Source organism: Marmota monax, unplaced genomic scaffold, assembly GCF_021218885.2.
Source record: "Marmota monax isolate L192 unplaced genomic scaffold, Marmota_monax_Labrador192_F-V1.1 WCK01_AAM20220418_F8-fsc00322, whole genome shotgun sequence".
Lineage (NCBI taxonomy): Eukaryota > Metazoa > Chordata > Mammalia > Rodentia > Sciuridae > Marmota > Marmota monax.
The window spans coordinates 213750-790465 of record NW_026692168.1 but is presented as its reverse complement, the minus strand read 5'-3'; the positions used below and the strand labels follow the sequence as shown (position 1 = coordinate 790465).

General features: G+C 44.3%; 6 protein-coding genes, 1 non-coding gene and 2 pseudogenes across 36 annotated transcripts; 5 read left to right on the top strand and 4 right to left on the bottom strand.

Annotated features, from left to right (window-relative positions):
- Positions 1 to 49286: 49286 nt before the first annotated feature.
- Positions 49287 to 49461, bottom strand: LOC124077109 (U2 spliceosomal RNA; annotated as a pseudogene).
- A 34983-nt stretch (positions 49462 to 84444) lies between these two features.
- Positions 84445 to 129445, top strand: Crhr1 (corticotropin releasing hormone receptor 1). The gene is made up of 13 exons (XM_046421225.2): positions 84445 to 84775; positions 102985 to 103072; positions 110651 to 110770; positions 115132 to 115217; positions 122410 to 122516; positions 123257 to 123377; positions 123556 to 123709; positions 124006 to 124066; positions 126044 to 126116; positions 126396 to 126481; positions 126626 to 126761; positions 126919 to 126960; positions 127440 to 129445. The coding sequence occupies exons 1-13, from the start codon at positions 84743 to 84745 to the stop codon at positions 127578 to 127580; spliced, it is 1248 nt and encodes a 415-aa protein (XP_046277181.1). The 5' UTR covers positions 84445 to 84742; the 3' UTR covers positions 127581 to 129445.
- A 6609-nt stretch (positions 129446 to 136054) lies between these two features.
- On the top strand, positions 136055 to 138130 carry Sppl2c (signal peptide peptidase like 2C). Its single transcript, XM_046420898.1, has one exon. The coding sequence runs from the start codon at positions 136055 to 136057 to the stop codon at positions 138128 to 138130; it is 2076 nt and encodes a 691-aa protein (XP_046276854.1).
- Positions 138131 to 176680: 38550 nt separating this feature from the next.
- Positions 176681 to 274822, top strand: Mapt (microtubule associated protein tau). Of its 14 annotated transcripts, XM_046421123.2 has the most exons (14): positions 176696 to 176838; positions 196365 to 196486; positions 226298 to 226414; positions 231855 to 231941; positions 233921 to 234007; positions 237346 to 237411; positions 240475 to 241521; positions 244270 to 244325; positions 248417 to 248549; positions 251840 to 252105; positions 262754 to 262846; positions 266414 to 266495; positions 268350 to 268462; positions 270950 to 274822. In XM_046421123.2, exons 3-14 carry the CDS (start codon positions 226315 to 226317, stop codon positions 271163 to 271165), a joined length of 2346 nt encoding a protein of 781 aa, XP_046277079.1. In that variant the 5' UTR covers positions 176696 to 176838; positions 196365 to 196486; positions 226298 to 226314; the 3' UTR covers positions 271166 to 274822. The 14 variants fall into 14 exon arrangements, with proteins under 14 accessions (XP_046277070.1, XP_046277089.1, XP_046277114.1 ...); XM_046421114.2 differs by lacking the exon at positions 196365 to 196486 and having other exon boundaries at positions 176681 to 176838; XM_046421133.2 differs by lacking the exons at positions 196365 to 196486; positions 233921 to 234007 and having other exon boundaries at positions 176681 to 176838.
- Kansl1 (KAT8 regulatory NSL complex subunit 1) lies at positions 274687 to 454865 on the bottom strand. 9 transcript variants are annotated; one of them, XM_046421033.2, is made up of 17 exons: positions 454845 to 454865; positions 453038 to 453171; positions 403234 to 404611; positions 346328 to 346381; positions 326159 to 326300; positions 316762 to 316863; positions 303363 to 303478; positions 302399 to 302594; positions 294122 to 294293; positions 285035 to 285217; positions 284384 to 284572; positions 283893 to 284041; positions 280249 to 280370; positions 279385 to 279442; positions 279052 to 279164; positions 278086 to 278338; positions 274687 to 277770 (listed from the first exon to the last, which is right to left on the bottom strand). In XM_046421033.2, the coding sequence occupies exons 3-17, from the start codon at positions 404520 to 404522 to the stop codon at positions 277543 to 277545; spliced, it is 3366 nt and encodes a 1121-aa protein (XP_046276989.1). In that variant the 5' UTR covers positions 404523 to 404611; positions 453038 to 453171; positions 454845 to 454865; the 3' UTR covers positions 274687 to 277542. The 9 variants fall into 9 exon arrangements, with proteins under 9 accessions (XP_046276989.1, XP_046276991.1, XP_046277015.1 ...); XM_046421035.2 differs by lacking the exon at positions 454845 to 454865 and adding an exon at positions 453965 to 454223; XM_046421059.2 differs by lacking the exon at positions 454845 to 454865 and having other exon boundaries at positions 280249 to 280367; positions 453038 to 453920.
- On the bottom strand, positions 286103 to 286209 carry LOC124077115 (U6 spliceosomal RNA). The gene has a single exon (XR_006846528.1). It is a non-coding gene; the product is annotated as a U6 spliceosomal RNA (small nuclear RNA).
- Positions 428279 to 429397, top strand: LOC124076972 (ubiquitin-ribosomal protein eS31 fusion protein-like; annotated as a pseudogene).
- A 20778-nt stretch (positions 454866 to 475643) lies between the features above and the next one.
- Cdc27 (cell division cycle 27) lies at positions 475644 to 538057 on the bottom strand. 8 transcript variants are annotated; one of them, XM_046420997.2, is made up of 19 exons: positions 537901 to 538057; positions 527845 to 527920; positions 517627 to 517774; positions 515573 to 515698; positions 508425 to 508522; positions 507436 to 507590; positions 507120 to 507331; positions 505613 to 505727; positions 502308 to 502441; positions 496566 to 496665; positions 495107 to 495314; positions 494739 to 494911; positions 489866 to 490018; positions 488185 to 488393; positions 486353 to 486470; positions 484992 to 485120; positions 482321 to 482395; positions 481419 to 481511; positions 475644 to 478648 (listed from the first exon to the last, which is right to left on the bottom strand). In XM_046420997.2, exons 1-18 carry the CDS (start codon positions 537925 to 537927, stop codon positions 481437 to 481439), a joined length of 2331 nt encoding a protein of 776 aa, XP_046276953.1. In that variant the 5' UTR covers positions 537928 to 538057; the 3' UTR covers positions 475644 to 478648; positions 481419 to 481436. The 8 variants fall into 8 exon arrangements, with proteins under 8 accessions (XP_046276953.1, XP_046276928.1, XP_046276931.1 ...); XM_046420972.2 differs by having other exon boundaries at positions 481419 to 481575; positions 537901 to 538056; XM_046420975.2 differs by having other exon boundaries at positions 481419 to 481575; positions 494739 to 494908; positions 537901 to 538056.
- Positions 538058 to 555544: 17487 nt separating this feature from the next.
- Positions 555545 to 567415, top strand: Myl4 (myosin light chain 4). 2 transcript variants are annotated; one of them, XM_046420960.2, is made up of 7 exons: positions 555545 to 555779; positions 559348 to 559375; positions 563956 to 564105; positions 565524 to 565697; positions 566175 to 566252; positions 566774 to 566818; positions 567259 to 567415. In XM_046420960.2, the coding sequence occupies exons 1-6, from the start codon at positions 555639 to 555641 to the stop codon at positions 566800 to 566802; spliced, it is 600 nt and encodes a 199-aa protein (XP_046276916.1). In that variant the 5' UTR covers positions 555545 to 555638; the 3' UTR covers positions 566803 to 566818; positions 567259 to 567415. The 2 variants fall into 2 exon arrangements, with proteins under 2 accessions (XP_046276916.1, XP_046276925.1); XM_046420969.2 differs by having other exon boundaries at positions 567246 to 567415.
- The last annotated feature ends 9301 nt before the right edge of the window (positions 567416 to 576716 follow it).

Here is a 576716-nt window from a genome sequence, read left to right as displayed (position 1 = left end):
ATCATGTAGTGGTGGTTTTGAAACATGTACCAAAAGTCTTTGATACTCCTTCCTGGAGAGGTGGAACCCAATTCCCCTCCCCTTGAATGTGGGTGGACTTAATGTTTCCCTTCTAATGTGCAGAATGAGTGGAAACCACTGTGGATGACTTTTTTTTTTTTTTTTTTGGTCCCAGGGATTTCACCCAAGGGCCCTTAACCACTGAGCCACTTCCGCAACACTTTTCATTTTTAATTTTGAGACAGGGTCTCATTAGGTTGCTTACAGTCTTGCTAAGTTGCTGAGGCTGGCTTCAAACCTGCAATCCTCCTGCCTCAGCTTCCTGAGCTGCTGGGATTACAGGCATGTACCACCACTCCTGGCTACCATAGTTGACTTCTAAGGCCAGGTCATAGAAGGCACTGTGGCTTCTTTCTCTCACCTGGATTACTGACTGTGACGCAAGCCAGCTGCCATGTTGGGAGGACACTCAAGTAACCCAATGGTGAGAAACTTCCACATGCCAACAAACTGAAGCCTCCTGCCAATAGCTCTTCAGGAACCGAGGCCTTTTCCAAGAACTATCTGAGAGCGCCATCTTGGAAGCAGATCCACCAGCCCCGGCCAAGCCTCCAGACGACCGGAGCCCAGGCCAATATTTTGTCCGCAACCTCACTGGAGACCCTGAGCCAGAACCACCCAGCCAAGCTGCTTTTGAGTTTCTGATTCATGAAGCTGTGATATAATAAAGATTGGTTGTTTTACTAAGTTGTGGGTCATTTTTAAAATGCAGCAACAGATAATTAACACACAAGGCAAGAGCAGCAACCTTCATCTATAAGCTGAGAGGAGATGAGAGAACCGAGGCGGGGTGAGACCCAAGACCTCCCTTCCAGTGGACAGGGAACTGACACTTGTCAGGACCAAGGTCAGCGCTTTTTATGAATGCCGGTCATTTGCCATGAGTGCTGTCATTAGCCTGTGACATACTGCGTTCAGTGAGGTCAAGTCACAAACATGGTGGAGCGAGTTGGTAGCACAGCAAGGATATGAACCCAGACTGTCTGCCCTGTTTCTGACTTTCCCGCTCTTCCTTGTGCCTTGATGATCTTGGTGACCTTGAGCAAGTTCCTCCCCTTCTAAGGGCTTCTCGTGGAACTTGAGCAGGCTCCAGGCATATCAATGAGAAGGCTGAACCTGGTAGACACCTGCTCTGGGTTGTCTAATGCAAGGTATGTGAACATTGTCCTCATAGCTTTGTCCTGGAGGGTACCTTCAAGAAGGGCAGCCCTGTCTGCTAAAGATCTAGTGACCAAGGAAGCAGATGTGACAGCTTTGCCTTGGCAGCCCCTGAGGAGACTCACAGCAGCTTTTGACACCACCACCTTCTCATTCCCTCAAAGATACATGGCCCTGGACAGTTTGTGAATCATCATCCTCTGCCCTTGGCCTCAGCCTCCCTTCACCTCCACTGGTTCTCTATGGCTCCTACTGGTCCCCCGGGTCAATGGCAACAGCTGGCACTTGTTTAAGACACATGTGCTTGGGGGAGTGTACCTTGTCATGGTCCTGTCTCCCGGAGGCTCAACTGTGAGGCCACTTCCAGGGAAAGCAGCCACTATGGGGGCAACACTGCCTGCAGGGACGATAATACCTGGGAGCATCAGCTGAGGAGGGAAGGGGGAAACCAGGACCTGGAACCATCTCGGGAAGGTGACTACAAGCTGCCTGCAGTCCCTGTCCCTCTCTTGGGGCCTGGGAGGGACATCCCTTCTTCCACATCTTCTGCAGGCCAGGCCAGAGCCCATCCAGGGACCATTCTTCTCCGCTGCTCTATTCCGGCCTTCAGGATCCCCAGTCTCTGTCACAGCCAGGACCCCAGCCCCCTCCCCAAGCCCTCCCCACCGCTGCCCTAAGCTCCTCGCTGGAGGATCCTTGAGCTGCCAGCAGGGAGGAGAGCTTCCTGCAGCTCCACCCTCACCCTGTTCCGCTTCTTCCCAAGACCAGGCCGTTGTTGCCAGGAGCCTGGCCTCTTGCCTTAGCCGAGGCCTCCCACATTCCCTGGGCTGCCTCTCTAAGGGCTTGAGCTGGGGGGCCCAGGCCTCCTCTAGCTGAGCTCCTTCTGTGGACACCCCCACTCCCCTCCACACACCTCCCACACCAGAAGTAGAGGAAAGGCGGAAGGGAGGGTGCACAGCCCGAGGCAAGGTGCAGGGCAGGCAGCTGGAGCAGCCCTGGGAGGGACAGATGGACAAGGCCTCCAGCTCCCCTTTTCCTGAATGGCCATGGGAGGGAAGAGGTTGCCGCCCCACGCTTCTCACTGAGCTGCTGGGAGTGTGAATGAGAACAGCTTGCAAGCAAGGGGCGCTGATGGCAAGGCCTGGTGTGGAAGACCTTTGGACCCTTCCGGACCTGGCCTTGATCCAGAGGACGAGTCATGTGACCCATGGCACTCTACTCCTTCAGCCCTCCCCACTCAGGGCTCTTGTCCCCCAAATCCTGCAGGGGCTCTTAACCAGGGGAGGGCATGGATTTTTCTGGTAGGCGGGTTCTGGGACACACAGTTTGGGTTAAGTCTGTGGCTCTTGCAAAAGATTTAACTAGGTACCAGCCGCCCAGGCTGGGCAGTCTTCACTCTGAAATTCTAACACAACGGGCTCCAGGGAGGGGGAGATCGGCCTGCCTGCCTCGTACATCCTCCTCTTGCTCACTGTGAACTCCAGGCCACTGGTAACATTTCTATATTTCTGGAAACCTGAAGTCATTGATCCCATGCAGACATCTTGCATCTGAGCAGCCTCTGCCCAGAGGTATCTTGATCTTTTTTTGTTTGTTTATTTTCTTACAGGCATGGGGTTTTGCCTTGTGTAGGAATTTTGGTGTGCTTCTCAGAACTGAACTTGGCTTCCCAACATGGAGCATAAGCTGGTCCCAATCACGGCAAAACGACTGTTCTTGATCTCACCTAAATTCTCTTTTAACTCGGGGTCCGGAAGCTGACCACAACACAATTCATGAAAGCCATACAGCAGAGACGGCAGCTTCAAGGACGGTCCAGTCCCAATAGAATCTTGTTTATTTGTTTTTATTTTACACATAATAAGTTCCTGGAAATGTCTAAGAACATTGAATGTTATCAAAGTTGGATGATGGATGATGCTCTTTGGATTGACAAGAAGCCATGTGGCCTGTGGTTAAGGACATTGATTATGATCCCAAAGTGCAGGGGCATAATTCTGCCTCTTCCTAGGTATGTAACTAGAGACCTCTCCATGCCTCTGTTTTGCCAAAAAGGGGAATGAATGATTTTAGTAACTATTAGGTAAGATTTGTGTGCAATCATTAACATGTACAGTGCTTTAAATATATGATATCTTGATACACTTAAAGAACTATCAGTTATTATTGCATTTAGTAAGGTGGCTTCTGAATTCAGAGAGCTAAGAATAATGATGGACTCCCTCAATACATTTTGCCTTTAAGAACAAATCATTGATGGTCTCTTTCTAAAAATTTGTTTTCTTTCCCTAGCAAAGAGATCCAGTCCACCAACTTGTTTGTCAAATACTCAGCAAAAACTAGAGTTTTACCCCCTTTCAGCATCCTACCAATTTTCATTTCATTTTGATTATATTTAGTTTATGAGAACATTTGTTTCTTATTACTAGTACCTACACTTTCATTTCCACACTTTTCTCATTTTTTTTAGAGTCAGTAAACTCAACAACACAGACAAACAATTATACCAATGTGTCATGTGGTGCAGGCCAAATGGAATGGCAGTGTTTCAGAAATGGGACTGCTACGTGGTGGCTCGTCACCTTGTGATATCCCAACATGGTTGCCAGAGGATGTGGAAAAGTCCAAATATTGTAAAGAGAAATCAATTTAGGACCATCAAAACACAACCCGTGACAGCAGCATTGGCTCAAAAGCCAAAGACCATGGAAGCTGGGACATATTTCTGGGTTCAGGTCAATGCTCTACTTGTTGAAAGAACAATTTGTTACCATGAAGAAGGAGACAGACATCCTTCACTTTAATAACTGACCAGTTTCGAGAGAGCTGGCTCATAAAGCAACTATTCAATACGTGAGCTCTGTGTGTGTGTGTGTGTGTGTGTGTGTGTTTATCCATTTTTAAAAATTAAATGGTCTTCTAGAGGAAAACAGATCATTTTGAAAAGTTTGTGTGTATAGGGCCAGGTCCCCCCCAGGTTCTGCTGGGATTGTGGTGGGAGAGATTTGAAAACACTTTCAGTAATTGCTGTTCCTTCTTGGAGCAGACTAAAAGTGGAGCTGCTTAAACGGAGTTCTGGTGAGTTCTATAGGGTGGCCTGCTCAAGAAGTTTCTGGCAGGTACTCAAAGATGCTCCTCAGCTGGCCTGAACTTCCTCCCTTTATTCTCCTGGAGAATGATGTGCTCTATAGCTGATAACTCTTACTGTATCGCCACTTTTTTGGGGGGCGGGAGTGGTACCAGGGATTGAACTCAGGGGCACGTAGCCACTGAGCCACATCCCCAGCCCTATTTTGTATTTATTTAGAGACAGGGTCTCTAACCATCAGTTAGCAAGAACTGGAGGGACTTATTATCTTTCCACTTGAGGTTTATGTGGTCTTGGTGTTCTCCCAACTTTGATGGCTACCTTCTAGAAGCTCGGGAGGAAGTATGTGAGTCTGAGCTGTCCGTCTGGCACGGACAGACCAAGAGAGTCCTGACTCTGCCAGAAGCGTTCACCCGTTGACAATACAGGGCCCCCTCCACAGGGTGTTAGCTCCAGGTAGGACTCCCTAAGGCCAAGCACAAGATGCCCTCCTTCCCCTTTCTTAATGACGGCTCCCACCTCTTGATCTGGAACGTGAGTCTTTTGGGTGGTGGAGGTTTGCCAGCCTGACAAGGAACGGTGACTGTGATAATGTCCACCTGACATCTGGATTGCGTCAACATTTATGAACGTTTCTATTTCCGTCTCCTCCTCTTGTCTTGCCAGTGGGCATTCGAGGTCGACAATGCCATCTTCAGGTCAGCCTGGTGGCCCCTGTGCCTACATGACACTGGAGACTAAGGAAGGTCCAGAGACCACAAAGAGTTCAGCAACGTGGTCTCAACCAGCTCTGGGACTCCACCATGGACTTTGTGTGCCTTATGCTTCTCCAAACCACCAGGGTTTCTCCTATCCCTGGGGGACTTCAGCTCTGTCCTTGTAGCAATCCTAAGCCTGAAGGTCCCATCTAGTTCTCAGATTAGGTGGTTCCAGAACTCATGGCACCTTCTCTCTCCCCAGCTCCTGTGCAATTTTCAGATGGGACAGAACCTGTCACTTATCACCGTGGAAATGGGCACTTGCTGGGCTCAATGCTTCCCTTTTGAAGGCACCTTATGTGAAGAGTTCTGGAAAATCCAAAATTGTCTATCCTCATCCATCCTAGAAGTCAAGTTCGTCTACTTCCAAGAGCATGTGATAAAATTTTTCAGACCCACTTAGAAATCCATTATAAGGAGCTTTCGCATTTTAAAAGATTTATCATTTTGCTGATGATGAGAGTAATATATGTTCACTTCAAAGAATTAAGAAAATACAAAAAGGTACATAGAAAGGAGAAAAAAAATCTCCTAGGATCTTCTCTCAAAAATAACTATTATTAGCATTTAATGTGCCACCTCTTTTCTGTGCACAACCATTTATAAAATTACTTGGTACTTTATCTACAATTTTGTATCTTCCTTTCTCCACTTTACACAGCCGGAGCATTCCCCCCCTGACATCCCCTGGTTTTCAAAGACAGCATTTTAATGACTACCTAATATTTCATTGTCTGGTGGTACCAGGATTTATTTAGCCAGATCTCTGTTTGCAGGCGTCTGGGCCATTCCCTATTTTTCACGATTAAAAATGATGTAGTGGCAAATACTCTTGTCCAGGAAACATTTATCGGAGTTTCTGATAATTTTCTCAGAAGAGACTTTAAAAGGAGACATTGTGGCATCTCAGTTGTGCTGTGCATCTCCTGACAGAGGCTCAGAGAGGTGGAGTGGGTGGTGTTGGCCGGGTGGAGGCCTCTGGAAGGCCAGGCTGCTGAGAGAGATGCAAATGGGGCCCCTGAGCCTCCGCAGCTCCCAAGCAGTCACCTGAACCCGCTCCACACAAAGCAGAGCTTCCCCGCTGCAGGAATCATTTCATAATTAACTTAGAGACTAAAGCATATTTAATTAACCATGGAAACCTTTCCAACCATCTGCCTCTGTTTTTATTTTGAGGAAGATGGCAGATCTTTTTTCTTTTCCTTACCTCCCTCTTTTTAGGGCTGGAGCTCATTTCCAGCATCTTGCTTCTCCTCTGGATGGAGCACATCACCCTGCCTTTCTGGGTGGTAACTCTGGAGAGGCAGAGTCAGGGATTTGCTGGGGTCCGCCCAACCCTTGGCGGGGTCCGATTCACACCAGCCTGAGTCTTGTAGAGCCAGCCAGAGCTCCTGCTTGGGGTCTCGCCCAGCAGGGCAAAGGCACTGTCACCCCCATGGCATGGGCCATCAATGACACAGCCCCTGTCTCTTGGCTGCTATCCTAAAGTCACAGGATGGAGTGTTAGTGTGGGAAGGGACTGTGGAAAGAAAAGTCAATACTCTCACTTCACAGAAACTGAGGACCAGAGAGGCTCCAAGGGGTTTGGCTTTGATTTCAGTGGGATCTCAGATGACCCTGGGGGAAGGAGGAGGGAAAGCTGCTGAGGGGATAGGAGCTATGATGTCCTGCGACATTAGGTTGTCGTGGAAGATGCTCCCCCAATCACATCTCACCCATGCTCAACCTAAGCTGAAGAGTCCATGACGGGCCCGTGGTCACATAGCTGATGGGGGAGTGCCCAGGTTGAGATGGCAATGCTAAAGGTCTTGGTCTGAATTCTTAATACATCCAAATTCCTATTTCCATGGTATTCCTCATAGGACTGATCAATAAAAGGTCCAGTGGTATATCACCTCCTCCAAGAAGCCCTCCTGAGCCCTCCTCCAGGCTGAGCAGGGAGGGAGGACTTATTCTCTGCCTTCTTATGTCCCCACTCATACTTCGTTCTGATTCCCTAAGGCTTTAAACTTATCAAGGCCCCCCCAAGGCCTAGTCAAATTCTGGCTTATACCAGTCATCAATAAGGGATATTGAATGGAATGAGATCGATATGGACACAGGTGTCTTCACTCCAGCAGCCTCCCTCCTCCTTCCCTCAAGGGTCATCTGAGATCCCTCTGGGGGTGGGAGCCACAGGTGCTTTGGGATGGCCCCTGAGGGCTGCCATATGCAGTGTTCATGCTGCCTGGCTGGCCGCGCATCCCTGAGGCGGGGCTGTCATCAGGGAAGGGGAACTGGCCCCTGGACCCCAGCCAGGCACCATTACCCTTAAGATGTGCATACAGGCCTGGCAGGGGCTGGGGACTTTAGCCACCACACAGTTTATGCTTCTGGCAAGTCATTTTCACCCCCTGGGACTCATTTTCTTCTCTCTCAGATGAGGCAATTGGACTGGACCTTTCCAGCCCTGGTGTTGATAATGACCCCCGGCAGGGGCCAGGAGTGGCTGAATAGGGACCAGGACAAAGAGATTGAGAGTCAACTGCACAGGTCAGGAAACTGGACCTGCTTACAGGCTACAATGCTCCCTACATATCAAAAACGGAAAATGACAATACTTCCAAAGGCCCCTGCATCTACTTTAATGTTCCTGCCAGGCTGAAAATTTCTCTCCTTTTAAGCTGTAACAGATTTGCTCCCTGAGACTCATCTTCAATCATTTTCCATTCCTCTCCAGCCACGACAGGCTGGACTGAAGACAAGGAAATCTGAAGGGATGCATTAGGAATCCATAGATCCTCCTCCAGAGCCGCGTTTGTGAAAACCCAGAGCGGGGCTTGGCTTCTCCGAGGCAGATTAACCAAGTCAAGCCCTGGAAGGTGACGGCTGAGCCTGGGGTCCTCCCAACCCAGAGCCTCTAGGCAGGCAGGCTCTCTGGCACCCTGTGCCTGCTGCAGTGCCCAGCCCAGAGCCTGGTCGAGCTAGTCTCTGAATTACGGTAAAATGGAGTTGGAGAACTGATTTTTTTTTTTTCTATCAAAGGCATGACCCACAGAATGAAAAAAATAAATCAGTGGAGAAAGATGAAAGTCAAACGCAGCTTCATTCAGGGAGCTTTTGGGAAGCAAGAAATAGAAAATGTCTCGGTCATTTGCTTTTAAAGATCAAGACAGAGGAAGCCTGGAACTCTGGGTAAATAAACCAAAAATGAAAATGCCCTTGGGGGCTCAGCGGTGGCGCGCTGGCCTCGCACATGGGAGGCACTGGGTTCGATCCTCAGCACCACATAGAAATAAACAGGAGGTATTGTGTCCAGCTACAACTAAAAAAAAATACTTTAAAAAATGCCCTTGGGGGGCTGGGGATGTGGCTCAAGCGGTAGCGCGCTCGCCTGGCATGGATGTGGCCCGGGTTCAATCCTCAGCACCACATACAAACGAAGATGTTGTGTCCGCCGAGAACTTAAATAAATAAATATTTTTAAAAAATGCCCTTGGGTTATATACAGTGGCCAGTTCCTGGAGAGAGGTTTGAAAAGGAGAGAAAAGGGGTTCAAAGAGCCAGGAGGAGAGGGTGGCAGCATCAGAAACAGGTGACTGGAAATAAGGGAAAAATCAAAACTCAGAAACGGAGATAGCACAGGTGTGACAGGTTTGCATGCAAAGAAACAGAAATTACAGGAGAAAGGGGAGGGGAATCAGCACACAGCCACAGAAGCTGGTCACAAGAGAGCTGGAGGTGCGGAGGCCAGAGTCAGAGAAAGAGCTGAAGGAGGACGGGAGAGGGAGACGGCGAGGCTGGGCCCGGCTGGCAACTCGGCTCCTGGAGAGAACGCGACAATCTAGGGTTGATTTTTTTTTTAAGAGACAAACATTACCAGAATTACTTCTTATTTTTTTTTTAAGAATTAGTTTTCAATGTGTTTTTATTCCTGTCCAACTTTGAGAAGCAAAGGTCTCCTTAAAAATCCATTTTCCTCATCTGCCACCCCGAGGATGCCTCATTTACAGTCTGGGCAGGGTGGTATCACACCTCAGGGCTGGGGCCTTTCAGAAGGAGGCCTCTGAAGACCTTTAAGTTTCACTGTGTTGTCACAGCTGCAGATCTAAGAGGTGTCGCCTGTCCATGCAGCGGAACTGGCCACAATCAGATTGACCCCATCCCCACTTCCAATGAAACCCTCTGTGTGTTCAGAGACCACCAGTTTTGGAATCGGGGATGAGTCAACCAGGGCTGGAGGTGACATTTCACTCTGCTTGGTGGCAGGGTTTGCAGGACAAATGAGTCAGGAAAGTAAGATGGCAGCGGATGTGCCGAAGGAAGGAAAAGAACAAGCGCCAGGCACTCCAGCCGCCTCTAACCCGGGTGCTCGCAGCTTCTCAGCCCTGCCCAGCACGCCCACGCCTGGCTGCCGGGGGGGGGGGGGGGGGGGGGGGGCGGGGGGGGGGCGGGGGGGGCGGGGGGGGGGGCTCCTCTCTCCTCCCTGACTCTGCAGTGGGAAACCCTTGCCCTCCACCTCCCACGACCAGCTGATTGCTCTAAGCCCTTCCTCTGTCCTACCAACAGCCCCTAAAGCCTGGGTAGTCGGTCCTTCCTTTGGACTCCAGACACTGTTTTGCTATTCCACTATCTGTCTGAGCATGGTTCCCGAGACCAAAACTTTCTCAAACTCGCACTATTATTTTTGGATGGGCCCTGCTTTGTCGTGCGGGGGGGGGGGTTGTCTTCTGCATGGTAGCATCTCTCACCTGCACCCACTAGATGCCAACAGCCTCACTGCTCCAGTCCTTGCCAAATGTCCCCTGGGAGGCAAAACTCACACCCAGGGACACTGTTAGAGTGAGTTGTTTGAACGTGTCAGCCCTCAGAGAGGTGTGTCCTCTGAGTCCTCACGGCTGGAATGGCACCTGGCATAGAGAAAGCACCTGGATTCTGTGCAGGAAGCATCCAGACACTTGGACTGTGCCCATGGACCAGCAGTCAATGAATTAGGCAGCTGCATGAGAGCTGTGCTGGTAACTGAAATAGAAGCGCATTGGCATGTTAGGTCCATACCAAATCCAAAAGCCCCTCCTGAAGGAGCTGTGGGAGACATGCACAAGGAGCAGACAAGACAGCTTCGACAGTCAAGGCTCCTGCCATCAGTTCCCCAGAGGAGGCCTGCGGCCACAGGACGCTGACATGGGAACACCAGGCATTATATAGGGAGGCAGCAAGGCCGTGTGGTTCCTCGACCTGTGTTTAGGTGTTTCCAGAGGGGAGGTCAGTGGGGGCAGGGGGCTGCTATGCCTGTGGACATGTTAGGGGACTTCATGGGACTTGGCCTGGACTTTCAGATGGGTTGAACTTGGATGAGGACGGTGGAGTTGGGGTGGGGGAGGGGGAGGGAGTGTGTGTCGTGGCTGGGAGCAGGGTGAGTCCACCTGGTCCAACTGGGCCCGAAATTGGGTCTTGACTCAGGGAGACCAAGTATCTCCTAGTGTGTCCAGAACAGCTTGCATCAGGGTCATGTGGGAAACCCATCACAAATGCAGATTCCAGGGCCATCCAGACTTGGTGAATCAGCATTACTGGGGTGTGCCCTGAACCCTGTTTGATGCCCCAGGTGATTCTGAGGCTCTGAAGTTTGTGACCTCCTTCCCTATGGTTGGGCAGGGTGAGGGCAGGTCACAGAGCTTAGTAATGACCTTGGCTTCCACTGTGTGCAGCCTGCAGGGCTCACACAGACTGGGGCAGCACCCAGTGCTGGCTACTGTGGATCATCTTGTGGTTCTGTGATATCTAGCTGCACAGACTTGGCCACATGCCTGCAATCTCTGTGCCTTGGTCTTCTTAGCTGTGACATGGGGTTAACAATGTCCCCACCTCGTAGGATGCTTTTGAAGATTAAGTCAGTTGGTTCATATAGCTGCTTCACCTGGATCTTGGCAAGAGGAAATGCTCATGCAGTGAAGATTAGTGACTGTCGTCATCATCATCATCAACATTTCAGTTTTCAGTGCTTGCTGAAGGTTTGAAAAGGCCAGAGTCTCTTTTCTTTAAAACACAGTCTGGCCCCCATAGGCCTCTGCTCCCCTCCCCTTGCATCCAGTTACTTCAAAGCATGAGGTTTAACTGGCCTCCGCCCTCTTCCAGGACCAGCAGGGACCCTGAGGCTCTCCGAGAGTGTGGAGGGGCAGCACTGGGACAAGGCAGTGCTCCTGGCAGGGTCAGGTCCCTCTGGGTCTTTGGCTCAGAGGAGACACTTCTCACCTCCCAGCCCCAGGGTGACATATTGAGGCCCGCACCACCACTTGCTAGTGCCAGATGGCCGTGTCCCTCCTTAGCAACTCTCTCCAGGAGGGAGGCCCAGGCTGGGGCAGGAGAGAGGAGAGAGCAGAAAGGAGCTCCATCCACATCCAGTACAGCGACCTGTTTGCAATAGTGACGCTGTGCCCCCAACCCTGGCACACATGCCTCCTCTGAGTCTTCCAAGGACCCTACGGAGAGGGTAGGGAGGCCTTGCCCACCTCATTTTGTAAAACAATATCTTATTGAGGTAAAATTTTCATACCATACAGTTCACCTTTCTTTTTCTTTTTCTCTTTTTGCACAGCTGGGGTTGAACCCAGGGACCCATGCATGCTAGGCAGGCACTCTACCACTAAGCTACACCCCAGCCCAATTTACCCATTTGAAGTGTACAATTCATGGTTTACAGTGTATTCACAGAGTTATGCAACCATCACTACTACCCAATCTTAGAATATTCCATCACCCCAAAAGAGAACATTTTAATCATTCCCATTTCCCCTTCCTCCTACGGATTTGCCTGTTCTGGACATTTCACATAAATGGATTTATACAATTCTGGTCTTTTGTGTCCGGATTCTTCCACAGAGCATAATGTTTTCCAGGTTCATCTGTGTGGTAGCATGTTGGCAGCAGGTCCACCCTGGCCCCTGGAGCCCTACCTCCACTAGTTTGTTCTGCATGCCAGTGTGGCCAGCTCACAAGGCCATGGCGAACTTGCGGTTTTTCTGTTCCTGCTTGTCCGTCTGAGACATATGTATCCCACGGGAATGCCTTGACCTTTTCTGGTCTGATGGACTTATTGTTAAGGGAGGTTTCGGTACCTGACAATAATAGATGTTGAAACTAAATTTCTCCCCCCTCCCTCCTGCTTTTGGGTAGTTTTCCACTTCTGCTGCTTGGGGTATAAAAAAGGTGTGTTAGCAATAAAGGTTATTGACTCCTGGATGAAGAACCTTGGTGTCCTGTGTGTCTTTTAACCTCGCCGTCCCTCGCCGGACTCGGCTCCCTTGGCCGGACGCGGCAGTAGCATGTATCAGGATTTTGTCGTCCCCCTTCCTTTTGTACTTCATTTATTTTATTTTTAATTTTTCCGGGGGGAGGGTGCCAGGAGTTGAACTCAAGGACACTCGACCATTGAACCACATCCTCAGCCCTATTTTGTTTTTTGTTTAGAAATAGGGTCTTGCTGAGTTGCTTAGTGCCTCACTTTTGCTGAGGCTGGCTTTGAACTCATGATCCTCCTGCCTCAGCCTCCCAAACCTCTGAGATTACAGGAACGGGCCACCACACCCAACTGTACTTCATTTACTTTTATGGACAAGTAAAATTTTATTTTATGTATATACAATTTTTTGTTTGTCCAATGGATATTTGAGTTGTTTCTACTCAAATTACAAGCAACGCTGCTATGATCTCTCATGTTCGATATCATAGGACATAGGTTTTTTTTTTAAATTTTTTCTTTATTTGTTGATGGACACAGTAATTTTATTTATTCATATGTGGTGCTGAGGATGGAACCGGTGCCTCACACCTGCAAGGCAAGCACTGTACCATTGAGCCACAACCCAGCCCCAAGGAACATAGGTTTTTAAAACTCTTGGTAGAGACTTTGGAGTGGATTTACTGGCTCATGCAGAACTAAGTGTTTAAATTTTTGAGGAGCCTCCAAATTGCCATCCCCAGTGTCTGCACCCTTTAGATCTCACTAGAAGGGTAGAAGCGCTCCAGTTTTTCCATATCCTTGGCAATGTTTGCGATTATCTGTCTTCTGGCTTGCAGCCACCCGGTGGGCGTGCATTGGTATCTTAGTGTGGTTGACCCCAAGAGGAGACGAAGGCTCCAAGCGGTGAAAGCAACTTGCCCACATACACTCACAGCCACAGGCGAAGAAGCCAAAACGCCAACCAGACAAGTCTCAACTGCGGGTCCCTGCTTTTTCTTCACTGCAGGCAGCCCCCCCACTGAGCCATTTCCTCCATGCCTGGCACAGTCCCCGTGTCCAAGTGGTTACAGACCCTGTGTCCAAGTGGTTCAGGGGTCAGGCGACAGTGATGCTGTGTCTGTGGTCTGCCCACTGAAAGCTGACCAGCTGGTCGCTGCTCACTCTCCCGGCCAGTCTGTGGTCAATGCTCATTGAACACCTACTGTGTGCCGGGCTCGGAGATGTAAGTAGATTAAAGAAAGCCTGGAGCTGCCCTCAAAGCTGGACGAATGGCTCATGGTGGCCCATCTGATGGATTTTCAGCCTTTAGATTTACAGTGTGACACAAGGGGCAGAAAGCTGACCCTGGAGGTGCCAGGAAAGAAGAGTGGAAGCTGAGCGCCGTGGCACACACCTGCATCCCAGCAGCTTGGGAGGCTGAGGCAGGAGGGTCCAGAGTTCAAGGCCAGCCTAGCGAGACTCTGTCTCTAAATACAAATAGAAAGCAAGGGCTGGGGATATAGCTCAGCTGGTAGAGTGCTCACTTAGCATGCACAAGTCCCTGGGTTCAATCCTCAGCACCACCAAAAACATAAATAAAAAAATAAAAAGTGCTGGGGATGTGGCTCAGTGGTTAAACACCCCTGGCACTAATAATAATACTAATTTTTTATAAAGAAAGAAGAATGGAAAGGGACTCCCATCAGGAGGCAGGGCAGGTGATGGCATAGAGCCAGTTTAAGATTTGGTGCCAACACTGAGGGGCATGACCAGGAAGGAGAGGGCTACATTGCAGAGGCTGCTTGGATTATTTTCAAGGATGGAGCAATTAAGAGGCAGAAGTCAAGAAAGGAGTTAGAAGGAGGGAGGAGAAAGAACAGGAGCTGGTCAGTGCAGCCCTCCAGAGCACAAGCCTCCCGTGTAGGGAGCATTCCACAGGGACAGTGCTGTGCCGGGCACTCTGCTGACCCTACAAGGTCAGTGTTAATGTTCTCATTTTACAGACAAGAAAGCTGAGGCCCAGAGAGGTTAATTGCCTCTTTGGCCAAAGACATGCAGTTGGTGGAAAACTCTGCCTCACTTTAAACCTGTTCTCTGAGCTCCCCCATTTTGACCTGATGAATGACGAAGGGATGTTTATGAGGAAATGTGCCACCGGAGGTGCTGGAAAGGGGACCCAGGCTCAGCTCTAGAAGGCTAGTATCTTTGGAAATAGAAATGCTTTGGGGCTGGTGGCTTCTTACCACTGGGCCACTTCCCCAGCACCCCCCCCCCCTTTTTTTTGTATTTTATTTAGAGACAGGGTCTCGCTGAGTTGCTTAGCACCTTGCTAAGTTGCTGAGGCTGGCTTGGAACTCATGATCCTCCTGCCCCATCCTCTCAAACTGCTGAGGCTTGCACCTCTGTGCCTGGGTACTTATTTATTCTTTTTTACAGGAACAAAAACCACTAATGAATTTTCCATCAGACTGAGCTTGAGCATTTGACCAGGGAGGCAGAAATCCTCTGAGTCTTATGGGGCAGGTGGTAGGGGAGAGACAGTTCATTCCCACCTGCCCTTGAAGAGGTCGGGCTATGGTGAGTGAGGCCCCTCCCTAGGGTCTGGCACCACAGGGCTGAAAATCAGTCCCCAGGGAATCGAGGCTCTTGGAGAGATGGTGTCCCCCAGGGGCAGCAGCTGCTAGTGGATGAAACAAGATATATCTAGAGGGGGGTGAAGCAAACTCTTCCTGTAAAGGGCCTGGTATTTGCAGGCTTGGCAGGACACTGATGGTCCCTATTACACATTCCTCTTTCTCTTCTTCCTGTTCCCTTTCTCCTTCCCTTTCCTCTTCTCCTCCCAGAAACCATCTTTAAAATGTAAAAACCATTCTTAGCTCATGGGCTTCACAAAACACACTGCAGGTCGGATTGGCCAGCAGGCTGTCGTTTGCCCTCCCTGGGGTCTAGATACAGCTTGGAAACCAGTGTGGACAAAGTGCTTCACTTCTTAGAGCTTCTTATGATGTATTTATTGAACACCTACTGTGTGCACTGTGCCTAGCTAGTTGCCTATCCTGGAGCTCATTGTCGTCTTCTTCAAAACAGACTCTCTAAGTTTTAGTTGGGTACATGGCCACCAAGAATAAAGACTGATTTTCTTTTCTTTTTTTTTTAAAGAGAGAGAGAGAATTTTTTTAAATATTTATTTTTAAGTTTTTTTGGCGAACACAACATCTTTGTTTGTATGTGGATCGAACCCGGGCCGTGCGCATGCCAGGCGAGCGCACTACCGCTTGAGCCACATCCCCAGGCCTAAAGACTGATTTTCACATCCTGTTGTTGCTAGGACTGGCTTATTAGATACAAAGAGCAGTATTTACAAAGAGCCAGCTTCCAGTAAATTTCATTGAAAGCCCCTTACATATGTCCTTTAGCTATCTTAGCAAGTGTGTCTTAGCAAGTTGCAAGGGAGAGGACCAGAGATAAATCAAGTTTAGATCCAGTTGCTGGGGGTGTGACAGAGAGGGAACACTGGTGGACCTGGAGTTAGAAGATCTAGGTAGCAAGTCCACTTCAGTCCCCAAGGGCCCTGCAGGGCCACAGCTGTCCAATGGGGCCAATGGTGCATTCTTTGTAGGATTAAATAAGTCCAGGAGTAAAAGAATTTTGGAAAACATCATATCGGAGCTATGTTTAGAGAGTTGAGGTTGCGCACAACTATGAAGAGCTGACTGACAGTATAAAGAATATATAAAGCCATGACACCAGAGGTGCCACAGGTTAGGAGAGAAAAGAAGTTGACAGGATGCTGTCATATGAGACTCACCATGTCAGGCATTTTCACTTGTATTAGCTTGTGGGTGATATAGGTAGTGTATCAATTAAGACTAGGTTTGACAGCTTCCTATAGGAAAGTCATAATGACAAAACCAAAATTTAGATCTCTCTCTTTCTCTTTCTCTCTCTCTCTCTCTCTCTCTCTCTCTCTCTCTCACACACACACACACACACACACACACATAAAGTAAAGGTAGGCAGTCTATAACTCATACAGAAACCTCATAGTGTCAAAACCCAAGATATTTCTTTTTTTATTCCATTATTCTTGCATGTAGCTCCAATCCCACAAACTCATCTCCCGGTACAAAATGACTGCCAGACTTTCAGCCATTATGTCTGCATTCCAGGCACGTGAAAGGAGAAAGGAGCAAAGAAGAAGAGGGCTAAAGGACAGATGCTAGGGGGCTTTCATCGAAGTTTCCTGGAAGCCGGCTCTTTCTATCTAATATACCAGTTCTAGCAACAAGAGGATGTGAAAATCAATCTTGGTGGCCATGTACCCAACTAAAACCAAGAGATTCTGTTTTGAAGAAGAAGAAGAAAATGAACTCTGGGGTAGGCAATAGCGAGGCAACCAGGGGGAGAAAATTCAAAGAAAGGACAAATGTCTGCCTGGCAGTGAGACCCAGCCTGGCCCTGGAGAAATGAACTGCATTGTATGTGGTGGAGATGGGTGGAGAGCGCCTTCCAGGCAGAGGAGAGAGTGTGAGCGGAGGGGAGCACAGCCAGCATGGAGGATGGGAACAGTGAGCAAGGCCAGCCTGGAGCTCTCCACAGAGGAGACTGAGAACTGAACCTCTTCTGGGAGAGACGGTAAAAATAATACTGTCACCAGCTGGGTCCCATCACTCTGGGTGACGCACCATCCCTGGGCCACTTGGCCACTCCCTAGAAGTTCTTCCCTCCCTCTCCCCTTCCTTCAGTGTGTCCTCTGCATGGTCCTCATTGGCAGGGGTGGTCCTCAGCTCCTGGGTGGACTGATCGTGCCCGTTCACCTCGCCCTGGTATCCTTGGCATCCCTGTCCCTGAACTCTGCTGGACAGTTCCCTGCTGATGTTCTCTCCCCAACTGACTGCTGAGGGGGAGGAGGGGGAGCGGGACGGAGGAGAGGAAGAGACAGGTTGGAAGGAGAGGGGCCAAGAAGGAGAAGTAGAGGGGCGGGAGGTGTCTAGCTCCTGGGCACTCTCTGCAGTGGGAGGGGCTTGGGTAACAAGGGCAGCCCACCCAAGGTCCTTGCAGCACTCACAGGGAGGTAGGAGGGAGGAAGATGGCACCTGATGTATGCAGAGCACTTTGGCGTTTACAAAGGGCTTTCACAGATATTATCTCACCTGATCCCTGCACCTGTTCTGTGAACAGCACCCAGCAGGTGTTCTTCTGCCCATTTTATAAACGAGAGACTGGTGACACAAGCAAGCAAACTCATTCAGGTTTATTCAGCCAGGATGGAACAGGATTCAATTCCAGTGTTCTCTGTGCGACATCCAGCACATACAGGAAAGGTTACCCAGAGCTCTGGGGGACTCAGAATTGGGCAGAATGCATAAGGGCTGTGTTCTGGGGTCCGACGGCCTGGCTCCAAAGCCTGGCGGCATCTTGAGCTTGCTCTGTGGGCCTTGGGGGCGTTTCTTACAGTCTCTGCACTTTGGCTCCTTCATTTCTAAAGATGTGATGAAGAGTACCTGCATCCTAGGGTTGCATGAGGCTCAGGGGACATACTGCACAGGCCTGGCCCCAAGTGAGCACCCGGCAAGTGACTCTGCCATTCCTATTCCTATAGAGCTGGGTGGGACAAGGAAGATGCTCTAGGCAGGAGTGATGAGCCATCTCAGGGGGAAATGGCAGGGACCCAGGCCCCTGTTAAAAACATCCTTTATTTTTTAGTGCCCCGATCCCCTAAATCCCCAGTTCTGATCTTTTGCTTTCTTTCAGCATCTTCTTCTATTGCCCTCTTGCTCCTTTTTTTTAATCTTTTTTTTTTTTTTTAATTCTCCTGCTGCTCCTTGAGAGCCCTGGGGACTGGAGATTTTGCTGACAACTCCTCATCTCTTTCAAGTGGGACTGTGGGTCAAGAACCAGCCTTCCAAATTGCTCTGACATCCACCCAGAAGCATGGTTCTGAAATATTAGCCATCCCCCGGGTCTGTCAAAGGCTCTGAGTATCCCGCTTTCCTGGGGAGGCGAGGTTTCTGCAGGTCAAACCCCGCCCCCCCAGTGCTGCTTCTCCTGAGCCTCAGTCCACATGGCCTCCTTTTTATTAAAAGCAAAGAGGGAGAGAGGCAGAGAGAGATATTAGAAATATGATTACAACTCGCCCCCAGGTTTCACGGAAGGTAATCAGGAAATGGCCGAGGGAAAACTGGGCTCTGTGGTTATTATAGCTATTAGTGGGAGATTATTTGTTTATCAGCTTGGGAAAGGTTCCCAGCCTTGGTCCAGGTAATTGCCGGGCTAGGTGGCTGGCCAGGTTGGAGCACAGGGGAGGGGAGGCTGTCGTTTCCGATTCATTGGTCTCCATTTGCTGCTTGGTCAAGGGTTCAAAAGAAAAGGTTAATTAAGAATCAGGGGATTTGCTCATCAGGTTGTCTTGTAGCACAAAGGTCACCACTATGTGACAACTGCTTTAAAAACCAACTCAGTTCTACCTGCATTTACGGACACCCTGGACCAGGTGTGTGCTGGGTTTGTTCCAGGGAGGTGAGAGCAGGTGAAGTATGGGGGTGCAGCTCTTTGATGATCACCTGGGAAAGAAAACTTACTCCATCGTGGACGTGGCAATAGACAGTGCTACTGGACTCCTGTAGAATTGGTTTCTTATCTGTTCTGTGTCCCCAGAATGGTCACTTCTTCTGTCCCTAGGCAGGCTAGCATCGGTCACCGATTCCTGATCATGTTGTTCTAAGGATGGGGAGGAAGTTGTAACAGAATCATCTTGGACAACTTTTAAAACTGTGCACCATCAAGGGTTCTGACACTTGCCATCTACCCAGTTGTGTCCACGTCTTTCAGTGCATGGGGTTGATTCTGTGGAAGGTCACCCCGGTCCCTCTTTTAGGACTGAGGTCCTTGCTTTGCTAGCTGATGCTAGGAGCATTGGCTGATGATGTCTCTCAGCTGGATCCTGGTTTCAAGAATTGCCTATGCCAAAATGAGCCTTCTCACTTGTAGCCCCGACACCTTCTTGGGGGCAACCTTGATCCTCCTATAGACAGAACAGTCTGGAGGGTCATCCTGGATCTGGAGCTCCCTTGGCAGAGACCCTTCCTGAAACTTCATCCAGTTCAATTCCTCTCTGTCTCATCCCACTTTATTTCTATTTATTTATTTATTTGGGTTTTTTTAGGTGGACACAATTCATTTATTTTTTATTTTTATGTGGTGCTGAGGATCGAACTCAGTTCCTCATACATGCTAGGAGCACTCTACCACTGAGCCACAACCCCAGCCCCTCATCCTACTTTCTTCAATCTCCTCTCTGTGTTCCACCTGCCAGTAACCACTGATGTCAAAAGCATCCTAATAAATCTCCTGTATGCAAATCTCCATTTCAGAGTTTGTTTCCCAGGCAACACAACCTAAGGCAGGACCAAAATTTTAAAAATGAGAATCACTGGATCTAACAATCACCGGGCCTCATCCACCCATGCAGCCAGGAAGTGTTTTTCAGTGTAATAAGGTCGGCACTAGAAGGCTTCTCTGACAAGGAAGGATTCCAAGTGGACCTGGAAGAGTGGGCAGAATAGAAAGCAGGAGAGAGGCCGAAAGCAGGACGAGAGAGGCTGTGAATTTCGGGGGGGTTGTGGTGTGTGTCGTCACTGTTCTTTCTCAGCATGTGGGTAACCGCCATGCTGGAGATGTAGCAACCAGATGGATATTTGACGCTACCATGGAGTACCAAATTTACTAGTTTTGGCTTTGGAATGGCACTATCTGACCTTTATGGGTGTTGGATTATTGCTTTTTGGAAATTCTACCTTGCTCTACCACAAGACATGTCCCAGTGTCACTCCGCCACACATATCCCGCTAAAGTTGTGCCCCACCCTTGCCCTTTGGTCCATGGTATTGTTTGCAGTTTTGTCATGAGTCGATCCCCTCATCCCACTTTAAATCTTCTCTGAATTATCTGCAGAGGCTTCAGTTCCTCCCACTAACCCAGGGCTTTGCCTACTGTCCTGGACCCTTACGGCTGATGTTGCCCTCCCAGCCCTCAGCCTTTGATGCCCTCCTCACTTAAAACTCAGACATGGTCTTCATCTGGTCTGTGTCTTGTCACTGCAGGAGTGTGCCCAGCCCAACCCAGGCCCAGGCTCTATCCCGGCACCACCCCAGATGGCCAGTGTTCGGCTGGCCTATAAACCCCATGGCCACAGACCAAATTTAGTTTTTATGGAGAGGAGGATCTGAAGATCTTGGAGGGAGCTGGGAAATGTGACTCTGGCTGGGTTGCATGACTGGGATGGTTCATCATATGGAGCACAGCAGGATGGTGATTCACAGCCCCTTCCTTTCCAGGGTTCTTGGTCTCTATTCCAACCTGGCACAATTTGGCTACTGGTTTCCTGCCCAGTCTTCCCAGGAAAAAAAAGCAGGTTTAAGTGGAGCAGAGTCCTAAGTGAGGCAGCCACAGAAATCAGGAAGAAATCAGGAAGGAGAGAATAGAGAATACAAAACACGCTGGGAGGAGCAGGAGAGAGGCGAGGCTCTGTCCATGGTGCTGAACAACAATCCGGGGAAGAATGCGTCTTCCGGAGGCTCATGGTCAGCAGGGCGCTGTGACCAACCCGAGGCATGGGAACCCAGACTCTGCTATGAAGGGTATTTTAGGCAAGTTGGGTACAACAAAACACCTCCAGGAGAACTCAAAGAGATAATCCTGAATGGTCCAAATAATGATGGGTCTAAGAAAATCACACTGGGGAGAGTTCTGGAGGTCTTGAAAAAGAAGTTCCTGAAGTGAGCCCCATATCAGGGTCTAAGACCCTTGAAGAGAAAAAGGCTACTTTACATTGAAATGCAATTTCTTTACTTGTCAGCCCCTTCCCTACAGGATTGGAAGCCTAAAGGTCTTGGATATAAAACTAGTTGATCTAAATTCAGCAGAGAAGCAGTTTAAATTTAGGTGCCAATGCTATGTTTAAAATGTAAGCATGTGGTTGGCTCTGAGTTATGTCTTTAAAAGGATTAGTGAGTAATTTTTTCTGGGTGTCTCAGTCCCAGACAGTATGACTGTGGTCTTGCAAAACTGGGTGCTTGTCATAGTCACACCCAGCTGATCCTGTAAGCAGGAATCCAAGACCCCAGGACTCAGCAGTGTCCCCATCCCCACCCACTGCTGATGGGAGGGCAGCCTGTCCTCTGCCCTCAGTATTCTGGGGACCTGGGCATGTAGGGTCAGTGTCTGTCATCCCTTCTCTGCTCCCCACATGTGTCCCTCATTACCTTGGGACATACTAACCTTCCCCACTGGGTCTCAGGAGGAAGATATTTGTGATTGGGAAAAATATTGGAAAAATTTACATTCAACTAATACACGGATCCCTAACCAACTTGTGTATGGGGGGCAGGTCACATGTCTGTTGGTCTCAATTTTTCCTTTAAACAAGAGGTTCTGGCTGGATGATCAAGCATGGTTCCTGTGGATCCTAACAAGTATTGGCTGGGTCCTTACTTACCTTGGACAAATAGGCACCTATACATACTCCCTGAGAGCTAATATGCAGGAACTCTCCATCCATGAACATATCCTTATTTCTCAATTATATTTGATTTCTTATCCATGAAGATGAACTAGACAACATGGACCCATGAGGAACTGTTTTAGTCAGCTGTTTTTTTTTCCTGCTATGACTAAAGAATCATACCAGAACAATTGTAGAGGAGGAAAAGTTTATTTAGGTGCTAATGGTATCAGAGGTCTCAGTCCATAGATGGCCAGCTCCATTCCTCAGGGATTGAAGTGAGGCAGAACATCATGGCAGAAGAGTGTGGCAGAGGAAAGTGGCTCACATGATGATCAGAAAGAGAGAGACTAAGCTCAGCTCACCAAATATATATACCCCAAAGGCATACCCTCTCAAAGACCCACCTCCTCCAGCCCACGCACCTTCAGTTACTACTCAGTGAATCCCTATCAAGGGATTAATTCACTGATTAAGTTAAGACTCCCATAACCCAATAATTTCTCCTCTAAACCTTGCATTGTCTCACACATGAGGTTTCAGGGGACACCCCACATCCAAACCCATAACAGGAACCTTTCAACCTCTACCCTGAGACTTAAGTCACAGTCAAACTCATCCATGAGCGCCTCCTTCCATTTCTATTAACTCTGGAGAGAAAAGGCAGGGAGGGCTTGGCTTGTCCCGAAGCCTCACCACCTTCGGAGAAAAGAATAGATTCTCCCCTTTTCCAGACAAAGTCTTCACCCCCAAGGCTTCAGGAAGGGGTTGAGTGAGCTGGTGTAGAGGGAAAGGCGTGGGGATGAGAAGTTAATCCCAATTCACTGGGTGATAAAGATTGCTCGAGAAGGTTTCCCAGAGAAACTTACAGAAGATGCGTTGAATGAGGATTTGCCGAGATCTGGAGAGAACTCTATGTTGCAGGCCAGAGGCATAATTGGGAAACTGACTGTGCTTAGGGAGTAGGAGGAGGGATCTGGAGACGTGTTTGGTGACGCAGGACTGTGGGAGTTTGATTGCTGGAGTGGATCTGCTGCTGTGGGAACAAGAGGGATGTCAGTCCTGATGTGGGACCTCTGTGGGTTTGTCCTGGGACTCCCAAACGTGGGGAGAATTTAAGGTGCTGACAAAAATTGGTGTGCGTGTATGAATATGGGTGGGGATGGGGACACGATGACCTGGAGTTTCGTTGGAGTCATTCTTGTTTGATCTGAATTAATTTTAATTTGGTCAAGAGTATTAAATTGATGTTTATTAGTAATTGGTAATTAGTTCCAACTCAAGTCAAGGCTCCTGGGACTGGTTGTCAGGCTTTGTAATTGCTTCCCCACCAGGAGAAAGGAGAACAGAGTTTAAATGTTTGGTAAATGCTGGGTTGGGGAAGAGAGATGGATTTTTTTTTTTCCTCTTCAGTCTATCAATTTTGTTATCCTCAATTACTGTCTCAGTGGACCCGCATGCCCCACAGAGCCCTGAGAAAGTTCTGTTACATCTGGTGTCATGGGGACAGGGGAGAAAATGCTGGGAGGGGCACTGAGAAAAGAGTCTGAGGCTCCTCAGGGGAGGCTCAGCCTCACTGGAATGGGCGGTGAGGTTGCCACCCACAAGCCCCCTCTGCACCAGGAGCCCATCTTGGGCTCTTCAGGAAGGATCGGGAAAGCATGTTGGGCCTGTTGGCCTGATTGAGTCACCCTGAGTGGGAGCAAACGACAGAGAAGATGACTCGGTGAATGGAACAGAATGTGGGTGAAGATGGGGCTGGCATAGCTTCACCTGCCTAAGGAAGTGTGTAAATGCAGGGGACTTTAAATGGGCCCAGCTGGTGCCCACTGATGCCATATTGGCCCGGTGGCCCTGTCAGTCTCAGGTCCTTCTCTGGGTCTTGCATAAGGTGTATGGTCTTCCTGGTCTTGTCTCAGAGCTTCCTTGTGTGTTTTATCTTGGTCCCTTTAACTCTTCTTTGCAATGAGGTTGGTAAGCAGAAGCTGAGAGAATCCAGCTAGTGGCCTCCCCCCACTGCTACGTCCACACCGATTAGAGGGGCATGGAGTTGGGGTCTGGTGTCCTGGTCTGAAAATTTGGGAACACAGTCTGCCATGGGGGGTCTGTCTTAGTTCCTGGATATGGTGATGCCCTATGGGAGCTTCTTTTTGTGGAAGTTGAGGAGAGGGATATTAGCCTGTCTGCTTTGGGCTGTTGCCTTCCTTCTGTGACCTGCACTTTGCTGGGAGCAGGAGGCACCATGCTCTGGAGAGGCCAATGTATGTAGAGACAAAGAGTCAGGGAGGGTGATCACCTGCCTCAGGGCCACCCAGATACGTGAAGAGGATGGCCAATGCCCTCATTTGTTTCAGGCTATTGTGTCACATACCTCATTCTCAGTGATGCTTCCCTGGCTGTACCATTTACATGTCACTGTACCCCCAGCATATCCCATCCCCCTTTCCTGCCCTATGCTCCTCCATATTAGTAACCAACCTCTAACACACTGTACCTTTTACTTGTTTGCTTTTTATTTTATGCCTCCTTCCATTAAAATTCAGGCTCTATGAACACAGGGATTCAGTCTGTTTTGTTTACCGAATATCTAGAAAAGATCCAGGTGTAAAGAAGGTACTTGATACATCTTAGATGAGTTAGTGAATTAACAAAGACAATTTTGAGCCCTGTTTGGACAGGTTATATGCCCAGCAATGGGTCACCCACTGCAAGAGGCCAAGTGACAAAGGCTTAGACTGGGATGCAGGAGTGTCTGGGCTGCTGGCCTGGTCTGAGCTGTGCTCTACTCCCGATGTGCTTGTTCCAGAAGCCACGAGATGCACTCTGTATGGTTGATTGGCAAAGGTCACAGGCAGAGATGGGCCTTAGTGCTCTTCTTCTGGGCCCATGGCTACTCAACTTTTGCTGGTCCCACTTTTCAGTCTCAGCCCTGATTCTTGTCTACAGTTTGATGAAGTCACTTGCCCACCCCTCATCCAGGTGCCTGTGGCCTGCAGGAAACAGAGTCACAGGGTGTGTGGGAGGAGGACTTCACCTTTAGGCTCCTGGGGTTGGGGCAAGGAGAGTTGATCCAGAAAGGCAGCAAAGGCCAAGTAGCCAAGGGTTGCGGACAGGTCTTCAGTACCATCCTGCAGGCCAGGGCTCCAGGGTGGATTCTAGGAGAAAGGAATTGGGCTGTCCCCAATGACCCTGGTTGAACTTTGAACTTTAAACTTTATCTTCACTGTCCCTTCACTCCCAGCCTGTCCACTCACAGTCCCTAGGCCCACCTCCACCCTGCTGTCTCCCTGCCTGGCTCTTCTCATTCAGTCAAGGGCCACCCATCCTCCAGAATGCTGCTGCCCTCCCACTTCCCTAGCCCCTCAGCCCCCCATCACCCCGCCCCCACTCTCACGTCTCTTCCAGGTCATTCCCAGCTCTGATGGCCCTTCATGTAAGCTATCTCATGTAAAGATGGTTCTTTTAGGGCCATTCTGTACTGCTGTTCAATTCTGGTAACCCCGAGGCCACTGCTGGGCACATAAAGATGTTTGTGAAATGGCGTGATCATTTGCCTTTGGGACTGAAAGGGGTTTTAACCACTGTCTGGTCAGATCAGTGAGGAAAATGGAGATCCTGAGAAGAACATTTTGCCCAATATCACCTGGTCAAGGCCAGGCTAATTCAGATTAGAATCCAAGTCTCTTGGCTTTTTGTTCAGACAGAAAGGAAAAGAAGAAGAGGCTTTGGCTGAGAAGTTGGTGCCACAGTGCTACAAGTTAATGAGTGGCCAGGGAGGCTTCATATCATGGCTCCCTGGGTCGATGCAGAGATATCCAGAATTCCCCACCTCCCCGCAGGGACCCGGAGCCAGACATCCCACCAGAGGCCATTTGTTTCTTTGGAGATAGGCATTTCCCCTCTCAATTTCCTCTTCAAAAATGCAAATCCCCGAGAGATGGGCTCCAGGGTACAGGCTGGCAGAAAGCTCTGGTCAGGTCTTCCTTGCAGAGAAAGGGAGGGATGGTGGAGAGGAGCCTGATGACCCTGCCCAGCCTGGCTCTGGCCATGCACACAAGGTGTGTGCTTCCTGATTGACAAGTGGATCAAATAAAAACCAGGGGATGTGGGGAGATTAAGTTCCACTTTATTATCAGGGTTCTGCTATTTTGCGAGGGGGAGAGGCAGGTTAAGCTGCACAAACAACAGGATGAGCAGGGCCGGGCTTTCCCAGCCCAGGGCCTGGTGGGTGGTCCCAGCTCCGAGTGGAGGGTTCAGCTCTTGGATCTCACCCTGCTTCATCTGAGGACCTTGGAGAGCTCCCTGAAAGACCTTGAGGGTTGGGAAGACCTTGCAGGTGGGAAGAGTGAGGCCCTCAGCAGCTGAGTAGGTGCAGACAGAGTGAGGAAGCAGAGAAAGAATCAGATTGGGTTTAGGCTCTGGCCCAGACGTCACCCTAACCAGCTGTGTGACTTGGTCCAAACTTTCTGTACTTCTGGATTTTTTTTTTTCACTCAGGTGTGGAGGTTGGACAAGATTAGTGATTTCCAGAATTTGTTTTGTTTTGTTTTGCTCCTAGTCATGGTGGGCACATGCTCACCCCTTTCATGGGTCTGGCCACTGCCAGGACCACTCCAGGGGCTATAATACAAGCCCCATCTCCTCCCCCAAAAGCTCATCAGAATAATGGCACCGAGATGGGCGTAGAGGGAGGCCTTTGCCTGTGTTCTAGTTTATATAACAGAATCCAAAGGGTGTGCACTGACTTCTCCACAGCGCAGCTGCCTCTGGTCTTTAGAACTTCAGCCTTCCCAGGCCCCCAGGCATAGGAGCTCTGAGGCCTGATTCTGGGTTCCTGGGGTACCCCAAGGTGTCATCCCCTGAGTGGAGGCCAGGCTGGGCAGGTCTTGGGTGTGCAGCCTTGATGTCCCTACTGACCTTGTGGCCCCACACTGTAGCTCCCCCCACAACGGAGCAAAGGCCCACATTCCTCTACCTCTACCCGGGCTCAGCTCAGGCGGATCCAGCTCCAAGTCCCACTCCCTGGGGATCTGAGCTGGCTTTCTCCAAGTCTCAGCATCCCTTCCTCTGCCTCTCCAGTGAATAATGCCACACAGGGAGCCTGATTTGCCAAGTCTTGTGTGAGTCTTGAGATGCTAATAGGCCCCCTGGGGATGGCGGGCTGGGACGGAAGCTGGCGCAGGAGAGGCAGACTGTCAGGCCGTCCCCACCCTAACACAGAACATAGAACAGAAAAACCCGGTCAAGGTCGTTCACACCTTCAGGTGGACACGCAGGGCTCAAGGGCACTGCTGCATTGCCCTTCAAGCCCTGGCAGCATTCCAGAGACAGCCCAGGCCTACCCAGGCTGGGAATTCTTCTGTCCTGGGCCTAATCTAGTGCTGGTTTCAGTGAGAATGTGGCGGCTGGGAGCGCACTGTTCCATGGAACTTGAAGCCAGAGGAAGAAGAAAGAAAATCACCATTTATTAGGACCTGATGGAGGGTGGTGACTTCTTCAGGGACCCTCTAAGGGGTTCCTCCCATCAGCCCTGCGCAGCAGGCATGACTGCTGCATTTAAAGGCTCATCGACTGCAATTCAGAGAGGCCAAGTAGCTGACTCAAGATCACACAGCTGGGGGCAAAGGGAGAATTTCAGCACGCCTATAAAGGCTTTCCACTTCACAGCATCAGGGAAAGGAAAGCCAAGAGGCAGAACCCATCTTCTAGTGGTCAAGAGGAGGCCATGTTTCCTCCTGCCCCGCCCAAAGTTGGTGAAGACCCTCTTTCAGCACCGCCTCCCCCGACCTGCGGCTCCTTCTGAGATCTCAGCATGGCAATTTCTTCTGTTCAAGAAAGAAGAGAATCCTCATCTCCTGCCAGCAGAGATCAATAATTCATGAACTACTGCTCTAGCCGGAGCCGAGCTCGATATTTTTTAATGCTTCTTAAAATCCAATATTAACAAGGCTTCTAAAGGGTGAAAATATTTGAATTAGGAGAAATGAATGTTTTACGAGCCGGAAGGGGAGCAGTCCCTGAGGTAGCTGAGGGATGTCTGGGGAGGCAGCAGAGTCTTGCACTGAGGCTGGCTCAAGGGTCCTGAGGGTCCAAGCCTGAAGCCATCGCCACTTGAAGGGAATGTACCTGGGTAGAGCGAGTGACTTGACCGCAGGCCCTGAAGGGCCTCCATCCCCAAAGCCTGAGAGGTGTTGGCCATGTGCGTCCAGGTCTGAGACTACTGTGGATTTAAATTCTGGTCGTGGGACCTGCTCATGTGAAATGGCTGGCCCTCCAGCCCTTCCTGCCCAGGAGGTTGCTGGCAGTCACCTTCTGTGGCCGACTGTGTCATTGTGCAACAGCTACCTACTGTCTGTTCCTCAGGATGCAGCCCAGTATACCACCCAGCCCTGTGGACTCTGGCTTTGACGGATGGAATGTGGGTGACCCTGGCTTACAGCTCATCCATGCAGAGGCTGAAGGGTGTAGGGACAGCTTGAGCCCCCAGGCCCCAGCCCTGCTACCTGAAGAGGGCCTGTCTCACGTGGCCACTCCTCCTCCAACCTGGATCCAGGATGAGAAAGGAAAGCCAGACGCATGGAGCAGACACCACTGCCAACCTGCAGACTCAGGAGCTCACAAGGAGAGGACATTGAGAATTTGTGTGTGTGTGTGTGTGTGTGTGTGTGTTGGGGGGGGGTGTTTGTTACACAGCATTGTCATGGAAAAGTGAGCACAGCACACTCTTGTCCCCCCACCACGCCTTGTCAAACCACATCTCCTTGCCCCTTATCCAGGCTCCCCGTGGTCAAGTTCATTCATTTTGAAGTGTGCCTACTTTCCTTTCAGATATGCTTCCCCGGCCTTTTCCAATTTGAAAGCCCTTTCATAGCATCCAACCTTGTCCCAACAGCCCCACCCCCGCCCCCAGGTTCAGCAGTAATATTTTGGTAGACACTGATTGGGAGCCAGTATGGAGGGACCCAGCGAGGAAAAGCAACTATGAATTAGTTACCCTTTAAAATGGGTTATATTTTAATGTTTATTTTATCCAATAGAACAGCATTTTTCAACACCTGTAAAGCCATCCACAAACCTAAAAGGTGTGGTATTTATTCCATTGTTGCTGGGCACACTGCAGATTCATAGAGTCCTTGTCATCTGAGGCTCACAGGTACTGGGAAAAGAGCGTGAATTTTTTCAGAAGACAAACCACTCATCAGCAAGCCACCTCAACCCCTCGAACCCCAGTTTGCTCTGGAACACCTATGGAACACCTATGCCACAGGGTTTCAGTAAGTATTAAGCAGAGAGCCTGGGGCTGGGGTTGTGGCTCAGTGGTAGAGCACTTACCTAGCATGCGTGAGTCACTGGGTTCGATTCTCAGCACCACATATAAATAAATGAATAAAATGAAGAACCATCAACATCTAAACAAGTTTTTTTTTTTTTTTTAAAGCAGAGAGCATGAATGGTCAAGCAGATGTGGGGACACTCTGTTAATTTATCTTTTTTCCCATTCTGACTCAGTTGCTTTTTCAGCCCTGTGACCTCAGTTTTCTCATCTGCAGAATGGGCAGCACAGTTCTTATCTCAGCATATGGTGCAGGAATCATCCAGAGTTCTAACTGTGCATACCTGGCACACAGTGGGACCTGAAATAATTTCCTTCTTTCTTTCTTCTCTGCCAGGTTTAGAGCTGACTCAGCCTCAGCTATGAGGAGGCACACCTTCCACAAACAACGTCCCCAAGTCCCTCAGTCCACGCAGTAGCCTCCTTGAGGACAAAGTCCCTCTCCAGAAATGCACTCATCACAAGCTAAAGACCTGACAGTTTATGTTGGTCACAGACAACTTAATCTCAAGTTAATTTAAAATGCTGTTTACACTCCTCGATCCTCATCACGCCTCGACCCTGATCACGTGCTCCTGTGACCCACAGTCCTGTGCCTTAATTAAAGCAATTAGTGCGGCATTGAGTGACAGGCTGGATATCTCAGGCCTCTGCCAGTTTCACACTTGCCTGCCTTACCCCAGGACAGGCCAGTGAGCCTGTCCGCACCTGGTGCTCACAGGGCCACCAGGCTCTCACCTAAGTGCTTTGATGATTCTTCCTAATGGAACTGGAAATAGAATCCCGCCAGCCGAGGGCAAAGCCGGGCAGGAGGAGCATTTGGCTGAAGCAGGTACCACACCACTATTTTAGCAGTGACGCCCGATTTTTCACCCCAGCTGACCGGACCACAAGGACCTCCTGCCTCAGCCTCCTGGGGCCAAGCTGTGTGCTCCCCACCCACCAATCCCTGCCTGAACCCTCTCACTCTGCTTTGAGGACAGTGCCAGATATCCATATTACTAAGAGCTACCAGAGGCTGAGCATTCTGCAGAGCCCCGAAAGGTCATTCTAACGTGGTGGAGAGTGCCAGTTCTGAAAAGGTGCACACAAATGGCCAACGGGCACATGCAAAAATGCCCGACATCAGCATTCGTTAGAGAAATGCAAATTAAAACCACAGTGAGCTCCACCTCACACCTGTCAGAGTGGCTGTCATCAAAAAGGACAAAGCTTAGCAAGTGGCCCAGGGTGTGGAGAAAGGGGAATCCTTACACAGTGTTGGGGGAAATGTAAATTTGCACAGTCATTATGGAAGACAGTGTGGCAGTTCCTCAAAAAATTAAAAATAAACCGGGCATGGTGGTGCACGCCTGTAATCCCAGTGGCTCGGGAGGCTGAGGCAGGAGGATCAGAAGTTCAAAACCAGCCTCAGCAAAAGTGAGGCACTATGCAACTCAGTGAGACCCTGTCTCTAAATAAAGTACAAAATAGAGCTGGGGGTGTGGCTCAGTGGTTGAGGGTCGCTGAGTTCAATCCCCAGTGCCAAAAATAAATTAAAAAGTCCCTCTCCAGAAATGCACTCATCACAAGCTAAAGACCTGACAGTTTATGTCAGTCACAGAAAACTTAATCTCAAATTAACTTAAAATGCTGTTTACACGCCTCAACCCTGATCACGCCTCGACCCTGATCACGTGCTCCTGTGACCCACAGTCCTGTGCCTTAATTAAAGCAATTAGTAATAAGCAGAGAGCTCCCATATGACCCAGCAGTCCCACTACTGGATATATATCTAAAGAAAATGGAATTTGTATGTTGAAGAGACATCTGCATGTCCTTGCATAGCCAAGGCAGGCCAACCACCTAAGTTCATGGTGGATGGACAAAGGAAGAAAAGGTGGTCTGCACCCACTGAGTAGACATCACAGTCCTGTAGCATGCACACCCTTCCCCCTTTGGTTTTTCATTTTTATTTATCCACAGCAGCACAGGGACATTTGTCTGTGAAATTGCTTCTGTTCCATTTTGTGGATGATGCATCGAGTCAGGTCCTCTCTTGGTCATTCAAGTTGTTTCCCAGGCATGGCTTCCAAGCAGCGCAAGTCCTGAGTTCAAAAGGAAAGATGTCCTGTCGTTTCCAACAGCCTGGATGAGCCTGAGGACGTTTTGTTAAGTGGGCTGAGCCAGGCACAGAAAGACGGACACTGTGAGATCTCACTTACATGTGAATCTAGAAAGGTGGAGCTCAGAAACGGAAAGGGTGGAAGGGAGATATTGGCCAGAGGATACCAAATCTCAGTTCGACAGGAGGAATGAATTTGAGAGATCTATTATACAACACGGTGATGGTAATTAATGATAAAATATTGTAATTTTGAAAATCGCCCAGAGTGGGTTTTTAAGTGTTAAGTACAATCAAGTAAGTAAGTGAGGTCATGCCTATTAATTAGCTTGGTTTAGCCATGCCACAATGTGTACCTATTTCAAAATATGTTGAACGTAATAAGTATAGACAATTTTTGTTGATCTAAAATGTAAAATTTTTTTTTAAATGAAAAAAGAAAAGGAATCAGTTCTGGGTTTGGGTCCTGACTCCAACTGTGTGACCTCGGACAAATGAACCAAAGTCTCAGTTTTCTCATCAGTAAAATGGGGCTGTAAGAGCACCTGCCCGTGGGCCATCATGAGGGTAAAAGGAAGTAATGCTCATTGCCTGCTCCACACAGTGACTGGCAAGTCAGAGGAACCCAATAAACATCAAATATCTTTATATTTTGATAATGAAATGACTTCTCCCAATAACCCTGTGTAGTAGCTGCACTTATTCCCTGTTACAGATGATACATGGGTTCAGGGAAGTTAAGTAACTTGTCCAATATCACACAGCAAATAAGAGTTGAGCCCAGGCCAGGCACAGTGATGCACACCTGTAATCCCAACGTCTAGGGAGGCTGAGACAAGAAGATTACGAGTTCAAAGCCCAGCCTCAGCAATGGCAAGGCACTAAGCAAGTCAGTGAGACCCTGTATCTAAATAAAATATTTTAAAAGTAGGGCTGGGGATGTGGCTCAGTTGTTAAGAACCCCCGAGTTCAATCCCCAATACCAAAAAAAGAAAAAAAAAGTTAAGCCCACCTTGGTGTGTACACAACACAGGAAGCCCCTCTGTGTCAAATGAAGTAATGGAGACCTGTATGACCTCTGCATGGATAAGCAGCCCATGGGGAATGCAGGGGCCTTAGAGATGAGGTTGGTGATTCCCAAACCTGATGGGGAAATGTTTAAAATGCAGATCCCCAGGCACATTCCAGCTCCTCCACAGGGCGGGGTCAAGGAGACCATATTTTGCTGGGCATGGTAGCACATACTAATAATCAAAGAGGCCCAGGAGGCCGAGGCAGGAGGATCACAAACTGGAGGCCAGCCTGGGCAACTTACAGAGACCCCATCTCAATATAAAAAATAATTTAAAAAGAAGGGAATTGTGGCTTAGTAATAGAGCACTCCTGAGTTCAATACCCAGTACCCCAAAAAGAAAAAAAGAAAAAGTCTGTGTTTTAAAATACTTTTCCAGATGACTCTGACGTAGCCCATCCAGGAGATGCCAAGTCACTTATAGGAAAGGTGGGGAAACTGAGTCCTATAGAGAAGTATCACCAAAGTCACCCAGAAAGTCCAAAGAAAGCTGACAGAACGTCACCTACTGTCAAGTCTGTGCTGTGTGAAGACCACACTGGGGTCAAAGAAATGGCAGAAGGGCCCAGGAGTGACGGGCTAGAGTTTGGCTCTGTAGAGCAGAAGGCTGGGACTGTGGGACCCCCAACTCTAAAGCCTTAACTGGGGAACAAAGAGGACCCACATTTTTTGAGCACCTGCTCCATGCCAAGAAGTGGGCTATGTTCCTTTGCGTCCCTTTGTTCCAAAGCCCCTGTTACAAGTATACAGAGCCAGGGAGCCGGGATGCCAAGAGACCCACAAAGGCCTGAGGTCAGTAAGGCCCTGGCTGCTTGTCACCCCCAGGACCCTCGCTGCCCTCACCATGACTCACTGAAGGCCACAGGCATCAGCTGGGGTCCCTGGTGGCCCACCTAACAGGCATTCTTCTTTTCCTTCTAGAACAGGTAACACACACCCCTTGCCCTTTGGTTTTTCCTTTTGATTTACCCTGAAGATCTCACGTGGAGAAGAGCTTCGTGATGGAGCACGTTTTTTACCCAGTTGCTTCTTTTCCATTTCATGGATAATTCATTCAGCCAATTCCTCTCTTGGGCATTTAGGTTGTTTTCCAAGAGCGCGCGCCACACAACGGTCCTGCGTGTTTGTACTTGCGAACTTCATCTGCAGGATAAATCACAGGGAGTGAATTCTAGGTCAGAGGCCATATGAATTTTTAATTTTGAGGACCAAATTGGCTTCTCCGGAGGCTGTACTAATTTACACCCTCACCCACAATATCGGAACTGTGTTTCTTTGCCGATTTGACAGGTGAGCAGGTAAAAGCTCTCTCCTTGTAGCCTAATTTGCATTTCTTTATGAGCCAGGTTGAATATTTTTTTCATGTTTTAAAACATTTGTTATTCCATACTTGTCAACTGCTGATATGCTTTTCATGCTAGTTTTGGATCAGGTTTGTTGTTCCATTTTCTTGTACATTTGGAGAGATCTTTACATATTAAGAAATCAAACCCTGTCTGAGCTGGCAGTTGACAGTTCGTTATTTACTGTGTGTGTGTGTGTGTGTATATATATATATATATATATATGTATATTTTAAATATATATATATTTTCCCCCTACAGAGGATACCTTCACTTTTATGTAGTCAAATTTACCAGCATGTTCTTTATGGTATTTAGATTTTTATACCAGATTTTTAAAGGTCTTTCTATCTCCAAATTAATATAAAAAATTTTTAGGGGCTGGGGTTATGGCTCAGTGGTAGTGCACTTGCCTATCATGTGTGAGGTCCTGGGTTTGATCCTCAGCACCACATAAAAATAAATAAATAAATAAAACAAAGACATTTAAAATTTTTTTAAATAGTACTTTTGTGATTTCACTTATGTTCAAGACTTTGAAACAATCTAAATTTATTTTAGTCTAAGGTCTGATGTTTGCGCAAGAGCTTGCATATTTTCAAATATTTTTCTTTAATTCCAATTAATGAACAAATTCACTCTTATGAAAAACAAAACAAAACCTTTTTTTGGAGTATGCAAATGAAATTGCACTGAAATATACAGTTTTGAGAGAGACGGAGCAACTTTGCTTTCCAGAGAGTTACCCGATTATTCCATGCATTTAATAAACAATCCATCTTACGCCTGGCAATTTGAAACACCACCTTCCGCATCCAAAATTGCCGTTTCTTTCTGTTTTCACTGTATACGTTCCCCATTTGACTGACGGTCTACTGGTGTGATTTCATTGCCATGGCTTGATCCTACTTTGAATATCTGGTAGGTGTAGGCCCCCTCACCGCTCCTTTTTAGAAAATTTCTGCCTTTTCTCCCTTGGCTATTTTTCTGTATGAACTTTATAATAAGCCTGACAATCACTAAAAGGAAGAACCTTTAGGGAACACAGGGGTGAGCAGGGGGCCGCGCTCGCTGCCTCCTCTGGGCCTGACACCAGAGTCCTGTAGAAAGGAGGAGATGATGCTGGACCATTCCAGGTGGCTCCAGAATGTCCTCCTTTCTCCATCCCTCAATCAGCGAGGGCTTTCTGGAGGAAGAGGAGGTGACGGAGGCAGAGAAAGAGAAGCAGCAGCAGAAGAAAAGGGAGTGGTGGAAGAGAATCCTGGAGCAGGGATAAAAGAGACCTCCAGGCAGAGAGGGCAAGAATAGTCCCCTCTGGGGAGGAGAGGGGCCGGGTCAGGCCCTGGAGAGCAAGGCATCAGGAGCGTGGACAGTGGGTGGGTGAGGAGTGGGGGCCAGCTGGGCTGGCTGGTGGTGGCCCGGATTGACAACAGGCGTGGCCAGAGAGAGGCTGTTGCCTCAGAGTCCTGCTGATGGTTCCAGGTGATTAGGGACAAGCTGCCCTGGCTGAATGGAAGCCAGGAGCGGAATCAAAGCCCGGGATTCAGTCCAGGAACGCCTGTTGGCCCCCAGGGTCACAATCTTACATTCCTTCTGCTGACAAAGAGTCCTTGCCTTCAGGGACACCCCAGCGTGGGGGGGGTGGTGGAATGGACCGATGTGGTCCAGTGGGTACCTGTGCTCCCAGAGAGGAAGCAGAAGCCTGGTTCTGAGAGTGGGGGGTGAGGGTGAGCACCCGGGGCCCCAGCAGTGCGTTCTTGGCGGGGAGGGGGCGTTTCAGCCCTGCTTTATTGGGAGTTGTGATTCTCCAGAGCAAAGAAGGCTCAGGGAGCTCAGCTCAGGAAAGGCCAGTATAAAGTCAGGGAGTGGCCTGGCATGGAGCAGGGCTGGCACCGGGGCACGAAGCAAGGCTGTGGGAGCCTGGGCAGGGGACTCACAGCAGGGGGCTGCAAAGGGTGGATGAAGAAAATGAGTGCATGGGTGGAAGTGAGCCCAAGGGCTCTTCCTCACCTCCAACCAGAGCTCCTGGCAAAGGAATTATTACGCAGGACGGTGGCCCTGTGAGAGAACCCCCCAACCCCAGCAGGCCCTCCCACACTGCAGCGGACCATGTGCAGGAGCTGCTTCTGCCCTGCTGCAGTGCCTGCCTTCAAGCCAAAACTCCTCACCCTCACGCTGCTTCTTCCATTCTGGGCTGGCCCAGAAGCGGGGATCCATTTGTCTGCCCAATGGCCTAAAGTGTTTCTTCCCTCTATAGTTAGAATCACCTGGAATTCTACCAGGTTCAACACCGCCCCCAGAACTTCCTTTCTGAAATCATGAGGCTCAGAGAGGGTATTTGAGGGTTCCACAGACACACAGTGAACCAAGTTATGAATGTGACCAGCACCAAAGAACAAAATTTTGACAAATGGAGTTTAATGATCTAATTGGCTTTCATTAGTAATTCATGAATTGGGCAGCTTCCCATCTATGAAATAGAAGGTGCTCTTTCAGGCTTGCAGGACTGTTGGCTTTTTATAAGATGACTTGAGTGGGAACAAGACAACAACACAGTATAAAAAACAAAACAAACCCAGATGGGTTAATAGCAGGTGACTTTCCTCATAAGGTACTTCTTCATCTTGCTGGCTAACAGTGGTCCGTTTGGAGATTTGGTTATCATGTCTTTCCTGGTTTCTCAGAAGCAAGTAAACAGCTTAGGTTTCAGTTTGGTCATATAGGATCTTAGCATGATTGACTCCATGTTGAGCTGGTCTCTGGAAGCCTAGTGTGGGCCTCTTGAGGCTCAGTTCAAATTGATGGCCTCCTATTACAGTTTAATAACATCAGAGTCCAGGTTGCTGGTTCCTGGCTGCAGGTTTTCCACCTAGTCTAGGCCTCCTGCAGAGTGCTGCAGAGCACATGTGGCATCCCACCCAGGGTCCTGTCCTCTCTGCACTAAGCCTGGGGGCAGAGGTCATCTTCCTACCAGAGAACCAGGACATCTTGGATTTTTGTTATTATTGTTCGTTTTTTAATTTTTAAAGGTGTAGATGGACATAATATCTTTATTTTATTTATTCATTTTTATGTGGTGCTGAGGATCAAACCCAGTGCTCACACATGCTAGGCAAGTGCTCTACCACTAAGCCACAACCCCAGCCCCAACATCTTGGTTTTAATGAGCTCAGGAGCGAGGATCTTGAGGGACTGTGTTTATTTTCAGTTACAATGAATGGAGTGTTTGATTATGGTTTGCTTTATTCATACAAATGAGCCATGGAAATGAGGTCACCAATACAGATCTATAGGGAGCTAACAGCATTCAGAAGAAGATATTCTTGCTGAGGAGCTAATAATTAAGGTGTATCTGGGCCAGGTGCAGTGGTGCACACCTGTAATCCCAACTGCTTGGGAGGATGAGGGAGGAGGATCGAAAGTTCAAAGCCAGCCTCAGCAACTTAGTGAGGCTCTAAGCAACTCAGCGAGACCCTGTCTTTAAATAAAATATAAAAAAGGGGTGGGGGGCGTGGCTTGTGGCTCAGTGGTAGAACGCTTGTCTGGCATGTGTGAGGCACTGGGTTCAATCCTCAGCACCACATATAAATAAATAAAGGTATCGTGTCCATCTACAAAAACAAACAAACAAACAAATAAATAAAAGGTTGGGGATGTGGCTCAGTGATTAAGTGCCCTGGTACCAGAAGAAAAAGGTGTGTGTGGAAGTCATTTCCTTTCCCTTTGATTTCCCATCCTATTAATCAAGAGCGTTAGATGGAGCGTCTCTGAGGGTCTTTCAGCTCTGGCCTTCTCTGATTTTCTGAAAGGGCTGCAGCTCCACACACTGTCGTCCTGGGCACCCAGTGGGGACAGGAGTGAGGCCTTCAGAGTCTTCCCAGGGTAGGAGTGGGCATGATTGGCATGAAGCCCTCAGGCCTCGCTGTGTTGGGGGCCACTCCTGCACCTGGGTGGCAGGGCCGTGGGGGGGCTTGCTGTCTACTCAGCAGGTGCTTCACACGCATCTCAGTTTTAGAAGGGAAGTAGCTGCCAAAGGCTCCCCTGGACCAAGCCTGAGGCCACAGGTCAGGAGAGGAATTCAGGCAGAGATGAAAAAGGCTCCTCACTGCCAGGCTGGGCTGGCGGGGCTCTTCCCGCCCCACTCCCCTGAAGCAGAGTAGCAGGGGGACTCCTGAAAGAGCATTTGCCCTCTCCACTCCTCCAGGGAAAAACAGGCTTTACGTCTAACACAGAAGAGTTGGAAGGGCATGAGTCGGTGATGTAAGCCACGCGACAGAAGTCCCAGTTCCATCTGTGTTGAAAGAGTATTTTAAAGATTCAAGGAAGACCCATCAACCCTGCTCATAACTCAGGTGACAGGGATGCTCTCTCTGCCACACCTCTCAGCCACCTGCATGGACTTTTGGTTCACGTCAGAGTTGCGCAGAAGAACCACTTTGGGTGCTTCTTTCCTCTAACCACCGCTCTGGGCCTCTCCTCCCCAGCAGCCAGAGGAGGCTTTAAAAAATACAAATCATTCATCATTCATCATTCCTCTGCTCTTAACTTTCCCACAGCTTCTGTAGAATATGATCCAAGTGCGCCCCTGGCCTGTAGCAGAGGCCACTTACGGGGCCTCACTAAGATCCTTGTTCCCCTTTTTGTCCCAGGCCCACCCATGCACTGCGTTTCTTGGTCTCCTTGCAGGGATGGGATGATGATGGGGGTGGGGACGTGTGACTGGTTCTTGCTGACGTGAGTGGAGGTGACATGTGTCACCCCAGGCTGAGGCACTGGAGAATGGTGTGCCTTCTCCATGCAATTGCCCATCTGCTAACCGAAAGTCCCCCAGAATGGACTCTGAAAAGATGGTTGTGCCACATGATAAAAGACACTTGGGTCCTTGAGCATGAGGAGGGAATGGCACATGGGTAGGGAAGGGGTTATGAAATGACAGTGCTTGCCAGTCAGGATGGTACAGGAGGCGGCGTTGGTGGCCCTGGGATACAGGTGGAGTCAGAGTGAACTCAGAAAAGCCTGAGTGGGGACAGGGTGAGCACTGGGCAGAAGCCAGGAGACCTGACTTTCAAATCCCAGGTCTGCTGTGAATTGCACCAGCCATTCACTTTCTCTGGGTCTCAGTTTCCTTACATGCCAAACTGAGAGTTAGTCCCTCTTGTATGGGGCAAGAAGAGACATTGGAGGCCTTTGCCAGTTGCACTTGCCAAGTGTTCAGCTATTTGGACTGAGAGGTGGCCAGGAGCAGCTGGGAGGTTCCCCTGGGGCATGTGGGATGGGAGGGCTGAAGGCCGTGCTCCTCTTTCCTGCTGTCAAGGCAACCCGCTGGCCAACAAATCAGCAATTTCCCAGAGTGGCTGCTCTATCACCCAGGCCTTGACCTGAAGGTTATCAGAAGTTGGGAACTTGGGTCCGAAACCCACTGAGATGGGGGGCTGCTTGTTACCACAGCCTAAACTCACCCTCTCTGACAGACTCTATGTGCTCGTCAGCTTTCTGTGAAAAAATACCTGAGATCATCAACTTCAAATGAGGAAAGGTTTATTGTAACTTGCTATTTCAGAGGTTTCAGTCCATAGTCACTTGACCCCATGGCTTTGGGCCTGTGGTGAGGCAGAGCGTCGCGGAAGGAGTGCGTTAGGAGGAAGCTGCTCAGTTATGGTGACTGGGAAGCAAAGATAGAGAAAGGAAGAGGGCCTGTGTGCTTCGAGGGTCTGTCTCCCATGACGTAGCTTCCCTCTAGGTGCCCGCTCCTAGAGGATCCAACAGCATCCAATTGAGACTGAACCTTTGACACACGGGCCTTTAGTGGACATTCCCGATCCAAACCATAGCACCCTGACACCTCACCAAATGCTGCAAAGATACATTCAACTCAAGGCATCTTATGAGAGAGAAAGACAGAAAGGGACGAGGCACAGAGAAGGCATGTGTATGAGTGTGTGCGTATGTGCGTGTGTGTACTTGGGCAGGATGGAAGGAGAGGGACCAATTTGAAGAGAAGATTGCAACAGGGAAAAGAGAGGTCCAGGAACCCTGCCATGGGTGAAGCAGAGTTAGGATAAAAGATCCAGAGATCCAGGGATATAGGGAGAAGGATCCGGGGTCACACAGCAAGCCAGTGGCTGACTTCAGCCTAGGACTTGGGCTTCCCAACTCCAAATCCAGTGTTCTTTCCTGTAAGCTCATTGCCTCATCCAGAAGGTTCCTGGCTGGGATTCCTTTTCTCAGACTCCTTGGAATTGCAGGTGTTATGCCAGATTCGTGGGACCCCAATAGACCTCCAGGAGCCAAATCCGATGCAATCACACAAGAGTCTTTATTGCAAGCTCGAGCCTGGATTCACAACCGCTTCCGATGCAGCGGTCCCAGGGAGTGAGTCCTGGTCCTTTTTTCAGTGATATTTTAAAGGTTTTTGGGGGATACTCTATGCGTCACAACATCACACAGCAAATCATTTCATACGGCGGGAAAAATCAAACAGCAACTCTTAACATTGATTAGCACATTCACTGGAGGGGTGATTGGTGAGTTCAAGAGGTGGATTCATTTGAACTGTTTGGTTTAAGCCGCGAGAGGTGTACATGTTATCCATCACTGAAACTACTGGGAAAGTCACCTGGCATTTCAGGTATCTTCCCTGTCTCACGCTGATTGGTGGTTGCTAGGGGGTTGCTATGGGTCTTTCTCGGAACTAGCCTAACTGAGTCAGGGACACCTGGCACTGAAGATCTCTCCTGTTATTTACAGACAAACAACTCAGCAGGGTGGCTATGTGCCTAGGATGTTCTGTGGGTTTTTCCAAGGACAAGGGTCACCCCACACACACAGGCTTTGCTCTGAGGTAGAGGCTGATTTCTCAAAAACGGAGTCACATCAGTTTCTCTCAGGAAGATGCACACAGGGCTCCAAGAACCTGTAGTTATGACTGTCCTCACATCTGGATGACGGTGGCGCATCTGCACTCACACTGGCCCTTAGTCCTCCCCTGAGGGGTGAGTGGGAATGGGCAGTGAAGTCTCCTTTACTTGTAAGCACAACATGAACTTCGGCCAGCATAAGCCACAGGGGATATACACTGGGGAGATCCGGGGGGCTCTAGCTAAGAACTTAGGCCTTGGGAGGAAGAACGATGAGACCATCTCTGGGGACCATGGTGCCCTGTGCCCACCGCTTTCCTTCTGTGCCTCTCAGGGTAGAGGTTCAGATTCCTAGGAGAAAGACGCTGCCTGGCTAGCTTCAGCCAGATGCACTTCCTTGCTCCACTTAGCCAAATCCCAGGATGGGACAAAAGCTGAGAGCAGCTGGGTGGTATGAGGTCCTTGCTTAGCATCTGCACAGCCATCTTAAGTGACAGCAGCCAGTTTAAGAAAAAAGTTTCGCTTTCCCACCCAAGGGCATTTCTGACAAGGGCTCACCTTTCCCTTACACCACCCCAACCCCTAACTGCCCACCTTAAGACCCGCTCGGCTTCTATTTCTGAGCCCGCCCCATAAAAGTCCTGGAACCCAAGCCTGTTTCGCCTCTCTACATCTATGGAGAGATGGCCTTTATTTGTCAGCTCTGACAAATAAACTCTCGTGTGGATCTCTGCTTGGTCTCCATCTTTCATCTCTTGCTTCTCCGGCTCTCATTCCTTGCTGTCCCTTCAGGAGGTACCTGAGGACAGCCAGTTCCTGGGAAGGGGAAGACATTGTGAGCATCAGACTATGGGGAGGCGAGTCTGCAAATGAGGTCTCTGCCATTGACTCCTACCTCCTCTCAGAAGGGCCTCCATTTTTCTAGAGAGAAGAGGTTTCTGTCCCTTCATTCAATTCTCATGGAGGCTCTAATTGATGTTTCACAGGTACCAGGCTCCCTGGCAGGCTCTGGGGACAGAGACAACCCTCACATTCCTGTAAAGACAGGAAAGTGCAATAAGGCAAAGCCAAGGGACATAGAGCCTTGGGAGGACCTGACCAAGGTGAGGCCCATCACTGCCAGCTCTGCACTCAGCCAGGGAATGCTTAAGATGGGTAGGGCAAGCTGGATGCACTGGCACCCACCTGTAATCCCAGTGACTCAAGAGGCTGAGGCAGGAGGATCACAAATTTGAGGCCAGCCTCAGCAACTTAGAGAGGTCCTAAGCAATTTAGTGAGACCCTATCTCAAAACAAAAAATAAAAAGGGCTAGGGATGTGGCTCAGTGGTTAAGTGCCCCTGTGTTCTATCCCCAGTACCCAAAAAAAAAAAAAATGTACTAAGCCAGCTTCAGTCACATGTGGACAGAAAGTACTAGAAGATACTTTCTGCAAGTTCCTACAAGGAAGGTTTATCAAGAATTCTGGGGCTGAATTTCATGTATTCATCATCCTTGAGATTCTGACGGGGAGCTTTCCCTAGAGGGTGACCTGCCTTTTGGCCTGGTGTAGTACTGCCTGCCTGAGGGGATTCCCTCAGCTCAATCCCTAACTCCTCCCCACCCCCTGGGGACTCTCTCTGGCTGCCTCTAGGCCAAAAAAAAAAAATCCTCCTGCTCTTTGGAGGAAACTGACCAGCCGCCCTGTTGTTATTTTCACTCCTGTTCTCATAACAGTCCCTGTGGAAGGACAGAAAAATGTCACCTAGATAAAGACACAAAGCATAAGAAAGAGAAAAACAAGGAGTGACATTTGGAAAAGTTTAGCCAAGAATGACCTGGGCAGGGCTGAACTTGGCAGGAAGGAGAAGGTCAGAGCCAGCAGGATTAGGGACATCAGGGCTGATATGGCCGCCGGAGATGTCCGGGCCCAGGTTCCTCCTTACTGAGGAGCAGAAGCTGCTCCTGATTCCCCCAGGACCACTCACTCTATGCTAAGCATTAGCACAAAAAGTCCAGGCTGGATGCAAACTTCAGGGGTCATTGCCGCAGTCTGGCTGGGCACAAATGCCGCAGTCTGGCTGGGCACACAATCACGAGCCACCACACAGCTTGTAGATTCAAACAGCAACTCTTTATTCCCGAACTCACACCAGCCGTCTACAATCACGTTCTGGGGAAATCCACGTTCTCTTCCCAAATCCACGTTCTCTGCCCAAATCCACCTCCACTGGGCTTCTATCTCCAAAATATACTGTCTGAATCCCGTGAGAACTCAAGGGGAACTCAGGCAGCAGGATACGCCCTATTCCCAGCAGGAATAATCTTAAACCTTAAACCTGGAACCTAAACTGGGAACGCCCTAAACACGATTATCTTAAAACCGGGAACACCCTAATCTGCCTTGGTCCTTGAGCAAGGTCACCTACATTCAATGTCACTGCAACATGTCAGCAACATGGGGTACGCTGGCAAGGAAATTGTCATACCTACTTGGCTAATGGCTCCCAGCAGGTCATCTCAGCCGTGTATTCAGGAGCGACAGTTCATGCAGGAATGGGGTTGGCAGGAATGGGGTGACCGCCTCGGAGGGACCCACTTTCCTGGTGGAAAATGAGCCACTGGCCAAAAGAGGAGTTTGGGCTTATACAAGTTACACTGAGAAATGATTTAGTGCCCGTGTCAGTTTGGGCACTCAGGAATTTGGGTTTGGGGGTTAGGGGGTCTGTGTCCAGCACCTGGAAAGGATTTATCTTGAGAGATGAAAGCTATCAATGTATGGCTTTCTTTTTCACTCCCTTTCCCCCAGGCCGCACTATCTTGGGGCTCTTCATTTTCCATATCGAATACTAAGTTCCTTTTCTTCAACTGCCAGAGGAGGAAGCTGCTATTCCCAAATTCACATGGAAGGTGGGGAAACTGAGGTCCAGGGAGCTTGAGTAACTTCACTATTTTCAGCCTGGCCACTATACTGTGTCCATCTGTCTCAAGATGGCGGCTGCCCTTCAGATGAACCCCTAGCCAGAATGGGAATAGGTAGAAAAAAAAAAGAGAGAGGTGAGAGATTCTGGGAATCAGCCCAGCCTGCAAGCATGATAGGCATTCAGAGTTCAAGGAGGCCCTCTCCCTTTTCCAACCACCTTCAATATCTCCCTCCCTTGCCTTCTGTGTTCAGCAATTCTGCTATTAGAGAGTCACTTTTTAGCTTAGCAGAACTTGCCTCCATTAAAATGCACATCCCTTAGCGAGCAGGCCCTGTGTGAGCAATTATCTGTGATTTAGTACCAGTGTCTCTTCAGCTTTTTTCCCACTTAGGCCGAGGAAAGGAGGAGAAGCCTCAAAGGCCTTGCCTGAGCGTGTGTGGGAGAAAGGAGGATGCAGATGAGGAGGTTGGCCATCCTCCTGAGGCCACAGTCTGTTCTGGGTGAGCCCAGGCCACTGTCTGGAAGTCTTGGCCACTCTTACTTTATCTTGGAGAAATAGCAGCTGTTTTTCTTTTTTCACCCCTTCTTTGCCAAAGTTTTGATTAATTTATTTAACCTTGTTTATTTTGGGATCACTGTAGATTCACATGCAGTTCTAATAAATAATACAGAAAGATCCTATGTGCCTTTCACTTACTTCCCCCCCCCCCCATAGCGTCTTGTAAAACCACATTTGCATCTCACCAGCAGGATATTGACACTGATAGGTCAAGGCATGGGACATTTCCGTCACCATAAGGATATTCAGGTTGTCTTTTCATAGCCATGCCCACTTCCCTCTCACACCCCGCCCCTCCTTAACAGATGGCAAACACTAATCTCTCTTCCCTTTCTATAATTTTGTCATTTCAAGAATGCCACATAGAGCGGTACCAGGGACTGAAATGGAGTGAATTCAATTCCATGCATGTATGACTATGTCACATGAACCCCATTAGGTCACACAATTATAACGCCCTAAAAAAAACCACACACACAAAAAAAACAATGCTCTATAAATGGAATCATATGTATGTAATTTTCAGAGACTGACTTTTTTTCACTCGGTGTAATTCTCTGGGGATCCATCCAGGTGGTTATCAATAGTGCTTTCCTTCTTGTTGCTGAGTGACACTCTCTGATAAGGTATATTACAGTGTATTTGATCATCTTCTCCCCACCCCCACTGGAGGACGACCGAGTGGCTTCCAGTCTGGGGGTAAGCCATCTGGATACAGGTTTCTGTGTGAACGTAGTCTTCATTTCTCTGGGCTAAATGCCCAGAAGTACAATTGCTAGGTTGTGTAGTAGTTGAATGTTTAGTTTAGCTTTTGTTTTTATTTTTAAAGGAACTGCCAAAGTGTTTCCCGCCATGGCTGTACCATTTTACATTCCCACCAACAACGTGCGAGTGACTCAGTTTCCTCCACATCCTTGCCAGCCTTGGTGTTACCTCTTTCTCTCTCTTTTTTTTTTTACTTTAGCTCTTTGGATAGGTATGTAGTGACACTTCATTGTGACTGTTAATTTTATTTCCTTGATGGCCTGGGTTGAGCATCTCCTCACGTGCTCATTTGCCATCTGTGTGTCTACAGCGAAATGTTTCCTCTATCTTTTGCCTATTTTCTAATTAAAGTGTCTGTTCTGTGACTGCAGGCCTACTGTTTTTAAGAAGGGGTGACAGGAAGAGTAAGGAGGAGAATCTGGACAAGATTCAAGGAGGCAGGGCACCCAGGGTACTGGATGGCCTGGGTGGTGGCAGGACCCTGGAGGGCCGGGCCCATTTGCTTAGGATTTGTAGGGAGAGGGTTACCCAGGGCCCAGGAGGAGGCCCAGACTCCACATCACCTCCTCTGCCCTCTGGAACTTCACAGTCATTTTCAACAGAGCCATCTGTGAGCCCCTGGGATCAGGGAGGGAGGGTGGCCTGGGAACCAGAAACCTGGCTTAGGGCCCAACTGTGTGACACCTGAATCTTAGGGAGGGTGGCTGAGGGGCCAGTCCCCTGGGGCCTCCCGGGACAGCTGGGGACAGGGAGGGGCAAGCTCAGATTTCACCACTGTTTGATATGTGACCTGGGCTCCAGTGGGGTAGCAGAAAGATGCCAGGCCCTGGTCACCATCCTTTCCCACTCCACACGCTGAACTGGACTTTAGGCCCCGTAACCTGGAAGTAAAGGGACCAGCTTTCAGCCATGTCCAGGGCAGAAACCTGGAGAGTTAGATCAGGAGGGGGGATGCGAGGTGTGTGTGTGTGTGTGTGTGTGTGTATACACATGCAGGGTGTGTAGAGAACTTCTCTGGATTCTGGCTGGCTGAATTCTGTCACCCGCCTACCTAAGAAATAAGCAAACAATGGAAAAAAGAAAAATGAATTTTATGCAGTTTGATCAAACTGGAGAGAAGCAGCTAGATTGCTTCTTCACTGGTCCTGCAGATACAGTTGCAATTTATAAAATCAAAAGCCAGGTGATACACATACGTGGATTTAGCTAGGCTCAGCTTAGCCAGAGAATGTCAGTCTTAATTTCCTTGGCACTCTGTCCTCAGCATGGGGAAGTTCAGTAGTTAAAACAATTTGAAACTTTTTAATTGTAAAGGGAGTCTGTTTCAATACTGTAGGACCAGTAGCCTCTCAATATTTGCTTTCTGTTTATTAACTGTGTGGTCTTGGACAAGAAACTCCATATCACCTCCTCTGCCCTCTGGGACTTTTGGGATTTTGTTTCACTTTTTTTTTTTTTTTGTTAACTCAAAGATTTGAACTACACTGGTCATTTTCCAAATTTCATTGATACCAGCAATACCTGTGATTTGTTTTTAAAAATTAGATTCCTGGGCTCTACCATAGTCTTTTTTTTTTAATATTTAGTTTTAGTTATAGTTGAAATAAAATAAAATAAATACCTTTATATTATTTATTTATTTTTATGTGGTGCTAGGCCAGCGCTCTGCCACTGAGTGACAACCCCAGCCCTCTACCACAGTCTTAATCAGCATCTCTGGACTTGGGGTCCTGGCATCTGGATGTCTAATAGGTTCAGGACTGCTTATGGGCAGCCAGTGTGACTTTTAAATCCATTGATGAAAAATAAAAGTTGGTCAAGTCCAGACCTGGGGTAGCCTTTGGAGGAAGATAGAGAGGCCATTCCAGGAAGGTGGGAGGAGCCAGAGAGGAGAAGCCAATACGGGAACCCCAGGAAGCAAAGTGTTGGTGCTTGGGTGCGGCCGTTTGGGTCCCTCTCCCAGCACCATATGGCAAAGTAAAGGAGCCGTCAGCTTTTAGTTTATGAAAAGGTTAGCACACAGCCATGTCTGCCTGGAGGCTCAGAGTGGGTCTAGGAGAAGCCCTCTCGGCATAGTGGGCACCTTGAGTTCCGCAAACGCTGAATGGCAGCGGGAGTAGCTAGCTCCGGGGTCCTGGCCGGTCCACGTGCACTGTGTCCAACTCCGCTTGCGCTTGCGGGATAAAGAGCCCCAGTTTTCTGCCTCCTGGCCTAGTATCTGTGGGCAAGAACCAGCCTTCTGACTCTGTTATAATGGGCACTACTATGAGGCATTAGCTTAGGTGAGGGAGGTGGCAGTGCTGTCACCTGCAGTGGACACTACTAGAACCTCAGATAGGAAGGGACTGGCACCCCTTCCTGCCCCTGTGCAGATGTATCTGTGCCTAGAATAAAACCACCTCAGTGATTCTCTTGGTTAGATGGTCACAGATCATCTTCCCCTGACACCCCACCTTGCTTTCAGAAGTAACAAGCATTATAAGAATTTGGCATGATCCTTCCACATTAGAAAAATATTTTTTTTACATGTTAATAAAATGTACCCTTAGAAAATATATAATACTGTGTGAGTCTGCATATGTGCATGGCTTAGTTTACACTAAGGAGGCTCAGAGTGGGTGTAGGAGAAGCCCTCTCAGCATAGCAGGCACCCTGAGTTCCACAAACGCTGATTACATATCCCACAGCAAAACGCTTCTTTTAAACTCAAGGTTGCATGTTTGAGACCTAATTAGGTCATTCCTTTTATCTGCCATGTAGCGTTCCACCTGGCGTCTCTCCCAGGTGTCATCTGTTTAGCCTGACGTTAACATCATTCTATAGCTAAATTGTGGCTTTTCTTATTCTAGGCCAGGCAGATGGGCTGTCCTTGGCTGCAAGCCCAGAGAGTTGGTAAGAAACCCGAGGCTGTGAGAAAGCCTAAGGGTAAGTAGTCACCTCTGGGCCCAGAAGGAGCATCCTCTGCCTGGCTCCACCGGCTCCATCTGCAGCCTTCAAGAAGGAGTGTGTGGGGGGGTGCCCCCCTGCCTGAGGATGACCTCAGACTCTGTCTGGGGAAAGCAGAGTGGGAAGAAGGGAGTGGAATTTCTGTCACCCAGGGAAGGATCTGAGTTTCCTGCTGCCTGAGAAGACCTTGGACAGCCACCGGGCCAGTGTGTTAGCACCATCCTCACTCCCTGCAGGTGACGGTCTAGGACCTTGTCCAAAGTCAGGATGGTCTACATAATTTTCAGGGCCCAAAGCGAAATAAAGATGCTGTGCACTTATTCAGAAAGTCTGAGGATGCATTAAGCCAAGATCAGTTTCCTTCAAAGCCTGTGGGTCTGTGTGACTGCACAGGTGGTATCCCCAAGAAACTGTGCCCCAGGGACATCCTATTCTAGGGTGAGAGAGAATGTGCAAGGCTCTGCAAAGGGAAGTGGCTATCACTTTGCAAGCAGTTTGGGTATTTTGGTATGGTCAAGTAGAACTATGAGTCACTGCTCTGATTTGTCCCCTGCCGAATGGAAGCCAAAGAGAGGCCACAGTGCCAGTACTTAGCTCAGAAGGTCAGGGCACAGGTTCTCCCTCAAGGGGTGATTAATTGTTGCTTAGTTCTCTGTGCCTCAGTGTCCTCATCTGAGGCAAGGCACCTGCCTCATGGGACTGCTTTGGGATTAATCCTGACACTCTCTGGAGAGACTGAAGATAGTAGATGGCACCTGACGTCAGATGGTCTTAGTTGATGTTAGATATTCTTTCCTGGAAGATCAGAATGGGGGAGGGGAGCAGGCACAGGTGGGGAAAGCTCTGGATCCTGAGTCAGAAACCCTGAGTTCTAGCTCCAGCTCTGCCACTAACCACCTGCTGACCAGAGGTTGACCATTCTCCCTATCGAGTCCCATTCCTCCAATCCAAAATGGGGTGAGGGGTAGCCAGTCCTTTCCAGTTTTAAAGTTCTAATTCCAAGGGATTCTTCCCCTCACTGTCTTATCCGGGCATTTATTTTCTCTGAGATGTAAGAAGTTCCTCCCCCTATCTGACTGCAAATCTTTCTGCGTTAGTTAAAGTCCACTTCTCCTTGTTCTGCTCTTTGTATGAAAACAAATGACCAGTGACTCATCTTATAGGCTAAGAAACCCAGGCACATGAGCAATCCCAGTCCCTTCAGTGTCCCCTCTTGTTAGCCTTCCATTGCACCAGCCCCAGGAGTCTGCATCCTCCCATTCAGAGACTCACATAGGTCAGTCCTGCGAGCTGAGCACTGAACTTGTCCTTTGCCTCCACCTGTCCATTCAGTACTCTCCAAGCCTGCAGGGAAGTGGACCTTGTTCTCTTGTTTGACAGCTGGAGAAGAGGCTCCTGGAGCCTGGGCTGGGACCGAGGTGAGTTCTCTACAGGTGCCTCTGGAGACCCCTTAATGCTGGGAGGCAGAGCCTCTGTCCTCAGGCCCAACCTCCTCCATGCCCAGCTCTTTCCAGCCCTTTCTCCCCACAACTGACAGATAGTGCCCTCTGCTACCAATCCCTGGGCATGCACCTGCCTGGTTATGGCACCTGCTGCCCAGCCCCTTTACTGCCACCCAGGAAGACCCAGTAAAATGCAAATAGGTTTGAGTGACCTCATCAGGGGACAGTCCTCAAACCTATCCCCCTTCCATGGGAGTCCTGATCAGCTCTATCATATTTATAATATGGTCTCAATGTTAATGTGAGGGAATTATTTAAACTGATAAGAACAGATACCAAACTTGATCTTAGCCAAAAGGCCGAGAAGCGATGTGAGGGAATTATTTAATGTCCATCTCTCTGACTCAAATAAAATTCTGAAGTGTTGGTGGGGGCATGACTTGGTCTCAGATATTTGCCCAGGACCTAATTCTCTACCTGGTGCATAGGGGTGCTCATTACCTATTGGATGGGTGAAGAAAAAAATCCAATAAGAGTTATTTAAAGGAAACCTCTAGCAAATGGGGATCTTGACTTTTATTAACAAATTCCTGGAGACACATCTGTCACAGGATCACTCTGAAGGGCACTGACTTAGAAAAGTGCTATTTTAGGCATGATGTGAGGCTCACTCCTTCAGTCTGTACTGAGCACTTTCCTCCCTGTGCCAGGCACTGGGGACAGACCCAGGAACTATCAATGCCCTACTCTCATGGAGGGTACATCCCGGTGGGGAGACTTACAGGCCATGCTTGGTGCTAGGGAAGGGCAAGGCAGGAAAGGGCTGGAGAGAGTGGTGGGGGGGCGGGGGTGCTCTTGTAGACCCAAGTGTCCACGGAGCCCTGCAGAAGCCCTTGGATTTGAATAGAAGCTGCTCCTGAGAGTGACTCTAGAGACTTGGGTATCCCAGGCGAGGAAGGGGTTCAGAGAGGATTCCTCAAAGTCGCAGGCTCCTTGTCACACGCTCTGCTCACCATCACTGTGAAAGGAAGGTTTGCCAGAGTCATCTGGGCAGCAGCAGCTGCTTTTCAAAAAAATCAGAGCCAGGGAGTGTCCTGAGGAGCAGGCACTCTCGAGTTATAGGCGGCAATTGGATGACAGCCCTGCTCTGGAAGCGCCGAGGCTCACTTCTTGATCTCTCTGGGCCTCCATTTGCGCTTGTGGAGACAGGAATGATGAGTGCCTTCCCCCTTGGGCTGTGACAGTCACCTGTGCGAAGCGCACAGCCCCTAGCTGCCACGATCATTCTCTTGGGTCCAGTGGGGCTCATTCATTCTACTGGGCCCCCACTTGTCACCAGGCAGTGGGCATGAGGGTAACCAGAGGGAGAACACCTGAGCTGTCCACACGGGAGATGACACCAATACAAGAGGTTCTGGGTCTGAGTCTGCCCTCCCAGCTGCGTGAGGACATGGGGCTGGGTGTGGGGATCCCTAGGTGAGCCACCTGGCAGAGGCTGGCTCAGCTGCAGTGCAGCCGTCTGAAATGAAGAACATTTCTAGAAAGGGCCTTTTTTTGTTTCCTCCAAATTCCTGTTTCCACTTGCAGCTCTGGAAGTAATTATAAAAGCCTTCTTTTAGGGGTCTCTGCATCCCTGCTTGCCTTGTTCCTCCCCTTCCTTTGAGGCCTCCACTGTCCTCCAGGTGTCTTGACTCTGGTACTGCCCCCTTCCAATTCCTTCTCCTTCCTCCTGCATCAAGCCTTACCTATCCTGTGCCTCTATCCCTCCAGTTTGTGGGCAATTAGGTCGTAAGTTGTGTTTATTCATTTTATGCAAAAAGAATTTCATGAGCCAAACACAGTGGCACATACCTGTGATCCTAGTGACTAAGGAGGCTGAGGCAGGAGGATCACAAGTTCAAGGCCAGCCTCAGCCACTTAGTGAGACTCTGTCTCAAAAAAAAGAAAAGAAAATAGGCTGGGGATGTAGCTCAGTGGCAGAGCATCTCTGGGTGATGCAATCTCCAGTACTGCAAACAAATAAATAAAAACAAACCAACAAACAAGAAAAACACTGAATAAGTTGTTTCAGGAACTCTGGGGCACCAGGTATAATGAAGAAAACAAGTGTCCTGCCTGAGGGCAGAGCTTGTGTTCTAGAAAGGTAGTGGAGAAGCATAGTTTAGTGCGGCACCTCTCCAACTTACAGGTTCGTACAGATTCACCTGGGCATCTTGTTGCAGTGCAGATTCTCATTCAGTAGATCTGACATCTGGACAGCAGTGGCTGGTTTCAAAGAAAGAAGAGTTTGCTAAAAAAAAAAATCAGAGCCAAGGAGTGTCGCTGAGATTCCAGCGAGTAATACGCTTGGCCATAGTTTGAGTGTCAAAACTTTTATGGATTTTTCTCCCAGGGAGAGAGCTCCCTGCAATGGCAGTGATTTCTCCAAAGGAATGACTGTCCAGTAGTAGAGCCCTGGGGTTGTACTGGTGGTGGTGGGCACTTGATGGCTCTAGGGCTTTGGACTGGCCCTTGAATGGCTGCTGTCTTTGACAACCTGTGAGGCTGCCTTAGCTTTCCAACCCTGGCTTCTTAGCTCCCCACTGCTTCTGCTCAGCCAGCCTGTGGGTGAGAACATCTGGACGGGATTCCCTGGAACCGGAGGGCATTTCCAGTCAAATGAGGCTCTGTCAGCCCAGCCGGGAACACCCACCCCTGCCATCTGCTAGAGTCCTTGCAGAATCTGTGCCCCATCAACTGGCAGTTTCCAGCTCCTCCAAAGGCACATGTCTGTGTCCCAGGATCCCGACCTGGGTGCATGAGGGGACTGAGTGCTCTTTCGAGTGTAGAGCAGTTCCCCTCCCTTCCTCCACTGAGAGGTGAGGGGCCTCAGAATTCTAAAGATGCCCTGAGGGCCCAGAGCTTTCTCTCCCCTTTAAGCAAATTTGTTCAGCACAGCCTGTCCCTTGCCTGTGAGGCATCTTAGTATTAAATGTCCCCTCCTGGGCACTAATGGCCTGGTAGGGGGCTTTCCAGCCAGACCTCTCTGGATCCACATGGGGACTACAAAGCTGCTCTTTTTTTCCACCTTCACACAGATAGGGCCTTAGCAGCTCAGAGAGATCAGGTTACCTGCAGAACGTGGCAGAGCCAGGATTTGAACCCCAAGACACTTTTCCCCAAAGCCTAGGGTTAAGCCATTGTGGTTGCCCCTAAATATTCTAAGATCAGTGTCTGGCCACTAGGGATGGCAGGACAGATGGGAACTTGCTCAACTGTCTTCCTCTCTCCTCCTGCCCATGGACGCTTCCGGTCCAGGGTTTTGGGAGGGTGTGCCCAGCCACATTTGTCACAAGCAGCTGCCTAAGACCAGGTGGCTCCTGTTAGTAAGGGTGACAAATGACTGTCATCAAGACTGGGAGTTACTCAGCACTAAGGATGGGTGTCCTAGCCTGACATGCTCGTTACCAGCAATTGCCAAGAGCAGAATGTCTAATCCCAAATCAGGAGCCCCAGATGCTGGCGTGGGAACCCGGGGGGCGGCTGGAACAGCTTGCCAGGGCATGGGGAATGGGGGTGGGAGAGCCAGGGATCGGGGTCCGCTCTCAAGGGGGCTAACATTGCATCATCTCTGCCCTCCATCCCCTGGCTCCAGAGGGATTGGGGGGATGCGATTCAGGGCCCACCCCTGCTCTGGCCCAGTTCTTTCTCTTTTTGCCTCTTCCTCCTACACCCTCCTGGGTTCCCTTAGCAGGAGCCGTTCTGAGCTCACAGGCGGCTCAGCCAGTCTTGATATATAGCACTCCTGCCAACCCTGCAGAAGCCAGCCCGTCCCCCACCCCTCCCAGCCAGCCCCCAGAGACTGCAGGACTCAGCAGGCTCCACTGTGGCCCTGTCTGCACCTGCCCCGCTGCCCTCTTTGTTCACCCTCGCTGTAAACCTGAGCCAGCAGGTGTGACAAGGGAAAGAGGACTCCTTGACCACGATTTGCCAAGAGATTAGGGGCCCCCGAGGAACCATCTTTGTTTCTGTATTTCAGTTTCACGGCTCTGGGAGGTTGGCGATATCTTGCGTTCCCCAGAGACTACAAAGGTTCTGTCAAAGCCAGTCAGTGGGGCCCTTGCCTGTAAGTGGAAAGACAAACGTTGTCATCTTAAGGAGCTGTGCCACCTCACCTCTGGGGGAGGAAAAAGCAAGCCTTGACTCCTTCCTGAGGATGAGGCAGGAGCCCGACGATGATGTCTCAGGTTGCTTACAGACAGACAGATCCTGGCCATGAGCTCACTGTGTGTCTCCGGGCCAGGGAGGCACCTCTCTGGGCCTCCCATGGGAAGAAAGAAGAAATGAGTTCAGAAATACAGCAAGTTGTTGAGAGAAGTAAGAGAGGTTGGGGAGGAGGCTGCAGGTTGGAGGGAATAAGGACAGGGTGTTGGGAAGCGGCAATTCTGGGAGGCGGGGCAGACTGGAGGCTGGAGGGTCACTTTCCACCAGCTCCACAGCTGTCTTCTGCTCCTTCTTTTGATCATGGATGCCCCTGGTGCAGGCTGAATGGGCAGGTGTGTCAGCAAATGGGCTGAACTTGTACCCACACCAGTGAAACAGACCCCTGTCTCCCCCTCTCTCCACCCCTCCAGCATTGCCCACCCCACCCTGGGGCTGCTGAGCTTCCAGTCCCTCCCCAAGCTGAGAGTACTCATGGGGATTGGGTGAACCCATTGTCACTCTTGGTTACCTTCTTGGTTCTTTGGAAACCAACCTTGTCCTTGGCCCCAGCTCCAGGCTTGGGTTTGGACCCCAGCTCTACAGCTTGCAGTATTCACACCCAACTTCTGCCCTGGGTCCCACTCCCTGTCTGTAAGATGAATATAACAATGGTGCCTCCTTCTGGGGCTCTTGGAGGATAAAACAAAAGGCCGGGTGCTCCCAGCCAACGGAGCGCACGTGTCCGCAGCTCTGTTAATTTCCACGGATTCCCTTGGGCTGTGCAGTTAAGTGTACTTGTTTGCAAAAGGTCCCATCCCATCATGCACAGCAAGGGCAAGTGGAGTGACTCCTGCTGCCGTCTTAGCAGCAAAGGGGTTGGGGGCAAAGAGCTGTCATCTATTGAGTGCTCTCTGAGGGCCAGATCCTTGGCAGGCAAAAAGTATGATCCTCCCGTAGCCCTGCAAGGAGGTTGTATTATCCATGTTTCAGAGACCAGGAGACAGAAGCTCAGGCCTTTTAAATACTCTGCCTGGGTCCCCCAGCTAGAGAGGGCTAGAGTCTTACTTGGAATCCAGCCCCAATGCCCAAACCAGCTGGGCTCTTCCCACCACCCGCTCTGTAAGATGGGGTGTCACTCAGGATGTGTGACTGGCCGGTGGACCAGGTGAGGAATAGTGATTATGGAAGCAAAGTGCCAAAAGCTGGGGTAGCCAGCCCATACTTAGATGAACAGAAACCGGGTCGAAGAGGAAGCCAATCGCCCTGGGAACCCAAGACCGACAGGACAGACAGACACCACAACAGCCCCAGGGCAGGGAGACCGCTGTGCAGAGGGAGGGGCTCCTGCAGTTCCTTCTGGGCAGTGTATTTCCCCAACCTAACAGAGGCCAGAAAGAGAAGCGATTTACTCCACAAAAATCCAACACTTACGCTCGGCCAGGTGCCAGGGAGCCCTGTGTCCCCAGCACATTTCCAAGGTCAAGCTACTTCTTCCAGACTCCTAAGAAAGGAAGGGCCACGCACCGTGCAGACTTACCCAAGGTCACAGACACTATTCCAGGTATGAATTTTATTGGCAACCAGGTGACACTTGAAGCAGCTCAGAAATTGGGGCGAGAAAAGTCCCTGGTTGTTATTATTTAGTCCGGTCTGGGAGGAAGAAAGGCCTCTTTGTGAGTGATGAAAGAGACCAAAGATAGAGGCAAGCCCCTGCCCTCCCGAGCAGAGATTATCTTCGCAGACCGTTTCTGCAGCGCCTGGTCCAGTCTTGCTCTACCTCATTCCCCAGAGGCCAGAAGATGTGTGGATACTTTGTAGCCTTCTCCCAGCTTCAAATGAGGACCTGAATGTGGATCTCCTCTGGCCAGTATTAGTTAGAAACATTTTGACAACTAGTTTCTTTATTTTCACTAGTCGTTTCCTAGGTCTCCTTTTTTGTTGTTTATCTTTTCTTCTCTTTTTAAAATTTCTGCTGGGAACAATATAACTCTTTAACAGTTTGCCTGTGAGGCCAGAACACCACTGAAGAGCAGCCAAGGAGGCCCCGTAGACATAGAGATGGTATGTGTCCCCCAGAAGAGATAAATCCAAGTGGCCATTGGTACCATGACTCCCCCCAGAGAAGGCCTGCCACAGTCACAGCATTCTCCCCCCACGCTTCTCTATTCCACTCCTCTGTCCTCCCTGCTCCTGTGCCTGCAATGGCCTTAATGGTAAGTGACTTCCTACCCCAGGGTGTGGGGACCAGGATGCGCACTAAGTATGTTTGGGGGGATGTCAGTGCGATTGCAGGGATCTCTGCAGGCCCAGCCCCTCCCCCGCCCCCCTGAGAGCTGCACCCACCTCCTTTGCACCCTCAGCCTCTTCCATGACCTCCTCATCCCTGGCACTCCATCCCCTTCTAGAACTTTCTAAATTGGGAAGAACTAGGGGAATTCTGGGGGAGGGCAAAGGTTCTGGGTGGCCCATCCCTGGGGTAGGCCCAGGAAGAGGGACCAGGGTGAGAGGAAGGGGCCAGGTGGGGGCAGCAAGTGTCTAGGCGTGTACCTGGCCCTGGGACGAACTCCCTCCCAGAACTCAGGACCAGCCTTTGCAGCTACCTGCTAGACTCCCCCAGAATCCTCCCCAGGCACCCCAATCCAGGCACCTCCCAAACCAGAGGTTTCTGCACCCACCAAAGCACTTCCGTGTCCTCCGCCCACTTATGCCAGGAGTGCAGAAGTCCCCAGAGCCCATCCAAGTGTAGGCAGCCAGCCCTCTGGGGAGGGAACCTGCCCAGCTGGAGCTGCATCCAGCAGGAGCATGGCCAGTGGCTGGAGCTGGTTCTGGGGAGCTCTGAGTGGCTTGGGAGGACTTCTGGGGAGGAACCAAGGTGGGAAGACTTGTGGCTAAGAAGCTGTGCAGAGCCCAGCCATCGTCCCAGGCTGCCCCCAAGATTCCTCCTGGAGAGGTGAGGCTCCCTAAGGTGTGCCTGGGGCCAGGAGAGGCCCACAGGAGGCTGCAGTCCCCTCTCTCGTCTCAGAATCACCTGCACCACCCGCCCCCCCCCCCACTCCTGGATTCTTCCCTTCCCCACTTTTCGGTTCTCTATCAGGTCCTGGTTTGGCTTCTCATCCCTCACCTTCTGCCTCCCCCTCCAGCCGGGCTTCCTGCCACCTCTGAAGCCCCCTTCATCATAGCATCTGCCTTCCAGTTGCTTTCCGTCGTCAGCGGGGTGAAGACCTGCTTACCCTGCAGCCCCAGATCCTGTGTCCTGCCTGTCATCAACATGGCCCTGGCTGAGCTCCTGGTTACTGCCACTCTGGCCTCTCTGCTGACACCAGAGCTCACCTATGTGGACCATCTCCACCTTCCTTCACAGCTTGCTGCTCAGCCTGCCCAAGACAGCCTCCTGAGTGGCCAGCCTGCCACTGAGGGCCGGCTGCACCATGGCTGTGGGGCACTTGGGATGTGGATAGTGTCACCAAGGAACAGTTTAGTATTTTTTTGTACTGTGGATTGAACCTCGGGGTGTTCGGCCACTGAGCTACACCCCCAGCCCTGTCATTATCTTTTATTTTTGAGACAGGGTCTTGCTGAATTGCTTAAGGCCTCACTAAGCTACTGAGGCTGGCTTTGAACTTGACATCCTGCCTTAGCCTCCCAAGTCACTGGGATTATAGGCATGCACCTGGCCCTCCAAGGAACAAAATTTTAAATTGGATTTACACCAGTCTCTTTCAAAACGGATACCTTGATTCCATTACCAGAAAACTTTTCAATGTGTTTGGAACAATTTTGGATACAGGGACTTACTTTTTTTAACTGGAAAGTTCCTGTACTCTGGACACCGAGCTGATGAAATCCTTCTGTCTGAACTTGGCGTCCATGGAGATGTGGTATAAGACTAAAACGTGAGCTGGACTTTGAAGATTTGGTACCAAAAAGCAAAGAATAGAAGAGCTCATTAATGCTTTTTTTTTGGCTATGTGGTAAGATGATGTCAAGTGAACACGGGATACAAGAGCAAACATAAATCTTAAACTTAATTCCACCTCTTTTCTGTTTACTTTCCTAATTTGACTCAAATTCTATTTCTGTGGGGCGTGCTTATTTATGATCAGGGGAGCTTGTGATCAACGACGCAGGCTGGCCCTGTCTTCCTCTCCCCCCACATCCTGAGGAAGCCCCCCTCAGGCTTTTGTATACTTGGAACGTTGACCTTGGTGTGTCGCATGCGTGTTTGCAAACACCCGTGTGTGTTCCTGTGGCCGTGTGCACATCTGTCTCTGTCCAGATGTACACATCCACCTCCAAGATCTTGTCACAGTTTCTGGGTGAGTACACACTCAGGGTCCCCATACCAAGATACCTGAGTGGGAGCACAAAGCCCATGGGGAGTTGATGTGAGGACAGGGCTGGGGGCACGGAGCCTCCTCCGGCAGGTTGTCCTCTCCACCTCCACCCAGGGAGGCTGGAACAGACAGTGTTTCCGTAGCAAGCTGATGAGAATGTCATGAAGGACAGAGCCAACAGCCGCCCTGAAATCAAGATCGATGACAGCTCCTCTCGGCCCTCGCAGAGAGGCCCGTCGCTCTATCACTGGAAAGGAAATTAAATTGGTCTGGCACAGTTGGCTGTTCCCAAAGCCAATTTGGTCGCTTCAGTGTAGTGTGTTATGTACTCCAGGGTGGTGTCTAATTGATCATTTGGTTTATTCATAAATTTTGAGGTAAGGTCTGCGGAGCTAACCAAGCCACAGGAAATCAGGAGGACGTACCTATTTCTTTCTAAAGGTATGAAACAACCTGGGCTAAGGGTATAGCTCAGGGTGGAGTGCTTGCCTAGCATGCACAAGGTCCCAGTTTCCAGCCCTAGCACCCCCCAAAAATATAGGAGGCAACCTATCCATCCACTCCTCTCTTCCCCCAACCATCCAGCCATATATTCATCCTCACTTATTCAATTATTCAACCAATATACATGATGCACCTGCTGAGTCCCAGGCATTGTACAGAAAAGAAAAAAAAAACATAGAATGTGAATCTAGAAACCTGAAGTCTAGAAACCCAGACTCCAGGACCCGCCCTTGGGCAGGTCTCTGGGCTCTCTGGGCCTTAGATCCTCTCTGCAAATGAGAGAGTTGGACTTGGGATCTCAAACCCTTGACAACACTGGACTTCAGGGCTCCTGGCTCATTTTCTGGGGCAGAGGCCTTCATTTCCAGGCAGTGGTCTTCTTCCTGCCCAGGGGCTGCCTGGGCAATGAGCTGGGCTCCACAGACCTGCACATCGCCCACACAGAAATGGGGTGGCCCTGAAACACACAGGGTTCAGTTCAAGTGGGCATTTTTGGGCTTGATTGTCAGACTGGGGTACCCAGCTGATCAGCACAATCCAAAATTAATATTGGGCGGCTGTGGCCATCGCGGTGGAGCCTCCCAGGTTCCTGGGCATGCGGACTTGAGGGAAGCTCCTCTGGTTCCTCCCATCTCCGCAGAGTCCCTATCCAGGCGACTCCAGGACCCCCTCCCTTTTTACCCCTCTGGCCCTTTCCGGCCCTCCCCCTCCCTGGTTCTCACAGACCCACACTGGCTGCGAAGCCCACCCCTGGGGCTCAGTTGTCCCAATTCCGGGTCCTCCTAGGCACCTTCGGCCTAGCCTGCTCGGTCAGCGCAGAGTAAGGGAGCTGTCAATCAGGAGCCTAAGAGCTCTAAACTCCCACCATGAGCATCGGGCCCAGCCAAGCTCCCTCAGATCCTCTGTCTGTGTAATATCCGTTTTCATATTGGAGGCGCTTGATTGTGGGCTGTCTGGATTGCAGGTGGGCGGAAGCTCGGGGACAGGGCTGGGGAGAGGCTCTGTCATTGAGCTTCACTGTTTTGATCCTGCCAGCAAAGAGCAATTTCCTCTGACTCTGCCATCAACATCCAAACCTCTGTCAGCAAACCTAGGAAACTCACATGCACAAACCACAGTGAGGATGGCATGTTAGGACATCCCAGAAGACAGGGGGAAAGGTGGCAGGAAAAGTGGCCTGTGAGAGTATTTAAACTCACCTCCCAGAGAATTCCCCTCTCCACCTAAACTCTATTGTAGTCCTGATTTCTTATGTATCCTCTGAGCCCAGCTCAGTGCCTGGCCCATAGTAGTTGTTCAATAAATTGCGTTGAATAAATGGATTTCTAGCTCTAGGGTCTCTCTAAGAAGATTTCTTGGTAATGAGCCAATTTTGGAGGGGCTTGCAGTATAATTTATTTCTTCCTCAGGTATTTGTTAAGCAGCACTCAGGTCCCTGGCACCGTGCCAAGTGCTAAAGACTGTGATGACTAGAAAATTGAAATTCAACAATATGCATCAAGCTCTCAGTCACACCCGGCCCTGAGCTGGGTTCAGGAGATAGAGAGGTGAATGGGACAGATATTCCTCCCTCCGTGAACGCATGGGTTTCCTCCACAGGAGACAGATAATAAGGAAGCAAACACATGATAAGCAAGATGATTCTAGATTGCATAGGTGCTGTAGAGGAAACCTGTGGGGTTGGGGTTGGAGGACATTTGGGTGGTCTACTTCAGGCCCCCCCAGAACCTGAAGGCTGAGCAGAGACAGCCAGCAGCCAGGAGAGATAACACATATGCAAAGGCCCAGGGGCCAGAGACTGTTCATGGGCTGGAGGAGCAGCAGGAGGGCAGGACCGAGGGGTAAGCAGACGAGATGGGGCTGGACATGTCATTGTCCTTGGCAGACCGCAGAGAGAGGTAAGGGCTACCGTGAAGGCAGAAAATGTGCAGGGAGGCCGCGTACTCAGCCTGGAGGAGGCAGCTTGGCACCGACCCCCAGGACTCGGTGGAGCCCAGAGCTGCCCCCACCCTCTGTCACTACCGACCTGCCCCAGTCCCTCCCTTTCCTGGCCCCAGTGGGGCTCTGGAGTGGTGCCAGCTGCTGGGTGCATGGGCCCCAGGGACTCCCCCAGATGATCCCCCTGTCCTGAACCTCACCGCTGCTGAAGAAAGCTGTGGGGTGTCAGCAGCTGAGGTTCCCTGGGACGAGCCGACTTGGCAGGTGTCACCGTGGCGGGGTAATGTCATCGCCCTGAGTCCTCCCTTTCATCTCTCTGGTCTCCTGGAGCTTTTATGTCACTGAGACCAGCATCCAGCAAACAGCCCCAGTGCTTCCTTTTATCTGGCTGGCTTTCAACACGAGAGGGCGGCCCTCCAGGAGACCGCGGGCAGCAGCCCCGGAGCTGCTTAAACTCTAGTCCTCAGGTGGGCTGTGCCAAGCTTTTGAGTAGTAATAATAATCGTATCAACTAATGATGTAATAATAACTGCAACCCCAGCTCCTCATTTACTAGGATATGGACGTTCTGGGCATTGGGCTAAATGCTTTCTGGGCACTGATGTAATTCTCAGTACCACTTCTTAAGGCAGGTGTTGGTATGAGGCTCAGAGAGGTTAACTATCTTGGCCAACGTTGCATTGCAAATGGGTCCTGGAACCAGGGTGTTTATTCCACACTCTCTCTGCCGTGTACTAGGGGTTCTCAGTGCCAGGCTGAATCATCAGGGCGACTTATTAGAAAGTAATATTTCCAGTCCCTTGGCCTCAGAAATTCTGATCCTGGAGGTTTGGAGTGGGACTGAGGAATCTGTTTTTCTGTTTGTTGTTTGTTTCTGTTTTAGCAGGTTCCCGCGGGGGATTCCGTGAGGGGCCAGGTGTGCTCAGGTACGCGCCTGAGGGCCAACTTACCCTTTGAGAATAGAAGACAGAGAGGGGAGAAGGGTGCTCCCTGCCGGGCGGGCACCCCTGCCTCTCTGGCCCTGCACCTACCTCCCCTCTCCCCACCCCCAGCCAGGAGCCAGCAGCTGAACCCCAACCTGCCCACCTCGGGCTCTCCTCTCTCTCTTAAGCGCCCCCAGATGAGAACACTGAGGAGCCACAGCCATCACAGAAGAGCGTAGCTTTTCAATCATCAAACAAACACTAATGAAGGATCAACACCACCCTGGGGGCCGTCGCAGGGCTGTGCTGGCCCTGGCCCTGGCCCTGGGTAGGCACCTGCTGATCTCCAGCAGGGCATTGTCACGTGCCTGAGGACCTTCAGTCCTAGTGGGAAGGCGTCCAACATCAAGGAACAGCAGATATTACTGCCAGGACCATGTAAAATTAAGTGTCAACACGTGCCACCGTGTGGGTGAGTCTTGAGGACGTCACACTAAGTGAAACCCACCAAAGAAATGCTGTGGGGCTGGGGCTGGGGCTGGGGCTCCGTGGCAGAGTGCTTGCCTTGCATTCATGAGGCACTGGGTTCGATAATAGAATAAACAAATAAAATAAATGCATCTGTCCATCTACAACTACAAAAAAGTTTTTTTTAAATGCTGCATGATTCTACTGAGAGGGGGCACCTGGAATAGTCGAAATCACAGGGACAGGAGGTAGAACGATGGTTTCTGGGGGCGGGGGGGTGGGCTGGGGAGATTGGTTGTACAACACAACATGAATACACTTAACACTACCGAACTCCACACTTCAAAATGGTTAAAATGCTAAACTTTGTGTTATGCATATTTCACCATAATTAGAAAATTTAAAAATAATTTTAAAGAAAAGTTGAGTGCTATGTTATGAGGAACTAGTAGAGATTACTCATTTCCCCCCAGTATTAATTCTCTCTCTCTCTCTCTCTTTCTCTCTCTCTCTTTTAATTGAAATGGATATTTTAGCTGGGCCCGTGGCTGCCCAGATTAAAGGCTACGTTTCCAAAACCCCTTGCAGGTAGGTATGGCCATGTGACTGAGTTCTGTCCAGTGAGTATAAATGGAAGGGTCCTGTGAAAGCCCTGGGGATCTTCCTTAAGAGTCAGCTCAGGCATGCTCTTTGCCCCTTCCTCCGTTGGCTTCCAGGATCACGGGTGCTGCCATCTCGGATCCCAAAGTTGGGGTGACGTCTAGCAGAGCAGAAAGATGTGAAGCCCTAAAATTAAAATACCATATTAGTCCTGGGCTTCTACGTGACAAAGAAAGAAACTTTCATCTCCTTACAGCCATGTTACTTCTGTTTTCTTGGTCATTTGTTCCCAAACATAACCCTAATGAATACCAAAGGGCAGAATAGATGATGGTAGGATTTCAAGGAACAGAAAGGACCGGGAGGATTGGGCCATTCCGAGAAGGCTGTATGCATGAGGGTCAACCTGGGCTATCCTGCAGATGATGTGCTGGAAGAGGAATAAGCCATGGTCCATGTCCTCAAAGGGCTCACTGTCCAGCAGGAGATACAGACAAGTAACATCTGTAGCCAGGACCACTTCTATCAGCCCACATCTGGGGGTTCTTGCCACACATCAGGCCAGTTACATGACCTCAGATTTAATGTTCATGTCCATCCTGAAATAGGTACTATTATTATCATCCCTGCTTTTGGGGGGAAACTGAGGCTCATGGGGGTTAAACAACTCATCAAGGTCATGCAGAACAGTGGCCTGGCAGAGATGGCTGCTGAGATGGTTTGGTCCAGAGCCCACGCCCTTGACCACTTCCCTGGGCAGAGTGGTCTTCCTGGTCTCAACACAAGAAGAATTCATGCTCATTTGTTGAGTTCTGGAAAACTCTATGCAGCAGGTGATGAAGGCCTGGTGGGGAGGAGCATCCCAGACAGGGACACAGTCCAGGTCGTGGCTGGGGAGGCTGAGCTGGGGCTGATGCTAGAGGCTTCTTGGACGAGACGTCCAGTTCCACACACAGGGCTGGGCTTGTTCTGTAGGAAGTCATCACAGGGGCCCAAGTGTCCAGATCAAAAGGGTTAGATTTTATAGGAGATCTGGGATGAGGGGCCTTCCATAGGGTCAATCCCTGGTACAAAAAAAAAAAACAAGTTCAGTAAACAGAACATCCACAAAACAGCCATGGCCCTCAGAGAGGGTGAAGTGGTGAGCCTCAGAGAAGTGACGTGCTTTCCCCCGTCCCACGGCTGCCAGGTGGTGCAGGAAAGACACCAGCTGTGGGCAGGGGAAGGGGACACCTGGAGCAGGCAGATGTCGGGGCAGAGACATAACTCAGAGAAGCGCTGCTCCAGCCCAGGCAGGTGGTGGAGAGGTGGGGTAGAGAAGAGATAAAAGACGGGTAGAAAGGAGACATAGAGAAGGGAAAAGAGACCGCAGCTGTTTACCTAAAACCCCCAGCGTCAGAGAACTCATGTCTTCATTCCCCAGGTCTGTCCTTCTTGGAGCCTGTCACTCCCAGATTTCTGAGAAATCCACAAGTCTTAGAGTGACCGTAAGCTCACTCCTCTGTGAATCCCCTCGTTTTGAGTAAAGCTTAAGTACCCGATTAGCCTACATGATGTGTTTTCAGACTTGAAAAAGCAAAGAGAGCCATACGTATTTAAAGAAACTTATAAGCATATTCTAAAGGTTATCTAGATAGAAGAGAAGATGCCAACCTGCAGATCCTAGGACAAGACAAGGCCACCATAAACCTCCTGTCGTCACCAGGCTGTGGTTGCCACATACCTTCCCATGCCCGCCCCTCGAAAAGTTTCCTTTAAAAGAACACCCTGAGACCTGAGCTCAGTGGCACAAGCCTGTAAACCCAGTCACTAGGAGGCTGAGGCCTGAGGATTGCAAAGGGCGAGGCCAGCCTCAGCAACTTAGTGAGACCCTGTCTCCAGATAAAAAGGGCTGGGGATGTAGCTCACTGGCAGACAGCCCCTGGGTTCAATCCCCGGTTCCAAAATAAAAGTAATAAAGAAAAAAACCGGAGACCCTAAAAATGCTTTTCATTCCGCTCTGAGGACCTATTTCCACCTTTCACTTTCTAAAAAGCTGGTCCTCTTTGCCAAATCCTGGCTCATCCTTGAATTCCTTGCTGGGCCAAGAGCTCGGAAGGTCTGAGAGAGACCTCGAGAGACCTCCCTCCAGTCCCCTTACAGTGACAGTGGGAGGGGAGGAGTGGGCAGGGACTGAAGCCTGGGGGACCCTCCTCCCCGCCTCCAGCCCCTGTGTCTTCCTCATGCCCACCCCAGCAGCTTCCTGATCCTGGGGGGGGGACGCCCCTCCCTCCCTTTGTGCCCCAACACCAAACAATTTTCTGATGAATCCATGAGTTTCTCTTCTCACTTTTCTTAAAAAAAAAAAAAGAACAAATTTTATTAAGAGAGAAATCAATACCAGCCACATAACCTGCAGCAGATCAATCCGAGGAGCTTGCAATCTCGGAGCCTTTTGCAAGGGTTTCTTGGGGTCCCTTCCACTCCCTCAGCTAGAAAAATGTCCTGGGGTCACTTCAGGGAAAATTGTCCACGGTCACTTTGGGGAAGCAGCCTGGCTCTTCCCTCTCATCAGCGGCTTGCTCTCCATCCTGGCTGCTCCCCCAGCTCCATCCGGAACAGCCCTTGCCACACTTACTCCTGCCCCTCAGCTGCAGCTCCCTGGCCTTCCAGCCGCAGCCCACCTCTTCCTTCTCTAATCACCATGTCAGTGCCACAACTCCAAGAGGCAGGCACTCTGGAGAGAGTAGCGTGGGTCTCCACTCAGTCCTGTGTGACCATGGCCCTTGCATAACCTCTCTGAGCCTTGGGTTCCTGATGGGGAAAAAATATGGATAATAATACCGCTTTTACTACAGTTTTTGGCCAAGGAAAATACCCAGTATGCATAACAGCCCTCAGCATGTGCTCAGCACATAGTGAGCTCTTAGATTCCCATCTCTGGGTCCACCTCTGCCTTGTCTCCCTCCTTCCTTCTACCTCTCTGAGCACTTCATTGACACAAAGTTGATCTGGGACAGAGCTGTCAGCCCGGCTCCTCTGCTGGGGGTGCCCAGTGTGTGCACATCAAGCTCCCTGTGGTTAGAATCCCCACTGGGACAGTCAGAGCTGGGAGTCTGTGTTTAGCAAGCACTTAGGGCATGCCCAGGAGACATGGGACCAGAAAGACAGAGCAAGGGAGAAAATAGGGGATGAAAGGGAGGAGAAGGAAGGACTAGAGAGAGAGAGAAGGGAAAATCAGGGGCGCAGGAGGACATGGAGGAATCCCTTTTCAGCAATGCCTTTGAATTTTAAAATGGCTGGTGCCGAGTGGGGCGGGCGCTCAGCGGGGTGCAGCATGGGACAGGGGCAACAGAAGCAACCTGTCCAGACCCCGAGCACTGCCTGGGTGGAGGGGGATGTATCCATGATCCACTGATCTCCCATGTTGGAGACGGAGCCAGTTCAACATGCATGGGTGGAGGGAGGCAGGCTGCTGAGGGCCTGTGGGGTGGGTGGGTTGTCTACCTACTGCAGCCGCTGGGGCTGGGGGCCAGGCCAGGCCTCTGCATCCAGTGCCTGGAGGAACTGGAGCTGCGGAGCCTGCAGCCCAGTGGAAAGCCCCCAGGAGGGCCTTCTCCAGCCCAGCTCTCTAGGATGAGAGGCAGGAAGAGGGGACCCTTCCTCATCCTCTGCCCCCTCCCAGTCACTCTCATTGTATCAAGCGCGGCAAGGGCCCTGCGGAGTCCTGCCTTAAGGAGACCTGTTTCTTTCTAACTTGCAGTTTCTGGAAACCTCTACCACCAGGTAACTCTTCTCCCTTGAGAACTCTTCATTGATTTCCTGAAGATGCTGGAGTTTTGTGGGGTGCCGTTGGAAATGCCGAGGTAGATCAAGAAATGGAATGTTGGCACCGAAGACAGAGAAGGGGTCACGGAGGCTCCCCTGGGAAATTCCGACTCACCCTTTGAAGCCCGAGTCAGATGCCCTTGACTCCCTCCCCCGTCGGGCAGAATTAACCCGTCTCATCCATAACACTTAAGTACCACTTTATTCTGTTGGCTTCACGGGGAGTTGATGGGTTGTGTCTGTCTCCTGCCAGACAGACAAAGAGCTCCTTAAGACTGCTCGCCTCTGTTTCCCCAGCACCTGGCACATCCTCGGGGCTCATTTATCCACACACACTCACAGAGGAGCAGGCTGAGGCCCAGGGAGGAACTGGGCTCAGCGGCTGCACTCAGCTGGGGCAGCTCCAGGCTCCCCTGACCCACCGCCTCCCCTTCCCCTGACCCAGGCTGCAGTTTCTCTCTGACATTTCTAACACTCAAAAGGGAAAGGACTCAGTGGGGGGAGCTCAGCCCACCTCAGGCGGCCTCTTCTGATCCAGCCCGAACCCCTGTTTATGTTGCTGAGGGCCGAGGTTTGGTTTCAGGGCTGATAACCCGGATTATGGTCCTGCCCAGAGCCTGGCTGGGTGGCGTCCTGTGCTTCCTTGTATTCTTTTGTGTTGAGACTGACTGTTAGAGTCCTAGTGAGGAGAGTAGCCATCAGTTAAATAAGTCTGAGAGCAGGAAGTGGGAGGAAGCCACAGAGGGCTCCCCCCGCAGCTCACTGGGCTGGGGCTCCAGGCCTGGCATGGAGAACTCAGTTCTCTGAAGTCTTCCTCATGGGCCTCAGGGTGAGGGATCCTGGGACTCTGTACCAGGGGGTCTGCAGGGACTGGGTGGGAGGGAAGATGTAGGGAGTGGGAGAAGGTGACCACCACTGCCTAGGCCCAGCTCCGCTCACCTGCAGAGCCCTTACTTTTGGCATCTATGTCAGTGCCCCTGGAAAGTGGACCCCCCTCATCAGGGCTCCCAGGCAGGGGGGTGTGACTCTGGAGACTGGGCGGAATCTTTTTTCCTTTTGGTACCAGGGATTGAACCCCTGAGCTACATCCCCAGCCTCTTTTAAAATATTTTATTTAGAGACAGGATCTTGCTGAGTTGCTTAGGGCCTCACTAAGTTGCTGAGGCTGGCTGGGAACTTGCAATCCTCCTGCCTCAGTCTCCTGAGCTGCTGGGATTAGGCAAGCACCACCGTACCCAGCTCAGGCAGAATCTTATATTTGATCAATTAAACAATTACGGAGTGGGTGCCATTTGGGGCTGATGCATGGACCCTGGGGATGGGCACAGAGGTAATTACCTTTAAGGATCTTAGGGTCTTGTTACCCCCAGATTCAGTACTTCTGTACCTTCCTCAGGGCTCAGCAGCCCTGCAAGGTCGGGGGATCAGTGTCCACCTGGGTGGGGTAGCAGGGAGGGCGACCCCTTCATAGGCTGTGTGTGTACTAGCATGAGGTGTGGGGCCCAGAAAGGGACCCAGGGAAACCAGGTGCTGTTGGTGGAGGTTGGGGGGCGCCCTGACTTCGCGCTTTCCCCTGGGGTGGCTCTGAGCCACTCGGGCTCCCAAGATCCCCAGTGAGATTAATTTCAGTCACCCATGGAGTAAACTCCTTTGTTCCCTCCCGGCTCACTTCTCCAACTTACCACTGGGAACACACCCTCCATAAACCACCTGCCATCTTGACTCCAGGGTCTGCTTCTAAGGAAACCCAACTTGAGAGTGTAAATTGGCACAATCTCTCTGGAGGAAGATCTGGCACTAAGTATCAAAATTATGAATGTGCCTGTTCATGGCCCAGTGGTTTCACTTCTGGGAATTTGTCCTAACATTTGTCTGTCAAATGGCCTATGAATGAGGAAATTGCAGCACTGCTCATGAGAGCCAAAGACTGATGCCACCTAATGCCTGTTACCGGGGATGAATTAAGTAGATCTAATGGTTCATGCCATCAGTGGAATATGATGCTGCCATTAAAAGGGAATAGGCAGAGATGCTCATGAAGAGCTATTTTGGAACAATCTGAAAGATAAAAGAAAGAGGGAAATCAAGGTATAGAGGAGCATGGTTGCTTAAAACAAAATACACAGGCATAATTGCCGCTGATGTGAATGGACTGTGTCTGAGAATTTACCAAGAAACGGATAATTGTGGAGTCTCTAGAGAGAGAATTAGGTGGCTGTGAGCAGGGAATGGAGGGACATATCTCTGTGTACCTCTTGATTTTTGCATGATGTGCAAGTTCTTCGTTATCTATTCAAAAATATATAAAAGCCAGGCATGGTGGCACACACCTGTAATCCCAGCAGCTTGGGAGGCTGAGATAGGAGGATCATGAGTTCAAAGCCAGCCTCAGCAACTGTGAGGCTCTAAGCAACTCAGTGAGACCCTATGTCTAAATAAAATACAAAATAGGGCTGGGGATGTGGCTCAGTGGTCGAATGCCCCTGAGTTCAATCCCCGGTACCTCCCCCACAAAAAATAAAAAATATATGCAACTTAAAAATAACAGTAACCATATACTGAGGTGTCTGCCATGAAGATCAGTCCAATTTTGTCCCCATCTCAGAAAAATTGAACCCACAGACATTGGCGTCCGCCTTCCTTTTCTCATCTGGCCTTCCCATCAGGGCCCCCATCATTACTCTAGGTTTATAAATAAGGAAAGTAGGCCTGAGTTCCTCCTACCCTAAGTCTACACCGTCCTTCCCTACCCTTCCCCTGAGACACCAGAAGCTTCCTAGACATTCTGGACTCAGGGAGGGTCACAGCCCCGCCTTCACGGAGCCATGTGAAATGCAGACCACTGTCTTTGGAGAGCGTGAGATGAAGCACGGGTTACAGGAGGTGGATGCCTGTTCCTATATTCCAGGGGCCTGGAGCAGTGTCTGGCACGTTTGTTGAGTGCCTGGCTGGTTGAGCGTCTTTTTGACCCAGAGCACAGGCCTGGAGCAACAAAAGGGAGGGAGCCCCTCCTTCTAACCCTGGGGCCCTGGACAAGGAGAGCTGGTGAGGGGAAGTTTGGAGTTGGACACTTTGGGCTTAATGAGGCTCTGCCCTCCCTCTTACCAGGTGTCCTCAGGTGAGTGTCTTCACCTGAGCCTCAGTTTCCTCGTCTGTGCAATGGGAACAGAGAACCTGTTACAGAGGACTAAGTAAGACCCCATTAGGGAGCCGCAGGCTGGGCCTGACACGCAGGGTCTGCTAGCTCTTCACTCGGCCCCTCCCCTCCTTTGGCAGAGGAGTGACCCCCAGGGGAACAGATATGGACCGGCCTTTGCCCCCACCACCCTCACATCAAGAAGGGCCTCCTCCTGTCTAGGTGAAAATCCTCTTGTGGCCACAAATGCCCGTGTTATTGTCTGTGGAGCTGTCCCCACGGTCCCTACAGGAGACCTTCCAGATCTGAAGGCCCAAGGAAAGTCAAGGTTGAGTCTCATCAAATAAGTGCCCAGCAGCCCTGGCCCCTCCTGCCAGACCCCCATTCCAGCTGCCCACCGCTGGCCCAGGGACTCCTGGTACCAGGTCAGCTGAGAGCTGTCCAGGGTCCCAGGCCACACCCCGCCCCTTCCCCACCCACCCCCTTCCCCTCCACCCAAGGAGTCAGGGAGTAGCTCAGACCAGGCCAAGGGGCCCCAGGCACCACAGCGGCTGACGAGCTGTTTCACAATAAATCTCCACAATTAGACCCTGCAAACTGTCACTGTCACTTGCCTGATAAACAGCAGGGAATTAGCTTAATGTTCTTGGTAACTAATTCTCAGACTAAAAATAGTTGGCTTGTGGATTCCTCTTTCCCTTCCAGGTGTCAGGTCTCTCCCGGGTCTCCTGGGTCCCTGGAGGGAATGACCTCGGGGACCAGGTCTCGCCTGGTGAACCCAGACTTCATGGCCAGGGACTGTCCCACAGGGCACAGGGTGAGGCTGGAGCTGCATTCTGTTGCAGGTGAGAGGAGCCAGCTGAGCTGGTGCACCTTGAGCACAGGGGCTTCTGTGTAGGCGGCCACCTTGCCAGAGGACTCCCCGGTTGATCTCCCCAAATACCACCTCTTCTCCACCTGAGTGCGCTCCACCGCTCCACCAATGGCAGCACCGTTAGGGTCCAGGAGGTGGGTTCTACCACGGTGGGTGTCATGGTGGACCTGCCACCTCCCTCTGGGTTTTGGTGTCCTCATCTGCATAGGGAGGGATTAAATGAGTTGATCTGCTCATGGCTTGGGTTCCCAGACATTGTGGGCCCTCACAGTTGCAAGTGTTCCGTCCCCAGTGGCCTCACATGGTGTGCAAACCCCTCACAGACCACCAGACAGCACAGGGGGTCCTTCTTCAGACTGTGTGTGCTAATTTTCTCCCTGGGGGGAAAATCACTTTAATTTTGACTTTGAAATCTGGTCCTGGATGGAGGTGGTGGCACATGCCTGTAATTCCTGCGACAAGGGAGGCAGAGGCAGGAGTATCTCAAGTTCAAGGCCAGCTGCAACAATTTATTTTGAGACCCTATCTCAAAATAATGGGTTAGATTGAGAAGGTAGCTCAGTGATAAAGTGCCCCTGGGTTCAATCCGGATTAAAAAAAAAAAAAAGTCTGGTCCTGCTTGGCTCCTCATTACCCCCTCTCTGTAATGAGGCCTTCCCTGTCCCATGGATGAGAAGAGTCCCTCAAGGTCCTTCTTCTAATAGCATATGGAATTGGGCTGTGGATGTGGCTCAGTGGTAGAGCACTAGCTTGGCCTGTGCAAGGTTCTGGGTTGGATCCCCAGCACCACAAAAACTAAACTAAAATAAAAAATTTTAAACTGTTTTATTAAAGTCTGGACCTGCTCTAAAATTTCCCAAACTCCTCTACCTTTAAACAATCTGTCAACAGCACAACAGCAATCATTCCTATAAAACAGGTTATTCACAGTCTTACCAGCCAGTCATACTTTAGTATAAGTGAGTCTCAAAATTTCTTTTCTGCCAGAGGAAGAGCATAGAGTCTGCGTCCCTCCTGGGGCTGTTAGGATGTTGGACTTCTCAGATCTCCACCATCCCTATGGAGAGCCCCCAGGTGGAAGCCAAGGGCCTCCACAAGATGTGGCCCCCGTCCACCTTTCCAGCCTGAGAACCCCAGTCATTCTCTGCCCAGGGCCTACAGCATTTTCTCCTCCTCCTCCTCACACAGTCCCAGCACAACCCCGCCCCTGGGCCTTGCTCCCTCCGGCCGCCTCCACCTGGGCTTTTGCTCACAATGGAGTGCTTTTCTAGTCCCCCACAACAGTTCTCTGTGGGTGGAAATCTGTACATGATTGCAAGTACAAATGCCACCCTCTCTGTAATGAGGCCTTCCCTGACCCATGGATGAGAAGAGCCCCTCAAGATCCTTCTTCTAAAAGCATATGGAATTGTGTAATTTAAAAAAAGTATATTTTTTAGTTGTAGTTGGACACAATACCTTTATTTTATTTATTTGTTTGTTTGTTTATTTATATGTGGTGCTGAGGATCAAACCCAGCTCCTCGCACATGCTAGGTGAGCACTCTACTGCTGAGCCACAACCCCAGCCCCTTGTGTAATGTTTGACTGCGACTCATAAGAAATCCACTGTGTGTTGTCACCCAGCACACACACTCACACACACTCCACCACACACGAGGAGACACATGTGAACCTATATGCAAACACACATGGGCACACATGTGCACAGACATCCACAATTGCAAGAAATTTCTTTACATCGTGATACCTCTAATGTGCGATGTCTGATATGGTGGCTTCTGATATATATATATATATATATATATTTTTTTTTTTTCTTAAAACTGATTCTGACTCACTCCACCCTGTGATGGGTTGCAAACAGCAGTGAAAAAGACTGACCTAGTTCAAACCCTTATTTACAATCAGAACCATCCAAGTCCAGAAAGAGTCAGAGACTGGCCCAAAGTTGCACAGCCAGGGTTCAGGCCAGGCTCCAGCTCCATGGTGGGACCTGTGTCTCTCTCCATGGGCCCTTTACTTGCGGCTGCTCTCTGCAAGGTTGAATTTCTCCAAGTGAAAGGACTTTGTCCCCTCCCCACCTCCAGCCCCTTGCCTGCAGTAGGTGCCCAATAATGGCTCCACTGGACAGACTGAATAACGATGAGAACATTTTGGAAGTCAATGAGGACGCTGGCAGAATGAGCGATTAATAAATTCAACCGCTGCGGCCCCGGAGCCGAGGTCAGCCGCGGCTCCTCAGCGGGGCTGGGCACCCCGGGGCTTAGGAATTCTGAGATTGACAGCGGAGCCGCGACGAGGGGGAGGGGCGGCTGGGGGACCGACGCGGCGACGGGCGGGAGAGGCTCTGGGGGAAGCGACCTGGGCCGGGCGGTAGGTGTCTGGGCGTGGGGGCTGCGGCTCATTGAAAATCTGAACGAGCTGCCGAGAGGACGGAGCTCAGCCTTTCTGCAGCCTCTCCCCGAGCACAGGCGGGAAGGTCGCGAGGGAGGCGCGGCGCAGCGATGTACCCAGGCGGAGACCGAGGCCGCGGAGGAGACGCAGAAATGAGTAATTTCGACCCAGCTCTGCCGAGTTAATCTCAGAGGTGGAGCTGCTCAGGGATGGCCGGGGAGCCAGGAGGCCTCGACCGTCTCCTCCGCCCCCTCCACCACCCAGCTGCATCTCGGGGCCTGTGGGAATGAGAGGTGGGCGGCCAGACAGCCCGGGAGGGGACAATGCTCATCAGTAAACCAATTGGGAAACTGCTCTGCCACACCGGGTCCTGGGGTGGAGGGAGATTTGGAGTGGGCAGGTAGAGTGGGGAGTGAAAAGGACCAGTCCCACCTGCTATGGTCACCCCTCTGCACCCCAGTGGGGGGGTGTGGGGGTGTGATCTGCATAGATAGAAGATGGAGAAAAGGAGAAGAGAGAGGTGGCCCAGGGGATCCGAAAGGCCTAGCCATAGATTAACTCTTTCCCTTGACACATACTGAGTTCTATTTGCCACCAAGGCACAGGGTGCTGCAGGGTAGTTGGAAACAAGCCACAGGCCTGCTAGGGTGGCAGGGAAAGCTGGCTTTGCACGGGGTGTCTGAGTGGCCAAAGAGAAGCCCACGGAGCTGGCTGGGGACCACTGGCAAAAGCTTCCTAGAAGGAGTGAGGTTTAAGGTGAAATTTCCAAAAATGCAGTCCCTGGAAACAGCCTGCAGGTAAGGAGCTGGGATATGACAGGCAGCCGAGGAAGCCCCTCCTGTCTGCCTTTGCTGGGCTCTCCTCATCCCTGCCTCTCAACCTCGGTTTTGAAGCCTCAGGAACCCTGCTGTTTCAACTGCCTCCAATGGGAATCTGACTCACAATAAACAAACCTTCCAGAGACTGAGTCATACATCAAAATGCCAATTTGTTTTTCTGAAATGGAAGTATATTTGGCAAACTAAGCCTCATCAGCAGCCTTCTTTTGGAACCAAAACCCAGTGTGAGTCTCAGTGCCACATCATCCCAACCAAGAAACTTCGGACAAACCTTTAATCTTCTGTCTCAGTTTCCTCATCTGAAAATCTGGATAGTAACTCTGTTTCGCTTAGCCTAACACAGACACTGTACTTACTTTCTAAGTTGGATTTAGAGGTTTCTCTGCACAGAGTGAATTGTAAGCTAACTTGATGGGTAAACAGATGGTAACCTACTCTTGTAACAAATGGCCGAGTCTCAGCCAATCGTAAATGACCGACTGTTCAAACCATATTCAAATAAGACAGACTTGAGCTGCAACCAGTTGGGCTGACTGAACCTCCCTTCCGTTTTCTGTACCTCATTTCCCTTTCTCTGGCTATAAATATAATCTGTCCATGTGGTAGAGCAGGGCATTCTGAACCATATTTAGTTACGAGACTGCTGCTTTATTCTAGAATTGCAAATGAAGCCAATTAAGATCTGCAAAACTAGCTTTGTTGTGTTTTCCTCTTGTAACAGTGGCTACTTACCTGGGATCATGAGTAAGCTCTTGCACGGAAAAGTGCTTTGTTGGCTTATAAGAAGTCTACAAGTCGAGGGATCTCTTAAATTTGTATTTTTTAAATAGATGATGCATGTACATGGTAGATAATCCCAAGGGACCAGGGGAAATAAGTCAACCAGCACATCTCCTCCCTCCTCCCTGCCCTTACTTCAGTCAGGTACCTCCTCGACTCTTGAAATCAACTGTAATTATCAGCCTGTTGTGTATGACTTTCTTTTTCCTAAAAAAAAAAAAAAAAAAAAAAAAGGCTTTTATGTTATAAAAGTAATAGTGATCTTAAAAAATGTCTAAGAGAACAAAGGGACTCCTTCCTCCTGGGTCCCTAAGTTCACCCCCCAACCTCAGGCAACTGTGGTGGGTGGTCTCTTCCAGTCCTTTCAAGTAAAACTACTCTTGGTGATTCTGGATGTGCCTTTCAGGGAATAGTCTGCTCAGGAGACCCAGTTACAAATGAGAACATTCTGGATTAGCCAGGAAGTGGGCAGAGGCAGTGGCAGGTTCCCAGGGGATATTTCTATCATCTTAGAGCCATGGAATGAATTGCCTTCATCACTCCGGGGAGATTTATCATCCACCCACCCAGCTACCCAGCCATCCATCCCGCGGACCTCTCTAGGTGCTGAAGGGAATGCAAAGATGAATGAGGGAAACGTGCTCTTGCATCTTTTATTAACAAGGCAAAATACATGGATTCGTGAATTTATCCAAGTCTGAAAGGGACAGGATACCTCTCACTGCCACTACCATTTCAGACAAGGAAACAGATGCAGAGAAACAATGTGACTTGATCAAGGTCACACAGCAAGGATGTGGTGGGGACACCATCAATACAAGTGGGGACCACTGTAAGGGGAGGTGGGCTCCAATGAGCTTTGGGGAGACCCTCAAGTCTCCTCTGGGGTCACTGGGACCACTCCTCCAGCTGATTCCCTCCCCTGGGATCTCTGCTCCTTTGTTTGAGGTTGACTGTCATCCTGACTTCTTCCTTGTCATTGTCTGTCCCATCAGGCCCCTGGACTCCCAGGACTCCCCATCCTTCCAGTTTGCTGGAGTCACACACAAGCAAAGCCTCATTGTGCACACATAGTTGGAGAACTTGACCTCTGAGCAGCCTGCCTCCACCAAGGTCTCAGCAGGAAATGACAGCTCACGCCCACTTGTGTCCAGATACTGGAGAAGGGCTTATTAAAGGGACTGTTTGCAAGTATGTACATGGGGTGAGGAGACCTCAAGGGACCATGCCATGCGTTACAGGCAGTGAGAAGTCAACTGTTAGCATCCTTGGGTCCAAAAGAAGGTGGAGGAAGAGGTAATGGGGAGAGGCTGCCAGGAGAGCAGCAAGGACCCCCCCAGGAGACACAGAGCCAATCAGGACCCACCCCAGGTTGGAGAGTTGCTGGCATAAATACCCACCTCAGTCTCCTCCCTCCAGCCAAGGCTTCCTATTGGTTGAATTGAGCCAGAAGTAGGAAGGGAAGGAGGCTTATTGGCTAAGTTCACTGTGGTCAGCCTTGGGCCCAGAGCTCGCAGGAAGGGTGAAGTTGGAGGTCCCCTGCACAGCCACCTGACCTGCTTCACCGCCGACTGCCACCCATTCTCCCTTTGGCTGCTCATGAGCCCTGCCAGCTCTTTCTAGCTAACGAACCTCCCAATTCAGCATCACAGCTAGCAGCCCCCTTCCCTTCCTTCCTCCCCACAGGACTCAGGCCCTGTGCTCCCCCACAGCTGGCCTTCAGTGGGCCCAGTGGCCCCAGCCTTTATCCTTGCCTTGGCCTAACTCCACGGCTAGTCCTTTCATGCAGAAGAGGCTCAGGAAAGACAAGTAGAAAGCTTTCTTCAAAATGTGCTGCTGCTGTATGGCTGGTGGGCACTTCACTGGCTCAGGAATGCCTGAGAGGTGCTGGCTCCTGTCCAGCTACTGGGGCCTGGCCAGATGGCTGGCCTCAAAGCCGAGGCTGGCTCTGAGCCACTGTCCTGGCTTTAGAAATATGGCAATGAGTGGCCAAGGGAGGCAGCATGGCCTTGGCCACCTTTGGACAGGGGGCATGATCCAGCTCCAGTCCAGCCATGGCTCACTGAACCGAGACCCCAGGCCCTGAGTCTTGCAGGAGCTGTGGGCAGCAGCAAAGCCTGAAGAAGGCTAAGGATAGGCCCAGCTCTGCTCCTGGCACACCTGGTCACAGGAAAATGGCTCCATCCTCTGGGCAGAACCTTCCCAAGATATCTCCTGTAGAATTTCACTATACAAAAAACTGGTTGAAAGAGAAGCACAGTGTCCCAGTCCCCAGCTCCTCCCCTTCCAACTTTAGTACCTAGTCCCTAGGGTCTCTCTTTGGAATCTTTGCATATAGAAAATAGTTTGGAAAACCCAATCTCTGTGCTCCCTAAGGGTCCCACACAGCTCTCATGTGCTTTAAATTTTGTTGTTTGTTTTGTTCTGGGGCTGAACCTGGGATTGAACCAGGGTCTCCCATGTGCTATGCACATGCTTTACCACTGAGCAGCCTCCCCAGCCCCTCATGCTGAAAAAAAAAAAATTAGATGCATATAAAATGGACTAAATGTTATCGTAAACCCCCATGTGCTTATTACCCAGATTCAACAATTAACAATTCATGACGAATCTTGTTTCATCGATATCCTCACCCACTTCCTCCTTCCCGGATTCCTCAGTGTGAATCCCGGACGCCACATCATTTCACCTATAAATGTTTCAATTTGTGTCTCTAAAAGATAAGCACTCATTGTAAATACATAACCACAGTGCCATCATCACAGTTTTCAAAATTAACAACCATTCCTGAAATCATCCCATGTCTAATTAGAGTTTATATTTCCACTTGTCTATTTATAGATTTTGAGCTTTTATTTCAATTTGTTAAAAATCAAGGTCTCCTTAAGGCCACGTAACGTATTGCAGCTGGTGGCTATGTCTCTTCAGTCTCTCTCTGTCTTGTTCTGTGACTTGTAAGTGGCCAGTGAAGGCTGGGGTGATTATCTGCGTGGCCTTCCCTTGGCGGGGGGGGCAGTGGAGGAGGCTGGAGGGGGATCCCCAACTGCCTGGGGTTCTGCTTAAGGCCTGAGAGGAGAAGTCGGTCCGAGGCTCATATGTGACTTCCCACCAGGAAGATGAAATTGCCTGCCTGGGCTGGGGTGGGGAGTGTCCCCCTTCACGATTGAGGTGACATCAACCCAAAACCAGGAGCACCTGCCAGGTGGTGCTAAGATTCCAAAAAAAAAAAAAAAGTGTGCCTAGTGAAGGTGCTTCTAGGGGCAGGAGCCTGTGTGGGAGGCTGCTCTGAATGATTCACATTCTCCGTTCCGAAGCAGAGAGGCTTTGACCATCACTACATCTTGTAGTTGAGAAACTGATGTGACTCCATTTTTGAAAACAGCTTCTAACTCAAAGCCTGTCCAAGGAAGGGGGCGTGACCCTTGTCCTTGGAAAAACCCACAGAGCACTCCTAAGCACATACCCACCCTGCTGAGTTGTTTGTCTGCAAATAACAAGAGAGATCTGTGGCTCCAGGGGTCCCTGACTCAGTTAGGCTAGGTGAAGACCCATAGCAACCCCCTAGCAACCACCAATCAGCATGAGACAGGGAAAATACCTGGAATGCCAGATGACCCCCAAGTAGTTTATGGTGGTTGATAACATGTTGGGAAACCATGTAGTTTATCACGTACACCCCTCGTGGCCTAAACCAATCAGTTCAAATGAATCCCCCTCTTGTACTAAGCAATCACTCTTACCCAACTTGTTCCCACCAGTGAATGTGCTAATCAATGTTAAGAGTTGTTGTTTGATTTTCTCACGGTATGGAATGATTTGCTGTGTGATGTTGTGATGCATAGAGTATCCCCCTAAAACCTATAAAAATCTCACTGAACAAAGGACCGGGACTCACTCCCTGGGACCACTGTGTCAGAAATGGTTGTGAGTCCAGGCTTGCAATAAAGACTCTTGTGTGATTGCATCAGATTTGGCTCCTGGAGGTCTATAGGGGTCCCACGAATCTGGCATTACATAGTGACCTGGACATTGCCCTGGTCCTGGAAGTTTGAGGATGCGTCTTCAGACGTAGGCATGTCCCCCCATGGATTGAGCTATGCTCACTGTTCCTTTGTGATATTACCCCTTTGCCCTGTTTGGGATAGAATGGTCATGAAAATGCCCTTTGCATGTCCCCTTCTCTTGCTCTGCCTTTGGGTGTAACCTTCCTAGATGCCAGTCAATATGCTGACAGCAGGCATCACAAGCTAGACTCAGCCCCCTGAAACCTGACCCCTTGCCTCATTTGAATGGCTTCTCCTCAATAAAAGGGTTCAGCACATGCTCGCAGGAGCTCTCTCTCTCTCCACGGACCCCTAAGGTCAGAGAAGGAGCCATCACAGGACCCCAAAGGAAAAGGAATCTCTGTTTCTTGTGTGGTTATTTTGTGCAGCCCAGTTCACCTGGAGTGACCCTGAGGGTTTTAGTTGTGAGGAACGTGACAAGCCTGGGTCTCACCCCCTGGTAAAGCTGGCCATTGACTGAAGGCATTGAGTTGCATTTGGAATCAGTTGAGACCCGACTTTGCCAGAGGCTGGGGCTGTGGGAATGAACCAAACCACCTTTGCTCTCCAGGAGCAAATAAGCACACTGTGTATTTAACCTTAAGGCTTCAGTGGACCTCTCTGTAAATTGGAAAGAGCAGCACCTCATCTGATAGAATGGTAGGTTGCTGAGGGCCTCCTAGCTCTAAAATGGGATTTGATGAATAGGGGAAAAGGGGACAAACTATATCTCTAAAAGAGATGGGGGGTCTGAGCTGGGCAATAAACTGGGGAGGGGTGGGAAAGGTTCTCTGAAGGGTCTCAAGCCCTGGCTCTCTCAACTACCAGCTGGTGGCCTCAAGCAGGACGCCGCCCCCACCCCCTATTGTCTCCCCTGGGGTCCTAGTGGTTGGAAATATTGAGGTTGGGAAATGTAGCCAGGGGCCCTAGCCTACCTGCAAATTTCAAGCAAAATAGGATATCTAGGTTTGGATCACAACCTAGCCCCAAGGCCAAGTTTCTGCTGTCCATGGTACCAAACTACTGACTCAGCCTGGTTTCCTATGGCCGCCTTGAATCAAATAATTCTTTTTTGTGGAGGCTGTCTTGTACTTGGTAGGATGTTTAGCAGCATCACAAGACCTACTAGATGACAGCAGCACTTCCCCAGCTGTTGCAACCAAAAATCCTTAGATATTGCCAAGCCTTCCCTCCTCGTGAGGGGACATAAGCACCCTGGGTTGAGATCCTCTGGTCTAGGCTAGAGGAATGCTATTTCTCTATAAAAATAAGTGGTGTGTTTTCTTACTTTCTGATTTGTTCTTCCTTCCAGAATGTTCCCAAAGTGCCTTTCTATCACCCAACGCTTCTTACTTCAATGCACTTCGTTTTTTTAAATGTTTTTTTAGTTGTCAATGAAACTTTATTTAATTAATTTATTTATTTGTGGTGCTAAGACTCAAACGCAGTGCCTCATACAAGCTAGGCAAGTGCTCTACCGCTGAGCCACAACCCCAGACCTTCAATGCACTTCTTAAAAATTAAAAAAAAAATAACAACCACCACCAACAACAAACTTCAGTGGCCCTCTCAGCCACACTAATAAACGTGAAAACATGGTCTTAGTGCTCTCACCCATGAGTGATACAAACTCAGACTTGGGGAGGGGTGGAGGAAAGGCTGATAGGTCACCTCTGTGGCTGAGTGGCTTCCCTTTGCCTGCTGTCATTGTCAGCTGCTGTCCCATGGCTTGCCTCCATTCCTCCCTTTTGCCTACCTGCTGGGAAGAGAAAGAAGGCAAGATTCATCTCAGAGCCAGGGCCTCCTCTAGGTCACAGAGTCACAGCTCAGCTCCCTGAGGTTTAGGCTCAGGTCGCCTCTCCACCGCATGCTGGAAAATATCGGGAGTAGGAGTCGGAACGGGGCTGCGATCCCATCTGGGTGCAGGCCAGTGGTGTAACCTTGGGCAAGCAGTTGCCCTCTGAACTCAGCTTCCCCATCTGTAAAGCGAGGCTGTTAACACCTCCATCATGGAGTTGTTACAAGGATTAGATGGGAAAATATTTGTGAAAGAGCTGTGGAGTACAGGCTGCCACACAAATCCTAACCACCAATACGATCTGTCCAAAACCAGAGAACGAATAAGGTCAAGTCCCCTCTCCAAAGGCTGGAAGGTCCACATCCTGCTCCCTGGCAGCTGTGCCCGGCCCCACCCAGTCCTTGTACCCCCAGCTGTTGTCCCATGGGCCAGTCTCCTCTCCTGTCCTTGTCCCTCGGGCTGTGTTTGTAAGGGACCCTCCTACCTTGAAAGTCTCCCTCTCTCACCTTCCCCTGTCCACATCCATCTCCTTCAATACCCAACTTCCATCCTATCTCTTCCAGAAAAGTCTTTCCTCTGACAAAGGGGGTGGGATTAAAGCCAGATGACCCCCTTCTCTCAACTGACCCCTACAGCCCCATGCCAAAGTTAAAGGCAGGGCTGGGCATATCTCAGTGAGTAATAATAATGACAACAATAATAATTTATCATATTTAATAATAAAGCTAACAAACACATTGGAAGCCCTTGCTCAGTGCCAGGCTCTGGGCTAAGCACTTGACATATTTTAATTTACTTAACAGAGTGCAGGGTGCCCTCTGGGATTGAACAGGTACCTGCCTCTCCACCTCCAGACCCCAGCCCAAGCATCACTTCCTTGATAGACCCTTCCCTGGGAGCCCCAGGCAGAATTAATATTGCTGCCTCCATGCCCACAGTTGACCTAATTTTGCTAGCTTTTAATTATTTATCAAAGTGGTTTTCTCCCATTCCAGGCAGTGAACATCTTGAGGGCTAGGAACCTGGTATATTAATCGTTATTAGCCTTGGTGTCCAACAGTGACTGGCACATAGTTGCTGCTCATTAAACGTTTATTGAATGAGTGGAGTAATTAACACCATATCCCCCAAGGTTCATGGGATTTTAAAAGCTGCTCCCTTCATGGGATCATTTTCCTGGCTTCATACATCCAGAGCAGTGCTACCGTGGGCATGATCTGCAGCCTGGCACTTGCCTGCAAATTCTGTTGTCGATCTGTGATGAAGTAAGTGCAGAAATTGAGAGGGGATATTTAGAAATTTTAAAGTAATCTGATAAAGTAGTTTTAGGCCCACTGAATCTACGGGTTTTTTAAACTGGGCTTTTATTCTGTATGTCTTTATTTTTTATTTCATTTCCTAATAGTTCATTCCTCCTGCATTTTGCAGTTGTATCAGCTGAAAGGGATGAGAAATTTAGAAATAAAGAACCTGTAGTTACTGCCCGTGGTCCGAGAAATGCTGTTTGTTCCATACTGTCCATCTTCACAGGGCCCGCGGAACCCCTCCAGCGGGAAGCGTCGACGCGGTCCTTCTCCCTGGACCCCTTCATCATTTGGTCTCACATCTGTCTTGCCTATTGTTCAGAAGGGCATGTGATTGGCTTTTATTGCTGTTTGGATTCCTCCTATCTCTCTTTCTTCCAAAATGGCAGGTTAAAAGAATGAAAGGTGATTCCGGTCTGGGTCTAGGCAGGAAGAGGAGAGGGCAGGAGAGAGATCAATTGGAGGAAAGTTTGGGAAAGGTCAGTCTGGGAAAGAATATTCAAAGGGAGCTGAAGTCTGTCCTGAGGGCAGTGAGGAGAGGCTGCCCACAGAGACCAGCCTGAGCCATCAGGCTGCTGGGGCTAGAGTGGCTGGGCAGAGAGGGGAGGAGGGCATTCGAGGGCAAGAAGGGGGGCCAGCATAGACACCTGTATCTTCAGTAGGCAGAGCAGATTGGAGCCAGGCTCTTGAAGGTGAAAGGAAGCCCTTCCCAGGCAAATGAAAGGGGATATGGAACCTTTTACAGAAGGCTGTTTAACAGGAGCTCCTTCTAACCCCCCTGCAGCTGTCAAGGCCAGAACTATAAATAAGTAAGTCACGGAAAGAGGCTGAAGCCCCCTACCCCCATCTGGGGGGCAGATGGAGGGTAAATCAGGGAAATAATATACCAGGGGGAATGTACTAGCTGTAGATGCCACTTCAGGAAGAGAGAAGGTCTTATACCCAGCCTAAACAGGCAGGAAGAGCAAGACTTGATTACAAAGAATCGATGGTATTAGCATATTTAAAGATCATGTCAAGGGGAGAAGGATGGGCTCAGAGAGGCAAAAGTTAATGGTGTTTATTAAGCAAAGGGAACCAGAATCTCAGAAAAGTGCAGAAACTGGAGCTTTCTGATTTCTGGAGCCCATGCTCCAAGGTGAGTGGGGAACAGACCTCCGCAGGACTGGCAGCCCTCCCTGATGACCAGCCAGCCTCCTCCAATCCCACAGTCCACTGCTTCTGGGGCCTTCCAATGGAGAAATTTGCTTCTCACAAACATTGCCTAGAAGAGAGACCAAGCCACCAACACTGGAGCACCTGGTTCACTCCATCTTGATGACAGCTAGGTGACTACAGTTAACCATCATGAAGCTATTGCCATGTGCCAGGCATTGAGCCAAGTCCTTTACAAATAAGTCATTATGCCCTAGCAGGTAGATGTTCTTGGGCTCACTTTATAGATAGGAACATTGAGGCACTGCTAAATAATTTAAATAATTTTTCAGGGTTAAGCTTGTAAGTGTAAGAATCAAGACTTAAGCCCATGCTGTCTGACTCCAGAACCAGATGCCAAACTACCCTGCGTTCTGCCTTTCCTTCTTTCTTTCTTTTCTGCTTCTTGGAATTGAACTCAGGGGTGATCTACTACTGAGTCACACACCCAGCCCTTTATATTTTTTATTCTGAGAATGGTCTCACTAAGTTGCCCAGGCTGGCCTTGAACTTGAAATACTCCTGCCTCCATCTCCAGAGTCCTGGGATTACAGACATGGGCCACTGTGTCTGTCTGCCCTGAACTTAATTTTCATTGCGAATAGTAAATTGGCAATTTAGTTGGTCTGTAAGTCTCTTCTGGGTTTGATTGACCAGCTCTGGGGCCCTAAGCAAATTGGGTTTTGCAAGGCTCAGAACTATGTGCTCCATCTAAATTATGACATCAATTTGGCTAAGCCAATGTGACCAGTTGGCTTCCTGGTCAATGACCTCTCACTTCAATGCCCCAAACTCTTTTAGGGCCCAGACCTCCAAGCACTTTGAGGTGGGAATCAGGAAGGGGAGGACTAGGCTTATCATCTATGGGGCTTTGGACAGGTCACACCTCTGTGTGTCTCAGTTTCCTCACCAGTAAAATGTGTGTTGGATAACACGACTGCCTGCAAAATCTCCAGCTCCAAATAAGGATCATTTGGACCCATGAATGCACTGGCTCTTGCTCAAAGTGCCAAGATGGGGGTGGAAGGGAAGAGGCGGGGGCCTGGTAAGATGAGGAATCCAGGGCAGCCAGGCTGTTTGATTTCAAAACCAGCTGTCCGCCACTCTGGGACCAGGCTTCGCCCAAGGTGCCTCTACATTTTCTGGGGGCGGCTGCCATTGTTGCTGGGACCTACGCTTTGCGGGGTAGAATGAAGATTTCCCAGGGCCTCTTTCTTGTCCGTTTTCAGATCTGGCTCAGGAAGAAAGAGGGAGAAGAGAGTCAAAAGTTCTATCCACCTAGAAGGGATGGAGAAGGCAGGACCTGCTTCTCAGAGCTGGGGTGAGCTGGGTAGCTAGAGAACCAAATCAGATGAAGACCCCAAGGTCTGGCGGGACTGCTGACCCTTACCCTGAGGATTCGGCCGAGAGGGGGCGCTGTGGCCTCCTCCACGCCCAGCCGACTGGATTCTCAGCGGCATTCCCAGCGTTGCAGCACATTGCGCGCCGGCTTCCCCCTGGCAGCTTTCGGGTGCCAGCTAGTCCTGCACGGCAGGTCATCTTCCCTTTATTTTGAGGGGCTGCCCCTTGTCTGGACCAAACTGAGCAGGTACTCAGCTTGTAAAATGAACGAACGAATAAATGAATAAGGTCTCCTTCCGCAGAGTTCTCGTGTCTCAGTAGGCACCAGGCGTGTCAATGCCAAAGGTGCTGGGCGTCCAGCCCAACGCCCCTGCTCAGCTTAACTGGGGGCGGCGGTGACCTTCTGACCGGTTGCAAGGCGGGAACTGCCCAAACGCAGTTCCCAGGTTCATCTGGTTTCCGCAGCGGCTTAGCTCAGTCGAGCTCGCCCTGTCCCCCAATCCCCAATGGCCTTGCTCTCATAAATTCACCTGAGTCTCCCAGTCCCCCCCCTCCGCCCCAGATCCCTTGGACTCCCCTAGTCCCGACCTCCAGCCGGGCGGGAGGCAGAAGGCCGGAGGCTGCCTCCTTCTCCCGCCGCCTTCTTCTCCAGCCTGTGCGGCGGCCACCACCACTGCCAGTACACCCCACCGACTGCCGCAAACCGGGGTGCAAGGCAAGGTGGTCAGCGGGGCGAAGGCTCAGGGAGCCGGCCGGTGGAAGGGCGGGGAACCCAAGAGGCGGAGAGGGCGGAGAGGGTGGGGGCGAGGCGCGGAGGAGGGACCGAAGGGAGGGGGAGGGAAAAAGAGGAGGGGACGCGCGCGGCGAGGGGGCGGGGAGCCAAGGCGAGGAGCAGGCGGACAGCGAGGGAGGCGGGCTCCGAGCGGGCGAGAGACGCCGGCCGGGGCTGAATCGGAAAACGGCGGCCGGACTTGCCCGGGAAGGACAAACGAAAGCCCGCCGGGCCGGACCGGGCCGGGCCGGACTGGGCTGCTGGGCTGAGGAGCGCTCAGCTCGGTACCTCGGTGCCTGGTAGCGACCGAGGAGCCCAGCCGCCCACTCTGCGTCGCCGGAGTCTGCAACCGCCGGGCGGCCCCTCTGGGATGTCCGAGGGACCCAGGCATCCAGGACGGTAACGGAGCGAGTCCGAGGATGGGACGGCGCCCGCAGCTCCGGCTCGTCAAGGTGAGAGCGAGCGGGTCAGCCTGGATCGCCGGCGCCGCCAGCCCCCCGGCCGGCGCGGGACAGGCGTGGGCTGCGGGTGGGGTGGGGGAGGGGCGCTGGGGAGAGCAGGGCACAGGTCCAGGGAGGCTGGGGCAGCCTAACTCCTTCTCCACGAACCTTTGCAGTCAGGCTTGGGTGGGTAGAGGAAGAACTCCGGGGAAAAAAGAAACCGTGTGGCGAAGCGCCGGGATGTTGGCGGAGGAGGGGTCCGCCCACCCGGGGAAGCCGCTCTGTGCCGGGATCGCCGCAGACTTTGGGGCCAAAGCTTGATTCCACCTCCCACTCCTCCCATGCAAACCCCAGCCCCGGCACTGGAGGCGCGTATCCCTCTTCATCCCAGCACCCTCTTGGCCGCCCCGGGTCCTGGTCCTGGGCACTTTTTCCTGACCGGTCCCTCCGCGAAAGCCCCCAAGTCCAACAAGGTAATAGTCGCCTGCGCGACTGGAGCCCTTGATTAATATCGCAACCTCCGATGGAGCCGGTGCGCGGATGCGCCGGGTACCGCAGCCCCGGCGCGCAATGCTGGCTCTCCAGCCCTCCGTGCGGCTCGCGGTTCCGGCGCCGGGAGTTTAGGAAAGTCGCCAAACGGTGAATGCAGCATCCATTGGATGAAGGGGGCGGCGAGGGGCTGTCCGCGAGTGGTGGAGCCCTGGGAAGGACTAGGCTCTAGTGACAACCGCCACTTGCCGGCGCCGAGCTCATCCCTGAGCGCTGGGCTTGCTGGTTGCAGACACGTAAGCTGTTGGCTGCCGAGAAGGTGGGCGTGTGGGTGGGTGGACCTCCTGCCAGCCGCTGGGCAGCTCCACTTGCGACTCACCGGACTCACCCGGGGTCGCCTCGCGCGGGTCTCAGGACTCCGCAGGGTCAGCGTGGACTGCCTGGGCCACAAACACAGACATCACGGCGGCTGAGTTCAGGGTATTCAAAAGCGACTCCAAAGACTTGAGTGGATTTGGGGGAGGGTTATGGATTGACAATTTTCTTTTCCATCGTTATCAACCAGCTGTGCAGTTTACCTGCTCACATAGCGGTTTGAGTTAAAACCATCAAGATTTAAAAATGCAACCTCTGTGGGTTCATCCGTTGTGACTATAAGTTACTGAGGCTTTCCCCGGCTTTCTCTCCTAGCCAAATATTTACAAGTTATTTTTTAAAATAAATGAGGGTTGGTCTCACTGAACACACATCACCTCCTCTACCCAATACCTGAGGGCTGAACCCAAGATTATTTTCTAGGTGATGGGTCACCGTCAAAGGAAGTAGGAAGAAAAACATCCACGGAGGTTGAATAGATGGCATTGAGTGGGATATTTTCCCAAAGCCTCCTGTGTCTGGAGGCTTAGTCTAAATTCACAAATAAGAATCCAATGTTTTAAATGGATTCTAAGGATTGAATAGTGGGTATTTTTTTCAAGTTTACATGGAAATAGAGAAATGTTCTTTTTCAGGCCTTTCTTAGAATTGTGTGCAAATTTCTGTTTAAAATGATCACATTTTCTTAAAAGAAAGTCTTTCTCCCTTCCCCCCTTTCTTTCTTTTTCTTTTTTGTGGTGTGTATGTTGTTCCCACTAGATGGTGGGTTGTGTGCCCCTGATGTCTGGCCTGATGGACTCAGTAGGTACCCAATAAATAGGGAATGAATGAGCAGCAATGAGTGAATGGAGTGCTTATGTATAGCATGTTCAAATTTCTGGGAATCCATCTAGCTGCTTTGTAAATATTAAGTCATTTCATCCTCATAACAGCACCAGGAACTCGGAATTCTACCTGGGGCACAGAGCTAAGTAACTTGTTGAAGGTCACAGAGCTGTGAGGGACTGAGTGGCAGAGCCAGAATTTATACCCATGCATTCCCACCAAAGGCTTTGTTTTGTTAGCTCTTACCAGTAAATATTCTAAGCCACTTAAATCACGCTCTGAACCTGTGCCAGAGGCAAAAGCAGGTAGTTTGGACTGTTTGAATATCTGAATCTAGGGGATTTAGGATTAAGCCAAAATCCAGCTCTGTTCCCAACAAGTCAGCCAGTGTTGGGAAGGGATCCACTCTGGGGCCTGTAGAGTGGGCTTCACACTGTACAGGTGTGAAGAGCATGAGGGAAAGTGTTTGTGACAGGTGGGGTGTGTGTGCACATGTACATGCATGTTCATGGTTGAGGAGGAGACAGAGGAGATACTGTCCCAACCCCCAGGGAGAGATGGCATGAGCACCTCCATGGCAGCCACCCGCCAACTGCCACTCTTCCTGAGAGAGATCTGTGTTCTGGTGACAGGTGACCATGATGGGTGGAGAAGGCCCAGGCCTAGCTGGGCTCTTAAAGGAGAGAGAATGCCGAGGAGGCTGCGGGTTTTATTGCTGCCCTTATTATAAAAGCAACTTAACAGCATTAGGCAAAGTTTGGAAGCCGCAGGGGGGAATTACTGCGCCCTCACTCTCCTAATTTAGCTGCTGTTATGTTATAGAAATGATTCTGGTGGGTCCTTTTCTCAAGCACAGGTTTGGGCACAGCTGTGGCTGTGGGGCGGCCCTCTCACTGCTGTGTCAGCTCAAATCTGTCCCCTATAGTTCCTGAACCTTTAGAGGGAGACTGTTCACGCCTGTGTATGGCCCGTGAGTGGACGTGCTTTGCCATCCTGTACGGGTGCCTGTTTGGGCCATTTTCAACTTATTTCTTTGCTTACATGGTGTGGAGCCAGGTCTCCAAGCGGAACACTGCAGGAGGCTTGCGTAGGGCAAAAGGTGCTGGGGGTGGGCTTGGGCTGCTGTAGGGTGTGGGACAACTGGCCTGGCCACAGACTAGGAGCAAAGTTGGGAAGGGGCCCGAAAGCAAGACCAAGCCCTTCTGATGTGACATGACCAGCCCTAGGGAGGGACAGCACAGTGCTCAGGGAGCATATAGATACTGACCCAGAGCCCGGGAGGATGAGCTCAATGGAAGGGCCACGTCTCACCCTCGCTATCATTTGGCTCCTTGGAGGGGAGCAGCAGCCAGCTGAGGTCAGCCACACTGAGGAGTTTGGGGTCAGAGGTACCCTTTGGCACCACCCAAGTGCCCATGATTCTTGCCAAACCCAGGAACCTGAGCTCCAGGCGTGGTGTGGACTAGAAGGAAGGGTTAGGAGCAGGGCTGAGGATTTCAACAGCTAAAGGAATGGAAAGACTATTACGCTGGGAGCCAGCAAAGCCGACTTTGGTTCCAGCCGACTTTGGTTCCAGCCCCGCCTCCAACTGACTGTGTGACTTTAGGTAGGTCATCTTCCCTCTCTGAGCTGAAGTTTCTCTATAAACAGGGATTTCGAGCAAGACTCCCTGTTCACATCACTCCCTTTCACATCTCTCTGAAAGGTCTGTGTTTCCAAACACCCTTAGGGCTGTGATCTCTCATGGCAAGAGCCATGGGCAGCTGATTCCATTCCCAGCTCTGCCTCCTCCCAGCCAAGGGAGCTTGGTGCATGGTACTTGGACCTAAGTGCTCTTTCTGGGTCTCTCCTACTGTCATTCCCACTTCCCAGCACTGGGCCTGGTGATGGACCCTGGGACCATTTGACTCAGTAATCATAGAAATGAAATCAAGCCAGGCGAGCAAACATGTAGGCAAAGCTTTTATTGGGGCTTCCATTTAGGAAAGGAGCCAGCTCTGGCAAAAAGACATCAGGCCAGGTCCCCGGGCGGAAGGAGGATCCTGTTTTCTTGGTTAGTTGCAGGGGCAGGAATACTCATTGTGCTCAACTCAAGCATTTTTCCCTGGGCTAAAAGATAAGTCACTGCAACTGTCTATAAGCACATACCCAGGGTATCCCGAAATCAACGATGCAAAGTTGACATTGGTTGAGGGTGACACACACCAAGCCCCCCGGGGCTGCTGTCAGGCCATGAGCCAAAGATCAGAAGTTCCTTTGTTCCTATGGTGGTCTTTGTCTCAGGCCTAAAGATTTATTGCACATAATAGGGTTTAAGAAACATTTGTGGACTGGACAGATGAGTTTTATTGTTACTTCCTCCATTTAATATTGTGTAATTGGAGCAAACCTATCACTGTCCCCACAGGATATGGATGTCACATCAAAACTGAGAAAGCTGAGAGGTGCTTAAACCACCCTAGCAGAAAAGCAATCTCTAACACAGAAAAGACTAGAACTCCCCCTTAAGCCCACTGTGGTTATTAAAAATGAAAAAAGAAAGCAACAAACAACCAGTTCAGCACCCCCAGTGATTTGGAGTCACCCATGAGGGTGGATCTGCAGTCCTGAAGCTCCAGCCTTTCGCTGGGTGTGGGGAAGGGCAGGTTGGCAGGAGGTAGTCTGGGCCTTTCTAGCTCTCTGCTCAGTGAAAAGAGGACTGGGGTGATGTCTCCCCCCTGACTCCCTCCTAGCCATTCACAGTCTCAGCAAAAGGGAAGGTGAGCCCATTTGGGAGGTGAGGCCAAGTGGAGATTTTAGCTGCAATTTTATAGTCAAAGAAAGAATTTGTTAATTATAAATGAAGTTCCTATCAGTAATACTCCTCTTGCCAGGCACAGTGATGTAGACTTGTAATCCTAGAGACTTGGGAGGCTAAGGCAGAAGGATTACAAGTTCAAGGCCAGCCTCAGCAATTTAGTGAGATCTGTGTCAAAATTAAAAACAGAAAGGTCTGGAATGTAGCTCGGTGGTAAAACATCCCTGGGTTCAAGCCTCAGTACCCAAAAAAAGGAGAAACCTACAGGGAGGATAATGAGAAATGATGAGTTCACTGATGTGAACGATCATTTTGAAAGCAACTATCTGGAGTCTGATGGCCACTGATGGTGGACCACTTGTTTTCAGAGTAAGTGGGGTCTGCTCCAACACAAGTGGTAAAGCAGGCAGGGAGGGACACAGAGGCGGCAGACTGTGTCAGTGTGGACAAGTGCTTCCTTTTCTGTGAAAGGGGCATGGCAGGGTTTTGTTCTGGGAGAGGGGTCCCTGCACACAGCCCACTGATTCAAATGCTTTAGCCAAGCATGTTCTTTGGCGGCTGCCCGTCCAGCAGCTAGAAGACTGTTTCTGGGATGAGGGAAGGTGTTTATGGATGCTCTTCCCCATCCCACCCCCTGGCCCTGCTGGTGCAGCCTCCCGAAGTGCTGAGAGGTGGGGTCTGTGGAGTGTGCACACCCCCCCCCCCTGTCAACCTGTTTCCAGCCTCAGCCGGTCTGGCTGTGAGCCAGCACACCCAGGTCAGAGCCCAGAAGAGAAACTGGCCAGACTGGTCCAGCGGCTCTTTCATGGCTACTGAAGGAGAGGAGAGGTGGGGATTGTTCTCAGCTGCCTGGCTACAGGTTGGAGTCCACCCACCAGAGTGCTAAGAGGTATCGGGGCCATCGGGAGGCATAGCGAGAATCTTGGTTGAGCTTTTACGCACTGGAAGTTCCTGGCCTTTAGGAGAACTGAACAGCTATTGGTGAGTGTCCTGGTAGGACACAGAGCCAAAGAGTGAACAGCTAGGACCAGAGGGGGCTGTGACAGTGCCCTGGTGGCCTCCTCGGCAGGCTGCATGAAGAGCTCAGTGGTCCTCCTGGTTCAGAGCCACAGACACTGGTCATTTCTAGAGCTGCCCTGCACACTGTGGGGACAGAGCTGGGTGGGCAGCCTATGAGCAGAGAGGGTGGTCCTGGGACTAGGGGTGAGCTGTGCAGGCGCAATAGAAAATCACTGGGCAGGAAGGGACTGGCTGAGGGAAGGTCCCGGGCTTTCCAAGGCACGGCCCTCCCAAGGCCGGGCTCTCAGAAGCAGCAGCCTAGCCCCGTGGAACCCCTTTCTCTCCATTTCTCACAAGAGCCCCCAACCCGCCATGCAGAGGCTGATTCACAGGGTGGAAGGACCCCCACCCCACTTTGCCCCTGCTCCCCACTGCCCCAGGGCTGGGTCCCCACTCTAGCAGCAGAGGACAGAAGCCATAGAGCCTGCTGCAGTTGTGGTCCCAACTGCTCCCTAGGGAGTATCCCCCTGTCTGTTTCACACACACACACACACACACACACACACACACACACACACTGGGAGTAAGCTACTTCTGCAATGTTTGTAATAGCGTCCCTCCTTCTGCCACCCCTCAGAGTCCACTACGTGGTCACCACTTCTCAGCACAGTCAGCGCTCCGTGGGCTGCTGGTCCCTAATCCTGGGCGTGACCAGTGCCCTGCCATCCCCCATCCTCCCCCTGCCCATTCCCTCCGGGCCGGACCAGCTTCTCGCCGCAGGTGCATCGTTTATGGGGTGGGGTGGCTCCCATTGCTGAGCCCGCCGTGTGACCCCACTGAGTCCTCTGCACCAACCACCCTATAGGTGAAAGAAGCAGACCCTAGAATCTTGCTGCCATCACTCTGCTCTCCTTCCTGCCCCAGCCGCTCCACAGGGAGGTTCATTTGGGCCTTTGACCGGCTGTCATTCCTGCTGGGACTTCTCTCCCTAGTCTCCGCACCAGGCCTCATCTGTTCACCACACCCACCAAAGTCTTCCTGAACCATCTGCTTCCTCCTCCAGGAAGCCCTTTGGTCTAAGCCACTTCTTTCCTAAGTGTCTCTACCTGTTCCTTGTCCCCTCCCCCTGCTGTGAGCCCCAACTCATGGGGAGCCTGGGCATTTAAGCCCCAGGGGGGGAGGCCTTAACACTCTGATTGACCAGACCCTATGAGGACCCCTGATTGCCTGCATCTAACCCAAGCCCCTATTCCCACTATAGATTCTTTTTTTTTAATTTTTTTTTAGTTGTGGATGGACACAATACCTTTATTTAATTTATTTATTTACTTTGATGTAGTGCTGAGGATCGAACCCAGTGCCTCATACTTGCAAGACGGTGGGGTGGGCTCTGCCACTGAGCCAGGACCCTAGTCCCCCCACCATAGATTCTGAGCTGCGCCTGGGCCAGGAGGAGTCCCTCAAAAAATAATAGACCCAACAGATTCTGTGTGCTCAGCATCTAACCCAGAACTGTGCACACATTAGGTGCACAATATTTACTGAATTTAATGAAGGGTCTCTCTGTGCTCTAGTCCCCGATGAACATCCATCTGTGCACGTGGAAGTGCTGTGGCAACAGGAGACACACAAAGGACTAGCTAGACAGACAGGGCTCTCTGTCGCAGCACGTGGGATGACTCTGAGGCTTATCTAGGGTTAGGCTGCTGACACCATTTAGGGACAGTCAGAGATTCCAGGCCAGCTGTGTTCTGCCCTGGCATTTGTTACACCGTGCTTTGTGTGGGGCTCTGAGCAGGGTGGGGAGACATCATGGAGGGAGACTAGGGGCATTGAGACAAAGGGGCAAGAAACTTCTCAGAAGCTGGGGTCCAAGCAGGTTGGTGGCAGCCCAGGGCTCCCTCCCCATCACTGCCCTGGTGCTGCTGGCTACAGGCAGGAGTAGCCAGGCCAGCAGAGGTGGCCCGGGGCACCAGCATTCATCTCTCCTCCATGGTGCCTTGTGCCCCAGTCCATACCCACAGCCCTCCAGCTCCCTATGGGTGGCAGGGGGCAGTCTTTGGGATCCTTTCTGACGAAGTGGTTGGGCTCATGGCCTGACCATGAACGCTCCTGCCAGGCTGTGAAACACAGGGCCCAGGAGTGGCCTGGCTTGTGCTTACCCCTGAAGACAGCACCCTTGGAGGAAAGAACACTGTCCCCAACGCTGACAGGGCAGAGGTCCTGGGGTTACAGCCAACCCTGCCACTTCCTGGATGGGTGGCCTTTGGCAAGTCAAACAACCTCTCTGGGGGTTTCTGTGTCCTCTTTCTCGATGGAGATCAAAGGAGGAAATGCCTGTGGGGGACTTGCCCCCACTGAAGGCCAAACAGTGGGACCTGCTGCTTTCATGGGCAGGGTCCGCTGTCCTCCCCACTCTACTGGGGAGAGTGGGGGAGCCTAAGCCCAGCTAGCACTCAGACCCCCTCACCCCATGAGACCTTCCCTCCTGAGCCAGCTCCTCTGGCTGGGGGATGGACCAATCGGCCGAAGGCCACATGTGGTCCTCCTGCACAGCCACCCAGTGGGACTCGCCTGGCAAGTGTGACAGCATCTGAATTGGTCTAGACCCTGTTCAAGGAGATGAGTTTATTGACAACCTGCTTGGTTGTCACAGCAAGGACAAATTCACATCCAAGTTTCCAAATGCTTACCCTCAGCTGTTGTGCTATCACCGTGAGGACCAACAGCAGGCGGTTCACAGCCAGCAGGCCTGACCCGCCAACTGGCCCTGACCGCCCTTTCAGTAGCCCATCTGAAACCCTCTTTTGGGGCCAGAATTCACCGCCTGAATCCCTGGTTCACTCTCCATGAGTCTGGCTCTCAGGCCACGTCCTTTGCATATGTGTGTCTCACTTCTGGGTCGTAGGGACTTGAGTGATGCTGTGATGGTGGCAGCTGAGGTGGGGCTGACTGCAGTGGTGGAGCCCATGCGGGGAGGGAGGACTTTGGTTTGCTCAGAATCCCTCTTGATGGCAGGATCTGGGCGAGACTCCTTCTTATTCTCTCATTCACCCTCACCGGTCACAAAGGTGGGGATAAGACTCTCTGCGTTCATGGGTCACAGGACCCTAGTGAGGCCAGGGGAGCCTCTCCTTGGGGGCAGGCTCACCAAAAGCTCCAAAAACCCAGCCCTGCATAGGTTCTGCCCCTTATCCCCAGGTTTTCCCAAGTCAGCTGCCTCCTCCAATATGTCGGAGCTGGCCGCAGCAGCCTATGCTGCCTGACCCCCCAACTTTGGCTGTGTCCACAGGCAGATCTTCTCACCCCTTCCTGGTCTTCCATGCACACCCCACCCCAGAAAGAGCCTGGAGGTGCTGACCAGGCAGGAGCTCCCATCTGGCCAGGAAGAGTCCCTCCATTAGTCCCCTGCCCTCAGACTGAGCCAGGCAATGGGGAAGGACTAGTCCAAAGTCCTCTTGAAGGCTCCTCCTTCTTATTCTTTCATTCTTTCCAAGGTCTCCCCAAATGTCTTCCTTCCTCCCTGTGTGATGGGCAAGCAGGTGAGTGACTCCAGAGCTCTGCAGCCCTCCCCCAGGATTTCCCAGCAGCAACACTATTGACACATGGGGCCAGGTAGTCCTTTTGGGGAACAAGGGGTGCTGTGCATCATAGGATGTTTAGGGGCCTCCCTGGCCTCTTGCCATTAAATACCAGTACCCCCCCACACACACACACACACCATTCATAGCCACCAAGGCTGTCTCCAGACATTCATGCCCCATGTTCCCTGGAAGGCAAAATGGCCCCTAGCTGAGGCTCACTGAGCTAGTTCCGTTATCCTCAATTCAGGCATCATTTCACAATCACCTGGCCGAGCGTTAAAAAATATAAGGACTCCTGAGCCCTCCCCCCCACCCACCCACCCCCCGGGGCCTACTGAACTGAAGTCTCTGGGGTGGGGTCTAAGAAATGGAATTTTCTTTCTCCTAGGTCAGAGGCTAAGTACTGTCCAGAAATTTCTAGGTTTGTCTAACTCACTTTTACAGGCAAAGAAACAGGGCGAGGCCGTTGCCCACCTTATGATTGTTCTCACCTGTGCCCTGCATCTCTGCTCCGTGGACTTGGAGCCAGCAACCCCTTTTCAACTCCCTCCCCAGGTGTTGAAAGGCAGTCACTTCTCCAGGAAAAACAGCCACAAACCCTTTAGCGTTTTCAATCAGCTTCCCAGAGGCAGACAGATTCCCTCTTCCTTCCTGGCTCTCTTCAGATCTCTAGAAATGCAGCTGCTTCAAGGGCATCCTCCGCCCGCCACACCACAGTCCCCCCACTTTGCACTTGTGGCCGAGCAGCCAAGGCTGACAGCCTGCATGGCTGGTGTCTCCACAGCTGTTCCCACACCTCAGCTCGGTCTCCCAACCCCTCAGGGAGGGTTTCCCAGAGGGGGAGCCACTCACGGGTCACAGTTGGGCAGCTCCAGGGGGAGGACCGTAGCCCTTCCTGAGCCCCCCTGCTGATAGGGCCTGACAGGTGGGTGTGTACCCCTCAATTCCCACTGCCAACTCTCAGGAGGCCAGGATGCAGCCAGGGGGCAAAAGAAACCCATAGCCACCTGACCTGAAGGATCCAGGCTGGGAAGAGGTGACCTTGGGGAGAGGAGGGGAAGCAGCAGGGCACTGCCAGGGGTAGGAACCAGGCCAACCCCAGGCCCTTCGGTTACCATGGTAACCCCGAGGACCAGTTACCATGCCCATACACATCAGCTTGTCATCTGTACAGTGGGGACATGGTGAAGGATCCCTCTGAGAGGGACTGAGAGGATTAAATGAGACAATTCACAGGGTCTGGAATTGGGCAAGTGGGAAGGAGGGAGGAAGAAAATGGAGGTAAGGGAGGACCGGGAGAAGACAGGGAGAGAGAGACGGTGGGTAGAAGAGGGGCAGGGAGGCCCAGAAGGCAGGAGCCATGGAACATATTGGTGTGAATCTGAGTGAACCCAACCAAAGCGGGTGGGGATGACTGCAGGAGAGGCTGGGAAGGAGGCCAGATGGGGTTGGCAGTGGGCAGTGGGCTCCATCATGGACGGGGAGGTATGTGCCATTTTGTGGGTGGCCGCCAGCTCCTAGGAACCGACTGGTGGTGGAAAGTGGTGGTTCATGCCCTGGGTAGACAGAGGACCAGTCAGAGCATTTGGGGGCAGAAGGGCTGAGTCAGGAAGGAAACAGCTTATCACTGGACAGAGGTGGCTTCTGTGGCACTTAGCATGCACTCAGCTCCGGTCTCTCTGAGAGCTTGGGGGTGTAAATGTTTTAGCCCTATGAGCCCCCGTTTGTGGATGGGGAAACTGAGGCAGGGAGACGTTAAGTGATTTGCCCAACCCCACACAGGTAGGAAGGAGCCAATGAAAGCTTCTAGTGTGGATCCCTCCCGCCCTGAGTTTAAAGGGCTGAATTTCTGCTCTCCTGTAGGTGCTCAGGCAGGGCAGAGTCAGACCTGGAAAAGAACCCTGGGAACAAACACAATGCCCTGGGCACGTCACACTTGAAGAAACTGAGGCAAGGAAGGGGGTGCCTTGGCATAATCTCAGAGCAAGTTTGTCAGAGTCACAACGGGACCTGCCCCCACCTACCCACCGCAGAGCACTTTTTCCTTTAGCACAATCTCCTGGGGGCCAAGGTGGGGGCCATGCACAAACCCAAAACCCAGAGGAGGAGGAAGCTCCTGCCGGGAAGGAGGGAAAGAGGAAATGAGCCTCCAAATGTCCTGGTGCGACCCTGTGGCCTAAGGGGGTAGAAAACAAAAGGCCATCTGTTCATTCACTCACTCAGTCATTCATTGATTCATCCACCAACATGTAGGAGGTCTACACGGTGTCAGGTCTCTCTGAGGGAACAAAGGTAACCTAACACAGATCCTGCCCTTGGAGCTTACAACTCAAGTGGACATACTCCTGGGACCTTGAGTGGCATGTGTGAACTCAAGAGCTGGGGTCAGGCCTTCTCTGCCCCTGGGGTGGGTGAAGCAGGTGGCCCACAGGTCCAGCCCTGCCATGAGCTCTCATTAAGGGACAGAAGTGAAGAAGTAGGGATAGAGGGGTGGTAGGCAGGACACACCCTGAGCCCAGAGCCCCAGGGAGAAGACCTGGAGGTGGGGAGCACCCAGACACACCCCCTCCCTTGACTGTAGGCAGGAGATTTTCCGTTCCATTTTTTCTCCCCTGTAAAACAGCAATTTAAGTTAATTAAATGTAACAATAAATTATTTCTTGTCTGCCTGGAATAATCTTTCACCGCTCACACACTTTGGGGGAAAGAACAGGCTCTTTGACTTGGGGTGGGGGCAGGTTGTGGCTGTCACCAAAGGAGGCTGTGGGAGAAGGGACCTGGCCTGGGGCAAGATGAGGAGAAGGAGCTGCTTTGGGGTCAAAAAGTCTTACACAGTCAGGAGGGCAGAGAAAGGCCAGGGGGTATCACTGCCCTCTGTCCCAGCTGGTCTTTAGGGGACCTCTTTATGAATCAAAACAGGCACCCCTGAGGGTCTCAGCTCTGCCACGCACAGCTTGCAATCCTGCCCCTGCCGACCCCTCTGTGCTGAGCAGAGACTGCATTGGCAGGTGGGTCCTTCCCTCATCCTGTTGGATCCGTTGGGTTCGTGACTACAGATTTATCTCTCAGAGGCAGGGACGGGTTTTGAAAAGTCAATTACACATTTCATTTCTGCAAACCAGACCCTGGGTTTTAAATGCAGCAGGGGAGACAGGTTTGTAAGGAAATCGTGATTTATGACCCCTTCTCTCTTGCACATCCAGATTCGCTGCTCTTGGCTTTGCTTTAAGACAGGCTCCCAAACACAGTGCACAGCACGGCAGCCAGAACCCCCAAAGCCCAGGACCCAGGAACCTGGCCAGCAGGTGGCAGTGTGGGCTGGGGGCCTTGCGACTAGGAGAGTCACCAAGGAGGACTGTGATCTTGGACACACAGGGTGTGTGTGTGTGGGGGGGGGGGTATTCAGGGGCCTTTCTGGGCCCTGAGTCTGGGTTCCCATACTCTCTCACACCAGGGAAGACAGCAGTTCCCAGCTTTATCCCCAACTTACTAAGCTGCTCCCTGAGCAGAGGACTCCAGCCTCTCCCATTCCCTCTCCAGATCAAAGTTACCACACCTACAAACGACTATGCCTATGAGCTCCAACCGTGTGCTGCTCTGGTGTCCACCCTGGCACCCCAGGCCTGTGCATCCAGCTCAGCCCTGTGCCTGAGACCCAGGACCCTCCCCGTGCCTAGGAGGCCTTCTCTTTCCTGTCTACCCTGTCCACCCTCAGGCTCACCCTCTCCAGAAGCCCCTGCTCCCCTGCACTTGGCTGTGTCCTCTGTGTGTGTGTCCACATGTGTGAGTCTGTGTGTGCCGTCCTTGTCCTCCTCTGCCTCTCTGAGTTCCTTTCCTTTTTTGCATACCAGGTACCTAGTTAGCCCTGGATTCCTTGAATGTAGAATCACAGGCCTGCGAGGGGGCTGGGAGATTGCTAAATCTGGTGGTTTTAAAAACAAACAGCCAACCTTCCTTTTAAGCTGAAAAACTCCTCCAAAAGGCATCAGAGGTGAAGGCGGGGAGCATGTCAGAAAGGTGACCAGCCTCTGCCCCCCAGGAGGTGATAATGACCTTGCTGACATTGGCAGGAGAGTTTGAATTTCAGGAGCATCTCTAGCCTCTGCCTCCAGGAGTTCCACATCCCTGTGATGTGGGGAGGTGGGGAGGTGGGGAGGTGGGGAGGGGACTCCATTGTCCCTGCCTCACAGAAGAGGAAGTGGAGTCCCAAGGGCTGGGTGACTCACCCAAAGTCACACAGTAGTGTGGTGGGACTGGGCTCAGAACTCAGCAGGAGGGTGAGGAATTGCAGAGGTCACTCTAGCACTGTGGCCCTGATTCTGTCCGGCCAGCTCTGTCCTGCTCCAGAGGGCCCTGGGGTTCTGCCAGAGCTAGCTGTGAAAGGGCAGGAAAGGCAGGACCTTCTCCCTCTTCCTCAGGGCACTTTTAGAAGGTGTGTGTGTGTAGGGGGGGAGCCTCAGCTGCCTTGAGATCACCCCTCCCTCCCTCTGGTGGCCCTTCAAGACCCTCCCCAAAAGGTTAATCACTGAATTATCCCATCAAAGAAAATTGCACTTTTGTGCCTTAAAGACCAAACTAAGCTTCAGCATCAGAGTTATTTATGGTCTCTAATAAGCATTTTCCGGGTGTGATTAACCTTTATGCCAAAGTCACGCTGGGAATTGGGATGGCAGCTTGGATTCTGTGTGGCCTGGGGTAGGGGTGCGGGCGTGGGCAGCAGCTGAAGCAGGCAGCTGTCAGACTCCCGCCGTACCACCCACCCCTCCTGGGCTCCTGAGCCACTTCCCCCTCCAAGGGCAGCTCTCCTGTCTGTGCCTTGTGCTGACCTGGCCAGGCCAGAGCACCACCCGTCTCGCTCCATTCAAATGTGGGTCACGTTGCCGGATCCCAGTCCTCACTTGCTGCTCAGAACCCCGTCACCCTCAGCACCTCAACGAGTCCAGCTATAAAATAGGGAGCCCAGGACCCTGTCTGCTTTCTGCAGCCCAGTGCTGCATCTGTGTCAGGTCCCCATGGTACCTCAGACAGTCACTTTAGCTGAAGCTGTCTTTGAGCTGCAGTAGACCCTTGTCTGTCTCAGACTTAACCTTCAAGATTTGGAGAGGTGAGGTTGGGTAGGATGGCATCAGCCTGTAACCCCAGCAACTCAGGAGGTCAAGGCAGGAGGATTGCATGCTTGAGGCCAGCCTCAGCAACTTAGTGAGACCCTGTCTCAAAATTTTAAAAGTAGGGAATGCTGGAGATGTACTTCAGTGGTAGAATGCCCTGGGTTCAATCCCCAGTACTAAAAAAAAAAAAAAAGAAGAAGTCTTGGAGAGATTTAAAATAAGACAGAAGTTTCATTTGGGGCTGCCAGGCTGGGGTGCAGAGTGGGGATCAGCTAGAGAGTGGGTCTAGTGCTCTGCCAGATTCACATTCTCAGTTCCATTTTTGTTTCTCTGCTAGTTGGAAAACGGCAAATCTCATGAAGTGCTGAAAACTTGGTTTGTCAAAGTGATTCTGGAATTCTGGAAACACAGCTAGTAGCTAGGGCTCATGTGGAAGGGAGGAGCCAGCAAGGAGGAGTCCAAGCAAGTATTAGTTCTTAGGCCTTAGTTTGAGCTAAGAGAGGGTGACATGTCCAGTTTGGTGGAGGCCTGGACCTCTGGGGGGACCCGTTCAGCATATGTTCCAGCCATAGTACTTGCTCTTTTCGGGGTGCAGGGCCTTGCTGAGAAGTAGAGGAAGTGACGAACCCCCCCAGGAAAATGGTTTTATTGCACATACCATTCTGCTTTAATTCCCTCCCTCATTGTGTTTGTGAACCCCAGATTAAGGGCCCCATTCTCAGTTTTATGAGGAAACAAACATTGCGCCTAATACTTTTGGGGTCTGTTCCCACCAGCACAGTAGTTTCCTGATGATAGGGATAGAAAATGGCAGTGTCACTGAAGAGGACCGTGTCATCAGCAAATGGTGGAGGTAACAGGCAGGAAAACTGGACTTCATGGAAGTGATTCAGGAAGAAGCCTTCACAAGACTTCCTCAGGACAAGTAGAGGTGCAGGCAGAGATTCTGCTACAGAGTTGACCTTTCCAGAGAGGAACGGTTGGTCTGGGAATTTTAAGGAGCATTTTCTTTTGCATAATGCAACACAGGTCCTCACTGGACAGGAAATGGCTTGGTAACCTGCATGTCCAAGAAGGAGACAGTGTCAGGGCTGTAGGTGGCCAAGGGCAGTTGAGTCCTTTGCCCTATGGCATTTGATTTGATTTTAGGATGAATCTGGAATTGTTTGCTCTTCTGTAAACCCCAGGACATTAGCATGCCATCTAATTCAAGCCTCGGGCCCTGGGTGCTTGATACCGAGGTGGTTTAGCTATCTTCAGGGCTAGTCTGAGGTCTCCATCTGTGAGCCCCCTGAGCATAAGGCCCAGTGCATGTACAGGGCGCTTTGGGGACACATGAAGGGGTAACTGAGTCACTTTGCTTTTGGAAGGCTGGGGAGGGGCCCTGTATGTGAGTTTTGAGGAATGCACAGCTCACCAGGGGCAGGGGCAGGAGAAACTGGGGAGGGGGCACCAACTGCAGGCCCAGGAGGGGCTGGTGTGCAGGGGAAGTGACACATGGTGTTTAGCAGGGAATAGATTGTGATGTGCCTTCAAGGGGGGACTGAAGTCAGGAGCAGGAAGCAGGGTCTAGAGGCCGGGTGACAGGGCAGTGTGACAGGGCAGCCAGCCTGGTTTCCAGGAGGTGTTTCCAGTTTCCTCTGATTTGCCTGCGACTCGGCTGAGTGTGTAGGTGAAGTGGCATCGAGGGTGAGACATGGAGGGCAGGATTTCCTGGTCCCCTTCTAGAAGAAGCCTCTGGCCATAGCAGCTGGGCTGCTCACCTCTGGGGACAGAGCAGAGCCTGGGCCTCCACCGAATGCTGAGCAAGCCCAGCAGGTTTGTCCTGCGGTCTGCTCTCTGTTTCTCTCCTTCCTTGGGAAGGAGCCACTTGGGAAAGTGAGGGTAAAGGTATTTCTCACCTCTCTGGAGACTGCAAAGTTGAATTACTGATTAATAAAGTGTCGGAAGTTCCTTGGGCTATAGAGATGAGTGGGTTTGTCCCCATCTCTGTTGAAGCCCAGGAGCAAGTGTTAGCTGACTCCAGCGCCATTCAGTGAGTGTGCCAGGCACAGGGCAGGCCTGCAGGGCGGGGCTGCTTGGGAGCCTAATGCTTGCTGCAGGAAGAGTGCAGGACAGAGGGAGTGAACAAGGCCCACCAGGGACTCAGGTTGACATTGAAGGGACAACATGACCCTGCGGACCATTGGGGTCAAGGGGAGCTTCCTGCAGGGGTGGCAGGAGGACAGGCTCTGCCCAGGAGAGGAACTGCTCCATGACACCTGGGAGGGAGGGCTGCAGAGCCTGATGTCATCACGGGGACAGGAAGGGGAAGGAATGGGTGCCTGTGAGGGTGGAGAGGTCCTGGGGGTGGGGAGGACATTCCTGGCTGGTGAGCATAGACAGTTGGCCCTTGGAAAAAGACAGACAGACAGACACACAGCTAGAACCAGACTCAGCTCACTATGGGCAACTGAAAGAAAATGATATTCAAGTTTGCTTTTAAGGACTGAGGGAAGGCCCTGAGGTCCAGAGAGGATGAGCAGGGCCAGGGCAGCCCAGGGGAAGGGGGCCTGGGCAGCAGTGGGTGGGGCAGTGGGTGGATGGAAAGTTGTGATGGGGCCAGGGGTTCATCGAGGGAGGCATTCTCCAGAGCACACGCTAAGGCAGGAGGTGCCAAAAGCCTCTGTAATCACCATAAATAATATCATGATATTATTACTGATTTTTTTCCCTTTGCCCCAAGCTCTAATGTAACCAGTACTGTCACTGAACCTGTATTTTTCTTATTTTGTTCATCATGGATTTTTTTGTTGTTGCATTAATTTCGATTCTTTAAAATACTGCATTAGGGCTGGGGTGTAGCTCGTGGTGGAGTGCTTGCTTGCCTGGGATGCACAAGGCCCTGGGTGCATTAAAATATGACATATCCTGACTACTAAGGGTTTTGACACCCCTTAAATTTTGCACCCACTTCACCCTAGTCCAGGTGGGGCCACTCATGAGGGCTGCACACTGAGGGAGGGCCCCACTGCCCTGACCTTAGCTAGACTAGCAAAGGGCATTCCACCCTCCGTCTCATGCTCCTGCTGCAGAATCCCAGGGTGGGCTCCAGAGCTAAGAGTCTGGCCCTGAGTTCAGCCGTGCATTTCACAGCAGGTGCAGAAATGGGCTGGGGCTGAGACATCTGGACAGAGGGACGGGCCCAGAGGAAAGAGCAGGGGAGCAGAGCAGGGCTGGTGAGGAGGAAAGCAGTCTCCGGGTTCAGCGTCCTGCTTGGAAGCTCTGTAGGAGGGTAATTTAAGGAGGCTAGCCCTCCAGTTGAGGGGTTCCCGCCACTCCCCCTGTCCCCAGCTAGGCTCAAATTCTGGAATCAGAGTGGGATGGAGCCTTAAGGGAGGTTAAAGAGCAAACAGGGCAGCCATCTCTCAGATGTGTTCATCCCGTCCCCGCTTGGCCTCAGTTTCCTCATCTGCAGTTAGGCACAGCTGCTCTGGCCCCAGGAATAATTAAGCCATGGTAGATGTTAAAGGACCTGATACACAGCGAGGCACAATTTGTAGTGACCGGTAATAAGCCAGGTGGGAAGCAGAGCCCAGGAAGCAGCTCGTTAAACAAGAGGTCAGGAGCACTGCTGCTCTGGAGCCAGACAGGTGTGCTAATGAGGGTCTGTGAGCCCATAAAGCTAGCAGCAGCAGGCAAGTGGGAGGGCATATGTGTATGTGTGTGTGTGTGTGTTGGGGGGGGGGTGCGTGCATGTGTGCACATGCACAGGAATATAGTTGGGCCGTGCTTGGGATCCATGGTGATTGAGGTGGCTTCCTCCAGCACAGCCTCTGTGCTACAGGCTGCTCCTCTTACCACCCTCTGTTCTAGGTCCCCTCTAAGCAGGCAGCTCCAGAGCTTCCAGACCAAGAGGATGCGAGTGAGCAGGGCCAGGAGACTAGGGGCAGGGGCTGGGAAGAAACTGGATGTAGGAGGGGAAGGGGGCAGAGACAGGAAACAGCAGACTAGGCTGCTCATGGCATCCACCTAACCGTGTCCCTTGCCTCCCTGTGCCCACAGGCCCTTCTCCTCCTGGGGCTGAACCCTGTCTCCACCTCCCTCCAGGACCAGAACTGCGAGAGCCTGTCCCTGGCCAACAACATCTCTGGTGAGTCTTCTGCCCACTTTTGCAAGATGCGAGGTCACTACAGTGTCCCCTGCCACAGAACTCCCAAAATCTGTGCACAGAACCATGCCTGGGGGCAGAAACGGCAGAGAGACTTCCCCTCCAGGACTCTAATCTATTTTCATGTCTCCCTACTATCTAGGAGGATGCTAAAGCTGGGTGTCCATTGGTGAGAAAGAGAACTAGTTAGCCAGCAGCCTGTGCCGTGGGCAAGTACCCCAAGCAGTCACCTCCCTGCTTTAGGATGGGCCACAGGGGAGGGTGTCCCAGCCCCTGCTGCCAGGCTGTGACTCGAGGACATCAGGTGAGGGAGAAAGATTGTTGCTTCCTGCTGCTAAAAGTGCCCAGAGTCACCTCCATGGGCTGCTGACCGTGCTCCAGGCACTATTCAAGGAGTACACAGCGACCTTCTGAGGGAGCTTGACACATAAAGAAACTGAGGCACAGAGACATACTAGTAAGTGCCGGATCCCAAGTGTAGCAGGTGGCCAGGCTTCTGGACGTGCTCCGAAACACAGGGCTTTAGACCTCCCCAGTGGGAACTATTGTACGGATGCAAATGTTGCTCATGCCTAGAACTTAACCGCTTACAAGGGGCTTTTGTATTATTATCTTATTTCATCCTCACAAGAGTTGAAAACCTGACATTCATCCAGAAGGGAAGATTGAGGTGGGAAAGAGTTCTTAGGTCTCCCAGAAACACACCATCAGTGGCTGGGACCCAAGTCAAAGTCTTGGGGCTCCCAAGGCCAGGCCTTCGCTAACTTTGGGCATCATCCTAGGAATGTCTGGTACCAGGCAAAATGCAGCAGTCTCCTACACCTAGGGGTCCTTGGGAGGGTTGATGTCTTGTAGTGATTTAGTTCCTCCTCAAGGCTTTCCTTGATTCATTAGCTGAGCACCTACTCTGCAGCAGGCCCTGTGCAAGGGGGTAGGGGAGCTCCCAGTCTCTAGGTCTCCCGTGCAGGTACTAAAAGGCAGAGTGAGAGACGCACTGGCCGAGAGAGGGACTGGAGTATGTTAGCAGATCAGGAGGCATCAGTTCCTGCAGCTGGGCCTGCAGGGACAGGAGGCTTCTGCAACTCAGAGCAGCTGTCACCTGGCCTGCTGTTCCTTCACCAGACAGGGCTGGGGGAGAGGGGTGAGTACTGGGCGTGGGCAAGGCAGACTGACTTCTTGTGCTGGCTGATAGGGAGGGCTCGGCATGTCCTGGCTAGGAGGAGGAAAACGGGCAGCCACAGAGGCAAGCATGCCTTTAACCCCTTGGAGCCAGGCTTTGTCTGATGGTAAAGGGAGAGGTGACTCCTGCTTCCGGACCTGTCAGAGGTCAACGGCACTGAGTTTGTGGATGTTTCTGCAGAGTGCCAGGCCACTACTGGGTATGATGATGATTGCCTATGCCAGCGGCTTTTAAAGGTGCTCTCTGTATGTAGCTAGAAAGAAGGGAAGGTCCCTGTCACCAACTGCTTGTGACAGTGGAGGTGGCAGGAAGGCAGGACAGGGTTGGGGTGAATCCTAGCAGCCTTCCTAAAGGACAGGGGTTTCAAGGTGAGTCTTTTTTTGGGGGAGGGGGAGTGCTGGGGATTGAGCGCAGGGCCTTGTGCATGCAAGGCAAGTGCTCTACCAACTGAGCTACATCCCAACCCATCAGATGAGTCTTAAGAGAGATTCTGAGAGCTGGCAAAGATCCAGCACCTGAGCCAAAGCAAAGGTGCACTGGGGACCAATAAGTGGGCTTGGGGGAAGGACCAGCGCTGGATGAGGAGGGAGGGAGCCTGGGGAGGTGCTGGAAGCCCACAGCATCAGGCTGCAAACTGGCAAAGCTGGTCTGTGGGGAAAGGAGATTCACGCCCAGTCAGCAAAGAAGGAGATGGGGAGGGAGGAGGCCCAGGGGGAGTGACTGGGTACCAGGTCAGGCTCCATTAACTTGCTTGTGTTCAAGAGGAGTGACATCCCCGAGCCCATGCAGGTGTCACCTGTCCTTGGCAGCAGCGGGCCTTGATGAATGGTATTCATTCCCTGGTGACTTGTACTGGGTGCCCCCACCCCCAGCCCAGCCTGCCCGGCTTTGTAGCATGCAATCCATCACCCTCCAAACAGCCTCTGGTAACGGGCCATTTGTCTTCTGATGCCGAGACCTACCCAGAGCGATGGGCATTGGTAGAGACAGATGGTGAGGGTGGGGCCAAGGGGCCGGGACAGATGGATGGGCGTCTGGCTGGGGCAGCTGGCACTGAGCCGGGACTTTTGTGGGGGGGCTCTCACATGCTTCATGCCAGGAGCAGGGAGAGGCTGGTCCCCAGGGCTGAGGCCCATCATGTGGCATATCACAGACTTGGCAAACTTAAAATCATGGCATGAGGACGACCATGCCAGGAAGTGATAGAATTGCCAACTAACAACATCACAGACAAATGGAATCAGAGTTGACGAGGACCTGGGGTCATCAGTTCCCATTTCTTTCTTAAGGAAGTGAATGATAGTAATTACTTAGTGCCCACTCTGTGTTTGTTGGATATGATTCAAAGTGCTTCATATCATCCAGTATCACAAAAATATAGCCAGGAAGAATTTTTACCTGCAAGAGGAAACTGAGGCACTGAGGGATTGAACAACTTGCCTGAAAACACACAGTTACTAAGCACTGACAGCGAGATTTGAGCCAAATGGGTCTGATTTCAGACTTAACTACCAGTATCACATTATGTGGCCACTCAGAGATCCATGGTGCTCAGAGTCCAGTGTAGTCAGCCATCTGGGGGTACAGGGCCACCACTGAAGTTTCCCATACTAATACTGGATTTGCGCATGGCCCCAGTTTTTTCTTAACATCTACTATATGCCTGGCACTATACAGAGAGAAGAGTGTGCAAACCCCACCAGGCCAGGAGGGTCTGTGGCATCTTTCTTCTCTGGCCAACCAAGAAGGAGGCAGCTCAACCATTAGGTGGCCAAGTAAAGACCAGGGCTCTGACTGCCCTCTGCTGCCCTCTGTATGCTGTGCCACCCTGGCAGACAGATGTTCTTCCCACTCATCCCAGAGGTACATTCTTCTGAATGTGTTTCAGAGGTTGCTCTAGGGCCCCTGGCAGCTGCCACTCAAGGCAGCCTTTAAATTCAGCCTCCCCTGGAGTTAAGCCAGACAAAGGGATGGGCTTCCCACCTGCCAGGATGCTGCCAAGAACCCCTGCATCTTGTCCAGAAGCCCTGATGGGAGACAGGAGTCAGGTTCCAATTTCCTTCTGAAATTAGAGCACAGTTGGACCCTAAGCCTAATGGGAAGGGAACTGCAAAAGAAACTAGGGCCCAGTTGTGCACAAGCCACCTTCAAAAGGTCTCTATTCTTATGTGAATGAGGGTGTGAGCCACCCAGGAATAAGGAGGTCAACACCTTAGGTACAATAAGCACCCTCCTGCCTCAGGGCTTTGTACTTCCTGCTCCCTCTGCCTAGAGCATACTGTCCCAGCTATGCTCCTTCCCTGGCTTCCTTTAGGTTTGCAATTAAGTGCTATCATTTTATAAAAATGCTAAATTAAAACAGCACTGTCAGTCTTTATCTCCCTATAGTGCTTAGTTTTACTTCATAGTATTTCTCACTGGTTAACATATTTGTTTGTTTGCTTATTGTCTCCCCCCAAGTGGGATGCAAGTACCATGCCGGCAGGGCATTTATTTTATTCATTACTTTACCTCTGGTCCTTGTTATTTTTTAGGTGTTACCTAAGTGCTTCTTGAATAAAGAGCAGTCATTCTCTTCTGTCTGTGCCTTAACTGACCAGGAGCTGCCGGAGGAGTTGACTCCTAACTGCAGCTCACCTTTGCGCTGTGGCTGGCCAATGGGCTCAGCTAGTGGCAAGGCTGGCTTACTCTGAATCAAACTGCTCCTCATCCCAGAACTGTGAGGTCCAGGTGTAAGAATAACCCCAGGAGGGTAGAAGAGGCTGGACATTTGTGACAATGGGACCTGGAGGGGATGTTGGCCCAAGAATCCAAGTCCAGCAGCCCTGAAGGTCCTTATTATGGTCACCAAGCTGTGACATGGAGACTTCCTTCCTGCCTTCTCCCTTGCCAGCTGGTAGATGGACACCCTCCCTATCTTCTGAAATTATCTGTCTTCTTGGCTTTCCCTCTGCCCCTTCCTCTCTTGTCCTTAGTGTCTTTTTTTTTAAACTCTCTTCCCCTCTTTTCTCTCTCCCCTCCCTTTCCCTCTCTACCTGACTTGGTTTCTTCCCTCCCACCCCTCTTTTCTCCCCCTCAAAGAGTGGCTAGGTAGATTGAAGGAATGGCCTGAATTGCCTAAGGTAAAGCGCCCTTCACAGTGCCTGGTATACAGTAGTGTTAAACAAATGTTGTTGGTTCCCCTGCCCCGAGTCCTGTACACCAGTCCCCTAAGGGACACCCCCCACCCCGCTGTCGTCCTTCCCGGATGCGGTGTCCGCAGGGCGGTGAGCTGAGATCTTGTATGTGCCACTTGTGAGACTGCGCCCGGGAACACAGTGCCGGAGGCCCTCTCTTGCTGCCTCCTCCCCGCCTTTGACCTCCGGGTCCCCTTTCCATCGTCCACTTTTCCTTTACTCCCTGTTCTCTCGCTGCCTCTGCCTCCTCTTGTACTTCAAAACCACAGGCCAAACTCCTAGCGCAAGTTCAGCTGCTCTTTCCACAGCAATGCCGCAAAGCCCCGCCCACCTGACAGACCACGCCCCTCCGAGGACCACGCCCACCCATCTTTGAGTCCCAGACTGGCGTGCTGGTCTGACTCTGGAGCAAGGGACCTCTTTGTCGCCTGCCCCTTGCATTTGGCTTCTCTTCTTCGCCCCTGCAGCCTTCCTTCCTCTCTTCCTGCCTCGCACATAGATTTCTACTCCATCCAGGATTTTCTGGGCTCTTAATGCAAAGGCCCCAGGCGCCACTTCCGTGCAGTATCGGTACAGTCTACTTCGAGCGACTGGAGGCGCGGGCTGGGACCCGAGGGCAGCCCCAGGGAAGGCAGAGTCTTCTCTGAGAGAATGTGCGTTAGGCATGTTCCAGACACTGCCACCTATGGCATCCCTTTTAATATTCCCAGTGCCTAGCTCAGGAGATACGGTGACCGAATGAATGAATGAACAACCGATGAGGAAGGAGCAATGACATCATTCGCACCTGATGCGTGCCTGGCACCCAGTCATCCCTAAATGCTCCCTTCCCCGTTGCCTCCTTGACTGCCCCCCACACACTTTATTGCCACACAATATGGTGCAATTGAAAGAACACTTAATTTAGAGTCAAAAACATCAGGCTGAGCCAGGTGCAGTGGCACAGGTCTGTAATCTCAGCGGCTCAGAAGGCTGAGACAGGAGGATCGAGAGTTCAAAGCCAGCCTCGGCAAAAATAAGGTACTAAGCAACTCAGTGAGACCATGGCTCTAAATAAAATACAGGGCTGAGGATATAGCTCAGTTGGTAGAGAGCTTGCCTTGCATGTGCAAGGCCCTGGGTTCAATTTCCAGTACATCTCCCCCCACCCAAATAAAAACATCAGTCTGTGAGTCTTGACTCTTTTACACTTTGACTTATGACCTTGGACAAGTCACTCAACATCCCTGGGCTTTGATTTCCTCATCTGTAAAGGAAGGGGGAGGGTAGACATTGGAGGAGACATTGGAGGTTGGATGAGGATCGAACCTAAGAGACGAAGAGCTTTGAAAAAAGCAGAGCGGAGTTCACAATTTTATCCCCCTCCCCGCTGCCACATGCCCCTGGCGTCCCCTCCTCTGGGCTCAGCACTATCAGCATGATCCATGACAGATTGAAATCCCAACCTGGCACACCAGGGCTTTGCAGAGTGCTGCCTTCCTCACTCCCCCACTGCTCTGCGATGCCGTCAGGAGGCTCAGCTGCAAAATAGCACCCTCCTGGCTCACCCCAGCACCTGGCCTGCCCCAGCTCCAGCCCCTCCAGTCCAGATTTCTTTCTTTTAATTAAGCCACTGGTCTTGAGGTCTCTGCCCCCTGAGCCCTGATTTGCACAAATGCCCCATGAGTAGCTTTGATCAGAAGGAAAAGCCAGCATTTGGTACCCATGCAGCTCCGCACTGCCCTGATCCAGCAGGGAGAGGAAGCCAATTTAGCCCACTGCTGTTTCCTGAGATTGGAGACAGGCTAATTCGGGGAGGAAATGGCAGACAGGCCAGCCAGGGCTTGGCAGCTGCTGATGCCCAGTACCAGAGAGGCTGTCCCCTACCTGTATGGATCATGGCTCCCTGGCTTGTCTGTACATTTTGTGCCAGTTCCAAGTTATTAACCCTTTCTGCCATGATGGGACAATGGGTCTCAGCAGGACTGGTGAACCAACCTCATGCCCAGAGGGGTATAAAGGCAGAGAAAGAGGGGAAGCACCAGGGGGGATGCCAGGACGATGCAGGGGTGCTTAGCTCCCACCCTGGAGACTACTTCCCTCTACCCTCCAGAAGTGTCACTGAGGCCTCAACTCTACCCCAACACACACACACACACACACACACACACACACACACACACACAATGTCTCTCCTTTTTCCCCACTCCCCCCCCAAATTTCTTTATCAGAGGAAAATATTAATGTTTGAAGGGGCCTTTAATAATCCTTTTCTAGTTCAACTGTTTATGAGTCTTCAGAATCACAGACCCCATCGAGCATCTAATGATAGCCGTAGCACCCTTTCTCCATTGGAACGTGTATACGCCAAAGTTTTCATTATATTCCAGATCTCTATGAACCCCTGAGATTCCCAATGGATGGAGATTAAGGATTTCTGATCTCAAGCCGGGGGTGTAGCTCAGTGGTAGAATTCTTGCCTAGAATGTGTGAGCCCCTGGGTTCAAGCCCCAGGACTGAAAAAAACTGATCTGATCCAAGCACTTCATTTTATTCTAGAAGAAAACACTAAGGCCCAGAGAGATTTGCCTATGGTCATGGAGCAAATTAGTGGCAAAGCCCATTCTGAGCCATGGACCCAGACTCCCAGTTCAGTGCCCTGAAGGTGTCCCCTCCCTTTTCTCCACATGGGCCCAGGTCCCAGTGCAGACCAGAGCACAGAAACCAGGAGCTCAGTAAGTGCGGCTGTCAGACCAGCTGGTCGACCTGGCTGTGCTGCATCTTCCCTGCAGGGTTAGGGCAGATGTGGTTTGGTTCCAGAAATACATGAGGAGCCTGGGTCAGGAGTTGACTGGACCTGTTCCAGAGTGTTCCTGTGAAGTTTTGGAGCTCTAGTCTGTTACCAAGGGTGGGGTCAAAAGATGTGTCCCCAAGAACAGGAGACCTGAAACACACCCAGCCATCTTCCAAATGCCAACCAGGACCTTAGATTTCTACTCTACTTCCAGCCATCTCTGTTTCTCCTCTGCTCTAGAACTCATGCTGGCTCCAGACTCCTTCCCCGGGTCTCTCCTCTCATAGACAGGCTCATTTCTGCACCCGGGGCCATTGATTTTGTCCTGTCTCTCTGTGATTGGGAGCAAGTGGGGGGAGGGGAAGGGCTGTGGAGTGTCTTCTGCCTGGAGAAGGGATCCTGCTCTGCTCACCAGCCATCTCTGTCCCCAGGGCTGCAGTGCAACGCCTCCGTGGACCTCATTGGTACTTGCTGGCCCCAGAGCCCTGCAGGGCAGTTGGTGGTGCGGCCCTGCCCTGCCTTTTTCTACGGTGTCCGCTACAACACCACAAGTAAGAAGAAGGTAGAGGGTGGAGCATCTGCTGGGGTGGGGTGGCGTGGGAAGAGCTTGAAAGTGGGGAAATAACAAGCTACAGCCATACTAATAATACCTTTTGAGGGTACCACCACCACTGCAAAGCCCACTCTGTGCTGACTCTCACAATACCAGGCAGCACCACCTGGCATAAAGCTAAGCCTTCGAAGCTCAGAGAGGTTAGGGAACTTGCCCAAGGAATGCCAGCTGGTAAGGGGCAAAGTTGAAATGTCTGTGTGACATTTTCTCCTATAGTTGGCCATCTTTGGATTAGTCTATTGAGACCCACAGCAACCCCATGAGGTAAGGCAGGGATCTTTCGAAGAGCCCCAACTTTGCAGATGATAGCTCAGGGCCCTCCAACCAGGACATGGGGCAGGGGCTTCACTGCCTCCCAGGGGTGCAGTGGGGCAGGACTGACCCAGGGCTGTGCAGATACTTGATCCCCTGTAAACACCGCGCTCCCCTGAGGCCCCACACATTTGCGCCAGGCTTTGCAGCTCCTTGCTATAGCACCTGCCACCCGCAGAATTAATTTGCTCTCTCCTGTCAATGACTCAGATCCCTGCATATGGAGAGAAGAACAGCTGCAGACCAGGGGCCCTGACTCACCCGAGAGAAGCTGGGGATGGGGTTCCCTGCCTTGGCCTTTGGGTCCAGTAGGCCTGAGCCCAGAGCCCCAAGAGTATGCCAAAGGCGACTGCAGATGCTAGTGGTCCACTCTAAGACTTGTTGCGTGATCGCAGCTCATATTTTTCCCTCTGCTGGGGAAGATTCCCCTCTGAGGATTGAGGGGGCTGGATGACCTGGTTTCTAAGGCTTCTTCCAGCTTGAAGCCCTCCTGCCCCTTTTTCCTTTACAAGACAGAATTAAATTTGGGGGCTATGCCAAGGAGGCGTGGGAGGACTGGGAGGGTGACTGTGACCCTCTCCCGGGGGCTGCTAGGGCAGAACAGGAGGCTGGAACAGCCCTTCCAAGCCTCTGTGTTCATCTGTAACCATGTGCTGGCTATGGGAGGGATCAGGGAGGAGAAGAAGGACTGGGAGGAATGTGGGGACTAAGGAGAGGAGACCCAGGTAGGAGAAGAGGAGCAGGGCCTAGGAGGCCAAGGAAGCCAAAGAGGAGAGTTTGCATCGCAGTGGGCCAACCTCCAATTTAGGAGGGCTCATTTTGAATAGTGAGATTGAGGCACAGAGAGATTAATAACCTGCTCGAGGTTAGAAAGCTTGGAGGCAGAGTCAGGCCCAGAGAGCCAGAGCCTGCCCAGTGCTCCGCATACCATGCTGAGATCTTCGGGAGCTCCTGGGACAGCTGCAGTTCCGAAGTTGGCATACTGGCACATCTGGCCTCCCCTACAGCAACACCAGAACCTGCTGGTCCCAGCCTCTCTGATCTCCAACCGTAGTTCTGAATCTGAACCTGTTGCCCTCACTTGGAATGTACCTTCTGTGGCTCCCGTTGCCCCCGCAGTTGAGTCCCTCCTCCTGCGTGGGCCTGCGAGCTCTTGCAGACATGGTCCTGCTTATTTTTGCACCCAGTCCTGGCTGCTCCCCATAAGCACCCTATACTCTTGTCCCCCAGGGTTACTTTACATGCCCCAAATAATCACCGTTAGGCCTTAGTGCTGGGCAAGTGCTACTCAATTTGCTGGCCCTGCCTTCAGTGGAATCCTGGGTTCCAGTGCCAGCCCATCTGTCCCTCTGCCCTGGTCCTCTCTGGGCCTTGGTTTCTCTACCTGCAGGATGGGGTAGAGAAAGGCTCCTTGCTTTTCCTTCTGTGACTCCAGGAAAGAAGCAGGGGCCCCTTGATGTGGGGGACATTTCTGGGCAGGGCTGGAAGATCCCCTTTGCAGGTTGTCCCAGTGCCAGATGATGAGGAATGTGCCTGCCTGTGCCATCAGGAGGAGTGGAACCAGAGCTGCTCCTAATCATTAGGCACTAATTAATTCATTTACTGATGAGGTGTTGCCAGGATTTCTAGGCTTCTCCTTAATGCCCTCCCTCCTGCTCATCGGATCTTCAAAGGGATGGGAAACATTTCCAAAAATATCCATTTTCCCGTGATTCTTTGGGAGGACTGCTCAGCTCAGCAATTAAAGACAAGGAGGTCGCATCCTCCCTGGCAACGGCACCCAGCGGGTGGGGCCTGTTTTCCTTCGGGGTCACCTCCTCTCTCCAGGTCAAAGCCTGCTGCCTAGGATGGCCCGGCCCAGAGAGGGATTCCACATGCCCCACCCCCTGTGTGGGGTGCCTTCCCATTAGCTCCACCAGCACCCCCTTTGATCAGGACAAGTGGCACGTTCTGAATGTTATATAAGGTAATATAAATATTGCTCCAAGACAATAATAATAAACATCACAGCGATACCATATGTCAGGCACGGTTCTAAGTAAAACCCTGCACCAGTGAGGTGGAAGTCATGAATAGGACGGCTCCATCTCATGAATAAGGACACTGAGAGATTGAGTGACTGGCCTAAGGTCACACAGCCAGTGGGGGTGACTCCAGGGTCTGCAGGAAGCCTGCCTGGGTGGAGGGCTCAGCTCTGAACACTCTTTCATGCTGCCTCTCTTAAGGCAAAAACTGCATGCACAACCCCCTGCCCCCGCGCCCTTCCCACCAGGTCTCTGCCCCCAAGCCCCTCTCTTTGCAGACATTCCAGAGCAGCCTCTGGTCCCAGGCAGTTCATGTCCATTGTAGAGATACTGCATTCCCTTAGTTCCTGGCTTCCCAGTCCCCAAAGAACTTTCAGAGCACCCCATCATGGTGCCCTCTGCCCTGGGGGAGCTTAGCCCTCCTTTAGCAATTAGGAGAGCCCTGCCGCCTCATTGTCATTTCTGCCCAGGGCTGGGCACTGCACCAGACCAAGGTCCACTCACAGAGAGGCTGGGCAGAGCTTTACAAATCCACCGAACCCCATTTCCCTTCCAGTTCCGCGCAGCCAGAACGCTACTTGGGCTAGAAAGGAGGCCACCGCCTTTCAGTCCAGGAGGCCAGGTTGAGGCTCCCTCTCCTGGGCTCAGCATCAACTTTCCTGCCCCACCCCCCAGCATCTCCCTCTGGTCCTGATGCTGCCAGCAGAGAGGCAGCTCCAGGCTAATGGTCCCATGGGAACCGTTGGAGCAGCTCCCTTTTATAAATGAGGAGAGGGCTCTGGCTTCCTCCCAGAGCTCTGTCCCTATGGGTTTCCAAGCCCAAGGACCAGAACTCAGCAGCTTCCCCAGTCCTCCTCCAGCTCTGTGGGTCAGTGAGAGCCGCAGAGAGGCCTGCAGAGGCCAGCAGAGATGGCTCAGGGCTCATTCTCTTTTGCAGTCAGTGAATTAAGTCAAGGAAACAGGATAAAGCTACTGATGCCAGAGAGGGATCTGGGGTGGCATAGGACAGCCTCACCAGCAGAGGAGGCAAGACAGAACTTAGAACCCTTCTGTCCCTTCCCTTCTGAATTTATGACCCTGGTGTCCAGGGGGAGGGGGTCAGGTAGAAAGGCCAGTAAAAGGGACCCTTTAGGCAGCTCTGTCCATCCCAGAGCTCCAAAGCCAGGCAGCAGCCCTTAGGGTTTCTTGGAAGGTGACAGTTTGGGGCTCAGTTCTGGCTGATGGCTGCACAAACACCCACCCTTCCCAGACCATGCTCCTGCCTTCTTTCCCAAGTGCCGCAGGCCAGGCCAGGAGCAGTTGTAGCAGGTTCTAGTGCAGTAAGATCACTACCAAGCAAGACTCACCCGGTCACCTGGCATTTTCTGTCCAAGAATCCTTCCCCCCATGTTCCTACCACATGACCCTCCAAAATAAAGCCTGCTTTGGGGCAATGCCACCAGGGGACCTTCCTCGAGACCTTCCCAGTGAGCCCCCACCCCACATGAAACCCTGCCACACAAGAACCACCCTTGGAAACCTCCACCACCCACAGTCCTACAAGGAACCATGTCATTTAAATCCACTTGAGCTGTCACCACATACCTTCCCCCAGATCCTGCCCAGCTGTGTGAGCACTGACTCAGGGACCTCATCCTCCTTTTCTGCTGTGAACCCAAATGGGAGCATCTCAGAAGAGCACCCGCCATGAAATCTGCCACCTTATCAGGGTCTAGAGGGAGGCACCCAAGGGGTAGCCATGCTTGTTCACAGGCCAGTTCTGTGGCAAGTTCACGTCAGCTTAGGGGCAGAGCCGTGTCACCCAGAGGCAGTGGCTGCTGTAGCCCTGTGGGAGATGAGTGGATGGGCAGGAAATGGGATGATAAGAAAGGCTTCCATCCAGAGGCCCAGTGCTGGCCCAGATGAATGGATGGACAGACAGACAGACAGATGCCAAGCTATCACAGCTCTCTTCTTTTTCCAGACAGTGGCTACCGGGAGTGCCTGGCCAATGGCAGCTGGGCGGCACGTGTGAATTACTCTGAGTGCCAGGAGATCCTCAGTGAGGAGGTGAGCTGAGCTGGGCAGGCTGCCACCCAAGGGGTCGGCCAGGAACCCCAGCGTGAGCTGGATGCGAAGTGGCCAGCTGGGGCCTGGGGGGCAGAGGTGATGTCAAGGCCCTGCCCCAGGGAACATGACCGGCAGCTGCTAGGCAAGCTATACAGGGACAAGTAGGGTCCTGGTTCCTTCACGCCCCCCCCCCGCCCCCGTGCCCACTGGAGGCTGCCTGCTGGGGGTGTAGTTAGTTCAGACTACAGACATGGTTGTGGGGTTCGCACCCATTTCTACCCCACACACCTGAGCAACACCAAGGTCCATGAGGACTGTCAGAACCAGACATGGAAGTAGGGGTAGTGGTGCCATTTTAAAAAGCCCCGGAGATCCTTTTAAAAATTTAAGTGTTTTGAGTAGATATTGCTTACACATAATACAAAATTCAAAAAGTACAGATGGGAATACAGTGAAAAGTCTCCCTCCCACCTCTGTCCCCAGCCAGTGGATTCCCTCCCCAGAGACAGCCGATTTGCCACTTTCTTGAGTGTTGTTCTGCACGTACAAGGAATTACGTGTGCGTGTACTTTTTTGGTTTTACCCAAATGTCACATATCATACATGTTCCTTGACACCTTGCTTTTTTCATGTAGCCATCTATCCTGGAGACCCTTCCATGTCATTACAAAAGAGCATTTTCATTCTTTTTACATTTGCACATGCCCCATGGTCCATCTATGCCATAACTTACTGAACCGACCTTTATTCTCAGTCTTTGGTCCTTACAAACAGTACTGCCATGAATTCTCTCTTCCGGTGACATTTGGCAGAGGCACGAACGTCTCCATCCAGTGTTTCTGCTACCTCCGTCCCCCTCCGCCCTGTCCCTCTGTCTCTACTCCCTTTATCCACAAGTGCTGAGGGAGACGGGGGTCATGGGCTGGAAGAAATAGAAAATGTAACCGAAAAGCAAAGTGAGCAGAAAGCAAATGGCAGAAGGGAAGCCATCCCAAGCCACCAGGGCCCCTGGCTCCTGGAGCGAGGAAGAGGCTGGTCTAGGCAGTCTTGAGGATTTCATTGCCTTCAAGATCTGAGTTGGAAAGGACCCTGGAGACCTTCCATCCCATCCTGAGTTTCCCAGCCCTTCCTGGTGGTAAGAAATCACACAAGAGCACTTGTTAGCCGCAGAGCTACGCCCAGCACCCAGTAGCTCAAGGTGCCCAGGAGGATCTGGGAATTGGTATTTTTAACAAGTGCCCCCAGGGGAGCCTGCTGATGGGGCCAAAGTGGGAAACCTGGATCTGGTCCAACACCTTCACTTCACAGAAGGGGAGACTGAGGTCAGGGAAGTGGAGAGGCTTGCACAAGGTCACGTAGCCAGAGCCTGGAACCCGGGGCTTCGGAGTCCAGGTACCTGAATGAAGCGAGGTGGTTGTGGAGAGGACATCTTCCCCCCCGCCCCCAGCCCTGAGCACTCTCGTAAGCCCCTCCCGGTTCCTTGAGCTGCTCAGCAATCTCCTTCCAGAAGTTGCAAAGGCAGGTCACTGCTTAGCCTAAATAATGACCAGCTCTTTCACAGTACTGCTCTGGCAGGGCGGTGGAGTTCCTTGGGGTGCAGAATGAGGGGTTTCCTGCCATCTCAGATTTCACAGGTCAGACCTGGGCTGGGCTGGCTTGGCCCAGCATCCCTACTGTCACACCTGAGCACAGAACATCCTGACTGTCAGCCGACCTGGGTGGTCCTGGGGCTGGGGAAGGAGCACCCTCCTGGACTGGAGGAGGGGTATGGGGTCCAGATTAGGAAAGTTGACCAGAGGAGATGGCCTTGGGTGGGTCGTGGGGTGGCCAAGAACCACTCAGGGATGGAAAACGCTCCCTGGCACACAGTAGAGGAGATGAGACAGAAGGAACGGGGCTTGGGCTCAGAAAAGCAGATCCGTGCTGTGGTGGCTCTTGAGACCATTGTTCCTGCCCAGTGAGGGTGGCCGTGGGGGAGGTGCAGCTGGGATAGCATCTGTCTCGCAGGACAGATCTTCATCGCACCCACCTGAGGTCTGAGAGCCCTGCTGGATCTGCCATGGCAGAAGTCTCCAGCTGCCCCAGACATCTCCAGCTGTCCCACCATCGGACAGAGGGGCAGACAGTTGTGCCTTTCTTGGACATTGTCAAAGCTGCAGTAACCAGAGTTGTTCTCCTACCGCACCCCCGCATCTGAGCCTCCTGATTGTCAGGGTGAGGTCTTCAGGGTTCCCCGTCTCTCCTGCTCTAACTTAAGACCCTTCCTTCTAGTTGGCTGATGGAGGACACTCAGCAGCCCGTTTCCCCCCAGCTCTCTTCAGAGACTCCAGGGCAGGAGGTTGGTTGCCTCAGTCCTCCCTTCTCCATGTCCTGGAGGCCCCACCTCTGCCTGGGACCTAGGACTCTCCCTCTCTCCACCAGCAGGTTAGGCCAGAAAGGAGGAGAGCATCATTTCTCATGAGCACCCCCACTTTGGCAATATAGTGGGAACAGCATGGCCTTTGGGGGCAGACAATTTGGGGTTTGGAATCTGCTTCCAATGCTGCGTGTGATCTTTTATTATTTTTTTTTTTATTTTTGATACTGGAGATTTAACCCAGAGGCACTTTACCTCTAAGCTATATCCCCAGCCCTTTTTTTTTTTTTTTTTTTAATTCGAGGTGAGGTCTCACTAAGGTGCTGAGGCCAGCCTCAAACTTGGGATCCTCTTGTCTCAGCTGGAATTACAGGTCATTGTGTGTGATCTTGAGCAAGTGGCTTCACCTTAGTCCCCTACAAGGGCTGAGAATAATTCAGTGGCTGTCCCCGGGAGATTAGGAGGGTGCTGTCTTGGCCTATGGAGGGTACCCACTCACCTGCTACCTCTCTGCCTCTCACCACCGGGGAGATCAGAGGAGGTGGTGGTGTACACAGGAAGGGATGAGAAAACCGTGAGTAGCAGGGACACCCTTTCTCTGTCTTGGTGGAACTGGCCTGCTTGCTTAGCTACTCTGGAATCAATTAATTTAATTAGTGAAAACACCATCCCTTCTGAGCCCCTCCAGATGTTGATAGGCTCCTTCTCCTCCCAAGAGGCTTAGCCCCTCCCTCTTGGAGCTGCAAAGAGAAAGTTTCCAATTGGGTGAGTGGCAGGCTGGGCTAAGCCCTAATGAAGTACCAGCGCCCTGGGGTGGAGCAAGTCTGTGAAATGGGACACCCAGAGTCCAGGCGCCCACAGCCAGGACCACCATGGGACAGGTCCCTGATTGGAAAGCCTGATTCATGTGTGGCCCAGCCAGGGGTCGGCAGCAAGTCCCCAGCACCACTCTGCACCAGTTCCCAGTATCAGTCCCCCCTACACACAACTGTGACCTCTACTGTGTCCTTCCCCCCTGTCCCCAACTCTCTCCTGCACCCTTGAATGCACTCAGTGCCCTCCCTTATGCTCTGCTGAGCACATGGAATCTGACCCTCGTGCACATCCTGGAAGGACAGGACTTGAGGACAGTAAAGGTACTTACTCTGGGGATCTGGGGATCTGGGCCAGGACAAGGGTTTCTGAAACATGGTGCTTAGGAACCACGTGGGCTTCTTGCTAAAATGAAGATTCCAATTCTGACCATCTGGAGCGAGGCTCAAACTCCACTCTTCTCAAGACTTCTGCAAGCTCCTGGATGCTGATGTCGCTGGTTCAGGGACCATGCTTTGCAGAGCCACGGATTGGGAATCTGCTAGCAAGATCAGGGGAACAGTGCAGGAAGCCCAGGTGGAGAGGAAGAGACAATGTGGGTGGGCAGAGATGAAGAGATGAGGCCAGGGTGAGTGGAGGGAGCGTGGAATCCTCCTTGCTGCCATCCGGTCAGGCATAGGGACCGGTCTGACACCACCACCATTTTGGACTAGATAGTGTCTTGGAGACTCTGCTCAAAATCAAACAAGCAGTAATTGCTTGTGAGATTCTGGTCATGGAGGGCATAGCACAGTGGTCTCTGCCCAGTGCCCCTCTGTGTCACCTGCCTCAGGGAACCTGCTATTCTTAGGTATGCAAACTGGATGCGACAGAGTGCTGGTCAGCCCCCTGTGGTTGGCTTTTCCCATGTCCTTTGGACATCCAGCTGCTTCTGCAGTTCTTGGTGGCTGTCCCTGAAGCAGTCACTGTGTCTGGGTGTCCCTGGTCATCTCTTGGAGGGTCATTGGCTGTCCCTTGGGATGTTGCTGGTTATTCTCCTCAGGTGTCATTCAGGTGTCATTGGCCACCTCTCAGGGTATCACTGGCTTTTTCTTGGGGGAGGGTCACTAGCCATCTCTCAGGGTGTTGTTGAGTGTCTCTCAAGGAGCAGTCAGCTCAGGACCGTGCTGGCCAAATTTCTTGTTGGTGGTGGAAGTTTCTAGGTGTCTCTGGCTGTTCTGTCCGTGTGTCAACTGGAAAGATTGGTCTTTCAGAGTGTTTGCGACTGTCTTAGTCTGTTTTGTGCTCCTGAGACACATACCCGAGACTGGGTAGTGTATAATGAACAGAAATGTCATGGTTCTGGAAGCTGGGAGATCCAGATGGGGGACTGGCACCTTTAAAGGCCTTCTAGCTGCATCATCTCCTGATGGGAGGGCAAAGAGGGTAGAGGAAGCAGGTGGGGCCCACACTCGCCCCTTGTAGGAAGCACCCATTCCCACGATGACAGCAGCAACCCATTCACGAGGGTGATGCCCTCAGCTCCTGACACCTCTGATAGGTCCCACCTCAAACCCCTCTGCCCTGGGGCTCAAGTTCCCAACCCATGAACTTTGTGGGACACATCCATATCTCAACAGTGGTCCTCTGTCGAGTATCTCTGGCCCTCTCTTAATGACACTGCTGTCCCTCTAGCCATCTTCTCCAGCTGTTTCTCACTTGTATCAGGCTAGAGGTGGCTTGAACTCAGCCAGACACATCTCAGGAAGTCACATGGAACCTCTGTCCCCCTGGAATGGTCCCTGTTATCACTTTTCAGCCCGCTTGAAGAACACTCGGGAGCTCCCGCGCCCGCTGCAAAAGCCCTCAGAGGATTCTGGGCCCAGCATGAAGGAGAGCTCCCCAGACAGCACCTCGGTTGTCCATCCCTGCTTGTCCCCCAAGAAATGCACAAAGTCAAGTTTAAATTGCTGGCTGAGTAGCTTGGGCCGGTCATCCAGTCTCTTCGATGGGAAAACAAGGATGCAATGACCAGTCTCTGAGCCCAGTTGTGAGAAAGAAAAGCAATGACATTGGAGAGGTGCCTGGCTCAGTGCTCAGCATCCAGTAGGTGCTTAATAAATGACTCCTCCCTACCCCAAACCAAACAATCTAGGCCTGCCCTGATGGGCAGAGGCAGGGCCCCTAACAGATGGGCTCCCTGTGACTCTGCTCACTTGTCCCACCTGGGCCTTGTGAGTGAAGCCAGGATGTCCTGCTGTTTGTGGCTCTGCAGATGTTGTCATTACCCAGGGGCTTCTCAGCATGGATTTGTGGAAATTTTAATAAAAGGAAATTAAGTCCCAGCTGTAGACAGGCTCTGATGTGTGTGTGTATTCTGGAGCCTCAGGGTTGTGGCATCTGCCAGAGGCGCTTAGAGACCTCTGCATCTGCAGTGGTGGCTCAGGCCCCCTCTTTGTCCCCACCTTGTCCCTCTGTCTCTCCTGCCCTGCCTCCACGTACACGTCCATGGGTCCCAGCCCTTTTGAGGCTGGAGTTGCTAATGTGATTTCGTGGCATGTCCTTGAAAACCTCTACCCTAAAAACAAGTTCCTTCCTGGCCCCGTGAGCTCCATGGGAGGATGTCTCTTTGGAAGGGGTGCCGAGGGAGGGGAAGCGTGGGCGGGAGGGCATGGCCCCTCTGGGATGCCTGCTAGGTGTCCCTTCTTGTGTGTGTTTGGGCCTCGGTTTCTTCATCTGGAGAATGGGTGGGGCTGCTGCCTTGGAGCAGCTCTGACATCCGTGGATCCTGTACTTCTGACAGGAAAGTCCGTGAAGAGCCAGGAGCTCTGCGGTGCTCTGAAAGGGTGAGCAGGGCCTCTGCCAGCCTGTCCTTTCTCGGGTTTGCATATGGCCAGTTCCTGTGCGTCTTAATCCCCTAGCCCCACCCCAGACCAGAAAAGGGTAAAGGAGGGGGATGCCAGCAGGGACCCTCTCTCCAAGCCGCCTGCTTCCGTCTCCCCTGTTCCTTCCTCATAATCATGGAGCCCAGCTGTGTGCCAGGCTCTGGGTTTCTAGGCCCTACATTCCTGGGACCCAGAAAAGGGTGAGTGGGGGCTGTGCCCTCAGCAGGGCAGAGAGTGAGCCCTGGGCACCAGCCAGTCCCTCGTTGTAGGGCGGGAACCTGTTCATAGTCTTAGCCCCTTGATCTGCATGCGCAGGTATGAGGCAGTTTGGAGGTTGGAGTGGGGCGACCTGGAGGGAGCTCACGTACTTCTGGGGCTCTTTCTATAAAAGAAGTTACAGGTGCCCCTCTGACCCTTCCCTTGGGGTCACCTTGAGGGTCTGAGAACATAACAGACATGAAACCCCTCTGTGACTGCTAAGACTTCCTGTTCTTGGAGCTTAAGATTACTGGAAGGATGGGGGCAGTAGTTTCCTTCTGTATGTTAAATTAATTAAAAAATAAAATTAGGGAATTTGAGAGATCCCGTTCACTTTGAGAAGCCCTGGGCCAGGGAGAGGGAAGGCCCTAGGAAGGGAGCCAAGGAACCTAGACAGGTTTCCTTGGTTGCTAACGATTCTGATCCACAGTGCTCTCACCCCTCTCCTGGCAAATAAGAGCTGGCCGCAGCTACAGAGAGACTTAGGAGTGACCAGGAAGATAGTGACACAATACAAAAATGGGTGGAGGAAAGAGGTCTTGGAGAGCTGAGGTCTCTGCACCCACCAGGGCCACCAGGTGTTAGGACAAGATGGCAGCGTGGACAGGTGTGAGCTTGGAGCTCACTGTGGGCGGCATTCCCGGGGTGTTATGTAGAGATGCCATTTAACCCAGATTTTCCCAACAGCACAAAGCAGTAGGCAGAGCCTGGGATTCAGGGAAGACTGGCTTCAGCTGGACAGTGCTGCTCCAGAGCAGTGCTCAACACCCAGGAGGGCCTGGGGAGGGGGCACCCCAGCATTTCTGCCCACTCTGTCCCCGCTGCCCTGAGCGCTTTGTCCAGCGGGTGCAGGGGCATGGCTATGCAGGAGCCTCACCTCCGCCCCTCTCTTCTGCTTCAGAAGAAGAGCAAAGTGCACTACCACGTCGCCGTCATCATCAACTACCTGGGCCACTGCATCTCCCTGGTGGCCCTCCTGGTGGCCTTTTTCCTCTTTTTGCGACTCAGGTGAGAAGACCCTGGCACTGCCTGCTGCTGTCCCTGGGTCCTCGAGCAGGGCAGGGGAAATAGGATGCAGGGCAGCCCTGGGCTTCTGGGAAGGGGGCATTGCCTCTGCCTTCAGTGGGAAGAGGGTGGCATACATGGGGGTCTTGGGGGTCTTGGAGCTTCAGGAAGAGCCTGTCCTGGTGGCCTGTCCCTCTACAGAAACTACTGAAGGGGGCAGTGAGGAGGGACAAAGCCCAGGCTTCCCTGTGTCGCCCACACCTTGGCGGGTCTGTACCCATTTCTGGAGACTGGGCAGGTGGAGCCCTGGAGGTGGGGTGCCAGGAGTGACCTCCCCTCTTTAGTTTCAAATGAGCCACGGCCGTGGAGTGGGGGCAGGTGGGGAGCAGCGGGGGCTTCCCTCGGAGGCCTGTCGTATTTGCTGACCCTCTACTCTCAATCCTGAAAGGGCTGGAGTGGAGGGGCACCTGCCAGGGAAAGGGGCACCCACAGTGAGCCCGGTCCACAGAGCATGCCCTGCCCTGCCCAGGAGCTCACGTTTGGGTGGTCACAGTCAGGAAGGGCCCCACAGGGCATGGAAAGAAGCTTGCTGCCTCCTCTCTCTGTGACAGCCAGCCAGCCCACTCTCTCTGAGCCTCAGTTTCCCCAGCCACACATCTGGACTGCCATGAGGCTGGCGGCCTGTCCCTCATTCTCTCTCTCCTCTTGTCATTCTGGTCATCTGCCTGCCCCTGCTGTCCCAGGAGTATCCGGTGCCTGAGAAACATCATCCACTGGAATCTCATCTCGGCCTTCATCCTGCGCAACGCCACGTGGTTCGTGGTCCAGCTCACCATGAGCCCCGAGGTCCACCAGAGCAATGTGGTGTGTCCTGGCAGGGGGAGCCAGCATGGGGACAAGCCCAGGATCAGAGGAGGGGCCCAGGCCAGGCCTCGTGCCCACAGAACAGGAGTGGGATCCTGAGGAGACCCCAGGTCCGGGTGGGGTGCTGTCACTGCCCCCACCCCACTCATCCTCACCTGTCTTTGGGGGGGGTGGTCAGGGCTGGTGCAGGTTGGTGACAGCTGCGTACAACTATTTCCACGTGACCAACTTCTTCTGGATGTTTGGCGAGGGCTGCTACCTGCACACGGCCATTGTGCTCACCTACTCCACCGACCGGCTGCGCAAGTGGATGTTCATCTGCATTGGCTGGGGTGAGCGGGGCGGCCCCCGCCCCAGGCCAGATGCTGCAAGCCCTGCCGCCCCCTCCTCACCTGGAGTCAGGCCAGCGGCCGGGGCCTGGGAGCTGGAGGCCAGGTTGGATGGTGGGGTGTGCACCCTCCTGGGGGGGGAGACAACAGGACCATCATGAAGGTGTGTGAGCTCATGCTCAACCCCTGGTAACCCCACCCCACTCTAGGCCCTGGGCTGCACTGGGGTCCTCCAGACCCAGCATCCCCCCTCCCCAGGTTCCCCTGAAGGGCTCTGTGACTGCCTGTCTCTTCCTCAGGTGTGCCTTTCCCCATCATTGTGGCCTGGGCCATTGGAAAGCTGTACTACGACAATGAGAAGTAAGTCACCTGCCTCCCCTCCCCAAGCCCTGAGGTCCAGGCTCCCAGCCTAGCTCCATCAGACCCTCCCCGAGGACCCTGGGTCATTCTGCCTCCCTGCCAGACCCTGGCTTCTGCATCTATAAAAGCAGAGAGTTGGGGGCTGGATTCAATCCAAGTGTCCCTCCAAGTGCTCTGTCAGAGGTGGCTGGAGAGGCAGCAGCCTCTGGGCTCCTTCATTCCTCTTGCGCTTTAACAAGAACGTCTCTAGAGCCAAGCTTCCCAGGTTCTGAATGTTGGCTCCACCAGTAAACATAGGTATATGACCTTGGAATAATTACTGCTCTGTGCCTCAGTTTCCTCATCTGCAAAATGGGCATCCCACTAACAGTGCCTACCTCAAAGGGTCCTGGTAGGACTAGCATGTGTGATACATAGTAAGCATGTAGAAATAGAGCCTAGCGTGTTAGTGTATGCTATGTTAATGTTTTGATTAACACTTGTTTTAACAAAGATTCCATGGATTTATTGGAGATTGGTCCAGATGGCCTCAGAGGCTCTTTCCAGCTCTGAAGCTTTGGAGACTCTTGTTCCCAGTCACCCCTGAACTAGACTTCCGCTGTTGCATGGAGAAAACTAGATAGCTGTGTCTCATGGAGAATCACCTGGAAACTCTAAAAAGCGCTGATTCCTGGGCTGACCACAGAGAGAAGGATGTCGTTGGTCTGAGTTGTGACCTGGGCACCAGGGTTTTTTTTAACTGCTCAGTGGTTCCAATGGGCAGCTAAGATGGAGAAAGAGGCAGAAAAGGCGGGTGGATCAAACTGGTGAGGGGAAGAAGACAGAATTGTTGCCAACAAAGCATTTTCAGGATCCACTGACCATCTGACCAGGCTCCAGGTGCCTCCTGCTGCCCTCGGCCACAGAGGAAGCCAGCACACCCTCCCTTGCTGGGAAAAGGATAAGGAGACTTGGAATGGAGAAGAAAGTGGGTCTCAGTGGTTCTGAAGCTCCACCTGCTGGCCAAATATAGACACTGCAACAGAAAGAATGGGAGTTGGAGACATCAGAAAGAACTAGCAAACCAGAAGACCTGGCCCTCCGACAGCTGGGTTTGGCTTGCGTGGTGCTGTTCAAAAACTTGATTTTGTAGCCACCTTTAAAAATCAACAGGTTTCACATAAGATCTCAATTTCTGTTTTATGGGAGCAAGATGAAGTCTAGCCACTGTGGGTCTCTGCCCACAAGGACATAGGGCTTCCAGTTTGTCCCACCCACTCCCTGGAACTTGCTGGAGGGCAACTCAGGAAAATGCAAAGCAGTTTTGTCTCTTGCAAACAGGTAGTTCCTGTGAAATTGTCCCCATTAAGGTCATTCTTGTTGCAATTTAAATAATTCAGATAGAGCCTGGCACAATGACACACGCCTGCAATCCCAGCAACTCTGGAGGCTGAGGAAGAAGAAGGATCGCACTTCAAAGCCAGCCTCAGCAATTTAGCCAGGCCCTAAGCAACTTAGAGAGACCCTGTCTCAGGAAATAAAGATGGCTGGGGATGTTGGTTATTAATATTAAGTGCCCCTGAGGAATTGAAGTTTTTTAAAAAAAAAAATTCAGACAGATTCTAACTGTCAGTGCCTGTTTCAATAGCACCATGCTCAGCCGCAGCCACCACCAGGGGACCACAAGGAGGAACAGAGGAAGCAGTGCTCTGTTGGGCCCCAGCCTGTTCCTGGGCACTCAGTGGTCTTCTCCACCGTCCCTCCCTGCCAGGGTCTGCTATCACTTTCCATCTCAAACAGAGGCTGCTGTCCACACTGCAGGTGGGATAACTGAGGCACTGCAGTCAACTGGCTTGATCTTCTGTCAGGATTGGAATTGGGGCACCCACATCCTGACTGCCAGCCCCAGTCCTGCCCTGGCCAAGCACTACCCTTCCCTGTGCCACTGAAGTGGATCCAGATGACGCCACCACCCCCCCTTCCTCTGTGACCTTCTAGGTGCTGGTTTGGCAAAAAGCCTGGGGTGTACACCGACTACATCTACCAGGGCCCCATGATCTTGGTCCTGTTGGTAAGAACCTTGGCGGGGGGCTGGACAGGGCACAGTGGGAAGGGGCAGTCAGTACCTGCTGTGGACAGAGAGGACCCTCTGCCCAGAGATGGGGACCACTCAGAGGAGCCCAGGCCAGGACTATGTGGGTGTTAATGAGGGGGAAGGAGAGCAGTGGGGGACAATGAGGCCAGAATTGAGAAGGCTGGGGACCTAAGCTGTCCCCTCCACCCACCACGACATCCTGCACACATCCATGCCCCCCCCCCCCCCGTCTCCATCCGTGTGCTCAACTTGCAGATCAACTTCATCTTCCTTTTCAACATCGTCCGCATCCTCATGACCAAACTCCGGGCATCCACCACATCTGAGACCATTCAGTACAGGTACCAGTCCCCTCCCCACCCAGGGGCTTCAGAGTGCCAGCCTCTGAGCAGGTCTCTCCTGAGACCTGCCACCTCCCACCCCAGCCAGAGGCCCAGCTCCCTCCTGGACAGGCTGTGACTCTGGGTCCCCACCCCCTACCCCAGGAAGGCTGTGAAGGCTACTCTGGTGCTGCTGCCCCTCCTGGGGATCACCTACATGCTCTTCTTTGTCAACCCCGGGGAGGACGAGGTCTCTCGGGTCGTCTTCATCTACTTCAACTCCTTCCTGGAATCCTTCCAGGTACGGGCCCTCCCCTCGCCCCAGCGCTGGAGGGCCCTCAGCGGCACCTGCTCCGGTGGGGATTCTCCTGGGAGGAGGGGCAGAGCTGGGGGCAGCCTGGAGTCTGGGTGGGCCCCCTACCCCTGCCCAGGCCTCTGACGTCCCCCTGTCCCCCCAGGGCTTCTTCGTGTCTGTGTTCTACTGTTTCCTCAACAGCGAGGTGAGAACCCGAGTCAGAGCTGGGCTCAGGATGCTGAGGTCCACGGGGGCTGGAGACTGGCCCCCCTCCGCTTCCTCCTGCCCCAGGGCTGGCTTCCTGCTCCCAGGTCCCAGTAGGATGCTGCTCAGAGCCCCCGAGGGCCTGCCATGCCCTGTGTGTCCAAGGCACCCTGTCCTTAGGCATTGGCATTGGGGGGCAGAAAGCTGGGCCAGGAAGCCCTGGGGCAGGGTTTGGGGGGGGGAGTACAGTGGGCGGGGGGAGGGGTGTCACAGGGCTGAGGGGAGGGATTTTGCATGGCAAAGGCCAGGTGGCACCTTGATGCCAATTAAGAAAAGGTGTTCTTTCCTAACTTGAGAGAAGTCTCCCAACAAACATGGCCGTGAGAACGTTAGCGACATGAATGTTTCCACCTGTGCTTGTGTGAGGGGATCCTGAGCCCCCAGTCAGACCAGACATCATGCTCTGCTCTGTTCCCACAGGTCCGCTCTGCCATCCGGAAGAGGTGGCACCGGTGGCAGGACAAGCACTCCATCCGTGCCCGTGTGGCCCGCGCCATGTCCATCCCTACCTCCCCGACCCGCGTCAGCTTCCACAGCATCAAGCAGTCCACGGCTGTCTGAGCTGCAGGCCATGGAGCGGCCCCCTGACATCTGTGGCTGGGAGGATGATGGCCCCTGTCTGTGGAGGCTACCGGCACTTTCCCACTCCCTCCCCACCCGGAGCTGTGGCCCCTGAGAGCCCGGGAGGGCCCCTCCACCCAGCAGTTGTTCTAGGCTTCTGAGTGGACAGCGGCCTATAGGACTGGGCTGGGCTGGGCCCAGTTCTCCCTGAAGAACGACACTGGAATGGAAATGGGAAGCAGGAAAGCCCTCAGCAGCACATGGGGCTCCCCAAGAGCTATCTTGTCTCAGAGCACAAAATGGCCAGCCCACTGGAGAGCTGGGGTCCTCAGCAAACTGGGGAGGCATTCACTGCCCAGGGCATCCTGGGAAACTCTCATGACACATCTATTCACCATCATGCCTCCAAGCATTAGCCTACCACTGAGAACCAAGGTCATGTCGTTTGGTCTGGAGCCCTGGGTGTATCATTAGAAATTGGATCACATCATCAGATATTGGGCCACATCACTAGAAACCAAACCCAAGCCACCAGAATGTCATCGGCACTGTGGCGCTGCCACCAAAAATGCCCTGCCTTGCTGCTTGCACCCTTGGACACTTACTACCTGTGGGACTCTCCGGCTTCCCCTCTCTTCCCCACTGACAGTGTCCTTGTCCTGACTCCTGCCACTTGCTGCCCCTGGGAGTCTCCCATCTGTGAGAAGATGGGGGCAGGGGGGTGGAGTGGCCTGTGAACAAGAACCAGGGTGTGCCCCAGCCAAGGCCAGTCTCCTTTTGAGGAGGGAGAGAGCCCTTGGGGCCTACAGCTGCTGGCTTCGGGACTGCCTCTGGGGCAGGGTCACCCACTGAGCAAAGGGAGAAGGGCCCCTCTCTGCCTGAGTGCTCTAGAGCAGGACAAATGGCTTACCTGCCTCCAGAGTGTGGACTGGCCCACCCCCACACTGGACCCCCGTGCCTAGGGGACTGGGCAGCTAGGGCAGGGCTCTGCAGTGGGGAGGCAGAGGTGCCCACTGCGGGGGTGGCTAGTGTAAATAATAATATTTATCTTTTCAACCAGCATCTGTGAAAGCCTGGACTCTGCCAGGGACAGGGGAGAGAGGGTGCCTGAGAGACGCAGATGCCGGGAAACCCTGATCATCGCTCAGGGCTGCTGGAGGGGCAGGGGTGGGGACTTGGAAGGAGATGGATCTGGCCTGCTCTTAGTAAGGAGGTGAATCAGGGAGGGAAAGGACATGATCAGTAAGGTTGGGAAACCTTGCGATGGCAGGGGACAGGTGGAACAAAGGCATGGCCACGGGACCCTACAGGAGAGGGTCCAGCCCCAGGGAGGAGCAGATCTGGGGAGCAGGCAGCGGAGGTAGGAAGCTGGGGCATCAGACTAATTTAACTGTGGTGCCCGGAGTCGGCCGCTCCTGCAGCGGGTGGGGAGGCCCTGTGGGAATTGCTAGGGTGTCCTTGAAGTACATATGGGGTGCCCTGTTCTGCCAGTTCCCCAAGCTCTGTGCCCTTAAGTAGAGAGATAGGGACAGGGAGACTCAGGAGTCCCAGGACAGGGATGGGCCAATGGCTCCCAGAGCAATTTAGGGTGTGAGGTGGGGTGCCCTGCAGGGAGTAGCCCTGCTGGCTGACAGGAGGGACCAGGCTGACTAGTGAGTGTCAACAGCCACAGCTGAGCTGTGGAGACGGGGTTCTCAACTTGCCTTTCACACAGTGCGGCAGTGAGGAAGCAGAGCTTTCCCCGGATGTGGGCGGGATGGGGGAACCTCCCAAGGATGAGAGCCTGAGAGGGCTGCACAGACTAGCCCCTTCCTGCTTGGGCCCCTGGTTGCCCCAGCTGTCGGGGAACCTTCTATGGGCTTCTCTCAGTGTTGGACCCTATGGGAGGGGAGAGGGGAGCAGCCATCCAGAATGGATGCTGGGGACACCTCTCAGAGCCCCTGACCTTGGAAGGCCATGGGGCCTGGCCATGGGCAGAAAAGCCCAGCAGGCAGGGCTGGTCCAGAGGAGCCTGGGCCCTCCCATCCAGAGACTGTATGGGGGGGGGGGTGCTGCTTTAGGGCACAGTGGGGAACATCTGAGCCCCAAAGATCTGCAGCCCCCATGCCAGGGCCGGAAGCCCAGAGCTTCACCCATCTGCAGCAGGTGTGTTCCGGGCTTCAGGGTTAATGCAGGCCCAGACCAGGCCACTCTGCTCCAAGGTTTGGCTTGTGGGCCGGGGAAGGCCCCATGGGAGTGAGCAGGGTGTGGCACCCCTCACAGCAGCAGCAGGATGGAGGTCACTGGAGTCTCCCCAAGTCCTAAGTTCAGGCCCCTCCCTTACGCCCTGAAGAATTTTTCTCCACACCACACCCAGGGGTCGATGCGCCCTGAATGTACCCACACCTGAGCCCATTTCTCCTTGAGACCCTGCTCATAGTCATAGAACGGACACACTATTCTTCCAGTTCAGCTCCCCCTCCCTGACAGACAGCACAAACCCCTCCCTGAGGTCTTCATTGTCCCTTCTAGGTCCCTGTGCTGGCCGCCCTGGGGCCAGGACTGAGGAGCAGGCCAGATCTGGGGAAATCAAGTATTAGGGAGGGAGGTTAATCAGGGCCATTGGTAGACGGGTTTTGCAATCCACAAAATCCTTCATAGCGTGTCTCGCCTAGTCTTCAACTAGCCAGGGAGGTAGGAACCAGCCCATTTTGCAGCTGAAGAAATTGAGGCCTAGTGACCCCCTGAGATGGAAGCCTTCTGGCTCCAAGTCCAGGGCTCCTTCTGGCCCTCAGGTGACTGGAGTCCTGGGGGCCTTGGGCTGGGAGGCCAGGACTGACGAGGCAGGTCTGGGGCCAGAGGGCTGAGGAGGCCACAGGGTTTTGGATTGATCTGAAACACGTCCCACATGAAGATGTGACCCGCCACGGCTGGCCCAGCCAGTGTCCAGCAGCTGAGGCCAGCTGGCAGGAGCAATCCCGGCTCTGAGTGTCTGGCATCTCTTCCTCGCCTCCTCCCACCTCCCACCCCTCCACTCTCTAAAATGATGCTGAGCTTCAAACCACGTAGCCCAGGCCCCCAGAAGCCATGGCAGCCCTCTCTGCACCCCAGGCCATCTAACCCTGTGAGGGAGCCGCTGGCCTCCAGCTCAGAGGTGTCTCATGGTCATCTCATCCAGCCCCAGCTCCCAACTCATCTGCCCAGTGGGCCCAAACAGAGCAGGTGCTCTATACAGCTCATCCCCAGCAATCCTGAGCAGCACTGTGTTTTGGAGCATCCGGTCACACACATGAATCTCATCTATTCTTCCTATTGCCCTGCAAAGGAGATGCTATTATCCCCCATTTAACAGGTGGCAGAAGTGAAGCCCAGAGAGGTCAAGAGACCTGCCCAGGGCACCCAGCAGTGGCATGTCTGGATGAAAACCCAAGGTGGCTTCACACTGCCTGCACAGTGGTACAGGACACTTTGCAAGGTTACCCTCTCTGACCCACTGCCTCCTCCAGTACCTTCCCCAGGGACATTTTTCTGTTTTCCAATCTGTAGACAAACAGCATTCAGAGATGAGTTGGCCATAGGATCTGGAGCCTATACAGCACAGGCTTCAAGTGCCCCCAGTGTCCCCAGGTCATCCCAGCTCCACCTCTCAACATGGCCTCCTGCCTTTCCCTCTAGCCCAGCAACCCCTGCAGATACCGCCAGACAGGCTCAGGGTCAAGAGAGGCCTGGGCCCTGTCCATTTCTCAAAGCTCTTGGTGACAGAAGCACCAATGAGTTCATCATTTGGATGAAACTCCAGACTGCCACCCAGCCCCTTCTGTCCCTCCAAGTCGTTCTGGAAAAAACCCTGCCACCCTGCTTCATTGTGCACTGGGCCAAGGCAGGTGAGGACAGGGATGGGGGCTCTCAGGGACCCAAGGAGGCTGGTGAAAACTAGCTGGGGCACCCACCTAGGGTGGGCATCATAGTAGGTAGGCCCGAGCTCCTGCTTCTCTCCCCTTCATTGCTGGGGTGGGGGAGGGAGCAGATGGCAAGCCAGTCCCTTCCCAGGTCTGCACCACCTCCAGCTCATGCCTGGGCCAGCAGGTCGGGGCAGAAGAGAGGCCAAGCAGCAGGGTGCTTTCCCTGCCTGCCTAAGCGGATACCTACTGCCCCTGAGTGGGTGAAGATAAATGTTCCAGACGCTGCCTAGGTCCAAATGGAAGGCAGAGACTTTGCCACTGGTCTGCCCTAGGCAGCCCCCTGAGAGCTCAGGTCCTGGCCGAGGTGGGGACAGGGGAGAGAGCAAAGCAGCCAGTGCAGGGGCTGTCATCAAGGTCAGGATCAGGAGTCTGCAAAGTCTTACAGCAGGATTACAGCAGGAGAGTGGACCACAGCCCCAAAGGGCACCAGCCACTCGTGTGAATGTAATGATCAGGGCACAAAGTGGCCACCCCGAAGGGCGAGCCCAGGGCTGATGGGCTGGGCTGGGGTAGGTGGGTGGGGGTTCTGGGGAAGCAGTGACTGAGGCAGGGACCGCCTTCAGCAAGCTGGGTCCCAGGAAGAGACATGGAGGGAAGGAGCCTTCAGAGAATCCTTTGAGCCTGGGGCACCAGGAGTCTAAGGGTAGATCAAGGAGGAAGGACAGGAGCAAGCTCTGTCGAGGGTACCCATGTTTCCTTTCTCTCTTCCTTTCTTTCCTTTTTTCCCCTCTCTTTCTCCTTCCCTTCCCTCATTCCTTCCATCCATCCTTCCTTTCTCTTTCTCTCTCCCTCTCTCTTTTGTACTGTGGATTGGACCCAGAGCTACTCTACCACTGAGCTACATCCCCATCCTAGTTTATTTTATTTTGAGACAGGGCCTCACTAAATTGCCCAGGCTGGCCTCAAACTTGCCATCCTCCTGCTTTAGCCTCCTGAGAGTCTAGGATTACAAGTATGTGACAAGGTGCCAGGCTGGTTCCCAAGTTTGCTGAACCCCCAAGTTTGGGGACACATGCCGGCCTGATAGGATTCTGAGGAACCACAATGAGACCTGTCCTGAGGACTGGGCCAGCCCAGGGGATGAGCCGGTTCTTGTTTTTGTTGTTTGGGGTGTGATAAAGCACAAGTTGTAAAACTTACTATTTTAGCTATGTTAAAGTATAAAATCCAGTGGCATTAAATCCATTTGCACCCCATAAATCTGTTCAGTTGTTATATAACAATAAAAATATACTCACAATGTTGTGCATTTGTTTCCCCAAACGGAAACCCCATTAGCAGTCACTCCCCAATCCTCCTCCCCCAGGCCCTGGCCCCCATGAATCTGATCTCTATAGATTTGCTCTTATATTCCAGATAAGTGGAGTCAACCATTTGGTATTTGTCCTTTTGTCTGGCCTTTTTCACTTACCATAATATTTTAAGAAAATATTTTGTTTTGGGGCTGGGGTCGTAGCTCAGTGGTAGAGCACTTGTCTAGCATGTGTGAGGCACTGGGTTCGATTCTCAGCACCACATATAAATAAATAAATAAAAAGTTCAACGACTAAAAAAAATTTAAAAAATATATACATATATTTTGGTTTTTAGTTGTTGTTGGACACAATACCTTTATTTTACTTTTATGTGGTGCTGAGGATCGAACCCAGCACTCCCCATGTGCTAGGCGAGTGCTCTACCACTGAGCCACAACCCCAGCCCCTTACCATGATATTTTCAAAGTTCACCCACATTATAGCATGTATCTACCCACTTCTCCTTTTCACAGCTGAGGACTTCCCACTGTGTGGCTGGACCATACTTTATCTATTCAACGGATGGTGGACACTTGGGATCTTTCGATGTATTTCAAGTCGTCCTGCACAGTATTGCTATGAGCATGTATGAATTTTTGTTTGGACGCCTGTTTTCAATTCTTTTGGATGCACACCGGGGAGTGGAATTGCTAGGTCATGTGATGATTCTCTGCTTAACCACCAAGTTGTTTTCCCCAGTGTCTGCGCCATTTTGAATTTCCACCAGCGGTGCATGAGGGTTCTTGTTTCTCCACACTCTCACTTGTTACTGTCTGGGTTTTTTTGTTTTTGTTTTTGCTTATAATTTCTATCCCAGTGGGTGTGTTGGTCCTTGATTTTTAAAAGACCCAAAAGTCCCTGCTTGGGAGCAGGGCCCTGAGTGAGGGCCTATCCTGCTCATCATAGCTGGGGGCCAGAAACGGTTTTAGGGTCACAGCTCTCAGCAAGGGGCTTCCCGACCAGAAAGCATTTAGGTGCCCCAATTCAGACAGGTGTGCTCCATAGGGACACTGCCTTAGGCTACGATGAGACCTATCCAAGCTGACCCCTCTCCCAATCGTCTCCTGACCAACAGTAAGAACTCTCTTGAAGGGGCAGCCAGCAGCTGGGTCCTGCCCACTCTCCACACCAGCTGGTGGCACGTCATTCAGCTCTGTTGGTTTTCTGATGTGTTTTTGACAGTTCAATTGTCATTGTAATTATTGCTTGTAATCTAATTAAATGTTACGTTAATGGATAAATCAGAAGTACACAAACGAGGAGAAATGTTCATTATGAAAATTCAGCTGAATGCTTTGGAAGCCACAAAATAAACGAGTCACAAAAAGCAGCTGTCAAATTAGGTGTTGGCAAGACAAATATATAAATAATTAGGGGGAAAGGGCTATCAAAATCTAGATGAGTCATGCAGACTACTTTGCAAGGTCCTTTAAACTTGCTCTCCACTTCAGAACATCCAGAAACCCAGAGCCCAGAGCAGAAAAAAAATGTGGAAACAAACAAAATCTAGAGCTGGGTGCTGGAGATGGCGTTTCCATGATGAGATGTTCCCAAAGAGAGTGACTCGGAATTGGAAAGGATGGACACACTGTGGACGAGGAAGATCACCACTTGCTCTTTTGAGGTTAAATTAGCATGTGTGTCATCTGTGGAATCGTGTTCCCAAAAACACCTGGTGAAGTCCCCATACCTGCGAGCGTGAACTTATTTGGAAATCAGGTCTTTGCAGAGGTAATTAAGTCAAGATGAGATCATTCAGCTGAGCCCTAAAGCCATTGTCACTAGAGTTCTTATTAGAAGAGGCACAGGGACGGGGGGGGGGGGGGGGGGCAAGCCATGTGGCACAGAGGCAGAGATTGCTACCAGGAAGGCAGTGAGGCTTGCAGCCACCACCAACGAAGAGACAAGAGATATTCCACCCAGACTCAGAGGGAGCACCCCGCTGATGTGACATGTTGATTTCAGGCTTTGTTTTAGACAAACCCCATGGATAGGAAGCTTAAACAACATTTATTTCTCATAGTTCCAGAGACCTAAAAAAAGCTCAAGATCAAGGTGCCGGCTGATTCAGTCCCCAGTGAGGGCTTCCTCCTGGTTTGCAAAGGGCCCCAACAGAGATCATCTCCCTCATGTCTCTTCTACAAGGGCACAAATTCCATCCTCCTCTTGACCCAACTACCTCCTAAAGGCCCCACTGCAAATGCCATCACCTTCAGGTTAAGCTTCAGCATGTGAATTCTGAGAGGACACAACATTAAGTCCATAGCAGACTTCTGGCCTCCAGAACTGTGGGAGAACAAACATTGTTTTATCCATCTTGTTTGTGATCATTTGTTAAGGAAGGTCCAGAACTGAAACAGAGCCAGCATCCGGGACTCCTGACTTCAAAGCCAGCTCTCACCATTATTTGAGTTCCCTCTTCCTGACTGGAAGTCTACCTAGCGGGAACAGTGGCACAGAATCCAGTGAAAATGTTTCATTTCCAGTGAAAATGTTTGAGCAAAATCCAGTGACTTCACCAGCGCAAGAACCCACACCCTTCCTAGCTGGGGCATTTTAGGTTTTTCTGAGCCTGACTGTTACTCATTCGTGATTAGGTGGGTTAGGGTAAGGTTAAGCTGCCATAACAAAGAGGCCCTAACAAGCCAATGGCTTATTATGGAAGACATGTATGTTTCTGGTGGGAATTCTCAGTGAGCATCAGACATCCAGGGACCCAGCTCCCTTCACTTTCTTTCCATTCCTTAGGACATGGTCCTCCTCGTCATAGTCAAAACCAGATCACTGGCCTGTCCTTGTTTCAACTCGTGAGAAAGGGACAGACAGAAGGGACGAGGAGCTCCACAGTCTTTCATCCAAGGTCTCCAAGGGCTCACATCATTTCTGTTCAGTTTCTACTGGCAGAAACGGAACCATTCTAACCACATGGATGTGTGCCTGGTGGAAAGAGGGACAGATTTTGAAGGACAGCTTGAGGTCTCAGGGCTAAAGAGTGGGACCCAGATGACATCTTCACCAGGGCCAGTATTGGGGAACACAATCTTGGAAGGGACCCTGTGCCCTATGCCAGTGTCCTCGGCCAAGGATCACGCAGCTTTATGACTAGGTAGGTGTGGCCCTGGTTTTCAGGATGGGTGGCCAAGCTGCTCTGTGACAGAGAGCCACACCCAGGCCTGGCAGGGGAGTTAGGCTGTGGGCAGCTGCCACCCGGGGACAACACAGTAGGTGGCTGAGGAGGATGGCGTGCCTGGGTTTCCTCCTCCTGGTAGGCTCACTCCTCCTCCTTATCAGCACCATGGCCCAGGGGGAGTATGGTGTGGTCCACGTGGTGTCCGAGAACTGGAGCAAGGACTACTGTATCCTGTTCAGCTCCGACTACGTCACCCTACCCCGAGACCTGAGCCACGCCCCCCTCCTGCCCCTGTACGACGGCACCATGGCAGCCTGGTGCCCAGGAGAGGATTCCTTCCACCAGGCCCAGCCCAGCTCCCCCAGATCACAGCCCCTCCGCCACACCACCGCCATGGTCATGAGGGACAACTGCAGCTTCTACGAGAAGGGCTGGCTGGCTCAGGGCCGAGGCGCCCACGGGCTGCTCATTGTGAGCCGGGTCAGCAACCAACAGTGCTCAGACACCACGCCAGCATCCCAGGACCCCCGCAAGCCCCTGCCAGACCTCACCATCCCTGTGGCCGTGCTGCGCTACAGTGACATGCTTGACATCTTCAGCCACGCTCGCGGCAATGCCGTCATCCACGTGGCCATGTACGCGCCCCCGGAGCCCGTCATGGACTACAACATGGTGGTCATCTTCATCCTGGCTGTGGGCACCGTGGCCGCAGGAGGCTACTGGGCCGGCATGACTGAGGCCGATCGGCTGCAGCAGCTCCGGGCCCGAGGAGGAGGGGGGCCTGGAGGTCACAATCAGCCACAAGGAGCAATAGCCGAGGGGTCTCAGGGAGGTCAGGAGGATGAGGAGGATGAGGATTCGCCAGTGGACTTCACACCAGCCATGACGGGCGCCGTGGTCACCATGTCCTGCTCTATCATTGTGCTGCTCTACTTCTTCTATGATTGCTTCGTCTACGTCATGATTGGGATCTTCAGCCTGGGCGCCGGCACCGGCCTCTACAGCTGCCTGGCACCCCTAGTGCGTCACCTGTCCCTGTGGCAATACCAGTGGCCTGGCAGTCGGGCCTATCTGCAGATGTCCCTGCTGCTGCTGGCAGGCCTGTGTGCCTTGGTGGCCCTCCTCTGGGTCAGTTACCGCAATGAGGACCGCTGGGCGTGGCTCCTGCAGGACATACTGGGCATCACCTACTGCCTTTTCGTCCTGCGGCGCGTGCGGCTGCCCACACTCAAGAACTGTGCCTCCTTCCTGCTGGCCCTGCTGGCCTTCGATGTCTTCTTTGTCTTTGTTACACCCCTCTTCACCAAGACTGGGGAGAGCATCATGGTGGCGGTCGCTGCAGGCCCAACAGATTCTTCCAGCCAGGAGAGGCTACCCATGGTGCTCAAGGTGCCCCGGTTGAGCTTCTCGGCCTTGACACTATGTGACCAGCCCTTTTCCATCCTTGGCTTCGGTGACATTGTGGTCCCCGGCTTCCTGGTTGCCTATTGTCACCGCTTTGATGTGCAAGTCTGTTCTCACCAGGTCTACTATGTGGCCTGCACCATGGCCTACGCCGTGGGCCTGCTGGTCACCTTTGTTGCCATGGTTCTCATGGAGATGGGCCAGCCGGCCCTACTCTACTTAGTGTCCATCACCCTGATCACCAGCCTGGCTGTGGCTGCCTGCCGCCAGGAGCTCACCCTCTTCTGGACGGGCCAGGACAAAGCCAAGGTGCCTGCCCAGCCTGGGGCAGGGCTCTGTGTTGCCCCGGTGGCTGGCTCCAAGCAGAAGCAGGAGGGCGCAGCGGATGGCCACCCCACTGGCGAGTTTGAGGTGGTCAACAACCAAAGCACAGAAGACATATACGTCAACACTGGGGAGGACACAGCTGAACTGTTCACCATTTCTGAGGATGAAACCATCAGTCCAGAGGGCCACAGTGACAGTTCTGAGGGCTGGAGCGATGCCAACCTGGATCCCGATGAGCTGCCCCCCAACTCTCCCAGGTCCTCAGAGGAGCTGATACCATTGATGCCAGTGATGCCGGTGGCCATGCTGATCCCACTCATGCCGCCACCCCCACCCTCGGAGCTGGGCCATGCCCACACCCAGGCCCACGACGCCAGCCTGCCCTGGACAGGGCTCCACAAGAGGAAGGGCTTGAAGGTAAAGAAGAGCTTGTCCACACAGGCTCCCCTGTAACTGGAGGCCCTGGGACCTTGCCTCTACAAGGGCCGGCAGAATATTGCAGAGCAAAGCCACGCGTGGCAAGAGAGAGATCGGGGCATTAGAGAAATTCCATATCCACCCGAGGAGCCTGTGTGTTGTTAGGACTAAAGCGTGAAACCGTCGCGGAACAAGTCTGCGCACGGCCGGGGGTGGGCGGTTCCTTGGGAGTCGGTGCCTCTCCCAAATCATGCCAAGGGGAAACTGAGGCCTGGAGAGAACACATGACTTGCACAAGTGCACTTGGCACATCAGGATTTGCTTCCAGGGCTCCCTGGGCAGCTCATTCCCCTCCCCCTGCCTGCCCAGACCTGCAGGTCAGCCTCAGCTCCTCAACCTGCCAATCAGCCCACATTCCAACCCCGCCACTCCTGGCCCCACTGCCCATTCTCCCTTGCTCAAGCCAATGGGACCATGGCTGTTCCTTGATCCGTCCATGTCCTCTCCCCCTCTCTCCGCACATGCTGCTCCCTGGTTGGGATATCCTTCCCACCCCAGACAGAAATACCCCAAACCAGACCCCTGGCTCACTAGAAAACCCCTCAGCATCCTTAAGCCTGACTCACATTGTTCTGCTGAAGGTCTCAGATCAAGTCATCCTGGACACCAGCACCCAGCCCAGCACACTCCTGCATGCAGCCACCCACTCCATCCAGAGACACTGAGTTTGCTCTTGTTGTGTGCACCTCCTTGTGAGGGGCCCAGAAAGGGTGGAGGTCCAGGACAGACAAATATCAACCTGAGCGTTATCTTAAAACGGGCAGGAGAGGTTGGAAGGGTTGGGACTGGGGTGGGGGACCACGGGACCACGGCCCTGGTTCCCATGCTGCCTCACTGACTGGGCAATGGACAAGCCTCCTTGGGGCTAAGTAGTCTCATCTGCAAAATGAGACTTACAATACCGTGTCCACCTGGAGGCAGGGGCATGGATGAGATGGCCTCCAGCGATCCTAGTTTCGGGCTCTAGGTTGTGTGTTAGGTGTTGCTTGATCCGAGAAAACAGACTCAGGGTGGCAGACGGCTTCCTGAGCAGGCCGTGCTGGGGATGGGGGTCATGTCCCCAGAGGCTGTGCATCCTCATCTTGTCCATGCCTCAGCTCAGGTGTCCCCTCCTCGGGGAGGCCTTCCTTGTGACCCTTTCTGAAGGCTCCCAGCCTCAGTCCTGTCACCCACCATACACCTTGCTTCTTGGTTTTCTCATCTTCCCCAGGAGAGCTCAGCTCTGTGAGGGTGGGGACCTCATCCCTCTTGATCGTCTGGTAGTTTCCAGGCTGGACGGGGCCTGGCCTATGCGAGGTGCTTGGTTTATATTTGTTGAAGGAATGAATGAACCAACAGGGGAAGGGCCAGTCCAGCCTGAACTGTGGAGGAAAGGGGATGCCAGGAGAGAGGGCCCTGCTGCCCACCCTGCTTCACAGGGGTCCTGCAGGGCCTGGGTCGGGGTGGAGGTGAGGCTCAGGGGGCCTGGGTAGGCCCAGGGGTGGGAGTGCGGGAGCTGAGGCATGGGTGCAGGGGGATGGATGAGAACAGGGCAAGGCCCCCCCGCGCCAGGACACCAACCGGAGGTGTTGGCAGCCCCTCCCACTGGAGCCAGCAGCCATCTGGCCTGGACAGAGGGGCCGCCACAGGCCCTGGCTCACCCCCATCCCAGGCAGCCTCCCCACTGCTGACCTGCGTCACCGAGCCTGCCAGGGTAGGCTACACCCCCACCAGGCTCAAGGGAAAGCGCTGGGCAGAGCCCAGGCCCCTTGTCCCCCAACCCTCAGAGTCGGAGTGAGAGGGAGGAGCTGGCTCCCCAGCACTCACAGTTGAGGTGGCTCTGAGGATGCCGGCCTGAGCTCCCTGGGACCCGGCCAAGGCCAGCCTCCAAGGACAGGAGTCTCAAGGAGGGTCTGGGAGGAAGACCCCCACTCCGCATCCATCCCGAGGCCTGATATGGAGGGTAGGGAAGAGCCTGGGCGGGCCGTGCGCCCCCTCCCCATGACTAGATACACGGTATTGGGCAGTGGAGTTGAAGCAGGAGTCCCAAGTCCTGATCCGGGTGGACAAGAACCCAGGGTGCAGTAGGTGTGGGGGCACCCATAGTCCGAGCTCTGCTCCTCACTGGGAAATTATCCTGGTCACGTAAACATTGGTCCCAGACAGGCTAATGCCCGTATGAGGGCAGCCCAGCTCCAGAGCTCCCCAGGGGCTCCCTGGGACCTCAGCTAACCCACACTGGGGCCAGCTTCTCTCTCACCCCTCTGCACCCCTCCCTCCCTCAATGTCTTCCCAATATCACTGCCCACAATTCTCTTGAGCCTGATTCCCAGGGACCAAATCTAAAACAGCTACAGCTGCCTTCTAGGTGTGAGCCTGACAAAATTATCTAGATTCCCCCCAAGCCCTCTGCTCACTCTGGAAAAGGTGTGTGGGGAGGGGGCTGAGGGTGGGGCCTTCCTTTGTTCTGATGAGAATATTCTGCAGCAGTTCTGCCCAGTCACAGATGGGGTGAGCAGGAGCTCTGTGGACCCTGCAGCCTGGGTGTTTAGACACAGGCCCCCCAGCATGGGTGCATGGCAGGGATCTGTGGGACACCCACTGACGTACAACTCCTGGACTCCAGCCCAGTCCTGTCCTGGCAGGCCCAGGGCCGTGGGTACCAGGCATCTGCAATTTGGAGGTACTCCTGTGCCCACCCCAGGCTGAACACCTCCAGAGACTGGGCTTAGTTTCTTATCTCAGTTGATCCAGGGGAAGGTGGAGGAGAGGCCAAGTGCGAGTGCAGGGTCTGGAACAGCCATGCTCCCGCCCTGGCACACACATCCTGTCAGGTTCTCTGCAGGCCCCTGCCGCAGTCTGGCTAGGCACAAAATCATGAGCCACTCAAGCAGGAACAAACTTTATGTTTTGAAACTGCCGCCAATGTTCTGTACACCCCGGGGAAGATCGAGATCCACCCACGCTGCTGCGTTCTCCCCGAACCCCCAGAGGAAGTTCCTCCCCCTGAACTCCCTCCTACTGTACTTCCCCAACCAATGGGAACTCTCCAGGAGTCCCGTAGCAGGCCGAGGTGAACAGCAGGAGTCCAATATCCATATGAAAGCAAATCTTAACATAATCGTGTCATCTCAATGGCTAGCTGGCGTCACCTTTCAACCAAAAATGCCATGCATCATATACTTGGCTGACTCTTAGCAGGCCCCTACCCAGGCCCTGGGCCCTCTTGACCATCCCTGGAGGAATTGAGCCCATTTCACCAACCAATCACCTCCACCTCTCCCCCACATTCTAGAATGCTCTCACCCCATGGCAGAAGTTTCTTTTTTTGTTCATTCTGTAATGAGCCTTGCACATAGGTGCTCAATAAAATGTCTGTTGAATGAACCTCAGGGGCACAAAATATCGTTATCTATGTAGCGGACATAACCACATCGTGCCTCTCAGGCGGTTGTGTTAAGTATGGAACCATCAGGAAGAGCTGAGCCCCCTGCCTGGTGCAGTCAGGGCTCCAGAAATCTCAAGGTGCTGCTGCTGCTTTCTGGCGGCCCAATGTCACTGCCTGCCCCTGCCTGGAGGTCTCCTAGCTGTGTGCCCTGTGGCACTTTGCCAGGCTCCTTGCCAGGCACTGGGCTGAGTCCAATCAACTGGTCCAAGCTGCCACCTGCCAGAGGTGCCCAGAGCTGCAGCCTCCATCAAAAGGACACGGGACGCTGCATGTGAGCAAGTTCACACGTGTACCCCTGGACACACACACACACACAAACATGGACGCACATAGAAACAGCATGGGCACATGTCCATACCACACTCAGCATGTGCACACACCTGTACCTGTGCTGCACACCTGCATATAGACCCTTGTGCACGCCCCAGACATGCATGCACACACCTGAGTTCTGACCTGTGCCCTTCAGATCTGCCCACCAATCCTTCCCTGGGCCCATGACACAGTGGGGCACTAATCCCTAGATTCCCACCCCAAGGGCAGGTGGTCTAGGTCCCTACCCCTTCAAGAGAGCTGCTCTGAGGAATGTGGTGGGCTGACAGCTTCCTCCAGGGGCTGCCTCTGCTTTCCAGCCTGGCTCATCCTTGGGAGGAGGCTAGGGGGCAGGGAGGGCCAGGCAGGGGCAGTGGCAGTGGCATCAGAGCCTGGCCATTTCCACCTAGCATGGCCGCCTCTAGCAGGGGGTCTTTGATCAGGTCCCTGTGCTGGTGGAGCCTGCACCCCCATCTAATGGTGTCCCCTGATGGAACCTGCTCCCCACTTTGTTTGTGGGTTCCGAACTCCATTTCGACCTCTGCTTCCTGAGGGCCCACCCAGCCTGTGACAGGTGAAACCTAAGGTGGGGCCCTGGAGACCACACTCAAGGCTCCAGGTGGCTCAGCCCAATGCTGGGACCGTTTCACTCAGGCTCCCAGCATTTCTCTCTGGCCTCTCATCCCATCAAGATTCTTCCACGGGCCTTGGCTCTGCTTCTTTTAGTTAATGAAAGTGTTGTGTGCTGGAGTTTCTGGATTCCCTGGGACATGAGGAGCAGCAAGGATCTGTGGGGTGCTCTAATCCACAAAAGCCCAAGAGGGTCAAGGCCTGTCCAAGGTCACAGTGGCCGGTCAGCAGAAACGAAACACAACTCTGGTCTCCTTCCACTCAGCCCAGCAGCTGGGACCTCACCCTAATCCTTACCTCCTGCCCGATCCATGCTCCTCTGAAAACACACCACCTCTCAGGAACAGTCTGGGTCCGCTCTCCTTGCTCCATCTCCGTTCCATAGGTTGAGTCCCCATCCTTGATGAGATGTGGCTGTGCCGCCTGATAAAGAAGTTGTGTGATTCAGCACCAAGCACCTCCCCAGCTAGGGAGGGAGGACAAGGCCAAGCCCTGCTTTCACTGCCCATGTGACACCAGACAAAGGAGGCCATCCCTCTGTGCCTCGGTTTCCTCCTCCATAAGAGAGGCTGCAGAGACTTACCTTGAGGTTTGTTGTAAGGAGTACATGAGGCTATGTATGTGTATGAACAGCTACTTGCTCAGTGCTTTTAACGGGTCAGAAATATGGGGTACTGCATCACATGACGCCCAGGATTAAAGCCAAGGTTTCCAGGCCAGCACCATGCGCCTGCAAATGCCATCTTTCCTAAGTGAGCTTTCAAAGGTAGAGACGTCCTTGTGCCTCAGTTTCCCCTGCTCATGCCACGTCGGATGTGCTGGTGGGTGCATTTCAGAGCCAGGAAGCCCGGGTCCTTGCAGGGTTAACTGAACCAGGAAACGTTTCGCGCCTTTTTCCTGCAACCCAGGCGTTTGAGCGCGCTTGTGCTGCCACCTACTGGTCAATGTGATAATAGCAGGCAGGGCACGCCTCCCGACGACTTTGCAATAATCATAACCAGGGGTGATATTTAAATAAATACGTATGTAATAAAATACTGATTAGCAGAATTACAAAGCCCTTCATGAGCCCAGGATTAACCCTTTAGAAAGTGTGCTGTGAGGATGCTGAGGTGGCCTGGAGGGAGGGTATTTTGCTATAAAATGAAGTCAACACTGCATCACGGAATGACCTGGTGTTCTGGTGCTGATCCCACCCCAGAGTGAGGGCAGCATGAGTCAGCGTTCTCAGACCCTGGGGTGACCAGTTCTATACTGTGGGTCTGGAGCTGGACAACCTCCACATCTCAGGACAAATTCTGGAAATGGTTAATTTTGTTCACAATGAACCTCCTTCCTATCAGGCTTTGCTTTTCCAATACTTACTTTCCAATACTTATTTTATCTGGGAGGTGGATCCTCCCAGGGACTCACCTCTTAGCCTCTAAGCCTGTGGAAGTCTCCCCTGTGTGAAGGTCTGTCCAGACCTCCCAACTAGGGCCTCCTCTGGTGACAGGAAGGTAGGGCCTGGGGGCAGGTTGGAGACCTGCGACATGCCAGCTGCTGCAAATGCTCTGAGGTGTGGCTCTGAGAAACGCCTTCACACAGCTCCCCCAGCCTCTTAATAGCAGAAGAGACTGGTGGACAGGAGGAGGGCTACGTAATGGTGTGACTTCCCAGAACCCTCAGAACTGAGCACAGGCCTTCACAAGGTCACACAGCGGCAAAGTCAGGACAACCAAGAACCAGAAAACAAATGTAAATGGATGCCTTTCAGAGGTTGCTTCATAAAGCCCCAAGCTCCCCCCAATACTGGGTCTTTTTAAAGCCGGAAGAGAGAAAAAACTTCTTGGACAAAACCCTAAGCCCTGGTCCACCATGAACGCTGGCCTGGCCTATCTCTGGTTCCTGACTCAACCAGATGCTGAAGAGAACTTGGGCAGGAGAGCTGCACCCCTGGGGGGCCTTGTCTCCATCCACTGTGATAAATTGATAATGTCCCCTGAAAAGATATCCATGTTCTAATTCCTAGCACCTGTGCATGTCAGCGTACAGGAAAGAGGGAAGTTAAGTGAAGGATCTTGAAACAGGGGGATTGTCCTGCATTATCCTGGGGACCCTGAACATAGTCAGGTGGGATCTGGGGGATTACACGTAGAGAAAAAAAGACACTGTGGTGGAGGCAGAGACCAGAGTGATGTGGCCGTAAGCCAAAGATTGCTGGCAGCCACCAGAAGCTGGAAGAGACCAGGAATAGATCCTCCCCTGGAGCTTCCAGAAGGAACACAGTCCCATGGATCCCTTGATGGCAGCTCAGTGGTACTGATTGCACACTCCTGGCCTCCAGAACTGTGAGAAAACACGTTTCGGATGCTTGAAGCCACCAAGTTTGTGGTCATTTGTTACAACAGCCACAAGAAACTTGCACGTTGTTCAATAGATGTCCACGGCCCAGGCCACCACATGTCCAGCACTGTGCATAGCAATTGAATGTCCCTGGAGAAGACCAGATGAAAACAGGACAAAACAACCCAGCTCCCCTAGTCCATGAAGTGTTCCCATCTGCCAGGTAGAGCCCAGCACAGGGCAGCCAGCAAAGGGAGAGCAGGAGTCAGGGTCTCAGCTATCGGTGGGTAACTTCTTTTTCCTGTTTATTATATTTTAAAAGAAAATTGGAAAGTAGGGAAAAAAACACATTGAATGAACTTTTGGTTTATTTCCAACAGGTTTTTTTTTCCATTCATAAGGGTTTTATTTTCCATTTTTAAAGACTGTAGTAAAACATGTATAACGTAAAGTGACCATATTTCAGTGTAGGGTTCAGCAGTGTCAAAAACTTAATGACGCACACTGTCATCGTCAGCCAGCTCCATCACTCTGGTAAAACTGAAATTCTGTCCCTGTTAAATACTCGGTCCTCCTCCCCCTTCACCCAGCCCTCAGCAGCTGCTATTTTCCTGTTTCCATAGTGCCTCATACAAGTGGAATCACACAATACTTGTGACTGGCTTATCTTGCTTATCATAATGTTCCTGAAGTTCTTTCAAGTTCTACCATATTGCAGAATTCCTTTCCTTTATGTGACTCACTAATATTCCACTGTATTTGCGTACCACATCTTGCTTATCCATTCATCTGCCAATTGGTGCTTGGATTCCTCCCACGTCTTAGCTGTTGTGAATGATGCTGTTGCAGACATTGATGCACCAACTCTCTCCCCAAGACCCTTCATCAAAAGAATGAAAATTCTTTTGAGTGTACATCCAGAAGTAGAATTTCTGGATCGTGTGATAATTCTGTTTAATTTTTTGAGGCTGTGCCATGCTACTTTCCAGAGCCTGTGCCATTTTTCATTCCCACCAACAGTGCACAGGATTCCAATTTCCTCACATCCTCGCCGACACTTATTATTTTCTGGTTTATTTATGTTAGTGGCCATCCTCATGGGTGTGAGTGGTAACTAGTGTCGCTTTTGTCTGCGTTTCTGGAATGGTCAGTAATGCTGAGCATCTCTTCATGTGCTTATTAGCTGCCATGTATGTCTTCTTTGGGGAACTATCTGCTCGAAAATTCATCTCATTTTTTAATTGGGTTTTCACAAACTAATTTTTCAGAAATTTCTGTAAGAGAGATCTAGTAATTTGATTTCTGGGAAACTAGGAATAGGAAAATCTTTAAAGCTTAGAATGCATTTTGCTAAATTATGTTCCAAATAATGGGCTAATTTATCTTCTATGTGTACTGTGAAATATGGAAGTGACAGTTTCACCAAAGCTTCACAGCGTCCTTGCTAACCTGATACGATGACAAACAGAATCTATATCGATTTGTGTATCATTAATAGTGAGGCTGGACTTTATCTTTGCCTTTGGTTTATCGAATTAATGGTCCTATCCTGAGGCTTAACACAGTGTCAAACACATCACCATTTCCTGTTGATCCTAGACTGGAAAAATCTCTGGAATCTGTTTTCTCCTTTCCATTGTTAAAGTCTTACCAGTGACTGGGAAAGGTAGGAGAGAGAGGGTGCTGGGGAGAGGCTGGGCAACAGGCACAAAGCTACAGATAGCGGGAATAAATTCCAGTGTTTTGGGGTTTTTTTTTGTTTGTTTGTTTGTTTTTTGCAGAGTAGCATGACTATAATTAATCATAAAACATTCTAACTTCAAGCCAGGAGCCACAGTACCCTCCAGTCTGTAATCCAGCCTCTTGGGAGGCTGAGGCAGGAGGATCACAGATTTGAGTCTAGTCTCAGCAATTTAGAGAGGCCCTCAACAACTTAGCAATATCCTGTCTTAAAATAAAGAAAAAGGGAGGCTGGGGATGTAGCCCAGTGGGAAAATGCCCCTAGGTTCAATCCCCAATACCAAAAAAAAAAAAAAATTGTAATTTCAAAATATCTGGAAGAGAGGAGTGAATGTCCTCCCCACGGAGAGATGAGGTGATGGATACGCTAAGTGTTCTATATTTAATCATCACGCATTGTATACATGTATCTGAACATCACACGGTACCCTATAAATATGTACAATTCTTACATGCCCCCTGCTTTTGCAGTGCTGCAGATCAAACCCAGGGCCTCAGGCATGCTAGGCAAGTACTCTACCACTGAGCTATGTCCCCAGTCCTTCATTAAAATATTTTGAAAAGCATCCATCACCTGGGCCATTAGGATCCTTGTTAAAGAAAAGAACACAACGAATCTTCATCGTGTTCCCCAGCTGCGGGACTTCCAAGGCCTCCCTACTGCCTGTCAGCTGGAGTTGAAGGCCACCTGAGATCAGCCTCCCGTCCTGGCCTCCACGCCCTCTACAGGCCCCCCGCCACCTGCACACATGCTTCTTGCCACAGACTCATCCTTGCTCACGCCTGCTCTGCTTTTCCCTCACTTGAAACTTCCTGCCAGTTCCTATCCGGGAATCTCCACTGAGATCCCTCCCACACTCTCCAGGGCCCCAGGGCTGGCTCTGTCCAAGGTCCTGGAGAGGAACATAACCAAAACACCATCCCCGACCGAGAGGATCTCACCGTGGCAGGTGGCTGAGAGGGCACACAGATATATGCTAAGCCCCTTTGGACTTCAAAGACTAAGTACCTACTCAAAGGAGCTCAAGCCAAAAGAACAGATCGGAAGGATAGAGCAATCTCTCAGAGCACCAGAGCAAACAGCCCTTCGGGGACCTTGGGAATGGAGAATTTAAAAGCTCCCCGCCTCTCCAAGCCATCTCTGCACCACCACTTCCTCTCCTTCCCTCCCTAAGCCAGTTGCCTCTGCTCACTCATTTTGCTCTTGGCCCATGGTGGCACTGGACCCAGCCCCACCTCCTGCCTCTGGGTCCAGGGATCACCACCAAAGGCAGTACAGTCTGCTTAGCTACCGTTCAGACTCTGGAGGGACAGGCTCTGCCTTGGTTAGACTTGCCCTCTTTGTTCAGGGTCTTGTCCTTGGCCATTGGTAAGCCATGTTCCCTTGACTCAGGCATCCACCCCCAGCTTAATCAGGGAGGCTGAGGAGGGCAGGGACAAAGGCTGGTTCCTTCTGGAGATGGGTTCTCCCAAACCAGGGTCTGAATCTGAACAGGATTGCGTGCCTATTAAAATTTCAGAAACCCAGCTGTAGAGCAGCCGTTCTCAAAAGGTGGCCCTGATCTGGCAGCCTCAGCAGCACCTGGAAACCTCTTAGAAATGCACATTCCAAGGTCTCGCCCCAGCCTGGCTGAAACCTCAACTCTGAAGATAAGACCAATCGTTCATTTCTGCAGCCTTCAGGGGGATGGGATGTGCATCGATGTCAGAACTGTCACTCTCCAGCAGGGGCTGGCAAACTTCCTGCAAAGAGCCAGGTATTAAACGTCTCAGGCTTTGTGGTCTGTGGCAAGCCTGCAGGCGAAGCCCCAAGCAGCCCGAAGCAATAGATAATAGACATGGCTCCACAGTGGGCAGAACTCAGGAACCTCCGTGTCCAGGCCCCAGAGAAGCCTCCCTCCCCTGAGTACAGGCAGAACTTATGCATCTGAAGGGACATCTGTCTCACCATCAGGTTACCCTGTGTGGCAAAATGAAGGAATGTTACAGGTGTCTCCTACTCATCAGTTGCCTTTGAATTAATTAAAGAAGAGATTGTCCCAGGTGGGTCTGACATTATCAGGTGAGCTCCTTTTTGTTGTTGGTACCAGGGATTGAACCTAGGGGCACTTTACCACCTAGCCCTTTTTATTGGGAAACAAGTTCTTACAAAGTTACTTAGGGCCTCGCTAAGTTGCTGAGGCTGGCCTTGAATTTGCAATCGTCCTGCCTCAGTCTCTGGAGTTGCTGGGATTACAGGTGCGCACCACCAGGCCCGACTCCAGTGAGCTCTCTAAAGACAGTTTAGAGGTCAGAGATGGAGGATGTCAGAGTGATGGTCCCTGCTGGCCTCAAAGGTGAGGCAAACTGTCTCCCATATCACACGAGGGAGAATGGAGGGGCTCTGTGTGAAGAATGGCAGAGCCTCCAGATGCAGAGAGTGAGCCCCAGCAATAGTAGGGAGATGGTGCTTTTAGTCCTATGACCAGGAGGAACTGAAGTCTAACAACCTCAAAGAGTCTGGAAGAGCACCTGAGATTCAGGTGGGATTTCAACCTCACAAGACCCTGGGCAGAGGACCCAGACTGCCCAGTCTGCTCCCAGACTCCTGACCCACAGAAATTTCCAGACAGTAGATGTGTTTATAATAATTTGCTCTGCAGCCATAGAAAACTGATAAAGCGTGGCTGCGTTCCAATACGACTTTGCCAAAACAGACAGTGGGATGGACTTGGCAGCTTGCCGATCCCTGTTTGGTGGATATGGATGGTGGAGCAGCTGTGTGCCTGTGTAAACAAACGCGGAGAACCTGAGGGCCACAACAGAGGCCCGGACCACACACTGGGGGAGCAAAGAGGAGGGACATAATGGCGCTGCCAGGGCAGCCCACTCAGTGCTCAGTCTGGGCTCTTCCCATCGCCAAGTCAGCCTGAGATAAGAGGGGCGGGAAGGGTGGCAGCTGCTGCTTATTGGATTGGAGGTCTTGGCCTGTCCTTTGATGATGAGTGGCTTACAACCAACCTACAAGTCGTGGCATATTGAAATATGAAGCAGTCTCCAGTTTGGAGGAAGGTCTGTGTGTTCTAATAAAGATTCAACTCCAGGGGTTATGGCTCAGAGGCAGAGCGCTTGCCTAGCATGTGTGAGGCCCTGGGTTCGATCCTCAGCACCACATAAAAACAAATAAATAAAATAAAGGCATTGTGTCCATCTACAACTAAAACATATATATATATATATATATATATATATATATATATATATATATATGCATATGTACATATTTATAGTGCTCATAGTTTCTGTGTCTCGGCATTTACAAGTAGCTTAGTGGGGTGGTTCTGACTCAGGGTCTTAGCTTGCAGAGAAGGACATCCAGAAACCAAAGGATCAGCCCTCAGGTTAGGGCAGAGGCTGGGGAACCCAGAGGAAAGTCTGCACCCTCTCTGGGCTCTGGTGTTTGCTGCCAGGTCCTGGCTGATCTCACCTTCCAGATTTCTGGTTTCTTCTTGAATTTTCTCCGAGGGCTCTTTGTTGCCCTGTAGACCCAGCACCCATCCTCTTGTCTTACTCGGGGATGCGCCTCACCTGCCTGCCTATGCACCACCGCCAGTGGGTGGCCGGGCCCAGGGCAGCTCAGGAGCATGAGTGATGGTCGGAAGTCATCATCGTTTGGTATTGGCTGCAGAAGGGACCCCATTTCTGTGGTTTGGGAATATATTTGGCAAGGACCACGTCCGGCTGACTTGAGACCTGCCTTAAATGTTGAGCAGTGAGGGAGAGAAGAGGAGCTGACTGCAGGAGACCCCCAGCCCCCTCCCACCCCTGGGAGCAAGCAGTCGCCTGTGTGAGACCCCTGAAAAGTCCCTGTCTTAGCCATCTGAGTTATAACAAAATAAAACAGACTGGGTGGGTTACACACAGCGGACATTGGTTTCTCATAGGTCTGGAGGCTGGAAGGTCCAAGGTGGAGGCTCTATCAGATTCAGCCTCTAGTAAAAGCCACTTCCTGGGTCACACACAGCCATCTTTTGCCTTTACCCTCACATGGCAGAACTCTGGGGCTCTCTGGAGCCTTGTTTACAAGGGTGTTAACCCCGTTCCTGGGGGCTCCACCCTCTTGAGCCCGACTCCTAATGCCCTCACCATCAGGGTTAGGGTCAGCTTAGGAATCTGGAGGGACTATAAACATTCAGGCCATGGCAGGCCTGTCCTTGCCAGGAAATTCTCAAGTCAGAGGAGTGACTCTCCGGGTTGATATAACCTGAGGAGACAGAGGGGTTGGGAGACACCGTCACCTGCTTCACACCAGTGCTCAGAGTGAGCGCCACATCCTGCCCTCCGTCTTCCAGAGAAAATCCCCACCTCCCTCCTGTGGTGAAGGGCCACCATCCTGCTCCTCACCTGTCACCTATGGGGACTCCAAACAGGCTGCTATACAAAAGTGTGACACAAGATATTCGCTTAGGCTCGCCAGAGCCATATGGACTCGCCCTGGGCTCACCTCCCCATTCAGACCACAAAGGGTTGGTTCCTGTCATCCCTTGAAGGTTGTGAGCTTAAGTGCCCTGGTTTGTTCCTGCCTGTGTTGGTTTCCTGTGGTTGCTGTAATAAAGCGGCAGCTTCAGACAACAAAAGTCTACTTTCTCACAGTCTGGAGGCCAGAGGTGGGAAACTCCGGTGCCCGCAGGGCTGTGCACCCTCCCCATGGGGAAGGGAAGACCCCTGCTTTTCCTCCACCTCCATCTCCACAGGGCATTCTCCCCTTCTCCATGTCCCAAATCCCCCTCTTCCTGTCAGGCGAGAACACACCTGTAATCCCAGCAACTCCGGAGGCTGAGGCAGGAGGATCACAGATTCAAAGCCAGCCTCAGCAACTTAGAGAGGCTCTGAGCAACTTAGTGAGACCCAGTCTTTAAATAAATAAAAAATCAAAAAAGGACTGGGGATGTGGCTCAGTGGTAAAGTGCCCCTGGGTTCACTCCCTGATAAAAACAAAAAAGCAAAAAAACTCCCTGTGAGTACAATTGTGACTGGATTTGGGGTCCACCTGGATAATCCAGGAAGATCTCATCGTGAGGTCCTTAACTGATTACAAAGATCCACAAGGATCCTTCCTCCAAATGAACTCACACAGATTCTGGGTAGGCAACTATCTGGGGCGTGGGTGACCATTCAACCCACCACATCACCCCCGCCCCAGCCAAACGTACAGGACACCGGTGTCCCCTGCCAACCTTAACAGAGCTGTAACTGATGAGATTCTGTTAGCCTCATGTTAGAGCCAGAGAGAATCTCAAAGCAAACAGGCCAGGCTCCTGCTCTCAAGGAACCGATGGCTGATTGGGATCAGAACAGCCAGGAAGGATGCGACCTTGCATCTCACCCATGGTGGCGCCCATCCTGCCCTGCACCTCCTGTCTATTTCCAGAGCTGAGGCTGGAGGATGAGATGGTGCCCTCAGGAGGGGCTGAGCGTCTCGGATGGCGTCCTGGGAACTGCAGGGTCGAGACGCCACGGATCCTGTCTGCAGCTTCCGTCCTGCCAGCTCAGGAGGCTGATGGTCGCCAGGATGGCAATTAAGAAGGAGACCATCAGCCAAATGTCGCACTCTTGGGCCCAGGCAGCCGGCATTCTGTGCCGCCTGTCTCAGCGCCAAGGGGATGAGCCTTTCCAGAGACTGAGGCGTGGCCAGAGGAGACCCGGCCCGGACAGCCTCTCCTGTCATGAGCTCAGCAGTGCTGAGTGGAAGGAGGACTCAGCCGCTGTGGCCTGCTGGCTTGAGGGATGCTGATAAGAATGTGATCTGTGACAGCTGGGGACATGGTGCATAGGCCAAGGAAGACAGGAAGCCACCAAGGGTCCAGAAAAGCCGTGGACAGGGCTTTGGTGGCAGAAATAGGGGATTAGATAGGGTTCTTTTCCCAGCTCAGCCAAATTAGCTGTGTGAACTTGAAAGCGTTTTTAAAGAATCCCTAGAAATTATTAGAAAAAGACACCTGATCGGAGGGTGGTGGTGGGGAGGGAAATAGGCAAAGAATTTGAACAGGCATTTTACAGAAGAAATGCAGATGGCCAAAAAATATCTGAAAAGATGTTCAATCTCTCTAGGAATTAAGTAAACAGAATTTAGAGCAATGAGAACACAGTGGGAAAAACAGTGACATCTGAATAAAATCTGTACTGCAGAGCATCCTACCCATGGTACTTTCTTAGTCTGGGTCATTGTATGCTGATTAGGTAAGATGCCAGCATTAGGAAAAGCTGGTATACTGGAACCATGTCTTTTCGTGACTTTTCTGCAAGCCTAAATGTTATTTCAAAAATGAAAAGTAGGGCTGGGTTTATGGCTCAGTGGTAGAGCGCTTACCTAGCACGTGCAAGGCACTGGGTTTCATCCTCAGCACCACATGAAAATAAAGGTATTGTGCCCATCTACAACTAAAAAAAAAACCTCAAAAGGTAAAAATGCCTATTACCACCATGACAGAAAACAACTACAACAGAGATATCACTGCTCACCCAACAGAGTGGCAAGAATGACAGAGGTTGATAAGATGAAGCTCAGACTGAGCTAAGGGACCAGGTTCTCTCAGTGCTGTGGCTGGTAGGGTAATCTGGTGCAGCCTCTGCAGAGAGTCCTTTGGCGTATGGACCACAATTCCACTGTGCATGCCCCTTTGCCCAAACAAGCATGTCCCAGGGTGATTGATCCTCAAAGCTCTTTTGTAACAATCAGAAGAACCCCAATGACTATCAGCAGAGGACAGGTTAAATGATAGAGGGTATCCAACCACAAAATACTATGCAGCAGGAAAAAAGGATATGGTACATCCAAATGAACAAAATCACAAAGATTTCCAAAGCACAAATGTATGTGGCAAATCATGCATGGTGGTGCATGCCATAGTCCCAGCTACTTGGGAGTAGGAGACTGCAAGTCCAAGGGCAGCCTCTGCAAATTAGCAATACCCCATCTCAAAAAAAAAAAAAAAAAGGTAAGTTGCAAAACAATACATACACTATGATTTCATTGATGGAAAGGAAAAGGACAAGTAAAGCCATGCATTTCAAAATGTATGTATACTAGTACACATGGAGCCCTGAAAGTCAGGAAAGGTACCCTCCCCATGGTTGGGGTTTCCCCTGGAGAGAACAGCGGGGCTGAGGATTGGAGCAGGTGGGGTGGGAAGAGGTGGTGGGAATGGGGACTTTCCCTTTTTCAGAATTCTTCAAATTTTGAATAATAAAACTTTCATATATTACCTGTGCAGATTTTTAATATTAAAAACATTTTTTAAACAGGTGCTAATCTTCTCTGAACTGTAGTTTCCTTGTGTTTAAAATAAAGGAAGTAGGAGCCCGGTGTGGTGGTGCATACCTGTAATCCCAGCTGAGGCAGGAGGATCGCAAGTTCAAAGTCAGCCTCAGCAACTTAGCAAGACATGTCTCAATTTTTTTTTTCACTTTTTAAAGTGGAGTGGTGGCTCAGTGATTAAGTGCCCCTGAGTTTAATCTCTCCTACTAAAAAAAAAATAAAAATAAATAAATAAGTAAATAAAGGAAGTTGGGTCAGGGCCCCTCTGTGTGGCTTCCAGCTCTACTGAATCTGAAGCTGAGCCCCTGTCCTGCAGTCCCTCCCTGCTCCAGCCCATGCAGCACTGCAGTCCAGCCACACCTGCTCCCCTCTGTTCCTCAAAGTCCAGCTCAGCCCTGACTTGGGGCTTTGCCCTGCTGCTCCCTGGGCTGCCAAGGCCTGGCCATGACCTCCCTGCCTGCCTCCTCCTCCATTGCTCAGTGTAAAGTCACCTGGCAGGGACCCCTCCCCCATAAGCACACACTGCCCAGTGTAACACAGGGGTGGAGAGCAAGGCAGGGCTGCACCTGAGGGGGCCTGTGGAGCCAGGGTGCTGGCTCAGGGGGGTCTTCCTGCACCACCCCCACACCGTCCAGCCAGCAGTCGGCCCGAACCTTGTAGAACATGGAACACAAGGCAGAACCAACAGGACTCTAAGAAGTTGGAGGTGGTCTGAAGGTAGCTGGGTTTCAGGGAGCCCCTGGTGGGGTTAGCCATCCCATGGGCTGGGGACACAGTGCATGGCCTCTTCTGAGACCTGAGGTCTCCTGCTCTAGCCTCTTCAGATACTCCCACTGAAACCCAAGTTGCTCTCAAAAAATGTCTCTCAACACAGGGACACATCGCTCCTTCCTCTCTCTTTCTCTTTTTCAACCACTGTTTCCCCAACCTCTTCCCCAAACCTCCTAAAGCTTAGCCATCCGCGGCCTCGCTCCCTCTTCTTCTTTCTTGGTTAGTGCGATCTTGAAGGGCTTTGGAGCCATCTCTCCAAAGGGCTGAGCTGGGGGTGGAGGGCGGGTGGAGTGTGTTGCTGGTCCTGCCTGCCCTTCCCGAATGGCCTGGAGGCCACTGGCCTTTCTCCCGCGGCTTTCCAGGGCTGACCCCCAGAACAGCTGCCAGCGCACCATCCCTCCTCCTGCCTTCCCTGCTTTCAACAAGCCCCGCCCACTCACCTCACGCCGTCCGTTGGCTGCGACTCCCCAGGGTGCAGGGGAAGGCTCCGCCCAGGCCTCCAGCCCCCCTCCCCCGCAGGGCCCTGGCTCCCGTTCCAGCTTCTCTGTAATGGGCTCTCTGCACAGGGCTCCCAGTGGAGTGAGAGTTCCTTCCTTCCCAGCACGGACGCCAGAGAGCCAGGGAGCCTCTTCCTCCAGCCCCAGCTAGAAAATCTGAGAGGTCGTGGGCCCAGCTTGGGTCCTGGGTTCACTTGCAAGGCCAGAGGGGTGGACGTCCGAGCAGGAGACCCCGACCAAGAACACGTGGTTCAAACAGAGAAAAGGGGTCTTTCTCCTCCAGAAGAGGGCATCCATGTCCCTGAAAAGGGCGAAGGGTCCCTGGCAGACAAATCAATCAGTGCACCTTGGTCAGCCCGCAGATCCGTCTCGATGTCTAGGAAGACAGGCAGGGACCACCCTGGGCCACCTGCCTGCCTGTCTCCACCACCCAGAGGCTGCCTTCAGCCACAGGTGCCCGGACCTCACCAGCTCATGGCCCATCAGTCACACACTTCTAAGTCACACACTTCTTGGATGCTGCCAATCTGACTCGCTTCAGCAAGGAGCCTATCTGGAAGAAAGGGATTTTAGATTTTAAGGTCAGATTCGGGGACCAGTTTGTCCCAGAAAATGCATCATTTATATACAAGGATGGGTTCTCACTTCTCCCCCAGATATTGCTTTTTTTGGGGGGTGGGGTACCAGGGATTGAACTCAGGGGCACTCAACCACTGAGCCACAAAATAGGCCCCCAGCCCTATTTTGTATTTTATTTAGAGACAGGGTCTCACTGAGTTGCTTAGCGCTAGTCTTTGCTGAGGCTGGCTTTGAACTCTCTACGCTCCTAACTCAGCCTCCTGAGCTGCTGGTATTACAGGCATGCGCCATCGCACTCGACCAAGATATTGCTTTTTAAAGCATCATAGATTTTTTTTTTCTTCCAGAGCTAAGAGACCCTTAGAGGTCTTCTATTTCATGAGCACAGAGAGGGTGAGAGTTTTGCCCAATTATACCAGTAAGTTTGTAGCATTGGCAATAAAAGAATCCTAAAAAATTAATCAACACTTGAGAAGTATTTAAGAAAAAAAATATGGTAAGAAAAAAGGTTTTTTTTGTTTTTTGTTTTTTTTGGACAGACTACCTCACCATTTAGGCTTAATTAAGCATAAGCCATTGATTTTCTTTAATTACACAAATATTAAATCTAAGTTTTCTCTTTCTTGCATACATCTACAAAAAGCTTTTTCTTTTCGTGTGGCTGAGCTGATGCTACCTCAGGCATTTTGGGGACCTCTAAGCAAACACAGGACTTCCCACCAGAGGAATTGGGACAAAGGATTCTATGTGAAATGATCCTTTCTGTCATTGGTCTCTTCCTGGTTTATCTAGAGGAGATTGTCACTTGTCTTCCACAAAGAGAAATCTACCCCTCTATTTATTTATAATTGGGTAGCACAATTTTTTTTCCTGTAGTCTGTTCATAATTTTGATTCCATATCCCAACTGGCTCTAACTGGCAAGAGAAAGAAGTTATTGTGGATGAATAAACAAAGCCCGCTAGGGCCTGGGATGCTATTATTGGATACAAAAGCCCCTCTGTGGCTTGAGAGAGCCAGTCCCCTGCATCCCACGCACAGTGAGAAGGGCAGCCCCTGTGCTCATGCTCTGTGTGATCCTCTTGAATTTGTAAACAACTGAAACGTAACACAAACAAGTTGATTTTTGAGCTTGCCAATAAGATGCTTGTTAATTAACTCTATGAGCTTTTATTTTAACCCCTCTATTTTCTCTGCATTTGAATGGACTCCTCTTACTGGTTTCAAGTGGGTGTTTCATTTGAATATGGATTGATTTCTGTGTATGCACCTTGTAGCAGTCAGGATAGGCTGATCTATGATGCAGTAACAAATAATATCCAAAATGCAATAGTTTGATAAAAGATGGTCTCTTGTTCATGCTACATATCCACTGAGCATTAACTGGGGGTTTGGAGATTCCATAATCATCTCAGCTGATGGAGGGAATCATGGAGGGCCTGGAACAACCATCAAATGCTCTAGCCTGGAGGTGACACTTGTCACTTCCTTTCACAACTCATCAGCTTGAAATAGTCACATGATCCCATGCAACCCTGGGGATGAGGGGCAGGAAATTCAGTGCTCCCCAGAAGAGGAGTGCAGACTATTGACCAGCGCAAGTCTCAGTATACCTGCAGCATTATGTGCAAGAATCCTCCCCTCACCCTGGATCCAGGTGACAGCATGTCTGAGGAGAGCCCCAAGCCAAAGCACCCAGTCACAGGTTTAAGTACCATCTATGAGCAAAACCCTGGACACAAGTGAGGATTAAGGAGTCAGTATTTAGACATGGAACCATAGTCATGAATGTGCTTTTGGCAGAGGGCAGAGGGCAGAGGCCAGAAATAGTGCTACACAGCCTCCCAGGCACGGAACAGTCCCCGCCACAAAGACTCATGTGGTCCAAAATGTTTCACATTGAGAAACTCTGTATTAGAGAAATGCAAAGTTCACTCTCCGAAAGCAAAGCAAAACAAAAATAAGTCCTTAAATTACAACAAGCAAAAACCCAACCTCGAGCTCCACCCTGCACTCCAGGTCAGCTGTTAGGTTGTGGCTCCCATTGGAAGAGCCACCTGGGAGCCTCCACAGTATGGGCCACTAGAGGGCCCTGGCCAGGGTAAGTGACCAGGTCACACCTCTGATCATGGTTACTAGTGGCCTGGATGCTCTAAATGCCAGTAGCATCCCATTCGTTTAGTGACACTCAAAAATGACTCTGGATATTGCCAGACGTCTCCCAGCCGAGAACCCTGCTGTTTGAACTTCCCAGCAAGCGCCAGTCCAGTTGCGTCACTGAGGAACCATGAGCCCAGACCGGCAGCTGTAAGGCCACCTGCATTATCCAGTCTTCTCTCTGTGGGTCTCAGCTTCCCTATCTGGAAATTGAGAGGACTGAGCCCGACAATTCCCAAAGTCAGGTCAGAGCTTCTCAAACTTTTTGTAGTCACAGCCCAACACACAGGCAGGATGGTGGAGCAGGGATCTGGCACAGCAAGATGGCCCAGATGACGGGAGGGGGATGGGACACCACAAAGCAGGGGTGCTGGCGTTTCCTGGGTTGACTTAAGCTTCCCCACTAAGAAGCCATCGCAGGACCCGAGGGAGGAGAAGGATGGACGAGGGGTGGGTTTTGGGAGGAAGAAGTTAAAAAGATAAACAGCAAGCAATGCTCACAGAAGAGAGCAAAGTGCATAAGCGTGGGAGGAGGTTTCGTGTGTGTGTGTGTGTGTGTGTGTGTGTGTGTGTGTGTGTGTGTGTGAGAGAGAGAGAGAGAGAGAGATCCTGCCATCTCCTTGCCCCTAACAAAAGACATTGAGTATACTCAGTTCAGCTTGAATCTGCTGGGAGCTTGAAAAACAGTCATTATCGCAGGATTATTAGGTTTGCAGATCTCCTTCTGGCCTCTCGACTCTCATTCAGCTGTTATCAAGAGAGGGGCGAGAGGGGAGGCAGCCCAGCCCTCATCACCCACATTTCCTCCCAGTCCAGCTCAGCAGCCAATAAAGCTTGACAGTGACCTTGAAGAGGAGTGAGTGGTATTTAATAAAAGGCTGCTCAGTCTAAACAATGATTTGGGACTCTCAGAAAGCCAAAGGGAGAGGCTGGACAGCCTCCTCCACACATTGCCACTTGGAAAAGCTGCTGTGGATCTTTCCGTGGTCTTTGATTCGTACCTGCTCCAGCTGCGTGTGCCCTTGACTGCGTTGCTGATAAAATGAGCCCCCGGGCTATGTCGGCTCTGCCTCGGGCCAGAGTCAGCAACTGTTTGTCAGAAATATTTCACCAGGTTGTTCTCTTACGCTGCTGTCCCCCAGCTGTTTCTGAAGTCCCTAGGGCTTGTCATGCTGTTATGGACCAAGGATACAAAGGTGAATCAAGGGCTGGGGTGTGGCTCAGTGGGGGAGCGCTGGCCTGGCACAAGGAGAGGCCCCTGGGTTCCGTCCCCAGCACCACAAGAGAAAAGGAGAAGAAGACCCATGTGAACAGAGTCCAGGCCATGCAGGGCATAACTCAGGCGGGCCTGGGCGGGATCCCAAGTGACCACAGCCCAGTCGACCCTAAAAGGACACGGAGGCCTAAGTCTTGAAGTACCAATGGGAGCTACACAGGCAGAAGTGAGAGACGGTACAGCCTGTGAAAGGCACAAACATGGGAGCAAGGTTGGAGACCCCTGAACTGAGAAGGGCGCTGTGTGTTTGGATGATGTGTTTGATGCAGACAGGGGACCTCGAGAGTTAGACCAAGCCGGCCCTCAAGACTGCGTCTGCCGTGCCCAGGAGCTCTGCCCAGGCCTCCATCCTGTTACCAAACTATGGTTGATTCTCTTTGCTTGCAGTACTTGTGTCCTATGATGTTGCCACAAATAGTGAATAAAGGAATCCCGAACTCTGACTCCTCAGGAAATCCAGGGTCAGGGTCCTGTGACCTCCAGGGACAGCATTTTCTTTAACTGATCGATACCTAACCATGTTTAATGTATGCCTCTTGTTTCAGAACGCCTTATCTCCTATGTGGGTTGGTTCACAAGCATCAAACTCACACCTAACAGCACCATAATTCACGCCTGAACAAAGCTCCTGGGATGCACCTATTTTCTCCATAAGGCACATCACAGTCTCCTTGCACTGATAAGCCCTGGACAGTGTTCCAGCGCTGCGTTTTGGAAGGTGTTTTCTTTTCTTTTTTCTCATTTTGTTTTTCTTGGTGAAATAAATCACCAATTAAAAAAGCACAAAATTGCTTCTTTAAAAAAAGGCACTAAATAGTCCACACAAAGGACACTTGTTGACACTATGAGGTCTGAACCAAGAAGGCAGAGCGTCACCCTGTTTGACCTCAGCTGGGCCAATCAACCAGTCTTTGCCTCTCTGCACGTGGCCACACATGGCCCCACAGTGCTCTGAATATTGATTTGGAGGTTCAAATACATTCCAGCAAGCAGATACATTTGCAAATATGGATTTATGAATAATGAGGTTTGACTTATGTGAAAACCATAAACAGGAATCCCTACATTCTCAGTACTGCAAATGACCACTAGCCTATTTTACCTCCTGGAAGAGAAAAGAAAGGCATGAATGAATCCACAGATATCTATGAATTGAAGGCTCAAGCTAGGGTAAATCACCGAGCGCCACATGACAGTAAGGCAGTATTTCAGACCATCCGGTGTCGTCGTTGTAAGGCCAGCCTGTCAGGGTGACTTACAGCTCATTCCCCATGCAAAGCAAGCCAGACTCCGCTAACTGAATCATTCTGGGAGCCCCTGAGGGCTTCCAGAGCATCAGCTGTCAGCCCTGACACTCCGGATTCAGAAGTGGAGGGGCATCAGGAAGTCCGGGTGTCTTGGGCCTGCCTGTCATCGTCAGAAATTCAACAGCCTTTACCCAGCGTGTTAGAGAACAGTCTAGCAGCCAGGTGCATCAGAATTTTCCAGAACACAGTGATACATCAACTCCTTGGACTGCTAACTCCCAGGGCCTCTTCCAAGCCGATGATTGATGTGAGCTGCTAGATACTGCACTGACAGGTTTTATCTAATATTTTAAAATATAGGTCTTTTCTTACAAAGGGAAAAAAATAGACAGAACACAATTTCCTCTGGGTATAATCTTCTAGCTGACTCACTGAATTCAGCAGGGACTTTTTTGTGGTAGAATATAGTTTATTGCCTTAGAGTTCGATTTTTATAGAATTCATGCTAAACTTGGTAGATTGAAACAGATCGTTTGATGTTGTATCTAACCCCTGATATTATTTTTTGCATTTCCTATATTTTTTTCATTTTTAATCTATAAAAGTAGACTGTTTTTTAAGAGTTTTTTTAAGTTCACAGCAAAATTGAGGAGAATGTACAGAGAATTTCTACCCCAACCCAATTCTATCCTCCTCTGCACCAGAGTGGTTCATTTGTGACAAGCTGGGAACTTAATGTTGACATGTCAGTGTCACCCCAAATCCATAACTTCATTTAGGGGGTCCCTCTTGGTGTAGTAGATTCTATGGGTTTGGACAAATGAAGAAGAACATGTTTCGACACAGAACAGTTTCACTGACCTAAAAATTCTCTGCATAGCCTATTCATCCCTCCCTTCCCCCACCCCTGGCAGCCACCAATCTTTAACTGTCTTTAGCTTTGCCTTTGCCAGACATATAGTTGGAACTCTACAGTATGTAGCCTTTTCAAAATGACTAGTCTCGCTTCCTGCCCCCCCACTTTGGTAATGGGGATTGAATCCAGGGGTGCTCTACCACTGAGCTATATCCCCAACCCTTTTTACTTTCATTTTGAGACAGGGTCTCACTAAGTTGCTGAGGGTCTTGCTAAATTGCTGAGGCTAGCCTCAAACTTGCAATTTTCCTGCCTCAGCCTCCCAAATCACTGAGATTACAGGTGTGCCTGCATTTTTAAGGTCAATATACATTAATAAACTACCTGCAAATCACTACAGTATGAATAGCTTGAGGTCTTTGTCACAGCTTATTCAAACGTGCTTAGGAGACTTCTGTGTGTTGAAGGATGAATGGGTGAAAAAACCACTTCTTGGGGTTGGGGGGATAAGAACATTAATCTAATTATAGTTAGTGTTGTTCTTAGAACTTCATACTGCTTAGGAAAAGAGATGCTAATTCTTTTTTACCCTGAATAAAGAAAAACTTGTAAAAACAAAATTTTAAAAAGCCAAGTACAAATGCCAGTCTTTAGGCCATGAGATTTCACTCAGATCTTAATATTCTTCTAATTTTCAAGAGTTCAGCCGACATCTTACATAAAATGGGATGTTGCAACTGATAGCCTGGTTTAAGCAAAAGGGATTTCTGCTCATCTTTTGCAAGCTTTGTATTTGGGGCTCCTCTTCGAGCATTCCCCAAATTACCTGACATTCTCCTAGGCCTGGATATCCAGTGTGTCTGGGCACAGCCAAATGAGAGGATGACCTCACGGATCTGTTATGCTTATCCCTATTTTTGGACCCCAGAATCATCCTCGCTTTTTTGACAATAGTTACACTGCTGAGTCATGCGTAACCTAAACCTGCATCTGCAGTTACCATGCTTCTTGCCAAGACCCAGGACACCTAGACAAGGGGCATTGGCAGGGCTATGGAGGGAGGTGGGAAGAGGCATTCTGGAAATATCGAGTTGGAAAGGAGACCTTGAGTTCAAGCAATCATCCAGGAGAGGTAAGTCCAGGGAAACCAAAGCTCGGGTCTGCCTCACTTGGAATCATTTAGATATTTAAAAATGGGTGAGCGGATGGACCCATGTTCAGCTGCAGCAGGGAGCTGGTGTTAGGGGCGGCTGGTGCCAGTTCATTTGGTACAGTGGGGCAGCCCGAGGCGTTCGATCCCTCTCTGACTGGCTGGATTTTACATCGACATTTCCCGGTGCTGGCTTTGAGGACTGGCAGGTGCCTCATCAAAGCACTCCATGTGCAACAGACAATTAGGCAGAACAAATACATGTGAAGCTGTCTAAATACGCCCTGGATCTGGGTCTGTGAATTTACAATGGAAAATAAAGGAATGTCGGTTTTGAAGGCTGTCATCTGTCTCCGTAGAAAGTGCCTTTTTATGGAAAGTGTTTTCAGGAAAGTTTTAAAGAGAAAGCATCAGCTGTTCATCCGTAACGAAGGAATTACCAAGCGAGATGCTTCATAGCATGACTGTGGCTGTTGCCTGATGTCCCCTTTTCCCCCTGTAGCTGGTATTTAGCTGGTCAAAAGTCTCTGTATAATAAAAAATGGATTTTCCAACTTCACTAGCAACTCTGCGTCATTATGTTAAATTCTGATCAATAGGATGTAAGCAAGAAGGTCATGAGTGAGTTCCAGGAAATGTCCCTAAAGTACAGACATGCTCCCTTCTTTATCTCTTCCTTAACTGGGGGCTAGAATGCAGATGTGATGCCTAGAGTTCAAGCAGCTGTTTTGGACTATGAGGGAGCATGCTAAGGATGGTAGAGAGAAACCAAATAGATGGACAGGGATTTCCTGATGACCTTGGAGCTTCTCAGACAGCCCTTGACAAAATTTCATTCATGAGATTGCCATCTCTTTGTAGTGTTTAATTAAGTGTATTTATTAAACCCATACTATATATAAATACAACATAGGGCCTGGCGCGGTGGTGCATGCCTATAATCCCAGTGGCTTGGGAGGCTGAGGCAGGAGGATCGCAAGTTCAAAGTCAGCCTCAGCAAAGGAAAGGCACTAAGCAAACTAGTGAAACCCTGCCTCTAAATAAAATATAAAATAGGTCTGGGGATGTGGCTCAGTGGTCGAGTGCCCCTGAGTTCAATCCCCCCGTACCAAAAGAAAAAGAATATAGGGGTTCTTACCCTCAGGATCCCATGAACTTGGAAGGGGAAAAATTCATTTTTATTTTTATAACCTCAACTGAAAGTTAGCATTTCAATAATGAAGGTAGTATTAATAGAGCGAGTGATCATCATTAACAGATATTATCGGGTCACCATACACATATTACAGATATCTCCAAATATCAGTTCTGTTTACTAGTAAATAGAAATTAGGAAAGTTATCAAGCCTATTGTTAGATGTTGTTATTTAAGGCACTAATGAAGAAGCAAGTGGAGTTCTCTAGAGAGCCAAATTCTGAGACAGGGTTTGGCATATAAGGTATTTATTAGGTAGTGCTGTTGGGAACATCCCTGTGGAGGGTGGGAAAGGAGCAAGACAATGCAGAAGGAGACGTCCAGCTGCCATGCAGGCCCAGCGACAGACCCAGCTGACAACACAGGAATCCTGGAGCCAACATGGACCATCAAGGCTTCCCCATGATGAGCCCTGAGCCCCACGCAGGTCAGAAATTAGATATGGGCACAGCCTTAGAGGAGGCAGCTCTCTGCCCCAGACCATCTCTGTTGGACGACAGTCCTTCCTTAGCTGGGACCAAGGTGGTAGGTCTTATCCAGAAGAGCACTTCTCAGTTCTGCCTTTCCAAATGCATTTGGAAATAAACTTTTCAGTATTCCAGGGGCCCCTCTTCTTGGGGGACACTTAGAAGAAGAAGGTGGATTCTCCCTGTTGAGCTTCAGCCCCTACAGCAGTAGCAGGTCTTGGGCCCACAATTCCTACTCATCTGCTCTGAACTCCACAGTTCATTCTAGATTCCCCTTGCCCTCAGCAAGCGTTTCTGCTGGTCTTGGGAATTACATGATCCCATGACCCAGACCATCTTCCCTGAGGGGTCTGTGACCTGGTCACCATGGGCTTCTACAACAGGCAGAATAATGCCTCCAGCCAAGACGTCCACATCCTGATCCCTGAAAGCTGCAAATGGGTTACCTTACATAGCAAAGGGGACTTTGCAAATATGATTAAATTAAAGGGTTTAAAATGGGGAGATCATTCTGGGTTATTTGGGTGGGCCTAATAAAATCACGTCAGTGGGGCAGGGAGGTAGGAAAGTGAGAGGCCAAGAAGGAGACGCAACCACAGAAGCAGAGGTTGAACTGGTGTGATTCTGTCTGGAGGCTACCACCAAGGAACTCAGGCAGCAAGCAGAAACTGGAAAAGTCATGGAAACAGATTCTCCCCTAGAGCTTTCAGAAGGAATGCAGCCCTGCTCACACCCATGATTCTAGCCCCATGAGACCCAGTTTGGACCTCTAGAACTGGGTCTAGATGCTTTGATGTAAGACCTTACATTTGTGGCAATTTGTTACAGCAGCAACAGGAAACTAATAAACTTGCTCTGGCTACGATTGATGTACCTGTTCCCCCCCCCCACAATCACAGTATAGCAAGAGAGGACCAATAGGCACCCAGGTGACAAACATACCCCTTCCTGCACCACCCCCATGTAATAGAAGCCCTGTTTCCTGCTTGTTATTAAAGTTAAGTACCCCTACCAAGATGGGAAATTTCCTTTTTGCCCCCTGCTGTCCAGAAATAAGAAACCCAAAGTGCTCAGCCTGAAGCCATAGATTATAGTCCAATGAGACTCTTGCCGTGTCCCCCTCTGGGACTTCTAACCCTCAGACGCTGGGGCAGTGAGGATGGGAAACCTGAGTTCTCGTGGGAGTTGGCAGAGTCGCTTCAGATTCCTTGGTTCCACCCCTGCATTTTCTTTGTGGGGCTTGCGTTTTGTAACCCGGTTGCAACAAATCACTGCAAACTCAGTGGTTTAAAGCGATGCAAATGTATCATCTTACAGCTCCGACATCAGAAGTCCAACAAAGATCTCACTGGGCTACAGTCCAGGGGCTGGCAGTGCCGGCTCCCTGGCTGGACAATCTATGGCTTTGCCTTCCTACCCTCTAGATCCCACCTGCATTCCCTGGAGGCCCTTCCTCCATCTTCAGACCATGTCTCTCAGATCCTCCCCCCATGTCACCTATCTCACTGTTACTGTAGCTAGGAAAGGACCTCCGTTTGTAAGGAAGCATGAGATTATAGAGGGATCCCTTGGGTAACCTACATGCTCCCCGACCTCAAGCCCCATATGTTTAATCACATCCGTGAAGTCACTTTTGCTCTATCGGGAAGTATATTTGCAGGTCTGGGGGACTCAGACCTAGACATCTGGGGGGCAGTTTTTCTACCAGAAGGTTGTAGAAGGGTCTTGGATTCAAGATGTCTGGAGAATTCTAGAGCATGGCTCCCATTCTCTTAAAGAATGGATGCTTCAGCCTTGCCTTCCAATTCTTTACCAAAATCTCCAGAAGCTTCTAGAAGGTGAAATACATGACACACTAGCGAATCCAGGCTCATGGGTCCAGTCCTGACCATCCTTTCCTGGGAAGTGGATCCCTTAATCAGATCCACGCTTTGTGGGATCACAGACTAGCGAATCAAATACTCAAAAGTCCTCAGATAAAGACACTGGGCTCAGGCCCTGCAGGAAGAAAGGCTAAATCATTCCCAGAACAAATGTCTTTCCTGTTGGGACTAAGCACCAGTCCTCCTGAGGTGGAGGGCTCCCAACGTAGTCAGCTTGCCAGCTCAGGGTCCATTTTGAGGACGCAGCTTTGGTCACTGCTGCCAGAGATTTGACACTCAGTGGAAGCAGCAGCCTTGGTACACAGGAGCCCATTCCAAACACAACTTGCGTTTTGTCACCACTGTGCTTCATTCATGTGCCTGGTCAGCACTGGAATGGCCAATGGCAGAAGCTAACTGGCATCAACGTTCCTCTTCATTTTGTCTTGTTGGTTGACCATTGTCTTTCCCATAGTCCATAGTTTTTAATGGATATTAACATGGCACAAAGATCTAGCCTGGTGCCCACTCCCATGTGTCATCCCCGTACCCAGACCACCTTGTCTCCAGTCTCCCAATCTTTCTCCATCCAGGTCCATGATGAGGCTATTTGCACTACCTGTGGGTGTGCACCGATCCCAGCCTTGAGCTCTTCTTTGTCCATGCAAAATGGATGACCAGGTATACTGCCAGAGTTCTGCCCCTTGCCAGAATTTGGTCTTGACACTGTCTTTCAAGGGCACTCCAATCATTTCCATCCTGCACCCACATATCCAGCCAACCCACCCACAAACTATATGTTGCTATCACCTGGACCAAAGGAACCCTTCATATAATCATAGGCATGCACCAGAGAGCTGGATGCTGGTTTAACTCTGGTGGGCAGCGATGGTTGGGGGGATTGAGTTACCTCACGTGCAGCTGGCTTGTGCCCCCTGGTGCTGCCCGTGATCAACCTCAGATCCATCAAACAATGGATCCTTTCTAGGTCTGCCTAACCCTCTGATTTGGTTGGTCTGACATAACCCAGTCACTGAAGGGCAGTGCCAGGTGCAAGGTCACTTGGGATTCCATGGCCTGCACTCCATTTCTACCAGGGCACAGCAGCATGCTGGGAGTTGTTTTTCAAAAGGCATATGATCCTCCACTGCAGATGGCATGGCCTTGCTCCAGCACCCTGGGGACCAGCATTGTGACTCTCCCACTAGGGCACACTATGAGCACCACTCAGCATCTTTCCCATCACTGGCTCCTCTGGTACCAACAGATTCTGCTGGATCTAAGGGCAGGGCTGCAAGACCTCAGAGCCCTTTCCCATTGAGGGTCACTTAAAGCTGGCAGTTTTCATGTCAGCTGGGCCAAATGGTCCTTTAATAATTTTGTGCAGGAAATAAAGTCTCAAAGTTTCATTTTCCACTTGTGGCATCTTGTTGGTGCTTCAGAAAGTTTTGAATTTGGAAGCATTTCAAATTTTGGATTTTGGGTTAGGGATACTGTACAAGATGCAATAATTGGAGTTTGACTTTGGATGAGATGTCTTCATGTGCCACTGAACACTGGACTCTTACCGTGCTTATTGGTGTGCAGTCCCCCATCTTTGCAGGATTTATCTCCCACCCTCTGGAATGCATGGAGCTCACCAACATCATCAATGTCAGCTACTTTTTATTCATCTGACCCCTTAGCATGATGTCACTGAATCATCAATCAAGGTGATGTTCTGAAGACTGTCCAGATGACCCAATTCTCTCTCACTGTATCATTGCCAAACAGGAGACAGAAGCCACAAAATATTTTAACCAAGAAAAGTTCAATTTAAAAAAATCATTAAGTCTAAAATTATAAAGGTGCTGGTGGGCAGTGCATGGTGACAGACAGGACATCAGGAGCCTGCTGACCATCAGGGCAGAGTGAACCTGTGGTGTGCAGTGCCAGGAGGGGCTCAGGAAACCACTCTCCAGGATGAGGGTGAGCCAGAGCCATCAGGTGCATGCACAGTGGAAGCTGAGGTATCAGGAGCTTGAAGTGACAGCAGAACAATGCCGAGGCTGGGTGCTCATGTCCTCACTGGGAGAGCCACAGTGAAGTGGACACTGACCTGGGGCCAAGGCTATGAGCTCACCAAGGACTGAACGCTTTGAGTGCAGAGGGCAATCATACAGTCAAAACAAGAAGCAGCAGAATCCAAGCACATGAGAACCAGAAGGGAAACTTCTTCTTCCTGTATGGTCACTCTCAGGCACGGACAGGTGTTATGGTTTGGATTTGGAATGCCCCCCCAAATCTCATGTGTTGAAGACTTGATCCCCAGTGCAGCATGTCCAGAGGTAGGGCTTTTGGGTAGTGATTGGATCATGAAAACTTTGACCTCATTGGTGGATTAATTCATTCGATGCACGTGTCCATTAAAATGGATGGATTAATCCATTTGATGGAATAATAATCAGAATGGATACTAGGAGGAGGTGGAAACTGAAGGAAATAGGAGCATGATTGGAGGAAGCAGGTCCCTAGGGTTGTGCCCTTGGTGACTGTGTCTTGTCTTGGCCCCTTCCCTGCCCTCTCTCTCTAGGCTTCCCTGCTGCCATGAGCTGGGCAGCTTTCCTCCTCCATGCCCTTCTGCCATGATGGTCTGCCTCACTCCAGGCACAAAGCAAAGGAGTTGGCCAGCCATGGATCTGAAGCCAGGAGCCAAAATCAACCTTTCCTCCTTTAAATTGTTCTTGTCAAGTATTTTGGTCACAGTGTCAAAAAGCTGATTAACAGAATTGACAAGCTTATGACATCATGCTCACCACAAAGGAGGAAAGGCTCAGAGTCCAGATCCATTATCATAAAGCAGGTAATAAAAGCTGGATTGGGAGATGAGAGACAATACATTGAAAAACTGACACAGACTACATTGTGACAGAAGGTGGGAAAGTTAACATAGCCCTGGTGTGGACTGTAAACAAACACTGCAGTCCATTCCACGTGAATGTGGACTATTGGGAATCTGGTAGAAAGAGAAAAGAATGAATTCACTAACAATTGCCACCCATAATGAGTTTGAAACATTCATCTGTTCTATCAAAGTCACTACCTCTGTCTTGGGAGATGCCATGGGGGCTCCTGTTCTGCTGGGTTTGAAGTAGTATAGTGTCATTTAGTAGAATCACTCTTGTTCTCCATGAGCCAAACCAGTGAATTAAATGGGGATCTGAAGGGAACCACTACCCTCACAGCCTTCAGAGCCCTAGGGTGGCATTAATCTCAACCCTCCCATCTTGAGATGCAATATTATTTCTCATTTATCTTATTGATGCACTGAGGCTTCCCAACTATGTTAGCTCTACTCCACAAGCCAAACCAGAGTGCATAGTTGGACCAGAGGTGGTCCAACTGTCCACTACTCATGTGACTCTCTCAATCTTCATGGGGGAACCATGGAGAGGATGACTTGCAGGGCCTAGGGACCCACTGCGCTCACTGTCAGCCAGACCTTGGCCAGGACTCCATTCATCACATACTCCATTTATTATGGGGCCCATCTGTGGTGGGGCCTCCACGTATCCCCACTTTAGTGAGAGTCATGATGGTACTTCAGGTCCCTGCGTATCAGTGCCAACTCAGACTGAGTCCACTGGTCCTTATGATATTGGGCATTGCCCATTTCTTGGTGTACCCTCGCTAGAGCATTGCAGCATTCTTCTTAATGGGCAGCCAGCCTTCTTTTCAATCAGTTTTGGATGTAAAAATGGACTCAGATGTGAAAACTGGGAGGGGAGTGTGGCTGTTTATTGGGGTGACTGCCCCACCTTCTTGATCATTCACCCTCAATTTCTTTTAACATGCACATTGAGTAGTGCCCTTTCTGGCTTCCCACCTCACTTGCCTTCAGTGTTGCTGTGTTCTGTTACCCATTTCCATAACCCTCGCAGGTCATGCCCCTGAGCAGTCACTCCAACCTTGTCAGTCACTATGCACCCACCTGGCTTCTGAGGTTGCCCCAATTGTGCCTTTTGGGATTAGTGAAAATACTCATATGCTCTAGAAAGTGTACTCACCTATGCTTGAATAAAAGTAAAGGAAATAAGATACCAGGATAAAGAAACCGTCAGAGCTGCCCAAGACATGGGTATGGCTTCCTCTCAGGCACCCAGAACGCACTCCATCTCGGGACAATAAACTACCATATATACAAAATACTTTGGTCTCAAGGAAGCTAATTCTTAATATCCAGCAGGTCACATAGCCAACCTCAGTAGGTGTGATCAGGCTCAATAATAAGATAACATAACAGAAATCAGATACAAACAATCATTCTGGAACTTTTCTTTTTCTTTTTTTAAATTTTTTTTTAGTTGTAATAGGAAAAAATACCTTTATTTTATTTATTTTTATGTGGTGCTGAGGATCAAACCCAGCTCCTCACACGTGCTAGGCGAGCGCTCTACCACTGAGCCACAACCCCATCCCTCATTCTGGATCTTTTCTATAAACAATGGTGACAAGTTGGTATGGACCATCCCTGGTGTTTTTTAAACTCAACACAGAACTACACTGATTACTAACTTGTGAATGCTATTCTGGATGGGTCAGTACCACAGCTTTAGGATCCTCTGGGGATGAGCACAATGTTGCAACAAACCAGGTAAAATTAACCCTGTGTCTACACAGAAAGTTAAGGGCTACTCCTGGCCCCTATTGTTTTGGGTCTTATCATTCCATCGCTATCCATAGGCCTGACTCTGTGAGAACCTGTCTATCCAGTCCCACACAGAGGAGAGCAACTCTGAACTTACTGATGCTGGTGCCCTTCAGATTAGCACATTAATTCTGGCTAAGGAAGGACGGACTCTGAACCTCCCTGTCAGCTGGTGTGTTTTCTGGACTTTACACAGTATGTCTACTCCAGCTGGACTGCAGCCCAATGCCTTCCTACACCACCTACCAGGCAACTCTGGCATCTCTACCCCTCTTAGTGTGGGCCTTTGTTTTTTCCTGCTTCTAGGAGCCAAGTTCACACTCTCTCGGGGGGCAGAGGGGGAGAATCTTTGCCAGAGCGTTAAATTCTATATTATGAAAGAGAATGTCCCAAACCAACACAGTCTCCCTCTTCCAATTTCATGTTCTGGGCTCTTCGACTCAGCACCCTCAGGAGCCAGCCCCACAGGTCCCTCTTGCTCATGACTGCTGATTGGGTCTGGCAGCTTCATTTTCTCTCTGACTATGCCCGTCATGCCCCTGAATTATTCTGTGAATTAACCCTAGTCTATGTTTAACGGCCAAGCAGAGGGGAGTCATCCTAAAGAAGCTCCATGTTGATGTGGGAAATTTTTTTTGCATTTTCTTCAAGCTCAGGTGGGGAAGTACACTTCTGCAGATGCAGAGCTTTGAAAGGAATCTCGTAACCCAAGATTTCAGGAGCGTCACCTAAGATGTCCCCATTTCATATTCAGGGTCATATCCTTTCCCAACAAAAGCTTTCACCTTGTCATAGCTGTCCTACCTGGATGGGAATCTTAATCTCTGTAGCATGGAGAGCTACTCCATTGGACTTAGCAATGGTCCCCCAATTACGTTATCTTCAGTTATTGTCTTCCCTGTGTTTCCAACACCTGGCACATCACACTCACTAGTGCATTCTCTTCCACCAGGACACCATCCCCACTGACCAATTTAACAACTAGACTGCCACCTCACACCAGGGGCTATCTGTGCTCCAGTGTCCACAAATGACCAGGTCCTCACTGACATTCATGCAAGCAAGTGATCAGCTCTAAAACCCACATAAACATCTGCTTTCCTGGACCACCCCGACACCAACTGCCCCAAGCCAAGTTCCTAGGCAGCAGAGGTCTTAGGAGAGAGAATGTTTCTTAGAACACACCATCGACACCTGAAAAGGTGGGGACAGGAAGCAGGCCTGAGCAGATGAAGAAATCAAGCTACAATTCAACGACACAACAGCCTGGCCACCCCCCCATGGGGAGTTCTGGGATTAAAATGGCCCATCTAGCTTGCCTGGCATGGGGTCAAAAGGACCTGGCCTTGGATCGCCCTGACTCAGGTGACTCTTGCAGCCAAGGCAATCCCTGAAGGTTTGGACAGAGGTAGCCTGTCTTAGAAGCTCTCCCAACAGCTGGAATGAGTCATTCCAGAAGGTAGTCTGGGCAGCATGTCCCCACATCCATCACACACCACATTGTAGATATTTAAGTACTTTGATAACTTTGATAAGGGTTTGCTTTGTAATCTTATATATTTTATTTTATGCATTTAAAAATATTCTGAGAAAGGGCTTTATCAGACTGCCAAGGGGTTCCATGGCATAAAACAGGTTAAATAACCTCTGATACAAAAGTATACAATGATACTTTCTCTCCAGGCTTGATGATGCCCATCTGGTGATGGGTGACTCAGAAGCTAAGGCAGGAGGATCACAAGTTCAAAACCAGCCTCAGAACTTTGTAAGGCCCTAAGCAACTTAGCAAGACCCTATCTCAAAATAAAAACTAAAAAAGGCAGGGAATGTGGCTCAGTGGTTAAGCACCCCTGGGTTCAATCCCCAGTAAAAACAATGCCAAAAAAAAAAAAGATTCCTTCTCTTTCAGAAACTTCATTGGAAATTTGGCTTTTATCTTTCTCTCAAATTATCTACCCCTCCCTCCCCTCCAGGGTCTGCCAACATATTTACATGTCAGAATCTCATGATAGACAAATTCAAGGTCTTTTTCTATTTTCCTAGGGAAAGTACATATGGCAGAGACAGATTTCTACCAAATCCTTTCTCCTCTTCTTCCCGGGCCTGCGACTCTCCTACATTCACAGGTCTCCTTTGCAGTTAGGGATGGCCAGGTGTCTAAGTTCTGGCCATGGAGTGTGATCAGATGCCACTGGCAGCCTGTAAGACAGCCAATGTGCTTCCTCCTTCCCTTCTGCCGGCTGGACCTTGCAAACGACTCTGCCTCCACCAAGCAAAAAATAGTAAGGCCCTACAGAGCTGCGGAGCCTCAGGATGGAAGGAGCCTGAGTTCCCTGAAGCTCTCTCCAAGGAGGCTACCCACCACTCTGGAACACCACCCTGGGCTACTAGGGGAGTCATGCTTGAACCATTATATTTTGGGGTCCATTTGTTACAACACTTTAATAGCAGAGGCTCCAAATTCTACAGATCTGGATCTCAGTTCTAACTATATCTGGGACACTATTCAATAAAGGATTTGAAGTCCAGGGAAGGTAATAGATTTGTCTAAGGTCATACAAAATGGCTAAGAATAGGACTCCGCTCTCCTGCTACCTGACCCTTTTTCTTCCCTCTATGGCTATCTGCCTTCTATGGTCCTACAAGTGTTGTGCTGTATGTGACCATGAGGTTTCTATTTCCACAAGAGGGAACAACAGGGAGGGAGAGGATGCGTTTTTTTCTTGGCCTGCATTAGTGAGCCATTAGCTACCTACAGTGATAAAATTATCTGGAATGAACACTCAGCTCCACATCACATACAGTTCAATGTCAGATCTGTTTAAAGTTGTTCCTAGCATTCATTATCTCCATTTAATACAGGCAAATGTGACCATTGAGTATCAGGGGGCTACACTGTCATCAGGTCTCCATTACACTCCATCTTGAGGGGTGAAAATAAGAACTTTGAATGTGGAAGATGGTTAATTTGTTACAGATTATTTTACGTGCATACAGAAAATAAGTTGAAAAGGAGGATGGAATAAATAACAACCATTTATGATTTAATGAATGCTATGTCAATCACTGTGTAAGAAATCTTGAATGCGTGTACCCACACACACACACAGATTTCTGTATTAGCCAACTTTACTCTTGTAAAAAACAGCTCCCAAAATCTCAGTGGCATATGCAACAAATATTTATTTCTTGTTCACATTATATGTACTTTTCTACCTGAGATCTCAGCTAAAGGAGCCATGCTATGCAGACTGCCATTTTGGTGGTGGAAAGAAAGAGTCATATGGTAGAAATTTGCAACACCTCTTAAAGCTTCTGCTTGGACATGCCTACATCACCAGACAGTGATGGACAAGGATGTATAAACCCCCACGCAGAAAAAGGAAACTACTGGGGAAAGTAAAAAAAATATCAAATTTGCAAGACAGATAGTAATTCTACCCCTCTCCTCATTTTCAGAGAGGAAATGAGTAACTTTGCTAAGCTCCTTCTTGAGACTGGAAATACCCTATCCAATTGGGGTGATTAGAGAAGGCTTTGATAAAATTCGGGCTAGGGAGAAGGTTTGAAGGTTAGGTAGGAAGGATATTGGCGGATGGAGAGAAAGAGAGCAGGGACTTTGCAGGCAAAAGCAATTCCAGAGTACAAAGGTGGAGAAGTGTTCTGGTTAAACAACTTCCACTGGCAACAGTGTAGGTGAGAGAAAATCAGAGAGGACAGGGGCTCATGAGGCCAAGGGCTTCAATGCTGGACCAAGGATTTCACTTCACTTAGGAGGCCATGAGAAGCTTTTTGCTATTTGAGCAAGAGTCTGCTTGACATTTTAGTTAGCTTTTATCACTGTGTCCAAAATACGAGAACAATGTAGAGCCAGGCACTGTGATGCATGCCTGTAATCCCAGTGACTCAGAAAGCTGAGGCAGAAGGATCACAAGTTTGAGGCCAGCCTCAGCAACTTGTCTTAAAATAAAAATTAAAAGAAAAAAAAGACTAGATTATAGCTCAGTGGTAAAGCACCCCTCGGTTCAACTCCCAGTATCAAAAATAAATAGCAGGGCACGTGGCACACATCTGCAATCCCAGTGGCTCAGGGGGCTGAGGCAAGAGATCCAAAAGTTCAAAGCCAACCTCAGCAAAGCCAGGCGCTAAGCAACTCAGTGAGACTCTGTCTCTAAATAAACTACAAAATAGGGATGGGTAGGTGGCTCAATGGTCAAGTGCCCCTGAGTTCAATCCCCAATACCCCCCCAAATAAATAAACAAATAAATAAATGAACAATTTAAAGGAGGAAGTTTGTTGTGTTCATGGTTTTAGAGATTTGGTCTATGGTCAGTTGACTCCAGAGCTCTGGACCTGAGGTTATGGAGTATACCATGGCAGAACACCATGGGGCAGAAAGCAGGCTCAGGACATCGCAACCAGGAAACAGAGAGGGCTTTCTGTTTCCTCACCAAAGACAAAATATAAATCTCAAAGCACCCCCGCTCCACAGTGGACAAATTATAAACCTCCAAAGACATTTATTTCCTCCAGCCACACCCTACCTGCCTATAGTTTAATCCCTATCCCTGGATTAATCCACTCATTAGGTGACACATCTCATAATCTGATCTTTCACCTCTGAAAATGCTTGCATCATCTCACACATGAGCTTTTGGCGGACACCACATATCTAAACCATAACACATAATTAAAAGCATCTCTTCTGAAGTCTGATCAAACTAGAGGACACAGATGGCCTAAGAGAGGGAGACATTGAGAGCAAGGAGACCAGTAAGGTCCTACATGTCCAGAACCAACATAGGGGTCTAGAAGCAAGGTAGTGTCAGCTGAAACAACAGCAAGCTCAATTCCAGAAACTCAAACCTGTGGCTCCACCTCCATCACCCATATGAATAAAGCCTTTTTTTTTCTTTTTTTTTTTTTGCGGTATCTGGGAATTGAACCCAGAGCCTCGCGCATGTGCAAGCATTTTTGATTACTTGCTCTTATGTTATTTTGTAATACACATCTCTCTTTTTTTTTTTTAATAATAAAAAGGCCATACAAATTAAGGCCTCAAGATAAGTTCCCCTCTCCGTAGGAGATAACCAACCCCAAGCCCCCAACCCCGCCCCCCCATACGCCCCCATACACGGAGAGTCTCCCACCTCCAGCGCATCAATGGAGATATTAGAAACCCAAGCTAAAGCCAAAGCCCAGGGCCTGGGCGACTGGGAGAACCAGTTTCACTAGTGTTTCAGTCTGAGGCATGTCATCCAGATGACCATCTACAGCAGATACTTAAAAATCCAGATCTCAAGCTTTACTTACAGTGTAAAAAGCGTTTCAACAAAAGAGATAAAAATAACCGTGTATGTGAAAATGCTTTGCACGTGTTAAGCATCATTTGAACTTCATCTAATTTAAATTTTTCCCCTAGGGTCATAGTTAAATACATAATAGATGCAAATGTTCCTAACACTGTATTACAACCCAGTTGGCATGCTTTTAGGATTATGTGTTAAGGAAAGAATTCACTTCTGTAATAAGGGAAAAGGTGGGAAACGACGAGTAAGGGAAGCGCCGAAGGGGAAGTGGTCTCCAACCTGGAGGTTTCGGGCACTGGGCTGGGGAAGGCCTCGAGGTGTGGGGTGGACAGAGGAGTCCGCTAGGTGGAAACCCGCCCAGGGGCTCTATAAGATAGAGGACACTGCCCTCGGCTGACAGAAAGGAAAGGGACAGCAGACCCTGCGGACCCCGAGGGAGGAGACCCCTCCGACAGGACAAAGGCTGCGTCCACGGGAGGCCGAGAGTGCGCGTGCGCCACGCAGCGCGCGTGCGCGCGGCGGTCAGCACCGCGGCCCGAGGCGTGGCGGGAGTAGGACCAAGGAAGGGAAGCGCCGAGAGGAGCCAGCCAGAAGGCGCGGGAGGGCCGAGCGGTGGGGCGCTCGCGCGCGCCCTCTGGCGGCCGGAGGGAAAGGCGCTGGGAAGGCCTTAACTGCCCGCCCCTCCCCTGAGGAGGCTCGCGCTCCCGCTGCTCGCGCCTGCGCCGCTCGCCGGCCTCGGGAACGCGCCCTCTCGCTGGCGCGCGCGCTCGCTGTCCCCGCCACCCACCAGCTCCGGCACCCGCAGCCGCGACGCCGCCACCGCCCACCTTCTGCCGCCGCCGCCACATCCACCCTTTCCTCCACTGTCCTCTTCTGTCCTCGCCTTCTGTCGACCATCAGGTAAGCACCGAGGCTCCGAAATCTGCCTCCGGATCCCCTCCACTGTATCCCCCGCCGCTGCCCCTCGCCCCAGAGATGGATTTAACGCGCTGGGCATCAGTCCGGGGCCACGGCGGGGGGCCCTCCCTGCGCCCTCGGTGCTCCGGGGCTGGGACTAGGGCGGCTTGGAAATGCACGCGTGCAAGGGATGCACGCGCGCGTGTGAGGGCGTATGTCTATGTGTTCGTGTGTGCTGGGGGGTCCTCAAGACTCGCTTCGCGCAAACCACAGGGTGGGGCGCGAATGGCGGTGACCTGGAAGAGGGGGCTGCTCAGCACTCTCGATCTCATCCTTTTGCCGCAATGGGCGTGGGTCTCTGTGTGTGTGTGGCATGGGGCTCAATGACGACCCTCAAAACCGAACCTGAAATCCGATTTCTTTGCTCCTGTTTGCCATCAGCCCTAAGGAAGATATGGATCGGGTTCTAGAAAAGATGATTCACGACATACCTTTCCCTACGCCCCTACCCCTGGCAGCGATACCCAATGGGCCCTTACTGCCCTTGATTAAGGCGGTGGCTCGCCCCCTCCCCTTTTCCTCCTTCAAAAATCCGCAGGGGACATTTGGGGGCTGGGAGGGATTGGGGAGATGGGGAGGGGTCCAGGCGCTGTCACTTTAGCTGCCCTTCCCCCTGCGCGCGCCTGGTAGCCGAGACGAGACAAGCGCCGTGCCCGAGAAAAGACAGTACATGGATCCCAGTGTGGAAGCTTGAAATGGCAGGGGTCACCTGGCCTTGCGATGTTCGGGAGACTCGGCGGCCACGGCTCCCTGTTCACGGGCGCGCACAGCCGCAGCCCTGCACAGACGGGCGCGGGGGCTGCAGGTGCATTTCGGGGCGGGTTCCTTTCTCTGTGCTCTGAGCCTGGCGCCCCGCGTGTGCGCTCTCTGCCGGAGGCGCGGGGCTGGCGCGTAGGGCTCGCCCCTCACTGCGGCAGTGGGTGTGGACCTGGGTGGGCGAGGAGGGGGAGGGCAGGCTGTGCCTCCTCCCACTCCCACCCTCCTCATTTTTTCCCCCTCCGAACGCGAGGTGCCATCTTTTTGCGGCATGTCACGTCTTTATCGTACCATGCCAAGTCGGGTGGCCGGTTTTCGGAGGACAGGACAGGGACTGGAATTGAAGAAGAGAAGGGCAATGAGCTCTGAAATCTTGACGTTTGGGGCTGCGGGCGTAGGCACTGGGGTCGTTCACTGGGGTCTTTTAAGGGAGCTCGCTGCTTTGTTCGTAGAGGTTAGGTGATCTGCGATCTGCGCTCCCAGCCCTGTTCTTTGCTTTTGCTCTAAGAGGGTACTTAGCTACCCCACCTCCAGCAAGTCCCCTATTTTTTCACCCCTAATTTCTGACCCTTTTGTTGAATCTAGGGATTTGCTTGGATCGATGAACTCGAGTCACAGCCTGCAGGGCACGCACAGAACGGGCGTGACTCCCGGAACAGGCAGCCCCCTCCCGGAATTCCGCCCAGCGCCAGGAGGCGTCAGTCGGGCCAAAGGGGTGGGATTTGAGGTCTTGGCGCGCGGGGCGGGTAGCCAGAGAAGGACCACAAGCCCCCCTACATCCCTAGCTCCCTAGAGGCTACACCCCACCAGGTTTCCAGCTAGGGGCGCTGATCACACCCACGGATGGGAGGAGATCGCAGATGGCCCCTCCCTCCTTTACTCCCAGTTGCTTGCCCAGCCGGAGGAAGTGAGGAGGGGCCTGGAGGTTCCCTCAGGTGCTGCGGCCACACCCATCTTTCCGAGCCCACTGGGAGGTGGGCAGCTTGTGGGGGTTGCCGTGGGAACCACAGGCGTCCGGAGGAGGAACCTCGTTACATTGCCCCGCCCCCTTGCCCTAGGATATTGAGGACCTTGGGGTAAGGCTGCCTAGCCCGGTTGGCCTCCCGGTGGCAAAAGAAGGAGACCCGAGGCCTGACCTGTGGCTCATTTAATAGGTCCGTCGGCCACAACTACCTAGATAGGCGTCCTTGGTGTATTTTTATTATTATGAGCGTGCTAATTAGTATTATTTCATTAATGTTATTTATCTTAGGTGTGGGATTTTTCACTTAAGAGTTGGAGTTCACTGTCACCCTTAAAACCAAGGGGGAGGGGTCTAACTCCCTGCCAACAAGTCCTAGCCTCGCTGTGCTGCGGTGAGCTGGGTCCACGAGGTTTTCTGGTTAATTCTATCGCGAAACACTGGTGCGGGGGCGCAGTTCTGAGACGGACGAGCACCTTTTGAGGCCGATAGCTCACGCGGGCTGCCTAGATTGTTCTGAATTTCTGGGGAGTGTCTTGGCTCTGGTGAAGAGCCCTCTCCGGGTCAGCTGTGGCCTCGGGGAGCCCAGCCAGCCGCGGGAGGGTTTCGGAAGTGACTGAAGGATCCATTCAAACCTCTTCCAACCGTCGCCCTCCGACAGAGCCCGGCATAGAATTCCCATCCCAGACGGAGGAGGGAGGATCTTGCTCCCGCCCTGGAAGAGGGAAGCGTGCGAACAAGGCTGCCCATTGCAGACTCTGGGGCAGAGATATCACCTGTCCGTTAGGAGAGACCGGTGGGAGCGAGAGCATTTACCCCAATGCAGGAACAAAGCACAGGCCATGCTTCTGTTATTTTGCTCCATTTTGAAATGCGTTGAAGCTTTACTGGGGCGCTCGGGTCAGCAAGGCCGGGGGTCTGTTAATGGAAGAACCTCAGGGATAGCGGGTGGCCCTTGGAATGACGATTGGGAATCTCATTCCTGACTCTGCGCGTGCTTTTACCCTAGGGCTCCACCCCAGGAGCTGGAAGGATGCAGCCTTTGAGCTTATGTCCCGATAGTGGAGCAGCACATCGGGAACTGTCCAGGCATCCGATCCCTCTGAGGGCTACCGAGCGCGCGCATGCGCGCGTACACTAAGCCTCGCGCAGTACCCAGCAGTCGGGGGTGCTCTTTTACGTCCGGTGACACCCCACTCACCCTCTGGTGCTGCGGAAACTGTAACTCCAAGTCCTGGTTTCCAGCTGGTTTGGATTGGAATGAATGATGGTGTCTGGGACAGCGACTACCCGTGGCCTCTCCAGACTGCTGCACACTCAGGCTCCAGACTCAGCAGCACAGCTTTGAGTTCTCTGTGGTCCCTGCCTCGCCCCCTCAACTAACCCATCTTACAGCAAAAAAGGAAATGGCTTTCCTGTCCGTAGTTGATTCTGTGACGTCATGTTGTGTTTAATGATATTCCTTGTGTTTACCACATATGAATGGCTTCTCTGTTTCCCATCTCCAAACCCTCTAAATAAATAGATAGATATAGATGATTTCGTGCAGCACCATCCTCCCCCAGCTCCTGTCTCTTGAAGCTAATTCATTCCTTGACCAGTTTGCTTTCCCTAGCTCATGTGTTTACAGCAGTAACTTGGCTTGGCTTTGGATTGCACCTTTGGACGGTTTGGGGGCGGGGTTTGTTGGCTTTGCTGTTTTTTTGGATGAGTGACAATGTCCCTGCCCTGCACAGACCTTGTTTGCACACACCCATGGTGGAAGGGTGTGGCTTTTAAGTGACTTCTAGTGTCAGCCACTCACTGCTCCCCCAACAGGAACAAAGGAAATGGATAATGCCTACCAATTGCAAGAAACTAGAATGGGTTTGAGGAGGGATCAGATTTATTCCCAAGAGGAAAAGAATCCTTTCAATTGAACATGGCCTTTGACCCACATGCCCTTGGAAGTCAAGACCAGCCTGGAGATGTGATAGGGCCCTGGTGCCCTTTGTTTATGCTGACTTTTCCTTCAGCCTTTTAAACTTTAGTTCATGCAGGTCATTTGTTGGAAAATTTAAGAAATTTTATTCCATCTTCCCTCAGCACTGTGGATATGGTTTGAGTATCCCTGAGTGTGGATATGAATATGTGCTATTTTCCAATTGGATGGGATAATTTTCCAACTGAATCTTGCATTCTAATATTTAGTTAATATCTTCCTTACTTCCCCTTTGAAAAATAATCACTCCAAAACAAAACAAAAACCACCCTTAGGGTCCTACAGCAGACATGCATAGCAGACATATGATAGATATCTTGTCCATACTCATTTAAAATCATCCTAGATGGAGAAATGGAGATCACGATGGTGGCAAAGAGAAAGTAGATTGGGAAGGCATATGTGCTTTAGTTGTGGTCACAGTATCGGGAAGGTGTTGGGATACATTCTATGCAGTGTGTCCTGGCTCTGTGTCTAAATGACACCCAAACAGCTGCCTGAGCCCCTAGTACACCTCCTTGCCCTCTCTTCCTCTGCTTCAGAGAAGACACACTTCTCCTGCCTGCCAATTTTGGGGTAGAGGTGCTCCTTCTGCAGGAGGTCAAGGCGGTAGAGGTGGGGACCCCACTCCCTCTGCTCCTTCCTGTACCTCAGCCCTGCTTTTTTCATTATTCACTTCAGAGATTTCTCGCTCTTCCACACCCCCAGAAGCACTTAGCTGCCCACTGCTCACTTGCCATGCATAGGAGTTAGGTGCTTCCACTAGTGACATGGAGCTGGCATTGGGGACTCCTCTGCAGATGAGGGAAAGAAAAGACTCCAACTCCACCAGCTGGGCTGCAGCAGGCAGTGGAACCGTGATGTTCCATTGGGGACTCTTGGCTGTTTCCCTATAAAACAGTGGTTCTCTGCTGGGACAACTGAGCTGTTGAAAGAGATTTTTTATTTTCACAGCTGGGGAGGGTGCTACTGGCCTCTCATGAGCAGAGGCCAGGGATGCTGCTAAACATCTTCAAGGCACAGGATGGCCCCCTAGACCAAAAAATGATCCCAAATATCATTACTGCCCTGGTAGAGAAGCCCTGCTCTAGAGAGTTACCCTGGCACTATTATCTCAGTTACATTCATTGCCTTCTAGGAAGCTCCAGGTGTTGCTGGAGGTGATCTCATTTAGTCCTCACAACCATGCCCCTGAGTAGTGGGTACTGTTATTATATCTGTTGCAGGCAGAGACACTGAAGCCCAGAGTAGCTTTATAGTGTACTAAGGCCACACAGCCAGTGAGTGGTGGGCCTGGGTGTCTGACGCTAGCCCCCACCCGTTCTCAACTTCATGCAGGTTTAACAGGCCTTTGTGGGCAAGCCTGGACCTCAATCATATATGACATTAACCCAATGGAATATTCTGACTCCAGAATCACTGACTCACAAAAGAACTTGTGTAAGAGTCTGTGATCAGAGCGTGGACTGGGATAGGGTTAGAGAGATGTGGGGTTAAAGCTCCAGTCTCTGAACTGGCCCTGACCTGAGACCTGGGGGGGAAGTATCCTACCAGGGTCCTTAAACTTCTTCCCCAACACCCAGGGTCAGGCACTGTCATGCCAAGGGACAGCCAGGTTTGACTGGCTCAGAGAAGGCTGGAAGTCAAAACTGGAGAGTGGATAGATTCAGATGAGGCCAGGGACAAGCGCTGTGTCTTTAGGGAATCAGATCCCCTTATTGGGTCTGTCCGTCCCAAAGGTTGACCCTCAGCACCCACAGATGGGAGCCAGCTCTAACCTATGGGTGCACATGGAGTTGGGTGGGTATAGGAAGCCCTCATGTAAGAATCCCAGGTCTCCCTCTGCCAAGTGAGCCCCGGAGGCTTTGCTGGCTGCCTGGAGCACAGGCTCTGCTGTCAACATTCCCTTATACTGTGGGTTAGGTGACTTCTCTGTCCTCAGGGCTCACTGCCAGTCACCCAGGCAGAGGCATGAGGCAGCCGCAGACCTGCGGCTCCCGCTCTCACACCACCTGTGCCAGCGATGGGACCATCATGCCTGTCTTGCCCTGTTGCCTTGCCAGAGGGGTGGCTGTCCAAGAATTTCTTTCTTCTCTCCAGATGCCATGCTCTTGCCACCTTTGCCAGGTTCATTTCCTGCCCAGATGCCTCCCATCAGAGTGGGGAGGCAGTGTGAGGCCCAGGACAGGCCTCAGCTCTTTGGGTTCTCTGATTCTGTAAGTGTGCTGATAGAAGGGGCTTCAGCAAAATGCAGACTCAAATGGATTCAAACAGATTATCTTAATTTTGATACTGCAGCAGGCCTGGCGCTGAATCAGACTCTATGGAAGTCTGAACACCAGGCCATTTAATCCCCAAGAAATGTACTTTTTGCCTCAGTTATACAAAGAAGGCTTGAGTGCCTCAAGGGCAGTTGTGCCCCCACCTCAGGTCCCCAGTGCAGGGCAGTGTCCTGCATGTGGAAGCAGTTTTGCCTAATGGTTAAGGGTATACTCAGATCACTTAGGTCTGCTAGACATCTTCAAGGCACAGGATGGCCCCCTAGGGCTGAAGTCTCAGCCCTCCCAACTCCACATTATAGGACCTAAGGTGTTGTTCTGGCTCTAGGAGAGTTTTTTGGCATCTGTAACTTGGGGTATAATAGTATCTATCATGGGGTTTAAATGGGATCATGCACTGCTTGCCAGGGCTGGGCACATACTAACTGTTCAGCAAATAGTATCATTGACAGTATCCTCTGCATGGACATCTGTGATTGGATAAATGTACAGAGGTGCCTTTAGACCCCAGTGAAGGATCAGTTGTAACACACACATGACTACCCTGAGGGATCAGGGAAGGAAGTGAGCTTCTTCCCAGCTCCCCTGGAGCCAGATGTTGTTGTTTTGGTGAAAGTGGATCCCTGAAATTGTGCACACCCATGTTTAAATGTACACACAGAACTCTTGCCACAGGCAAGCAGAGTGACTTATCTGTTGTCCCGCTTGTGTCCTCTTCCTTCCTGAAATCTACTCTGTTCCAGGAATAGACTGCACACTCCCTAACCTGAGCTGTCTCCTTCCCAGGAAGGATCCCAGCTCAGCATGCAAGGTCCAGAGATCTTTCCAGTTTACTCTGATGACTGAGAAAGTAAGGCAGTAGCAAGGGCAGTGGAAGTGGGGAAGCTTTACAAATGGAGTAATTCAACAGAGTGTGGAGGTGAGGGAAGGCGAGCAGGGCCTATGAGCAGAGTAGAAAATGTCAAGTAAAGCCAACTCCTGCTGAGCTGTGTCTTAGGAACTCCAAGCATCCACTAAGCAGAATCATATATGAATCACTAAATGAGGCTTAAGAATTCTTTTTGTCAGCAAGACTGAGAATCATAATACATGTTTTAAAGTCATTATGACAGAATATCATCTTTAAATGGTGTGTATATATTTTGAACATTGTACTTAAATCCTATGGATGTGTGTCTGTTCACCCACCTTTTAATGCAGGGCCCAGGCCTTCTCTGAGTGTTTGGATTAAGTGGCTGCAATTTCTGGTGGTCTTTTTTTTTTTTTTCCTACACCACACTCATAATGTGTTATCTAGGTCTCTGGAGTTCAGTTCTGATGCTGGATTTACACAGTGGAGTAAGCTGGGTGCAGAATCCCTCTGCTATTTTACCGTTTTGGTTTTTTAATGATTTTTAACACCTCATTGGACAATAAAAAATCACCCACTTTTATGTAGTCTTTCTAAAGCATTAGACTTAATTTGCTTTAAATCAGTCAAGGATTTCATTCAGCGCTCATATTCCATCAGCCTGCATCTCTTTTACGTTGTGTGATTTTTGTACCAAGAATGGATTGGGCAGGTTTCTGAAGCACAGAGAAGCTTGGCGGTGCTGTGCAGGAGACGCAGACCTCAGGCCCTGTGGACCCCAGCCTTGAGCATTCCCATTTCCTCTTCAGGGTGTCAGGAGAGGCCTCCTGGGGAGACCTTTTGTGTGAAGTAAAAGGTGGGTGGAGACCTGCCCGCCCTCTCGGGGTTGTCTTCAGAGACCCAGCAGTTTTAAGTCATTCACACACAGTTCCAGCTGAAGAGGGTATCACAAAATTCTCCCCATCAGACGCAAAATAAATTTTCCCCTTAGGAAAGAGTTTCAGATCAAGGTCCAACAACTTACAAATAGTTTGAAATCAGCAAGTGAGAATTTAATCTAAAGCCATTGATAATTATGCTTGATTCACGGCCCTTCCTCTGGCCTTGTCCACCCCACTGCTAAATCTAGGCATCAAAGAGGAGAGGGAAGTGATTATCTCTGGTTCCAGCTGCTCCGGCTCCTCCCAGCCTATGGCCTGGTGTTGTTTTCCTAGGAGGCTGGTGATGCTGTCTTGGGACCTAGGTCGCAGTTGAACCACATAAGTACAAGGGTGCACTTTTATCCTCGTGTCCTCCTCCCCAGGGATCACAGGATATTAGAGACCCCTGGGTCTGTACTTGCCTGTCATGTGATCTGCAGCCAGCACATAATGACAAGAGGGAAGTGCTGGGAGGAACCAGTTGGTGGAACCAAAGAACGGTGCCCCTCCCCCGAGGGAAAGGCCCACTGGTCCCCTTGAATTGTATCAAATCGTATGTGAACAAAATTGGGGGGAGGTGGCAAAAAACCCACAAAATATAAACAAAACAGGGGGGAAAATCCCACCAAACAAGTGGGGTGCATACTTTTCATCCCAGCAATTTGGGAAGCTGAGACAGAAGGATCACAAATTTGAGGCCAGCTTCAGCAACTTGGTGAGACCCTGTCTCAAATTTTAAAAATAAAAATAAACAGGGTTAGGGATGTAGCTCAGTGGTCAAGTACCACAAGGTTCCATCCCCAGGCCTGCAAAAAATAAAAAATAAAAACCACCCAGAACTATCCTGGACGAAAACCAAATCCATTTCTATCATTGATATTTCAGATCATTTCAGGAGTGCTTATTTCTGATTGTTCTTATCTCATCCTCCTCCCATGACCTGCCCCTCAAAAAGTGACTCATTGAGCTGGCTACCATGGCATATACCCATTGTCCTAGCAATGTGAGAGGCTGAGATAGGAGGATCCCAAATTTGAGGCCAGCTTTAGCAGCTTAGGAGACCCTATTTTAAAAACTAAAAAAAATAAAGCTGAGGATGTAGCTCAGTGGCAGAACACCCCTGGGTTCAATCCCCAATACCAAAAATAAATAAATAAAGAGATTGAGAGAGAGAGAGAGAAACAACCAATTAATTAATAATCCGATGCCCAATGCTTAAATGCCTAAGGGAAGCTTACAAATTAAAGAATCACTTTCTTTTGTGGTGTGTGTGTGTGTGTGTGTATGAATATTCACTACCTTATTTGTTATATATCTAGATTTTTTAATATTGAGTTTGCTGAAACTTGAATAGCATTCTGCTTTGGGGGTACATCACAATTTAAGCCCAGCAAAGCTTGGACGTGCAAATAAAACTCTATTCGACCTCCTGCTGCATTGAGGCCCAGTGAAATTCATGATGGAGACTCATGAACCTGTTCCTTTGGTGCTGCCCATAGACAAGAAACACCAGGGATAACATTTGGAGGAGTCACCAGCCCTCCTGCCATCCATTTGTCTTGTCTTGTCTTGTCCCTAAGACCAAGGGAAAGTCTCTGCAGGTCCCCAGCAGGTCCCCATTCTGCTGTACCCCAGGTGCCACAGTTTAGTCTGTCTCCACTTCAGAAACACATCAATGGATTTTGCAAAACATCCCTAAATCTGCTTGGATAATGGAGTCACAGACTCACTTGACCCTTCTTTAAACCTATTAATATTCTCCATGGATAAGCCTATGGGGATGACAGGCAGGCGTCCTGGGCACCTCTGTGGGGCTCAGGGCCGCCTCCTTTGGTCCTGAAGTCCCTCCCCTTTGTGGCCTCTCATCTGTGCCTGAGAAAAGGCCAGCGAAGGATGTTGTCTGCTCCCTGTGGAGTGCTAATGAAGACTGAGTACATTGAAGTGCATCCCTTTCAGGGTTACTACAGTGCTATAGAAAATCATGAACCAAGGTTTGATGGTTGATGGGGCATGTAGGAAAAAAGAATTTTTTAATCGGCAGGATTCATGTTATCAGTTGACAATCTGGACTGAGTTTAAAAAAAAAAAAGACTTTTAAAAATGATCCAATATTTTGTTGCCAACAAGACTGAGTTACAGAAGGCAGGCCTTGCCTCACACCCTGTCTCTGCTCACTGGCCGCTTGGACTTGCTACCCTCTGGCTTTAATTGCTGACTTCCCATTTACCAACTAGGAAGCTTTTGGCAAAGATGAAGGATTCCTGGATCTCCGATCTTCTAAAGTGGGGATTATGCAGACTTCCCCCACAGAACCGATGATGACGTGGGCAGTCCCTCTTCTCCCTGGAAGCATAGAACTGAAAGGAAAGGGGGCTGGGGCTGTAGCTCAGTGGTAGAGCACACTTGCCTAGCATGTGTGAGGCCCTGGGTTCAATCCTCAGCACCGCATAAAAATAAATAAAATAATAAACCTGGCTTAAAAAAAAAAAAAGAACTGAAAGGAAAGCATTCTCAGCATCTCAGAAGTCAGTGCACATGCCCAGGATGGATGGCGAGGCAGCCTCAGACCAGTCTGCACTGGTCTTTTCTGTCCCCTTTTTAGAGAGAAGGAGACCCAAAGCAGGGCGCAGGAGGGTGGGTGGGGTGGCTTGAGCTTGACCTCAAGCAATTTCCAGCCCCTGCCAGTGCAGACTTCTCCGGAAGGGGGCCGGAACTTCCTTTTTGGCTCATGTTATGACCCTTGGATGGAATTTCCTGGGACCTTTTCTGTTTTCTCTGGGGTTTTCAGCTTCTTCCTGATCAGCTGGGGACTTGGTATAGAATCTCGTATTCTAATTGTGCCCAGGGGCAGCATCTCCCCGTGCTCAGTATTCAGCTTGAGATGGGAATCCATTACGGCAAGAGTGATTAAATTAAAGCCGGGCATTGACTTTGATGGTATAATATTCTGATAGCTCGTTCATCGAATGGCTTTGAATTGACTGGAACTGGGCTGAAGTTCATTTGCCTCTTCCCTGAGCACAGAGGGTTTCTCCAGTGTGTGGATGGGGGAGAGTTTGTCACTGTGTGTAGCCCGTCCCTGACAGTGGCCTGTTCCTCATGGCTGGGCTTCAGCCAGGACCTGGGTGTCCAAAGGCCCATGTCATTACTTCTTGGTAACAGTGGTGTGCCCTCATTACTGCCTCGTCCACTCACATGGGTCACAGCCTTCCAGTCCCCAGTACAGCAAAGCACACAGTCTAGAGCTGCGCTCCTCTTCCGCACCCTGGAAGAGATCCCTCAGTGTCCCCCCTACACGGGCTCTGGGGCCCTCCTTCCAGTCCCATTCTCACCAGAGCCAAAAGGGATTTAGGCTTTGCCCCCCCCCCATCATCATGGAAACAATAATGAATTATTCCCAGTTTCAATTCCAAAATTCACATCCAGCCCACTTCACACACCACTTCCAGACTCCCACAGCAGCCCTGTCATCTGTCGTGTCTTCAGTGGAGCCCAATGTCCCTGATCAGGCTCTCCGTCACCTGCTAAGCCAACCCCAACCTCGCACCACCTGCCTGGGCCTGGACCTCTGCTCAGCCTCCCTGTCCAGTCCCACTTGCTGCTGCCTGTCTCTGCCTCCCTCTGTTTAAAACACCCATCTCTGTCCTCCCTGAAGGGCCTGCCACACCTGGTCCGGGCTGCAGTGGCTAAGACCTCATTGTCTGCCTTTGTGTGTGCAGGCCTCGTCTTCCCTCAGGATCTGCTCTGAGAGCAGAGACTATGTCCCCCGGGGCTGTCCTGTCCCCTGGGTGTGTGCACAGTCCCAGAGCTCAACCCACTTGCTCTGGATGAAAATAGTTGGGTACTCATCGATCACAGACTGTTGTCAGCCGTACATTACATTTTAATGAAGAAGGTCCTCCACCTATTAATCCACAGTTCCGTTGCTCTGTGCACTTGAAAATAGTAAAAAACACATTTCTTCTGAAATATTCTATCGTTGTGACTTTGCTCTGATTCAGTCCAACCTAACACACTTCCTGGTGGTCCACATTAGATTGGCTGAGTGAAGATGCAGACTACCCTTTATTTTACTAAGAACACTGCCTCATTCGATCCTCACTCTCCAGTGAGGAAGGGGGTTACTTTCCCATTCTGCAGAGGAGAACTGTGGTGCAGAGATGTCACAACTGGACGGGAGGCAAGGGGTGCCTCAGTGGAGGCATGAGCCCTGCCCTGGGGCACCCTCAGGCCTCCCTGCAGGCCCCCTCTGCCAGCAGCAGAGGAGCCAGCAGACTGTCCTGGTGCTAAGGACCAGGGACGCATGCCCTCCAGCCCCCGGGAACAGGTCACTTGTAACCAGAGCCTGGAGAAATTATTTTAAACGGAAAGTAAGCCTCCAAACCAGGCTGCCGCTTCATGTCGCCAGTGACAGCAGAACCAAATTTAGTGTCACAGACAGGTCCACACTTAGGAAGCAGAGACACTCATTTTTCTTCCTGCTCATGTAAAGCATGAGAAATGTTCACAGCCTCCCATTGGCTTGGGGGGCCGTGAGGCCAAAGGGGGAGATGGGGGGAGCGGGGAGCACAGCTGGTGTGTAAACTCAGGGAAGAGGAGGACCTGCTCCCCTCCCCGGCAGCATCTACAGGGAGAAATGTAATTAAAAGTGGGGCGGCTTCCCTGGCAGGGCCGGCACAGCAAGCCCACTGCTCATGGGAAGCTTACAAATTAAAGAATCACTTTCTTTTGTGGTGTGAGTTAGGGTGAGTTAGGGAAGAAGGGAGGGAGGGGCCGCTGAGCTTGCTGGGTACACCCACGATTATTCCCCATGTCTACACCCGTGTGCTTCACTGGGAACAGGGGGCACCCGAGGAAGTGGCTCATACAGATGCAGCTGGGACCCTGCACATCGTGTTACCTAGAACCTGCACCCTCCCAGGGCATCCTCGGGGTTTGACATAAGTTTCCCCCACACCCTCCCTCTCTCCAAAATGGCAGCCATTTCGGTTTTCCTCTTGCCTCCCACCTTCTCCCCAGCACTTTTAAAATCCATCAGCTAAAAAAAAGTAAAAAAAGTGAAGATACCATATGTAAGATCCTACCGGCTTCTAGTTTTTGTTTTGTTCTGGTTTTATTGTTTTTTCTTAGTAGAAGGAGTCAGGGATCATTTCAGACTATAAAATGTATTCAGAGTGAGCAGTGAGGCATTCTAGAAGAAAATCTTTAAAAGCACCCAGAACTGAAAGTTGAAGCCCCTGGAGAGAACATGGGCAGCCTCGGCCTGAGCACAGGTCTACTTAGCTCTTCTGGATCCAGCAGGAGCTGCACAGTGTGGGCAACTTTGTGCACAGCCCTGGTGCAGCTAGGGGCTGGGCAGAGGCCCTCTCTCCCTGTAGCCAATTGGACAGTCCAGAGCACACTGGTCACAGATTTTGGGGTGCTGGGATGTGACCCCAGTTCTCCAAATTGCTTACAAGTAGATGGTATTTTATGATTTACATGGTGTCATTTAATTATTGACGTGAATCTGTAAATTAAGAATTCTAGGGCTGGGGATGTGGCTCAAGTGGTAGCACGCTCGCCTAGCATGCGTGAGGCACTGGGTTCGATTCTCATTACCACGTAAAAAATTAAAAAAATAAAGATGTTGTGTCCATCTAAAACTAAAAAATAAATATTTAAAAAAAAAAAAAAAGAAGAATTCTAGCCAGGCACAGTGGCGCATGCCTGGAATCCCCGTGACTCAGAAGGCTGAGGCAGGAGGATCACAAGTTAGAGGCCAGCCTGGCTAACTTAGTAAGCCTGGCTCTTCAGTGGTAGAGTGCCCCTGAGTTCAACCCCAATACTGGAAAAAAAAAATTCTAGAATTCTAGGGCTGGGAGTATAACTCAGTGGTAGAGTAGTTGACTGGTATGCATGAGGCCCTGGGATTGATCCCCAACACTGAAAAAAATCCTTCTCTTTTATAAAGTAGGAAATTGAAATTCAGGGAGGTTAAGCAGGGTGCAGGAAAGTTAAGTGGCTCCTGAAATCACTCGGCCACTTGGAGGCTAATGGGAAATCTGAACCCAGGACTTCTGCTCCTTAACCCGGGCTTCTGCTCCCCAGAGCTCACCCAGCTTTTCCACTCGTTGCTTTTACCTGGGGTGGGGGCTCCTGCCGTTTATCAACCTGCCAGTGCCTGGGCAGAAGAGAGATCCTGCTGCTTTTACCCCCAAAAGACAAAGAAAAAAAGATGATAGATGGTTTGTGGGTTGGTTGGTTGGTTGGTTGGTTGGCTGGTTGGCTCCATAGGGCAGAGGCCTGGGATCGTAGCTGGAGGAATTGTACTATATGATAAATAAATGGATTGCTTTTTCCTTTGAAAAAATAAAAATTAAACTGTTCAGCATAAGACGTGCTGGGAGTGGGCATTATTTGTGCCAATAAGTGCTCCCAGCACTGCAGTGATGGGAGACAGATTAGGGGAGAAATTGGGATCCAGCAGCTCTGCTGTGAGTTGAACAGGGATAGCTGGGGGCTGCAGGCACTGCCGGCGAACCCAGGAGGTGGCAGCTCCCAGATGTGACTCCTGGGGTCAGAGGTAGTGGGAGGAGGCAGAGGACCAGCCTTGAAGCTCACCTGTACTTCAAGGGATCCAGAAGACACAAAAAGAGGCAAATAAATAAATAAATAAATAAATAAATAAATAATTTGGGGGGGCAACTAAAGGCTAAAAACAGTCTATAGAATTTAAAGATAATTGGCACATTAACTGAATTTCTCTCTGGTTTCAAATCCAGTTAGTTGAAACTTTCTACTCTCCCATTACTGGTGCCCATCATCTGTGTCTAATTTTCACGACATCATCTGATTCTACTCTTTTGGGCTTCCCTAGGGAACAGGCTCCCTGACTCACCCATCTGTTGAGTGATGGTTTATTTGTATCCTCAGTGCCTGGCATAGCGCATGGCACAGAGTAAGTGCCACTTATTGCTTAGTGAATTAATAAATGGATAAGTGAGTAAACTCAAGATGGATTAAAACGCGAGTCCCCCGCTCACCCGGTGTTGAACTAGGGACTCACTGTGTTGCCCAGGCTGGCCAAAGCCCTGGGTTCAAGTGATCCTCCTTCTTCAGCTTTTAGAGTACCTGTAACTGTAGGTATATGTGTGTTGCCAAGCCCAGCTGACGGTCTTTGTAAAGAGACTTGAGAACAATCAGAGAAACAAATGCATAATTTGGGCATTTTTTCCTCTTTCTACCTTCTGAAGGGTGCATAGGTGCAGATCCACGTGTGGTATTTTGAGTGCTGACAGTGGAAAGACGCACACATTTACGATGATCTCTCTCTGACTTTTTGCAGTTCTGGGGATGGAACCTAGGGCCTCTAGCAAGGTAGGCGAGTGCTCTACCACTGAGCTACATCCCCAGCCCCTGCCATAATCTTTGAAAAAGTTAAACCACATTCTTTCAGATTCTCCTGAAGACTGAAATGCCACCATAAACCTCGAGCCCTACTTCAAAGACAGAAGATCTTCCTGAACGTGGCTGGGTCAGTGTTCTGGGTCCCCACACCTACCAGGAAGTGGGGCAAGCAGAGCAAGCCAATCTCCGAAGACTGACGTCTCCTAATAGGTGTGGACCCAGGCAGGGCTGTCAGAATTAGCAAATTAAGAACACAAGTGTCTAGTTAAATTTGGATGTCAGATAAACAAGTAATTTTTTTTAGCATAAGTGTAGCAGGCTGCAGTATATCCTTCAAAGATATCAGGTCGGATTCCCCAGGATTATTTTCCAAAAGGGTCTCTGTGGGTGTGATTAAATAAGGATTTCCAGATAAGGGGGTGATCAGGGAGTATTGTGGCTGGTCTCAAATGCAATCACATGTGTCCAGGGGCAAAGGCAGTGTGTGATGGAGACAGAGGGAGTGAGGTGGCCACAAGCCAAGGGTTGCCAGCTGTCACCAGAGGCTGGAAGGGGCCAGCAAGGGATTCGCCCCTAGATCCTCTGGGAGCCACGTGGCCTACCAACTCCCTGATTTCAGTGATACTGATTTCAGACTTCTGGCCTCCTAAACTGTGGGAGAATGGATATCTGCTGCATGGAGCTTCTCAGCTGTGGCATTTTGTTTCGGCAGCACAGTGTGTGCGCTCCACGCAATGCTTGGGGCAGACACTAAAAAAGTTAGATGTTGCTTATCTGGAATTCAGACTTCACTGGGCCACCTGTATTTTACTTGGCAACTGTCATAGCCAGAGCCAAAGAAAGGGGCTTTTGAAATCTGTGAGGAAGCTGGGAGAGCTCTCAGGAAGTGGGCTTTGTACACACTCAGTCTGAACTTCACTAGCCACCTCTGGACAAAAGAGGGGGCACTTTCGACAGGTGTGAGTGACATACTCCTTCCCCAGTCACTGGAGTACCTATGATAATACAGAAGCTGTGTGTCAGGGTGAGTTAGGCATTAACCTGGGGCCTCAAGGTAAAGCCACTAACCATTCAGAGAACCATGTGAAACAGGGCTGTGAACAGCTCAAGCGATCCTGCCCCGAGCTGCGCCTGGAATCCCACAGCCCCAGAGCTTCCCACCCTTTAACTGAAGGAGAGGACTTGGCGGCAGGCCTGAGGGGGATGGGGCAGAAGCAGGAGGAGGTGCAGGCCCCATGTCCCCTAGAGGAGCCTTCAAGAGGGAACACAATGTCTCCATTATTTCCTGTCACATCACACTCAGAAGTACATGTGACAAGGGGCAGGACAGACATGGCCCATTTTCCCATGTGAAGAGGGCTGCCCCCTCGTGCCAGGACATCAGTGGGCAGGGGCTGGGGCTGGGCAGTGTCCCAGTGAGGACGAGGGTCTGTCATTGACTATTGGCTCCCTTATACCTAGACCCCCACCCTCGGGCTTTTAATGATGTCCACAGAATCCACAGTGCTAGGGCTCTAAGGGGTCGTGGGTCATCTGGAACAGGCAGGGGTTCTAGACACCCCAGAACTGCCCCCAACCAATACCCAGGCCTGGTCAAAAAAAAAAAAGAAAGAAAGAAGAAAAAGCAGGTCCTTCCAGGGGGAGGGGGAAGCAGAACCAGATGTTGAACGTGACAAGCTGCTTGATCTCCCCATAATAAAAAGACGCTGCTCCGACTGCAGCGAGATGCCTTTGCTTGTGATTAGGTGGCAAAGACCCAGAGGGTGTGGGCAGTGAGCCTGCCTGGGCTAGATCACCGCCACTCCAGGGGAGCCGGTGACAGCACCTCCGCCCCCAGCATCCCTCCTGCCATGTGAGCAGAGGCTTCTGCTAGGGACTCCCTGGAGAAGTGTGTCACACAGTGGTCTAGGGGCATGTGTTAAGTGTGGACTCCAAAGAAATCAGTGGGACCCTGCACACGCAGGGGATGCCCCTCAGCTGTGTGGCCCATGAGAAAAGCGAGAGAGGGACAAGGCGGCACCACCTCGAGGAAAGCAGCCACATGCGAGGGGGCCGGGCGGCGTGGAGCCCGGCTCTGCAGGGAAAGACTTGTTCCCCCAGCAGCCTCCGGAGAGGGAGGCAGGGAGGAAGGAGCTGCCGTCTTCCCGCCACAGTCTTTCGTGCTATTGATTCTTTTTTCCATGTGTACATATTACTTTAAAAAAAAAAAAAAGACAAATAAGCTCATGGGCCAGCACACTTCAAAAGGGTGAAGATATCTGGAAGAATTTTCTTTTAAAAGGTGGTGACATGTGTCACCTTCCTGGGTAAGAAGCTCGACCTGGCTGAACCCTCTTGAGCAACCCAGGGAGACGCAAGCTCAGCCACCCCAGGAACTGTGGGCTAGCCTGGCACTTCACTGCCTCGGACAGGGGACACTTCCAGATGAACTGTAGGAATAGAACTTACCGGAAGTGGAGCACACAACACGTGAGTGTGTGTGTGTGTGTGTGTGTGTGTGTGTGTTGCACAAAACACGTAGCAGAACACAGAGAAATCTTCTAGAGAGCTCTCTCGGAGGCAGAGGTGGCTGGGGTAGGCAGGTAGGGGGAGATGGGCTGCTGTGCTTTAATGTCTAATCCTTATGGTAGATGACCCAAACTAGCCCAGGAGCCACCCTGGTCCCTGCGTCTGAGTGAGAGCCCCATGGGCCAGTCCCCTAAGGCAGGCTGGCTGGTGGGTCACTTGACCATTTTAATGCTGAACCTTATATCCAAAACAACCTCGAGGCTATTTTTTCTCCTAGTGTTTTCACACCAATGACCTCATCACATCCTCCTCATCACTCTGGGTTGGGTGGCACTTCCCATTTGGTAGAGGAGGAAATGGACACAGCCATCCAGAGCCAGGCCACTGCAGTTTGTCCCCGGGTGCCACTTCTACACCCTGCCCCACAGTCCTCTCGAGGCTCCTCGACACTGCACCAGGCTAGGGTTCCTCCAGAATCCACGGCGTCCCACTCACCTGCCACCTTCCTCGAAGGACTGAGAGCGCAGCCCCAAGATCGTGCTCTTCAGGGACAATCTCCACACCCAGAGGAGCAACCAGACATGGGGCCTTAGGGTGTCCCGGCCAGTTCTCAGAGGGTTTTAATTACTGCGCGGGGCGTGGATGCTCTCCAGGGAGGCAGGAGTGTGGTGTCACCTGACCGCACCCTGAGCATCTCCAGCTTCGCCTGCAGGGCTCTGAACTCCCCAGAGCCCCTCGTCCTGCCTGAACCTCCTCTTCTGCCTTCCTGACAGCAGCCCAGCTCCCCAGTGGTCCTCGTGAACCACCTGACCAGGGCACTGGAGGGAGGGAAAGGACGGCCCAGAGAGGATGATCAAGGTGTTGGGAGCAGTTCCCAGGTGTGCGACTTCCTTCCACGGAGTCACCCGCTTCCTTTCTGCCTCCCTGCGGGACCTCCTTTCTCCCCACACCTCCTCTGCTGTCGGAGGTTATGTTGAGAAAAACCCAGAGAGGTGCCAACATCACAGGGCGTGAAGGAACATGAGTCTACACTTTAACAGGCGCCAGAGCCGCTTGAGAAGACGGGGACCTGAGCCCCAAGCTAACAGCAAGTTCATGGCAAAGCTGGGCCAGCAGAGGTCTCTTGCCTCCCTCCTCAAGTAGACCACCTCCCGTGCCCTGCGTCACCTCTTTCTGGTGGCTGGGCCACCCAGAGAGGGACCCTCAAGCCCGCCAGGCTGGTGAGAGCAAGGAAGCCCGTGTTTGAGATCCCATGAAACGAAGGCTTATCCTCTCAAGTGATGGAGGCCAGACCCAGGAACTGCTGATCTGATTTGCAGATCGCTCCTCAGCAGTGGCTTTCCAGAACATTCCCCACTCCTCCACAGTGTGAAGAACTCTTCTGCTTTCTCCTCCCTTGGACAAATCATGTCGCTTGACACAGAGGCTGAGCTCTGCCTGGGAGGGTTGCACCAGCCTGTGCTGACTGACAGATACTGAGGCTGAGTGGTCACCCCGGGTATGTGCCAGGCAGGAGCTAGAGTTGTCTCAGGCTGGTGGCCAGGACATGGCCTCAGGAGAAAAAGAAATCAAACCAAAACCAAAAGTCCGTCTCTCAAAGAACAGAGCCGTGGTGATGTCCCTTCCCTAAAGCAGACAGGCTGAGTTGTCTTTGTTCTGCTAAAAATGGGCGCAGATCCTTCCCGTGACCCGGGATTTCGGCAGCGGGTGGGTTGACATCCTAGGTGAACGGCCTCCCTCCATGACCAGGCCCTCGGCTTAAATAACCAGAGCAGCGTTTGCTGCTGAAAAATATCAATTAGGTTAATGAGGTTTTCTTGCCCAGGGAGGTGGAGCAGCTCCCAAGATGGAACGCAGCGTGGGAAAGCAGCCCACCTCCCGCTGGCCGGCCCACACCGGGAGCCCTGCGACCCCGCCAGGAGATCCCGGGATGGACGGGTGGAAAAGGTCATTTTTTAAATCCACTTTGGCCACTTCTTCTCTTCCTCTCTTTCCTTTTTCTTTCCAAAGTCAGCCTGTCTCTCTATTAGCATAAAAGCTGCTAGGGGCTCCTCACTCTTCATCTCTCCCTGAACACGACTGGCCCATTTCTTAGCCACTCCAACCACTTTCCCCGACTGTTGCTTGAATCATTTGTATTGCTATCCTGCTCAAGAAATGAACACAAGATGGAGTGGGCCACCCTGGAAAGCAGGTGAGATACGGTGGGAAGGGCCCAGGGCTTGGAGCACTAACTGGGATTGAATCTTGCCTGCCCCCATTAGCTGTGTGACCCTGGGTAAGTAGTTTTACCTCCCTGAGCCTGGTTCCTCATCTGAAAATGAGAATAAGAGCACCTCTCTTTCAGGGCTATAGTAAGGAATGACAGAGATGTGTAAAGCATGGGTAGGCACAGCAAGTGAGCAAGCCCCTCAGCCACAGTCCTGAGCACTTTGTAGGGAATGGGGTGGCTGTGTGGGCCGCCTCCCTTCCAGATGCCTTCCAGTGCCTGGGAATCCCACCCGCACCCCACCCCACCCCCATCACCCCCAATCCACAAAAGAAACATCTAAAGTCCCCAAGACAGCAGAGCCCCTCTGCAGGGTCCAGCTGTTGGGCCCGGGGAAAGTAGTAGCAGGCTGAAGGGCTGTATGGCAGCTGACCAGTGAGGTGAACCCAGCTCAGCACCCACCATGCTGTGGACATGGAATAATGATGACATTGCTAGTGAGCTCAGAAGGCCAGCATGGGCCAGTGATATGCATCTTTGCACATTTATTGGACACATGATGAGCACACCTTTCAGAAGATGCCCAGGTCAGGGCACAGAGGCTGCTTAGCCTCCACACGTGGATGCCCTGAGCCAGGACCCCAGCACCCCGCCTCCTGTGGTCAATGGCCTGCTCTGGAGGAAGCACAGCTGGCCTGGAGAGAAAGCAAAGAGGGCCACAGATTGTATAGCTCAACAGGTGACAACTAACCACCAGTTACCCCAAAGGACAAGGTGCAAAAAGCCCCTTGGAGCATCATGTCACCCAATGTCCCCTCTGGTGTGGTGCTGGTGAAGCCCCCAGCTAAGGATGGCATCTAATTGAAATGAGAACCAGTGTAGCAGATCATCCTGACTCCTCAGGATAAATCAGAAATTGTATTTCAATTAAATACTCCTATTGCCAAGTGTGGGTGACTAATTCCAGAGCTTCAGAACTCTGTTATATGCTCACGGACTGTTTGGTTTATGATCTATCTGGAGAGAATTCAAGCTAGACTAACTATAGGAAGAAATTCCTGAGGTTTTTTTTTTTTTAATATTTTATTTACATTCTAGTTTTCGGCGGACACAACATCTTTGTTTGTATGTGGTGCTGAGGATCAAACCCGGGCCGCACGCATGCCAGGCGAGCGCGCTACCGCTTGAGCCACATCCCCAGCCCAATTTTTTAAAATTTTGACATAGAATCTGGTTAAATTGCTGAGGCTGGTCTCAAGCTTGCAATCCTCCTGTCTCACCCTCTAGAGTAGCTGGGATTATAGGTGTGCACCACCACACCCAGCTCTAAGGTGAGGATTTGAGATTCTGAGGAAAGGGAGGAGACCTTGGTGTATTCAGCACCATCCTGCCAGAAGTGAGGAGCAGGGCGCTAGAAGATTCCCCTTAGCAAGGTCCAGAGCTCCAGAGCCCAGGGCCCTCAGCGGCTGGGTCTGACTGCCTGGTTCCCGGGGCCCCTCTCTGGCTCTGTGCCTGGCTGACTGTGCGGCTCATCACCAAGGCCTTCTAGTTTGCCCTCTCAGGGTTCCTTTAGTCTGATGCTTATTAGTTGTCTTCTTTTATATTCTATCAAAATACCCAGTGTCTAGGCAAGTTAAGCCTTAAAGTTTGAAGATGTCCCGTGTGTCCATTGAAATACCTCCCGTGTGCCAGGCCCTGGGCAACTTGGGACCCCACTTAGTTCCCGTCCTTGAGAAGCTGAGGCTATCAGAGAAAGACACACACACACACACACACACACACACACACAGAAACAAACACACACACACACTCTGTTACAGCCCCCCTGGGTTCACTAAAACTTTTATGTTGTTTTGTTTCTACATTTTGACACCCAGAGACTCTCTGAAGGAGAGGGCATCTAGAACAGGTGCCACCTGAAGTCTCCCCTCTCCAGCCTTGGGTCTCTTCTGTTGTGACTCAGGGTTTCTCACTGAGAATGGGATGGGATCATGGTCTAAAGATGGGGCTGACATTGGGATGCCCTCTAGCAAGTCCTCCAGGCTGGGGCAGGAAGAACCTTCAGGAAAGGCCACAGGAGCCAAAATGAAGGACAGAATTAACTAAACTTGCTTCAGATCCTGAATTGGACTCAGATCAAGCATGATGCCAAAGGAGTTCACAGAAGGCAGAGCGATGGAGCCTCCTCACCCAGCAGCTCCTGAGCAGGGAGCCCTGGCCATGTGGCCACAGCAGGCAACAGTGGGCCCTCCACAGTGGGTTGCCCCAGCGGGCCCAGGGTTTACTCCTGTGTCAGAGGCAGGATGGGGTAGCCTGGAAGGCTGGCTGTCCCTGGTTTACTTGTAGGCACTGGGCCATGCGGGCGCCAGCCAGCCCTCAGGCTCTGTGTGGCTCTGGGTGCCTCCTGTAGATGGTGATCCAAGCCTCTCTTACTCAGGGCTTGCTCACCTCGTGTGCTCATCATGCTGAGTTCACACTCAGGACCTCGACCTGCCCGCCTTACTGACAGCACCTTTTGTGAATGATGCAGACCAGTGGGAAACAGACTCAACTCTTAGCTCTGCGAGAGTTATGTGCCTTAAAAACATTTATCCTGAAAAAAAAAAAAACATTTATCCTGCAGTTTTATTGATGTGGCAGTGAGGTGTCAAGCACCCACTCTAGAGCCAGGCGGCCTGGGTTCAAGCCCCGGCTCTGCTGGGTCCTAACTGTGAACTTGAACTTGGGCAAGTCACTCAAGCTCTCTGTGCCTGAGTTTCCTCATCTGTAGGACTGGACCAGTGGCAATAGCTGCCTCACAGAGTTGTGATTCAAAACTGGTGAATAGAGCTTTGCATGTCATAAGTGCTTTGTAAGTACTCGATTTATTATTATTATTATTATTATTATTATTATTATTATTATTATTATTTTGGCAGTACTGGGATTGAACCCAGGAGCTTACACATTCTAGGCAGGCACTCTATCACTGAGCTGTAGCCCCAGCCCTTTTTAACTTTTATTTTGAGGTGGTATCACTAAATTCCTGAGGCTGGCCTTGAACTTGTAATCCTTCTGCCTTAGCTTCCTGGGTTGCTGGGATTATAGGTATGAGCCACCAGCCCCACTCACTGAGTGTTTGATTTTAAAGAAAAGATCCTTAAGTCCATTCTTAGTGCATTTCACAAGCCCTTCATTTTGCATTTCACCACTGAGCTCTGTCTCTCCTGGAATCCAACCATAATCCTGCCTCACAGGCCTAAGACAGGCTCCAGCAAATCTGCAGAGGAGGCGGCGGCCCCCAGTTCCAGCTGGCGAGGCCAGGATGCAGCCGCCTCACTGCCCCAGCAGGTGTTCAAAGTCTGCAATCTCCAAAGCCCACTTCAAATATGCGTGCAGAGCCACGTGAGTGTGAAGTCACCTGTCATTCTGAAGGCTCAGTTTTGCTCAGTCCATGGTCAGGAGCAGAGATCATGGGGAGTGGGGCATGCTTAACATCCCCCAAACACTGGGGAGCACTGGCTGGCGGCGTCCCTGTCCCTGCGTCCTGGCCTTCACTCCAAACCTGCTCATCCGCCACTTGCCCTTTGAGGCAAACAAGACCCAAAACAGCACCAAAGCCTCAGTACCAAGGCCTGGGAACCTGTGACTTCACAGAGCCAGCTTCTCCCCAGGGGTGACAGCGATGTCATGCCCACCCTCCCCGGCCATGCGGCTCCTGGGAATCAAGCATTCCACATGTCCCTGTGGCCACCCCAAGCCAGCTTAGTAGAGCTTCTCCTGCCACCCGGAGTCCCGATGACAGCCAGGAGTTGCTGATGTGAAGTCATCCCAGTAGAGTGACAGTGTCCACATTGAACCACTGTGACGGGCACTCACCTCCCCTCTAGTCCAGGCCCCTGGTCAGCCAGAGGCCCGGCCGTTTCCTTCAGTAACTGTTGCTGTTGTTTCCTGGGCAGTGCGGGGAAGTGGCACCTGAGACACACCAGGTCTGTCCCTCCTGTGTCTTCTCAGCTGCTGGATCAGAGAGCTGAGCTGGGTTGGGACCTTCCTGGTCGGGGAGGAGGTCTGCAGGTTCTCAGCCCAGGAAACTTGATCATGAACAGGGTGAATTCGGGCTTGACCCCTGCCCCAACTTCTCTCTCTCTTGTTTTGGACCCACGATAAGAACTCAGAAATATGTCCATAGATTCTTTTATCCATGCAGACAACTATTTCTTGAATGCCTCTCATGAGCCAGGCAGAGCTGGGGCCCTGGGATCTGGTGGGCTACACCCACTCTCCTGGGTTTCTGCTGTGGAAGGGGATTTTGATGGGTTTTCCCCTCCAGGGCCACAACTTTCCCCCTCTGTGCCCCTCGGATCTACTCGCCCTCAGGTTGCTTCCCTCCTATGAAGACAGCAGTTTTCGGAGGCAGGTTCCCATATAAGGCAAGCAGGAGTAGGTTTGGACAGATTCACAGGAAGCAATTAGGGGCAGTATACATGGAGAGCCTTAAAAATATTACTTCTCAGGTTCAGAATTTCACTTCTAGAAATCTGTCCTAGGGAAATAACTGTCCTAGGGAAATAAATAGTCACATGGAATAGATTTATATACTAAGATATTCATCAAAATGTTTTAATAGGAAATCTCGGAAACAGGCTAAATGTTTATCCTCTGGGAAAGAGTTATGTAATGGCACATACCCATTAGAAGACAAGACGATGGAGTTCTAAACACCATGAGGAAATGTGGGACGAGGCTCGGTGGCCACACCTGTAATTCCAGTGATCTGGTAGGCTGAGGCAGGAGGATGACCAGTTTGAGGCCAGCCTCAGCAACTTAGGCAGACCCTATCTAAGGATAAATTAAAAAAAAAAAAGTCTAGGGATGTAGCTCAGTGGTATTCCCCAGTACCAAAAAAGGGAAGGAAACACTCTGACATAATAAGAGAACATGGCCCAGGGGTCGTGGCTCAGTGGTGGAGCACTTGCCCTAAACTCCACCTGCAGTACCACACTCCACCTGCAGTGTGGGGGCCTGGCACACACAAAAAAAATTGTATTTTCAATATAATCTTGACTGTTTTAAAATGCGTGGGAAAAAGTAAAGAGGAAATGTAAGAAAACATCAATAGGGATTTCTCCAATGGTGGGAAGCGCTTCTGTTTCTCTGTACTTCCCTGTACTGGATATCGTGTGCATATGTTGCTTTGTAAATAAGAAAAAAAAGTTCAATTTGAAATTAGAGTGAAGCTGGGTGTGGTGGTTGCACACCTGTAGTCCCAGCTACTTTGGAGGCTGAGGCAGGATTGCTCGATCCCAGGAGTTCAGGGCCAGTCTGAGCAGCATAGTCAGACCTGTCTCTTTAAAAAAATAAATAAATAAAATAGGAATTAAAAGGATTTTTGTGTGTGTGCTGGGAATTGAACCCAGGACAGCTTTACTACTCAGCTAAGTCTCCAGTCCTTTTTATTTTTTATTTTGAGACAAGGTCTCACTAAATAGCTTAGAGCCTCACCAAATTGCCTCGAACTTGCAATCCTCCTGCCTCAGCCTCCCGAATCACTGGGACTATAGCCGTATGCCACTGCGCCCAGCTGGGGCACAGTCTTTTTTTTTTTTTTAAAGTATAACTAAATACAATCCTTGACTGGATCCTGGGTCAAAGAAAAAGATCCATCTATAAAGGACACCTTTGGACAATTAGAGAAATCAGAGTGCGGGCTTATACAGGTTGAGCATCCCTTGTCTGAAATGCTTAGAACCAAAAGTGCTTTAGATTTGGAGTGCTCCAGATTCGGGAATATTTGCTTAGACATTGTTGTAGAGGCTCCCTAATCTGAAATTCTGAAATCCAAATGTTCCAAAATCTGAAACATTTGGAGCATCATGTGGGCACTCAAGAAGTTTTGGTTTTGGGGTGCTCACCCTGTCGTAGGTGTGTGAGTGGGGTGAGGGCTCTGCAGGAAACGGGATTGTTCTTTGTAGAGAGGTTTTTCTACCCTCCCTTTCACCTTGCTGACTTCTCCTGGTTCAGGTCTCGGCATAAACATCCCTGTCCTCAAGAAGCTTCTTAGGGAGGAGGCACCAGGCTGTCCATAGCTGATTCTCAAATAGCTCAGGAAAAATTATATATATATACACACACACACATGCATATATTTACATATATAAAATTATATATATATGCATACAGAGAGCACAAATGTTGCCAAGTTAACAATTGGCGAATCTTGCTGTTTGGGTATATGGTGTTTATTGTCTTATTTCTGCAAACTTTCTGTAGGTTTGAAAACTTTCAAAATGAAAAACTGGAGGAGGAAGACGTATTGGTCCATACTGGACCATTTCCATGCTAGAAATAGAATCCACACAATTAGGCAATTGAATATGTCTTGTTCTGCAGGCTGGTGGCCCTTATGTGTGGGGGCTGGGGGAGCCTTTGGTGTGATTATCTTAAGAGGAAGAAGCAAATGCCTGCATTCCAGGGTCCAGGTTCTTTGCTCCACTGACCCGTGTGGTGGGAGGCCCAGAGTCAGCGTTCCGGGTGCGCTAATTCAGCACTGTTTTGTTCAGGGTCAAAGTTCATCCTGGGCACTTCTGCTGGCAGCTGGCTTGGGTGGCTCTGCTGAATCCAGGTTCTCCTGCACCCCGTGTCCCAGTTGCCATCCCTCTGTTTCTCCCACCATTTCAGGAACCTTGCTTAGATCTTATTTTTTTCCCTTCTATTTCTCTCCTCTCTCCTCCTCAATTATTTCCCTGTCAGCATTTAGGTTTAAATAATTAATTCTCCTCTTTACAGCAAAACAAAACCAATGCCTTCTCCATTCACCCCCACCCCTTAGCTCTCTCCTTTTCCCAGCCACACTTTTATTTAAGCCATCTTCCACACTTTCGCAACCTCCATTTCCTCCCAACATGACCACCCTCTTCACTGGCACCCAACCAGGACTCAGCCCCACCTTCTTCCTGTGCCCACTTATATTAGTCAGCACAGCCAGGATTGTGTGCAGTAACAAACAAGTCCCACATTCTGATGGCTTCACACATCTGCATCTTCCAGCCTCATGGCCATCTTTTAGTTCTTTGAAAATGCTGTAGTTTTTTTTTTTTTTTTTTTTTTTGTCTTGGGGCCTTTTCAACATTCTTTCCTACATCCTCCCTTCCACCTTGCAAACTTGTACTCACCCTTTGGATCTCAGCATAAATATTGCTGCCCCAAGGATGTTTTCTCAAACCCCAGATGACACAGTACCCATCTCACACTCCTGTGGCTCACTGGCCTTCCCTCATGACACTTGGCTTACTTGACTGTCCACTGTCTTCCCTTCCAGCACCTTTATAAGGACAGAAGTGTCTGTGTCACTCAGTGCTGTGGGGCTGGTACCTGCACCCTGGATGCCTACCTTAACTCCACTTTAGAATCACTTGATTCACTTGAGTACCAGGCACCCCCCTGGCAGCTGAATTCAGATCCCTGGGCCAGAGCAGACATCAATAGATATACAGTATTTCTATTGCAATGCACAAGCTTGAGAACCACTGGCCTGCATTTTGGGTGATACTCAGTAGCTTTTTTCTAATTGTTAAAAATCATTTTTTCATGTTTGGTACTGGAGATTTCACCAAGGGGTGCTTTGCCACTGAGCCACATCTCCAGCCCTTTTTATTTTATTTTGAAACAGGATTTTGCTAAGGCGCTTAGGGCCTCTCTGAGTTGCTAAGGCTGGCTTTGAACTTGTGATCCTCCTGCCTCAGCCTCCCGAGTTGCTGGGATTACAGGTGTGCACCACTGCACCTGTCCTTAGTAACTTTTTTTGAATGAATAAACGAACCCCTGCAAAATCAGTCTCCCCAAATAGATAGGATGGTGAGGACATTTTCCTAGATAACAATATGTTATTTCATGAAATGTTCTGTTTCATTTAAACCAAGATCTGTTATACATCTCACATGGCGCAGGCCCAGTGCCTGGGGACGGTGTGGCCATACCCATTATACAGATAAGAAAAAGTGACTTCAGGTGAGGGGGACCCACATATGCAGTCTAGGATTTCAGAGAATGTGTTAACTTTTCAATTGCAAGTAACAGAAGCCCAAGAAACTGGTTTTGCACACAATTTCACTCTGGCTCCTAGATTTGAAAAATTCAGCAATTGATATCAAGTACACCTGGATGCAGTCACTCAAATGATGTCATCAAGAACCTGGAAGGGCCATTTCTTGGCTGAGCTTGCCTCTGAGTCATCTTCCCCAGGCAATGGTAAAAATGGCCACCCTGGGCTCTTGACCTGAGATATCCACAAAAAGCCCAATAATTGTTAGCTCCACCATAAAGCTAAAGCCAAACCCCATTGTTCTTTAAATCGTGAGCTACACCTTCCTTTTCTTCCTTGTTATTCTCCCCACCTGCAGTCCGGTCCCCTAATTCCCAAGTATTGGGTGTCCTGGTGATTTCTTCTCCATTACCCACAATGTGCACGTTTATCTAAAATGCCAGGATTACCTGGCCTTTGTTTTGCTGTTATCTGAGCCCTAGGCACAGGCTTCTGGGAGCTTGTCATGGACGTCCAGCCTTGCCACCTCCACCCTCTGACAGGCTGAGTCTGGCATTCTGCATTCCTGGAGAAGTTTCTGGGCCTCAACACCAAGCCACCTCTGAGGAGGGGTGCAGAAGCCCCATCATGCTTTCACTCTGGTCCTCTAGAATATTTTATGTTGTTACTGAAAACTAAAGGAGGGGTCCTCAGAGAACAGACACGCCTGTGTCCATCTCAGGACAGGCTTCGGAGGTTAGGGTCACAGCCTTGCATCATAAATAAGGACAGTGGGACTCAGGGTGGTCAAGTCACTTGCCCACGTCACACAGCCAGTACAATAAGAACCAGAATTTGGCCAGGTACGGTGACACACACCTGTATTTCAAGGCCAACCTCAGCAACTTGGCAAGACCCTGTCTCAAAATGAAAAATAAAAAGGGCTGGGGGTGTAGCTCAGGGGTAGAGTACCCCTGGGTTCAATCCTCACCCCACCCCCAATAAAAGCAAACCAACAAACTCAGAATTTGAGCCCAGATCTTTCAGCTCTAGACCCTGTGGTTTTTTTTCCATCACCACAGCCACTATAAATCAATTCCCAAGATCAGAGTCTTCTACCCGAGACTCCTGCTTCTCATCCTCTGAAAGAGGTGGACACCGCTGTGGAATTCCGCTGGCCTGGCTCACTCCACACTCACTTATTTTTGCTTTGTCACTGCTGCCCTGTCCCTGCCAGTAGCCCAGGAAGTAGGTCGTAGCTGCAGGGGCCACACTCGCTGGCTGCTGCCTCTGTGTCCAGGGCCAAGCGGGGCCTGACCCAGCCAGGAGCACAGCCGCCAGCAGGCCCTGATCATCTTTCACACCCTGGCCCCGGGAAGCTATTGCCAACCTTCATATTCTGAGCTTTACCTTCTGGAATTCTCTGTCACCCAGGCTGCTGAAGGAGCTAGTGTTTGGAGAAGGGAGCATTGAACAGGACCAGGGCACCGGGTGGTCTCGGGAAAAGTCCATCTTCATTCTCTTGCAGGCCTGTGGCTGATGGAGCTGGCTGGTCATTGAAGGGGCTCACTCTATCACCAGGTGACACCTTACAGGACAGTGGTGTCCCCAGCCACTTGACAACTAGAGCTAACCTTTGTTTTAGCAGCCCCCCATCTTTATTAGACTAAATTAGTTTCAGAAATAATCATGAAGTGATTTTAACAGTGGCCAGAAAAGAAATTCAGATGATAAAATGTTTCTCTTCTTGAACTCTCATGCATATCATTGCACCAAGATTTTTTTAAATAAAATTTAAATATTATAATACAAAAAAGGAAAAGGGCTGGGGACATAGCTTATTGGTAGAGCACTTGCCTAGCATGGGCAAGGCCTTGGGTTCCATCCCCAGCCCCTCAAGAAATAAAGAAAGAAAGAATAAAAGAAAATAACATGATTGTTTATTAAGTACTTTTTCTATCTACTTGAGTTTTGATCTTTTGGTTGCAGTCTTATATAAAATGATATTTTATGTAAATCATTGTTTCATTACCAATAGGTGAATTTTAATAAAAGTGAGTTAGCTGCAGAGGTTTCTACAGTTTAGCAATTACTGAACCATACCGCTGATACACTCTTTTGTTCTTAATTCTTTTTTTTCCCATGCATAGCTACTTCCTGATTAATTATTCAAGCAATAAAATTCATAATTTAAAAAATCCATTTCAGCCTGGCGTGATGGTAACCACCTGTAATACTAGTGACTGGGGAGGCTGAGGCAGGAGGATGTCCTTAAACTAGGCCAGTCTGAAGAACTGAGACCTGTCTCAAAAGAAAATCTGCAAAGGGCTGAGGAGGTAGCGCAGTGGCGGAGCACTTGTCTGGTATGTGCAACGTTCTGGATTCAGTCCCTAGAACTGGGGAAAAAATTATTTTGTTGGACAAGTTGATCAAATGGCATCGGCCATTTGGTTGAACTGTGTCCAGTGGGCTCCTGTCAGTACACTTTTCTTGCTGAGGGCCACCCGCTAGCTAGAGACGGGCCAGCACAGGAGCAGGCAGACACTGGGGCACGTTCCCAGGTGGATGCAGAGTCAGCACTTCTTGGAGACACCCAAAACTGGCACTGCGGGAGCACCTCTGACCCTAGCAGGAGCCAGCTTCTCTCTCCCTTCACCAACCCTCAGCTGGGAGATTGAGCACCCCCACCCCCACCCCCACGGTCCTGGCACTGAACCCAGGGCCTCGTGTGTGCTGGGCAGCTGCTCTGCCACTGAGCTACATCCCCAGGCCTTTTATTTTCTTATTTGAGGCGGAGTCTCACTGAGTTGCCCAGGCTGCCCTTGAACTTGCTGTCCTTCTGCCTCAGCCTGCCGGTGGCTGGGGTGACAGGCGCCTGGCTGACTGCACAGGCCTCTGTCACATCCTCTTTTCCTCACCAGACTGAAGGTGGGCTGGGCTTGAGGCCAGTTGGAGCTTTTCTCCTTTTAGGAGGACCTCCAGTCTCGCTGGGCTTAACGGCCATGGTTAATAACCGGGGAAGGCCGAGGGGAGCTTCTGTGTAGGTAACCATTTGAGGGAGGGAGGTTCGGCTCTTCTCTGGCTGGACAGACGCGCTCCAGCCTTCCTGGGCAGATTCCCTGGGGAGGGCTGCTGTCTCCAAGAGCCCCTCACTGGAATTTGAAAAGCCGTGGTGGAGGGCTCTGCTGTTTTGACAGCTAAGGCTGCGCTGGGATTTGTGCCTCTCAAGAGGCCTTCCCAGCCCTCCAGGGGGCCGGGCTGCGTCTCCTCCTCCATCCCCACCCCCGCTATCCTGTCCCGTCTTCCACTCCTCCTTGGCTCTGCTTCTCAAAGGCTTTGTGCACTTTTCTAAGGAGGAAGTTCTGGCCTGGGCCTCTTAATTATGTAACTCGCCGCTGCTCCTGGTCCAAGGATCACTCTGAACAGTGGTCAGGGGTGGGCACACCGCCAGGGTCACTTCACTTACCATCCCCACACCCTCAGGCGGCACAGGAATTTGGACCATGCAAGAAATAGCAGCTCTGTCACTGACCGCAGAGCCCACTTCAGGATAGCTGTTCATCCTTTGTTAATTTCCAGGACTGGTCAGTAGCTGCTAGGGGTCCTTAAGGAACTGTCCCCATGATGCTGTGCAGGATTTCAGCTGGCTCCTGGCCTCAGGTCATTCTGATCTGAGCTCCTCCCAGATGTCCTCTGTTTCAACAGTCACCTCCTTGACCAATGGTGTCCCTTTGCGCTGTGATATCCCCCTTGCCTCACAATGGCCTTGCACTGCCTCTCTCCAGCCCAGGCGGGGGGGGGGGGGGTGCGGGTATTGTTCCCCCTAGCCTGCCCTCCTTTCAAGTGTTAAGTTCAAGTTCACCTCACCAGCCTTACCAGTCTTCCAGAGGTCCATCTCTAGCACCTATTCACATGTAGCTCACAGATTCTGGGATTCAGGCTAGTTGTTCCTCACTCTCTTCTTGAACTGTGTTTCTCTCTTTGTGTCCCCTCCCAACCAGACCCCAGAAGGCAGGGAACCTGTCTTCCATCCCTCTGCCCAGCCTGGTGTCCTGCACGTAGTAGGTAGCATTCCATGAATTGAGTTGACCAGGGGGTCACTTTGTTCTGAAATGACCCCTGTGTCACACACTATTTGCATATGTGCCTCTGTGGCCAGACGGAATATGGCCACAGGCAGGGGCCAAGTCTTCTCCTTTGTCTGGGTCCCTGGTGGGGTTGGTACATGCCTTCCTCAGAGTACCTGTTCCCTGTCCTGGTCAACAGGGTCTCCCCAGCCGCTCAGCCAGAGCTGGGCCAAGTGGCTGCTACTCACACAGTCCTCTCCCCATGTGGCCTCCTCCTGCCCCCAGCCGTCCTGGAACTGCCTGTAGAATGGGAGGGCACATGCACACATTGTGCTCCGGGCACCCACAACATCAATAATGCATTTTGTGCATAGAAAGCAGCTATAAAGTTTATTTATTATCCTGCTGACATGTCTGAATCGGTCCCCAAATCCACCTCCAAATGTGTTGCAAGCGGCCATCCTGTCACTTCGGAGCCTGCTTTTCTCTGTCCATTAATAATAGATGCCTCCTACACCCCCAGCTTGGCAGCTTTTATTTAAAGTGATCTTCACAGAAGGGACTAATGGATGGGCCCGAGTGTGTGCCTTTTTAAGCATAAGCATTGCTCTTAATGAACTGGGTCCCTAAGAGCAGGAAAGGCCCCCTCTGCTGCATTGACTGCCCACATCTGGACCCTCCAGAGCTCTCTCCTGTGCCAGGTCCATCCAGGTGTGTTGCTGGACGCCTGCAGCCATCCACTGCAGGAGCCACACCTGCCACCCAGGTATACCTAGCTGCGTGCCCGGGGCTGTGTAGCAGTGGGGACATCAGGAGGCGAGTCCCTGGCCATCTTGCCCCACCTGGGAGAGGGCGTGTCTTCCATATAGTCCGTGGTTCAGAGTGAGGAGGAGCCCTTTTCCATTGTGCAAATGTGCAGCCACCGATGCGGAGCATGTCTGAGGGGCTGACTCCACACCCCAGTGCCCTCGTCCCATCAGCACACGCAGCCTGTGTCCTCCCCCCCTCTGTGCCCACTGGCAAGGCCATGGAAGGACGAGCGCTGCGTAAGGACAGGAGGAAAGAGGGCCCCGCAGGGCGTGGAAAGAAAAGGTGGCTGTCATTGTGGGCCCTCCATGAACACAACCAGACAGCAGGCACTGGGGCTTTGGGGTCCTTTAGCTTGAGCATGAAGAAAGGAAGCCCCCACTGAGAAATGCAAAGTGCTCTGGGGACCAAGGAGCCAGGTTCCGAGCCTGGCTCTGCACTGCACCTGCTGAGGCCGAAGTCCTCTTGGAGATGTTCAGAGCTGTGGGCTACCCCGGGCTAGAGGGCAGCCCCGGAGAGACCGAGAGCGCCCAGTGGCCCAGGATCTCACACAGTGCCTGCCACACAGCAGATGCACCACCCAAGTCCTTTTCTTTCCCTCTGTCCCTCAAAATTCAAGCTGTCATTGAAGTGCTAGTCCACGTGCACTGAGAGAGTCTTCTATTTGCTGCTGTAGCAAATCACCACAAGTTTAGTGACTTAACCCAGCTCAAATATATCACCCGACAGTTCTGGAGTGCCACAGTCTGGCTGGGCACAAATGCCGCAGTCTGGCTGGGCACACAATCACGAGCCACCACACAGCTTGTAGATTCAAACAGCAACTCTTTATTCCCGAACTCACACCAGCCGTCTACAATCACGTTCTGGGGAAATCCACGTTCTCTGCCCAAATCCACCTCCACTGGGCTTCTGTCTCCCAAAAAATACTGTCTGAATCCCGTGAGAACTCAAGGGGAACTCAGGCAGCAGGATACGCCCTATTCCCAGCAGGAATAATCTTAAACCTGGAATGCCCTAAACTGGAACGCCCTAAACCCAATTATCCTAAACCGGGAACACCCTAATCCGCCCTGGTCCTTGAGCAAGGTCACCTACATGCAATGTCACTGCAACATGGGGTACGCTGGCAAGGAAATTGTCATACCTACTTGGCTAATGGCTCCCAGCACTGGAGGTCAGAAATCCAGAGGCGCCCACACTGGCCAAGGTCACGGCATTGGCGAGGCTGCGTTCCTCACTAGGGGGTCCAGGGCAGAACTGTCTCTCTGGCCCTTTCCAGCATTAAAGGTCAATGTACTCCTGGGACCGTGACCCCTTCTATCTTCAAAGCCAGCTACAACTGTCACTGTTTCTCACGTGGACCCGCTCTGAACCACCTCCACCCTCGTGCAGGTTTGAAGCCCCTCATCACCACATTGGACCACCCTGTCACCCAGGGTGAGCTCCCTGTCCTAGTCGGCTGGTGAGCACCTAATTCCACCCGCAGCCCAACTCCTCTTGCCATGCCAAGCAGCACGTTCGCAGTTCTAGGGATTCGGCCAGGGACCTCTAAGAGGCCACTGTCCTGCCTGCTACCTTACATGCAAGTGCTTGTGTTTGCTTCTTAGAGGCCTGAATGATTAACCCCGTAAAACAAGGTCTGGAAGAAGAAGGAGAAGTAGCCTCCTTAGGATATAAATTTGGATCTGGCAATATCCTTGTTCTGAGTGTCTGATCAGATTTTCCTGATCAGCTCATTTTGTAGCTCTGTCGCAGCATCTCACCTCATTTTTCTACTTTTTCACCTAGAACAAGCCTTTTGAGCACGGGGCTTGAGAGATGGAGACATTTTGTGTCCCTTGGATGGTGCTTATTAATCAACATTTTGTGGCTCCCAGGAAAAATGACTGTGTTCTTTAATGGTAACAGGTTTTTACAAAGAGGTTTCTAATTTACTCGTTTTTGTTTTAATTCCGGGGATCAAACCCACACCCCCAGCCCTTTTTATTTTACTTTGAGACAGGGTCTCACTAAGTTGCCCAGGCTGGCTTTGAACTTGTGATCCTCCTGCCTCAGCCTAACAAGGACCTAGGATTACAGGAGCGCACCCCAGCACCTGGCTCCTCTGTTCATTCTCTTCTGTTGAGGAATTGAAGTGTAGGTGGAAGGTCCTTGGCAGATAATCATGTGATGAGACTTCACCCTGAACCTTTGAAGACCAAGGCACAGAGCAGGAACCCCATGCCCCAAATGTCCCTGGGACACATCTGAGCAGAGCGCTGTATTTTGTGCATGGCCTGCATGGGCAGGTGTCTCTCTTGACCTAACATGTTCCCTCTGTGTACATTCCACATTCTGGGATTCTGTTTTCCTCTGGGAAGAGAGGTGACTCAATTCACTTTATCATTTTTGTCACCACTGTGTGGCTGGAAGGAATCAGATCATTTTCTTCTATTTGAAAGCACAGTTGCAATGTCCTAGAATTGTGCTGGGGCCCCAAAGAGAAGAGAGAGTAGTAAAAATCTATTGAAAGGGACAAAGGCAGGCAGTAGCTTGGAGTGGCTACAAGATTTCTGTTTTTATGGCATAGAGGTTGTATTTTCTAAGAAAACAGAAGGTCATTTTACCTGCAGTATCAAGCCCGTGGGTCAGATGCTGTGGGAAACAGTGGTTTTCTAGCTTTGTGACCTTAGGCAAGTCATTCACCTGTCTGTTCTAGTGACCTCATATGTGACTTGGGGATTCAGAACACAATCTCTGCCTCCATCCCACAACTCCAGCAAATATTCTCTCCAGTGGGTATCAGGGTTCAGCTGTCTTTCCAGGAGCTGGAGTGGCCCATGCAAGAGAAGGCCTCTGGAAGCAGGGGCTGCTTTGATAAAGCCTGAAGCTTGCACGGCAGCACACACGAAGGCCTGGAAATGAGACAGAATAGTGCACAGGACCCCCGCACATGGCACTGACAAGGTGTGGAGTTTCATTTCATTCTTGAATTGATTCTTTCATTCATCCACTCACGAAGTGCCCTCTCCACGCCAAGCCAAGCACTCATGGTGCCAGGCAGAGTCAGTACACACCAGTACTCCCCATCAAGATGCTCACCTCTGGTGGCGGCCAGTGGGAACGATCAATGGGAGCCTGATGTGATGGGCACAAGAGTAAAGATCAAGTCAGGTGCGGTGGTGCATCCCTGTAATCCCAGTGGCTCGGGAGGCTGAGGCAGGAGTATCGAAAGTTCAAAGCCAGCCTCAGCAAAAGCAAGGTGCAAGGCAACTCAGTGAGACCCTGTCTCGAAATAAATACAAAATAGGGCTGGGGATGTGACTCAGTGGCTGAATGCCCCTGAGTTCAATCCCTGGTACCCCCCCCCCAAAAAAAAAAAAGAGTATAAAGACCAGCCAGGAGTCGAGTGCAGGAGGGAAGCAGGAGGCCATGGAGGTCAGGAATTCCTGGCCAGGTCTCTGGACTCTTTCCAACCTGAGCCTCCAGAGGAGGCAGGATCAGGCTGACGTGGTGTACATGGGGATTTCTTCGGAAATGAGCATGTAGTGGTGTTTCCCAGACACCTGAAGTGTGCACCTGAGCTTCCTCTGTACTCCATGAGCCCTGGAAGGGTGACACAGAGAAGGCCCGTGGCACGGAGGTGCCATGCTGAAACAGACCTCCCCACAGGCCTTCCCCGGGGTGCATGTTTTGTTTTGGTTTGTATTGGTTGGCTTGTTTTTGCAGTCTGGGGATTGGATCCAGGGTGCTCAATCCCTGAGCTACATCCCAGCCCTTTTTATTTTTTATTTGGAGGCAGGGACTCAAAAAAAAAGGTTATCAAGGGTTTCGCTAAGTTGCTGAGGCTAGCCTTGAACTTGCCATCCTCCTGCCTCAGCCTCATGAGTTGCTGGGATCACAGGCGTGCACAGCTATGCCTGGCCCCCGTGCTGTGTTTTAACAGGTTAACCCAGGACTTGACACTGTGTACCTCCCCTGCAGAGATGTCCTCTCCCGCCAGTCCACAAGAGCACATCATCTGGGAAGGCGCCCTTTGGCCAGGAGCTTTTCCCAGTGCCCCTCTGCTCCCTGGTGGACAACAGCCCCACATTCCACCTCAGCCTTGTCCTCCCTGATTCCCACCCAGGGCCCACGTCCTCCAGAAGAGCTTCTAGGTTTGTACAAGCCACAAGAATCCACCTTTGTGGTTGTTTTAACGCAGACAAACTCTCCCCAGAGATTGATTTGAGCCAAAACCAGATTGGCAAGCAGAGAAATTTGTGTAGACGCCATTCCCTGGTGGGCTTGCTGGAGAACCGGAGGCTGGAAGCTGAGACGGGTCTGAGCTGTCCTGTAGGCCAGGTGGGATCTGCAGCTCCTGCCCAGATTAGAGGGACATCTGAATTTTTAGATTTAGTTACAGAAAAGAAATGCAATGCTGAGCCTCCTTTTCAATTCTTGAAGGCCACGTGTACTGTGATGATTGTTTCCAGGCCATAAAATTCCCCATCGAGTTACAATTCAGTGGTTTTAGTATTGTTGCCTGATTGGGGTAGTAACTCCTGTGACACCTGGAAGACCCAGAATCCTCTCAGACATGAGGGTGGGGACGAAGCCTGGGTCACGGTCTGCATTCTTGTCTCCCTCTTGATGAGTGTCAGGCTTCCAGCGCGTGCACACACGGGCACACGTGCACTCCCACCCCAAGTGAAGTGTCTGTCGTTTTTCCAGGTAGAATTCCATTTCCTACTTCCTCTGACTCTCTTGCCAGCTTTTTCTACGGTGTGCTTATTGCTTTTCACCAGGTTGTATGTATAGTACGTGTTTAAAAATGAGATGAAAACAGAGACGCTGACCAGGGAAAGCTGTGGTGGCTCACACCTTCCCGAGGCCGGCCAGGAGGAGGGTCAGCGGCCTCCTTTAGGGACCTGAGTCTGCGCACTGACATCGATGTGTTATTTTATCGTTTATAAAGAGTCCCTTCTGCACATTTTCATCACCACTGTTTTCTCTGGCCGGCGCAGGGGCCCCTCCAGGCCGGTGCGCGCCTCTGCCGGGTCCCTCTCACAAGCGGTTGGCTTCACACAGGGTGCACCAGGACAGGGTTTTGGCCCCGTCCCCAGGCTGTCACGGGACCAGGGGATGATCTCACAGGGTCTGCCATCTGCCCTGCCTGGCCGGAGGCTGCGCTGGGAGGGCCAAGGAGGCCCCATGTGTCCTGGGTATTTTCAACAAGAGCCCTTAGAGAGAGCTGTGGAGCCCCGGTCTGTGTTTTGCGTCCTCTGAGTGCAGCGGGGACAGAGCAGTAGTAGAAGGCAAAGCCAGCCACGGGACTGGGTTCCACTGGGGAGTCCTGACCCCGGGGACTGTTTCAGTCCTAAAATCCGAACAGCACAGAAAGCCTCCACTGAGTGACAGACGATAAGGTCCTAATGACAGTAACCACGGCAACACTACACAGCTTGACACCCAAGAAGTCGTCTAGTCCCCACCTTTACAGATGGGACCCCGCAGGGCTGAGCGATTTGCCCAGGGTTGCACAGCCCATAATGCAGTGGGCCCGGGGACCCTGCCAGGGCGTGCCCTGCACTACCCTGAGCTCAGCCTTGATCCCCCACACAGCAGGGGCCGGGTCCCTGTCAGGGGGAGGATTCAGGGACGTGCAGCAGACACCATTTATTTTCCATCCTCCCAAGGCCACGCTGAGCTCAGGCCACTCATTACTGAGAGACAACTGCTGATTAGCAATGTCCCCTACATCTTTCAGGGTATGTTCTCAGGCTCAAAAAATAGAAATGAAGCCATCTTAAAAACTACCACCTTTCCTTCCTGATTCTGCTCTCCCCACCCCCTCTGTCCTCCTTACTGTCCCCATCTAATGAAATGTCATGGCTAGAGGATCCCATTCGGGGCTGTCCCCTGTGAACTTTCAAACTCCTACCTTCCCCTGCTTTGGGCCATGTTCCCAGCAAACTGAGATTCTGGCATGGAAAGTTCCAGGCCCTCTGTCCCCCCACCCTCCCAATAGCCTTCCAGTCCTCCCTGTGATCCATGCCATTCTCGGCACTGCCCAGGAGGGAATGGGGGGGGGGGACCACTGTCTCTGTGATATTCACCTCCACCCTGCCTCTGCTGAAGCCTTCCCAGAAGTCCCCTGGCTTCCCATCCTCTCCAGGTGGCCTCCTGTGGCCCTCTGCTGTCCCCTCCCCTCCACTGGGGCAGAAGCTACAGAAGCGCTCCTGTGGGCCCAGGAGTCCTGTTTCGGGTTCATCTTCTTGTCTCTCCCAAGTCTTCTCCTGGCTCTCCTCACAGAGTCCTATGGTGGTGGCCCCGATGGTGGCCCATTTGTCTAGATGATTACTGAAATGCTCACAGTTTTTCAGTGACCCCACAGCCACCCTGTGAGACAGGTGTGGCTTCATCCCAAGTAACAGATGAAGAATCTATTGTTCAGAGAGGGCAACTAACGGGTCCAGTGTCACCCAGCTAATGAGTGGCCCTGACAAACCCAGGGCTTTGGGCTGCACTCCAGGTGTCCCATCCACCGGAGTCCAGAGAGAGGTCTGAGCAGGGAACAGGGTCCCGAGGGAAGCTTCAGAGATGGTGTCTGCCCCTCAGGAGCCAAGGGCTGGGAGTCCAGGCTGGTCCAGCTCCTGCTGCCTCCCAGGAGGAGACAGGTTGGGGTCGGGCAGCCGCTCGGTGCACCCCTGGGAGATGATCAAAGATGGTGGTCCAGACGGTGAGGGGAGAGTCCCTGTTCTGGGGAACAGGCAAGGGACCCTCCAGGTCACCTTTGGACCCAGAAGGAGAATGCAGGATGCCTCCCCTGTCCCGTACTGTGAGAATGAAGCCGTGCCATCTCCACAAAGTGCCTCAGGAAGGGACAACCCAGAGCCGTTACCAGGCCCAGTCATGGCCAGTGGAGGAGCCGGTGCTCCCGAGTACCCACACGCTCCTGGGCAACTGGCCTGATGGTACCTCTGAGAGGCCTGTGGCACCGCCAAGGCCAGAGCCTGCCTGTGAGGACACCCGTTCATCATCAGAATGACCGTGTCTGCGTGTCCCAGCCCGGCTCTTGGGAGCCCCAGGCAGCGCCAGCTCTCCCTCCCAGCTCGCTCCTGCTTCCAGGCTGAACTTGAGCAAATTGCCACACGCCAGACCCTCCCCCAGCTCTGCCACCGTCTCTGGTTCCACTTGAGGTCCCGCAGCTGCTCTGTGCCTCCGTTGCTTCACCTGCAAAATGGAGTGAAGATGAGCTACGAATCCCTCAGAAGTACGGCTAGAGAGGCACCTCCCACCTTCCAGCTTCACCTGGGCTTCATGAGTCACTGTGCCTTACTGTCTCCAAAGACTGACCTCCCAGTGTCAAAGTGAAGGCTAGTGCTTAGACCCACAGCCACGTCCATCCTCCCTCAACCTGGGCAGCTGAGCTTCAGTGCATAAAATGGGGATAACGACATTCGCTTCTTCACATAGGAGGTTGTGAGGATTCAATAAGATAAAGATATGCAGCCAGGCACAGTGGTGCTGGTTGTAATCCCAGCAGTTTGGGAGGCTAAGGCAGGAGGATCACGAGTTCAAAGCCAGCCTCAGCAACTTAGCAAGGTTCTGAGCAACTCAGTGAGAACCTGTCTCTAAATAAAATACCAAAAAAATTAAAGGATTGGGAGTGGCTCAGTGGTTTAGTGACCCCAGATTCAATCCCTCGTACCAAAAAAAAAAAAAAGATAGAAATATGAAACAGTGCCTGACTATAGAAATATCTACTTGTGGTGGGCACAGTGGTGCACGCCTGTAATCCCAGTGACTTGGGAGGCTGAGGCAGGAAGATCACAAGTTTCAGTCCAGGCTCAGCAACTTAGAAGGCACTGCCTCAAAATAAAAAATAGAGCTGGGCACAGTGACACATGCCTGTTATCCCAGCAGCTCAGGAGGCTGAGGCAGGAAGATTGCAAGTTCAAAACCAGCCTCAGCAACAGTGAGGTGCCAAACTCAGAGAAACCCTGTCTCTAAATAAAATACAAAATAGGGCTGGGGAGGTGGCTCAGTGGTCAAGTGCTCCTGAATTCAATCCCTGGTACCCAATAATAATAATAAAATAATAATAATAATAATTAGAAAGAACTGCAGATGTAGCTCAGTGGTAAAGCACTCCTGAGTTCTATCCCCAGTACCAAACACCCATGCACGCGTGCACACACACACACACACAAAAAGTTTTGGAAAAAAAATATATTTACTCTTGGTATTAAGAGATGGGTATGCATGGCTTAAAAAAGAGAGACTTTAAAAGCCACCCTCCCCAGCAGATTTAAGGGCACTGCCGTGTTGGTCTGTGGACATTTGCAGCCTGTCAGAGCTCACGTGACGGGGAAGCTAGAACCTATGTCTGTTGGAATCAGCCAGAAATGAAGAGAAAGCTTATTAACAGCGGCAAATTGTTAAGTGAACAAAGCAGGCTAATGAATAACTGGGACAATGCCGACTCATTTAGGGACAGCTCCGTGTGCAAGGAGAGGTGCCTGCAAGGATGTGTCCTGGAGCGTGGCCGGGGGTCAGTGCTGTCCCTTTCACATTGTGGAGTTGACTTTTTCATAATGACTCTGACTTTTGGAACATGGCACCTTCCCTATCCTGCTCTTCTCTCAAAGTCTAACAGTGATTTGCTCAAGGAAACTTTTTTTTTTTTGGTTCGGTTTGGTTTTCTTGGCTTTGGCATCAGGGGAAGCTCCTTCTTGCCTGTTTGGGGCTCCAGGTTCAGGGGACTTCTTTGAGGCAGACTAATGTGATGACCAGGGATGTTTGTGGCCACTGAGCTGGACAGAGGCTCAGCAGCCACCTCCAGCACCAGCGGGTATCACACAACAGCCACCGTCCTCATCTAAAGGGGATGGAGGAAAAGCTCCCGGTGTTCTGGAATCAAAAGCCATCCACGGGTGACAGGTTTTGCAAACACTGCTCGTCTCTCCTGTGGTAACAAAGGAGACAACTTTTAGTTTAAAAAAACGAACAAAAAACAGAAAAAGTGAACTTAAAACCAGGATGGCCTCTCGGATGCAATCTGCAGATTTTCCAAGTGGGGGACGTCAGCAGCTGATACCGGCCTTGACACTCGGGGTGCACAGCCTACAGAAAGAGCCCTCATTCACACCTCCAGGCCCTGGGGGGGGCTGGGGCCAGTTTCTCCTTACCAGTGTCTCCCCTCTGTGTGCTCCTTCTCCTCTCTCCATTGGATCAGGCAGTTTTGCTTGAAATCTGGATCTCTATTATTGTTTGGTTCTAGAACATTCTGTGATAAGCTGTGCTGTGATGTGACCACCAGCTCCTCTGAGGTGGGCGATGCCGTCTTCCCTGCAGCCTCATGAGCACCTGCCTCTGCTTGCCTGGGGCTGAGTGTCCCCCGTGAGGGGCGGGTGAGCAGAGGGACATGATGGAGTCAGGCTCTCTCTCAGACACTCGCAGTCAGGATATTACTGACCAACTGTCGCCCACTGTCACTACGACAGAGGAGCATCTGTGGCATCAGAGTTGCCAGGCCCCAGCCCCGAGAGGGGGACATTTAAGTCTTGGGGGCTCTTTCTTAGGTTGCAGCTGGCTCCCTGCGTGCTAAGTGCTCCCAGCAGCTCAGGAGGCTGAGGCAGGAGGATCACAGGTTTAAAGCCAGCCTCCAAAACGGCGAGGTGCTAAGCAACTCAGTGAGACCCTGTCTCTAAATAAAATATTTTTTAAAGGGCCAGGGATGTGGCTCAGTGGTTAAGTGCCCCTGAGTTCAATCTCTGGTACAAAAGAAAAAAAAAGGAAAAAAAGACCTGCTTCTCAGTAGGGGACCAGGGTGCCCGCCCACCCTTCTCCAGGCTTTATATCTTAAAATGAAAGGGCTGGCCCTGATCATGAGTGGAAATACCAGGAGAAAGTTCCCAAACAGCTTTAGTCTGGTTGAGCTAATGTCCTTAGCAATAATTTCTTCTCCTGAGATCCTCTCTGAAGCCCCCTTAGCTGTCATCAGGCACTGCCTGAAATAATCACCCTTATCATCACTTGGCTTAATAGGTCAGCTTCCCCTACCAGCCTGCCTGGCTCCATTATGTACTGTGTGACCTCCAGCAACTTGCCCAACCTTTCTGTGGCAGTTTTCAAATCTGTCAAAGCAGGCCAAATAATCAGCTACTGTGGAATTAAATGAGCCAATACCGGGAAATGCCCATTTTTGGTCCCCATCATTATGCCCTGGTTCCCACCCCAGGTTCCCACCAGCAAATTCATGGGAGAGCAGAAAAAGGGACCAAGGAAAGGAAAGATGAGATGCAGAGCGCAAAGTTCATTTAAAGTTATTTTGGATTCTAGGCTTCTCTTTTCTTGGTTTTCGGTTATCTGCAGACATCTATTTGGAGTTTTGCTTTTTATTTTTAAAAATAGCTTGATGGAGATGAAATTCTCTGGCCATGAAAGCAGCGCCGCCGCCCGTCAGGTGCCGCGGCCCGGGCGCGGGTTCGCTGAGTCACGGCGCCCGGGTTCCTCGCGGCCGCCGGGCGGCGGGCGCCCCCTAGTGTGGCCCGGACACGCGCCACCGGGCGGCTCCCGGACCCGCTCTCCGAGAAGATGCCCTAGACCCGGGAAGCTCGGCCTGGATTGCACTCGCGATGCGTCCAGCTGGGGCCAAGGTGAGCCAAGGCGGAGACCTGCCCTGGACTCGGGTTCTCCCTTAATCCTCCCTTAATCCTCCATCGAGACTGGATCATGACCTTTAGCGCCCCTTTGAAGAAGGTGATGAGCCTCTGAAAAGATTCCTGTGGTGAGCCCTTGCCCTGCCTAGCTGTGTGACCTTAAACCCGGCACTGAACCTCCCTAATTTTCTCATGTGCAAAGGGGGAGCAATGATTTCTTCTCCTGGGGGAGATCCTCTCCAAATGGTGCCTCCTCGGGGCTCGAGTTAGCAGATGCTGTTAATAATCCAGCTGCCAAAGGGGAGTGAGCCCCAGGAAGCTCTCTAGAGCTGAACCCATTTGCTTTGATAAGAGAGTGAGGGTCATAGGCTGGTGCAGTGGACACCCTTATAATCCCAGTGGCTCAGGAGGCTGAGACAGGAGGATGGTAGTTCAAAGCCAGCCTCAGCAACCGTGAGGCGCTAAGCCACCCTGTCTCTAAATAAAATACAAACTAGGGCTGGGGATGTGGCTCAGGGGTCGGGTGCCAAACAAAACACACACACACACACACTCACACACACACACTCACACACGTGGTAAATCCATACAGGGATTGCAGGGGCGCCCCTTGCTTCCACCTGGATGACTCTGGAAAACATGATGCTCAGGGAAAGACGCTGGTCACCCAAGGCCACCTACTGTGCTGTTCTGTTTATATGAAATGAGCCCAATTCACTTTAAAATGGTCAGCAGGATTAATTTTGCCTCAATCACAAAAAGTTTAAAAAGAGAGGGAGACGCTGAGGCTCAGCTAGGTCAGCACTTGGTCCCTGGCCATCCCGCATCCCCAGTCCTGCTCTCCTGACCCATGACAATGTCGTCTTGTTCCTGCCTCTGGCGACCCTGAAGACAGACTTGTCTTCCTCTGCCCACCTCCGGGGGGGGGTCAGGCCGCTTGGGGCTGGGAGGGTTTCATCCTGCAGGCCAGAGCCCAGCAGCCCACTCCCCACCCAAGGCCTCGGGTTAGCTCCAGGATGACGGGGACAGCATCTGGGATCCTGGCTTCCCCTTGTCAGGAGGTGCACCTTTTCCAAGGACCCATTCTACTTTCAGGTGTCACTCGACTTTCGTGCCTCCCCTAACATTTCTTCCTGACCCCCTCCTCCACCTGGAAGCCTGGGCAACAGGAAGCAGGAAGTCGGGGAGAGACAGAGTCCGGAGGACCAGGGAGACTGAGGAGAGCGGGCGAGGAGGCTGGCTGTGGGGCCTGTTCTCCCTTCTGGGTCCTGGGGACGCGTGGGGTGGTGACGCCTGGTGCAGGCTCAGGCGTGCTCGCTGAGGTGTTCCCAGAGCACTGTCCTGGCAGGAGTCTCGGCCCAGCAGGCCTGGCCGGGCCATCTGGGGCTGGTTCCGTCCTGTGGCCGGTCATTCCTCAGGACTCATCCAGCCCTGGCTCTGCAGAGGGCAGCGGGGAGGGGGGCAGTGTGCAGACCCTGGGCTCCATGCCAGGGTCACCTGCCTGGCACCTGGACCCGGACCAGAGACCTGCCATCCTGCCACTGGCCCCGGGCTCCTGAGCTGGGGACACAGGCTCAGTGGATGCACTGAATAAAACGCTGGTGCAGGGAGGGAGCTCTGGGGTCACGGGGTGACATTCAGGGGATGAAAACCTAAAGGCTAGAGAGGCGACTTCATCACAAGCTGCTGAGTGTGGGTCCTGGCCCTGCTCCTCCCTCACCCCAGACCCCTGCCCCAGGGTCCACACAGGAAGTCAGGGAACTTTCTGTGGTCCAGGAGGAAAGAGTGTGTGGTGAGGGGCAGCTGAGTGTCCCTGCCATTCAGGACACAGGCCCTGCCTCCCACAGGATGCCAGCTTGGGCAGGTGACTCCCCAGATTCCTGGGAACCTGGTGTCTACAACGATGGTGATGATAACGAAGATACCTACCTCAAGGACAGTTGTGAGGGTTCCTGGGGGCTCTGTCAGTGGCCCATGCAGTGCCCACGGGAGCACACAACGCACTCTTTTGGCAGGTTCTGTGCCCGCACTTCCCAATGTCAGCCTGAGGCTCCCACAGCATCAGCCCAGGCAGGTCCCCCAAGACTTACATGTTTAGGGGCCATCATAGTCTGTCACAAGACTGGGAAGAAGTGACTTCGTGTTGCCCTCCAGAGACCTCCTCTTTCTGGGTTCTATATTCTGCCTATGGCAAGCAGACCCTCAGGAATGCTCCAGAACATGGACTTGCCTCCCAAGTCCCACCCCCCGCAGTGCTGGGAATTGAACCCAGGGCCTTGGGCATGCTGGGCCAGGGCTCTACCACTGGGCTACATCCCCAGGCCCTTTTGGAAATTTTCTTTTGAGACAAGAGCTCCCAAAGTTGTCCAGGCTGGCCTCAAACTTGAGATCCTCCTGCCTCAGCCTCCCGAGCAGCTGGGGTTGCAGTTGTGTGCCACCGTGCGCGGCCCTGGCTCGTCTTTCTTATCATGGCATGTAGGTTCCGAAACATTAGCACAAGGACTGATGATCTAGGCCAGCATCGCAAGTGTTGAAGAAGGTGCAGGAACCTTGGGACACTGGCCGCCTGGGACTGGGGCCGGCTGAGCCTTTCTGTTTACAGATTTCCTCCCTTGCATTCCAATTTTTTTCTGCAAAAGAAAAATATTGACCCTTGAGATGCAGTTTATTTATTTGGCATGGTGAATAGTCGCCTGTGTTTTGAAGGATGATTTAATTTCGGCGTTGGCCCCTGTAATTTACACAGCTTCCCGTGGGTGTGTCTGACTCTGCAGCGGACAGGGTCTGTGGGGGCGGCGGAGGGGCAGAGTGGTCATTAGAAAGCCGGGCGGTGGGACCCATGGCCCTGTTGTCTGCTCATGGGGCTGAACAAGGCAGCCCAGCAGCTGTGCACACCCTGGCGAGCGTCCCCAGACCTCAAAACAACAGCACTGCCCACGTCCACCCGTGACCCCTGGTCTCCTACTCCTGAGTCAGAGCCTGTGGAAACCTCTAGAAGCAGCTGAAGAAAACCCAGTATGGAAAGTAACAATCCACACTGAAAATATAGGGGGTAACCACAACAGGGTGACTTTTGCTAAGACTTATTTATTTATAGTTTCTGTTTGTTTTTGTTTCTATTCAAGAAATACGGGAGAAGCCTTAAGAGGTTTGTAAACTATGGCCCACAGGCCAAATCTGGCCTTGAGCTAAGAATGCTTCTGTGTTCTCAAATGGTTGAAAAAAAAAATGTAAAAGAAGATGATATTGCTGAGCATGGTGACGCAACCTGTAATCCCAGTGACTCAGGAGGCTGAGGCAGGAGAATTGAAAGTTTGAGGCCAGCCTCTACAATTTGGGACCCTGTCTCAAAATAAAATATAAAAAGGACTGGGGTATATAGCTCAGTGGTAAAGTGCCCCTGGGTTCAATCCTCAGTACCAAGAAGAAGAATGCTATTTCATGACCCATGGCAATTATATGAAATTAAAATTCCAAAGTCCATAAATAAAGTTTTCTCACAACACAGTCATGCCAATTCATTTATCATCAAAACTGTTTTCCCAGTGCCAGGCAGAGACAGCGCAGAGCCTGCAGGGTTTACTGTCCAGCCCTTGATGTTGGAAGATTGTCTGACCCTTGACTTGAAGCTAAAGTGGAATACCTCTCCATTGAAAAACCTATTAAAATAAAGTTTCATGAAAAACTTAAAATTAGCCAGGTATGGTAGTACACATTTGTCATCCCAGGGACTCAGAGGCCAAGACAGGAGTATCACAAGTTTGAGGCCAGCCTCAGCAACTTAGCAAGAACCTGTCTCAAAATAAAAAGTCAAATCAGGCGCAGTGGTGCAGACCTGCACTTCTAGCAGCTTGGGAGGCTGAGGCAGGAGGGTGGCAAGTTCAAAGCCAGCCTCAGCAACTTAGTGAGACCCTGTCTCAAGATAAGAAATAAAAAGGGCTGGGGATGTGGCCCAATGGTTAAGCACCCCTGGGTTCAATCTCTGGTACCAAAAAATAAAAATAAATAATAAATAAAAAGTCAAAAGGGCTGGGGGTGCAGCTCAGTGGTAGAGCATCCCGGGGCAGGGGGAAAAAACAAATAAAATCATAACGGAAGTCAGGGGGATAGTAAGATGAATTTTCTGGAGCTTATTAATAGTGAAATGAAATCACCAGTTTGGCCAATGCGGGGGGTGGGGGGGGGGGGCTGGGGGTTTCTTCCACCTGATCACAGCACCCGCCCTTGTCGTCCAGCACCCTCCCTCCTAGTGCCATCCCCTTTGCCCGGGTCACCCCTGCCCCCCACCGGGCTCTTTCCTCTGGTGTGCACTGTGTCCTAGTCTCTCTGCTGACCTCAACCTGGTTTTGAAGTCTGGTCTAATGTTTTCTAAAATGGCTTCTTGGAGCCACCCCTTCCTGCCCGTCTCCTTGCCTGCCCTGTGGGGTCCCACTCTGACTGTGTGCCCGGACCATCGCCGTCACCTCCCTGCTCACAGTTGCCCCGTTGACCTCAGGCACCTCTTCTGGTGCTTCCCCTCCCTGTGAGTAGGGTCCAGACTGGCCCCCGTCCAGCTCCAGGCTCTGCTCGTCTTAGTGAGGAGGAGCAGCCACAGTGCCCGGTCTGCCCGCTTCTCACTGACTGGGTGGAAGTGCAGAGGGACCCAGGAGAGCGCCGACGGCCGCAGCCTCTGATCTGGGTGTAAGTCAGGTGACAGAAGCCACCTGTGACCATACGGCCTACCTCAGAAGGGAAGCCCGTTTCCGTCTGCACAGACAGAAACTCCGTCCGTCTGCGCCCACGTTGCCCTTTAGGAGCCGTCTAGACCCAGTGGCGGGAACTGAGGGCCACTTAGAACTGGTGCTCAGTGGCCTGGCCCCTGTTGAGCTGCCCTGACATGTGTAGCATTCTGTCCCTTCTCACGCTGTGAGAGGAACCAGCTGCCAGATAGGGCACGCGTGTGCAGGCGTGTGCACAGGGGCCGGGCTGGCAGTGTGAGGTAGCCAAAAGGGAGGGTTGCACCTCACCGAGCCTGTGCTCTCCGGGAGTCCCTGGAAGGCGGGCTTGCCCACGTGGATTTTGCACCCAGGGATCACCATCTGTTAAAGATGGCCTGGGAAAAGGACTCTCTCCACCGTCCCTGGAGACCTCCAGTGCGGCACACAGCTGTGTCATCCAGGCCCTGGAGCTGGGAACCCAGGGCTGCAGCCATTCACAAAGGCAATGCCAAGTATTAGCCACAAGAAGGGCGCAAGGGGTGGGGGTGGGGTGCTGCAGTCACGGAGCCCTTGCCTAGGTGCTGTCCCCAGCTCACGGATTAAATAAACAACAGCAGGCACACCTGTAGTCCCAGCCACTTGGGAAGCTGAGGCAGGAGGATCAGTTGAGCCCAGGAGTTCAGGGCCACTCTGGAGAACATAGTAAGACCCTGCCTCTAATTAAAATGAAACAAGCCGGGGGCTGTGGCGCACACCTTTAATCCCAGCAGCTCTGGAGGCTGAGGAAGGAGGGTCAGGAGTTCACAGCCAGCCTCAGCAATAGCGAGGCACTAAGCAACTCAGTGAGACCCTGTCTCTAAGTATAATACAAAGTAGGGCTGGGATGTGGCTCAGGGTTCTAGTGCCCCTGAGTTCAATCCCAGGTACCCCTCCCCCCAAAAAAAATCCAAGAGTTGATTTGGGGGGCCTGGGATGTGGCTCAGTGGTCAGGTGTCCCTGAGTTCAATCCCCAGTACCCCTCCCCCACCAAAAAAAATCTAGCATTTTCCTTCTGAAGAAGTGGAGAGAGCGCTGAGAGTAAGGGCTCAGGTCTGCAGAGCCTGCCTCGCACAGTGATTTTGAGTGTGAGCTGGTGTGACGCTGGTGACTTACAAACACACAGAAATGTCCCAACACTTGGGCAGAGCACAGGTTGAGACGGGGCACCTGCTCCTTGGAAAGGGGAGTGGGGTGGCCAAAATCTGCCTGCCGTGACCTGGGGGCGGGCACTCTCTCCCTGTCCCCACCCCAGCCCAGCACTCCTGGGAACTGAGTCCTTCAGCTCCTCTCACCCTGCATCTCCTCCTCCCAGGTGAGCCTCGCACCAAGATGGCTGAGCCGCGCCAGGAGTTTGACACCGCGGAAGACCACGCTGAGGGCTACGCCCTGCTCCAGGACCAAGAGGGGGACGCAGAGCACGGCCTGAAAGGTTAGTGGACAGCTGTGTGCAGTAGGCCAGGTGCCTGGGGAGCACAGCCAGCCTCTTGCTTTGGCAAGGGCGGGCAGGGGGCCTTTGCATCCTGGTCATTGGGCTTTTTAACACCTCATTGTATAAGATGTCAGGAGCATGGAGCCTTAGTAACTTGAAGGGGCCAGGATCACTCAAAATGTGAGGCTATTTCAAAATTTACCTTTCCAAAGGAGAGTTTGCCACATGAGTGGATGGAGTGTGACAAGCTTGCAGGGCTCAGGAATACAGGGGCCCTTGACGTCTCAGCCACACCCATTACCCTACAGGTCTATGCTCCTGAGCATGCGAAATGCCCAGTGTTGACCTGTACTTCTACCCTCCCTCAGTGAGGTCCGCCTGCGTGAGCTTCCAAAATGTCTGTAACACAGTCTTCTGGCCACACTGATCTGACTCCATCCTCAAACCCCTAAATGCACAGCTAGATACGGTGGTGATTCAGCCAGACACGGTGGTGCACACCTATAATCCCATCGACTTGGGAGGCCCAGGCAGGAGGATCATCATAATTTCATAGCCAGCCTCAGCAACTCATCAAGAAAAAAATAAAAAGGGCTGAGGATGTGGCTCAGTGGTAAAGCACCCCTGGGTTCAATTCTGGGTACCGCTAAATGCCCGTGATTCATTTTGCTGTGTGACCACGTGTCAGGGAGATTGGGACGCTCCTGGGGCTGCCCCTCTCCGTCTTCTGGAGCACAGAGCTGGCCCAGGGTGCTGAGCTGTGTGACAAGGAACTCTCTCCATGGGTCTCCACTGCAGTCCTGTGGGTGGACGGCTCAGTCCCACCCACCACCAGACCCATTTCTAAGGAGACAGAATGGAGACCGTCTACATTTCTCTTTTTAATGCTAAAAATTGCAGCTGGGGTGCGGGTGGAAGTCACAGAACTCCAAGGTTGGAAGTGACCTCTGCCAGCTGCACCTATCCAAGGAGAGTCCTTCAGGAGGGGGCATCACAGGGTCCCCCAGATGTGGGGAGCAAGGGGACCAGCTCTCCTGCATGTGGAGCAGCCATCCCCCCTAGAGAGTTTTGGTACCTGCTCAGGGACCTGATTCCAAGGCTGGTTTCTCTCTCTCGGTGTCAGCAGGGAGGCCTTGGTCTAAGATGCGCTCAGGAATTGTAAAGGTGGGTTGAGGGCAGGGAGGAGGATGTGGGCACCCTCCCGGAGTGCAGAGGGAGGGCGTGGGGGATGCAGGCTCCAGCCAAACCTCTGTACCCAGTGTCCTCACCAAATGGAGACGAGAAATTGAATAACTAGATTATTAAACTCTCATTCATGGAATCCAAGTTAGAATCACAGCATACTGAATTCATAGGGAGCTCTTCAAATACTGAGTTGTGCCAATGAAAAATGGCACTGTCTATAGAGGTAGGGAAACCTGGCTTAAATATTTGGTTAAAAATATATGTTGTCTCTGGGCACAGGCGGCACACACCTGTAATCTCAGCAACTCAGGAGGCCAAGACAGGAGGATTGCAAGTTCAAGGCCTGCCTCAACAATTTAGTGAGACCCTGTCTCAAAATAAAATACATAAAGGACTGGTGCTCAGTGGCAGAGCACCCCTGGGTTCAATCCCCAGTACCGTATATTATATTGCAACAAATGTACCATAATAACGTCAGATGTTAATGATAGGGCAGCTGGGTGTGGAGAGACTCATATATATTTTCTGTATATCTAAAAATATACTAACATTATAAATTCATTTAAAATCAAGTCCCATGAGGGGTGGTTTTTAACCACTCTTATTTTTTGCACTAGATTCAACCTGCAAACTAAGAATAATTGACCAAGCTACTTCGTGTTTCTGGGTTGCCTTAAGTGTTTGTTCAAATTGCTATTCAATTCTTTAATATAAGACGTGATCAGAAGTTCTGTGCTCTCTCTCTCTCTCTCTCTCTCTCTCTCTCACACACACACACACATGCTGCAAAATTTAAGTTGCTAACCTTTTTGAAATACTGTGAAAGGAGAGGACTCGAAGACCTCTAGCTGACCCCAAGATGTCCTCTCCAGGACAGCCAGCGAGACCTAAGAGACTTCCACAGTGTCACCAAATTAATTCTCGCTACTCAGCTTTCAAAGGAGCTGTTTTTATGTGGGGAGCTGGAGTTGGCAGAAGGTGTCACTGTACTGACAACACTTTAGATAAGTGACAAAAGTCTATTTTGAATAGTGACAAGAAACTGCATGTTAAATACCAGAACAAAGAGGGTCTGAGTGGGTGCTAAAAGCTGCAGTGGGGCGGGGACAGCCACAGAGAGCTATATGCCAGGTACGCTGGGGACACCAGGGACGCCGGGGATGCCAGGGACGTGGGTAACTGAAGAAACAGTGGCCTCCGGAGTTGAAGGCCTCGCGGATCTGCTGGTTAGACCTTCCTGACATTGACGAGGGGCTTTTCCCTCCCTCCTTCCCTCTCTCTAAGGAACTTAGCAAGGATAATGCAGTTGGAAGAGTGGGCAGGGGACAGGTGCCTTGTGCCGTGGCTAATGTCAAGACCACACGCAGTCTGCAGGCTGTGGCCTCGTCATTCAGCCAAGACCTGCTCGAGACAGTCTGCAGGTTTTTACAAGCTCCAGGACCAAGGAGCCCGGCATGAGTGAGAAGCTTGTTTTGAACCAGCCAAAGGGTGTGGCCAGGGCCTGGTGTCCAGGGATGGCCTTGGGACCAAGTGGGTGGGTGTCTGATCACACGGTGCACTTGAACTCCATCCGCCTTTCTGACATCTTCACACTCTGCCCCATCCTGAAACTGAGGTTGCCCCTGCCCCTGGTGAAGTGGCCTGGTCAGAGTCCACCAGAGCCTCCCCATTTCCACTGAATGCCCCAGCCCCACCCTGTACCTCTCCCGGTTCCTACACTGCTGTTGGAGACTCTGCCACCACCTGGTCCGCCGTGACCCCAGCCAGTGCCTACACCATCTTCAGCTCCCCAAGGACACCACCCACCTCTCCCTGGGCCCAGGCGCCCTCACCACAAAGCTGGGTTTGGAGACAGTCGCCCTGTGGCCTTTGCGTACTTCTCCTTTTTTGCTGTCACCCACTGTCACCCTTAAGGCCAGGCTCAGCAAGCCATGGCCGGACAGGCCAGATCTGGCCCCTCACCGGCCTGCATCCAGCCGCCAACTGAGAACGGTCTTTATTTTTCACACAGTTGAGAAAACCTACATCCTGAGCATGTGGCTTCCCCCCCAAGGTGGCTCACAGGTGGGAAAGGCAGCTGGAAGGGGAGGAGGGGACAAAGGGAGCCCTTCCCCACTGAGCTCCTCCCAGAGAGATGCCCTGTCCAAACACTTCCCCTGACTTCCCACTGGCCATCCCTGCCTGGCCAGGAAGCTGGAAGATGTGTCCTTCTGACGGGGTGCAGCTCCAGCCTGAATCACCTCAGGATTCTGTTTCCAAGGTGGGTTGAATGGGCTGCCAGGAAAGTCCCCTGTGCTTGTGGGCTATGGCTACAAGTAATGCTGGACCTTTCCTCAGATGGCCAGAGTCCACTTGTCCATCTGTTACAATGATCAGCTACCTGTTGGGACCCCCAGGGACTCCCAGTCAACATCCACATCACTGTCATCAGCACTGTGAGTGTGCGGTGCTACGCTGGGCCCTTCAACCAAGGTGGCATCATGCTGAGTGACAGCAGGCACCACCACTTACCAAGGGCTTCTCACACGCAGGCCCCACGTGGTGCTGTACACAGAAGCCCCCTGAGAGGGTGGGCCTGTTTCCATGCCCAGGAGACTAAGGCAGAGAGAGGGAAAGTCCCTTGGCCAGAGTCACACACATGGCAGGCAGTGGAGCTGGATTTTGTCCTCAACACAGCAGCATTATAGGCAGCAAAGGGAACAGTATGAAGGGAGGGGTCCTAACACACAGGGGTAAGCAAGGTCACCAAGATAACAGAGCAGCACTGACCTGATGGTGGAGATGACACTAGGCACCCTGGAGTGGCCTCTCTGGGCACACAGGGCCAGGCTCAGGAGAAGAGGAGGGAAAGTTGGTAAGAGTCAGCACAAAGGGTTCAGAAACTCCAATGTGAGCTTCCCAGATTTCCATCTCGTCATCTGTTCATCCATCCAGCCATCCAACTAGCCACCCAGACATCCCGTCACTCAATAATCCACCCATTCATCCATTCCTCTGTCCCCTCTTCAATCATCCATCCACCCACCCACCGTTGTTTGAGCCGTGGCTTACAATGAGGGTCATCTAAGTCACCAGTGGGACTGAACTGCAGGGACTTCTTCACATCACTGAGATTTGTGTCCCACAAATGCAAATCCTCAGGTTAGCAGAGTGCTTCCCCCATGAGATTCCCCCCAGCAGCTCCAAGAGGAGGGGGCAAGTAGGGTCGATGTCATGTCACTCATTTTATAAATCAGAAAACTGAGGTCCTGAGAGAGAAGTTCAAGGCCACCTGCTTAGAAAGAGGTGGAACTGAGATGAACCCAGACATCTTGGCCCTTTTTTTCCCCAGGGCTTTCTAGACTGTAACGCCTCTTCCTGTTAGGAGACCTTCACGAGGACAGTCTCTGCTGGCCTGGGCCTGCTCTGGGACAAGCTGGCGCCTGAGCCCGTTGCTCCGTGTGGCCACTCTCTCTCCCTCATTAGGCTGTGTGCCCCTGGAGACAGGCTGTGTCTTTTGAGCATCTGATTTGCTCCGAGTTCCCAGCCTCGGCTGTGCACACGCCAGGCGCTCAGCAGGCCTTCCCCTGCTGTATTTGACAACCTTGGCTCATCCAGCCCCAGAAGCTGAGTGATGCCTTGATAAACCCATAGCGACCAGAGCAGATTGACTTCTGGTGCCAAGGTGCCACACCAAAGGGGGACAATGCAGTCCTTCCTGGAGGAGGAGGAGAAGACAGACTTCTTCATTCTATTAAAGCCCACAAAAGCCACCTTACAAGGGTGTTCATGGTGGAGGGTGTGGCTCTGGATGGTTGGTCTTTTGGGGGTCCATGGGGAGCTTTCCATGAAAGGAGCTGGATAAAGTCCAAGTGGAAGCAGGCCCTGAGTCCGCCCTGGGCCAGTTCTTTTCCGAGGCGGGAGCTGGATCTCTGAGCATTTCTCCGGGTGTCCACTTGTCCTTCGTTAACAGCACTGGCAATCAGCAGGTTCTGGTATTTGCCGCCATTTGTCAATAGGAGAGCCTTTGTCTCGCAGGAACTGGCTGCTGGAAGGGCAGTCTCTCCTGCACCATCTAGCGTCCCCCACATCTTCATCTGGTCACTCTGGTGTGGGGTACAGTTGTGGGGGGGGTGGTGCTGGTCCTCTTTGTTGTTTGCTCACATGGTCGTGGGGTCCACTCTGAGGGGTTTGCAGCTCCAAGGACTCTGCTCCCGAGTTCAGGGAGGCCTGGGGAGAGGCCGCCGTCCTGAGGGGCTCACTGTGTATGTTCCAGCGTCTCCCCTGCAGACCCCCGCCGATGACGGATCCGAGGAACCCGGCTCTGAGACCTCGGATGCTAAGAGCACCCCAACGGCCGAAGGTGGGGCTCTCCCTCTTGCTGCTTCCTCCAGACACTCCCTCCCTGCCACCAGCCTGCGCTTAGCCGAGCTTTGGGCCACCGTCCCTCATGCGCTATGCTCCAGCTGCATTCGCTGTCCCCTCTCCCACGGGCTGAGAGCTGTGCTTGCTGGATGCTTTGCAGGACAGGGTTGTGGGCGCTGGGCCCATGCACAGTTCCACAGAGCCCCTGTCCCCAAACCATTGTCCTCCCACAGCCCCTTGTGAAGTTACCCTTTGCTCTTCTTTTGGGGGCCACCAAGGCCCACAGCAGCCATTTGTTTGAGGAAGGGGCAGGTCAGTGCCCATCTCTTCACCTGCACCTGGGGCCTGGTCTTGGTTTGGTGTCCTTCATTTCTTTAGCTCTGGGTGTGGCTTGGGCCTCTGCCCTGGTCAGCCTCTGCTAACCTGTCCTTTCCAGGCATTTGAGACCAGGTTGTTACAGAGTCCCTGTGTACTTCCTGAAGTCTCCTTAGTCCTGGTTTTGATCACCTTCTTTTGTGGTCTGTGTCAATCACGACTACATCTGGAGCCAGGTCCAGTGGTGCACACCTGTAATCCCAGAAACTCAGGAGGCTGAGGCAGCAGTTTGATGCCAGCCCAAGGAACTTAGCGAGACCCTGTCTCAAATAGAAAATAAAAAGGTCTGGGGATGTGGCTCAGTGGTATAGCACCGCTGGGATCAACCCCTGGTGACGAAAAGAAAAGAAAAGAAGAAAGTGGCTGTCAAGTGGCTGCCAACTGCCTGCTCTAATAGTGAGTCCCAGCGGCTCTTACCCCTGAGGTCCTCAGCCTGGAAAAATTCCCATTGCTCTCCCGAGAGCCCATGATGTCAGACATTTCCTGCTCATCTTGTTAGGACAGTTTTGCAAGTTGCCTGCACCCTGAGAAAGTCCTAAAACACTATCCAGACCTCATGCCAGCTTCTCAAACCTTGGCTTTCGGAGCTTTCTCCATATGACTCTAGAAGAACCTTCCACCCATGCCCCACTGTGCTCTGGGCTATCCGTGTCCGGCCCCAGGCGCTTCGGCTCTCACCCACAGGGAGAGGCTGGACTTTGCCCAGCTGCTTGGCCTGGACCCAGCAAATGATGAAAATGGCCTTCATTGAACTAGGCTGATTTCAGCTCCTGGGAAGCCTTCCAGGGTGACAGCTCCTCGGGTGTGCCCAGAACACCTGGGGTGACTGGGCCAGGAGGAACACTGGCCTGCAGAGCTCACCTTGATGGGGCGCTGACCGCAGCTCCTGGAGGTCCATCCTCACTGCCCGCCTCTGCTGCGAAGCTCAACCACCTCTGGTCACGCACCAGCTCCGGGCAAGACCAGGCCTGGTCATTGCCACACCGGGGCCTCTGCCCTCTGATCAGGGGTCATGAACTGGAAGAGAACTCTGAGACCACCTAGAGATGGCACAGATGGGGAAACTGAGGCCCAAAGAGGACAAAGAACTTGCTCAAAAACCTCCCAGCAAAACTATAGGCCCCAGCCCTATGCCCAGGGTTCCTGCACTGCCCTAGTCCCAATCATGTCCCCCTACACCGCCTGGAGGGTCACACATCTGGCTCTCAATTGTTCTGTATTGTTCTTTACTTAGGTTTTAGGCAGACGCAATATCTTTATTTGATTTTTATGTGGTGCTGAGGATCGAACCAGTACTTCACATGTGTCAGGCGAGCACTCTACCAGTTGAGCCACGACCCCAGCCCTCAATTGTTCTTCAAAAACAGTGCTTAGGTGGGGTGGGGACTGCTGGGCTTGCCTGGCAGGGCCTGGTGTCTGCCTGCGGTGACATGCTTGTTGGGGAGAAGGGGCAGGAGCAGCTCTGGGTCCTGCTTTGTGCTGGTGCTTTCTTGCATGTGGCCAGGTCCCCTCCTGACTCCCCCTGCTCTGCTCCTGCATAAGCAGCGAAGAGAGGGGCTGGGTGTGGCCCGCCCCTCTGAGGCGATTCTCGGTGGTTTCCAGACGTGACCGCACCCTTAGTGGATGAGAGAGCCCCCGGCGAGCAGGCGGCCGCCCAGCCCCCCACGGACATCCCAGAAGGAACCACAGGTGAGGGCGACCCCAGGAGCCAGTGCTGGGCTGACCTGCTGCTGGGATGGTGCACTTTGGGTCATCCTGGTGTCCGGGCGAGGCAGGATGTGGGCGACCCTGGCTTCTGGGACTCTCTGGCTGTTGGGAGCCGGGGCCTCGGGGCCTGCAGCCTCCCCGAGGACTGACAGCCTCTGGATTCCTCCTGGAGCCTCCTCCCCTGCCTCAGTCAGCGCATCAGCTGCAGAGTGTGCGGGGCTTTCTGAGGCAGGTGACAGAGCCAGGCCTTCACACCCCAGGCATCAGCCCTCCTGCTCCAACTCTGCCCAGCAGCAGGTCACCCTCCTTGGCCGGTTTGTCCGGAGGAGCACCCGAGCTCGAAGCAGGGCTAGATTCCTCCACACTTTTTGAGGGCTTCATGGGGCAGTCCTGGGAGGATCTCGGAGAGCGACCTGGCATCCATTTATATCACTGTTGCCCTGGACACAGTGTTTGCAGAAAGGCGAGGAGAGGTACCCTGTCAGCGCCTATGACAGGGAATCGGACAGAGAAGGGTGCCGACAGGAACAGCCCTGGCTCGGGGCTGCCCAGTTCTTAGAGAGCTACCTCCTGGGGTCCCCAGGAAAGGGACAGCTCAGCTAGGGTCCCTGGTGTCCTTCTCTTTGTGTCCTCTTCCTTGGCCTTAATTGGAGAGTGTCCAGCAAGAAATGCAGAGGGCCCCACACACCTTGGGCCAGCCGTAGAGGGCAGGTGGAAGCCGGCAGCAATTTTCTTTCCTTCCTGGGTCAGTGCTCTCTCCCAGCTAGAATTGAGAAGCCACTGGGGGGTCAAAGTGCGTTTCTCCTTGGCCAGGTGATGGGCAGAGAGGCCTTCTGAGATGGCTGGGGGGATGGTCCCCAAGTCTGCAGGGCTTCAGTCTGGAGCATGAAGGTGCTCAAGGACCTCGGAATGGGAGCTCACAGAGTGTGCTTACCAGTGACTTGATTTTGTCCCCTGCTGTCCCTTATAGTGTTGTCGGTGGGGGAGTTTGTCCCCTGCCCAGGATGAGAACGTCAGCCAGCTCTTGACTTTTCATGGATCCTGGGTAATCGGGGGCACCATCTGACAGCCAAGCTCCTCACACTGGCCGAGCTCAGGCCCTCCCCTGGGGTGGCCTGGGGCAGGTGGGTGTGATGGGCGGCAGGCTGGCCTGGTGTGAGTTGCTGTCCTCCCTGGCAGGTGTTGACAGAACTCTTTCTCTCTTGGTAACCTCATCTGAATTCTTCCGGGCTCTTCTTTCCTTATTCCCTATCTCTTGCCGCTGTCCCCTGAAGACCCTCCCTCTGCACTGGATTCCAGCAGACTTCCTGTCCCCTCTCTCCTGGACCCAGCAACAGCTCACCTCTGCTGAGGGTGGCTGGCTTCCACTGGTGGCCTGTTAGACATCTGAGATGCCCTCCTGAGCCTCTGACCTGGCCGGCATCAGATCCATGGGAGATCCCAGCAGCAAATTTGGGGTACCCTGCTGGCTGGACTGCAGTGGTGCTCCTCTGCTCAGCCCCGGAAGCATCCCCTCTCCCACCCCATGGTGTTCCTGAATGGGATCCTAACAGTGCTCACTAGGTCCCTGGCCAGAGGGAACATGTCAAGTGTCTGTCTCCAAATGATGCCTTGGAAACCACAGGGCCACCTCCCACCCCCAGCCCTTTCCACCCTCGGTGTGGTGGCAGGTTTTAGGGTTCGGTGAGCGTTTTTTCAGTTGTCGACAAGATGTGCCTTAGTTTAGTACCTCGTCTTGGTGCACCCTGTTTGCTGTGTCTTGTGTTCCAGTGAAACTGCCCATGGATGTCCCATGGGGTGCAGTGTGGCTGCCACTGCAGGAGTCCTGCCTTGCTGGGGAGCAGGAAGCCCTCCTGCTTCCTTGAAAATGCCCCCCAGGGATATCAGAGGCTGTTAGCTACCATGTCACCACTGCCATGCCCCCTGCCCCTCTGGGGTTTTTCTGAGTGTCCCTCCCCCTCACCAGGGCCTTCCAGTTCTGCACCACCAGGCCAGGAGGTCGCAGTTCTGCAGTGGCACAGGAAGGCCTTCATCTGCCCCATGGCAGGGCAGCATCCCGGGGTCCTCCTTGTGCCTGCTGCCTTGCAGACTCCGTGGCCGGTTAGCTGGATGGTTAGCTGGACGTGCTGTCACTGAGTGCCTTTCTTCCCTTTTCATCTTCTTCCCCAAACTCAGACCAAACTCAGCTCAGAGCTCCTGAGCCATGGGCTAGCATTGTCCCAGTGCTGTGTCATGGGACAAGAAGCTGTCACCATTGAGACTAGCCCAGTGCTGTCTGTGGGGGACCCAGAGGGTGTCCATGCTGATGATGGACCCCTCACATGCCGCCTCCTTGCAGCTGCCCTGGGACAGCCAACCAGCTGGGTAATTAGGAGGCCACCGTGTGGCTGCCCAATGACCCTGGGTACTTCTTTTCCTTGCCACTGTCTCCACGGCAGAGCATGCTGGCAGCTCTGCAGGTCTGGGGACTATGCTGATGGCCCAGCCAAGCTCGCAGGCATTTCTCAGAGGCCATCACCTCTCGTCTGGCCTCAGGCAGGCTGGTAAATGCTGGGGCAGAGGTCAGTGTGTGGCCTGCTGCTTATGTGCTCCACCTCAGGCAGTTGCATCCTGTGTTCTAGGAATGAATGCTTCTTGATTTAGGTCCCGTGGATGTTGTCAGGAAATTGACTCAGCTTTCTTTGTTTGGGGTGACCAGTGGCTCCCTAAACAGGAGCTCAAGACCCCCCAAAAGCTACTCTCTGGCACCGCTGGCTTCCCTCTGGTCAGGCAGCACCCGTTCCTGAAGGGTTTGAAGGAAAGAAGTTAACGAGTTTGGGGCACCTACCCTAGCCAGGCACCCTGCCACACACCTTCACACGCACTCTCTCGCTGCCCCTCCCATCCTCCGGAAGACAAGCTGGGGTCATCTTCCTGGGGCTCCAGATGAGAAAACGGAGGCTCAGAGAGGCCAAGGAGGTGTTGGCCGCAGGCACAATTTGGCCCTGAGTCTCCCACCTGCAGTGCTGACTGCAGGGGCCTCACAGCAAGTGCTTCTCTGACCTCTGGGTCCTGGCATCTTTGTGAGTCATGACTTGTACCCCCTCTTCCCTCCTAGGTGACAGTCACCTGTCAGGTGTGTGGCTTTGGGGTTTTGTTTAGGAAACCGTTGTCATTGCTGTCCCCAGCAGTGACCTTTGCAGAGGGGCCAGGGCTGCAGCCCTTGGTATTCTGAGGATGTGTCTTTCCTGCAGGTTTTAGGAAAGATCTAAGATACAGAGTTGGTTCTGGCAAATAGTAACTGTCTGTTTTTGTCCTCCCTCTGCTGACACCTAAACCAGCCGAAGAAGCGGGCATTGGGGACACCCCAAACATGGAAGACCAAGCCGCTGGACATGTGACTCAAGGTCAGTGGGCCCAAATTGTCTCCACCACTTGGGAATCAAAAGGATAGAAATGTGAGCATTCAGAGGGCCACCCCAAAAAGAGCTCAGACCTGGGCCCTAATTCACCAGTCCAGGAGATTTGGGGGACTTGGTTCTTACCAAAGGTGGGCCACTCAGTGGCAAAAGAGCCCTAGCAGGGTTTTTTTCTGACACCATTTTTGTGTCATTCCTGAAGTGTTCAGTGTCCCAAAGGGAGCTGACCTTGCCCAGCCCGGGAGTTGAAAATAAATATCTGACAGAAATGCAAATATATATGCAGACAAAAGCTGTTCCCATCACTACCAAACTTTTGCATTTGAACTTTCTTCGGTGTAGCCTGCAAACCTTATGATTTTCTTCTCAGGAATTGAACTTGTTCAGTTCAAGAAAAGCAGCTTTCTGTTATTGTTTATCATAAATATGCTAAGAACTTAATTTATAACATCCTAGAGACCCAGGGTCATTTTAGCACTGAGCCACATCCCCAGCCCTTTTTATTTTTCATTTTGAGACCGAGTCTCCCTAAGTTGCTGAGGCTGAACTGGAACGTGTGATCCTCCTGCCTCAGCCTCCTGAGTTGCTGGTATTACAGGTGTGTACCATTGTGCCCAGCTAGAGATTCTTAATCTTGGGAAATGGAGACTTCTGGTATAAATACAACATGGGCTGGGCTTGTTTAGTATCATTTTCTGGCCAAATGAACTGTATGATGTGAAGGCTTCCAGAGTGCAAAAGAGCTGAGATATTGTTCTTTTGTCCAAAAAGTGATGGGGGATTTGAGGCCAGGGTGCTGTCTGTCTTTGGAGACTCTGCCACCCTGAGAACGTGGTGAGGCTAAAGATTCTCATCTCACACGGCATGGAGAGGGTGCCTTCATTCTTAGGTGAACAGAGAGTTTTGGAAACTACTAGAAGGGAGAACAATACACAGCGGGGCCTTGGTCTATATGTGAATTTACCAAAACCCTGGCTCCTGTTTGTGTGCAGGAATGGAATCCGGGTGTCACACAGATGCTGGGTCACCGAGCCCAGCTCCATCCCTCCCATTCCTTGTGATCATGGGTTTCAGCTTAGGTAAAATTGGAGCTTTCGTGAATCATGATCTCCAGAAGTCATCATCTATTTCCATTTTTTTAAAAAAAGTGAATTTGAGTTTGTTCTACAGATTTGGGGTGCAGCCTGTAGTCCGACGGTGCCTAAGACCGTTAAGGTTGTCTCTAGATAGAGCTGTGGTGTGCTGGGAGTCAGACAGGTGAAGGCCTTGACCAGTTCAGGGACACCGGGGGGCCCACCCACCTCCTTCAAGTGACCGCAGAGACCAGGCCTCTGGGAAGAAGGTGGGGGACCTGTCTGGAGGGCTGTCTGCCCTGACTCCGTGGTGGCCCCAGAGCTTGTTGTGTGGAATATTTGCTGACACCTCATGGTGTCCTGGGAGTGGACAGGACATTCTGCCAACTCACTCCTCCCTCTGGGAGCGAGCTGTGTGCTGGGCTCCTCACTGAGGAGCGTGAGCTGCACCCCCGTCCCCCCGCCCCCGTGCTGATGGTTTTCAAAATGTGCTCCCATCCATGTCTGGGGGATTTGTCTCTTTTTGAAGAGTGGCTCTTGAAATCCTGGGGTCCGAACCTCCCAGTCAAGAGCAATCCCTAGGAGGCTCTGGGAGGAACGTGCTTTCTGGAAGGCAGTGGGGACCCAGCCTGTTGAGTGGCGTGGTGACCAGGGTTGCCCTCGCCCTGGGCCCGTGAGCTGGCCCCATGACAGAAGTTCTGGCACTCAGGCTCAGCGTGGGCTCGGGCCATGAGCATCTCTCTTTGGGGCTACTTTTCTGAGAGTTTGACTGAGGACCCCAATAAGGTCCCCAAAGACCCTGCAAGAAGCAGGGATGCGTCTTTTCCTGACACCAGCTGATCCAGGGAGGGTGCATTTATTGATCACCTGCTGTGTGAAGGCACAGTTCTGGGAACACAAAGTGAATGAGATGGAGAGTCTGCCCAGCGTGAGGGTAGAGGGGGATCGAGCTGTGCTGAATCTAGGTGGCAAGCCAGTGTGAAGCCACACCCCTGCTGACGGGTGGGGACAGGGTCCGGTCCACACATTACTCACATGCCCACCGATGCACATGTGTGTGGACACACGTATGTGCTCCCCTACCTTCCCTCCCCTCGTCCTAATCTCTTTTCCAAGTCCCTGAATCCTTGGGGGCCACAGGTCTGGCTCGAGGAGAGTCCTGGAAGTTATGTGGGTTCTTCTGTTGGAACCAGATGGCATGTTCAGAGTTGGGAGTTAAAAAAGTAAAGTGTACTTACGAGGACCGTTCAGAACACACAGCCACATGCTGCACAGAGGGACTCACATGAATGTCACATGAATAAGCCAGGAAAAAAAAAAATGAATGTGGCCTCCATCAGCTGAGTTGGTGCAAATCGTGGTGTGACCGGTTAGAGCAGGCGACCCCTGAGTCTTGGCTACCACCGTGGTCCTGCCTCACCTTAGGCAGAAGGTCTGCTGTGTGACGGGTGAGCTGGAGAGGGCTGGACGCGCTCCCCTTTCATGGAACCTTACGACACTCTCCATCCTTGATCATTATAAATCATGGCTTTCCAGGCTCGAGGCTGGGTGGGTTTGTGGCACCCGCTGGCTTCGTTCATCAGAACGGGAAACAGTCAGAAAGAGTAAGGGGAAAGGGAGCCCTCTCTGACAAGCTCCAGGCCCTGCCAGAGTCTGTTGGTAAAAGGAGAAGTAGTGCCCACACCAGAAGGGGCCTTGGAGGTGACCAGGGCTAAGCCCTCCTTTTATAGAAAAGAAAACTGAGGCCCAGAGAGGGGAGGTGCTCACCCCAGGTCACCCGCAGGTTGGTGGCAGTGAGACAAGAGAGCTTTCGTTCTAAGCAACCAGCCGCGAGAGGAGCCCAGAGCTGTGCTCCTGCCCCGTCAGGGGGCCTGCGATGCGTCTGAGCGTCTTTCTCTTATGGCGAGAGTGACGTTCCCTCTCTAAACGGTTCCTGTGCCCTTGCTAACCTTTTGCCACTGCTACCTCTTCAACCCAGAGAAGGTGAGCGCTCCAGGCCTGCAGAGGGCGGCACCCGAGAGGCCCCCGGCCGAGGTCTCAGTGGCATCTCCGGGTGAAAAGCAGCCAGAAGCTCCCGTCCACGCGAGTGCACACCTTCCTCAGCAGCAGCCCACCTGCCCGGTGCCACCTCCACCAGGAGGCCCTGGAGAAGCCCCCGTGCAGTGGGGTCAAGAGCACGGGGGCCCCGCCCAGGAGGGTGTGGCAGTGGCAAAGCCTTCCTCCCCTGCGCATCTCCACGCGGAGCCCGAGGGGGCCGAGGTTGTCCAGGAGAGCTGGCGCAGGGAGATGGAGCCCGGGCACCGTGAGGGCGAGGCCTCAAGCGCAGGGGCCCCAGGGCTGAGCCCCCAGCACGTCCCCCCCAGGCCCAGGACCCCCATCCCACCTGAAGGCCCCAGAGAGGCCACACACCAGCCCTCGGGAACAGGACCTGAGGACCTAGAGGGAAGCCAAGACCGTGGGCCGCTGGAGCGCCAGTTATGGAGAGACCAGGACCAGGAGGGGCTGCCTCCAAAGGGAGGCCATGACAAAGAGAGGCTGGGAGGCCGGGAGGAGGTGGATGAAGACCGAGATGTCGACGAGTCGTCTCCCCGAGACTCCCCTCCTTCCCAGACCTCTCCAGGAGGGCCGTCCCCTCCGGAGGTCTCCAGAGAAGCCGCTGGTATCTGTGGCTTCCCGGCTGAGGGTGCCATCCCGCCCCCTGTCGATTTCCTCTCCCAAGTTCCTGCAGAGATCCCGGCCTTGCAGCCCACTGGGCCCAGCACAGGGCCCCCGGTGGAAGGGCCCGAGGCTGCCCCCGAGTTCATGTTCCACGTGGAAATCAAATCCAATGTGCAGAAGGAGCAGGCCGGGTCAGAGCTGGATCTGGAAAGGGCCTCACATCTGGGGGCCCCTGGAGAGGAGCTGGAGGCCCAGGGCGACTCTGTGGGAGAGGCCACAAAAGAGGCTGGCCTCCCGGAGCCACCTGAGAAGCGGCCTGCAGCTGGTTTGCCAGGGAGGCCCGTCAGCCGGGTCCCCCAACTCAAAGGTCTGTGTGTTGAGCTCCCTCGCTCTTCCCCTGGCGCCCTCCTGTGCCACCCTGGCTGCGGGCACTGCCACTGGCCCTCCTTGACTCCTGCCACCCCAGGGTTCCAAGACAGCCACTAAACTGGCACCTGGGCCGCCGCTGCTCCCCTCCCTCGGCCGCCTGCCCCTGGGGCTTCAGTAGCACGAGCTCCTCACGCTTGCCCGCCGTTTTGCATGTCACCGACACCCCGCCCCGTGCTTTCTGCCCTGTCCGATTCTCGGACCTCTTGATGTATCCTCCGTGGTCCCTCAGCCCACAGGCAGTGGGTGGATGAGCCCCACAGAGAGGACAACAGCCACCCCCGTTCTCAAGGGCTTCTGCTGTGCTTTACACTCATGTTCTAGAAACTTCCCAACACTCCCAAATAGGCAAAATCAGCCTCATTTTACAAATGAGAAAACCGAGGCTCAGAGAGGTAAAGTAACTTGCTGAAGGTCACCTATACGAAGGGAAGGATCCAGGTTCAGAAGCCAGGTGGGTCTGGTCTGATAGGCACACTCCCACACTCCGCAGTGCCTTCCGCAAGGTGCTGGAGCATGCTTTCCTAATGCAGGGACACAAAGGCTGCGTGCCTGTCTTCTGCTGTCTTCATCAGACATGTCACATCTGGCAGGTGACACCCAAGCAGCAGCATTTGCAGGTGGCCAAGAGCCCAAAATGAGCCTTTGGCCCAACAGCCCCACCCTCACCCCGCCCTGCCTTGTGGCAGGAGACTGAAGAAGCAAAATCTTTCTGGTCCAAAGTGCCTCCTCTACCCTCAGCAGAGACCAGAGACCCCGGAGGCCCCTGCATTGACATCACAGAGGGGTCACAGCCTGGCCCACCTGGAGCACAACCACAGCAGCTTGAGGTCAGGAGAGGTAGGAGGGGAGATCCCCAGTGTCATGGAGAGGACTTTCATATCCTAGGAGAGACTTTGTGGCTCAAAGTGGATGTATTCATAGGTTTAGGATTTTAGAATAGTTACCATTTCAGAATTATTTGCAGGGCCCAGGAATTGATGCTACTTAAGCTCACAGTCATAAACATCTATTCGATTTTTATTAGGTTCTACTTACAGAGCAATCTTTGAAGTGTTACAGATAAAGGAAACTGTGTTTAAGATTTAGGATGGAGTGGGGGGGGGGTGGGAAAATCCTATGGCCTGGTTTAGATTCCAAAGCAGGAGGGGACAAATGACTGAGGCTTGTCAGGGTTTTTACCACAGGGTTTTCTAAAGTGATGTTTTATTGAATCCTGGTCCACCCGATGTCAATAGGTGCATCCAGAGGGGAAATGAGTTCCATGGCCCTGTGAGTTTAGAAACCAAGTTCAGGTTTTGCTGCCGGAGAATTTGTCAGTCTTTAATGTATTAATGCATGTCTTGGCCCTCCAAGGACGCATACTATGGACTTCCCACATTTATTTGATCCTGCCTGGTAACATCTCCTGGAAGAGGGCTCCTTGAGTCCTACCTGGATTGGGGAGATGCCGATCTTGCAGATTCTCCTGTGATCAGATGGTGCTGTTGATTTGAGCTAAGGAAGGAGCATGTGAGTCAGACCCTCTTTGGCTCCTATTCAAAGGCCTGGGTGCCACGTTCGGCCTGGGAGCCACTGTCCCCAGGTGGTTCTGCCACACCTGGGCTAGAGGAGAAGCACCAGGCACTCCAGAAATCCAAGACTGTCACAGCCAGTAAGAAACTCCAGGAGGCTCATCATCCTTGGGGCAAGAGGGAATATGATGTCACAACCAAAGAAGAAAATGTGCTATCAATGTTCGATGATGAGCATGAGCTAGAGGAGAGGCTGGGTTTCGTGGGCGGGCCCCACCACGGACAGCTTCCTAAGCAACAGCCACCAATTGCTGAGCTCCATACCCAGATGTTATCTGTGGGATGTTGGATGCTAACAGTTTATAGCTAATTAAGGATTAGCTTCCTCAGTGGGAAGATCCCCCCAGGGCTGGGGTGGGGGTGGGGATGGGCTTATGTACGCATCCTGGAACTGGTGGCCGAGGTCCCCATTAGTAAGGCAGGTTCTAGGGGTGCATCCAGAAAAATGGGGTGAAGTCATTCCCACCAGGCTCACCTCTGCTGGTGGCAGGTCACCAGGAGCAGGGAGGCAGGGTGGTCAGCATAAGAAGGCAAACGTTAGGATTGCTTATGAACCGACCCCAGGGGCCAGGGGAATCTAAGGTGGCTCCAGTCAGGCCTCAAGGCCCTTGAGAAGAAACCAAGGCTGAGCCTAGCCACAGGGTGGAGACAACCCCTGATCCTGAGGTCCTGCAGGAGGACAGAGACTGGCAGAGCTGTCCCCATCCATGGCTTTTAAATGCCCCTCCATGGAGTGGGCTTGGCCTCCCCTGGGTGGGGCTGACCCCGGCAGAGACAGGGAAAGAGTCTGTGGGTGGGAGCTGGCACTGCCCACCCTCCCAAGATAGCCCCGAGTCCACACGTGCCTCTAACAGCCTCCACTGCGTCTCCTCTGCATGTCCCCGCCCTCAGCCAGCCTGCTGCCCCCTCACCAGGTTGCTCTGAGCAATGGCCCCAGTGTGGTGTGTTGTACTAACAAAGCGACATCTAGCAGATTCCGGGGGAAAGAAACCCCATTGTGTTTCCACCAAACCCAGCTGAACAAAACACGGGCCACTGACCCCGAACTACGGCTGCTCCACCTGCGCACCAGGAGAGTGGGTTGTAACGCGCATTCTCGTTTTATATTTTATCAGCCCGCATGGTCAGTAAAGGCAAAGAGGGGACTGGAAGCGAGGACAGAAAAGCAAAGGTAAGCTGACTCCGGGAACCTCTGATGCCAGTCGCTGTCATGGAGAGCTTAAGCTTTGTGTGCGCGGTAACACACCACGTAGGGGGCATTTGTCACTAGAGAGCAAGTGTCATTTGAAGCGCATTGTGTTTTTCTGCAAGGTTTTAAAAAATCCCATCATTTATCAATTTTGTACCAGAGATGGACTGTCAGAAAGTTAATGACATGGTGCTCCTTAAATTTCTTGCACATCTTACACTTGCCACCCCAGATCTAGGCCCAGCAAATAAATAAATAAATAAATATACATTTTTTATATATATACATATATATGATACAAATGTACATGTATATGATACATAGAAAATGCGTTAGGGCTGGGCACAATGGCACACACCTGTAATCCCAGTGGCTCAGGAGGCTGAGGCAGGAGAATCTCAAGGTTCAAAGCCAGCCTCAGCAACTTAGCAAGGTCCTAAGCAACTCAATGAGACCCTATCTCTAAATAAAATACAAAATAGGGCTGGGGATGTGGCTCAGTGGTCAAGTGCCCTGAGTTCAATCACTGGTACCCACCCACCCCCCCAAAAAAAAAGAAAAAAAATGCATCAAGGAGCTGAGTGTGGTGGCACACGCCTGCCATCCCAGTGACGGAGGCAGAGGCAGGAGGATCATAAGTTTGAGGCCAGCCTGGGCAACTCAGAGAGCTTGTATCTCAAAACAAAAAATAAAAAGGCCTGGGATGTAACTCGGTGGCTGAGGGCCTCTGGATTCAATCCTCAGTACTGCACAAAATAAACAGAATACGTTAGGAGGCTGAGGGGATCTTGAGCCAGGAAGTGGTCTCCAGACAGTGCAGGGAGTCCGGTGGCCCGGGAAGTGAAGGAAGTCAATGAGCAGGCTGCAGCCACGGAGGAGGAGCACAGGACCAAAGGCCTCAGGCAGAAGCGTAGCGGGGACTAGCGACTGGCCCGTTGCTGATCCTCTGTGTGGGCTGACCTGAGCTGGAAGGATATGAGAGGAGGGAAAACTGACCCACTCCTTAAACAGAGTGGAGAAGTGAGGGTTGGTGCAGTGGACACAGTTTTGCAATCTTGCCATAGTGGCGATTTGGGCTGAACCCTCGTCAGTCTTCAACAAGCAATCCCAGGGACAGCAAATGAGGCCACCTGTGTGCCACACGCCTGCCTCCTGAACCCTGCTGGTCCCTGTCAGGCGTTCATTTTTCAGCTGCAGTTTACCCCCTTGAAAATACTCCAGAAGCTTGGTGTAGCAGCACCCACCTGTAGTCCCAGCCACTTAGGAAGCTGAAGCAGGAGGATCTCAAGTTAAAGGCCAAGCTGTGCAACTTGGCAAGAACTTGTCCCAAAGTGAAAAAATAAAGTAAAAAGGGCCGGGGGTCTTTCTTCTTTCAGAGAGGACCCACTCTCTTCCTTGAGTCCACTCTCCCCTTTCCTTTTCCTTCTAATAAACTCGTGTCTGTTACTCGAAAGAAAGACAGGAAAAGAAAAAAGGAATGGGAAGGAAGCAGCTGGGGACGTTGCTCAGGGGTAAACCGCAAAAATAAAAAGGAAAAACGATAATGTTCCCAAAATTGCTCTGCTCAGTTTCCCTAGAAAATCCCACCTGGCCCTCAACAACACCTATTTTAGAGAAAAAAAAAAAATTCTAATATAAATGCTCCTTTTGGGGTTGGGGAGGTAGCTCAGTGATAGAAAAAGGCTATAAGTTCCATCCCCAGCACCACCAAAAAAAAATCAAATGCTGCCTGGAACATCTGGAGTGCCGTCAGTAGTGGGGCCCTGTCAGATCTCCAGGTGCAGAAGGTGGCTTGAGTTTGGGAGCAGGTGTTGAGTGCTGCCACTGGAAGAGCTTGCCCTCTGCAAATTTGGGGTCCCTATCGCACAGACCCAGCCCAGGAAGGCAGATGAGCACCCTGCAAGGACTGAGAGAGCCCTGCCCCTGTGCTTGAGGTCCAAGCAATAACTGTCAATCATTTAGTGTTGCAGAGGGGCAGGGACTGGCTGCCTCGGTGTTCATTCATTCTGCACACATGGGTGCAAGGTCTCTGCCCTGGAGTGGCCCCAGTTGCAGGAGGTCAGCTGTGCTACACACCTAGCCAAGTAGGGAGAAATGCCAGTGGACAGGAGCCTTGCCCAGCTAGGGAAGGAGGGGCCACCAGTAACTACCCCTACGTTTTCAGCTTTGTCACCAGCCCCAGAGCCTCAGTCCTTGTTCCCTTGCCCCCTCCCTTGGGCTCTCCTCCTTGCCAGGGCTGGCACAGAGGGACTCGGCCACTATAGCGGGGAATTCAAGGGTGATGAGGAAACACCAGAGAAGCCCAGTGACATCTCTGGCCAGGTCGCCGCTCTGTGGCTCTGACTCCCTCCCCGGGGTGCCCTAACTTAGCTCTCAGCTTTCATTCCTGAAGATGTGGCCCCAAGTGGCAGTTAGGACAAACCAGGGGTGCCGGCCTCCGTCCATCAAGCCTGTCCTGTAGGCCATTTCATTAGGTGGAACACACAAAACTTTACTTTGCCCATCTTGGAATTTACCAGATAGGAGTAAGACTAGTTTTATTTGAGACTCGATCAGAAAACTTGCATGTGGGTGACCTCAGTGGTGTCAGACACAATCTCCAAGGGTTGGAGCTGGACAGTCCTCCCTTAGGATTGTCCCTCCTATCCACTTGTTATCTTCTCTTTAAAAGTTCTGTCATTTGTGAGTTGGCCACCGTAGCTCATCTAGCTAGCTGACAGATACTTCTGTGATCCTGGAAGGTGGTCGCTTCTCTTTCCTCCTGACCAGGACGGATGAGGGCACCCGTCCCAACAGCACGGGGCTCGCCTCTTTAAACACGCCTGCCTCTCTTCCTGTAGTTTCTGCCCTGTTTCAGTTTGTCTCCCTCCCAAAGTGCTGACGTTCACTTTGGTTTTATTTGTGTTTAGCTGAAGACACCCACGCCTTCCTGTGCTAAAGCCTGAGAAACAGGCCTTGCCTTAGCCCCAGCGCCCCACTCCATGTAGCTCAGACCCTTTGATCAAACCCTCCGGCCCTGAGCCAGCTTCCTCTCCTAAACACGTCTCTTCTGTCACACCCCCAATGGGCAGTTTGGGAGCAGAGGAGGTGAAGCTCAAGGTAAGGAAATGACCTTGGACAGAACCAGGCTACCCTAGCGGGGTTTCCGTGAATGTCCTCTTAGTCACAGTGACCTTCTTTAGATAAGCCCCTGCAGGGTCTTTCCACACAGAATAGTTAAAATTCTAGCTGAAGAGGAAAGGGGCCTCTGGGCCTTGCTTCTCCCGTCCCCCTGCCCTTGGCAGCAGTGGCCCCTGAGGCCCTGGGGATCTGAGTTTGAAAGTCGCCCCTGGGTAGGTTGCTGTGCCCATCCTTGGCTTTGGTAACCGGAGCGGCCTACAGATGACCTGTCCCACGGGCTCACTCCCTCCTGAGCTGGCTAGTGCTCTGTGGTCAGTGCTGGCTGCTTCTTGGAGTTCCTGTTAGGTGCAACAGTCACCTCCTGGGACAGACTCCCAACTGCAGACTGCCTGTGCCGGCTCTTGCTCCTGACCTTTGGCCAGGGTTCACCTGCCAAGCGCCCTTAGCACACCTGAGACCTGCAGGTCGTTTGGGACAGAACAAAAGAACATGACCTTGTTCTGTTTAGTATTTTCAGTCAGATTCAACAAATAGTGTCTCCAGGAGTCTCTGGTGACACCGACACGTCAGCCAGGTACATCCATAAAGTCGGAAAATGAGTGTCCCCATGGGCATCCAGCCCACTGATCAACACTGAGTGGACAACGACCCTGATCTTGCTACAAGCTCTTTTGTCTTTTTATAAAATAACATCAGCACAGGCGAGCGCTGATAACCAATGCAAATAATTCCCCTGGGAGGAAATGGCCACGGGGTGCTTGGTGCTGGGGTGGGGCTGGGCTGTCTGCGCAGCAAACCCTTGAGGTTGTTGGACACATTTGTTGCATCCAGAAGGCAAAGGGTCACCTGCTTTCGCCTCCTTGAGTTGAGGAGGGGTCCTTGGGGCCGGCCTTGACTCACGACAGTCGCACTCCCCGTTGGTGAAAAACACTTTACCCTAATTCCATTTACAGGGGGCTGATAGTAAAACTGGAACAAAGATCGCCACACCCCGGGGAACAGCCCCTCCAGGCCAGAAAGGCACGGCCAACGCCACCAGGATTCCAGCCAAAACCACACCCAGCCCAAAGACACCGCCGGGCACTGGTAAGAAGAATGTTCTCTCGAGTCCTGGTCAGAGGAAGCTCCCAGAAGGTACAGTCCTCTCAGGACGCCACTGGCAATAATAACCCCTGCAGCTGAGCAAGGCCTTGCGGTTTGCTAAGCACTGGAATGTTCTTCGTCTTTGTAATACTTTTGGCAGTTTTCTGGGGTGGACACTAAATCCTTACTTTTAATCAGTGAAGAAATGGAGGCTCTGAGAGTTTGCTTGGCTCCGTCTAACGAACCAGCTCGTGAGGAAAGTGCTGTCACATGACGCGTTAAGTGGCAGGATAAGGGGCTTCTCTGTCTTCAAACCCAGGGTTCTGGGGAGGCAGCCCCAGCTGAAAGTGTTTTCAGGCCCCACACAGGGCATGTGGCACTGTCTCTCTGGAGACAGCAGCAGTCTGGACAGGTCACTCTGGGTGACCTCACACAGGGCTTGGCCCTGAGCAGCCTCACTCTCTGGGTATGTTAGGAATCTTCTGGCAAAACCCAAGGGTCTTAACTGAGCAGTGTCGAGCTGTGCCCATTGTCCTGGACTCCTGTGAGCCAAAGCCAGTCGGTGTTGGATACCCGCCCATTGGGCTGGCCATGTGCAGCTGCTAGGAATGGCAGCCCTCTTCCGTTGCCCTGGTGACCTGTCCCCTGCAAGTGGGTTTAGATGCTGCATAACGTAGGGGAGTGTGGCCTGCATTTGCTTCTGGGCAGCACCCAAGAGGCCTATGGATCTTGGTGCCTCTGTGGTGAAGGCCTGGCCTGTCTCAGTGTCCCTGCTTGCCCAGCCTGCGGTGGCCCTCTCAGCCATGATTGACACTGCATGCTTCTGACCTGGCGTTGCCCCCAGTGTGTGGGAGGGTGGGCTGCTGGTTCGGGCAGCGGGCTTCGTTTTCACCTTGTGTTTTCTTGCTGGGGTTTCCTCGAGCACTTACGATCTGGGGAGAATCAGCAGAGTTTCTAATGGTATTTTCATATGATTTTGAGCCTGCTGCGTCTCTTGGCTTTATGCCAGTTGCTTTGCCTATTGCAACAACTTGGACAAGGGTGTGCCTTGCTCTTCAGCTCTACCTGTTCTTAGGTGGCTGCCTGTAGGCGGATGCGTCTTCTCTGCTGGGCCCTGGACTTGGTTTCCTGCCCCCTGTGCCTGTTCCCTGCCTCCCTGTCCTGGGCCAGATGGGCCAGCAGGCTCCACGTGAAGAATGCCTTAAGACCCTTTAAGCCTGATTATAATGAGGCCCTCTGTGGCTTTTTCTTTTTAAGCTTCCAAGCAAGTGCAGAGAAAACCACCCCCTGCAGGGGCAAAGTCTGAGAGAGGTAAATGTGGGCCTGCTTCCCTGGGTGGGCAGGCTCTGGGCGCATGTCTGCTGCCCGGGGCTTGTTGGCAGGGCTGGGCCAAGCTGGCAGGCTCCCCAATGAGCCGAGGGCTGCTTCCTTCCTGTGTGATTTGTGCAGCTGTATCTGTCTGGTGGACTCTCCTCACAGCCTCTTCTCGTTTGCTTCAGGGACTAGGGCTGTGGGCGTGAGGAGAGGGGAGTATGTGCCGCAAGGCATTTGGGGTGCTGGTTCCTAATCAGGGTTTAGGTAGGAAATTACCTCTGGCCTTCTTAAAGGTGCGTTCTGTGAGCACCACAGCTGGGCTGGACACCGCCTGTTAGGATGTCCCAACTTCAGGACCATCTTACGTTCGCTGGTGCATAAGATGCCTGTAATCCCAATGACTGAGGAGGCTGAGGCAGGAGGATAGCAAGTTTGAGGTTGACCTCAGCAATTTAATGTAGCTCTAAACAAATTAGCAAGATCCTGTCTCAAAAAAATCAAAATAAAAAGGGCTGTGGCTCAGCGGTTAAGCTCCCCTAGGTTCAATCCCTGGTACCAAAGGGGAAAAAAAGACCATCTTGTGGGCACTGATCCCTCTTCCCAGGCTTAAGGAGGGTGATTGACCTGCCCAGAGCCACTCTGCAAGAGATGACATTTCTCAGGTGACCATGACTGGGCCTCCTGTGTCCCTGGAGACAGGAAGGCAGAGGCTGGACCTGGAGCAGAGGCCCCATCGGGTGTTTCCTTCTGGGGAAAAGGCCTCACTTGTCCCGTTGCCACAGCATGTGACCACTCTAGGCACATCAGAGATGTGGAAATTCACACTCTGAACACTGAGGTGCTTGCTGTCACTTGACAAGGGCACTCGCAGACGTCGCAGACAGCACAGGCTGCTGATTACAGCGTTTGTAATTTGTAATGGATGGTTCCTGGCCTGGGGTGGGGAGTGAGGAAACCAGTTTTGCCAGCCCCACACCGTGAGGTTCTGCTCTAGCAGATCAGGATGGGGCCCAGCAAGCTGCATTTTACAGGTCTCACTTCCTCCTCAAATGCTCCAAAGATTTGCCAAAGGAAAAGAAAAAAATAAAATGAAAACTCCCAGAGGTTCTGACCTGGGGTTCCCAGGGCCCCACTTTGAGAAACACCAACCGCAGACAGAATGGCAAACTCTGAAGTGTAACCGGGGCACGGGAAGTGCAGCCGCAGAAGCAGGTGTAGGGGTGAAGGACTCCCAGAGGTGGAGGGACCCAGTCTGCTGGCAAGCAGAGGTCCCGGCTGCAGGGTCGGGGCCTGCAGGTGCTTGGAAAGGGGTGTGGTCTGGCCCGCCCAGGTGTGGGGGATGGGCGTTCTTGGGGAGGGAACAGCCTGCAGGACCTGGTGGTGGGAAGAGGCTTGGTGTGGCCGGTGGGCTCGGGCAGCGAGGCAGACGGTGGACATGTGGTTCCAGAGCCAGGGAATGGGGTAGGAGCCCTGGAGTTGGACTCAGTGGGTAAAGGGCCAGCTTGGTCTGGGCTTGAGGGCAGCAGCTGGGTCCTGTCATCGTGTCACCTTTGGGCAGGGTAAGGGCCACAGTGGTGTGAATTTTGCAAAGCATATTGACACATGCCTCCATAGGCAGCCTCCCTCCCTGCAGGCTCCATAATCCTGTCCATCTCCAATCTGAGGCCTCTGAGTTCAGAGAGGGGTAGTGACTTGCCTGAGACCACACAGCTAGTTGGCCGCAGGGCCATGGCAGGATATTGATGGGATACTGATGAACATTCTGTTGTTGTCCTGGGGAATGGCGTCACTATCCCTAAGTGACAAGGTCAGCAGGAGGAGAGGCTTCTCCAGCAGTGGGCTCCAGGGCTTCCTCCTGCTGAGGTTGCTGAGCTCTCAACATTGTTCCCACCTGCTTGTTCCGTCCTGAGCCTGACAGTGGCCCCCGGGGCCTTTGCTGACCCCCTCCCCTTAGCCTGCCTTCTTCCCTTTCTCCCCAGGTGAACCAGCAAAATCTGGGGATCGCAGTGGCTACAGCAGCCCCGGCTCTCCAGGCACCCCCGGCAGCCGTTCCCGCACCCCGTCCCTGCCAACGCCACCCACCCGAGAGCCCAAGAAGGTGGCAGTGGTCCGCACTCCACCCAAGTCACCATCTTCCACCAAGAGCCGCCTGCAGACTGCGCCCGTGCCCATGCCAGACCTGAAGAACGTCAGGTCCAAGATCGGCTCCACCGAGAACCTGAAGCACCAGCCAGGAGGGGGCAAGGTAAGGCGTGCGGGCTGCTGTGCGTGAGGGCGGACGGGTGGGTCCTGTCACCAGCCTGGCTCAGCTGCCACCCCTCCCAGAGCACCTGCCCTGACCCTGACCTCCTTATCAGGTCACCTTCAAGCCTCGGTGTCCTGCTTGGGGCAAAGCCCTGGTTCTTCCTTTCCCCCGGCGGCCCTTGCTGATCAGACAGAGAGTTCAGGGCTGTGTCCCCTGGCCTGTGGTCCTCAAGGTGGGGGTGCCCATGGTGTGCCACCATCACCATTCAGAACATGGCACCATCCAGAGGTGGCAGCAGGCGTTCGTTGAGCATCCAAGGTTTCTCTATACTCCTCGGTTCTGAGGAAATTTGGGGACACCACTTGGAAGAACTGACCCTTCTGGGGTTAGGAGGGCATCGCGGAGTCTTCGGACGTCCTAAGGATGGAGAAACGTTGAGGGCCTAGGGCAGCAGGACAGGGGACCGGCCAGTCCTCCTTCCTCTGCTCGTCCCTCTTCCCCCTTGTGAGACGGTTAAACAGGGGAGATGTATTTCCTCCTAGTTCTGGAGGCTGCGGGCCTCAGTGTGTCCAGAGGATGGCTTCTGAGGCCTGTCCTCAGCTGGCGGACGGCCACCTTCCCCATGCGCTCACTCGGCCTTCCCTTCATGTACACGTTGTCATCTCCTCATCTAAGGACACCAGCCCTGTTGGATTAGGGCTGCTTTAATGACCTCCGGTCGACTCAGCCACCTCCTTCAATACAGTCACATTCCGAGATTCTGAGTTTGGGGTGTCCACATAAGGATCCGGGGGACTCAGTTCAGTCCAGAACACCCTCCTCTCCCAGCACCCGGAGGAGCCAAGAAGGGAGAAGAGGAGGCGAGCGTGGGGTGTCCACCTCCGTCACCCCCATGCACTGGGCTTTCTGGGCCGGGCCCTTCTGGGGCCTCCTGGGGGCTGCACGAGCCCCTCAGGACCCTGGGTGCTTCCCTTCCAGTTGGGACAGCTTGCCTCCCCCATGGCGGGTGCTCGCCCCACTGTTGAATTTATGTCACTCCCGGCTGGAGCTGGTCACTGCAGGAAGACGGCCTCCGTGCCCTGGGCGCCTTCCTCACCTGAGCTGTCCTCCTGTTGGCCCTTCAGTCCTCAGAGCCGGAGACTCCTGCCCGTGGTCGCTCGGGGCAGCCCCTGGGCCCCAGTGCCGGGCAGTCAGGCCCCTCCCTCCAGGCCGGAGGCTGAAGGCCGGCCGTGAGTCCAGTGCTGGGTCTCGATGTCACCGTGGCTTGGTCCTGGGTCTGTATCAGTGGCACTGGTCCTGCTCCTCCCTGGGGATGCCTGGCTCCTCCAGAAAGGGCCCTGGGCTTGACCTGAAGTTGACCCTGTGGAGCTGTGGCAAAGGGCCCCAGCGGCAGCTTTGGGAGCTGGTGGGGTGGTCTCCTACCGAGCACCTGCGGTCCTGGCCCTGCAGCCGCCGCATGAGCCCTGTGGTCACAGCGCATCAGGGCGCATCAGGACCGCATGCTTCCATCCTGAAGAACGAAGAGGACCCTGTGCAGCGTGGCCACACAGTGCGGTGGCAAGAGGAAAGCAGGGCCGCCCCCAACTCGGGGACAAGTGCACCCCAGCTTCCCGGCTCCGCACGCCAACACAGACCCCCACGAAGTGAGTGGACATGGAACTGCGTCCTCCCTGGTAGAAAGGACATATGGTGCCAGGAGGGTGCGAGCTCACATCATACGGCTCAGCCACAGCTCAGGAGCCCCAGCGCCAGGCCCTGCGCGGAGCCCCTCTGACGGCCCACACAGGGCCACGGAGACAGTGCGGCCTGGGGACTCGAAGTCAGGAAGTTGGATTGATTGATCTCCTGCCCCGGGCACTAATCCTAGTTGGATTAAAGGTCCTGCCTGTCCCCACTCAGGCTCGTGTGTGGCTTTTAAAAGAAAAGACAGCGACTCCGGAGGCTGAGCAGGAAAATAGTGAGTTTGAGGCCAGCCTCAGCAACTTAGCCAGACCCAGTCTCCAAACCAAATAAATGGTGACAAGGGCTGGGCTGTGGCTCAGTGGACAGCACTTGCCTAGCCCATGAGAGGCCCTGGGCTCCATGCCCAGTACTGCGGAGAGGGAGGAGGAGGGAGAAGAAAAGGTTTGTGGGACCCAAGGTCAGGTAGCCCTGCAGAGTAGCTCCAGGCCACCACGAGGCTCTGCCCAGCATGAGCGCCCCCAGCTGCTGTCCATACTTCTATCTCAGGCCCTCTTGTCCCTAATGACCCCAGGAGGCTCCATCTCAGGACCCAAGTGACTGTCACTCTGCAGGGTGCCAGGCTGTTTGACCCACAAGGTGCCCTGACTGGCTTTCCTCCCTCTCCCAGCCTGGACACCCCACTTCAGCCCCCCAGACTGCAATCCAGGTACAGCCACGTCTTCTCCGGACGCGTGGCAGGCACCCCTCCTCCTCTCCCGCCCCCTCCCAGAGTCCGCACTAGTCTCTGCCATGACCTGGCTCTGTCCTTCCACCCCACCGTTGCTGTTCCAGCCTCCCTGTGCCCATCAGACCCTAGTCCTGGACCTTGGCTCTACCAGGCCTGTGCCAATGACCTCCCCTCCTCGCATCCAGATTCTGCCACTTCTCCTCCAGGTTTGGGCCCAGGGCCTGCCATCTGCCCACCCTCCACTCTCCCCTGTGTCCTGCTGGGCTCGGGGTGCTCTGCTCAGTCCCTCCTTGCCCTTTCCCTCTGCCTAGAATGCCCTTCCCTCCGACCTCTCCCTTCCCTCAAGCCAAGCTCAGGTGCCATCTACTCCAGGAAGTCTTTCCAGATTCCCTCTGCCTTCTGAGCCGTAGCCGAGGGTGGAGGCTGAGTCTCATGGCCACTCAGGTGGCAAGCGCTCCTGGAATGGGGGACAGTGTAACTCAGCACCTCTGAGCCAGCCTAGGACTCAGGCGGAGGGGGCGGGAGCTGCACCCTGATGGAGGCAGCTCCCCTGGCAGCCCTGGCTCATCTGTGGTTGGCTGGGAAGGTGGGAGTGCTGGGGACCAGGGGCGTCCTGCAGCTCAGCTGGGAGCAGCAGGAAAGGGGATGAACGGGAAGACGACAGTCCACAGAAGAGGCCCTGAGCTGTCCTCCCATCAGGGCAGCTGGGCAGAGACGGCACATCCTCGTCCACTGGAAAGGCCTCTCAGGGCAGAACTGTGGGAAGGGACCGAGGAGCAGAATCAGCCTGTGTCACGTTCCATGAAGCCTAGAAGACCGTCTGGAACCAAGAAGACCTAGTCCGCAGCCACAGAGGCCAACCTGGGACCCCCAGGGACAGGGGAAAGGCCGGCAGATGAGCTCGGGCCTCCTCCCTCTGGACTGGGCAGAAGGCTTGGAGAGCTGCGCCGAGATCTTTGGGTGCCCAGGTCCACACGCAGCAAGTGCTCAATAAATGTTCAGCTACAAAGAGACAAAGCTGTGAGAGTCTGAAGAACCGGACGGCAGACCCCCAGCGGCCGATGCTCGCCTGAGGAAGGGCGGAGGCCCCCCCTGTGCGCCAGACACTGAGCCCCAGACCGCAGGGCACTGGTTGGAAAGTGTGCGACGTGTATTTTTCTCCTTTGGGCTTTTTCTCTGTTTTCACAATTTGCGACCGTGAACACGTATTGCTTTAAGAGTCCAAAACACAGTTATTTTTAAAGGAAAATGCAGAGAATCAGTGCGGCACCCCAGAACGGGGTGGGTGGACTCCAGGCGGGGGCTGCACAGCCGCTCAGGGATTCTTTTAAACATCTAGTGCCTGAGTCCCCACGGACCTGCTGTGGCCTTGGGGTGGGCCTCACCAGGTGTCTCCACTGGATAGTCCAGGCTGGGACCTGGTGTCCGAAAATCTTACCTGCTGACCTCAGGTCTCGACCTCAACTACTGGGTCTCTTGCGCATGCTGGATTTGACGATTAGTCAATCGTCCTATTCTGGTCGCCAGCCTGTCCCCATTTGCAGATTCCATGCAACTGGCTCCTTGGTCAGCTCAGACCCGGCCACTGCTCAACCCTCAGGAGCTGCCCCCAGCCCTGTGCGGCCCCTGGGGGTGAGGAGGGGGAGTGGATTAAAACTGTCCACTGCAGCTGTGAGTGATGGGCTGTCTGTGCCCTTGTGTCCTGGTGAGGGTGACAGTGGGTGCAGTCAGACGCCACAAGGGAAGGTTCCTAGGCTCTTACCTCAGTCCTGCTGAGGGGCCTCCTGCACCTGCCTCTGGACTAGAGTGCAGCCTTGGTCAGGTCACCTTGAGGCCTTTGTGGCCTCCAGGTTGATCCCAATCCACAGGAAGGGCTTTGGGTCTGCATCTTAGAAACAAAAGCTGGGATTCAGAAAAAAATGGTAAGCTCAAAAACTACGCATTTATTAATATTTACCCCCCAAATTTAAATGTCTCCAATAATGAGAAAATCAATACTATAAAATATTATGGAATCATTAAAAAGGATCTTTGAATATAATGTTCAATAATTATAAATTGCTATACTAATAAATGAATAAGTTATGTAGGCAATGCCTCCCATCTATAGGAAAAGTAGAAGCATAACCAGGCACGTGGCCACGCCTCGACTCAGCTTCTCCGGAGCCTGAGGCAGGGGGATGGCAAGTTTGAATCTAACCTGTGCAATTTAGTGAGACCACCTTAAAACAGGAATTTTAAAAAGGGCTGAAGACATTGTTCAGTGTAGAGCCCTTGCCTAACAATGTGGGAGGCTCTGAGTTCAATCCTAGTATTGCAAAAGTTAAAAAAAAAAAATGCAAAGAAGAATGTCTGAAAGAAAATATGACAAATAGTGACTCATAGGGATTGTGAGTGATTCTTTTTTCTTGTATTTTTCCCTTCCCAAATTTTCTACAATGAAAATATTTATAATCTGAAGGAAGATTTATAGAAATTCAGTTGTAACCGGAGATGTTAAATAACAGTAGATGAGAGTAAAGTACAAGACAAGGAAGCCACGTGCAGTGGCTACACCTGTCATCCCAGCAACTCAGGAGGTTGAGGTACGAGGTTTGCAACTCGGAGGCCGGCCTCAGCAACTTAGTGAGACTCTGTCTCAAAATAAGATGGGCTGGGGTTGTGGCTCAGTGGTAGAGCACTCGCCTAGCATGCATACATGAAGTCCACATAATTGAAAAGGGAAGTGAACAGAAAAATACCAGAAACTAAACTGTATGACAGGGGTCTGCCTGTTGTTATATGAGTTCAAATATTATGCCAATAATCTATTTAGGTCATAAAGAAAAATACCTATAAATAATTTTTTAAATCACACAAAACCAGAAAATTCAATAAATAAGACAAAAAAATTTATTTTTTTAAAAAAAGTAAACACACACACACACACACACACTCACACACACACATAAAGAGGCATAACCACAGTATAATAAACCAGAACTTAATTATCTAAGTATCTCCAACATGACCATAAAGACTTGGAAATTTAAAACGTTTTGTGTCACTGATTATTCTTATCTGATCATGGAGGTGGCCTGGTTGGCCCTGAGAAGACGGAACTAAAGTCACTTCCTCTGGGGATGTCCAAGTCTGAGGCAAGAGAGAACCTGGGGGCAGAGGTCAGACAGAAACTTCCAGAGCCATAGGGCTTTGACGGGCTTGAGACGCAATGTTCTAGGAGGCCACAAGGAGGCGATAGAGTGCTGTGAGCGTCCTTCATTCTTGGACCCACCCACCGCGGCTGTTCCTTCTGGCAACTGTGTTGATTTGTTTTTCTCCTTCCCCTATCCTTGGTCTCTCTCTGCCACTCACCTCTGCTCATCTTCTTCTGATCCGTTTCTCTCTCTTTCCACCCCTTTGCATTCCCTGCTGACATCCAGGAGATGGAAGTGTTTTAAATGCACTACATTTATTAACAAAATTCTGTCGTCCCTTTTAAAACAAACTTGCAGAATATGGATGTGGATAAAGTGAATTTGAACCTTGGGCAGTTTGCCTCTCCTGGATCAGGGCCGGGAATCGGGTGACTTGAACTGAGGATTTCAGAGGCCCCACAGTGAGCAAAGAGGACCATGTCCTCATGTCCTGAGTGTGTGTGCTTCTGAAAAATTCTAAAGGAGCCTGGAGCAGTCAGTGTTTAAGGATGGAGTGCCAAGAATTCCAAGGGAGGCTGTCCCGTTAGTTGATCTCTTAGTTGATCTCTTTGGCCAGTTGACTTGACAGGAGACGGACAGGTTTCTCGGTGTCACCTTGGACTTGTTTTCGTTTGGGGGCTGGGAATTGAACCCAGGGCCTTGTGCAAGTGAGGCAAGCTCTCTACCCACTGAGCTGTATCCCAGCCCCTCACCTTGGACTTGAAGACAAGGTTTGCTGTGGGCATCCACAAGCGCAGCCTGGGTTAACTTCCTGCTGGTGGCAGGGAGGTCCCCTCCAGCCCAGCAAGCATGGAGCCCTGCTGGGGACAGGCCCCCAGGCCTGGAGGGTTGGGGCCAGGGAGAGAGCAGCCTCAAGAAATCTGAGTCCAGACAGAACCAGATCAAGGTGTGGTGAGGGTTTGGACAGCTTTGGGTTTTCCCAGATATGGACTAAACCGAAGTGGACCCACTCCAGCTCCCACCCATGGCAGTCTCTCCTCCGGGGTTACACCCTGACCACAGACATCCCCCCACCCCGACGAGGAGTCCCTGAGATCAAACTTCAGAACTTCCAGTACATTGTTCTCTCATTTCCAGTGTCTAGACAGGGCTGATGCACAATGTCCGGGTTGCTCCAGCTTAGAAATTGAATTTCTTGATTCCAGTTTCATAATACCAGCCATTACTATTTTTTCTTCCTTCTGTAAATCTTAGATTCTGTAACGGGTGTTGACTTAATGTGACGACTAACAGTAATTCAGGTCTGCTTTGTAAATATCCTTGTGTCTATTGCCAAAGCCCACAAGAGTTTGTTGCTGATTTTTGTGGGCTTGGAACAAGAAAACCACATTGGAAAAAAAATTTTTTTTTCTATGTATGTTGCAGACCTTACATTATTGCTTAATGTCCTTTCATTCATTTGATTAGTTTCTTTTGTGGATCAGTACAGAAAACAAGGTTATCTTCCTTGAAAAACTGGTTTTGTCACATAAGAAGAGTTACGTAACCCATCATATTTCCTTTTTTGACTTGGCTTCCAGGAAGCTCAGAGCTAAGTATAATTATCACTCTTGTAATTGTGACTCTGGATGACCTCCCCTTTTAACATTATCCTTTAAATTTGCTTGTTTTATTATGGAGTATGTGTTTTCTAATTCTAAGTTGCTCCACATCCTTTTGAAAGCGGGAAAATCTGTTTCTAGGACTTATCCAATGAAAGAATAAAAACTGATTCCCAAAGAGGGGATTCACTTGGGACGCCTTAACATCTGAGGGGGGCAGGAATTCATTCAAAGCCATCCTGTCTCCCCCCTGGCAGAAGGGCAGTTCAGCGCCTGCCTAGTTAATAGCCTCAGAGCAAGCCAGATGGAACTGTCTGGTGGATGGCTGGTGGCTGCAAGGATGCCTGGATCTTTCCACGTGGCTTCTGCCACTGAAATTTTTTTTTTTTTTAAACCAGGGATTGAACCGGGGACGCTTAACCACTGAACCACATCCCCAGCCCTTTTTTACATTTTATTTAGAGATAGGGTCTTGCTGAGTTGCTTAGCACCTCGCTAAGTAGCTGAGGCTGCCTTTGAACTTGCAATCCTCCTGCCTCAACCTCCCTAGCTGCTGAGACTACAGGTGTGCGCCACCAGTGGCTTCAAAGAGACCAACTTAAGACTCCCCTTTAATGGCCTTCCTGTCTCTAACAAGGGCTGAAGTGGGTGAGAAAGGAACGTGGAGTTCAATATTTATCCAACTCTACATTTACATTTAACAGCAGAGAAGAAATTATACACGAAGAATTTGAATCGATCAAAATGTAAACATTTTTGTGTTAGGAAAACATTTGTGCGTTGTTGGCACCTGCCAACAACAAGGGGTGAAGAAGAGATTTCATTGGGAAAGAAATGTAGAATCAGCCAGCAACGCAGTTATTTATTTTGGTCAGAGAAGCAGAACGATTTTTATGACCTTGCATTATAATTATGACTTGGAGATATTCCAAGGTGACAAGAATAACAACGGCCTCCATTTACTGGGTGGTTGATAAGTGCCAGGCCGTGTTTTCAGTGTTTTCCGGGAGTTAACTGACTTCATTTCACTCAAGACTCTAGGAGGCAGGTATTATTACCCCAATTTTACAGATGGGGAAACTGAGGCACAAAGGGGTTAAATTGATATCGAAGGTAAACTACTAAACCAGGATTCAAACCCAAGCTTTGGCTCCCAGCTTATGCCCTTAACCTGGAAAGGCATGTCCCGTCTGGAAATTATTAAGTAGTAAGAGTCAAAACAATGTTTTAAATACCTGATGCGGGTGAAAATATGGTGAAGGTGGCTTTCTCAACAGCAGTCGCAGAGAAAACTAATCCTTTTAGAAAGCCATTTGGAAAGTTGTATTGAGGGTTTTTAAAATATTTATAACTTTGACCCACAAATTCTATTTCTAGGACTCTATGCTATGAAAATAATCCATAATATGGAAAAAAAATCCTTGCAGAGAGATGTTCACAGGAGGCAGTTTATATTACTTAAACTGGAATCAATGCAAATCAGTGTGTGGATAGCACAGGATCAGCAATCACAGAATGAAACAGGACGTAGTATTAAGAACCATGCCGGCAGCCAGGCACCATTGCGCAAGCCTGTAATACCAGCGGCTCCGGAGGCTGAGACAGGAGGATCGTGAGCTGAAAGCCAGCCTCAGCAAAGGCAAGGTGCTAAGCAACTCAGTGAGACCCTGTCTCTAAATAAAATACAATATAGGGCTGGGATGTGGCTCAGTGGTTGAGTACCCCTGAGTTCAATCCCTGATACCAAAAACAACAACAAAAAAAAAAGAATCATGCTGATGGTGTACCCTGTGGTCCCAGACTTGGGAGGCAGAGGCAAGAGGATCGATGGAGCCCAGGAGTTCGAGGCCATCCTGGGCAACACACTCCTTCTCAAAAAAAAAAAAAAAGAAAAAGAAAAATGCTTAAGATATGATGTTAATACAGGATGCCAAATGGTATGTTTGCAATAATTCTACCATTTGTATGTGTAAGGCAGTGGTTACAAATAAGACGTCAAGGAAATAGAACAAAATGCAATAGTCATTCTGTTTGGTTGGTAAGAAAGCTGCTTTGTTTTCGCAACTCTATTTTTGAAATCATATGCTGTGTTTTTCTAATGTAAAAAACAGGGTTTTTTTTTTTTGTTTTTGTTTTTAAAAAGGAACATAAACCAGGTGTAGTGATACATACCTATAATCCCAATGACCTGAGAGGCTGAGGTCATTGGGATTAAAAAAAAAAAAACTGCTGGGATGTAGCTCAGTGGTAAAGCAACCCTGGGTTCAATCCCCACTACTGGGGCATGGGGGGTGTGGTCATGAGAGAAAATAAAGAAATAGGTTAAATATGTGATTCCAAAGTTTTACAATTCAGGCCATTAAAATTAAGAAAAAAACCAGGATGGGTCAGAGACCAGCTGGGAGTGCAGACCCTGACCCCAGTCCCAGCCTGTCCACAGTATTCGAAAAGGAGCCACTGCAGAATGGGTTTGGCTTTCAAATTTTCAGAAACCAGCTTGGCCCGGCTGGCTCTCCATTAGGAGCTGCAGCCGTGGTTATTTACATCTGTGATTAATAAGAACCAGGGCACCGCTGGCTCCTGGGGAAAGACACCTGGGAGGAAGGCGGTGCAGCCAGGCCCGAGTTTCAGTTCCCCTGAAACCCGGCTGGCCTAGTTCATGGGCAAACTGGGTAACAGTCGTTCTTTACCAAAATGGTGTCCCCACACCTTGTCTCCCTGGTCAACAAAGTCACAGCTCCTGGGAATGCAGCTCTCAGGAGCTGGGGACACACGGGGACACTTGCTCAGTCTCGGGTAGGCGCCTGGTGGGCTGGAGGTGGCAGAGGGTGGGTGGTGGGAGGTGGGACAGCAGGGCACAGAGCCCTCCCTGGAGAGGGACTCGTCACAGGCCACCCAGAGGCCAGGGCTTCTCAGGCTTGGCGTGGGAAATTCACCAGGGGAATTTCCAAAGTGCAGCGACTTCAGCCAGACTTCTCCAGGGGACCGAATCCTAGGTCACGGGAGGGTCTGGGGTTTTCTTTCAAAGAAAATCTCCGGGTGCGTGCAGCGCCCCCCGGGGCCAGAGGACAGCGCGCGCATTCTCTCAGTGTCCCCCTCCGGAGGGCTGTGTGGACAAGAACACGGGGCTTTTTGTTGACAAGTGACTGGGCTCATTTTCTCCTCCAGGCCAATCTGCTGAACCCCCGTCTCTGATTCACAGGCCTTAGGACCCCACGGGCTCCACAGGACCCTTCCGTAAAGTGAATACCCGCCTCCCCGGGAGGATCTGGTTGTAATCCCAGGTCACCAAGCTCAATTCCCCAGACCTTGCAGGCAGCCCCGTCTTCCCTTCCTTCTGAAGATCTGTCCCTTGGGAGGGGTGGCCTTGGCCCGCCCCTCCCCCCATGGCCGCGCACGTGGCCTGGCGCCTCCCTCCGCCCTCCTGGAGGCCCGGTGTGTGGTGCAGAGAGATGGATCTGGGTGTGGTGTGTCACTCATCCTTTTTTCTGGTATCAAAGGTGCAGATAATTAATAAGAAGCTGGATCTTAGCAACGTCCAGTCCAAGTGTGGCTCAAAGGATAATATCAAACACGTCCCGGGCGGCGGCAGTGTGAGTACCTGCACACGTCCGTCCGTCCGACCCACGCCCCGCTGTGTGTGCGCTGCGCTCCTGAGAAGCGGCATGAGCGTCTCGACTTGCAAAACATTGCACAGAATAAATCATCTCGGGCTCGGGATCTCCCCGTGTCCCCCAGGAAAATGCAGCCCAGGGGCTCCAAATCCTAACCCTGTGTCCAGTGTCCTTCCTCATGATCCAGGAGCCCCCTTTCCCTCCAGCTCGTGAAGGCCATGGGGGCCCGAATAGGGAAGGTTGGCTCAACTGGGTGGCGCTGGTCTGTAACTCCATCTTCTCAGGAGGCTGAGACAGGAGGATCTTAGGTTGAAGGCCAGCCTTGGCAACTTCACAAGACCCTGTCTCAAAATAAAAACAAAAAGCACTGGGCATGTTCTGCTCAGTGGTAGAACACTTGCCTAGCAAGTGTGAGACCCTGGGTCCCATCCCCAGGACAACCAACAAAGTCAAAATGAGAACAGGGAAGGTGACTGATCCCCTCTCTGGCCCCTCCCTAGAAGCTGGGTCCTCACAGCGTGATGCCCATCATGGCCTCCACTCACTGCCCAGGCCCTGTCCCCAGGAGCCCCACAGCCCATTTGAACTTGGGCTGAAGGTGGTAGCACCCAAGACTGGGCTGTGTCACCTCCTCCCCCATCAGATGGGCAGTTTCACTTTAGGTGGCTCCACTGTGGGCAGGTGGCCCATTTGTTCTGACAAGTGGACACAGAGGTCTCACCATCCTACCTCAAGGGCAAGAGGGTCCAAACTGGCTGGTTGGCTGTCCTGCATCTTCTGGGCCAGTTCCTAAACCTCTGAGCTTAGACTTAAACCCAGCTCCACCTTTAGCCGGACTCTAGAGGCAAAGAGCCAAAGGAAAGCCCCACAGGTCCTGTCTGCAGTCATTTGGCCATTTGATGGAGGGAGAACTGCTCTTAGGGCCCTTCTCAATGTGGCTGCCTCCAAACGCCCCTGAGGACACCTTTTATCCTCATGGGTGTGTCCCTGTGGGATACTGGACTCTGATCCTCACTTCCCATCTTCCCTCCATGGGCTCAGAGACACTGTCACCCTCCTGGTTGGCTGGCCCTTGTGGTCTCCTGTCTGGTCTCCCCAGCTCCCTGCGCACTCTCCAAACCTAACCCTGGGAGCTGGAGGTTTGAGATCCCTGAGGCCTACCCCTCCGGAGGGGCTTGGTCTCTGGGGGAAGCACCTTGCTCCTGGCTGGCAGTGTCACGAGCTCCCAGGAAGGTCCTCCTCCAGTCCGTCCAGCCCAGAGGGTTTATTCTTGCAATGTGCTGCGCCCCTGCTACCCCAGCACCTGGACCCTGCCTCCTACCTCTGAGGCCTCTGTGGCTGCGCATGGGGCCTCACTAACGCTTCCTCACCAGTGTCTGCTAAGTGTCCCTTGTCCTCCACTCCCACCCCGTCGCAGGTGCTTGTTCCTGGGCCCCTGCCCAGCTGCTGTTTGAGGAATTCTGGCTGTGACCTCTCTAGCACTGCCACCCTGGCCAGAGGAAGAAGGCCATGTGCTTCCCAGATTGACAAATATCTGGGCTCCTGGGCTGCAGAGGGCAGATACTCCTGGAGGGGAAGCTGGGAAGGCAGCACAGGGGCCACGTGGCTCACATCCTCTGGTGACGAGTGGTTGCTCAAAGAAGCTGCAGAGCCCAGGACAACCAGGGGACTTCCTCCTGTGTGTCCTGCATTGTGCCAGCCCACGGGCTAGCCTGCCATCTTACATGGAACCACAAGCTAGTCCGGGCTGACCAGGAGCGCTGTCCTTGGCCAGTGGCCACTGTTGGCTTCGGGAGGAACCTCAGTACTCTTTTCTGGTGAAGGCTGTTGGAGTCACCTGCACACTGGCAGCCTGTGGCATTTTGGAGTACTATGTCCCTGGCAAGCCCCATCTCTGGCTTGCTCCCTGGCCCTCCCCAGCTTGGAGGGGCTTCCCAGCAGGCAGGCCCTGCTCCTCCATCTTGGGATGCCCCTGCCTCTTGGCTGGGCTCTGGGCTCCTCTCCAAGGCTGCTCTCCTCGCCCCCTCTCCTCTGGTGGCCCCAGTTTCACTGACCACCTGCCCAGGGCCCCCCTTCATCTGTCCCTTTTTCTTCTGGCCACTCCAGGTTCCAGCATCTCCTGCTCTGCACCACCCTGGCTCCCTCTCACGAGGGACCTCACCCAGGCCAGCCAGCTGGAAGGGAGTGAGGCCCGGGCCTCCCTCGAGGGAGGAGAGCCCGATGCCCCTGTCCACCTCCTTCAGGGTCCGCCCCAGAGCTCGGGCTGCCCCCAGAGCTGTTTGAAGATGGTCCTTACCGTGCTCATCCCTCGGCCAGCCTCCACAGGTGCAGGCTGCTGCCCCTGCGTCCTTCCTGTGCACATTCCTGTCTTCCTCAGCCCCTCAGCAAACAGCAAAGGCCAGCCCGACTTTGAAGTCAGATTACTGGGATTGTTTCATTTAGACCTAAGGAAAAGCCCCTCCTTTTCTCTGTTATTCTCACATACAAGGCCTCCTCCTCCCAGAGTGTGCAGGTGAGCCTCCTGTGCCCTCAGGTGACCTCAAAGGGGGTCTACATGGGAGCCTCAGGACCTGGGGAGGTTATCAGCCAGTGAGTGACCTGCCACCAGGCCCTCTAAGCTACGGCTTTACAAGAGACTTGCCTTCAGGAGATCCCATCCCGGGGTCCCTTGGGGGAGCTGAGATCAGGGGTAGCTCAGGGGCATCGTTTCCCATGGGAGGGTTGGCAGTAAGGCTGGCTCTGAGCCCACAGGCCTCCCCCGTGTCGAGTCTGCCCGCACTTGCCGAGGCACTCGGGTGTGTGGATTTCGCTGTGTGCCTGCCTGTCCTGTTGGTGTTGCTTTCTTCCTCTTGGTAGAGGCTTAAGCGTCCTGGACACACGTTCTCAGGCGCCAGCTGGTTCTTACCGGGAGTCACTGAGTCCCACTGGGTCTCATTTGCTGACCATCTCTGTTCTGTTGGGGGTGCTGGCCTCTGTGGAAGCGTCCCAGAATGGAGCCCACCCTCAGTCCTCATGCAGCCTCTTCTCCCAGGGGGCCCGCTCACCCCGCACTCTGGCCTCCCCAAGCAGGTTTTGCAAAGGCTGCAAATACAGATCACATTGATCCCTTCTTCCTTTATGCCCCCACTGGATGTGGCCTGTCAGGCTCCTGTCAGCAAGGGAGTAATATTTTTACATTTAACTGTTTGCTAAATAACCAGGGTGGCCCTGCACAATGACCGAGAGTCCCCCGGTTTCCCTGAGGGTCTTTGTTCTGCAAGGATTGCAGAGGCTGCAATCCCACAGTTAGTCCATCAGGACCCAGCTCTCTTGGGGCAGAACTGGCCAAATTTCAACAACAACTCATTTTTCCACCCTGACTGGGTGTGTTCCTAATGGCAGACGGGAACCACTGACCCAGCGGCCCAGGCTCACACAGATGCTTTCCATTGTCACACCCATAATAAAATAATCCCTCTTTATTCTCCTTGTCTCTCTCTCTCTCTCTCTCTCTCTCTCTCTCTCTCTCTCTCTCTCTCTCTCTGTCTTGCTCTTTCTCACTTCCAGGTGCAAATAGTCTACAAACCAGTGGACCTAAGCAAGGTGACCTCCAAGTGCGGCTCCTTAGGCAACATCCATCATAAACCAGGTAGCCCTCTGGGACGGGAAGGGCCTGGGGTGGGGCAGGGAGGGGCAGAGTGCTGGGAAGGATTTGTTGCCTGGATCCTGCAGGAGAGTTGTGTAGAGCTTGCTGGGGCCTGGGAGGCGTGGCTGCCCCAGCTGCTCCTGAGCAGGGCCTTATTGGCTAAGATAAGGCATGGAGGGAGGGGGGATGCTGGTCCCCAACCTGTGACTGATTCTCCAGCAGTTTGTACACGGTGCCTTTAGGGTGCCCCTGAAGGCCAGCTATATGGATGGCCTAGTTTGGTTCCCATCCAACATGGGGGATACTTCACCACCCGCATCAGCTACAACATGAGATCCCTGGGCTATTGTCATGCCCTTGCTGTGACTTTGTTTAAATAGAAAACGAGGCCACTGGAGAGCCCCCATGCTACTCTCCCTCCTATCCCGCATGTAAGGAAATCAGTGCGCCCTTCATCTCTCTGCAGTGACAGAAATGTACACCTGTGCTGTCCAATGTAGCCAGTAACCACAGGAGGCTATTGAGCACTTGAAATGGGGCTAATGCAATTGAAGAATTGAAATAATTTTATTTAATTAAAATGTAAATAGCCGCAGTCAGTCAGCGGTGACCATATTGAACAGCACAGGTATAGATATTTTTTTGGTAGTGGGGATTGAACCCAAGGTGCCCTACCACTGAGCTACATCCATCCCTAGCCATTCTTATTTTAAGACAGTGTCCCACTAACTTGCCAAAGGTCTCACTAAATTGCCAAGGCTGGCCTTGAACTTGTGATCCTCCAGCCTCCCAAGGCCCTGGGATTTCTGGCGTGCGTGCCCCATGGTGTCTGCAGCATAGATTCCAAATGGCACATGAGAGTCCACAGCAGGGACTTCTGCCTCCCTCAGGCTCTATCTGGAGCAGAGGTCTTTACTGGAAAGAGAAAGTCAATTTGGACCAGGACATGTCTGATTTTTTTTGTCTGGCTCCCTGGACATTTTGTAGGAGTTGAGTATCAGAGAAAACTGCGCTACGCCACACCTGGGGCAACCATCCTCATGTGCTGTGAGTGGCTGTCTTCATCCTCCTCAAGAAATCCTCGTGCCCTGTCTCCCACTCTTGGGCTTGGCATAAAGGGTCAAGGAGGGCTGGGTGCCATGGTGCATTCTGTAATTCTAGCAACTTGGGAGGCTGAGGCAGGAGGATCACAAGTTCGAGACCAGCCTAGACAATTTAGCAAGACCCTGTCTAAAAGATAAAAGGGTTGGAGATGTAGCTTAGGAGTAAAACACTCCTGGATTCAATCTTTTGTTCCCTGAAAAAGATAAAGAAAGGGTCAAGGAGGGAGAAAGGGTTGGGGGTCTTTCCGTTTTTAGTGTGCATTTTGACAGTTAATTTGATTCTGAGATCTCTCAGGGCGATATTACAGGATATTGATATGGGAAGATCTCACTTTTTGGAAGTCAACCAATTTAGAAGTTAGCATAATTTCTCCCCAACTGAGCTGTCATTTACCTTTGCATTATCTAAGGAAGAAGAGTTTTCATAGTAAATATTTGATGTACACCTTGATTAGAGAGATGATGCAATGTTTTCAAGCTCTTTGCAAGGATGTACTTATACCCAAACACATTCTAAACAAAGGAGAATCTCAACAACTCTCCCTGAATCACTGGCTCGGTCCCCCTTGGAGTCCCAGTGCTGTCCTGTCGTCAAGGACTCCCCTCCAGAGCCCTGGGGTCTCACTTAAATTTGCGGTGCCCCAGCAGCCCCTGGCATTTGGCTCCGCAGACTGCAGCTCTCATTCAGTGGATGCTTAGTCTACTAAACCACAGGGAGAGATGGCAAGAAACTGCTGTGTGTGTTGTGTTCCAGGAGGTGGCCAGGTGGAAGTAAAATCTGAGAAACTGGACTTCAAGGATAGAGTCCAGTCGAAGATTGGGTCTCTGGATAATATCACCCATGTCCCTGGAGGAGGAAATAAGAAGGTAAGGGGGAAGGGCAGGAAGGAGGCCACATTTGGATATGGGTGTTCATTGCCTGGTCAAGGCTTGTCTAGTTTTCCAAAGGTGGAAAGCAAGGGATCTTGCCTGGACTGTCTTAGCAGCATCCAGGACATCGGGTCTAGACCTTAGCTGCCCATTGCAGTCACATGGGAGTTCTAACAAATTTGAGACCTGAAGATGCTAATTAGTCTCAGGTGCAACTGGGTAGATGAGGTTTTTTAATAACAGCTCTCAAATGATTTTTTAGTTATAGATGGACACAGTACCTTTATTTTATTTATTTTTATGTGGTGCCTAGAATCGAACACAAGGCCTCACACATGTGAGGCAAGCACACTACCACCGAGCCACAACCACAGTCCCTCAGGTGATTTTTTAGTGCAAAGGTGAGAACCACTGTGCCAGGCCCTGGGGTTCATAAACACCCACAAAGGCAAGTAGCCATCCCCCAGGTCAGCCCTGGTACACAAGGAACAGTTATGGGAACGTCACCAAATTGTGGGACTTTCCCCACTTGCTCTAGGTTAAGGTACTTTGGTGGTCATCAGGCCTGGCCTCTCCCCAGAATCTGACTCAGTGGATCTGGGACAGGCCTGGGCATTGGAGATCCTCCGGGTTAAAGAAGGCTTCCACCAGTCTCTGGAAACTTCTGTGCCCTGGGGTAAGTTCTGGGCTTGACTCTGGAAGTCTGTTGTGATTGAGGCAAGACCCAAAGATTTTCAGCCTCAATTTCTCCTTTAGCAAGACAGGATGGAAATACACAAATCCTGGGGAGTTTGTGAGCCCCAAATGAGCCTGCGTCTGGAAGGGGCCTGGTGACTTGCAGGAGCCACGTCTAAGCCAAGTTTCTCAACTCCTGTTTCTAATTCATCTCTGTGATGACCCAGAAAGGGTGGGCAGGGCCCTGCGTCTGCTCAGAACACACTGTCCTCATCCCAGGGGATCCTCTTCTGATTCAGTCCCCCATTTCCCTACTATGATAAACAAAATTGCAAACAGGGAGCAGAGCACATGACCAGCCCCATGGGTTCCTTTCAATTTGCGGGATTTTTGGACATTCCCAGGAATCTGTCCTTCTATTTTTTAATTTTTTTAAAGAAACAGCACTTACAAACAGCAACAATAAAAACAATTAATTGCTACTGGGGGTGTAGCTCAGAGGCACAACGTTTTCCTAGTATGAGAAAGGCCCTGGGTTCCACTGTCAGCATCACAGGAAAAAAAATTAGCATAAAAGTTCTTATCACAGCTTTTCTCAAATAACCTTTCAAGTACAGTAGTATGAAAGGGTCCTCTTTTCAAAACAGTGACCCAGAACGAATGACATATGCACCTATCCTGAATGGGAGTCTGGCTTTTATCTATACCCACATCAAACCGCTGAAATCAGGCTCTTCACTTGGGTTTTCATGGACGCCTGAAATTGCGTGGAAAGGAGGCACCGTGTGTGGGAGCACATGTGTTCACATTTTTCTTGCTTCAGCAGATACTCAAAGAGTCTGGGACCCAACATAAGATGGAGTTATGGTGTTGTCTACTTTGAGTAAATCAGGAGAGAATATTATGCAAACTCATATTTCCAGCTAAAACTTCCTACTTCTGAATTTCCTGGTATCCTTGGGACTCCTGGCTTTGTTGCTGTCCCTTTAGGAAGGTCATCTCGTCATTTCTTCTAGCGTACCAAGGAGAGTTGCCCATAGTTGCTGCCACCTCAGACTCATCAGTCCCTGGCACTGGGAAGGCGTTTGTGAAGCTCCAGGCTGGCATAGGTGGCTCTGGAGATGGCCCTTGACTTTCTGAAGCTTCTCCTTCAACACCTTTACTTGCAAGTTGGTGATAATCTAGAGGAACATAATGTGGGGGGCAGTGTGGGGCTCAGTGGTAGAGCCCGTGCTTGTCAAGCACAAAGCCCTGGGTTCCATCCCCAGCACAAGGGAGAAACCTATCTTTTGACTTAGCGTCTCCACTTCTAGGAGACAGAAGTGGAGACACTTACATGAGTGTAAAATGATGTGTGTACAAGGTCACTCAAGGTTATTCGAATGTTCTTCTGCATAAACGAAGCTCTAGCACTCTGGGCTTCTGAAAAAGACTGGAAGCTCCTAAATGGCCATATGCTGGGGAGTAAGTTTTGGTCCCTCTGCTGTGTTGATGTGCTGAGCAGTATGTCCTGATAGCAGAAGGAAGTGAGTTTGAAAATCAAAGTGCAAAGCATGTGTATATTGTTACCATAGCTGCTGAACACACATGTATGTTCGGACTCTGGCACCCATTTGTATGTGTGTGGGACATCTCTGGAAGGTACACAAGAAACACACTAGTTATTGTGTCTGGAGAAGCAGGTGAGGAAAGGACCGTTGGTACAAGCACAGCCAGTTGGAAGGCTAGGCCAGTCCCTGGTGGTGGTGGGGTCTTCAGGGCCTGTCCTTCTCTCCCTGGCACTTTGTCACACCCTGACTCTCCTTGCAGATCGAAACCCACAAGCTGACCTTCCGAGAGAATGCCAAAGCCAAGACGGACCACGGGGCAGAAATCGTGTACAAGTCACCAGTGGTGTCCGGGGACACGTCTCCCAGGCACCTCAGCAACGTCTCCTCCACCGGTAGCATCAACATGGTGGACTCGCCCCAGCTCGCCACGCTAGCCGACGAAGTGTCTGCCTCCCTGGCCAAGCAGGGTTTGTGATCAGGCCCCCGGGGCAGTCAATAATCGTGGAGAGAAGAGAGAGTGAGAGAGTGTGGAAAAAAAAAAGAATAATGATCTGGCCCCTCGCCCTCTGCCCTCCCCCGCTGCTCCTCACAGACGGGTCAACCGGGTCGTCACCTAACCTGCTTTTGTGGCTCGGCTTTGGCTCGGGACTTCAAAATCAGTGATGGGAATAAGAGCAAATTTCATCTTTCCAAATTGATTGGTGGGCTAACAATAAAATATTTTTCAAAAAACAAAACACACACAAACATGTAAAAACATGGCCACACCAACATTTCCGTGGGCAATTCCTTTCGATTCTTTTTTTTTCCCCTCTGAGTAGAAGAGGGCGAAGGAGAGGCTCTGAGAGCTGCTTCCGGGCAATTTAAGGGACTAGGGTGCCCGCCACCTCGAACCCCATCTGAGGGTGTCACAGGGACAGCGGCAGCAACGAAGGATGGGAAACCTGGTGAGCTGCAGCCCCAGGCCGAGGATGTCAACCTAGGGTGCCCTGTGGGGCAGAGTGGGGCGAGGGGCCAGGTGGGGCGGCCTGCGCTACTTCTTGGCCCGGGGTCTGCTGCCCCCTCTGGAAGGTGGCCTGTGGGAGAAGAGGCACTGAACAGAAGGAAGGTGGGCGGGAGGGTGGCACCCTGTGGATTACTTCCTTGGAGAAGGCTGACCCTGCCATCCCAGAGCGCTGGCTCTCCTCCCTGCAGGTGGGGGGTCCTGAGCTGAGGGGCCCTGGGCCCAAAGGCCCCGACTGACTGAGTTCTGAAGGTTGGAACTGCAGCCACGATTTTGACCACCTCACAGATCTGGGACTTCAGGGCTAACCAGTTCTCTTTGTAAGGACTTGTGCCTCTTGGGGGACATCCTCCTGTCCCCAAGCCTGGGCCTCCGGCATCCATGGAGTGTGTGGGGTAGGGGTAGTATTTGGGAGGTGGGTACTAAGCCTCCCATCCTTTCCATGGCCACTGCAGCCCCCTCTGCCTGTCTCTCTGTACTCGTATGTCTGCCGTGAGAGCCCAATCACTGCCGTACCCCTCATTATGCCACTGTCCCGAGTGCCCAGCCTCCCCCAATCCCCAGTCATGGACACTGGTTAAATGCTGGCTGCACCTACTCTACACTAAGGGTAAAATCAAGGGAGGGCAAAGTCCAGGTACAAGGGCTGGAATTCATTATCTTGCTATAAGTCCCACTGACCCAACTGGTATGAACCAGGGTGGGGTTGGCCATGACCCTAGATGTTTTTGCCTTCCTTGTTGACTTGTCTGATAGGCTTGGTTCCCTTCCTGTGTTGAGCTGGTAGCAGGAGGTAGGATGTCCTGGTTGCTAGTAATAATAACACAAGGATGGGCAGGTGACTCCCAGGGCAGGGCCACACTCTCTGTCCCTCACTTCCACCCCAGCTTAACTGCCAGCCTCCCAGAGCCCAGCCACCGTTCAACTCCATGTGCATGGAATCAGCCCTCCACACCCTCAAGCAGGGAACATGCCCCTCGGAAATGATTCTTTTCCCCAGTCCCAGTTGAAAGCAATGCTGTTTGATCTGCTGGAGCAGCTGGACATATACATAGATGTTGCCCTTCCCTCCCCCGTCTGCACCCTGTTGCGTTGTAGTTGGATTTGTCTGTTTGGATTCACAAGAGTGACTAAGATAGTGAGTGTAAAAAAAAAAAAAAAAAAAAAAAAAGAAAGAAAAAACCAAAAAAAAAAAAAAAAAAAAACCCGGACGCATGCATCTCAAAACGCTTGTAAAGAGGCTTCTAGCCCACCCTCATGAGGGTCCTGGATGTCTCTCACCCTCATACAGGTACTTGGCTCCAAGAGGCAGGTGTAGCTGTACCCTGCAGGGGCCACCTAAGTTTTGAAAGGGTTTCTTCAACATCTGGGACCCAACAGAGACCAGATTCTGACACCTGAGGGCTGTCAGCTGTGAAGAAGGCCGGAGGCACAGGGCTAGGACAGAAACATGGTGCCTCCCTCTGTCTCTCAGGCTTTCTTGTCAGGGCAGGCTGTGGCTGGCCTGGTTTGCAGCATGGAGGTGGTCCTCTCTGGTGACAGCCTCAGGTGGGGAGAGAGCTGTAGCCCCCAGAAGCTCTACCCTTGGTCTGCGCCGTCATGAGGGACAATCTGGGCCTCCGCATCAGTAGGGACTGAGATGGATTGCTGCCAGCCTGGACAGGCTCCAAGGGGTCCTGGGCTATACTGACAGAGGAAGGGGAACTAGCTAGAAGACACCATTTCTTCCCATGCCCCCTGTTGCTGTGGAAAAAAGGAAGCTGCCTTTGTGGATACTCAGCTGCTTCCAATTTGGGTACAGATAAAGGCAATCCTGGGGCTGGGTGGGCAGGGCTGCCCATGCAAATTACCTGGGTCTTTAACTTTCTGCAGTGAGGTTTCCTACTGTCCTGACTCCCAGATAGAAAGTGTGTTTTAAAGATATGTGACCCTTCATCACTGCCACCGATTTCAGCTGTTTCTTCTTGCGCCTCTTCTTGTCCTCCTGCTGTTTTTCATGCCCTGCTCTTCAGCACCGTGGGTCTTACATGGAGAGCTCTGCAATCTCCCTCATGGGATGGGCTATTGGGGTCAGCCTAAACATCATGGTTTTGAGTGATCAGTTCAGTGCTGATAGGTAACTACCTATCATTTTAATGAGGACAATCCTCCCAGGGCTGGGCACTCCCCTCTCCCTCCATTTGTCCCACCTCCATAGCCAATGTCCCTGGGTGGGCTAGATAGGATATACTATATGCCTGGTTCATTCAAGCTCTCAATTCACTTTATCAATAGTTCCATTTAAACTGACTTCTGTGGTGAGACTGCATCCTGTTTATGATTGCTTGCTGTGCTATGGGGGGAGGGGGAGGACCATGTAAGACAGTTCATATGGGCAAAGGGAAGGTTTGGAGTGCGCAATTAGGTTGCCTTGAAGCCCTTTTCATAATTTCAACCACAACTGCTTAGAGGGAGGGGGGTGCCATGGGCTTGAGGCCATGGGGCTGTGCTGTTCTGAAAGGGTTTCCCAGTTGCAGAGGCAGCTAGCTAGTTTTCCAACCCCTCCCAGCCAGTTATGAGGCTTGTGTAGGAACTGGAGATTGGAGATCCTGTTGCTCTGGCCTGCTGCTGCTGCACTTTGGTGGAGTTCTGAATCCACAATCTTACCTCCCCAAGACCCTGGCATCCTTTCCTCTAAGCTATTGGCACCTCAGCGTCACCTCTCCCACTGGGCCTAACTTCTAGCAGCTATCTCTTCCTTTATTTCCCTTGTCTTTGTTCCTGAAATAAAACAAGAGTTGGGGACAGAGGAAAGAGGTGGTTATCAGCTACAGGTCTGTGGCTTTATGAGCCTCCCAACTTCTCTCCACCTTTGGAAAGGGTTACCCTGGGCACTGACCCAGAGTATCACCTCCTAATGGACTTAGTCCATGAATCTGCTGTGCTGGGCAGGATGATTTCCGACACTTGCAAGTCCCATAACTTCTTTGGTAATTTTGAGGGTGGGGGGAGGGACATAAAATCATTTTAGCTTAGCTTTCTGTCTGTGAATGTCCATATAGTGTATTGTGTGTTTTAACAAATGATTTACACTGACTGTTGATGTAAAAGTGAATTTGGAAATAAAGTTATTACTCTGATTAAATAAGATCTCTGGCTCATGGATTCCAAGGACAAGAAAATTATACAGAATGTATAACTCCCAAGTTCTTTTTCACACTTAAACTTAGAACAAGAAATAACCATTTTGTTAAAAGCTGGACATGAGGCTTAACAGCTCTTTCTGGGGACCTGAAGGTGAAAAGAGAATCCATACTTGGTCATTCTCAGTTGATGCTTTCATTCTAGTTCTGGCAAACCTTTCCGACCAACTCAAATGGGCAATGAATACCCATTAAACTCACAATACTGTACTAAAGCATTAAGACCCATGCCAGTGCACTCGAACCTGAGATTAGTCTAGAGGCCTGAGACTAAAGCAGAAAATAAGTCATTTACCTGAATGAATGGCTTAGATCCCTTACAGGTTTATACACATAGCTGTCTTCTTTCCTTTGGAACCTTATTGCGGATTAACTCACCATATTATTCCTTAGTAATCATGTCAAGGTCATGATACTGCTGGGAGCTACTTCAGTCAAGCAGATCTTAACTCCAACTAAAGCAGCAGCACCAGCTAGCTAACAAGGGATGCTCTCAGAATGACTGCTTTCAGAGCCATGATTGCAGCCTCATTTGCTGTTCTGGCTTCACTGCTATGGAAAGGAGGAGAGAGAGAGAACCGGGTCCACCCACTCATTCGTCTTCTACAAAGGAAACCAAGCACTTAGCCTCCTCAGGAGAAATATGTTGTGATCTCTTAGGTGGCAGGCCAAAGAAACAATCCAGGTACCATTAAAATTATACATATTCTCATTGACTCCCAACTCCAGAAAAGTTAAATGGTGAAAAATAAAATCTTCATTAAAGAACAATTTAGATTTAGATACATACAGTGCTGGCCTCACTAGAGAAAGAACACTGAGAGGCCACAGATGGACTGCTTTCACTCAGTAAGATCAGACAGTCTTGTGCGGGCCTCTCTCCTCCTGGTACCCCTCATCTCAGTGAAAACCATCATGTCCTCTCTCATGACCATCACATGAACCTGCCATGCTCCCAGAAGACAAAGGTCTCCAAGGTTCAGAGCCAGCCAGACTCCCCAAAGTCTGGCTCCAGCAGAGCTGCCTCCAGAGCTACCATCACTGCCATGGACACCAAAGTCTCGTAGGTCAATAAAGGGCTGACACCCAATATTCTGTAACTCTTTTTTTTTTTATTATTATTTTTTTCATTTTTCCTTCCTTTTTTTTAAGCACTAGTCTGTGCTTTGCGAACAGAATCAAGACATTAACAAAGATCAGCTTCTCTGAAGAAAAGCATTTCTATAGAACAAAGACAGCTACATGTTTCGCTGCCATTACACAGCTCAAAGCAGGAAAAGAAAATATTTACAAAATACAAGTTTTTTTTAATTTTTGTTTTTTTTTTCTTTTTGTCTTTTTTTTTTTTTTTTACAATGCTAAAAGGGTTATTCAGAATTTTCAACCTTATAAATAGAAGAAGCACTTTATGCATAGGGATATGGTGCATTATTGTTGTTTAAAGAAACAATGACAAACCCTTTAACTTGCAAACAGAAAAAAAAAATCACTAATGTTGAAAATTGTGAAAAAACCCCAACCATTAAGCAGTTTTGCCTATAATTTTTATACGATTACAAAATGGCAGAAAAAAAAAGTCCTTCCCCCCGCCCCCTTTTTGGTGATGTGGTTACACATGAGACAAGCACAAGGTTAACAAAGGAGGGTGATGGGGAGTGATGAAAACCACAGCAAGGTCCAGACAATGTTCCACAGGCAAGGGGAGCGTGAAAGAGGAAGAGTCTAATTGACACTGACAGGGAAATAGAGGTGAAGGAAACATGACAAAGTGAACCAGTCAGTGAAAGCAAAATTATACAGGGGAGATGGCTGCTCGCATCCCCAATCTCCTAGTTTGTAGGGGAGTGGGGATGAGGTTAAGGAGACCCTACCTTCACAGACCAGGCCAACATGGGAGGACTGATGTGTGTGGGTGTGTGCATGGCATGGGGAGCAGACGAGGAAGGGCAGGAAGGGGCAGGATGGGGGAACCTGAGCAGCCGCAGCCAGGTTACTGCAGTTAAGGAGTCAAGAAAGAGATGACCAAATGCAGATGAAACTGAAAACAGGTCTTGAAGACCTGGGTGACAAGGGGGAGCCATCCTGCTGGCTGAGAGCTCAGTGAGAACAGCTGGCAATTATGGCAAAGAGGCTCTGATGGGGTTCTCCAGCACAGAAAACCAAAGCGGGGGTAGGGGGACCCAGCCAGAAACACTAGAGCTTAGCCAAGCCACAGATGGGAGGGAAGGGGAGTAAGAGCCCAGAGTGCCCTTGTTCTGTCCCATCCTAAACTAAAAGGCCATGCTGAACTGGAGCTTTCCATCCCCTCTGCCCTTTGGCTTTTCTATCCTGCCCACAGGTATGAAGGAGAGGGGTGATCATCTAACATTGCTAAGTCCAGTGATTCAACAGCGCAGAGGATGTACCAGGACCAGGCCATCAGGGTCTTATCCTGAACTTGTCTGCCAACTAGAGGAAGTGCTCAGGTGGGTGACAAGAAAACATGGAAACAGAAACAAAACAAAAATCAAAATGAGGAAAAAAAAATACCAAAGGAGGATCTAAATTCCTTAAATTCACTAAAAACTGTGAAAATTTCCGGCATATGATGTTTGAATATCAAACGCAGAGATTTCTGAAGCTTTAATGCCAATAGTTAGTGAGTCTGTTTAGATTCTCATCTCCAGCTCATCTGTGAGTTGGGCGCTGAGCTGTGACCGTTGCTGCCAGATGCCGACTCTTGAGGGGGACAATGGGAGGCGAGGTGGGTGCCACCTCTAATTCCCGACCAGTCTTGCTGCCTGAGGTGCGGCGAGTGCAGCGGGCTGCCCGTTCCTGTGCATCCAGCTGGTCCTCACACTCTGCCTGGGGACTGTATGGCAGGGGGAAGGTTCGTCGCTCCCATGGCTGGACAGACTGTGGGCAGACAATTTGCTCTGGTGAGGACCCAAGCCAGCTTCCTGCCCCAAAGCTTGTGGACTGAAGCCCATGACCAGTCTATTTGGATTTTCTGAGCCAATTCAGAAGACCCTTCACAGAGTGGGCACTCATTTAACAATGGTTGGTACAATTCCCTTGTACCTGCAGAAAATCAATTTGAAGTGCATGATCCCACCTGCTCCAAATGGGGAGAAGGAATCATAAAAATGAAGATTCATTTTCTGCAGGTACTACCCCTTCCTGATTCCACCCGCCACTTTGCCAACCCCAGGCAAAGGTGGTATACCTCACCTGTTCATCCAATCCCAGCTCTGGTGTGGAACAACGGGTGTCTTCGCTGGCTAAGTGTCGCAGAGTGTCCCGAGCCATAGGGGTGAGAGGTGCCGAGTGCAGTTCTGGGCTAATGGGGCTCCTAGGAGACTGACCGTGGGATAACTCTGACAGAGAATGGCTACTACTGACATCAGGGGAGGCGGGCTGTGGAGTGGAGGGGTTGGCACTGCCCAACTGTGGGGTGGTCCGGCCGTCTGATGACCTGTAAGACCTGTACACCAAGAAATGCAGCTGTGAGTGTAGGCTAATGGAGGAGTTCTTGTCTGTGTATTTCTGCGTGGGTGAGGACGATGTATGAAAAAAGCATCCCTACCAACAGACACTGATGCTGACTGATACCAGCGTGTTCTTAAGATTTAGCAAATCTCGCTTCATTCTACTACTGCCCAGAGTAGGAGATACAAAACGTAACATCTGAGAACTATGTACATCTATCATCCTGAGAAAGTCAGGGCTAAACAATGCCCAGGGCTAATGCCTGGCAGAGAACATAGTGATTTCACGGGAATAGGGAATTTAGTCCAAACTCGGATAAATGGAAACAGGATAGTGATGTGTGAGATAGTGAACTGTGGTTTCCCACTTCAGAGAACTAACTCAAAGAGGGTTAACTTGTGGTGAGGCCTTCAAAACTCCTTCAGCTCAATCACCATGACTGGCCTTCAATAGCCATAGGCAATCACAATAATTTATGAGAACCAGACAGGGACTACTCAGCAAGAATGTAGCATTTGACTTAGACATTCCTCTCCTAGTTCCAACAAATACTAGAAACTTGTAATTAATTCTAGGACATTGTCAATAGATGATATGAAAAGCAAACACTCCTGTGCACTGGCAATTCTGTGGACACAGGCAGGGCCCAAACTCCCTATGCACCACCCTCCCTCCACAGGCCCTGGGAACCTGTGCCTGCCCCATTACCTGCTGCCCCGCCGCTGGGGTGGCATACTCGTGGTCCACAGCCACCGTGCCCTCTCCATTTCCTCACATTTGGCATGCAGGGCGGCGAAGGCTGCATCAGATAGGTCCTCGATCTGCAACAGAACAGCTTCATTGAGTCTCTCTTTCCCCCAGGAAGCTGAGTTTAAGTATGGATATAGCAATTCTAGAACCAGCCCCACCCCTTTCTAGGTTCTTCCTGGACAGGACAGGTATACACGGAGCTTTCACTTGACACCCACAGGTCTTGAGGCATCTTGAATATGTGTACCCAAGAGTGTGTTTTCTTCTAAGAGAGTATGACCATGCCATTACCTCCTCATTCTCCTCATCAGGACTCCCCTTCAGAGATTGAAGATCAACCTCCCGCCAGCTGCAAAACCAAGAAGGAAAAAAAGTCCCATTAGATGGTAGGCAGGCTGCTTGGGGAAGGCTCAGCCCTATCACAGCTCATCCTCTGTAACCCTGAGACCTCAAAAAAAAAAAAAAAAAAAGTCCTCATATTCAAATACCCACAAAGGCCAGAAACACAAGCAGCAAGCTGGGGTTGGGGATGACAGACTAACAAACTAAAGCAAGGGAACCTCTTTTAAAGGGGACAAACACTATTCAGGACTGGTACCATTATGAGAATGTAAGTAACAGATAAAATCAACAAATATTGGAAATAATTCTGCCTTGAATTTGAAAACAAATTCAGTATTTTAATAAAACATGTTTATATGCTAATCATGGTCAGTGGCCTGCCAGGCTGTGACCTCTGGTCATATAATGTAACAAGAGAAAATTATATAGAGAAACAATTTCACTCCCTAGGTAAGACTTTCATTTAAAGAGAAGACAGAACACCCCGTGGACTCAGTGGCACATGCTTATAATCCCACATACTTTAGGAGTTGAGGCAGGAGGATATCAAGTTCCAAGCCAGCCTGGGCAACTTTAGTAAGACCATGTATGTCTCAAAATAAAATTAAAAAAAAAAAAAGGGACTGGGGATGTGCTTGCCTAACAGTTTTGAGGCCCTGGGTCCTATTCCTAATATGGTAAGTGAGAGAAAAAAAAAAGTGGGGGAGGAGAGGGAGATTAAGAGAGAAGACAGAACCCGAAGGTTGGTCAGAAGAGAAGAGGGGAAAAGGGCAATAATAGAAGGGAGAGGAGCTGATTATTCAAGGCTTTTACCTGGGAGTAAGGATTTCCTTGTATTGTAGTTTCTCTACTCGAGTTGTCGCAGCAACAGACATTGGGATGACAATGTTATTAATGTCAAACGAGCTCTCTCCCCTTCTCCTCCTTACTGGCTGCTGTTAAGACAAAGGTTATGTTTTAAGAGAGGCACAATTTTATAAACGTTAAATCATTCATTTAAGATATAAGCAGGATCACCAATAATCAGGTATTTGGGTCCTTAGACAGAACTCTGTAGTGAATGCCATGGCTCACCCCTAGGAAACTGTCTCCAAGAGCAGAGTCCTTGGGGAAATACCAGATGATCCCAAGGAGTAACTTTCATTCATATTGCCCCACTAGCCCCCTTTTCCTTCATGAGCTCATGTGAAAAGAGATTCGTTGAATTTTATAGAGGTGAGTATTCAGGGGTTTTAGGTCAGCTGTTGAAGTTTTTATTCCTCTATAAAAACTCTATTAACACCCTCCTTTAAAAATCCCTACTCCCCTCTTTTATTCCTGAACCCTATCACTTAGCTCCTAAATAGCAATGTTTATGTTTAGTGATGACTTCTGGGTTACAAATACTGAGTTCTCTTACTCTGAAAGACGCTCTAAGGGTAGGCCCTCTCAACAGACCATCTCACCTTGGTTGTTATGAAAGCATTCTCCTCTCTTTAGCTAAAATCTGCACCCACCACCTGCTTGGCTCTTGGGTAATTTCCCCTATTATACTTGGAGAAAGAGCCTAGAGCCTTCCAGTTGCATCACTGAGATGAGGGAAACTTAAGAGGAGGAAGTATCCACAACTCCCATTCCTGAAGAAAGAAATGTGCTCTGATGGGAAGTGAAGAAGATCAAACCCTCGGGGAAACAAGACTTCCAAGGATCCAATTTCAGAGGCAGAGGTGGGTATCTATTGTAGCTGAGAGATCAGGAAGGAATGAAGTAGGGAGCCAACTGGCCTGGTTTCTTAGATGGAAGAGAATGTCTACTAGCTGCTTCTGTCCATACAGCATATATCTTATCCTGAAACAGACTGTTAACTGAGCTGTGAGGGAAACAGTGGGATGACAAACATGCTGCCATGGCAACAATACACCTGGAAACATCTAAGAGGTTACATTCACACCCAAACCACTAAGTGTGGCCAAGCCTCAGAGGAGGGGCTTGTGAAAGGAGATAAGGAGGGTCAGAATTTCCCCTACAACTAACTACAGCTATCCTCAGTTCTTGGAAAGCGATGTACAGTTTATTCACTCCATCATCTTAGAACATTTTCAGGGAATATTAAAAATTAGCACTTCCTGGACCAGGATTTCAGCTGCTGTCATTTATGATTTCAGGTAACCACAAAGTCTTTTCCACTTCTATCTCCTTCTCTATCAACTCAACTAGACTTGTCAATAAATTCAAATTTACAGCAACTGCTTAACCAAAATGGTTGAAAGATTTTTTGCAAATCTGGACTGGCTGGGTTCTACAGCTAAGGATCAGTGACCTCATACACAAAAGCTTTAGCTACTGCCACATCTATGTTCAAGTTTCATCCATGTCCCACAAAAGAACGCAAAGAAAGGGTGCCTTAGGAGATTCAACCTTCTCTGTACCTTGGTCAAGAATGTGAAACTGCTGGAAAACAGGTATGTATTTTCCTCAAATCTTTCTGGGCCTGCTATTTGTACCGTCCAGGCAAAGTGGCTTGTGGAACTGTCGAAGAACAACTTCTACCTCTCATCTTTGTCCTAGGCCCCCGCATTCTGTCAGCTTCTTTTGATCTAACTTAACTACGTTCTCCTATTTAGAGCCAGAGGTAGAGAGCAGGCAATGAGAACAGTAAGTGGTTCCTATATCTAGTTGTACATCAGAAAACAAGAAAGGAGAGAAGGAAAGTAGGTAGGTTGGTTGGTTGTGGTAAAAATATATTTTTTTAAAGCCACTAAAGTGATTCTACTGCAACCAGTGACTGGCAAAGCACTACCACAAATACCTTGCTCCCACCATAATTTCTCCAGTGTAATCCAGTCTCTCTCTGAATAATTGGCCAATCACTCTGCTTACTATTACATAAATCCATATTCACTGAATAGGAATGAAAGCATTAAGGGTCAGCAGAGTGCTATACACAAAAATCTATATGCCAGGGCTGGGGCCGTGGCTCAGTGGTAGAGCGCTCGCCTAGCATGCATAAGGCACTGGGTTCGATTCTCAGCACCACATAAAAATAAAATTAAAAAATATATTGTGCCCACCTATAACTAAAAAATAAATATTTAAAAAAAATCTATATGCCAAAATTAAGTAAAAATTCCAAAGCATCCAGGCCCAGATTAACATTTTTTCAGACTCAGGAAGCCTGATATATTCAACAAGTCCCAGATCTTAATAGCTTATATTTTCTATCACAATGAGACTTCTAAATTCTTTGATTATCTGAAACCCATGCTGGTGAATAATTGAATGTGTGAGGTGAAGAAGGGGAGGTAGTAAGAAGCCCTCTGAAAAAGATGGTTTGATTCGTAAAAGCAAAAAGAGAACAATGTGAATTCCTACCTGATGATAGGAGCCTAGGGAGCACATTTTGTGAGCTTAGAAGTTTCTTGATCTAAGCTCTGTAAGAGCTTTCTTTCTAAGTCACCTCCGTAATGCCTCCACCCTTAGACTGTGTACTGTCATGGTGAGAAAGCTGGCTCTGCAGTCACACTGTTGGGGTTTGAATCACAATTATAACCCTTCACAAGCTGCCTCACTTTATGCAATTTACTTAACATTGGAAAGCCTTAGTTTTCATGCCCAAAACATGAGAATTCATAAAACCACCTACATCTCAAAGGGTATTATAGAATTAAAAGGAATGACACACATCAAACACTTAGCACTGGCATAAGTGTACAATAAACATTAGTGTTCTAGAGTTTTATTATTACTGTTATAATTGTTATCGAAATTATTATATGAAGGACTCTAATGGATACAAATCAGCTACAAGTGTATGTGTTCAAGGGAGTGCAGCTTGAGAGATGAAAATATTAAAACAAAATTAATGAGAATGTTTGAAATGGCTGCAAACAGCTTGATGGATGGAATGTGGTACTGTCAAAGTTGATGGGGTGAGGGGAAGGAGTGCCTTAAATGGGCTGCCATTAGGAATGTACTATGTGGACACAACCACAGTGACCTGCTGAATTTGTAGTTCTGTTCTCTCCAACTAAAAAAAACATGGGACTCTCTGCCTACTCCCTTCCTTTCCAATACCTCACACCCAGTTTTCACTGGAAGTAACCTCCATTCACCATAAGAACAGAAATAAGGAAATCAACAGCTATCTCCAAAGCCTATCTTCCTCCTCTCACTTCTTGGGCCAAGAGAGTTAAGGCCATGGTACTGTAGACTTCTGTCTGAAGCTTAGTTCCACAAATCTTGAGCAGTCAGAGATCACCTTAATAGTCTACTTCAGTATCAAGCTTCCTGTGGGTGGTTCAGCAGAGATCCAACTCTACTATGAAAAATAACAGATTAAGTACCACCACTATGGCTTAAAAATGAGTTACCACGAATGTCCTGGGCTTCATAACTTACCCTCTATAATATGCCCCAGAGACACGTGCATGAGGGGCAACCTGCAGAGGATGCCCAGCCAGATACACACAGGTACTTACAGAAGCACTGGCTGTAACCTGTGAGCCAGAGCTGGTGGGTGCGGAGCTGTCTGACGAGGTGGAAAGCTGTCGCACCAAGGGACTGTGTGGTGGATGGTGGGCAGCAGCCAAGTAGCTTGAACTGTTCACATCTGTGTGATGCTTCAACACTGCAGAAGTCAACAGAAAAGAAAGGAGTACATAACTATCTTAACAAGCTTCACTTCTAAATACACACTAAGGAACACCAGCAATATGCATGAAAGGTAAAAATGCTTTCTAAGCCTGGAGGATAAAAAGGTGAAGCAAACTTGATGATGAGAGGTAGGGGAATTGGCAGAGGTTGCTGCAGCGGTAAGAAGTGACCTGCATTTAGAAGCAGTAGTGCCCCCCTACTCAGCCTTCCTAGAAGGCGAAGGACAAAGCTGGCAGGCAATTAAGAGAAGCCTGGGCTGCCCCAGAAAGCCCTGAGCAGGTGCAAATGCAGGTAGAGGTGCCGGGCCTGGCCCTACCTTCACTTCTCTCAGATGAATGGTCTCGCAATCTCATTTTGCTGTGGTTTGGGTCATGCATGGGTGGCGGTGGGTTGAGCAAGCGCTCTGCTTTTGGCACTGTCACTCGCTCCACCATGGGCACAGCCCCCACATCGTCTAAGTGCTGCCTGTGGGTCCTGTAAGGCCGGGTTTGGTGATGGGACAGCTCTGAAGAGGGGAACAGAAAAAGAGCTGTGAAACACCTTCTCTCAAATCTTTTATTTGAGCCCTTAAGTTCTCTCTAGGTCAATGCTATATACTCAGGGCAGCAAGAAAGTCCTTTGGGACTGAAGCCTCTAGTAAATAGCACAATGGCTAGGACAGGCATAGGGAATCCATAACCAGAGAAATGTGACACCAGGCTACAAAAGACATAGCATTGCTGACAGGTGGATGCAATGCTATGTCACTGCCAACTGTTCAATGGACACTTTGGGTCTTCCCCATGATCCATGGTGTTTGGAATAGCTTCCAAAATCCATCTAATAGCATCTAAGACAAGCAGAAGTAGTAGACTGTGATACAACTGCCTTACCCAACACACTGGCATGGCAAACCAGTAACTTGAGAACATAAAAGAATGAAAAATAACTAGGACTCTGAAGGACTCCCCAGTTCTCTGAAACTTACTGGCTGTTGTCAGGAAGGAGTTGACCAACTTGTGCCTGTCTTTACGAGTTGGATCCGGCAGACTGCCTGGCATGGGTGCTCTGTGCTTAAGTGAGAACTTTTTGGGAGGTTTGATTTTGTCAAAAGGCTTGTTCTGCCATTGAGACTTTAGCATGCTCTGGAAGTGCAGGCTCGAGGGAACATCTGCAAGAAACAAAGAACACTGCAAGTCAGTCCAAACACCTGATCTCTGGGCTCCTCTTTCCTGAAACGATGGGTGTTCAACACTGACTCTCCTGGACTTGACAAGCAGAAGCTGTCAGATAGAAGATCCATCTATGAAAACCTTGGTAAACATAGTTCCTCTACTTACAAGCACGTTACTTGCCTTTTCATTTTCAAGTTCCAAGCAGGGGAGTGGAAATTCCAAACACCTTTTATTAGACTGATGGAGTCTCCCCTCAAGGATGCACTTCTCTAAGTCTGCTGTCTTTACTGGTTTAACAGACAGATGAACACCCTTTTTCTATTCTTCTAGAGACTAAAACCTGCTATCTTCTATCAGTGTAGACTTATCAGTTAGACCCTATCTCTAAATAAAATACAAAAGAGCTGCGGATGTGGCTCTGTGATCGAGTTCAATACTGGGTACCTCAATCCCACCTCACCCCCCGCTAAAAAAGAAAGATTCTACAAGGGGGCTACTTGGAAGGCAGGATAATATTCAGTTTGGGGCTAGCCTGGAAAACTTAGTGACAACCTGTCTCCAAAAAAAAAAAAAAAAAAAGGGACTGGGGACGTAGCTCAATGGTACTGCTTGCCTAGCATATAAGCAGCCCCAGGTTTGATCCCCAGCCCCCTGTATTATAAGAAGTGGGGGTGAGGGTGGGAGAGAGAGGACAGTGTTGCCAAGCACCCTTTCCTCCAAATAAGAAATACATAATACTTTCCTTCCTTTGTAGCCTCCTTACCTTCTCCCACCTCGGTTACCTAGGTTATTTTTCAGCTGAGCAGTTAAATGTTATACACCATAAATCAATTATCTTTTGAACTTAATTATAATCTTTAACTTTTTCTCACTACGTATTTTTAAGTACGAAATGCTTCAGGAAATTGTGTATCATCCTTGCAAAGGGGCCACACTAATATTCTCGGAATCATTCCAGTTTTAGTTTATGTGCTGCCGAAATGAGCACTCTTCACTATTATTTTTTTTATCTTTTCATTCTTTAGATTCCCCCCCCGCCCCACCCTCAAGATGGGGGTGGGTCTTGCTACACTGCTCAGCTGGTCACAACCTCCTGGCTCCAGTGATCTCTCAGCCTTCTGAGCAGCTGGGATTGTAGGTGCAAGCCACAGCACCCAGCTCTAGATTAATTTCAATTTCCCAATAGGTCCTTCAGGAATTCCTCTCTGACCTTTAAAGCTATTCTTCCATGGTATTCTACATCCAGTGTTATACATTAGAGAGAATCTGATTCTTATTTATTGTAGGTGGTCTGAGTTTTGTCTTTTAAGCTTTTGTGAAAAATTAAAACCAAACAACAAAACACCTAATGATACTCCAGTTCAATGTGGGGATAACAGTCATTTGTTCTGCCATGAATACTGAATTTCTAAATGTCAACATGTTATCTTTCTCTATTTATTTAGATTTTTCTTTTATTTTCTCTACAAAGTATTTGGTAGTTTTGGTGATCCCATTAAACTCTTTATGCCTTTGTGTTATTCCATAAAATTTTCTCTGTGTGTATCAGTAAAGAGATTATTTATTTTTTTTTACTTAGTCCTTTTATTTGATTTGACCCATTATTTTTGAACTCTAGTGACAATATGCAACTTTAAGATTTCTTTTTCTGTGGTACTAGGGATGGAACTCCAGGGAGATCTACCACTAAGCTACACGCCCAGACCTTTTTATTTTGAGATAGGATCTTGGAAAATTGCCTAGGCTAACCTGAAACTAGTGATCCTCTTGCCTCAGTCTCCTAAGTAGCAGGGATTATAGTTGCACACTACCATGTCCAGTTTAGATTTTCCTTGTTATGTTTTTGCAACATTCTGATATTTCACCACCATGGCTACATAGGTCTGAGTCTTTTTTTAGGGTTCTGGAAAGCTTTCCAGGATCATTTTAATCTAAAGGCCAGAATATTTCTTTTTGGGCCCCTGTTCCCCTAGGAAATCAAGTAACGAGTCATGAAACACTACAAAGTTCCAACCCTTGCAGAGCATGGAGGCACATGCCTGTGATCCCAGTGACTCAGGAGACTGAAGCAAGAGAATCAAGTTTGAGACTAGCCTAGGCAACTCAGTGAGGCTCTGTGTCAAAGGAAAAAATAAAAAGGGCTGGGCTTGTAGCTTAGTGGTAGAGTGCTCCTGGGCTCAGCTCCCAACATAGCAATAATATATATACTAATAAATCCAACCCTACTAGAGTCCATACTAGTCACTGCTTCAGTGTGAAAGGGGTATGAGAAGGGAAATCCAACTCATTCCAAATTTACACAACTGCTCAGGTTCTATCTAATCTATGCTCTTTAAGTCTAGATAAAGAAACTGCTTTAAGCAGCTCCCACTACACAGGAGCTTATTCCTGCCGGCGGTTTGGGCTATATTTTCCCCTATATTATTTCTCTGGCTTTCTTGTCAGAAAAATTCCATCTTTCAAAATTCAATGAAAGTTCACTTATTCTACTTAGTAGTTTCTAAATGTTTATGGTGTTTTGGCCTCCAGAAAGGACAAAGGATGTGTTCAATTAGAACCAGGATAGGGAGTCAGGGAAGAGATGAATAAATTACCATCACTGAATCCATTCTTATGTGACAGGCATATTATGTGTGTATCACTAACCTTTTCAACAATTCCATGAAGTGAGCATCATTATGCTTATTTTGAAGACAGGAAACAAAATCAGGGTGAATTAACTCTGTCTAAGGTTACAAAGTAACACTGCCAGGCATGGTGGTGCATACCTATAATCCCAACTGCTCAGGAGGCTGAGGCAGAAGGATCCAAATTTGAGGCCAGCCTCAGCAACTTAGTGAGACCCTGTCTCAAAAAGGACTAGGGACATGGCTCGGGTAGTTAAGTAGTTAAGTGCCCCTGGGTTTAAGCCCCAATACCTTTAAAAAAGAAAGAAAAGAAGAAAAAAAAAAAAAAAGACAATAACTGAGAACAGTGCAATCTTCTGAAAAAAAATTTCCCAAATCATTCTTTCTCATTCACATATAAAAACAAACTCACCTATACCAATTCCTAAAAATAAACCAGTTGTACATTAAAAAGGGGTGAGGAAAATAACACATTAGTCATGAATCAAATTTAGAAGTATCGATGGTAAAAGTTTTTTGCTCTAATTCAGACCAGGCTGAGAAAAGGGGTGTGTGGGAAATAAAGCATTGTTAAGAAGTACCCAGTGTAGGACAACAGTCTGAAAGCTGGGCTCCAGCCTGAATGCATAATGAAAGCTCAGGGAAGGGGAGGACACTTTCTGCATATGCCCAGATACCCCTTTGTCAGAAGATGAATACCTCCACTTGGCAAAAGGAGTGTATATATGTAACAGGACACCAAAAGCACAGTGATTTTGTTTTTTTTCCCCCACCCCAGTCACAACTCTCCCAAACCTGAAAATGAAGCCAGCGAAAAAAGGGTACATAGGGAAATGAGAGGCCTGGTCATACTAAAAATAACAATGGACTAGATTTCAAATTCTTCTTAAAAAAAAAAAAAGTTAAATCCAAATAGCTATTGTTAAAAATGTGAATCAGGCATGGTGGTTCCCATAATCCCAGCAGCTGGGGAGGCTGAGGCAGGAAGATCGGGAGTTCAAAGCTAGCCTCAGCAAAAAAGCAAGGTGCTAAGCTATTCAGTGAGACCCTGTCTCCAAATAAAATACAAAACAGGGCTAGGGATGTGGCTCAGTGGTTGAGTGCCCCTGAATGAGTTCAATCTCAGGAACCAAAAAACAAAACAAAACAAAACAAAACAAAACAAAAAAACTGAAACAGGCTGGAGAAGGGAACTGAAAGGAATATGAAACGAAAAAAACACTTAACAGGGATCCAAGCAGCTAGAGGACATCCCACATTCTATACCTGTACTCGGGGTTAAAGTGTTATTAAGTGAAGAGGTTTCCTTATCAGATATATAATAGGAAAATAAAACTATTACTAATACCACCTTAAGTTACTATTTCCTCAAACAAAATCAAACCTTGACTGCAGGTCTACCAGGTTCTGGTATTCTATGATTCACTGGACAGTTCTACTCATTACTTTGAACCATTTTCTTAAACAAGTCTTATTTTGTAAGCTCACTTCTTCCTTCCGCTGGGAAGTTGTAGTAGCCTCAGAGGCCCAGTTTAGCAAACTCTCAAAACAGCAAAGAACTTCTGGTCAGCAGATGATGCCCTTAATAACCCCTTTTTACAAACTTTAAAGTTACATTGTTTCCCCCAAGGTTATACATCCTCTACATTTCTAAATAGGAATTAATTAATTACTAAGGAAGTTGATAAAGAAACAATACTTCTGCTTGAATACTAAGAGGCTATTACACTCTATTCCTCCAACTTCCACAGCCAGGGGACTATACAATCGATGTACACCCCAACCCCTTTTATCTAGAGACAAGTTCTCCCTAAATTGCCCAGGCTGGCCACAAACTTGCAATCCTCCTGTCAGCCTCCCACATGGCTGGGGTTACAGACTTGAGATACCATGTCTAAGCCACCCCATCCAATTAAATTTCTTATCTAGATGCCCTTAACGGCAATGAATGGAGCACTGAAGGTTGAGAGAGAACTCTAGGCCAGAATAGCAGCTGGCTGTGATACAGCAACCGCACAAACTGATTAGGAAGCATTTGTAAAACTGCTTAAAATTTGTTACAGAGCCCTACAGAATATAGCTAAGTATCACATTTAAACAATTCCAAATGTGGAGGAAGAAATCCCAACAGATATCCAACGAATGGAGCGATTAGAAATTCAATGGAAACATTTATATGGGAGGTTTATATGAATGTAACCATCACGGGAATTAAAGAATGAAGCAAAATTAACCTTAAGAAAAACAAAATTGGAAATTCTGCCATTTTTAAACATCTCCTAGAGAAGAGGCTACAATAGGGCAGTCCAGTAGTCAAGTCTAGTGCACAAGAATTGGAACCACAGTACTAGGATGAGTTGTCTTCAGTGTAGTTAAATGCTATACAGTGAAATACAGGGAATGCCAATACTTCAGGGGGTGCTTTTTGGGGGTGGGGGTACTGGGATCAAACCCAGGAGGACTTTATCACTGAGCCATAGCCCTAGTGCTTTTCATTTTACTTTATTTTTTTGTTGACAGGGTATCATGTTAAGTTGCTAAGGCTGGTTTTACACATGTGATCCTCCTACCTTGCTCTCCTAAGTTGCTGAGATTACATATGTGCACAACCCTGCCTTGTGGGTGCTATTCAAATAAAATATAAATGAGTGGTACCCTCAGGAGTTGGGCGTCTCTATGGCTCTGGGAATCGTTCATTTACAAATAGACTGTGCTCTGAATATGGCATTTATTCACATCAAAGCAAAATTATCCTAATAGTAACAATGTTAAATAGGATAATTAGAATTATGTGAAATAACCTGGGGAGACCTAACGAACCCATAGACAAATACAGTTCATGTATCCTACTCAGGATGGTAAAATTTATAAACGTTTTTGTTTATACTTTCATAAATAGAACATTGCTGGCCAACTCTCTTGTCCAACCCCAGATTTATAGTTAGGAGAGGTGTGTGTGTGTGTGTGTCTGTGTGTTTTGTGTGTTTGATATAAGGAGATAGCAGATAGGGGAGGAATAACATACACACAAGCAGTATTTAGAGGCAAGAAAATGATAAAGATCAGAGAAAGAGGTGCTCTAAAATATTTTCTTTCTTGACTCTACTGCTTGGAATGAAATGGTATGGTGAAGTGTAAGGGAGGGCAGAAGGGCGGTAGTCATATAGGTATGACGTAGTAAGTAGGGCAGAAAATATTAATAGGGAACGAGTTCCTCCTAATAGCATGCTAAGTGATGAAATACATGAGAGATGTGAGGCAGGTGGCTCAGGCATATTTGCTTGCGAGTTGGGGGAGACCATCAACAGTTATACATGGTTACACTACTGACAAAGGAATGATTAACATGCTTATTAGGGGATTTTCATTGAGTACAATTTTGGATTTTTTTTTGTCTTCAAATTTGAGACCATACAACACTATAATTCAGAAAGTAGTTGGCATGGTGGCCCATACCTATAATCCCAGGGACTTGGAAGGCTGAGGTAGGAGGATGCCAGCCTTAGCAACTTAGTGAAAGCCTGTCTCAAAAAGTGCTGGGGATATAGATCAGTATTAAAGTGCCCCTGGGTTCAATCCTGGTACCAAAATAAAAATAAATAAATAAATAAATTCAAAGAATAACTCAAGAAAATGCTTTCCAGTTTTCCTGGAGGCTCTGTCTGGAGTCAGAATCTTGAAATGGGAAGAAATCTGACTTTTCATAATAATTTCTCTGGGAAGGAACACAGAATATAGTGAGAGGAAGGAGAGGCATTAGCTGACTCCCAGTTTGAATTCTACAGCCATTTAGTCTTGGATAAACCACCACATCTCACTAAGCATTCTTTGATCTATAAAATTACAAGACTTTGGAAAGAAGCAAATGAGACAAATTTGAGAAAAGTGCTTTTTAAACCATAAAATACTATACAAATAATAATGGAAGTGGTAATATCTATAATTTAAAGGGACAAGTGAATGACTTTTGAATATGAAGTTCAAAGGAAAATGTTCAGGCATTTCCTACTTATTATGGTTCTTATCTTGCTATCCATGTGCTCCAAGTTTTCTGAATTTTCCTACTCTTACAAGTCATCATGTGGCAGCAGGAATATTATACCACTTCCTTTTGACAAAGAGGATTTTGGTAACAAAAGCCAAAACTCCTTGTAGCTACAGCATTTGGGAGCCAAGAAAGAATTCACTCATTTGAAGAACACACACAGAACAGGAGATTACAGTTCTTTAATGATCAAATGACAATTACAAGGGGGATTCTTAAGAATGGGGGTTGGCAATGACTATTGCTTCCAATAGTTATTGGAACACTACTTGGCCTCCCTTTTTTAACATCTTGTCCATAACTGCTTTTGTGCTAAAAATGTCAGTTGAGCAGTTGTGACATAAACTGACACTGATTATACGGCCTGTACAGCCTAAGATATTTATCTACCACCTGCCCTTTTAAGTTTATAAACCACTTGTTTCCATGTTTTTTCTCATATCATGTAAAATTTATAAATCCTACAATCTTTTCTCATTCTTCAACTCCTATTTCAGTTATTCTCCTTTCAGAAAGGTACAATCTATTTGTGAAATGTTATGAAAGATGACATGAAAAACACAGATCTGAATCCTCGAGAAGATAAAGTACAATAAATAGCCATAATATGCGCCATTAGCATATAAATAAATATGGAGTTGGGGATAGCTCAGTGAATATAGCACTTGCCTAGCATGTGTAGGCCCTGGATCAAATCCCCAGTACTGAAAAACAAAGAACACAAACAAACAAGACCAAAATCAAAACAAAACAAAAAACAACCCCAACATGGTGATGATTAGAGAGCACATTATGTGAAAGTCAGTGAATCCATACCAGATTACAAAAGCACTATCCAGAGCAGTGGTTTCCAAATATTTTTGTTTGTGTACTATTTAAAATGCAATTTAAAAAAAAAGATCACTTCAGATAATTTATAATAAAGGTTGTATATTCTAGAATACTACAAATGCTTTAAAACCATTTTGTTAATACTTTGGCAAGTAAATATATTTACTTTCATTAATTGAGAGAAAAAAATCTTCCTGTTGAACCTGCCATTAGTCCACCAAAACTTTGGTCAAAATCTGACTTACACAAACTTACTATAAATTGTAGTCTACACCAATTTGATTTATTTTTTGTTTGGAGTGTGTGTGTGTGTGTGTGTGATACACACTGGGGATTGAACCTAGGAGTGTTCTACAGTAAGTTATATTCATTACCGGCTTCTTTTTTAAGTTTTACTTTGAGACAGTCTTCACTCAGCTGCCCAGTCTGGCCTCGAACTTGTAGTTCTTCTGCATCAGCCTCTTGTGTTATTGGCATTATAGGTGTGTGCCACCATGACTGGCTTCATTCCTTTTCTTTTTAAATAAAAACTAGCCACTCCACCCAAACCCCTGCAGTGATACTGGGGCTTGCACACAGGGCCTTGCTCATGCTTAAACAAATGTCCTAGCACTGAACTATATCCCCACCCATCTTGTAAATTTAATTCCCAGGATTAAAATTATTATTATTATTTTTTTTTTTGGAAGGGAGAACTGGGGGGTCAATCCAGGGCTTTGCAAATTTGAGGCACTGAGCTACATCCCATCCCGGGATTATTATTTAGGAGCTGTGAACTCTTAGAAATGTTCCCTTTATTTGTTGTCTTCTGTGTTTTAAGTTTTATACTCTCTGGAACAAGACCCATACCACATTGAGGCTCAACATGGCCAAGAGGAATGCATGTCTTTTAACATACTGGAGGGAGCTAGATGTGAAAAGGGAGGTGGGAAAGGAGAACTGATAGACACAGAAACTTATCAGAGGCAGGTAAATATCAGAAAAACAATACATGCCAACACTAAGGATCCATGCTGATGAACACACTGGAAAGATGTCATGTCTTCACATACACACCAATATGAATACACTCACAAGAACAATGCTGCCCATTCTATTTTATATCATGGTGCATACAAAGAACATATTTTTAAAGATAAACTAAGCTATAAAGAACCAGATTACTAGAGGTAGGAGGCAACTGAACCCAGGCACCTCCCAGACACTCAACAGTGAATGGGAAAACTCCCTAGCAAGCTGCAATATTTTTAGTGTCACATACTGGTTTGGCGCATCTATCGCACCCTTTCTGCAAAGTTTGAAGACCGATGGGAAGTGGTACATTTAGAGTGAGTACCTGAGCTGAAACCTTCGTTAAGTCTCATTCATTAGACTTTATATTCTGTGGTCTTTCTTACCATCTGGAAATGCTAGCACAGGGTGAACACAAGAGTCCAACTGGGAAAGGCGTTCCAACAGAGGGGCTTCGTAGTGGATTTCAGGAAGCATGGTGTTGACACTGCCTGAACCACACAGTGCACAGGAGGGATTCACATCACAGCCAGAGCGGATTGTGCTGTTCCGGTGAACCTGTGAAAAGCCAAACAAAATTCTGATAATTCAGCATCTGATAAAAAACCAAGATTCCCACTCATTATCCCAAAGATTCAGGAAACCTTGTTAGACAGCGATATGACACTGCCAAGAGAATGCTTGATTAGTTAAGTCATTTCCATGTCTCTGGAACACATTGACCTTCAAAGTGATTAAGGTAACTTTCTTTTCAATAAAATCCAATTATTTGGCACCCTAATTGTTTGCCTAGATATCAAACCCGTAATAGTTCAAAAGATACTGAAATTGTGCTGAAAACAGTTTACAATATCTGCATAGTTTCATCACCTGAAGTTCTGTGTGTTTGTGTTACTGGGGGCCAAAACCAGGGTGTTCTAGTACTTAACTACATTCCCAGCCTTTTTAATTTTGAGACAGGGCCTTGCTAAGTTGTAAGGCTGGCCTCAAACTTGAAATCCTCCTGCCTTAGTCTCCTCAGTCGCTGGTATTACAGGTATGCATCACCACATCTGGACCACCTGATGGTTTAACTGTCTACCAAGGCGAGTAGTAGGCTCCCGATTCTCAGGACTTGGATTTATTCTTTTTAGCAACTTCATCCACATGGAAGCCCTTAATTACCAACTACCTCCGTTTTGTCTTTATACTTCTTCCTTAAAACTTTCAGGTAATCCCATACAAGGTGGCATATTTCTGGAGACAAGTAATTCATTAAATTCTCTTTAACCTAGCCTAAAACCCACTGTTAAAAGATTCATGCTTAAGTAATCAAAATAAATTTTGTATCCTGAGTGTTCTTATTCATAGTCTTTGTATTAATTCTAAGGGGACAGAAATTATTTTCATTAAGCTTCCTTTGTATATGAGGGCAAAATAAACAATCTCTCCAGCAAAGTCTGGAATGAAATATGAACTAATTTAAGTCTTCAAAAGACTTAATTCTAGCTGGGTGCAGGGTGCATGCCTATAGTTCCAGTGACTCTGGAGGCTGAGGCAGGAGGATCAAGTTCAAGGCCCTGTGCAACTCAATAGACCCTGCCTTAAAAAAGGGGAGTGGGGGGCGCTGGGGTTGTGTTTCAGCGGTAGAGCACGTGTGAGGCATTGGTTTGATTCTCAGCACCACATAAAAAATAAAACAAATAATTGTATTATATCCATCTGTAACTAAAAATAAAAATTAAAAGAAGCCTGGAGATGTGGCTCAGTAGTTCAATCCCTATTACCATGTCCCCCCTCCCCCACGACTTAATTCTGCTAAAAACAAAAATAAAAACAAAACAAAACAAAAACCAGTGCCTTTATCATCTTAGGCTTGGAGGAGAAAAGTTGAAGTCATGTTGATCCCTATACTGTAGTTATTATAAAGAATAAGCCTGGCATTTACCAAAGCATAACTCAAAATCATCTGGGTAATACCACTCCTAGAAGAAACAACCTGCCTAGAGAATGGCACTATGAGATGGGATCCCAGGAGCAAAGGCAATAACATAATAAAGACAAAAATGTAGCACAAATCTCTGTTGGCAAAAAATCTGCTGCAGCTGCATTCATTTCCAGCACACTCTCTGAAAGTGGCTTCCCTTTATGGACTTGTATAGGAGAAAGTAAATATTTAAGAACAATGGAATCTTTAAAAACATTCTCCATCCAACTGCCTCCTTCTAGCAACCACACAGACCAGCAAAGAAGGTCTCTTGAAGGTTAGAATGGACAAAATGAAATGAAGATTCTAGTTAACCAGCAATTGTAGATGCCACTGAAAGGAAAGGACACTAACTAAATATGATATTTTTATGTAGGACAATATTAATTTCTACAGTTTTTGGGAAAAATTATCCTGTGCAACCCTATTTAACTGGTTTTCTGGAGAGTCAGGAGAATATGTTTGCAGGTACAGATCACATCATCGATAAATGGGAGGATTTGGGAAGATCTTTAGGATCTAAAAATCACACCAAAACTATGAATATGAAAAAGATTAAGATACCAAATATCTAAATAAGAAAAAAAACAAAAAACACTGAAAGAGCAATATGGGTTTTTTTTCCCCCTCATAAACTAACCCATGATACCATGAGCTCTCCATATGGGACAATAACATTATTTCAAGGCTAGGGCATATCCCTTAAGTAAAAAGTGAACACATGTGGGTACGAAAAGAATATGGCAAGGGGCTGGGGTTGTGGCTCAGCGGTAGAGTGCTCGCCTCGCACATGTGAGACCTTGGGTTCGATCCTCAGCACCACATAAATAAATAAATAAAATAAAGATATTGTGTCCATGTATAATTATAAAAAAATTTTTTAAAAAAGAACATGGCAAGAATAGCAAAGTAAAACTAGGATTAAGGTAAAAATAGAAGTTAGAGAGAAAACACATGCTAGAAATGACAAATTTAAAAAGTTATGTAATACTTTGAGAACTTTGTTTCCATATTCACCCTCAGAAGCAGGTAAACAATCAATTTACTATATGAATAGCTGAAAGACTAGTTGTAAGGAGAAAGAAGGGGGGAAAAACCCACAAAATTTTAAAATTCTTCAAAAAAAGCACTAGTTATGTGTCAAACTGGCTATATATATTTATTACAAATGAAACAATCAACTGTAGTCATTTTTAAGTCTGTACAAGCTAACCTGGAGAAATATTCGCTATCTAAGCAAAAAATGAATAGTTTTGACATAGTACTGGTATAAAGAAATTAGAAAGGCTTCTATAGTCCTTTTAGAAAAGGATAACAAATCCCAAACCTGGCAAAATTTAATAGAGTGTTTGCCTAGCATCACATAAAAAATAAATCAATAAACAAAGATATTGTGTGGGGCTGGGGATGTGGCTCAAGCGGTAGCACGCTTGCCTGGCATGCGTGCGGCCCAGGTTCGATCCTCAGCACCACATACAAACAAAGATGTTGTGTCCTCCGAAAACTAAAAAATAAATATTAAAAAAAAAAACAAAGATATTGTGTGTCCCCTCTACAACTAAAAAAAAAAAAAAAAAAAAAAAAAAGTATTCAAAGACAAAGTTCCTGGATAGGTGCTGTGGCACATGCTATAATCCTAACTACTTAAGAGGCTAAAAGACAGGAAGCTCCCAAGTTCAAGGCCAGCCTGGCAACCTGGTGAGAACCTATCTCAAAAAAATAAAAAATAAAGCCCAGGTTCTTGCAGAGGGCCCTAAACTATCTTTCACCTCTATCACCTCTTCAACTTCATTTCCTGATACTCACCTAGCCCACTCTACCAGTTACTCTGGTTCCTTGCTACCTTTCTCCAGTATGGCAGACAAACTTCCAGATCATTTGCACTTGGCTTTTTTCCTCATTCACTCCATGGTCATTCTCTTACCTCAGTTCTTTTTATTCAAATAGTCACTTTCTTAAAGTGAACACTTATTTTAAATAATATGTATTTCTAAAATATGTAAGTGAAAAACTAAAATTAAGGTAAAAATAGAAAACACATGCTAGAAATGACAAATTTAAAAACTTATTCAATACTTTGAGAACTTTGTTTCCATATTCACCCTCTGGGTAATTTATTGAGACTCTGTCTCAAAATTTAAAAATAAAGTAAAAAAGGGGGTTCATGTGATGAATTGGGGATGTAACTCAGTGGGTTCATCCACCCAGCTCCTCAAAAGAAAGCACAATAAAGCTTAAAGATACTAATATTCTAAAGATGAATCTAAAACATTGAACTAGGTTTGAGGGGGAAAGCAGCAGTAAAAAAGAATTTAAACAAATAATCTTAAAACTAAAACTGAAAGACAGAATACAAAATGAATATGCAAAACTTAACAGCTTTCCCTTACCTCAGTAACAAATTTGATGAGGGCTGGGGTTGTGGCTCAGTGGTAGAGCTTGCCTAGCATGCATGAGGCATTGGGTTTGATCCCCAGTACTATATTAAAAACAAACAAACAAAAAAACCTAAATAAAGGTATTGAGTCCATCTACAACAAAAAATATTTTTTAAAAATATCAAATTTGCTGAAAAGGAAATTAGGAAAACAATTCCATTCACAATAATCTTTCTTTCTTTTTTTAACAAAGTACACCTTTTATTTATTTGTTTATTGTATATGGTGCCAGGAATTGAACTCAGTGCTCATGCATGCTAGGTAAATGCTCTACCACTGAGCCACAGCCCTGGTCCACAATAATCTCTTTTTTTTTTTGAGAATTTTTTTTTTTTAATATTTATTTTTTAGTTTTCGGCGGACACAACATCTTTGTTTGTATGTGGTGCTGAGGATCGAACCCGGACCGCACGCACGCCAGGCAAGCGCGCCACCACTTGAGCCACATCCCCAGCCCCACAATAATCTCTTAAAAAAAAGAAAAACTCTAACCAAGGAGGTGCAAAACCTCTATGATAAAAATTATAAAGCACTGAAGAAAAAAATGGAAGTCACTAGAATACAGAAGAACTTCCCATGTTCACGGATAGGCAGAGTTAATATTGTTAAAATGGCCATATTACCAAAAGGATTTCAAGTCAATCCCCACTGAAATACTGATAATGTTCTTCACGGAATTAGAAAAAAACCAGTCCTAAAATTCAAAATTTATTTGGAAGAATGGAAGACTCATTATTACCAAAGCAGTTCTAAGCCAAAAAAAAAAAAAAGCAATGCTGGAGGCATCACAATATTTCACTTTAAATACCGCTACAGAGCTACAGTAATGAAAACTGCATGGTGTTGGCATAAGAGACACACAAAAGAATAAAACAGAAGACAGAGAGACAAACCCGCAGGCACAGTCATCTGATTCTTGACAAAGGTGCCACAAACACCCACTGGAGAAAAGTCAGCTTTTCAAACAAATGGTGCTGGGAAATCTGGAAAGCCATATAAGATGAATGAAACTAGATCCTATCTCTCATCTTGCACAAAAGTCAACTTTGCAACTGTTACAATAAAGTGCAGGACCAACACTCCTCTTCTGACAGATGATTAATATCCAGAATACATAAAGAACTAAAAACAAAACAAAACAAAACACCGAACAACCTAAACAATAAATTGGCAAATGAAATTAACAGATATTTCTCAAAAGAAAAAAAATATAAACAGCAAGCATATCAAAACTACACTGAGGCTTCATCTGACTCCAGTTAGAATGGCAGTCACCACAAATACAAACAATAATCCAGGAGTGTGGTGCATGCCTGTAATCCCAGCAACTTGGGAAGGACAATCACAAACTGGAAGCCAGCCTCAGCAAATAAGCAAAACAGAAACAAAAACCCCCACAATAAATAATAAATGCTGATGGCCGGGCCGGGCACGGTGGCACATGCCTGTAATCCAATCGGTGGAGGAGGATGACACAGGAGGACCAAGAGTTCAAAGCTACCCTCAGCAAAGGTGAGGTGCTAAGCAACAGAATAGGGCTGGGGAAAATAGGCCCCTGAATTCAATCCCTGGTACCAATAAATAAATGCTGGGAATAATAATAATAATAATAATAAATAGAAAATGAGGTTGGAAAAGGACTGCTTTTACTGTTAGTGGCATTGTAAATTAGAACAACCACTTTGGAAATCAGTCTGGAGGTTCCTCAGACTAGGAATGGAACCGCCATATGACCCAGCTGTATCATACATTAGTATTTCTCCTAAAGAATTAAAGTCAGCATACTATAGCAATACATCAATAACCACATTTATAGCAGTATCATTCACAATAGCCAAGTTATGGAACCAATCTATGTGGTTCAACAGCACAGGAGTGAATAAAGAAATTGTGGTATATATACACAACAGAGTTTTATTTGGTCATAAAAGAATAAAATTATGTCATTTGCAAGAATATGGATGAAGTGGAAAACATCATGCTAAGTGAAATATGCCAAACTCAGAAAGTCAATGGTCATATGAAAAAGGGGATAATAAAAGGGGAGAGGGAATCTCATGAAAATAGAGGGAGATGAGTAGAAGAAACATGGGGGAGGGAGGTAGAGAAGAAAAGGGGAGGTACAGGAAACTGAAATTGACAAGATTATTCTATTAATATTGTGTGCATGCATGAATACGTAAAAACAAATTTCACTACTGTATGTAGTTATAATGTACCAATAGGAAAAAAAAAGATTCATAATAAAACAAAAACAAAACCTGGAAGAATAAATGTAAAGTAACTGGTAATTAACATAATCTGTCTGTAGCCTGATGTGGTGGTGTACATCTATCATTTTAGTGATTTGGGAGGCTGAGGGGGGAGGATCACAAGTTCAAGGACAGCTTCCATAATTCAATGAGACCTTGCTTCGAAATAAAAAATAAAAAGGGCTGGGGATGTGGCTTATTGGTAGATTCAATCCTTAGTACCAATAAGTAACTAAGAAAATAATCTGCTCAAGAATTAAACTGGGCTAAGGTTGTGGCTCAGTGGTAGAGTGCTTGCTTCACATGTGTGAGGCACCTAGTTTGATTCTCAGCTCCACATACAAAAGAAACAAATAAATAAAGATATTGTGTCCATGTACAACTAAAAAAAATACTTAAAAAAAAAAAAAAAAAAAAGAATTAAACAGCCTAAAGCATATAAGGTGATTTTTCAATAAATGGATCAGATAAACTAGGGGCTCATCACTTAGGGGGGAAAAGTTGGATTCTTGCTTCACACAAAAGTAAATTCCATATAAAACAACACCATGTTTGAACCTTAACTAACTAGTTTTAGGATCATGCAAAGCAAACCAAGTATTGAAAATTCACTGTCCATATTAATGATTCCAGCAACTGTCTCTCATTCCCCTCCTCTGTCCTCAGCCAATAAACTACAATAGTTCCCCTTAAGAAAGACTGTCCTTCAAACAGGCTACTCTGCTTTCTCCTTTATAGCAACATTCTTTGAAAGATTTTCTTAATGGTTCCCTCAATTCTTTTTGTCCCATTCTTTCCTGAACCCACTCAAAACAGGTTTTCACCCCTTTTCACCCTCTACCAAAAGTGCTCATCAAGGTCACCAAAACATCTCTGGCCCTGTCAGTCTTTTTATTATTAAACTGTCTACAGCATCTGACTCACATGGTCACTACTTTCCTCTCTGAAACACTTTCTTCCTTTCCCCACCATGCTCTCTTGGTTTTCTTTTTGCTTCAAGTGTCACTTTTTTGAGCCCTTTCTTCATCATCTTTCATAGCTCTGTGTCTTGTACGTTCTCAGGATCTAATTTATCCCCAAACTACTTCTTTATTTGAGCTTCCCAGCATTTTCTTATTTCCTGTTGCATTTTTTGCCCCACTATTTAATGCTATATGACATATTATATAGTTCATTAATTTATGTGTTTCATGAGAGTAAATATTTTTATGTTTTTAATTTAGTATTGTATTCCCAATACTCAGAAAACATCTAGCTCATTGTAGCTCAATAAGTACACAGAGAATGAGTGAATGAACAAAATCAAAAGTGGTAAACTACTCTGTACTAGGATCTTATCAACCATACACCCTAGTAAGCAGGTTATACGCATATCAATCAATCTTCAAACAATCTTATGAGTTTTCTTAGGTTTTGGAAAAGAGAAAGGGTGAGAGGGGCTAACATCTTCCAAACTACTAGGTGGCAGTACCATAATTCAAAGTAAAATGAATCATGTTTGAAGTCAATGTTTTTGGCCACTGCATAGTACCAATTTTACTGGAGTATTATTTTATTAGTTTAAGAAGAGTACAAACTCTGCTAACTAAAGAATCAGTAATAAAAAGTTCCCCGAAACTGTGAATTAATCTTCATTTTCTTTGTGAAGATAAACATTCATTTAGTAACATGTCTTTAAAGACAAAGCCTTCAACACTGCCATTTTCAGTGAAAACGGTGCAGGTGAGAAAGTACACTCTCCTCCAAATCTGGCCGAAGAATCAATCACCTAACAATGTTTTGCTTTTTGAAAACATAACTTTCAGCTCCAATCCAGAGCAACTGAATCAGACTCTCTAGAAAACAAGGCCCAGGAACCTAGTATATTTTTAAAGCTCTCTAGAAAATCTTGGTTGTTAGCCAAGTTTGAAAAACCTTTAAATTAAGCAAATCAAAGGTGGTATGAGATTAATTAATCCCTCTTAGCACCTGGCTCACTGACAATGACCAAATCTCTCTGGTACTGACCTTCTTAGAAAGAGGGACAATGCTATTGGGTCGAACAAGCCTCCGCTTCTTACAGCTCAGTACAGGACGTGTCCGGGCTGCCACACAGGTACCATCAGATGATGAAGAAACTAGATTCAGTCGTTGCTTTTTATGTAATTGTTCCTCAGCATCTGAGCTGTCACCTGGAATATGGTCTGCCAAGACAGGCTGAAGACTACACAGGGGAAGGAAAAATATTCACTTTTTAGAAAACATGGGAAACAAAGCCTCTAATAATTGGTCCAACCTCCTCTACTAGCAAATGCTCACAAACATAAACTAGTGCTCTACAGCGGAAGCAGGTCATTTCTGGATAAGGTCCACTAATCTAAGTATGTTGCTGTGTCTGTGTTTATTTATAAGGTTCTTGGTGTACATTTACTCTATTATGTCTGAAAAGTACAAAGGTCAGTAAGTAATCTTAAGTTCCTGTGATTAGGTTTTCCTCAACACAAACGTGATTAAAAAGTCTTGATAATTACAACTGGTAAGAAAATGATGGAAATCTGCAAATGTTAATGAGCTGCCTTAGAATCAGCATACCTGTGAATCTTCAATTCTAGGGATGTATACTGTTCATTTGTTTAGGGTTCTGTGAACCTTCATATACACAGATTTACAAACACAGCCTTGGGGAATTAATCTGTTCTACCACAGAGGTATTTATGTAAACTTCTTTGAGGAATTCCTCTAAGATTTGGGACCAATAATAATGATGTAAAATAATTGTATACTTTTTTTTTTCCCTCCATGTCCAGGCCCTTTTAGACCATGGTAGATAAGAGAGAAATACATAAATATATTGGTATAGTAGGAAGCATGCAAAATATTAATCCATGATAAAGCTTCTGCTTCTTCAAATCAGGATCAGTATTGGCTAGAGATAACAAACTCACCTTTTACAAGCCTACTAAGTATAAGAAGTAGAAGGCATAAAACATACGTGTTAATAACTCCATTGACAGGTCTCAGTGCTCCACATGATTTGGTAGATAATGACTCTGAAATAGGACCAACAGGGGCACCATGGTTTTCCAGTGGCTGAGAAACAGATTCAATCTGAATAAGAAAAAAATAAATACAAATTAACATTAACCCAATAACACCCCTATCTAAAAAGCAGCACCATATCATTTATGGCAAGCACCGAATATTTCTCATGACCGACTTGAAAATTTGAGTAAAACTCATATAACTGAGGGGAAATTAGCTTTTGCTTTGAAACAAAGAAGAATGAGGAACATAAATATTTATCAGATTAAAAGTAGTAAAGGCCTACTGACAAGGAAATGATCTGTGGAAGAGAACTATAGCCAAACAATTACGCAGTAACATGAACCTTATGCTAAGGGTCAAAGAGTATAGAGTAATACCAGTATCAAGGCAACTAAGAGAAAAAATTAAATGTAGTTATTATCGGTTTATGGTGTATGGTGGAAACTTGATTTCCAAGAATTGCATTTTTTTGTGTGTATATGTATGTGTGTGTGTGTATATATATAGATTATTCTTTTGCAGGAAACAAAATCAAAATATCTAATGAATCTAATTGACAGATACTGACTTCAGACTATATAAATCAAATATGCTTAGAATATAAGATGAAATAAGATAGATGTGTAAGAATTATGTAAAGGTTTTTAATTTCAATACTCAAAACAAATCAGGAACAGTTATTAGTGTGAGTCACATGGCATCTTTCAAGTACAGGGAATAAAGCCTGTAAGACAATAAAGCTATCAAGCTATCCACTGGTTCTGGGGTTGGTGAAATATCTCAGAAAGATTGTTGCCTTTATCCCCTTACATTTGATCTGGCTTTGGGATGTTCTGAAGTTCTCCTTCCTATAATTGCTACCCTTGAATTTAAGGTCAGTATTTTGAGGTTGAAATCCCACCTGCTTCTTCTAAGTATCACAGAACTATTTCTGATATTCACACTTCCAAGAAAATAGACCAAAGGATCTACAGTCCTGAAAGCAGTCCTGGATAAGTATAAAGTAAGTACACAGATTAGGAAGATAATTTAAAAGATTTAATACAAATTAACCCCAAAAGCCAGCTCAAGGTAAGTATACAAACAGACTAGTCATGTAAGTATACTACAATAAGTGAACACTGGGGAAATGTTTTCCTTGTTAGATACCCTGAACATCTACTAAGGTATCACAAATGTCTTAATTATATTAATCAATGCTATAAAAATTTTGTTTTGTTTTGTTTTGTTTGGCAAGGAGTATAGCGATTTAACTGCAAGGACACCTTCCAGGATAAAATGTTACTATTCTTTAACCAAATCAAAACGGCACACAGATTCATACCCTTAAACTGTTTTGACTTTCCTTGGAAAGCAACATGGTATTAAACAGCAAGAACTATAAGATAATTGAATCGTATTTATAAAGTTCGTCACAGCAATAATATCAATAACCTAAATGCTCAGTATCTGAGGCATAATTACAAATTGCAGTGTACCAAATCAAAATGTCAAAAAGAATCATAAAAGATATTTCTTCTTCTCATGCCAGGAGAGTATTTAAAGGAAAAAAAAAAAAACTTCACAGAAATTGTTTTAGTAAATGGGGTAAATGCAAAATATTTTAAATACAGTTTTAGTGACTAAAATGTATGTATACACATAATGAACAAAGTGTTAGAACCGAAAGTTTTCCTTATAATTAGGTTATATTTTTATGTTAAAAACAAAACAGTAAGAGGAACCTCATAAAGAATAAACAAACATTACAACATGACAAAAAACTACCAACAATAAAAAGGACTAAAAAAAAAAAAAGATTCAGGTTGTGTGACTTCAGGTATACTAAATATGAAGAAGATTCCTTTCAACACAAAAATACTCTATCAAATTTTTGCTGGTATACTCTAATATGAAGAATAGGTGTTATTGCCTAGCACGTGTGAGGCATGGGGTTTCATCCTCAGCATCACATATAAATAAATAAAATAAAGGTATTTTGTCCACCTACAACTAAAAAACTATTTTTAAAAAATGCACAGGATTTGAGCAAGTAGGTTCACCCATTCTCAAATGCAAAAGGGTTTAAAATAGTAACCCCAATCTCAGCGTTCCATTTAAGAAAAAAATTTTAAAAACTCACAAATATGTAATTTCACTCAGAACTTTTATATACATTCACATGAGACAAAGTGAACACTCCCTATCCTGAAGTCTGAAAAGTGTGAACATATTAACAAACTTTTAAGAAATGTTAAATCCACAAATAATTTAGGCTTTACCAGTAACTACTGTAATGGTTCACATCATTATAGTGTTTTCAGAAAATTAAAGCATGACTCAGGTATCTTACCTACCCCTCCAATAGGAAACTGAAAAAGGATGAACGAATCTATGATTGCCCTGAGCAGAGAACAGGAGTTATCAATAAAAAAGCTTCTATCTGAATTTTGTGTGTTCTGATGTACCCTAAGAGTTTCTGCATCCCACAGCCAAAAAGAAGAGCAGAAAAGCTAATGTGGTAGGTAAAATGCTTTTAATAACCCCCTTCTCTTCAAAGCAAGGGCACAGGGGATTACTTTTGGCATAATCTTAAGAGTCAGAGGAGGGTTACTGAACATTTTTCTTGACTCAAAGGACAGGTGTATGGCATAAAATGATTAAATCGGCAATGACATTCAAAGTTGTTACTCATATAAAGCTAGCATCTGTCTGATTCATCACTCCTCCCTGTTAGCCAGACAATTAAGTGTAACAAAGCCTTTGAAGAAAAACTAAATTAAGGTTTTATGAAGGGTGTGCTTTTGTGGGGCCTGAGAATCGCTAGATTTGTTTTACCAAAAGGTAAAGAAAGTAAAAGGGTAAATACAAAGAGGCTCACACTTAAAAATGCACAATAAAATTAAACTCTACCTTTAAGATATGTGTATGAGGTTTTACTTTGTTATTCAATTCACATCACATCACACCTGCTTGAAATACCATTTTATTTTAAACACATTTATTCGGCTAGAAAATTTAAGAGTTGGGTTTTGGTTAGTTATTCCCTTTCTGACAAACAGTATCAAAATAAAAATGTTAACTAAGTGATAGGAATTTTTATGCCTGGCTTAAGATAAATTAGTGACTCTGTTGGATAACAGTACTACACTTGGAGTGCATGGTTCTGAAAATTTCACTTCCACCAAGTTACTTATTAGATTCAATTTCTCCTTATGTAAAATGGGGCCATGTGCCTCATTTTCCTATGTCTGTAAGTTGATGATAAAGGAGAAGTTATATAATTATTATGTTTTATTTCAACAAACACAATGCTGTTACAAGTCCAATGATCTGAACCTAAGATTTATACTTACTAACATTGCTGAAAACATGCATCTAAACAAACAGCAATTGTAATCACAGTCTTATAGATCTTTATTATTCAACTTATTTATCTAAAGCTCTATTTACTTTAAAAGTCTTAATTAGTCAGTATTTAATACTGTGGATCCAGTATTTTCTTCTCAGCATCCATCTCTTTACTCTCTGCCCCCAAACCCTTGTCATGCCAATGTACCACTCATCAATCCTGGTGACTGCAAAACTTCAAGAAAAAGAAAGTGTTTCCAACTGAACCAATGGTACAAGGAATATATCTTGGACTATTAAAAAATGACAATGCTTTACACTTTTAGCATCCTTTTCTCTGAGAAAAAACATCAGTCCTCACTTAAAGTTCAGTTCTTTTCCCCATTACTTCTGTAAAGTAGGATGAGTAAGAAAAAAGTACAAGGCTCATCTTACAAATATAAACTAACAACAAATAATGATAAATAATAATTATATTTTATTATAAATAATTATCACATTTTATATTAAATAAGCATTGCCTGTGCTAAACAAAACCGAAAATCACTCAATTTCAAATCTAATCTTTAAAAGAAATATTTACCAATGAGGGAAACATAAGAAAACATACATGTCTCTATTCATTTGTGCATAAGAAATACAAGATGGATAATCCAAACACCAATGAAATTGTTTACCTACTGAGAATATGATGTAAAAAAGGAAAAATGGAAACAGAAAAAATAGGAATACTTTTCTATGTATCTCTAAGAACTATAGTAATGTTACACAGACAAAACAAAAACCCAAATCAACTATTTTCTCTGTGAGAATGGGACTAGAAACAGTACAAAGTACAAACAACTAAACTCAGAAACAGTGTTTTCTGACTATGTATGACAGAGCTACCATTGTACACAAATATTATACTCTAGTTAAACGTATTTCTCACAGAGGTATGAGATGGTAATTATGAAACGGGAACTGAACCAGTGATTATAAGCGGGCGAGGAGACTGATGAATTGCTATGAACTCACGGTTTTAATACACAGATGTTAGATAAATGTGTGTGTAAGATATAGGAAATGCACATATTTCCTAGTTTTATCTGTTGAGAAATTCCAGCAGCAATGACATGGAGCTCCCAATGCCAATAACAGACAACTGGAAAAAAACTGAATAATAATAATAATAATAATAATAATAATAGTATTATTATATAATAATATAACCCACAGAATAACATTAAGATGCATGGATCCATTCTGAACTAAACAACTGAATAAATGGGGAGAAAGAACAATTCTTCCCAACAGAATTACAATAAATGTTAAAAAAAAAAAACTAGTCAGAAAAATCCCCACTCAGTAAATAACATAGCAAAAACCACTGTATGAAAAAATCCTATTTAGTTAGATGATAAAATTGTGGGTGACAGTATTTGCACAGCAACTCCCTGAGAGATAGTATTCTTACCTTCATAATGAATGACTAACTTTACAGGGGAGCAATAATCTAGCAGGCTCTTTTTTTTTTTTTTTTTTTTTTGCGGGGGGCGTCGGGGGGAGGTACTTGGGATTAATCCGGAGGTGCTTTACCACTGGCCACACCCCCAGCCTTTTTAATTTTTTATTGAGACAGGGCTTCACTAAGTTTCTGAGGCTGGTTTTAGCCATCCTCTTGCTCAGCTTCCTGAGTTGCAGGAATTACAAGCAAGTACCAGCACAAACAGATAAGCAGGTACTATATTAACCAAGTAAAAAAATGTATCATCATCAGTACAAAGACACAACACCACCATAAAACCTCTGATACAATTCTCCTAAGAGCTTAGTAACACTTATGTAAAAGTCTTTCAAAATTGCATTACATCTAAGAATGAGAAAATAGCAGGCAACTCCAGTTTGAGGAAAATTAACTGGAGTTGCTACGAAATTAACTGACCAGTCATGAAAGACAAAAGCTGAGAAACTTATGGACTGGAGAGGACACTTAAAAGATTAAAAGAGGGCTGGGACTGTAGCTCTGTGGTAAAGCGTTTGTCTTGCCTGTGTGAGGTACTGGGTTCGATCCTCAGCACCACATAAACATAGATATTGTGTGTTCATCTACAACTAAAAAAAATATTAAAAAAAAAAAAAGATTAAAAGAGATGACAACTGGGGCTGGGGTTGTGGCTCAGTTGGTAGAACACTTGCCTCGAATGTGTGAGGCACTGTGTTCGATTCTCAGCACCACGTATAAGTAAATAAAGATCAACTGACAACTAAAAAAAATTAAAAAAAAAAAAGACAAAACAAAACTCCATTACAATTAAATACAAAATGAGAGATACAAAATACAAAATAAGATTCTGAATAAGCAAAACAGACACTAGTGAGAAAAACTAGTGAAATTCTATTAAAATGTCTAGTTTTATATCAGTGTTAATTCCTGGTCTTTGTCAATGGTTATTATGGCAAATTGTTAACTTCAGAGGAAGCTAGGTAAAGGGTATGTGGACATGTATATGACTTTGAAATGTCTTACTAAGTGTAAAATCAATTTACAAGTATCAAGTTGGGCCTGATAACATGCACCTATAGTTCCAGCAACTTAGGAGACAGAGGAGGGAAGATGCCTTGAAGCCAGAGTTCTATGCCAGTCTGGGCATCACAGTGAGACACCATATCCATCAAAAAATTCATTGAAAAGAAGAAAGGAAACAATGATCCAGAAATATCAAAGTATACTTCATTCACACATAAATCTATTTTCAGTCTACATTTTGTTATCAGTTATAGGATGAAGTTCATACTTTAAGATAAATACAAAATCCGTTATGAATTAGTCAAAACATCCAATACTTCATCATAAGTTATTTGCAGTTCCCTGATAATGCCAGGTCCCATTACCCTCCCCGCTGGAACGCATTCCCTATACAATATTTCAGCAAGTCCACAACACTCAAGTACATCTTTCCCAATAAAACCACTTTTCTGACCTCCATTAGACAAAATAAAAATTCTTATACTCCCCTCTTCCACATGCCTGTTATTCCCCACATTGTTGACACTGTTTCAGCCTCCTTGGTAAATTACAGGCATCCATCATCACACCCAGAACAACAGCAAGCTTTTACAAAACTTATTATAGGTAAACACTGTTAACAGTATATTTTACATCTTAAATTACTATCAACAACCCTAAGGAAGTAGGAACAAAGCTACACAAAGACCCCTGAGAACATATATAAAAAATAATTCACTGCACATCAAGGTAAGCAGCTAAAGAATCAAATACATTAATATTTCTTTTTTAAAAAATATTTTTTAGTTGTTGGACATTTAATTCTATTTATTTGTATATGGCGTTGAGAATCGAACCCAGTGCCTCATGCATACTAGACAAGCGCTCTACCACTGAGCCACAAGCCCAGCCCCATGCATTAATATTTCTTCTTTCAGAGCAATGTATAGGCAGAAGGACCACATTAATAGCATTAATGTTAACTGAAGACATTATATACAGCAATAGAATTCCACAGGAAATAAATTTTAGAAATTTCACTTGGTATTTAATTTATCTACCCCAAACATACAAAACTGAGAAAGAATATCTCACTGAAGTAATGTACCAGTTCAAATAAGTTGGATATCACCCCCATGTAATACCTAGGAGCTACTAGATTCAAAACAAAATTCCATTACTCAATGCTGTCTGGAGCTAAAGAGGGGAGCAATAAAAAATATATGTGGAAATCCTAAAGCAAACAAAATAATGAACTTATTTGAAAAATATTATCACTAATAAGAATGAGTCAAAATTTCTACATAATTCTGAGAGGAAAATGAGGAGAATTAGGGTTTAAAGAGGTTTTCTATTTTTGGGTAAGAATCAATATAATACACACTCATCATGCTATTTCAAACATCATCATGCTAATTTTTATTGCTTTCAGAAAAACCTAATTCATTCCCTACCTATACTCCAAGAAAAAGCAGACTATTATAAATGGAGAAGGCAGCACCCAATTTCTACACTTAAAAGAGATCTCATTAAATACTATATGTGAAGTTGATTCCTTGCCTCTGTGTAAGATATTCAACCAAACAAAATTGAAGCAAAAAACTGATTTTGATATTTAAATTTTTATTGCAGAACAAAAAATTTATAAAATTCAGTATTCTTACTTACTTAAGGTTTAATATAAGACTTCATATGAGTGTATGTATACACACACACATATATAATACACACATATATAAAGACAGAGAGATTCCCGAACCTGAGAATTCATTAAAATGAGAATTTATTTTCTTCGTATTCAACGTCTGACAAACTAATGACAGAAGATTAAGATATATATATTTTATAATTTATTTATTTATTTGTTCTAATTTGTTATATATGACAGCAGAATGCATTTCATAGTACACAAATGGAGCACAATTTTTCATTTCTCTGATTGTACACAAAGTAGAGTCACACCATTCATGTGTTCAATCCCTAATGCCACACACACACTTCCTGGCCCTATTTTTGTATTTTATTTAGAGACAGGGTCTCACTGAGTTGCTTAGCACCTTGCCAATACTGAGGCTGCTTTTGAACTCATGATCCTACTGCCTCAGCCTCCTGAGCTGCTGAGATTACAGGCATGCGCAAACGCGCTGGCCCGTGGAACACTTTCTTGGGCAAAGCCCTGGGCTCAATCTCAAGCACTACCAAAACAAAACAAAACAACCCCACACCCAAAAAAACAATAACACCCTATAGGGCTGGGGATATAGCTCAGCTGGTAAGAGTGCTTACCTTGCATGCACAAGACCCTGGGTTCAATCCCTGGCACCATAAGAGAAACCAACCAACCAACCTACAAAACTATATAACATCCCAAAACTTATGGGAAGTAGTTAAAGTGTTAAATGTTATGAGGAAAATTTACTGCTATGAACACTTACATTAAAAACAAGATCTTGGCACTGGGGCTGTGGCTCAGTGGTAGTGCACTTGCCTGACATGTGTGAAGCACTGGGTTTGATTCTCAGCACCACATAAACATAAATTAAATAAAGGTCTATCAACAACTTTAAAAAATGTAAAAACATTTAAACAAAAACCCAAGATCTTAACTTTATAGAAAATAAGAAAAGTAAGTCCCAATCCAAAGCCAGCAGAAGAAACTAATAAAGATGACTGAGAAAAAACAAACCGTGAAACCTAAAGGTGACCATTTGATAAAGGCTTTATCTAGAAGGACTAAGAAAAATAGAAGACTGAAAAAAAAAAGTCATAAGGGGCTGGGATTGTGACTCAGTGATACAGCACTTGCCTCGCGTTGTGAAGCCCTGGGTTCAATCCTCAACACCACATAAAAATAAATAAATTAAAAATAAAGGTACTGTGTCCATCTACAACTAAAATAAAATTTTTAAAAAGTCATAAATAAAAATGGGGATATTACTACTGATTCTACAGAAACTAAAAAGATTATGAGACTATATGAACAATTACACACCAACAGATTGATGAAATGGACAAATTCCTAGAAATATAAAATCTATCAAGTCTACCTCGTAAAGAAATAGAATATCTGAATAAAGCTAAAACTAGTGAGGAGATTGAATCAGTAATAAAAAAAAATCTAGCAAGCAAAGAAAAGCCCTGGACCGTATGGCTTCTTAGATGACACTACTGAATTTATGTGATGACACATACCTGCCCATATGATGTTGGGAAAACTGGATATCCAAAAATGAAGGTGATTCTTCTCTAAAATTAAGAGTAAAAATTAACTCAAAATGGATCAAAAGGGGCTGGGGTTGTGGCTCAGTGGTAGAGCACTTACCTCACATATGTGAGGCACCGGGTTCGATCCTCAGCACCACATAAAAATAACTAAAAAGATGTTGTGTCCTTCTACAACTAAAAAAATATTTAAAAAATGGATCAAAGACTTAAAAGTTAACACCTAAAACTATAAATCTCTCAGAACAACTACAAAAAAAAAATAAAAAACCTTTAAAACTCTGAATTTGGCAATGATTAATTTTATTTTATTTTTTTTTTAGTTGTAGATGAACATAATACCTTTATATTATTTATTTATCTTTATGTGGTGTTGAGGATCAAACGCAGGGCCTCATACGTGGTAGGCAAGCACGCTACCACAGAGCTACAACCCTAGACCTGGCAATGATTTCTTGATATGACAACCAAAGATTAAAAAAAAAAAAAAAAAAAAAAAAAGGACAAATTGAATTTCATGAAAAATTTAAAAACTTTGTGCATCAAAACAAAAAACAATAACAACAACACTATTCACAGAGTAAAAAGGCAACCCAGAGATTGAGAGAAAACATTTGCAAATCACACATCTGAATAGGGAATGAAATCCAAAACTTGTAGAACTCTTGAAACAATGAAGAATTTCACAAACAAACCACTTCAAAAATGAGAAATGGGGGCTAGGGCTGTAGTTCATTACTTGCCTAGCATGTGTGAGGCATCGGGTTCAATTCTCAGCACCACATACATACATAAAACAAAGGTCCATCAATAACTTTAAAAATTTTTTTTAAATAAGAAAAGGATTTGAACAGACATTTTGCCAGAAAAGACATATAAATGGGGAATAACCACATGAAAATATGTTCAGTATTTTTACTCTTTGAGATACCATCTCATAACCATTAGGATGACTACAACCAAAAAACAAACAGAAAACAAAAGTGTTGGTTGAGAATGGCAAAATCAGAACTCTGTGCACTGTATGTCAGTATAAAACAGTATTCAGAAAAAAAACATGTCCATACTGAATATATACAGACTTTCTTTTGGTCATTATTATCTAAACAGTACAATCTAACAATTCTTTACATTGTATTACAAGAAGGGCATGCTTCTTAACACTGGAGAACTCTCAACAGGTGTTAAACATAATCTAGAGGTTACTTAATATCTCGAGATTTGAAGTATATAGGAGGACATGTGTAGAAATACTATATGCCACTTTACAGAAGGGATTTGGGCATGCCACAATTTTGGCATATGTGGGGGTGATAATGGTATCAATACCCTGGGAATACCAAGGGATGGCTGCACTTCTGCAGTTTTGGTAATCTCTTAAGGAATCTGAACATTTTATTTATGCTGTGATTGAGCCTCCCTCTCTGAGCAATTTATATAATTCCATTATTTTTGGCCTCATCTATCTTGAGGATCAATGCTTTATTGTGTGGAATTCACCTTTTCCCTATGGCTACTTTTAAGACGGTCTTCACTTTTGATTGTCACATCTGACTACAAAGTAGTTCTCATGTATACTAGTCTCCAAAGAATTTTTTTACTCTATCTGTAAATTGACTTTTCTTCATTTAAACAAAGTGATATTCTTCTTAAACTTTGTCAGTCCCATTTTCTCTTTTTTCCTTCATAACTAAGGATCATTTTTACTGGTTATTCCTAGGTATAATAATTTTTATTGTATATGTCACTATAGAGACTCTGGTTTCAATTCACTTTCCCTGAAGGATGCTAAGGTTTTTCTAAGTGGTCATCTTGATTTTGTGGAACTGGTAATTCTGCATTCAAAGAAACATACGGAAGCCTACTTAAATATTTTGGTTTTCTCCTTAATCCTATAGTTAATTACTTAGTCTGGCAAAACATTCTTTTAACTCAAAAGTGTAAGCACCCCATGCTTTCAATGCGAAGTCCAATGTGAGATCCAAACTCCAAATTCTGCGTTCCCCACAGTAACGACAACCATCTCTGTTCAATTCTTTTCAGTCTTCCAATTGTTACTTTCTACTAGACCATGTAAAAATCTGACCTGAACATGGACAGCTCAAGGTCAGATCAAGATTTGAAGGGATATATACAGATTGTGGGCTTAAGTCCTGCTCCATCCCATGTAGCTCCCTCTTCGCTACTCCCTCCCTTAAATTCTACCTATTGGCCAGCTCTGAATTCCAGCCTCCAACAATATACAAGCCAAGGATACTATGGCTCTCTGGTGGAATGCTAGAAACCCTGTGATACATGGACCAAAAAGCCCTCACTTCTTCCTGAAAATACTTTTTGTCTGAAATCTTGATGACTTTCTTGAATAATTTTAAACTACTTTCTTCACTTAAATAAGTTTCAAGTTAGTTATTCTCTGGTCCTTCACTACTTTTTCTTACATGGGTGAAAATGGTTTGCTATTCAAGGGAATGAAGAGGGAGGAGGGAAAGATAAAGGGCATGCTTCTCAACACAGGAGAACAACTCTCAACAGCTTTTTTCTTTCCAGGGGCTCACCTTCTTTGTACAAAAACAGCTTTACTTCACATCAGCTATTTATTTGAACACAGAAGACTTTATTGGCAGCTACAAAGCCATAGGCCTTCACTGTCTCTCTTCAACAAGCCTTACCTTTCCAACTGTCTTGAGTGGTAAGATTGTGCAAATCCCCAGAAGGGGGAAGAGGAACTTTATAGGAGTTCCTCATTGGATCTTATTTTCTTCTCCCAACACAAAGCCATCTCCTATCTCAAGGAGAATTTCTTGCTTTGCTCCATGGCTCAAAAGAGGCTCACCTTTAGTCTCTAAATGTCACAGGCTGGGGCCCTTTAGAACAACTTAAATTTCAGTAATATCTGTACTGTCTTCAAGACCCACATATATAGGTATTGATTCTGCCAAAAAATGATCATTCAGTTTGGAAATAAGGAAAAAAGACTGGCTATATGTTCTTTCGGTATTAACAATGGAACATTATTCAACAAGCCCACATTTTGTTTTATCTACTATTTATAACTGATTAGGGGCCCAGATAATTTAAGTTAGATGTTTATTGTAGATTTTCTTGTAAAAACTGATTTGCATTTTGTTGAAGACATATGATACATTTATATAAATGTTTATAGAGAACTTATTCCCAATCAAATATGCCTCGAGTTTTCTTTGCCTCTTTATTATCATCAGCTGACCTCTCAATTTACCCATGATTCTTCTCTCATGAGCAATATTTCCCTTGGCTGGAATAATTAAAGTTTCATAAGTCACTTAAAAAATTCTATTGATAGCATATAATTAACTCACATTACAGATCTGAACAGTGGCGTAATTTGGCACTCTGTTCTTTATTCAAAACTACCCTCTAGTTAAGAACTCTTGATCTCTTAATGTTGTTATATTTATCCATAGCAACAGCAGCTGGCATTCAAAACTGAGTAAAAGACCTTTTCAAAACCCAAACATCTCTATGATCTTTCTCAGAAGAAAGTTAATTTTCATTATATTTTATATGAGTTCCTGTTAACAATGATAAATATAAAAGGTAACATGCTTTAATGAGTAACCCCCGATTTAAAGAGTTAATACTGCTTACTACCAGGAAGCATAATCAAAATGAATAATTACTGGAATTGCAAACTCAGTTGTTGAGCTGACATGAAGAAATGCTAATATTCATAAAAGCCAGCTAGCTTTTAGGGAAACTTAAAAAGTATAATAAATAAATGAGCACTCCTAGAATTCAGAAAGAAAGAAATTATGTTAGGGAAAGGGAAAGAATAGAAGAGGGAGATTTGATCTAGGGTCTAAGGATATGGAAGATTATGGAAGATAGTTTTATCCTCATTATAAAATAAGAATCACCCATAGACAGTATTTTCAACATTTTTCAGAGTTTAACCTCTAGTCCAACCTTTTAATGAAAAGGTTATATATATTATAGTAAGCCAAAAAAGTTTTATTTTACCTCTCAAAGGGTCAGGGTATAGCCAGGTCTACAGATTCCAAACAACATTCCAAAATTTCATATTTGCTCTGGCTGTGGTTTCTTGAGGGATAGGAAACACCTTTAAATTCTAAGGTCAGCTACACAGCAAGAGGGTTCCTATGTTGCCCGATTTAGGAATTCAGATCTCAAAATGCCCAAAGTGATAAAAGGGGATAGTTTCCTTCTTTTAGCCAATGGGAACTTTCTATTTATAGAGAATAAACTGTGTGCTGAAGTTATACCCTCAATTCTCACTCGTTTCCCCTTTCCTTTATTTTATACTTACCAATTTATCAGTCCCATGATCTGTCTTCACCTCAGAACTAAATGGAAGCAGTAAGTCTGCTGTATGTTCTGGTGGAGGTGCCTCCCCAAGAACTATCAACCCCTGTGGGACAGAGAGGAGATAAACAACACTAAGTGACTGAAATAAATGACAAATTTAGGAGCTAATCTCAAAAGGGTAGAAGCAGAAGTCTGATTTACCAAAAGCCTTTTCTCTTATTCTATTGTTCAGAAACAAACTACATTAGCAGAGCACTCTGCCAATAAGCTATAGCCCCAGGTCTTTTATTTGTAATCTGATACAGGGTCTCATAATTTGTGATTCTTCTGTCTCAGCCTCTGAAGCCACTGGGATTACAGGTATGTAAATTGCCTTGCTCCAAAAGAGCATTATGTCCCATTGTATCATTTATGGAATACCTAAAGAACTTTGAGACAGGCATGGTGGTACATGCCCATATTCCCAGTAACAGGGAGGCTGAAGCAGGAGGATGGGCAAATTCAAGGCTAGCTTTCACAACTTAGTGAGACTCTGCCTGAAAAGTAAATACAAGTATTATGGATGTGGCTCAGTAGTAAAGTGCCCCTGGGTTTAATCCCTAGCACTGTAAAAAAAACAACTGATCAATAAAGCAAAGAATATGCTACTAATAGTAACGTTGAAATATGTTTCCAAAGTTTTGATAAAAAAAAAATAAGCTCTATATAGATTTCCAATCTACTTTAAATACTTGCTGAACTGAAAATTTGCTTTTTTTTTTTTTTAAAGACAGAGGGAGAGAGAGAGAGAATTTTAATATATTTTTTTAGTATTTGGCGGACACAACATCTTTGTTTGTATGTGGTGCTGAGGATTGAACCCGGGCCGCACGCATGCCAGGCAAGCGTGCTACTGCTTGAGCCACATCCCCAGTCCCTGAAAATTTGCTTCTTAATGGATGAACAAAAAGCCTAGTAGTAGCAGGGTATTCAGCAAGGCAGCAAAGGCTTCCTCACTATTCCACCTCAATGTTCTGATTTACTTGACATGTCAGTTCACCTTTGATTCAGAGCCTGGCATTTTTTAGTATTTTATATATATTACCAACTGGACTGGACTGGATCCACATAAGCAATGCAGTGTTTCTAGTTAACTTGATCACAAATGTGGCTAAAGGATTACCACATTAAATGTACTACTACTGTCAACTATGAGCTCAAACAACTGTATTGCAGAATAATGGAGTGAAACAAAAATGGAAGAGTCCCTGCAATCAGAAATCAAAAACTTTTTTTTTAATGCCCCACTGGCACCCAGCATATATAATACTTCAGATTAAGTTCCCGCTTGACAATTTCAAATTCAGATCTTACATTCATCCCAAGTAATAATGAACAGATCAAACCAGATTAAGAAGCTCTTTAATTAAAGATGGGCATGGTGGCACACACTTGTAATCCCAGCAGCTCAGGAGGCTGAGGCAGGCAGATAGGGAGTTGAAAGCCTGCCTCAGCAATTTAGTGAGGCCCTAAACAACTTAGCACATCCTATCTCAAAATAAAGAAGGGCTGGGGATGTGGCTAAGTGGTTAAGCAACCCTAGTTCAATCCCCAGTGCCCCACCAAAAGGAAAAAAAAAAAAAGCAGCTCTTATTAGAATCAGCTGGGGAATATATCAAACACATATGGCAGGTCCATCATCAAATCTATTTATTATCTCAGGATAGGATTAAATATTCCACATGAAATCTCTTTCCAGCAAGGTGGGGTGGCACATTCCTGTAATCCCATGCATTTGGGTCTCAAATAGGATTTTAAGTTCAAGGTCAGCATAGCAACTTAGCAAGAACCTGCCTCAAAATAAAATTTAAAAAGGGATGGTGATGTAGCTCAGTGGTAGAGCATTTGCCTAGCATGTGCCAGATTCATTCGATCCGCAGTAATGTGCAAAAATACATACTAGACTTTTAGATCTGATCAGTCATGGTTCTCCAACAGAATACATCAGAGAAGAGCCTAAAATATAGATTTGCTTTTTTAAAAGTCCTAAAAATTTTGACTATACTAGTTTGAGTTCACTAGGACACTGAAATGTAGGTTCTTATGAGTGACTGAACCAGACTGATCCATCCCTAGGATCTTTTTTTTTTTTTGGGTGGTGCTGGGGATTGAACCCAGGGCCTTGTGCATGCAAGGCAAGCACTCTACCAACTGAGCTATATATATATCCCTGGCATCCTCTGGGATCTTTTTTAATTCAAAAATTTTTTGAAAGAAGAGATGTAAAAAGATGAAATATTTATCATAGACAGGTTTAAGGCCAGCTCAGAGAACTTAGGGAAACCTGTCTCAAATAAAATTAAAAGGGGGCTGAGAGTGTAGCTCAATGATACAGCACTCATGGGTTCAATCCCCAGTAGAGTGCAGGATGTATGAGTAATACAATATTATGGGCCACAACTTCAGTAATATTGCTGTCCCCTCAAATTTACAGAGGTTGGGAAAATAAAATATAGGGGAGGGAAAAGTGGGATTACCAGGTCATATGGCAGTTCTAACTTTTAGTTTTCAGAGAAACCTCCATACTGTTTTCCATAAAACCTGTATCAATTTACATTCCCACCAAACAGTGTATTAGAGTTCCCCTATCTCTGTATTCTTGCCAGTATTATTATTTTTGTTTTATTTTGATAGGGTACCAGTGATTGAACCTGGGGGTACTTAACTGAGCAACAATTCCCACTCCTTTTTATTTCAGGAAAGGGTCTAAGTTGCTTAGGGCCTGGCCAAATAGCTGAAGCTGGCTCTAAACTTATGATCCTCCTGCCTCGGACTCCTGAGCCACTGGGGTCACAGGCATGCACCACTGCCCCCAGCAAGTTTTTGTCTTTTTCATAAGAGTCATTCTGTATTGTGATGATACAAGTTGTTGGCCTTTTGTTTATGTTCTTTTGAGAAATGCCTATCCATTTTGTCCATTTCTTAACTGGATTTTTTTTTCCTGGGATGGGGCCGTTGCTTGAATCCCTTATATACTCTGGATATTGCTCTCCTGTTAAATGAACAGTTTGCCAATATTTTCTCCACATACTATAGGTTGTCTCTTCACTGTTGTTTCCTTTGCTGTGCACAAGTTTTCTAAGTTTGACATATATGATTTGTCCACATTTTCTTATATTTATTTAAGTTAACCACTGTTCCATTCATAAACATTTTTTAGGTGCTGGGGATGCAGAAGAGAATGAGACCTCTCCCCTCAATCTCTCCTAACCCATCCCTCAAATTCCTTACATTATTCTAATACTGGGGTAAGAACAAACAATATGAATGGTGTCAAAGGGAAAAGAGAAGGACCTAGAGAAGGTTAAGAAGTGGAAGTGAATACTATTTCCTATTAGGCAGGAGAGTAAACCACACCAGGAAGGTGATATTTGACTAAATATTTGACAAAAACATGAAAACAAACTTTACAGGTATCTAGAGAAAAGTCAATGCAAAAGCTAAGATGGGGGTAAACTTGATGATTTGAAGAATGATTGAGTTGTAAATGATCAATCTAACTACTGTGCTAACACAGACAGTGGAGGACAAACAAAAGCAGAAAAAACAGTTGCTTGGAACAAAATGGCTGGACACTGGATATATATTTGAAGACAGAATCAACCATATATGCAAATAGGGTTGTAGGTTGGGAAGGAAGTCAGAGAACCTGACAAGGTTTCTAGCCTCTTTCAAGAAAATTAAAAAACAGATTCTACCATAAGGAACTTACTTTATCTAGCCTTGGATAAACAAGTAGGCAAAGCATTACTATAGCAGCACTATAATAGAAGTTTAGAGAAGGTGACCTAAAAGAGAAAAGAGGTAGAACCTAGCTAACGAGGCTGATGGAAGTGAGGCTTTAAGGAGATTTACATGATTACTTGAAATTCCCTAAAATATTCAAATACATCATTAAACTGTACAGTTAATATTTTATGTCCTTTTTTGTATGCAAGTAGTTATATTCCACCATTAAATTATTTGGGAAAAAGTTTATTCATGTTTAACAGCCATGAAAAGAAAGATTATTATCAGCTAAGAAAACTCTTCCACTCTATCGTGTCAAGTCAACCCAAAAATGGAATTCCATAGCATTCTGTGTTTCAACTGGGTCATTGAGAAATGGCTATGGCCATCAGTTTGAGCGCCAAAAGCCTTAGGGTTAATGTACTCTGAAAGAGATAGCAACTGATAAAGGACAAAATTAAAGGCCAAGAGTGTCACTCTATTCTTCACTCCAGCCCTTTGAGCCAGAAACAGGATCATGTGGCCTGCCCAGCCCTACAGAACTCTCACAAGGTAAGCTTCCGCTTTATACAAGGACCAATGGAATTGGTAAGGTCACAAATGCAGACACACTCTTTAAAACAAACAAAACAGTAACTGCAGATGAGTTTCTTAAGAACGTCCTTGAGCTACCTGAAGAAGACACAGCTATAACTTGGTTAAGATGGGAACCTTAACTCTATAAAATTTACAGACAGGGGCTGGGGCTGGGGCTGGGGCTTGGAGGTAGAGCACTTGCCTAGCACATGAGAGGCACTGGGTTCAAACCTTAGCACTGCATAAAAATGAAATAAAGCTATTTGCCCACCTGCAACGAAAATAAATGAATAAATACATACATACATATATATAAATACATACATAAATAAATAAATACATGAATAAATAAATACATACATATATATATATATATAAATTTGAAGACAAAGGATAAGCTCCTGCTAATCAGCATTTTTCTATCTGGTGTTTTCAATGCTTTTCCACCTCTTATCCTCAATAACATTTCCGTCCTTAGCAACTGCTGAGGAATTTCTCAGATCAGTCAGAAGAAGAGATGAAAAATAATAAAGCTAAATTTTAATGCATTAGATGTAGATGCAGAAGAATATTGGAAAGATGAACTTATTCAATACATACACACATTATTTTCCTTTCTCTGTCATGAAGATTTTTTTTTTGAACAGGGATTTAACCTGGGAGCATTTAACCACTGAACCACATCCTCAGTCCTTTTATTTTGAGATAGGGTCTCGCTAAGTTGCTGAGCCTCTTCTCTTAGCCTCCTGAGCCACTGGGATTACAGTTATGTGCCACCATGGCCAGCTGGGTATTATCTTTTGATATTAACTTCTGATAGCAAAGAACATGATGTGTGGAAATTAGAATCACCTAGCAGTGGTTCACAAATACTTCCCCAAATATCTTCAGTTTAAGAAAATTAATACAGTAAAGCCTTAAAAAGTAAAAGCCCCACCATCTCTCCAATCTTCCATCCATAAGACAAGGTTATAACTGAACATCTGATTATCAAACCCAGAATTGTCTCATGAACAACATAGGCAAATGACGTAAACCTAGAAGCAGAATGGGAACACTATCCACTCTACTAATGCACAGAGAAAAAATCCCTTGGATTTCAATAACCCGAAAAGTAACAAAGCACTTAAAAGTGACCACCAACTTGAGCAAAACTCTGGAGACCAGATACTCAAACCTTGGTTTTGGATTCACTTGGATGATACACTTTGGACCATGCAGAAACTACGTAACCTCTAAACCTTCATTTGTTTATCTTTAAAACTGTGGATAACAGTACAATGCCTATAGCATAGTTTTTGGCACACAGTACAGGTGCTCAAAGGTTTCTATTAGTAAAATAATAGAATAGTCTAGGTAAAATCCAAATGCATGGTAATATATCACTGAGGAAATTCCACTGCTTATTTATTAGGCTGGGTTGAAGTATTCCCTCAAAATTTATGTCCGCTAAGAACTAACAATGTGATATTATTTGGAAGCAAGGTCTTTGTGGATGTAATCAAGTTATGATGAGCCCTTTACAGTGGCCCTAAACACACTGCAACTGGTGCATTTTTTAAAAAAATATTTTTATGTATATTTTTTGTTGTAGATGAACGCAGTATATTTATTTATTGTTTTATGTGGTGCTGAGGATTGAACTCAGTGCCTCACGCATGTGAGAGGATCGCTTTACCACTGAGCTACAGCCTCAGCCCCCAACTGGTGCATTTTTAACAAGGAAATTTGGACACAGATATTCAATGAAACAATGCTCACGTGGAGGCAAAGGCAACAAACAACTAGAATGACACAGCCTCCCCCAAAGCACATCAAGGATTGCCAGCCACCACCAGAACTTTGGAAGAAGCAAGATTCTTCCTCAGAACCTTCAGAAGGAGCATGACCCTGAAAACACCCTGGCTTTAGACTTCTGACCCCAAGAACTAAGAGAGAATAAATTTCTGTTGTTTTAAGTCACCCAGTTTGTGATACTTTGTATGGCAGCTTAGGAAACTTAACAGATCTAGATGAAAAAACAAATGACTTAATGATATGAACAAATCGTTAAATCACTAACATTTAAATGACAGAATGATCTGAAAAGTTTTGAGGGTTTTTTTTTTTTGACATATTACTGGGATTCTCATTCTAATTTTATTGTCAGAAGTTTGTAATTGATACTGTATTTAAACTGCAGAAAAAATGTTTTATAAAAGATTATCTAGAATGACATATTTTATAGACCAAGAAACTGAGGCTCATAAATGATAAGTGACTTTATATGACCAAGATTATATAACTGGTAACAAAAGTCAGAATTAAAATGAAATATTAGTAAATCTGGTGTTTCTTTAATATATTATGCCCTGAATATCAAGACTCCTGAGTTATCAGTATATACATAAAGTTCTAGAATATTTTCCATATATTGAGAAATATCTTCAGGTTTTTAAAAAGTTTCCCCAAATTGCTCTGACATTACTACTAAGTGATGAGACAAAGAATAAAGCAAGAGCCAAAAGTGAGATTATCTTTTCATACGTAGTTACCAAATCTGTAAACTGAAAGGGACTGCCAAGACACTTTTCTCTACAGCGTGCAGCAAAAACATAAAAGTTTTTATGTCTTTGACTGAAGTAAAGATGTTTATCATGGCATGCCTTATAATTAAAAAAAAAAACAAAAAACACATAATTTAAATAATCAACAAGAAAAGTTAGAAGAACATAGTTAATAACAACAAAATTTTCCAAAAAGTGATAGTAAATATTCAGGATACACTGTAACAAAATTCTTTAAACAAAGTAGTTATGTGACACTGAGAAAAATGATGGAAGAAAATATATGTAAAAAAATGTTTTTGGCTGGGGTTGTGGCTCAGTGGTAGCATGCTTGCCTAGCATGTATGGACCACTGGGTTCGATTCTCAGCACCACATATGAACAAATTAATGAATAAAGGTCCATCAATAACTAATAAAAATTTAAAACAAATATTTTGTACCAAGTTGAGTTTATTAGGGAATGATCCCCCATACTTCTATGTAATTTCCAAGTTTATCCTATTAATTGAATTGATACACAGGTTAGTCAAGTGCTCTTTCACTGAGCTATATCCCAAGGGCTCTTTTTTATTTTGAGACAGGGTCTCACTTAGTTCTCAGGCTGGCTTCAAATTTGCAAACCACTGGTCTTAGCCTCCTGAGTAGCAGGGATTACAGGTCTGCATCAATGGGCCTAGCACTATGGTAGTTTCATAATGCAAAACTAATATAACAAAACATATACACATATATAAAAGCACATATCTATGTATGAATGTATATAAAACAGATGAAGCAACAAATATGACTGTTGTACTAACCAAGAGACTCTAGTTTTCATATATAGAAACTCCCACCTAACTACTGGTTAAAATAACTTAGAAACAGACACTGAAGAGGCGTCCCTGACACAGAAAGACTGTTTTTTTTTTCCCCTCAGGATAGGTAATATCCAGTCATCTCCTGGCTATTCTTAGTCACCATTCCAGTTCACTCTCTATAAATCAGGCTTTAAAATTTCTTTTTGTGAAGATGAAGTAAGAAAAGCAAAATAATCACCACCCCTAGAATCTCTAGAATATTTCTTAGTTTTGTTCTAGCTAATTTGTTTTTTGGCTGGGGGTGGGAGATAGGGGAGTACCAGGGATTGAACTTAGAGGCACTTTCCATTGGGCTACATATATCCTAATCCTTTTCTACTTTGAGACAGGGTCTTGTTAAGTTGCTTAGGTCTTCATCAAGTGCTGAGGCTGGCCTCAAACATCCAATCCTCCTGCCTTAGCCTCCCAAGACACTGGTATTACACGTATACACCACCACACCCACAGATCTTCTAGCTAATTTGTTAAAATTAGTCATGATTTAATCTGTTCTCTACCCTAAGGGAACAAATTATTAAAAAGTGAATCCTTTGGACTATGTCAATTATAATATGCTCAGATGGATTACTGGAGATTTATACATAAATCCAATGTAAGGGGAAAACCTAGAACTATCCAGTGAACTTTTTTTTTTTTAAAAGAGGAGAAATGTCTAGTGGAATTTTTAACATAAATGTTTAAAAGAGTAGATAGAAGAAGCTACAGAACTTTTACATCAAACTTTCATCACTTTGTTTATCTTGTCATTTGATCACCCTTTAACTTTAGACCTATTAATTAATCTAACACATACTGTTTACAGTAAGCAGTTTTCTTAAGGCCGTGACAAGCATTAAGGATAAAAAGATACTTAACACATTTTTAGGAGTAGACTTTATTTAGACCCATCTGTCAGTTATGAAGCTCATAAAATATTAAGAACAAAAGACACTGTGCAAGAATGTAAAGCTCCATGAAGGTAAAATTTTTGTTCACCACTGTGACCATTCCACAGAGAAAAGTGGTGCTACACAGTAAGCACTCAATATTTGTTGAATGGATTTTTTTTTCTGTGCAAATTTCTTTTGAACTCAAATTGAAACTGGAGCAAAAAGCTTTCTCCTATGTTGATTTTTCAAGACGAAAAATTATGTAATGTCAGTATAAAAAATAAAAGCTGTAAGGTAGCTTATTAGTCCCTCACAGACAGGGGAATAAAGCAAAATAAAACTCCTCATCATCAATGTATTTACCTCAACAATTGTTTAGGCCAACCCTATTTTTTCTCAAGCAAGCAAGAGAGGATTCGTAATAAAACAGGAAACAGCTAATCAAAAGAGCAAGATAGTAAAAATCCTCACTAGACATGAATACATAATGAATCTGACAGCTAATGGTTTACATTAATTATATAGTCTTTTATTTGGGATGGGTTTTGTGTTAACTCAGACACCCATGCTGTTCTTCTCTAAACACACGTCAATTAAACATTATATTCTAGCCTTGTTTACTACAGTATACTATCCAACATCAGCTCATAATATCAGATCATTAAACCTTTTATCTTGACATAGTGAAGAATTACTGAAAGGATAGGAGAGGATGAGAAAAAAAGGGAAAATGGTAGTTTTTAATTGGGCTGAAAACACCGGATATTGATCCCTTACCTTATTAGCACGAATCTGTTTGTAAATATCGGTTTGCTGACGAATTCGATATTCCAAGTCAGAAACATGAGCTTGAAGCCAGTTCCAGCGGCTCACAATAGCTGCTCGGTCTGCAGCCCATCTCCATTCTGACCTGCGTCTCCTAAAAGGAAATAAACTGAGTGAAATCCAAGAGTAGACAGTATCTATACCAAATCAGATGAAGGCACTTACATAGACTAACTTGTTATCAACAAAAAGTAAAGATGGACACACACACAGAACCTACAGGAAGGACCCTTGTGGAATAAAACACTTCATATAGATTAAGTACCATGATCCTGTGCATCCCCCCTAAAAAAAATCCTCTGAAATTGCCTTAATTTTTCTACTTTAAAATAAGACATATATGAAAAATAATTTGTATTAAAAATTCCAGTCATAGAAAAATATTTTCTGTAAAAGCACTACTCATAACTAAACTCATCAACAAAAGCTAATACTAGAGGGAAAAAATCTTTACAGATAAATAAGTCTGAAAGATATAAAGATGTATACAAATGGCAAGATAAATGTTTTAATAAGGCAATTTTCATATAAATCTGTAAATTCAAAGACATCCCAATGAAATTCTCTGCAGGGTTCTTCATAGAAGTTGAGAAACATCTAAAAGTTCACACAGAAAAAAGAACCATTAGCAAAGATATTCTGAAAAGTAAAGCATGATATAAATTTGAATTATCAGGTATCAAAACTCATTATAAAATTACGGTAACTAAGGCAATATAAGATGGACAAAAGACCAATGGAACAGAATACAGAGCCTCAAAACTTAAAACTGGATATATAAAGCTATGGCATTCAAATCAAGTGAGATTCTAATGAATTAGATTGAGCTATTCAAAATGTCTAGTTCTTTATATGGGGAAAGTAAAAGTTTCTTTCTTCATGATATAATTCCATAATTTAAAATTTTCAAATTGCTATATTTGTACATACACACTTAAAACACAAAGAGTATCTTTGGGACTTAGAACAGGAAAGAATTTCTTAAATAAGAAACAAAACATGACTTAATTTTCAAAAATATCTAATTAACAAAGTTAAAAGGCAAGGTACTGATTGGTAGAGGATATCTGTAAACAGACATAACTAAAGATTAAATAATCAAAACATATAACAGAACTCCAGAAATATGCTGGAATTAAAAAAGAGACGATCTTAATTCACAGGAGAGAAACCCAAATGATCAATAAATACAACATATGCCAAATCTTATTAAAATTTGGTTAAAATATTAAATAAAATATTGAGATGCTGTTTTAAATCTAGACTGGAAAAACTCAAAGTCTGATAAAATCAGGGGATAACAAGATATGTAAAACAGCAATTTGTACACTGCTCCTAAGTGGTATGACTACTTTTGAAAGAATAATTTGGAAATATCTGGCTAGGTGGACAATCTACATACCTAACCATTATGAAATTGTGCTTCTGAGAATTTAACTTTTACATCTGCATATGGAAATAGGTTCATTGCAGAATTTGTAATAAATCCAAAATTAATTGCAACCTAACTGTTAAAGCACTTAAACTAATTTATTCCTCTAAAAATTTCTCCTATAGTAATAAACACAAATCTATAGCTCTACATCTCAACAAGACTAAATCTCAGAACACAATATTAAATGGAGAAATCACATAAAAACAAAAAATAAGTATGAGTACTATTACAGGGAACAGAGCGTAGCTCAGTAGTAGAGTGCTTGCCTAGCATGCTGAAGACCTGGAGTCAACATGGTGTAGGAGGTAGGAATAAATACTAGTACAGGTACATACAAATAGTAAAGGAATTTAATGAAATACTATTTGGAAATTTAAATTGCTACATGTATCAACATGACCATCAACCAACAGTGGTGCAATGGAAAAACTACATGAAAAACTAAAAAATAATAATTGTTACTAATATAGTTAGGTTTAAAAAAAAACGGTATAAAACATGTATAGAATGTATATACAACAAATTCAGGATCAGTGTAGGGCCTTTATTATCTCTGGGAAGGGGAATAGAAAAATTGTGGAGTTTAGCTCTACTTAAAATGTAACATTTGACTTCTCAGAAAAATTATGACAGAAATGTGGCAATTTAACATTCTTTAACTATTAGAGGGGTATATTGCTCCTGCTTAATTCTGTATTCAGTTTGTAACCAAAACATTTCACAATCTACTACAAAATTATTTTTCTAGAAATAAACAGTCACAATGCCCTTTTTACTACCAATTAGAATACACACACTTACTACTAAAAATTATAATACATGAATTTTTATATAATCCCATTGATAAATGTCAATAATAAATATGGTTGCAGTAAGGTTAGAAATGAGTGCTTAATCATCATAATAAAAATAGTAATTGTACTAACTTTTATATGATCCTAACAAGTCATTCAGATCAACCATTGTGATAAAGTATTATACAATTGTTTATGTTCTTCTAGAAACAAGGCATTTTTTAGTTTCCTGATTCTGATGGAATAATTTTAAAATAAAACAATACATTGTAGTAAGTAGTGAAGGGCTTCAATGTAGGCTGTAGGTCCACTTCTGACCTGAATTCAAAATAATCAGGCCTCAAGTGATTAGAAATAACCTAGGGAGCCTCCCCTTTCTAAAAGACACATAGCTAGTTACCCTTCATATCCTATTCCCAATTAAAACTAGATTTAAAAGGCTTACCATCATCCTATCCTGCAAAATTTCTACCTTTTATAGGTTCCATTCATTTCTAATGGTACCAAGTCCCCATCTATCACTGCTGGTCTACTTGTTGATATTCATTGGTCAATCGATTATGTTCCCTAAATGAACTCACCTTGAATAAACTCACATTTCTTGTCACTCCTATGTTCGAAAAATTACACAGCTCTTTCCCCTTCCAAAATTTGGTTTTCAAGGAAATAATATACCAAGTTTCAATTCTGTGGCTATTTCATAATCTTGAGCTTATAATATCCTTTAATTTAATTAAGAATGAAACTACAGATTGTCCTAAAAATAGGATACTTGGACAATTGTATTGTGTGCATGTACAAACATGTACAAGCACTCAAGAGTATTCTCTAATACATTCTTTGGAGTATGAAAACACAGGTCACAATAATTGTCAATAACCAACCACAAATAGCAACACACCAGAGTTTATCAGGCAGGAGTGCAATAGTATAGTACACATTATTATTCAGTATACACTGTATCAATGTCTTTTTTATAAGACAGCTGCTTTTGAACACTGATCATGTGAAATCCAGGGCAGTCCTCAAAATGACAATCTAGTTCTAGAAAATACTTTAATGAATACATTTCTAATATTACACCAGTTATGTAAGTAATTTTGTTCAGCTTAAATACATTTAGTAAAAGTAACTTTTGCAATGACTTTTCTGTACATTCATAATGAAGTTTAAAACATTTTATAAAATTAAACATTCACCTATTATTTTTTCTCACTAAAAACAGATCACTAAAAATAATACGAATAACTTGTGTACGTTGATACAGCAGGAGTAGGAGCCGTTTATTGCAGGACAGGAGCAGTATTTATACATTCCACACAGCTTATCTAATTAGCATAAACTAGATACATCAGTCAACCAATAAGGAATCTCCACACTTAATGGCTCGCTTTTGTTACTTCTCAAACCACTCCCTCTGGCATTTTGCCAGGCACCATCCAGACTTGTTTACAAACTCTAACATTCCCCTGGCAAAATGCCAGGTGTTATTTTGACTTGTTTACAGACTCTAATATAAGTTACCATAAGTGGTATATATGTTGCTCAATTTAAAAACCAAAGGTAAGGAAAGACACCTTATTGACAAACTTAGGCTACTTCTGTGTTTGTACCCGAGGTGGACAAAAAAATCCTGAATGTAGTTCATAAGCTTTCTCCTGACAGTGTTCCAGGATCCCAAGTATTCCAGATTAGCAGGAAAGATGAAATCTTATTGTTATCTCTTAGTGAGACATCTTAATTATTTTTTTCTTTCTTTCTTTTTTGCTCGGGGCAGGAGGCACACACGTGGAAAGCTAGGTTCAGGCCAGGCATAGTGGCACATGCTATAATCCCTGTGGCTCAGAAGCTGAGACAGGAGGATCTCTAGTTCAAAGTCAGCCTCAGCAATTTAGGGAGGCCCTAAGCAACTCAGTGAAACCCTGTCTCTAAATAAACTACAAAAAGAGGGGTAGGGGGGCGGTAGGGATGTGGCTCAGTGGTTAGATGCCGCTGGGTTCAATTCCATGTATAAAAAACAAAACAAAAACCGGTTAAATTTTCAACACCGCAAAAACAAAACAAAAAACTGTTCTGAAAATATGGAAGGAAGGAGAGGAAGGGAGGCATACTGGGAAGTGATACTGGCCAAACTATATTGTATGCATGTACAAATATGTAACAATAAATTCCACCATTATGTATTACTATAATGTACCAATAAAAAATGTGTGCAGGGTGGGGGGGGGAAATACACCAGGAAAAGTAAATTTTTTAAAACATTTTAGTTCATAATAACTTTTGTACATAACTTTTTTCTTTGGTAGAAAGGTCAGAAGTAATAGGCCTAGGGGTCTATGCCTAGCATCACCAACACCAAAACAACCCCCCGCCACGCCCACCAAAAAGGCAACAGGCCTACTATTTCACATGTATGCTAAATAACAATACAAACTCAGCCTTCTGATAATACTTTTTGGAAACTGGCCAATGAAATAATCACAAAAAGCAGCAATAAAGGAATATTATTAGCAATCATCAGCTTATGAACAGGTTTCATTCTACAAATACATATGTGCTGGTATACAATTGATTTGCAATAGAAAACTATCAGTTTTTCTATAATGTTGTTCATACTCAGATTAATTGTAATAAAAAAAAAAGAAGAATCCATAAACTATCTTATGTTTAAAACACGAGCAATATGAGCAGAGAGCTGAGCTATCAGCAAACATGAGAGGTATGTAGTTATTAACAAGTCTGGGGTGAGATGTGATGTTACCATACCTCACAGGGGCAGAGTAGAATACCACAGAATATTAAAATCACAAAGAGTAATATTAAAATCACAAGAGTAAGAGTTCCCTGCTGTACATTTTTTTCCCTTGACAAAACAAACCACACAATTTTCTGTTTATTGAAAATGAAGGTAGACCTCCCCCAATATCGAAAATGTAAATTTAGTTCTCTAATAATTTATGGCTCAAGAACAGCAGACACTGATTTCAGATTAGGCATATTCTCAGTATATGGACTTAATATCATTCTATAATTTGGAGGGGTTTTTTTTATAAATATAACAATGACTTGATTTCCAATACAGCCATAATCAATAATGAAGACATGAATTCCAACACTGGTAAGGTTTTCAACTGTTTCCCTTCGATGGTTCCATGCTAACAATTGGTGAAATTACTTTAACTGTGTCTCTGAGGAGTATTTTATTGCTGTGTGCTTTTTTTCAGTTTCCAGCAAAAACTTTTGTCCACATGTATTATGGTTAACGCCTGGGCAGAAATTTTTTTTAACTCTTATTTTGATTTTACATAAAGATTTTATTGGTAAATTTGCTTTGTCTACACGTGCTGTGTAAAAAACTTCATTTAAAATTCACACTATGAATTGCTTTTCAGTTATCTAAATGCAGTAAACTTGTATAACATTTGCTTTTGTGATACTAAATAGTAAATTTTAATGTTGTCAGCTATGTGCCAATATTGGTTTGTAAGTACTTGTCAAATAAATTGATTCCCTTAGATGTGTGAACTTACTCTTTTAATAGATCTTTTTACAGAAGTAGATTACCTACCTATCTAGAACTGAGGATATTCTGCTGAATCTAAAAATATATAGAATATGTACTGTATTTACTTAAGCAAAAAATCATTTCCTCTTTATAAAACATTCTAATGCCATACAGTGGAAAGTACTCCCCTACCCAAATATAAGGCTCAGTTTACATCTTAGTTGATGTGGAAAAAATTATTTTTTAAAATGTTTTTAGTTCTTTAAAATCATCTTGAATGGTACTGTTAATGGAAATGTTTCATTAGAAGACAACAACAGATCAACACCAGAAACTTTATGTAAGGGGATTTAACCTATCTTAAATGTGGGGTCCAGGCTCCTTCTATTTTAGTGGAAATTATCCACTGAATCTTCAAAGAGGTCAATGATATAATCTTTCCTACTGCACCAAAACAGGAAATGATCTGAACACTTTAACTCAGAGATGATCATCATTGATTTTGCTAAAATAGAAGTGCTAAGTAATGTAGTAATTTCTGCTGAGAATTAAAAATAAAAATTTGTAATAATATACCTCTTTCTCAGAACTCATCAGTGGACTATGAATTCATGATTGTTGTATAGACTTTCTGTAATTTATAAACCCTATATTAAATGCCAACAGCACTGCCACAGTGGTAGATACACTTTTATTCTGAGATGAACTACAGCAAAAGCTATTGATTTATCTAAAGAGCTAGACATGGCAAACACCTTGACCTAGTATTGGTTCTAATTAAGTCAGGCAGTTCCATTTCAAGACAGAAATTTGTACAGAAGTCCAACAGAATAGTGCCAGACAATTTTAATGGTTTCATTAAAGCAAAAACAAATATGCCAGAAAGACCTGAATGGTGGTCATTTCATTTTTTATTGTTTTCCCATCTATCTCCAACTCCTCTCCTTTTAATTTAACAAATGTTTTATTAAAGTCCTCAAACTCAAAGTACAATGACTGGTCTGAGTAAATCACTGTCAAATGCTCAACTGGTGAGCTATTTCACAAGAATTACATGCGCAAGAAAGCCTGAGACACCTAAATTCTGAAATCTCCAGTTTGTTTAGATCATTTATAAAACCAAAAGAAGAGATACAGCAAAACTGAATCTGTACCAGAATATCCAAAACCTACAACTGCCCAATTCCTGATATCCAAAGTAAGGGTCACCAAGAGACATTAATCCTGAAATTACAGACTCAAGTGGGGAAGGGGGTGACCCTTAAGTATTCACTATAAAGCACAAAAGCAGTATGAAAGAAACAGGATAGAGCAGGAAGAGAGTTTCTCAACAAATTCTTACTTTTATTTACTTTTTATGATCATGGACATGTAAACTGACCTTTGGAAATAACAATATCTGCCTCACAGGGTTATGATATTTATAAAGTTGTACAATTCTAACTGTAATGTACACAGTATTAGATAAACAATTTATTTCATAAAAATAACCTTGAATTTCAATTCCATATATTCCATACCATAAATGGTACAAAAAAGGAAGTGGGGGGATAATAAGATGAAAAGAAATATCCAGGGCTAGGGCTCTAGCTCAGTGGTAGAGTGCTTGCTTAGCATGTGTGAGACACTGGGTTCGATTCTCAGCATTGGATATAAATAAGCAAAAATAAAAGTCCATGAACAATTAAAAATCCAAAAGACAAATTAAAGAAGTACAGGTGTTTTCACTTAGCCTGTAATCCCAGCGACTCTGAGGCACAGATCTAAGGCCAGCCAGGGCAGTTTAGGGAAACTCTGTCTCAAAATAAAATAAAAATGGTCTGGGAGTGTAGCTCAGTGGTAGAGCACTCTCAGGGTTCAATCCCCAGTATGGTAGGGTGTTATGTAATAATTCTCAACATCAGCACAACATCAGTAACATTACCCTCCCCACCTCGTACAATGAGTTGAAGAAATAAAATACAAGAGAGGGAAAAAGAACCAAATTGTCCAGCATTAAACAGCCCTTATGTAAAATAAATCCCACAAAAACAAACTTAGACAAACATTCTCTTAGCACATTCCCATCAGTCACTCTAATTAGGTTACATCAGCTTTCTGCAAGTTTGTGGCAACAGGAAACAAATGTACCAGAGCTGTTTCTAAACTGCTGACTCATCCTGACAGTCTCTAGGGACTGAACTTAAACTTAACCCTTTTATCTTATTATTTAAACCAGAATATTTCTGCTAATGAAAAAATAAGATTTGTATATTCAGTGGAAAAAACTCAATCCCATATGGGACTCTTCTGCCCTTGCCCTCCTCCCATTTACACAAATATTTACACAACTATAATTTACCAGTGATTACTCTAAGTGCCAGATATAGTAACAAACAAGAATTGTGTGGCTCCTTAGGTTCAGATTTTAGTGGGGATGACATAAGTTAATAAACAAAAGAGATAATAACTATATATATAGTCCAATTAGATTGGAAGATCTGGAAAGACTGTCCTGGTACTAACATTTTAAACCAAGCTCCAAAGCATGAATTAGAATGGCAAGCTGGCATTGGGAATGGAGCAGAGGTAGAGAACAAGAAAGACAGAAGGGGAGGTCTGTGATATGTCTCTCAAAAGAAATAACATAAATACAAGTATTACAGGACAGGAGGTCTGCTGGTGAACTGGGAAGAGTGTGCTCAAATTGGCAATGGATAGAGGTAAGTAGGGCCAGATCACAAAGAACCTGTAATCCTTATTAAATTTTATGAAATTATGTTAAGTAATCCTAATCACTGGCCCTATCATTCTTTAATGACCTTTTTTTGTTGTTCTTTTTTAGTTATATATGAAAGTAGAATATCTTTGACATATTTATACAAACATGAAGTATGCTTGTTCTAATTACGATGCCAGTTTCGTAAATGTACATGATGTGGAGATTCACTGTGATGCACTCACATATGTACATAGAAAAGTCATGTTAAGATTCTTTCCACGGTTCCTATCCCCACTCCCTCCCCTCTTCATTCCCCTTTGTCTAATCCACTGAACTTTACCCCCCCCCCACACACACACCCCAGAACATTCAACCTTTGTTTTTTATGGATTGGCTTATTTCACTTAGTTTAGTCACTAGATCCATCCATTTACTGACAAGTCTCATAAAGTCATTTTTTAATGATTCTTTTCAAATGAAAATTTCTTTAGAACTTCCCACATTGTAGATTTTATAGATCCTTATCCCTGCAACAACGTCTGTACTTTAATTTTATAAACTAATCACCTCTAAACTACCTTCAGTTTCATACATGTAGTTTTCTGTAGGTCAGCTGATAAATTATTTGAGCTTTTGTGCATTTCATTTTACATGTTTGAGGTGGAAGTAAGTATTAAAACACACCCAATCTTTAGAGAACTATGGAGGTAATTTAACTCCTCTCCACGGCAAACTTTTTTATCAACTGTGTCAAGTACAATAAAAGCAATGTAATAATTCTCCAGCCCTGCCCCTCAGACTACTCAGGTCAATTTGTTTTGTGTAATCTGAAAATATCTGGGAGCATGTTCTAACCCCCAAACCCACCTCTTTCTGAAAAAGTCTTTTATATTGAATCTCACAACTCATTACTTGTATTTTTCCAGCTTAGTGTAATCCTCTTATTTTTTGTTATTTTGTTATGTAGATGTTCTATATTTCCAAGTTATGTCATATACATTATTGGTCTTCAACTATATGATCCATACACTTCCTTGTGGACACTACCATGTATTTTATGAATAAGCAATTCCCAGGAAACACAAATATGAAATTGATTTATCTAATCCCTTACTTTGTTTAAAACACAAAAAAACACCCAACTGCAGCCTGATAAACTCAGAATGCCTAGGAAATCTCTGAAGTATTCCAACAAGAGAAAAACAAGGCAAGACAAGGAAGTATGGAAGTGGTTTACTATTCTTGGCTGGCTATAGGATTGGACACCGGATTTAAGCATGATTTCAAACAAAACCCTGGTCTACCTACAGGTATAAGACCTACCTACAGTATAAGACCCAAGGTGCTGGCGATATAACTCAGTTGTTAGAGTGACTGTCCTGCATGCACAAGGCCCTGGGTTCCATCTCCAGCAACATTCTCTCTCTCTCTCTCCCTCTCCCTCTCTCTCTCTCTCTCTCTCTCTCTCTCTCTCTCTCTCACACACACACACACACACACAGCAGAACTAGAGAACAGGACCATGTCATGTTTCAACAATAAAGCAAAATGACAAAGTTAATAATGAAAGGCTCTCAAAGTCTCTTAGTTATTCAAACTACTGATACTCGCAACTGTTCCTCCAGAATGAATCCATTTTCTGCCTATTTTACTTCTCAGAGAGCCCATCTTTTTAGAGTAGTTATCATTCACAATCTTTCAAAAGTCAAACTGAAGCAGGGAGCGGTGGCACACTCCTGTAATCCCAGCAGCTCAGGAGGCTGAGCAGGAGGACCACAGGTTGAAAACCAGCCTCAGAAACTTAGCGAGGCCCTAAGCAACTCAGTGAGACCCTGTCTCTAAATAAAATACAAAAAAGGGCTGGGAATGTGTCTCTGTAGTTGTGTGCCCCTGAGTGGCAACCCCAAAGTCAAACTGAGATTAGAATAATATGTATGATAATTTCTCTTTCAAAAATCATAATATAAGGGGGCTGGGGTTATGGCTCAGTGGTAGAGCACTTAGCTAGCACACGTGGGGCACTGGGTTCGATTCTCACCACCACATAAAAATAAACAGAATAAAGGCATTCTGTCTATCTACAACTACAAAAAAAAAAAAAAAAATAGGGGCTGGGGTTATGGCTCAGTGGTAGAGTGCTCACCTAGCACATGCGAGGTGCTGGGTTTGATCCTCAACACCACATAAAAACAAATAAATAAAAATATTTTGTCCAACTACAACCAAAAAAAATTTAAAAATCATAATATAGCTCAATAATCCCACTCAAAAACTATAACTTAAAAGTATAAGGCTAGCCATTATTTGATCCAATTTACTTATTTAAGCAAGAGATGACAACAATCATAACTAAAATCAAGAGGAAAAAAAAAACAATAATTTTCCCAACTCCTTAGCCCTGGGCTACTTAAAGAAGAGTGAAAGAGTAGAAAAGAACATGTTTTGACAGAGTTAGTAAGTGCCTGAGCCCTCCCTTTCCTTGTCTACCCCCATATTCCATAGACAGAACTTGTTTGTGGGCATCCCTGGAACAATCAGAGAAATCTCTGCATTAAGCACAATAGGCTAACTATGTAATAGAATTCCTATAGAAAACCATTTATTCTCCTCTTTCAAAATAAACTATACCTGTTGGAAAAGAGTAAGGTATTAGAAATCAATAAACACTGAGTTCTAAATCCTGGCCCCATCACCTAGCATCACTTAGTTATTGAAAAAAATCAAAGAACAAAAGTTCTTATTAATACTCATCCTCCAGGAATGATGCTCCAACTTCACTGAGTATAAAAATTACTTCAGAGAATAGAAGTGAGTCCTATAGATCTGATGAATAAGACACCACTCCTCTTAGTTCTTATGCCAATTATTTCAGAACCATTATTCAAGAGATACTGAGGTATAGAAACAATACATATTCAAGAAAATGAAATTGAACCAAATGTTAGTATGTTAATTTATCAAGTTCTTAAAAAGAATTTCTAGGGAAGATGATGCTGACTCCTTTTCTCCCAGTTCATCTGAAGAATTTCTAGGGAAGATGATGCAGACTCATTTTCTCCCAGTTCATCTGGGTTATAAATACAACTATAAATCCTGGACATGATGCAAGAAGAAACCAAACAAAAACTCTGAAAGGTAGAAAGAGGAAGATGAACTGTCAGGGACCACTAGACTACAGGAACAACATAGTGGAAGCATGGGGCAAAAACCGCATCCAATAGAAGGCTATACAAAAACCTGGTTTCTTCATTTGCAAGAGAATAAAAAAGTGGCTCAGTCAGGATCATTCCTTCCTGGAGGAAACACAAAGGGGCCCTCTAATCAACAGCAAAGTTGAGCTTCCAATAAGCCATGGGAAACATTACTGCCAATTTTCCCTTTTAATTTCATTTTACTGAAAATATTCATTATTTCTAATTACTTTCCTCCCATTATTTATTCAACTCAGGTTTTAAACCCCACTACTGGACTAAAACTACTAGACAAGGAAACCACGGACATCTAATCCACTATCCAATTCCCAATCTTTACCATCTTCAACCTATCAACAGCATCTAACATAGATGATTATTCTTTCAAATACTTGGCTTATCTTTCAAGACATCATATTAACCTGGTTTTTCTCTTGTCATTTACAATTTCTACACAGACTCCACAGGCCAAATCTCTTCCACACATACTTCCTAAGTGACCATATTCAATCTCATGATTTTAAGTTTCATCATCATCTCAGAGGAAAGAATGCTCTATTTAATTGACATTGACATAACCAACCATACATTTGATAGGGAGGAGGAATTCCTATTTCATGTACATACAAAATAAATATTAAGTGTACTAAAGACTTCACATAATCACCACATCAGGAAGCATTCTTAAAGATCAGAAGAAACCCAGAAATCAGAAACGTTCATTTTCTGGAAAATTATCTGGTAGCATCTAATTACCAATTACAACACTTTTGAGATTTCATCCCACAGAAATAAAAGCACCATACAATGATGTTTACTATTAGGGTAAATGAAATCAATCATGTTTTCCAAAGGCAAATGGCTAAGTACATTCAATAACTACTAAAAGAAATATTACGCAATCATTAAGAATGGGTTAGGCTTGTCTTGCAGATGTCTCCAAGTTCAAGGTCTTGGCAACTTAGCAAGACCCCACCCTCAAAATAAAGGGGCTGGAGGTAAAAGTTCAGTGCTAGAACATTTGCCTATAATGTGTGAGACCCTGGATTCAATCCTCAGTACTAGAAAAACAAAACAAAATGAATGAATTAGATCTTTACATAGTACCCTGAAACAACATCTACAATACACCATAATTTGAAAAGCTAATTTCAGAGCATGTTCCTATTTGGATTTTTAAAGAACAAAAACACCTTAGCAACTTGGGAGGCTGAGACAGGGGAATTGCAAATTCAAGGCCAGCCTGTGCAACTTAGTGAGACTCTGTCTAAAAACAAAACAAAACACTCCCAGGACCTCAGTGGTAGAGCATCCCCTAAATTCAATCCCCAATGATGCAAGTATAGTTAATAAAGAAAAATGCCAAAAATGAATGCATGTGAAAACAAAAAGACTTTAAAACAAATTGTTCGCATTGTTTTGAGACTTTTATTTAAAAGCCCTCTGTACTGTTTTAAATTGCTAAGTGTGTTTTATTTTCATAATTAACACTTCAATAAAAAGGTAAATCAGAGAATTTTAAACATGAATAAATGAAATGGAACTACAAAGAATATGGAAGACAAAAAAAAAAAAAAGGCCATTGAATTCCAGAAATTAACCTTTCTCTGTATCATCTAAACATCAGAACTTTACATAAACGTAAGAAAGATGACTTCCCTTCAAAAGTATTTCTAATATTTCTAAGAATATGACTTGATTTCACCATTATTCTTAATCTGGGTGCTTTTGTTCTCCAGAGAATACCTGGCAATATTTGAAGACATTTTTGGTTGTCACAAATGAAGGGACAGTGACTCTTGGTATTTTGTGGGTAGAAGCCAGGTATGCTGCAAAAATATCAAGCACACAGAATAGTCTCCCACAACAAAATGTTAACAGACTACAAAAACTTTACCTTTCCCCAATCCGTCTTTCCTTTTTGCCCTACCATCCCCATACTTTTCCAGATTATTTGAATAAGCCACCAAATTCTTATTCAAATGAACAGCAAGGGAGAAGATCAAGCTGTTACCCAATATTTTTTTTTAAAAGTAGAACAGAAAAGTAACTAAGAGTATAGAGAATATAGATTATCCATGTAATAAAGATAGGTTACTTCTGTTTCAGTTAGGCATATGCAAGCCTGTGAGCCTCCAGGCAGGTATGAAGACACAAGTCTCACCTTATTTATTATATTATTTATTTATATTTATTATTGTCATTATATATTAATATATATTATATCATATATTGTTTATATTTATTTTATTTACTGTATTATTATATATTATATTTTTATAGGCTCAAGGGTTTATCTTATTGTAGATCATGTGCAAATTAAGTCCTTTAAATATAGTTCAGTTCTCTCATCCTTAGAACTAGTGTTTTGAACTAAAAAATCTTCAAGGTGCTTGATTTACAAGATGTGACAAACTTGTAACCATCAGCACAAAACATATCCTGAATATGCAACATATGGGGGAAGAATAGATATACCCAGATAAATGTTTGCAAGACTTAATTCACTCTAGATACTTCAGTAAAATTCTATTCCTTAGATATATAAAATCTTTCTTACCTAGACTTTAAGTCTTGGGAGACTTTAAGTCTTAGGATCTTGATTAAATCATAATGCCAAGTCAAAATCTAAAATACCCTTTCAAAAGGTGACTGAACTTTAAAACTGAAAGAAACTTCAGAGATTATCTTTAAGCATCTCAAAATTGGGGGGGGTGGTGACTGGGGTGGTAACTATGGGCACTTTATCACTGAGCCACATCCCCTTTTTATTTTCGAGACAGGGTCTTGCTAAGTTGCTGAGGCTGGTCTAAGACTTGCAATTCTCTGTTCTTACCTTCCTGAGTGACTAGGATTACAGGTATACCCTAATGCGCCCAGCTAAGCCTCTCAATTTTTAAATGAGCAAAGTGAAACCAAAATGGGACCTAAGCTAGGTGTAGTGGCGCACACCAGTAATCCTAGCAGCTGGGGAAGCTGAGGCAGGAGGGTTGCAAATTCAAAAGCCAGCTTCAGCAACTCAGCAAGACCCTATCTCAAAATTAGGGGTACGGGGGTGTACTTCAATGGTTAGGAGCCCCTGGCTTCAATTTCTGGTACAAAAAAATAAGTGTGTGTGTGTGGGGGGGGTGTTTCCCTGAAAGATTCAACAACTTGCCCAGAGTTCTAGTTCAACTCAATCTGACAAGCTCTTAGGGCAAGCTGATAAGAGTTAAACAAACTAAAAGTTACATGCTAATGTTTAAAATTACTTTGGGGGCATAAAAAACAATCTTTTCAAAATTTCAAAAAGTATTTTACTGCTCCATAGAAAGACTTTCTATTACTGTTTGACATTTTCCCCAATTAAAATATTTTAAAAATCTGCCTTAAGATCTATTCTTATCTTGATAAGTAGGAACTATAACAAGAAAACATAAACTGATCACCAAAATGGAACAGTGAGTAAAAAGAATTCCACCATTTTAAAGGAAATCAAAACCAGCAATCTACTCTACATCTGCATAGCTTTCAAGTTTCTACTTGTGCAAAACTCAGTGTCTTATCACAAGGGTCCTTCCAGTTCTAAAATTCTACCCAAATGTTTGGGAGATTAAATATTTCATTCATACATTAAGGCATGTTACTTTATTAAATAATGTGCATACAAAATTAGTAATGAACAACTGGTGTCAAAGTGTGCTCTGTCTCTCTTTGATGAAGTTACTCACCTGTAAGCTGATGAATTATTGAACTAAATATTTATTAATTTGTCTACCATTAGACTCAGAATTTGCTTGGAAAGAGACCCTCAGAAACTTGACAATTCTAGAACATCTAGTTCTAAAATAATCTGATTCTCAAAAATTCTAAAGATGAAAGAGGATACAGATTTCCTAACTTAATAAATTAAAACTAGAAAAACATTTTTCCCAATGGGGATGGGGTATTTGGGGGGGGGGGGGTCCTAGGCGGTACTAGAGATTTAACTCAGGACCTTGTGTATGTAAGGCAAACAGTCTACCACTGAACCAAAGACACTATCAAAATCCGCCCCCCATTGGGGGTGGGGTTGTGGCTTAGCAGTAGGGTGCTTGCCTAGCAGGAGTGAGACCCTGGGTTCGATCCTCAGCACACATAAAAATAAATAAATAAAAATAAAGATATCAAAAATAAATAAATAAAATAAAGGTATTGTGTCCAACTAAAATATATATACTAAAATATAAATATATAAACTAAAAATATATATATATATTTTTTAAATCCCCCCCCTTGGAGTTCCAAATTGTTGATATAACTAAAACTATTTTTCCCCAGACAGTTCTCTTATGACTACATGCCAGTATTTTACTTCAATCTGTAAGCAAGGGAGAAGGTCTACTAATGCAAAGACAAATTCTTATTAGGAATATTTTTAGGAAAAAAGGAATGGCTAATTATTTAACTAAATAAAATGAAAATGTCTGATTAACTGCCATAAGACCCTTGATTGACAGCTGACAGTCAACTGAGGTGGATAGGAAACTGGTTTCCCAGAAGTCTTAATCCCAATGAAGTTCATCAGACAAATGCAGCAGTATTTTAAAAGAAATACAAATATCTTCCCCAACGAAAGTTATGAATTATACCATAAAGATCCTGTCCAAATGAGGCTTAAAACAATTTTTTTTACACTTTCTCCTTTTAATTTACATAATCTCTAAAGATCTGTCCAGGTCTAGGTCCATCTCCCTGAACCCTGTACTAAAGACCTCTGAATTGTTCAAATTTTTTTTTTTTTTTAACAAACTTAGCTACATTTTTAAGGGGAAAGAAAGTATTTTAAAGAGCAAAAGGCAGTTATAAGCCAGTTCTTGCACAGATAGAAGACAGCAAAAAGCTGGAGAGAGCATAACTCATCCTCCACTGTACTGTCCCTGAAAGCAAACAGAAACCCCAAGGAAAGTACACCTTCTACACATAAAGACAATTTTAGAGGTGTATATGATGGCATACATAGCTTTCAGAGAACACAAGTGATTCTAAACTAAACAATGAACAAAATATTAATATTTGATATTAACATTAACAAACTAAATGTTAACTATTTTATAATGAACGAAGAACAAATTTGCAGGATATTCTTGCTCATCTCCAAATTAGATTTGAATAATCGAAACAGCTCCAGGGAAGGCAACGGAGAATCACTGTGATGGGGCAGAAATAATAAAGACACTACTAAACATCAAACTGACCACATTTAAAGTTTTCTCAAGGATCTCTTGGGTCATCATAGAAGGTGACCATAAAAAACTTAAGCTGCTAATAACACCAAGCAAATGCCACAGATCTACTGAAGTTATCCCCCACAGTACTTACAATGCACTAAAACAGAAAAGGAGTATGAAGGGTTGGAAATTATAACAGAAATATATATTCACTGAATATATCCTGGTTAAATTCATAACTCATATTACTAATTTTAGAAATCATTAAAAAAGAGAAACACTCAGAAACCAAATCTCTCCCCCCACCTCCTTTCTATCTCTTTTTTTCTTACATAAATAATTATGTATTTAAGACTATCAAGACTTTAGGCAGAATGAGAATCAAAAACAACTTCAAACTAGGAGGACTTTCTATCAAAAAGTAGTATCTCAGACTTTATAATAATAAAGCCTAATACATATAGTTTTCAAAGGAAACATTAAAACTATAACAATGTTTTCTGCTAAGACAGAATACTAAAAGTAGATCAGGAACAGCTAAGTCGATTCTTTTTCATCCTGTGACACTTTTTGTTCAGCCTCTATCACTGGCTCCCTTTACCCATATAAATACAATGCAATTTCAATCTTACCACTAAAAAATTTTCATTAATAGTTCTCCAAATTGTCTTCAGTCCTCCAAAATAACTCCATAACATGAAAAAGTTGCACATTTTTCTTTCAATTTAACATTGAAGATTTGCTTTATGTAATTATATTATTTTTGTATTAAAAAACCCATGGTTGCAGCTTTTTAAAAATTCCTTTAAAATAATCTCGGTCATCAATAGTAGTATTATAATACTGTTAAAAATACATTTTAAAGGTATAAAAACAAAAATTTGTATTTTAATGTATTTTAAAACAGGGATACAAATTCCTTGACACTCCTCATCAAAAGGTAGAGTCTTTTCTTCTTGAAACTGAGAGGGCTCATGTCTGCTTCAGTCAACAAAATATGGTATTTGGGGTGACATCACAGCATAGATTAAATGAACACACTGCTTCTATTTTGTCCCCTGAATACAAAGATCCATGTAGGAAAACTTATAACCCTGAGACTACCTTGATGTAAATGTCAAGGGTCCCAGGGGAGCAAAGCCTTCTCTAATCATCCCAGAAAAGGTGCCTGGCTTGTAAGTGATGATATCATCTTAGAAATAGATTCTCTAGTCCCAGCCATTTCCATCCCAGGCCTTTGGATTTTTCCAACCAAGGGCCAAGAATCCTGAACAGAGACAAGCCATTCTAACTGTACCCAGAATTCTGATTCACAGAATATACTAAAATGCAATAGCTATTATATGCCATTCAGGCTGAGGTGATTTGTTAGATAGCAATACATAAAAGAATAGTCATCATCCTGTAAAACTGAGGATTTGCATACTTAACCACAGAATGGTATACTATGTCCATGGGAGTATAACCAGGAGTATGAACTCACCCCCAAAATCTTTAGCACATATACCAGAAGGCAAGTTCAAGAATGTTCAGAATAATAGCATTGATCATTATTTTTAAGTTAAATAAACTGGGGTAGGGGGTATTGCAGTGTACAGCAAGAGAAGTGTGAATGAATTATGGTGTATCTATTCAGTGATACAGGGAAAATAAATAAACTACATGAAATATGAATATTAGTAATACAATGTTTAAAATCCAAGCTCTATAGACAGCTTTTGTAAAGTTTAAAGATAAGAGAAGGTAACCTAGAGATTCCCTGGGGAAAATTTAGAAGCAGCAAATACATGTTTTGCGATTTCCTTCACATTTCTGCCCCTACCAAAAGACTATATCTGTTAATCTTATAATTTCTTAGGCAAACACAAGCAAAACAACTTTAAAAAAAAAAAAAGCAAGAAAAATGACAACTTACAATATAGGATGGAGGTGATCTTGGTAGTAATAACTGCTTAACTGTACAATATCATCACGTATGTATTTTAAAAATAAAGTCATAAATGGATGAGTTTAATCAAGAAATAAATACATACATATTAAACTGCATAAAATGGGAGTGCATATTTTTTTTTATTTTTATTTTTTAGGTATAGATGGACACAACAAAATGCCTTTATTTATTTTTTTAATGTGGTGCTGAGGATCGAACCTGGGTCCCACCCATGCTAGGCAAGTGCTCTAATGCTGAGCCACAATCCCAGCCTGGGAGAACATACTTATGATGGAACAGAAAGAACTAGCACTAGGTTTTGAAAAATAATTTTTTCTAGTTTAAGCAGATAATTACTGAAATCAATTTGTACTCCCTCAACTCTCCTTTTCATATTCATTAAAATACAAATTTTAAAGAATCACAGAAACTAATATTGAATAATACCTGAATATCTACAGAAATTTCCAATAACCAAAAGCAATTAAGATGAAATATATACATATACAAATAAAAGTAGAAACAAATGAGGAAAAGATAGACTTCCATTTCCAACTATTGTACCATATGCAGTCTTCAATAACTAAAGAGGAAAGGTTTCTTGCTATCAATCCCCCCAGCAAAGTTTAAATTTTTCATTAAATTTCAATGAAATAAGTTTAGACAACTACAACTGTATTTGCTATCCTAGGGTACTAAGTTGGCAATGAGAATACAGATGATCAAATGATAAAAGGTGGTATTAACTGGCAGGGAAAGAACTACAGACTGCATCAGATTATTCAATAAGCAACTCTTCTCATAACAGAAAAGCAATGTGACATAATCAGAAGATCCCTCCTCAGATCAGGACATCTGCACAACATCAAGTATCAGCAAATTGGCCAGAGGCTTCACTCAGTAAGAGTTATAAAGCTCAAAGTAGGAATCCAAAGGCAACAAGCTATATACTGAGGGAAATCCATTAAGTTATTTACTTGCAAACACCAAAACCCTGCAAAGATCTTTTCTTCCAGGCAATAGCTGACTATCATAAAGTCCCAGAAGGGGGCAGGGGAAAGGAAACTATGCAAGTAGTTTTCACAGAAAAAGGCCACAAAGTTGCCTATATAAGAAATATCACAAAAGTATATTTCTTATATCCCTCTAAAAATCTGCTTTTCCTAGTTTTCCCCTTCCTTGGTTTAAAAAAAAAAAAAAAAAAAAATCAACCCCCACCCCACCCCCAAAATCAACACACTTGGTTCTGCAGTTTTTCAAGGGAAAACACTCCCTTTTCCCCACCTCTCTCCCACTCAAAAACTTGCCTCTACCTTCAAATACATCCATTCTCAAACCTCTGTGTTGCCTGAAACTAAGCAATCACCATATCTCACCTGGAAGTGGCATCCTCCTCCTCAGTGATCCTCCTGCCTCCAGAACTTCGTAGCCTCAAAAAAGCAGCCAAAACATCATTTAAAAATCTTATCAGATCAAGTCACCCCTCCTGTTGAGAACCTATAAAGTTTATGACTATTTTTCATGTACTCTATTCTGGCCACTCCAGACTATTAGTTGTACCTTTAACAGCCCAGACACTCTACTTCTGGCTACTGTACTGACTCTTCAACTTTGAACACTTTCATCTCCCAGATATCCTTGGGCCTTCTCCCTTACTTCCTTGAGGTCCCTTATCAAAAAAATCTTCTTTAACCAATACAAAAATAATAAAGTTGCTGCTGTAGCTTCTAGCACCAATCACTGCTTTCCTACACCCTTTTAAAATAAATATTTTTAAAAATATTTATTTTTTACTTAAAGGTGGACACATCTTTATTTTATTTTATTTTTTATGTGGTGCTGAGGATCGAACACAGGGCCTCACAGGTGCTAGGCAAGCACTCTACCTCTGAGCCACAATCCCAGCCCCTCCTGCACCTTGTTTTAATTGTCCTCTGCAGTACTTAAACCTTGGCATCATATATTTACTTGTGCACTGACTCCCTTCAGCAATGCAAGTTTCAAGAGTAAAAATTTGTATTAGTTTTACTCACTGATGTATTCCCAACACTGAACAGTCTCTCTATATGCAGCAAGCATTCAATAAATGTTTATTAAATGAATGGATGCTGTTGATTTTAGTGGTGGGGAAGCAAGTATCCTATTCACAGGGTTCACAGTAGTAACTATGTGCATGCCTGGGATGTCAGCCAAAAATCTTTATTGAGAGTTATTATAGATTTGATCTAATTCGAATTCGAACCCCAATGGAAATTTTTAGGGACATTTAGCAAAGGCTGATGGATTTGACTACAGAAATTTAAAACTTCTATTCTTCAAATAAACTAAAAGACAAATAAAAGCTAGGAAAGGCAATTTGCATTATAACAAACTTTTTTTTAAAATGCAAAAGAACTTTCAAATAACTCAAAAAAAAAGACATCAGTACTTGTAGCTTTAACTCAAAAAAGACATAGGTACTTATAGCTTTACATAAAAAATATAAATGGCAAATAAATATAAAGGAAACTATAGAAGTACATTAGTAAATCAAAGTAATAAGTGTAAAGAATGCTTGTTTGCCTATTAAATTGAAAAAGTTTTAAACAATTATACTATGTTATGTTAAACAATTATGCTTTGTTAATTTGTTAAAATATGTTAAACAATTATACTTTGTTAGGTTTCAGAGAAACACTACTCATGAAAGATTGCAGTTTCTTCTGGAGAACCTATTTATCAAAACCATCCTTTATCCCATGACCAAAAATATACCTACAATTTATCATAGGATAATCTGTAATAATGAGGCAAGTTTTAAAATACTTTTAAGCTTCTACATAAAATATGACAAACTTAGTGTCACATTTCCCACGTTTGTCTTATTTGAGTTTCTTTGGTTTCTACAACTGTGTCAAAATGTTTTCAGAGGGACTGGGGAATATAGCTCAGATGGTAGAAAGCTTGCTTGGAATGCACAAGGCCCTGGGTTCAATTCGTAGTACCACCAAAAAAAAAAAAAGGTTTTCAAAATGGTTGCCAGTGATGTAGAAGCTATTATAAAGACAATATCTATCAATATGGGGTCTGTAAGTCTCTCTACTACTACTAGATTACAGTTGATCTCTTCAGATGTGGCATATGATCTTAACTTCAAAGTCATTCCCATTCTGAAAAATCTGATTCATTTGCATTCTATGCTTTAACTTCTGAAGTAATCGAAGTTGGAAACCCTACACTAGAGGTCAAACTTTAAACCTGTGTGTTATAAATAATGGTTGACAGACCCCACACTCAGAATTTCTCAACCAGGAGACTTGAGGTAGAGTCCCCTAATTTCTAACAAGTTCTTAGGTGCTGGTCCCAGAGACCATATTTTGAAATTGATGAAATTTTTTCATTAGAGCCAGAGAGAGGTCCAGCATCTCTGGAATCAAACTATTATAGGATAATTGAATAATATTGGAAATTTTGTTAATAGGATGACAGCTGGGATAGAAAAGCTGACGGCCAAGTCATTCCTTAAAATCGTTTTAAGCAGAATGAATTCCTTTAAAAATCACCTTGTGTGTATATATAAATACCACATGAAATTTCACCTTTAAAAGGAACCAAGCAATCATCTTTAAAAAGAACCAATCAAATATAAATTATCAGTGGGAAACCACTACTCAATATAAAATTTAGGAATCAGTCTAGAAGTTTAATTACCCCTTTACACAGCAAGCATAAAATAACAGGTGTTGCAAATAAAAATATTCATGCAAAAGATTTCTTTTTTTTTTTAAGAGAGAGGGAGAGAGAGAGGGAGAGAGGGAGAGAGAGAGGGAGGGGGGGAAGAGAGAGAGAGAGAGAGAGAGAGAGAGAGAGAGAATAGAGAGAATTTTAATATTTATTGTTTAGTTTGCGGCAGACACAACATCTTTGTTTGTATGTGGTGCTGAGGATCGAACCCGGGCCGCATGCATGCCAGGCGAGCGTGCTACCGCTTGAGCGACATCCCCAGCCCCGCAAAAGATTTCTTATAGCTCCACTATTTTATGACCAACATGTGTTATCACCAGCTTCAATATTTTGCACTGAATTTACATTCTACAGCTGAATACTACATATAGTAGCAAACGTTTGTTGAATGCTTCCCTTGATCTGATTGTGCTATACACACTGCATGAATTTTCATCATTTAATTATTGTAATGATCATATAAGGCAGAGCCTACCACCTACACCTTCTATCCCCACATTGCAAATGGATAATATGAGGCACAAAAAAATTAGGTCATTTTCCCCCAAAGAAGTACAGGTAAAATCTACTTATGAATCCAAGCAATCTGGCCAGACTCCTTGCTTTTAACTACTGTACTTAATCATTTAAAATCCAATACTTCTAAATTTACAAATTTTTTTCCAAAATTAGCTCTTCCTTTAAACTTATTGTCTGTCAATACTACCCAGGCTCAATATTACAAAGTTCCTGCAATAATTAAATTAAGTCCTACCACATTTCACAACTACCTTTTTCATTTTATTTCAAATTGATGGAAACAGTCTGTAGTTATCATTTTCCTGTCTTCAAAAACAACTAGTACTTAGGCTTTTGATCTTCCTACATCTAAGGCAGCTGTGCGCCTCACTACCAATGTGTTGAAGGCCAGCTTACTTGACAACAAAATCATTTTAAGCACAGTGAATTCCTTCAAAAATCACCTTGTGTGTATACATAAATATACCACATGAAATTTCACCTTTAAAAAGAACCAATCAAATTTATGATTTTGTCGGGATGAATCCAACTGCTATGTTTAACTATAAAGCTCTATTAAAAAAAAAAAAATCAACTTAAGCTCTTTACCTACATCTTTGACTCATTTCTCTATTTCCACAAATAGTTAAAGCCTATACATATTTAAAACTCTGATATTTTATGCAGAGCATACTTTGTTTCTGCAGAAGATGGAAGGAGGAAAAAACTCAAGAAATGATATTCAATTCAAAAAAGTACCATGTCTAAGTGGAAAGCTAAAAAATAGTTTTGAAAAAGAACCATCCAAATATCAAAGCCCTCTCTCATAAAGCCATTAACAGTCAAAGAATCAAACTGTTGAGGCATCCCAGTATGAACAGTATCTGAATATCAAAGCAAATTTTATTATAGGACCATGGCTGGGCTCCAGCTCCAGACAGAACAATTGTAGAGACTCTGTACAAAACTGTTTAAAATGAAAGAACTCCAAGCTTTTGTCACTGGGGTCAATTTTATATAGTATATAAATCTACACCATGCAATTCCATGCAATATATAGATATATCTACAACCATGATTTTGAAGCGCTAAATCCTACCAGATAGCAGTTAACTATATTTAAAGGTAACAAAGGAGGTGTACTTCTTAACTAAATGAAATAGGAGACAGGCAGCACTTCAAGGATATAAGAGCTGTGTTGAAATGAGACAAGTTATGCGAATCGGTTCAAATGACAAGCTTACATGCAATCTTGAGCAAGTTTTCTTCCCCCTACCTCAGAGTCTCAGTCTCTTCATCTGTAAATGAGGGTACTATCTAACTTAAAAGGACTGTTATGGTGACTTGGGATCATGTATATATGTAATACCTTAGCACAAGAGTACAGCACTTTAAGAACAATATGAATTCTCTTCCCTTCCTTATCCTATACATGTTAAAGTACCTGATATTTGTCTAGATTCTAACTAAAGTTAGGTGAAATAATACAGCTTTTGATTAACTTGTTGCCATTTAATGTATCTACTAACTTATCTTTCTGACTACTGCTAGAGATGATGTCTCACACTAGTGGTAGTAACATACAAGGCTTGAACGTAATTCTCAAAAACATTCAATTATGCTTGGAAATACTGAGAGGGTTAGGGGGGTTCTTGGAAATAACAGTTCTACCAATTTTATTGGAATTATTTACTGTCACGAGCCATCCATGGGCTGTGTGTGTGAGCTATGTGCACTGAGCATATGAGGGGACTGGCCTGACTAAACTGCCTGATTGGGCTGTGCAACCTATGTATGCCTTTTCTCTCCCTCAGCCTAATCTCACACAGCACCTGAAATGGGTATGGCTTTCCAAGATGTCAATCTGCTGACCACAAGACATCACCAAGCAAAAAGGCTCCACCCTTCGAAACCCAATCTCTTGCCTTATTTGGGTGGGATTTTGTATCAAATGTCTTTCTCCTAAATAAATAGAGGGGCTTGGGGTATGCTCTCTCTCTCTTGCCTCCCTTGCCTTCCAGCATGGGAGCTGACACCTGAGGTTTCTGAGGCATCCCTGACCCCTATTCAGTGTATAAAATGTATTTCTGTGTTTGTGTGGGGTTTTTTAGTTGCCACCCCAGCCAGCTGGTGACAATTTACTTTTAGAAATGATTAACCCTGAGAATTTCCCTGACCCAGACACTCTCATAAATACTTGTAACAAAAAGAACTCTTATTTTAAAAATAAAAGGGGGAAAAGTCATGTAATTACAAGTCAGATAAATCTATCTACCTCGCAGTGTTTTTCCATTTTCTACATACATACATAATTCAGGATACAAATGAGTAGTTTTATAACATATTTACCGAATTACTGCTACTGGTGACAGGATCTTCTATCTATATATCTATATAGATATATATAGATATAAATATATATAAACAAACAGCTGTGGGGCTGGGGTTGTAACTCACTGGTAGAGTGCTTGCCTAGCACATGTGAGGCCCCAGGTTCGGTCCTCAGGAAAGAAGGGAAGGAGGGAAGGAAGGAAGGGAGGGAGGGGGGAGGGGGAGGGGAGAGAGAGAGAGAGAGAGAGAGAAAGAAGAGGTATTGTGTCCACCTACAACTAAAAAATAAATATTAAAAAAAGAAAAAGAAAAAGCAGCTGTGTGAGGTGGCGCATATCTATAATCCATCTTGGGAGGCTGAGGCAGGAAGATCGAAAGTTCCAGAGCAGCCTTAGTAACTTACAAAAGACCTAAAGCAACTTAGGGATGGATACACTATCTCAAAAATAATAAAAAAAATAAGGGGCTGGGGATGTGGCTCTGTGGTTAAACGCCCCTGGGTTCAATCCCTGGTACCCATCACCTCCAAAAGAAGGTTGCTGGGGCAACCTTCATAGGGCCCAATGCCACCTGCTCCAGTGCTTCACATGTCTAAGCCTTAGGTGGTGACTAGCTCAAGACTCCATCCCTCAGTTTGCCAGGGGAATCCAACTAGAAAATGGATATGGAAAGGTCATTATAAGCTGTAAAGTGCTATGCCTATGTAAAAACACAAAGACCATACAATAATCTGGCATAAGAAAGGTCAGACAGGAGGGAAAGAAACTAGAGGTTTTCTTTAAAAAGTAATAATAATAATCAGGGTCCAGTAGGCCTTTCCTCACCCAACAGACATATACCTTCAAGGGATACAAGCCATGGAGGTTTCAGTCCCAAGCAAAGGGTCTAAAATCCTGGTGCATACTGCCCTAAAATTGCATTTTAAACATCCCTGTGTGAAAAAAACCATAATTTCTTTTCTCTGGGATCCTGGATACTTTGATGCCCCTAACTATGTAGTCAACTCCTTACTCAGGATGCCAGAGCAAACCTTTGCAATGGATCAAATCTATGCTCCCTTTGATTTCCTGCAGCCCATGGCAAGTCAGAGTCTTAAAGTCTAGTCATTCCTTTGTGAGAGTTTGGGACAATTTTTCAATAAAAGTAACATGTATTAGCCTTCACCAGATAGACTTCTGTTTAAATTTTTCAACACATAGTGGTTATATGTATTTGTAGGGTAAGTGTGACATTTTGGTACATGTGTCCAAAGTGTAATGATTAAAAAAAAAAAAAAAAAGATACAGTATTCAAAACAAAACGATACACTACTCACTCTAAACTCAACCTCCACACAAAAAGCCTAAAGATGGAAAGTTAAAAACCTGCTAGAGGGGCTGTGGCTGTGGCTCAGTGGTAGAGCATTCACCTAGCACATGCGAGGCCCTGGGTTCGATCCTCAGCACCACATATAAATAAATGAAATAAAGGTATTGTGTCCAACTAAAACTAAAAAATAAATATTTAAAAAAAAAAACCCTGCTAGATGTATACCCTTGAAGGAACCACTGGTGACTGGTACATAAAGCCCAAGACATACCTTAGGAATGTGTAAGTAAGCAACTAAACAAAAAAACAAAGAATAGTGAAATCATGCTTTCAAGTCTCCTGTCAATTATGGTTCTGCTATTTCTTACACGTCATTTACTATTATAAGCCACTTTTTGAACAGAAATATATTTGTGACGTCCAAGACAAAAAATATGGCAAGAATGCTGTAAAGAGAGATCGTTTTTACTCTGCCTAAGGCATTAATTCAAAAGTGACTGGGCAATTAAACAGATCTGATTTGGGGTTATAGCAATTCAACATGCTGTCACAAAAGAAGACATCCCTGGCAACAACCAAGCTCAGAGAAAACAGCATAAACCATCATGACTGATTTTCGTAAATTAGTAGATTTTATATTCTGAAGTAGTTTTAGATTTTAAAAAAGAATTGAGCTGGATATGGTGGAGCACGCCTATCTATAATCCAAACTACTCTGGAGGTTGAGACAGGAATATATAAGATCAAGGGCTAATATCAATGACTTAGGGAGATCCTGTCTCAAAGGGGAGGGGGGCTGGGAATGCAACTCATTGGGTTCAACTCACCCTGAGTTCTTTTCCCAGTACCTGCCCCCGCAAAATAAAAATTCAGCGAAAAGTACAGAGAATGTCCACATACCCCTACCCAAGTTTCCTTATTACTCTGATTCATTTGTTACAACTGATTAACCAATACTAGCATTTCATTATTGTCAAAAGCCTATAATTTACATTAGGTTTCACTCTGTTTTGCTAACTAAGAGAGAATGATCTTTCAGCATCTCATTATCTTCATCATAAAAATATAAAATGAACTCCTACTAATCTTCTCCCCTTCCCCAACCTACAATTCCCAGTCTTCCCATTTCAGTATACCTCAATATAAAGCAATACCTTCCATTGACATGCCAAGACCTAAAACTCAGTTCTCTTGTACAACTCAGACCCTAACACCAGTCCATCAGCAAATCCTACCTGCTCTGCCTTCAAAATACATGCACAATCACATGTTAATCCTCACAAACTCTACCACAACACAATCATTCTGGCCCAAGCCACCAACCTCTCTTTACAACAGCCTCCCCACCCTCATTTTTGTCCTCAGCAGTTAGTGTTCTTCTCAAACTGTCAGATGATGTTAATTCTCTGTTTCAAGGAGGCACTTGGTCTTCACCTGAACCTAAGAGGTACAATCTTTAAAACAGTCTTCCTCACAACTTGTCTCCACCTACATCAGCCTCCCTTTACATATGATATTACCTCCTATTTTCCCTTTACTAGTTGTTGAAGTTCTACTGGCTTGCTTGCTGTGAGTACTCCAGGCAAGTAAGCAGGCTCTGTCCCTAAGGTTTTTTGCACCTGTTCTTTCTTTTGCCCAAAATGCCTTCCTTATATATCTTCATAATTGAGTCCATGTTTTTGCAGAGCTATCACACTTTCAGAGTTAGGCCCGAACCAACCTATTCATCACTGCATTCCCTTTCCCCCCTTTATCTCGCTTCAAATAATATATACATACATACATATATAATATATAATTATATATATTTAGGAATAATCTATATATACATATACACACGTATGTAGTATATATACTCATTGTTATTGTCTTGATCTCCCACTAGAAAATAAAGGGAGAGAATTATATTTGTTTTGGTCTCTGAAGCAACTGTTAAGTGTCTGGCCTTGAAAAAATAGGTACTTAGTAATTATTTGTCAAATTAATGAATAAATTAAGGAGTAATGGGTCCTGAAGAGAACATAATTGAGAAATGGTAGAAACTTGAATTAAAATTTGGGTACCAGCACCTACAGCCCCCACAAAGCCCAATTCTGAACAATTCAGAGACTGATTTGGAAGCATGAAAGGTTCTTAAAGGCTTAAAGTTGGGGTGGAGGGGGGGGGAACGCGTGACCATGATCTGTGAGGCTGGGATTCTGCACTTAGTAATGCATTCCACTGTTGTCATGTATTTTTAAAAAAATAATAAAATCAATTAAAAAAAAAAGTCTCATAGCAACCAAGTATGCCAGAGACACAAACATATTTGGTCTGCTATCATAAAAACAAAGGCATCTTTGTTCATAAGTACTTAAACATGTATTCATGCTGTAAAATATATAATGCTTTTAATCATCTTCATCACAAAAGTGCTGCAAGATCAATCGAAAAAGTGTGCAAGTGTGTGTGCAGAGGGTGGTTCATCTCCTATCAATTACAAGGGTAGTCAGAAATTGTCAATCTATACTAATCCAACAATTTACTTACATGCAAATAAAAGCACTCCTCCTAAATCTAGAGTCTAGAACCCAACTACATCTTTCTATACAGGGAATCATCCCCCAAGGCTCTGGTGCCTTTCATCACTAAACATACTGGGACTACACATACAGTGAAACATCTTGTTATTCTCTTCAAAACAGCTACAGAAGAAACCTCTTCTAAAACTGAGTAGAATAAGAACTCCCTGATTATTAACATAATGAAACCAACTCAGGATTAGGGATTCAGTTCAACAGCAGGGCACAAGCTCAAGCATGCAGGAGGCTCTGGGTTTGGTGTCCAGCACCAGGAACAACTCCTCCTCTCATCTGAGTGCTCCAACTAGGAAAAGATGGTCTCAAGAAAACGTAGCTGAAGCAAAAATTTCAACCTTTCAGATCAATTACTGTGATGTTCAGTAGTAGCAGATTCTACTAGTATCGCTACTGACCATTTCATTTCAGTTCTCAAACTCAGACACCTAATCAATGCAGGCTGGAATTCAAATTTGGGTCTGGTTCAAAAGGCTGCATTCTAAGACACACCCCAAAATACATACTGAACTCTGGATAACATTGATAATATTAGTAAAATATTTTGGCAAATAAATGGTCGTTACTTCACAAAATCTGCCTACCAATAAGGATTCCTTTCTCAAAAAATGATCATGGTTATCAGACAAACTTTAAGAAATATATCCAATTGAATTATGACACTAATAAAAAGGAACAGGGGAAGCTACAGGAAATTCCAGAGGTAATTTAAAACTACCCTTCACCGGACTTCACTGGAGAGATCATATGACATGGTAGGATTATGGAAACCAGCAATAATTGCATTTAACAAAATGTCTCTCACAGAATACTACCACTTTCCCTGTGTAAAAGAGTTTGAAAGGTTATTTTTATCCCTCAGAGTTACAGTAAGGGTAAGGTGGACAATCACAGCTCAGAGAAGTAACACTTGCTAAAAAGGAACCAAATTCCATGTTCTTTAAGAAATTTTTCTTTCCCAGCAATGTGGATATTAAGTTTCATATTATGAATTAAACAGAAAAACACCAGTGACCTGAGATATCTGTGCTCATAATCTTCAAAATGGTATCAAGTAAGAAATGTATTTAGAAAGAAAAATACTGATAATGGAACACAGTACCATTCTCTCGTAAACACTCCACTACTATAAAGCATTCCCCAACCCAGTTAACAAGGGAAGTGCTAACTAAGAGTTGAGAGCATTTAAGATTCTCAACTACATATGCAATTAAAATAGACCACACCACAATAACTGCAATACAGGTTCTTAAAAATAACAAAAAGAATCACCCTTCCTAATTTTCTTAAGATGGCCCACAAAGTCCTGCTTTATCTGAATCTTGATTGTACCATAAACATCTGTATGAAGCACTTTAAAAGCCTCTACTTGGTCTTATATGCTTTGATCACACAGGCAGAAGCCAAAGAAGAGTCTCTTGGTAGGAGCTTTCACAGGATCCTTTATTTGTGCTCAGCTAGACTCGTTATAATTTCAATTTTAATTCTTTGATTAAACCTCTTTTTTAGAAACCTATTATGTTTCAAGGTACCTTTATTATAATAGTGAACCAGGCAAAACACCCCAAAAGAGGAAATTTATATTCCAGAGGTAGACAGAAAATTTTAAAGTTAGCCAAAAATGAGTGTGTACACATACATGTGCACAAGTGTGCTCTGAAAATGTCATTTGTGGTGAGTGTTACACAGAAAAAAAATTATGGTAAGAGAACAGAATGAAGTTGTCCTTTTAAAGCTGATAGTAAAGAACACCTTTTTAATTGTATCAGAGACTTGAACAGATGAAGCGTTTAATCAAGCAGACAGGATATCAGAAGGTATTGTTTTAGCTAGCAAAATATACTAAAAGGGAAGATTGGAAATTATTTTTTAAATAGCTATAGGCCTACTCCAAGTCTAGGCAGGAATGTAGCTTCTTGAATAAGTCCACCAGTGTTGGTAGAGCACCCCAGCCAAGGGATAAGCGGTAAAGTGATATCAAAGAAGTAAACAGAAGCAAACAGAACCTGGATTCTGTAGAGCCTTGTAGCCCATGATACAGAGTTTCCATTTTAGGTTGAGACAGGAAGACTTTGGGAAATCTAAGAACACAAAGTACATTAACATTGTAAGTTTATTCTGGATATTGTATGAAGAACATATTGTAGTTTATCATTAACAGCAAGGAAACAAATTAGGCGGCCACTGAGGCTGCACAGGAAAATGATAGTAGCCTGGCAAGAGTAATAGCAGTCAAAATTCAGTGTATTCAGAATGCCATTTGAAGGTAGAGCCCATAAAAGTTGTCAATGGAACAGAATGTAGAGATGAAAAGAATAAAAACCAGGTGTCTGTGTCTCTCCCTAGAAAATGTTTCTGACCACTATGAAAAGTAAGGGATTTGACATATTCAGGTCTTTGAACACAGAAATAGTGGAAATTATGTTACAATTTAATGAATTAACGGTTCCAAATACTATTAGTGTATCAGGCTTGGAAACTAAGCACCTTAGAAAAATGAAAAAGCAGTTAAAAGTTCCCCAAATCAAAATGAAATCCAAAAAACCCAAGACCTGTGTTTTACTGGACTTGGAAATCTAACTCAAAGCACCACTTGCCTGAAAATGTATGTTAAAAACTGCTTATTTAGAAAAATAAATCACAAAATCCGAGCAACAGTGCTTTGTTTCAAGAGCTTGAGATTTGCTACACTATCTGACAGGATTATTTAAAATGACAAAGAATATCCTCATCAAATAGAACTAGAGGTCCTTGGAGTCCTGTGATATTAGGAATCTGGTACATCATCATAAATCAAAGAATGTGGACTGTTTCTAAACAAATTGTTTTAGCAAGCAAAGTATATTAAAAGGGAAGATTGGAAGTTATTTTTTAAATAACTATAGGCCTACTCCAAGTATTTTTGCAAAATTGTAAGATCAAATTCCTGTGCTTTCGGGTAAGATTCAGATTTAACATCCTCCAACTTCCCTCTGTGAGAGATACAACAGATTTGGAGTGTGGATGGGGGGACAGAACCTGTATTTCTTGAAGAAGAAATAAGAAAAATATTCTTTAATAGTGGTCACACGCTAGAATTAACTAGGGATATTTTTCAAATATGAAGGCTGGATACCAACTCCTGATCAATTAAATCAGAATTTTAGAGTTGGGTCCTGGAATTTTTTTCTTAAACATTTTCCAGTCATTCTCTGTGCAGCCCAAGTTGAAACCCACCACTTACAGCAAAAAAATTCAAGTAAAAAGCTTAAGGGAGAAAAAAAAAAATCTCCTTTAAAATAAACAATGTTTTCTGAAGTCAAAATTTGAGCCCTCAAATTAACACATGTCCAAGTGAGGGCATCCTGGAGCTTGGGTAAAAGAACTTCACTAGGAATTGTAAACTCATTTCATATATGCTTAGTTTAACAAATCAGGAGAGGATGGAAAAGAATAATGATGATGCCCTGGTTAAACGCACCCACATTCTTTCCCTGGGCTTACATTTTGGGATTGCGATACTACCAGAGCAACAATCCTAGAGTCAATTCAAAACCCTCATCTTCCTATAATGCTGCCTTAGAACTCTATAGAATAGCACTTAACTGCTGCACAGCTAAATTGTCTCTAGCCACAAAAAAAAAAAAAAAAAAACCTTTTACCTAGAAAACACAAAAGAATACCAGAGTTTGTCCCTTTCTCTTTCACTCTTTCATCACTCATCAACAACTAATTCTGAACATTTGTGGACTCACAATTTACAGGAGTACAAAGGAGGAAATTCCCAGGGCACAGCTACAAATTTTTCTTCGGGAAATTCTATGGAGCAGGAAATTCTATGGAGCCGGATATGGTGGAGCTGTAATCCCAGCAACTGGGGAGGCTGAGGCAGGAGGATCTGAGTTCAAAGCTAGCCTCAGCAACTTAGTGACATGCTGTCTTAAGGTGTGCGCACATGCTCAGAGTGGGGGTGAGGGGAGTCTGGGATGTGGCTCAGTGGTGGTTAAGTACCCTTGGGTTCTATACCTGGTACTCACCACCACCACCACACACCCCCCCCCCCCGCCTCCCCACCAAAAGGTGGGGGAGTTCTTAATTGACAAACCTTTCCAACCTCCCAAATACATAAAGAAGGCTGCCACAATTTCTTTTTCAATTATATTCTAAAACATCTGTCCTGGTTTTAAAGTACAAGCTGATCTTCACCTCATTATAGATGTTCAAACTGCCACCAGTTTTATTTTTAAATATCAGAGAAGTGACAAAATTTCTATGATGGAGGATATATTATAAAAGGGAAATTTATCCTACTTATTACTGACTTGGACCATTCTACAATGAATTGGCTGTTCAAACTGACAGGTGAGTGGTAATACAAATAGAATCATGTTAAGGCACAGTTCAGACTAAAATGATCTGTACAATTTTCCTTTACACATCTGGTTTCTGGAAATCCGAAATCAGAACAAAGGACCTTTTCATTTCAGATTTATATTTGAAACTGAGCTAACCAATTAAGTATTTCCTTCAATAAAATTACTGTTTATTTTAATTGTGTAAAAGCATCAAAGTGGTAAGGAACTTGAATGCCATGATACGAATACTCAAAACTAACTGGTACATTCTACACATTAAACCTGAGTGCCTAATATGTACCTGCCAAAATAATCATCTGAATCATTACAATGTGAATGATTCTGCGGAGCACTATACAATAATCAAAAGAAAGGTTCCATATTCTCAAGAAATAGGCCTAATAAGAAAAACAGCAATAAAACTATCACAAGGGCTTAAATTAGTACAAATTAAGTTTTGAATATCAGTTTCTGATGTGGAATCTTAAGGACATAGCAAGAACAAAAATTTGGAAAGTCAAATATATTAGAAGTGAAACTAGTGTGCGAGAGCCCTTAAAATTTGAGAAAACAAGGTTGCAAGTCACTCATTATACTAAGATAAAGGTTAGAGCAATCTCAAGTTTGCCATCACTGTGACTGTAGATAACTTCCCTAAAATGTTAAAGGAGAATAACATAGACCAATTGCCATGAGAATCAAATGAAATAGTGCATATAAAGTTCTTTGTACAGTGTCCAGCACCTAGTCTCAAATACAGGTTACTATCATCACTATCACTATCACTACTGTTAGACAATAGTAAAATCCTAGTGGTAGAAGGGACCTTCAATTTATCTGATTATCCAGTCTAGATATCTATTTGATTATCTACATTCACAGTGTGTAGAGTTCCAAGACCAGTACATTAGCCTCACTTGGAAACAATAGAAAACTACACTCTAGGCTCCATCCCCAGACCCAATGAACCATAGATTCTGAAGTATTAGTCCAGAAATCTGTTTTAACAGGATTCCAGGTGATTGTGATAAACACTAGAAAATGACCACTTTAATCAAATTCTCTAATTTTTACACATGAAGAAACGAAAACCTGAAGAGATTCTACCATCTGCTCAATATAATCTCTAAGACCATTTACTTAGGGTCTGTTATATTATGCCAGGTTCTATGCCAACCACTTTCTGCATTTTTCATCTCCAGTCTCAACAACACTTCATCCAGGCCCCAATTAATAGAAGACAATAGAAGTTCAGAAAGGTAAAGCAATGTGTCAAAGGATGCCCAATCATCAATTACCAAAGTCAACATTCAAACCTGATCAAGTCTGTGACCCCCCAAAACTTACTAAAACTGTTGTGACAGAACAATACTGAAGCACACCAAGACTTCCTGGTTCTAAGGCAATGGTCTTTTCATTCTACCTCACGATCTTAGCTGTGATAATTTCACTATGAAAAATAAGCAGAAATTGCCACTTTAAGCAGGAGATAAACTGACCTTTACTACAACCAGAAAGGGAAGAATGACATACTATGAAAAGACATGAGGTAGGAATATACACAGCCAAGGTATGGAGAAACGGATATGGGAATAAGTAATTTTACAGTCACATAAGTACAAGAAAACAATCTTCTGTTCAATCATCCAGCTTTCAATGTCCAAAAACCTGGTTACTTCTTTTAATAGTTATTGGCTAAGGTGGCTCCAAATTTATTAGCTCAAAGATATCTTTATTTTATAATAATTGTTCAATTTTTAAAAAAAATTCTAAAAATGTTAAGGAAATATTTCTGCAAACTGTCTCCTTCACCCTTCAACTCCAAATTAACAAAAGTTAAACAGTATCTGGATCTGCATACTCCAGTTAAGGAAGGACAGAAGGAATTAAAAAAAAAAAATTAATCATTTTCTACTTTTTCTCTGATGTCCCTTCACACAACATAACTGTATGTTAACTTAGGCACTAAGTCATACAATAAGTATCATAACCAAAACACAAGGAAAACCAGTTAGAATCTTACTGTGTTGGTTCAAGTAGAGAATTGTGGCTGTGGAGATGAAGTCACATATTCAAAATATTTATTTATTTACATAGGTGCCAAGGATCTAACCCAGAAACACTTTACCACCAAGCCACATCCTCTGTTTTTTTTTTTTTGTTGTTGTTGTTGGAGACAGGGTCTTGCTAAATTGCTTAGGGCTTCACTAAGTTGCTGAGGCTGGCTTTGAACTTGCAATCCTCCTGGCTCAAGCAGGGCCACCAAATCCAACTCAAGAGAAAAGAAAGTCTTGTTAAAAAACTGGGAGTAGGAGTAACCAAATACAGAAATTAAGGTGGACTCCTAGATTTACCATCTACTGTAATGGGTAAGCGGAAGTGGTGGAAGGATTGCAGCAGAATAGCTGGGTTTATTTAGCCAGGGAAATCAAGAGCTCTACTATAAGTATATTAAATTTAAGTACTTATAAGACTGACAGAGTATGAACTTCAGAAAAGAGAGCTAGTCAAAGAAAATAAATTTGAAATTATTTTATTACATGGATAATGCTTGGAACTGAAGATCACCCAAGAAGAATAGAGAGAAGGCACGAAAGGAATGATAGGAATGGTAGGGAGGAAGTGGGGTGAGAACTAAACTCTGAGACACCTTCACAGGGTAAGCAGAGAAGGAGGATCAGAAATTTCTGTAGAAGCCATTGGGGGATGGGTATGCCTTCTTCTGATGTAATGAATTCTAATCAGTGCCCCCTTTATGGATCTGGATCTACCCAATATTATATCCTCTTCTAAAAGTCAAATATCAGTTATACTTAATTTCTACTCTTTTGTCCCCTCTTAAATAACTTCTACTTTATTCCTTCACTTCTTTTTGAATAAATACAGGAATACTTAAAAAAAATTACCCCCCCCCCCCCCCAAAAAAAAAGACATGGGACCAACAGAAGTCTACATCTTTTTGGAGATAGACTGTGAGATTTAGGGAGGGGGGTTGCTGGGATTGAACCCAGGGGGGCTTAGGCACTAAGCCACATCCCCAGTTCTTTTTATATCTTATTTATATTTATCTCCCTGAGTTGCTTAGGGCCTCAGTAAGATGCTGAGGCTGGCTATGAACTTATCATCCTCCTCAGTCAGCCTCCCAAGCCTCTGGGATTACAGACATGTGCCACCATGCCTGGCTGACTGTAAGATACACAGGTGAAATAAGATTTTTCTACAGAGCTGGCTTCAAAGTAGTTTAGGTTCATGTCCACTGTAGCTGGGTGATGCACACATGAAGAGTTGACAGCACTGTTCTCTCCACTTTCATGTCTGCATTTCTACAATAAATGTAAAAGGGGGATGACAAGCAGCCTATGAGAAACTTCTTGATTTTCATCAACAATTAACCAGAAGTACAATTAAGGATTTATGGGTTTGACCCAGACATTCTAAAAGATTCAGAGCATACCAACAGACTCACAATTTGAAAGTTTTTTTCCCCCTAAATTATATGCTGCTATTTTAAAAAATATCTCACAGCAACCCAACAATTTCATAGCAACTCAATTTTTTTTCTTAACCTATGTACTTTAATTTTGATAAAATTTATCATTTTAAAGACCTCTTATATTAGCTTGGGCAACTACACAAATATACACATAACTGAGATGATATCAAGTGTTCTTACGCTAGTTTATATATCATTCAACACTACACACATTCAATGAGAATTTCACTACTTGGCAGCTTTTAACCACTGAGAAGTCAGGTGCTGCTGCTCTCTCTGGGTCATAACCCTATACATTAGTCAAAAAGGACACCGTATTTAAATTCCATGGTATTCTTCATATAAATAATCTAAATTTCAGATGTGATTTTCTAATCACATATTCTTCTTTTGCACAGTTCTAGGGACTGAATCCAGTGTCCCCCACATACTAGAGCTCCACCACTGAGCTGGACCTACAACCCATAATCTATATAGTTTATAAATAAAATTATTATTTTTCTCTGTACACTAGTTTGGCGTGCAATCAAAACTGTTACTTTTCTGAAACCTGGCAGTGTTATCTTTATCACATGTCTTAAATTTTTATTTAACATATACCGACACATGTTCACATACCAAGAATGATAATTCTTTGTAATACAGAGAGAAGAACCAAATCTCTACTAAAAATAAAGCCTTCTCCTAGAAATGCTGAGGACTGAAATGATCCACAAAGAGGAGAAATCTGGCATCATCAGCAATCATATTTAAATTGATTTCCTGCTGGACATGATGGCCCATGCATTTAATACCAGCAGTTTGGAAAGCTGAGGATGGAGAATCCCAAGTTCAAGGCCAGCCCCACCAACTTCGAAAGACCCTATCTCAAAAAACAAAAAGGATGGGGAAGTAGTTCATTGGTAAAGCATCCCTTAGAGTTCAAGGTGGGGTGGGGCGGGGCGGGGGTATGCAGATTTTTCTCAACTGGTAACAATAATGACAAATCAAATCAAATAGACTGATTGCCCTAAAGGCCAATCATTTCTCATTTCTTTCTGACATTTCCTAAATCTTTCCCATCACCCATCCCATGCAGGTTCTCATTCCCAGAAAGTATCCATGAAGATTCAGGAAGAACCAAAAACAAAAAGAGGCATCTATCTTTCTTTCTTTTTTTTTTAATTGTAGATGGATCAATACCTTCGTTTTATTTATTTATTTATTTTCTTGTGGTCCTGAGGATCAAACCCAGTGCTCCACATGTTTGAGGCAAGTGCTCTGCCACTGAGCCACAATCCCAGTCCTAAAGAGGCATCTTTCATTAAATGTATATATTACCTTTCTACTCAGGGTTCAAAATTAATAAAATTAAAATTTCTACTCTACAGGAGTAGAAAACCAGAAAGTCAAAGTGCTAACAACAGAGAAGACAAAATGCAAGCACAAACAAACTGCCATTCTAAACCCAGTTATGCCAAACACATTATTTCCTGGAATATGTGTAAATCAAAAAACAAGGCAAAGGGCTGGGGTTATGGCTCAGCAATACAGTGCTTGCCTAGCATGTGCGAGGTGCTGGGTTCGATCCTCAGCACCATAAATAAATAAATAAATAAATAAATAAATAAATAAATAAATAAATAAATAAATAAATAAATAAATGTGTTGTGTCCAACTACAACTAATAAAAAATAAAAATAAAACACTGCAAAATGTTCATGGTTACTTTTAGTTTATGGGCTGGAAGTGAATAAACTGCAGCAAAGCCCTTTCATAACAAAGTATAATTTTTTCAGATTAAATTTTCTATGAATATTTGTTTTTGTATTTATTAGGTACAGGGCAGAGCAAGAGTACAATACAACACAGGAACAGAAAGCAGATACTATTCAGTAGAAGTGTAAAACCCTTCCCCCAAAAATTGTTTCTTTTGATTTTCTGTTCACACATATTCCCTTGGCTTAAATTTGCTTTTGTCCCTTGGCCCTTTCCTTCTTTCAACTCTACTCATTCTTAAATTGCTTCCCATCCTTTCTAATGCCTGATAGTCAAAATAGTACTTCGTGCTAAATTGTCTTAAGTATTTCCCAATATTCCAACCATGTGTGATTTTCCCGTCTCATTTTTAGAGTGTCTACCTATTTCTTTCCTGTATGTATCACATATAAATTACTTTACATATCTGAGTTAACATCCTTAAGTCAAAATTTAACTACAACAAATTCTTCTGAGCCCAGCATGAATCTTGTATATAGCAGGCAACAGGTATTACTGGGGGTGGGGGGTGGGGATAGGTGAATTCACTCCCCTTAATACAAGTAATTGCCATAAAAATTTGGGGTATGTACTTAATCTGAATGTACTTTCCACCTTCTTGTTCTGAAAAGTTTCAAAAGTAATCTTTTGGGGAGTAAGTTCAGGTAAAAAGGTATTTAAAGTTTATATAATCAGCTCCCAAGCTTCTTTACCTGCCCTCAGTGAAAGGTGGTAAACTGTAGTTGAAATAAGTTAAGTGATCTGCCCTAGGTCATTCAAATAGAAGCACATTTCCTGACTCCAGCCTTGACTTTTGGAGAACACTGTTCCCAAACATGCAAAGTAAATACTTACTAGCTTTTCAGTTTCATAAATCAAGAGCATGTCTGCTTGTTTGGATGTACATGTGACTAAAGTTCAAAGTACTTTTAAAATATTAAGTCTAATACAAAATTCAGTTAGTATTATTCACCTGATCTGAAGGCCACACCATACAACAAGAACTGAAGACAAAGGATCAGCACAATAACCCAACAAGTACAATTTGTATTAGGACAAGTCAAGAAGTTAACGCACAAACTGTACAAAATACACAAACTGTACCTCTAACCAGGAATTCTATAATATAATTCATTATATTTAATCTTACCAAATGCCCTCAGTAGCTTAGGAATCATAAAAGGAACCAAAAGTAATTACCATAAAATTTTCTAACTTGCTGTTAGGTTTCTAACTTATCTTAGGTTTTAAGGGAGAAACTACAGCCAATTCATTAAAAGGCAGAGAAAAGGGAAACTAAAAAGTACTCCTCTACTGCTGTATTCCCCACATTACAAAACAATAAAGGAAAACAATGTTTATATACTAAATAAAAAACTAGCCTTTACTGAGTGAAATCATGGTATATTAAGCTCTCCATATCCACAGCTTCTTCATCTGTAAATTTGACCAAGAGCAAATTAAAAATATTAAGGGAAAAAAGAAATTACATCTGTACTAAATACAGGCTTTTTTGGGCCATCATTCCCTAAATAACATAACAGCTATTTATTTAGCAATTACATTGCATTATGTATAATTAATCATCTAGATACAATTAAAAGTACACAGAACCTCAGGAAGCTGAGGCAGGAGAATCATTAGTTTTGAGGCTAGCCTTAGCAACTTAGTGAGACCCCTCAGTAACTCAGAAAGACCCTGCCTCAAAAAAAGAAAAACAAATAATAAAAGAGGAGTGGGGAATGTAGGCAACTCAGTAAATAAAAAATTAGCCTTTACTGAAGCAAAATCGTGGTATATTCAGCTCTCCATATCCACAGCTTCCTCATCTGCAAATTTAACCAAGAGCAAATTAAAAATATAAAATAACCTCTCAGTTCAATCCCCAGTAACAATAATTAAATAAAACCTAAGATAAAATGCATGGGAGGATATATATCAGTTACGTGTGAATATTACACCATTTATAAGAAATCTGGGCATCCTCAGACTTTGCAGTGAGTGGTAGTATGCCAGAACCAATCCCCCAGGGAAACCAAGGGATGTCTGTACTGCTGTTATTCTTATATCCATATAGAATTTGGCCAAATTTTAAATGGCCAAAGGATCTAGACATTTCTCTGAAGGTATGCAAAAAGTCAAGAAGCACCTGAAAACATGATTAACATCATTAGTTATTAGCATAATCAAAACCAAAACTACCAGGAGAGCACACTTCACAATCAATAGCAAGGCTATAATTTAAAAAACAGATCAAAAAAAGGTTCTGGCAAAGATGTGGAGAAATTGGAATCTTCATACACTGCTAGTGGAATATAAAAGAGCACCGCTGCTTTGCAAAACAGGAAGTTCCTCTAAAAGTTGAGTGTAGTTACTATAAAACCCATCATTTCCACTTTTTTTTTTGGGGGGGGGGGTGGTGTTGCAGGAGATTGAACCCAGAGGTGCTTAACCACTGAGCCCCATATCCAGCCCCTTTTAATATTTTATTTAGAGACGGTCTCACTAAGTTGCTAAGTGCCTTGCTAATCTGCTGGGCTGGCTTTGAACTTGCAATCCTCCCACCGCAGCCTCCTGAGTTGCCAGGATTACAGTGTGCACCACTACATCCATAGCATTTGCACTGCTAAACACATAACATGGATACTCTTGGATCCATGGATGCCTGAAATCACAAATAAAACAAAAGTCTATATATCTTATGTGAGTTCCTATACATACAAGTTAAAACTTGTAGAGATTTTCAATAACTGAAGAAAAACAATTATAATATGCTATAATAAAAATGTGAGGGTATTATCTCTCTCAAAATATCTTACTGAACTGCACTTCAGCCTTCCTATGATGATGTAAGATGATAGAATGACTACCTGATGAGATGAAATGAGATGAATAACAGAGACAATATGATATAGCCTAAAGATACTCCTACTGATTTTCCCATAATTCAGAAAGCTCATCATCTGACTGCCAACAACAGAAACATGAGAAAGTGAAACTTCAGATAAGGTGTACTACTTTATATGCCCCATTTTCTTTATTCATTCATTTTCAAAAGACAAGTGATGGCCAACATTCGGTGAGGAATAAATGAGTTTATTTAGGAAAAGAATTAGACCATGGCTGATGTTTGTACAACTCTGAAACTATACTTAAGTCAATGAACTATACAAACTTTTAATGAGTGAGTTATTTACTTCAATAAAGTTGTTTTTAAAAGCACACAATGACTCTCATCTATGCTAAATCTATTTAAAAGAATTAAATAAGATCAAATAGAGCCTTGCTCAGTGAAGAAATATAATAATAAATGTTAGCCCCAACCCCATTACATAATCACTTTAAAGTATTTAAAGCTAATAATGTCACCATCATTTTATTTATTTTTAATTTTTTTTAGTTGTTGATGTTCCTTTATTTTATTTATTTATATGCATTGCTGAGAATTGAACCCAGTGCCTCACACATGCTAGGCAAGTGCTCTACCACTGAGCCACGACCCCAGTCCCTCCATCATCAGTTTATATGCTTTCTTTGACCAATATTTTAAACAAGGTTAGGAATGAAAACTGTTTAACAAATGGTCCAATGGGAGAATGTGTTAGGGAAGGAAGGGCCGGCCACTCAAGTGACAAAAATATCCAAAGCTTCATCTTCTTTAATAAAAAGTTGTTTTGACAATCAAAAATTGTAGTTCAAGAAAAATGAAGAGAAAACCTAGCCCTTACACCAAAATTCAAATCTTGCTTTCTCACTCTGAATTGAAGAGTTTTAAATAATCCAAATGAAATATTTCAATGGCATTGTTTCTTTGCTTTAAATCAAGGGATTTCAAATTCTGACTTTATGCCAAGAATCACCCAGATTCAGACTGTTACCCAGGCATGGTGGCTCACGCCCACAATCCCAGGGACTCCAGGAGGCTGAGGCAGAAAGACGGCACAAGACAGCCTCAGCAACTTAGTGAGACCCTGTTTCAAATTAAAAAATAAAAAAGGCCAGGGATGTGGCTCAGTGGTTAAGCACCTCAGGTTTTAGTCTTCAATTATTCCCCCTGCTCATCCACTCCCCAAAAATAGACTATTAGGCTCCATTCCATTGCTTTGCCCAGAGTTTCTGGTTCAGTAGGTTTGGGGTATGGCCATAATTTGCATTTCTTACAAACTCCTTGATAATGTGTGTTGATTCTACTGGTCTGTGGGATACATTTTGAAAACTGTTCAACCAAAAAGTTAGATCAAATGGCAACTGTATATTATATTATAATACAATATATATTATAATATAATATATATTATAATTATTGCACTTTAATGAATATTTGTTACAGAGAGTAAAGGACTGAAATTAGGTTTTGCCTGTGTTGGTAACAAAAACAACAAACATTTGCTTACACTATGCAGATCAATATCTAGTTGAAAAGCTTCAATGCTTACCTTCTCACAATTTATGACTTTGCTACAAAATAAAAGGTACCTACTCTTTGTTATCTTTTTTTCCTTTTTTGGTGGTGCTGGGGGTTGAACCCAGAGTCCAAAGCATGTTAAGCAAGAACTTAATCATTGAACTATATCCCCAGCCTCACAAATGTACCTCTTCGAATTTTCTTTTTAGTATATTATTTTTTATTTAGGCACTGGGAATTAAGCCCAGCACCCTGTCCATGCTAAGCAAACCTCCGCCGCTGAATTACACCCCAGCCCAGTGTTGTCTACAGTTAACAACTGATAACAATTTTCACTACAGAAGTATTTTACAGAAACTTCAAAGAATGCAGAGGCCTACACATAAAAGGATACATAATTTTAGATAGTTCTGGAATAAAATGTATTATGTTGGAATGTTACCATAATGAGCTAAGTATCTGCAAAATAACTGCTTGTCTTCTGCCTTTCCCCATTCAAGTGCATAGATGTGTAAAATTCACTTTACAGTATCAATTTTATTAAGTCAGAACCCTAAGAAAAATTTCCTATTGCTTAAATGATAACATTCTAATCTCCAGTCCCAAAACAGACCATACACATCACCCCTATCCAATGTGTTTCAAGTAGCCTCCCTACTGGCCTACCATAATTCACCAATGGCTCTACAATCCAGCCATTAACCATGTGACACACCTAGATCAATGTCACTGAACACTAATGGCATATATCACCATTTTTCTACCTACTGGCTCAACACCCTTTTCAAACTGATGCTGGGGCTGGGACTCAGTGGTAGAGTACTTGCCTAGCAAAGAGTTAAATTCTTTTATAAATAGATATTCTGCAACCTGTACACTCAGAAAAATGAGAAATTATGTTCCATCTGATTCAAATGTATGATATGTCAAGATCATTGTACTGTCATGTGTAACTAATTAAAACAAATAAAAATAGACAGACAGATAAAATGGGATGAAATGAAAGTGTTCAGGGAAATATCTCACCCAAAATGGATCACAAAAGGAAATTACCTTGGAGAAAATGAGAGGACTGAGAAGATTCAAAATAGCAATTTTATCATTTTGAACCCCTAATCAAATTTCTGTGTGTTCAATGTCCAAAATGCATATCAATCAGAAATTCAGATATAGTATTTTCAGACAGTGTTTGATTTTTCAAGTTCGTAAAAGTAGATACTATACAGATACTATATATAGCTATTAATTAAGGGCTGGGGATGTGGCTCAAGCGGCAGCGCGCTCGCCTGGCATGCCTACGGCCCGGGTTCGATCCTCGGCACCACATACAAACAAAGATGTTGTGTCCGCTGAAAACTAAAAAAAAAATAAATATTAAAAAATTCTTTAAAAAAAAAAATTAAAGTATTTGTGTTTCTCTTAAGAAGTCTAAACTGTGTAAGGATTGAACATATATTAAACTGAAAACTGGTTTATCTGGTTCCAGGATTGAAAATCCTTTTGCATTCCCACCTATGAATCCACATTACAAGGTAAAACAAATATATTAAAACAAATGCTTCTTGAAACAGGGAACCTATACATTTAAACTCAGATTATCCCACAGAACAGAGTCTAAAAGAAATCATGCCATTTAGGAATCATTTCACAGAACCCTTGATTTAGCTAATCTTAAGAGACAAGAAAACAGCCAAAGTTCCCTTCTCTTTCTTCAAGATTATCTACACATCTAAATCAAGGTCCCTGGAGAGACCAAGAATTTAAGTCTAATAACTTCTATGCAATACTGATAAGTTTACAAGGAGTCTCTTTTAACTAAGGTCAAAATATTCCATTGGGTTTAGTGTGGAAACATTGGGTACAAATTAAGAAGCGGAAGGCAATTTTCAACTTCGACTCCAAGAAGAAAAATGAAAAGTATAATTGTGGCTTTTTGTTGTTAGAATTTTAACATGAAAGTGCCTAAATTGAACCCAAGGGCACTTAACCACTGACACATCACCAGCCATACCCACACATCTCTCTCTCTCTCTCCCCTCTCCCTCCCTCCCTCCCTCCCCCCTCTCTTTCTTTTGCTGAGATTGTCTTTGAATTTGTGATCCTCCTGCTTCAGCCTCCTGAGTTACTGGGATTACAGGTCTGTAGCCCACAGCATAGCAGGAACAAGTTTTTTTTTTTTAAGTTGGAAATCATAATCTAGAGCTTTTTATATTTATATTAATATGTTACTATATTTGCTATTAATATTATTTTGTTATAATTTGTACCAAACTTAAGTTTTTATAAGTGTTCCATATCTGGGACAATGGGACAAAATGGTTTGAAAGACCAGTGGCTTCTAAACTTTGCTGAATATTGGAGTCACCTGAGGATCTTCAAAAATTGCTAATGCCCAATTCCCACCCCCCAACTTATTTAGTTAGCATGGAGTTCAAACTGAGCACTGAGATTACTAAAAAAGATGAATCTTAAGTCTTGAGTTAAATTCAAGCTTATTTACTGTAGTAGTGTCTTGAGAAAATTGGTTGATATTTCAAATATTTTTCTTATTGGTAAAGAGGAGATGTTGACCATGCATGTTCTATATCACTAGTAGAAATTTTAAAAATTATTTCATTTTAGTTATACATAATTTTGACACAATTAATATGCATAGAATTAAATTCGCTCCAATTCCCTTTCCCTCTCCTCTTCACTCCCTCTATTCCCTTTTCTCTACTGATCTTACTTTTATTTATTTATTGCTTTTTAAAAAAATTAATGAATTATGGATACACATAAAAGTGAAATTCACTGTGATATATTCATTTATGTATTCATCAGATTGATTCCACCATTCCTGCCTTTTCCATCTTTCCTCCCTCCCATTCCTCTAACTCCACTAATCTGTCTTGTATTTTTGTGGATTCCACCCAACAACATTTCGTTCTTTTCTCCTTTACTTTGGTCTAGCTTCCACATATGAGAGAAAACATTTGACACTTGGCTTTTGGGTTCTGATTTATTTCACTTAGCATAAGGCTCTCAAGTTTCATCCATTTACCAGAAAATGCCATAATTTCACTCTTCTTTATGGTTGGTGAAACTCCACTGTGTATGCATATCACATTTTCTTTATTCATACCTCTGTTGGTGGACACCTAGGCTGGTACCCTAGCTTGGCTACTGTGAATTGTTCTGCTTTAATCATCGATGTGGTTCCATCCCTTTAATATGCTGATTTTAGATTTCTTAGATATATAACAAGTGAGATAGCTGGGTCATACGGTTTTTTAAGGAATCTCCATACTGCTTTCCAGAACAGTTGTATTAATTTGCAGTTCCACCTTGTAGTTCTACCATTTCAACGTGGCTTCCACAAAAAAGCTTCCATTGGTTTACCCCAACACACACCTTCACTGTAGCACCTCCTACTTCAGTTTGAGGGAAGTATCACCTCCGAGGGCCCACCCAACCGTGGCTAATTATCGCAAGAAGGAGAGGAACAAGAAAAACTAAACAAACTGACCCACTGCAAGTATATCATATTAAAGCAGTGTGAAATTTATGCATAATCTGTTTCTGCAGTTGGATGTAAAAGACTAACTGTAAAAGACAAAATGGGAGGGACTGGGGTTGTGGCTCAGCAGTAGAACACTTGCCTAGCATGTGCGAGGCCCTGGGTTCAATCGATCCTCAGCACCACATAAAAATAAATAAAATAAAGGTATTGTGGTTCAATTACAGTTGAAAAATAAATATTTTTTTTTTAAATAGGGGAGACAAAATGGGAAAGACCTATGTGAGAAAGAAAAGAGTACAAGTTGAAAAGCAGGCTCAATAAGGCTGCCAAGGTAGCTACAACAACAATAAATAATCTACACATCTAAACCAAGGTCACTATTGTTATTCAGAATGGGGAGATCATAGGACTACTAAACTGCAATAATAATCAAGCCATAGACAGTTGTCTCAGAGGAACACAAAAATACAAAGAGGTAATTAACAAGAATGGTCTGTCCATCAGATCTAGAATTTTTTTTTTAAAAAGGCATATTTAGACAAAAAAAAATCATGTGGCCTTCATTAAATAGATGATAGTTTAAAAACTAATGCCAGGAACAGTGGGGCACATCTACAGATTTCCAGCTACCTGGGAGTCTGAGGCAGAGGAGGAAGGACCATATGAACCCCATGAAGAGTTCAAGATCAGCCTGGGGAACAGAGATCCTATCTAAAAAGAAAAAGGAAAATGGGGGTTGTGGGATAGGAGGGATAGGACTATCAAAAGCGAGGCAATTGTCACTCTATAGGTAAACAGTGTTTGACATATTCTTGGACAGTAATCAAGAAAAGACAGTCAAGAAGAAGGTAAGGTATTACAAAAAGACAAGCACATACTTTCAGGAATAAATACCTTCCCATACAGTTGCTATTGTCTAAGGGGTGAATTCTCCTTTGAAGCCAAGTACAAACAACTCTTTGGGAGAATTATTATAAAGGAATATAAAAAGTGAGTCTGTGCTGCATTTGTGTTTTAGTTTCTAGTTGGCCACCATGTTGTGAGACCACAAGGCAATTAAATTTATCTACACCTTAGTTTTACCATCTATAAAACAAAGGGCCATTCACATGCCATCTAAAGCTTCTTAAAACTGCTAATAAAATTTCATGACTCTCAAGACTATAATTTTTGTAGAAGAGAAAAGGCTATCTGCATTAAAGCAAAATTAGTTTTCCTGCCATAGAACTAGCAACTCAAAAGAAAACATGGCTAATTTTTTGAGACCTGTTCTCAGCTATGTTGCCCAGGCTGGTCTTGAATTCCTGAGCTCAAGTGATCCTTATACCACCGCCTCCAGAGTGCAGGGACTACAAGTGCACATCACCCTGCCTGGTTTCATGAAATAAACTTTACCAAACGCAAGAGCTCACAGAATTCTTTTTCTAAAAGCAAGGTAATCTTACCACCTGATTCTTATTTATGTTCCCTTGCTTAACATTTTAAAAATATTCAAAGCCACTATTAGGCCTTTCGCTGATTACATTAAAATTTTTAAGTTGCCAGTGTGGTTTTAATTGAAAATATCATTTGTCCTGTCATTATTTTTGCAACATAATGAAAAGAAGGGTAGGAGGAAGCACACATGTATACAATCATATATAACTGTGAATTGCTTATTAAAAATGATAACTTGTAATTACTCACATTTTTAAAGTAGAAAAGAGACCAGATGAATGATGCAAATTAGTAATTCTGCTATTTGCCAGCAATAAAAATATGTCACAAACCATATTCATAAAAGCAACAGAAGTCCAAAATACTAAAGAAAACTCTTACAAAACAGATTAAATGAATACAAAGAAAACTGAACAACCAATATACATATACTTGAGGGAAAGAAAATATCTGCAAACTTAACATGTAGGTTTAATGCAAGGGGAAGTCATATAAAAATAAATGCTATTGAGACATCATCAGCTATTTAGGCAATTCATTTATTTATTGTGATACTGGGGGACTGAACTTAATTCATTCCTCATCTCATTAAATAAAAAATGTGTTGATGGATTAAAGGGCTAATTTCTAAAAGTAAGACCACTGAAAATATCTAGAAGAATGAAAGATTTCCACTATTTTAGGTTGATAAAGAGAGCTCAAGAGAAAAGATCACCAGACAAAAATTATATACATAATTTAACTCGCATCCTTTATCCCAGTTGGATTCCAAAATATTTTAACACAGGACTAGTATATTTGCTTCATCAAAAAATTATAAAAAGACTACTTAAAAAGCATGAAGCCAGGTATGGGGGCATATGCCTGTAATCAGCAACTCAAGAAACTGAGGCAGGAGGATCACAAGTTCAAGGCCAGCCCAGAAAGCAAGACCTTGCCTGAAAATGAAATAAAAAGGGGTGTGGGCAGAGGGCTCAGTACCCCAGTATCACAATAAATAAATTTAAAAAATGTTCCACTTCACCATAATTCCTAAATGTGAATTTAAGTAAAGGTGATTTTCCTCGCCAACTTAATGAACATTTTTTAGAGTTGTTTTCTATGCTAATTGGAGTGTTTAAAAGAAAAAAATGATATACTGACATATATTGCTGTTATGACTATAACTGAGAATGTTTTGACAAAGCAAACTAACAAGAAATACCTGTAGTCTTTTGAATTGTTCACACCCTCTTTTCTTTGTAGATTTTGAGACCTTAAATAAATAAAATAAAAATCAAGAGTTGTATTCAAACCAGAAAACATTCAAAAAGTCCATCAAAAGAAATTAAAAAAAAAAAAAAACAGTACAATATATAGTAAAGAAAATTAGGCTCAATCCAGGGGATTTTTAAAACTATTAAGTTTATAAAAATACAACTCAGAAGTACAGTGAAATGATGAACATGTGCATACAGCTATGATATACACAAACTAAAAAGTCCTCAAAGGCCAAGTAACAGGGCTGGGGCTCAGCAGTAGTAATGCACTTGCCTGGCATGTGAGAGACACTGGGTTTGATTCTCAGCACCACATATAAATAAATAAATAAAATAAAAATCCATCAACAACTAATAAAAAGATTAATAAAAAAAAGGCCAAGTGACAAACTGAAAACAGGACATTCAGATGAAATAAAGGGAAGAAAAAGTGAGGTGATAATATTCATTTCAGAGCTAATACCATATACATGCTCATATATTAAAATTTTCATAGCAATTACATGAAGCTATTTTCCCAGTACAAGAAATTAGAAAACTTGAGGTCCTGATTTGTTCAATGATATGATCAGGACCATAGTTATAAAAATGCTAGAACTTGAAAATCTGGTTCCTAATCAAATGCTTACTACAGAGTAATTCCTCGGTGTTGGTGGAGACTTGGTTCAAGTATTATCAAAATCCACAACTCTCATATAAAGGACATACCTTATATACATTTTCCCATATACTTTAAATCATCTTGAGATGATTTAGAATGTCTATCATGTAAATGCTATGTAAATAGTTATTACACTGTACTTGTTAAGGGAATAACAAGAAGAAGTCTGTACAAATACAAACATAATTTCCCCCCAAATATTTTCATCTCCAATTGAATTCTCAGATGTAGACGGCCAATTTTATTATCCCAAAGGAAGACAATACTTTCCACAATGATATTACAACAGATCAAGTAATATTAGAACACATTCTGATTTACTTTTGTGGTTCTTTGCTTTTTGCAAGGGGGTTTTATGATTTTTATCATCAGGAAAAAAAAGCAATAAAGAATTTTTTTAAATTAGTTCAAGGAAGGATAAAATTATAGTGCTATCATTTGAAGGCAAGAAAAGTCTACCTTCCAAGTCCTGTGTACTTTTCAAAATCTGCATTATTTATATTAGCAGGTACAGATTACATACTTCTAGACTTCCTATGATGTGCCAAAACTCATGGATTATCAAGAAATGTTTATTGAATGAATGAGCAAACACTAATTTTAAACAGAACAAGATATTCCAGATTTCCACCTCAGTACAAAGAAGCCTATACAACAAAATTTTGATAGGAAACTGCACTTTTATATTTGAACCACGGAAAGTTCAACCAAATTCACTGACTCCCAGGAGCCTCTAAATCAATTCTAAATACAAAAATACACACTCAGCATTCTTTCTAATCATTTATGAAAATAAAGCGCATTAAGGTTCTGGTGAACCTTTAAAAACAGCCATGAAGTGGACGTATAGGTTGCCAGGTATATAATCTGCATGACAACTTACTTTATGGGGAAAATATCTAGAAATTATAAATGTCCCCTCAGAAAAGAACTGTACCCAGGAGACACTGCATAGCAAAAGATTTAACCTAAGAAAGAAATAGAATTAAGACCCTTTCAGTAGCTGGTGATGACAATTTTGCTTTTGCAGACCTCTCCCAGGAAAGGAATAATAATGACACTGTTCTTTGGGTCTTCAGGCAGAGAGAGAACATTAACCTTCACAGGCCAAACTTACTGCTGCCTATACAAAATGGAAGGTACTTTTAACTCTCCAGTTCATTTTAGATTATTTGGATGTCACATAGAGGGTGGTAAATAAAGTTATCAAGGTAAATAGTCAATTGTTTCAATTTTGCCAGAGGGTTAATATTCTAAATCAGGAATCCAATTCTTAATAGAAAAGAGATCAAACTCTTTATAAGAGAGAGGGTTTGGCTAAAAACATATTTCAAACATAGATGCCATGACTTAGCCCTTTTTATTTCCTATGATTTTTTTTTAAAAGATGGACACAGTATCTTTATTATTTTTTTTTAAGTGATGCTGAGGATGAACCCAGTACCTCACAAATGCGAGGCAAGAGCTCTACCGCTGAGATATAACCCCAGCCCCCTCCTATGATTTTTTTTAAGGAAGACAAATCTACTGAGTTCTACAACCAACTTTCTATTTCTACTTAAGCTATTCCACACTGTAGTATCTAGAGATAATACTAAAATTACCCAAACCTTCATCAAGACTTTTAAAAAAGTTAAGCACTATCTATAAAAGCTACCTTCCTGAAGAATATTTTTATGCTTTGTCTAATCACAACCTTTTCTAGGGAGTTAATTGTTGAGAGCCACAGCCAAAGGGGATGTTGAGAGCCACAGCCAAAGGGGCCCCAGCAAACTTCCAGCTGCCAGCAAACTTCCAGCTGCTGGCTGATGATTGGCTCACAGCGGCCCCAGCAACATCTAGCTGATTGGCTCCTCTGCGGTGATGCTCATTGGACTGTTTCCCTGCCCTTTCAGACCACGGAGCTGCTCATTGGGGGACTTTTTTGGCTCCGCCCACGTGACCCAGCCAATCGGCCTCAAGAGCAGGAGGATTGTGGGAGGTGGGGAGAAGCTTGTGTGGGAGAGAGAGGCTTCGGGAAAGCCGGTGGTGGCAGTTGAGGCTCTGAGGGTTTTTCCTGAGAGACTATTTTGTTTGTCGTGTGTGGTTCTAAAAATAAAGTTAGTTTCTTTTTACAAGTGGCTCCTGATTGTGCCCAGCCAGACTGCGGCAGTTAATAAAGCAAATCCTAGAAATGCTTCTGTTATAAAACCTTCTGTTATAAATTAGGTAAACAAAACTCACTTAAGTACCTAAAATCATAAGCTTTAAGTGAAACAAGGAGCACAGTGATGCTCCATTCATATTAGCTTCTCTAAAATCATTTTACTCATTCTTTCGTTCTTCATTCAAGACAGCTAAAACATCTCCTAAAGAGAGAGCCTGCTTCCATGTAACCTCTCTCTAAGCATTTATTATTTTGAGAATCAACTGTGAAAAGCACTGAAATAAATGCACATTAACCCACAAGCTTCTATGAATTCCACCATATCATATATGAACAAGCTTTTAATTTTCACAGGAACTTTCACACAGTCTGACCCTCTATACACCACAGGAAACAAGGCAAGCCATGAAACCATATTACCATCTCCATTATACATTATTTTTAAAGGTTACATGGTTTAACCAAGGTCATATAGTGACTAACTGGCCAAACTGGTTTCCAATCTTATGAGAGTCCAGATTTCTTTCCTCTACACCGATCCTAAAAGCATAGCAGAAAAATCTCTATCATGGATATCTGATACCCTAAGGGGGCCTCACATTTACAAGTTCCGTTTTTTTTTTTTTTTTTTTTTAAATAAAGAGTCAACAGAGGGGCTAGGGTTGTGGCTCAGTGGTAGAGGGCTCGCCTAGCCTCTGTGGGGAACTGGGTTCTATCCTCAGCATCACATAAAAATAAAACAAAGGTATTGTGTCCAACTACAACTAAAACAAATTTTTTTTTTAAAAAAGAGTCAATGATCTAAGAAATTTGTTCCTTCACATTAGAATGACCTTGAAAAGCCATAGTTCCGGATGCCAAAATATGATCTACTTTAATATGTGCATTCAAATGCAATTGAAAATGAATACGCATTTTGTATTGGTTCAGAAATTCTGAATATATTTTAAAGAGAAATGGAAATTCAACTGGTAAGATACTATCCAATCATATTATCTCTTTCGACCTGCTTAATAAATATTTCAAATGTTTATTTTAAAAAAGGCAAAAACTTGAGGCACCGTGGGAAGCACTGTGGGGGTAAAATTTAACCATTCTTCATTTGAGGCAACAGGTGGTAATAGAAGGCTGTAAGGCAATGTTTTCTCTAGTACAGTGCAAAGATAAAAAACAAATTCAAATCACAAGACAAAAGCTTTGATAGAAAGCCTCAGGAATCTGTATTTTTAAAAGTACTAGGGTGAAGGGCTGGGGAGATAGCTCAGTTGGTAGAGTATTTGCCTAGCATGCACAGGGCCCTGGCTTCAATCCTCAGCACCACGAAAAATAACATTAATAAAAGTAATAGGGTGATTCTAATGAACGTAAAATTTCGGACTACGAACTGAGGATACAAGTTTAGGGTAAAATAACCTTAACATTGGTAGCTGTATAACTCAAGGATTACAGTCTGGATCATATCTTCTCAATAGAAAAATAGGGTGGTAGCAATACAATCTTCCTACTTCAGAGAAAAGTTCTAAAGTATTGAAAGAGATTGATTTATAAAAAGTGCTTAGCACATAGCTTTCAAACAGCAAAAATTCATACTGTCTAACATCAGTTCGCTAAACCAATATTTAACATGAGGTCCTTTATTAGAGCCATTCAAGAATGGGCAAAAACTAAAAGCCTATGCTACCCAAATCACCATCTTTTATCATTGACACTTAAAAACAAAGTCCTCCCCCTATACTCACAAAATTAATCAATAGCTGAATTTAATAAATTCTTCTCTCTTTCTCTACTTGAGCAACTGCAATTCTAGTCTTCATTTCATTTGACATGATTCTCTAGAGGGCCAGCCACAAAACCTGTCAGCTATTCACTTCTGCCACTGTAGTATTAAACAACTATATAGACAATATCTAAATAATGAGTGTAGCTGTGTTTAAAAAAAAGACTTAATTTACAAGAATCACCTTCCATCTGCATTTGGCCCACAGGGCATGGTTTGCTGACTCTGATAATCCTTACAAAATAGAGCTCAACAGACCTTGGCCTGATACCCAAGGGCTTCCTTGGGTCCCCACCATCCTACTACATTCCAAATTGCATTCCATAAATGTAGCTCCTTTGTTTTGATGTTGTTTTGATACTGGGGATTGAACCAAGGGGTGTTTATCACCAAGCTACATCCCCAGCCCTTTGTATTTTGAGATAGTTTCTCAGAAACACAGTAAGACCCTAAGTCTGAAGTCCTCTTAATTTGTATTATATTGCCTAAAGACTAATGACACTGGCTCAACAAATCATACTTTCAAAAATAAGGACTGGAGTTGTGGTTCAATGGTAGAACACTTACTGGGTTCAACCCACAGCATCACATTTAAAAAAAATTAAATAAACAAGCATTTATTTTTTTAAAAAAAAAAGAAGAGGTATTGCAACTTGGCAAAGCACTAAGCAATTTAGTGAGTCCCTGTCTCTAAATAAAATATTTTTTAAAATGGATGTAGTCAGTGGTTAAGTGCCCCTGGGTTCAATCCCAGTACCAAAAAGCAAAATACACACACACACACATACACCCATTGTGCAGCATGATAAACTAGGAAAAGAAATCGATCCAGATTCAAATCCAGATTCTGTTGTTAAATCTCTGCTTCCTCCTTCTCTAGTAATATAGGCGTTAACACAACCTACCTGGTGAGACTAGAAATAATTACCAGTACAAAATAAGTAAATCAATTACCATATGACTTTCATAAATATAAATTTGATAACTGCTATATAAGTTGACTGTCAACAAAAACTGCTAGGGCCGCAGCTCAGTGGTAGAGTACCTGCTTTGCATGTGTGAGGCACTAGGTTTGATCCTCAGTACCCCATAAAAAATATTGTGTCCATCTACAACTAAAAAACATATACTTTTACAAAAAAAAAAAAAAAAAACAACTGTTGAGTATCTTCTATGTTCAGCATTATCTTAATAAAGAAAATATAGACAAAGATGGTCCCTCAAAGAGAAATGCAGTAAGATTTGGATCTTACAGCAGTGTAATTTAGCAACATATTGCATGCTAATTTTCTAACTAATTCTGAAAAAAGGAAAGCTCAGTATTATTTCCAAAAAATATTTTAAGCATAAAGTAAATATTCAGTTAACAATCAACAATTAAGTTTCCATCAAATTAAAATGCCCAGGATCTGACAAGTTTACAGGGCTCTCTGACCTCATTTTCTATCACTTGTTCTATATATGGATTATCATGTCATCTCCTGCTACCCAGGCATTTCTGCTGAAAATCCAACAAACTGAGCACAGCGCCACAATAAGATCTAATTGTTTTGTTCTCTTTGTTGGGAACACGCTTTCTCAAGATCTTTCAAGGCCTTCCTACCTTGCTTCTTATAGATACCAAAGTAAATGTTGCCTTTTTTGGGCTGGGGTACTCAGTGGGTACAGTGCTTGACTCCCAAGTGTGAGGCACTGGGTTCAATCTTTAACACCAAGTAAAAATAAATAAATAAATAAATAAAATAAAGGTATGTGTACATCTACAACTAAAAAAAAACAAACAAGTTACCTTTTTGGACAGGATTTCCCTAACCACTTTATTTTAAAATAACTTCTCCATTACAGTCACTTTCAATCTCCTTACTCTTTTTTTATATCACCTGTTAACTGGCCTCTGGTCATTTTACTCATTGTCTGTCTTCCTTATTAGGATGAATCCCTGTGGAAACAGTAATTTCCTACTGACAGCTATATCCCTAGTAATTAATGTAGTATGCAAACATACTGAAGATTTGATAAATATTTGTTGATCGTTAAATGAATGAAGGATACATTTATTTGCCATTCCAAGCTACATACTTTCTTAAACTCAGGCACTTCTAATTAAATTTATCATGTCAAGGCTACTCTCAGAATAGAATAGGAGTTCTTACTTTAAGGCTTTATGAAATAATGCCCATATTCTGGAAAGTAATCCTAAAGCTTTTCTCTAAAGGGTTCCAATTGCAAAAGCATCTTAGAGCAGCAGTGATTTACAACTTTGGCTACTATATGGAATCTCCTGGAGAGTTTTAAAAATATAGATATCTGAATCCTACTCCTGAGATAGTTTCATAGAATTTTTTCCCACCTCAATTACCCAGGAGATTTTAGTGTAAAGCACAAGTTGAGAACCATTCAATGCATCTCTACAATTTGAAGACAAATTTTAACTGGATCAAGTTTTTCAAAGCCATTATCTATGGAATAAAGAACTCTCAAAAAACTGACATCTCTAGCAAAAAAGATTAATATACAAGTCCCTGAATAATTTTATACTATAAAAGCATCCTAAACAAATATCAGTATTTCTACTCCACTTGAATACAACCTGCCACTGAGATTTTAGAGTACACTCCCAGAACACAAATGACATTTTTCAGTTTAAACTTACGTGAAACAAAAGCTCATTTCTTAATATTAGGTTATGAAAACTTCAAAAATATCATACCTTTTGAAGACAAATCAAGGACTAAATTAAGACCATGAAGTCCTTTGTAGTTTTACCGGAAACCCTTTCAAGCACTGTATTTCCACCAATTAGTGCTATTATACAGGATGACTGACCCTGAATTTAGGTGAATTAATACTGACACCAGACACAAAGGAGAGGGCAGGAAGGAGGAAGAATTTCAGAGTATTTAGATGGTCCCGAAAGGATCTGAAAAGAACAGGTGTTAGACTGACATACGGGGTAGATTTTATTCTTTTGTTGTTGTTGATTTTTCAAGTTCAACAAGCAAACATCAAGTAATGAACCAATTCATTCATACCAATCTGGAGTGTCAAGTTACTGATTTTTACACCCTCGACTAATAAGCCCTTTTAAAAGTGATTGGCAAGACAGAAAGCAAAGCAGCAAACTACTGCTTATTTATAGAATCAGTTAATCCATATATGCTAAAACCACAATGGTTTTTGACTTTAAATATTACTCAGATACTTCACTAAGGCATTCATTCTGCCTACCCCTTTACCTTGACTCTTGACTGTATAGAAACATCTGACAAAGAAATGTCAAATCCTCAAGAGACATGATATAGAAAATCAGAAACTTGAAGCAACTTTTTTTAAAATTTATTTATTTTTAATCTAAAAGGGCTTTTGGAAGAAAGACAGACTCTTTAACTACAAAGCTTCCTCAGCTGGACTTCTTAGTCATATTGTAATATTTTATCCTAAACACTATTCAGTTCCATTGTCAAGTTAATTCACCAAGAAAGTGGAAATGAAGAAACACAGGCAAGTACAAAGCTCATCAATACATCTTAGTTGAGATCAGAGAGAGATCCTTAAGAGACATGAGTAACTGTAAAATTATCAGAGTTAAAAAATGCCATCTCTACAAAGATGGGCACAAGAACAGTTTTAGCTTCATGTGTCATTTTACCCTAAGTAAAATAGTGCCCTTTTTATTAGTAACTTTCTTTCAATTAGGAGCCTGTGGAAAGAAATGTTCTGGGATTAACCAGTAAATATATAAATGAAGTCACATATACAAATTCCAAAAATGTGCATTGGAAATGGAAACAAAGCAGTACAGGATGTAAACTCCATGGTGGTTTACAAAATGTTCTCTTACATATTACATTAATTTTCATATAATAGAAACAACACTAGTAAAAAGGCGGGAGAGTTAACAATGTGGCAGGACAAGAGGTAAATATCACAAGAAACATCATGAGACCAGGACATCTATTCAATACTAGATTACCAACCCAGGAGTAGGATTTGAGTTACACCTAATATAGATGAGAACAACAACAAGAACAACAAAATGTCAGCTGAAGAGAGAGAGTGGAAACTAAGAAAATCTAATCTTACAGGGACTCCAAAGTGGTAGAAAACACAGGCCCGGGAGTAACTGTCTAAGTTAAGGAAAGTAGGGAGGCAAAAATAATAATAATTGAACAATACAAGAGACTATGAACACCAGATGTCTCAATATGTAAGAAAACTCCCCTGACACTCACTGCTGGTTTAGTGCCCTATTCTCATGCAACTATACTCCTTCTAAATCATATGCTATTTTTGAAGCCAGTCCCACTACCTTGAAAACTGTTAATTTTTGCAGTAGAGGCAAATGAACATACCCAAATAAAAGGATATCTAGTTTTGGTGGGAGATGAATAGGAAAGGGAAAAGGCAAACCAGAATAAGGCAGTGGCTAATAGCCTTCTCTCAATACAAACTTAAGGGAGAAGGGCTGAGTAGCATGTCCATGTTTGAACCATATATACCTGAAAATGAAGGGTAGGGGTGGACAGAAATGCTAATTCTGATTTGTCCTTTAGGGATATCTTCCCCTCTTGGAACTACACTTTAAGAATTTCTATTTTTAATTGTTCTTACCCTACTTTAAAGGGGGAGGCAATTTTCTACTTTAAAGGTACAATCTGACTCACCAATTAATTTATCTTCACTGCAAACCCTTAAGCACTATCTGAAATCAGGTAAAGAATATTCTTTTCTTAGGGATGGTGACAAAGAAATAGGGGGCAATCAGACCAAATAAAACACATGATCATAGCAGAAGTAACCTATAGTATATGGTTTATGAAATGCATTAAAGATTTAATCTCAATTTCAATTTCTTTATAAAATAAAACACAAAGTTTATGACATAGCAGAAGATGATGTAAAACTGTACTGAAATAACCTTACAAAGGATATTCACTATGCAAGTTGACGTTAGTATCTGTTCCCCCACCAAAGACATATACAGAAAGCTAATACAGTAGTTTTGTAACCAGAGGTGATTTTGCACCACAGGGCATACATGACACTGTCTGGAAACATTTAATTATCAAAAATAGGAGGGGTATGTTACTGACATTTAAAGAACAGATACCAGAGAGGCTAAAAAATACCAAATACCCACAAGAATTATCTAGTCCAAATGTCAATGATGCCTCTGTTACTAGAAATCCTGCCTAAACAAACTCATTTCTGGAAAACCATACAAATATGGAAAAGGAGGGGAAGAGTGAGTCTATTTAGTTTTTAGAGCCTATAAGAATCCTGCATAGGGCTGGAGTTGTGGCTCAGTGGTAGAGCACTTGCCTACCACTTGTGAGGCACTGAGTTCAATCCTCGGCACCACATACAAGTAAATAAATAAAGGTATTGTGTCCATCTACAACTAAACAAATACTTAAAAAAAAAAAAAAGAAGCCGCCGCCTATGTAAAAGATTCTAAAAACAATCATCCTGTCTTGTAGAAACTATTACTCAAATGATAAAAAAAGTAAGAGGTAGAGATATAGCTCAGTGGTAGTGTGTGCTCTGCATGCACAAGACCCTGGGTTCCATCACTGGTATCACAAAATAAACAAACCCAGAAACCAGAAAATCTTAGGCAGGAAATCTTTTTAAATGACAAACACACACACACACACACACACACACACACACAAAGCTTATCCTCCTCGAAAGTAGTTGAAAAATATGCAAATAGTTCATTTTTCTAAATAACAGTAAAGCTTGAAGTTGACCTGGCATACTCATATATCAGCAAAAGCAGAATAGTGATATAAACTTTGAGAAAATAATCTGGGGGTTAAAAAAACAGCCACTGAGCGGCTGGGATTGTGGCTCAGCGGTAGAACACTCACCTAGCACGAGCAGGATCCGGGTTCGATCCTCAGCACCACATAAAGATAAAATAAAAAGATGCTATGTCCACAGAAAACTAAATAATAAATATTAAAAAATTCTCTTTCTCTTTAAAAAAAAATGCACAAAAATAATAGTTATCTTTTGACCTCAGAATCCAATTTAAAAGGATGAACATAAGACAGGTATAGTGGCACATGCCTGTAATCCTAGGGACTCTGGAGTCTGAGGCTTGATCACAAGTTTGAGGCCAGTCTCAGCAACTTAGCAAGGCATTTAGCAATTTACCAAGACCCTGTCTGAAAATTTTTTTAAAAAGGGGCTGAGGATGTAGTTCAAATGGTAAAGCGCCTCTGGGTTCAATCCCCAGTACAAAAAAAAAAAAAAAGGAAGAAAGAAAGAAAGAAAAAACAATCATTAAACCATGATTCAAATCCAGGTAGACCCACCAGCTTCAACCACTGAGCAATACTTGACTGCTACTTGCAGTATTGTAAATCCATTTTTTAAAAATTCAGTTTTAAAAATCACCGACTATTTATTACACAATGTACAGCTTTATATCTAAACTTAGAACATACTTTTCAAATACCCATAAAAGCTTTAAGAATTGACCATGTAATAAGTCACAAAAGACATAGCTCAAATTCCAAAAATCAGAAAGCATACGGGCCACATTCTTTGAATGCAACAAACTTAGAAATAAGAAGTAAAAAAGTACCAAAAAATAATTCAGACTAGAAATATTAACATTTCTAAATAATTATACTAAAGAGAAACCAAAATTGTTGTGTGTGTGTGGGGGGGGGAGACACATCATTCTCACCAAACTCTTCAAAATGGTCAGTCCAACTATTTCAAAGAAAATGTTAGGCCTCAATGTATATTGAAAGAAAATAAAACAAATGATGTGATTATATTCTTTAAGAAATGCTTTAAAGGGGCTGGAGTTATGTAATGACTCAGGGATAGAGTGCTCGCCTTGCACATGCGGGGCCCTGGGTTGGATCCTCAGCACACATAAAAATAAATAAAATAAAATAAGGTATTGTGTCCAACTACAACTACAAAAAATAAATATTAAAAAAAAAGAAATGCTTTAAAAAAATCCAAAGACAGAATAAATGAATAAAGGTAAAAAATAAATACACTGTACACAAAAAAAGATAACTTTAATCAATGTAATAAAAAGTTAGTTTCTGGTTAAAAACTAAATGATAAAGCAGGAACGCTTTGTATCCAAGAAGAAAAGGGAAAAAAAAATTAGAAATGGAAGAACAGATATAAAAGAATAAAGCAGCACTGAAGAAAAGACTTGAAAAGAATACAAAGCAGAATTTCTTGTCAATAAATTCGAAAAAATCTAGGCAAAATGGGCAATTTTATAGAAAAATACATCACTAAAACTGGCTCATGAAGAGGTTACAAATTTTTTAAAATTAACGACCACAAAATAATTTTTTAAGATGTAAGCAAGAGATACCTATGGTGGTACATGCCTATAGACACTATTACTCCAGAGGCAGAGGCAGAAGAATTGCTAGAGCTTAAGTCTGAGGATCAGCCTGGGCAACATGACAAAATCTAGTCTCTCCCACCATTAATTTATGGCGGGGTATGAAGGAAGGAAAAGAAAGAAAAAAAGAATGGATGAACAAACTAACATACATACAGGAAAAAATGAAATGGCAACTGGTTCAAACAGTCAACTTCTATTAAAATGTCAAGAGCTAATCTAAGCATACAAAAGATAGGATGATTTACCTTTTCAATCTATGAAGCTTCCATAACCATAACCATACCTAGTCAAAAAATAAACGACAAGTCATTCCAAGTTTTTTAACATGGAAAAAGAGCAGAAAAAAAAAACATACACATTAAATGAAAAGAAAAAAAAAAACACTTAACAAAATAACCTTTGACATATGTAAAGAATACTCCAGGTAATCTAGATAATCAATACTTTATAGTATTTATGTTACAACTCCACATATTGCAATGTAAACTAGAGAAAACGTGATATTGTTGTCCTTTTGTCCATTGCCCTGTCTCTGGTGTCCTGAAGAGCACCTAATTCATAAAAATGACAATATTAGTTCAATAAATTCAAGATTTAGCCAACATTGGCAAATCTATTATAGGTTCTGGGGAGGTGTCTATGTGTATAGGAGACAAAAATATGTAAATAAATATAATAATATAAAATGCATAAGTATACACTTATAAAAATATCTCCATAGATACTGAAAAGGCATTGATTAAATTCAATGCTCAATCATGACAAAAATACGTAAGTCAGAAATTTAAAAAACTACATCTGATATAACAATACTTTATAAAACCTATAGTACAAGTCATACTCAATGGCAAAACTTAACTTTTCTGATTAAACTCAGGAACCAGATTAGAAAGTCCCCTACCTCTGTACTATTCAACAGTGTACTGGAGAGTACCAGTGTATGCAAACATATACATGATACTGCCCTGATTCAAGATCTTTATCTACAGTTAGGCTATCACAATAACCTTGCCTTTAGTCTTTTTTTCTTTTCTAATTTTAATATTTGTTGATATTTATTGGTGCTACTGTTTATCCGTAATAATTAAAGGGGGAATCCTTCCCTTTAGTCTTGCCCTGCTACAAACCATCTGAGAACATCCAATCCATCAATGACTTTTTTATGAGCACCTGAATCACGCCATAATACTTAAATGTTTCCTCACTATTGTTAGGATAAAATTCAAATTAGTCTTCCAAATTTATCTTCCTTTTCTTGAACCTTATATCTTTGACAGATAATTCTTTCACTGATATATGATTCAACATACTGAGTTCCCTCATCCTTGGACCTCAAACATGGTATTTCTTCTTGGAAACCTAAGAATCATCTTTTTTTTTTTTAAATATTGTTTAGTTGTCAGTGGATCTTTATTTTATTTATTTATATGTGGTGCTGAGAATCGAACCCAGTGTCTCACATATGATAGGCAAGCACTCTACTGCTGAGCATCATCTTTGATCCAAACTCAAGTTCCATCTCAGGTGTTCTGCTCAGCTAATCTCAAAGTAATCACTCCTCCTAAGACTTCAGTATGTAATTCCTGAATCATGTACCTAGTACTGAGCAGACCAATACTAATCTTTGGTGCTTCCTTTTCCAATTCAATGCCAGGGCTACATTAATATAAATTAACTCCTTGAAGACAAGAACCAAGTCCTCAATTCTTTTTTTTTTTTAAGATGGACACAATATCTTTATTAATTTTTAAGCAGTGATGAGGGTCGAACCTAGGGCCTCGCATGTGCTAGGGGAGTGCTCTACCACTGAGCCACAACCCCAGCCCCCTCAATTCTTCTTAAATGTTTTCATCGTTCCTTATTTAACTACCCTTCAGAGGCAAGGTTAATCATGATAAATGATCCTGAAAAGCTAGTCTCCAAGTAATTACAGCACCTTGAAAGTTGTTAAATTTATTACTATTTTGCTCAAAGAATTCTGGAACTCCTTTTCTGGAAATGCCTCAGGAACATTTTGACTATCTTCAATGATGACACATCTTAGTTTCTATTCAGATCATCAACTAAGATGATTCCTCTGATCAAAGCTGAAGAACTATCAAAGGAATGAACATAAGCTATTGCTTTTAGGCCAGCCTGTTAGGAAACACCAAAGTGTAATTCTGCACTTTACCTTTCTATAAATTTATCAGCCAATTTACCATTCATGAATGAGATTAGGGACATTTATCTTACCTAGTGAATATCACACTAAAGCAAACCACGAAAGCTTAAATAATTTAAATTATTTAGACATTAATAGAAATAACCTCTCATACACTATATGCTCGCACGTGCACACACACACACAACTAAGTGTTATGTGTACATCTGTATCTAGACAGATAAAGAGCCTTGAATGTATTCTACTTTAAATTTTCAAGGTTACTCCTTACCTTTCAACTCTAGGATCCGAGACCTGCTTACTATCAAACTAACATTAAGAAAAAATTAAGGGCTGGGGTTGTAACTCAGTAGCAGAGCACTTGCCTAGCATGTGTGAAGCACTGGATTCAATTCTCAGCACCACATAAAAATAAACAAATAAAATAAAAGGCATATTGTCCATCTACAACAAAAGAAGGAAAGAAAGGAGGGAGGGAAGGAAAGAAGAAAATTAAGAGAACTCTTAGTTAGGAGGACAATCACCACACTAAGCAATCTTCCTGCAAATACAAAATCAGATTTTCTACTTACACTTCTAAACAAAATTACTTTTATGAGTGTGAGTATTTGCAAAAAGATCAATTTCATGTACAGATAGGCAGAAGCAAAATAAGTTTTAAACAAGATTCTTTTCTTTTCTTTTCTTTTTAAATTCTACAAAGAGAAGACTGGGTCTATTTTCCTGGCCTTCTGAATAAGGATCTTGCAGAAATAACTATGCATAGGGTGTGCCTAAAGAATACTTGCTGAAAAAAAAAAACTGCTGGGTGAGTGCCAGTTTAGAAAAGAAAAAAAAAAAAAACATTTTCACCCAGTTGGAAGTATAGAGAAACAGAAGTTGCAGCAACTCAGTTGAAAACGCTGAAGACCTTTTTAGGAAAAACGCAAAAAAACATCTTTTCAATCTTAGTGTAAAAATTTTACGAAAGGTAACTAAATAAATCAATGAAGGATTCAACTATGCTAACTTTATCCATCTAAAAAGTAGTAACAAATTCTTTGATATCTGATATTATCAAATGGCATTAGGAACCCTGTGTGTTCTATATAAATGAACTTTATCATCTATCATAGTTTCTGTTTTATGAAACCAGGAGCCTCTTGAGCGGAAGTCTGTCATAGTTTTCAATTTTCTGGGAAAAAAAATAAAACTTATGGTTTTGCTTCTTAACAGGAATGAAAGTGAACTTCTCCAACAGTAGCTTTATTAAGTAAAAAAGATACCCATCCTGCAAAGGTTTTACTCTCTCACTACACCCCATCCTCCTCCAAGGCCATTCAGAACAACATAACCTTGTGTTCAGACATTTTTCATTGCCATACGTTAAAAACAAACAAGAATAAACAATAGCTACAATAAGCAAACACAATGATACCAGGTTGAGAGAAACAAGTGAACTGACTCCTTATGGAAATGCAAGTAACAAGAGCTGTATGGAGGGTCACCAGGCCACTCAGCATACTGCAGCAAAGCATGCCTAACAGTGAAAATAGCCTTTCCCAGCCTGGCCTGGTCCCAACATTTCTGACAAAAAAGGTATAATCCTGAGGTGTCAACGAGGAACTTAAGTCTAGCAAGACAAAATTAACAATTCAACAATAGTCCAGAATTTTCCCCATTATTCTGCTAAAGAAACAAAAAAAATCTCTGGTTCATCCTTCACATTTTCTGAGGCTTGCCAAATAAATCAACAGAAGTAAGATACCAAAAGCCTTCTACCCAGGCACTGAAAGGACACATACTCAAACTAAATGGGTGAAAAACCATCAGATATTCTTCGATTGTTCTTTCACTCCTTTCAAAATCTTCTAGTAACTAGATTTACCAGAAAAAGCTTTCTTGAGGAAAACACTTATTTTTAATACCTACTAAATAAATAGCTACAATTCATGTATCACCAGTAAGCACAGGGAGAAAGAACATAAAATATGTTATCTTAAAAGATTTTTCTCTGGGCTGGGGATGTGGCTCAAGCGGTAGCGTACTCGCCTGGCCATGCATGGGGCCCGGGTTCAATCCTCAGCACCACATACAAAACAAAGATGTTGTGTCTGCCGAAAACTAAAAAATAAGTATTAAAATTCTCTCTCTCTCTCTCTCTCTAAAAAAAAAAAAAAATGATTTTTCTATTTTGGGGCTGGGGTTGTGGCTCAGTGGCAGAGCATTCATCTAACATGGGTGAGGCACTGGGTTCGATCCTCAGCACCACATAAAGATAAATAAATAAAGATACTGTGTCCATCTACAACTAAAAGATTTTTAAAAAAAAAGATTTTTCCATTATAGTACAACAAATAAAGGTCAATTTCAGTTTAAAAAAAAAAAAGAGAGAGAGAGATTTTTCCAGCAACTGGGAAAACAAGCCAGTTTTGCACAAAAGGTACAAATCATCCTTCTTTGCTTTTCTTTTTTACTTTTTAATTTTAATACTGAGATCAAACCCAAGAGATCACACATGGGAGGCAAACTCTTTTTTCATTGAGCTACATCCCATACTTTTTTATTTTTATTTTCAATGAGGGTCTAATTTGCTGAAGTTGGCCTCAAACCTGTCTCAGTCTCCCAAAGAGCTGGGATTACAGGCATGCACCACCAGGCTAAATACCAGGCTAAATCAACCCTTTCAAATACCAAAAATGTTCTTATTTGAGAGGGGAAAAAATTATTAAATTGGTCACTTCTCTGGATCATTAAAGTACAAGGAAACTACTTAACCTCCCATCAACCCTTACAGTCAATGCCATGCCCAGTGTACTGTGCTGATGAGAGCTATTAAGTTCATATGTGTAATCTTAGATCTCAACTGTAAAATAAAGATATCAAAATCATATTGAGTATTTTAAAGATTAAATAAGATTCTAAATGTAACCAAACATTTACAAGGTGTGGCAAATAAAAAAAATTAATTTCCTTTTTTTAACCTTTAAAAAAAATCATTCCAACCCCACCCAGATGCTAAGTCTGCCCTAGCAAAATACCCCTCCCCAACCCAATCTTCTCTCTCTCTCTCTCTCTCTCTCACACACACACACACACACACCCATGCATGCATGTGCATACACAACAAAAGTAAAGGGTACTACAGGCTTAAGAATATATTTAGTTAAGACCATTATGCCTTTCCTCAAAATGTGTTATCAATTTACTTTGTATTAGCCTCTTGAATATAAAGTTAAGTGTCTTTATTTTGCGTGGTTGACAGTCTTTCCATCAACCAAACCTAAAGGATAATTTGATTGTTTCCAAGAATATAGTAGGGTTTATGCCCAGGCTATGCATAAACAGCCTACAGTAATATTTTGACCTCTTATTAAGTATATAATCTTAGGCAAGTTACATTATTCCACAAAGACTGTAAATTAAGATAAAATATCTACCTCATCAAATTATTAAAGATTACATAAAAGAATTAAGACAACGCCTATCCTCTCCCAAAATGTAAAAAATGTAGGCTATGATTATTTCTCTATCAACGTGTTTCAACTCTGTTGTCTAATTTAAGTTTATTAAAAATGTTTCTTAGTTCAAATGATTTAGTCAAAATTCTTCTGGGGTTCTGCAGTCTGCCAGATTTCAGACTAATCCTGTCTCAAAGATCCTAAACTCTTGCCTCCCTCAGTTTTTACTTTGCTGGGATGTATCTCTCAAGTACCAGAACAAATGGGAAACAGGGATTAAAGGAGAGAGTAAGAAAAAAGTACACTACACATATACAGTATTATTCAATTTCTTGGCATATGCCCTTTATTTTATTAGGCAAAACAACTTACGGAAAATGACTTTAATAATGCCTTTGCCTATTGCCATTTCCCCCATCTCTTCCTTTCCACCAAAATTAAAATTTCTCCACAAGTCCTTTACCTAAATTCTGAATATAATCTATCTGAATATAATCTATAGGACAATAATGCTACTGAATAGGTTGAAAGAATTAATCCATATTTATAAAATAACAGCACCATGCATGGTGGCGCACACCTGTAATCTGACTCCTGAAGCTGAGGCAGGAGAATAACAAGTTCAAGGCTAGCCTCAGCAACTTAGGAGGCCCTAGCTAACTTAGGGTCCTGCTAAGTTACCTAAAGCCTCACTATCTCAAGATTAAAAAATATATTAAAAGGGCTGGGGATATAGCTCAGTGATTGTTTTTTAAGGTACCACAGACTCTGAGCTACAAACACACAGGGCTGGGGTTGTGGCTCAGCGGTAGAACACTTGCCTAGCATGTGCAAGGTCCTGGGTTAGATCCTCAGCACCACATAAAAATAAAGACATTGTGTCCAAATATAACTAAAAATAAATAAATATTAAAAAAACAAACACACATACAACTAGCAACTTTTTAGTATGTTCCCTAATTTAAAAGAGTACAGTGTTTGCACAACTCATATACTTTAAAATCATCTCTAAAGGACTTGTATTACCTAATACAGTATAAATGTAAACAGCTGTTACACTATAGTATTGAGGTAATAATGACAAGAAAAAATATGTACATTTTCTGCACAGATGCGTTTCCCCCCCCACCCCAGAGTTTTTTGATCCTTACATGCTGAATCCATTGACGTGGAGCACTTAAATACTGAGGGCCTTCTGTAATGTTTAAGAAATTTTCATCAGACTTATATTAATTTCAAAACAATTTAACACCTTAGTAAAAATCCTTCATAAGTATACAAATATTCTGAGTCCCATGAGTCCAAAATTATAGAAACTCAATGCTTCCTTTACATTAATACATGAGCATAATTTTCCCAGACACATAATGGGAAACAAGGGAATAAGCAATGCTCTGGTAGACAGAAAAGAACATGACCTTAGGCATGAATTTCTGCCCAGATTGCAAAATAGTCTAGTCCATTTGGTCTATGTTTAGGGACAGAGTGGGAAAACTAAAGCTTTCCGTTTTCTAGTTAAAACAATTTATTTTATCATGTTGCTGGAACCTAATAGTGTGCTCTTCGAAGCACTGGAACCTCTAGTTATAACCAACAGAGAAAAATGTTTAAATTAAAAATACAGAAATGCTCACTACACCCAATAATCTCCCCCATCTGTTCTTTCTCCATCAACATATCTATCCAATCTCTTCACCCACCTCCCCGCATCAGTGACAAAAAAAATCTAATAATCACTCATTACAGTGTATCTCTCTTCCCCCTGCATCCAATCCATCAGAAGTCTTAGTCATTTCTGTCTCAACTAACGAACTCTCCTACTCTTTCCTGCCAAAGACTAGCTCCACCATTCTCTTTCACCTATTAGTAAGTGCCTAGGTAGTTAAGGCTTAGTTAGCCTAAACCTACCTCTACCCCATTCTCTACATAATAAGAAAGGGGGGGGATTGTAAACCCTGTCAATGGCTTCACAGTAAAATCCTAAATTTGATATGGTCTACAAAGGCCACCTATATTATCTGTCAATTACTTACTTCTCTGGACTCATTTCTCACTATTCTCCTTTTTAAAAACTTTCTTGTTATTTTTAGATATACATGACAGTAGAGTGTACTTTGACATATTATATATACATGGAATATCACTTACCTCAGCAACTTAGCGAGATCCTATCTCAAAATAAAATAAAAAGGGTTGGGAATGTGGTTCAATGGATAAGCACCCTTGGGCTCAATCCCAAGTAGCAGCAACCCCTTTCCCCCAAAACACAGACTCATTATCACATCCCATGTTGACTAAAAACACCTGATATGAACATTCATAGTACTCTGAACTTTTTGTTTCTGTGACACCCACAACTATAAATATGTCATCTACATGATTACTTGCTTAAATAATTTCTGTTTAGCCTATATTCTCCATAAGGGCAGAGCAAGGATCACGTCCCTCTTACCATTGTATCCCTAGCGCCACAACTTAACAGTCAGCAGTGTAGATCTAATAAATGAATTAATCAAGTTCAAAGTCTTCCAACATAAGGCTTTCGTGTCTCCTTCTATCTTTAGAAGATTACTTAGATTTACTGATTTTTAAACTTGCTGAAACTTGTAAGGAATACTGAAGCCTTCATTTCTAAGACCTTAGTATAAGAGCCTGAACCCTTGTGAGTTATTAGGGTTATTTTGCAAACTGGGTTCTGAAATGCTTTGGTTAATCATCTATTCCTATAGTTAACCAGATTTGAAACTTCAATTATCTATGATGGTCCCTCCTTCATTCAATACTCCCACACATCCCTATTTTTAAATCCCATTAAATTTACCTCTACATTATTTCTGAAATTATCTCTGTCGTATCTCTTTACACTACCACCCTTACCAACACCAGCCATGTCTCCAATATATCCCATTCTAGCCTTTTAAACTATCTTGCCTCTGTACCTCAATAATCCCCAACCAAAATAAATACAAAAGTCAGCCACCTTTCCAAACTAATTTATGATATCTTTTCTTTCCAATCCCATTAACCAGTTATAATTTCTTCCTATTTCATTCATTATCACCCAGAATTAACTTTATACTACTATGTGCCAGGCACAGTTCTAGTCATCTATCTTACCATGTTCTCCACTCTCTATAAACTCCATTAGGATATCGACAGTTTTTCTACCTGTGACATCTCAAGTCTTAAGAATTTGTTCATTTAATAATTACTTATCATGGGCTGGGGATGTGGCTCAAGCGGTAGCGCGCTCGCCTGGCATGCATGCATGCGGCCCGGGTTCGATCCTCAGCACCATATATAAACAAAGATGTTGTGTCCCCAGAAAACTAAAAAATAAATATTAAAATTCTCTTTCTCTCTTTTAAAAAAAAAAAAGTACTTGTCATATGACTACCTTAATAGTATCATAAAAGTAATTTCTATTTCAGAAAATGAAAATCAGCCAACAAAGCAATAGAAAACATTTGAAGATGGGCTAGGGATGTGACTCAAGCGGTAGTGCGCTTGCCTGGCATGCGTGTGGCCCGGGTTCGATCCTCAGCACCACATACAAACAAAAATGTTATGTCCACCGAAAACTAAAAATTAATATTAAAAAAATTCTCTCTCTCACTCCCTCTCACTCTCTTTAAAAAAAAAAGAAAAAGAAAAAACATTTGAAGCAACTACTTCTCCAACAAATAGATATTCCCCCCCCCCAAATTCCTATTGCCTAACTTCTTTAAGAATACCACAAAAAGCACTAAGAATAATTTTCACTAGCTACATATCTTCGCAGGAATCAAATGCTAAGAGAATAGAAGGGAAAAAAATGTAACTTCTTGGGTCATATGCAGGTTACCAGAAAAAAGCAAAGAGCACTAAATCAAAAGTGTTCAGCAAATTAAAACTTCCTCATCTCTAAAGTAAATTCTATAAGAAAATAATGGAATTATTCCCATATTTGTATCCTAGATACCAAGAAAAACAATAATCACTTCAATAGACTATGAAAAATAAACTAAAGAAACTAGTTGTAGGTCAAAAAACCTTTTTTTTTCCCCCTGCTGAGAGCCACAGCCGAGTCTGTATGGCCCCTGGCATTTTGCCAACAGTATTGATTGACAGGCGAGGCATTACTATCCGCCTCTGCCGCAACTTTTGAGTTCTCGCACTATTTTGGAGTTCTCGTGGGGATTTCCGGGGATTCCCCGAGAGTTCCCATTGGTTGGGGAAGTGCAGGAGGAGGGATTTCCGGGAGAGATATTTCCGGCTGGGGGTTCCTGGACAAGCAGCGTGGCGATTGGGAGGATTCCCCGGGAGCTGTGTGAAGTGTTTTCCTGCAGTTTAAAAATAAAGTTTGTTCCTGCTTCAGTGGCTCGTGATTTGTGCCCAGCCCGACTGCGGCATTCCCCAAGTTATACTTCTAGGACTTTTGCCCCAGCTTCCCAAGATGACAAAAATGATGATAACAACTCTATTAATGCAAAAAGAATATTCATTATTTCCAAGCAGTATGAATTCTAAACATCATCTAGTTCAATTCCCTCGTTTTAATTATGAAAAGGCTACATGGTTAATCCTCTATCTGGTTTATAGCAGGGAGAGGTTAAGCAGAGAACATGATTCATGTTTTTTGGCTGATGTTTCTCCGGCCCCATCATTCTATGAAAGGAAGAGTTAAGAAAATGACAAATTTGATTGCCATTCTGACAAATTCTTCTCTGTGCCCTTAATAAATTCTTGTAGGAACTATAGTTTGGAGCATTGCAGAGTCCCTAAAAAGCAAAACCTACAAACATATTAGTAATGCATTATATCATAAGGTCTTCATTAACTCTGAGAGGGTAAAGTTACCCAAGAAAAGATAAGTCACTGCAATCAAGACCTTCCAAAATTCAAGTAAGTGCTTTAGTATCACTGAGGAATTATATTTTCAACCAATCTTGATGTGGAATAGACTTTGGAAGGCTATTAGACAAAAAAAAAAGATCAGCATAAATAAAGCCAGAAATTAAAGCATGAAAATATTTATGAATAGGGAAACAAAATGAATCCACGAATGAGGCTTTTAAAATGGTACAACAAAGAAACTGACAAGCTTGGTTCTAAACTTCCAAATCCAACAGAAAAACAAGAAATCTACAGAACACAAATTATAGCATCTAGGTAACATAAACAGACTAAAAGCGTAGGTGGGGGGAAACATTTATTCTTGGTTGTTTATCTTTTTCCCCCGTAATCCTTAAAAACAAAGCACTGTGTAGCCAGGCATGTTGGTACGCAGCTGTAATTTCAGCAACTTGGGAGGCTGGGGCAGGAGGATCACAAGTCCAAGGCCAGACTCAGAAATTTAGCAAGGTCCTGAGCAACTTAGCAAAACCTTGTCTCAAAATCTTAAACTCTTAAACAAAAAAATGGCTGGAGATGTGAGCCAGTATGAAGCACCACAGGTTCTATCCCAGCATCAAAAACAGGGAGGAGGGGCGGCGGTGGAGGGGGTGGAGGTGGGAGTGAGGGGAAGCACTGTGAAGAACATCATCTTCAACAATATTTCAATAGTCACAATGTTTTATTGAATTATTTTTATAGCAACCTTCAAGATAAGCTTCAATCTATAGTAACAGTTCAAAGGGGAAAAAATAAAGTGCACCAGGACAGGGATGTATAGTGCTTGCCTCACCCTAGGTTAGATCCCCAGTAAAACACACACACACACACACACACACACACACACACACACACACACACGGTGGTGGTAGGGGGTTTATAATGTAGTCCATTGCTAATTGTTTTGACAGGAGGTACTTATTATGGAAATTTATAAGCACAGGACCCATAAAATGAAAAACAAGTTTAGCAAAATCAGAAATGGCTCCAAGGACTGAGAACAAAATAAGAGAAAAAGGGCGGGGGTTGGGGGGGTAGGGCTAAAGTGAAGAAAACAAGCACACATTCAAACACACTCAACAAGGATATCACTTCTAACTTAAGAATTAAACATTAAGGTATTTCCTACACCTTCCACAGAATGTCAGTTAAGAATGATTTAATTTCTAATAAACCCAAGATAGTACAGAATTTTCAAAGCAGTTGTATGTACACTCTACCAAAACAGATGCATGAAACATTTTGAGAATATTTTTCAAAAAAGTTAAACAAAAGCATAAGATTTTAAAAGCTAACATAAAATCAGTTAACAAAAAAATTAACCAAAAAAGGGAAAGATTTTCTCTAACCTGTCTCAGTTAGCAATATAGTTTATTGCCAAGTGCAGTACAATGACAAACACACAATTTGCCAAAAATTCAACACATTAAAAAAAAAAAAAAAAAATCAATCATTCTACTACTGCTAGCATGTGCCAAGAATTTACAAGAGATCATAGTTAGAGATCACAATTTTTCCTTTAGGAGGTAGGGGAGCAAAAAACACAACTTTAAATCTTGGTGGAGGACTCGATTTTCAGAAATTACATCCATTTGTAATTTATTTAAAAACAACTCATTCCACAGTCTCCTGTACAAAATATTTTCATCATGGCTGCCTAAACTATATATATTTGGCCTACTATACCTATGGAAACAGAATAAAATATAGACAAGCTGCTTAACAAGAACATAACTTGTTACAGCAGAAATAACTACTCATTCTAGGACTCAACAATTTCATTATGGTTATGAGATTTGGGAGAAACTATCAGATCAGAAAGAAAAGGATTCTGAGCATCTGAAAAACAATTTCCCTTTTCTTCTTTTTTAATTAAAGTAATGCTTTATCTGGCAAATTATTAAAAACTTAAAATTTTGAGAAGATCAACAAACACTTAAATAAATACCAGTCAATCTGGTAATGAGGGAGCAGGGTGGGAACAGAAGTTCACTGGATTAGATAATGGGGAATGAAGGGAAGTGGGGTGGGGAATGAAGGGAATTGAGGGGGGATGAGAATAAAACAGTAAAATGAATAGAATCTAACTTTCCTATGTTCATATATGAATACAACACCAATGAAACTCCACATCATAAACAACTCCAAAAATGGGATACTAATTAAAAGTTATACTCCATGTATGTTATATGTTTAATATGTCAAAATACACTCCACTGTCATGTAGATCTAAAAAGAATTTTTAAAAAGCCAATCTGGTAATCTTAACAAAAACTTTAAAGTATTTATGCTGTACTGGTGGTTTTAATTTAAATACAATTATAATGTGCAAAAAAATATTTACTTGACAGTACTTTCAGTGCCCAAATTTTGCTTCCTTTTATATGATCTAGAGCTCAGAAAGTTAACATTTTAAAAGAGTATCTGGATGACTTAATTTCAAGAGGATTCAATCAATCCCAAAAAGTTTCCCAACATGATCCCTTGGCTGGCCTTACACTTCTCACCCCTACAATCAACACATTATTATTTGAGAATATTACTCAGAACCAAGTAGTGAATGAATGAACTAAGAGGTTTTTTCAAGTTAGTAGAATACCCTATGGAATAAGTTCTCTTGGGTATTTTTATTCCATTGCATTAGAACACTTACCACAGCATTACCAAAACCTATTAATATTTTCAATGCAATGTTCTCTGAACATAACCTTACTTAGAGTCAAGATGCCTTTTTGTTAAATACACAAAATACACAGATTATGAATCTTCAACTGCATGCGCCTGCTATAATTTTAAATGAGAAATGTTTAATGTCCACCAAGATAGTGGTAAATTATGCAGCAAAGTCAGTGAGAATAATGCCACAAATATTGGCAAGCTGATTTAAGCTGCTAACACTTTTAAAGAAAGGTAAGCTATCTTACAAAAGTAGTGAACCTCTAAAACATCCACTTTAAACGTGAACTTATAAGTAAACTAATGTAGAAATTCTGCAAAAATTACCTAGACTATTATCTTCAAAACAGAAACATAAAACAAAGTTTCATTTCAAATACACAAAGTCATACATGTGAATAAAACAAACAAACCCAAGAAACCCAGGTAATTTGCTGGTTAAAAGCACTGCTGCCTCAATCATCAAACTCTTCAGATAAAATCTTAAGTCATCTTTTTACTATTGGTAAAGAAAAAACATTTTTCCAACATATCCACCAACTGCCTTCTCTAGTATTCCAGACATTACAACATTTCTTCCAAAAGGAAAATGAAGAGAATCTACTAGTCAACTATCCTGCCCATCTTTCCCAACTTCTTATGTACCCTCTTTCACAAATCTAACATTTATAAGTAGTAAATGCAGATTTATTTATTTATAAATATAATGTACTTCCTTATTTAAATACATAAATAAAGAACTGAAAGAGTGAAGTACCTCTAGCTCCATCATCCCAATTTGGCCAGTTGCCCATAAAGAATTTATATAGAATTTTCTCAAACCAACAAATTTGGAAATAGCAGTAAAAATATTCTTAAGCACTTTTCAATTATTAGTCCTTAAAGTGTAAGTGTGAATCACATATTTGGTCTTGTCTATTTCTCCATATAACTCCCAAAATCCTTGGGATGTCCAAAGTGATAGCAGGTTTTCTATACTAATAAACTGAACTGATGGCTGACAGGCCCCAGGTAGCTTCAGAAGGGGGGCTAGTCACTGGAAAGACCAAGGTGTGATTAAAGAGTTGGCACTTTCAACCTCTGGAGTGGGGAGGGTAACTGAAGGTTAAGTTGATCACCAAAGGCCAAAGACATAATCAACCTTGCCTATGTAATCAAGCTTTCATAAAAATTCAAAAGGACAAATTGAGAGAGGTTCAGGACACTTAGGCAAACCGGGGGGGGGGGGGGGGGGGGGGGAAGCTTCGAAACCCCTTCTTCCATCCTCTGCATGTTTGTATCCTTTGTAATTTCACTGATTTAAAAAAAACTGGTAAAGGTACAATAGCATTTCCCAGAGTTCTATGAACCATTCAAGCAAAATAACTGAAACTGAGGAAAGGGTTTTAGGAACCTGATCTATAGCCAGTTGGTTAGAACAGAGGTAAAACAACCTGGAGCTTACATTTAGCACTTGAAATGGAGAGGGGTGTCAGTCTTGGAGACTGGGTCCTCAACCTGTGGGATATGACACTTTTCCCAAGTAGACAAGAATTGCATTTAGAGGACGTCCACCTGGGGTTCACTAAAATTGACTGATTGCAGGTAAGGAGAAGCCCTAACACTTTTTCAAGTCACTGATATTTTCTATGTTGAACGTTGCAGAGAGAACACAGGAAAAAGTACTTTTTTTCTAACAGTAAGAAATCTTATATGGAAGGTGAGGAAGAGTATCGGCATAGAGGTGGTTGGTCATAAGCTGATGTGGTATACTGGATAATGTACATGTGGAAATGAGCTACTCTACTTTTGTACATATTTTGAGTATTCCAGAATAAAAATAGTGAGTTCTTTAAAAAAAAAAAAAAAGAAAGAAAGAAAGAAAAGAAAGAAAAAGATTAGGGTATGCTGTGCTCAATTTCTGATTAAAAGCCACTATGGGACCCAGTGGCATGCACCTGTAATCCCAGCAGCTCGGGAAGCTGAGACAGGAGGATCACAAGTTTGAAGCCAGCCTCAGCAAAAACTGAGGCACTGAACAACTCAAGTGAGACCCTGTCTCTAAATAAAATACAAAAAATAGGACTGGGGATGTGGCTCAGTGGTCCAGTGCCCCCAAATTCAATCCCTGGTACCAAAAAAAAAAAAAAAAAAAAAAAGCCACTATAAATTCCAATAAAACTAAATTAACTAAATATTTATGGCTACTTATTAAAAACAACAAAATCTCAACATTCAAGCCATATAGTTTCAAAAGAATTTTACTCACTCTGAAGAAGTACTGGTATGATGTTACAAATATGATGTCTTATAGTTTTTCCTTAATAAGGTTTCCAAGAAAATTAGCATCTTTTGGCCTACAGCAACATAACACTATATCAGAAATTCCTGCCTTTTTTTCCTTTTCTACTAGATACATGTATCTATCTACCTAAAACTAGGAAAAAGATAAATGGAACATAAGCACCAATATACAAACAATTCTAGTTTCTCCAAAATAGGGATTCACTAAGTCGTCTTTGCCCCAACATTTCTCAAGAATGACATAATGCATGCAGGCAGTCTACTCACAGGGATACATGGCATTGCTCAGGATCAGCTCTGGTCAATTCTTCCTCTTCAATATCAGACTCCCCTCCTGAACTACTGTCAGTGATGTCTGAATCAAATGCTTGTTCACTGCACCGCAAGTTGGCTATGCCACTAGCTGTAAATCTCTCCAATTCTTCTGAAATTGAATCGCTTTTCAAGAAGTTGCTAAGTCCCTCTGAAGTGGTAGTTTCACTGGCAGCTTTTCTCAAGGCAGCTTCAGCCTTTCGGGTCAGCATCAACTGGCTCCGGGATCTCAAGGATTCCAAATTTGGCAATTTGCTCAAAGTTTTCTCTAAAAATCCACCCAGCTGATGCTGCAAATGCCTCTCCACTTGCTTGGCTTGTACAACCTGTAAGCGCTTCTGTAACCTACGGGCACGGCTCTCAATATCAGCCTGACGCCTCAATAAAGCTGTTATCCTTGTATCAGAATCTAAAGCACTGAAAAGAATGGAAGACAGGGGAGATTTTTTGCCCTCTAACTTGACATCCCCCAAGTTAGAGCTGGAGTCTGTACCAGGTGATAACCTACTGCTTCCTTGAAGTGCTGGCTGTTCCATGGAATTGACAGAAGATTTGTTTGCAGTGCTATTATTGCTATATAGAGTTGTGTGTTCTACATCAAGGCTTCTGTGTGGAAGAGTGCAATTGGTCATACCCCCCTTTATGTCCCCAGAGTCAGTTACCGCCACTTCACCTCCCTGAAGAGCAGATGAAGTGAGAGCCCGTTTTCCCCCATTGAGGGAACTGGAATTGTCGTGATCAGAATGTGTTGAGCTTTTAGTCAATTTCTTAGCCAACCCATTTACAGGAGCTTGTGGCAGAGCTGTCTGACCACTTGTATTCATGGTTCTAAGATTTTCTAAGGAAAACTCCAAAACTGGCTGTCTCCCCAACAGCTCAGCTCGGAGTTCATAGGATTGAGACAACAGAGAATGAGATTTAAGGACTGTCTGCTTGCTGAAGACCCCTTGCAATTTCAAAGACTCTTTTGAAGGAACAGATGTTACATCAGAGCAGAGGTAAGATGCCACCAGTGGTTGCAGCTTTCCCAAGTCTTCCTTGGTAGAATTACTTCGGAAGTCTAGACTAGGATCCTCTGCAGCAATGGCTTTTCTTTTGGTTCCGTTGGCAGCAATAAGGATATTGGCGTTGCCGTTATTTTCGGCACTGCCGGGGGACAAGGTGGAGGATGGGGGAGCCAGTTTGAACCGGATGTGATGTGCTTCAGCTGCTGCATCGGTGAGAGCGGGCGCCATCGCAGCCATTCAGCACAGAGAGACAGGAAGTCCAGCCTCTCCCGATGCCGGTGCCGAGGCCAGCTCCACAGCCTCTTACTGCCTCCCCTGAGAACAGACTAGAAGAAAAAGAAGAAAAGTTAGAAATACAAAAACACTGAATAACATACATTTTAAATACATACACTATTTAAGGTATTATCCAAATTCTGCCTCCAGGAAGAAAATACTTTGGAGCACTGAATGTCTTTCATCTGGAGGGATGAAGGGAACACAATTCCTGAACAAGACAGAATTCTACCCTTCTTTTTGCCACTTGAAAACCAGATTTAAAGTTGCCAAAACAGAAGTTCCATTCAGCGATAATCACAAATTGTTAAATCATTTGTATGTAAAACAAAAATCTCCAAACTTCTTGGGAATCAGTGGATTTAAAGCAAATATATCAAACTAAACATCCTGAAATAGCAACATATTAGTAAGGAACTCCTCATGCTTACAAAAAAAAGTAAGCCAAATGTCATAGGTTTGTACACTTTTCTGGCCAGGAATCCAATTTTCATCAGCTTCCTCCCACTTCTCTGTAAGTACAGTCTGTAATACAAGGATAAATGTACCACTCCTACAATAGCAATTTGCTTCAACAAATTTCTTTCATATCAGAGCACTCATTAATGTGTTCTATACTGGCTCTTTCCCTTCAGCCTAAGAATTTACTCAAGTCTCCTCTGTCCTCAAATTAATTGCCCAACATGTCTCATTCCCTTTAACCAGAAACTTCGTTAAAGAATATTAAAAACAGCTGCCTCTGTACTATTTCCTTTTCCATAATCTAGATTCCATCCCTACCGCTCTGACAAAGGTCACCAGTAGGATCATTTTCAAATTCAATGATCAAGTATGTGTCTCCTTTCTTGACTTCTTCCAAACATTAGCATTGGGCATGCTGACCTTCCCGAAATTCTCCTTTCAACACACAGATTATTAAAATATGCACGCCAGGGTACTTGTCCTTAACACTACTATCATTCTGTTCTTTCTCCTGCCTACCCCTTTAAATGCTGATACTCCCGGCCCCAAGATTCTCAATTCATTTCCTTGGCATCAATTATAGCATGATGGGAGGGGCTGGGGTTATGGCTCAGTGGTAGAGTGCTCGCCTTTCATGTGCAAGGTCCTGGGTTCAATTCTCAGCACCACATAAAAATAAATAGGTAAGGTCTGGGGTTGTGGCTCGGCATTAGAGCGCTCACCTCCCATGTGCAAGAACCTGGGTTCAATCCTCAGCACCATTTTAAAAATAAATGAATAAAATAAAGTTATTGTGTTCCAACCTACAACTAAAAAATAAATATTTTTTAAAAAATAAATAGGTAAATAAAATAAAGTTTAAAAAAAAGAAGTCTCCCAACCAAGATTTTGGAAAAAAAAATTATAGCATGATGAAGCTTACTAACCCTCAAAAAAAATTTTTTCTGAGCTATACTAATCAACATTCCCACTCCTAATCCCTAAACTCCTTGAATCTCAGAACTCCCTTTCTTCTTCCAACACACTTATTCCTCACCCAGTTTCATTATCTTAATTAACAAAATCATTTTTATTTATTTAATAACCAAGCTAGAAACTTCAATCATTTGCCTCTTCTTCATCTCTCTTAATTTATTTGATCTGGGAGCAAAGGGAAACCTATGTAAGTCATCTATTCTTAAAATATGGTCTCTGGAATTATTATGGGGATCTCAAAGACCATTTTGGTTTTTGTTTGTTGGGATTTTTGCTTTTTGTTTTTTGCAGTGATGGGGATCAACCCAGCACCTTGCATGTGTGCTACACATGTGCTCATCCACTGAGCTACATTCCCAGCCAAAAAGACCATTTGGACGTCCATGTTTTCACAGTAAAACTAAAACATTGTCTTTTTCACAGTGTTGACACCTACTCTTCAGTAAGAGAGTGTAAAACCAAAGATGAGCAAAAACTGCTGGTATGTTAGAACAAACTGTATTAAGAGTCATGTATTCTCCACTTGCAGTTAAAAGAAAGCAAGCTCCACTTAAGATGTTCTTGATGAAGCAGTAAGAATTAAAAATTTATTAAATCTTAACCCTTGAGTACATGTTTTAATATTGTGTATTGAAAGGGAAAGTATGTGTAAAGCACTGTGCTGCTTTATGAAGTCTGAGGAAAAGCACTTATACAATTGAGTTACAAAGCTGAACTAGTTTTCTACATGGAATACTATTTTCATTTGGCAGAAAGACTGACAAGTAGTTAGCAGCCATTTTCTCAAAGCTAAACAAAGTGAATCTGTCACTTCAAGGAAAATCATTGACAATATTTTTACTGTCGGGCTGGGGTTGTGGCTCAGTGGTAGAGCGCTTATCTAGCATGCATGAGGCACTGAGTTCGATCCCTGGCACCACATAAAAATAAACTTTAAATAAAAGTATTGTGTCCATCTACATCTAGAAAAAAGTTTTAAAAATTTTTAAAAAGTTTGTTGTCAATGATAAAAAAGTGAGATTTCAAGCTAAAATTAGTATTTTGAACTTGGATCCACCTCATGAGCTTGAACATTTCTCCAATACTTAAAAAGCCATTTCTAATTAAACAGATTTGTGGTGATAGTAATCAATGTAAATATCTAACATCATATAATACAATTTCACATTTGAAAGCTCTGCATAATCCCCTAGAAAACTATGTATGGGGCCAAGCACAGTAGCGCATGCCTGTAATCCCAGAGGCTTGGGAGGCTGAGACATGAGGAACTCCAAAGCCAGCCTCAGCAAAACCAAGAGCTAAGCAACTGAGTGAGAACTGGTCTGTAAATAAAATACAGAACAGGGCTGCAGAAGTAGCACAGAGGTCGAGTGCCCCTGAGCTCAATTCCCGGTGCCAAAAAAAAAAGAGAGAAAAGAAAAACCATGACGGGGTAAAAATAGGAGCTCATAATCTGCTTGAATCAAATGTATGAAATATGATATGTCAAGAGCTTTGTAATGTTTTGAACAACTAATAATAATAATAAAGAAATTAAAAAAGAAAAACCATGTATGGATAAAACCAAGTGCAAGACAGACCATTGGATCTTAATATAACAGTATGAAAAGTTAACTGATACAATTTTAGCTTCCATGTTACAACCAGCCTTTATAAAACTTTGGGTGAAATGTCATAAGATTTGATTTAAAACAAAAAAAAAAAAAAAAAAAACACTCAAACAGTCCTTTTCAAATCTACTTTTCTGATGAGAGCAGATTTTTTCTTTTTTTAGTGCTGGGGATTGAATGCAGGGCCTTGCACATGCTAGGCAAAAGCTCTACCACCAAGCAACATCCCCAGTATTTCCTTTATATACTTCCACCTAAACCACATATCATAATATACTACGTAGAAGACATGAGTACCCAGTTGTTTTCTATTAAGCCAGTTATTAAAAAGATCTGCCAAAAATGTAAAATAATGCCTTTCATTAAGCTTTTGCTTTGGCCAAAAATTATTTTTCATAATAAGTAATGGGTTTATTATTTTAAAATGAAGTAGTAGATAATTATGTTTAAAATTTCTCAAAGTCTCTAATAAAGCGAGTATGTATAGATAATAACCCAAAAAAGGGCTGGGGATGTGGCTCAAGCGGTAGCATGCGGCCTGGGTTAGATCCTCAGCACCACAAAGATGTTGTGTCCACCGAAAACTAAAAACTAAAATATTTTTTAAAAAAAAATTCTCTCTCTCTCTCCCTCCCTCCCCCCTCTATCTCTTACAAAAACAAAACAAAAAAAAAACAACAACAACAAAAAAAACTCTTTGTGCCAGTAATTTTTAAGAGTGTGGTGGCACAAGCCTATAATCCCAGCAACTCCATAGACTGAGAAAGGAGGACACAAGTTCAGCCAGTCCCTGCAACTTAGCAAAACTCTGTCTCAAAAGAAAAAATAAGGACTGGAGATATGCTCAGCAGCACAGTGACCCTGAGTTAATTACCCAGTATTTAAAAAAAAAAAGTAAAAAAGTCCTACAATCAAAGTTTATGAATACATTATGCAATCCTCCAATTTTGACATTTTCATTCAATACCTACGTGGGATGATAGGCCCTACAGAACTACACTAAGCTTCTTTATAGTATGTCAATTCAAATTATTAATATAAAAATACTAAATTATTGAGAAAACATTATTCCTAGAAGCACCCACACACACGCAGGCCAAATTTGTATACTGCTCTAAATGCTCTAAGTTTCTTATCTAGGGTCGTGTTTTAATGAACTTTCTATAAAAGGAGGTCTTTGGGGCTTATATTTTTATTCTCATGGACTTTTTGGCATACGGCATTCTGTGTGACACAAACTGTTCTATGTTCACTTTTTGCAATTCTGATTTTAAATTCAATACTAATTCCTAACAGAACATAAATGATTGTTATAGGTCAATCGACAACTGAACTAATAGAAATTATTTGTTCAAAATACTGTGTTTTACAACATACAAAAGCATTTTCCCATAAACAAAAAATCACTATCAGATCTTTCCCATCAATCCTACTCTTTTGATTACCAATACACAGTTGATATATCAGCAATGCAAGGAGGCATATTATCAGTGACACAATTAGTACAACATGTGAAAAAATTTGCTGTACCTTACTTCCCAAAAGCACTAAAGTCTCAGCAATGGCAGGAAAACAGCCTTCTTTCTGGGGACCCAGACAAAGGAAAAAAAAAAACTTACACAAAATAGAAAAATGCAGGTTCACCCAATAAAAATAAAAGAAGGGTCATGATGGGTAGGTATGGTGGTGCATGCCTGTAATCCCAGCTCCTCAGGAGGCTATGGCAGGAGGATCGTAAGTTCAAAGCCACATTCAGCAACTTAGCAAAGCCATAAGCAATTCAGTGAAACCCTGTTCTCTAAATAAAATACAAAAATAGCTGGAGATGTGACTCAGTGGTTAATTGCCCCCTAGTTCAATCAAAAAAAAAAAAAAATGTGGGGGGGTCATAATCAACATCATACCACTGAAGGTATTTTATTTTAGAATTATTCAATTCTTTAAAGTTTGACAACTTAAAGAAAAATACACTGGCTCTAATTTCTAAGAGAAAAGTGTAAGACACCAAGAAGACTTCTTTTGGGCTGGGGTTGTGGCTCAAGAGGTAGAACACATGCATGAGGCACTGGGTTCGATCCTCAGCACCACATAAAAATAAAATAAAGATATTGTGTCCACCTATAACTAAAAAATAAATATTAAAGACTTCTCTGACCATAGTCCTCTCAAGCTGTCCATGAACCTGAAATTCAATCATACAATTTCAAAAGCAAAAGTTTATTTTATTCACATTTTCTCCTTGGTCTCAATATCCCCCATAGGATGCACTACAAAGAGCAGTTTCTAAAACAATCATCTAAATTTTATCTAAAATCATCTTCTTTCTTACGAAACTCCTATTCTGAATTCCTAAAATCTTTAGGTTTCCAAACCAAAGAAACACTACTGTTTAAAAAGAAAAGATATTTAAACCCATATCCTCCCTCTTCCCTTATTGAATTCAAATGCTATGCTTGAATTCAATACTATCCTTAAAAGCATTTATAGGTCAGGGGAGCAAGAGCTCAAGTAAGCAAGTCTGGATTCATATCCTGGCTCCAACTCCTCAAATTATTTTGTTCCCTCAACTGCCTCATCTACAAATGATAGAGCCTACCTTATAAGGTTATGGTATTTTTATGTGCTTACACAAAATATTTTCATTAACTTAATCAATTACCTAGAACAAAATATCCTTTCATATTTATCTATTAATTATAATCTGGAAACAGCTAACATAGAAGGAATAAACTTCCACTAATTTTTTAATGCACAGAAAAAAGAAAGCAAATTAGTCTAAAACTGCTTTTTTCTGTAAATCTAGATTAACTTATTTTATTAGTTTTCATTATGTTGCTTATAATAAGAAAAACATGTTAAATTCCCAATAATTTAAATTATTATCTTTCTATACAATGAAATACTTCATAACATAGAACAAAGCATTGCAGAGCTACATTTACTAACATGAAAAAGCACTTGCTTCAATGATAAGTTTTAAAAAGTGTTATAAAACATACTACGACCTCATTTTTCCTTTAAAAATGTAGGTGACAAGATTCTTTTGCCTTTTAACTTATACAGTGTCTCCATCAAAAACATGTATTACTTGTATAATAAAAGGGAGAGAAACAAAAAAAGGGAAAAAAAAAAAAAGAAATTCTTAAGGAGTCAAAAAATCCAAATAAAGCAAAAACATCATAGTAAGCAAAATGTTCATTAAAACAATGTGGATCCCACTTGACCTCATAAATAACAAAAAGCTTCACTCAACAATTTAAAAAAGAGAAAATTTGTCAAATTTCTGCAATTTTGCAAAAATAGCACATCAGCTTATGATAAATCACCTTTCTTCAAAAAATACAAAACATTAAAAGCTATAATTAACTAATTAATCATGATAACAACCTGGGTAGTACATTCAGGGCTGAGATCAAAATTCACTAATGAGAACAGATAATGCAGTTATACTGTATAATCAAAATAAAGAATTCAAAATATCCTAATTCTTATCTCATTTGGTGGACTATAATCTGACAAACACAATACAGATGGAGCTATCTGTTGCCACTGTCATAAATTAAGCAGTAGAGACCAAAGAAAGGGGTCACTGCCAGGCACAATGGTGCATGCCTTGTAATCCCAGCATCTCAGGATCCTTGGTTGAAGCAGGAGTATCAGAGTTCAAAGCCAGCCTCAGTAACTTGGCAAGGCGCTAACCATGGGTCTAAAAGAAGAGGATATGGCTCTGTGGTTAAGTGCCCCTGGGTTCAATATCCACTACAAAAAAAAGGGGGGGCAGGGGTCATCAAATCAAGGTCCTTTAGCTACAAAATATTGGGCTAGAAAATTAACAGTTTCTCTCCCAATTCTAAAGAAGCATTTTAAGAACAGGAAGCTGTAAAGGTATTCAGCATGCAAGCACATTTAACACTGCTTAGAGATTTAAATCACAATCAAGTTCAAATGGGTGACTTCTAGGGTCCATACCAAAATTCTTCTATTCTAAATTGCAACACAGACCCAAGAACAAATTTCTACTTAGCACAAGTAGCACCTGGGAACAAACACATACCCCCCAGGGCAGTGTTTCTCAAACAGCATTTCTAACATCTCAGACTGAATAATTTTTGTCATGTGGGCAATACTGTGCATTGTAGGTTGTTTGGCAGCCATCTCTGGTTTCTGCCCACTAGATGCCAGCAGCACCCTTCTGCAAATGGTAACAAAAACACCAAAAACACCTCAATACATGTGTCAAATGCTCCACACTGGCAAAACAAAATTAAATCTACCAATTAAAAGCCCCTAGCTTGAAATACAGATTAATACTCTCTGTCTCCAGAAAGCAAAATGTTACCAGGATCATTTGAATACTCCAAGTCAGAACTAACTGCACCTACAAATGAAGACCTCACTTTATTCCTTGTAAATTCCCAAGTCAGTACACCAGGTATACAAGAAAAACCTAGAAACACCCACCTTGAAAAAATGTTAAGCTGCAGAGACCTAAGGGGAAGGGTTATGATCATCTGGCTGTCCAACAAACCAAGCTTCATAATTGCACTTAAACATTGAAAAAAGCAAAAAGAAGCAAAACTCAGATGGGGAAGAAAAGTTTTTACTCCTAATGAGGCTTCTACTAACCTCTTCCTCACCATTATTTCATTACTCTGCAAAAAGGATGAGTGAAAGAAAGGGGAGGAGGAAGAAGGTTGAAGAAGTATCCATGAAGTTTTCAAAATTATAGTTGAGATTTGAAAATTATTTTTAAAAGTCATCATGTAAAAGATTAAGAAAAGAGTGGTAATGTAGCCCTCCTGAGAAAGGCAATGGCATGAGAAAAGGCAGGGCTCTTGTAAAACAAAGAATCTACAGAGGGTTAAAAGAAAGGAACAATTTTCTTGAAATATAAAGCATATTTTAATAAAGGAAACAGTTCAGAAAAAGGTGGGAAGGTACTTTGAAGCCTGATTACTAATGGACAACTCTTAATAGCCAGCATTTACTCAAACTTAAGACAGCTGAGTATCATATTAAAGGTTTTGAAAATGGGAGTGTCCTATCAGACACCAGAAAAACCAATTGGGTAGGGTGGATAAAAAGAAAGTGAAAAGACTAGCAAGGTGGCATATGCCTATAATCCCAGCAGCTCAGGAGGCCAAGGCAGGGGGATCAAAAATTCAAAACCCATCTCAGCAACTTAGCAAGGCCCTAAGCAACTTAGCAAGACCCTGTCTCAAAAAACTAGAAAGAGCTAGAAATGTCCAATGGTAAAATGGCCCTGGGTTCAATTCCCAGTATCAAAAAAGGTAAAAAGGAATCTATACGGCAAAAGACGAATGAAGAAGCTACCACAATAATGCAGGTAGAATGCACAATAATGCAGGTAGAATGCAATGAAACCTCAACTAAGGTGGTCACCACAGCAGAATCTACTTCAAAACTTTAATCCAGAAATGTGAAATGGCTATATAAGAGTCAAAAATCTAGGATAACAAGGAGATAAAGCTCTTTCTTTATAACTTCATCTCCTTTAGGATGAAATCTTTCCATTTATTTCTCATAAAGCTCTCCAGGTTTAGTATATCCTCTCTATTCATTACACTACCAACTCAGCCCAAGTCCTTATCAGCTCACACCTGTACCCTAACACCTTTCTGATTAGTGTCTCAGTCCCCCAAACCAGGTCTTCCTCCTCTAGAAGAGTATCTAATCTCTTTTTCATGAGTTCAATCACCTTAAGAAAAAGTTAAAATAACACCAGAAAAAAATATATCAAGCAGCATGAACTCAACAACCCCAGAATTTTCCAGATTCCCCAACTCCATCTTTGCCTATGGTGCTACTTCTACCTGGAAGGCCATTCTCCAATCCTTTTGCCCAGAACATATTAATTCTTCAATACACAGTATATCTCCCCCAAAATTTGACTCCTCAGATTTTTATTACTTTCTTTCTACTTAAATTGCATAATGCACTTAAGTCACATCATTCAAATTCAAATCATCTGAATATTCCCTACTTGTCAATTTTTGTTAAATTCTCTTTCCAAAACAAGCAAAGTTCTTTAACAGCATCTTTTTGCATGCTTACTAACTTGATCTAGAGCCTGGTACATCATAAGCACTATAAGCACTGATTAGAATAGTCAAAAAAAAAAAAAAAAAAAGACTTCTTGAAGTCGGTCTTCAAGTATAAATTAGATTTTGTTAAGAAAAAAATCTAATAAGGAAAATGACACAATCAAAATAATGGGAAATATTTGAGAAAATAAATAGTCATAGAATGACATGGATGAACCAGGTGGTATATACAGCTTCTCAAGAAAAGAATGAGAGGAAGAGAGCAGCTATGTAGAGATTTGTGATGTACCGGAAGTTACATTATGGAATGCACTGGAAATTATTTTTTTTACACAGAAACAAATGTAGATATATAAAGTAAATGAAACATGCTGAAAGAGATAATTTCTTTTTTTTTTTAAAGAGAGAGAGAGAATTTTAATATTTATTTTTTAGTTATCGGCAGACAACATCTTTGTTTATATGTGGTGCTGAGGATCGAACCCGGGCCGCACGCATGCGCGCTACCGCTTGAGCCACATCCCCAGCCCCAAAGAGATAATTTCTTAATAAGACAATAATGTGGGTCTCACCCCACCAAGTTCCTAACATTATCTTTTAACAGAGCTTCTTAACAAGTTTTATAACTACTAAGAATTATATCTAATTGGAAGACAGGTTACTAACTTTAATTGACCATTCACTATGTCAACCAGCATGCTATGTTTTTACATATATTCTTTTATTTAATCTTCATAATAATGTTATAAGGTAAGTACTACTACTGCTGTCTTACCATTTTATGGATGAGGAAATTTTGATGCTCAGAGAAGATAATTAAATTGCCCATGATAACATAACTACTAAGCTGCAGAAGCAAGATCTCTAAGGCCTTTTAACCAGTACACTAGGCAGTTTAAGGCTAGGTTTAAATTGGAAGGGCCTTAATTGCTAAATACTAAATTCTGAATTTTAGTCTTGAGAGGAAAGTCAATGAGGGAACATCAACTATCTACTGATTATCTCCAATAAATATTAAAATGCCTATTTTAGTCAAAGCACTGTACTAGGTACTTACAAAGGATGACAAGGACCAGTAATAAAAGGAGTCTCCGGGGACCCTCACACAGCCTGAGAAGTAGATGGGGTCAGGAAAGTCTTCCCAGAGGAACAACATCTAAGCTGAAACCAAAAGAATGAATAGGATCCAAGCTGGATGCCCTGGCAGAGCCTATAATCTCAGTGACTCAGGAAGCTAAAGCAGAAGTATCACAAATCAAAGCCAGCCTAAGCAATTAGCAAGACCCTGCCTCAGAATAAAAAATAAAAAGGGTTATAGCTCAGTGACACAATACCTCTGGGTTCAATCACCTGTAACCCCCACTACACACACACAATACACACAAGAGTAGAATCCAGCACTGGCCATACAGCTACTCTAAGCATCCCATAATCAAAACACATTCCCTGGCCCCGACAGCAAATCCAAAACCAATTCGTGCCCCTCAATATTCCCTGTATAAGTGCATCATGACCACAATCATTACTTACCTCTTCTCATATATATCTCAGATTATAAATATCTACTAATGCCAGACAATAATCAAAGAAAATCTACAGGAGGACCTAACATTAGAGACACTAAGAATTGTGAAGTTTCATTAATGCCAAAGTTGATTAAGACATAAATTAGGTGTGAAGACAGCTTAATGCACTGTGTTTTGCCTGATGGGGTCAAGAGAAGACATTCTGATTTTTGTGGGGATGGAGGCACAGTTCATGAAGACACTGACCCACATACTCTACTATCCTAACAATAATACACTAAACCACAGTATCTATTCAACAACTATTCCCCACAAGACGCTCAATTGAGAAGAGTCACGATTCGAAGGGCCAAAAGCACCTCCGTCCTGGGACAACACAGCAGTGTGGGACTTTCTGACAGAATTCTGAAAGGTGTAAGGGGTTGGGGGAGTTCAAACAGCAGAATGACAGGCACATTCATTCCAACCTCAATGCCACTACCTTACTTCAGAACCTGATTATATACTACAGTAATTCAGGCAGTAATAATTTCCCAACCATTTCTCCTTCTGAGCTCAGAAAGCCTGCAATCTTGAGCCTACTATTACAATAACTTACAACAGTGAGAAAGGAGGAAGGGAGGAAACATAAATCCCATTGTGTGGTGCTTAAAATTCTCCAATGATTTTAGGGCAAGAATGAATCCAAACTCTTTGCACAGCACATATTTGCCCCCTTTTAACATTCAACCTTTTCTTACTACAGCCACTTGAATCTCATACATGATTCCTGGTTCTTCTATGCTCCTCCACCTTTGCTCATGCTACTCTTTCAAAGTTCAGGTCCAAAATTAGATGCTCATTCATGTCAAAATGACATGCTCATATTGAGCAACTGCAACCAGTATAAAACTCACAATTTCAGCTATCTCCTCCCTTCCTAGGCCATGTATTATTCTTTTTTTTTTTTAAACCCCTTTGTGGTCCTGGGAATTGAACCCAGGAACATTCTGCCCCTGAGCAAAATTCCCAGTCCTTTTATTTGAGACAGGGTCTCACTAAATTGCCCAGGCAGGACTCCAACTTAATGATCGTCCTACCTCACTCAGCCTCCTGAGTAGTTGGGATTAAAGGCATTAGCCATCAAGCCTATTTAGACCATGTATTTCTTGAAGGGTTATGGAGTGTTTTCTATCTATCCCCTACATGCAGCATAGTGTCTGATGGACAGTAGACCAATATATGTTAAGCAACATGAACATTTTATACTGAAAAAATCAGATTAAGATCCATTAGAAAGCTAATGAGAATGTCTGATCATGAGGAAACAGCAATCTAATAAGAAGCAAGTATCAACTAAATCTAGGACAGACCTCATCCAACTCATGTTCCAGTCACATACATGCCCAAGCCCCTCTACACCTAAACGGACAAACTTTTTAAAACTATGCTTTTTAAATGATCCAATTTGGTTCCATAGCTGTTTTTTGTTTGTTTGCAGTTCTGGGGAATCAAACCCAGGGCCTCATGCATGCTAGCAGGCATACTACCACTGAGCTACATCCCCAGCCCTCCAGGGCATTTTAAAGGGATTATCAATTTTACATGCAATCATACCAACATTTACCTAGCAACTGCACTTCTAGGAACTCTATCCAACAGAACTACTCTAATGGGTACACAAAGATATACATATCCAGTTCTTTCACTAAAGAAATTTAATAGCAAAAAAAAAAAAAAAAAAAAAAACCCCAACCTAAAATTTCAAAAGATCAAACCACCTAATAAGTATATTCCCACATGGTAAATATACACACACATATAAACAGAATTTTTTGATAACCATGTCAAACTATGAATGGTATTTATCCTATTCATATCCTATCACTGAACTCAAATTTATTCGTCTTTAGCTCACAAAAGGTCAAAAAGGAAAAAAATTCACTTTTATCCTATTTCTTTCTAACACACTAATGATACAAGTACTTCTGAACAATCCTAAAATCAGATTTCTTGAAGAGTCCAAGCAATTCAAAACAAAAGGGTTATTCTTCAAAGTCCATGGCCAAATTCCAGAGATCCAACTGAAATCTACCTTATCCCCTTTAAATTGAATTAATGATTAAAAATGTCTTCTCAAATGCCAGGGAAATGTTAAAAGTTAATAACGGGACTGGGGTTACTAACTCAGGAATACATCGCTTGCCTAGCATGTGTGAAGCCCTGGATTTAAAACCCAGCAGGACCAAAAGAAGAGAAAAAGAAGTTAATACTAACATCCTTCTTTTATTCTCGAGAGGCAAAGAGTAAATAGTAAGGAATAAATCATTAGCGGCAAAAAAAAAAATAAAAAAAAATTGCAGCCCTATTTTTAACATAATATTCTTCTTTTTCCCAAAATATTTATTTTTTAGTTGTAGTTGGATACAATATCTTGATTTATATGTGATGCTAAGGATAGAACCCAGTGCCTCAAATGTGCTAGGGGAGCGCTCTACTACTAGGCCACAACCCCAGCCCCAACATAATAATATTCTTAAGGTGTTCAAACATTCTCCATGGTAGTATACAAACAATTTAATGAAAATTCTGATAGTTCAACTTATAGGACCAGTATTTCTTTCAGGTTTTTGTTTTGTTGTTGTTGTTTCCAGTGCTTTGGACTGAACACACACAGGACCTGGCGCATGCCAAGCAAGCAACTCCCCTTTCCCGGATAGAGTTCCATAAAGCCTCTATACTAGCAAACATCAGACACTCACTCACTAATTAGCTTTTAGCCTCTATCCCTTCACACCCTCTGGTAGAGGTGCTAATAAGCAGTCACAAAGGCCAAACAGCAAGTAGCAGAAGAAAGCCTACATACCAGATCTTAGCAATTTTTGGTTTAACATCTTAACAAAATTGTTATTCGCCTTTTTTATTCTCCAACACTTTGCAGTCTAAGTGAATCTGACCAGGACTGACCTTTAAACTGCTCCCTTTTTAAAAAGGAATTAAAAGGTGATGGGGCTGCATTAAGTTTGATGCCACTCAAGCAACTTTTTCCAAGCAAGGGCAGAATCTTCTGAACTTAAAATTCAGAGTAAGATCTCATTTTAGATTCCTAGTTCAAGTAACAAGAACCAAAATTCTTGATAACATTTAGATAAAACAGCATTAAATTTACCTCTCATATACATTTCCTGACTCTCAAAAGCTTGGAGAAAAACTTTAATTCTAAAAAATTATTAGAGAATAAAAGGCAAGCTCAGTCAACAATAATAAAACATAGCTAAATAATTCCCTGGTAGAGAGAATTCACATGTTAAAATTCTATTGAGCTAGCTTAAAATCTTGGAAAAGCAAAGCTTGCAGAAAATAACTTTTATTAAAACACCTATTACTAGCCCCATTGTACTACCCAATGGAGAAATAAAAACTTAAGAAAGTCTCCTCCACCCAGATGGACCTGTTGGCACAAAGATTTAAAATCTTCACATACAATCTTTAAATTTTCCTTTTCAGACGACTGGAGTTTTTCATTTCTCAAGTATGAACTGTGCTGGGTACATTGATGAAATTGGTTTCCACATACTTTAAAATAGAACTAAAATTCAAATCTGCACAACCAGCTATCAAACAGGCTCAGTAGGCTTTTCACTTTTTTGGGGTTTTTTTGCCCTACCTTTATCCTATCAAAAGCAAGAAAAGGTCAGGCACTTGATGGTGCACACCTATATTCCCAGCAACTCAGGAGGCTGAGGCAAGAAGATCACAGATTTGAAGCCAACCTCACCAACTTAATAAGGCCCTCAACAACTTAGCAAGACCCTGTCTCACAAATAAATAAAAAAGGATTGGGGATATAGCTCAGTGGTAAAGAGCCCTAGTACAAGAAAAAATGGATTGGGGTTAGGGCTCAGTGGTAAAGCATTTCAAGAGCATTAGAAGGTTCAACGGGAGTAGGGGGGAAGACTTGTTAAGCAAAACAGACTAACACATAGAGAAAAAGTATCTATTGCAGCCTTTTGGAGTCCCAAGTTTTTTGACAAATCACATCTATTGGCTTACTTTCTTCTATATATTTTACCCAAAATCCTAATAGATAAGCACAATGCTTAACACAGAAACAAATCCCAGAGTAAATCTCATCACTAATTATTTAGTATTAAAGCACTTTCCTTTCCCACTTTCTCCAATTATTTTAAATAAGTTTCTACCTTGATTGCTTAGATTGAACCACATCACAGGAAACATATTTTACACTAATGCCCTCTGCTTGCTCATTTTATGAAGAAGCACAGTACAGATGTCTCAAATAAAATGGCCCCAAACACCCCATCTGACAGTGCAATAAAAGGCTTGGACCATATCTTTTCCTAAAATAGGATGACTGTTTTTGTTGCTGTTTGCTCTTTTGTTCGTGTTTTTAATCAGTACTAAGCCTAGTTTTTAAGCCATGTTGCTTTCTGAAGACGTATATTTAAATTATAATTTCTATCTTAATAAATTGATATTAGTCTCCAGGCACACTAAATGCTGTGCAAAAATATTCCTGCCAATGTAATAATTCATAATGCAAAGTAGGACTCTATCATCCATACTTCCCATTCCTGGAGATGGGAGCTCAAAACTCAGGTGAACACAATATGGTTATAAGACAGTAAATTAGGAAAAACAAATACTCCACTGTACTATATAGGTCTCCAACATTTAAAGGCTACCAGAATACAGACAGGAGGCAAGTGATATGCGTTACTTGTTACTTGTGCATTAAGTAGAGAATTGTGAGTCACAGAAAAAGACCAGAATGCATACTTGGGAGGGTAACTTACTAGTTATCATTACCACATATTTGGTCTACACTATTCTTTCCCCTCTAGACTCAAAGAGAATGGAGAGGTCCAGGGGTAGGGGGAAAACAAAACAAAAAAAATTTTAGATATATACATTTCTGAAAGAAACTTGACTTAGAATCTGTCTTAATGACTTCACCAAGACAACCAAAAAAAAAAAAAAAAAAAAAGCCCCACCCAAAGAAGCAGATTAAAAAAAAGAAATATTGCTGTTTCAACAGTTTTCTCTATTATTGCTCCAAAAATCCAGTATGAATTAGTTTAACGTTTTTTAGAACATTTTTTTAAAAATACTTTTCTAATAGAACAGATAATTAAGCTTTCTCCAAAAAAAAAAAAAAAAAAAGGAACCTAACTAGAATTATTCAATTCTCTAACAAGCATCACAAACCAAAGAACCTATGTTTATAGATTACATGAATCAGTCAGATCATATCAAAGAACAAAGCTAAACTTGTTATTTGCTTAAAAATACAATTAAAAATCTGTAGTCAAACGAATAACATCCAGAGGATAGACAGACATTGGTGGTTACAGTGTAGCACTACTAAAGATGGAAGAGTACTGGCAGTGTTTAGAAAGGGCGGAGGGAACAGACTATAGTTATTTTCCTTTCTTCTTTCCTTGATAAAAAGTTCACAAGTAAGTGAACTAAGGCTTATTCATTTTCTAGTTTCCAGAATTTTCCTCAACAATCAAAGACTGCTCTACAGGTTTAACCATAGAAATAATGTGTAAGGAGGAAGAAAGAAAACCAGGCACAAATTTAATGTATCACTGTGGAAAAGCATAAAAGTCAAATACTAATGTTCTGAATAAGGCTTTCAGAAGAGAAGCAGAAACACATCTCAATACCTCACTTCAAGAGATTCATAGAGGTGGAAAGTCCAAAAACACCCCACCCTATTACAAAAGCTCTAATCCTTTACTTCACTGAGCACTCAACTGCACAACCACGATTCATACTTATTTCACACACACTGAAATAAGTCAATTATTGACAATCATCTTCACCAGAAAACAGACCTTTAAAATATCTAATATTTCCCTCCAAGTAGTTCACACTTGAGAAATAGATAACCACCTCAAATTATGAGATCACTAACAATTATATCCAAAAGACTGAAAGTCAAAGGAATCATACACTTTGTTGGAGAAACCTCCTGGAAATCCAAAATTCCATGACTGAGGGTAGTTATCTCACATTTATAATACATTTTTTAAATTCCTAAGGGATGAGCACTTCTACCTTGCCTTATTTTTAGAACTACACATCACACTGCACATTATCACATGACATGATGTAACTGTTAGCAAAGAAAATGGCCCAAATCATGGAAAACATACATGATAAAACAGATCAATACATACTTAAGAATCACTACATTTTATATTTACTTAAAAAGAAAGTTTAACTCTAGATTTTTTTTTAATTGAAAGTGTCTAGTAACCCGTGTAGAAACAGAGAAATGTACTTTGTATTTTCCATTAGAAATTTACTCAATTATGGGGAAAACTGAAATGAAGTAACAGATAATAACATTCTTCTAAAGCTACAGGATTAAAAGCAAAAAATACCCAGCATCAAAATGTAATATTAATGAAATATCCTTAGGTAGCACACATTACCCAAAAGTATACACTGTTGTTAAAGAAAAAAAAAAAACTGGCATCGCCTGCAGACAATTGAAATTATCTAAATTGGTAAAACTGTATGTAAGGAACCAAGTACACCCTATAGAAGGGGGAGGGGAAACACACCCACTTAAGCCTTTGTAAATAGTGGTACTTTAAATGACCCAAAAAGCAGGAGGGAAAGCGAACTACAGACCATTCTGAGAAATGGAAAAGATATTCTAATGTACTACTTGAAAGTACTTCCGAAGCGAAGTTCAGTAACAATCTATAACTATATCATGATTATGCAAGGCGAAGATTATGTAATTTATCGTTTATTTTAAAAATGTTCTCCGACTCTGTAACTGAAAGAAACTAAAACATTTTGAGCTCCTCTACGGGAGAGGAAAGGTCCCTCTAAGCTACAATTTAAAATATAAACATACACCCCAAAACAAACAAAAAAACACAATGATTGCTAGCCACGTGACAAAGGAGATGGCAACAGCAGGATTGTGAATGGAAGGGAGGGAGACGAGGTTGAAGGACTAGAGATATTACTCAGAACTTTGGGGACCGCGGAATTCGGGTCTTCTGACCATTAAGGTGCCAAACTCTGGCTCCTATGAGTTGTTCTCCTAACACCCTCAAGTGCAGTTTTATTAATAGGTCACGGAAAATGCTCCAGTGACCTCCAGGATAAAGGGGGGGGGGGGGAACAGGAGGAGGAAAGAGCAATTTAAAGTGGCGCCATCATGTCACCCCTTCTCCCCTAAGGCAATCAATAAGCAATAGTTAAGTAACGTGCTTCTCCAAAAATCCACACTGGGATTCCAACATTTGAAAACAAAAGGATTTTTAAGTTAATCACAAGAGTAGGGCTGATCATATGGAAAACAAAGTATTTGCTGAGAATCTAAAGATCATCAGGCGGAAAACAGACCCCCCCCCCCAAAAAAAAGCATTAAGATTCCAACTCTCACTTAAAAGCAAATGCCTCTTCCTCTTTAGTTTAAAAAAAAAAAAAAAAAAACACGTCCGCCTGAGGGGGACTAGATCTGAAAACGTAAGTGACCTCAATTTACAGGCAGCAAAAATAATAAATAAATGAAACAATCAGAGTTGTGATAAAAGCCGTGAAACGCTCAAGATATGTGTTCGAGCAAAGAAAAAGACCTTTTGCAGTCAAGAGAAGTTCAAGGGGAGAGCCAGAGTTTGTTTGGGTTTTTTTTTTTTTAACAGGAATAAACCATGTTCTCCAGGCCGCCTTTTTAAATAGAACGCCAAAGGAAAGCCCAGCGAACGAGGCGGCAGCTGGTGGGGAAGGGCCCCCGCACACCCCCGCCCTTGGGGCGACTCCCAGCCCGGACCCGCAGCGGGGAAGCCCGGAGAGGCCATTTAAAGTTCCGGGGATTTTTCCTCCCCTGCCCTGCCTTTCTAGTTACAACTAACAAAGAGAGGAAGAAATGTGAACCACAGGGAGAGCGAAGAGAAGGAGAAAGGGCAGCGGGAGGAGGAGGAGGAGAGGAGCAGAAGCAGCACCTACCACGTGATGGAGGAGCGTAGCCCGGGCGGACTCGGCCCCACAAAATGGGCGCAGTTTGCAAACAGCCCCCCGGCCTGGGCGCCAAGGGCCGGCGGGCGGGGGCGCGCGGCGGCGGCTCCGGCCGGGCCCGCCGCTCTCCTCCCCCCCGGCGCCCGGAGCCGCCCTGACTTTCCGGGCGGGGGGGCGAGGCGGAGGGGGAGGGGAAGGCGGCGGCGGCGGGGAGCGGCCGCTTTTTCTTCTCTTCGGGCCCTTTCTCCGGCCTTCCTTCGCTCCGGCGGGGCCTGGGCACGGCCGGGTACCGCAGCCCGGCAGGGCGGGCGGGGGCAGAGGGTGAAGCCGCCCCCCCGCCCCGCACAAACAAGCGCCGCCGTCTGCAGCCGGAGCCCGCACCCGGCCGCCACCCCCGGGCGCCTCTTCCCGGCCGGGGAGCGCGCTCCGGCCGCCCCCCGCGCCGCAGCGGCAAGACAAGTCGGCTTCTCTGCGATGCTCGCTTCTCCCGCCGGCTCGGCGAGCGGTGGCGGCGGTGGCGGCGGCACTGGGAAAATGGCGGCCGAGCTCCTTTTCCCTCCCCCCCCTTTAATCTGAAGCGGAGGGAGAATGGAGCGAGCGAGCGAGCGGGCGAGCGCCGGGGACACGGGGAGGAGGGACAGCAGCGCCTCCGCCGGCTGCGGCTGCGGCGGCGAAGGGCCGCTCCGCCCCGGCGCGCCGCCAGGGGGCGCCCGCCGCGCCGCCCCCACGGGCCGCCAGGAGGCGCGGCCGCCGCCGCCGCCTCAGTCATGGCTCCTCGCCGCGGCCGCTGTTTCTGCACCTCCGTCTGCGGAAGCACGCCAGGCCCCACTGCCTCGGACGTGCAGCAACGGCACGAGGCATTGCGGCAGGCAGAGCAGGCAGAGCAGGCCCCTGGCTCAGGCCGAGGTGAGGCTAACCTGAGGCGCTGACGCCGTCACATTCCCTCCGCGCTGGGCTGGCGGTGCCGCGCGCCGGCTATGAGGGGCAGGGCGGGCTGGCGCCGCGGAGCGAGAGGACGTGAGCGAGGAACTGTGTGCACTATGTAGTAAAGAGGCTAAGACCGTCGCTGCCACACTATTCCAGGGCAAACCGTGCGTTGAAACAGGCAGAAAGCTCCCTGACCAGTGAAGCGGGTTTTGCCACCCGCCCTTTGTCCTACAGCCTGCCTCCGTACACTGCAGCACGGCTGGGCACTAGCCCCAGCGCCGCGCTCCGCAGCCGCCCGAGGCGGGAGGGGGGGAGGCACGTCATTGCGCAGGCGTGAGCCAGGGCCCGCGCCGGGCCAGCCCGGGCAGGGGCAGTCGGGAGCCTGGGAGGGAAGTGATGGCCCACCAACGCCGGGCCCGCTGGGAACTGTAGTTTTCGTTAAGAAGCACGCGTCTTGTTTTGGGTGTCATGGTTTGGCAGATCCGCAAAACAGGCAAAAGGCGTTACACAATGCGCATTTATGCTTCCTGCCGCCACCAAATGGAAGTTCAGTGCTATGCTAAAAGTTTAACAAAGAACTCCATAGAGAAACCCAATCACACAACAAAAAGCAAACTTTCCACTTTCCCACCAGAGTTTAATGTGGTAGCACCTTATTCCTCATGATGTTTGTCACTACATTATTTATTTTATTCCTTTCCCAAAATAGGGTCTTAATGAAATTATTCTAGTTTTTAAAAATTCATTAATATAATGCTAAGTCTCCTATCTATACAAAATATAATTCCACCACCTTTAAAGCTAAAGAAAAAAAATGACTTTAAAAAAAATTATCAAAAGTCTGCACACAAGAAGCATATGGTCTGCACCAAAAAGGAAGATGCAAAATGCTCGTTTTTTGGTGTTTTTTTTTTTTTTTTTGTGTGTGTGTGTGTGTGGTTTACCAGAACCAATATCCGGTGTTATGAGCCACTTCTGCTGCTCAAAAACACCCTCCCTAACGTTACGGAACAGTTTTAGTCTGCCCACAAAGTTACACTAACCAGCTCCTACAGCATCTGCACCTATGTTTCTCTGAGTCTATATTTGTACTCTTTCAAAAATCATCCTCAAGCACAATCATGGTCCTCAAATATCAAAAACAAACAGCTTTGAGTCACAGGGTCCAATTATACAAAGTAATCCTGGGAAGAAGGTTTTAAAAAATATAAACACACGTTTCTCCACATAAATACATATTCTATATTCCACACAATACAGCAAGAGTATGTTAACACACAATTCTAGGACCAATAGATGGCGAACTAGAGCCCTATTCTGAGATCTGAAATCTAAATTAAAGCAGAATGAAAAAAAAAAATCCACCAAATAAGGTAAAGCCTTTTGCAATGTATACTTAAATATTATATTCAGAAACTCATCACAAAATAATCTAGCCCAACTCTTAAAAATATGACTGTCAAATTTAATTAGCTCCCCCCGCCCAAAAAAACAAGGTTATTATATACATTTTTCCAGGGGATTAGAATAAAGGTAGAAATGTTAATTTTTAAAACGATGCATTTGGAAGAAAAATAAACTCCAACTTTCCCCTCTTATTATTACTTAGCCCAGGAAATTCAGTGTTATGGCATTTAAAGCAGTCAACCTGTTTTACATTTGTATGTGTGTGTTTTTTTTGCTGGAGATCCAACCCAGGACCTTGTGCATTCCAGGCAAGCACTCTACAACTGAGCAGTATCCCCAGCACCTGTTTTACATTCTTATCTAAAATCATGTGTCTTTCTGCTTAGGCACCAATTTTTATAAGAGCATCCAAAAGTGAACACCCACATCTGGACACAAAATCTTAAAGAAATAAATTTTCTTAAAATCTCCCACATACTCTCATCTTCCAAATCAGTCTTTGAAAAGTCTGGTTGATTCTCTAATATCCACTCTATTCTGATAAGTTTAAACCCATTCTCTTTGCCAATAACTGGTAGGAATGGACATGAGATATGAACAGAGGCTATCTCTGGGAGGTCTCCAAGAGAGAACTGAGAGAAAATTTTCTTTAATCATAAAGATAAGATGGAGGAAAACAGTCCCTCAGAGGATGACACCTTCATTTGCTAAGATCTCCTTGCCCCTAAACTGAAGACACCACTAGCATCAAAGGGGCAGAACAGACCAAGAACCTTGGTAACAGCATTAAGCCATTGAATCAACCAACCCTGACATTTGCATAACTTCTGGACTTCCAGCTACTTTAGAATAATGTAACATGAAATATTTCTTGGTAATTTTAAACTCAACTTAGGTTTATTATACCTGGCGTCAAAACCGTAACAATGTCATATCTTAAATATTACATTCCCTTACTTACATGTTTTATAAATTTATGCATTATTCCTCAGACAATATTTTCCCTACTATAAATAACTCTGTGTAAGTCTAGCTCCTTATCTGTGTTCTCTCTGCCTAGAAAAAGGGACCATTCCTCCTCAACATTATTCCTTGTTCATTCTTACCCCAAAATCTACTTCCAACTCTTTTTATATATTCCACTGTGCCACTGTTATCATTTACCTAACAATAATGGAGATAGCTAGCATTATATTATTCTTGATTAAATTGTTCTCTGTAATTCCTCTGAGGTTATTTTCAAATACCAATCTTACCCTTTCACCTTTCCAAGCCAGCCTGAAAGCCCTTAAAGGCAGGAACTATGGTTATTCCGATTTCAGAACTATTACTCTCATCAATACAATAAACATATTCCAAAAAGGCACTTTCTAACTTCCTTACCACAGACCTTTCAACAAGCCAGAAATTCCTAAAGAGAATATTCTGTCACAAACTTGGGACCTCATATGCCCAAAGTAATCTCAAAAGGACAAGAGATTACCTTTTGTTCTTCACTTAGAAAAAGTAATTAGTTTTGCTGGGCACAGTGGCACATGCCTGTAATCCCAGTGACTAGGAGGCTGAATCAGGAGGATCTTTGAATCAAAGCCAGCCTCAGCAACTTAGCAAGGCACTAAGCAACTCAGTGAGGCCCTGTCTCTAAATAAAATACAAAATAGGGCTGGGGATGTGGCTCGGTGGTCAAGTGCCCCTGAGTTCAATACACCCCCAAAAAAACAATTAGTTTTTTTTTTTTTAAGCAATTATATTAACTCAGAGCAAAGTCCTACAGCTTAGACCATTTAGTTTCAAAAGGAAAAGGAATCCATTTTTAATTATTTACCTTGCATCCCTGAGCCCTTGTCCAGAACCTGGCAGAAAGGTGATATTTTACAAGAATTTGTTGAACACATTTAAAAAGTATAGTAATTTCAGCACAGAATCCAGGGGTATTCCCAGTTTCCATTGCTTACCAGCTGCACAAAGTACTTATTCTGCATTGTAAAATGGAGATAACAATGGTATCTTTCTCATAAGTTTAACTATTGTTATTATTACTGAATGAAGCTATTTTCCATAGTTCTAAAATTGAAAGGTTAAAATGAGTTCAGCAAAGACCAGTTTGTCTTTCCTAGACTCTTCCCTACCTAGTTCATACTTCAAATCCCTATATACAGACTCCAACAATGTTTTTTCATTGTTTAAATTCAGATAGCATTATATCTAAAAATACTTTTGACCCCCTAAAAACATTCTAAGACTATTACAATCATAAATCTAAAACACTAAAAATTTTAAATGCATTCAATTCAACAAAAATCTAGTGAGCATCTATTAACCTTAAAACCCTTTTCCAGATACAACATAAATGAACAAACACATCTATTTAAAAACCAAAAACCATGTTAAAATTGTACCTTTAAGCAAAATCATTAAATTGATAAATGTTTTCAGGTTCATATTTAACTAGCTAAGTTTTAAATAGAAAAACCAGAATAAACTGAACCAAGGCTGGGCATGGTGGCGCATGCCTATAACCTCAGCAGGTCTGGAGGCTGAGGCAGGAGGATTGCAAATGCAAAGCCAGCTTCAGCAACTTGGCGATGCTCTAAGCAACTCAGTAAGCCCCTGTCTCTTTAAAAAAAAAAAAAAGGCGGGGTGTGGATATGGCTCAGTCATTAAGCACCCCTGAGTTCAATTCCTAATTCAAAAAAGAAAAAAACGATGAACCAAAATTAATAAATTTATTTTTTAACTTTTGGTACTAGGGATTGAACCCAGAGCAGTTTAACCACTGAGCTTTTTTTTTATTTTGAGACAGAGTCTCACTAAATTGCTTAGGGCCTGGATAAATTGGTGAGGCTGATTTGAACTTCCAATCCTCCTGCCTCAGCCTCCCAAATCACTGGGATTACAGGCAGGTGCCACAATGCCTAGCAAAAGTTAAGAAATTTGGGCTGGGGTTGAGGCTCAGCAGTAGAGCGCTTGCCTAGTACGTGCGAGATCCTAGATTTGATCCTCAGCACCACATAAAAATAAATTAATAAAATAAAGATATTGTGTCCAACTAAATATTTTTTTTTTTTTAAGTTAAGAAATGTGCTTTCGGATCCACCATCTGCGGTGGGACTGCCACCAAGATGCAGATTTTCATAAAAACCCTTATGGGGAAGACTAATATTAGCTCGAAGTTGAACCCTCGGACACTATAGAAAATATAAAAGCCAAGATCCAGGATAAGGAAGGAATTCCTCCTGATCAGCTGGACGTACTTTGTCTGACTACAACATTCAGAAGGAGTCCACCCTTCATCTTGTTCTGAGGCTTCGTGGTGGTGCTAAGAAAAAGAAGTCGTCATCTTACACCACTCCCAAGAAGAATAAGCATAAGAGAAAGGAGGGTAAGTTGGCTGTCCTGAAATATTATAAGGTAGATGAAAATGGCAAAATTAGTCACCTTCGAGGTGAGTACCCTTCAGATGAATGTGGTGATGGAGTTTTTATGGCCAGCCACTTTGACAGACACTACTATGATTTAAAGAATACTTTTTGAGCATTAAATTGATGGTCCCATCATCCTTTGATATGCCTATTCACGTGAATGTTGATACACACATAATGTGACCAGTGCTTCTGGGTCAACTACTGAATATTTTCACAACATAGTAATTTCTTAAATGACCTATATTTTGGCAGGAGTTATGTTATCAGCTGTCTAAGCATAAGCCAGTTTTCAATTCAAAGATGCATCCTGTGTTAGTAGGATATCTGCCCTTTGCGGTACAAGGAAATACACTGCTAGTTAATGTTGTGTATAAGCTCTTAGAAATTATTCAGGATGAATCCTTATAAAATATTTGATGGTGTTGTTCACAGCAAAAAAAAAAAAAAAAAAAAGAATTTTAAGCCATTAAAAAAAAAAAGTTAAGAAATCTAAGTCAAAGAAGTTGAGATGTCAAAAATATATGAAGGCCATCTATTTCAACCTCCACATTGTATTAATGTAAAAATGAGGCCAATGAAGCCATTTAGAAACTCTCCACAGCCTCAAAGCTGAAGGACACACTGGGATCAGGGTCTCAATCTCCAATTTTCACATTTCCCAATGTATTACCCTGCCTCCCAATAGGAACATTCTACTAGCTTAGTGAATAAGAAGTGAAACATGACAAATTTGAACAATATTATTTATCTTCCAGTTTCACAAATATCAAAAACCAATCAAATTCAACTAAAAGAAAATGGTCATACTGATTACAATGACTACAAAGGTCCAAATCCAGATTTTTTTCATTAAATGAAAACTTGCAGTAATATTAAGCAATTTAAGGCATTTGGGGAAAGTTACAAATGTTGGCTTATTATAAGAATATACAGCACTCCTTTTATATGTCCCATCTAAAATAAAGATAATTTTATTTCTCATACTAGTGATTTTACATAAATATACTGCCTGCCAGGGGTGGTAGTGCATACCCATAATCCCAGTGGTTTGGGAGGCTGAGGCAGAAGGATCCCAAATTCAAGGTCAGCAAGACCAAAAGGGGCTAGGGATGAATGTAGCTCAAGGGTAAAGAACCCTTCGGTTCAATCCGCAGTACCACAAAAAAGAAAAAGAAAAAAAAAGATACTATATCTTACCATCTCACCATAGAAGTGATCCAATAACTCATCAAGAAGAAAAATTAATTCTTAGTGAGTCTCATGATTTCATTATGTTAACAATAAGAACAATAAGTAATATTTTTTAAAAACACTCCTAAATATAGAAATAATTTACTTGGGGATAATTCAGAAGATCAAGTTGGGCATGGTGGTGTACACCTGTAATCCCAGTGACTATGGGTGCTGAGGCAGGAGAATGACAAGTTCCAGGCCAGCCTGTAGCCATTTATCAGAGATCATATCTCAAACACACACACACACAAAAAAAAAAAAAAAAAAGAAAGAAAGAAAGAAACCACCTGAATACATTGTATTGCTTAAAGAAACACAAATCAGGTTTTCTCATCTTAGGCTATCATTAAAATCTAATGTCTAACAGTGGCACACGCCTATAATCCCAGAGGCTCAGGAGGGTGAGACAGGAGGATCAAGAGTTCAAAGCCAGCCTCAGCAATGCCAAGGCGCTAAGTAACTCAGTGAGACCTTGTCTCTAAATAAAACACAAAAAATAGGGCTGGGATGTGGCTGTGGCTCAGTGAGTTCAATCCCCAGTGTAAAAAAAAAAAAAAAAAAAAAAAAAAAATCAAATATCCAATTTGTTGGTTTTCTTTTCTGCAATCCCAAATTTCAAAGTAATGACACCAGCACTACTTCTAGTGCATACATCTTTTTTTTTTTAATTTTTTATTGTTGGTTGTTCAAAACATTACAAATTTCTTGACATATCATATTCCACACTTTGATTCAAGTGGGTTATGAACTCCCACCTTCACCCCATACACAGATTGCAGAATCACATCAGTTACACATCCATTGATTTACATATTGCCATACTAGTGTCTGTTGTGCTCCGCTGCCTTTCTAGTGCATACATCTTAACCAGGACTTTCTATGAATGTTTTGGTAAATTCTCTCACAAGGACTTTTATTAAGGTGAATTTTAATTAATCCCAATGTTTTGAATTTTAGATTAGAATACTTTAAAATTCTCAAATAACTAGGAAACTTACTTAACCAAAGCAGTTTATTGGTGGGACACACCTGTAATCCCAGCAGCTCGGGAGGCTAAGGCAGGAAGATCAGGAATTTAAAGCCACATTCAGTAATTTAGGCCCTAAGAAACTCAGTGAGACCCTGTCTCAAAATAAAAAATAGCAAAAAGGGTTGCCATGTGGCTCACTGGTTAAATCCCCCTGGGTTCAATCCCCAGTACAAAAGAAAGAAGTTGTTTATTAACCAAACGTATTAGGAGTGCTCTACTACACATACTGATTGTGCACATAAGGCAATGTCAATTGAAGCAATCTGCCTAAGACCTAAACACTATCAAAAAATAAAAGTGAATGTCAAAATTTGCCCAAAATTTACTAAGAAACTACCTGCCTTCTCATCCAACTAAAACATAAAGCTAAGTAATAGAACTTCAAAGCAGCTTTGAGAGGCCAAGTAGAGGAGGGCCTGATAAAAGAGTCAGGAATTAGAAAACATACTCAGAGAAAACAGAAGGCAACAGATATATAAGACAAAAGACATTAAAAATTTTTGTAAGTCAGTTGCTAATTCAAAAATTACAATGAAACTTGTAAATCTTTGCTTCAACAGCATAGCAAACCTAGGGATTTTGAAAAATGCTACACCTGGTTCACTCCAAAGGAGAGGCTTATCATTCTTGGAACAGAAAACTTCTTTTTAACCCATAATTTCCTGGATTCTAGAATTGGATTCTATGTATGCACAGGAATATTCAGCTATGGAAGAAGGAGTAACTAAAGCCACTGAAAAAAAACAGGAAAAAACTTATTGGAGTGTCAATTTAATCAAATGTTGTAGCAAAATTAAACATACTTTTGTTAAAATAAATACAAATATTATAGAATATGATGCAAAATTCTAATTTATTTCAAGACAGAAAAACAAATCTTCTGGGCTGAGGCCTGTAGTTCAGTGGCAGAACACATGCCTTGCATGTGTGAGGGTTCAATCCTCAGCACCATAAAAATAAATAAATAAGAAAAAGGTATTGTGTCCATATACAACTAAAAAAAATATTTAAGAAAAGGAATCTTCAGGGACATGTCCTGCTGTGAACAAACAAACCTGCTCCAAACAACCCCAGACTCTGGTAGTATTTGAAAGTAGAAGTTACAAGAACTCTTGTTGAGACATTTATAGATAGGTACACATGGACAAAATCTCCTGGACAGAATCCCTTTGTGCAGATGATGAAACCTAAAAACATCTCTAATATAAATTATCTTGAGTACATTATCAAAGATACCATAAGCTACTGAGAACATGACTGGAATTCACGAAATGCTAAAGTCCCTGCTATCTTATCTCTGTCATTCATTCACTAAGAAATCATATATAATTTCCTCAACAGCAATCTTTTTTTTTTTTAATTTTTTAATACTTATTTATTAGTTTTTGGCAGACACAACATCTTTGTTTGTATGTGGTGCTGAGGATCGAACCCGGGCCGAATGCACGCCAGGCGAGCGCGATACGGCTTGAGCCACATCCCAGCCCCAACAGCAATCTTTTTTCATTTCGGAATTAGAAAAAAATTACTGAATCTAATATTCAGTATTTTCAACTATATTTCAAATTAATTCCCATAATCACATTTAGACACAAATTTAACAAAATTTGTCAAATTAATTAGCACATGCACGCACTCACATATAACACAAACGCATGCTGGGGTTTAGTTAAACCCCAGGGGCTTCAAGCATGCTAAGTTTGTACTCTATTATTGAGCTACAGTCCCAACCCTCCTTTCATTTTCAAAAAACTGGACATATCCTTAATGCCCTACATTAATTCCCATTCATCCATAAACATTTAATTAAGTGCCTACTGATGACTAAACACTATAATACCTCTGGAAAAAAACAAGTCCTTAGTCAACATTACAAGCTATATGGTAGTTAATAAAAAAGGGCTTCTATTCATTGATTTTTTAAAAAAATTTTAGTTGTTGACAGACCCTTTATTTTTATTTCTTTATATGTGGTGCTAAGAATCAAACCTAGTGCCTCACACATGCTAGGCAAGTGCTCTATCACTAAGCCACAATCCCAGCCCCTCATTGATATTTTAAATGGCTAAATATTCCAAGCTAAGAAGTGACCAGAACAATTAGCAAACCAGCAAAATTTTAGTTAAGCATATTATACTTGAAATTCCACTGACTTCTGACTCCTTTTCTTTCTTTTCCTTTTTTTTTTTTTTGGTACCGGGGATTGAACTCAGGGACACTCAATCACTGAGTCCTATTTATATTTTATTTAGAGACAGGGTCTCACTGAGTTACTTAGCACCTCATTTTTTCAGAGCCTGGCTTTGAACTTGGTGATCCTCCTGTCTCTGCCTCCCCTGCCACTAGGATTACAGGTGTGCACCACCATGCCCGGCTGTTATCCCAGAAATATTGCTGAGAGACACTTCTAGGAGTTTTGGGGGTTTTTTTTTAACTACAACAATAATAGATTTTTTTTTTAATTAGTTATACTTTTAAGTATTATCTTCATTGAGTAATTAGGCAATTATTTACAATTGCTAAATGAATGTTCAAGGAATTATTTCAGAATAAATCCAAGAACACTGTAATTCATTTAATAAGACCATTATCACTCCATTATTACTCTAATACCAAAATCAGACAAAAACATCACAAGAAAATTACGGGCCAGCCAGCCATGGTGGCACACAACTGTAATCCCGGCAATTTAGAAGGCTGAGTCAGGAAGACTGCAAGTTGGAGACCAGCCTCAGCGATTTAGCAAAACCGTCTCAAAAAATAAAAAGGGATTGGGGATATAGATCAGTTGGTAGAGTACTTGCCTTGCATGCACAAGTTCCTGGGTTTAATCCCCAGCACCAAAAAAAAAAATGAAAATAAAAAGGACTAGGGATGTAGCTCAGTGGTAAAGCAACCCTAGGTTCAATCCCCAGTTCAAAAAACAAAAAATCTACAGAACAATATTCCTTATGAATATAGATATAAAAATCCTAAATAAAGCAAAATGAATCTAGAAACATATAAAAAGGATCACTTTTTATAATAAAAACACTCAACAAACTAGGAATTGAAAGAAACTTTTTCAACCTGATAAATGGTTTGGGGAAAACCCACAGCAAAAATAACATTTAGAGCCAGGTACAGGGGGGCACACCTGTAATCCCAGCAACTCTAGAGGCTGAGGCAAGAAGATTGCAAGTTTAAAGCCAGCCTCAGCAACTTAGCAAGACCCTGAATCAAAATCTTTTTTTTTTTTTTGAGAGAGAGAGAGAGAGAATTTTAATATTTATTTTTTAGTTTTCGGCGGACACAACATCTTTGTTTGTATGTGGTGCTGAGGATCGAACCCGGGCCGCACGCACGCCAGGCAAGCGCGCTACCGCTTGAGCCACATCCCCAGCCCCCTGACTCAAAATCTTAAAAAATAAAAAGTCTTAGAGATGTAGCTCAGTGGTTAAGCAACCCTGGGTTCAATCCCCAGTACCAATAAATAAGTAAATCATGCTTAGGCAGATGCATTTTCTCCATTAAGATCAAGAACAAAGCCGGTGTGGTGGTGCATTCCTGTAATCCTAGTGGCTAACGAGGCTAAAAGAGGAGGATCTCAGTTCAAAACCAGTCTCAGCAACAACAAGGCACCAAGCAACTCAGTGAGACCCTGTCTCTAAATAAAATATAAAATAGGGCTGGGGATGTGGCTCAGTGGTTGAGAGTGCCCCTGAATTCAATCCCTGGTTCTCCCGCCAAAAAAAATCAGAACAAGGGTTGGGGTTGTGGCTCAGTGTCAGAGCGCTTGCCTAGCATGTATGAGGCACTGGATTCAATTCTTAAAACCACATGTAAGCAAATAAAATAAAGGTCCATCAGTAACTAAAAAAATATTTTTAAAAAAATCAAGAACAAAACAAATAGATCCACTCTCCCTACTTCTATTCAACATTGTACGAGAGGTTATAAACAGAGCAAATTGTCAAGAAAAATAATACAAAGAATTCAGATTAGAAAGGAAGAAATTAATTTCTGTTTGCAGATGGCATAATCTTGTATATATAAAATCTTAAGGAACCCAAAAACTATTAGAGCTATTAAGTTCAACAAGATTACAGGATACCAAAGCAATATATAAATAAAAATGGTACTTCTACACACTAGCAATAAGCAATGTAAAAATGAAACTTAAAATAATTCCAAATAGCATCAAAAGGAATAAAATGTTTAGAAATAAAAGGAAGTGAAAACCTATACTATGAAATCTATAAAAGTACCAAAAAAAAAAAAAAGTTAAAGAAGTCCTAATTAAATGAGAAGACATACCATGCTCATGATCAGAAGATATAGCATTGCTGAAATGGCAATAATCTCCCAACACTGACCTATACATCCAATGCAATCCCATAATACTCAAAAAATCTTGAAAAGAAAAGCCAAGTTGGAAGATTCATATTTCCAAATGATTTCAAAGCTATTTGTAGGTATATTTTGAAAACAGGTATCCAAACAAATTTGTACAATCATGTTTATAATAACATTATTCATAATAACCAAAAGATGTAAACAACTCAAATGTCCATCAATTGATTATAACAAAAATGTGGCTTCTCTATAAAATGGAATATTATTCAGCCATAAAAGAATAAAGTATTGGTATATGCTATAACATGAATAAACCTTAAAAGCATGCTAACTCACCAGTGTGATGTGCATGCCTATAATCCCAGCTACTCTGGAGGAGGAGCCCAAGGCAGGAGGATAACAAATTCATAGCCACCTGGACAATTTAGTGAGGTCCTATCTCAAAATAAGATTTAAAAAGGGCTGAGGATGAAACTAAAGTCATAAAGCACTTGCCAAGCACTTGGGCAAGGCCCTAGGTTCAATCCTTAGGTTTTTGTTTGTTTGTTTGTTTGTTTGTTTTAAATATTTAGTCAAAGAAGTCAGTCATGAAAGACCATATGTTAGGGCTGGGACTGTGGCTCAGCAGTAGAGCACACTGGGCTCGATCCTCAGCACCACATAAAATAAACAAAATAAAGATATTGTGTCCATGTATAACTAAAAAATATTTTTTAAAAAAACCACATGTTATATGATGTGACATGTCCAGCCCAGATATTTCCATAGAGACCAAAAGAAAATTAATGGTTGCCAGGGTCTGAGGAGAGAAATGATAATAGAGATTGACTGTTAACAGAGTTTCTTTGGGAAGAGGGAAGTATATTAAAAATTCACTTATTTGTACATCATAAATGGATTAATTTTGATAAGGAAAATGTATTTCAATAAGACTATTAAGAAAGATAAAGGGTGCTGGAGCTGTAGCTCGCTCAGTGGTAGAGTGCTTGCCTTGCACATGTGAGGCCCTGGGTTCAATCACCAGAACCACATAAAAATGAATAAATTAATTTTAAAAACCAAGTGGTTTTCAAGTGCCTTTCTTGTCAGTTCAGTTCTGTTTCTTATAAATAAAGGAAAGAGAGAGAGAGAGAGAGAGAGAGAGAGAGAGAGAGAGAATATGCCAAAATAGCACTTAGTTTCTATACAACTTCATTTTGCATAAAAAACATGAACAACTTGAAGGTAAGCCACACTTCTGCAATTTATTTCCCCTTGAAAAGTTACCTCAGAGTACTAATCTGCCTTCATGTTAGGTTTGCAAACTCATTGCCAACATCATATATAAGCGAAACTTGTGTTTCCTTCAAACTCAAGTTACTCTAAATTAATCTCTGTGAGAAGGAAACAAGGTTGGGCACAGGAGCATATATGCCTTAATCTCAGGGACTCCAAGAGAGGCTGAGGCAGGAGGATCTCAAATTCACGGCCAGTCTCAGCAACTTAACAAGACCCTGTCTTAAAATATAAAAAGGGTTGGGGATGTGGCTCTGTGGTTCAATCCCCTGGGTTCAATCCCCACTACCAAAACAACAACAACAAAAAAAGAGAATGAAATGAGGAAGACCCAACATGTCACTGATAAAATCAGTCATTTAAAGGAATGACTAAAGTTAAGACATCAGTAAATGAATAGTTTAAGGAACACAAAATCCTATTACTGGGAGGGTTATCATCAGGGACTTAGGACTGGAATGTATTATTAAAAAGCTTTAAAAAAAGTTAACAGTATTATACTCTGCCTGAAGAATATTGTAACAGATTGTTGGCAAGCCTTCTATTAAAAAAAAAAAAAAGGGTAGTTCAAAGAGAAAGAATTTGGCATTGGCATTGCCAGCACTACCCAGCATATAAAGAAGATGTCCTGATCCACAATATGAGCTTCTGAGGAGAGTATGTGCTGAACAACAGAAAATATGCTGATCAAACAACTTACTTTCAAGGACTGATCATTTTATTTTTTTCCTCTGTAAATCAACAACTTTTTTGTTGCATACAATCTAATGTAAATGTGATGAGCACACATCTATCCCATAGTAATCAGTGGACTAAGATAATTAACATTGGACTAGCAGTCTAGGTTCAGGTCTACAACTAAAGTAAAGGTATGACTTCAGACAAATGCCTTCACTGCTCTCAATTTCTACAAGTATAAAACAAAAGAGCTTAATCAACTTAAAGCAAGGTTTCTTTTAACTCGAAAGCTCAATGATCCAGAAGCCTGAAAAATACAGTAGTAGTAGTAGTAGTAATAATAATAATAAAGTAGGGTTCAACACACATTTAACAACACAAAGCTTCTTTTGGAAGGAAATATGTAAAATTTTAAACTATATAATAAATTCTTTCTCAAAAATATTAGAGCCTAAGATAAATATATGTAATATATACACACACATATATATATAACAGATTTTATTCTAAATTATAATTAGAAATTGACATAGAAGACCCACTTGCAATAGAGATAAAAACATTTAACTAGTAGTTGAAAATTAAAATATATGGCTACACAATTTTTGTTTAAATATTTTTTTCAGTTGTAGATGGACACAATACCTTTATTTATTTATGTTTATGTGGTGCTGAGGAACCAACTCAGGGCCTCACACATGCTAGGCAAGCGCTGCACCACTGAGCTATAACCCCAGCCCGGCTACCCAATTTTTTAAAATCTAGACTTTCATCATATAAAATTAAAATTTCACTTAAAGGAAAAGATGCAACATAAAGTGTAGAAATAGACTTTAAAACATTTTACTGAGTCAGGTGCCATGGCACATGCCTATAATCCCAGGGACCGAGTCAGGAAGATGGCAAGTTCCAAGCTAGCCTCAACAACTTAGCTGAGTCCTAGAAAACTTAGTGAGACTCTGTCTCAAAATAAAAAATAAGAAGAGCTTTGGATGAGAGCTCAGTAACAAAGCATCTCTGGGTTCAATCCCCAGTTCAAAAAAAAAAAAAGATCATAAAAGTCAAGAGCCCAGCAAGACATCAGTGGCACATGCCTAATAAACCCAGATACTCAGGAAATCGGGGAAGAAAGATCATAAGTTCAGGGCCAACCTGGGCAATTTAGTGATTTTATTTATCTCAAATTAAGATTTTAAGGGATTGCAGTTGTAGCTCAGTGGTAGAATGCTTGCCTAACGTGTGATGAACTGGGTTCAATCCTCAGCACCACATAAAAATAAATAAAATAAAGGTATTGTATTCATCTACAACTAAAAAATGTATTTAAAAAAAATACGATTTTAAAAAGGGCGGGGGTGGGGGGCTGGGGTTGTGACTCTGTGGTAGAGCGCTTGCCTAGCAAGTGTGAGGCACTGGGTTTGATTCTCAGCACTGCATATAAATAAGCAAAAGTAAAGGTCCATTGACAACTAAAAATATATTTAACAAAAATAAAAAATAAGGATTGGGGTTGTGGCTCCGTGGTAGAATGCTCGCCTAGCACGTGCTAGGCCCTGGGTTCAATCCTCAGCACCACATAAAAATAAACAAAATAAAGTATTGTGCCCAACTACAACTAAAAAATAAATATACAAAAAAAATAAAAAGGATTTGGGATACAGCTTAGTGGTACAGCACTTGCCTAGCACATGTGAGACCCTGGATTTGATCCCTAGTACCACAAAATATAAAATTAGGTGCTCAATTAAAAATTTCAAATTGTTAAGCAGCATGGTAAAGGGAAAGAGGAGGAAGAAAAACAACTTTTTTCAAAGTAGTACAACATAAATGATTGAAAGCAATGAAAGACCACAAAGTATAGGAGCAGAAAGATCTATGTAGGTAAAACAACAATTAAAACCTTACAAGTAAATGCAAAGCTACTAGGAGATTGTTTAAATATATAAAAGCTAGATATCAAAGATTGGATGGGGCATTTGATAAATAGGGTATTAACAGTAATCAAAGCAAAATAGCTAATAAACAATTTTATTTGCTTCAATATTTACTGTAGAAGATATGAGAGAAGAAAACCTATTTCTAAATTATTCTTTTTAAAGCATACAGATTACAAACTAAGCTCGGTGGAGCATACCTGTAATGGCAGTAACATGGAAGGCTGACACTAGAGGATCAAGAGTTTGAGACCAGCCTCAGCAACTTAGCAAGACCCTGTCTCAAAATAAAAAAAGCTAGGGATATAGCTCAGTAGTAAAGCACCACAGTACAATCCCCAGTACCGTGAGTGAGTGAGTAAATCACTAATAGTGAACCAAACTCATCATTAAACAAACAAGATGCTTCCAAACTGATATATCAGATGCCAGGTAGTCTTGAGTCCCAAAATAAGTCTCTGGGTTTTAAAGGCATTTAAGTATAAATTATAAAATGGCTGGTGAGAACATCCTAGGTGACAGTCAAATGAGAGAAGTGACCTTCTATAAATCCCAAGAGGACAGAATTCAAATGTTTCCTTTATCAACATTTACCCAGCCCCTTGCTCAACTCTCAGGAATATTTAGGCACTCAAACAGACATTAAACAAAAATTTTTAAATGGCCAGGAGTGGTGGCACACACCTGTAATCTCAGTGGCTTGAGAGACTGAGGCAGGAAGATTTCGAGTTCAAAGCCAACCTCAGCAAAAGTGAGGCGCTAAGAAACTCAGTGAGACTCTGTCTCTAAATAAAATACAAAAATAGGGCTGGGGATGTGGCTCAGTGGTTTAGTGCCCCTGAGTTCAATCCCTGTACCCCAAAAAAATAAAACAAAAAAATTTTTAAATGCCACCAGTGTTAACTCCCATCTACTCAATGTCTCTACAACTCCAAATGGACCAAATTGGCCTCTAATGAAGGATGGGATCAGAAGGCAAATCAGCATTAGTAATATGAGGGCTTCTAAAAGGGAAAACCACATGCCAGTCAGTCCAAAAAGAAAATAAGCACCTAAGCCAGGAGCAATGGCAAGCACCCTAAAATCCCTGGGACTCCAGAGGCTATGGCAAAAGGACCGAAAGTTTGGGCCTCAGCAATTTAGGAAGACCCTGTCTAAATATAAAAAGGGCTGGGGAATGTGGCTCAGTGGTAGACCACCACTGGGTTCAACTCCCAGTACAGGGGGAAAAAAAAAAAAAAGTATGATTTAAATTTGCTTTCATGAAAGTCTTGATAAAATTCTACATTTTTTAAAACCTGAGTAACCACAGAATTGAGACTATTTACTACAAATGAGGCATGATTTAAAACATAGAAAATTATGGATAGATGCTGAGGAACTTCCTCAAATGAAGAAATAAGGACTGATCTTAGGAAATGTTTTACAAATGCTGTATTTAATATTTTCATAAACTGAATAAAAGATACAAAGAATTCTCCATTCTGCAGATAAACTGATGAACTTTCTGATAACGAAATGCCACAATGAGTCGGAAAACTAAGGGAACTGAGAGATGGTAAGAATTTCTAAGTGCATTAAATGAGAAACATTTGTAAAACTTCGGATTTATTTTCATCCAAGAGAATACTTCAACAAGGATGAAAGCTGTCTAAACATAGGAAGGCCTGTCCAGCGGAGGAGAAACTAGACTTGCTCTAGGCAGTTCCTGTGTAGACAAAATTGGGCCCAAAGTGGAAATTCCAAAGAGAAGTACATTTTAACTAAAGCTTTCTAACCATCAGAGCTAGCAAGGTGATTCTTAACTCTGGGTTACTTCTAAGAGCCCACTGATAGAAGATACTAAAATATTGTAGGCAGGAAAATGGCAAATACGTTATAATATGGAAAAATGAAAAGTAGGGGCTGGGATTGTGGCTCAGCGGTAGAGCACTTACCTAGCATGTGTGAGGCCCTGGGTTCAATCCTCAGCACCACATGAAAATAAATAAATAAAATAAAAGGTATTGTGTCCAACTACAACTAAAAAATAAATATTTTTTTAAAAAAAAGAAAAATGAAAAGTAAAGCATTTACAGAATGAAAACTTAAATTATACTTAAAATATAATTTATGAGTTCTAGTCCAGGAAGGAATTTCTGAATAATTATAGAATGTTCCTTAAAGACAATGTGATGTTCTACAACCAAAAAAAAGACCAAACTATATTAGCAACAAAGAGAAAACTTAAATATATTTTCCTATCCTTCTACCAAATTTATAGTTTTATAAAATGTAATTCTCGGGCTGAGGATGTGGCTCAAGCAGTAACGCGCTCGCCTGGCATGTGCAGAGCGCTGGGTTCGATCCTCAGCACCACATAAAATAAAATAAAGATGTGGTGTCCACCGAAAACTGAAAAATAAATATTAAAAAAAAAATCTCTTAAAAAATGTAATCCTCAAACTTAAAAAATATTTAATAAAAAATAAAATAAAATCATCTGAGAGGTTATAAATAAATCCAGAAGGGAAAAACAATGATGACAAAGATCCAAAGAAGAAGGGGCTGGGGCTGTAGCCCAGTACCAGAGCACTTGCCTGGCATGTGTGAGGCACTGGGTTCAATCCTTAGCACCACATAAAAAGAAACAAACAAAATAATCCATCTACAACTAAAAAAAAATAATAATATTTTTTTTTTTAAATCCAAAGAAAATGACAAAAGAGGAAAAGAGGGTGAAGGAGGTCTCACTGGAGATTTTTTTTTTTTGAGGGGGGCGGGGACACCAGGGATTGAACCCAGAGGCACTTAACCACTGAGCCACATCCCCAGCTCTTTTTATGTTTTATTTAGAGTCAGGGTCTTGCTAAGTTGCTTACAGCCTCACTAAGTTGCTGAAGCTGGCTTTGAACTCTCGATCCTTTTAACTCAGCCTACTGAGCTGCTGGAATCACAGCATGTGTCACCCCGCCTGGCCTGTAGATTAAATTTAAAAATCAACACCTTGGGGTGAGGATGCAGCTGGGTGGAAGAGCACTACTAACCTAGCATGTATGAGGCCGAGTTCAATCCCCAGTATCACAAAAATAAAAATAAAATCAAGCACCTTCAATTGAGAAGACAGGAAAGCTAAAAATCAGAATATATATCAGTATGATAAATACTAATTTATCTACCAAATCTCAATACAAAATATTAAACTTTTAAGCTTGAAAAGTTAGAGTATATTTTTCTGTAACAGATAAATCTATAGAATGTGTTTTCATCAAGAAGCATTAAGAGTTAAAGATAGATTTCCAAGAAGTGTTTTAAATAAATTTATGGATAAATCCATTCTGGAGTCCTACAAAATAGAAGTGATGTCTGAAGTAAAACCCTAAGTTTTTGAGGTTAATCTTTTTTCTTTTATCTTAATATAACACCTCATCACAAATTATCCCTTGGTGCCAATTTATATAGAACAAATTTGGCTGATAGATTCATATGACAATGGCTGTCAGCAAACGGGTTCTCTCTTTCCAAAAGCAAATATTAAATTATTGGTATAGTTCCTTCTATTCTTTAATATTTTTTTTAGTTGTCAATGAACCTTTATTTATTTATTTATATGTGGTGCTCAGAATCAAACCTAGTGCCTCTACCACTGAGCAACACCCCCAGCCTTCCATTCTTTTATCTAGGTATGTGTATGTAATACATAATTATAAATATATGTATATAAATATATACATATTACATGTATATAAATATATGTATATAAATATATAAATATATACATATATATAAATATATACATATATGTATATAAATATATACATATTCTTTATCTTTTATACATTTGGAATATTCCTTATATAACCCTGTCCTGAATTTTTCATTTATCATATATTCAACATAAAACATTTAAAATTCTTCAAAAAATAATATTTTATGGTTGGTTGTATAATGATCTACCATTAAATAAACCATCATTTATTTTCCCATTAATCCTGGTGCTTATGAATATCTTTGTTCACAAATCTTTCTAAGTATCTCTATTCTTCCCCTTTGGGCAAATTCCTAGAAGTAGAATTATTGAATTAAAGGATGCTTTTACCATCAAAATATTATATATGCTCTCAAAATATCCTCCAGAAGAACTGGGGCCAATGCATACGTCCACTACTAATTTTGGAGACTGTCCCCTCACCACCTTTCAAAAGCAGAATTCAATTACCAATTTGATAGGTAAAAAATACTTGTCATTTAACCCGTATTATTTTGATTTATTTATCAGAATTAAAATGTTTCTCACATGCTTCTTAAGTCATTTGTATTTCATTTCTTCTTTGTAAACTCTGATAAAGTTGCCAGTAAAGCTTTTCTTACTTTCTCCTGGGCTGATAAATTGCTGAAAGCCAGTTGAGATGAAGTCACATATCAGTGACTTCAGCTCCCCCTCCTGGCCAAAAAATATCAATATGATCAGGAGCCAGATAAAGGGAAAGTGGACTACGATTACAAACTTTCCCATTTTCTGGGCTATTGATTACAAGCACTATTTATACACAGTGGGAAGAAAAAAAAAAAAAGATTTTGTGCACCTAAAATTAAACTTAATGGAGATTTGACAGAGAAGTGGAAACGCAAGAACTAATGTCACAAAGAATTCTGTTTATTTTTGGCACTGGGAATTGAACCCAGGGGTAGTATACCACTAAGCTACATTCCCACAGCCTCCCAAATTCCTGGGATTATAGGCATGCACCACCACACCTGGCATGTCCTAAAGAATTCTAGCATCATCAGATTCCTGCCAAATACACCAACTGATTGGTACATCATAGGCCTAAATAATATTCATTTCCTATACGTGACACTGGGTTGTTAGCAAACTGGTTCTCTTTGGCCAAAAGCAAACATAAGAAAACAAAAACAGCTTTGCATATCAGCATTCAATGTAAGATTATTTTAAAAAATAATAATATGGACAGGGGTGTAGCTCAGTGTACAGCATTTTGCCTAACATGCAGGCCCTAGGTACAATCCTCTGCACCACAAATAGTATAATTACAGTAAACCTTGGCAACCCTTATTCCAAAGCTGCTCACAACATAGACTGGATCCTACTGTTCCAACAGGTAAGTACAGGACTGGAAAACAGGTGCCACTAAATCAGCTTTTCCACTGATATTCTCCTCAAGTTCTCAATGTAGTGCTTAGACCATTCATTCAACACACATTTACTGAGTGCCATCAAGTGCAAGTAATTAAAGCCAGCCCTTACTCTCAAAGAATTTAGAGACCTGAAAAGGTGAAATAGAAGCAAACTACCAGTCGCTACACAATAGAAGTGCTAGGTATGCATACTGCAGAGCAGGCACACACTCAAGAGACCACAATTCCACCAGTGTAAGCCTCTTTTATTACTGTTATTACCACCACTGTTATTAAAGGAGTAAGGAAGTGCTTCCAGAACAGAATAGAGGCCATTTTAAGCAGAGTCAAGTGCCTGTGTGAAGGTCCAGAAGGCAAGGAATAACAGGAAGCATAGGAGGAACTGCACCAAGGGCTTGAGTACTTGGCTAAAGCATTTGAACTGTACCTTAAAAACTAGAAGAGCTACAAGGAGGCCTGCATTTACAAAGATCACTTTGACAGCAACTTGTTAAAGGCAGTCAAAGAAAATGATTAGAAGATGATTAAAGTTATGCAAGTAAAATAGTGAAATTCTGAACTCAGAATAGAGAAGTGGGGATAACTATGATGGCAGAAGAAGGAATCTAGAAGCCTCCAGAATCCTTGATTTGAGTGATTGGATGTGTAACAGTATCACTCACTAGGATAGGAAGATTGGAAGAAGATGGACTTGGAGACGTGAATAATAAGGACATTTCTAAATGCCCCTGGGACAACAAAGTGGAGATGTCTGGAGATCACAAAACTAGTCAGAAGTGGGAGAAAAAAAAAAAATTTGCAAATCATCAGCATATGGATGGCAAGTTAGACAAAGACCTAAGATGTCCCCCAGCAACTGCATAGGGTGAGAGGAGAGGAGGTCAAGATAAGGTTAATAATTTTTTTAATATTTATTTATTTTTTAGGTGTAGATGGACACAACATAATGCCTTTATTTTTATGTGGTGCTGAGGATCGAACCTGGGTCCCACCCATTGGAGGCGAGTGCTCTACGGCTGAGCCACAATCCCAGCCCCAACTGATGCTTTAAAGAATAAAAGCAGATGGCTTGCAAAGAAAACTGTTAAAGAGCCGGGTGTGGCGATGCACACCTGTAATCCCAGTGGCTCTGTAATCCCAGCAGCTCCCAGCAGTTCCTTGGGAAGCTGAAACAGGAGGATTGCATTCAAAGCCAGCCTCAGCAATGGTGAGGCACTTAGCAACTCAAGTGAGACCCTGTCTCTAAATAAAATACAAAATAGGGCTGGGCTGTGGCTCAGTGGTTGAGTGCCCCTGAGTTCAATCCCTGGTACCAAAAAAAAAAAAAGAAAGAAAGAAAGAAAACAAAACTGTGAAAGAATAGGCAGAAATGGTGGTAATGATAAGACCAGCCAGCCCAGGTATGGTGGTTAGATTAACCCAGCTATTCCAGAGGATAAGGCAAGAGAATCACAAACAGTTGAAGGCCAATTTCAGCAACTTAGCAAGACCCTACCTCAATTTTTAAAAAGGGCTAGGGATGTTGCTCAGTGCCCCTGAGTTCAATCCCTAGAAAAAAGGGGAAAAAAAAAAAAGGTAGCTTTTTTCCCAATTTCTTTAAATCAAGTAACTTACATATTCTCTGTACCTCCAAAACTAACTGTGGCTATTCCCTTACTCTTCTGGTGCAAAGTAGCCAGCAATGTCCAAGGCTGGCTCTCTTTCCTGCTACCTGACTTCTCTTCACACCCAACCTGCATCACTGGTGCTCTGCCTCAGCCTGCTCAGCTCTCTCTGAGCACTCTCTAGCCTGGTCCAGTAGCCCTGCCTCATAGTCCAGTCAATCAATTGACCCCTTCACTTCAGAATAAGGAGAGAAGAGAAGGAATATGGGAACTAGTCTCTTAATGAAAACTGGCACCCCAACATCATAACACCTACTTATCTGGAGAAATCCCAGACAACTATAAAAATCAGATGTGAAAGCACTGAACTCTTCCTCTCCATAAAATGCACACAGACAAAACCATATCATTTTGCACTGGACTTCCCTCTGGGTTTCAAAAGAAAACCTTAGCTGGGTGCTGTGGCACCCCTGTAATCTCAGCGGCTTAGGAGGCTGAGGCAGAAGGATCAAGAGTTCAAAGCCAGCATCAGCAATTTAGCAAGGCCCTAAACAACTCAGTGAGACCCTGCCTCTAAATAAAATACAAAAAAAAAAAAAGGCTGGGGATGTGGCTCAGTGGTTAAGCATCCCTGGTTCAATCCTAGGTACCTACCCCTACCCCCCACCCACCCCTGCCAAAAAAAGAAACCAGAACTGGGAGACAATAAATTTCTTTTTTCTTTTTTTTTTTTTTTTATTATTAGCCCTTTTTATTTTTTATTTGGAAATAGGATCTCACTAAGTTGCTCAGGGCCTTCCTAAACTTCTGAGGCTGGCTTTAAACTTGGAATCCTCCTGCCTAAGCCTCCCAAACTGCTGTGATTACAGGCATGCACCACTATACCCAGCCTAAATTTCTGTTCTTTAAACCATTAAGTTTATGTCACTTTGCTATGGAAGCCCTAGCAAATAGATGTCATGAAGAAAATTTGCAATTAATATTTATTGAGCACCTACCATGTGCTAGCCTAACTACACTACATCAATAAAAATCCAACCTAGGATTGAGGTACTATAATTATACCCTTTTTTTTTCTTTTATTAATATTTATTTAATTATAAATGAACACACAGTATCTTTATGTATTTTTTTTAAAGAGAGAGTGAGAGAGGGGAGAGGGAGAGAGAGAGAGAGAGAGAGAATTTTTTAATATTTATTTTTTAGTTATCGGCGGATACAACATGTTTGTTTTGTATGTGGTGCTGAGGATCGAACCCGGGCGGCACGCATACCAGGAGAGCGCGCTACCACTTGAGCCACATCCCCAGCCCATCTTTATGTATTTTTAAGTGGTACTAAGGATTGAACCCATAACTTACATATTCTCTGTACCTCCAAAACTTACTGTGGCTATTCCCTTACTCACACATGTAAGACAAGCACTTTACCACTGAGCTACAGCATCAGCCCTAATTATACTCTTTTCAAAGATGAGGATACCAAGGCTCTAAAAAGTTAATGAATTTGCTCAATATCACACAACCAGAGGACCCCCCCCCTACTTTTTTTTTTTTTTTTTTGAGACAGGTTCTCACTGAGTTGCTAAGTGCCTTGTCATTGCTGATAGCTGTCTTTGAACTTGTGATCCTCCTTTCTCAACCTTCCAAACTGCTGGAATTACAGGCATGCGCCATCACACCTGGCTCAGAGCACCATTCTTACTACTAGAGTATGAGGAGCTATTATTAATAGTAATTATTATAACAACAGTAGTAATTCACTAAGCCAGACACTTCCCCTTGTCCTTTACAGATATAATACACACAAAAATCCTCTGAAGTATTATTATTTCCAGTACAAAGAAGGACCCTGACCCTAAACCTCAGAAAGATTAAGAAAATCACTAAAATCATATAGCCAAGAATGATAACAGTATATCTAACTGCAAACTTGAGGGAATAATAGTGAAAACCTTTTACTAAAACTTAAGTAAAAAAAAAATTTAATATCTGACACTGCAGTTCACTACTAAAAATACACATCTATAAATTCAAAATTCTTTAAGATCCCAGCCAGGCACAGTGGCACACGCCTATAATCCCAGTAGCTCAGGAGGCTGAGACAGGAAGATCCTGAGTTCAAAGCCAACCTCAGCAAAAGCCAGGCACTAAGCAACTCAGTGAGATCCTGTCTCCAAATAACACACAAAATAGGGCTGGGAACATGGCTCAGTGGTCAAGTGCCTCTGAGTTCAATCTCCAGTACTGCCCCCCCAAAAGAAAAATTCTTCAAGATCCCAAGAAAGCACATGTCTTAGATTACTGAACGCTTTACATATATATCCCCCTTCGGGCAGTGTACACTAGTCTGCCCTTTCAGCTATGGCTTACCACTTCTCTGACCTCCAGACAGGAGAAGAAAAATGTGAGGACTAAGATGCTGGATTTTAATTTTATATTCAAGTGTTTGAATTTGATATAAATATCAGAAAGTATTGTAAGAAGTCTTCTTGGGCTGGGGATGTGGCTCAAGCGGTAGCACGTGCGGCCCGGGTTCAATCCTCAGCACCACATACAAAGATGTTGTGTCCACCGATAACTAAAACATAAATATTAAAAAATTCTCTCTAGGGCTGGGGGTGTGGCTCAAGCGGTAGCATGCTCGCTTGACCTGCGCGAGGCGCTGGGTTTGATCCTCAGCACCACATACAAATAAAATAAAGATGTTGTGTCCACCGAAAACTAAAAAATAAATAAATATTTTTTAAAAAAAAATTCTCTCTTAAAAAAAAAAGAAGTCTTCTTCCCATGCTCTCCTCTACCTGCCTAATTCCTATACTTAACAGGCAACCAATGTCACCATTTTCTTGTGTATTCTTCTAAATTGTTTTTCCTTTTTTCTTTTTTTTCAGTCTGAGGATCAGATGCAGGGCTTTGCACATGACAGGCAAATGCTCCTCCACCAAGCTTCATCCCAGTCTCTTTTTACTTCATTTTGGGACAGGGTCTCATTAACTTGCCCCATCTGACCTCAAGTTTACAATCCTCCTACCTCAACCTCTGAATATCTGAGGTTGTACCACTGTACCTGGCTCCTCTAGAGTTTTTTTTAATGCATGTATAAACCAAACAAATTTTTTTTTCTATCTTCTTTTTATTCCTTCCTTCCAGCCTGCCTTCCTTTCTTCTTTGTGCTGGAAATGGAAACACTGATATTGCTTAGTCATGGCTGGCAATATTCAGGTTTTAAAAAGATACAGATCTCTGATATAGAGAAAAAAGAATAAATAAGAATTTCCATAGGAACTTCTAACTAACAAGAGTGCCTTAAATTGAGGAGTTTTGTTTGGAGTTATTTTTTCTTTGGTACCTTGATTTTTGAGATGGATAAGTACAAGCACTTTTTTTTTAATATTTATTTTTTAGTTTTAGGTGGACACAATATATATATTTTTTTTTAATCTGGTGTTGGGAATCAAACCCAGTGCCTTAGGCATGCTAGGCAAGGGCACTACCATTTGAGCCACATGCCCAGCCCCACAAGCACTATTTTCTATAAGCATGGCAACAAGCACATACTCAAGTCTCACATTTAACGCCTGGCAGAACTACAGAGTTAATTCTAAAACACTTAGAAGCAACGCATATGAAGTACAGAAAATGAATATTTTAGCTTCAAAATACACATTTTAACTAACATATAATTTCTTTTTACTTAAAAAATAAGTAGCTCCAATTTGGAAATACATCCCAGAAATATTTTAATGATATTAACAATAGAGGGCTGGGGATATAACTTAGGACTGGGGATATAGTTCAGTTGGTAGAGTGCTTGCCTCACGTGCACAAGGCCCTGGTTTCAATCCACATACACACACACAAAAAAAATTAGTTTATATTTTGGGGCTGGGGTTGTGTCTCAGCGGTAGAGCGCTCGCCTCGCACGTGCGAGACCCTGTGTTCAATTCTCAGCATCATATAAGAATAAATAAGTGAAATAAAGGTATTGTTTCCAACTACAACTGAAAAAATAAATATTTTTTTAAAAAACGAAAAAAAAGAAAGAAGTTCCCTCTCCAGCTACCAACTCAGAGTTCAGTCCAGCACACCAGGTACCTGGTAGCCCTTAAGAACTACCTGAGACAACTGATGATGGCTCCAGGCCACACACGCAGGACTGTAATTTGTTCCATTCCTCCCCAAAAATGATGCTTTTTTTCTGCCCAGATCAAACACTACAATTTTTTTTAACTTTTTTTAGTTATACATGGACACGATATCTTTATTTTTTATTTATTTTTAGGTGTTGCTGAGAATCAAACCGAGTATCTCACATGTGCAATGCATGCACTTAACCACTGAGCCACAACCCCGGCCCCAAACACTACAATTTATGAATTTTTTAAAGTAATAAAAATCACGAGGAAAATGTTAGCAAATAAAAAATTTGTTTGAACTTTGTTTGAAGATATTTTCCACTGATCAAAGAATTAAAGGGAACATAAAATTAAGACAGCCACATCCCTGTATCCTCAAGTAGTTAACAGGTAGTAACTCTGTATGGAACACTGACATTCATTCTGTATTTCTGCCATGCTAAAGACCTTTTGTGGCTGGGGTTGTGGCTCAGCGGTAGAGCGCTTGCCTAGTGCATGCGGGGCCCTGGGTTCGATCCTCAGCCCACATATAAATAAAATAAAAGTTTTGTGGCCAACTACAACTAAAAAAAAAAGACCTTTTTGTACACTTCAGAGGTTACTATATTGTAACACCCCAAGTTCAAAGATTTAGAGGTAAAACCCTGAAACATGATAGATGTGTTAAAAAGCAGGCCTCCCTGAATCTAATACCTTAATTAAAACCAAGGAACTATAACATGAAATCCAATATACTGATCCCAATCTTCTTGACTGTTTTCTAGGAGCATCGAGGCATTGTTAAGAAGTGCAAACAATGGGACTGGGGATCTGGCTCAGTGGTAGAGTGCTCACCTAGCATGCACTAGGCACTGGGTTCAATCCTCAGCATCACATAAATGTAAAATAAAGATATTGTGTCCACCTAAAACTTAAGAATAAATATTAAAAAAAAAAAAAAAAGTGCAAACAACAACTTTGGGAGGCTGAGGCAGGAGGATCCATAAGTTCAATGCCAGCCTCACCACGACCCTCAGCAACTTAATGAGACCCTACTTCAAAATAAAAAAATATATAAAATAAGGACTGGAGTGTAGCTCAGTGGTAAAGCACCCCTGGGTTTAACTTCTACTACAATAAAAGAAGAAGAAGCGAGGAGGAGGAGGAGGAAACAAGGGCTGAAGCATAGCTCAGTGACAGAGCTTTTACCTAGCATTCATGAAGCTCTGGGTTTGATCCCAGGCACTGCCAAAAAAAAAAAAATGTAGAAATGCTCCATACAAGGTCATCTGATTCCTAGGGAGTCAGAATTCCTACAGTCAAGAATTCCTGGTTAACCCCCATGCAAACCCCTCCAATTCTACAGGGAAAAATGCTGGAAAAATTATGATACTTTAGCTTCTTTTATACTAATACAAACAGTCATTAAACAACAATAGCAGCTAAACCATAAATGAGGATGAAAACTCCCATCTACATTACCTAAAGATTTCCCACAAGTCTAAATATTTAGTTAAATTTTTTCCCCCTATGTTGCTAGGGATCGAACCCAGAGCCTTATGCATGCAAGGCAAGCACTCTACCAACTGAGCCATATCCCCAGCCCCAAGTTCAAATATTTAGGTTAAACAGATTGCATTATTCTGACTTATCCACCATTCCATTTATCTGGAATTAAACAGATCAGATTACCACAAAACAATCTTTTCTAAACTAGTATCGAACTCCAAAGGAAGATCAAGTTGGTAAAGAGCTTCCATCATTTTCTCTGTCCTTCCTCCCACTTCTTCCCTATATATGTCATAAACTATGTCCTCTACTTAGTTCTAATGGAGAGTTCTTTGGCCATCTGTATATAAGAGATCAGAAGGTGTCCTAAGAGTCTGGAGAACCACCACATCAACAGGAGCTTTTTCATCTAAAGGTCACCTGTCCACAATGCCCAAATGAGGTTTAACCCTATAAGGTGAAATTTGGCACAAGTGCCACCTGTTGAAGAAAAAAAACAAAAAAAGCCAGGCATGGTGGCATACGCCTGTAATCCACCAGTGGCTCGGGAGGATGAAGCAGAAGGATTGCAAGTCAAGGCCAGACTCAGCAATTTAGCAAGATGCTCAGTAAATTACCAAGACCCTGTCTCAAAATAAAAAATAAAAAGGGTTGGGAATGTAGCTCTGTGTAAAGCACCCTTAGGTTCAATCCCCAGTACCAAAAAATAAATGTAAAAATCTCACACACCTATGGAGCAACAGGAGGACTCTCCAAAGAGTTGTACATATAAACCAGCAGGCCTTAGAGTGTTCTAATATACTACATGAAGTTTCAGAGTAAACAAATGGTTAATGACACATCTTTTGTAACACATGAATCAGCTACTGATTTGCAAGAGTGGGACACACCCTAGTACCTATGACTCTAAAGTACCTGTTTGAAAGTGGACCTGGAAGTCTGAATGCCAATCCATGCTACCAGGATTGGAACAGAATTCTACAATTACGCAGGCTGTTATAATTTAAAGTTAAAAAGATAAACACATCATTATAATAAATGTTGATTTGAGAACTGCACTAATATTTTACACCAATAATCAAGAATAATAACAATTTACAAATCCTAGGAAACTAATACTAAGGTTTTGACCGGAAAGGGTAAGGGGACTGAAGAGTACAAATTTAAGAATCGGAATTTCTCAATTTTAAAAAAGTCAATAAAATAAACTTGGTAACGAAAAACAACACATCTTACCTTAAGAGGCATCCAAGTAGCATTCATAGTGTCAGGAATAGTTCAGACAATACTCAGAAATGAACGAGAAGAGTCTTAGTAATTCCCTTAGTCACCAGATAGGAGCAAGTAGGAAAATTGTTTCAAGAAGGTTTCTGAAAGAAAGGATTTTCATTTAGACAAAAAAATAAAATACACGAATTGATTTCAGCTATCTGGGAAAAACCTTGGAAGTTCTAACTTTTTTCATTAACCGGAAAAGGTGATGGTAGAGTGGTAGAGTGCTTGCCTAACACTTGAGGCACTGGGTTTGATCCTCAGCATCACATAAAAATAAATAAAGTAAAGGTAGTGTGTCTATCTACAACTAAAAAATTAAAAAAAAAGGTATGCAAGATAAAATTCCCTTTGGAAAAGGCAAATGTGTGGGTGGATGTGTGTGAGAAAAACACTTTACATAAACAAGAAATAAATATGTAACACATATTATAGAATATAAAACTGCTTATCAAAGAATTAGAAAACTAAAATCCCAGACAGAAAACATGATTATCCACAGTATTTCATAATTATCAAAAAGTGACTTGTTAATTGACCACCTAAAAAAGATCCTTGCCACATTTAATTGTATTCAGTAAATTAAAAACCTCTGATGATTCCAACTGTCCTAAATTTTCTTGAACTTAAGTTTCTGCATCGGTTTATGTGAAAAATAAGACCTGTTCTTCACCCAAGTAGTACAAGAAAATAAAAGACCCTTCTTTCCTAGATATCTTTAAAAGCAGACCAAACAATTTAAGTTTGTAGGCAGGCAAGAGGATGAACTAAATGACCTCCTACAGGATCCTTGTTCAAGTCCTAGGCCTGAATGAAATTCCAGCTTAACCAGTTACTGCTTCGCTTAAAATGGAGGATTGCCCCGAGTAGGGACAAATATAAAGCACTCACCTCTTAAAACATAAATTCTGAAAAGAAAAAAAAAAATTGAAAGAGTAAAGTACCTTCACTTAAAAAAAAAAATGTAAATATTGAAAACCTCCAGAGTGGATTTGTTCTTGCTAAGCGTTTGTCACTTCGGCTTCGAACACTTGTCCATCACTTTCCTTACCGCTCATCGGATTGGGGGGAGGGGGCGGGAGGAGTTTTGACTCTTGACCCAATCTTAGGAGGGTTTAAGAGCCCCCCCCCAAGATCCCCACCTCCAAAGACAGCGAGAGAAGAGAAAGGGGAGAGCCCGGGTTCTCACCCCTCCCCCCGCCTTGGACCCTAGTCCCAAACCTCCGCCCCCCCGCCCGCCAGCCTTCCCGCAGTGGGGCGACTCCTCCTGCCCCACTCCCATTGTTAGGGAGGGGGCTAGTGGGGCAGTGGGCTCGGGGTAGAGGCGCCGGTGGCCGTTGCCCCGGCTCTCTTCAGGAGGGGGCGGCCCGCGGGATGCAGCTTCCCTTCCTCTCCGCGTCGGTCCGTCCCACCTCGGCTCGGCCTGGCGTCCCAGGCTCCGCTCTGCACCCCCGGCCCGGCCCGCCCCCCCCCCAGGCGGCCAGCCCCCGGCCGCTTGGTGGGCAGCCTGTGGCCCAGGCCTACCGGTGGGCGCGGGGCGGGAGTCCCTCAGCCCCGCACACGCGTACCCGCTCCCCCAGCCCAGCCGCTTCCAGGGCCCTCCGCGGCGCCCGCTCCCCGGGCCGCTCGGCCCCCCGCCTCCCGGCCGCGCCGCCCCCTCGGGCTCCCCGTAGGGGGCCGCCGCCCCTTCCCCACCATCACCTCTACCCACTCGTGCCCCCACCCCCCGGGGCACCAGTGCCAACGGCGGCTCCCCCAGCCCAGGACCTACCTGCACGGCTCAACCAAGCCTAGAAGTGGGGGCGGGGAACCTTCCGCCCTCCTCTGTCTCTCATTGGCTCCTCCAGGGTATATCGTAGGCTCCATTGGCTGAGAGCGGATGTCCGTCAGGCTGGCGGGGCGGGACAGAAGGGGGAGAGGGATGCTGGTGCCTCGGCGTCTCTGTCTCTGTGTATCTCGCTGTCTCTGTCTCTGTATGGGCCTTTGGAAATGAGAGGCTTTAGGACGCGAGGATTGGAAGAGGGCCTGAGGTGGGAAAAACAGGAATCCCGGCAGTGCTTCACATCAGTCGACCACTTCGAACCCCCTACCTAAGTCCCTTAGGTCCTCTTCTCCATCACCCAAAACCCCGACCCCTCACCCTTTAGGTTCTTCATCCAGGAAGCGACGCGATAAAAACTCAAGGCCGGAAGGCCATAGGGGGCGATTTTATATATGTATGTAAAATATACACATACAAATATTTATAAAGTCAACCATATATAAGGTCGTGAGGGCCTGAAAAGGAAAGGGCACACATCTCGCAGACAAGGAAGGACTTCAGTTACAGCTGATATAAGAAAAAATCAAAAATCACTCTCAGAACTGGTGACAGTGCTTAGGGAACCAGGTGGGAGGAAGAATCTCACTGCATATTCTTTGTAGTTTTTGATTTCTGTACCATTCTTAAAGGTTCAAATAAAAAAAAATAGTCGATTTAAATGTTTAAATAATCTAAGGTCATAAAACCAAGGGACAGACAGTTCTTGAATGTTTGTCCAAGAAAATTAGGACAACATGCAGATTTAGAGAGAAATTTTAATTTTTAATTTATTCAGTTCCAGATTCCAGGGGTAAACCAAGTGTTGTCCCAGAGACAACTGGAGTTCTGGAACTTGGGAGAGAGTGGACAATCTGGACTGGAAAAGATATGGGGTACTTTGCCCAAAAACATGGTTGTCTACAACATACTAAAGCATAAACAACTCCCAAGAAGTGTGAAAAGACACCCACAGTAAAAGTCAGGAGGATGAAAAAGAAAAGAAAGACTAATTGAAGCAGCATAAAAGATAAAAAGCAGCAAGTGGTTCTGGCAAAACGGAGTAATAAAGCCGTGAGAACCTCACAGGTCTTGAGGCTCACTTAGGGAACCTTCTTTAGACCCCGGTAACCATGTGACAATAAGAATGAAAGTCAAGAAAATACCCATAAGTCAGAATTTTTTTTTTTTAAGTACCAGGATCAAACCCAACGCTGAACCTTGCCGTTGAAGGCAAACACTGTCACTGAGCTATATTCCCACCCTTTTTAAATTTTATTTTGAGACAGAGTACTGGCTGGCTCTGAACTTGTGATCCTCCTGCCTCAGCCTCTGGATCAGCTGTAATTATAGGTATATGCCACCATGCCCAGCCATAAACCAGAAATCTTAACATTTTCACACCACAGACCTTTTGGTAGTCTGGTGACACATATGGACCCCTTCTCAGAATTTAAAATTCGTAACAAACATACATAGGAACCCAAAGGAAACTATCTACATTAAAATACAACTTTCAAAATACTTCTAAAAGTATAGTAACGTGCTTTTTTATTAATATATTAAAATCTATGGGCTGGGGATGTGGCTCAAGCGGTAGCGTGCTCGCCTGGCAAGCGTGCGGCTCAGGTTCGATCCTCAGCACCACATACAAACAAGGATATTGTGTCAGCCGAAAACTAAAAAATAAATATTAAAATTAAAAAAAAAATCTAATGACAGGCCAAATTACCACTATAAATTTGATGTCATAAATAAGCATAAATGTTATTTTAAGATATCTGCAATAACTATTATAATATACTGTGAAAATATCTGTGATTCTTATTGATGACAAGATCACAGGTACTGTTAATACTAGTTTGTTGTCTCTATCTGTAATTGAGATAAATACCCATTTTTTTCTTGGACTACAGCATAATTAAAGGCATATTATTGCTGAGCATGGTGGCACATACCTATAATCCCAGCAATTTAGGAGGCTGAGAAAGGAGGATTGCAAGTTCAAAGGCCAGCCTTAGCAATTTAGTAAGAACCTCAACACCTTAGCAGTACCCTGCCTAAAAATAATAAATAAATCTGGGTGCAGTGGCGCGTGCCTGTAATCCCAGCAGCTGGGAGGCTGAGGCAGGAGGATCACAAGTTCAAAGCCAGGCTCAGTAATTTTGAGGCACTAAGCAACTCAGTGAGACTCTGTCTCTAAATAAAATACAAAATAGGGCTGGGAATGTGGCTCAGTGGTTGAGAGCCCCTAAATTCAATCCCCGTACCAAAAACATAAAAAATAAAAAGGGATGGGGATTTAGCTCAGTGATAAAGCACCCCTGGGTTCAATCCCTACTAACCAAAACAAATGGGAAAAAAAAAAGACATTATTTTTCCTGTTTCAAATTCATAGATTTCTTAATCTGTGGACCACAGAATAAGAAACCCTACCCAAAGGGAAGCATGGTGACTTGCATTTATGGTATTAGCTATTCAGGAGGCTCAGGTGGAGAATCACTTGAGCCCAGGAGTTTGAGGTCAGCCTGGGCAACATAGTGAAAAACCTGTCTGAAAAAGGAAGAGAAAGGAATCCTACCCTAAAGAAACAATCCTTCCCACCCTTCATACACTCCTTATCTGCCCTTCCTTGTCTCTCTCTTCTTCTTTTTTTTTTTTTTTTTAATTTTTTAGTTTTCGGCGGACACAACATCTTTGTTTGTATGTGGTGCTGAGGATCAAACCCGGGCCTCGAGCATGCTACCGCTTGAGCCACATCCCCAGCCCCTCTCTCTTCTTCTTCCCCTTGCTCCAAACACTCTCTTGTTCCTAATCATGCCAGGAGATGGATATCTGACATCCTGTGACACAAAAAACAACAAAATATGAATGGGACTTGAAAGAAACATATTTACATCTTATCTTTGTTCAAAGAAAAGAAAGAGCAGGGGCTGTGGGTGTAGCTGAGTAGTAGAGCACTTATCTAGCTTGCTTGAGACCCTGTATTTGATTCCCAGTGCTGCAGAGATAGGAACAAAGGGTAAAGGGAGGGAAGGAGAATGCTTGAGACTTATTGTAGATCTGAGATGATTGGGAACAGGGGGCCAGGATGGTGTATCACTCATTTGCAAGAAGGAAAACAAATTATAAAAGTTAAACATATTGGGCTGGGATTGTGTCTCAGTGGTAGAATGCTAAGCCCTAGGTTCGATCCTCAGCACCACATAAAAGTAAATAAATTAAATAAAGGTATCATGTCCATTTACAACTAAAAAAATATTAATTTTAAAAATTAAATATCTTTACCAGTTAAGACTCTTCTTTAAATTGATTATTTCTACTTAAAGCAGCTGTGAATAACACCTTCAATTCAGCTTCTTATTTATTTTTTATCAATAAAATGGGGCAAGAAATAGTACCTACATGTTGTACTATCAGACTTTTCAGACAATATATCAGTAGGAGATAAATTCTAGGGCATTAAAAAGTGCCTGCCATAGGAGGTGCTCAATAAATATATAGGGGAATGAATATTAGTCCTCATTACCTTATAAATATACTATAATGTACCCATAAAAATGTGAAGAAAAAATAAATATATAAACATTTAGTTCTCACTATCTTGTGAGTATTAAATTGGTTAATACATTAAATGGATTTTTAAAGTGCCTAACAAACGGGCACCGTGGTGCACACCTGTAATCCCAGCACCTCGGGAGGCTGAGGCAGGAGGATGGCAAGTTCAAAGCCAACCTCAGCAACGGCAAGATGTGCTTAGCAACCCAGTGAAACACTGTCTCTAAAAAAATACAAAATAGACCTGGGATGTGGCTCAATGGTCAAGTGCCCCTGAGTTCAATCCCAGTATCTACCCTCCCCCCCAAAAAATGCCTAACACAGGCTTAATACTCAGTTGTTAACTATCATTGTTATTATATTTTACATCTTGAATTCCAGGTCATTCCATGAAAATGTCTGGCATGATTAGTTGTGTTAATGACATGAACCAGCAAATTAAGAGCGATAAGAAGGTCAACCCAGAACACTTATTTTTCACTTAAATGCTTCAAAGAATATTCCATGTCTTGCAGTTATATTTTTCATTCCTCTAGTGGGGAAGATTGGTCACTCTTTAAAAGAATCGTAAACTTGGAAAAAAAAATTACTGCTCATTTTATAAAGGGCTAAATTCTTCAAAACTGTCTAAAAAGACTTCCTACAAATCAATAAAGACCAGCAATTCTTGTACTGCTGGTGAGAGCGTAAACTAGTACATTACTTTAGAAAAGACTTTGACAAAACCTAGTAAAATTTAAGATATCCATATTCTATTACCCACTACTAGACATATATTATAAGAAAATACAGAATTTTAAGTATAAGGTTTAAATATAAGAATATTCATAACTGCATTGTTCCTTATTGCCCAAACTGGAAACATCCCAAATATACACACATAAAATGGTTAAATTGAGAGGCAGGAGGATCACATTAAAAAGACCCTGTCTGAAAAACAAAAAAAAAGTTTGTGTGTGTGTGTGTTATTTGCTAGGGATTGAACCCAGGGGTTCTCTACTGAGCTACACTCCAGAACTTTTTATTTTTATTTTAAGACATAGTGTCACTAAGTTTCTGAGGCTGGCCTCAAACATGAATCCTCCTGCCTCAGCCTCCAGAGTTGCTGTGACTTTAAATATATGCCACTGGTTTCAAATTAAAAATGTTTAAAAAGGGTTTGGAATGTAGTGCAGTGTAAGAGCACTTGCCTAGCGTGTGCAAGGTCCTGGATTCAATCCCCGGTAACACACAACACACACACAGGTTAAATCGTGATTCTAAGAGGTTGCTGGTGTTCTACTTTTTACAAGGTGACGGCACATAAGTATTTGTTCTATGACTATTTATTGAAATATTCAAAAAGTTTTATTTACTTTTCCGCATGTATGTTGTTTCACGATAAAAATTTTTAATCTCTGCACAAAACTGGAAAAATATATGTCAGAATTTCATAAAAAGAAAAATGCAAATGGCTCTTGAATGCAAAGATGCTCAACTTCACAAAAGCACAAACATTAAAACTGCTCTGAAATATCATTTCATCTAACAGATCACAAAGATAAACAATGCTTGCTAACATTGTGTTGGTAACAGAAGAAAAAATAGCCATTGTTTTACTTCACTGGTAAAAATATAAATTGGAACAATTTATATTATAAATGCATATACACCCTTTAATTCAGCAATTCCACCTCTAGGAATTTTATCCATTAATTTCCTTAAATATTCATGGAGCACTTCCCACATAGCAGACGCTGTTTGATGCCCTAGAATTTATCCTACTGATATATTCTCTGAAAGGTCTGGAAACATTGGGCCATTTATCTCATTGTTATCACAGAGTTACCCAAGAGTAAGAGGGTGCAAATCTCAACCAGAGAATATAATTGAGATTATATCAGAGTACATTAACCAAAAGTATAATAAGTATTTCCCCTGTTTCTAAGTTTTGTGATACCCCGTATGTACACGGGTTAATGGTACGCTTACTTTGCTTTTGGTTTGTTTTTTTTTTTGTTGTTGTTTTTGTTTTTCTTTTCAGTGCTGGGGATTAAATATAGGGCCTGGAGCATTTCTACTTTCTCTGACTGACTTACACCTCTAGTCCCTGTTTGCTTGTCTTTCTTTTTTTCTTTTCTTTTTTCTTTCTTCCTTCTTCTGTACTGGAGATTGAACTCAAGCTACATCCCCAGCTCTTTTTATTTTTTATTTTGTTACAAGATCTGGGTAAGTTACCCAGGCTATCCATGAACTTGCAATCCTCCTGCCTCAGCCTCCTCAGTAGCTGGGATTACAGGCCAGCACCATCATGCCCATCTTGTTCTATCTTTTAACAAACATTGTAATAGCAAAAGATGAGGGGGAGGGGATAAAACCTAAATGCACTTTATTCTAGAACTGGTTAAATATATTGTGGTTGAATCCTGCTCTGTCACCTGGTTTGGCTTTATGGGCATGTGATCTGTGTAGTCATACAGGGCCCTGAGCTCAGTCGGACCCCACATGCCCTTGTTGCCATCTGAAATTGTTAATAATTTTACTTGTGAACTTGGGACAATGAAGCGAATGTGTGAGCAGAGGAGCAGGGGCAGCTTCCTTGCTGCCCCAAATACAGACTTCATGATAACTTGTAAGCAGGAAATCCTGGAGGATTTCTGATGCATGGGAGTTTGGCAAGACTCAGAGCATCAAATAAGTGTGTTGCATATATGACTGAGAAGCCAGAAGCTGACGACCCTCAGAGAATTTGCTTCAGACTCAGAAAGCAGGCAATAGCATTCTGTGAAACACAAAGGACCAAGGGAGCATGACACATCCTTTGTTGTTCACGTTTTTTGTCTTTATTAGTTAATTGCAAACGAAGCTCAGTGGTAAAGCACTCCCTGATTCACTCCCCAGTACCGGAGGGAGAAACAGAGAAGGGGAAGGGGTAGGGGTAGGGATAAAAGTAAGAGTAAGGAGAAAAGATAAAAAAGAGAAAAGAAGACAAGGGAAGCCACAATCCTTTCAGTCCTTCCTTACTCATCAGTAACCTGTAAGTATAATGGTGGTAGAATATGCATGAATCAAGAAATGAGGGCTGGGGATGTGGCTCAAGCGTTAGCGTGCTCTCCTGGCATGTGCGAGGCCTTGGGTTCGATCCTCAGCACCACATACAAATAAGATAAAAATGTTGTGTCCACCGAAAACTAAAAAATAAATATTAAAAAAAAGAAAAGAAATGAATTAGCAAGGAGGGTGGTGCACACCTGTAATGCCAGCAACTCAGTAGTCTGAGGTAGGCAGATCGCAAGTTCAAAGCCATCCTCAGAAACTTAGACTCTCAGCGCTTTAGCAAGACCGTGTCTCAAAATAAAAAATAAAAAGGACTGGGGATATAGCTCAGTGGTAAAGTGCCTGGGTTCAATTTCCAGGACTAAAATAGATAAATAAAATGAGGGCAGACACTGTCTTCTGTATTTTTAAAAAATATATCTTTTATTTGTTGCTGGACCTTTATTTTATTCATTTATTTATATGTGGTGCTGAGAATCAAACCCAGGGGCTCACACATGTGAGTCAAGCACTCTACCACTGAGTAATAACCCCAGTACTGTATTTTGTTTTATCACAGAATCCTAGATAAATAATTACTGGGTAGGCAGAGGAAAAGATGTTCCAAGCTCTTTTTTAAAATCAGACACATAGGTATCTCATGTCCTTCTCTATAAGGTAAGGACAAAAGTTTAAATTCTAAACTAAACATGAATTTTTTTTTCAGTCCTAATGGGGATAGAACTCAGGGCTTGCACATGCTAGGCAAGACCTTACCCAGAGCTACGTCCCCAGGTTCTTTAAAACATTTATTTATTTTTTAAGTTTCATACATGGATAGAATCCTGACACTAGGGAAAAATTTGGTGACTGGACAGACTAGGCAAAGTTTGTGTATGTGTGTGTGTTTTGTACTGGGGATTGAACTCAGGGGCACTCGACTACTGAGCCACATCCCCAGCCCTATTTTGTATTTTATTTACAGACAGGATCCCATCCAGTTGCTAAGCACTTCATGGTTGCTGAGACTGGCTTTGAACTTGGGATCCTCCTGCCTCAGCATTCCAAGCCACTGAGATTATAGTCATGTGACCCAGCCAGACTAGGCAAAGTTAAGAAGTTTATGCTGGTCCCAGTTAGCTAGTCCCAGCTTGTCCCTAGGTTAGAGTGTCTTCCACATACCAGTTCTGTGCTAGAAGGGCAGCAATGAACATGAAAACCACTCTCCAGGTCAAACAAGCAGTTGCAGCACACAATGATGTGAGGTGAGGTAATGGAGATACAAGGAACCAGGGTACTTACATTAGGAGAGCAAGCCAGTTCTGTCCCTCAGCCTTTTATCACTTCAACAATAGCATATAGATCTTATTATGTAATAATAATTGGTCATGTTTTCTAGTCAAAGTTGATATACCTGAACCACTATCAAAAACACCTAGTCCTTAAGTTTGGTTCAGATATTCAAACATGCCTAAGAGATTTGTTGTGACCTGTGTGTAAACAACAAGGGCAGGAATATAGTCTGGGGCAAAGCCAGTCACTGAACATCAAGTTCCAATTAGCATACAGCCATTGAACTTTAGGCAAAAATTTAATGACTCTCTCCCCCAGTTTTCTCAAAGGGTTCTTGTAAAGTTTAGCCCAGGAAGAATCTTGCACATAATTGGTGCTCAATAAAAAGCTTGGTGAATGCTAAGGACTCTGTCCTTCTGTATTAAATGTATGAAGAGATGAGATCCTGAACAGCTCCCATCCTCCTTCCTTTGTATTTAATTTTTAATTAATTATATATTTATCATTTCTTTGTATTCCCTCTGTCATCAATTTAGTTATGAGATCATTGGGCAGGTATTCAATAGGGCTGGAGTAAAATGGAAGTAGCTATATATTGATCCTATTTATTTCTGAATAATAGTACATATTACTGGACTCCTCTTCATGAGTCCCCCTTAGTTGGATACTGCCTGCTTTAGCAACTAGGTTTCTGTCTACTTAATGTTCATTATGAAAACAGTCACTGAGCACATCCTATGTGCCTGGCCCTGCCAAAGCCCTAAAAGTACGACAATGAATGAAATGGCACCACTTGCCTTCAAGTTTAAAGAAGGTGGGGAGGGCGGGGGTGTAGCTCAATGGGAGAGCACTTTGCCTGGCATGTGAGAGACACTGGGTTTCAACCTCAGCACCATATAAAAATAAATAAATAAATAAAGGTATTGTATCCATTAAAAAATAAATAAATAAAATAAAAGTATTGTGTCCGTCTACAACTAAAAAAAAAATTTTTTTTTAAAGGAAGTGGGGAGATAGACAAAAGAAGACACAGCCATTACAATGGGATGAGTGCTGAGCTAGAGGGAAGAGGGGCAGGTGGAATAACGTGTGTGAATTCCAGAAGGTGAGGGATAGCGTACAGTTTTCCAGAAACAGATAGCTCCTTGTGGCTAAAGCATGAAATCCAAGAAAGAAAACCAAAAGAGATTAATGTAAACTGGTGGTTCTCAGGATTTAATATGCATGAAAACCACCCTTATTAAAATAGCCTCCTGAGCGCTATCCTTAGACATTCAGATTGAGCGGGTCAGCCTACAGACAAGAACTCCTTATTCAAGGAAAACCACTGTCTGGAGAAGAAGGTAGGATCAACTTGCAGAGCACCTGTTATGTGGTGTTGAGAGGTGTTATATGTCACCCTTGAGAAGCGGAGAACTTTTTTTGAGAGATTCTAAGCCTGGAGGAGATATGGCTACATTTACACTTTAGAAATATCACACTTGGTAAAAAATGAAAAATTGATCAGAGGTGAGACTGGAGGCAAGGAGAGCAGCTAGGAGTCTGCGAAGAAACCCAAGGGAGAAATCGTGAGGACCTGAAAAAAAGACAATGTCAGGAATAGGAATAGAAAGGAGATGCTGAATCCAAGAGGTACTTGGAAGGTAGAACTGTTAGGGTGTGAGGACCATGGGTGGGATGCTGAGATGACTGGCAGGGTTTTAGCCTGAGTGACCCATGAAAGGAAAGGAGGAATGGAATGAGGGTGCCTATCACATACAGAGAGAATGAAGAAAGTTTAAGAGTTGCCATGTGGCTTTTGGCATTTTGAGTTTGAGATGTCTGTGGGACATCAGAATAATCTCAGAAGATGACCACTAGGTAGCTGAGCAGGTAGATCACACAGATCTGAGTTAGACACATGCTAGGCAATCATTCTACCACTAAACTACACTCCTACCCCACATGAATTTTAGAATCAGCTTGTCTATTTTTATGAAAGAGAAAGTTGGTTCTTTATGCTAGGAATTATGCTAACTCTGTAGATCAGTGTTGGGGGTATCAATATATTAACCATAAGCCTTCTATTACAGTTGAATCTGGAATGTTCCCCAAACCTCATGTGTTGAAGGCTTGGTTGCAAGCTGGTGGTGCTATTGGGAGATGATAGAAATTCTAGGAGGTGGGACCTAGTTAAGGGAATGGGTCCTTGGAGGCAGGCCCTTGGGGACTTAATCTTGTCTCTAACTGCTTTCCTCTCCTTTCTCTCTCTCTCCTTTCTGGATGCCCTGACATGGGCAGTTTTCTTCCACTAGACCCTTCCAACATGATGTTTCTGCCTCATGATGTTTCTGGCTCCTGAAAGCAATGGAGCCAGCTGATCATAGGCTGAAACCTCTGAAACTAATCCAAAGTAAAAATTTCCTCCTCTAAGTTGTTTTTCTCAGGTATTTTGTGACATGGCTTAAAAACTGACCAACACACCTTCCAATTCATAATGTATTTAAATTGGCTGAAAATTCTTTCAACAATGCTTTGTAGTTTTTCATTGCATAAAGTCTTGCACCTCCTTAGTTAAATTTATTCCTAAGCGTTTTGATCTTTTTTCCCTGGCAAGAGAGGTACTGGGGATTGAATCCAGGGATGCTTAACTGCTAAGCCACATCCCCATCCCTTTTTAATATTTTTTATTCTGAGACAGGGTCTCACTGATTTGCTTAGAGCCTCACCAAGATGCAAGGTTGTTTAGAACTTGTGATCCTCCTGCCTCAGCCTCCCAAACTGCTGGGATTATAGGTGTGCATCACTGTGACCAGCTTGGTGTGAATTCTTTAGAAACCAAATAAATTAATTAGAAAAATGTCTAGCATTTTGGTAAAATTATGCAGAAATACAATTAATTTTTGAATGTTAATCTTGTGTCCTACAACTTTGCTGAACTCGTTCTTAGTTTTAACAGGGGAATAGCTCAGTAGTGGGCTTATCTACCATGTACTAGGTCTGTATTTGATCTTTAGCGCTACAAAAACAAACGAAAATGAAAGGGCTTCTAGTTCTAACAAGTTTTTGGATTCCTTAGGCTATCTAACAGACAATGTCATGTTATGTACAAAAAAGATAGTTTTATTTTTTCCTTTACAATTTGTATATTTTTTTCTTTTCCTTTTATTTATTTTATTTTTTATTTATTCTGATTTCTTATACATGATGGCAGAATGCAATTCATTTCATATTATACATATAGAGCACAATTTTTAAAATATTTTATTTTTTATTTGTAGTTGGACACAATACCTTTATTTTTATTTATTTTTATGTGGTGCTGAGGATCGAACCCAGGGCCCTGCACGTGCACTCCACTGCTGAGCCATAACCCCAGCCCTAAAGCACAATTTTTCAAGACACTGATTGTAGACAGAATATTTTCACACCATTTGGGGTCTTATACACATACTTAGGGTAAAGATGTCTAACTCACTCCACCATCATTCCTACCCCGTAGCCCCCTCCCTTCCCCTCCCTTCCCTTTGCCCTATCTAAAGTTCCTCCATTTCTCCCATGCTCCCCCCACAATCACCATTATGCATCTGCATCCTCATATTAAAGAAAACATTTGGCTTTTGTTTTTTTGGGATTGGCTTGCTTCACTTAGCATTGTATTCCCCAACTTCATCCATTGCCATGATTTTATTCTCTTTTAATGCTGAGGAATGTTTTATTGTGTATATACCAAAATTTCCCTATATATTCATCTACTGAAGGGCATCTAGTTTGGTTCCATGATTTAGCTATTGTGAATTGTGCTGCTATAGACATTGATGTGGCTGTGTTCCTATGGTGTGCTCTTTTTAAGTCCTTTGGGTATAGACTGAGGAGTGGGATAGCTGGGTCAAATGGTGGTTCCATTCTCAGTTTTCCAAGGAATCTCCATACTGCTTTCCAGATTGGCTGCACCAATTTGCAGTCCCACTAGCAATGTATGAGTGTGCCTTTTCCCCCACATCCTGGCCAACACTTATTTGTTGTTGTTTTTTTTTTTAGTTGTAGGTGGGCATAAGATCTTTATTTCATTTTTATGTGGTGCTGAGGATTGAACCCAGTGCCTCATGTGTGCTAGGTGAACACTCTACCACTGAGCTACAACCCCAGCTCCTGTTTGTATTCTTAATTGGAGTGAGATGAAATCTTAGAGTAATTTTGATTTGCATTTCTCTAATTGCTAGAGATGTTGAACATTTTTTCATATGTTTGTTGATTGACTGTATATCCTCTTCTGAAAAGTGTCTGTTTAGTTCCTTGGCCCATTTATTGATTGGGTTATTTGTTGTATATCTTTTTCTTGCTAATTGCACTGGCTAGAAATTCTAGTACAGGGTTGAAAACAAGTGGCAAGAGTAAACATCCTGGTTTTGTCTGTGACCTTAAGAGAAAAACTTTTAATCTTTCATTATTAAGCATGCTGTTGTGGATTTTTCTTTATTGGGTTGAGAAAGTTTCATTCTCCTCTTAGTTTGCTAAATGTATAAGGTTTACTTTATGCATTTAAAATGTTATTTCCCTGGGGCACTGGGGCATATCTGTAACCCCAGCAGCTTGGGAGGCTGAGGCAGGAGGATTGCAAGTTCAAAGCCAGTCTCAATGGAGTTCAAAGCCAGTCTCAATTTAGTGAGGACTTAAGCAGCTTAGAGAGACCCTGTCTCTAAATTAAAAAATAAAAAGGCCTGGGGATGTGGCTCAGTCATTAAGCACCCCTGGGTACAATCCCTGGTACTTAAAAAAAAAGGTTATTTTAAGGGAATGTAACTCATAGATAGAGCACTGGCTTAGCATGCAGGAGGCCTTGGGTTCAATCCTCAGTAACTAACACACACGCACACACGCACGCACACACACATACACACACACATACACAGTCACACATACACACAGTTATTTCCAGAAGAAATTCAAGGTCTAGAAGGAAGGGACTGAAGGGTTAGCTCAGTGGTAGGTTGCTTTCTTAGCATTCATGAAGCCCTGGGTTTGACTCTCTCCCCTCAGGAACATTGATCTTATAGTTTCAACCTCCAGAACAATGAGAAAATGAATTCTGTTGTTTAAACAACCCAGATTATGGTGTTTTGTATGGTAGACTGAGCAGCCTAAGACACAAAACCTGTATCACTCAATTGTTGTCATCTATTTGGCCCTTTGAAAGTGTTCTAGTTTAGGGGCACAGTGGCACACACCTGTAATCATAGCGACTTGGGAAATTCAGGCGGGAGGATCCTGAATTCAAAGCCAGCCTCATCAATTTAGTGAGACTTTGTCTCAAAATAAAAACATAAAAAGGGCTGGGATAAGGGCTGGGGTTGTGGCTCAGTGATAGAACGCTTGCCTAGCATGTATGAGGCCCCGGGTTCAATCCTCAGCACCACATAAAAATAAATGAATAAAATAAAGCTATTGCATGAAAAAAGTAAAAAAAGAAAGAAAGAAAAGAAAAAGAGAGAGAGAGAGAGAGAGAGAGAGAGAGCTGGGATGTGGCTCAATGGTTAAGTGCTCCTGGGTTCAATCCCTGGTACGAAAGGAAGGAGAAAAGGGATGGAGGGAGGAAGGGAGGAAAGAAGGAAATAGTTCTAGGTTTGTGACTCCCAATTTAAATGATCATGAAGCTAAAACTGGTTTGGAGTAAAACAGAATCAAAACATACTGGGGTGGCAATGTAGATCAGTGGTAGATCACTTGTCTAACATGTCCAAGGTTCAAACCTCAGCATTGCAAAAAAAAAAAAAAAAAATTTAAAGAAAGATTAATAGGGGGCTGGGGCCATGGCTCAGCAGTAGAGCATTTGCCTAGCACGTGCGAAGCACTGGGTTCCAACCTCAGCACCACATAAAAATAAATAAATAAAATAAAGATATTGTGTCCACCTACAACTAAAAAACATACATTAAAAAAAATTAAAAAAAAAAAAGATTAATAAGATCTTGCTTCCAGAAGATGGATGAGAGAACTGAGGAAATGGGAGTTAAGGAAGCAAGAACGTTGAGAGGAGTTAAGCCTATAGGTCAGAAATTTGAGTCTTGTAAGCTAGAGTTTCAGTGATGGACTTGGTTCAAGGCCTGGTAAACTCTCTTGCATGGTCTTGGGTGGGGGACTTCTGCAGACTGGAAGGTCACTGGAGCTGAAGAGATTGAGGAAAGATGAGGCATAGATAAGCTAGCCAGGACGATGGAAAGGAGGGTAACAAACCTAGGTGTCCGAACCATCACTTACCATGTAGGAATGGATGAAGGTTGATGGATGATGGAGTTGAGGTGGAAATGGGTCTCATAGTTAATTATGAGTCTCAAAAGGAAGAGATTGTACTTAAGGGTGGAGGGAAGATATGGGAGCAATAGTGGGAAGCCATGAGAACTCTATACTCCTTTCTCCAGTATGTTTTCTATCCACACAAACCTCACTTTGTATAGATGGAGAAAATACTTGTAGGCAAACAATTTCATTATTTTGAGGTCTATTTTCTTTTAGTAAAAATAAGCAGATAAATGTATATATTTTTAATCCCCCCGCCTTTTTTCTCATACAAAAGATAGCCTGCTGTCCTATACTTTGCTCTTTAATTTTTCCTGGAAATTAGTTGATAACAGTTCATAGAGATCATCTTTATTCTTTTTTTTTTACAGCTGCATAGTACTTCTTCGTATATATACTACAGTTTATCCAATCACCTTTCCTATTCTTAGACATTCACAGTTTCCAATATTGGCAATGACAAATAATAAGCAATAAACATATGTATTGATATTTTCATATTAAGAGAAATTCCTAGAGTAGATGTCTACGGAGTTTTATGTATACTACCAAATTCCTCCCATGAGACTGTTGTGCCTGTTTCCCCATAGCTTCATTAAGTGTAAAGTTTTGAATTTTTGCCATTCTATTGGGTGAGAAATAGTATGTTTTTCACTGGTTTAATATAGAAGTATTAACTTTTTTGGTGAAAGTTTTAACATATTTATTTATTATTATTTTTTGTAATTTTTTTTATTTCTCAATGGACTTTTATTTTATTTATTTATATGCGGTGCTGAGAATCAAACAGTGTCTTACACATGCTAGGAAAGTGCTCTGCCACTGAGCCACAACCCTAGCCCTTAATATATTTATTTGAAAACCAAGTTCTGTGAAGAAGCCCACTAGTCACGTATCTTTAGAGTGTTTGCTTTCGTTGGTGATGTATGTCCAAGTACTTCTTCTCAGCTTGTCATTTGCTTGTATGTGTGTGTGTTAGTTACTGGAGATTGAACTCAGGGGCTTGTGCATGCTAGACAAGCACTCTTCCCCAGCCCATTTTTAATCTTAATTTTTAGACAGGGTCTAAGTTGCTTAGACTGGCCTTGAACTTGCAATCCTCCTGAATCAGCATCTTGAGAAGCTAGGATTAAGGCCTTGTGCCAATGTGCTGGGCTTTGTGTTATTATTTGCCATGCAAAACTGTAGTTAAATCATGTATCAACATTTCTTTCATTTTTTTCTATATTAAGGTGACTTTTTACTTTCTCACACACACACACACACACACACACACATATATGTGTGTGTGTGTGTATTTTGTTTTGTTTTGTTGTTTTTTTTTTTTTAGTTTTCCTTGTTTTTTCTGTGTTGAGGATTGCACCCTGGGGCAATGTATGACTGAGCTAGATTCCCCAATCCTTTTTGTTTGAGACAGAGTTTTGCTAAATTGCTGAAGCTGGCCTCAAATTTATAATCCTCCTGCCTCAGCCTCCTGAGCTGCTGGATTACAGGCATGCGTCCCCAATGCCCAGCTTCTCCTTTTTCTTTTGGTGCCAGGGATTGAACGCAAAGGTGCTTAACCACTGAACCACATCCCCAGTCCTTTAAAAAAATATTTTAGAGACAGTGTTTCACTGAATTGCTTAGTGCCTCACCGTTGCTGAGGCTGGATTTGAACTCGAAATCCTCATGTCTCAGCCTCCCAAATTGCTGGGATTATAGGTGTGTGCACTACTGTGCCTGGCTTCATATGCTTTTTTTTTTTAACGTGGTGCCAAGGATCGAACCCAGGGCCTTGTGCATGCTAGGCAAGCAGCTCTGCCACTGAGCTACAGCCCCAGCCCTTTCATATGCTTTTTTTTTAAAGTACCAAACTTAACTTTTTTGAACATTTTTTTTAGCTGTAGATGGGCACAATAACTTTATTTATTTATTTGTATGTGGTGCTGAGGATCGAACCCAGTACCTCACATGTGCTAGGCAAGCACTCTACCACTGAGCCACAACTCCAGTCCCCCTTTCATATGCTTTTTAAAGGAATTTTCTTTGCTGTCCTCTGTCAGCTCTGCCTCCTTTTGTGGAGTTTGAGGATTTTGTTGGTGGGGGTGGGAGAACGTTTGATTTGCTTTCCTTTTTCTTCTGGAGATTTACATTTCCCCTTTTAGTACTTTTTGTAAGTGGTTCTAACCAGAAACACTGCTTCTATGAAGTTGCCAATCCTGGTCCTGTTGTAGGGACAGGGCACCTTTATTGTTTCACCTTTTCTTCTTGGAGATTTTTGTGCTTCCTCCAGGTTCTCTACTCCATTCTGCTCTGTCCCATGCAGTCTTTTAACCTCCATCTCATTATCCTCCATGGACTCATGGGCCCTCTTAAAATTTTTTCCCTTTACTTACAGGTAATTTGAAGTTGCAGTACTCTAGTCATGAAGGCACCAGCCTTCATGTGTAGTTTTTATTTGTTCTACTTTATTTAGTTGTAGATGAACACACAGTATCTTTATTTATTTTTATGTGGTGCTGAGGATTGAACCCAGTGCCTCACACATACAAGGCAAACACTTTATCACTGAGCTACAACCTCAGCCCGGTTCTACTTTATTTTATGGTTCTTTTGGGAGGGTGTGAGACAGATTCATAATCAAGCTACTACCATTATTCTCCAGCCTGAGGTCTCAACATTCTCCCCCCCTCCAATATTTTTTAGTTATAGTTGGACACAACCTTTATTTTATGTATTTATTTTTATGCAGAGCTGAGGATAGAACCCAGTGCCTCACACATGCTAGGCAGCGCTCTACCGCTGAGCCACAACCCCAGCCCCACCTCAAAATTCTACATAGACAAATACATTTCAGCTCCTAGTCATGATGAAAACCATTGAAAGCTAGCAACAGAAAGGAGGTGTCTTAAGTGATATGAGAACATTGCTACAATGGCTGCTATGGTTCAATGTAATATCGGTAACTCCTAGAATGGCAATAAAAAAGGAAAAAAAAATTATTTTCTTTATGTTGGGGGTTGAACTCAGGGCCTCAAGAATACTAGCTAAGTAAGCACTCTACCACTGAGCTACACACCCAGTCCAAAATATTTTATGCAAAGACTAGAAAGGAATTAAAGCAGGGTGTGGTGGCACACACCTTAATCCTAGCTACTTGAAAGGCTGAGGCAGGAGGATGGAAAGTTCAAGGCTTCAGCAACTTGGTGAGACCCTGTTTCAAAATAAAAATTAAAAGGGCTAGGAATGGGACTGGGGTCGTGACTCAGTGGCAGAGCACTTGCCTTGCATGTGTGAGGCACTGGGTTCAATCCTCAGCACCACATAAAAATAAACAAACAAAAGAAATGGTTCCTAACAAAGAAGTTCCTTAAAAAAAAAAAAGACAGGGAATGTAACTCAGTGATGGTGTTGGTCTAGCATATGTGAGGTCCTGGGGTTTGATCCCAGTACTTCAAAATCAAAAAACAAAGAAGATGTCTGCATTATGGGTTTTCTTTGCTTTCACTTTTATTGTCACATGGTTACCAGGGCCTAAAGAGGCTTCCTTAAGTGAATCAAGATCCCTGAGGCTCTCATGGTTTTATTTTTCATTTCTCTGAGCCTTAGTTTCCTCTTGTACAAAACAGGTGACTGACATAAGCCTGAACTTGTAAAACTACAAAGATAAAATGAGATTATTCTTATATTAAAGTGCTCCATAAATGTTAAATTCAAAGCAAATAAGTGCTAATATTATTCAAGATACACAAATGATTTTGGATGTAGTCTTGACTGGTAAAATGTTTTAGGCTGGAAAGAGGTTTAAGGAAGGAAATCCCTTTACCAAATCAAATCTTTCTATTCCTAGGAAATGAAGAGGAAAAAAAAAAAAAAGTAAAAAACCATTTTACTTCATTCTTCCTCAAGACCTTGAATTTTCTCTTCAAATACATATTTGAGCCACAAACTCAAAAGTTCTTCTTTATTCATGTTAAGAGTCTACCCTTTGCAGGGTGTGGTGGGAGGTGCATACCTGTGATCCCATGGGCTTGGGAGACTGAGGCAAGAAGACTGAAAGTTCAAAGTCAGTCTCAGAAATTTACCAAGGCCCTAAGCAACTTATTGAGAACTTGCCTCAAAATAAAAAATAAAAGGGTTGGGGATGTGGTTCAGTGGTTAAGGGCTCCTGTTGTCAATCCCCAGAACCAAACCAAACCAAACCAAACAAACAAAAAACCCCAAATCTACCCTTTAACCAAAGTTTTAGTCAGGGTCCTCTGAGTTCTTTCTGACTGGACCTGACCCTGGGCTTCCCTCTCTATTCTTGTATGATCACATTTGAGCAAGTCTGCTAAATCAGTTTAGCAAAACTAACCCCACTCTTAGTGTCTCATCAACTTGGCTGATTTTCAGCAATAAACCTATCAAGTCAGTTTAGCACTCAATCCCACTTCTATCCCTGATGATTTAATAATTTTCTTTTTTTGTTTTTTCAATCTTTTTTTCCTTCCTTTAGTGGTACTGGGGACTGAATTCAAAGTGCTCTACCACTGAACTACACCTCTAGTCTTTTTAGTTTTTGAGAAAGTTAAGTTGCTGAGGTTGGCCTTGAATTCTCAATTCTCTAGCCTCAGCCTACTGAATTATTGGGATTACAGGAGTGTGCCACTTAATAATAATTTTCCATTTATTGATCCCCCTCTGCTCATTGGATACGAATCTGTGTTTATTGTTGGAGTTAAGAGTTGAGTCCAGGGCTGGGGTTGTGGTTCAGTGGCAGAGAGCTTGTCTACCATGAATGAGGCACTGAAACTCCAGTCTCAGCACCACATATAAATAAATAAAATAAAGGTTCATTGACAACTAAAAAAAAAAGAAAGGAAGAAAGAAAAAAATCCCTTTGCATGGTCCCCAACTTATCTCCATGGCTCCCTTTGAATAAAGTCTACCTTATTGTCTCCAGTAAGGGGGCCATAAACTTTTTTTTTTTTTTCCCGGTACTGGGGATCGAACTCAGGGGCACTCAACCACTGAGCCACATCCTCAGCCCTATTTTGTATTTTATTTAGAGGCAGGGTCTCACTGAGTTGCTTAGTGCCTTGCAGTTGCTGGGGCTGGCTTTGAACTTGCAATTCTCCTGTTTCAGCCTCCCACACTGCTGGGATTACAGGTGTGTGCATGTAAAAAAAATTTCAAACTGAACTATTAACATTTTTTTTAACAGTGCTAAATATAAAAGAAATATTTGTGATGAGGAAACTAGTAAAAAAGAAAGAAAACCAAAGACTTAAAATTTTCTATTTTACAGCCAATGCTTGTCCCCAAAGAGGGAAAACATACTTCCATTTTTAGTTTGAGTAGAATAGATAAGCACACCTCAAAGCCTCATCAAAAGACTATGCTAATAGATGGGCAAAGTGACTATAATTCCAGCAGCTCCAGAGGCTGAGGTAGGAGGATCACAAATTCAAAGCCAGCCTCGGCAAAGGCAAGGCATTAAGCAACTCAGTGAGACCCTGTCTCTAAATAAAATGTGAAAAAGGGCTGGGGGTGTGGCTCAGTGGTAGAGTGCCCCTGAGTTCAATCCCCAGTACCAAAAAGGTACCAAAAAGAAAAAGACTATGCATATGATACATTTGAATATATGATCAATAATAGTTTCCTCTGTAAAACCTGGGCTTTATATTATTCTACTAGCACTATTTAAAGAAATGCTAGAGAAGACATCTAAGAGTTAATGTTAGACAGAATTTGAATCATCCAGAGGAAGTCCTAGTTTTGAACATACACTAAATGTAGAAGTACCCAGCTGTCATTTAATAGTTGAGTCTCAGCTTTCTTTTTCGTAAAGTGTAATAATACCTACCTTACCAGATTGTTTGATGGAAAATCTGTCCACAAAGCAAGTAACACAGCACCCAGAACAATGTCATTAAACATACCTATTTAACAAAGTTTGCACTTAAAGAAAAATAAAATCTATATGGAACATTCACAAACCATTGATTAGCAGGCAAACCAGCCAAAAAAAAAATCCCATGTCTAAGCTTCTATTTATCCTTGGTTAGCTGACAATAAATGGCAGGTTCTAGGGAAGATTATGAAGTCTGAGTTGTTTCTTGGATCTGTTTGGTTCATTACTGTGTGTTTCTCTCTTGTCCTTTCTCCACATCTGAATAAAAGCCTTCAGTTATTCCCTAAGATACTAAAATAAATAAATAAAATTTCAAACTAGAGTAAAACAGTAAAACTTAGTTTACATATTTTACTTCTTCTAGATCCTGATTTTTTTTAAAGTGGAGTTTAAATGGAACAAAAAAGTTTTTAGAGGAATTTCAGAAATCACATGATCAAAGAATAAGCAGTTGACTTGCAAAGTTGCAGCTGCTGGTAAGGAGGTTCTATAGTTTGAAAAAAAAATATTCTAAAAATTACCATTGTTTTTTGTCATAATATTTATTTTAAATTCCAAATAATGCTAAGAAGGGTATGAACTTTAAAAAATATATTCATATAGTAAAAGAGAACGAAAAATAAAAATTAGAGAAACACTGCCCTAGACTTCTGTAAAACATAAAACTAATATTTCATCACTATTCTGCTGTGTCTTACTATAAAAATACAGATGGCACAGCTCTTATATAGCTTTAACAACTTGATTATAAATTGCTTTCAAAAGTAATTTATTTGGATTTTCCATATCCTTTAATGAACTGCAAATATATTAACAGAAAAGACCTTTCCCCCCCAAGACTGTACAATTTCTGAAATAAGTCAGGAAAAGCAAAAAGAAGACAGAATTACATTGTTTCAATGCAAATAGAATACACACATCACACCCACACTTGCATTTTCCCAGGTTTTCACAAAGAAAACAGGTCAACATATTTCTCAGTGAAGACCCACACTATACTCTGGCTAATCAGAGACTCTGAAACTGTTTTCTTCCAAAAGAGTATTTTTAATAGACTAAATACTGGTTTATCACTGAGTTTTTGTTTAAGGTACAACAGCAGCATGGTTCAAACGTTACTTGCAGTTTTTGGAAAAAAAATAAAAACTTTTAAAGTAATGAAATACAGAAAAAGCAGGGACCACCTTTCATTATTTGAGTACCATTGCTCATTTGAAAAAAATATTCAACCTTCTAAAATTCCAGAGTAGCAACCATTTCCATGGGGAAAAAAATCCAATGCTACAACATAACTTGTGAACAAAAGTGTGTGCATAATGTGTGAGAAAAGCATAAACAGAAAAAAGGATGTCAAAGTACTTAGTATTTTTAATTTCCTTCAAAGTAAGTTCTGAAATTGATAGCAAACATTTTGCTGGGCCAAAATGTTTTCTTCTTCTGGTTGTATGATCCCCATTCTATGGGAAGTGAGAGAGAAAGGAAGGAAGGAAGGAAAAGAGCAAGAAACAGTTACTAGGTAGGAAATAAGGCTTTGAATACCAAAATTACTTTAAAAGTAAGCATAAAGAAAAATAAAATCAGGTCACATGTGGACTGAAAGTGTCCCTCAGCCAGCTATTGCCATGGCATGCCTTCCACAGCTACCCTTTCATTCTTCATCTGAAAATCAGTACCAGAGAGTCTCTATGTCCCAGTACATAAATTCCTACTACAAAAAGATTATATTTCAGCAAGTTATGTTCTGAGCTTAGCTTTCTCCAGGCTTTCTAACTTAGAACTTACATTGAAGCCTTCTATAAAATTCTACATTTAATACTATTATATAGCTGGCTTATGATTTGCCAATAAAAAGAAAAAGAATCTAAAATTAAACATTACAAAACTAATAGATAATAAAATAAAATATTTGTTAGAATCCAAGTGCTAGCCTTTGGGAATTTTTAATGATATTCATTTATTCCCAACCTTTCCTTTTCCTTTTAAATTACTTTTTTTAGACAGCACATATAGATTTAGGTAGGAAATTTTTTTAAATGCTTCTCTCGCACCTAAAACCTAATCCAAGATTTTTGGCTTGAATTAATTTATAATGGTATCTAATGCATGTTTGGTGAGATTAATAGTATATGACAGAAAATTACTGAGTTTACAAGCTAAAATTATTTTCACATATTTTGTAATCCACCTTATTTTCACAGCTTGACTAACAAATACAGGTAACCAGTAAGTAAGTTTGTCCTTCATCAAATAATCCAAAATAATAACTGTAGGCCTGTCATTTATAAGAAACTATAATTTGTTATATTCTGACATTGGCACTAAATAAAATGTTAACAACTAAAGCTTCCCTAAAAATTTCAATACATTACAATAAAGGAGATACACAATTTAAGATTGTTTAAATCTGTTACTGTGAAATTCCAATAATTCCCATTTTATATGCATAATTAGATCTTTAAAATTGTGGCCATTTCCCAAAGACACAAACCTATGTTATGACGAACTCAGGAGAGATCCTGTCTCCTTCATCAGAATTTTGTTCCCCTGAACTAAAAAGTTCCAATATTCTAAACCCAATTGCTCTTAGTAAAAAGTTTTGGTGACTCATATTACCAAAAATAATCTGAAGCAGAGAGCTAAAAAGAATGGAAATGACTTCAACAAAGGTAACCACACATTCTTGCACTCTGCTTAAACACTTAGAAAAGTCAAAGGGACACTGTCTTGAACAAATGTATATTCAAGGTTATGGTACAATTATGATTGTATTAAGGCTTTCACTATCATGATCTCTTAAAGTCTGTCTTTAGTGTTCTTATATTGATTCTCATGGTGAACTTAAGTGGTCATTAAGGGCCTTGTTTTGGCTTTTCAGTGGGGAACCACTCTACCATCTCTGAATGTTAAAGGTGATCCCACAGAGCTCAAAGAGATGAGGCAATATGGTAAGGACCAATTTTAAAGTTTGCAATACTAAGACAACAATTATCAACACTTTGAAGCAAGATGAATAAATTAAAATTCTTGGTTAGACATTAAAGCATTCTTGCCAAGAATAAGTGTACATTGTATGGAGGGATATTTGATTCCTACATACCAGTCCCAATATGCCCATTATATTTGTTCATAGGAGACACTGCAAGTTTAAGGTAATTTACATTCCTTGGCAATCAAGTTACTCTGTTATAGGCAATGTCTTTTATTGTTCCATCTGGCACTTGCTAACACCATTCTTGAAGAACCTAGAAATGAAGGTCAGTCACTGTTTATCAGGAACAGAACCAAATAAAAACAAATTTTTGGAAAAACGACCAAGAAATTCTGGTTCATCACTATTTTCCATATCTAATGGTTCCTTCAAGATAAAACATAACTCTTCCTTCCATGATAGCTTTGCAACTAAGGGAGATTAAAGAAAAAAGAAAAGAAAGTTCCCCACCTACCCCCCCCAAATTGTCATTCATACTGGTAAAAGAGCCAGTCTTCTTAGCAGCTAAATATTGCACTGCCTTTCATTCTGTATACAGTCAGGGTCCAATGAAAGTGGCACACTCATGGTATAAATGATGGATGATGACAATGCCGGCTCAAGAGTGAAGACTCAGTATACGGAGGGACAATAAACATGTCAGCACTGGTCACACATCCAATTGTAAAAGTCTGAGTTCCAGAAGTTAAAATTCATCACTTTCAGCTGCATGAAGTTGTGTGTCATCTGCATCGGTCATGCTGCTCTCCTGGGATTCATCAGTTCCCACTTTAAAAATAAAACGAAAGTCTACAGTAAGATATCTGACAAATATAGCTTATTGATTCATGAAAACAAGTAAGGAAAATTGCATTATATTTAGAGATGAGACCCTAAATAAAGAACATTAAAAATCCTAATATCCTTTAATAAAATGTAATTCAAGTTTCTTATTTTAGGACTGGGGTTGTGGCTCAGTGGTAGTGCACTTGCCTGGCATGTGTGAGACACTGGGTTCGATTCTCAGCATCACATATAAATAAATAAAGGTCTATCAACAACTAAAAAAAAAAAGTTCCTTACTTTATAACATGTGTGATATTTATTTGGTGCATTTAACCTTTAAGTATTTAAAAATGCCTCTCCCTAATTGATTACTTATTCCTGCCCTCAGAATTAGAAATAGTTCTCTGAGAAATGCAAATCAAAACTACATTGAGATTTCATCTCACTCTAGTCAGAATGGCAATGATCAAGAGTACAAGTAACAATAAATGTTGGTGAGGATGTGGGGAGAAAGGTATACAGGTAAAAAGGATGTGGGACTGAAAATTGGTATAACCACTCTGGAAAGCAGTATGGAGATTCCTCAGAAAACTTGGATTGGAATCACCATTTGACCCAGCTTTTCTACTCCTCAGCATATAACCAAAGGACTTAAAACATACTATACTACAGCTGGGCTCAGTGTCGAACACAATCCCAGCAGCTTGGGAGGCTGAGGCAGGAGGACTTCGAGTTCAAAGCCACCCTCAGCAATTTAGTGGGGCCCCAAGCAACTCAGTGAGACCCTGTCTCTAAATAAAATATAAAAAGGGCTGGGGATATGGCTCAGTGGTTAAGTGCCCCTGAGTTCAATTCTCGGTAACAACAACAACAAAATCAGCATACTATAGTAACATGGCCACATCAATGTTTATAGCAGCTCAATTCTTAACAGCTAATCTAAAACCAACCTAGGGGCCCTAAACAGATGAATGGATCGAGAAAATGTGGTAAATAAATACAACAGAATATTCCCAGCCATAAAGAATAAAATTATGGCAAATAAAAACAAATTTTTGGAAAAACTGGAGTCTATCATGCTAAGTGAAATAAGCCAATCCCAAAAAACCAAAGGCTGAATGTTCTAATATACTAATGCTAACACACAATAAGGGAGGGGAATAGGGAGGGAAGAATAGAAGTTCACTGGATTAGACAAAGGGGAATGAAGGGAAGGGAGGTAGCATGGAATAGGAAAGACAGTAGAATGAGTCAGATATAACTTTCCTATGTTCATATATGAATACAAGACTAGTACAACTCCACATCATGTTCAACCACAAGAATGGGAAGTTATACTCCATGTATGAAATTATGTCAAAATATATTTCTACTGTCATATATATCTTAAAAAAAAATTGAAAAAAAAAAAAAGTTCTCTGAGCCACTATTAAAAAAAAAAAAAAAAAACAACAAACAAACAAAAAAAACTATCGTTTTCTCCCTATCTCTAATCAGTCACTCCACTTAGAGGATAATCCTTACTAGTCCACAGAAATACAGATTATAACCTTCAGATTGAAAGTGTTATTGGGGGGAGTGCTTGCCTAGCATGCGTGAGGCAATGGGCTCCATCCTCAGCAGTACATAAGTATAAAATAAAGGTATTGTGTCCACCTATAACCAAAAAAATAAACTTAAAAAAAGTGCTATTGGGATTATAGGACTTATAATTAAGCATATATTTGGGTTTTCCAGAGCTACATAGAATTTGAATAGCCACTACTATAGCTCTGTCAATACTTTAAAATGTTAACAATTTATTATTCATTTACTTTGCACTTAAAATGTTTTAAAATATATTTTCACATTTACTCATTTATCATTCTCTCTTCTCACTACATTCCTTTTCTGGGGCGGGGGGAGTGCAGGAATTGGACTCTGGAACTTAACCACTGGGCAAAATCCCCAGCCCTTTAAAAAAACCATCTTTTTTGGGGGGGGGGGCTGTTGCTGGGGAATGAACCCATGGCCTTATGCATTACAGGCAAGCACTCTACCAACTGAGCTATATTCCCAGCCCTAAAAATTTTTAAAAAATTTGAGACAGGGTCCCACAAAGTTGCTTAGGGCCTTGTAAAGTTGCTGAGGCTTGCTTTGAACCTGCAATCCTCCTGCTTCAGCCTCCCAAGCTGCTATGATTATAGGCCAACCCCCCCTTTTTTTAATTATCAGCGGACACAACATCTTTGTTTGTATGTGGTGCTGAGGATCAAACCCGGGCCGCACGCATGCCAGGCGAGCGCGCTACCACTTGAGCCACATCCCCAGCCCCTAGGCCAACCCTTTTTATGTTTTATTTTGAGAGAGGATCTCACTAAGTAGCTTAGGGCCCTGCTAAACTCCTGAAGTTGACCTCAAAGTTGTGATCTTCCTGCCATAGCCTTCTAAGCCACTGGGATTACAGGCATGTGGCACCACACTTGGCCCTTCACTACATTCATATAAAGCAGATAAGGCAATACTAGATAAATATCCAAATATAAATTGAGGTCCAGGTTTAAAAAAAAAAAATCAGCAATAGATTTGTTATTACACAGTAAACTAGATCCAGAACTGAAATTTATTATCTGATATCATATGCACTTTGGTATTATATCACCCTATTCAATTTCTCTAAAATTCCATTTTGTATAAAGAAAATACCAGAGTTAGAAAAATAAAAAAGCAGCCCATAAATTCTTACATAAAAGGTAGCTTTATGAATATTCAAAATTCTATGTATGATACTCACTGATCTGTTCTTCTTGGGTTATTGGCTCCTCATCATCTGGAAGGTAGCGCTTATCAATTGCCTCTTTAATCTGGTTATTGGCTCCTTTAGGATCTAAATCCATAGCCCAAGAGAAATTCATCAGGGCGAGGTGCGTTTGACCTAACTTCTTGTAAACCTAAAAATAAACAGCAGCACTACATTTTTCATTAAGTTGTAAGCTTTGACTATAAAATCCCAAACATTTATAATATAAATTAGGCTTTTGATTTATGTGCTCTAAATCCATTCTCATGGGAAGGGCATCTTCATCCTATAAAGTCAGACAAGCTCTTGAGTTCCTTTATAATAGAATTCCTTCCTTTAATCTTTCAGGTAGTGACTTTCCAATAAACCTTATTCTGGAACACTGACAATGGGAAGAAATGGACTACACAAGCGACTTGATTAACATTCACTTATACTGATTTTAAATGGAGTTTCATCAACTCTTAACACCTGTCCATGGCACCCAGACACTCAAACCAGTTGGCATCTGGTGGCCCAATCTATAAAATTCAGGCCTTGGGAATCAAGACAACACAGTGCCACTGAGTTCTTCTTCTGAGGGATTTGTAAGTATTTTATTATTGATAACTGGACAGTTTTCCATGTGGTAGTTTAGGTTATGAGCTCATTACTGATCTCGGGCTATAAGTTCTTAACTACTAGTACCATAGGTTAGAATTATGGTGTTCTTGCTCTTTCATTAGGACATTATCCTCTTAAATGCTAAAACTATACCCATTATCCCCAGAGCACTTAGTTCACAGCTCTCGTTGAATTTTCTCAATAGATGTTATACAATAAGCATTACATTTATTTTTCAGAAGTTAATATTTGTTATGAAAATCACTGTGCAGGACCATAACCCCAGTCTTTACCTTTCCTATTAAGAAGTAAACGAGGGATTCTTTGGGAACAATTTGTTTCAATTCTTCAAGTTCTTGCAAAGCAGACTGAAAAATGTAAAGAAGAACCTTAGTGTGATAAAATTTTACAAAACTGTGATCAAATATTTTTGTTAGATTTTCCAAATCATTTTAATAAAAGCTTACTAGGTCTTAATCAATGTACTTTCATATTGCATTAATTCATGCTATGAAAATAAAATGCACAAAGAAATGTCAGACATTCACCAGAGTACACTGAACATACATGAGTGCACACACCTCTTTGAAAGGTAGAGGTGGTGACAAATCTTGATTTTATCACTATTTTAGTTAAAAATAACAATAATCTCATATTATCTGTGGAAGTGTATTAAAGTGTTTTGAAAACTAGGCTGCAGAACACAAATTAAGTCTCAAGTTCTCTCTGGACCTTCTCCCTAATGGAAGTGCTAAGCTTTGAATACCAACCGCCTATTGAAGTTTGAACCTCTAAACTGAGTTAAAACTAGTTATCTTTTTTTTTTTTTTTAGAGTAGAAATTAGAAGTTTATTAAAGGACAGCAGAAAAGACTTCTCCCGGAGGAAGAAGGGGACCCAAGAGGTGGAATCCCAAAACTAGTTATCTTTTGACCCCTGGTAAAGGATTGGGGAGATGAGAGCAAATATAGAAGAAAGAATCAGATTTGTACTTAAAGGGGAGATATTATCATTTAAAGTAAAACTGGCTTCCCAAATGAGATGCCATCCCATTTCTTTAACCTGCTGAAAGGACAAAAGTAAAAATAAATATAATCTGGTGTTACATAAAGTTAGCAAGTAAGGGGAAACAAGTATTGTAATCACTGAAGATGTAAGTGCACATCTTACATGTATACACTTACATCTTCACTGAAAATTGATTTCACATTTTTAGTGAAATGGGAGGCTGAGGTAAGAGGATCGCAGGTTTGAGGCTAATCTTGACAACTCAGTAAGACCCTGTCTCAAAATAAAAATTAAAATGGGGTGGGGGGCTAGGGGGCTGGGGTTGTGGCTCAGTAGAAGAGCGCTTACCTTGCACATATGAGGCACTGGGTTTGATCCTCAGCACCACATAAAAATCAATAAACAAAATAAAGATATTGTGTCCATGTATAACTTAAAAAAAAAAAAAAAAGGCTGGGGATGTAGCTCAGTGGTAGAGTGCCCCAAGAAAAGATGCAACCTGTTTGTGAGGATGATCTAGCAATTTAAAAACTGCATGTAGGCCGGACATAGGCTCGAGAGGCTGAGGCAGGAGTATTGCAAGTTCAAAGCAACTCAATGAGACCCTGTCTCTAAATAAAATACAAAATAGGGCTGGGGATGTGGTTCAGTGGTTGAGTGCCCCTGAGTTCAATCCCTGGTATCAAAAACAAAAAACCCCCCCAAAACTCCCCAAAACTACATATAACCAACCATTGATTCAACAATCCCACTATTAGGAATTTGTCTTAAGGGTATAATCAAAAAAATTCACAAAGTCATAAGAATACTCAAACCAACATCTGCTACAAATGATCCTAGTGTTTAAATACAGCCTATTATTATTATTTTTTTTTTTGGTGGTGCTGGGAATTGAACCCAGGGCCGTGTGTATGCGAGGCAAGCACTCTACCAACTGAGCTATGTCCCCAGCCCTGCAGCCTATTAAAAAAAAAAAAAAATAATAATGCATTTCAATTCATAGTACACATACGGATCACAATTTTTCATTTCTCTGGTTGTACATAATAATTATAGCCTATTGAATAAATTATGATCCATTCTCTATGTATTTATAAGTGCTAAATTGTATGTTTAAAAATAAAAGCAAAAACGGATGCAAAGCGGTGAATACCGTTTCCTTGTATCAAAATATATGTACCAAAAAAAAAAAAAAATATATATATATATATATATATATATATATATATATATATATATATAAATATATGTACCATTCTCAAACATATAAATACACTTATGTGGGAATATGTACAAACCTTATAAGAAAAATCTCATGTCATTTTATATCTTTTTTCTCTTATTCAGTTTTCCTTATGTTCTTTCCTCAATACTTCTATCAGTTTACATAATTTGAATAATAGAGTGAAAAGTAAAGAGCAAAACACATCAGAACTGATCTAGTCCCCTTGTTATAAACTCTCACAACTCACTATGTGCTCCATACATATTATTTTTGTAATTATTGGTTAATTTATGTTCTCCCTGTAGAGGGGTACTAACTGTTAAGCTACCCAAAGGCAGGAAATATGACTTGTGTTACTTACTGCTATATTCTCAGTACATACTGCAGGTGATGGGGATCATACTCAAGGCCTTATGCATGCTAGGCAAGCCCTCTGTCAATGAACTATAACCCAGCTCAGTAAGTATTTTTGGAATATATATACACATAATTTATCACTTATTCACTTATTGTGGTCCTAAAAGGATCATTAACCTCGTATCTTTAAGATATCTTCCTTAGAGAAAACTGCCTTTCTTTACATGGAATGTTTATAAGGAATAACCACACATTTCTAAATGTCCACACACTTATCCTTCCTAAAAGTATTAAGTTTTAATAAACTTTTAGTTTATTAAAAAAATGACAAGTTCATCAATACAATGTAGAAGATAATTCAGATATATACCTTACCTTATATTTTTCATTTGCAAATAAAACCGAGGCTCTGTGAAATTTGCATAGAGGGTTCTTAGGATCAATAACAATGGCTTTGTTTAGGGTATCCAAAGCCTTCTCAGATTTTTTTAGTGCATGCTGAACCTATAAGAAATAAAGGTCATGTTAATATTGCCTCCTGATATTTTAAAAGAAAGATGAGAACCAATAATGTTACTCAATATCAACATAAATATAACAATACTATTAACGATGAGGTGGTATAGCTGTTATTGCCTTAAGTGAATTTACCAACTGATTACCAACTGATTAATAGAGTATCTCTAAATCTCTTCCAATTCAAGCAATTAAAGATGAGAACATGATAGTCAGAAGAAATGTCTTGAATTTGCTTAAGGATGAAGACCTAGGTCCTCTGGCTCCCAATCTGATATTATTCATAATGGTAATCATGATTCTCTGTATATTTTTTCTTGGTATTAGGAATTGAACCCAGGGATACTTTACCACTGAGCCACAGCCTTAGCCCATTTATTATTTTTTATTTTGAGATAGTCTTGCTAAGTTGCTTAGGGCCTTGATAATTGCCGTCATATTGTCTCAGCCTCAATCATGAGCCACTGTGATTATAGGTGTGCTCCTCTGTGCCCAGCTTACGATTCTCTTTAGAGCAGATATTTGGTAACTTTTTTGTCTAAAAGGCAAACAAAACTTTGATTTTCCCTTCATAGAAAAATATCTTATAATTTAGCCAGATAATATATTTCAGGCTTATTGTGGTCTTCTTAATATTAGCCTTTTCAAAACTGTGTTCAGGGGCTGGATTGTGGCTCAGCAGTAGAGTGCTCGCCTAGCACGGGTGGGACCCGGGTTCGATCCTCAGCACCACATAAAAATAAAGGCATTGTGTTGTGTCCATAGACACCTAAAAACAAACAAAAAACTGTGTTCAAAGAACTGCCTATTATTAATTCTATATTACTTAGAACAATTACATTTATAACTACTTTAGCAATTAATTTGAAAAAAGGAATTGGGGATGTTGCTTAGTGGTAGAGCACTTGCCTAGCATGCATGAGGCCCTGGGTTTAATCCTTAGCACTGCAAAAAAGGTTAACTATTTGGCTATCCTGTAAGGTATATTATTTGTCATGCATAAAGCAGAAATTCTAAAAAATTAAGTGACTTGCCCAAGGGATAAGAGCACATCAACGAAAAACCAAAAGGTGGTGTTTTAGGCTGTATAAGGCTCTGGGATACTGTTTCAACAACATTAATAACAAGAAGCTTCAACTTTCATTATAGCAATCGAGTTAGTTAGCAAACATATTAATAAAAGGAGAAAACACAGCAATAATGTTTAGAAAATCACTTACTACGCCAATGTGGCAAAGTAAAACTGAACTTTGAGGGTTGATATCAAGTGCTTTCTGGAAATGCATTTCTGCAAGGCTGAATTTTTCTTGCTTATAATAAATCATTCCTAAACCATACCTGCAAGAGCAAAACAAAGTAAAATTTTAGGGATAGAACTACTGGGTGCTAATTTACTTCAATTAATAACAGGATATGTTATTTAGCATTTTAATAATAGTGGAAAAATTGTGATAGTCTTACAGGGGAGGCAAACAGTATCAGTCATGATAAAAACTGTTAAACATTTTAGAAGGAGACAATTTTAAAATAAAAATAAGTCAATCTAACTAATCAAACAAAACTATAAAAATGGGAAAAAAAGAAACCCCATCTTTAAAACAATCACTATAATCTAGACTTAACTAATTTCAACCAAGTGATATTGTATGTGTGTGCCAAGAACTTGGCTAATTCTTTTTTTTTTTTTTTTAAAGACAGGGTATTGTTATATTGCCCAGGTGATCCTCCTGCCTCAGCCTGGAACTACAGGTATGCACCATTATACTCAGCTCTGCTAAATTTTTAATGTGAATTATTTCATTTAATCCTAGAAGAGTTATCATTCTCATTTTTAAGTAAGAAAACTTAAAGTAAGATCAGAGAAGTAACTTGCTTAAAGTTATATAGCTAATAAGAATTCTAGCCAGTTCCTTTTTGAATACAGGTATTTCTCCTGAATTTTCAAAACGTCAACTGGATATAGTATGCATTGATACATAAGAAGACCTCTCTTGGCCACAAATAGATAATGATGGAAAATAAGCACCAAATGAATAAGAAAAAAAGCACAATACAGCTAATTTATTTAAGTTGCTTTGTTTATCATCATAATAGTGTTATATGTGAAGAAAAGGTATTAAAGAGACTGTGCTAATGATAGTGAAGGTGGAAATAATAAAGAAAGACTATTCACTTTGGAATTAGAATAATAAATTTGCTCAGTGTTTAGATACATAATGTTACCCAAACAACTCAGTATTTAAATTCTTCCCAGTTTGAATAGTCCTCCTTATAATACAATTTTTTATGTGGTAAATCTGGTTAAAAATGCATCTACTGGAAAATAGCAGAACAGATCCTACATGTTTAAAAAACAACACAAGACCTATTAAGAACTGAATTCTTGGACTGGGGATAGAGTCAGTGGTAGAGTCCTTGCCTTGCATGCATAAGGCCCTGGGTTCAATTTCTAGCACCATTTAAAAAAAAAAAAAAAAAAGAAAAAGAAAAGGAAAGAACTGAGTTCTTAAAATATTAAGAAAACTTGAAGGGAAGCAAGCTTGGATTGATGTGTCACCAAAAGCTGGCATTTTTTTTCTTCTATATAACTACTCCATCTATATAACTATTTAGAAGATATAATCCATTAAAAACCAAAAACACAAGCCAAAAATATACATCAAATATAATCAGGAATACTCAGAAATTTTCGTTGTTAGCTATCTCTCTATTGTTGGAAAAAAAGGGGGAAAAAAAAAAAGAAAGAAAAGCCTTTAATAGGGGCTGGAGTTGTGGCTCAGTGGTAGAGCGTTCACCTCGCACTTGCGAGGCCCTGAGTTCAATCCTCAGCACCACATAAAAATAAATAAAAAAAATAAAATGTATACATGTATGTATGTGTGTGTGTATATGTGTTTGTGTGTGTGTATATATATATATATGTATATGTGTATATATATATATATATATATATATATATATATATATATATATATATATATATATATATAATATACTCTTAAAAAAAAAAGCCATCAATAAGACTTGGTCTTTGCACTTCATTAGCACTTACCATGCATTATAATGTCGAGGATTTACTCTGATAGCATTTCGAAAACAAGCTAATGCTTTATCGAGTTCTTCAGTTAACACAAACTCGTGCCCTAAAAGAGTATAGGCATAAGCATAATTTGGATCAACCTGGATAGCTCTCTGGAAGAATTTAATTGCAATATCATGTTCCCGTTGTAGACTGAAACAGTTCCCCGCAGCACACCAGGCCTTAAGAAAGAAGGAAACAAAAAAATAAATACATAACTAAATTTTTTAAAAAAATTTTGTTCTACAAAATCAAACCTATAACTAAAATCAAATCTTAACTTATAAAAACAAAAACTTAAACTCAACATTTGAGTTGCCCCATAGGCATGTTCTCAGTTGAGGCTAAAGAAGGTCATTCTCAGTTCTCATATAGAAATGAACAGAAGATAGAGACTTGGGGGCAGCTGAGTGTAGTGCAGAAAGCTGTGGCTCTGAGAGCTCTTAGTTTGAATCTCATTGCTGTGAACTATTATAGGCAGAGCAGCTGCACATAACTCACTTTAACACTTCTGAACTTCATTTTCTCTTTTGTAAAGTAAAGAAAATAGAATCCTCTAGGGCAAGTTTTTTGTTTTTGTTTCTGTTTTTTTTAAATACTGGGGATTTAACTCAGAGATAATTTACCATTGAGTTGCATCCCCCACCCTTTTAAAATTTTTAGACAGGGTGTCACTAAGTTGCTGAGGCTGGCCTTGAACATCTGATCCGCCTGCCTCATCCTCCCAAGTGCTGGGATTACAGGTATATGCCACCATGCCTGGCTCACTAAATATTCTTGAAATGCCCTGAAATCAAGGTCTTAAAAAAACTGTCTTTTCTTATCACTTGCATAAATCCTACTCTTACATTGAACTAAGAAAAAAACAGAAACAACAACAAAACTCAAAAAACTTGCGGGGCGTGGTGCCCCACGCCTGTACTCCCAGCAGCTTAAGAGGCTGAGGCAGGAGGATCACAAGTTCAAAGCCAGCCTCAGCAAAAGAGAGGTACTAAGCAACTCAGTGAGACCCTGTCTCTAAAATAGGGATGGGGATGTGGCTCAGTGATTGAGTGCCCCTGAGTTCAACTCCTGGTACCCCCACCACCCAAAATAAAAAATAAATGAAACCCCCAAAACATGAAAGATGTGAACTAATTGTCTTTATAGGTTAAAATGGCAATTAAAATTATTAATTTATTTTAAAATCAGCACTTCCTTCAATCTATATTACTTCTGCTCAATTATTTCTACCTAATGTTGGTTAACAGCAACTTTAATACAGTCATTGATTAATCCTAAAAGAAATACCTGCTTTTGGATTATTCTATTTCTGAATCTGCACTGCTTATTCTAGGATTTTTTGTTCTGAGTCCTTCCATAGGAGAAGGAAAATAAGTGTAGTTAACTTTTGAACAATAGTCATTACATTTTAGTCATTGATGAACCCCATATATGACAATGGTCCCTTAAGATTATATCGCATAGCTATGTTGTACTGATTTTTGTGTAATTATATTCTATGATGTTCTGCACAACGAAAAAATTGCCTAACAACACATTTGTCAGAATACATCCTTGTCCTTAAGTGATGTAAGACTGTATATGATTCATTTCCATTTGTTAAGGGTGATCAAAAGGTAACTATACAAGCAAAGTGTTTTAGTTAAGATACCTCTGGTGAATTTTTATCCATGTCTGTTAAATCTTTTGAAAGAACCGAAAGAGCAACATCTTTTTGAAGATGCCAAAGTGTTGTAGAGTAGATCTCCATGCCTTCAACTCTGTAATTCTCAATTCTTCTAACTTCTGAGAATATCCTTTCCGCCTGAAATACAAAAACTAGTAAGGGAAAACAAGTTGATACAATTTATATATATGCAAACAGAGTTCTGGTCACTATCTTCATAGAACCAAAGTGTTGCCTTGGTTTATATATATATTTATTTTTTTAGTTTTTTTGGCGGACACAACATCTTTGTGGTGCTGAGGATTGAACCCGGGCCGCACGCATGCCAGGCGAGTGCGCTACCGCTTGAGCCACATCCTCAGCCCCTTGGTTATATTTTTTAAAGTGAATTATTAATAACACAAGGACAAATTAAGCAATCTTCTGTGCTATAGCTCAAATATTGATGCAATCACATCATACTAAATCAAGTTTTATTTTTATTATTAGTTTTTTTAATTATAGATGGACACAATACCTTTATTTTGTATGTGGTGCCAGGGATCGAACCCAGTGCCTCACGCATGCTAGGCAAGCTCTCTACTACTGAGCCACAACCCCAGCCCTTAATCTAGCTTTTATACACGAAGTTGTGGTAAAATCATGAACTCTCGTCAGGGGATGTAGCTCATACTTGCCTAGCATATGCAAAGCCCTTCGTTCAAAGCCTAGAACTGGAGGGAAAAAAAAAAAAAGTTGATATTTCCTCCTCCTCCTCCTTTTTTTTTTTTTTTTTTTTGTATAAAGACACAATATCTTGGGCTGGGGATGTGGCTCAAGTGGTAGCGCGCTCGCCTGGCATGCGTGCGGCCCGGGTTCGATCCTCAGCACCACATACAAACAAAGATGTTGTGTCCGCCGAAAACTAAAATAAATAAATATTAAAAAAAAAAAAAAAAAAAAAAAAAAAAAAAAGACACAATATCTTAATTTTTATGTAGTGCTGAGGATTGAAGCCAGTGTTTCACATGTGCTAGGCAAGGGCTCTACCACTAAGCTACAACCCCAGCCCGATATTTTCCTTAAAAAACACATTTTTAAGTTTTGATAATGGCTTTATAGAATAACCCTCCCAGCAAAGATAGAAGAATGACTTCTGTTGTAAAAAATCTATTTTTGTGGGGCTGGGGATGTGGCTCAAGCGGTAGCGCGCTCGCTTGGCATGCGTGCGGCCCGGGTTCGATCCTCAGAACCACATACAGACAAAGATGTTGTGTCCGCCAAATACTAAAAAATAAATATTAAAAAAATTCTCTCTCTCTCCCTCTTTCTCACTCTTTAAAAAAATCTATTTTTGTACTTTGTATTTTTGCAATGACTTTCTGAGAGGCTGACTTGAGAACAAGTTAAGATGGCTAGCAACTCTATGACATGTTGAACACATAATGCTAACACCGAACCTGCCAGGAACTCTAGTTCCCACCTTCTAACTGCCTTTTCCTATGTCAGTCTCAGCTGTCAGATCATATTTTTTCCTCACCATATTCACAGGTTCTAAACTGTACTCCTTTCCCCCCAAAATTTGAGGTTTTAGATTATATGAAACCAATTAATTTCCTAATTTATTAACTTAGCATTTTAAAAATTCTCAAGGTTTAGATTAGAATAAAGAACATTTGAAATATTCTTAATGAAATGAAGATAGAAAATAAAGAAAGGATAGTTATAAAATCGGAATTTATTCCCAAGAAATGCCATATGGTATCCAAGCACTAGCTGAACAAATGATTTGCAACTTACCTAAAATCTCTTATTTTATTTTTGGTAGCAGGGATTGAACCCAGCAGTGCTTAACCACTGAGCAACATTCCCTAGCAGCCCCCACTTGTTGAGGGAGGTTGGGGGGCACTGGGGATTGAACTCAGGGATATCCAACCACTGAGCCACATCCTCAGCCCTATTTTGTAGATGAACACAATATCCTTATTTTATTTATTTATTTTTATGTGGTGCTTAGGGTTGAACCTAGTGCCTCAGGCATGCGAGGCAAGTGCTCTACCTCTGAACTACAACCCCAGCCCTCCCCAGCCCTATTTTATATCTTATTTAGAGACAGGGTCTCAATGAGTTGCTTAGTGCCTTGCCTTTGCTGAGGCTGGCTTTGAATTTGGGATCCTCCTGCCTCAGTCTCCCAAGCTGCTGGGATTACAGGTGTGTACCACCGCATCCGACCCCCAGCCCTTTTTGAGACAAGATCTTGCTAAATTGCTGAGGCTGGTTTTGAACTTGTGATCCTCCTGCCTCAGCCTCCCCAAACCCTGGGATTGTAGGTGTGTGTCACTGTGTTCAGTCCCTAAAATTTCTTAAAAGGAAGATCATAAGTTCAAGGCCATCTTAACAACTTAGAGAGACTCTTTCTTTTTTTTAAAAAAGAAATTAACCATTATTTTATTTGTTTGTTGTTGTTTATTTGTTTTTATGTGGTGCTAAAGATCAAATCTTTTTTTTATAATTTTTATTTATTTTTATTGTTTTTAATTTTCGGCAGACACAACATTTGTATTGTTTAATTTTCGGCAGACACAACATCTTTGTGTGTATGTGGTGCTGAGGATTGAACCCGGGACGCACGCATACCAGGCGAGCGTGCTACCGCTTGAGCCACATCCCCAGCCCCTCAAATCAAGTCTTAAAAAAAAAAAAAAAAAAAAAAAAAAGGCCTGGAAATGTAGCTCAGTGATAGAGGTACAGAACCCCTGGGTTCTCTATCTAGTATCCTGCCCTCCTCCCCTAATGCACAAATAAACCAAATACAGGTACCTTTTGTTTTCAAATATCAGAATCTACTGCTTCTTTTGAAAATTCATTATGGTATACACAAAAAAGAAAAATGGAAAATAACTAATAAAATTAAGCTGGAAAAAAAAGGCTCCTTTTGAATACTCAAGTTGCTCACGGGTCTGTAACTATGGAAAAAACAAAATTCACATATTCCAAAGTACCTGTAAAACAATAAACTATAAATAATTTTGAAAACATAGCTTTGCTTCTTTTACACACACACACACAGAGTGTATTGGTAAATGCCATAATCCCAACATGGATCTCCTAGCAATGAATTAGCAATGAATAAAGCTTTCTGGTTACAATCCTCTTTTTGGTACTATACAAAATTACATGAATAGACATGTCTGCATTTATTTTCAGCCTGGGAAGAACAGTTTCCCCTTGTGTCTTTGCATGGCTCATGAAGGGAAGAATAATCTTCTGATTCTGAGCTAATTAAAAAAAAGGAATACCATACGTTCAGTGCCCCTCACTCAGCCTCCTTACCATGCTTCATTTTTCTTCATATTACTTCCTGCTACCTATCCTCACACATTTATTAGCTTATACTTTGGCTATTACTAGAATGTAATATACTCCATGGAGGCAAGAAATTGCCTCATTGTATTAGAAAATACTATATACTGAAATACATTCTGAAAAGTAACCTTGTCAACTTTTTGGGGGGGGTTTGTTATCTTTTTAAGCTTAGGGGTAGGAAGAAAATACTTTGGACAGGAGAAATTATTTAAATTGGAAATTGCATTTTTTTTTTTAATTTAAGTTAACCATCCTTTCCTTTTCTCTATAAGCAGATAACTTGTCAGGCACAGTGGCACATGCCTGCAATCCTAGCTACTTAGGAAGCTGAGGCAAGAGAATCACAAGTTCAAGGTCAGCCTCTATTACTTAGCAAGACCCTGTCATGAAATTAAAAAATAAATTGGCCTGGGATGTAGCTCAGGATACAGCACCCTTGGTTTCAATCCCCAGTATCACAACAGCAACAAATACTCCCCAAGCCAAAACCCAAATAAAAACACATATAAGCCCCACTAACAACAGGTATCTTAAGTAAAAAAATTTAATTAAAACTAAAAGGATAAAAGCCTTCTGATAAGAATATTGTGTCATCAATTAAATATAATTTTCTTCATAGCATTCTTTAAGTTTCTAAAACAAATCGAAGAGTCCGGCACAGTGGTGCTCACCTATAATCCCAGTGAATCCCAAGGCCAAGGCAGCAAGATCCCAAGATTGAGGCCAGCCTCAGAAACTTAGTGAGGTTCTAAGCAACTTAGTGATGCCCTGTCTCAAAATTAAAAATAAAAACGGGCTGGGGATATAGCTCAGTGGTTAAGTGCCCCTGGGTTCAGTTCCCTAGTACCAAAAATAAATAAAAACAATAATTCATAAAAACTATATTGTAGAAAGAATTTATAGATTATATATCTAAATATGCATTTTCAGATCCAAATGAGCAGAGTACAAGGTATAAGAGTGCATTGATGGCTCTGTTCTCACAAATCTCCCTCAAGAAAGTCTGAAAAATTTAAATTATCCCTTAAAGCAAGAAAGAATCTTGTCAGCGGGGCGAGGTGGCACATGCCTGTAATCCCAGAAGCTTGGGAGGCTGAGACAGGAGGACCAAGAGTTTAAAGCTGGCCTTAGCAAAAACCAAAGCGCTAAACAACTTGGTGAGACCCTGTCTCTAAATAAAATATAAAAAAATAGGGCTGAGAATGTGGCTCAGTGGTTGAGTGGCCAGAGTTCAATCCCGGGTACCCACCTCCAAATTTTGTCTACAAATTATAAATAATGATAAGATAGCCCCCCCCCCCCCACCTTTTTTTTTTCAGTACTGGGAAATCCAATCCTTGGTGTAACAGGCAATCATTCTGCTGAGGACATAATAATCCCTGAGAAAATAATTATATAAACAAACATAATAAACAAATATTGACGTTTTAGATCTGGTCTTCTCAAGCATGACCATTTTAATTACACTTAAATTATTTCTAGAAAGACACATGTACCTATTTTCTATACTTACTTGCATGTATTCTGAAAGTTCAAAATAGGCCCTTCCAATTTGGCACAGTACCCAACCAGTATTGTAGTGGTGAGAAGGCAGGTGGCTCAAAATATTTATAGCTTCTTTGCAGTTGTATGAACACAAAGCTAAATAACCTTTTCCCATTTCACGAAGAAGGCTCATCAAACCTTCTAGGAGAAAACAATATAGTAACCAAAGGAGAGAAACATAAAACTCTGGTGTTTAAGAAAGGCTGATTACAAACTAATTGATTAAAATTCCATCTATCTAGAAAACAATGAAAGCAGTGTAATGACCATAAAGAAATTACTTAAAATAAGTACATAATAATGTAAAATAAACAATATTAAGCATTTAAAACAGACCTGCAGCTGCTTTTTGTAGATTAAAAGCTTGGATCTGAGGTGTGATTGTGGATATTTTCCCTTCTGAAATGATGGAAGAATCCAATTTTGTGATTTCCAGGCTATCATTTATGTTAGGTTGAGTTATTCCTCCTTTATTAGTTTTACTTTTTGTTTTTCTGTTTGGGATTTTAGGTGGAAACTTCATTTTTAATTTTTTGCTATTCTCCTGCAAAAGGGTAAAATTCCATACTTTATACTCATATATTTTAGACTTCCTCCTCAACCCTTTCTCAAGTATTAGATTTAAAAGTATAATCTTGATTAATCGCTATTTTTCTCAGAAGAAATTTTATAAAAACAGTCTTCAAAGTCAATTCTAAATTCAAGAATTCTAAATATAAATTGTATTTACTTATTGTGATTAAGGTGAATCTGCATTGAGCGTTTTTTTTTTTTTTTGCAAGTATATCATATTCTCATTTATTATTTTACAGTAAGAAAATAAGAGGATGCAATACCATTTAATTGTCTCAGAGCACTTAACTAATAAATCACAAAGTTGAATTTACCTATAATGTCCTTCCATGGACCAAAAAAAATTTAACCAAGGCCATTGTAATGAAGCCCTTTAATTTTTTAAACTCTTAATTTTGAAATAGTTTCAGTTCATAAGAAGATAGAAGCAAAGAAAACAGAGAATTTCCATTCAGTCTTTCATTAGTGATAACATATAAAATTATATTGAGGAAACTGAAATATTATACTATGAAATGAACTACGGACCTCATTTGTTTGGTTTTCATTTGAACTCTTTTGCGTGCATGTGGGTGTGTATATATATAATTCTGTGTAATTTATCACATGAATGGATTTATGCAATCAACCACCATGCTTGGGATATAGAACTATTTTACTATCACAAAGAAATCCTTTTTTTGCTATGCTTTTTTTTTTTTTTTTTTTGGTGCCAGGGATTGAACTCAGGGGTGAGCCATATCCCCAGCCCTTTTTAGTGTCACGGTTTCACTAAGTTACTGAACTTGTGATTCTCCTGCCTTAATCTCCTGAGTTGCTGGGATTACAGGCATGTGCTACTGTGTCTGGCTGTGCTATGCTCAGGCCTATTTCCTGATAACCACTGTTGTTTTCTATAATTAAAGCTGGGTGCAGTGGTGCATGCCTATAATATAAGCAGCTCATGAAGCTGAGGCAGGAGGATTGCAAGTTTAAAGTCAGGCTCAGGAACTTAACAAGACCCTGTCAACTACACAAAATATAAAAAGGGCTGGGGATATAGCTCAGTGTTACACCCCTGGGTTTAATCTCTAGTACCAAAGAAAAATGTTATATAATATTTACCAAAGGACCAAAAAATTATAGCTAGCTTTCCAAATTTATTTATAAAGATGAAGTCATCAATGAACAGATATTTTAGCAGGGAAAGCATTAAGTAAATGTGGCATTCAGAATTCTTTACCTTGGTTGTAGAGCTGTCACTAGTAAAAAGTCGAGAACTTCTTCGAGGCAGTGCATTTGGGGGAGATGTAATAGTGGGGCTCAATACCTGAGGTGTTGTACTAAAAAGTGATAAAACATTATTTAAAATTCACTTTTTGACCATTAACTATTATTTCAAATTTAGCCATATTAAAAATATGCATTTCTAATATAAGTACTCTAGAGTTGGTGAGTTTGGTCAGTCCCTTTCTGGTCCCCCCCTTTCTAAAAAAATTATATACATACATATATATATATATATAGACACAATATCTTTATTTTATTACTTATTTTTATGTGATACTGAGGATTGAACCCAGTACCTCACAGCTAGGCAAGTGCTCTACCACTGAGTAACAATCCCAGGCCCCCTTTCTGGTCCCTTTATGAAAACCCACCATTTAAAAACTACTCATATTACTGTAAAATGATAAACATTATAGGAGAGATCTCTAATTGAAATTGATCTAAATTAATCTAAAAATATTTAAGGTCAATAAATATGACAAGCACATCTATATGCCAATTACCTTTAGCCCTTTATTCGTATGCATAAAAAAGTTAGGGAAGTGGGCCAGGTGTGGTAGTGCACGCCTATAATCCCAGCATCTTGGGAGGCTGAGGCAGGAGGACTGTGAGTTCAAAGCCAGCCTCAGCAAAAACCAAGGCGCTAAACAACTCGGTGAGACTCTGTTTCTAAATAAATAAATAAATAGAAATTGTAGAAATGTTAAAAAAAAAAAGGGAGTTATGTCAGAAATTAAATATATTTTCAAAAAATGTAAAACATGAGCTGGGCATGGCGTGCATGCCTATAATCCTAGTGGCTCAGAAGGCGGAGGCAGGAGGATCACAGGTTTGAAACCAGCCTCAGTAACTTAGAGGCTATAAGCAACCTATAAGAGACCTTGTCCCTAATAAAAAATAAAAAGGGATGGGGATGTGACTCAGTGGTTAAATGCCCTTGGGTTCAATCCCCAGCACCCACCCGCTCAAAAAAAAAAGAAAAAAAAAATTAGAGAAAAAAAGGAAATTTCTATCAGGTATGGATCATCTAAATGTTGGGCATTTTTTAACAAATAAATACCACTAGAACAACTGAAAGTTGAGAAATAATTTCCCTGTAAATTCAAACAGCTGTATCAAAGGTTTATTCTGGTTAGAGCAAAACGAGTCTGACAATCATTGGATATATTTTTACTTTAAAGGCAAACCCTAAGAATTCCATTCTTAGAAAGCAAGCAAATTTAAAACTTAAATGATATAACTGGGATTAGGTTAAGTTTATAATTTTTAGGAAATTCTACAAATAGGTACCTAAGTCTGAAATTAAAAGGTTTCTTAATAAAAAGAGAGAAAGAGAGAGATACTGCCCAGTGAGTAAATCATGTCCAGGATTATTCTTATTTCTTTCAAAACACAGAGCCCCAGTGCAGGGATATTAGGCAAGTAAGAACACTTGGGTTGACCAATTCATTTTTTAAAAGTACAATAACCTCGCCAGGCATAGCGGTGGAAGCCTGTAATCCCAGCAGCTCAGGAAGCTGAGGCAGAAGGAGCCAAGTTCAAAGCCAGTTTCAGCAATTTAGTGAGGCCCTTATCAACTCAGTAAGACCCTGTCTCTACTAAAATATTTTTTAAAAAGTCTGGGTATGTGGCTCTGTGGATAAGTACCCCAAGTTCAATCCCCAGTAACACCCCCCAAAAAAGTCCAATAACCTCAATTTGGTAGAAATAACTATTATAATTTATACTATGAATGTGAATTGTGGGGCTAGGCTCAGTGGTGGAGCACTTGCCTAGCACACTAGAGGCACTGGGTTTGAGCCTCAGCACCACATAAAAATAAATATTGTGTCCGTCTTCAACTAAAAAAATTTTTAAAAATGTGAATTGTACTGTCAACATGATTACTTGATCACAGAAGAGTTTTGTCAAGAAGTAGGAGGAAAGAACTTCATCAAATGGGGCAAGTGGGACAAACCTGAAGATGTTGCTAAGATTGTTTTAAAGAAAACACTCACTGAGTGAGAGTAACACAAATTTTGTGGAGGTAGAAGTAAAAATTAGTAAGAAGAGTTTTAGAGCTGGGAGGATAAACTCTTCTTATAGAGTAGATACAGTCTTATAATTTTTGTTAGGCTTCTGTTAGCTCCAAAGGCCCACTTGATGAAAGGAGAAAGAAGCCCTAAGTCTGAGGCACCAGAAAAATTAATTTAGTTCATATTATGTAACCAATACATGAATCTGTATAATTTCCATTTGGTTAACTAGGGGTTTAGCAATGAAAGGAATATGCTCTGGAACTAGATTGCCACAGCTTGAAATTAAGGTTCTACTGCCATCATTAGGCATATACATTATATGTCAGTTATATTGTTTAATAATACATAATAAATTTATGTAAATAGCACTATTTTTTCTGGTTTTAAAGCAAAATGTTCTGGTAGTTAACAAAAACATCTTAGAAAATTTACAGAAATAAATTCTGAAGGATACTTTATGTGGAGAAAATGATGGGGTTGGCCACGCTGCAAAGATCCACCATGTGATTAGAGTTGAGCCTTAAAGCCAGGTGACATCACCCTGACCTCCTCCAGGAAGGGCAAGGTGGCTGGTGACTGAGTTTAATCACATGCCCAATGATTTCATCAACCATGTCTTCATAATTCAATCTCCATTAAAACTCTGAACATCAAACCTTAGTTGAAATTCCTGGTCTCTAAACATAGGTCCTGATTCCATGAAACGAACATAAAAGTCTGTGTTTGGGACCCTCCCAAAACCTCACCATAGAGTCTCTTCAGTTATCTGGTCCTGATTTGTATTCTTCACAATAAAACTCTAATCATAAGTATAGTATTTTCCTGGTTCTGAGTTGTTCTAGCAACTTACTGAATATGAAGGGGTAATAGGAACCCTCAATTTTTACTAAGTTGATCAGAAATGCAGGTGGCCTGGGGAACTCTGCACCTGCAACTGGTGTCTGAACTGAGGACATTTCAGATAGTTCTTGTTGCAGACTGATCTTAATCTTTGGAGTCCAGTCTAAGTCTGGGTGATTAGCATCAGAATTACATTACAGTATTGCCATGAGGAAACCACTCAACACTGGGTGGGGTAAGAACTACTATAAAGGAGTAGGCAGAACAGTTCTTGGCGCTTGTGATTGGGAATAGGCAGAGGGCAGAAATCTCATACTAAATAGGCCATAAAGAGTACTCTTTCAATAGCAGGGCAAAACTACTTTAAAGACTGCTCTTGTTCCACCTAACAAAAACAAAAACAAAAAACAAACAAACAAAAAAAAATCAAACTGTTTTCAAATAATCTAGCTGTATCCCAGAACAAATCTTAAAAATACCAAAAGAAATGATAATAATAAAAAAAATTCCAGTTGCTATGTGGCTCGGGAGGCTGAGGCAAGAGGATCACGAATTCAAAGCCAGCCTCAGCAACTTTGAGAGGCCATAAGCAACTCAGTGAAACCCTGTCTCTAAATAAAATTCAAAAAAGGGGTGGGGATGTGGCTCAGTGGTCGGGTGCATCTGAGTTCAATCCCTGGTACCTGCTGGCTCCCAGCATTCAACAATGTAACACCAATCAATAAGAAACACAACTAGGAATGACACAGTAATAGACTTTTAGACAAAAACATTAAAAGGACCAATATAAATATTTTCCGACTATTTAAAAAGGTAGAAGAAAGCATGGGTAAGTAAGGAGACAAGCAAATCAAATTTCTAGAGATGAAAAAGGAGTGTCTGAGATTAAAAAGCAACAACAACAACAACAAAAAAAAAAAACAACAACTCCCCACTGGATTGGATTAACAGTAAATTCGTCATTATCCAAAACGAAACAGAGCGGAAAAAGCCCAGAAACAAAAACGGACAGAGTATTAGTAAACTGTGAAACAATTTCAATATGTTGAAGACCTTACCCTCAGTACCTGTGAATTTGACTATTTAGAATACAGTCTTTGCAGATGTATCAAGTTGAGATTATAAGTGTGTATGTGTGTGTGTGTCCCCTAATCCAGTATGACTGTCATACTTATAAGAGGGAAATCTGGAAAGAGACACACAGGGAAGATTGCCATGTGAAGATATAAGTACATATCTTGAGTTATGCTGTCACAAACCTATCAGAAGCTTCAAGTAGCAAAGGAGGATTCTCCTCTGCAAACTTTGGAGGGGGAATGGCCTTGCCAACAACTTGATTTCAAATTTATAAGCTTTAAAACAGAGATTATATTTTAGCAACATGGTCTAAAGGAAAAAAAGTAAAAAGTGGGAAAGAATAAATTTCTGATGTTTTAAGCCACCCAGATTGTGGTACAGGCTGAATATCCATTATCAAAATGCCTGGGACCAGTGTTTCAGATTGCAGAGTTGTCCCCCCCAAATTTGTAATATTTATATAATAAATTTTACTAGTGGGGCATTCCTAATTTGAAAATCTGGACTCTACAATACTCTAAAACTTGAAACTTTTTGAGTGTTGTGCTGGGATTCAAAAAGTTTTAGATTTCAGAGCAGTTCAGATTTTTAGATTAGGAATACTCATGTTTTACGGCAGCTTTAGAAAATAAATCCAAGCAAAAAAATAGATAAAAATGGCATAAACAATACAAAATATATAGTTGATAATTACATGTAGGTTTATATATTCTTTAGGGTTAGCATATACTCAGCCTATGTAATGTTGCTCTGTAAGAAGCCTCAGCTCTTTCTCATAATGAGCCTCAGGCAATCACTATCAGCAAGCTGGCATTCATTATTACACTTATCATCCTTGTAGTAGAGCAACATTGAGACCTTTTAGACAGTCAAAGAATATGCACATTTGTGTCTATTTTAAGAATTCTGAATTTGAAGTTTTGAAGATTAATTTTATAATCTATGAATAGAAGTGCATAATGGGGGGAGGGGATAATGAAATCTATCTGTACTTGATCTGCAGAGAAGGTCATATACATAAAAAGAAATTTCTCTGAGGAAATGTTTATAGTATTTATAATGTTTATAATATTAAAAAATCTAAGAGGGCTGGGGATATAGCTCAGTTGGTAGAGTGCTTGCATGACATGCACTTGGCCCTGGATTCAATTCCCAGCACTACCAAAACAAACAAACAAACAAACAAACAAATGAAACAACAACAAAAAGAACAATAACAACAAAAAACACTAAGAGGTAATTAGAGTATTGGAAAAAGTTGTTTTAGGTAACTATTGTGTTATTTGCATTATAAAATTCAAGTAAAAATTATATTAAGTCTTTTCAGAAGTCACAGATTTCAAGTTTTACATATTCAAAATTTATAACAGTTACATTAGAAATATATATATATATATATATATATATATATATATATATATATATATATATATATATATATATACACATACATACACATATACATATACATACACTAGGGACTGAACTCAGGGGAACTCAGGAGCCACATCCCAAGCCCTATTTTATGTTTTATTTAGAGACAGGGTCTCACTTAGTTGCTTAGCGCCTCGCAATTGCTAAGGCTGGCTTTGAACTTGTGATTTTCCTGTCTCAGCCACCCAAGCTGCTTGAATTATAGGCATGAACCACCATGTCTGGCTACATTAGAAATTTGTGGGTCAATACCCAAAAATATAAAGAAGAAGGTTTTACAGCAAGAAAAGATGAACAATGGGAACTGATAACATCACAATAAATACCTTGTTTGAGGGCCAGAACTTTGTGTTTGTGCAACAAGAATTGGAGTGACCTCTCGACTATTTCCACTCTGTGAGAAGACAGACTTTGTTCCAGTTTGGCCCATTCTGGCAACAGACTGTAAAACACAAAAAGTCTAAGGTTTGTGATTATCAATTGCAGTATAAGCGATAAAAGACACCATGATGCTCCCATCTACATTTTTGTAATGAAAGAGCTCATAATACATATTATCTTAAAATACAAATTATGAATATCATTACTGTCAATTGCTATTAGTATGAATAATAATCTATTTCCTCATTTTAACAAAGGAATTTTACTTCTCTACTATCTTTTCATCTTTCACTTCAGTTTCAAAAGAAAGGCTCAAATTCCAAGGAACTATTCTATTTAACTCGTTGTGAACATCCTCTGTTTATTGCATACCTTCTCAATTTGGGGCTAAGTGCTAAAAAATTTTAAGACAGCTACTATTTTAGGATTTAACTTCCTATACATAAGAAATAGCAATACAATAAGATTTTTTACTCCTCTTTTGGCACTTAGTAAAACAGTTCTATAGAAGTTCATAGGAATAGATTTTTAAAAATCATGAAAACTTTCAAAATTCAAAAGATACTGCTCTTTATTGTTACTATTTCTTTCTTTTTTTTCCCCAATCTTTCATTAAGTGGTTTTTGATCCCCTTGAAGGGAAAAAAAAAAAGATCTTTGCTTGCCTCTTCTGTCTACTCTGACTCATTATCTTCTTTCTATTCATTTTACCATTTAGTTTTTTTTTTCTTGTACTGGGGATTAAACTCAGACACACTCCGAACCCTTTTCATTTATCTTTTAAATATTTATTTTTTAGTTGTAGTTGGACACAATACCTTTATTTTATTTATTTATTTTCATGTGGTGCTGAGGATCAAACCCAGGGCCTCACACATGATAGGCGAGCACTCTACCACTGAGCCACAACCCCAGCCCCCTTTTCATTTTTATTGAGACAGGATCTTGCTAAGTTGCTTAGGACCTCACTAAGTTGCTACCATTTAATTTCTGTATAAAGTGATCTTTGATATCAATGGATTTTTTTTTCTTTTGGTATTGGAAATTGAACCTCATCTACCACTCTGCTACATTCCAGTTCTTTTATTTTTAAGACAGGGTCTTGTTAAATTGCTAGATGGACTTCAAACTTGAGATCCTCCTGCCTTAGCTTCCTGAGTTGCTGGAATTACAAGATTACAAGTGTGTGCCACCAAGCTCAGCTTCAATGGACTTTTTTTTTAACCACCAGATAATTTTCTTCAAAAGTTACTGTTATCCTGATATTGTGTACAAAAATTATCAAAAAGTTTATTACAAATACTTATTAATAACTTTCTCAGGGGACTAGAGATACAGCTCAGTTGGTAGAGTGCTTGCTTTGCATGCACAAGGCCCTGGGTTCAATCCCCAGCACCACCAAAAGAGGAAAAAAAAAAACTTTCTCAGAAGATTTGAAGGCCTTATTTTTTGTCTTTTCTAAATTCAATATCATTGGTTATCCTCTCTCCTCTGTTTTGAAAGTCTGTACAACTTCCTAAACAGTCCACTGTCTTGACTGTGCTCTCACTTCATTTGCTGGCGTCCCTTTATTCTACAGTTTTAAAATGAGGTATATGTACTGTGTTCCTTAGCTACTTTTTCTCTAGGAAAGTTGGGACATTTATTATTTCTATCACTGGATAAATTATTTCCTCTACAACTACCCACTGAATATTTTCACCTACCCTACCATCACCTCAGAATAATACTTTATAATCCTTCCTCTTCCTTCCCAAAATTGGGACCTCCACATTCACTCAAAGGACAAACTTATAGTCACTTCTGGTCCTTCCTTATTTATCAAAGAATTATATACTGCATTCACTATTTGGCCTGATTATTTTTTAGTCGATACATGTAACTCTTCTGGAAATGTTGTGTAAGGGGCAAGAAGAGAAGGGAGGCAGAAAAGGATGAGACAGTGTGTGTATTTTATCACTTACACACAATAACTTGTCTTTGAGCTGCTATGACTCTTCTGGTTTTGGTCTACTTTACCTGGCACACAACCATTCTACCATGTCTTCTTCACAACTGTAATAAACTAATTCCACAGAAATAGTTTGCTCCTATAACAACACACCCACAGTTATCAACTTAAAAAAAAAATCAGGTTTGAAACAATTCAATAGTTCATATGTAAACTACTTTACAGGTCCTTCTTCTTTTTTTTTTTTTTTTTGATAGTTTTGAATTTTCTATTTCCACTAAGGAATTATAGATACAGCTTTTGCAGGAGAGAGAGGGGAGGAAAAAAAACAACAACAAAACTTTAGCAGATTTGCAATGTTCATCAGGAGTAAAACAACAAAAAATAACAAAAAAAGAAACATTTCTAGAAGGTAAGAGGTTACATCTGTTATTCATATATTAGTATGACTTAATTAGTTTCCATTTCTTAAACATCTATTAAGCATAGCAGTAGGCATTTAAAATACATGATTTAATTCTCACAGAAGATATCCTACACCACAGAAATGTTTCACACAAACGGTACTTTGTTCTACTAGTACATCTATATAAAAGAACATTATATAAAGAGCCTCAAAAAATTTTTTCAGTGCTTATAATAATTATACTATCAAATATTTTTACTTTTACTATATATTTATGAAAATCCACCATAAAAATCGTATTATCAGAAATATCTTGCTTACCTGAGCAAATTTTTTTTCATGTCATTTATTAGTGCTATTTAAAAAACATGGACTGGGGTGCAGCTCAGTGGTAGAGCACTAGGCTAGCAAGTGCAAAGCCCTGGCTTTGATCCCCAACACTGAAAAAACAAAACAAAAAAAACCAAAACACCCCCCCCACAAAACCCCAACAAACCATTACCATAACAACAACAACAACAACACCCTATATAGACAGCAGTGGGAACAAATAAAAACTATGGCAGACATGATTTGTAATTTATATTCAAAATATAGAAACAATCTTAATTTTGTTTTTAAAAAGGAATTAAAAGCAAAAATGAATATATTTACTAGCTATATGCTGATGAACTAACGAGTTATAATGTTAGTTGGTTGAAAAAAATCACCAGTTATGTATCTAAGATAACCATGAAGCTAGGACGATCATATTCTTTTATATTTTGATCAACAACTCTAAGGCAAAAACAATTACAGAAAAAGTTAAATTTTCTCTTAATTTATCTTTACAGATTGGAATTTTAAAGAATTTTTAAAAAATCAATACAAAATTGCATTTTACATGTAAAATACCTTTTTTGTAGGGGCTCCGGTGGATGGCACATCAATTACAGAAGGTGTATTAGTGTAGTTTTGTAAATAGGATCCATCTCCAGGACTTGGGGTTTCTAATGGCAAAATCCCAAAACTGAGAAGAGGTTGAAATCAAGGTGTCAAAAAGTCATCAAGGCATATATAAAGCAGCAGTATACTTAAATTAGAAGGTCTAAAAGGAAGAGAATGGCAAATCAGTCTTGGGGGCAGTGAGGACCTGAGGGGCAGATTAAAAATAAGCTGTGAATGAAGACTACACCACCCACCATTCCTAACACTAAAAAATAATAAAAAATAAAAAAAGGAACTAAACTGAGATACAACTACAGATCTCAGGAGGTTCATTAAAAATAAAGAAGAGTGGCTTTATAAAAGCTGATATGCATACAATTAAGACATATTTAAGAGTTTTAAAAATTTCTCCAGGGGTTAGGCATATAACTCAGTGGTAGACCACTTGTATAGCATGTGCAAGGCCCTGGGTATGATCCCTAGCACCACAAACAAAATTCTTAGACTCTGGGTTTTAGATACAATTATGGAGACAATGTCTCTAGACAGTATGGATATTTATCTAATAATTATCAGTATAATTATACAATGGTGTCTAAGGGCACTGTCATCTCACAGTCAAGTTATTTTAGTAGTTCCCTGGGCCCAAGGCCCCATTCATAGCATATAATTTTTTGACACTTTTAGATATGTACCCCTCTTGGATGGGTTCCTATATTTATACATACATATACTTCTAATAATTTTGACAAAACATTTCACTGACTGATGTCAATACTTCCTCCATGTTTTAGAAAAATGTACTAAAAAAGCCCACTGATGTTAGCTAGGCACAGTAGTGCACGCCTGTAATTTCAATGGCTTGGGAGGCTGAGGCAAGAGGATTGCAAGTTCAAAGTCAGCCTCAGCCACTTAGCAAAGCCCTAAGCAACTCAGTGAGACCCTGTCCCAGTCTCTACATAAAATATAAAATAGGGCAGGGGATGTGGCTCAGTGGTCTGGTGGCCCTGAGTTCAATCCCTGATACCCGCCCCCCCAAAAAAAACCCTCAAAACAAACAAACAAACAAACAAACAAAAACCCCAAACTGGTGTTGCTATGGTTATATCATAGGCATAACAACATTTCAAGGGGTTCACTGCCATCTACTGATGTACAGCCATAAAGGTAGTATTTTTCAATGCATATATTAAAGATAATTAAGACATATTTAAGAGTTTTAAAAATTTTTCCAGGGGTTAGGCATATAACTCAGTGGTAAAACACTTGTATAGCATGTGCAAGGCCCTGGGTATGATCCCTAGCACCACAAATAAAATAAAACAAATATACAAAAATTTTAATCACATCCACTTTTATCCACAGTAATTTAGGAAATTGCTGTGCATGTTAATTTATATTATTAATCATATGAGCCATTGTAAGATCACAAAATATTACAATACATTTTGAACTAACTTTTTGTTTGACTTACCTTGGGGTTAATGGGCTAAGAGCAGCTGGTCCTCCTAATAAACTTCGACCGGTTTTTGGTTTATTTTGAACCTGTTTAGATAATATGGAAGTTCCTGTTCCAAGAGGTACAGTATCTGGTGAAATTACAGCTGAATCAATATAAGACACTGAGGAATCTGTATTCAAGGAGTACTTTGAATTGGAAGATTCTAAGTTCAATCTGTTTAATTCCTGAAACAGAAAATTTCTATTATGTCATTTACGACACATTGTTTAGCCCAGATAATTTTCTCAGTTTTTCACAATCTTTTGAATGGTAGAGTAAATACACTTACAATTGTGTCCTGGGGTGTTTCCGTAAGAACTGTCTCAGGCTGTCTATGAGATAAACTATGATTAGATACTAGTGTTGTACAAGAATTGGGCAGACAGTTGCTAAAGTTCTGTATAGATGTTAACTTAAATGTTTGGTCAGGATCTGGCTTTTCACCTGCAAAGACCAAAAAAAAAAAAAAAAAAAAAAAAAGAAAAACAAAACAAAAAAATAAAGATATTTGCCTCTGAGGAATAATTTTTCTTTCGAGTTTTATAACTAAGTGGAAATAAGTCCTTATCTAGAGTTTTAAAAAATTCTTCTGTCCATTTCTGTTAATCAGATTGGCCTTCCAAAAGTCCATCCATTAACTTATCATAAAAGTTAACCCATAAGACAAAGATGTAAATGTAGTAAATATACTAAATTGAAAGGACACTAGTTTTTAAATATAATAAACCACAGAAAAATGTAGATTTGGATGTTTGTTTTACAGCAGAAAACAACTAGATGGCTTTTTTCTCAAGGTAGAAGGTGACATTAGAGAGGTGAAATGCAGGTGATATTACAGTAAAGACTGAAGTATTTCTGGGGATACAGACACCTGTTTTAAAATGATCCTTTACACAGCTTAGAGCATATATACTGAGACACTCTATATTGTCCAGGTGTCATTCAATTAATAGTTTTTGTTCCAGGACTCTATTAATTTCTTATCCAGAAAGCAATTTGGCTAGTGATAATATACACAATACAACTTATTCTAAAGGACTGAATATATTTAAGGTGAACTGGCTAAATAGAAAAGACTAGTGGATTTAATTTTTGAGGTAGCATAATGGAAGGTAACATCTGAATCACATGATTCTAATTCTCAATTTCAACAGTCCTTAATTCGCAAAATATTTTTATTGTAGATAGATGATTTGTATGAATCTCCAAAAATTCAGGGGGGAAAAAAAAAGAAAACATGCAAACCCCCTTCCATCCCCATGGCCTCCACCAACCTACCTATTTCACATAATGATTCAAAGGGAGACCAGAGGAAAGGATTTAAACTAAGGCTCTTTTGGTAACATTCTGATCCTTTGGCAAGCCGATCTGTCTTGCTGTGGAAAGAAAAGAATAAAAAAGCTATAAAGCCCCAACATTTATGAAGATAATTTTTGGTTTAGAAAATCATATAAATCTTATATAAATTCTGACAACACTCCTCTTGATGTTTCCCTAAATTATCAACTTCTCCTTCTTCCCATTTTAACTTTATTATTTGGAAAAGTTCAAGTTAAAAGTCTGGTGAAACAAATACAACATGAACTGAAATATTAAAATAAACTTTTACTGTCTTCTTGAATACTACCATATAACATCCCAATGGCAATTCTAAATGTGAGTTACATATTTTAAACATATTTAAAATTATTTGATTTTTAACAAAGTAGCAGTAGCCCTTAATAAAAAGGAAAATTCATAATTCTTTCCTAAAGGTTTACATTTGGAATCTTCACAATATCCCTGGTAATAAATACCTTGTAACAATCTGGGATTATGAGAATGGCATTGCTGACTCCCAAGATTTCTATTAGGAGGGCAGAAGGGGTTGGTGGGTATTGAGATTCACTGACGCTTTGAAGTAAAAATACTAATTACCTGGTGTGAGGTTTAAATGTTTTAATACCACATGAAAAAAAAAATATATATATATATAGCAAGTCTTCTAAAATTGTAAGGTTTTACAAAGGACCAGATGGCAATGCAACCAACATTTTCAAAGGAACCTCCTCTTCAAGTGAAACTATCAGATAAAATACACAATCTGTTTTAATATGCCAATTATCAGTATAATCTTAGGGAACTATAGAGAAGACTTCCTTGGGGAAACAGGCATTAGTTTGCCTGACTTGTAAATTTCTACTTTAAAAAAGGAGAAAACAGGGGGCTGGGGATATAGCTCAGTTGGTAAAGTGCTTGCCTCACATGCACAAGGCAGTAGGTTCAATCCCCAGCACCACAGGAAAAAAAAAAAAAAAAAAGTAGAAAAAAGGGCAAAATGGATGTGGTGGTGTACACCTATAATTCCAGTGGGTTGGGAAGCAGAGACAGGTGTTCAAAGCTAGCCTCAGGAGCAGTGAGGTGCTCAAAGCTAGCCTCAGGAGCGGTGAGGTGCTAAGCAACTCAGTGAGACCCTGACAAAATATGACTGGGGATGTGGCTCACTCTCGTGTGCCTGAGTTCAATCCCCAGTACCAAAAGAAAAAACAAAAACAAAAACAAAACAGGGCAAATGATATGATAAACCTAAGAAGTTTCAAGTGGATATAGTTGCAAATGCCAGAATTCCCAGCTATGTGGGCAGCAAAAGCAGGATTGAAAGTTTGAGGCCAAAATAAAAAAAAAAAAGTTTGAGGACAACCTAGGCAATTTAGTTACATCTTTTTTGAGGGGGGGGGGGAGGGAGGGAGGGAGGGAGGGAAGGGGGAGGGGGAGGGAGACAAGCAGAAAGAGAAAGAAAGGGAGAAGATGTTAACAGCAGAGTGCTTGCCTAGCATGTGAGGCCCTAGATTTGATCCCCAGCACAGGAAAAAAATAATAATAATAATTAATCTGGGGGGTGGTGTCCTAGGGAATTGAACTTAGAGGTACTTTACCACTGAGCTACATCCCCAGCCCCTTTTTAAATTTTGAGACAGGGTCTCACTAAGTTGCTGTGGCTGGCCTTGAACTTGTGATTGCCTGAGCCTCTTAAGTCTCTGGGATTCAGGCACATGTCACTGTGCCCTGCCCTATTTGTCTAACTTTTTTTTTTTTTTTTGGTGTGTGGGGGGGCACAACGTGTGTGCCAGGGATTGAACTCAGGGGCACTCAACCACTGAGCCATATCATCAATCCTATTTTGTATTTTATTTAGAGACAGGGTCTCACTGAGTTGCTTAGTGCTTCACTTTTGCTCAGGCTGTCTTTGAATTCAATCTTCCTGCCTCACCTTCAACTGGTGTTACTGGGATTACAGGTGTACACCACCATGCCCAGCTATTTGTCCCACTTAAACTAACAAACATGTGGGCAACACTCTGGCAATGGGCAAAGAGACATTTCATGGCGGGATTACTCTCATAGCAGTCAGAAGCAGAACAGAGGACAGTCCTTTGTTCATCTTAGCTAGATCTCTATATTGGCAGCCAGAGCTGTTTCATGCTAGGGCACATTAAAAACACGCATGCACACAAAGAAGGAATCAAAATGAAGGTAGACTTTTGAAAAATGTAAATAAATTTTGTCAAAGTCCATGCCTAAGACTGTTCAGGTGAAATTTCTTATAAGAAAAATAATTGTCATGGATTGATTTAATCATCTAACAGGGACAGAGAAGTAACCTAAAAATAGGAAATAAAGAAAATGTATAAAAAGGCTATTTTCTAAAAGTAACAGAGTTAGAAGTGGTAAATCAATACTTGGGATTTATTATTTTTTTGGGGGGTGGGGGTAAAATGGGGATTGAACCCAGGGTTGCTTTATCACCAAGCTACATCTCCAGCCCTCTTTTTTATTTTGAGACAGGATCTTGCTAAGTTACTTAGGGCCTACTAATTTGCTGAGGCTGGCCTTGAACTTCTGATCCTCCTGCCTCAGCCTCCTGAGTTGTTGAGATTATAGGCATGAGCCACTGCACCTGGCAGGAATTTTTAATATAAGGCTAGAAAAGGAAAACACAGTGAAATCTCAATGTTTGAGGACTATATTAAGCCTCTAACAAACCATTCTATGACTATTTCTTCTACTATTTTCTTCTTGCAATTCTGAAATAAAGATATTTCCTCTGGTCCCCTTCTTCATAAACCCTTCTCTGGTGAGAATCTCTTTGATAAATAATTCCTAAATCTACTTATTGACATCAAACTTACCTTTCCTCTGCTGGCTGGACAATTTCATCTAAGTTTAGTTCCTTACTTAAAGCTTCATATGTTCAAAATCAAATTCATCTTTTCTCCTGAAATCTGTTCTCTCCTTAGATATTAGCCTGCCTCACTTCTAATTTTTCAAGTGAGTAGAAAATAGGGCAAATGATACGATAAAGATGAGAGGTTTGAGCTGGGCATGGTGTGTGCACTAAGAGCAACACTATTATCACAAGTTCACACTCAAAAAAATCTACTTACAGACAATTCTGACTCATTCTTCACAGTCAAACAAAAACCTGGCCTTAATTCACGTACTTTTATTTTACCTCTGGCTTAAAGTTCCTTCTTTATTTTCACTGTTATGATCTGTATTGCTTCCTACATGTCAATAGATTCTTCTTCTTTTTTTTAATATTTTAATTTTTTTTTTTTAGTTTTCGGCGGACACAACATCTTTTGTTTTTATGTGGTGCTGAGGATCGAACCCAGGCCGCACGCATGTCAGGCGAGCGCTCTACCACTTGAGCCACATTCCCCAGCCCCAGATTCTTAACACTCCATGTTTCCATTCAATCACAGTTTGCCTATTTATTTTTTCCTGTGTTTTCCCTTGCAATTGATGTAGTATGCATGCATCTAGATTATAGGATGCAATTTTAGTCATAAGACAGGCATATCACAACTAAAATGAAAATTCAGTTTTGAGGCAGGATTGTTCCACTTTGGATTCTTTACCATCTTTATGGTGAATAAAAATAACATAATCATATTCCTCAGAAGGGGGAAAAAGCTTCCATCTTCACAATTAGGAACTACTTTCACACACACCGAACTTTTCAGGACTGGAGTTAACTGCACCCTCAAAACTTTATTAATAATTTTATTTAAAAATAATAGTAGTACTTACATGTGCGAGGCAAGCTCTCTGCCACTAAGCCACAACCCCAGCCCCAAAATTTTAAAATTTAAATGTTCTCTTTTATTTATTTTGGGATAATTTTAGATTTATAAGAATGTCACAAAAGTGATAGAGTGCCTGTGTCTCTTTTATATAATTCCCCCTAATAATATCTAATAAAATCACATTACAATTATCAAAACCAAGAAATTGACATTAATATAATAGTGTCCTCAATTCGGATTCAGCTGCTTTTATGTGTGCTCATTTGTAGGTATATAGTTTTTTATCACATTTACAGATCTGTGTAACCACCACCACAATCAAGATATAGAACTACTCCAATTTCCCAAAGAAACTCCTTCAGCTGTTCTTTTAGTTACATTTTCTCTCAGAATCACTCATGTTCTCCATCACTATTATTTTGTTAAATCACTACATAAATAGAATTTCGCAGTATGTAAACTTTTGGAACTGGCTTTTTTCATTTGCCACAATGCCATTGGTATCCAAGTTATTGTATACAACAATAGTTCATTCCTCTATATTGCTAAGCAGTAGTAGTCCACTATATGAAATAGTTTACTTACCTATTTACCCACTGAATACAGGTTGTTTCCAATTTGGGACTTTTACAAATAAGCTGCTATGATATATAAGTATCCCCATCACAATGTATGAGGAATCCTGCATCCTTAGCTGAACTTGTTATTATCAGTTTTTTTTTTTAGCCATTCTAATAGGTATATCGTAGAATTTCATGATGGTTTTACTTGCCTTTAATAATGGCCAATGATTTGGTACATCTTTTTTTTTTGTTTTGTTCTGTTTTTGTTTTTGGCAGTACTGGGGACTAAACCTAGGAGTGCTCTACTACTGAGCTATATCCCCAGACCTTGTATTTTTGAGACAGGATTTGGCTAAATTGCCAAGGCTGGCCTTGAACTTGTGATCTTGCCTCAGTTTCCTAAGGTGTGGGAAATACAGGCATGTATCACTTTTGCCTGGCTGAATATGGTGCTTTCAAGAATATTAAAATTTTGACTTCTTTCACAAATCCTGCATTCCCACGTATATATTACTCCCCTCAAATAATTTATAGTCTTCAAACATCTACTTTTCTTTAAAAGTTCTATAGTTATATAGAAATGTTAGATTTTTACTTTTTCTGTCAAATTTTTCCTAGTTGACATCTTACTCTTCTGCTTAATTAACCAAGCAGAACTGATTACTATTTTATTATACAAACAAAATATTGCTCAAATTTTATCACAGTATTTATTTTTTTGTTTACAAAAAGAAATCATTTTTTATTTAACAAAATCATCTTTTTTTTATTAGTTGCTCAAGACAATACAATGATCTTGACATATAATACATCTGATTCAAATAGGGTGTGAATTGCTGTATGTATACACATAGATGTATAACCAATGTGATCCTGCAATCTGTACAAGTGGAAAAATGAGAATTCAGAGTACTTTTATTATAATAATAAAAACTTACAAACTTTCTTAACTGTTTCTTTCCTTGTATTCTATTATAAACCTTTGAGGGTGGGGGCTGTGAGTTATTTACATTTATATTTTCAGTGTCAAGTACTGTGTCTAGCTATAATGTGGGATAGATCTCCAAGTATCTTGAATGAACAACAAGAAAGAACGTAATGCCAGTTGAGTGCAGGGCACAGTGGCATATTCCTGTAATCCCAGTGGCCCAGGAGGCTGAGAGTTCAAAGGAAGATTGAGAGTTCAAAGCCAGACTCAGGAACTTAGCAAGGCCCTAAGCAACTCAGTGAGACCCTGTCTCTAACTTAAATTCTATACAAAAAGTCATTTTCAAGTTTTTTATTTTCCTCTTTTTTTTTGGTACCTGGGGATTGAACTCAGGGACACACACCCAGCTCTATTTTTGTATTTTATTTAGAAACAGGGTCTCACTGAGTTGGTTAGGGCCTCACTAAATTGCTAAGGCTGGTTTTGAACTTGTGATCCTCCTGTCTCAGCCTCCTGAGCCCCTGGGATTATAGGCAACACTTGGCTGGGCAAGTTTATTTTTCTTAATACAATATTCATTTGTCTTGGGGCTGGGGTTGTGACTCAGCGGTAGAGCGCTTGCCTCGCACATGCAAGACCCTGGGTTCGATCCTCAGCACCAAATAAAAATAAATAAAGGTGTGGTGTCCAAGTACAACTAAAAAGTAAATATTAAAAAAAAAAAAAAAACTCATTTGTCTTGATTTATCTTAAAACAGATGCTACTCTGGTTCTTTAAATAAGCAGTCCTCTATTACTTCTCATACAACAGATGACATTTAGATATACAAAGTGCTCCCTTGGGCAGTTGTGAGCAATTTCTACTATCCTAATTGTATATCAACCCACTACTTCAGAAGTATTTCAGAATGAAAATGAGTAAGAACAATATTATTATTGTTCAATAATATTATTGAATAATATTATTATTGTAGTAACTTTGATTTCATACTTACTTTTCTTGAAACTTGAAGATTTAGGGGCTGGGGCTGGGGCTGAGCAGTACAGCACTCGCCTAACACATGCAAGGCCCTGGGTTTGATCCTCAGCCCCACATAAAAATAAATAAATAAAATAAAGGCATTGTGTCCAACTACAACTAAAAAAAAATATATATTAAAAAAATAAAATAAGTAGATTTAAAGAACTATTTCTATAATCACTATTATTTCAACTGCCATTGTAAGAGATTTCTTTTGACATACTTCAAAATTGTTATGATATGGGGCTGGGGTTGTGGCTCAGAGGTAGAGCATTCACCTAGCACCAGTGAGGCACTTGGTTTGATCCTCACACAACATAAAGATAAATAAATAAAGGTATTATATCCATCAACAACTAAAAATATTTTTAAAAAATTGTTATGATATGCCAGATGATAACTGTCATTCTTTATTACTGAAATTTATATTCAAGCCTCTAAGGAATAGCAGTGTTATTTAACATCAGAGAAAAAAAAATAACATTGTATTTATTCAGTTGTTAAGCAGTACTGCTGTAGTTAATTATCATTAAAGCTAAAAAATGCGATCCACAACTTTACTATTTAACTGGTTTAACAAGGTCAAGGAATCAGAAGATTTTGTACTATTCAGCCATGTTATATTTGACAACATAGATCAATAGCTTTTTAAAAAAAATATTTTTAGTTGTTGATAGACCTTTATAATTTATATGCAGTGCTAAAATCGAACCCAGTGCCTCACATATGTCAGGAAAGCGTACTACCACTGAGCCACAGCCCCATCCCCTCAACACAGGTGTTTTAAACTACAAAGCATTCTCATACAGGAAACATTTCTGGTAGTTTGAATCATTCTTACTTACCAATATACATGTCCCAACAATGAAAGAGTAAAGCAAGCTGAATCACCAAACTCAGTAACAATATCATCATGGTTTTTCTGCTTATTAAACACTCCACCAGACAAGATCTGTTCTCCCTCTGCAAGCCTTCAAAATATAAATTTATAGATTAAAAAACATCAAATATAAAAAGCACTTCATGAAGACACCATCATTACCAATATGTGTCTTAAATATGGAGACAGATAAAGTAAAAGTTTATGGGGGCTGGGGATGTGGCTCAAGCAGTAGCGCGCTCGCCTGGCATGCATGTGGCCCGGGTTCAATCCTCAGCACCACATACAAAGATGTTGTGCCCGCCGAAAACTAAAAAATAAATATTAAAATTCTCTTTCTCTTTAAAAAACAAAAAAATAGTTTATGGTACTTTTAGAATAGCAGTAAACATGTACTTCAAATTATTTGGGAAGAAGAAAATTATTGTCTTTACAATTTCAGTTTCTTCTGACATTTTTTAACTCATTAAATTTAATTTCTTTCTTTCTTTTTTTCTTTGTGATGCTGGGGATTGAACCCAGAACCTTCTGCATGCAAGACAAGCACTCTACCAACTGAGTTCTATCCCCAGACCTAAATTTGGTTTCTATGTAGACATCTAGTCTAAGCAATATAATCAATCATTACTCATGTCAGAAGAAATAGAAGATGATCATTTTACCGGGGGGAAATATGAATGGTTCTTTACTAACAAGTACGGTCATCCTTAGTTTTATAATTCCTTGAAATAGGAATGTACAAGCAAATTAAATAAGACTAATACTCATAGCTTTAATCATTTTAAGTTTTATGAATGAAATCTGAGTAGCACTTCATCTCTTTTTGTCAATTATGTTTTCTTGATTAAAAAAAATTTTTTTGCCAGGCCAGAGTTTTAAAGTTTTTGATTAATAATTAATTAATAATTAATTACCATGTGGAAAACTCTCAAGTAGGTTAACAGCATATCCTGATTACATCCTTTCACTATTAATGGGACTTTTTTGTTTTCTCCTAGTAAGACTAAAACACACACACAATATATAAACATTTATAAATAGGATAAGAACATCAATTTAGGGGGCTGGGGTTGTGGCACAGTGGTAGAGCGTGCGCCCAGCATGTGCAAGGCGCTGGGTTCGATCCTCAGCACCACACAACAATAAATAAAATAAAGGCATTGTGTCCAACTACAAGTAAAAAAAAAAAAAAAGAACGACAATTTAGAAATTGGTTTGAGACTAATTGGCAAATTAAGAAAGTCAGTTTTTAAGACTTAAGCATTAAAATTTTTGGAATTTAAAATAATCTAATAACAAATGTTCCAGAAATTTTATAGTTACTTTAGCTATCCCTAATTAACAAGTCATCAGTCACTGGACAAATAATATGGTATAGTTATAATTTATAAATATATGGTGACTTTATGAGACTTATTTACATCCTCCAATGAACAAAATATACACACAGGCTTTTACAAATATCTGTTTAGCCACTTTTATCATTATCCCACCTTCTACAGCACAGGAAAGAGTTTAATTGAACTTGATGGTTTATCTATTTCTCGAGCTGCCACCAGATTTGGAATAGGAACTTGACTAAACTGTAAATAAGGAAAAAAGTAAGTGCCCTTGCTTCAAAAGGGTATACAGTAGTAGTTCCCCCACCAAAAAAAAAAAAAAAAGATTTTGAAAGAAAACTACACAACCATCAAGATACATCATCCTTATTCAAAGTGGCCTAACACTGAAAACAAAGGAAAGGAAATAATATTTGTGATAATTTTTGAAATTGATAAGAATAATTATAACTTACACTTCTCCAAAAGTTAAATTCTGATATCACCATAACAATGAAATCTCTCTATAACAAAAACAATGTGATAAGCAACAATGTAAACATTTAAAATGTTACTGAACAGCTTTCTACTACTAAAAAAGGAGAAAAGAGGATTAATCACAGTTTAATTTGTCAGAAGAATTTTATCCAAAATTTTATAGTATAAAAAGAACAAAATTAGAAAAGATTTTAAAACTTACTTGCTGAGATCAACACAACATTTTGCAAGCAGGTATTTACACTGTGGTGTAGTACAACTGTGTCCTTTCAAGAGTCTATATGCTTTGTATGCCTTTCCTGAGCGGTAATAACAGGTTGCCAGTAAAAACAAGGCTTCTTCTGAGTGTACTAAAAACAGACATAAAAAAGAAAAAGAATATTGGCCATTGTTCAGAACATTGAATGGTACCCAATTTATCTGGCAATAAACAAGTTTAGGACAAAAAAATTAGGCATCTTCTTTAACCCAAAATAATCATTATTAATTTACTTTTGAATTATGGAGAAATATATCGCTGATAGAAAAGTTCATTCTCCAGTTCTTGATTATCTTCTCTCTATAAGAAACTGAGGAAAGAATACAGTGAAGACAATCATAGTATTACTGAAAATCTTTAAGAAAGTAAACACATATATATCACCCTCTCCCTTTGAGAAGACTACAGTAAAGCATTTAGTCTTTAAATAATATTTCTCTAATAACTTTTTCGAGAACAAGTCAAGTTTCACTAGAGAGGGAAACTGAGGGTAAATAAAATTTATTAGTAATCTGAAATAATTTCTACATTAGAAGACAAGATTTTACAAATACATTTTTCACATAGGGTGTAGGCGTATGTTTGTAATTAAAGCAATTTGGAGCACTGAGACGAGAAGATTGCAAGTTTGAGGTCTACTTTAGCCACTCAGCAAGACCCCGTTCCAAAAAAAAAGGACTGGGGATGTAGCTCAGTGGTAAAATGTCCCTGGGTTAAATTCCCTTTAAGTGCCCCTCACAAAAAAAAGTAAAAAAAAAAAAAAAAAAAAAACATTGTTTTTAACACCAAATTATATTTAAGATAGCTTAAAGGAAAAATTCTAAGTTGGTGGACTTTAGAGTAACACTATTATTGCTCTCCAATGGAAGGAGCTGAGTTACTCAACAATTGGAGTCCTATTTCTTTGTATAAGGAAGTGCCCCATGGTTCTTCATGAAATGTGGCATTTCCTTCTCTTATTCTGTATCTCTCCTAAACCAACCTTCACAGATGTGAATCTACAGAAGCAACAAAAAAAGGATTTGAAAGAAAACACACAAACTTGTGTTTTTATGTAATAATCCCAGTGGGTTGAAAGATCTTATAAACCAGTGGTTGAAGAGTAGTCCCTGTACCAGCTTCAATATGACTTGGAAATGTGAACTCTTGTGCTCTCAGACCAACTAAATCAATAATTTGGGGAGTGGGAACCAGTAATACATGTTAACAAACTCCTCAGGTGATTCTGTGGCATGTTGAAGTTTGAGAACCACTGTTTTAAAGCATGAGACAAACTTGTCACATTTTCCTGAAAAGTTAATTTCATTCTAAGATTTGGGATTAAAAAGTAAGAGATTTTATTCTTTTAAGTATTTTGTCATATACATATGCAAGAATCCCCCACAATACCTCTCTGGTCTATCTCATGATTTTCCATGAAACAATAGTATAAAAATAATATGTAGTTTGGGCTGGGGATGTGGCTCAAGCGGTAGCGCGCTCGCCTGGCATGCGTGAGACCCGGGTTCGATCCTCAGCACCACATACAAACAAAGATGTTGTGTCCGCCGAAAACTAAAAAATAAAATATTAAAATTCTCTATCTAAAAAATAAATAAATAAATAAAAATAATATGTAGTATAGGCTGGGGTTATAGCTCAGTTGGTAGAGTGTTTGCCTTGCATGCACAAGGCCCCAGGGTTCAATCCCCAGCACCCCCCGCCACCAAATGTAGTAAATAAAATTTGCACATATGGCATATCACTTGATGCAGGATCAAAAAACAATTGAGGAGCTCTGCTGCAACAGGAACAAATTATTAATTTCACTGAGCTACAAGTATTAATTTATAGGAGTTAGTGTAATTCCTTTCAGATTTTGCAAAGACTTGGTTTCTTTCTTTTTTTGGTATTGGAGTTTGAACCTGGGGTGTGTAAAGCACTGAGTTATGACCCCATCCCTTTTCATTTTTATTTTTTTGAGACATGGTCTCATTAAGTTGCTTAGGTCTTCACTGAGTTGCTGAGGCTGGCCTTGAATTTGCGATCCTCCTGTATCAGCTTCCCAAGTCACTAGGATTAGAGGCATGTGCCATTGAGCCCAGCTAAAGACTTAGTTTCTTGTTGCTATCTTAAAATTATTGACCATACCAATAAACAATGGCTCCCATAGTTTAACTTCCACCACAGTAATGCTTTATCAAATATTTTGTTTATAGATACTTGATTACATGTGGGTCCATTTTCACTAGAGTCAAATTCCCTAACAACATAAAGATATCAACTATTTTGTGTGTGTGTGATTTTGGTGTTTACAATTACTTTCTAAAGTGTAATAACTTAAAAACTACATATTCATATTGTGTAACCGATGTGATTCTGCAATCTGTAATGGGGGTAAAAATGGGAGTTCATAACCCACTTGAATTAATGTATGAAATATGATATGTCAAGAGCTTTGTAATGTTTTGAACAACCAATAAAACAAACAAACAAACAAAAAACTACAAAGCTAGCCAATCCCTAAAAAACAAATACCAAATGTCTTCTTTGATATAAGAGTAACTAAGAACAGAGCAGGGAGGAAGAGCAGGAAGAAAAGATTAACAGAGACATAAGGTGGGAGGGAAAGGGAGAGAAAAGGGAAATTGCATGGTAATGGAGGGAGACCCTCATTGTTATACAAAATTACATATAAGAGGTTGTGAGGGGAATGGGAAAATAAACAAGGAGAGAAATGAATTACAGTAGATGGGGTAGAGAGAGAAGATGGGAGGGGAGGGGAAGGGGGATAGTAGAAGATAGGAAAGGTAGCAGAATACAGCAGTTACTAATAGGGCATTATGTAAAAATGTGGATATGTAGGCGATGTGATTCTGCAATCTGTATTTGGGGTAAAATTGGGAGTTCATAACCAACTTGAATCTAATGTATGAAATATGATATGTCAAGAGCTTTGTAATGTTTTGAACAACCAATAAAAAAAAAAAAGATGAAAACTCAAAACAAAACAAAAAAAAAAAAACCCTACATATTCAACTGGGATTATGGATTGGTAGTTTAGGCAAAACTTAAAAAAGTAAAATAATGACATTTAAGATAATGAAATGAATTCAGAAAAACCTGACTTATTGTAAGAAACATGGTGGTTTCTAAGGGCTCCCTATAATTAATGGAAAAAGATAACAGTACCCAAAAATATTACTAGTGAACCAGCAGTAAGCACCTAAAGAAAGCAGATGTATGTTTACTGAATAGGATTGACAAATAAATACCATCTAGAACAATAAACTAACTGATAGTCGCTTCCTATAATGCCAAGGTCAGAAAAATTCTAAGGCTGATTATGGTAAAGCCAGTCAATGTACAGACACCAAAATAAGATCTGGAAACAAGGTCTGGGATTGTGAAATATAATGTCCATAATATATTTCATAATTATGAATAAAGTGAGCAATGACTGGGTAGTCACTCCTAAAGTAATACTGAGAAGTCAATCATGTGCTTGTTAAACTACAGTACATCCATATGATGAAATAGTCTACTCTAAAAAACAGTCACACAGAAACACTTTGAGAATGCATGGTTGAAGCTATAGAACACTACTGAAGCTCCTCTTCTTTTTATTAATATGTATTAACTGCATATTAATGGGATTCAGTGTGATATTTCCATACAGATGCACTGATCAAATTTAATCTCTCCTTTTTCACTCTCCTGCCAATGAAGCTCCCCTTCTTACAAATAGGTTAGGCTTCAAAAATGGAAAGGTATTTTGAACAGAAGTCCAAAATAGTTAACAGGGACATTATCTTAAATCCTTCAGATACATTTCCATCAAATAGAAAGAAGAATTACTTTTTCAGTGCTTTCAAACTAAAAAAATAAGTGCTTCATGATGATTAACAATATAAATAATGCAGGGGTTGTGGCTCAGTGGTAGAGCGCTCGCCTTGCATGTCTGAGACCCTGGGTTCGATCCTCAGCACCACATAAAATAAATAAATAGACAAAACAAGGATATTGTGTCCATGTATAACTAAAAAAAAAAAAAAAAAAAAAATATATATATATATATATATATATATATATATATATATATATATATATATATATATATAAAAATAAGCACCTATTCTGTCAAGACCTAAAATTAGTTGAGGTGTCTTCTACGTAGCCTTGATAAAATATTATAGAAAACTTCTTAAAGGTTAGAGCACTCTCCTGACTGCTCTATTATACACTTGGATGTTGTATGTATTTAAGGGCATAATATTATGGAGCTATCTATGATTTGTTATACATGTTTTATCTTGATTATCTATTTTAAGTTCTTAAATCAATTACAGTAGTATCCTCCTCTGACCTGAGGAGGATACATTTCAAGACCCTTTGTGGTTACATGAAACTATAAATACTGCTAGGCTCTATGTATACAGGTTGAACACATCTTGTTCAAAATGCTTGGGATCAGAAGCATTTCAGATTTGAGTCTTGGATTTTGAAGAATTTGCATAGACTTCACTGAGTGAGCATCCCTAATCTGAAAATCTGAAACTTTCCAAAATCTGAATCCTTTTTACTATGAATGCTCAAAATTTCAGGGTAGCAGAATGAAGTGGTGCATGCCTGTAATCTCAGTCATTCAGAAGACTGAGGAAGAAGGATTGCAAATTCGAGACCAGCCCAAGGCTGGGGATGTGGCTCAGAGGCAGAGTGCTTGCCTAGCACATGTGAGGCCCTGGGTTCAACCCTCAGCACCAATAAAAATAAACATATATATATATATATATATATATATATATATATATATATATATACCAGCCTGGACAACTCAGCAAGATCCTGTCTCAAAGTAAAAATAAAAAGGGCTGGGGATATAGCTCAGTATGGAGGTTGGGAGCGAGAGGGTATGTGGATCTCAGGGGCTGGGGTTGCAGCTCAGTGGCAGAGCTCTCGCCTAGCATGTGGGAGACACTGGTTCGATTCTCAGCACCGCATATAAATAAATAAACTAAAGGTCCATTGACGACTAAAGAAATAAGCCAATGGGGGATGCCAATGTGCATCATATATAATAGGGATGAAAAAAGATCTGGAAACTCACTGTATTAGAATATGCTAGGAAAGAGAAGGAACTTGTAAAGGACTTCCTATATACCAGAACTATAGTAAATTCTTTATATACGTGGGTCTTCGAAATTACTTGTTCACTAGATATTTTTCCTTCTTAAAGATGTGGAAAATTAGACTCAGAATAACTTCTTCTTGTCTAAGATCAAATGGTTAATGAATATGAGTTCAGATTCTTACACCATTCTGCTGTTCTTCCTCTCTTACACTATAGTCTACACCAGGCTATGAAACTCCTTAGGAGAAAGAAAAATGGGTAACAAGGAACTACTGAAATTCAGAAAATATTTCAAAAATTTAACTAACAAAAGATTCAACCCATCAAGTTCTTTGGCCTCATGCCTTGTGGAATGTTTTTTCCAAAACATTAGAAAATACATGTTTTTCCAAAACATTAGAAGCATAGGAGGTCACTAAGCAAAGAGGTTACATGTAGTCTATCAGCTACGTGCCATCCAAGAACACTGTGCTAACAAGAATTCTGAGGTTGATTCAGTGGAATGAGTACTGTGATGAACTAGTGATGTCTACTATGACTGCAAATCAGAGAAGTGGCAAGGATTTGCTACCCTTGATAAAGTGGAATCAGAAAGAATAAACCAGTTACTGCCTATGGACAATGGTCAAGTTTCTTCACCTCAAAAAGGCAATAGCAATATCCACTATATAGGATTATTGAAGGTTATATAAGAAAATAATATTAACCACTTAGGTCACCCAGATATAGTAAGAAGTCAATAAACGACAGAATTATTGTTTTTAATTGAGTGATGATATCTGCACTCAATGCACTAAAATTCTAAAATTTTCCCTCATAAAAATAAAGTTAAGGGCTGGGGTTGTGGCTCAGTGGTAGAGTGCCTGCCTCTCATGTGTGAAGCGCTGGGTTCGATCCTCTGCACCACATAAAAATAAAGATATTGTGTTCATCTACAACTAAAAAAATATTTAATAAGTTAAATGAAGCGGTTAGGTCCTATATTGAGAAATACACACACACACACACACACACAAACACATGCACACCAAGCAACTTCCCAAATGTCAAGCATTTTATTATGCACACATAACATGTGGATTACAGCTTTGTGTGGACTAATCTGGGAATTCCACTACTAATTCAGTGGGAAAATTCAATTATCTGATTTTTAAAAAAATTTTAAATATTTATATTTTTTGTTGTAGTTGGATATAATAGCTTCATTTTATTTATTTATTTATTTTTATGTGGTGCTGAGGATCAAACCCAGTGCCTTGCATGTGCTAGGCAAGCACTCTACCAGGGAACCACAACCCCAGCCCCTCAATTATCTGAATTCTAAATGAGTACAACCTTTAGGAGCCTAATTGCAATGAAAAATAAACTGCATAGTTTTGTTTTCTTTTTGTGGTGATGGGGTTCAAACCCAGGGCCTTTCACATTCTATGCCAGTAGTGTTTCACTGAACTACACCTCCAGCTCTGTTATGATCAACAAATTGAAAAAAGAAAGATTAGAAATATAACACAGAAAAACTGGTGCTGCCTAGGTATTGATGAAAATAAAAACAGATTCTGATAAACCTTGCTCTTGCATAACGAAGTAGAAGAGGGTAATCTATTCTATCTTCTTTCTAAACCAGTCTTTCCTTCTTACCCTTGTCAATCTTTTCATTGGGACCTCAAACTCCTGCTGCACGGATCTTCCCCACTTTTCTCACTTAGCTCCTGTTCTCTCCCAGAAGCTTCACTGAACTTTCAACGGAAAGTTAAATTCCTCATATGTCAGTTACCTCGGAGTAAGATAAGGAGGTTTCACCTTCCTTCTCAAGACTATTCCCAAGCTTTACTCCTGTCCTTTTGAGAAATCCCTGATCCTGAGGTTCATATCTTCTTCTTAGAAGTCTCAGCTACTGAACTCATGACTCTTTGCTTCATTAATGAAAGAATTCTGGGTGTGGATTATGATCTTCCTCTCCAACATTATTCTCATACATCTCTCAATTAGACCTCATATGAACTTTGGTGCCCTGACCTCTCTGTTCTTTCTTAATTATCAACCACCTCTGACTTAACTTTACCTGACCCACATCTTGTCTATATATGTGTGTGTGTATGTGTGTGTGTGTATATGTATGTATGTATGTGTGTGTATATATATGTATTTATTCTTTTTTTTTTGGTGAGGGAAGGGGTATCAGGGATTGAACTCAGGGGCCCTCAACCACTGGGCCACATCCCCAGCCCTATTTTTTGTATTTTATTTGGAGACAGGGTCTTACCTAAGTTGCTTAGTGCCTCACTTTTGCTGAAGCTGGCTTTGAACTTGAAATCCTCCTGTCTCAGCCTCCCAAATCACTGGGATTATAGGCATGTGCCACTGGCCTGGATATATATATATATATTTTTTTTTTTAAATACCTTTATTTTATTTATTTTTATGTGGTGCTGAGGATTGAACCCAGTGCCTCACAAGTGCTAGGCAAACATTCTACCACTGAGCTACAACCCCAGTCTCCCGGCTATATATTTTTAATATTCTTAATCTCTTCTCCTTTTGTGACAAATGCCTGGCAAACCTCTGATATCCACCTTCTTTATGCTTACAGTAAAGTTACTAAGCACTTACTACTAGAGAAAAATCCTAATACAGAAAGGTTGGATTATCAATTCATTCGGGAATACACAAAACACACAAAAATAAAGCTCACCTGCAAACATTACAAATTGAAAACTCTTGGCAAGTAATCCAATGGAAACAATACAAAAAATAAAAAAAACTAAAACAAACAAATTAATAAAAAGAACACACTACTGTTTCTGGTCTATACATGTACATAAAAGCATTTATATACCCAATTTGCCACATACATGTATATGTATTCATAGTAGAGATGTCAGTAGCTCTTAATTTATAGACCTACATGGTACAGGGTCAGCATTGATCAAATCTCTGTGTAATTTCAGCCATACATTATTTTTCTTTTTTTCCCCCAGTGATGAGATTTGATCCCAAAGGCCCTTGTGCATGCTAGGAAAGCACACTTCCATTGAGCCACATCCCTAGGAGTCTTTGTGTAATTTCAAAGCAGTAAGAAAATGCACTTGGAAAAAATAAAATTACAAAAAGTTAAAGACTTCTCAGTAAAGCATAAATTTGATAGAAAAAAAAAGCAATAATGGGAGATATGCCTTATTAAATATGGAAAGAATATAAAGTGTTAATTATAAAATAATATGATATTGACTTAAAAATAGAAAATTAAGATGGATACAGTAGTACATCTGAATCTCAACTACTCAAAAGGCCAAGACAGGAGGATCACAAGTTCAAGGCCAGACTGGGCAATTTAATTTAGCAAGACCCTATCTCAAAATAAAATAAAAAGGATTAGAAATGTAACTTAGAGATAGAATGCTCCTGGATTCAATCCCCAGTAACTGACCCCTCTCCTGCCAAAATACAAAAAGAAAGAAAATTAACTAGTGGAAAAGAGGAGATTCTGGTGGCAAAGCCAGATATTTTAAAAAATTTAATATAAAACCAAGTAAGAGCCAGGTGCAGTGATGCATGCCTGTAATCCCAGCAACTTGAGAGACTATGGCAGGAGGATGTAAAGTTTGAGGTCAGCTTCAGCAACTTAGCAAGGAACTAAGTAACTTAGTGGAACCCTACCTCAACATAAAAAATAAAAAGGGCTGGGGATGTAGCTCAGTGATAAAGTGCCCCTGGGTTCAATATCCAGTAACCCCCCAATCCCCCACCCTCCGCAAACTAAACAACGCTCCCCCAAATAAGTAAAATACCATGTGGGACTTATTTTAAGTAATAATGTAAAATAACAGAATTTTTGGCTCTTATCTTACTCAATATACTACTATAAATTCTTTGAAAAAAATTTAATGTACCAAGAACCATGTACTTAGTATAGCTGTAAGATGACAATTTTCCAGCTACTAAAGCAATGAGAAAATGACAAAGCTGATTTAAGTTCAAATAAATGAAAATGTTAAATAGCAGAACTGAAAAGTCATAATTATCAGGGCTAGAGTTGTAGTTCAGTGGTTGAGCGCTTGGTTAGCACGTGTGAGGCACTGTGTTTGATCCTCAGCATCACATAAAAATAAATAAAAACATCCTGTCCATATAGAATTTAAAAAAATATATTTAAAAAAATAAAAAAATTAAAAAGTCACAATTATCTACACCAGTATCTTAGCAAAATAATTATAAAAATTTAATGATAGAAACAAAACACATTACAAAATGTTTATTAAGCATTTATTACTATGTTAAATGTCTGTGCCAAGTGCTTTAAATATATTATCCTGCTTACTTTTTCAATTCCATAATTCCATATTTATTAATGAAAAATAAATTCATATAAATAAATTCATATATATTCAATTCTATACTTATTAATATTTATAAATGAAAAATCTGAAAAGCTCAGACATTATATAACTTGCCTGGGGTCATAAAAATGTATATTTGAGTGACAGGATTAGGATTTGTGCCATAGTTATGGATTCTAAATCCATGTTGTTAGCTACAGAACATAGACTCTATTCTAATTAAAAAACAAACCTAGAGCCGGGCACGGTGGCACACTCTTGTAATCCCAGCAGCCTGGGAGGCTGAGGCAGGAGGATCACGAGTTCAAAGCCAGCCTCAGAAAACAGCGAGGTACTAAGCAACTCAGTGAGACCCTCTCTCTAAATACATTACAAATAGGGCTAAGGATGTGGCTCAGTGGTTGAGTGTCCCTGAGTTCAATCCCCAGTACCAAAAAAAACAAAAAACAAAACAAAACAAAAAAACAACCTAGGGAAAGAAACCCTAAAGAATGGGAAATGATTAAATACATCAGAGTCTATAAACCTGAATCAACTCTATGGTTATTAAAATAAACAAAAGGAGCCACATAGATAAAAGGTAAAGTTTTTATGAACTAGTGGTTAATTATAAAGAAAATACAAGAGGGTGATACTAAGAATCTTGTTAGTCATAAAAGTGATGGAATTTCATGCATTTTATTTATAGTTCTATATAAATGAAAATTTACAAACCTTCTGCATACAGTCGCTCTGCAAGGAAAACTGCATCTCGGTAAGCATAATGGTTTAGTGCTTGCCATATAGCAGCCTGCAAGTGGAAGAAAAAGAAAATAAATACAGATACACAGAGTTTCAAAGTTACTCCTAGCACAAAGCTTTGAATATAAATATCTTTAAGTGAAAAAACCTCAATGCCCATAGAGCAAACTCCACAGTGTATATGACTCCTGACATATCTGCATTTACTCACTCAACCTGCATTACTTTTAGTCTTCTGTGCCTTTGTATATCCTTTTTCTTCATCAGGGAATGCTGGCTCCCTTACCAACCTTCCCTAATAAATTTCTAATTCTTTCTAAAGTCCTAGCTTAAATAACGCCACCGTGCCTGGCTAACAAACACTATTGTATTCACTTCTTAAAGTACATGTTTAAGAAGTTCTCCAAATTAAGATATATACTTAGAAATAAAATTACTGAGTTATTGAATATGTTCATCTTTACTAGATAATGTCAAATCATTTTAAAAAATTATTAATTTATATACCAAATAATAATATCAGTTTCTATTTCTATTTCCTGGCTAACCTCTAGCCATTACTTTTTTCATTTACTTCTTCATTAGAATAGTCATATTATATTACAGTTATCTGTTTACAAGTCTGCCTATCCTACTAAAATTACATGCTCTTACCAGCAGTGGTTTTCAACCATTTTTCATGATACACATGAAGGAAATGTTCAAATGTATATCATCCTCCCACAAAAACTTCCTCACCTATTAGTTTAAATGCCACCTATTTCTCAACCACTCAAGAAAGCACACTGGAATACAAATGAGTAAAATTATAGGACTAATCTTTAATTCACTTGAATCATGCTTTTTCTTTTAGAGTCAAGAATCATAAAGTATATATAAGATAGGACATTTTAAGTTAAAAATAATAAAAAATATCTACATCCATGCACTAACCACTCAGGTCCAGAAATAAAATATTAGCAACTATCTTTGAAGTTCTTTCTTTCTTTTTTTTTTTTTTAAATATTTATTTTTTAGATTTCGGCAGACACAACATCTTTGTTTGTATGTGGTGCTGAGGGTCGAACCCGGGCTGCACGCATGCCAGGCGAGCGCGATACCGCTTGAGCCACATCCCCAGCCCTGAAGTTCTATAGTCTCCTCCAGCATGTCAATAATATAACTTCTTCTAGCCTTAAATAGGAAACTACCACCCTGAATTCTGCTGACCTTTCTTCTGGCTTTCTTCATAATTTGATACATTTGTGCCTATCATCCCTAAGCAGCAGCATATTTAGTTTTCCAACTTTAAATTCATGCTTGATGATATCTGAGGCTGGAGTTTGTTCACTTTCATTGAACAAATAATATTTCCACTGTTTAAAGATATCAAAATACGTTTTATATGGGCATTTAATAATATTTCCACTGTTTAAAGATATCAAAATACGTTTTATATGGGCATTTGGGTTATTTCTAGAGTTTCTGTTTGTTTGTTTTAATAATGCTACAACAAACACTATTTTTTTGGTTACCAAGGATTGAACCTGGGGGCATCAGACCACTGAGCCACATCCCCAGCCCTATTTTGTATTTTCTTTAGAGACAGGGTCTTACAGGTCTGTGCTTCCATGCCTGGCTAACAAACATTATTGTACTCACTTCTTGGAGTACATGTTTAAGAAGTTCTCTAAATTAGGATACTTAGGAATAAAATTACTGAGTTATTGAATATGTCCATCTTTACTAGATAATGTCAAATCATTTTTAAAAATCATTAATTTATAAACCAAACAATAGTATGAGTTTCTTGGGGCTGGGGATGTGGCTCAATTGGTAGCGCTCTCGCCTGGCATGCGTGCGGCCCGGGTTCGATCCTCAGCACCACATACAAACAGAGATGTTGTGTCCACCGAAAACTAAAAAATAAATATTAAAAAATTCTCTCTCTCTCTCTCTCTCTCTTAAAAAAAAAAAAAGAGTTTCTATTTACTCCATAGCCTTGTATACACTACGATTGTCAAACTTTAAAAGCCTCCGATCAATTACAAAAAAATAGATTATCAGGCTGGAGCTCAGTGGTAGAGTGCTTGCATGTATGAGGTTCAGGGTTCAATCTCCAGCAACACACACACACACACATACACACACAGTGATAATAATTAACAAAAAAATAAAGGTTTAAACTGTTCAAGATTAAAAACCTCTTGTTTGTACTGTCTTAACTTTTTAAACTGGAGGGCTTTAGTACTTATTCAATAAATATATTCTGAGCGTCTACCATGTGACCACTTTCTGGACTCTAGATATTTAGCTATGAGCAAATAACTTCTGCTCTCATTAAGTCTCATTCAAATGTTACTCTTATCTAGACCAAAGCCTTTCAACCCCACTTAGATGATGTTCTATCCCAAATTCACTGAATCACAATTTCTACACCTGGGATTGTGCTTAGATTATCATTACTTTTAAAGTTTTCTACAGGTGATAAATGAGCATTCAGGGTTCAGAATCATTCCACGTGTCCAGATAAGCAATCTCCCTTTTTATAGTAAAAACTTGTGAAAATTTATGAAAGCTATTAACCTCCTCCCCAGAGAAAAGCATATACTCTGGAAGTCTGCATATATTGAAAATCCACATTATCTTGGAAGTATAGTATAAATTTGGAAGTATACTATAAAGCTGAAAAGCTAGTCCATGTGATAGGAGCTGAATATGTCACCTACTAGAAATAATAGGTACTTGATAAGTATTTGTGGAATTAAATTTAAATATTTAAAAGAAAGGAGCCAGGTGTGGTGGTGCACATCTGTAATCCTGGTGATACAGGAAGCTGAGGCAAGAGAATCATAAGTTCTGGGCTGGCTTCAGCAACTTCGCAAGACCCTGTCTCAAAAATAAAAAATAATAAGGACTGAGGATGTTGGCTCAGTGGTAAAGTGCTATAGGGTTTTAATCTCCAATACCAAAAGAGAAAGAAAGGAAAAAAAAAAAAAAAAGGAGAAATGGACAAGTTACTACTTTTAAAAAGGTCCTTACTCTTTTGTATTTTAGCAACTACTACAGAGTTAGTGTCTGAAGAAGCACTACTGCTGCCAAGACTAGGAGAGGCCAATTCGGAGGACACAAGATCACAAGTTTGAAGTCAGTCTCACCAAGGTAGAAAGACCCGGTTTCAAAATAAAATTTGTAAAAAGGCTGGGGATGTAGCTCAATGGTTTAAAAAAAAAAAAAAAAAAAGTACTGAGATAAACTAAAAGTGTTCTAAGAGAATTTCAACATTTGGATTGCATAACAACTTCAAAAAATATCACTCAGAAAATACTAGGCTAAAGGGTTTTCAATCTAATTTGACTCAGCAATTATCTCTTTTCTTTTTTTTTTTTTTTAATTTAATGAAGAGGATTCCTGATTCTTGTTAATCACATTGATCAAGTTGTTTATGAGCTTTAACCACCTACAAAATAAAGACTAAAACACTTCAAAGACAGGCATATACATGAAAGTCTAGCTAAGTAATTGATAATTATAATTCTGCCCCCCAAAACATATCTGGTCTTCTAGTACTGGTGTGGCCTAGGGTTCTGGAACCACATACACATATAAGTACCTTTCAAAATTACACTAACTTAAAGCAACTGCAGTAATAATGAAAGACACACACAAAAAAACATTTGCATCTATAAGGCAGACCATATTTTGCCTGGATTTCTTTAGTAGTATCTTAATTGGCCTCTCTGAATTCTCCCCCCATGACTTTTTCACAAATCAGATCTGATCATGTAACGTCTTCACTCAAAATCCTTCAGTAGCTTCTCATCATTCTTACTGTAAAAATTGTAATCACCAAACTTGGCAACATAGTAGAGTTTGTGCTTACTTCTCTTTTCTTTTCTTTCTTTTTTTCGCAGAGCTGGAACCCAGGGCCTCCTTGCTTACTTCTAGGCGAATGTTCCTTTCTTCCTATAGCCCTAGTCCTTTTTATTTTATTTTTCAAACATGGTCTTGCTAAATTGCCCAGACTGACCTTAAACTTATGGCCTTCCTGCCTCAGCTGGCATTATAGGTGTGTGCTACTGTGCTTATATTTTCTTGTGCTCTGTGCTTAGCACAATAGTGTTTTTTCAGCTCTTCAAATTTACCATATTACTCCCATCTTACAGACCTTCTATTACATGCAGTTTCACCTAGCACATGCCTCCTTTCCTCCAAACTAAGCAGATTCCAGTTATCCTTCAGATTTTTCTCTGAGAGAGGGTTTCTTTGAAACCCCAAGATGAAATTTGGTATCCTTATTAAACACTTAATAGCACCAAGAATCTTTTTTGTAATACTTCTTGTCGTAGTTTTACGTTGATTTTGGAAGAAATTTTAGTGTCTTCCTTGCTATTATAAATTCCAGGAAGGCAGGGACTACATACACATCTTTGTTATTATTCTTCAAGATCTATTATGTGTTTTAAAGCAGGTGCTAAGTAGACACATGTTGAATGAACAAACAAATGATTCTGAACTTTTGGCAGTCTTCCCATTATTAGCATTCTTGTATTTTAGTCTTAGTTTTAATTTTCTCTGTATTTCTTGATATCCAATAATTAAGGATCTCTGGGAGTCTGTTTTGAAACTCAGTGATAAACAGAATTATTTTGTAATGCAAATAATTAACCACCTAATTACTCATTTATGAAATCTGAAGATTTTTCAAGAACCTACTTGTTTAATTTTGTTCTATGTTAAAGAAAATGATGAGTAGAGGATTAAATGTTGGAGATCTATGCTCAAATTTGTGTGCCACCACTTTTAGTATGATTTTGAGGGAAATATTAAACTCTTCTCAGCCTTAGTTTCCTCATCTGAAAAATGGGGCTCTATTTCTAGGAGCTGTTGTGTGGTATATGGGATGATACATATTATGGGCACATATATAATAAAGCTATAAAGTTCTAGAACTCTAATTTTTTTTGCACTGGGAATTGAACCCAGGGGCACTTAACCACTGAGTCACATTCTCAGCCCTTTTTTATTTTTTATTTTGAGACAGGTTCTTGGGCTGGGTATATAGCTTAGTGATAGAGTATTTACCTATGATGTGCAAGGCTTTGGGTTCAATCCTCATGTACCACCAAAAGGAAAACAAAACAACCCTTTAGAGAAGGTCTCATTAAGTTGCTGAAGCTGGCTTTGAACTTGAGATCCTCCTGCCTCAGCCTTCTCAGCCACCAGGATTACAGGTATGTGCCACTTTTTTTTTTTTTGACTTTTCAAAGTTAAAGAAATGAAAGAGAATAAAGTATCATATTCATTCCTTTAATACCAATTTTGGTGGGAGTGGTAGGGTATGCTAGTGTGGACTGAACTCAGGGGCAGTCTACCACAGAGCCACATCTTCAGCCCTTTTTATTTGAGGTAGGGTCTCATTAAATTGTTGAGGCTGGCCTCAAACTTGTGATCCTCCTTCTTAAGTCTCCCAAGCTGCTGTGATTAAAAGCCTGCACTATACCCAGTCCTTTATTACCACTTTTAGCATCAGAAAGATAATAATGCCAGCCAACACAAACTTTTATAAATCCAGAAGTTAATCTCGCCACTTACAGAAACCCACCTATAGCTTCCATCCATACTCTGAGAAATCACCTCTAAATTCCTAAGTGATGGTGTCTCTCTGGGGTTGGTGGTGGGGGGAGCAGATTACTCTGAGGCACTACAAATTAGTAGCTGATGATGAGCAGAGCTAAAATAAGCTCCTGGTTATTCATCTACCTTTATCCAACTGATGGTGTAGGCTTCCACCAAAAGAAAAGCACTTAGTACATCAACCTCTAGAGTTCTAAAAATTAATGCCAGATGTAGTTAATGCTGCTAAAAACAGTTATGAAGCCAAACAGAGCAACATTCCTTCCCTCCCCACATCCCCACAAAATGTTTAAGAGAAATGTCACTGATTAAATTAATGGCTTGGTCCTTGGTTCCATTAATTTAAAAGTAAACAAACAGCATAAAGTTGCAAAATTCCTTACTTGTTATTCTTAAACCTGAAATACTATTTTAAATGTAAACAAATATCTGTACGTACTCAGACTTAAATGTGACTACTATAAATTGTTTTGTTCTTGTTTTTGTAAAAAAAGAAAACAGCTGCTTTTCAAATAACCATAACAGCAATGAATAATAAAAACTTCAGCTGATAAAAGAAGTGATAAGGAAAACAAACAAAAAAATCCAAAACATCATTGTGGACTTTTACATTATATATTTTAATTTAATGTATAGAACTCTAATTTAGTGGGGCTGGGGTGTGGCTCAGTGGTAGCGCACTTGCCTGGCATGTATGAGGCCCTGGGTTCAATTCTCAGCAGTGCATACAAATAAATAAAATAAAGGTCTATTTAAAAAAAAAGAACTCTAATTTATTTTTGGATTATATCATTGGGCAAATTCTTCCTCCCCATTTAGCAATGTCAGTGGTGGGGGAAATAAAGAAAAATCTGGTAGGTAAAGGCCAGGAATATTGCCAAATGCTCTACGATGTACTCCCTCTTATACCCTCCTCCCCACCAACAAATATTAGCTGGCTCAAAATTTTGTACCAAAATTAAGTAACTTGTATATCTAAATTCTTACCTCTTTCTTTCTTGCCAATAGCAGCAGATTAATATTCCCAAAGCAGTGTTTTCATTATGTAATTCTTCTACTCAAAAACTCTTTTGCTCATACAATGGTTATTCACTATCACATCAAATCTAAACCTCTCAGCCTGGAGGTTTATAACTTGCTTCTACCCAGCTACTAAAACCTTCTTCTTCCTGTTCTCAATTCCTACTCAAGCCAAGGGTTACAATACTTTGCTGTTCTCCCTAAACAATATTATAATCTTTGGGCTTTTGCTCATGCCATTCCATGCCACAAATATTCTTTTTCTTCTCTATCAATTCCAAACTCTTCAAAAATTTTAGGCTTTAAGTTTTGCTCCTTTAAGAAGCCTTTCCCATTATTCTGGCCTGAAAAGATATCTTTTTCCCAAATTCCTTTTTTTTTTTTAATATTTATTTTTTAGTTTTAGGTGGACACAATATCTTTATTTTACATTTATGTGGTGCTGAGGATCAAACCCAGTGCCTCATGCATGTTAGGCGAGCGCTCCACCACTGAGCTACAAATCCCAGCCCCCCAAATTCCTTTATTATTATTTGTGCTATCAAATACATACTGACTTGTAACATTACTCAATTTTTCCTGTTAAGCATTCTTATCTTCCTCTTAAAATTAGGAGTTATACCTCAATACTTGATAGTCTCACAAATACCTGCAATTTAATTTGTTTAAAAAAGAATGTTTAATTGCCCTCCCTCACATCTACCCCCATCCCCAAAGGATTCTCCATTTCTTAAATAGCATCAACAAAATGAAATCCAGACAGTCATTCTTTTTTCTTTTTCTTTTCTTGGGTACTGAGGATTGAACCTAGGGTCACTTTATCTGTCAACTATATTACAGTTCTTTTTATTTTGAAGTGGGGTCTTGCTGAATTGCTAAGGCTGGTCTCAAACTTGCAATCCTACTGCCTCAGCCTTCTGGGTCACTGGGATTACAGGTGTGCACCACCACACATAGTCATTCTTGATATCTACCCCACCTTCACATCAAATCAATTTCCATGTCTCAATGGTTCTACCTCTCATTATTTCTTGAGCCATAAAGTACTTTTTTACTGTCTAAGAACTCTAAAACAATACTGTGTATATGGTACCCAATTACTATATTGCTTATTAAAGTGATTTTCAAAAGGCTTGGTTTACAACTTCATCTAACACTTCTAATTGTGAATCTTACTCCTGGGAATAATTGATAAATTAAAAGTGATAAATAAAATGGCTGCTCATTTTATCTGTCAACTTTTTCCTATGCCTAGTAATACCGTAAGCCTTAGGCATTCCAAGAAAGAAAACTATTTTCCAAATTTATTCTCATTCCTTTTCAAATATATGGAATCAGTCATCATTTTTTTAAGACTCTCTTACTCTTTTCCTTACTAATTCATTCCCATTTTCAATACTATGCCTCATCAGTTGATCTTCATAACTGTGGTCAAAGTTGCTTGCTCCTCCCACTGTTAAAGATCCCTTCTTAATTAGCTGCTTCTTATACCATAAATTACAACCAAAATTCTAACCTAGTCATATCCTCCCACTTTTTTGGGGGGGTGGTGGTGGTACTGGGATTGAATCTAGGGTTGCTTTACTACTGAGCTAAGTCCCTGGTATTTATCATTTAAAAATTCGAGACAGGGTCTTGCAAAGTTGCTGATGCTAGCCTTTAACTTGTAATTCTCCTGCCTCAGCCTCCCGAGCTACTGGGATTACAGGCTTGCACACCTCACTGAATTCACCTAGTTATATCCTAAACTTACCATCCCAAAATCTAATGGACAAGCTAGAATCAGGGAGGGTGGAAAAAGATGAATTTGACTTTTAAGCCTTAAAAATATCTAAGTGTATTAATCCTGAGAGTACTTTAAGAAAAAAATAGAAAACCTGATGGGTACTATCTAGAATAGGCTACATATTTCTATTCCACTCCATGCTTTTATACAGGTTGAAATTATTATTAAGTTGTCATTATATGCTATAAATGCAACTGCTTTATCACTTCAGAAGTCTTTTAGGGCCAGAAATACAAAATTACAAAAATATGAAACAGAAATTAATTTAAGCAATCTACTAATCCATTTAATTTCATGTTGGGTCTCAAAAAAACCGTAAAAGGAACTCTACACCACAAGAGAAATTTGGATTGAAAGAAACAGCTTTGGAAAAACTGATACAACTTAGGAACAGGTAAATTTCTTAAGATAAAATCATGCATTATGTTAATTAAAATACTAATGGTTGTTATACATAAAGAGCTGGAGATGAAGCCAAAGTAGGAAAAATGAGCATTTCATGTTGTGAAGAAAAATTAAGGAAATACACAAGTAGTGATATATTAAAGTATTTGTTATTTGATACCACAGGTCTCTTAAGGGCAATATGAAGAAATTTCTAAAACTGGTTTGCTTTATAGCTTCAAAGTAAAGTCCAGGACTCAATGACAGCAGCTGATAAGAGGTCAACTCCTCTGGCCAAGTCAAAGATCACATGGTGGGATGAAGGTCTTCCAGACCTGGTCCATCACCAAGGGACAAAAGATTCAATTTCTCCAGATGGCAGGGGGGAAAACGACTTGGCACTCCATCACACACTTAAAATCCAATAGGGTTTCCTCCCTGGTAACAGCAACTGTGCGTCAAAGCATACCTTGATGTGGTAAGGATAGTGAAATGGACGGAAAAAACATTATTTATCTTTCATTTCCTGAATGTCTTTTAAACATGTACAATGAAATATTTTTGATCCTCATCACAGGTAATGGAAAAACCCAGATTCGTCCTTTCTACTCCCTTCCCTTCTATAGGTGCTTGCACCGGGCGCGCCCGGGCCTTTGAGTTCTCTTCTCAGATCAACACTGTCCAGTGGGGAATCCACTGAGCGAGAAAGACAACATGGGTTACAATGTCTGGCATCAAAATAGAAATTACTATTAAAAATGCCGATCCTATCCTCTCACACATAACAAAAACAAGAAAAACCCCGCAAACTTGCCCCACCTTTTCGAAGATCGTACCAGCGCCGTTCAAATGTGATTCTCAATCATCCTTTAGACAAGAGAGCACCTGGGGCGCGTTTTCGGCCCCCTCATATCACCCCCCCCCACCCCGCGCCAGGCCAGGCCCCTGGACTCGCAGGAGAGGTTGGCGGACGCGGACTCCGACAGAAAAACAGGCATTACCGCCAAACGCCGCTCACACTAGGGGTAGAAGTAAGGTAGGGCTAGAGGTAACACGGCTTAGGCCGCGAACAAGGCCTCGAAACGATGGAAGAACGGCACGACCCGCAGGGGGAGAGGCGGGAGAAGCAGCCTGGCCTAGGCCGCACCAGGCCGCGAAGTGGCCATACGCGGTTTCCTGACTGAGGCTGCGAGCCAAGTCTCAGAGAAGAGGGTTATCATTACCTGGACGGGTTCCTGCAGGACCGTCATCCTTGAGGCTCAGGCCCACTTTCTGCAGTGCCTCAGGCCCCCCCCCGTAGCGGCTCCGGCCCGGCCAGCCCCGGCTCATTTAAACTCACCAGCGACCGTTACCGGGGGATGGGGGAGGCCGAGCGATTGCCGAGTATCTCCGAGCGGAATACGAAAATATCCGAAGTAATAGAGATGCAGGCGAAAGTAAGACGGAAATGCCCGAAATGGGCCGGAAATGCCCGAAGTGAGTCGGCCGAGAAGGCGACCGTTGCCGGAAATTGTCGAAGATCACCGGAAACTACCGAGTTTGACCCAACGCGTAGTTTCCTGTTCTCAGCCACGCCTTCACCCACGCACGCCACGCCCAATCGTCCACGCTATACGCTTCCCTGCCCAATCGGCAACCAGCAGGCTGGGAGTGGCCTGACGGATCGGGCGGGGATCTTTACGTGGCAGAGTTGGAGTCTGGATTCGCTACACTCCCCCCTTCTGGATTAATTGGTGCAGAGTAGATAGAGCAAAGGGTAAAACACCAGAATTTGGGCCCGACTTGAATTAACCAAAAAGTATTTGTCTTTTGAGTTTAGATCATTATCCATTCCAGAAATACCTATTTACAGCTCCGGGGTAAATTTTAGAGGTTTGACTCTCTCCAAACATATAGGATGGCGGGTCCTCAAGGCCTATCTAAGGGTAACGCAAAGAGTGCTACATTATGTGGTGCCCATTATAAACGGTGTAAGAATTCAGAGGAGGGGTAAATTAATTGGGATTAACAAAAAGAAAAGAAAAAGATTTAAACTAGAGTTTGAAGGATAGGTATAATTAGAAGAAAAAACAAGATATTGTAAATGAAAGCAGGAGAGATGAGGTCACATGGTAAAAAGTTAAGGCACTTGCTGAAAATAGTTACTGAGGTGACGAGATGACGGAAAAATCTCAAAAGGCAGTTTGAAATTTTTATTCTTGATAGAAGATGCCATTTGGTGTACTACAGAGTGTAGTATTAGAAGTCCAGTGGCCTGGTATTGAATTTTGTCTCTTGCGCCAACTACTTAACAGATTCTTGGGCACCTGAGCTTCTATTTGCATAATCTGAAAAAATGATCAAGGAAATTAAGTCCATTAGTAGATGTGGCAGCGTCTAGTACCACTGTAGACACTTTCAAATTTCCTTTCTGCTTCCTTACTCCCCCCACCTCAAAAGCAAGAACTAGAAACTATTAAAATTGTGACTTTCAGCAGACAAGACAGTTTTTGAAGGTTAATTTTCTGTCAGAGCTGGGAGTGGTGGCTTATGCTTGTATTGCCAGCTGCTTGGGAGACTGAGGCAAGAGGATCTCAAGTTTAAAGTCACCCTCAGCAATTAGCAACCCTAAACAACTTAGATACTTGCCTGTAAATAAATAAATAAATAAATAAATAAAAAAGGGCTGGGAATATGGCTCAGTGGTTAAATACCCCTGGGTTCAATCCCTGGTATCAGGCGGAAAAAAAAAAATCTGTCCAGGACTTCTCTAGGCTAGACCTGGGACTACATTCTGTTGTCTGGACATGTGAAATTAAGTTAGAGCTGTTTTTTACTTTGGGTGATGTTGGAGTGAAGTTTTTTTTTTTTTTTTAAACACCAACTGACAGATCTATATCCTTCTCCACTACCTGTCTCAAAATACTGATTTATGTATTTGTCGTCCCACACGGGGCAAGTGCTAAGGTGATTTTTGACTGCCCTGTGCCCTCTTCTTTTAGCAGGATTATTCTGAGTAAGTTAGGTTAAATAGCTAATAAGTTAGGTTAAATAGTTAATTAGCTATTTAGAGTTCAGTTAGTTAAAATCAAATGAAATTAAAAATGTTCTTCAGATGCCCTAGTCACATTCCAAAGACTCAATAACCTTTAGGGCTAGTGACTACCATATTGAACAAAGATACAGAACATTACTGTTATTGGCTTGACTTAGGTCTAGAAGATAGCTTCACTCATGTGTCTAGCTAGGGCCTTGATGCAAGCTGTTGGTAGCTGTTGGGTGTGCCCCTCAATTCTCCAATAACCTCTGTCCTCACATTGACCTCTCATTATTCATAGTCTAGCCACAGCCTCTTGACTTGGTAGCTGGCAACCAAATGGGTGAAAATGGAATCTGTGGGGCCCCTGAAGCTCTACCTCTGTAAGTCAAACCCATCACTTCTTGTTGGTCAAATTAAGACACAGGGTCATCCTGCATTCACCAGGAGGAAAAAACAGACTCCACCTCTTAATGGAAAGAGTTGTAAAGCAACGCTACAAGAGGCATATGCAATGGAAGAGATAGTTGGACATCTTTGGAAATGATCTATCATGCCAGATATGAGATGAGAGAATCTGTTAGTGGAAATGAAAAGAAAAGGTATGGGTAATAGACATTACTCTTAAAATTTGACCCTTTTAACTGAACACAATATTCCAGATTTATCCTGATAATTTAGAATGCAGAAGAACAAAATTTTGTAATCTAGATATCTCTATTAAAGTAAACTAAAGTTGTGTTTACGTTCTCTAGCAGCAACACAATATTACTCATGCCAAATTAGTTTATTTTACAACCTGAGCTCTTTTTTTCATATAACATGCTGCCGACTCAGTTTTTGTGCTGTATTTTTTTTTGTAAACTCAAATGTAGAGCTTTATCAAGAGAATACATTAAAATGATGCTTCATGTGAACGTGTGTATGTATTTAGAGTCAGCATTTTAAAACTCTGTGATGGTTGGTGCTCTGACTTACAAGCTTAGAATTTGCCTAAAGCTTTCCACCTGTTCTCTCCTCAAAAAAAAAAAAAAAAAAAGAATGTTTTTTTTTCTGACTGTTGAGATATTTTAGTCTTTTTATTTTATTTTATTTTTTTAGTTGTATATGGACAAAAACCTTTATTTTGCTTATTTATTTTTATGTGGTGCTGAGGACCAAACCCAGGGCCGCATACATGCTCGGTGAGTGCTCTACCACTGAGATCTACCAGCCCCGAGATCTTTTAGTCTTTTAGGGCATTTTTATTTCCTGCCTGTTCCTGTTTGACATACTTAACTATGCCATCTAGTAACCACTTGGGCATCCTGCTGTCATCCGTTATCCACTATGTTAAGCTGGTGAGTAGAGATGAATTACAATAAGCATTATCCCTCAAATGGCAAATATTTCTTTTCCTTGGCCTGCTTCTTGATCTATTTCATGTTCAATCAGATTTGGAGGCATTTGGGAAGCTATTAAAAAAGCTAGAATTGGTATTATTGGCAAGATACAGGCCTCATTGAAACATTGTTTAAAGTAAGTATACTCATTTTCTGAATTCCTTTAGTCCTCTTTGCACCCCTCATTTTGTCTTTAGTGTATGTGGCCTGATGTCCTCCTTACCTGACATTGAGGCTTCCTCTACCCTTCCTCTGGGTCACTTCATCCTCTTTTTTTGGATTTGATGACACAGTATTCTGGTTTTTGCTCCTCTGCCCCGTACCTTAGTATCTCCTTTGCAGCCCCTCTGCCAGTTCCCCTACATTAGAGTGCTTCAAGGGACTGTTCTAGACTGTCTTCTCACCCTACACATTCTTCCTAGGCAAGTTTTGTGGCCTCTGTTTCCTATTTACAAATCATCCCAAAAAAGTCCTTTCTCTAGGTGGACCACTTCTTAGAGCTCCAGACCCAGATGCTTAACTGCTGACTGGACATCTGTATCCGGATGCCTCACAGGGCTTGTTCACAATTGACCCTTCATTCTCCAGGCTTGAAATTCCTATTCCAGTTTGAGATATCATTAACTTTTCCATTGCCCAAGCCAGAAACCAGTCATTTTCTTTAACCCTGGAGAGGAGGTAGAGTTTCTCCTCTACCTGCTTAGGGTTTCAGGTTGAGCTTAAGCTGACATAGGCAGGTTACCAGGAGAAAAGCATACAAATTTTATTTAGTAATTTTTACACGTACAGGGGACGTGTCACAAGAAAAATGATGACCCAAGGAAACAGAGTCCATCACTTACATACTAGGTTGGACAAAGAAGAGTAAATTGTGAAAATGTGGCAAGACAAAAATGGATGTGCTAGGTCAGTTAATTGTGGAAGAGTGTTTGGAAAATAAATATTAACAAGGCTTGTACAGACTTCTCTCAGCCTCCAATCTGCCTCTGGTGTATATCTTTCTCCTATAGGGAGAGCGCCTTTCATGTGGGAATTTTACCTCCTACTTTCAAGAATAAAAAGGAAGGTCAGGCCCTGGATGTGTAGCTCAGTGGTAGATCCCTTACCTAGCATGTGAGAGGCCCTGAGTTGTTCCCCAGTGTCACATATGTTCTCCCCACCCCTGGGGGGGGGGAACAAGGACAATAAAAAAGAAGGTCAGAGTGTCCTTCTTACATCTGCTCTTTTTCAAGTGTGTTTAACTCTGAATAATTAATGCACCAAAGTAGCGTATCTTTGGGTGGCATATTGATTCTCTATAACCTCAATATCTAGTCACAAAGATCTACCAATATATACGTATATGTTTCTTTCTTTACCTCCCCTCCCCCAAACTTCTTTGTGTGTGTGTGTGTGTGTGTGTACTGGTGATTAAACCCAGGGATTTTACCACTGAGCTACATCCCCAGCCTTTTTTTTTTTAATTTTTTTTTAGTTGTTGATGGACTTTATTGACTTTATTTTTATGTGTTGCTGAGGATCAAACTCAGTGCCTCCTGCATGCTAGGTGAGCACACTACCACTGAGCCACAACCCCAATCCCGCCCCACCAACCTTTTTTATTTTTATTTTTTTTGAGACAGAGTCTCACTAAATTGCTTAGGGCATGGCTTAGTTGCTAAGGCTGGCCTAGAACTTGTGATCCTCTTGCCTCAGCCTCCTGAGTCATTGGTATTACTAGCATGGGCCACCCTGCCTGGTGCTGCGTGGGACTTCTTGACCCACTCTTGCCTCAGAGGCTTTGCACATACTGTTCTCTCTTCCAGAATACTTCTTATTAAGAATACATGCATGGAATTTAATTTCTTCCATTTCAGTCCTTGGTGCCATGCCTTTCTCTGTCCTGCTCCCTCTCCCTATTACCCTTTATCTACTCTACTGACATTCCTTTCACTCATCTATTTGAATATTTTTGTTTTATATATTTATTTATAGTGGAATTCACTGTGGTTTATTTACACATGTGTGTAGTATAATTTTGTCAAATTTATTCCACATTTTCTCCCCTTTTCCGTCCCTCCTCCCTCCCTCTTCCTTCTATTTCATTGATCTTCCCTGTATCTTTATGATATTTGATACCCCCTTCCATATTTTTTTAATATTTATTTTTTAGTTATAGGTTGGCACTATATCTTTATTTTATTATTTTATTTTTATATGGTGCTGAGGATCGAACCCAGAGCCTCACGCATGCAAGGTGAGCGCTCTACCACTGACCCCCAGTCCAGCCCCAGCCCACCCCCTTCCATCTTTTTCCCCCATCTTTTTGCTCTAGATTCCACATATGAAAGGAAATATTAGAACTTGATTTTCTGAATCTGGCTTATTTCACTTAAAACAATGTTCTCCAGTTCTATCTATTTACAGGCAAATACCATAATTTCATCTTTCTTTATGTCTCAGCCCAAGACACTCTTAATTCTACTTTTCATCTAGCTGTCTCTGCATCTGTCCCAAATATACTTCTTCTAAGCCTTTCCTGACCCACTGGAAAGTTGACTGTCCCTGCAATTGCCCAGTGCTACAGACATGCCATTTGACTCTCATCACTCTTTTTTTTTTTTTTAAAGAGAGAGAGAGAATTTTAATATTTATTTATTTTTTTTAGTTCTCGGCTGACACAACATCTTTGTATGTGGTGCTGAGGATCAAACCCAGCGCCTCGCGCATGCCAGTCGAGCGCACTGCCGCTTGAGCCACATCCCCAGCCCCCTCTCATCACTCTTTACTGTGTTCACTTCTCATTTGCCTATAAGCTCCAGAGGGCAGAGGCCCTATCTGCTTTGTAAGCCACACCTGATACACACATGGTACTTATTACTCATTATTCTTTCTTTGAATTAATAGAATATAGTAATTCCCCCTTATTCATGGGGAATAGCCTCCAAAAACCCCAGTGGATGCTTAAAACTGTGTATAGTATCAAACCTATAAAACACTTTTTTCCTCCACCTACACATATTAATTTAATGCTTATTTCTTTTTATCTAAGCACTTATTATCCATTGTGGTTGCAACTTGCAGTTTGAGGTATAAGAAAGCTAGTATGGATTTCTTTTTCCTTCTCCACAACTTCACAGACAGAATACTTATTATTGATGTAGATCTTAGCAACCTCAGTGTACAATTTATTTCTTTCCTTAGAACATTAAGAAATTTAACTTTTTCAGTTATAGTAAGGACTTTGTGGCTTCTCTTTGGTATATCAGAATTGCCAGTATCACTCCTCTTGAGTTTTGGGGCCACCGTTAAGTAAAATAAGGTCCTCTTGAACACAGGAACTATGGTACTGCAACCAAGTTGGCCACTAAGTGTCTTCTGGGTAGGTAGCATATATAGTATGTATACACTGGACAAAAGGATGATTCATGTCCTGATCAGGATGTATCAGATTTCATCATGCTTCTCAGAAGATCATGTAATTTAAAACTTATGAATTATTTATTCTTGGAATTTCTATTTGATATTTTCAGACCACAGTTGATTGTGGGTAACTGAAACCTTGGAAAGTAAAGCAGCAGATACAGAGGACTGTTGCAAACTAATTTTGTTTATATTATTATTATTATTATTATTATTTATTGATGGGTGTTGGGGACTAGATTTTTTAGTGTGTATGTGTGGTACTAAGGATGGACCCCATGAGTGCTCTACCACCGAGCTACATCCCCAATCCTTTTTATTTTATTGTTTTACTTTAAGAGAAGGTCTAAGTTGCCAAGGCAGGCCTCTGACTTTCTATCTTCCTGCCTCAGCTTTCTGAATTGCTGGGATTATAGGTGCATCACCACACTCAGATGGACTGGATGTTTGTGGTCCCCTGCGTTGTTACGTTGAAGCCCTACCCCTAGTGTGACTATATTTAGACATGGGATCTTGTGGAAATAATTAATGTTAAATGAGGTTATAAAGGTGAGGCTCTGATCTCATAGGATTAGTGTTCTTATGAAAAGAGGCACCAGGCAGCTTAATCTCTCTGTGCATGTGCATCAAGGAAAGGTCACATGAGGATATGGCAAGGAGGCCACCATCTACAAAGCAAGAAGAAAGCTCTCACCAGAAACTAATTTACTGGCACCTTGATCATGGATACTGTGAGAAAATAAGTTTCTCTTGTTCAAGCCATCTCATCTATGGTATTTCATTATAACAACTTGACCACATTAATACTTTGATTATTCTATTTATGTCTTATCCCACATGGGAAGCACCAAATCACATATTTCCTTTATTGTTCTTTAAAAAGTATCAAATATATAGAAGATGATTTAAAAATATCAACTAAGTGGAATTAAAGTGGAAACCTTGGGCTGGGGTTGTAGCTCAATGGTAGAGTGCTTGCCTAGCATGTGTGGGGCATTGGGTTCGATTCTCAGCATCATATATAAATAAAATAAAGGTACCCTGACAACTTAAAAAAAAGTGGAAACCTTAATAAATTAGTTTTCTTCCTGAAATACTTTCCCCATATTTTTTTAAATATTTATTTTTTAGTTGTAGTCGGACACAATATCTTTATTTATTTTTTAAAATTTGGTGCTGAGGATCAAACCCAGGGCCCCGCATGTGCTAGGCGAGTGCTCTACTGCTGAGCCACCATTCAAGCCTCTCCCCATATTTTTTACCAGATAAATTCTATTCATCCTTCAAGCTCAGCCTCAATATCATGTCCTCAGAATATTCCCTAACTAATCTAGATTTTTAATTTTACCCTATTATTATGTCTCCCAGCATCTATCTATCTTTCTTTCTTTCTTTCTTTCATAGTATGTATGGTAATTTGAATTGTATTTCTTTACACAACAGGGTCCTTATGTCCCCATTACAGATAGGTTATAGTACCAAACCTATAATACATTTTTTCCTTGTATATGCACATACTAATTCAATGCCTCTTCCTTTTTACCTGAGCACTTATTCTCCATTGTAGCTGTAACTTGCAGTTTGAGGTGTAACAACAACCTGGGAAAATACTATATGTCTATTAAAATGTTATAAATACTTTTAGAATATCTGGTGATTGAATGAATTGACCACTTAATTTCATCTCTTACTTGATGCTTTATTGACTCCTTCTTTCTGAACCTAGGGAGCATGCTGTCTGGCAAATAAAACCTTAATCAATTTAAAGTCAAGATATCTTTTCCTCCCTGGCTGCCTGAGGGTTTGGTGCTATCATGAACAACAACCATCTGGACCAGGAAGTTCATAGCCAATTACTTTGGAAAAACAAGATATTAGGGGTTCCCAAAAAGCTCATGTGAGAGACAATGCAAGAAAATTTAGAGGTGAAATAATTGGTTTATGGAAGCTTTAACCTAATCAGTGCATTGATCCTCTGATAGGGACTGACTGTGTGATAACTTTAGGCAGGTAGGATATAGCTGGAGTAGGTGGGTCATTGTGGGATGTGCCTTTAGGGTATATATTTTGTCTTTGGTGGGGCGAGTCTCTCCCTCTCTTATTCCTGGTGCCATGTCCCAAGTTGCTGTCCTTTGTCATACAGTTCCATCATGATGTTCTGCCTTCCTCAGGCCTTGATGAATGGAGTTGGCCATCTGTGGACTAAGACCTCTGAAATCGTGAGCACCAGATAACTAATCCTCCTCTAAAGTTATTATTATAGTTATTCTTTTTTAAAAAAATTTTAGTTGTCAATTTATTTTATTTATTTATATGTGGTGCTAAAAATCAAACTGAGTGCCTCACACATGCTAGGCGAGTGCTCTACCACTGAGCCACAGCTCCAGTCCTTTATAGTTATTCTTATAGACCAAAATCTTTTGGTCATAGCAATGAAAAAGTTAACTGAAACACAAATGGTCATCAATGTCCTTCACCCTGGGAAGGCAACAGCATCTAAAACAGAAATTGGGGAAAAACTTGCCAGAATGTCCATAAGTACAGTGGATATCATCTTTGTATTTGGATTCAGAACTTATTTGGTGATGGCAAGACAGATGGCTTTGGCATGATTTGTAATTCCTTAGATTATGCAAGGAAAATGAATCCAAACATAGACTTGCAAGAGACATGGCCTGTATGAGAAGAAAAAATCTCAAGAAAGCAGCAAAAAGAATGGAGAGCAGAATGAGGGAAGTCAGGGGACTGAGATCATGAATGGTGGTACTCACAAAAAGCAGGAATAAAGATTTTTTTCAAATATTTTTTTAGTTGTTGATGGATTTTTATTTTATTTATTTATATGCAGTGCTGAGAATCAAATCCAGTGCCTCACACATGCTAGACAAGTGCTCTACCACTGAGCCATAACCCCAGCCCCAGGAATAAAGATTCTGTAATGACTTTATTTGTGGTGATTTTGTGACTTTTTTTCCTTGAGGATTAATAAACTTCACTTAGAAAATGTATCTTGAGGTTGGGAGTGCGTGTACCTTAAGTCCTGGGTTCAATCCCCAGTACCACACACACCCCCCAAAAGAAAACAAAAAAATAAAATGCATCTTGGTTCAGGTGAGTTCTGAGATGTTCTAACTGGTCCAAAGCTAGAAGGTTAATACATGCTGGAAGATGCAGGGAGAGAAATAAACAAGAATGGCAGGATACTGAAAGGAAGTAAATATGCATGACTGAGGTAGAGGCTGTACAGGCTTGGTTGAAATGGTGGTGTTGGGGACAGTTGATAAAAAGCTTTGAGTTCCAGGCTGGTGACTTTAGACTTGATAAAATAGACCTAGGGAGCGGCTGGTAGTGATTGAGCTGGAGAGTGACCTCATGAGAAGGGAATTTGAGAAAGATTATGCTAACAGCTGAGGATTATGTGAATTGGAGAAGAGACTGAGCTTTGAGGGTCTGTGAATGTGGCTGCTAGAGAGTCCAGACAGTCCTGTTTCCCTTATCCTTGAATCTGAAAAAAAAAAAAAAAAGATGGAACATTAAAACAGTTCTGAGATACTAATTTAAAGTGAGAAACATTTTTATCCAGTTCTTTGTCCTAAAGGCATTTAGAATCTAACCAGAGTCGCAGCTTGCTATACACAGACTTAAAAGCAAAGGAGTAAAGTGAATGATTGTGCCGGCTATTGTCTCTTTCTCCTTAGAACGACATATATGCTTGATTTCTAGATGAAAATAACCACATCATCTAGAGAGGATGCCCACCAAATGATAGGTTCTTTGTTTCTTCCTTTTCTAGCTAGGTTCTAGTCAGACTCATTGTAGAGCAATAAACAGACTTGATTATATTCCAATCTTGAGTATACACCATAGTTGCTTTGAATAGGCTTTGTTGTTTTGACACAAATATATAATTTGAGAAAGAGGGGTTTAAAATATAAAGTCGTCCCTCAGTATCCATATGGTTGGTTCCAGGGTGCTGGGTAGATACCAAAATCTGTGGAGCTCAAGTTCTTTATATGATATGGTGTAGTATTTATATACCCTCCCTTATACTTTAAAATCATCTGTAGATTACTATTAATACCTAGTATAGTAGAAATATATAAATAGTTTTCATACTGAATTGTTTAGGGAATAATGACAGGAAGAAAAGTCTGTAGTTGAGTTAGTTGTTCAGTACAGATGCAGTTTTTCCCCTGAATGTTTTCAATCTGCACTTGTTTGAATCCATGGATGAAGATCTCATGGATACAGAGGACCAATTGAACTGAATTTGGAGTGCTTCAGTGAGAAATGTCCAAAAAATTGAAAATGTGAAGCTTTAAAAATTTGAAAATGAATTTGGGACTTGGAGATATAGATTTTTGGGGCAGAACTAAATGCATTATTTTTTATGTAATAACTTGTAAAATCTTTGCAAGTGTATTCATCATCATTATTAAAACTGTGTACTTATACGTCTACATCCTCCACACAAGATGGTGAGCTTCTTGGGGCCAGGATGACTCTTATTCATCTTAGTAAAGTATTCAGCATCCTATAGGTGCTCAGTGTTAGTTGAGCAAATGAATGAGAGTAATGTGGGTAAAAGAGATAAAGAAGGAGGAGATCAGTGGCAGAACTTTAAGTTGAGCAAATGAATGAGAGTAATGTGGGTAAAAGAGATAAAGAAGGAGGAGATCAGTGGCAGAGAAGCCCCAACACAAGATCACTAACTCTGGCCATGGGGAAGTCACTTGGGTGTGCTAGGGAGGAAGTCAGAATTCAGGAAGCCAAAGAGGAAGTTGGTAGAGAGGGAAGCCATGAAAGAGAATTCCCTTTAGCATTAAAAGCACATCCCAGCTAGGATTGTGGCTCAGTGGTAGAGCACTAACCTAGCACATGTGAGTCACTGGGTTCAATCCTCAGTACTACATAAAAATAAAGGTATTGTGTCCATCTAAAACTAAAAAAAAAAAAAAAAAAAAAAAAGCGCACCTCCACAAAATGCTAGAAAAAGTGCTTTCTAAAGGTTTGTATCTTTTTTCCTTATCGAGAGCCACCTGTGCTGTGAACACCAGGGCCATCACTTTTATTGATGCTTCCTAGGTTCCTTGCCCCCAAGAGGCCAGCCTTCATCCTGAGTGAACCCTTCTTTGCTCTGCCAGCTTCCCGTGTTGACTTAGTATGGTGTCCTGGGTTCTATTCTCAGGTCTGCTGTGCAATGATCCACACAGTGTGTCCTTAAGCAAGTCACCCCCTCTGGGCTTCTATAGTCCCCTGTGGCTGGCAGCATGTCTGGGAGTATGCAGTTGACTGGCGATGATCTGACTTGCTCTCTGCTGCTTTGCAACAATAAATCACTTCACCAAACATCAGCTGTCTTGCCTTCTGCCCTCTGCTTTGTGTCCTAAGGCTGACTCTCACCCTCCTATTGTTGGGCCTTCTAGTGTCCTCCATAGGATTCAGTTCACAAATACATCTTTAGGCAGCACGCCCTTGATTGCAGCACAGAAATGCGCTTCAGACATTTAAAGGGAGTGTTGAGTGAGTAGGCCAAACCTAGGGCACTTTCTCCACCTCTGCCCAGGCAGCCAAGGAAATGAACTTTGAAGGGATGATTTAAAGTGCTCTGACTGGGCTGGTGTTGTGGCTCAGGGGTAGAGCGCTTGCCTATGATGCGTGAGGCACTGGGTTCTGTCCTCAGCACCACATAAAAAATAAAATAAAGATATTGTGTCCATCTGTAACTAAAAAATAAATATTATTAAAAAAAGCGGTCAAATGTTATAAAAAAAAAAAGAGCTCTGGCAGCCAGTGATACCGTGGTCCTTGAAATTTAATTTGAGACATTTTTGCCCTTCTTTTTTGCCCTCTCCTTTGAATTTTGGGGTCTAAAGGCTGACTGAGCCTCCAGGTTATCCTTTGCTTCTTTTCTTCCTTGGTGGGAAGGAATCTTATACACAGAGGATTGAGTTAATCATTCTCCTGACTTATGGTCTTTCCATGTAAGGCTTTTTTTTTTTTTTTTTTTTGTCAGTACTGGGAGTTGAACCCAGGGCCTGGTACATACTAGGCAAGTGCTCTACCACTGAGCTATACCCCCAGCCCTATTTAAGGCCTCTCTTATATAAGAACTTTATTCCCTTTTATCTTATTGAGCCATCCATCCAAATCACGCCCACCATAGACAATCATCAGATATTTTTAATATGTATTTATTTATTTGTTTGGTATAGGGGATTGAACCAAAGGGTACTAAACCAGTGAGCCACATCTCCAGCCCTTTTTATTTTTATTTTGAGACAGGGTCTCACTAAGTTGCTGAGCCTGGCCTTGAACTTCCTCCTGCTTCAGCCTTCTTTTTTTAATATTCATTTTTTAGTTGTATGTGGTGCTGAGGATCAAAGCCAGTGCCTCACACATGTTAGGTGAGCACTCTACTTCTGAGCCCCAGCCCCAGCCCTGCTTCAGCCTTTTGAGTAGCTGGAATTACAGATGTGTGCTGCCTCACCCAGCATCCAATGTACCCAAAATGTCATCATTTTAACATGTAATCGATGTAAAAATTACTAATGAAATTGATTAAATTCCTTGTTGTACTAAATCTTCAAAATCCAGGGAGCACTTTACTCAGTATAATATCTCAATTTGGATTCTAAATTTTCATCAGAAGTACTTAATCTGTAGTTAGATTTCATAAAATTCACTGTTGAAAAACTAGATTCACATACCTAAGTTTTCTCAAGCATACTTAAAAGTTTTCCAGTAACTGCATCAAGTACAAAAATAATTATTTTCCTTTCATATTTACATACAAATTGACAAACCAGCTTCATATATTTTAGAAAAATTGACTTGACTTTGAAGCAAAAGCATATCAGTTTCAAAATGCATCTGTCCAATTAAAGTCACTAACTCTTATGATATTTTCCTTGTTTTCCTATGTTTACTAGATAGCCAGTAATATACAGTCTGTAATTAAGGAAGTTGTATCTTTGAGTTAGTTGTGCTTCTCACCTGTCTTGTTGTGCTGTCCTTGGGCATATAGGTTGCTTTGGCCAACAGTGTGTACCTGTGTCATTGAGCTCAGGGGGTCCTGGTAAGGGGGTAAGGATGGTAATTTAACCCTAAAACCGAGAGCCCTAGGCACAGAGACTCCTAAATAATCAGATCCAACCCTACAAAATAACTCTTTGTGTTAGGAATTCACCTCCACCCTCCCCAGGGAGAAGTAGCCTGAAGAGGAAGACCTTCTTGAATTCTCCTGCCCTGGAAGTTTAGAGGGGCTGAGGAGGGGAAATATCTGTCCAAGGTTAGTCTGCCTCCCTCCTACCTGTTTCTATCAACTCCTTGCAAGTGCAGTGCATTTTCATGCCTTGATGTTATTACCTTATTGACACCTGGACCACAGTTTTGAGTCATACTGGTAAGCAGGTGGCACTGTTTGTTCCAAGATGGTAGTAGAGGAAAAGAAGGACCAGAGTCCCAATAATTCCTTTTTTTTTTTTTTAATCTTTGCAAAGCTACTCCTGGCCACTTCCTACCCCAAACTGAAGCTACTCCTCTATCACATACACCCTGGTTTAGAGGCCCTCCCTTTTACCCAAGAGGTTCTTCACTATTTTCCTAATTTCTTGGCATTTTCTCTTTGTAATTTTTCTGTTTGATCTTGGGAGAGGGAGTGGCAGGCATGTTAATCACTTGTTTAATCCTTGGGACCACTCTATGAAGTTATATTAGCAGTCTCATTTCACAGATGAGAATACAGGCTTGAAGAAGTTAACTAGCTTGCCTGTGTTACTGAGTCAGGACTTCGATCCAGGCAGTCTGGCTCCTGAGTGGGCCCTCTTAACCTCTGCCTCGCAGGAAAACCCAAATTATCCAGTGTCCTGTGTGGGGATGCATTAATGGAGAGTTGATCAAGGCATTGTCTGGCAATGTGCAGGCTTAAGAGAACTGAGGAGAAGAGAGGGAAAATGACAAGGGCAAGGCATTAGCAGCCAGGCCTGCTGTCAGCAGCATTTGATCCTGGGCAGGAGACTGACGGATGGCTCTCAGGGCAGGACAGGCCCTGTGTGGCTAGAACTGAAGGGAGGAGGGGTGAGCATCTGCGAGCCCAGCCCACGCAAGGACTGATGTCAGTGCTCTGTGCGTTGGTCTCCAAATTTGACATCTGATATAAACTTGTTGGTGTGAAATTCTATCCTGCATTTTCAGTCCACTGGATTTGAAGTTCTTCCAGGGCAGCAGTTGGGCCGGAACGACTGGCCCAGGCACCACTAGATGCTTCCCAGAGGTGGTTGTCAGGCTGCCAGTGTGCACTGCTATACTTGTCTCTTCACACTTCTGCATCTCCTTCTTTCCTTTTCTCTGATTGGCCAACATGCACTGGGGGTAAGTCTCGGTTGTAGACACTGTGAAGGAGACTCTAGAAGGATGAGACTTGAAGGTCAAAGTCAGCAACCAGGAAATAGATGAGGAGCACAGGAAGGTAAAACCTCTGACTCCAGTTACTGGACTCTAATGAGTTTCAGTAAAAACAAGGCCAGTGTCTGTCTGGTGTATGCTCTAGATGTACAGATCTTGCCTTGAAACCACTGTTTCCTAGTTGCTTCTGAAATGCCAGGCACTTTTTTTTTTTTTCCTTCTGGGGTTGCTAAAATAGAATCAGAAACGGATTTGAAGAGCCTCTCCTTCCCCGTTGTGGCGCCTGTGGTCCGAGGTTTCAGGCAGACAGGCTCCTCCTTTGAGTGTCCACTGACAAGGCAGGCTGCCTGGCCCTAGGGACATGCCACATGCTTTCTGGGCCACAAATATTTCACACCCTAGGTTCCTAGCTGCCTCCCAGCCCCCTCTCCCTTTCCTTTCTACCCTTCCCTCAATCCTAAATCCACACTTTACAATCCCTTGGCCACTGTCACCTTACTTTGTCTCTCCTTCATGTGGACCCCTCTCCTGGAGTTCCTTCAGGGAAATCTAAGCAGCCTGTTCGTGTATGGCTTTAAATGCCTGGGAAAGCAAAGAAAAATGAACTTGTATGCTTGTTTTCTTGTGCTAGGGGTTGTTTGCAGAGCCTCATGTTATTTCTCATTAAATCTCATAACTTGAGAAGGAGATGTTTACTTAAAGGTCATGAGGATTCTTAGCCCGAGATTAGGAAGTAGTAAATCCAGGCTTCAGGGGAACTGTCTGCCTCCAAAGTCCACACTCTCTGTCTTGGGGTGCCCCTGGAGCCCAGTTCAGTATTCCCACCTCATAGTGCTATTTCCATGGAGACTTAATATTTTGCTTCTATCTATAATTTTTTTTTAAAGGGAAGAAAAGATAAGAACAACCTCCCAGCCCTCTTTTGAGGGATCATACTTCTTTCTAGAATTACTAGGATGACTCGTTTTTTAAATTGGTTTTTAAACTGGGGTCATATGAGAGCATTTCATTTAGTGGTTATTTAAAAAATTTAAAACCTTGAAACTATTTCTTTGAAAATGATCCTGGGAATCCCCATGTATAAAACACACAAGGGGGAGCTGCTTGAAGTGGCGGTGGCAGAGGGAGCTCCTAGACCCATGTCCTTTGCAATTAGAAGCATGTCTGTGGAATTTTAGGATTGCTTCTGTTGAATGTTCTTTGAAAGTTTCTGATTATCTCTTCACTTTAGAGATAGACTGAGGCCAAAAGAGACAAAGTGGCTGGGGCAGTTTGGACTAGTGACTGGTCTCCAGCTTCCAGGGGTTCTGCCAGTCTTACAGGTGAGAAACTGTCCTGGAAAGTCCAAGTATCTTTTCTGCTTCTCTCAGCTTTATTCCTCTTTTTCCTCTGAATTTTACAGAAATTAAAGATTCTGTTCAAAGCAGTTCTGTGTGGTAGATAATTTTTTTCTAAAATATTTTATTGGCATTCAAAGTTTTTTTTAAAAAACAAAAAATAGTATGAGCTCATTATAAAAATTTCCATTAATATAGGAAGTGAAAAATTTTAAAAAGCTGCAAATTGGCATCATCCTCTCATTCTCAACCACTAAGTCCCCAGGGGTGTCTCCTGTTGACAGTTGATGGCGTATCCATCCTGATCTTTCTGATGAACACACAAACATGTATGCTTCTCTCCCCACATAAGTGGGACTATAATATAAATCATTCAAATAAATGCTTTCAAATCAGACACACCTCATTTTTGGCCTCAATCTCTGCATGTGTAAAATGGGAGTAAAAAATAGTATTTGTAGGATTATGGTGAAGATTTAATGAGTTTTTATATGAATAGTGCTTAATTGTGGCTGGCACAGAGTGAGCATAAAACAGACACACACACACACACACACACACACACACACACACACACACACGGGCGGGGGTGGGGTGGAGGATTGCAGACTGAGTTAGAAGTAGAATAAGACTTAAGTCCTACGTTTTCTGACCTCCAGTCTCCTAACTTTCTACTGCCCATTGAATGAATGTGCGTGGATGGACGGGGCAGGCAGGTAGTAGACCTAGGGACTTGAGGTCTGTGGAGCTGTTCTGGGATGGCCGCCCTAGAAAACAGAGGCTTTCACCCCTGGGATGGGGAGGGTGTGGGGCAGCAGGGTTGGCTGGCTCAGCTGTTGCCTCAGGGCTCCATGCCGGGAGAGTTGAGCCTCAGGGCAGAACTGAGGGCGCAGAGTGGCTCTCAGCTTAAAGGATCTTGGCTTAAAAGGAATGTGCAGGGGTTGCCTCTGCTCAGGAGGGGCTAAAAAAAGCCGCGCCGTCCCCTGGGCTTTGTGTGAGGGTTATCAACCGCTCAAGTCAGCTCATCTCTCTGGCTGCTCTGGCATTTTTGAGAGGGTCTGTTTTCCTGGCCCCTCTGGGTTTCCACCAATTGGCGGGAAGGAGTCAGCCGTCCCAGAGGTGGAGGCTGCGAGGAGTGAGGTGTGTGTGTGTGTGTGTGTGTGTGTGTGTGTGTGTGTGAGGGGGCTGGTGGCCCTAAACCTGGTGACAATGCACAGTTGTCAGCTGTACCCTGCTGGTGTTTCTTCCTTTTATAGTCAGCAGCAGTTGCTCTTGCTCTCACCCAGCCCCTCTGTGGGGGCTCCTGCCCAGGATAAAAGCCGAGGGAGGCGGCCTGGTCTCCTATCTCATCTCTCAGGAGTCGCATCTCTTGGTTCCTTCTTAGGTCCCACCTCCACTGAAGATCCCAACAAGACAAGATGCCTCCCAAGAAGCCTGAACCTAAGAAGGAGGCGGCCAAGTCAGCCTCAGCCTCTGCCCCAGCCCCTGCTCCAGCCCCTGCCCCAGCTTCCGCTCCTGAGCCCCCCAAGGAACCTGCCTTTGACCCCAAGAGTGTAAAAGTAAGTGAAGTTCAGGAGGGTGGGATGATATTCAGGGTTCTATTTGTCCTGGAGCATAGAGAGAGCCCTCACAGAGGTCAGTCTGGCATGAGGACTATGGTGTCCATGCCCGAGATCACAGCCCCAAGGGCCAATGGAGCCAGTATTAGACTCGGGCTGAGGGCTGTCTCTGGCCATAGCCTTTTTTCCTTTAAGAACAGGATACTTCATCCAAGGAAGTCCTGTTTGGCATCTCAGATTTGCCCAGCAGAGTTGAGAATGGTGGGAGGTATAACCAGTCAACCATCCAACCTTTTTAAAGGCCTTTGGGGCCATCATAGCAGAGTAAAGGAAACTGACTTTCCTGGAGGTGGTTTGATATCTTTATGGAGTAGACAAATAACTAGGAGTAAGCGATGTCTGCAGTCAGGGAGGATGCTCCCAGTGTGCGGGAGGTCTGGGAAAGTCCTCATTCACAAACACCCTGTAGAGGGTTGATGGGGTGGGAAGGAAGGCTGTAGATACAGTAAGAAGAGCCTGGGTCCTTCTTTTCCTCTTTCCCTGCCCAAAGGGGCTCCTCCTTTTGTGGCCTGAGCCCCTATTTGTAGTTTGCTGCGGACTGGCCCATCCCAGCTGAGACCTCCTCTCTAACCTTGCCAGGAGCCAGGCCTGCTTCCCTCTGCCTCCGCAGCTCTACTCCCTCCCTGCCCTGCCCTGTTCCCTCATCTGGAATACTCCCTGGAGCTGGTGTGGGTCCTGTGGGCTGACTTAGTAATTTTAGGCCTCCCTTAGCTATCTGACCCAGCTGCAAAGGAATGAACTGGGAGGGGGTGGGCACAGGAGGGAGGGGTCAGAAGCTTCTGGAGAGGAGAAATTTTAAGTCATGACACCAGAATAGGAGAGGTCAAGTGGCCACTGGAATGAGGAGCTATTAATAACATCGAAGGAGTGGTAGGCCCCCCAGGGATCTCAGCTTTAGGGCAGTGGCTGGGAGGGTAAGGGGTCAGGTCAAAATAGAGGCTCAGGACCAGGTGCTGTGACCAATGGGAATAGAACCCAAGGTCCAGGGCTCTAGACGTAGGACCCTCCCTGGCCTCCTCAAGATTTCCCAGTACCTACAGGAGGGAATGCCCTACAATTATCTGTCGAAGACCTTGGGATTGAGCCACAAGGGGCAGGAATTAAGTAGAACTGTCTTGACCAGGGGGTGGAGGCAGTGGCCCCATTCCTGGGCTTGGTTATGGCTTCCTCTGGCTAGACCTAGTTTAGTACATGACCTTAAAAGTATTTGAAGGTTTCTCTGTCATATGTCACTATGGACTAAGACTGGCAAGAGAAGCTCACCATCCGCCCCTCAGGAACCCTCCTCATCTTTCTTTGATTTATTCTGATAAAGTGCCAGGCCTGGTCCCTGGTGTCTGGGAGGGAGTGGCCTGGTGGTATCATGGGGGCCCTTCCCTGTGCCTATCACTTCCCTCCATCCTCTCACCTCTCCCAATTTCCTATTGCAGTCCTCTTTTCTGGTGGTTTTTTGAAATTGCTCTAAAGTATGGGGGAAAAGAAAAGCAGTGTCTTTCCCAAGATTCATTTTTTCCTTTTATTATACTTACCCAATGCCTTTGTTTATAAGATTCTTTTCTCAAAGAGAAAGCAAAGGTAAACTTAAGTCCAATGTGTGTGGTTCTATTGTAGCCAGACTTCAGCTTTTATTTACTTATTCATTTTTTGGTAACAGAGATTGAACCCAGGGGTGCTTAACCACTGAGCAACATCCCCCACTGCCCCCCCCCACTTTTTAAAGAAGCAAACTTAAAGAATTTGAGACAGGGTCTCACTAAGTTGCTTAGGGCCTCTTTAAATTGCTGAGGCTGGCCTCAAACTTGCGATCCTTCTGCTTCAGGCAGGCAAGCTGCTGGGATTACAGGAATGCACCACCATGCCCGGCTTCCAGACTTCATGCTTTTATACTAGTTTCTCTTACATACTTTTCCTGGGCTTAAAGCATTGCAAAGTAAGGCCTACTATATCTTTTTCTCAGAGAGTTAATGCAGAGCATCCTTTATCCCATTTAACATACTCACCAGTACCCCAAACCCACATTTGGCAAAGTCCATTCCTAGTTTCCTTGCAGAACTAGGACTAGGAATAGTGGCACATGACGAAGATGCTCCAGGGTAGCAATCGCTGCTGCTGGGGAGGGGAGGGGTTGGACGGGGTGGGATGCCATGAAATGGGTTAGGATGCTGAGGTGACATTTCAGGTCTTGGTGAACATGACTCATGGCTGGTCATTGCCATTCATTTTTGGAACCTCCTACACTCCTCCTCTGTATTTATTCAGCATTGAATTAGGCATCATGGGAGTGTCAGGTCCACGGCCCAGCTGTGCCAGGGCAGTAGGATAGGTTGCCAAGAGGCCAAAGAAAATACCTGGGACAGCATACAAGGCATAAGACTTTGTTGGGAAAGCAGTGGCAATAGGTGGAACAGGCAGCACCTGTATCGCTCACTGCGCTTCACCAAGCAGTACCTCCTCTCTCACACAGCACCTTCACAGTGGTGGCCGGCTGGATGAGTGACACATGTCTTTTCCATGGTGCCCTCAGTTCCGCCCCAGTTTTCTCAGGGAGGGGTGTGGCTTTATATTTGGCTACAGATGCGGTGATATCATTAATTTACTTTGCTTTGTCCCTTGTATGACCAGCATTCCAAGGAGCAGCTACCCTGGTGTGCACGCAAGAAAGCAGCTTTCTACAGATAACACTAACTTGCCCTAGATCTCAGCATGCCTGAGAGAAAGTTGGTATCTTCCCGGTAATACTTATTTAGGCATTTGGCCCTGGGTCAACTCTCATGGTTCCCTGGGCTTGGCTAGGTCCTTGTGAACTAAAAGGGGCATTTAAGGGACATGATATTACTAGCTCCTTTTCTTTAAGGACAATACGGGGAGAATCCAAAATTTATTCCTGTATTAAACCAATATTTTTGTGAGTGGCTACTATGTACCAGGTATTTCAGTGAGCAATAACAAAATCTCTGTCCTGCAGGAACCCTGGCTTCAAGGACACAGGGTACACATGGAAGGCAATGACTAGAAAACTATCACAAAGCAACAAGGGCCCATGTAAAGGACTCTTGCTGTTCCAAAATGTCTAAGATTGCAATGTGCTGAAGGAGGGTTTGGGGTGGTGACCAGTGATGGGAGGGAAAGCTCCATTGAGGGAGGTGGATCAAGTAGAAAAGGAAGTAAATCCAAGGGTGGGCACCCAAAGCAGGAGGAGCTGCAGCTTGTCAGAGGGCTGTGGAATGGGGAGAGACTGAAGGGTAGATGTGAGAGCAGTTTAAGTGTGGCCAGGATGAGGAGTTTATCAATAGGGAGTAGGTTCTCGAGTTTTTTACATGATTTTTCTTTCTGTTTCCCTCTGGGTTTTGATAGAGGTTTGGAGGCTGTATATTATATGTGGCCTGTCCATGAGGAGGCTGGGGGCATACACTCGGCCTGCAGTCTCCTTCCTGCTGGAGGTGACCAGGCTTCCCTTTGGAAGCTGTTAACAGTCTCTACCCTCACTCCTCTGTTTCCCTCCCCACAGATAGACTTCAGTGCTGACCAGATTGAAGGTGAGTACAAACAACCCTACTTTCCCCTCTCAGCTGCGTTTTTTTTTTTTTTTTTTTCTTGAGGAAGAGGAGAAGGCACAGACCAGGGCACTTTCTATGGATTAACTCGTTTAATTCTCATAACAACCCTACACAGTAGCAACTACCACCCCCATTTTCTAGATGATAAAATGGAGGCCCCGAGAGTATGGGGGGATTTGTCCAGTCTCACTCATCAGTCAGTGGTGGGGCAGGGTTCACACCTAGGCAACCTGATTCTTCTGAGATCAGATGAGATTGGGCATGTTCAGGGTGGCATGGCTGTAGACAGCAACCGGATTCTTAATTGTTCAGCTAGACGGCTTAGAACATAACAGATGCTCAACAAGTGTTAGTGCCCTTTCCCCTCCACCCTAAAGAGCTACTCAAGTTATTTGGAAGCCCTCATTTCTGTTCCTGTTTTTGAAAAGCCCTCCTTAGGTTACTAGCTTCCCTCCCCATCATGAGGCCTGTCAAGATGCTAACCCACTATGGTTGCTGGGTCAATGGTGACCTGTGGGAACCCCAGTTCATCTGCGATCCCCTCAAGCACTCTTCTCTACCTTGGATGGAGATGATTTATGTTTTCTCAATCTTACATAAAGTGTTGTTAAATACAACTTCAAGATAAGTTTCAAGATCTCCCACCCTCTGATCTGATTTTCACCCCTTAGTCCCTCTTTTGTTGGGGTCTGATGTTTCAAGAATGAAATGTGTACTGGTAGTGATGGTGCACACTTGTAATTCCAGAGACTTGGGAGGCTGAGGCAGGAGGATTGAAAGTTCAAGGCCAGCCTCAACAACTTAGCAAGACCCTAGACAACTTAGTGAGAGTCTGCTTCAAAATAAAAAAATAAAAGGACTTGAAATATAACTCAGTGGTATAGCACCCCTGATTTCAATCCCCTGATCTCAATTACATATAATTTTATTAAAAAATAAAAAAATATATAAAATATACATATACACTTATACATAAATGCTCTAAAATTATCAGGACTGCATTTACAGATGTTTGGGTTATTTCCAGTTAGGGAAAACTGTTCTTTCCCCAGGCAAGCTTCCTAGCTGCGAGTCAAAGGATATGCACATTTTAAATTGTGATAGTTATTGCCAAATTGCCCTCCAAAAAAGCGATGCAACTTACCCACAAATAGAGCATGAGAACTGGCATATGCATTTTGAATGAGTAAATGGAATCATATTGGCATTTGTTTTTTGTTGTTCTTTGTTTTTGTTTTTTGGTCCTGGGAATTGAACCCAAGGGCACTTTACTGCTGAGCTATATCCCCAACCCTTTTTATTTATTATTTTGAGACAGATCTCACTAAGTTTGCACTCTGTTTTTGTACTCTACTGTGGATATTCACTTTCAGTCAATAGTTTTTGGAATTCTGTGGAATTCTTAAGGTTATTTTTTGTGCATTTTAATGAAATATCTACAACATAAATGAGGACTGGAAAATCAACTAGTGATAAATTTTTTCTTTTCCCAAATGAAAATCTTTGTTAAAGCCAACTGGGATAGTTAGGGGGATTGGTCACTTCAATCTTTTTTAAAAATTATTTTATTTATATATTTATTTATTTTATGTGGTGCTGAGGATCAATACCAGTGCCTCACACATGCTAGGCAAACGCTCTGCCACTGAGCCACAGCCCTGGCCCCCTATTTAATCTTTTAATTTGAGACATGTTCTCACTAATTTGCTTAGTGTCTTGCTAAATTGCTCAGATTGGCCTTGAACTTTCAATTCTCCTACCTCAGCTTCCCAAGTCACTGGGATTACACATGTGCCACTGCTCCTGGCTTGGTTCTTTTTAATTCAGAAATTCTGTGACTATTTAGCATTCTGTAGTTACCCTCCATCTGTTTAGAAATAGTTGTCACCCCCCCCCCATTTTTTTTTAAAGACTAGTATTGTTGGGAAACACGTTTTTATTTATTTATTTTTTACCTTTATTTTATTTACTTATTTTTATGTGGTGCTGAGGATCGAACCCAGAGCCCTGTGTGTGCTAGGCGAGTGCTCTACCACTGAGCCACAACCCCAGCCCCTCAAACCCCTTCTTAGCTTTATATTTATTAGGTGATAAGGCCCAAATTTCTTTTATGCTTTTCCTCTCATATGAACTAATTTCTAACTCTTGAATTCCCTCTCTGGTCCCTCCACAGATTTCCATAACTTTCCTTCTGGAAAGTTATTGTCACCATTGCACTTGTTCTAGGAGGCACTGACTACACTACTGCAGACTATTGAGGAAAGGCTTTTCTGGGCCCATGAGCCTCACCTCTAATGCCACTGGCTTTGTTTTTTCCTAGTAACAATCAAACTTCAGCTTTGATTTGTATGTGCTTAGTGGACTTCCCAGCAGGCCAGGTACAGTTGGACCATTCTTGCAGGCACAGCAAGCAGGCCTCTTCCTCTTCCTCCTTTCTCTCCACCATTTCTATTTGGCTTCCTTAATAGATGCTCAGTAACCATGCTGAGCATTTGCTCTGCATTTGGCTTATAAGTGAAGATAACAATGCCTACAACGTAAGTTTTTTTTTTTTTTTTTAGTATAATTTTTTTAAAAGATTAATGAGTAATCTATGCAAAATTACCAGCTCAAAGCCTGTGCTCAAATCCCAAGTAATTGTTCTTATTATTCAGTTTTTCCTATTAAATATCACTATATCTTTTTTAAAATATATTTTTTAGTTGTTTATGGACTTTTATTTTACTTATTTATATGTGGTGCTGAGAATCGAACCCAGTGCATCACGCATGCTAGGCAAGCACACTACAACTGAGCCACAACCCCAGTTCACTATATCTTCTTAGATGAGGAAATTCTCTCTTTTGTTAAGTCTGACTTCACTCTTCTGAGTGAATTAGGAGAAGATCAAAATATCTGGGTTCAGATTCAATTATTAAATAATTATCGAACCTGAATTTGTGGCAGACACCATGCTAATTATGTTACACATTAGGAAATTGAATTCTTATAACAAGCTGTGAGGAGTTGTTATTTCCTTTTTACAGAGTAGGAAACCAAGTTTCAGAGAGATTAAGTGACTTGGCCAAGATCACAAAGTTAAATGATAAAGCTGAGATAAAACTCAGTGAAATGATACTAACAGTGTTGTGTTACTGTGTGATACTAACAGCATTGTGTTTACTATGTTTTTTGGTAAATTATGTTAAGATTTTTACATACATTATTTTATTTGCTTATACTCTAGAACTAGTCTAAATATAATTTAAAGACCCTATGAGGTAGGTGCTATTAATAAAAGAGATTAAATATTCACTTTCTCAAGGTCATAATAAGGAAAAGAAATGGAATTTGAATTCAGTTATTGATTTTGAGTTCATATGAAGTCTAATAAAGAGTTGTAAGTAAAGATCCAGGGGGATGTGCTTTGATATGTAGATGTCTAAATAATCCATATACAGCCTCTAAGGAAAAAAAGCGTTTCTAAAGCACTTGAAGAAGACTAAGAACAGCTTTTCTCCTAAGAACTTCACACATTCTTCTTTGGCTTATACTGTTAATCTGCTTAGTAAACCACTGCTTTGTGGAAATCAACTTCAGTGCCACTCCCAGTACAAATGATCCCCACTAATGAATTGGTTGAATCCAGATTAATGAAGAATTAAGGCTCTTTGCAAAAGTCCCAGGAGTGCCTTAGTTTGACCTTGCCCCTTGGACACCTGCCCTGCTGGCCCTGAGGAGTCCATCTTTATAATACTGAGTTCCCTCTAGAACTAGGAAACATAGTTGACCACCATTCACGGATTCCCTTATCACATGCAAGACACCATGCTTGGAGTGCTTTGTGATCCCGCCAGCAACCTGCTCAGGTGGACATTGTATCCCTACTTACAGCTAAGAAATCGAGGACCCACAGAGGTTGGCAATTTGCCCAAGCAGCATATGGATCAGTGGCAGAGCTGAGGTGGTCTGACTGTGTCCCAATGCCACCTTACGTGGAGAAGGAGTCCTCTTTTAGCCTGGAACAGGCAGTACTGATAATAGTTGATTCTTGAGCAGGTATTATCACTTAGCAAAGTACCTCCACATCCTGCTACCTCTGTTGACACTGGGGAGGGGTGGTGAGGGAGAGCTCTCACCCTCTAGTTTGCACAAGAAAACTGAGACCCAAACTGGCTTGTCCTTCTCTGTGAGCCAGAGCTGAGGTGAAAACCCAGGGACCCTCACTCCCAGGCTGGGCCTGTTTCAATTCTCTGTTCAGCAGTCAGGACTCTCAGCTACACCAGGGAAGGACAGGTAGTGGGAGGGGTGGAGGCAGGGGAGACATTCAAATTGTGTAGCAATGGGCTGATAGGAGACAGTTCAGGCCAGGGCTGGACTGGACACCAGGCTGCCACTCTATTGACAGAAGATGGAGTGGGGACAGGTTCCAAGGAGAGCCTGGGACAGGGGCCAAAGGAAAATACTGGCTTATTTCAATCACACATTAACCTGTTATTCAGTGGGGTGGAGGCTGAGCAGACCCTGGCCACTGCCTTCTCTTGGGACCAGTAGGCTATAGCTGACTCTTCTCTCTACAGAGTTCAAAGAGGCCTTTTCGTTGTTTGACCGGACCCCAGGTGGAGAGATGAAGATCACTTACGGGCAGTGTGGGGATGTGCTGCGGGCCTTGGGCCAGAACCCCACCAATGCTGAGGTGCTGCGTGTGTTGGGCAAGCCCAAGCCAGAAGGTTAGTGTGGGGCCTGGCTGACCTCTCCCAGCACTGCCCAGCAGCTCCTGGTCCAGATTCAACTCCTGTCAGTCTCACTCTCTGTCCTCCCCTTTAGCCCTTCAGGACCAGCCTCCCTTACCCAGGTTACCTGATTCCCATTGTGAGAATTATCTAGAAGCCTTAGCCTTAGATGACTCTTGAAGAATGGAGCCTGTGCTTGCTCTTGGTTCCCTCATGAGGCTGGGAGCTCATGGAAGGCAGGAGAGACCTGCTACTGCTTCAGTGTCTTCCTCTGACCCCCTCCCCACCAGCTGTCAGGGACATGGCATGGGCAGGAACACTGACTGGAAATAAGATAACTAGTCACCCACTATCTCTAACCCTGAAGCTTTTAGTTGAAGTGTCTGTCACAGCACTGTGTCCTGTGAGTCGTATCACACATCGTTCCTAATAAGTGGTAGAGCCCTGAAGTTGGCAATTGATTTGTTTAATGTAAATTAGAGGATATTCAAAATTAGCTCTACAATGAAGCATCTTTCCCTCCTTTGAACCAAAACTTGGTGGATTTTTTTGGTGAGAATTTAGAAAGTTGTGCAAGGACATATGTCCCATTTGTAAATGTCAACTGTTGTGTTTGGCAGTGAAATTAACAGCTACCGACAAACGCACACAGCCTGTCCTCAAGGTGTGGAGTTGAGGGGATCAGGTGGACCTGGGCAGGGGCATTAGCAAGGGTGGGCTGTCTCTAGAGGGTTCCTGGGTCTCAGATTGGTCCTCTCTGCCTCCCTTGGTTCTGACCTCTTCCCCTTCTGCTCTGACTGAAGATAATAGTGATGGGGGCAAATATTGTGGGCAGGAAAGTGTCCAAGGGCTATGAGATTGCCCATATTATCAGAGCTTTTTAGAGGTCAATAGAAAACCTGGGCTGAGCACAGTGGTGCACGCCTGTAATCCCAGCAGCTTGGGAGACTGAGGCAGGAGGATTGCAAGTTCAAACCAGCCTCAGCAACTTAGTCAGGCCGTGTCTCAAAATAAAAAACAAAAAGGGATTGGGGGTGTATCTCAGTGGTAAAGCATCACTGGGTTCAATCTCTAGTTAAAAAAAAAGTCTACATTGTGAATATGAACCCTGGGGCCTGGGCTGTGTGGCCTTTTGGGCTCCTCAAATCCTGCTGCTGCCATCTGCAGCTCCTCTGCCAAGGTGGCCACCTGGAGCTCTGAGATGTGGGTGGAGTCAGGTTCCTTTTTCTTCTGCTCTTCTTCTTTGCCTGGGAATAGACTGTCCTGGGCCCAAGTCTCCTGCTCTGCTCCTGTGGGCAGCTCTGCGCCCTCCAGGACGATTTCTGGGTGGTGCCAGGGCTGGGGTGAGGTCTCGGCTTGGCTGCCTACTCCCTGCTTATGGAATTTCCTTTGTCCTTCCTGATGCTTGCTGGAAGAGATGAATGCCAAGATGCTGGACTTCGAGACGTTCTTGCCCATCCTGCAGCACATCTCCCGCAACAAGGAGCAGGGCACCTACGAGGACTTCGTGGAGGGGCTTCGTGTCTTTGACAAGGAGAGCAATGGCACGGTCATGGGCGCTGAACTTCGGCATGTCCTCGCTACCCTGGGTATGCAAACTGAGCAGATGAAGCCCTCGTGGGAGGGCGGGAGGGCTGAGAAGGGCTAAGGTGGCTTGTATTGCGGGGGTTCCCAGCGAATTACGTCTTGACCCAGTCTATCTCCCTGGGCTCTTGAGGAACAACCTCCCCAGCTGGGTTTGCTCAGCAGGCACCAGAGTTTAGCAGAGGAGAATAGTGGCAGAGCAGGGGTTACTCCTGAGGCCTGAGAGGGAGACCCCATCTTCTATCCTTGTCTTCTCAGCCAATGGGCCCTGGAGGTTGTAGAAATGGGGAGAGGCTTCAGGGAGTGGGCGGGGCCTTAAAGCCGTTGGCCCCACCCTCAAAGCCTTTGCCGGAGACTTGTTATGAACCATTTCCCAAATGCAAGAATCTTGGACCTTCAGTCTTAGGGGACACTTGGGTTTTGTCTGTGTCTTCTTTGACATTTGTAATTAAGAGCCCACGACCTCCCAACCCCCACTTCAGGAGAGAAGATGACAGAGGCTGAGGTGGAGCAGCTGTTATCTGGGCAGGAGGACGCCAATGGTTGCATCAATTACGAAGGTATTGCTTCTGCTTCGCTTCCTCAGGGCCCAAGATGGGTGGGGGCACGATTGGCTGACGGCTCAGGGCTGGAGGATGTGTCCTCAGATGAGCTTTGGTGGACTCCCAGGTGAATGTGTTCTTTTCCGTCCTGGGAGTGAATATCCCGGTGGAAGGATTTAGGAGACAGCTCTGTGATGCACTAGCTGTGGGACTTTGGTCAAGTTACTTATCTTCTGAGCCTCGGTTATCTCACCTGAGTAGCCAGAAATGCTGGCACCTTTCTCAAGGTCATGGGGGATAATGTAGCTCATTTCATTTGTATTGAATATCAGCACAAAGAGCAGACACAACAGAGTTTAGTCTCTCCCCTCTTCTACCTCCTTCCCACCAACCCTCAAATAAGAGAAAGAATTTCAGTCTGGAGAAAGGGTGGTGGGAAGGTTTGAAAGGTGGGAAGAGGAGGCAGGTTAAGAGGTAGAGAGGAAAATGAAGGCTGAAAGGGGGCCAAGTCCACAACTGATTTTCATTTTCTTCCCCAGCCTTTGTCAAGCACATCATGTCTGGGTGAAGCAGATTCCTCCAGGGTGAGTGCAGCCTCTCTTCCGGGTCCCTGAAGGGCCTTAGGGACAATATCATGTGCCCTAGAGGTTTTTGCTTCAAGTCTGACCCCTGGAGAGGAACCAAATGGGCTGGAGATGTGAAAGCAGCCTGCCCCTGCCCACTGCTCCCCTGGGCCCTTCATTTCTCCCTACCATGCCTCCCACCTTCCCTTGTCCCCCATCTTGACCTCTATTGTCACATCTTCTTGCCTGTCTCAGGGTCTCTCAGGCCTGGGGTCCCCTGTATAGGCTGAGCATGAGAAAGCTCCTCCCAAGTGGAAGGGAGAGTCCCTGACCAATGGTCTTGACCTTGTTCCTCCTCACTTCCTTCCCTGGGCTCCTCCTGGGTGTGGGGCCACCAGACAGTGATGTGAGGCTGAGTATGGGAGGATGACACACACTTTCCATCTAGCACTGTCTTTCAGGTGCCTTAGCCATCCCAGAGTGAGTGAACAAGAGGCCCACAGTAACCCATCCGGAGTCCTGGACTTACCATTGCGCCACACCCCAGGACCCTGAGGCCCAGGGCCCTTTCTGTAAATAAACCACTCTGGCAAGGTTGGGCTTGTTCTCTCGTTCTAACCAGTCTCTGAGTGTTTTCTTTTTTCTTTTTACCTAATTAATTGAAATCTCTCTGTTTGTGATGTCACTTGAGGCTTCATGTTTACTCAGTGAAATGAGTCATATCTGGGGAGAGACAGGCCAAAAGCCCATGGATGGAGAAATATTGGAGTCAGACACATTAGCAAGAGCTTTGGAAGGATCTCCTGCCAGGAGGAGCCAGGAGTTTCACTTCCCCCCAAGGCTTGCTGTCCACCCATCTATCTCATCCCCAGGTGGTGAGCAGGAAGGGGGATACCAGGAGCTAGCCAGGGATTCTGCAAAGGAATCTTTCTTAAAAAAAGAAAAAAAAATTGTGGACTCAGTGGTGGAGCACTTGCCTCGCCAGTGCAAGGCCCTAGGTTCCATCCCCAGGACTGAAAACTTACGTAACATAAAACTAACATCTTAAACCAGTTTCAACACACAATTCAGCCCTGTTAAGGATATGCACATTGTTTGTGTAACCAATCTCCAGAACTTTTTCATCTTCTCAAACTGAAACTCTGTACCTATTAAACAACTCCCCACAGGGCTGGGCTTGTGGCTCAGTGGTAGAGTGCTTGCCTAGCATGTGTGAGGTGCTGGGTTCGATTCTCAGCACTATATATGAATAAAATAAAGGTCCATTAACAACTAAAAATTTTTAAAAAAGTAAACTATTAAAAATAAACAAACAACAAGAACACTCCCCATTCCCTGCTCACCCTACTCCTTGGCAATCATCTCTTACTTTCTGTTTTTATAAATTTGACTACTCCAGATGAGTAAAATCATATGGCATTTGCCCTTTTGTGACTGGCTTTCCACCCAGCCTGAAATCCTCAGTGTTCATCCAAGCTGCATCATGTGTCAGAATTGCCTGCCTTCCTCAGGCTGAGGAATTCCCCATGGTATGGACAGAGCATGGTTTAGTTTCGGTCCTCGCTTCTTAATATGGGCTCTGGAGGTGCCTCTTCCTCTGAGTGCAAGGCCCCAGATCCCTGACTCAGCCCTGCTTGTTCTGAACATCTCACTGACTCCAACTCCCCATCCAGGAAAGGGTCAAGATCAAAGGGTCACAGACTTCAGGTTAGAAGGATGGGGTGTGGGGAGAGACAAGTGAGAAAAGGACAGATGAGCCAGTGATTGGGAAGAAGGAGAAAGATGCTGTGAGGAAGCTCAAGATGTATATGGATAGAAATGCTCATAATGGAGCCCAGGGACTCATTATGAGGGTCCCTACACCCTGAAACTGCCCAGGGTGGAGTGGATATGTCTCACAGCCTTTCTGTTGCCCTGCCTGTTAGGCACCCAGCCATAGAATTTTGTAGAATGTCTATGAATTCCAGGCACAGCTGCTGGTGTCACGGGAAGCTGAGAACTGTGAATCCAAATTTGTCCTCAGAATTTCATCCAGCTGAGGAGAAGAGAGGGAGGCTCTTGTGTATTTCTTTCTTCTTTGAGGAAGGGCACTAGCTTTGGGAGACAGCAGTTCAATCATATATCCAGAGTTGGGAAGGGGTATATGTATCCATATATGGGTATATATATCCATATATCCATAATTGGGAGGGGGTCATGGAGTCCAATGGTTTTCTTCTTCTTTTTTTTTTTTCCTGGAGTTAGGATTTTCTTATGTTGCTTATGCTGGCCTTGAATTTAAGATTTTCCTGCCTCAGCCTCCCAAGTAACTGAGATTATAGGCACGTACCACTACTTCTAGTTTCTTCTCAAATTTTGTTCTAGCTCTACAGCCTTTTAGCCTTTTACACAAACCGAAGAGAATACTCACGGGGGAAGTCAATGCACAAAGCTGGTGGGAAAAGAGCTGCTCTGGTTGAGGAGGTGAGGGGCTACATTTGGCTTCTTGGAGCCTCTAACCGGGCTCCTTGGATGGAGCACAGCCAGAAGATTATTAACTTAGTCAGAGCTTCTAGTTGTAAAAAAAAGGCGATGGTTTCTTAGAGGCAAAGTGACTCACCCAAGGCCACAGCTAGTAGAAGTTAAACTCAGGTCCCTTGATTCCCATATGTACAAATATTTTTGTCAACATGTCAAACTGCCTTTTGAATCTTCTCTCATTTGTCCCTTTTCTCTTTGAGTGCTCTTTTTCAATCTTATTTACCACTCCTTTTTATTAATTTACTTATCAAAAAAGATATTTTAGGTACTGGGGATGGAATCCAGGGGTGCTTAACCACTGAGCCACATCCCCAGCCCTTTTTATATTTTATTTAGAGACAGGGTCTCACTGAGTTGCTTAGGGACTTGCTAAGTTGCTGAGGCTAGCTTTGAACTCGTGATCCTCCTGCCTCAGCTTCCTGAGCAGCTGGGATTACAGGTAGGTGCCACCATGCCTGGTTTTTAACTTATTTTGGTATAACATTCTTGTGGTGTTGGGATGGAACCCAGGGCCTTGTGCATACAAGGTAAGCATTCTACCACTGAGCTACCCCACCAGCCTACTGTTTCTTTAATCACCACCCTCCCCAACTTGATATGCCAAGATTTCTCCTCAGAGTTGGGGCCTCAACAGATTTTCTCCCCTCCCTCCCTCCCTCCCTTTCTTTAACAAGTATGTCCACTTGTCAAAGCATTTAGGCTTCACTCTCTGCCTCTCAGAGACTGGGACATTAAACACCATCCTGGTTCAGCTTCCTCACTGCCCCAGTCTCCGTGGACCCATGCTAGGGAGCAAGGTGCCTGCTCCAGGAAGAGAGGATGGATAGTTTCATGGAAAGTTCCCACTGTTAGAGGGAATAAGCAAGGGAGAGAATGGAGATAAGATTCAGACAAGGCCCCTTCTGGCCCCCTCCCCACTTGCTCCTTTCCCACCTCCCCACTAAAGTTCATTGGGTGTGTCCTGGCTCCTGAACTCTAGATTGAGCCTAGAGCCTCTACTACCCTTGGAGAGAAAATGGGCAAAGCAGATCCTCGAGGTAAGATGATCATGAAATGAGGTCCCCTGATGCCAGGTAAATTTCAGAGAGATGATAATTAAGAGCATTATCAAATCACTAAACATCTACTACGTGGTGCCAGTCACTATGCTATGCATGTTACATACCATCCTCTCCTAGCAGCCTATGAGTTGGGAGTTACTGCCCCTGCTTAAGAATTTTAAATAAGAATAATGACAAAAAAACTCAATTCTCAATTCTTCTAGATCTTCCCTTCCAGTTGAAGGTACTAGCATGATGTATTAAAATTGCTAAAATACCATTTTCATCAAATCAATTCCCCAGTTAGGACTTACAAATGTTCCTATGGTCTAGAGGGTCATTTCTGAACCTTTATTTATCTGCCCTCATCTGCTAGGAGCACCATTTACTGCAGCCACCTGAGCTCCATCCATTAGCTCCCTTGTGCTGTCTCCTCCTCCCCCTGTATCCTTGCCCCACGACCTCTTTAATCATCTCATTTCTCTTTCTTGTGTATTCCTTTTCCTGCCTGTTAAAATTATTCTGACTCTTCAAGATCCAAGTCAGGCTCACACCTTCCCTAGAGGTTTCCCCATTGCCACAGTTAGTACTCCTGACATCTTCAGTTCCAATCTGGTGACTGTGTTAAGGAGAATAAATTGTGGCCATCACTAATTAATGAGAAGATATCAAAGCCAGAGGAGACCTTGGAGACTTCCAGCATCATGTAATCATGGTGTTTAGCACAGTGCCACCGTGTGTTTGGTATCCTGTAAGAACTCTGATTACTAGAGGGCATTTAAGGTCCATGGTTGGTGGAGATAGCTGGAGGTGCAATGTACACCTCCTGCCACGAGATGGCACACCTGCAACAGTGTTCTTCCTACAGGACGCCCAAGCATGGGCTCACACAGTGTAATGAGAATCAGTGCAAAACTGATTCTCAGCCTGGACTAGAAGGAAGTTTCAGAAATCACTTAGTTTATCTCCATGGATTCAGACAAATGGGGTTTTTGTTTACTTTTCAAAGACTCATGGTAACTAGTTAGCTTGCTTCAGTATCCCCTCGAAGGTTTTGCAGTGAGGGTCATAGAGAGGACACTGCTGTGGACATGTGGATTACTGGCATCTGGCCCACTTCTAAGTCACAAACTCCATACCCACTTGGCCTCAGTTCCACAGGTTGCAAACTGAGGGAATTAATTAGACCATATCTGTGTGTGTTCCTTCCAGCTCTGATACTGATCATAAGAACTCATTAACTCTCTTTTGCTAAATTTGGCTTTAGTTCATTTGTTTTTATCCTTATTGCATATATGTGTTTAGAACATTAAGTGGTGGAAGGCATTAATTCAAAAGAATTATTGAGTGCACAAGCTTTATATATAAGATTTTTTTTTTTTTTTGGTACCAAGGATTTCAACCCAGGGGCAGTGAGCCACATCCTCAGTCCTTTTTATATTTTATTTAGAGACAGGGTATCCCTGAGTTGCTTAGGGCCTCACTAAGTTGCTGAGGCTGGCTTGAACTTGTGATCCTTCTGCCTCAGCCTCCTGAGCTTCTGGGATTACAGGCGTGTACCACCATGCCCGGCCTAGATGTAAGTTTTAACATTAATTAATTAATTAATTATTTTTGTGGTGCTGAGGCTGGAACCCAGGGCCTCATGAATGCTAAGCAAACACTTTACTACTGAGCCACATCCCTAGCCCTGCCAGATGTTTTTATGTATTTATTTTATTTTAGTAGGTGCTTTAGGCTATAGAAAACAATGTCACCCATGGCCTCTCCCTTTTGGAGTTCATATTCTACCTAAGGAAAAGGTTTATATTATACCTGGAAAAGTTAAACTCTGCTAAAAGATGAAATAAGACCAAGGACCTGGGGAGGATGCTCTGGGGAGGAGGTGTGGCCAGCTTGGATGGAATATAAATGGACAAGAACCCAGGGACAGGGATTCTAGTTTGGAGGCACAGGTGACTTCCTCTTTGCCACTTGGGTAAAAAGAAATAAAGAATAGAAGAAGATTGGGAAAAAGTTATGGGGAATGGGACATGAGGCAAAGAGGAGGGAAGAAAGAGGGAGGAGGGTGAGAGCCACACACTGGAGCAATTGCAGCAACTCAGAGGTAGGGAAGAGAAGTTAAAAAAACTTTGAAGACAGCTGGGAAAGTGCTCATTCTTCTCTCTCTTAATCTTGTTGGACTATAGAAGCATAGGCTTTTGGGGACAGAAGAGACTTCTAGTTCAAACCCTCCCATCAAAGCCCTATATGATGATTACCAGCATTCTCTTGAGTACCTAGCATGACGTGAGATGTATTACCTCCTAAAGTAGACCATTCTGCTTGAGAAAAATGCTGAGCAGTACTATATTTTTTCCTGGTATGGCTCTGACATCTACATCCCTGAGGTTTCCATCAGCTGTTCTGGTTCTCTCTTCCAACGGGACCCAATAAATATCAAAGACTGTTCCCTGGGCTAGAAGTTGGTATTTCCAGCTGGGGGTGTAACTCAGTGGAAGAGCACTTGCCTAGCATGTACGAGACCCTGGGTTTGATCCCTGGTGCAAAAAAAAAAAAAAAAGAAAAGAAAAAAGAAGTTAGTACTTCCTCTTTTCTCAGCCAAGATGTCCCAGCCCATGCTTGTTTTAGGCCAAGATTCTTAAATTCATTTGATATGGCCACTTGCTCTTGAATTTGTCCTATCTTGGGTCTCAGTTTCCTCTAAGTAATGCATTTTTATATTTTAGAGTCTGGAAAGTAATCCTCCTTGACAGGAAAGATGAAACTAAGGTCAAAATGGAGTTTGGAGGAGTCCTGCTAATGTCATATTGCCAAGGGCTGTGCTCTTTTTGTTCTGGCTCTGAATTATTTTTGTTGGTTTTAACATTTAAAATTTTCTTTTTTAAACCTCATTTTGGACTTAGGTCTTCTTGGCCTTTTTTTTCACAGCTCCTTGTCACAACTCTGCAAGTAGCACTGAGCTGTCCCTCTTCCCATATATTATATAAAAGAACCTCACAGAATTCTCTTTCCTCAGCTCCATCTCCGACTCCCCTTCCTCACCTGTTTCCTCACTTGTTTGTTTGCAGATTACACTGTTAGAATTTCACTTTAGAGCACCATTCATTCCTTTTGTGATCACAACAGAGGTTCTTAACCATAAAAGACTCTTGTTAGGCATATTTATGCTCTTTTTCCAAGAAGAGAGTTTGCACTTATCATATTTTCCAAAGGGTCAGCGATCCAAAAAAGGTTAAGAACTTCTGTTTGGAGTCTTTGTGGGATTCTGTTTATCTTTGCCCTGAATGTTTTGACATTGCATCTGGTGAGGCCCGTCTTCCTCCCAGGCTGCCATGGGAGGCAACTCATCTCGTTCTTTCAGGACTTTTAACTTCCACCCCTTCCTTGCCATTTCCTGGGGGCACACAGAAGTTATTTTTAAAAATTTCTCCTGTGGTCCCACTTTTAGTGGCATAAGTATTACCACCAAATTCCTCTGAATCTTGTCCCCTCCATATTTTTATTAGTACATTATAGTTATACATAATGGTGGAATTTGCTGTTCCATACTCATACACAAACTCCTCTGAATATTGTTCCAGACCTTGCTGGATCTCCATAGGGCCTGGATTCCCCAATTAGAGTGAGGGTACACAGTGTGGTCACTTCTTCAGTCTTCCTTTATCAGGTTCTAATAGCTTTTAGTGGGCTTCCTTCCTCAAATAGGTGTGGTCACTGCCCATCTTCTTTATTTTTATTTTTTTGTGGTACTGAGAATGGAACCCAGAGTCTCATGCATACTAGTCAAGAACTCTACCACTGAGCTGCACCCCCATTCCCCTGTTTATCTTTTTTTTTTTTTTTTTTTTTTTTGTATTGGGGATTGAACACAGGGGAGCTTACCCACTGAGCCAAATCCCTAGCCCTTTTTATTTTTTATTTAGAGACAAGGCCTTGCTAAGTTGCTGAGGCTGGCCTCAAACTTTGTGATCCTCCTGCCTCAGCCTCCTGAGCAGCTGGGACTCGGGTGTGTGCCACCGCACGCTGTTCCCTGGTTATCTTCTTAATGGTCAGCACTCACATGTAACCTCTCCTAATTTTTCTTTAGAATGGAATCTATTGTCTAATGAAAATGATCCTCTTCTCAAATTTTTGTTCATACTCCAAAAAGGTTATATGTACTTTCTAAAATCCTTTAGTCATTTTGCATTTATATAAATCTAAATCTTATATGGTATTTGTTGTTAGGGACAGAAGTGTCTTTTCATAAGTGAGTACCATGGTCATAGTAGTGACTGGGAGTAGAGGATGTTCTCTTTGTGACATGGGACACTTTGGTTTTGGCACCTGAGAGCTGAAACAGCACATCTGGCTGTGTTGATCTTGATTTCCTTGTCCTGAGGCATCAGAAGAGCATCAAATAATTGCCTCCTTGGCTCTACCTCTTCTTCCGTCCCACATTCTACTCTTAATTGCCTCAGTGCCCTATGTGTTAAGGAAAAAGGCTAGGGACCAGAGATCTAGCATTAAAAACCTTGGTTACCAGTTGGAAGGTGGAGAGAATTCTTGTGTAGTTAGTTTCAGTCATTTACTTAATGTATTTTATTGCTGGCCTTGTTTTGAATTATATTTCTTTCCTTTTTCTTCCTTCTCCCCCTCCTCTTCCCCCTCCCTCCCCTCCTTCCTTTTTTTTCCTCTCTTTTCTTTTTAAGTGGTACTGTGGATGGATCCCAGGCCTTGGGTATCATGGAGTCTACCACTGAGCCACATTGGCCTTTAATCTTTGTGATATTATGCCAATGTCTTGTTTCTTACAATGGAAGCTGACGTTTTTATAGGGCTTTGGGTTTCATAAAATTAGGTAGGATCTACTTCTTGCCATTAAGGAATATCGAGTCTGATAGGGAAGTTAAGACATGCAGTGTACACAAATAAAAAATATCAAGTAGAAGGCAGATCCTGTATGATAGATAATAACAGAGCAGTGGAGACATTTTTAAGGAGGACCTGTTGGGAGATCAGAGGAAGCTTCTTGGAGAAGGAGAAAGCTGCCATTTAAACCATAGCCCCAAAGCCTGGGAGTGACAGACACACTCACAGGAGCAGGAGAGCAGTGGTATAGACTGTAATCTCCCTGGGGGAGGGTAGCTCAGTGGTAGAGCACTTGCATAGCATGGGCAAGGCTCGCTTTCCATCCTCCGCACGGCAAAACAAGTAATAGATGGTTGTCATGATATGTGTCTGTAGTTTGAGCACTTGGAGGCTGGGGCAGGAAGATTGCTTCAGCCCATAAGTTCAAAGACAACTTGGGCAGCATAGCAAGACCTCACCCCCCCCCAAAAAAAAAAAAAAAAGAAAAAGAAAAAGAAAAAATGTAGTTTGTATTTGACAGTTTTGTGGTCTTGAGCAAATTTTTTAACTTCTTCAGGCTTCGATTTTTTTTTTCTTTAGTCCTGGGGATTGAACTTAGAGCTTCACACATGCTGGGTGAACACTCTACTGTTGAGCTATATCCCAGCCCTTTTTAAATTTTATTTATTTTAAATTGCCCAGGCTGGCCTCACTCTTGTTATCCTCTAGTCTCAGCCTCCCAAGGAGCTGGGATTATAGACAAGCTACACTGTGACCAGCTCAAGCCTCAGCTTTCTAATCTATAAATTGAGAATAATGGTAGTACTGCCCTCATTCAGTATCATGTGTATCAAATGAGTATCGATACATGGAAAGCTCTTAAAACACTGCAACAGAGTTAAGGACCAACACGCAGCTCTGTGGAGGAGGAGAGTATTCTAAACAAAGAGAACAGCCTCAGCAAAAGAAGGAAAATAGAACTATTATTCTTGGATGAAACTAAAACATAAAGCAAATGGAGAGAATTAATGCTGATAATAATAGGAACTCCCACTGCTGCGCTGAGCCGTGTGTGCATTGTTCCTTTTCTCTTCCCACCTATTCCTTATGGGTTACCTGTGACTGTCCCCACCCCACAGATGAGGAAACTGAGGCAGAGAGAGGTTAAGGAACTCCCACGGGGGCACACAGAGAGTGGGTGGAAGTGTCAGGAATCAGAGCCGCGTCTGCTCGCTGTGTAAGCCTGGTCCTCAGCACCGCACCCTATAGCCATTTGCTTTCCTTGGTACCTTCCCAGTCCTCTCCTCCCAATGCCATGGGACAGAAAGGGAAAGATGCCTGGTTCTCCTTCACCGCCAGTCAGTCTTGTCACCTGTTAAGTCACTTTCTCATTTCAGGACAATTTTTCTCTCTCCTTTTTTATTTTTTTATTTTGAGACAAAGTCTGCCAAATTGCCCAGGCTGGCCTTGAACTTGGGATCTTCCTGTTTCAGCCTCCCAAGTTGCTGGGATCATAGGCATGCATC

Excerpts from the sequence above, each read along its gene's own strand:
- Crhr1 (XM_046421225.2), top strand. The coding sequence starts at position 84,743 with ATGGGACGGCGCCCGCAGCTCCGGCTCGTCAAG. Across the intron at positions 123,378-123,555 it reads AGGTCCACCAGAGCAATGTG|GGCTGGTGCAGGTTGGTGAC; the intron begins GTGTGTCCTGGC and ends GGGGGTGGTCAG. Across the intron at positions 124,067-126,043 it reads CTGTACTACGACAATGAGAA|GTGCTGGTTTGGCAAAAAGC; the intron begins GTAAGTCACCTG and ends GTGACCTTCTAG.
- Sppl2c (XM_046420898.1), top strand. The coding sequence starts at position 136,055 with ATGGCGTGCCTGGGTTTCCTCCTCCTGGTAGGCTCACTCCTCCTCCTT.
- Mapt (XM_046421114.2), top strand. The coding sequence starts at position 226,315 with ATGGCTGAGCCGCGCCAGGAGTTTGACACCGCGGAAGACCACGCTGAG. Across the intron at positions 231,942-233,920 it reads GAGCACCCCAACGGCCGAAG|ACGTGACCGCACCCTTAGTG; the intron begins GTGGGGCTCTCC and ends GGTGGTTTCCAG. Across the intron at positions 266,496-268,349 it reads CAACATCCATCATAAACCAG|GAGGTGGCCAGGTGGAAGTA; the intron begins GTAGCCCTCTGG and ends GTTGTGTTCCAG.
- Kansl1 (XM_046421033.2), bottom strand. The coding sequence starts at position 404,522 with ATGGCTGCGATGGCGCCCGCTCTCACCGATGCAGCAGCTGAAGCACAT. Across the intron at positions 284,042-284,383 it reads TTCATCTGAGAGAAGTGAAG|TGTTGAAGCATCACACAGAT; the intron begins GTAGGGCCAGGC and ends TGACTTCTGCAG. Across the intron at positions 279,165-279,384 it reads CTGATGAGGAGAATGAGGAG|ATCGAGGACCTATCTGATGC; the intron begins GTAATGGCATGG and ends GTTCTGTTGCAG.
- Cdc27 (XM_046420972.2), bottom strand. The coding sequence starts at position 537,927 with ATGACGGTCCTGCAGGAACCCGTCCAG. Across the intron at positions 494,912-495,106 it reads TCTACAAAAAGCAGCTGCAG|AAGGTTTGATGAGCCTTCTT; the intron begins GTCTGTTTTAAA and ends GTTTTCTCCTAG. Across the intron at positions 490,019-494,738 it reads AACTTTCAGAATACATGCAA|GCGGAAAGGATATTCTCAGA; the intron begins GTAAGTATAGAA and ends TTTGTATTTCAG.
- Myl4 (XM_046420960.2), top strand. The coding sequence starts at position 555,639 with ATGCCTCCCAAGAAGCCTGAACCTAAGAAGGAGGCGGCCAAGTCAGCC. Across the intron at positions 559,376-563,955 it reads CAGTGCTGACCAGATTGAAG|AGTTCAAAGAGGCCTTTTCG; the intron begins GTGAGTACAAAC and ends TTCTCTCTACAG. Across the intron at positions 565,698-566,174 it reads GCATGTCCTCGCTACCCTGG|GAGAGAAGATGACAGAGGCT; the intron begins GTATGCAAACTG and ends CCCCCACTTCAG.